At 43.2% G+C, this 411,584-nt stretch overlaps 1 protein-coding gene across 5 annotated transcripts; it reads left to right on the top strand.

The window, feature by feature from the left end:
• The first annotated feature begins 158,108 nt into the window (after positions 1 to 158,108).
• On the top strand, positions 158,109 to 393,208 carry RAPGEF5 (Rap guanine nucleotide exchange factor 5). Of its 5 annotated transcripts, none has more exons than XM_057304209.1 (26): positions 158,109 to 158,442; positions 209,227 to 209,277; positions 211,193 to 211,299; positions 217,353 to 217,474; positions 218,905 to 219,073; positions 233,344 to 233,410; positions 252,250 to 252,298; positions 282,584 to 282,657; positions 294,233 to 294,358; positions 323,594 to 323,712; positions 324,158 to 324,246; positions 347,780 to 347,858; positions 351,894 to 352,038; positions 353,957 to 354,054; positions 355,794 to 355,824; positions 356,768 to 356,846; positions 359,282 to 359,431; positions 363,475 to 363,572; positions 366,774 to 366,896; positions 368,571 to 368,749; positions 373,905 to 373,995; positions 375,847 to 375,897; positions 376,703 to 376,790; positions 382,057 to 382,121; positions 386,135 to 386,189; positions 389,151 to 393,208. In XM_057304209.1, the coding sequence occupies exons 1-26, from the start codon at positions 158,368 to 158,370 to the stop codon at positions 389,267 to 389,269; spliced, it is 2,499 nt and encodes an 832-aa protein (XP_057160192.1). In that variant the 5' UTR covers positions 158,109 to 158,367; the 3' UTR covers positions 389,270 to 393,208. The 5 variants fall into 5 exon arrangements, with proteins under 5 accessions (XP_057160192.1, XP_057160193.1, XP_044243002.3 ...); XM_057304210.1 differs by having other exon boundaries at positions 158,183 to 158,442; positions 323,597 to 323,712; XM_044387067.3 differs by lacking the exon at positions 158,109 to 158,442 and adding an exon at positions 171,530 to 171,804.
• The last annotated feature ends 18,376 nt before the right edge of the window (positions 393,209 to 411,584 follow it).

The raw sequence follows: 411,584 nt of genomic DNA, 5'->3' as shown, positions 1-411,584 counted from the left end.
TATGCACATACTCACCATGATTTTTTGAAGTGGCCATTTTTTTTTCTTCTGTGTTTAAAGGAGCACAAGGGTTTTAATTTTTCAATGCAAAGAAAAACAAAATAATCTCCTCACAAAGGTAAAAGCTGCCTTGATGTTTTGACATTTCTCAAATAGAAGAATTTTGAAACTTTCAGTCTAAGATCAAAGATCACCTGGAGATCAATTCAACAAAGTTTAGTGACACATACCTTTTTTTTTAACCTCATAAATACTTAGGGTCCATATGGTTAAATATAAAATATGAATACCTGTTTTCATAAGTAAAAGGGACTATTTGGTATGAGATAGATTTCCTTTTACAGAATGTCTTATCTATTTTAAGATGTGAAATGCAAGGTCTTCCATTTACAGTAAGCAGCAAAGTCCATATGAACAGGCTAGCAATTTGTATATTGGGGGAGAGAAGGGAAATTCCTATGAGAGTTGCTTTTCCCAAATTGAGTATTGACATAAAATTATCTTTAGTTTGTAAATTACCATTGACTATGTTTTTAGCTTAAATACCTCTTTTTTCTTGTCACAAATAACTTCAGTGTTTTCCTTGGAATTTGAATTAATCCAAGCTGTTGACGAGCATTTTGGTATGTGTAAATCCAGGAGAGTTACAGTAAGATAGAGTATTTTGGGACATGTGGACAAATATTTCTGTGATTTTTCAGCTATTTTAGAAGAGCACCTGAAATCTGTAGGAATGAAAATGCATCTATTTTTAAAAACAGATGTAATTCTTAATAGTCTTCTTTTGTATTGCTTCCATCCGCCCACACTCCATAGACCCGCAACCAAACAGAGCCAGGAATGGAATGCTATTTTATTTCTTCCAGAGCAGATTGTCAAAGATCACATCATTGGTTTGGAATTCAGAATGGGAAGAGCTACTCCTTAAGAAAATTAGGATAAGACCTTAGTTAGCACATATTTGAGAAAGTATCGCAGGTCTCTGAAGAGAGGCTATTTTTCCCATTAGGCTGTTTTGCAAACTAATTATTATTTGGATTCAGAGAAGATATGATAAGAATAGGAGGGGGGTGTAACTTCTCAATCCCTTCTGTCCCCTGGATCCAGAGCAGAGGTAAAGAATAAGAGACCATTTGACAAGCTGCCAATACTATTTTTCACTTATTCATCCAGTCATTTAGATTGAAGAAAGGATATTTGAAAGCTCTTTTCAAGCTCTTTTCAAATATTTGGAAAGAAAAAAGATTGATCCCTATTTACCCTTTACCGTGGTAAATAAATTTAAGGTGAATGAACGATTTACAATGTCAACAACAACAACAACAACAACTCAGAAGGATGAGTATTGGTGAGATAGGAAAGGCCTTTCTAAACAACATAAAACCAACAAGTCCTACGAGAAAAGAGCTACAGATTTGACCACATGCAAATTTAAAATGTCTACATGGCAAAACGGGTCCTGAAAAAGTTCAAGGACAAATTTAAAATTGTACAACATATATATATATAGCAGATGAAAGAATTTTTATTTCTAATGTATAAAAAATAAGGAAAAAAACAAATAGAAAAGAAATACTAATAAGCAATAAACCTGCTAATATAATATAAATTAAAACACCGACTTTATCTATATAGATACAGATATATAAATATACATACTTGATTTTGCAAATCAGACTTGACAAAATTAAACAATCCAATCATGTCGAATGTCTGATGTTCGTGAGTGGGGGAAGTGAGAGTAATAATTCTCATAACTTTCCTGGAGGAAATTTGATAATACCTCACAAAGATAATAATGTGCTTTCCCTGCAGGGCACCTGGCCGGCTCAGTCAGTAGAGCCTGTGACTCTTGATCTCAGGGTTGTGAATTCAAGCCCCATGTTGGGTGTAGAGATTACTTTAAAAAGTTTTTTTGAATCTAAAAAAAGAATGATAATGGGCTTTCCCTTCTACTGAGCAATTCTCCTTCTATCAATAGATGAGAACTTGACAGGGATATTGCAGAGGAATTCTTGCATCAGGCAGGGAGCTCAACCCCTTCACGTTTGTTTTCCCCACAGTGCTGAGAATCTATGCTTAGGACAGAAAGTAACATCTACTTTTCTAGATGTGGGCAGATCCCTCCTCTTTTCGTAGTTCATTTGCATCTCCACAACTGAAATCGGTTTTTAGGGATGAGACCATCAGGAGTGAATCTGCTCAGAGGCTGTCTGGTGTTGTTCTCAGCTGTCAGGATCCCATGTCAATATGGGGTAGGATGAAAGTTGGCATAGAGAAACATGTCCCTGGTATGCGGGAGTTGAGGCAGCAAGAAAGCAATATTTTCATGTTTGAGTGGTTTTGTTAATGCAGAGATACCGCTGGGTAACTTAGGACATCCGGAACTGGGCTACTTTTACTCTTTAATAAATAAGGGAATTAACCTTAGTGTTTTATTTTGTTCTCCTATGGATTAGAATTTTTAAAATTCTGTGTTTTTCATAGAGGTATTAGCTAATTCTACAGTGGTGATCGTATTGTAATATATAAATGTATCACATCAATACATTGAATGCCTTTAATATATACAATGTTACATGTCAATTATATGTCCATTTTTAAAATCTGCAATGATTCTATGTTCACTTGGGATAATAATTTGTTTTATGTTATATCCAAGAGAAGACAGCACTGTAGCTAAGAATCTTCAGGAGACTAAATGCCATAATATCTCTCCCTTTTCTTTTCCCTTCTCTTCCTTTCTCTCTTCCTCCCTCCTTCTCTCCCTCCCTCTTTCTTTTTCACCAGTCCAAGAACACTTAGAAAACACCTAACCATGGGAGTTCACCATTACTACATCATCAGCCCCCTTCCTAAGATTTATATTCCGAAGAATTAACCTAAGGAGATGCAAACAACTATTATCCACCACTCATGTACACACGGATATAAGTCATTACGGAACCACCTCCTGGGTCAGATCTTTTGGCTGACCGCAGCAGGGCAAACTTCACAGGAAAGGAGAGGGAGGGAGGTACATTCAGATTGCGTTGCTAAACCCCTGGGCAGGGTCTGGAATCCTGTGAGTGTGAAGAAGCTTGGAAGCATTTCTGTAGCATATTTAAATGTTTAAAAAAATAGAACAAGGCAAAATCGTATTTCAAAATGAGAGAAAATAGTTTTAGATGGCTTATATCTCTCCTCCATGTGAATTAAATTGATTATAACTAACTTTCTAACTCAGTTCAAATAATACTCATTCCTTCTTATTTGACCCTATCTTTGCTCACCCCTTCCCCTCACCCTCCCCAGTCCGTGTTGTTTCTGGATTTTCTTTATTAGGTCACATGATCACATTGAATAAATAAAAATTACACTGCTATCGTAGCACTCCAGCTTCTACCCCACAGTCATTATAATTCTGTTTGTCCTAAGTGATTACTCCTATGCTTTTGTAGCTGCTTTCAGAAGCCTCTGCGAAGGCCTGAGACACCTTTCTGTGAATTAAATAAAACAAGTGCCAATCAAGGATAATGCAGCCCCAAGCTGGTAGCCAAGGTGCATCCTCTTTCACTCACCTCTTGCCCACTCAGCCAGGTGCCCTTGTGCAGTGAGCAGCCTTTGCAATGATATGTGCTTGCCCAGCGTCCTCCTACTTCTGCTGGAAAGTATGAGAAAGATGAATAGTTAGGAAGAAGCGTGTATGGTCCTGGAAGAAATAATTTTGAAATCTTAAAGAAATGCCATAACAGCTGCCCTGACTCTTTACGCACTCACCTTTCTTTTTATGTATTTCCTATAGACTGTTAAAATGGGACTCTTGCTCTGAGTTTTTGCAGATGCCCCAAGTCTGGGAACCAAATATTCCAGCATCCCAAAGAAAGGTATTGGACCACCTATGCAGGATATGCCTAGAGACTGTCACTTCTGTTCTGTTGGCATTAGTCCATGGCCTACCTCTGAGTGAGAACAAAAGTGATAGGAGATTTCAGGATTCAGGGTATCTTTGGAGAGAGTTGTCAGTGGGGAGGTGGGCATGAGGAAGGGAGTGTTTCTGCCATTTTGAAGCAACTAAGGGGATCTGTAAAAGACACAGAGAAGTTGGCATGTGTCCCCTGGAATGTGAGGGAATACCTAAAAAATCAGCAGAGGAGAGACTGTCTCTGGCTTGTTGCCCTAGAGCCATGAAGTAGAGAGTTTTGTTGGTCATGAGCTGTACTTCTAGAGTTCGGTGAGGCAAGGGTGTTTCCCCTTGGTCAGATGAGGACCCCTTGGAAGGGACCAAACTGGGTCCTTCTGTAATGGACTCTACTCAAGAGGACTATCTGGAGGGGACCCGCAAGAGACGGGTGTGACTTACCAGAAACCCCAGGGCAGGACTCTAGCTGCTGTCTTGGGGAAATTCTTACCTATTGGAAATCTTTGAAGAATCCATCAAAATGCTTCAGAAGAGAGAGTATTGGCATTTAAATTCTGTACCCTGAAAAGGGCATTGATTCCAAATTACAACTCACCAATCAGAGAAGTACTTTTTTCCTCTTAACTTTTTTTTTCTACTTGGCCTCAACCCTGGAAGAGCCAAAACCTAGCAGGTCAGACTGGCAGATGAGGTGGGCCAAGCAAGAAGGGAGAAACATTTTCTCCTCCCTCTGTCACTCATAATTTTCTGGTGTGGGGGAGGCCAGAGCTGAGGGATGGGAGAAACTTAACATTAAGTGAGTTTGGGAGTATTGATAATATACTGGGTGCTGAACACAATGGATGGATTTTGTTGTTATCTCAGAGTAAGTGGTAAAGCCATGAATTGTTCTGGAGGTTTTATCCAGGAGCATGGAAGTATGACTTAAGAGATCTACTATAATGACATGTGATAGTGGTGGTAGGCACAATGTTGTTTCGTGTTTTCACCTTTTCAAGTTTCGGTTTATTTGCTGAGCCAGTTCTGTATTAATACAAAGGGGTTTACTTGTAAAGAAGTATTTATATGTTCTCACTTCTAAAGGATGCCAGCCCCATGATGGTCTCCTTCCTTCTGTGCATCATTGACTTCTCCCTCTCTACTGAGTCTTTCTCACCAGCACATAAAAATGACTTTAAAAAATAACCCCTCTTTAAAAAAAAAAAAATGATGCCATAAACCCTTTAGTGACTGCTCTGTTCCCTATTTCCTTTCACTGAAAATTTTTTTGAAAGCTTTAGCTGACTTTGTGGTCTGTGCTTCTTCGTCTCTTATTCTCTCCCTAGCCCATTCCAACGGCTTTCACCTCCACCGCACCTCCAAAGGGCTCTTATCAGGATCAACAGTACTCTATCTGCATCTTTTTTTTTTCTTAAAGATTTTATTTATTTATTAGACAGAGATAGAGACAGCCAGCGAGAGAGGGAACACAAGCAGGGGGAGTGGGAGAAGAAGCAGGCTCATAGCGGAGGAGCCTGACGCGGGGCTCGATCCCATAACGCCGGGATCACGCCCTGAGCCGAAGGCAGACGCTTAACCGCTGTGCCACCCAGGCGCCCCCACTCTATCTGCATCTTATTTGGTTTCTCAACTGCACTTGATGTGGTCGACCAGTTCCTCCTTCTTGGGGCATGTTCTTCTCCAGGCTTCTGTGTTATACATTTATCTGGGCTTTTCCTACTTTGCTGGTCATTCCTCATCAGGCAACTCTTCCTCCTCCACTGCTCCTACCCTTGGCCTCTTCTCTCTGTCCAAATTCTCTTCCTAAACCATTGTATCCAGTCCTGGGGGCTTTACTGGACAGTGCAGAAATAATACATTTCTGTCCTTGCAGAAAGCTTTGATGGCCAGTGCCAGTCTAAAATAAGAGAAAAAAAATTTTCTCATTTTTAAGTAAAGCTGACTTTAATCAGACTTAACCAAAAAAAAAAAAAAAGAGAGAGAGAGAGAGAGAGAGAATGAGAACATGCCAGCATGTGCCATGAGTGTGTGTGTGTGCGCGCCCGTGTGTGTGTTCATTTGGGAAAACATTCTTTTGGGTCTAAGTGACAGAAAACCCAACCCAAATATCATAAGAGAAAAGCAAAATATTGGCTGATATATCCTGAAAAGTTGAAAGGCCAGGGGAGCTTCAGGTGTAGCCTAATTGAGGGCTTAGCCAAAGTCTCTAGGATCCCTCTCTCTACTCTCTATCCTCGGAGTTGGCTCCACTTTTAGCTCTGCCTATTGACCACTCATTCCCATGCCAGGAACATTAAGCACACATTGTCATAAAACCCAGTCAGGTAAATTTATTTCCTTCATAGCCCACTCCTCACCCTTTCCCACCCCCAAACCTGAAATGGAGTCAGTCTGTCTCTCTCTGCCCCTGCCCCCCATCTCTTTCAGTAGGTATAGAACTACAGGCATACTTTGTCCTGTGGAGCTCCACTTTGTTGTGCTTTGCAAACATTGCAAGTTTGTGACAACCTTGCATCAGGCGAGTCTATCACCTGCCATTTTCCCAACAGCATTTGCTTACTTCATGCCTGTGTCACACTGTGGTAATTCTCAGAACGTTTCAAACTTTTTCATCATTATATTTTTTATGGTGGTCTTTGACCAATCATTATGACTAGGTAAAAGTTCAGATGATGGCTAGAACTTTTTGTAACAAGGTATTTTTTAATTAAAGTATATGGATTGTTTTTCTAGGCATACTGCTGTTGCACATTTAATAGATGACAATATAGTGTAAATAAAACTTTTATGAGCATTGGGAAATGAAAAAATTCACTTGACTGACTTTATTGCAGTAATCTGTAACTGAACCTACAATATCTCAGGTTATGCCTGTATTCAATTTTATAGATACAGAACAATTAAGTATATAGAAGGTTTTCATTTATATAATAGTTACATCGATCTATTAAATGGATATAAAAATTTTAATTTCTTCTTGTGTCCATTTTGTTAATTAAAGAAAGATTTTGGGGTGCGTGGGTGGCACAGTCAGTTGAGCATCCAACTCTTGGTTTCAGCTCAGGTCTGATCTCAGGGTCATGAGATCAAGCCCTGCGTTGGGCTATGCACAGAGTCTGCTTGAGATTCTCTTTCCCTCTCCCTCTGCTCCTCCCCACTCTCTCTCTCTCTCCCCCCTCTCTCTCTCTCAAATAAGTAAATATTTAAAAAATTTTTTAAATAAAAAATATTTTATCCATTTCATCTCAATTTTTAAAATAAAGCAACGTAAGGTTGTTCATTATATTCTCTTATCTATGAAATGTCTGTAGTGATGATCTCTTTTTTATTCCTGATCTTGGTCATTTATGTTTTCCCAATCCTTTTTTCTTGATCAGTTTTGCCAAGGGTTTATCAATTGTATTAATATTTTCAAAGAACCAACTTTTGGCCTTGTTTATTTTCTCTATTCTATGTTTTTTATCTATTTCATTTTGGTAGTGTGGGTGTGCTGGTGAAAACTTCTCTCATTTATGTTTTTCTGAAAATTGCTTTATTTTGCCTTCACTTTTGAATGCTATGCTAAATGAGTATAGAGTTCTAGATTGATAATTTTTTATTTGCGCACTTTAAAGATGTTATTCCATTATCTCCTCCTAGCTTCCATAATGTATGTTGAAAAATCAATCTTTAGTTTTATTGTTGCTTCTTTGAAGCTAATGTTTTTTCTCTGGCTGCTTTTAAGGTTTTCTTCAATCCTTGAATATTAGAAGTTTGACAAAAGTATGTCTAAGTGTGTCTTTCTTTTTATTTATCCTGCTTAGAATTTGCTGAGCTTCTTGAATCTGTGGGATGATATCTCATCAACTTTGGAAAAGTTTTGGCCATTATTTCTTCAAATATTGTTTCTGTTCCAATTTATTTCTCCTATTCTGTTATTCCTTTTTTTTTTTTTTTTAAAGATTTTATTTATTTATTTGACAAAGAGAGACAGCCAGCGAGAGAGGGAACACAAGCAGGGGGAGTGGGAGAGGAAGAAGCAGGCTCCCAGTGGAGAAGCCCGATGTGGGGCTCAATCCCAGAACACTGGGATCACACCCTGAGCCTAAGGCAGACGCTTAACGACTGCACCACCCAGGTGCCCCGATTTCTCCTATTCTGTTATTCCAATGAAATACTGTAGACCTTTTAACTTTGTTCCTTACGTCTCTAATGCTCAATTTTCTTTTTATAGATTCTTTCTATCTGTGCTTGAATTTGTATATTTTTTATTATTGTATCTTGGAGTCTGATAATCCTGTCTTCTTCTCTGCTCTGGAGTCTGGTGTTAAATGCTTCCAATGTGTTCTTAACTTCAGATATTGTATTTTTCAGTTAAAGAATGCCCATTTGATCCTTTTACATAGATTTCAATTCTCTGTTGCTATTTCTTATCTTTTCTTTCATTTTCCCATTTTTTCTTCTGTTTCCTATAATATATTAATCAGGTAAAGTCCTTGTCTGCTAGCTTCAGTATATGGATTATCTGTAGGTCTGCTTCTATTATTTATCTTTTCTCTTGATGATGATTGCAAGTCACATTCTTGCTTCTCTGAATGTATAGTAATTTGTTATTGTTCATCAGGCCTTGTATATAAGAACACTGCAGAGATTCCTGATGATGCTTTACACTAGAGAGGGTTTCCACTTTTTCCATTAGTCAGATAGGATGAGGGGTTTATCTTTGAGATGGGTAGGGTATAAGTTGCAGCTTCAGTGAGACTTAGTCCACTTCTGCTTTTTTCCTGTTCCTCAGACTTAGCTCTTCTGGGCTTTTGATTAAAGCCTGCATGATCTCTGTCTTCTCACTCCTGAAAGACTGGGTAATTTAGCGCTGTACTTTGGAGGTTTTGAACTTAGCTCTTTATCCTCCTACTCCTTGCCGCATCACAACTTCAAAATCTGCAAGATGTCCTAAGGGGTGCCTAGCCATGTGTTTAAATGACAAGACCTCTTTCTCTAGTTATACTTTTTCTCCTTAGCACTATAAAACTAGAAGAAACTGTATCATGCCTTTTGGAAGCCTTCAGCCAAACTTCCCAGCTTCCCTTGTGTAACCCTTGAACTCAGAAGATGTCCCATGGGGAAAACCAGCTGTGTGTTTAGTAGTTCTCAAGTTTAGTTTCTCTCACCAGCCCCATGTGACTACCAAAAACCTCTCTGGTTTCTCTTTCTTCAAGAAATTCTTCTTTACAAGCCAAATCTAATTCTCAGTCCATGCCCAGAATTGTCAAATATCCCCAAAGAAGAAAACAACTGGTAATTTATGTAGCCCTCATTGCTTCCTCATTTTCTGAGACCCTTAAAAATGTAACTTTTATAGTCTGTCTGGCTTTTTCTAGTTGTTGCAATGGGAATTCTAATCTGCCATGACCTATCACATTTCACTCAGGAACAAGAGTCCCCTGATCCTTATGTTTTGTGGGTAAAAGCTCACCTATATGGTTATAACTTCAAAAATTGAAAAGGGCCATAGCCTGTCTCTAGTATTTGGACTCCAAGATATGAAGGGTTACACCGGTGGTCCAGACTTGGGTTCTCAACTGCAGAAGCCCTGAGCAATTAATTTGCATGGCCTTGGGAGATATTGCTAAATTTGCTGTAGGGAGGAAAGTTGTCAGAATGAATGGCGGCTTTTGAATAGACTATATAAGCTTGCAGCAATAACCATAGCTAGCAATAATCAAAATTGATTGATGCTATGGGATTCTGAATATGGAATGGTATGAATACCTTTATAATTTTTTTGCTTATATTGTCTTTTTTATATACATATACACAAATACACACACATATATGTAGGTATATATGTAGATGTATATAATATGTATTTTTTTCTCTAACCTCACTTTTCATTCATTATTAATATATGGGGATTTTTTAAATTAAATTGTGCTTTTAAATTATATTATTCCTTTACAAGAACAACATTGACATTTTATTTTTATTTTTTTTAATTTTTTTATTATATTATGTTAGTCACCATACAGTACATCCCTGGTTTTTGATGTAAAGTTCGATGATTCATTAGTTGCATATAACACGCAGTGCACCATGCAATATGTGCCCTCCTTACTACCCATCACCAGCCTATCCCATTCCCCCACCCCCTCCCCTCTGAAGCCCTCAGTTTGTTTCTCAGAGTCCATAGTCTCTCATGCTTCATTCCCCCTTCTGATTACCCCCCTTTATTTATCCCTTTCTTTCCCTACCGATCTTCCTAGTTCTTGTGTTCCATAGATGAGAGAAATCATATGATAATTGTCTTTCTCTGCTTGACTTATTTCACTTAGCATTATCTCCTCCAGTGCCGTCCACAAGATTGACATTTTAAACTAGATCCACATCTTGACTTATAACTTGACTTAACTAGTTTTTAGTTCCTTTTTTGGCTTTATGTTTTGGTCAGTTGAGGGTGCCTTTAAGTTATTTCTTCTAGGGGCACCTGGCTGGCTCAGTCAGTTAAGCATCTGCCTTTGGCTCTGGTCATGATCTCAGTGTCCTGGGATTGAGCCCCACTTCAGGTTCCTGCTCAGTGGGGAGCCTGCTTCTCCTTCTCCCTCTACCCCTCCCCCACTTTGTGCTCTTTCTGTCTCTCTTTTGCTCTTAAATAAATAATATCTTTTAAAAAAAGTTTTTTCTTCTAGAAGATATATTGGTATTTTAAAGTACTTGCATGCCTGACTATGTATCTTATTGTCTTCATGAATGAAAAATAACCTTGAAATCTTAAGCTACAAATGTTTGCTCTCAAACCTCTAGAGCAGTGGTTCTCAACCTTGACAGCATATTGTCATCTCTCAAGAGCTTTGAAAAATGCTGATGGCTGGGTCCTATCGCCAGAAATTCTGACATAATTGGTCTGAGATGTGGCCTGGTTATCAGGATTCAAAACAAAACAAAACAACAACAATAAAAAATATGCTTGGGCCCCACTCTAGGTCAATGAAACCCGAATTCCTGGGAGTGGAATTTGGGTATCAGCACACCTTTTCTGCTTTGTGTGAGGAATTCCCAAGTTTGCCAACCACACTGTTTGTTTCCAACAATGTTGGTTTTGTTCTTTATTGTTGTTAATGTGAATTAGAATTTTGCTTTTATATTCTTAGAGTTTTTGCAATCCTTTCTTACTTGTCATCTCCCTTTCAGTCTGATTCTGTAGTCTCTTTATGCCAGTTGACCTCTTCTTATAGTTTCCCCCTCTTTTACTATGGAAGTGACTCATTTTATATCTTACAAAGTAGTTTTCTGAAATTTTCTTTTATACTTTGCATGAGATCGTTTTTGAAAGCCTGTTTTTCTTTTTACATTTCCAGAATGATACTCCCTTTCCCTTTTTCCCATAGTATTTTACTTTTTGGTCAGACCCTTATTTTTATTATTATTGTGGTTTTGGTTGTGCATGCTTTCTTTCTTTCTTTCCCCCCCCCCTCATTTCAGATAAGGCAAAACTAATCTTATTGGTCTCACTCTCAGGCAATGTGGGTGACAGATGATTAGTTTTCAAAAATCCCCTTCTGTAGTAATTATAAGCATCTCCAAGCCTAATTCCAGAAGTCTAAGAGGCTTTCTCTTTACATTGTTTTGCTGTATGAGGAAGCATCTTTTGCCTCTATTTGCCTGGTCCTCTAATACTCCAATTGGGCACAATGTACTTCTTAAAAATGTTTAATTCCAGTATGGTTAACATACAGTATAACATACAGTTATATTAGTTTCAGGTGTACAATATAGTGATTCAACACTTCCATACATCACTGGGTGCTCATCACAAGTGCCCTCCTTAGTCTCCGTCACCTATTTCACCCGTTTCCCCCACCCACCTTCCCTCTGGTAACCGTTAGTTCTCTATAATTGAGAGTCTGTTTCTTGGTTTGTCTCTCTCTCTCTCTCTCTTTTTTTTCCTTTGGTCATTTGTTTTGTTTCTTAAATTCCACATATGAGTGATATCATATGGTATTTGTCTTTCTCTGACAATAGACAAAAATAAACCGGTAAACAAACTGAGGGCTTCAGAGGGGAGGGGGGTGAGGGATTGGGATAGGCCTGTGATGGGTATTAAGGAGGGCACATATTTCATGGTGCACTGGGTGTTATATGCAAATAATGAATCATGGAACATTGCATCAAAAACTGGGGATGTACTGTATGGTGACTAATAACAAAATAAAAATTATTTAAAAAATTTGAATATATGGAATAAAGTTATAAATGTTTTTTAAAAAAACTCAAAGTGGATTAAAAACCTGAATGTGAGACCTGAAACCATAAAAATACTAGGAGATAGCACAGGCAGTAATGTCTCTGACGTTGGCTGTGTGGCAACATTTTTCCAGATATGTCTCCTGAGACTAGGAAAATAAAAGCAAAAGTAAACTATTAGGACTCTATCAAATAAAAACTTCTACACAGTGAAGAAGACAATCAACAAAACTAAAAGACAGCCTACAGAATGGGAAAAGATATTTGTAAATGACACAATCTGTTAAAGGGTTAGTATGCAAAATATATAAAGAATTTATACTGTTTAACACCCCAAAAACAAATAATTCAATTAAAAAATAGGCAGAATACCAGTTTTTTATCTGTAGTGTCATTTGCAAATATCTTCTCCCATTCCGTGGCTGCCTCTTAGTTTTTTTGACCATTTCCTTGGCTGTGCAGAAGCTTTTTATCTTGATGAAGTCCCACAAGTTCATTTTTTCTTTTGTTTTTCTTGCCTTTGGAGATGTGTCGTGAAAAAAGCTGCTGTGGCCGATGACACTACAGATAAAAGACTGGTATCCAAGATCTACAAAGAACTTCTCAAACTCAATACATGAGAAACAAATAATCAAATCAAAAAATGGGCAGAAGATATGAACAGGCACTTTTCCAATGAAGATATACAAATGGCTAACAGACACATGAAAAATGTTCAAAATCATTAGCCATCAGGGAAATTCAAATCAAAACCACATTGAGATACCACCTTGCACCAGTTAGAATGGCAAAAATTGACAAGGCAAGAAACAACAAATGTTGGAGAGGATGTGGAGAAAGGGGATCCCTCTTACACTGTTGGTGGGAATGCAAGTTGGTACAGCCACTTTGGAAATCAGTGTGGAGGTCCCTTAAAAAGTTAAAAATTGAGCTACCCTATGATCCAGCCATTGCACTACTGGGTATTTACCCCAAAGATACAGACGTAGTGAAGAGAAGGGCCATATGCACCCCAATGTTCATAGCAGCATTGTCCACAATAGCTAAATTGTGGAAGGAGCCAAGATGCCCTTCAACAGATGACTGGATTAAGAAGATGTGGTCTATATATACAATGGAATATTACTCAGCCATCAAAAAGAACGATTTCACAACATTTGCAGCAACGCGGACGGGACTGGAGGAGATAATGCTAAGTGAAATAAGTCAAGCAGAGAAAGACAATTATCATATGGTTTCACTCATTTATGGAACATAAGAAATAGCAGGAAGATTGGTAGGAGAAGGAAGGGAAGAATGAAGGGGGGGTAAACAGAAAGGGGAATGAACCATGAGAGACTATGGACTCTGGGAAACAAACTGAGGGCTTCAGAGGGGAGGGGGGTGGGGGATTGGGATAAGCCGGTGATGGGTATTGAGGGCACGTATTGCATGGTGCACTGGGTGTTATATGCAAATAATGAATCATGGAACACTACATCAAAAACTAAGGATATACTGTACGGTGACTAACATAACATAATAAAAAATTATTTTGAAAAAAAATAAAAATAGGCAGAAAACTTGAACACAATGTACTTTTAAAAACTTTGTCCAGCCCACTCTTACACACTTTTCCTCCACCTCTCACTCTCCACCTTTCCTCCAAAAGAGGTGGGGACCTCCTTTCTCTCATCTCTCTCTCTCTCTCTGTGTCTCGCTTGCTCTTCACACTTCCCATGTTCCAGCTTTCACTCTCATGTTGCCCCTGTGCCCACTCTCTTTCTTACTCACATTTTGTATTTCTCTTTCATACTCACTGTCTGTCTCTCTTTCTCCATCTTATTCTCTCTCCTGCAATTTGTAAAATGACCTCTCCATATTTGTAGTTTGTCACCACCTGCACAGAGGTATCTTCTCTAATTTGGAGTCATGGGGCTCTTCTAGTTGCTAATAACAAAAAACAGCTTTTACTGGATACAAAAAAGAAGGGGAAATTTATTGGAAGTTTAGAGACTTCTCATAGAATCAAGAGTTGAACAATCATGAAAATAAATGGCTCTAGAGTCCACTGCTAATACGTGAACTTAAAACCAACCTCCTTGCTTTTCTATTCCTGGTTTCAAATTCCTGGAAGAGAGAATTTGACCAACTCAGGGCCCTAATGGTAGATCAATCAAATCTGGACAGAGGTGCAGGGTTGTGTTATGTGGGCAAGACTACTTTGGATCTGCCTATGTCTATTGGGTTGTTTCAGTGTTCATAAACTAGACAGCAACCCACATGGTTATACACTGAAATCTCAATCCAGTCCTAGTTTTCTGCCTATTCTTTAATGGGATTCACTCTCACCAAGACAATAGCCTCTTGCCTGGTCCTCCAAGTTGGCTGTTATCACCAATCCCTGACGATCTTCCCTCCATACTATACATCCAGTAACAATAATACAAATCCATATCCGTGTGTAAGGAAGAAGAGAACCCAACCAATAAAAAACATAAAGCTCAGGAGAGAATTACAAATAATTCACAAATATTTTTCAACTGGAATTGGGTTTTGGTCACAGTAAGTAGAACAATTTACTTAAAAAAAAAGAATTATCTAATTATTCATTTATTTATCCATTCAAAATAGTTTCTGAATACTGAATACCACTCTATGCTGGTTTCTACTGAGGTCCATGAGCACAGAGGTGAACATTAACTAAGCCCCTAATTTCAGATCCTCTGGTCTAGCAAGGATGATCAGAAACTAAAGAGCCTCACAGAGCTGTCTATAATTTACAACTATTTTAAGTGTGCCAAAGGAAAGGAATGAGGGTCTATGAGTACAGTAAATGGGAGGCCAGGGTGTCTTTTCCTGAGGAACTGATGCTTGCATTGAGATCAGAAGGCTGGGAGTGGGGGTGTCAGGGATGAGAAATTGAGAACAGCCTTCCGGGCAGAGAGAGCAGGGAGTACGTGGGCTCTAGTGCATTTGAGGAACTAGGAATCTGGTGTGCCATGGGAGAGCAGAGATGAATGGAGGAGCAGAGTGGGAGGCAGATGGGCCAGCAGGCAGGGCCAGCCCTTGTGAGCAGGTTACAGATTTCAACTAAGGGCCATCAAGAGCTTTTCAAGCAGTAATGCAACAGAATCAAATTCAAATTTTAAAGTGATTATTCTAGCTGCTGTGTGGAGAATGAGTTAGAAGGAATTGAGAGAGGATATGGGCAAAGTGAGGGCACATTGAGTGAAATCTGGAAATAACTCTTGTGAAATATTCTCATATCTGTAGAATTGGCAGAGAGCCAAAATTCTCTGATAATTTTATGGCTATTTTCATTTTGAGCCTGCCAGTCATCACAGTTCAGAGGTTGTATGAATAAAGTAGTAATAACGTCAAGACAGAAATGTTAAATGACTAGGTTTTGCCCCAGATGATGAAATAATAATATTATGTGTGAATCAAGAATAAGTCTTAGGTTTCTGGCTTGAGAAATTAGGTAAATGTTTGGTGTAACTGCCTACACTGTCTCTTTTATTTCTCTTTGAGAGAAGGTTATCCAATGAGAAGGCCATCTTGGTTATGCTTTTTCTTTAGTTGGTCAAGATCCTAATTGAGCATACATATCTAATTGATTTTTTTTTTTTTTTGCCACCCGACCTTAGAAATAATATATCTTTTTTTATGCTTGTATTTTTTTCTAAAAGCCTGAAAATATATTTGGGGGATTAAAGGAAATACTGAATTTAGGTACTTAAGTCATTATGGAAGATATCCTTCAAAACCCTCTAGTAGTTTATGACACACTTTAAATGAAGTTTATTTAAAACATATTGAGACATTTTAAAAGTAGCATTTTAAACATTGGCTATTGTTTATGATGATGGAAGAGTTGGAGGAAATCTGAGTATCCATTAATGGAGAAAGGGAAGGCAAAATGTGGTGCACACAGAGATTTGAAGGAAGAGACTGGATGTCCACACAGCAAGAGCTGTTTTAGCGCACACCTATTTCAATGGGTTAAAGATAGAGTATTCCAGACCCACAGTAAAATTTAATTTCCTTACAAGATTTTAGTAATTGTAATCCCCCCTTTTCCCCTCTTTCCTTCCATTCACTCATTCAGTCAGTGTTTTTTGAGGCTCAGCCACTGTGCTGGGTACTGAGGATACTATAAAAAATAGCATAGACGTTCCTTCCCCAGTGGAGTGGGGAGACAGACTTAAATAATCACATAAATAAGTACATGGGTACAAATTGTGATGAATTCTTTGGAGAAAAAAATACAAGTTACTAAATTTCAAAGAGGTAGACCAGGATAGGTCTCTTGGACAAAGTGACCTTTGAGTTGAGACATAAAGAATGTTATTTCCCCAGGAGAGGCTGGCAGAAGAACATTTCAGTCTGCAGGAATAGCCTGGACAGCACATCCAAAGAGAAAAAGGGCCTGGTATCCATGAGAAAATGAAAAGAGGTTGATATGAGTGTATACGGGGGTACAAGATGGGGCTGGAGAAACAGGAGGAGGCCAGCCATTACAGGCCCTCTGAATCTCGTTATTAATCTTAGATATTTACCCACAGACAAGCAGCATCTGTTGAAGGTTTTGAGCTGAAGTGTAGAATGATTTGACTGACATTATAAGACTTGTCTTTGCTATGAGGAGAGAGGATTGGAATAGAACAAGAATGGATGCAATAGTTCAGGCGAGAGGTGGCTTGAACAAGGGAGTGGTAGTGGAGATGGAGAGACGTGGGTAGATTTGAGAGCTATCCTAGTGGTAGGATAATTAGAACTCAGTGTTACATTAGATATAGTGATGAAAGAAAGGTGAAATCAAGAATTTTTTTAAAAAGCAGAAAGAACTGTTTCACAGTGCCTTGAAGACAGGGCATCAACAGGTTGGGACCTGGAGAGGTTGGGACCTCTCTAATCGAGTGGATTCCAAGTCCTCAACAAGGAGAAGTTATATGTTCTTTCTACAACTTGCCACAGAACACTGTACAACTTTGACATGGTAGGGGTTCCAGCACCCTAGCTGTAGTAGGAGCAGCAGTGCCCAGGAGATGCTTGGGGGAAGATGGCAGAGCAATGGGAAAAGCCACGGAGTCCATATGAAGCGCTCTGGAAACTTCTGGAAACACTGGTAGAATAGAACTTAAAAGGGAGGCTGAGGTCCATGTAAGCGGGTGGGACAGAATCAGCAGTACCTGGTTCATTATTGTTAGGGTGACCTCATTATGTAAATTGTATAGGGGTTCAGAAGATTTGCTAAGGATATTCGGGAAGGCTATATAGACCAGGTCAGACTTGAACTGCATTTGGTGGTTTGGAGTGTATAAAGATGGAGGAATTGAGTGAGGCACTGGGGGGAGCTTCAGGCCAAAGAAACAGGTTGAGGAAAGGCCCCATGCCACCCATTTTGGCAAAAGCTGTGTATGCCTGAAAGAAGACAGGGAGAGGTAGGGCTGCAAAAGATAGGCAGGACCAGACCATGTTGGACCTGCAATATATCAGGCTTAGAACTTTGGGCTTTGCTTCATAGGAAATGAGGAACCCTTGAAAGTTTTTGAGCAGGGTAATGTTACCATTTTGGTATAGGAAAAATCATTTGGTAGCTGCATGTAGAATAAAATATTTTGAGAAGAGATTAGAAGCCAAGACCAATGTTGTCCACAGGAAGAGTAAGGAACTCCTTGGCCCTGGAACAGGGATTAGGGGGTGAACGTAGAGGAAAGATTTGACAATCTGCAAGAGTACAACTCATAGCACTTCGCCTGGGAAGTTGCAGGGCTAGGAGTGAAGAAGGGAAAGAGAAGGGTTAAAGACAGATGTTGAAAAGGGAATAGCAGTCAGAGAAGTGAGGAAGGAAAGGATTGAGAGATTAGACAGAAAAGAAAGACAAGAGGAAGAAAGAAGGAGGAGGGACAGAGAAAGACAGAGCCAAGATGGGGTGGGGGAAGCATCAGAGAGAGGAGAGAGAAGGAAGACAGAGGTTCTTGAAGCCAGCAGCTAGTGCAATGGTGACAGCTTTAACAGAAATAGGGAAACACTCAGAAAAGTCTGGTCAACTCAGTTTAGTTAATCCAGGTCTTGGGATCATCACCTCACTATAATCATGCATTGAAACAGAAGGCCAATGGCTAGGTTTGTTCTGACTATGACCCTTTTCTGGTTGTTATTGGGAGACCTGTGGGCCGCAGAACGAGTATCTTCCTGTAAAAGGTAAAATATCCCTGTTGCTAGGAGACACATATTCTACCACCTTCTGTTAAGAGGAAAGACACCTAACTCTTCATCAGATCAGCTAATGTTCAGAAAAGATTTTTTTAATTCAACCCAAGACAGAGTTTGCCCAATTTTAGATTCTCCTTGAAGAGACAGTGGTTTTCTGGCTCCCTCCCCAGGCCCCGAGGGCAGTGACATCCACCTTTTGTTGCTGACGGCCTTCCAGGTGGGTCTCAGCTGTGCTGCCTGCGCTCCACGGGAGGGGATGTGTCACACATGCAGCTGTGGAGGCAGCTGGTCCATTTGTTTGATGCTCCTGGCCTCGTATGTCACCGTATCAGCACTCCCAAGTAACAAAGTCCAGCTTTAGAGAAATGACTAGAAATGATAGCAAAAATCATCTGCAGGAAAAAATCCAAGCCCTTCCTACATATTGCTGAGCCAAAAAAAAGAGAAAAGTCCCTTACAGTAAAATGAATGGGGCAGAAAAGAATTTTCCGCTTGTGCTTCATTTTGTCTATGGATCGCATTTTGACCATTTCATAATTATTCTTTGGTATGTTTTGTCGAAGAGGACATTGAGGCATTTGGAAAACTCGCTTAAAACCCTGACATTTGTTTTATACGAAATTTACCCTTTTGTTTCCCTTGGAATAAATCTAACAACTCTGGACTATTGACAAACATTCCCTTTTGGTGTCCCCACTCCCCTCGAAGCCAAAATGAGGTAACGGAAATTTTCTACGCAAATATGTAATCACCCCAATTTGCATACTGTTTGCATAACTAGGGATACAGGGATTTTTCTCTTCTTCTGTGGGAGAAACCCAACCACAGGGCCTTCTTGGATTTCATCTTATATCTGATTTAGACACACAGTGCTAAGAGAATTTTCCCAGACCTACGATAATCTGACCCCCTATCTTCCAGCCTTCCTATAATAATCAAACAAAATTACTCAAGTCTTTATCCTGCATAATAACAGGAAATCCATTCTCTTCCAGAATATCCACTCTCCAGGACTCCAGAGAGTGATTTCTTACTACCTAGTAACAGCTTCTGAAGTCTTCTGCTTCTCTCTCCTGGCTTTGCCCCAAGTGTTCAGTTCCTCCTTTGCTAACACGATCTAAATTGCAGTGGTCAATCGGTTTCCTAAAGATGAAGATGGCAGTGTGGATTACGAAACACAAAGGAAAACAGAAAGCTCTCAGACATCATGGTCCTCTTCAGTGATTCTATTTCACAGGGAGCCCTTACTCCTCCTTTCCTCCCTGGGTTCTGGCTGGTTGCTAGAATCCATTGTTTCTCTCACATCCAAATCCCCAGCTCCCAGACTTTGCAGGGGAAAATGAAAATCTAATTAAGGTAAATTTATAAAAACAAACACTTCTCTTCCTCCAGAAACCCCACCCACAACTCTTTTAAGGAAGACTCCTTTTTTCTTTATTAAGATGAAGTTCACCTCCTTTTCTAACCACTTTACTCATTTCAAATTAGCCTAGGCCTTATCTTAGACAACCAAAAATTCCTTTAAAGCCTTCCTTAAAAAAAAGAGGTATTTCCCTCTAAAGATGAACCAACCACTCCCACTTAGCAACAGCCACAATCTGTAGGCAGATTTTTGTTCCTGAAATAAAATGCATTCTAAAACATTTATTTCTCTGCTGCTTCCAACATCCTTATCTATATTCAGTGGAACAGAGGGAGGAAAAGAATGGCTATCTCTGGAACTTGGAGAACCTGTGAAGGAGAAAAGGGCCAACAAAGACGTTTATTATAAATAGTATTCAAACTCTTTAAATCATCTGATGGAGAACGGGGTAATGGATAAACCACCTGTCTGGAATTCAGGCAGATGACAAACCTGCATTCAAACCCAAGTCTGATAACCATTTCCTCTGTGTCCTTCGGCAAGTCACTCACTCTCGTAAAACAAGAATAAACACACCTACAACACAGGTTGTTATGAAAATCAGGAAAACTTACGTAAAGGACTTGTTAACTAGTAGAGGGCTCAATAAATATTTCTTCTCACACCGTTCCCCAGACTAGTAAGCTATGCTTGTTAACACTATAAACCAGTGCCTTAAATACCTTGGAATTAACCAGTTGAATAAGAAAATGTTGCAGGCAGTTTAAAAGTAAAACCCATTGAATTTCTCACCTTTTCTCTGTCTTCTTGTTCCTTTCAGCATCTCTCCTACCCTGCCTTGATTCTTTCTACTCCCACCCTCCCTGCCTTTCTTCACAATATCATTTACTCTTGCTGTATAGTGGGAAACTGTCCACTGGACAGAGCCAAAATACAATTAGTGCTCATTCTAATTATCGAATAACATTTTATGTTCCCCCTTTTTTCTTAATCCAAGTAAACATTTTAAAGTTGTCTTTCAAAGAAACAAAGAGAATCCTGATCATGATCATTCTGCAATTATCCCCCCAGGTGCTGCAAACCTGGAAGTCATCCCTAATGTCTCTGCTGCCTTCTTACCCCGCAGCACCCTGTCAGGAAGTCCTTTGGGTTCTACTTCCAAAATAGATTCTGTATCCCTCTACTTGCCTCCATTTCTAGGCCCCTAGCCTCTTGGACTTCTCAAAAAGCCTCTTAAGGATTGCTCTGCTCCTACCCCTCAATCTCCCACAAAAGTCTCCATGACAGCCAGAATAAGGTTGCTAGAACGAGCAAATAAAAAAAAACAGGACACCCTGTTAAATTTGAATTTCAGGTAAACAATGAATGATTTTTTAGTATGAAAAGTAATTCTTAATATTTTATATAACTAAAAAATTACTCATTGATCTGAAATTCAAATTTAACTGGGTATCCTTTATTTTTTCTGGCAACCCTAAACTAGAATCATTTCTAAAAATGTAGATCAACTCCCATCCATCTACCAATGACTTCCCATTGCTTTCTAAATGAAGACCAAACTGCTTACCATGGCTGCCAAGGCTTTCACAGTCTGACATGGTTTTTCCCTTTAGCCTTAGTCCTACCATTCTGACTGCTTGTCTTGGTAGCTTTTTCCTATTCCTAGACCCAGTCAGGATCATTGGATATGTCATTCCCTTGGCCTGGAATTCTCTTTCTCAGATCTTTACCTGGCTGGTTCCCTGTCCATCAGACCTCAACTCATTTGTCTCTTCTTTAGTGGGCGTTCTCTGTTGACCCAGTCTAAAGCAGCTCCCTCACTGCTCTCTGTTACATTGCGTGGTTTTATTTTCTTCATTACACATATCTTACTATGGGAACCTCTTGCCTACATTATCTATCTACTTCACTGAACTGTATGAAATCAGGGAACTTTCCCAACCTTTTTCCTGTTACATTCCCAGTGTTTAGTCTGGTACACAGTAGGTCCTCAATAAATTCTTGACGAATGAATAGTTCTGTCTCTCTTCTCTGTCAATCCATGTCACTGGTTCACTTGGCATCTCTATCAGAACAGGCAGCCACAGCAGTCCAGAGAGGATGAGATAAATTGAATTATAATTGCATTTTGTACTTTGTTGACGCAACTGTCTGCATCGACAGGCTGAGGATAAAATTTCCATGATCCATCGTTAAATGAAAAAAGCAAGTTACAAAATGGTATATGTAGTATGACCCTTGTAATAGTCATAACACATAAATATTTGTTGAACGAGTCACATTTTTTCTAAAAACATGCCTATATACAAATGTCTGAAAAATGGCCTGAGAAAAATACACAAATGTAAAAAAAGTAGGTATTTCTGGGAATGAGATGATGACTAATAGTTTTTCTTTTCTTTATATTTTCCCTAAATTTTTATACCAGGAGAATAAAATCATAGTCATAAAATTTTTATAATCAGAACACCCAATAAAACCATTTCCACTTTTAAAAGAAGAAAAAGGATTTACTCACAAGAGAAATTGATATTTGAAACTCTATTTGCAATAAAAGATATAAACTGATGATTGACAGAAAAGCAAATGTCTTTTAAACATATGAAGATATGTCCATTGTCTGAGAAACACAAATTAAAACTACTCTGAGATAGTGCTTTCACCCATTTGTTTGACAAAAATTTCAAAAGCTCACTAATACACTCTGTTGACAAGGCCGCACACATTGCTGGTGGAAGTATGAAGTGGTAACCTACAGGAAAGTCAATCTGGTAATACTTATAAAAATTTCTACTGCATAAACAGGAGTCCGGAAAGCTGTAGCCCATGGGCTGCTGTCTGGTTTTGGATAGCCCACAAGATAAAAATGATTTTTACATTTTTAAATGGTGAAACAAAAATCAACAGAAGAATAATATTTTATAACACATGAACGTGATATGAAATTCACATTTCAGTGTCCCTAAATGAAGTTTCATTGGAACACAGCCATGCTTGTTTATTTATATATTTTCTGTGGCTGCTTTCACACAACTGCCGAAGTGAGATTGAGATAGAGACCATATGGCCTGAAAGACCTAAAATATTTACTATCTGGTTCTTTACATAAAACATTTGCCTATGTACTCCTAGCAGAAAGCCTTTGACCAGTAACTACACTTTGAGTAATTCATTTTATGTCCTTGGACATGTGCTAAATGAAACACTTGGCACTGTTTATAAAACATATAATTGGGAATGACCAAAATGACCATTGTAGGATATTTAAGAAATTATGGTATATCCACACCAAGGCATAGCAGTGGCTATAAAAAAATTTTTAAAAAAAAAGGATACAAATTTTAGGTACTGATGTGGAAATACATCCGAGACATACTGTTAAGTAAAATGACTCTACATTTTGTGGGATTCTTCCATGTTGAACAACTCTGGAGCACTACTCACACTGAATTCTATGTAAGCACCCCCCGCCCCAGAGCTGTGCAACAGTGGTGCCCTGATAATATGCCATTAGTGTGTTACTAGAAGGGGGAGTGTGTACTCATATATGCTCACATATGTACACACAAGCTTTCTTCTGTGAGTGCTGCATGAGAAGCCAATAACAATGGCTAGCTGCTGGAGAGGTTGGGTCTGGACTAAGGGACAGAAGTGGAAGGGAGGTTTTTGACTGTATTCCTTTTCATACCCTTCTTGGTATTTTAAGCCATTGAATGTGCAGCCTATTAAAAATTTAAGTAATTTTTTAAGAGATGAAAAAATGTCTAGCAAAGATATCCTGGTTGATGCCTCAGTCTTTCCTGAGTTCATTGACCTCCTGGCCTGAAGAAAAGGCCATTGTTCGTCAGCCCAGTGCTGTGCGGTGCCTGCTCCTTCCTCTCCCCAACTCCATCCTGAATCTCTGCTCTCACCTCACTGTCTCCTAGTTCTTCTCCCAACTTCACGCACGGCTCCCCGCTACCCTGTCCTTCCCACCACCCCCCATGTGCTTTGCGCTCTGGGAAATGTCTGCTTTGCAGAGACAAGACCACCTTTATTCTAACCGACAGCTCCTCCCTTCTCTCCCTCGTGCCCTCTCTTGGTCCAGTGCTTAATCTGACTCTCAGTCTCCTAGGTCTCCCCTGTTGCTTTTTCCTGGGCAGTCTTCGCCTCCTCCCAGACCAGTTCTCGGTGGTGAAGGGGCTTGGGCAGGACTTCCTCATTCCCCAGGGCCATTTCTAGGCTGTTGAAACACAGCTCTCTTCCTATTTTATCCTTTGAACTCCATGTCACCTGTCCACACTGTCCTCTTCGAATCAGTGATACTGTGCCCTCCTGTCTGCTCGCAGGCACAGGCACACATCTTCAGTGTTCTTTCTTCTACCCGTGCAGGCCGGCCCATCATCATCCATCACTGCATGTGTTTCTCCTTCTCTTCCATGAGGCCTCAGGCCTCCACCTGGATTTCACATCACAGAGAAGCAGCACCCTCACATCCTGGGCCTCCTCCTTTTAAAGCCCTTTGGGGGATCCCCCACTTCTGAAAAATCCATACCTCAGACTTCTCTCTCTCTGCTCACAGCTCTCAGCTGCCTGCTCTTCCCCTCACTCAAGTCCACGTTCCCCACTCTGATCACCACAGAGAACTTGCTCAATGCCTCAATCCCTTCTGTCCAGCCTTCCATTGAGGCTGCCGCACCCGAGCTGCTGTTGCCTTCTCTGGTGGAAGCTACAGACCAGGCCTATTCTGGAATACTGCTGTCTGGTTTCAACCTGCCATATGCTATTTAGCTTACCAATCCTCTTCTTCTTTTTTTTTTTTTTTTTAGCCCCAAAGCATCACCCAAATGGTGATTTTATCCCTACTGTCTCCTGTAATTCTAGTGAAGTGGTTCCCAAACCTTGCATTTAGAATCACCTGGGGGTGGGGGACATTTAAAAGTCCTGATGCTCAGGTTGTACCCCACCCACGCCAACTAAATTAGAATTTGGGGGATGGGCATCAGATATGAGTACTTTTTTGAGGATCTTCAGATGATTTCAATGTTCAGCAAAGTTTGAAACCACTGTCATAGTGTTTCTGATTTATGCTCATGCTGAAGGAGACCTTCAGTGTTAGGCATCAAGACCACCTACATCAATGAAGCTTAAATAGCAGGACTTAGCCTAAGACCGTCTTTGTCAACATGACAACTAGTCTCTCCAGGAATTTCTTGTCTAGGAAGTAAAAGCTGTAAATCAATAAATAACCCTGTTTGCTTTTGTCTGGGCAAATAGCTTGCTCATCTGGTCAAACAGCTCTCTTCTCAGGACAATAGATTATTTACTTTGGCAAACAGTTCACTTGTCAAACAACTGTTTGCTTATCCAAGACCTGACCTTCACCTCCTGGGTTCACCAGTGTTAACTAAAATGTCATGAATTTTGCTTAGTCCCAATCAGATCTCCTCTTAAAAGACCTATGTCAAACCACTTGAACCCAGACCCACAAACCCTGTAAATATCCTTCCTTGCTTGATTAACAGGTTTTCTTGTGGTCTTTTGGAGGAGTTGGCTCTCGATAGTGTAACTTCACCAGCCCTTTATCTGCACCCTCATTTTACAGCTTTAGGCTAGAAGGAAGAGGTTTCTGACTTCCATCATATGAAACCCATCGTTTTCCTATAACTACTGATTCCTCCAGTCATTTTCTCCTTTGGAACCTTCCCCTCTGTCTAAGGAATCCACTTCTATGTTTTCCTTTACCCACAGACTCACAGTACTTCCACACATCAAGCAATTCTCTGCAACACCAGCTGGGTACCCTACAATTCAATTCTGACACAATCTATCGGAGTTAGCCTCAGATCCCACAAATTAAGGGCTCAATCTCACAAGACTGCCCCCACTTTCAATGCCGATCACAAGTCCTAGGTTGTCACCTGTACTTCTGTAAATTGGGATTCCCACAACCCCCTACTTAGGTTCACTAATTAATTTGCTAGATGGATCACAGAACTCAGGGAGACACTTATATTTACTGGTTTATTGTAAAGGATATAGTTGAAAATCCCAGATGAAGAGATACATAAGGCAAGATGTGTGGGAAAGGACGCAGAGTTTCCATGCCCTCTCCAGGCACCCCACTCTCCCAGCACCTGCATATGTTTGCCAAACCAGAAGCTTCCAAATCCAGTACTTTGGGGATATTTGTGGAGGATTCATGACATAGTCTGATTGATCATTGACTCAGTCTCCAGTCCCTCTCCCCATCTTGAAGAATGGGAACTAAGGTAGAAAGTTCCAAGCTTCTAACATGACCTTGTCTTTCTGGTGACCAGCCCTCATCCTGAAGCTATTCAGGAGCCCACCCAGAGCTGCCTCAGAACAAAAGACATTCCAAGGGATTTTGGAACTTCCAAGGGATTTAGGAGCTCTGTGTCAGAAATCAGGCAAAGACAAATGTTAGAACAGAAGATGCTCCTCATCTTCTTATCACTTAGGAAATCACAAGGATTTTAGGAGCTGTGTGCCAGGAATTGGGGGTAGGTATGTATATTTATTATTTCCCACCCTTCCTTCTGACTCTTTCCCTCCTAATACCAGGCATACTGAGATTTGCCCAAATTGACAAGATCTTCACTTGATCCGATACTTCTTCTCACTACAGGTTAACAATTCTCTCCTGTCCAAATCCTTGAATATGTGAACTGCCACCACAGTGTCACTTTTCCAGGAGCTACATCTTCCCTCTCTTGCTCCTTTTGACTCACCACACAGTTGAACCTTTTGTCCTACATTTTACTAATGACCTCTTTATTGCCACATCTAGTGGTCTTTCATCAGAGTTCCTTTTGATGATTCCACTGGATATGACACTGTTATGTCACCTCTCTCTCAGCTTCTATGACATGTCATTTTCCTGTGTCACTCCCTCATTCTCCTTCTCTCACATTCCTTCTCTTCCCTTTTCTAAGTTCCTCTTCCTTGCCCTGCCTAGCAACTATGAGTATCCTCCAGCACTCCAGTCTCCTCACACACCCTCCCTGAAGGCATTCACTCTCATGGCTTCAGCTCCCTCCTCTGAGAGCAACTCCTACATCAATATTTCAAGCGCAGGATAGAGCAGGTGCTTCACGGACAAACAGCCGTGAATTAATCAAATAGCTGATGGGGACGAGCACATTATTTCCAGGGAGTTGCACAGGAGCAGCTGGGATTGCCGGCAGAATCTGTATCTGGATGTGCGCGGGAACATATGCCCAACAGTGGAACTACAACCTGTGGCCAAGACATCCCTGTGGCCCTGTTGAATCTTGAAGACCGCAGGACTCCATTGCCATGACTGTCAATCCATGCCAGTAGCACTGCCCACAGGAAGCCAGCCTACAAAAGGAAAATGAGAAGTGCCCTCTTGAGAGGGAGATCTGAATGACAAGCCTTGACTCTCACCCTGCCTAATGGTACAGTGGGAAACACGGGCGATCTTTCTGCCGTAATGGGGACACTGTGACCGACTTGCCTTGATGTAGTCATATCATAGGAACTGAATGGAGGTGGAAAAGAAATTGCTTAGAGGCCATGTTCATGTTATACCTAAAATAGCTCCGGAGACATTCAGAACTGCCCTTGGACAAGCTGTATTTATGTGTTATCCACCCAGCCAGTGATTATTATCTAAAAAAAATTGTGTTTAAAACATTTTAGCAGCCACCGTATTCAGTGCTGGTGATACACACATCAGTACAACTTGTCTCCTGCTTCCAGAGAGCCTACATCTGGTCCCCACACAAACACCTTTTCAATCAAGTGTAACAGAATTAGCCAGGCTTTAGGAGAGATAGGAACGAAGAGCTCTCATATTCATAATAGTGTTCAGCGCTTCACCAAGTGTTTTCACATCCTTACCTCATTTAATATTTATAACAGCACAATAACATAGCATTGATCTCATTTTACAGAAGAGACTATCAAGGCATAAAGAGGTCATATGTGGAAGAATGTATGTAGCCAGTGGCTGAGAGCTGGGGCAGGAACCAGGTGGCCAAGTCCAATTCCCTGCCTTCCTACTCAGTTCCTTGTTGGTATAGGGAAAGTGCTAGGTGCATGTCTTTCTTCCATAGTTTCTTCAGTTATGAGATTCTCTGACTCTGTAACAAGGTCCCTCCCTCAGGAACCTCTCAGTCCAGGAGGGACAAGTAGACCAAAACCTGAACAACACTGTTCCCCTGCCTAGTTCATAGGGCTGCTGTGAAAATTACATTACATGATGCACTGACCCGGTGAAAGCACTGCTTAGGGCGTGATCCCAGCGTTCTGGGATCGAGCCCCACATCAGGCTCCTCCACTAGGAGCCTGCTTCTTCCTCTCCCACTGCCCCTGCTTGTGTTCCCTCTCTCGCTGGCTGTCTCTGTCAAATAAATAAATAAAATCTTTAAAAAACAAAAAAAACTGGATGCACTGATCTTAGCCCTTTGCCTGTCCCACTGTGGAGCAGGTTATTTTTCCAGGCTTTCCTTAGTTCTCCAAGTATCTGCCTCCCCCAGGAGACTGCAGGGGCAGGGAGCAGGTTTTGCCCACCATCACTCGGAACGGTGTGCTCAGGGTTGTTGAGGAAACCATGAATGAGATGAAGCAGGCTGGTCTTGGGGAGGGAAGTGGCTGGATCCATGCGCCAAATTCTTTTCACCTCAACACACATTTTTGTGTTTCTCAAAGTACCCAGTTTAGTACGTTGGTGGAAGTTCACAGTGGAAGTTCAATGACTATAAAACAGGATGGAGGACAGGTTTTGAGTGAGGGAGAGAAGGACGAGGGGGCAGAAGAAGGAAGAAGAAAGGAAAAGGGAAGGAGGAGATAGAGCATTAAAATTTGTAAAATGCTTCTGTCTCCATAGATGTCAGTGCCAGGACTTAATTTATCTTGGCATCCTCACATGTTTTTAGTATTTTAAATGAGCACACCAGTCCTGGCCCGCTGTAGGAGAAGACGCATGGGAGATCTCCTGACGACATTATGTTCCAGGAAATCATGCTGCAGTCGGTCACAGCAGCAGCATGGCAGCAATCGCTCCCCGCCGAAATTCCTCGGGCAGGCTGGAGTGTTGCTTCGTGTTGTTTTAGGCTCTCTGGCCCAGGAAGAACTGGATGGAAACACTCTGCCCGCACCCCCGCCTCCCCCCACCCCGTGCTGACTTGTGGTCAGTGAAGCACATGCAGTTTGTGCCTCTTAGGAAATGTGGGACAGGAGGCTGTGTGGAGTGCTGCCAGCGTGACAGTGGAGGTGCGTCAGCGGGCTCAGTGACAGGTGGCAGAGGCCAGGGGACTGGGGAATCACTTACAGTCACGGAGGTTCTTCTCTCTCCCCAGCCTTTGTCCGCTGATGGGAATGAGGTAGCGGGCAGCCAAGCCACATAACGGGAGCCTGGAGAAAGACGTCTTGGGCAATTTGCACAAGAGTTTCCTTCTTTAAAACATCACACGGTAAGCCAATATCCCTGAGGGCAACTCTTTATTGGCTGCCTTATTAGGTTTTTGTGTTTTTTTAAACGCAAATCTCTTAAATTAAGACACTTCTCTTGGTTTTATGTGCACTTGCTCAGGCTTGTCTCGCCGTTGTAATACTGAAGTTCTGCCATTCAGCAGTTGGGACAGAGCCAGCTTTGAATCTGGGAACAAGAGCAGCACACTGTCAGTGAGACAGTGGGCTTGTTTTCTGCACAAGTGGCAGCAAGAAAGAGTGCTTGCCCTTATGGGAGAGAAGTTTGAGGGATTGGATACACAAAGTGAGTGCTAGCTGCCAGCCCCAGGGCAATCAGCTAATGGTAGCGCTTAGAACGGCAACAATTGGGAAAACTACAAATTTGGGTTGCCTTATCTTATATGAAATACAGTGTCTATATTGATTGTAAATTCTCCTCACATGGAGCTAGGCAATGGCGTGCTAGTAAACAGGCTCTTTGGAACTGAAGAATAAGGGGGAGGGCTGATTTGTAGTGTTAGTCAATTTTCCTGGTGTAAATACTCCAACTACAGCAGGTTTCCTGCTACCAACGGTTGACCCGTATGCAGAATTCCTGAATATTTAACTCTCAGATCTCCAGAGCTGCTACCAGAAGCTCCAGCCCACCACTGGCTGAGAAACAAATCTCTATTTTCCACTTCCAGACTAGCTTTGAATCCATGCACCACGTTTCATCTCCACCACCACCCCGCACCCAAATAAGACTGGCTTCAGTCTTGCCATTTATTAGAGGCATGCTCTTGGCAAGTATTCACCTTCTCCAAACCACAGTTGTCTCTTTGACAATGCGAGTTCAGATGATGCAGTAGATGCCTTTTACCGTTTCTGCCAAGCCAGTCTTCTCTGAGAGCCGTACCTTTCTCCTGGCACCATATTTGGAGTTGATTTAATCAGGGCTGAACTCTGACCCTAGGGGAGTCAGTTCATCAACTGGCCACTGGCCTGTCGGATCTCTCTTGATTATTTGAACCCAGCAACTTTGAGCTTAGACTGGAGAGTGCTGAGACAGAGACAGAGAGATCCCCGGCCTCCTGCTGTGCTCCTCAAGGCGCCTGCTCTGGCCTGATTGTTCAACTTCATCTTGGAGTCTATCTCCCCTGCTCCAATAAACTCTCTCCTGCACTCAGCCCAGTCCGAGTAGGATTTTGTTAATTACAACCACTAGAGCTTTAAGTAGGTCAGAAATGAACTTCAAGGCTTTTGGTGGTCCTCATATTACACCAGTGGTTCTCAAAGTGTGGTGCCCCAACCAGCAGTATCAGCTTCACCCTGCCACTTGTTGGAAATGCCCCACCTCAGGCCCCACAAGCTCTATGGGTGGGGCCCGGCAATTTGCATTTTTACAGGTCTTCCAGGTGATTTTGATATGTGCTCAAGTTTGAGAACTGCTGCATTACTAGTCTAACAGGGGTATATTTTATTTAAGAAAGGCATTTTCAGGGACGCCTGGGTGGCTCTGTTGGTTAAGCATCTGACTCTTGGTTTCAGCTGAGGTCATGATCTCAGGGTCATGAGATCAAGCCCCTCTTCGGGCTCCCATGTCAGGTGTGAAGTCTGCTCAAGATTCTCTCTCTCCCTCTCCCCTGCCTCCTGCTCCCTCAAAGTAAATAAATAAATAAATAAAATGAAAGGCATCTTCAGAAAGACAAATGAGGTTTTCTTTTCTGATTAATTTATTAGATTGAAGACCAAAACTAATTCTTTATTGGTAAAAAGTTAGTATTTTTTTTATAAATAACATCTATTACTTTTACAACTTGAAAGAAATGACAACAAATTTCCTTTTTTAAAAACTTTCATGTCAGTGGGCCAAGACCAACATTTCAAAGATGAGCCTAAAAGAACACAAGGAGAAGATAAGAGTGAAGAATGAAAATGCAGCCCATAGAGAACAGAAGCGGAAAATAAGCACCAGGTAATTTCAAAACAGTGAAGGCTGGAAGCAAACACAGAGTAGATAACACAGATGCTGTGTGGTTGTGTGTTGGAGAGGGTTTCACAAAATGTGCCGTTAAATATTGAAATGACTAGGAACTTCTGGCATAGGAAACGGTGCGCTATTGATTGATTTACATACACGCAATAAAAAATGAAACAGGAAACTTAGACTTCATGTCACCCTGACATGTCTACAGTTTTCCGGGTTAGGTGCGGAGAGAGATGGTCAGACGGGAATTTTCACTACAGCATGATCTTAAACAGGCAGTTCGAATGGATAGGGCTCACCTGCAGGTTGGTTGTTTGAAACTAACACTGCTTCCCTTGGAAAATCATACCGTTGGAGAGTAGACTGCAGGCTGGACAATTGAACGCTTCATGTAAGGAAACCACCGGGCAGGTAATGGTACAGGTCCGTGCAAGGGCCCATCCCAGAAGTGACCTGCATTTTAACAGTTCCGTTACCGGCCCCTAGAGGGCAAGCTCGAGGCTGAGGTTACAGAGCAGGGCAAGCTGGAGGGAGGGGAGTCAAGGAAGGGTGCGGAGTCCTCTGGTGGAAGAAGTGGGGGTTCCCTTTGCAGCAGTGTCAACAGCTGGGGACTAGGACAGAGGGAGGTTTTGCAGGTGAACGTCCAAATGTGGGAGTCACTAGCAAGCTGGATAATGGAAAGTTGGGAACTGGCCCTGTCTGCTCTTGAGTGCTGTGCCCATTGTGGTGTCAGCCTCTGAAGCAGGATTGAAGGACCCAGTGGCTATACTTGCTGGCTCTGCAGAAGACGGGTCCTGGCTTGAATCCTCGGTCTACCAGTTAGCTGCCTGCTATGTAACCTTGGGCTGGTCACTAAAACATGCCGTGCCTTGGTGTCCTCATCTGGAAAGCGTTGGTGATGATACTAGAAGTGCTCTCCCAACAAGGTGGTTGTGCAAATTCAATGAGAGAATGCCCGTGAAGCACTTGGCCCTCTGAGCGTTTATGTTAGATGCTGTCATCTGCAGTTAGTCCCTGAGATACTTTAAAGGATTCATATTCTTTTTGAAAAAGAAAATGACGGACTAGAGTTTAGTTAGGTTGATTAGCTAAAATGTGTAAGAAGTATAAAGAGGACTTGCATGTTGTGGGAAATGGCATCTACTTTCTTATGTGAGGTGGTGACCCACATCTCTGAATCTTCACAAAAGATCCCACCAGCTGAAAATCCTATTAGCGGTGTGTTCCGCAGGAATTTAGGAATTCTCGAGAAAATAAATACGGGAAAGTTTTCCATAACAATTCATGATGCATAAGGGATGTTTATTATTCTAGTGGTTAATTTTTTTCAATATGACTACTCTTTGAAGGTGCTGGGATTTCAAAACAAAAACAAAACAAAGCAAAAAAATGAGCCCTGCTTAACCATGCAGGGAAACTGTCTGGATATGTTTAGTCATGGTTCCTGCTCTTCTGACTGTCCCAACTGCTGAAAATATTTACAACTGTGTTTTTTGCCTTCGCTGTTTTGCTGGGTAAATGCAGATAATACAGTGCCCCCTGGGCTTTAGAAATGCTTTGAAAGGCCTGTAGAGTTACAGCTATTTGGCTTTGCTGAAGGGTTTCCCCAGGCCCTCGTGATGTGTGGGCAAAGCGATCTTGGTTATGTGGCACTCGGCAAGTGTCCTGGCTTCAGCCAATGTCATCTAGAGGACACTATGAGACAGGACCTCCCGAGCCACACATGTGTCTGTCCCAAGAATCTGGAACACATCCATGAGTGATGCTTCTGAGTTTGAGCCAGGACGCCCAAGTAGGTTCTATTTGTGTTTCCCCTGTTTGCTGCAAAGGATTCTATCCCAGTAACACACCCTTAAAGTCCAGGTATTTACAGAGTAAGGAAACAAACTTCAAAAGAGCATGAATCTTTGTACTAGATGGAGTTTGAAAGCTCTCCTGCTATTTCTTTGGGTCTCTCCTGGTCAGCTGCAAGGCCTCAGGCACGAGTGTAGATGGTGGGTTCAGACTAGAGTGAGCCCAAGGCAGAGTCAGGGAGCAGGCGTTCTGCATCTGGCTGGCTCACTTCCTAACATACTCATGCGGCCACTGCCAGTCAAGTAGTATCTCTAGTTCGAGCCCAATATAAGTGGTTTTCTGAAAGAGCCTGTGCCTGGAACTCTCCCCATGGATGCCTGACTTTGAAAGCAATAATCCTTTCTGCCAATTCTCAGGCAGACCCTGAGAAGATGGTACCTGACGACTTGCTTGGGTTATAAACCCTCTTAAGAGCACTCATAGTTTAATAAGAAGCAATTAGAAACCTAAACATATCATTAGCCAAAGAAATAAATCTTTTATGGGAGAATGTTGGGTTTACTGGCTGCCGATGTGGGAAATACTTTTGAATACACAAACCTGTCTGGTAGTCTTAAATGACTTCCATTATGCTTCTGTAATGGGACTGAATTTTTTCTTCTGTAAAATGGGATAGCAACACTTGACTTTGCTGACTCAGAAGGTTATATAATGACAAAAAGAGATAACAGACATGAACTTTTAAAGGTATTGACACCAGGGCATTTTATCTTAATTTTTAATGGGCAGCAACATGGTGTTAAGGAAAGAGCTAAGTTTAGTGTCAAGCAGGTATGAGTTCTGTCTGCTCTATATTAGTTGTATGCCAAATTATTGAATCTCTGTGAGCTTCTGATTTTTTAACTATAAAATAGAGACAATAACCTCACCTCCCAAGTATATGGTGAGAATGAGACAGTTGTGTCCCCTCCATGGTGCTGGGCACCTGATTGGCATCAACAAATGCTGGCTGTTATCATTCCCCCAGACTACCATTCAAATAGAAATTTTTATTATCTACAAAGGGCAGTTACACCAGGAAATCTGGTCCAGTCTCAAGTTGACGGAAGGCTGAAGGACCTTTGAGGATCCAGGAGAGCTCTGGGCTACTGAACTGGGAGAGCTGTGAGCCCTATTTCACACCCAGAGGCTGTAGTTATGGGCAATTTCCTTGGCCCCTTTTACCATTACTCCCCAGCTTCCTTATCTCTCAGACATCCTTCAAAATGCCAGTTTTGAGTAGATGGAGCCCAGTCTGTCTTATTCCCTACTGTTTCACCAGTACTTTTTACAGGGCCTTGGACAGAGTAGGGGCTCTACCGACATTAATTAAATAGATGAATGACCAGGGTCGGCCATCTGAACTTGTGTGGGCTCCTAAACAAATTCTAGCCTGAAACCGAGCTCCAAGAAGTTAGGATTGGGAGAAGGATTTGTGGTCACACACTGAGAATACCTAATACGCAGACAGTATTGAGGCCAAATATTAGTAAGGTGGGATACATGGGGATACGTGTCCTCTCCATCCCATTTCAACCTGGAGAAGTCATGTGTCTTGATGTTCAGAGCTGAAAGACATATGGAAGACATTCATTTAAATGTCAGGAAGGCAGATGCATCTGAGTACATACTAACACTCTAGGAAACAGGTCCAGGGATCATTCATTCATCCAACAAATATTTGTTGAGGGCTTACTATGTGCCAGTCACTCTTCTAGGCAGTGGTGACATAGCAGTAAACAAAACAGACAATATCCTTGTCCTCATGGAGTTCCATTGAAATGGAGCAAAATAGGCAGGAAACGAAGTCCATAGCAAAGGGTGGTGATGGAAATACGATAAAGAAGACTAAAGCAGCATATGGGGATGCAGAAAGCCAAGCATTGCTATTTTAGTGAGGGTGGTCAGGGAAGGGCCTCCTGGAGCAGAAGTAATATGCACAGAAGTGTGAAATCAAAGGTCATAGCACTATCTCAAGGAAAAGTATTCTAGAGTAAGGGAAGGGTGAGTGTAAACCTGAACGTAAGTGTGGTTGGCATGTTCAAGAAACAGCAAGAGGGCCTGTCCGGCTGAAGAGTGTGCAAAGGGGAGAACAGTAAGAAATGAGGTTGGCAAGGAAATGGGAGCCAGATGCTGGAGTACACTCTAGGCCAAGGCCAGGGCTTTGGGTTTATTCTCCATGTGACGAGAGGGTTGTGAGCACAGGAGTGATTTCCGTTTTTATTTTTTATTTATTTATTTATTTATTTATTTATTTATTTAGATTTTATTTATTTATTTGACAGAGACAGCCGTTGTTAAAGGAGGACTCTGGCTGCCTGTCATGTGGAGAAGAAACCCTGGAGGCAAAGGTGGGAGCAGGGAGCCCAGCTCAGCAGCTACTGCAGGAGCCCTGGGAAGAGGTCATGGTAGCTTTGGATAAGGATGGGAGGGGCAGAAGAAATAAGTGAAGAAATCTGGGATATGGTTTAGATATTGAGCCAACAGGATTTGCCAGTGGATTGGAGGTAGTATTTGAGAAAAAGAGAAGCTCAAGGAGGACTTTGAGATTTTTTACCTAATTAAATGACAGTTCTTCCTGTGATGGGACACATAAGGGCAGAGTGGGTTTTGTGAAGGGGAAATGGAAGATTTGGTTTGGGATATTATTATATTGACCTATTGCTGCATAACAAGCCACCCCAAGACTGAATGACTTCAAACTACGATTATTAGTATTTTCCATGTTTCCGTAGGTTGCCTGGGCTGAGCTGGGGAACTCTTGGTTTTCTCTGGAAGTTACAGGGGGACATCTGGGCCTCACACATGTGGCTGGCCATGGGTGCTGGCCATTGGCTGGCAGCTCAGCTGGTGCTGTCATCGGCAGTGCCAACACATGTCACTTAGTCTTATTGCAGCAGCCTTCTCACAGTTGCGGTCCAAGAGGGACTATACCATACTGTTGCAGTCCAGAAGAGCCAGGTAGAAGTTCCAAGTTCCATTCTTATGACCTAGCTTTACAAGCACCCAAGTGTTACTTATGCTGTATCTTACTGGTGAAGCAAACCACTAAGGCCAGCCTGTATTCAAAGGAAGGGGAACCAGACTTCACCTCTTGATTGGAGGAGCAGCCTGCAAGTACAGGGAGGGAAGGGGCTGTTGGCAGCCATCTGTGGACACCATCTATCACTGACACTCTGTTTGAGATGTGTATTGGTGTTCAAGTGTCGGGAAGAGATTCTGGGTCTCCAGAAATTGGGCAGGAAATTTCTCTTGAGAGATTTTGTTTAGATTGTTAGACCTGACATTGTTAAATTAGAAAGAAATTGCCCTCCTGCTTTCTCTTTTAAAAAGTGACCTAGCTGGAACTGTGTTTTTCTAGAACATATGCCTGTGGTAGCTAATAAATAAACTGCATTCTTTTTTTATCATCATTAATGATTACTTGACACAATGCCCGATACTCTAGACACTTACAAGTGTTAATCATCATTATTATTAGCTCTTGGATTTTTCAAACTTCCTTATTCATATTCTTTCTAAACTGAAGAGATGTACCATGCTGTGGCACGCATTAGTCTGGCTATATTCACATTGGGTTGATTGTTTCTGATATTATAAAACATTTCAGACCCATTCTTCCTTCTGACCCCATTATTAATACACACACCATTTCTCAGCCTAGACTCTTCCAACCTACTTCCTGAGTCTGCAAAACCCATAGGATTAAACTTTTTGGTGTTTTCATATTTATGATAATTTTAAAATAATCTGAGCACATTCTAGAACTCCCAACTACCTCCTTTTATTGAAGTACTCCATGTAATTTCATAGGGATATTTGCATGGAACATACGATTATATTAGTATCAAGGAAAGCCAAATTATAATACAACATACACGCTTAAGTTTTTGCAGCCGTGCCATAGAGAAAGTAGTGGGAGAATGGAATGGTCCATATCGTTGGCATATGAAACTATAAAGACCCCAGAGTTGGGGCACCTGGGTGGCTTAGTCAGTAAGCATCTGCCTTCAGCTCAGGGTGTGATTGCAGGGTCCTGGGATCGAGCCCCGGGACGCCCTATTCTGCTGGGAGCCTGCTTCTTCCTTTCCCACTCCCCCTGCTTGTGTTCCCTCTCTCACTGGCTCTCTCTCTCAAATAAGTAAATTTTAAAAATCTTAAAAAAAAAAAAAAAAGACCCCAGCGCTGTACATATTTACAAAGTCATTGGCTATTTATGAAATCTTATTTTTGTATACACAAATTAGCAATGGTTAGATTGTAAATGCAGTAGTGAAAAACAAAGAATTTTTTTTGTTAAACAGTTTATTTTAATTTCAATATTATATTTTGAAGTGTGCTAATTGAGCTTTATGATAATAAACCCATTGGATGAATAATGAATCCATCCAAATAAGGAAGCTTGTTTTTAAACAAGATGATCAAAGAAGATGATAGCAGTAATGATCCAACTTTGCCACAAGTGAAATGAAACACATTAGTGCATAGTCTGCTAGTAAACCAAACATGGGCAATTTAGCGGCAGCAAATAACATCGTTCATTACTCTAAATTAATGTTGATAACACTATGTTGGTTTTGTAACTTAGTTTGCCTTTAATTTATAAACTTGTTTTAGTTTTAGATTTGCATAAGATCTATGAGCACAAGGCATTTACACTTCATTCATCTTAGAGAAACATAATTAAAATGATTTAAATCAATGCTGATGATTTATATATATTTTTTCCTTTAAAGGCTTGCTTCATTACTCATGTTTGAGAAATACTGACTTCATGAATAAGCTTCTATAAATCTAAGAACAGTCTCATCATATTCTAGGAAAAAGGAAAGAGAAAAACCACTATAGGGCTCATTTTCTTTTCCTCTCAGAGACGTTTTTAGGCTTATAAGATTCTGGTTCCAGTTGTTTTTTTTTGTTTTGTTTTTGCTGTTTGTTTTTTAAATATTTTCTGTTTGTTTGTTTTGCCTGTGTGAACATAGGAGACATTTTGACATCGATCTCTAGGCCTGTTCTATTGTTTCCTAGAGAAATTTGCTCCTTGTTCTCTGATTATATCAGTCTACTTTCAGTTTCAAAAACATGCCAAGTTCTTTGCCACCTCAATGCTCTTGTACTTGCTGTGTCTTCGGTTCCAGCTAGAGCACTTTCCCATGGCTTTTTGCATGGCTCGTCCTTTTAAATCTTTAGTTCCTTGCTTAAATATTCCTTCCTCAGGATGCCCTTCCATGATAACCACTGTTTAAAGGAGGCTTCTCTTATTTTCCCACATTACTTTCTTCATTTCCCTCGTAGTACTTACAAGATCTCTCAAGATTTAAGATGTTTGTTTTATTTGTCCATTGCCTCCCTCCCTCCGACTGTGAGAGGGAATGGGAATGCTGCAAGTCTTTTTGACTATTGTGGCATCTAGCACACTCTAAGGCATACATAGGGACCTAATAAGCATTGACCAAATTTGGAAGTATGATAACCACTGCTTTTATGACTTAGGGTATTCCTGGAAATCCTGTCATCTAGGCGGCCAGTGTGAAAGTACTGAGGACTTACCCATGATGAAAAATATTCAGTGAGTGAAATAAAGAATCCAGTAGAAGGTCTAGGTGTATTGGTTGAGCTGAGTGGTGCAAAGCAACCAAAAGTGGGGATCAGCTTCCCAGTAGAGGCAGCTTTGCTAGTTGATCTACAAGTACCTAGTTCTCCTGATTCTCATGGTTTGCCAGCCCTCATGGTTTGATGAGGAGGTAAGAGGCAAATAATGATCCTTTAAGTCCCTGTTCTATCAGACCATGCCAGAATGCATGCCTTAGTCAAGTTAAGGATTGTGAAAGTCGATACCCAATTGATGAAAGTAACGACAAGCTTCCAAACCTTGGATTTATTTCATTTGTCTTAGAACTCTGCTGAGTTAGTTAATTACCATTTTTTCATTATCTGGAATATGCGCATTTCCCCAGCTTGTAATATCTCCGGAGTCAAGACACATCTTAACAATTTATGTCATGTCATGGTTTACTTGGTGGCCATTTTCTTTTTTAAATAATATATAGAACAATGTACATTTTACAATTAATGGCTCTTTGGAGTCAATAAAATAAGTAACCCTCTCTATTTTTTTGAGGCAGTTGGCTAATATTAATTGGCTAAGTGAAGGAACTTATTAGCATTTTGCTAGGAACAAGCCACTGTAGAAGCATGTCAGCAGAAAGTGGCTGCCAACAATTCCTGTGCCACTGTGATGCCTTCCGGCCAAGGAGTGGAGTCTGTTTGTCCTCTACTTAAATCTAGACCGACCCTGTGATTTACTTTGATCAACAGAGTGTGAGGGAAGTGACCCTGTGTGACTTATGGGTTGTAAGAGGACTTCCAGTTCCTTTGAGGAGCCAGCTACCTCATTGTACTTACAACTACTGATACGTCCCAGCCATCAGCCAGCACCAATGCCCTAACCATGTGAGCAAGGCCATCTTGGATCTTCTAGCAGCCCATGCTGTGCCTCAGACAACACCATGAACCATCCCCACTGAGCCTGGTCTGAATTCCTAATCCATAGACTCATGAACAAGAAAATGGTTTTTGTTTGAGTCCTCTACATTTTAGGGTGCTTTGTTACATGGTAATAGATAATTGGGACAGCAATGGAGTTAGGATATAAGTCCTAGAAACTATTTTCTCAATTTCCCCCAATTTGGAACAAACTATCCTTCTTGAATGAAGAAATACCCTCAATGATATGAGCCTTAGAAAAATTGCCCATGTTTTTCCCAGGTCAGATTTCCCAGCACTAATAATACAATCCATGAAGTACTATGAGAAGCCACAGTTCAGAAACAAATTGTGCTGGAATCATCACGTCCTCAAATCACCTTCCCATTCACAATTGTTTCTACTCAATGTGATGTGCTTTCACTGAGAACCTGGGGCTCCTAAAAGATGTCTTCCTGCATAACCTAAAGTAAAACTGCGTAATCCCCAGGGACTTGCCTCTAAAAATGTCTAATGCTTCTAAACAAACAAATGATTGCTTAGCCATGGTAATTCCATAAGAGAACCAGCTTCGAATGACAACTGTTGTTCAAGACCATGATTAGTCAGAGAGAATGATCTGGATCTGACAAACCTCAGAGCTACGAGGGCACAAGGCGTGTCCCCCAAAGCAACAATCAGGGGGAATGATGGGGGCATATCTCCTGAGAATTGCCACTCAGAACAGCCGACCCTGCTGACCAAGCAGGATATCCTCAGCGTGTGCCGCAGTTTCACAATAGGAAGTGTGAACATTAGGAACATTGCAAAAGGGAGGGCAAGGATTCTGAAAGATTAATATCCGGTGAGGTGTGAAAGGAAAACTGAAGCTACTCACTTGCAGTAACACCCTCAGAATGGAAAGCTATTTTGATAGTGAAGTGTGGAAAGTTAACATTAACCAAATAAAACCATGGGGGCATAAAGCCAGGAATGTGCCTGAGTTCGTGGTCTGGTTTTCCTAAGCTTATTTGCTCTTCCAGGAGAAATTTTTTTCTATTACTCCATGAAATACGAGCGTGTGTGTATGTTTATACTTTAAAATACACCACATTATCTCAAGGTCCTGTTATTCCTATTCTACAACTTAATCCATGTATGCAGGCCAATAATTATAACTGCTTTAATATTTCTTTAAAGGTAAACCTAGTAGGGGCACCTGGGTGGCTCAGTCGGTTAAGCGTCTGCTTTGGGCTCAAATCATGATCCTGGGGTCCTGGGATCAAGCCTGAAGTTGGGTCCCTGCTCAGCGGGGAGCCTGCTTCTCCCTCTGCTGCTTCCCCTGCTTGTGCTCTCTCTCCCCCTCAAATAAATAAAGTCTTCAAAAAAAAAAAAAGTAAACATAGTACTCTCTCTTTTGTGTCTGCCTAACCTCCTTCATGGGACACTAAAATTGAGAATGAATATCTCCTTCAGTCTCTGACTGGCACATGGGGCCCTCACCAGTGTCTAGCTGGGGTTAGGAAAACTTCCATGAGTCCAAATCAATCTGTCGTCCCAGAACACCCAGATAGCAGTTCTGCTCCATATGGAATCTGTCTGGACATCAATCTACTGATGGATGCAGTCAAGACAAGGATCAGTATCACCCCTATTATGATTTAGTGGAGACTCATACTCGATTTTGGATTGCTTCTTAACATCCGGGAGAGATATTAACCCAGAAAGAAAACTATGGAATGGAATCATTACCAAGAAAGAACAAACCGCAAAGGATAGGAGTGTGGTGTTGTAAAGGTTCAGCCTGTCCAATGCTACCATGAATTCAATGATTTTCAATGAGGCAGAAAGAAAGGTATCCTTTTCCTAGCAAGTGCAAAAGCATACTGTCATTTTATGGTTCTTGGAAAAACACATTGATTGACCCTCAGTTGGCAACACCCCACTGAGGCCTCCAGCCTTTTCTCTGGACCCCATCAGCAGACCTGGGCAACAGTGTCAGATATTATAGGACATGCATTTAAAATCTTCATTTGAAGCTGGAAAACCACTATTGTTTTTTCTGCAAATAAATCTAGGAAAAACATGTTATGCTCTTTTCCAACAAAAAGGGGGGGGTTCACCCAAAATCAGAGACCCAAAGTTGAGTTCCCTGAGGCATGATGCTTCTCTCTCGACAAGAATAACTTAAAGTAGCTTTGGGGGTGGGAGTGTGAGATGTCCTTATAACCTCTCCCCATTCCCCAACATTTCCTCTCACAGCATCTGAGTGTTTTGATTTCTCTTTGTGACACTCTACTGAAGGATCACCAATTAAGCCTACTTCTAAAGTTGTACATGGCCTTGGCAAAGAGGTAGGTCAACAGGGACACTGGTTTCACCCCAGGCCTAAGCACAGAGAACAGGGACAAGGCAGGGCTCAGGAAATGTGTATGTGAATTTGAACTTGAAGCTTGAAGGTTGAATGTACCTAAGACAGGCTTTGTTAGGACACCTGGGTGAGGCACCAGAGTTTAGCTAGTGAGGCTAAGGAGAAGGGCAACTATTGGGGAGATTATGAACCTGAGTGACATAGGGCAAGGACAGTGGGAAACATTAGGCATTCAGGGAGAGGGGCTTTCCAAGGTGGTAAAGGGTGCAAAAATTTGTGGAAGGGGGCCTTTCAAGGTAAGTACCATCTAGGGCCGGCCCTGTTTTCAATAAAGGGATGAGGCAGTGCTACGCTTTGTCCCTCTTCTTCCTCCCTCCTTTGGCTAGAACTATGGGTCCTGAGACTTAACTGCATGGGGAGCTTCTTTAGCCTTTTGGCATCTGTGGACTGCTCTCTTCAAACTCAGTCATCCTCGTTAACCATATTATATAGCACATGATATTCTGCAAACCACCGGCTTAGAAAAACAACTATGGGCTGCTTTTAAGGTGATACTGTGTGTACCTCAGCTAAGATTTGCAAGGGTCAGTCTCCTGTGACTACATTCAGAGTCTTACTAGGCTCACACACCGTTGGTCAGCCTAAAGAGCCACAATTTGCTAATCAGGGTTGGGCTTGAAACAGTTGAGCAATGAACCAGTTTCCTTTATCTTCCTTTGCATTGACAATGGTCATCATCATGATTCATATGACATAGTTCCTCGAAAGACAACAAAAAAAAAGGCAAAACAAATTTCACAAAATACTCCCTATTGCCTATGGGTTATGATACATATTTTAATATCCTTTATAAGTGCATAGTTAAGAGTTTTTGGGTCTTCAGAGTTGGAGGCATTAAAAAAAACTGATAATTGAATATAGGTGTTGAGTAATTATATTTGTTTCTAATTTATTTTTTTAGCTAACTTTCTCACTTCAAACAAACTAAAAGATAGTTTTAGCACAAAGCTGACTTCTCAGATATAGAGGTAAAAAGAGTTAAGATGTAGGTATGTACACACAGACAAATTTAAAATTTTTTTTATATTATGGATTAAAATCCTGAAGTTTGAGTCTCCTTGTAACAGTATAGTTAGAAGAATAAGATAATAAAACCACTAACCTGATCTAGTGTGGTTTTCAAAGTGTGACCAGAGGACCCCTGGGGAGTCCTGAGTTCTTTTCAGGAAACCCACAAAGTCCTGCCTTTCCCAACAACATATCTGTGTAAGGCTGGATTTCTAGTTCATCTGCAACAGCACAACCAACAGATTGAATGCAGAAATAGATATGAGATTCTAGCTGTCTTCTCTGAGGCTAGACATTAAATCAATTTCCAAAAATATAACACAATGACAATCTCCTCACTACATTTTGAGGAAGAAAATATAATTAATTTTCATGAAAGACGGGGCGCCTGGGTGGCACAGCGGTTAAGTGTCTGCCTTCGGCTCAGGGCGTGATCCTGGCGTTCCGAGATCGAGCCCCACATCAGGCTCTTCCGCTATGAGCCTGCTTCTTCCTCTCCCACTCCCCCTGCCTGTGTTCCCTCTCTCGCTGGCTGTCTCTATCTCTGTCAAATAAATAAATAAAATCTTAAAAAAAAAATTTCATGAAAGACAAGTTATTTATATTAACATGTAATGGGTAGTTATATTAAATGAATGAACATGTTACAAAGATTTCTTTGTTTCAATTTCTAGCATAGTCAATAGATATAAACTAAGCAGAAGCTCTTTAAGGTCCTCAGTAATTTTTTAAAATTATTTATTTATTTATTTAGGTCCTCAGTAATTTTTAAGAGTTGAAGAGTCCTGATACTAAGACGGTTGAGAATTGCTACCCAAATCCTAGCTCATTTCCTCAAGCTAATTCTCTAAACTCTATAACTATCTAAAGCCTGTTTCTTCAGCTTAAGCTGGTTGCCACCTTCACCCCCTTGTCAGTTTCCCTCCAACAGTATGCTCAGATGCAAGGGTAATGTAAAAATATTTAGCAACTTGTATGACATGGAAACCCACCAATCAAAATGTTTGCACAACCAGTAAGCAAAGATCGTGTCTGAAAACAACAGGATTAGTCCCACTGTCTCTGAGCTTCTCTGCCCTTCCATTTTTAAATCCCATCTGCCTGTGCGAACGGGAGAATTCCCTCCCCCTCCCTGAAGAGTGTCCTGCTCACAGGCGACTCCTTGGGCTTACTTAGCACGGCACCTGGTACATTGTCAGGGCTCCACCGGGAACGCCGCCTGAGCCCACACTTAACTGTCGGGAGTGTAAACCCTTCTGCCTCACCTAGCAGTGTCCCTCCAACCAGTCTGGAAGAACACGACATAGGGTTTCCCTGCAATGACATGAAGGGAAGAGGTTACTTTCATCACCATCTTGATTTGTCACTAGGAGATGGAACTTCAGGTGGTCTAATATTGTGCAATGTCTTGAATACCTGGAAAAGATTTGTTTAGGCTTAAGGAATGGGTGAAATGCCTCAGAGACCTTAGTTTACCCAAACCATTTAAACCACTCTAGTTAAAACCTCATTAGCATATTGGATAGAAGGCAGCAGAGTGAGCTTCTCACCAGAAATGCATGGAATGTATTTAGATGTCTTTTTTGGTGGGATGAGATTACGAGAATTGGGAAAACCAGATGCAGGGGATTTCCGAAGGTCTGAGGCCAAGCTGATGACTGCCAGCTCTGCACACTTAGATGCAGTTCTCCTAGAACGTGTACTTCCTCATGCACTTGTCCTTTCCCTCTGACTTGCTGTTACAGATTGAACTGGGTCCCCTTAAATTCATATGTCAAAATCTTAATCCCTAGTACCTCAGAATGGGACCCTGTTTGGAGACAGGATCTGTACAGAGGTAATTGAGTTTAAGTGAGGTCATTACAGTGGGTGCTAACCCCATGTGACTGGTATCCTTATAAAAAGGGGGAGTTTGGACACAGCAATACATACAAAGGGAAGACAGTGTGAAGATACCAGGAGAACAACCTGTGAATGTGAAGACAGATATCTCTAAGCCAAGGAGAGAGGCCTGGAACACCTCCCTCCTTCACAGCCCTCAGAAGGAACCAATCTTGATCCCAGACTTCTCACATCCAGAATTGTTAGAAAATAAATTTCTATTGCTCACATCGCCCAAATTTCTGTTGCTTATGGCAGCCATAGCAACTTGTCTTTCAGTTTCTAAATCATAGCCCCGTTGTCTCTCAAAGGAGAGAACTTTCTCTCAGGGGAAGAATTCTAAGGAGTTCTTTATTTGAATAAAGTGAGGTGTAGAAAAATAACGAGCATTTCCTTCATTCGACAACTCCCTCAGCCACACATGGCTCATGAGATTGGCCTCGTCCTCCACCTCCAGTGCCTCAGCAATAAGCAAGTGGAAGAGTTTGGCTCCCTGTGTGGTGGGAACCAGAGTGCGGCCTGGCATACGTGGAAGCCCTCATTTGGGGATGTCCTTCTCAGGGTCTTCTCCTTCTATTCTTCAGCCTTGCTAGAACCAGACCCCAAAATGTACTGGTCCCATGCATCTTGTACGATCAATGCCAACTCTAATCAGCAGCCATGTAAAGCTACTCAGGGCTTTGATGTTGCTACTGACTCTGGCATGTCCCAGTCCAAACTCATCCTCTTCGGCTGTTCTCACACCCTTTTCTGTTCCCCACTTCCCCGATATCGTCATTCTTCTCATCACATGCTGACTAGAGAGTCATCTTTGGCCACTCTCTGGGTCCCTTCTGCTACATCTACTCTGTTGCCAGATCTTGTGCGTTGTTCCTTCCAGTCTCCTCTCACTCCGCCTTTCCTGACGTGTCTATTACCAGCACCCTTGGTCAGGCCATTGTCCACTGTTTGGATACCAGGGATATTTTGATTCGGGAGCCCCTGGTAAAGGATAGGGTAAAGGATATGGGGAGGTCTATGGAGGGATGAGGTGTGAGTCAGGGATGGGTTGCGGATTAGGGACCAGATAAGGCTAACTGCCGGGGAGGGGGAGGGATGGCGTGAGGACATCTAGTGCACAGATTTCATGGTAATAAAAAGAAGTTGAAAGGTTAGTGTTTTGTTTTTAGGGGATTAAAAATTGGTATGGATGTTAAAATGTCAACAACTACCCCAGAATGTCCACATCATACTGTCATGAATCATTGAGGATGCCTGCATCTGGTTACTTGAATTTCATTCCTCTAATGTTGGACACGCTACTACCATAATTAAATGTGTGTGTTTTTTCAGTGTATCATTTCCTGTCTTCATATAGTCGACAAACATTTACTGCGTATACTTCTCAGTCTTGAGATCCGGTAGGAGACAAGACAGACTTTGTCCGTGCTATTTTCCTTCCACCCTCTCCAACAACTCGTGCCCCAAATAACTTTCTTAAGCTGATTCTTAAAGAGTTAGTCACCAAATACATGTGCACGCACACACACATACATGTGAACATGGCAAATACATCACTGAAGCTCCAGATACAGACTCTTCGTTCATTTATTATAATCAAAATGAAGATACTAGAGTAAAGAGACTCAATGGGGAACACTATGCAAGTCGTATTATTTTCCTTCGAAGGCTTTTTCATTTGTAGGAGGAATTGGGGGAAATATGGGGACAATTTTTAAGTAGTAGGAATTATCCCCTCTGTCATTCTGTGCTTTTGTTTTCGTAATTCTCCTCCTTCTGATTTTAAGCTTGAGAAATTTTAATCCTGCATTCCAAAGTTTATGCGAGGAGAACAAACTTTGTTGCTTGGTTTGGTATTCCTCTGACTCCCTAAAGTTGTAATACAAATACACGTAAGTTTTTGAAAGACAGACAAGTAAGCTGTTGCCTCCGTCCTCCTCCCAGTGCCCTGTTCAGATGGTCCAAGCACCAGCGATGCGGACAGTTCCCCGCCTCCTCTCATCCAAGTGCAAGAAAACATTCTCTCAGTTTTTTTTTCCTCTTAAATAATAACTGTAAGTTCTTGGAGAAGTCAATCAGTTCAAAATATATGACCTTAAAAAGAAAAAGTAATCACACAGACCTCACAGCGTGGTCAGAGATGATAAATTATAACAAACCACAACTATGTGCTGGGTTTAAATCAACTAAGACTAAAGTTGAGCCGGTGCTGGGCAAGCATGAGGATGAGTGCCATCTGTGATTAAGAGCGTGAGTCATCATGCGCCGAGCCTCCTGTCGCCCATCCGCTTGCTTGCGCAGGTTTGGCGAGGGTCCAGGGGAGGAAGTGGGGAGAGGAAACCAGTGGAAAATGCCCAGTGTGTTCTCAAGTCTCCTGAAAGGATAAGACTTGTCTGGACTTGCTTGAAAAGTTTTGGAGAAATACGTTGCACATGACTAATGGAGAAGTTCTGGTTATAGAAGCGGGAACTTATCTAGGTTGTTCCCGGTGTCATGGGCAGGAGGGGACAAGAAAGAGACACTTCTGGTGAAGGTGTCTGTTTACACAAACATGAAAAGACATGGGGCTAGAAAGACGGGTCCCTGGACACATAGCTCTTCTCCCCTAAAGCCAGATACCTGCCTTCTCTTAGTGCCCTGGGGCCTCGTGCAGGGGTGCAACGTGTCCGCCATTCTAGCCACGTGGTTTTAAAGTCAACAGTTGTTGAATGAGGTAATCCAGGTGCCAGGCCCTGAACTGTACATTTTACAGGCGTTGTCTGGCGTAGGCCTCTTGCTCCCAGTGCCTCTTCGGGCCTAGTTGGTAGAGGAGAGAGAGCACTGAGACCCAGATCTGCCCAAAGTCACATACCTTGTCTATTCATCTCCCAGAACTTAAGCACCACCCCAATCTCCTCCGTGCTGTCACTAGTTTTGTTTATTTTATGCTTTTCCAAAATTGTCTGTACTATGCAGAATATGAGCAGAAACCTTCCTATATGCCATTTGTTCAAAATTCAACAAGCCGTTCCTGAGAATTATTAGGTGCTAGGTTTGTGCTAAATGGAGATAGAAATATATTGCCTCTGTGCTGAAATCGATCATTTCATTCATTCATTCATTCATTCATTCATTCATTCACTCATCTATCCAGCAGACTTTTCCTAAGCACTTCCCAGGCACTGTACTAGCTGCTGGAAATAAACCGAAAAGATACTGTGTGTGGTACGCAGAGTGATAACAAGGCTGATGATAATGGCTGACGTTTACTGAGCCCTTACTGCATGCCCCGCACTGTTCCAAGCCCTTTGTATCCGTTTACACCATCAATCCTCACCACAAATCTGTGAGGCTGGTACTAGTATTATCATCATTTCCGTTTTACAGGTGAGGAAACTGAGACATAGATGTAAGAAACTCAATCTCGATGAACTAAGATTCAGACACAGGCGGTTTATGTACTGAACATACTTGCAGGAAGAAAATGCAATGAAAGATGTTGGTAATGCAGTGAAATTCCTGAGAATTAAGGTCTGTCCGTGGTCCCTGAGGCCAAGGGGAATCAGGGACCAAATGTACTTGTCCCCGGGTTCAGGATAGGTGCCTGGTCCTCAAAGTGGGTCCGTGGCTCCTGGCAAAGCTAGGAGAGTAGTCAGAGTGTGGTGAGCTGGGTGTTTAAGAGGCAGAAATGAAATTATTACACTATCTTTCAGTTTCATTTCAGATACCTGGGGCTGTTTCTGCAATGACTAAAATCGGTTACATGGAAGAGTGACTTTGGCTGTGTTTGGATGGTCAGCTCCTCCTGGTAAGAATCCTGAGTTGGTTACTTCCCGTAGTAAGATGCAAATGTAAGGTTTGTGTGTGTGGTGTTCATTCATTCATTCCATAGATATTTATTAAACACCTACTATGTGCCTGGAAACTGTTCTAGGCCTTCATTCAATGAACAAAACAGAAAAAAAAAATACCCTCACTGCCATGGAGCTTACATCCTGGTGGGTGTGATAGGCAACAAATAGCCTAAGATAAGACCTATGAAAAAGTATTGCCAGTAAGGGGGAGGGCATGGGGACCCCGAGCTTGGATTTAAGTACCTCATTGAGCTGGTGATGCTTAAACAAAGTCCTGAAGGAGGTAGAAATAACCAGGGCCAAGGTCCTAAGGTAGGAGGTGCCCCATGTGCTTAGGGAATGGCCAGGAGGCCAGTGGGTCCAGAGAAGAGTAGGTGAGGTCCGACAGAAAAAGCCTGATAGAGTCTTAGAGACAATTGTGATGACTTTGGCTTTTCCTTTGAGTGAAATGGGTGTGGGGGGTGGGTTTGGGGGGTGGTAATAAAGGAACTAGGAAAGAGTTTGATTCTGGATATGTTTTGAAGGTAACAGATGTGCCAGTAGATGGTGGGTTGGATATCAGAGAAGGAAAGTTGTCAAAGCCCATGGTCTTTGGCTGGAGCACCTAGAAGGATGGAGATGCTAGTCCTATGATGGAAAGGCTTCCTGCAGACTTGTCTGGGGAGACACCAGGCATTCTTTCCAGACCTGCCAAGTTAAGGGAGGCCATTAGACAACAAGGTGGGGAGACTGGCTGTTGCTCAGAAGAGAGGTCTGGATGAGGGCTACACATCAGGCATTTAGGAGCGATGGAAGGCGAGACAAGACTGGAGGAAGTCAGCAAGGGAGTGAGACAAAGAAGAGGAAGACCAAGAACTGTGCTGCGGCCGTCAGTGTTAAGAGGTGGAGGAGAGGCCGTCAAGGAGATGGAAGGAGCCGCCACTGTGGTGGGAGGCAGAGCGTGGGGTCCTGGAGGCAAGCGGAGTGCATGTGTCTAGACGAGCGGCCTGTCTGCTTGTCCACAGGGATGGGCACACCCCAAGTGAAAGTCACGTCTGTGTGCCTTACTCAGGGTCTAGGAGTCAGGAGTTAGTCAGAGAAAGCTGTTCTAAGGGAGAGAAATAGCTTCTCTCATCCTACCATGAGGAGAAAAAAAGACACTTTTAGCGATTTGCATAATAGGCCCTGTGAGAAGGACCAGTGTGGTTCAGTGATGAATGGAGATGTTAGCACCATCAATTAGTCATTAAGCCACTTCTTCATTTGCTGTGTACATGTGGTTTCTAACTAGGCTGGAATTTGGTTAACAAAACAATCATGGCCTCCATTCCCCTCAAATCCTTGAATCTAAAGACTGTTTTTGAAATGTTAGGTCATGCTGTAATACACTCCTAGAGGTGTTTTATTTTCATTTTCTTAATTTTGTAGGAAGAAAAATATATATATGGGGCCTCAGTAAACAAATCTGAAACTAAAGCCAAAATTCTCCTTGTATTCACCATCTCCACTTTCTTCCAAAATGCATTTTCCAGCCATCTGTGGTCTTTAGTGCCTCCAAGCTGTTCCTGCAGTAGTCATGACTTAAAATGGTTCATTCTTTAAACAGTCTTTCATACATCCTGTCCGCACTCTCTGGTTTGGACAGCATCCTGAAGGAGCTGGGTTTGGCTACATCACAACGTGCGGTGAAGGCAAAGGGAAACCAAAGTCTGAGTTCTGGGGAAACAGTGGCAGAAGACACAAAAGCACCTGAAACCTTAATTCTTCAGGACCCTACAAAGTCAGGAAATGGGGCAAAGCCTGGAGTCATGCCCAGGTGAATGGGCATGTCCTCAGGGGGCCTGGGCTTTGGAGGCTCTCCCCTCGGGCTGTGCCTGTGGGCAGGAAAGGGGGCTGATAGCAGATCAGGGTCCTCATCCACTTCATATTTATTTACCAAGTGACTCCTATGTCTCACACACTTTGTTTCTTGATGAATTCACGATACATTTATTTTACCATATTGGAGAAACCCTAAGAATGAGAGGTCTGGAGAGAGCAGGTGGTTTAAGGTGGGGAAAATAGCACCAGCTGTCGAGTCAGGCCAGCTTGGGTTCAAATTCTGCCCCCGGCCCATGTTACTTTGAGCCATTGCTTGCCCTCCTTCGGTCTTGGCCGTCTCCTCCCAAGGAGCCATGATGATATGTGCCGTGAGGCACTGCCGTGAAGATCACTGATAATATGTAGACAGTACGCCATACGGTGATTCTCACCTAGCAGGGACCCAGTCTGTTGTAATGTTTATCATCCTTTTGTTTGTTTAGCAACATGTGGGTGAAGTAAATGAGTCTTCTGGTGCTGAAGCTGAGAAACTGAAGAATTCTTGCTCTAGAAAAGAGGTGGCCAATGTTCCATGTTGAGGCTATCGTTCATCACATTTTGCCTTGGGCAGACAATAACAAGTCACTGCCTCCTTCGCCTCCAGCCAGGGGATAGCCTCAGAGTTATGGATCGGGGTCAATACCAGTTCACTGGTGCTTTCTTGTGAGATATATTCTCTTTACCATGGTCATCGATAATGAGAAGCCAAGAGAGGCATTTCTGAGAGCTTGTGTGTTGACACCTTCTTGAATGAGTAGAGGGCTCTGACTCAGAGACAGCCTTCCACAGCAAAAATCAAGAAGAGTCTCTCAACCTTACAGGCAGCTTCTAGCCTTAGAAGAGTGCCCTCAGCTGGGAACACCCTTCAACAGAAAGGTCAAATGTCCCTTGATCTGTCCTTAGTGCTTGTAAATAGGCCTTCTCTGTTGTGCATGCCCTGGGAAGGGGTCAACGCAGCCGTGGGCAGCCCAGCTTGCTGAAATCATATGGTTTTGAGGGCACATTCAGTCTTTCTTGTGGCCTGGAACTTCCTGGAAAGGGAGATATGGGGGACCCAGGTGCCACCTTCCCTCCCTCCATCTCCTAAAGTCCACACGCTGGGGAGACAGGAAGGGATCTGGGTCCTGGGCTTCCTCCTCCGACAGCAGCCCCGTGGCCCATTAGAGCCAGCAGCAAGGAAATGGGAAGTGCATTTTCCCCCCATTCCCAAGCGGAAGCCAACAGGGTTAAGGCTCACTTGAGATCCCCATAGGCTAAAAGAGTCTTAGCACCAGTGATATCCACCCCGAACACACAGAGTACCGAAAGTAGATCGTTAATGATAAACATTCGCGACCCGACAGGGGAAACCAGCGAGAGGTGAGAGTCAGGGGATTCTTGGTTTCAGATTCCTAATCTGGCCTGATCTGGGCTGCTTCTGCTGCCTGCTCATGGAAGCCAGGATGCCCCCGGAACTGGTAGTGCTGGTTGAGCCGCTGTGGTGCATATTTGCCGATGACTCATCCCTTCTTAGGTCCTTTGAAAATGATACTTCCTGATACGTGACCTCTTCCCTGCAATGCTTCTCCTTCAAAGACCCAGGAAAGAAAACCTCTGAGTGAAGCCTGCTGCTTCTGACTCTGGGCGGATCTTCCCATAGTCCACTGTCACTGTGACGTCAGCAGGCATCCCTGGTATCAAAGCATTATGCATTTTATGAGACAGGCGTAGGAAAGCAGCAAACCCAGGAATGAGCGTCCAGGTCCCAGCACAGAAATACTAACACACTAGTTTCTCTTAATCAAAACCAGCCTCCGAAAGCCATATCGTGAGAAGGCAAAGAAAGTAGAACCCTCAAAAATCATATGGGGCACGCAGGGCCATCCAACCTGATTCAATAAAACCAAGGAGATAAAACTTCAATGAGTCAATTAAGCAAGAATGAGATTAGATAAAATTGTCGTAGATTCATTGACTAATCATGGAAAATAAGTAATTTCCATGAAAAGAGCAAGCATGTTTCGGGCACAGATAAGATAATGGTGGGATGATATCACCGAAGGTCTCAGGTTGTTTTTTCCTAGCATTCTGGTTGTCTTACTTTCACGTAACTAAAAATAATCCCCTGCTCTATACCAAGAATGTTGTGCCGCTTTTTCCATACAGTGGCTCATTTACTCCCAATTAGAATCGTGCACAAGATGTATTATTTCCCTCCATCTTTTAGACGGCAGGGCAGGCTCAGAAAAGTTTGGTAGCTAAGGCAGGTCACCCAGTAGGGAAGGGAACTCAACTGGGAAGCCAGATTGTCCTGAATCCAAAGGCGAGGGCCTTCACTGGCTCACCACCCGGCTTCCTGTCGTCAGCAGATGCAGCGGGGAGCAAGTTCCCTCAACTGCTCTCAACGCCCTTGGGCTTCCCTTTAGACAGCCTCCTCTTTCTCTACATCAGTGTCTCTCCGTCTTAGGGGTGCATCCTCACAATCACCCGGACAGCCGCTCGAAGCCCCGATTGCTGGGACTTGTAGCCCCACCTACAGAGTCTCTGATTCCTAAGGTCTGGGGTAAAACTTGCCAATGTGCATTTCTACCAAGTTCTCAGATGATGCTGGTGCTGTGACCCAGGGGACTGCACTGGAGGACCAAGAACCACACTCAGGATACAGTGGCCTTTCTCTCTTGGAGCACAGAACTAGGACTGCGGAGAGGCGATCTGAACAGACTCGTTTTTGAATAAGTCAACAAAGAACAAACACACAAACCAACACGGTTTTGTTTGATTATCAGCAGTCGAGGTTTTTTTTGCTGCAAAGGACAGTTTTTCCGCTCTCGTCAAGGTTAAATAGGTCCCAGAGGGTTGGCCCCCACACCAACAACCACTTGTAGTAACCACACTGTTTTCCTACGTTAAACTCCCCTCTGAGTTCTTTCAGGTTGATAACACCCAGTCTGTTTGGGACTCAACCTCTTTGGAGAGTGAACGTTTCCTGAGTTTTCACAGTCAGCCTGGGCTTCCATTGGAAACTCATTCATGGGTGAGCTGCCGTAGTGCTGCCTGCAGGCGTTGCGGGGGGGGGGGGGGGGGGGGCAGCTCCAGCTGCCAGGGTGTGAGGCCCGGGGCCGGGAATGCTGTTCCAAGGCCAGGAGGTCAAAACTTCTTCCCCTGAGCCTGCCATGTTCTGCTTCTCTGCTTTCCATTTTTTCCCCTCATTCTTTTCACAGTTACTCACATCCTCCAGCTAGCCTGTCCAGGAGAAACAGATTATGAACCACCTATGTGATTTAAATTTTCTGGTAGTCACATTAAAAATCATTTATCTCCATTTTTTTTTTCCTTAAGTTTTTGAAATCTGGTGTTAACACTGACGGCACATCTCAGTTCAGACCATCTGTATTTTGTGTGCTCCAAGGCCACGTGTGGCTCGTGGCTACCATACTGGACAGCGTAGCTGTTCTGCATGTGGAACCTTTGTGATGTCTGAACCGAGGAGGAACCACTCTGTGCAAGGTGGAAATATCCAAATATTCATACCTAAGCAGTGGTTTATGTGTATTAAGTGTACAGATGCAAGTACCAAAACATGGCTGCGCCTCAGAATTGACTGGGACACCCATTAAAAATATGACAGCCAGTGCCTAGCCCCAGACCTGCTTCATTAGAATGGGGGGTGGACGGAGAGGGATCTGTATTTTTAATGAGCTCCTTGGGTAATTTTGCAGCATCCAGCCCAGGACTTTCCACAGAGGGACATTTCCAAATGATCAGACAGAGAAGTTTGAAACCCCATCCAGGGGCATCAGGCCAGAGGCCAGAGGCCACAGAGCATTCAGCTCCTTATTCTCTCAAATGGTGGTGTTGTTTTAGTCGTATCTGAAGCCTGATTTGCATGGGTATGTATTCCTAACAGATAGACATTTTGGTCATTTGTCAGAATTAGGTTATCACCCAATTTGTAGACAAAGGCTGTTCCTGTAGCTTTCTTACCTTGCTTTGGGGATTACTTTTTTTTTTTTAATTTTGTATGTAGGGATTTGTAGGCAGGTGCTGCCACCTAGTGATGGAAGATGCTATTGCTACAAGTTGGAATAAGTGTGGGCTTGCCCTCTGCTGGTGAGACGGTGTAGTTACTACACAGGGTTCTGCTGGCGGGGTCCTCTGGAGCGTGGCCACGGCTGACATCATAAAGCGGTGGTTCTCAGATGCTGTTCCTAGATCCGCAGCGAAAGCATCCCCTGGATGCTTGTTAGAAATGCACAGCCTTGGGCCCTATTCCAGATATGATGAATTTTAGAAACTCTGAGGGTGGGGCCAATAATCTGCGGTTTAACAAGCCCCAAAGGTGATGCTAATGCATGCTCAAGTGTGAGAACTAGGGTCGCAGTCTAAAATCATAGTTCTTGATCTTTTAGAGGGAGGGACAGTGGTCCCAGGGGAAAAGGCACAAGTGCACATGCACGCAGACTTTTGAAACCACTTTAGGAGAGTTCATAGGCCACGTGAAATTGTTCCAAATCCTATGGAGGTGGGGATATGAGGGAGGGAATGGGCTAGAGGTCCATCCTTCTCACATATGGTGTCAGGGAAGACAGACTCTGGGTTTTGTGATTAGGAAAAGGTGCCTTTGCTCAAGTAAAATCATGGTTTTTAAATTAGCATATTTTAAACTTTTCAACAATAAAAATGATTTCAACAATATTATAATAAATGTAAAGTTTATATCACTTCTGTATAAATTACACAAATTAAATTATAGATGATCCAATAATAGAATGCCTGAAATTTTCATGAGAACAGTTTAGGAATTCAATATCACCAAATAGTTATTTGTCTTGCTTTCACCAAAATAGCATCTTTTGGCAGTTTCAATGCTTACTCGCTCCAGTATCTCATTTTCTCTAGAGATAATTGCTGTATTTGACAGTCTTCCTCTAATATTATAATCCTCAGATATAACATAAACTTAGGTTGTTTTTTAAAATAAAAATTGAATTTTGAGGGGTGCCTGGGTGGCTCAGTCGGTTAAGTGTCCAACTCTCAGGATTGTGGGATTGAGCCCACGTCGGGCTCAGTGCTGGGCATGAGATTCTCTCTCTCCTCCCTCTGACCCTCCCCCTACCTCACCCTCTCAAAAAAAAATTTTTTTTAGAAGCTATATTCCCCATTGCCTATATTCCCCACTGGCCAAGTTAACTATATCCTAAAAGTTACAAAAGTATTTGGAAATTCCTGGTGAATTATTGCTGTAAATATACTCTACTGTCAGAAGAGACATGTATTAGAATTTAGAAAGCAATTTCAAGTTTTCAGTTCCTCATACATGGTGACCCATCAACATCACATCTCTTACTCTGTTTATAAGTTAATTTCAATAGCAAATTTGATGTTCTAAAGCAGTGGCACATAATTAAAATCGTTTATCTCTATCTTAATCTTTCCAGTTACATGTCATCTAGAAAACTGGGATGTCTGTGATATTCTTTCAGTATTGTAAACCTTTCTTTCTTTTTTTTTTTTTTAAGATTTATTTATTTATTTTGGAGGGGGGAGGGACAGAGGGAAAGAGAGAGAGAGTCTTAAGTAGACTCCACACTGAGCAAGGAGCCCAACACGGGGCTTGATCCCATGCATCTGAGATCATGACCTGAACTGAAACCAAGAGTCTGATGCTTAACTGACTGCACCACCCAGGAGCCCCTGTAAACCTTTCTTTTAATAATGCTATTACTGGAGGCTCCTGGGTGGCTCTGTCAGTTAAGTGTCTGCCCATGGCTCAATTCATGATCTCAGGGTCCTGGGATTGAGCCCTGTGTCGGGCTCCCTGCTCAGCGGGGAGCCTGCTTCTCCCTGTCCCACTCTATGCTCTCTCTCTTGCTTGCTCTCACTCACTCTCTCTCACCCTCTCTGAAGTATAAGTTTTTAAAAAATAGTGAAATTACTGTATCTAATGTAGAAAAAAGAAACTGACTTTAAAATCCAGTTGGGGGTCATGGAAGGCCGGATCATGAGACTTTCAAAGAGCTTCCTCCTTTCTATCTATCTATCTATCTATCTATCTATCTATCCATTTATTTATTTATGGTGGAGAAGTTGGTGTCAAAATCAAGAAATTCTGCAATTTATTTAGCATCAGTAACAGATGATTGATAAACATAATCACTGGTTGTATTCAAAGAGTTTCTTAATTTCTTTGATGCTGCCAAGGTCATTATGCACGTTGAATTGGCTCCTGCATCATTTGGCTTGTGTCATTAATTTTACCTCATCTAACATCTGAAATGATTATCAAGTAAAGCTTCAAGTTGACAATTTTTTCAGAAGTGTACCTTTGGCTTGCATTTAAGGTCTTTATCAATAAAATCATCAATTTTTAAGTGATTATTGCATACTGCTCTTTTAACTCAATCTTTCCATTTGGCCTTTGAAATTGGCCTCAAATTTACATTGTTAAACATGTTTTTTCATGCAACTCTGTATGTCATGTAGCTGTGAAGGTCTTAGACAATATTTTAAAGACTCAAGGGTCAAAAGAGATTTTTTGCTGTATTATTCACTAGTGTACACAGAATAAGAAATATAGAATGTCCTACAAGTATTTTAGATGGTTTTCTGTTGTGATTCATTATGTTTCCTACATATATTTGCAGCATTATATATTCTTGGATTTTCAAATTATGTTTTGTTTAGATGCAGTTTTTTAAATAAGTGGTCTACTGAATCCATGCACTATTTTTTTGTCTGTTAGACAACATTTGAAAGGTCAAATGTGCAAAGAGGGGAATAGTTGCATTTGAGAAATGAGGAGCCTAATGATAATTATTAACTGTTCCACAGGGTTTGTATCGGGACTTGTATCCAATATAACTGAATGTTTTTTAAACATTTCTTCTCTTATTCGAAATGATTTAATTCATCACATCTGTTATTTTTTTCATTCTTCAGCTCTGTTTTGTCCCCTAAATGAAGTGAAGTATTATTCAGAGTTGATGTTTACATTCTGCATAAATGTGCTACCATAATATTACCAATAATTGCTTCATTTCTGCCAAATGAAGACAACGCACATTACCACAGTTACACGTACTGTGGGCGATTCCCTGACTGTTAGATATTGCTTCAAGTGGGGTCATGCCCATTATGTGTTCAACAGAAGCTCACGGATATATTTTCTTATTTTTCTGCATTACCGTTCTGCAACATTGACAGTTATGTATTATCAAGTAAGGTTCCACTTTTAAATACGCAGTCCTACCACAGGTGTGCGTCTGCTTCTCATTGTGCTTACGGAGAATCTTTGCTGCCTTCTGCCAGGCTTTCATGCATCTTCATGCTTCAGTTTTTTCCTTTATCCACAAAGAGTTTGTAATACGGATAAAACAGACTCTTTCGAGGTAGAATAAAAGGACAAGACTCTAGCGATTATTTTCATCACTTGGAGAAATTTGAGTGAAATAATAACTTCCTACCTCTATCGTCCTTAGAAAGGGGAGATTACTTTTCAGAGGTGAATAATCTTCAGTAGGAGTGTCCTGTTGCATAAAACGCAAATGACATGGTCACGGACCCGGATTAAAGAAAGTATATTCAGGAAAATGGTTTCATAGGGGTGTCGGGTCTTCCCGCCTTTCTCATTTTTCTTCAGTATGACTGACACTGAGGCAGAGGCTGCCTGTGCGTGACTTACACCTGCCACACTCCGTTAAATCAAGAGCCTCTGTGGTTCCTTTTCTTCCCCTATGGAATTTCTTATATTTTCTCCAAAACATACTCAAGTATCCATACAATTTTCCTTCTTTTTCTTCCTTGATCGTTTGCATTTTTGTTTTCCAAATCCTAAATCTGAAAACTTTAAAAACATCTAGGGAAAAACAATGTACATAACAGCTTAGTGTTTTATCTTGGTATTTGTAGTATCTGAATATATCTATGTATTAATAAAAGTTAATATTTGTACTGATGAAAGTTCTGTAATGAAAAATTGCCGTGACATAACTTGCAGATCATTATATAATGATTCCTAGAAAATATCTTTGGGACACAGTGAATTATTCATGGAGAATTATTATCCTGTGATTTATCCCACAGTGACAGTACTATACATTTTAGCTGAAAGCTCATTAATACGACTTCAGTAGTAACAAATATCAGGTGACACTAGTGGTAAGATGGAGAGTAAACTTAGCAGGGCTCTACAATTAAAGAGCTTTCAAAAAACACAAAAAATTAACATGCAACCAATCACCTATTATCCTTCAGCTCCTTGTTTGGAAGCACAAGTGCAATAAAGTGCAATGGAAATAATGCGATTTTTTTTAAAAGATTTTATTTGTTTATTTGACAGAGAGAGCCAGCAAGAGAGGGAACACAAGCAGGGGGAGTGGGAGAGGAAGAAGCAGGCTCCCAGCAGAGCAAGGAGCCCGATGCTGGGCTCCATCCCAGGACCCTGGGATCAGGCCCTGAGCCAAAGGCAGACGCTTAATGACTGAACCACCCAGGCGCCCCAAGAAATGATGTGATGTTGAAGCAGCAAGGTCCTTCAGTGATGAAGCCCATAGTGTGTGCGCGGAAGCAGAATATGGGGCGATGCCGGCAGAACAAGAAGCAGGTCAGGCCCCCACTTCCAAGCAAACCATCTTGGGCATCGCCTGGCTTCTCAGGAGTGCCTTGGCTCTGGTGGTCAGGGTTTTTGAGGGAAACTGGCCACATGGTTAACAAAGCTTCCAGAATTGTTCACCTGCCTGCCGAGCCTCTGGGAAAGGTGAGGTCTATGGTACGGGGGAGGGGGGGCAGAGGAGGAGCACGAGGTGTAGATGGGACAGGATACTGATTTCACCCCATTTCCTGACTGTCCGAGGCTCCTCGCTCATGACTGATGGCCACAGGAGCCCGGAGTGGCAGGGCTGATGAAGCCCACGGGGCAAGCCCTTGACCTACACGTGAATGAGGAGACCAGACCTGGATCAGAGGGAAGTATGTTCTGACGATTCCTTGGAGCTTCTCAGAACTAATTTGAGGTTCTAACCATGAGACAAACATTGTGAGGGAATACTTTTTAAAAATCAAAAGAAAAAGGATGCTTCTGAAAAATATCTTTTATTTTTCTCTTCCTGAACAAGCGAAGTCCACATCCAGCTTCTCCTGACTTCCTGGAATCCAGTCCACCATGCTCTGAGGTTCGGTCTCAGGCCTCCTAAGGGTCGTGACTCAGCACAAGCAGTAACTCAGGCCGGAGACTGCAAGCTTCTCCCCCTGCCCCCTACCTGTCTTCAGGTGAGACTCGTCCTGCCCCAGTCAGGTCTTCAGCCCTTTGCCTTGGCCATCAGGGACTTCCGATATTCTGTTCATAGATAATAACTAAGAGCGGGGGGGGGGGGTTTCCTACTAAGTCTGATTGAGTGTGCCTACCTGAAATCCTGAAATAACTGAATAAAGCATATACATGTATTGCTGTGACCAAAGAACTTGATCACTCTCCCTTTCTTATTGCCTGTAGCCCTCTGTGTGAGAAAAGGGGAAAGGGAGGGGAAAGTGGGCATACATTCATGCATTGATATGTTTGCAACTTGGACAAGGAAGCCATGTGAGGATTATGGAGAGTATCACCTAAAATAAGGTGTGGGAGGTCATTTATGGATTTCAGTTTGCTGTGAGCGCTGCTTGTACAGAATCAAAGACTTACAGGTACGATTTCTCACTTTCCCTCATCTCAGAAGGCTCAGAATTGCTGCTGTTGTTCCAGCTACAAAACAGATTAGGACCTGAAGCAATGGTGGGGGAAGAGAGGAGGGGCTCATAGTCCATCTGGACAAAGGAGAGGCTTGCCCTCCGGACATCCTCTTTTCCAGGACTCTGATTTTCCCACCATCAAATGAGGTCTTAGCAACATGGTCAAGTTGCTCTTCTGTGGACATTGGAAGAATGGGGAATCAGTTAAGTATTTGAGTTAGGCTAGACTATGCTGTAGTAACCAAAAAATCCTCAGATCTCAGTTACTTAACACAGAAATGATATATCTCTAATTAACCTAAAATCTAGAGGACTCAGACAGCCCTCTTCCATCTTGAAAGCTCGTTTTCTGGGGCACATGTCCTATAAAGTCACCGTGACAGGGGAATTAAGTGAGAGAGAGGATCCCATGGAATAATTCTAAGGGTCTGGCCTGGAACTTCTTTCATCTTCTGTAATGTAATCTCCTGGCCCCAATCTAACTGCAAGAGAGGCTGGGAGACATAGAGGAAAAGTCATATAAGCCCTACTTTTACAAAATTGTGCATTTGGGTTGATAAGTAATTTCTGAGGTTTATCAATTCCAAGTAAGACACTTCCATACAGGTCTCTGCAAGGCCAAGGCCATTGTCAGCTGACAACCCTCCTCTGACCCTAAAAATATGCAGTACATTCAGAGGCTTTTGGGGGTATTGCTGGTGTTCACTCCCCAGTTCCTGCATGAAGACAATCCCATCTAATCTGTGTATTGGAATTTTGTTTTACAGTAGCTGCCAATGATCAGAAGCCTCGAGAGGCCTGAAACAAAGGTTACAAGCCACAGAATCTTGCTTTCTTGGGCTCGCAGACTCGTCAGCAGCCCTTCATGCTGCCAAAGCAATGTGGTAGGAGCATCTGCTGTGTGCTCGGGTACCCAGGACCTAACAGGGTAAACATAAAAACTGGTGGCCAGACAGAGCCCCAAGAATGGCTAGAGTTAAAAAGACTGACAATACCGTGTTAATAAGGATGTGGGGAACTCGAGCCGTTATACATCACTGCTGGGAATGTAAAAAGGTGCAGCCCTTTTTAAAAACAGTCTGGCAGGGGCGCCTGGGTGGCTCAGTCTGTTGGGTAACCAACTCTTGATTTTGGCTCAGGTCATGATCTCAGGGTTGTGAGATCTGAGTCGGCCCCCTCTGGGCAGAGTCCGCTTGGGATTCTCTATAAACAAACAAATGAAATCTTTAAAAACAGTCTGCCAGCACTCATAAAATTAACCAGACGTTTACCATTTACCCCAGCAAATCCACTACTTAGGTATTTACCAAGGAGAAATACAAAGCTATGTTCATAAAAATGTGTACAATATCGTTCACAGCAGTTTTATTCATATAACCTCAAACCTGGAAACAACTCAAATGTCCACCAAGTGGTGAATGGATAAGCAAATCGCGGTGTCCCCATACCATGGACAACTACCCAGTCATAGAAAGGAGTGAGGTATGAAAACACACAACGACGTGGCCGAAATTTCAAAACTTAAAAAGTCTGGTTCCATAGTTCCATTTATACGACATTCTGGAAAAGGAAAGATTAGTAACAGAAAGCCCCTGAAGGGTTCCCCGGGCTGGAGGGGCGGGGAGGGAGGAGGCGGGGAGATGAAGGGCAGAGCTGTACAAGGGAGCGTTTAGTACGTGGGAACTGTTCTACGTCCTGATTGTGAGGGTGATTTAACGACTCTATATAATTGCCAAATTTATCACACTGTACACTTAAAACTGATGAATTTTATTCTGTATAAGTAACACCGTAAACAACAAGAAAAGCAGGTTGGAGGATATGCTGACAGCTTGCAAGAATTCCGACCAAAATCAAACTAACAAACCAAGTCGCCTCCACAGTCGGGGGCGCGAATTCCTACCAGCCCAGCGGCTGGATCCCACGCTGCTCCAGTCCCGGCCTCTGCGGAGGGTGGGCGCGCTCAGCCCCCCGCCACGCGCTCGCCTTTTGCAAAAGCGGCTGGGCGGCTGCGCCCTCCTCTGGCCGAAGCTGCTACTTCCATTCGCGGCAAAGCGTGGGGCTGCCTGCGGCTCTGAAGGCAGCTGCCGCCCGCGTCACTGCGGTTTCCCCAGAGCCGCAGACCCCGGCCGCGCCTCCCAGAAAACAGGTGCGCAAGTCAAGCCGCGGGAGAGAGGGCGCTTCTGCCGGATTATTTTCGGCGGGGCGGTGTTTGGGGGAGAGGAGGCCCCCCTCCTCCGGCCTCCCACTTAAGTTCCTTGCTGGGTGCTGCGCCTACACTCAGATGCCAGGTACCGCTGCCCGTTGGCGCGGGTGCATCTCAGAGGTGCTCCCTCCTGGTCCCCTCCGGAGGGGCCGAGCCTGCAAGTAAAGTGAGCGGCAGCCGGAGTCTTCTGCTCAAGCTTTGTCCTCCCCCAACTACCTCCCTCCCCGCACTCGCCACGGTCCCCGTCCCGCAGCCGCTACGCTTCCCCGTGGTCCATTCCTTCCCTGCTCTGAGGCCAGCGGCGGTTTCTTTCACTTCCCTCGCTCAGGAAAGGACGGGACGCTTCTGTCCCGCTCTCCAGGGACGGCTCGCAGATTCCCGTCCCCACCGAGGCAGGCGAGTCAGTTCCGCGGGCCCGGCCCCTTTGGCCTGCTTACTACAGCCCTGCAGGATGAGAAAGGAACCCGCTTACCGCCGTGCCTATTTTCCTGGGGGTTCACCCCACGTCCCACCAGTGCACCATCTGGGAAAAACCTGACGGTGGAGGTGGTTTGAGCTCTCGAGCCCGGAATGCCCTGCTGGGCCCTCGTCGCCGCCAGGGGATGTATTCCGTAGAGACGCTCGGCCAGTGCCCAACCTCAGCAGTCTCTTGCTAATTTTGGTTTCAAAAAGTAATGTTGGGGTGTCTGGGTGGCTCACTTGGTTAAGCTGGGACTCTTGGTTTCCGCTCAGGTCATGATCTCCTGGGTCCTGAGCTGGAGCCCCGCAGCCCCCCCCCCCCCCGCCCATGCTCAGGGGGGAGTCGGGTTGAAGATTCTCTCCTTCTGCCCCCACCCTATTCAAGTCCAACGCAGTCAGAAACACCTGCTTGTTGGCGAGCCTTTGAACAAGCCCTTTTTTCTCGACCTTGAGAACCACTGGGAGTAGGGGGTGGTGTGGAGGATTTGCTTTATTCCTTATTCCATTGTCTTGGTGTGCCATAATTTATTTAGCTAATTGAAAAAGAAAATATTTTGAATTGTGTTTTAAATAATAGATCGGATATTAACAGCACTCAAAGATTATTTTACTTCCATAAACCAGTGAAAAGAGAAAGCCAAAATAAAGATACATTCTTAACTCCAAAAGAAACTTCACAGTTTTCATACGGGTTTGTTTATTATTACAAGACCCATGAGGTCACACTTAGTGGTTCAGTGTCTCAGGTTGATAAGTAGTTAAATCTGTTATGCAAACATGGCAAGAAAACAAACACGATCCTCTAGAACAAGCACTTATGGTCAGTCTCCAATAACACATACATGGTTTTAAAGTTACAGGTCAGCAGTCCTGATAGATAACTATGAAAACAAACTAAATTTATTAGGAAAGATTGTTGCTCTTTTTAGTAAACTGACAGAAACTCCCCTTCAATGGCGTGAGATACAGGATACACATAGACTTATTTGAATGTTACAGTAATTAGTTGGTAAATATTCTCTAACTTTTCCTTCTTACATTTTCAAGCAACTGATCACAACTAACCAGGGGCCTCACTTATCGAAAGCACTTACATCAACCACATCTTCACTTAAAGTTTTCAAACCATTGAAATTTGTGGGCCATAGTTTCAAATGATAATTTTAACCAAGAGTGAATCAAAGTATTTGGACTATCAATTTTCTACTTCACTCGAACTAAGGGGCACTTGGACGGCTTGCAGTTGTTAGCCTAGCCAGTCCTTGCTTCAGTGACAACTCTCCACACGTGTGAACTATTGTGAAGGCTAGATCCTTCCAGCTGGAACTGTGGAAAGAGTATGTGTATTTTACATTTGATTGAGTATTGCCAAATTATAATTTAAAGAGGCTGTTGCAATTTGCGTGATATATTAAAGTGTCCATTTTCTACATCCTTGCTAACATCTTGTATTTTAAAATGTTTTTTAATTTTTCTTTTAAGATTTTATTTATTTATTTGACAGAGAGCATGAGAGAGAGCACAAGCAGGGGGAGAGGCAGGCAGAGGCAGAGGCAGAGGGAGAAGCAGGCTTCGTCCTGAACAAGGAGCCCTACGTGGGGCTCGATCCCAGGACCCTGGGATCATAACCTGAGCTAAAGGCAGATGCTTGACTGACTGAGCCACCCAGGTGCCCCTAAAAAATGTTTTTAAACTTTAAAAATATTCTGCCCATGTGCAAGACAAGAAAGAATGGTTTCTCATTGTCTTAATTCCATTTATATGATTATGATCCACTTGGATTTCTTCTTCTTTTTAAGCTTCTTTCCTAATTTTCTATCGTATTGTAGGTTTTCCTTACTAACCTGCAAGTGTTCTTTATATGTTAAGTAAATGAATCCTTTGTTATGTGTGTTGCAAGTATCTTTTTGTTACCATTTCACTTAATTCTAATTCACTTAATTCACTTAATTTCAGTAATGCAGAAAGTTTTAACCTTTACATAATGGAATTGATTGATCTTTGTGTTTAGGATTTGGGTTTTAGGCCTTCCTTTGAAAAATTTTTCTTTCCCTGAGATACAGAATGAAAAATGCATATCAAAAATCCAGAAGTACCTAATTTGTGAAAAGACGGTTATTCTCCATGAGCCGTCTGGAATTTGCACCCACCAAATAGAATGAGGGCACAGTAGAAATCACCACCCCTGCATCTGTCGGGTCATTGATCTCAACGCTAATCTTGGCAGTTCCCAGGGACGCAGAGGGGTCAGTTCCAAGGGACCCCATTTGGCCCTTCCAACCACAATGTTCTTTACTTCGTAGGTCAGGGAGACCATGTGAATGTTCTGCCAGTTGCCAAGTTTGTCTATTGCTTCTATGCACCTGGGATGGAGGAGATAACTGCAGTGGGTGTCCGTGTTGGACGTACTGTGAGAGGGACTTGTGCCAGGACACAAGCCATCATGTGACCTCCACGAGCTCGCATTCTGAGTGGTGGTCTGTGGTGATATTTCAGGTCTCTGGGGATTCATGTCAGGTCAGAGCCATATCTAGTAACTCATAGGAGGTTTGTGTATTTCCTTCTCCAGTCCCAGTTATGAGGGTAAATGGCCACAGTTCACTCTGGGAAAGCTTTGGAAGAAAATTCTAACTACACTCTTTGGCTGCATTATACTCAGTGCTTGGACATTCATTCTGGGGCTCTGGGTCTGTGAGCTGAGAAAGAGGTCATGCATCCTTGCTGTAGGATTATTTGACTTAGGTTTCTGCGAGTAAATCCACATTTGTCCTTATACAACTCAAGCCGCATCTTAGTAGGCTATCTACTGATTTCATTCCTAAGGACGCCGTGATCAATTAGTCATTGCCACGAATCCCTGCTGGACTGTTCTGTTCTTGTGTCAATTATGCCCACCTTGTTGATTGAATCAGTGGTCCCACCTGGGCTTCTGCCTACAGAGAACAGCCACCACAGAGCTATTCAAAGAGTTGTGCAATTGTCCCGTCCCCGATCCACTTGTCTGTGTGTGTGGACAGAGTTCCAGGGTCTGGCAGTGGGGTAGGACCGGAGCAAACGGGTGCCAAGCAGGGTGCATGGAGAGGATTCATTCTGGTCTTCCTATCTCTCTGAGCCTTTGCAGGAAGGTTCTGGTGACTCGCTATGACTGCAGGCTACTGGGGAAGGCAGAACAGTTGCTGATCGAATTAAGGTGCTAATTGGCTGACCTTAAGGAGAGGATCCTGGATCATCCAGGTGGTCCCCATATAATCACAGGAGTCTTTAAATGGAGAAAAGGGAAGCAGAAAAGTCAGGGTGAGAAGGCCGGCGGCAGGAGAGGGGTTCGGTGGCCGCTGTTGGCTTTGAAGACAAAGTAAGGAGTCTCCCACCAAGAGCTGCCAGGCAGCTGGAAGCAATAAGAAAGCAGATTCTCCCGTAGGGTCCCCAGAAAGGAGCGCAGTGCTGTCAACACCTTGATTTTAGCCTGCGGAGGCCCATTTTGGACTTCTGACCTCCCAAACTTCAGGTAATTCTTTACGTTTGTTTATGTTTTAAGCCCCGAATGTGTGGTAACTTGTCCCAGCAGCAACAGGGATTGACCACAGCTGCCACTGAATCCAAGCTCCAATGTAATGTCACTCCAGGGTTCTAGAGTCAACGTGTTCAAGCCCGAATCGGAGATGATAAATTTAGGCTTATCGAGCCTGAGAGTCAGTGGCGTCCTGGGAAAGGCTTACTAATCCGCAATCGGGGCAGGGGAAAGCCTGGCTTCTAGTGTTGGCTCATCTCTGAATTGTAAATATTCTCACCACTGCTCTCTTCAAGCTATAAACGTCTCCGTTCTGAAGATGAACTTGGGGAGAGATGCGGAGTGGGCCACGAGGTAGTGTTCCCACTATGCGGAGGCGGTAGAGGCAAATAACCTCAAAAGCATTGATAATAGTAAAATGTAGTGGAGAGAAGTAGGAGTGATGAGTTTTGAGTATTAACTTTATTTTTAATACACCTAATTGTAAGTTTTTGCGATTCTAGTTTTAATAAGGTCTGTTTCCCAAGTACCCCAAGCCCTGAAAAATGACCATTTGTCTCCCACCAGCCCATTCTAGTAAAGTTTCCCACAGCCTCCCCCACCCCACCCCAGCTCCTCCTCTGCCGTCTGCCCCCTTAGTACTCACTCTTCCATATGCTCCCTGGACTTCTGTCACACAAATGGGTCAGATCAGAGCAGGCCTAGTGTTGATCTGGGTGAGGCTGGGATCTCATTCTTCTTAGGGTCCTGGAGGCACCCCCGGAGTCAGTGAAAGGTTTTAGGCAGGTGCAGGTAGTTTCCGGAATGGAAGAGGGATGGCCTGTGAGGACAAAGCAGATGTAATTGGAATTGGGTGAATGGGAGTCAGAATTCTCAGCTCCATTTGTGTCTGCCCAGATGTCCCCGTCTCTGAGCCCCACTCCTTGTCCACCAGCGCCTTACTTCTGTGCAGGGGTTCTCAGATGGCGTCCTGCCTCCAAATCACTGGGGAGACTTTATAAAACCGAGGTGCGAGGCCCCATCCCCAGGGTCTGATCCACTAGGCCTTTGGTGAAGCCCGAGGATTGGCATTTCTCCTGAGTACACAGCTGATGCTGTTGCTGCTGGAATGAGAACTACATTTTGAAACCGTCTTAGTTGGAGAGACCTGGAGGGTTTGAGAGTTTGTTGCAGTTTTGCAAACCTGACAACCAGGTGCTGGCTTGGCCCGCAGCCCCATCTGTCTGGGATTACAGGCGATGCAGGACTTCTTCACGGCTGCCTGCGAGGCTGCTGACGGGCCAGTTCTGTGCTCTGCTGGATAGTCGTGGTCTTTCATTTCTTCTGATCCTCTGCTCTCATTCTAGTTCCATTAGAAATTCAGTGGACCCTACAACCTCTATAATTACTAGTTCAGTTACCCTTGGAAGTGTACCAAACCACCCCAAAAGAGAATGGCTTAAGGAGACCATAATTTTATTTTCTCACACTTCTGTGGGGCAGCTGGTACCTTTTCTCTGGTCAAAGCAGCTTGGCTGGTGCCGGATGGTCTAGACTAGGGTCCTCAGCTGGGATGGGGAGATGGCTGGGACCTCTCTTCACGTTGTCTCTCCTTCCAGGAAGCCCGCCTAGGTGTCGCTGAATGGTGGCCTAAGGCTGCCAAGGAGCTGCAAGGGAAGGAGGAGCCATGAACGCAAGATCACCTCAGCTTCTGCTTCTGTCACGTTCGTGAATATCCCAACAGCCAAAGGAGAAGACGGCTAAGGTCAGTATCAGGGTGGACAGATAAACCCTACCTTTTCATAGGACAAACTGCAAATTGTGTTTATTTCTCAGTTTTAGTGACACATAATTGGCATGTAACGTATCAATTCAAGGTGTACAGGGTGATGATTGGATATTATAAAACTTCTTTCTAATGTGTAATTACTGAATCGGAGTCTTGGTGTGCCAGGATGGCACACTCCAGATAGTTTGAGGAGCCTTTACTGAAGGGATTATTTGCCAAGATGTATGCAGAATTAAAGCAAAGTCGTCATGTGCAGTACAACGTCGTGGAGTTAGCCGTTGTGGGGGTCTCTTGCTTCCTAAGCCCAAAGGGACAAGGAGAAGGCAGAATTTTTGGAACCCTGAGAGAGTAGCTGTGCAGGGGTATTTTTCTGATGGTAGCTGAAGCCTTCTATAGATGATAGGGTTAACCCCTGACAACCCGATAGGGAGGGTGCCAGGTGGATGAAAGTCTTGACGCTCTGCTTTCATGCCCTCCGATCATCCGTTGGTGTTTCCCCTTGGCCACTCCTGACTAACAGCAAAAGAGAAGGGAGCCATTGACATTTTCCCTACAGGTCAGCCTCCCAAGACCTAGAACAAGGTGGTTGTGAGGGGCACATGAAGAGCCTTCTGTTGCTTAGGGCTGGCCAATCTGTTCATGTCTGGGTCAGCTGAAGGAACAGCCATAGTCCTGTCATAACTGTAGCTATCACCCTTTCCAATTTAATCAGCCATGAATTCATCAAGGGTGCATGTGAGCTCTGAGGAGGTGAGTGGCAACAGGGTTCCATTTTTTTTAGACAAGGCAACTGGGTAAGTACCTGGGCCTCTTTGAGCTTTAAAGTCCTACAGCTGCTAAGTGGGATTAGAGCCCACCTGAGTTCTTTGATTCTATCACACATGCTTCTATCCAGTTGAGGCTACCATGTAAGCAGACTCTTGAATTCTAATTAATGCCTATATCAGTTTGCTAGAACTACTGTAACGGAGTCCCTCAAACCAGATGATAGCACAACCAGAATTTCTCTCTCAGTTCTACAGAGGAGAAGCCTAAGACCAAAGGGGCAGCAGGGTTGGTTTGTCGTCAGAATATGTTCCCTGCCTCCCTCTTGGTTTGTGATGATTTGTTGGCAATTTGGCATTTCTTGCCTTGAAAACACACCCTCCCCACCACACCCCCCCTTCTCCATTTTCATCTCCTTGTGATGGTCTTTTTGTGTGCATGTCTGCCTGTGTGCAAATTTCCCCTTCTTATAAGGACAACAGTCCTATTGGATCAGGGCCCATATGAATGACCTCATTGACCTGATTATCTCCAAAGACCCTATTTCCTGTTAAGGTCACAGTCACGGGTACTGAGGCGTAAGGTTCTGGTTTCTCTCTACCTGGTTGGAATCTGTTCTGAAAGGCAGGTGTCGCTGTTGCCCACTCTGTGATTGTTCTCAACAAAAGCCTGGGGTGGAAAAACCGGGCAATAGAGTCACTGAATGAGAAACAGGATCCCAGTCTTTGCAACTGCTAGACATTTTCTCATTCACCGAATTCTGTAATCCGTGTGCGGGCTTGTCCGTGGCACAATGTGAAAGCTTCCTGGCTTTTCTCCTGGATCCCGCTCAGCTTCTCCCTTTGCATGTGCTGGCTCAGGGGACAACAGGCTACAACCAGGTGCTGGGGAAGTTAGAGCTAAGGCCAAGGCAGTTTAGATCTTCCTATGTCCCGTTCCCGCTCGGGGGGCTGCTGGGATTATCATCTGTCATGAGGGTGCTATGCAGCAGGGGGGGCCTCCATGAACCCTAGTTCCCATCTACTCCTTTCATTAGAGCTAAGGGGTTTATTTAAAATTCTCCACTGAGGCTCAGTCAGTTAAGCGTCTGACTCCTGATTTGGGCTCAGGTCATGGTCTCAGGATTGTGAGACCGAGCCCTGTGTAGGGCTCCATGCTGGGTGTGGAGCCTGCTTTAGAGTCCCTCTCTCCCTCTCCCCTGCCACCCCCTCCCTCTCTTAAAAACAAAAATTCTCCACTGGGTTTCTATTTCAAGATTGAATTTAATATTTTGAAAGAAGGCCTTAGTGCCACGCAGTAGGAGTGAGGAGGAGAGTGGGGTGGGGTCCTCTTATTCAAACACCCTGATTCCCACTGTCTGAGGCACGGAGTCCATTCAGTGACCAGGGCATTTCGGGGCCTCTCCTTTGCTCTCCCTTGTAGGATAATAGATGGCAGGGAGGTGCATTTATAAAGGTCAGGGCTCAAAAAACACAGCTCTTCCTTTATTTTCTCCCCGTCAAACACAAACACAAAAAATGCGTGGCTCTGCAGGAAACCGCTGGAAGGACTCCTGTTCTGTGGGAAGGATAGGTGGGGCAGGGGAAGATGAGGAAATGCATCTGCTCGGGTGAGCTGCAGGGTCTGGAGGTCACGTGGGGGGGGGGGTTGAGGAAGAGGGCCAGGAGGGAGAGGAAGCAGAGGTCAGGGACAGTGTGCGGCCACCTGTTTCAAAGGCGGCCAGAGGGTTCGGCAGCAGCTGTGTCTCTGTGGCCTGTGGGAATGGAGGAGTCTCTTCCTGCATTTCCAATCTCAAGGATGGGTTGGGACAACTGTAGGTATAGATAACCATTCATGGGGGTGGCGGGGCACTTTTGCTGTAATTTGCTCAGTTTTATATTCCTTTACCTGTGTTACCTTTCCTGCTTTGGTTAGGCAATATGTTCAGCATACAACAAAATGTGCTTTAATTTTTATCCCTTTTGTGAGGGTTTCTGGACAAATAGTCCTATAACTGAAGGAAATCTCTTATCCAACTCTTAGTCCTGATTTTTAGTTAGGGCTAGACCCGTAACCATGGTGACATTTTAGGAGGCTCTCTGATCAATTCTATGTAAATTCTTTGAAGCAGGAGCCCTTTTTCTCATTTTTGTATCTGCACAGCTGAAAAACAAAATCATGGGCCCTTGGTAAATGGTGGTTCTTGTTATCAGTGCAGATTCTCTCTCTTCCCCCTTCTAGTTGGAGAGACAAACCAGTAATTATGATGACTCTTAACATTTATAGTAATAGCCTTTATGATATCTCAGCTCTTAGGAAGGGGAGCACAACGTCAGGGACATCTTGCTGGGTTGGGGCCAAGTTAGCAGGAGTCAGAGGGTGTGAGAGTGTCTTCGTCCCTGAGCAGCCTGTGGGGGGGCCTGGAGAGGAAGGTCCTAAGGGACAGACGGTCAGTGTGGCTGGAAAGCAAGGGTGGAGCTGCTGGACAGGTTGGCCCGGCGAAGAGTGAGAGCGCTTGGCTCCGTGGGTCAGCAGGAGCACTCCCTGCTGGAGGGGAGGGTGGACAGGCATGGGGGTGAGGAGGACTTGAGGCAGGGGGCCCAGCGTAGGAGACCTCATAGATGTTAGAGGCGGACTGGTCAGGACTGAACACGGTGGTGCTTTGGGATCAAAGAGGTCAACTGACACCCAAGCTGTCAAGGAGGGAGGGAAGACCAGGCACGGCATATGGGTTTGTCTCTAAGCTGCCATTGGATGCAGTGCTCTGAACCCTGGCTGCACACAGGAATGACCTGAGACCTCAAAAAGTCATGATGTCTGGGACCCCTCCACCCCCAGGGATTCTGATGGAACTGGTCAGGGATGTGGACTGAGCACTGGGATTATGACACCTCCCTAGGAGATTCTAATGGGTAGCCAAGTTTGAGAACCACTGAGCATGGCAGGCTTATACATGCCAGGCATGATATGAATAGCTAGAGACATGCGTTATCTCATTCAGGCCTTTTAACTAGTAGTTCTCAAAGTAGGGTCCCTGAGCCAACAGTATCAGCATTTTCTGAGAACTTGTTAGACATGTAATTCTCTGGTTCTTAATGAGTCAAACTCTGGGAGTGGGGCCTAGCAATCTATTTTAACAAATGGAGAGAATCATAAGGGTTCTCTAGTTGAGAACCATTGACTCAAAGGAATGAATCTCTAATGGTGAAATTACAGGTATCTGTAAATTATGTTAAGAAATATACGGGGACAGAGAGACCTTCTCCCTGCCTCCCAAATAATACCCACAGGCAACTTTCCTGTGTTTCATATTCTTTTATTTGGGGGAAGAATGAGCATATTTTGTACGTACCCCTTATCTTTCCATAGAATAAAAACCTGTCAAACACAGCAAAGCAGCATACTGGTGATTATTTCCTTCTAAGAGGACTTTTCTCCCAAGTGTCTGAACGGGCAGGATTTATTTTGTCATTTTACCCCAGTGTGAGGCATAGGCTTTTTATCTTTGTCTCTCAACAGTCTTTTCTTTAAAAAACGCGGATGAACAAATGCTCTTCCAATTCCTGAGCCTGCAGGACCCTCTGACAAGCTTCTCCTGTTACTAAGAGCTCCCCCGTGTGGTGGCTTCTGAGAAAACCCAGACTCTGCTGTCCTGAATTTATTCTAGGTGGTGAGGAATGGTGTGCGTCGTCTATGGGGTGACAGGCCTGACAGTAGCAAAGTCTTACCCCTCCTGATTCCAGCTAGCCCTTTAACTGCCTTTAATTTCTTATCCAGAAGAAACGAGCCACGGGGGTGACGACCGGAACTGACGCAGACTCTCTGGTGTAAATATTGGAGAGGGACACCCTACCTCCTCCCCCTCAGGAACTGCCTTTTGCTCCCTTGCCCTCTTCCCCTTGTATTGTGGGCATTGTTCAGGTGGTACGTACGCTACAGAACTCCTGGTGTTCTGCAAAAAAAGTACATTAGCAAACAGCTGGGTTTCTGTACTACAGGACTTCTCAAGGGCCTTTAAAACACAAATAGGCATTGGGAAGCTCCTAAGAAATAGCTGCAGTATGCAGAGTTGTCCAGCTCTGAAACATACAGCCTCACTTACCTGGGAGGCTTCTGTGGACCACATTCTGGCGAGACCAATCTAGTTGTAGCTGGCAAGGAGCTAGCGGTAACCAGCTGTATCCGTGAAGAACGCTCGCATCTGAAGTTTAGGAATATAGTTCCTGTAGTCACCTTGCTGAATAAATGGGCACGATATTCCCCTCCTTCCTACCAGCTAGAATTTGGAAGTCTTTGGTCCTGAATACTTTTCACCTCTAGTTTTCTGCTGGGTTTTAAATGGACAAATGCGTGTGAAACACAGGAATCTCTCCAGCTGCTCATGTACGATTCGTGCTCTGGCCATAAACCATCATACCATTTGGTGTTCTGAAAGTGACACCGGCCAGCCAGCCTCCAGCAGAGACTGCCAAGTCCTTACTGCCTGGAAGGCGGGAACCGGGCAGGAAGCTTTTCTCCCTCCCCCATTTCCCATTCTAGTGAAACAATAACTCTATTCTAGAAGTACCATAGAAAGAAAATGCTCAGCCCAGCTCTTGGAAATGCCCACAGTTGACCTGATAATGTGCTGATGATGCAGATCTGGCAGCTAGTGAATAAAGCATGCTCCTGTTCTATTTTTTGAAAGCCCTACATACGTATCTATCCCCAGTGAAATGAGGAGAAAAGCTCCAGGGATGCTCCCCCAGTGAAACACCATCCATAAGATGTTGACTTCTTAAGGGCTTGAGGATTGCCAAGGAGTGTATATATTGGGGGGAGGGGCACGGAGGGTATCGTGGGTGCTGTTGTACCCCACCTTGATTGAGTACTGGCTGTAGCAAATCCCAGCCACCCTTGGTCTCTGGAGAATTGCCCTTGGCCGATGGGATCCACCTCCCCCTTTGCCCGTGACCAGCACCTCCCCACCCACGGGGCCAGGGGCAGACCATGCCATTGACTGAGTTGCACCAGTGCAGAATGCCAGCCCCGTTACCCCAAGGTAGGACTATTATGTACACTCTGGGCTCCCTGTGGGCTCAGGCAAAAGCCAGGATCCAGCTCCGTCTACCTGCTTGCTTAGCCCCTTTCCCTGCCTGTCCTGCTTCCATTGCGGTCAGTATTACCAGACCTAGCAATGAACAACACCCCGTTCAATTTACATTTCAGATAATGAGTAACTTTTTAGTTGAAGTATGTCCCATGAAATATTTGGGTCATCCTTGCATTGAAGTTATTTGTTGGTTATCTGAAATTAAAATTGAAGGAGGCATCCTCTATTAGCCCCCCTATTGTATCCCTTCTCCTGAGAGCATGCCCCCAATAAATCATTTGAACAAGTTCCTGTGTCCAGCTCTGTTCTCGGGAACCTCCTAAGAAAGTGGGGGGGGGGGGTGGAAGGAAGGACTAGACACAGTTAGAGCCAGTCAGGATCCTTTATTCAAAATGACCCACTCAGTGGCCTGCAAGCAGCTTCCCTCGCAAGCAGAATTCTAGGAATCGGGGGACCAGAGCTGGCGACAGTTCGGCCTGGCTCCTGTGAGGAGCAGTCCATTCCCAGAGAGACCACAGCGGCCTCCCAGTCTCCCCGGAGCAGGATCCCGCTTTCCCAGGTCGGACCTAGTTAGGCCTGCAATCTTGGTGGGGACAGATGCCGACAGGTTACATCCCACTTAAATGCAGCCTCCTTCGCCGCCCTCGTGGGTTACCGCATCCGAACATGGCTGTGGGTTACCGCATCCGAACATGGCTGTCGTTACCTCGTTGACTTGAGTCCTAACAGCAACACCTAAGCTTCATCACCACACCTTTCAGCAGAATAAGGTCTGGTCTCATATGGCCGTGTTCAAAGGAGCACCAGAGCTACACCCGTGAGACGGGTCCGGCCTCACAACGCACTCACACGGGTGTCTCATGGCTCCAGCTGAATGATTCATCGCAGTGCACGGTTTTCTGGTAGAGCATGGTGATGTCAAATAACGTGTGAGTACGTCTGGGGATCTTGTTAAAATGCAGGTATGACTCTGTCTATGGGAGGGCCCAAAGTTGTGCATTTCTCCTAGCTCTCAGGTGATGCCAGCCAGCCATAGCTTCCTCCTCTTCTAGATGAAAAACCAGCCAGCCCCGATGAGCGCACAGGTGCCAGCTATGGAGCTGGATTGGAACCCAGTGATCGGGCCCCAGAGCCCATGTGCTTTACCACTAAATCAGGTGAACAGGGAAGCTGATTAAAAGTCCGGGGGGGGGGGGGCACCTGGGTAGTGCAGTCGTTGGGCGGCTGCCTTCGGCTCAGGGCATGATCCTGGTGTTCTGGGATCAAGTCCCACATCGGGCTCCCTGCTCCACTGGGAGCCTGCTTCTTCCTCTCCCACTCCCCCTGCTTGTGTTCCCTCTCTCACTGGCTGTCACATAAATAAATAAAATCTTTAAAAAAAATAAAAATAAAAATAAAAATCCAGGGGGGCTGGATGGGTATGCGGAGGAATTGACAGGGTGCTGGGCCAGGAGACTCCCAGAAACTCGTAGAAGTGGCCAGATCCCCTTGGTGGACGTTCAGCTAAGCCTCTCACTGCATGAGCTAGGATGCCCCTTCACTGGTTGAAGGCACTGCAAGGTACGGTCCTCGCAGTGACCCCTGACAGCACGATTTGAGGGTTCTATTGTGTAAGGCGTGTTAAGTGCTTAGTACTGAGCCTGACGGAGTCAACATCTAATAACTGGTAGCTGTTGTTATTACTGTGACCTCACACCATTGTCCTTGTGCAAACAAGGTCGTGCACCGTGAAGGACTTGTGGGGGTCATACGGGCAGAGCTAGGCTTGGGCCAGGCATGGGCTGGATGCTGTCCTTCTCTTTCACTGTCTGCTTTTACTTGTTGTCCTGCAACAGCTTTGGTTCTTTAGCATGGAACTGAAATGATGACGTTCAGGTCCTGCTGCTTCTCGAAGCCCACAGACATGCTGCAGCTAACACCTATTAAAAACAGATAAAGGTTTCTCACGGGAGGCAGCATTATTCTCCGACACTCAAATGTAGCAGCCACACTGTCTGTGCCACCTAGAGACATGTCATCACCAGGAAGATGAAGGGGAATATCAAACCACTGTGGGAATAGTCAGTCAGTGTAGATGGCAGACCCAGACAATTCAGCCCCAAGCCTTATTTGCCTCCATGGAGTTGATAGCTTAATGCCTTCACTACCTTCGTCCTTGGTGGCAACTCCCTCCCAACATCTGTCACTTGGCTTTTCTAGTGGAGTCTCCCTGGGGCGAGCTGTAAATTGCCATAAATGTAATCCGTCCTGGCAGCAGGGTATTACCTGTATTCACCCTGAGCGCAGGTCCCCATGTTCTTGTCACCTTCATGGAATAACTAGGTTTCAGTACACAGAAGACACGGCCACTCTCAGACGCTGACTAGACTGTTAGATGATCACTGGTCCCCAGGAAGCAAACACCGCTTCCAAAAGAAGGAAAAGGGCTGTGTGTTGGGGAAGACTTAGCTCTTTATTTTTAGCTGTGAATGATATGTAAAATTATGACTCTAGGTTGTAATTCCTCAGGATTTGGAACAGGGTAGGGTTTATTTTCATTTTTTAAGTATAAAATAAGTTATTACAACAACTAAGAAAGTGGTTATTTAAAATGCTTTTCTAGATACGCAATCAATAGTCCTTTATAGAATGGCATTCTAGGGTGGAACTTGCCGCAGTGATGGGAATGTTCTCTATCTGCTCCATGCAGCAGCGTGAGCAGTAGTCCCGTGTGGCTCTTGAGCACTTGAAATATGGCTTGTGTGACGAGGATAGAATTTATTTTATTTTAAAGATTTTATTTATTTATTTATTTGAGAGTAAGAACAAGTGAGGACAGAGGGAGAGGGAGAAGCAGACTCCCCGCTGAGCAGGGAGCTCGACCTGGGGCTCAATCCCAGGACCCTGGGATCATGACCTGAGCCAAAGGGAGACACTTAACTGACTGAGCCACCCAGGCGCCCCAATAGAATTAATTTTAATTCCAAGGTGGTTTTTTTTAAGTCTTTATTTAATTGAGATAGAGAGCGAGAGAGCAGGAGCAGGAGAGGAGAGGGAGAGGGAGAGGGAGAAGCAGCCTCCTGCTGAGCAGGTTGCCCAATGTGGGGCTCAATCCCAGGACCCTGGGATCATGACCTGAGCCGAAGGCACATGCTTAACCAAGTGAGCCACCCAGGTGCCCTGAGTTTTTAAAAAATAAATTTTAATAGCCACACATGGCTACTGGCTACTGTCCTGCACAGTGCAATTCTAGAGAGAAAAAGAACTTCATGCATCAAAGTCTTGAGACAGTTACAATTAACATGTGGCTATCAGGAGAGTCTGAAGGCAGCATGCTAAATGGAAAATACTGGCCAGCTACCACGTGGTCTCCCCTACTTGCCTTACCTGCCACGGGAGGTTACTCTTCCAGGATGATAATGTACTGAACAAAATGTCTCTTGCTTGCCCTACAGAATTAGTTGTAGTTCAGAGGCTGCAAATTGTAAAACCCTATGCACTGTAATGTGACTGTTAAGGGAAGGCCCGGAGAGTTCTTGGCGTGGGCAGTTAGACCACCTCCATCCAGCATAGGTGTCCTGTTTTGCCCTCTCTTTGTCTTTCCTCCGCTTACCTTCTCCCTGTTCCCCACCCCAGTCTATGATTTAGTTGGACCTAAGGAAACTCCAGGAACTGCTTATTTCCTGGTAGAAATGATAATACTGTAGCATGGATGACTCTTTGTCCCCTTGGGTGTGATCTTTCAACAAAATCGCCAAGCCAGGCCGGAGTTAGATCTCCGGTATTGGGGCAGACAGGCTGAGAGGAAGCCTCGTGGGAGCCGCACTCGGTTCTCTGAGCCCTGCTGCTCCCGGCGTGTAGCCAGGGGGCTGGGCGGGAATCCTGCAGCTGCGAAGTGGTCTCCACTCCACCACGGTTTCCCTTTTATGCCCGGGGTGACCCATCAGCGCAGGTTTACTGGACCCACAGAGTCACAGTGTTCTTTGTGCCCCTGAGGCAAGAGAACATAATGACCTCCCTCTTAGAATAGAGGAGGGAAAAAATGATAGAGCAAAACTGAAACTAGCCACGTTTTAAGTGCTCAGCAGCCATCCGTGGCGAGTGTCACTGTATCAGAGAGCATAGCTACAGAGTATCTCCTTCCTCGCCGTGGGTTCTGTTGAGACCGAGCTCTGGTCAGCCCCTCCATGCATTAACCCATTGACCAATGAGGTAGGTAGTAGTGGTGTTCTCACTTCAGAGAGAAGGAATGAAGGCCCAGAGGGGCTTATGATGAACCAGACACCCAATGGCCCAGTTCGAGTTTGCAATCCAGGTGTCTCTGACTTTCGATCACACATTACCTCCAAGCTTAAGAGATGACTCACCTCTGCAACGGTGTGTGGCTACCTTAAGACCGTGTTACAGATGAATGTTCAGCATACCCTGTGAGAACTTGGCAATTAGAGCAGAGTAGTAACTGGGAGAGTGGAGTGGTGGGCCATATGCAGGAGCAGGTGGTTTTTGCCTTGTGAGCCCTAAGTCTCAGCACCAGAGCCATGTGGGAATCTCTGTGATCTGTCCTCATTGCCTTAAATCACCGAAGATAGAGCCCAGACTTCTCACACAATGGTGTGATTGTTTGGTGCTCTGCTTTTGAGACCAGCTTCCGTTATCCAGCAGATGGAGGCGTACTCGTGACCAGATTCAGGTGTCCCCTGTCTGATGTGGTTGCAGGAGGCCTGTCTGGGCCTGAGCCTCAGTGTCCTTCCTCAGGCCCCCATCTGAGGCCCTGCCAGCTGCCTCAGCTCCATGGGTTTGCTGACTGAGGTTAGAGCTCGGGGCAGTGCAGGACCCAAGCAGAGGGCAAAGGTTACCTCTGTACATGTTCCCTGTATTTGTAGAAATCAAGGGGTCTGGACAGACAGCCTGCTTCTCCCAAGATTGGTGGCTCCTTCATGGAAATCATGGGTCTAAATAGGAAGTCTGCTAAGAGAGAGTAGAAAAGAACAAAGGAGGGCTAAAAAGGGGAGATTAAAGATTTTTTTCTTTGCTACAAAGCATAGTGGGGGGAAATTAATCACACACTGGATTTATACTGGAAGCATTTAAAAAGATTTAACTCTTGTTAATATGCCACAAAGCTATGTAAACAAAACTTTGTCTTAGATGTGGGGTTTTCAAAGGGCAAATGCAAGTGAGGATCTATTTTGTTAAAAAGCCAAAAATGCATAATTTTAATGAATGAAATTCTTAATAAATATTTGCATGGTACTCTTCAATTTACAAAGTCCTGTTCCATGCATTATTTAATTATTGGTCCTGGTAGATGGGTAGGATTGTTATTCTTACCACATAGACTAAGCAGTCTACAAGGTTATGGGATTTGGAATCAAACAGATCCAGGTTTGGATTCCATCTGTTCTATAATCTGTGTGACCTTGGACAAGACCACTTAACCTGTCTAAGTTTCCTCAGAGGTTGGATGGCACCTACTTGTCTAGGATGATTGCCACCCACACATTCAACTGCAATCCGAGAGCATGTATAGGGAGAAAGAGTTGGGGGAAATAGTGGAAGCAGCCAGGGACCAGTGACAAAAATGGAGGTCAAGTTCTGGCCTGGCTGGAAGGATCAAAGAGGAAATCTAATCCTGCAGTCTGTGTCTAATACAAAAACAAGTGGCTGAGTGTGGCAGACACACCCTGACCCCCAGTGAGTCATACACTTGTGTCCCGCGTCCTCTTGAGTGCAAGTGGAACTGTGCTCAGTATAGTGGTTGACTGCTGTAGTGATGGGGTAACTCAGCAAATGGGAGGAGACTGTCTGTAGCTGTGAAGAAGGGCGCCACCATGTTGTAAGATGACCGCACAGCAGGGGACTGCGGGTGAGCTCTCGTTGCTGAGAGTGCCCCCCAGCAAAGTGCCAGAGCCCAGAGTCCTACGGCCACAAGGAGAAAGCTGCTAACGACTTGAGTAAGCTCAGAAGCAGGTTCTTCTCTAGTCAAGCCTCCCAATGAGAACCCAGCCCCTGTGACAGCTTGGCGGCAGCCTCAGAGACCCCGAGCAGAAGGCCCAGCCAGGCTGTGCCCAGACTCCTGACCATCGGAATCTATGATGATAGATGGGTGTTGCTTAAGCCGCTAAGTTTGTTAGGTAATTGTAATTGTAATTTGTTGGGTAGCAACAGAGAACTAAGACACTGAGTTTTGGAAGAGACTCCTACCAGCTGCCTGAAGGAGGAACAAAAAGATTCAGCCACACAAGATGCTGTGTGGAAAGTGGCCCAGGAGCCTGGCCTGACCACGCACAGATGCTCGCTGTGGGGGCACAGGCTGCCTTTGCGAGAGGTGGCTGGAGCCTCCATCCTCCACTCCGGGAAGACAGGACTCTTTACTCCATGCTGTTTAAAAGGCAGTTGCTGCTGGCCACATGGTCCTGACCAACACTACCCACTGGCTGACAGAGATGGCCGGCAGCCCATTAGGACAACAGCATGAAGGCCAGGAGAGCAAGCCACTTCTTAGGGCAGTGGGGGGATGAAATGAGTTGATGTCTATACAGCCCCGCTTTCAAGCCTGGAGGGGCTCAGGCCTCCATTCCTCTTCTCCCATGAGAGATGAGGATACTAAGAGGTGTGTTGGATGATCAGAGAGACAAAGATACCAGGGAGTCGATCTTACTTGCAAATATGACCGTCAATTGACTAGTTGTTGGCAATCCGGAGAGATTTCTAACTTGGATTCAAATCCATAATTAGAAGATCTCTGTTCTGTCCTAGGACAGAAGTCCACACAGCCCCCTGTCTGGGCTTTGGCTCTCCACAGAGGCTGTGAGTGACCAAAGCTCTACTGTCTGACTCTATCATCTTGTTTGAGCTCGTGGCTACGTACCTTTGAAGCCTGCTCCAGCATCTTACCCAGACAGAAGCCCATCGACGCCGTGAGAGAGAGCCAGCTTGTCTTTGATAAGTACCAGAGCCGTGTACTATCAGTGCATGACCATCTTCTTTCAAGAGCTGTCCACAGAACGTGCTTAATCTCCACCGTTGCCCTTGCCAGCCACACAGGAAGCTGGCTTTGACTGCTTTCCATGGAAATCAATGCTGTTGGAATTGGGGTCTTGAGACTCGAAATAAAGCTGAGATCCTCCACCTTAGACACACGTTGGAATGTCCAGGCCATACTTCAGAACCCCTGGGGATGGGAGCCAGGCATCAATATTTGGTGCAGCCAAGGGTGAGAGCCACTGAAATACAGTCTTTTCATGTCTAACATGTAGGCTTGAAATTGGCCGATCCCTGGACATAATATGTGTTTAAATATGTAAATATATCTGTGGCTATGTATGTATATATACACACACACATACTTTTTGAAGGGAGACATGTATATGTAGATCTCCCTTAAAGTAATAGGCTATGAATTTAGCATCCCATAATTATCCATATTACCCTTTTGAGCTTTGACAATAGAACCTTCATTGGTGACCAGTAGGTTCATACACTTACCCCCTGCCTTTCATGTTGATTCTTGATGCACGGCCATAGGTATGAGTTCTTTCTAGTAGATCGTGGCTGTTTTCAGCAGTGGAGCAGAACTATACTTCTTCGTTGCTCTTGGTGTGTGTGCCATCAGTCACCACTGCAACCTTGGACTTGCACTCACGGCCTGGCCTGGGCCTCCAGAACAGCTAGCTGGCACCGAGAGCCTGAGCTGCCCCAGAGTCCACAGGACCTCTATCCTGGGGATGTGGAGATGAACACTGAGGGTCCCAGCCCTCACTTGGCACCACAATCCTCTGTAGAGTCAAACTGCCATCTTAAACCAGAAAAGTCTAGTTCCTCCCTCTCCCCCCACCCCCACCACCCCAAAAAAACCCTACTGAGTTGTTATCCTTGGGGTTTGGAGACCAGGAAGTAGAATGAATATCAAACTTTGGAAAAACTCAGAAACCTATCTCCTGTACATATGTCTTAGAATTATATTGTTGTAGCACTATCCTTGGGCTCAAGACACAGGTTCCATGCTGTCTCATTTTCCTTTGCTGGTTTTTATAAGAAGGTTGAATGGTGGAAATGGCCTGGGAAATTGTGATATTTAACAAAAATCCTGCGTAGCTTTTTACATTATCTTGACTGTTTCTTTTTGGTCTGGAATCTCACTCATCCTAAGTTGCCTTCTACATCTAGACTGAGATGAAATGCAACAATTTGGAGCATGGACTGTGGTTTCCTGACAGACCAACAAGGAGTTGGAAGATATAACAATTGATCAACTGGAAACAGGAGATAAAGCTCCTGTCCTTGCCCCTCCAAGGATTGTTCTGCGCTGCAGTTTCTCCTTGCAGACTTCCCGGAAAAATCCCAGTGTGCCCCGTGAACATGCCAGCTTACTAATTTGCTATGATCAAGCTGTGGCAATCCCAACTACCATGAACATAGGTGTGTCCTCCTGAGGCTTTAAGAAGCTGGCCTCATGCCTGGAGAAAGGAACAATGGTGCTAGTTCTCCCGTCCTGGAAGTTCCGAGAATCTCTGAGCCTCAAAAGATAAATAGTTCCAGTGTGTCTTGAACCTGTTAAAGATATTTCCACCTAGGTGTTACCTTCCTAACACACAGCCATAGGTATGGGTGGCTTTTGGTGGTGGATTTTTGGTAGGTAGCCCATTTTTCCATTAGGCAGAAACATCTCCTTTTAAAGTAATTATTGCTAATGATTCATATAATCAATATGCAAACATTTTATATTAATCAAAATTGGCCTTTACCTTGTGAGCTAACTGAAAAGTCAGAGACGAGTCTGTTTCTCATACAATATCGAGCACTTTAAGGGCGTCTGGGTGGTGCAGTTGGTTGAGTGTCCAGTAATTAGTTTTGGCTCAGGTCATGATCTCAGGGTTGTGAGATCGAGCCCCACGTCAGGGTCCACACTTAGCACAGAGTCTGCTTGAGAGTCTCTCTCCCTGTCCCTCCATCCCCCCTCCCCCCTTTGTGCTCTTTCTCTCTCTAAAATAAATAAATAAAAAGCTTTTAAAAATACATATCAAACACTTTAATGAGGTGAAATAGCTGCTTTTAGGTTAAAAAAATTAACTTTGTGGAAAGATGGAAGATGTAGACAGCCCTATGAAATGTCACAGGTTGGCAGCGTCTTCAGATGACAGCAGATGGTTTTTACTTTGTTACCCACTAATAGTTTATTTATACGTTCAGAGATGGGAGTTCTTTCCCACAAAAAAGTGAGGCAATGGGATACTTAAGACCAGGCATTGCGACTCCTGCTTTGGGTAAGATTCCTCTGCACTGCTTTTCTCCCCCAAATTCTAGAAGAGTCTGCAGACACTTTAACAGAATGTGGCACCCCCGTGAACCCTTTTTCCCAGGACCGCACTTAGAAAGCTCAAGTACAGCAGAGGCTGGGAGGGGTCACAGCCCACCAAGTGGGCCTTGTCACTCCTGCAGGCTTCGAGCTGTGTGGGAGCAGGACAGCGCCAGCTGCAGTCAGTAGGAAATCCTGATTTAGAAGTTTGAAAAAGGAAAGAAGGGAGAAAATAGACTCTTTAGGATTCCTGACCTGATTTAAAGATGAAGAGAGGACCAGGAAAATAATTGAATAGTCAAAAATCTGGTAGCCTGACTCTATTCTTACAGCCAAAATTGGCTCTTTAATTTTTTTTTAAATTTATTTTTGTTTTTATTTTTTATTTTTTTATTTTTATTTTTTGCCGAGTAAGGCATTGTGTGAAAGAAATGAGAGTTTTACATTTCGGAGAGGTAATATTTCTATTTTTTAGATGATTTTAGACTTGGAAGAGTTGTAAAAATAGTAAAGAGAGTTACTATGTATACTTTACTCATTCCCTCCCACCCCGTGTTAACATCTTACATAACTGTAGATTATTTATGTAAACTAAGAAATCAACCTTGGGACAATATATGAAGCTATAGACTAATTGGATCTCACCACTTTTTCCATTACTATTCTTCTTTTTCTATCCCAGGATCCCACCTGGCCTTTAGTTGTTGGGTCTCGTTAGTCCTCCCGCATCTCTGACAGCTGGTCAGTCCTGTCTTTAACACCCTTGATGCTTTGGAAGAGCACTGGTCAGTTACCGTAGCGAATGTTCCTCAATTTGGGTATCTGATGTTTCCTCATGATGAGATTAAGATGATGTAGTTTGGGGAAGGATAGAACAGAAGGTTCTCCATGTGTTGGACAGGAGCACATAATTTTGATGTGTGTTACTGGTGGTGTGAACCTTGGTCGCTTGGCTGAGGTGGTATTTGTCAGGATTCACCACCATAAATTTACTATTTTCCTCTTGCCATTATTAAACATTTGAAGAGAGATACTTTGAATCTATGCAACTATCCTGCTTCTGTTGGAACTCTTACTGCCTGACATTAGAATTCTTTGTGCATCTCGCTTTCAGCAGTGATTACTGTGATGGTCTAATGGTGATTTCCTCCTTCCCTCATTCCTTCTGCATGTGTTAATTGGGATTCTGTGAAGAAGACTTGTCAATTATCCTTCATGTATTTACTTAGAGCAGTGTGGATTCATAGATACTTATCTCATTCTTTGGGTTCTGATCTAATCCCTTCATTTATTTTATGGCTCAACTGGTTCCAGCTTTGGCCTTTGCAAGCTCTTTCTGGTGGCTCTTATGCCCCTTTATATGCTCCTATCTTGTTTTTTAGCTCTTCCTTACTTTCTGGCATCACAAGAGACTCCAGGTTCATCTTATATTATTTTCTGCCCCAACCCCAGAATTAACCAGTTCTCCAAGGATTCTTGGTTCCTTTTCTTGGAGAACCGTGTTAAAAACCAAGATCTGAGGGCAGTGGATGTACTCACTTGCTCCTGGGTGTTGCTGCTTCTAGCCTGTCTGGGTAGACAGAAGTAGGTAATTACATGGATGTATACCACCTCATGCGTGTGCAAACCTTCTTGTTACCTCTGTGTCTATTTATCTGTGTATCTTTCAAAGATATTGATTAAAGTCAATATTGATACGTCTGACTCCAATCCAGTACCTGAGGGTTTATTCTAGCGTTCTTCCTTTCTTATTTCTAACTTCTTTTTCCAATAGTGAGAGATTGGCTGTAATCATTTGTAATATATGTGCTTATTTTTTTCCTCTCTAGTATACAAATAGTTTCAGAATTTCTAATCCTTGCCCCTGAGAGACACAGATTTACCAACCAGAGTACAGTTTAGTACATGTACAGTTATTTTTTTACTTTAGCTTCACAGGATCCAATCCAAACCTTTCCAAAGGGCTTTGGTGGGTGATATTGTAGCTAGGGTCCTGTGATAGTGTGTGTTAACTTTTAAGAAACTACCAAATGATTTTCCTAAGTGACTATACTATTTTGCATTTCTACCTGCAGTATGACAGTTCCAAATGTTCTCTATTTTTACCAGCATTTGATACTGCAGATTTTTTTTAGACAAACTGCTAAGCCTGTTTTTCTCAGTTTCCTCATCTGTAAAATGGAGGTAATAATAGTACCTCCCCCATTCATTGTATGAGAGTTAAATGAATTGATATGTATAAAGCACTCAGAATAGGGTTGTCAGATAAAATACAGGACTTCCAGTTGAAGTTGAATTTCAGACGAATATTTTTTTAGTATAAATCCTTCTACATAATATTGAGATATGCTAAAAAAAAAAAAACCAGTTTATCCAAAATTTGGCTTTAGCAAACAAAATAGAGAATGGCCAGTTAAATTTGAATTTCAGGTAAATAAGTATTTTTTAGTATAAATATGTCCCAAATATTACATGGGATTTATTTATTTATTTATTTATTTATTTATTTAAAGATTTTATTTATTTGATAGACACAGTGAGAGAGGGAACACAGGCAGGGGGAGTGGGAGAGGGAGAAGCAGATTCCCCACTGAGCAGGGAGCCTGACGTGGGGCTCCATCCCAGGACCCTGGGATCATGACCTGAGCCGAAGGCAGATGTTTAACAACTGAGCCACCCAGGCACCCCTACATGGGACATATTTATACTAAAAAACTAATGTTTTAGGGGCCCCATTTAGAAGCTACCTAATTCTCAGGCCTCAGTATAGATGCAAAAGATTCGGAGCTCTTCACCAAAAAAATTTTCAAACATCCGTGAGGAAAATGTAGAAGAGACTCAAAAGGTTCTTGGGTGAGCTTGAACTGTATATATCTCCTGGTAGGGTATTTGTTTTAAGTAAAATTTATGTTGAAGTTAAATATACATACAAAAATGTGAACAAAGCACGAATGCATGGCTGGGTTCATTTCCACCCAGTAAACACACTCAAGGACCCAGCATCAGACCAAGAAACAACCACATTACTAACCCACTATCCTGACTTGTAACACAGTAGACTAGTTTGGGGCTGGCTGGCTTTTAAGCAGATTTAAGATACTGATATTTCTCCCCCAACAGATTACTAGGGAATTTCCTGAGAAATTTCCTCTCAAAGTGACTTCCTAGGGGCTTTCTACTTAAAAGTAGGTCATTATCCTTTTGAATTAAATTGGCAAAGGGAGACAAGTCTGAGCCAAAGAAAGGGATCTTATAAATAAGGGGTCTTCTGGAATGCTGGCAGGTGCTTAATTGATTGGAAGAACCTGTAATTATATTTGCTCTTAAGGCTTTTTCAAAGACCAGGTAATAACAGCAAATACTTCCATAGCATTAGCCATGTGTCAGATGTTTGAAGCCCTTCACATTCATTAACTCAAAAATCCCTATAACAGCCAAGTCAGGCAGGTACTGTTATCATCCCTAGTTTTCAGATGAGGCAATCATGGCATGGTGAGGTAAAGAAACCCACTCAAGACCTCACAGCCAGCAAGGGGCAGGGCTAAGATCTGAACCCCAGCCCGTTGGCTACAGATGTCATGCTTTGAATAACCCCACCATACAGCCTCACAGATTTGGTGGGATTCCCAGGGACAGCCTATCTTCTAAGTTGGAAATGTAGTTCTCAATCATTTTCCTTTCCTGGCATCCATTTTACATTGTCTTTAATAATTGAACAAGTGAGTTTTGCCTTTTCTTCTATTGTTACAGGGCCTCACTTTGGCATCTTGGTGGATGCAAGTGTCTGAGGTGCAAAGCGAATCAGTATAACAAACTCTCAGTAAACCCAAGAACAGTGGTCCACACAGCATCAGGGGACAAAGAGAGAGAGAGAGAGAGAGGTGCTGGGTAATGATCTGAGCCCGAGGTCTCCAAACTTACTGGAGAGGGGATGGTAGCTAATGGAGCACTGATTTCTCATTGCAGGTGATAAATCTTCCTAATGGCATTTCAAACACATTGTTCTAAATTTAAATATTTTAATATTAATTTATTCTAATGTCACCTCAAGTGGATAATGAGCAACATTATCAGCTGAATTAAAAAGAGAAAAGAAAAATCAAAGACAAAACCTGTGAATTCTCTACTCTGGGAGAATCCAGGGGAGAGTAAGAAACATTTCATCAAAACTCATTACTCTTAAAAAAAAAAAAAAACTCATTTCTTTTTCAGTTGGGTAATAGTGATACCCATAATCATAGTAAGGGGCGCCTGGATGGTTCAATCGGTTAATCGTCTGCCTTTGGCTCAGGTCATGATCTCAGGGTCCTGGGATTGAGTCCCGCATCAGGCTCCCTGCTCAGCAGAGAGCCTGCTTCTCCCCCTCCCCCTGCCCCACCGCTCCGCTCATTCTCTCTCTCTCTCAAATAAAATAAAATCTTTTTTAAAAATCATAGTAAGTATAAAAGACTGTTACATTTTTAGCATTTTGAGGAAGGCAAAGCATAGCCGGCTAGTTCTCAGGGTGTCTGACTTTGGGCCATCGGCAAAGCAGAGTAATGGTAACTACTGCCAAGCATTTACTGTGCTGCTGGTACTTTCTATGTACTTGATGCGGATTATCTCATTTAATGTTTCTAACAATCACCTGAACAGGTGCTCTTTATCCCCATTTTCTAGATGAGAAAACTAAGGTTTCAAGACTTTACACACAACTAAAAACTGGGACTGAGGCATGTCTGATTCTGGAACCTGAGCTCTTAACCATGATCTCTCATGACAGGAGCTTTGGTCATCAGGACAATTAAGCAACTACAGATTTTTCCCCCAAAGAGAGACCACGAAAGGTGGAGCATGTAGTGTAACCCCATGGTCTGGATTTGCGGGAAACATGTGTGTCCCAGAACAATGACGTGGGAGTGAGCTGGGGAAGGTCAGTAAGACGCTGGAGTAGAACGCCAGAGAGAGAGTGAGTGCACTTAGTGGCTGGAAGGAATAATGACAGAGCACATGGGAATCACAGCAGAAACTGAGCTTACCCTCTTGAGAGCTGCAATTAGCCAAATTCCCCAAGTTGACACCCAGAATGAGTGGTAAGCAATTCCTCACAGCCTAGGGATGATGTAAGAAGTGCAGCGTAGCCCGAGTCAGTCTTGTGAGCTAAACAGCCAGGAGAATGACCACATTTTTCAGTTCCCACTTAGAATGTTTGACCTCCTCCGTCAGCTCTCAGCTCCAAATACACCCTCTACGATGCTCTGTAATAAACAATGGGATTCCTTTAAGTATTTCTCCTTTAAAGTGAGCAATAAAATAAGTAAAATTATATTTTTATTATATATGTGTGTTTATATACATATTAGCACACACACACATAAACAATAAAAAAAATTTTTTTAAGTAAGTGAGCTTAAAATGTTAAGCTTTTTCAGTAGAGGGCACTGGAGGGACCCCAGGGAACCATACAGAGTTTCCTTATATCTTAGTTTTTTTTCATAGTTAATAATTCTTTATACTAAACTTCCTCATTTAACCCACTGTCTGTCTGAAATTTTTTTTTGGTGGGATTAAAACTGCCACATCTTCTACACACTACCTTTCTGAAGCCAGTTATGCTGTCGTGGTGGGAAATCCCGGCACCAAAACTAATTTAAAAAAATTTTAAAAACTTTCTGTATTTTTAAAAATGGATTTATTTTTAGTTGTATTGATACACAACATTACATCCATTTCAGGTGTACAACACAGTGATCCGACAGCCCAAGTGTTATGCTCATCACAGCTACTATCTGTCACCATATAATGCTTACAAATTTGTTTTTAAATTTTTTGCTTTATTTATTTTTGACTTTGAGGATGGGTTTAGGAGCAAAATTTCTCCAAACTAATCAGTTCAGGTTGCATAAGATGATCCTCATCAAGGATGTAAATAGGAGGTTTCTAAAATATTTAGAATATAACACCTTAATTTAAAACTTCTTTGCCTACCCATCCCCTACTGGATAGAGTGGGAACTCCTTAGGGTGACTTACAATGCCCTCTGTAATTTAGCCCTGGCCTTCCCCTCTGTTTTATCTCCTGCTATTACAGCTGTGCACTTCACACTCTAGAAAAATTAAAGTCTTATAGTCCCCACCCCCATGCTTTTTCTGGCTTCTCTGCTTTTGCCGATGGTGCATACGTTGCCTATACTGCCCTTCCCTCCTGCATGACTACATCCCCCCGAGGGGTGTGCTGGGAAATGTTTAACTGTTTCTCCACGAGGAAAAATCTTGGTTTATAGGGTTTGCTGATTTCTAAGGTGGGAATACTCATGCCATTGCTGATTTCAAGTTACCAGTCTGGTCCCTAAAGGCAAAATTGGGGAGAAATTTAGGTAATTGTCTTTTGCAAGCCACAGTGAGTGGCTTCAGCCCACTCTTGACTCCATCTATCTGCTCAAATAGCATCTCCTCCAGGATGTCTTCCCTGATTACAGCCTACTGCCTGCTTTCATGAAATCCTGTGCATTTCTCTCGCATTGCACTTTTGCAGTAAACCAACTTAGGCTTTTCTGTTTCTACATCTGTTTCTTCCACAGACTCAGCACCATGAAGACAGGGATCACATTTTTTTCCTCTGGGTTTTTGGTGCCCCTAGCGCAATGCCTGGCACATAGTTGTCACCCAATGCATGTTTATTGAATGAGTAAGTAGAGCTCCCCCTGCCAAAACAATGTAATTTTTCCTCCTTCAGCCAGACTGTACTATCTAGTATCCTTAGGAATCAGCCTTATTCTAACAACCTTTTGGAACGGCTTATCTGGACTCGTTAGACGTGAGCCGCGAAGGTTAGGCAGTGTGAGAGTAGGGTCAGGATGGCAAATGGCTGGAGAGCTGGTTTCTCCAGCTGGTTCTTTGTGGCACAGAAACCCCCAGATTTCTGTGTCGGGCAACAGTGATAATTACAATGGCTTCTAAGTTCACGCACTTTCTTTTCCTAATACTGTGTCATTACGTAGGCGAGTGGGGATCTTGCAGCTGACTTTGCACTTTCTTTCTAAACCACGGATTTGCAAGGCTTAAAACTTTCCCACTGGTTTGCTAGTTCTCTGTACTTGACCTAAGCCCTGCCAGCTACGGCTGGTTGTACTCAGGTGGAAAATGTGAGTTACTAATGCAAGTTGGCATTAGCAAGATAGATGTGAGAAAAACTCAGGTTCAAAAATAGCTGTTAGTTCCTTTGCATCTTGTCAATAACGCCTATGATAGAGTTGGAGGCTTCCAGGGTTGAGACTGACTGACCAGTGAGGGCACCTACCCCAGGAATGAGTTCCCTAGTCTGCAGAGCTATGCCCACTGGCTGCCATCCACTCTCCTTACCTTGGTATCCAAGGCTCTCCATGCTCTGGTCTCAACCTTTAATCACTTAAATAACTACCACAGCATGGGCACTGTCAGGGTATGAAAAAACTACAATGGCTCATTGTAGCAATTGTAGTAAAATGGGATACAATTAGCTCATTGGCTTTTCACTTCCCATGGTCACCGTTTCTGCTGCATAATTCACCCTCTGTTTTCTACCCCAAGTTCAAAGTCAGAACTCTGTTTTATTGCTTTTTCTGTCGGCAGTGAAGGAAAGTGAAGTCCTCATTACCAAAGGCCTAAGTCTACCCCTCAGATCGGGGGTAAAGCTGCTCGCCTAGCAGGACCCAGATCTCTAATTGCTGAATCCTCTGGATCTTCTAAGGGAGTAGGTATGAATCAGCCTTTTCTTAATGCAGAACTCAGGGTCAAAGTAAGAGGAAAGCCCTCCAGCCTAAACTTCACCAAACCTCAGTATCACCTGGGATGCTTAAATATATATATATCTATCTATATATATATCTCTATATCTATATCTATATATATGTGTATATATATATATATATATATATATATATATATATGTATATGTATATAGTTGAGTGCTCCACCCCACCACCCCCCCGCCCCCTGGGTTCCCCTGGTCTGCTGGCAGGGCCGGTGCTGGCGCTGCTTAGGTCTCCCGGGCAGTGGGCATCGGCAAGCCCTGCTGAGGGGCTCCTGCTTGGCCCCTTCCCTTCTCTCTGTTGTCTCTTCCAGCCAAGCCTCCCTCTGGCACTAGGTCATCAACGTCCCTTCCGACCCCTTCTTGGTCTAAAGTAGACTGTTGTCCCCTCTCTCATCAGTTCCCATCTCTAGAGGAGTGTTCTGCGGCTTCCAAATCCCCATTTTTCATGCCTCAGGGAGTCAGACCTTTCTTCCAGGCTCCTGTCTTTCCCCTTCTTAGCCACTATCAGCCCCAACATCAGTTAAAAATGGATATAACCAAAAGCTCAGTTTGTGTCTTATCCCACATCTGGAATAGATTATTGCTATGACTCAGTCAAAACCCTCAAGGAATGTTCCTTGAGTGCCTAGGGCACACCAGGTCCTGGGCTAGCCCTCGGCTTATACAGATGAATGTTTGGTTCCTGTTTTCAAGGAACTTACCCTTGAGAAGGAAAACAGAGAGCCAGACACATAATTGTAAAGTAGTGTGACAGGGAAGGGTAGGTGCCACAGGACTGCTTAGAAGTGGCATTGTTGTAAATTGAGAAAGATAATCTGATTCAATCTCATAGAAGCTCTCTATAATGTAATAAATTCAAACAGTGGACCTTCACCTAAGCTTCAGAAATCTCTGACTTCAGTTGAACTGGCAGAGGGCAAGGAGAACAGTTATTGTAAATGGACTAGGATGATTTTACAGTAAATGTCTTTTGGGACGCCTGGGTGGCTCAGTCTGCCTTTGACTCAGGTCATGATCCCAAGTTCCTGGGATTGAGTCCCAAGTCAGGCTCCTTGTTCAGTGGGGTGCCTACTTCTCCCTCTGCCTGCTGCTCCCCGTTTGTGCTCTCTCTGACAAATAAATAAATAAAGTCTTAAAAAAAAGAAAGGAAGAAATGACAGTTTAGCTTCCTGGTTGCGGTGGGCTACTCGTCAGTCTCCTGCAATGTGCCCCTCCAGCGGCCAGCTCCCGCGGCACCAGCAGCTTCCTTGCAGTGCACGCCCCCCCCCCCCAGTCTAGCGCCTGCAGCACGGGTGGCTCCCCACTTCTAAGCCTGCCGTGTGTGGTGGCCAGCAGTACATAGTGGCTTGCAGCTTCCGTGGGCAACCACTTCAGTCAGCTTTGTAGTAGAGCGCCTCAGGTATAACACTGCCCAAAGAATGGCTTTCCTTGGTGTCCCAGAATATGGCTTTCCCACAACTTCCTGAGGGTGGATTTCTGGAAGATTCCACCAGTGCAAGAATACAATGACTTCTCTGCTATTCAGTGAGCCATGGCAAGGGCTTCTAATAAGGTCTGTATCTCAGACCATGCCCTGAGGGCAGGGGTGGGGGAGTGGTTCTTCCCCTGAGTACTTTATCTCAACTCTATATCTGCTTTTTCTGTATTTTTTATAATCTTTACTTCTTAGTAGCCAACCTCTTGTTACTCCTGTTAAGATATTCTTCATATTAAACCTTTTTTTTCTTCAAATGATCATATGGCTTTGCTCTTCCTATTTTTTTTTAAGATTGAATTATTTATTAGACTGCACTCGAGTAGGGGGAGGGGCAGAGGGAGAGACTCTCAAGCAGACTCCCCATTGAGCGTAGAGCCGGATGTACTCGGGGCTAGATCTCACCACTCTGAGACCATGACCTGAACCGAAATCAAAAGTCAGCCGCTTAACCAACTGAACCACCCAGGCACACCGTGGTTTTGCCCTTCTGATCAGACTGATAAAGCACAGAAGGAAAAAAAAAATATCCACCAAAAGACATGTACAAGTATGTTCACAGAAGTTTTATTCATAATAGCCCAAGACTGGAAACCACCCAAACACCCATCAACAGCAGAATGGATAAGTGGTGGTGTATTCACACAATGGAATACTCCTCTGCAAGAAAGAGGAGGGAGCTGGGGATGGAGCTCACAGTCTTGATGGGGGAGGCCGGATGCAAAAGAGTGCAAGTGTAAGATCTCATGAATACAAAGTCAAGAGGAGACAAAGCCCATCAATGGCGACAGAAGTCAGAACAGTAGTTACTTCTTGGGGCAGAGGTGAGTATTGACTAAGAAAGGACGCAGGGATTTGGGGGAATATTTGAGATACCTATGTCTTGATCAAAAGGTAGTTACATAGATGTATGTTTATGTCAGAACTTCTCAATTTGTGCACTATACTGTAGGTCTATTATACCTTAATTTTTAAAAAGCTATTAAAACTAAAAAGAGAACATAATATAACGTCATAAAGAAGGGCTGTGGGTGTAGAGCTGTGTAGACAAGATCTCCCCTAGCTAATTCCCTTTGCCCCATCCATTTCAACAACGCTCAAACATGAGTGTGGTATTTTCCAATCATCCCCTGAGGCCGATGACTACAAATACTGTCCAGAACTCTGTAGTGTTCAGGGGGTGAGGCTGAGGGGGGGATGAGAAACCAAGTGATTCCGTCATGTACACAGCCAGTTAGAGGTGAAAATGGGAACACCCGAGCCTTCTGTTCCCAACCAGAGCACCCTCTGCCCATCACGTGGCCTTTCAGGGGATTTCTTTCTAAAGATGTTTGAGATGAGTAATGTGCCTTACAGAATATGGCAGAGTTTCATACAAGGAAAGCCAACAGAATAATTTTGAAATAAAATTCTGTCACAGTTGGTTGGCATGGACACAATTTTTTTTTTCTGCAACGTCTCCTTGACTGCAGTGATAAAGACTGCAGGGGACTTGGTGGAAGGGAGAGCTTGGTGCCCATTTGGTGGCTGTATGAAATCATTTCATTTCAAAACACAGAGCAGAAATAGGAGAAGTCGAAATAGATGACCCTCACCTCCCCGCCTTCCCGCTCTGCTTGGGCAGGAATCACAGGAGAAGCAGCTCGGCGGTAAGCGCGGTCTCCGCGGACTGGTGTTGGGGTGAGCAACTGCCACAGAGACAGATACGTAATTCGCCCCTCGAGAGTCCTGGCTGTGCTTCCTGAGCACGGGAGAAAACCGGCTCGCTTGGCATGCACGCAGAAGCAAAGCCAAGAAAATGGGAGCGTGGGGTGCGATTCTCAGCCCTAGACATCACTGCTAGGGAGTTACTGTGGGCGCAGTTACTCTCCATGAGAAACTGCAGGAGTGACTGAGACCTAAGGAGTCCGCTCGGGATCCAGGGTAGAGTCCATCCATCTTCTGATTTGGGGAGAGGGGAGATTCAAAGTCCTTTCTCCTCTCTCTGGATTCATGCGATCCTTTAACTGTAATGCTCTCTCCATGCTTGCTCCAGGTGTTGGCGTATTGCTTTTCACCTCCAGCCCCCGTCCTTTTTTTTTTTTTTTGGTCCTGCTTTGTCCTCCTGGAGCGGGACTCTGTGCCTCGCGTTTCTCCTTTGAACGGTTGGCTCCATAGAACACTCTACCCATAGAGGGCGCTGTGAAGCGGGAGGGGAGCGCGCTTGTTCCCGGCTCCGGGCTCCGAGGGGGTGCTGCCAATCAGGGTGCAGAGGGTCCCCGCAGTTTTCTCTGCAGTGGTGGTCGCTCTCAGGGTCCTGGGCGGAGCACCTCCGGCAGCCCGTTTCTTCGCTGCTGCAGCAGCCACTTCACCTTCTCAAGGGCCTGCATCTCCACCTTGCAGGATCCTCCTCTGAATTTCTAAGTTCTCTCCCTTTTACTTTGCCCTCAGCCTGAGCGATGGTAGCTAGCTGCCCTCTACGTTTCTATGTCTGTTACACCCTCCAGTTCTTTTTATTCCTTTTAGTAATCATCTTCTGCCTAGTTCACTGTTCTTTACACAAGATGTCCCCTGTTCAGACGGCTTCATGACGTTTGTCTCTTGACTGCCCGTGATGGCTCCAACCTCGACCCATCTGACTTGTGCATTGGTTGTCTGGTATGTGTCCCAGGGTCCCCTGTGGGGCCTCTGTGCCTTTGGCTCCTGGGAAGCAGCCTTCCAGCTGGGGTATGTTCAACTGCATATATGGCAGGGAATTAATTTCCAGATCCTAGACTTGGATGTGTGCTCTTTCCAGTGAGCTTGGCCTGAGAGCCTGCCTGTAGGGGAGAGCCCATGGGAAGGTTCTTCTTTCCCAGCTCACCATCCATGTTCAAAAAGAAAACTCTACCTCTCATTCTCCTGAGTTTATAGTACAGTGACTAAAACTGTAATATTTGTTGTTTTGATTAAATTTTGTTCTCATGATTTTAACAGTAACTCAATCCAAAAGAAAATTTTAACATTTTAAGGGTTCAAGATTACAGGAAATTAAAAGATCATGTTGATGTATATTATTGTTACATGGGATATGTTAGGATGATTAATAAGAGATTTCCAAACATGAAATATAATCAGGTAAAATTGGGGAAACGGAATGGAATAGGAATTCAAAGAAGAAAAGGAACACTAAATTTTCTTTCTTTCTTTTTTTTTTTTTTTAAGATTTTATTTATTTGTCAGAGAACACAAGCAGGGGGAGCAGCAGAGGGAGAGGGAGAAGCAGGATCCCCGCGGAGCAGGGAGCCCGATGCAGGGCTCAATCCCAGGACCCTGGGATCATGACCTGAGCCAAAAGGGACGCTTAACTGACTGAGCCACCCAGGTGCCCAGGAACACTAAATGTTCTTACTGTTAAAAGATCAACTGTTTTAAATTTTTGGATGATGGTAAATATAAAATTGCTAAGGTGTCTGTAGCCCCTTGGATATATAAAATATGCAATAACACTTGTTTTAATTGTCAATATTGACTGCATGCCAGAATGACTTTTGCAACTACTTAAATAGAGGGAGAGACAGGTTAGATTTCATCTTTAAGAAGTTCAAGAGGATAAGGGCACCTGGGAGGCTCAGGCGGTTAAGCATCTCTTGATCTCGGCTCAGGTCTTGATCTCAGAGTTGTGAGTTCAAGTCCTACATTGGGCTCCACACTGCGTGAAGAGCCTACCTGAAAAAAAAAAAAAGTTCAAGGGGATATGTAATTTTCTCAATTGTTTTAGGAGATAAGTGAATAAATGAAGTTGTGATAAAACGTGAATGAGTGCAGACCGATTACATGAATGGATGAATAAGTGAATGAATAAGAGAATCAGCAGTGAGGAGCCAGAAATCCTCTTTCCGGAACAAAATGCTTCCCTGCTCATGTTCCGTTTCTCACCTTCTCCCCCTGCAGAAATGTGCATATGGCAAATGACAAGAGCACATCATGCTCTCGACACTGGGGCCCCAGTTAGGAGCCAAGTCAGTCTGAGTCTTCCCCCCGTCTTTATCTGAGAGTAATCTATGGCTGGGTGAACAGTTTACAATAATGCATTTTCTTAAGCCTTGTGTCTTGTCTTTATTTTCTCATCTGTAAAATGGATTCAGAAATTCCAAGTCAGTGGCAGCTGGAATATTCATTTTACCCTTTGGGGGGGGGAACAGCTATGGAGTAGTAGACCAACACTACCCTGCAGATGGAAGACCCCGCTTGGTGTATTGGTTTTGCCAATCACTGGTTGCTTGACGTTTATCAAATGCCATTCTATCTCTGCACCTCAATTTCCTGGTCTGTAAAAAGCTGGTGTGGTAACGGTGAGCCTTAGCTGGGACTGTGTGTGTAAATGTGCTTTGTACATGGCAGCCCCTCCGTAAATGTTTGTCGAAGCTAGAGCTGAAGTACTAGACGGCAGTGAACTTTGGCTATGTCCACCTTTCCCTGCCCTAAGGGCCTCTAGCTACCCTCCCGTAAACTAAGCTAGTTGGCCATCGAGGGTTCCACAGAGCCGCAGGTCTTGGTCACATATGGGACCTTCCATCCTAATGCAAGTACGTGGAACATTTGATTGTTGCATGCGGACGGCTCCTCCTTCACTCCCACAAATGCAGTCTGTGTAAGCTTCAGGCTCCAAACAGCGCACGCATCTGTCATTGCGTGGAAGAGACACTTGCAGCCCCTTCAACTTTAGAAGAATCGACTGATGTCATGTCAAGGATTTATTTGGGGTCCATAAAACCATTATGTATTCTAGAAAATACAAAACACAGGTGGCATTGCTTCAAGCCAGAGTGGTTACTGAATCTGCTCTCTTGTGTTTAGTACTAGCTGATGTTCACACCAACAGAATCACACACACACACACACACACACACACACACACACAAAGTGATTTCTTTACACCAGTCAATGGCAGATCTCTGTCACTAAACTGGTGGTAGTTCATGGGGCATCTTATAAACAGTGGGGATCAACTGACAAAGTGAAGAGCTTGTGCAAAGAATGTAATAATAAAAACGGAAGGTTCTGCCCATTACCCATCTGTCTCTGAATAAAGGACAGTGACTGTGGTTGCCGTTGAATCAGGTTGGGCAGCATTCGAGCTGCCTCTACGCTCACACCACCAGTCTTTAAAATCCGATTGCTCACGGAGCTCTCCGTGCATTGAGCTAATAAAAAGGAGGATTTTAAAATGAGGTTTTTGATGCTCTCTGGGGAATATACCCTCAAGCCATATTTCTATAAAGATTAAGAATCTCATTCCAGACCCCAATTAAACGAAGGGAAATAACGATTGCAGAGAGGCACAGAGGAAAATCAAGTGCCTCCAGTGTGCTGGATGCTGGCTAAGTGCTCTCCTGGGTGATGTCTTTCCCCCCTTCGTGGGGAAGGTGGCGTCCCTTCCATGTCCCAGGTGCAAACACCGACAGGGAGGTTAAATTTGGGACCAAGACTTGAGTCCTTGCCTCTCTGGAGCAAGGTCCACACTCTTCCGCCTTCACATCCTTGACTCTAACCCTGGGTCAAAAAAGTAGATGCGCAGAACACGAGGGCTGTGAAGGTGATAGAAACATCTCTATCGCAGACCCAGAGCAGTGGTTCTCAGTCTGGCTGCATGTCCGGATCCCCACTGCGCCAGGCTTCACGCTCCTGCCTTATAAGAACTCTGTGGGAGCGGGGGTTTCTCCACCTTCACATCACCTGGGGATGTGTTGAAAGCCATGCCTGGGCCCTGCGCCCAGCGTTTCTGATTCCGTAAGTCTGGGGTTGGCCGGAGAATATGCATCACCAGCAAATATCCTGGTGCTGTTGATGCTTCTGGCCAGGGCCCTCACTCTGTGAACTACTGTCTTTGGACGGTGTTTCTCAAAATCAGGATTACTTATGGACTCAAATGCAGATTTTTGGACCCAGACCCAGACATAGAGGATTTAGTCTCAGGCGGCGGGCACCAGGGTCTATCTTTTAGACAGGTGTTCCAGGTGATTCTTCAGTTCACTGAAGTGTGAAAACTGTCATCCAATGAATTTTTAAACACTTTCTCATCTCTTATACAGCCTGGCTTTTAAATTCTGTCTCATTTTGAATGACAGTTGCACAGAATTCCATGTATAACCAACCATTAGCTGCTGTTGTGACTTGCTTCTGGTAATTTTTAAAGATTTATTTATTAGTATGTTGTGAGTGGGGGAAGGGGCAGAGGGAGAGGGAGAGAGAGAGAGAGAAAATCTCAAGTAGACTCCCCCACCGCAAGCACGGAGCCCAACGTGGGGCTCGATCTCACCATCCTGAGATCATGACCTGAGCCAAAATGAAGAGCTCAACTGACCGAGCCACCCAGGTGCCCCACTTCTGGTTATTTAAAATGCCCATAAGGAAAACCAAAAAATGGAAATATTCACTAGTTTTTAATGTTGTTCGGTTTCTGCTTCATGGGGGGAAAGCGGCCTGATTTGTGGTTGTTTTGTGCTTCCTCACACAAGTGAAATCAGGAGGAGAAAAGCATTCTGTGAAGAGGCTCCTTTCCTTTCTTCCTGTCCCTCCCTCCCCATTTTACCCTCAGCTATTCAGTTCCATCAACCCCAATGGAAATGAGGCTCAGACTCTTGAGTTGAAAGGCGGTTGGCTGCTTGGAGCCTGGCTTCAGCGGGGAAGCTGGGTTACCACCCGGCTTCCTCAGAGCTGGAAAATGCTGGCGGAAAGTGCCCCTCGGAGGCTGAGGGCGGTGAGGAAGCCTGGCCCGGGAGGGGGGGGTGGCGGATGTGCCCTGAGGACATGCAGGTGCTTCCCCGGGCCCTGCCCCTCAGCTGCAGGCTCCCCAGGGAAGCCAGCCACCAAGACGAGTATTTATAGCCACCTTTGCTGGCTGGTTCCTGTCTGGCTCTCGAGCGAGCACCTGAGAGTCCCAGTGCCACTGGCTGACAAGGCCAGGGAAGGATTGGAAGGCTGAGGTGGAGATGGCCCCGCTGTCCTCCCTGAAGAGTTGAGAAATGAGTCCCCCTCTTCTGAAGTTACAGATACAATGGAATTTAACCGGCCTCGTGCCTCGGGGAGGTCTGTGCGGCCATCTGCAGAAGGGTGTGTTGTCGGTCTTGCTCACAAGAGCTCAGGAGGGCCCAGGGAGCGCCCTCAGCCCCTGCTCTGAACGCCAGCCCTGCTCAGAGGCCCTCGAACTCAGACCAGCTTTGCTTTCTAGATTCTTAAAGCAAACGTGTCAGCAGAAACAATTGCCCTTTTTTCTTTCGTGTTCTGTCAGGCCTTTGGGTTACAAAAGACAGATGTAACATAGGTCTCAGGGTCGCCGCCTCACCCTGAGTGGACAGCCCAGAATTCACTCAGGTGACAGAAAATGCACACTTTGGGGGGGGGGGGTCCAGTCATCAGTTTAGGGGGAAGGACCATGGGCTCCCCACTCATGCTGAAGAGGACTAGGGAGCCCATGAAATATCAGGTCTTACAGGGTACCCTCGGTACAGCACGCAGCTCGTCAGTGAAGTTTCTAAGTGAAATCGGTTAGGTCTCCAGGGGAAAACCAACAAAACAGCAACTGTTTGGAAACGGTTTCACTTCCTAACTTTCAGTGAGCCTGAGATCAAGACCTGTCACTCAGAGCCACAGGTGGAATCCTTGTCAGAGGCACAATCCCTCCCATTGTCCTGGAGGAGACCCTTGCTTCTCCCAGGGTGGCCGTGAGGGGCCGAAGCAGAGAGCCCTTAGTGGTGGTCTCTGGGGCTTATGGGCCATTTTCTCCATGAGCTTGACTAGTGTGTCTACAGTAGGAGTGGCCCCTGTGATCTTCTTGATGGCTGTTGATTTCAGACACCGCTTCCTGAAAGTGGAAGGGCATTTATATTTTAGTTTTTCATTTTATGAGGAAATAGATGAGAGTGGAATGACACATAGTCAGAGGCCACTGAGGTCAGTGTGGAGACCAGAGCCAGGCATACGAGAATACTGATGACTAGGGGTGGTCCTACACTTTCGAGTTGCCTTGCAGAGTGCAAAGGGCTTTCTAGACATTATCTCATGTAATTCTCACAACAACCCAGTGAGGTAGATGCAGCTACTCTCTCTCCTTTAGAGCAGAGGAAACTGAGTCCTGGAGAAGTGAAAGGACTTGATCCTTGTCATGGGCCAAGGATGGCAGAGCTGGGATTCAAACACCTACCTCCCCCAGAGTCCCGGCCCTACACCCTGGTCCTAAGAGCAGTCCTGCGTCATCAGGCGGGACCCACGGGCTCTGTGGCTGTTCTTCCCCAGGAGCTCCTCAGGCGGCAGGGCCTTCCGGCTTCCCTGCATCACGCAGGTGTCGGGGGCCCGGGGAAGTGGGACTCAGCCTGCATCCCTCTGAGAGCCAGTTTACAGGGCTGGCCTTGTGGGCTGGCCCAGGGCCCTGTGAAGCCTCCTTTGCCACATTCCTGCAGGCTTCCACGTGACCGTCCCCCTTCTACCTGGCTCCCACTGCTGGGCGGCAGCTTCTCGGGCCTAGCGCTTGTTCAGCTGCGGTGAAATTTGGGACACTGTCTAGAAACCAAATTCATGGTGGCACCAGTCAAATGGAGCGTTTTGCCTGACTCTTGGTTGGGGGGTGGGGTGGGGGAGGGAGACGGAGCCGAAAGCAGACAAGGCGGCTGGTGATGCCAACCCTAGACCATGCCGGGAGTTACCACGGGTGTGCTGTCGCCCTCCTCTGCTGGCTGCGGGTAGCGGGGACTTTACCACGTGGGGCGCAGCCGCAGCAGAAGGGACAGTGCGTGGAACTGAGGATCTCTTCCTTCTATTGGGACGATCGTTTAGTGTGTTTTCGCATCAGGTGGAAGATACTGCTTTAAGTCTCTGCCACAGCCAGAGAGAGCTTTTCCTCCATGGGCTCCTGATGGCCTTCCATTTTCCACGTTTGCCCGAAAAAGATTGTCACTTGTGTCTTCTTTATTCACATGCTATGCCCGGGATCCAGCACAGTTCCTGGCACATAGTGGGCGCTTAACCAAAACCTATCAGAACAGTAGATCCAATGAATAAGGCATTGAACAAGTGAGTACATGAACATTAGTGGTGGGCCCTAGGTCCCTGACGATAACCAGAGAACCGACACTAGGATCTTCTCTGGGTCTTATAAAAGGAGTGTCACTTGCAGAGATCTGGGGGAGTGTGTTCAGCTCCTCCAAGAAGCAGACGCCAGAATAGAATTGAGTCCAGGTGTATTGGGGAACCACCTGGGGAAAAAGGAAGAAGCAGGATCAGGTGAGGAAGGCCCTCCCCCCCCCCCCCCCCGTGCAGATTTGCCGCTGCTGAAAGAATGGGGGGCATGAGCAGGATTTCAGAGCGCACTGGCTTCCACTGGGGAGTGCCCGAGGTGTAGGCAGCCTGTCAGCTAACCGCAAGTTCCTTCTTCAAGTGAAATCTGGGTGCTGCCAGGCCACGGCTGAGAGGGGCTTCGAGTGGCAGGGTTATTTGGTGTTCCCGTGGTCTCTGCTTTTCCTTCTCCAAGCACTGTCTTCTCATCTTGTGTTTCTTCCATCTGAGCCCAGCTCTGTGCCTCCTTCATCTCTATACCTTCTTTCTTTCCGACAGCACCTCTGAGAGGCGAGGTGACCCAGGGCACCCTGGTCCTTTCTCAGCCTTCCACACTCTCTCTCCAACCAATTCCCAAATGTCTCAAACTCACCAACCCCATACCACACCGAACCATGCTCCCTTCCGTCAAAGTTTTCTTTCCCGAGGTTCCAGCTGTCAAAGTCACCACCGGGTTCCAGCCCTCAAAGAGGCCCATCAGTCTAGCCTTCCTCTCTTGCCCTCACCCTCAGTACCTTTCCTGATGCCTCAGACACTCTACCATCCACCACTTCCAATCCCAGACGCTTGAGGAAGAGCTCCTCAAGACTTCCCCCCCTTGCCCCGCAGGCTCCAGCTGCAGGCCAGGCCACCTCTAGGGCGGGGTGGGGGGGGGGTGCTGGATCCGAAATCCAGGGCTGACAGGACGGGGCCCACAGCATCCTGGTTTGAGCCAGGGAGGGCGTCTGGTTATCAGAGTCTGAGCAAACAACCAAAATCGAGAGGTCTCTGTTATCAGCAGGGGGGAAAGCATGTTTGTTTTCTTGACTCCTTGCATCCTGGCAGTTGGCGTGCTGAGTAAACAGTCCTGTTTACTTACAGTCATTCCTTTTCCCTTGAAAATTGCTGGTTATAACTCCAAACTTTCCAGCTGTGTTGTGAATATGGAGTTGTATGTTAGACACTTCCTCTTACAGTGATGTTTGTGCCCATCATGGTTACAATGATTGCCATTGCTTTGTTCCTGTTCATTTGTTCGTTCGTTCGTTCGTTCATTCATTCATTCATTCGTTCGTCCATTCATTCATTTGGTTTTTATTCCACAGACATTTCCTGAGAGAAATGTTGTTAGTGACATGGGCTCTGCAGGAGGACTGCCTGGGCTCTGATCCCAGCTCTGTCACTGTGTAGGAGGTGGGGCCATAGAAGAATTACTTAACCTCCCCACCTCAGTTTTCTTGTCTGTAAATGGGGATAATTAGAATGCCCATCTCAGAGGCTAACAAGGATTAAATTAAACAGTGCCTGACACATGGTAAAGCAACTGAAGGGATTCCAAGTCAGTGACATCAAATGCTTGCTGTTCACATCAAACCAAGGCAGTTCCAGTGGAATGGGAAGGAATGATATGTAGTCATGAAGAAGACAGGTGTGAGCTACAGCTGGGGCAAGCTTAGGACTTAGCCAACCCGGCACACCTATGCCACGGGGGTGGTTAGAAGAATGGAAATTACATAGCTGTTGAAATTATTTATTGACTAACAAATTAGTTTCAGCCTAGTGGTAGAACTATAGATAATTTTCTTCAAAAATGAATATAGGGGCGCCTGGGTGGGTTACCCGGTTAAGCATCTGCCTTCAGCTCAGGTCATGATCTCAGGGTCCTGGGATTGAGCCCCGCATCAGACTCAGTGGGGAGTCTGCTTCTCCCTCTGTCTTTCCCCTCCCGACCCCACCCCCGCCCCCACCGCTCATGCTCTCTCTCTCAAATAGTTAAATAAATAAATAAAATCTTTTTTAAAAAAGAATCTAAAAACGAAATTCTTTTTAAAAAATAAAAAATAGTTATTCATATACATGATGCAAGATTTTTAATAAACTATTTTATATTAAGAAAATCAAGCAAATGTAATAATATTGTACATACATAAATCCACATACTTTAATCAGTTATTCAGTCGTATTTGTCTCTTCAGTAAAGTCCTTGGCATTTTTGAAGAAAGTATTCATGCCAATGTCTTTTTAATTTTAATTTTTAAAATAAAATTGCCACATCATTTACAGTTGCATTTTATGATTAATAATTTGAAATTGACCCTTCTCTGTGGACCAAAATGTTTTTAATTGAGAGGATACTCTACAGGTGGTGAATTTTTTTTTAAACATTTCATTTATTTACTTGAGAGAGAGCAAGAAAGGGAGAGAGAGAGAGAGAGCATGAGCAGAGGGGGGCTCCATCCCAGGACCTTGGGATCATGACCTGAGCAGAAGGCAGATGCTTAACTGACTGAGCCACCCAGCCCTGAGATGCTGAATTATTTAGAAAGCGCAGAGCAAGTGCAGATAAATAGAGGACAGTCTTCATTCTAAGGTTTCAAATCAGAATATGTTAATATTTCAGCCCAAATAACTTCCCCATGTATGTCTTTTGCTGCCATTCAGAGCATCTTTATTCAACAAATATTTTTACAAGGCATCAATTGCGAAATAATTCCTCACTATTTATGATTCTTTTGAATGCTTCACTGAAGTTAGATGTTGTTAAATTGCAGGCCTTTTCAGTTTCATTTTAGTACAGAATATAAATTGATCCTAATTAAAAATAGGAGCTTCATCAACAGATTTTTCTCACAAATCAGGATAGTTTATACTTCTGAGCTCCTAAGATTTAATTTCTTCATTTCCTTCATTCCTTGGGTAGAGACAATTTCAATCTGTCCCTGTTGTAAGCTTGTTTTAGATAATTACGATTCATAAAAAGTTTTGCAACCTGAATTTTTTTGTGCTCCATCTATTGGATAATTTATTAAAATATTCCAATTGATTTTCATCACAATGCAACCAACATTTAAGGAATTATTTCAAAAGAATTCAGTAGTATTCCAGGACACGTAGGGTGATTTACAAAATAGTTATTATTCAAAGGCTCAAACATTTCTAAAACCAGATTGCTGATGGGCAACAGAGAAAGAAAAACATGTACTGCCAAGCTGAAGTTTTTGTTGTTATTGTTGATGCATGGGGTTTTTTGAGAGGGGTGATCAGAAACTTAATACAAGCTCTGTCACAAGAATTTTGTACTTTTGTTACTTCATTCATATATAGAAACATTTGTAATTTTTGACAATGACGGTTTCTGTTTCCTTTGGTGGAATATCACAGTTGTTTGGATACAATCATGAATTATGTGCTCCACAACAATTTCCAAGTACATCCTGCTCTCTGGCTTTCTTAATTTGGTAAGAACATTATTTTTCCATGAGCCTAAGTTCCCCCCAAAAATTGTGTTCCTATTATTACCGTAGAAACATGTTTTATCTTCGGATATTGAACTTTTGAGCTGAATTTTTAACAGTATTCCCAACGATGTCAGATGTTTTCCCTGAGAATAGACTTCCAACATTTTACTTTGATTTCATGAATTGTAAGGAGAAGAAAACTCACACATCATTAGATTTAATTGATTATCTGAGGACCCTAATATAAAAAAGACTTTGAATCTCACCAGCACACTTTTTGTACGTACAGATTTGGAATAAACAGGGGCAAAATTAATTGAGAAGAATAGTCATTTGATCAGAATGAAAAGTCATCCTTCCCAGAGTGATACGTCAACCCCCTCCTACAGCTGCATATGTGAAATTGTCATCCAGGAACACAGTCTTTTTAAAGTAGTTCTAACTTTTGAAATAGAGGCTGGAACTTTTTCAATAGATTTGTGTCAGGTTTTAATGTGGTCAGGAATGACACCAGAACCCAACAGTGGATGATAAATGTTATCCAAGATGGTATGCCCATTACATAGGCAGCAACTTTCTTAATACATGGAAACTCGGTCGTTTTTCATTTAACATGTACATTCTTTGTTCAGTTGCTGCTGAAAACATTGCTAAACCAAAAAAAAAAAAGTATTAACAAAATAGTAAAATAAATGTAATTTTTAAAAAAGATTTTATTTATTTGACAGAGGGAGAGCGAGAGAGCACAAGCAGGGTGGAGGGGGGCATGGGCAGCAGAGGCCGAGGGAGAAGCAGACTCCCCGCTGAGCAGGGAGCCCGATACGGGACTTGATCCCAGGACCGCGGGATCATGACCTGAGCCGAAGGAAGACACTTAACTGACTGAGCCATCCAGGTGCCCCAAAATAGATGTAATTTTATGCCATATTACAAATGAAAAACCTCTATAGCAAGAGCATTCAGATTACTCATTATACGTTATTGCAGGAGCTCTGAGTCTCCAGCTCCTGCATATTTTACACAAGCACCTCATGTCTAATTTCCCTTATTTTCCAGACTATGCTGACCAGAGTTTGGTGGCTTAGCGTATCTTCCAGGCCCCCGCACCGGCCAAGACACACCTGGCCGGCACACCGAAGGGCAGGCAGGAGCAGTGGTGCTGAATACATCTCCCCCGCCTTCCGAGACCAGGGCTTGCGGAAACAAATTTCACTGTGTCAGCAGCAAGTGCACTACCCACTGTCCCTGAAAGGGAGAGGTTAGTTATCACCTGTTCCAGGTTTCATCTAGAAAAACTCGGGAAAAGAAACAGGTTGTTGCCGGTCGTCTTCAGATTTAAGCACCATTTAAAGGCAGGACCCTGTTTCCTGCCGGTGCATCTTACATATCTGCAGACCAGACCATGGTAGAAGCTAGAAGCACAAGGTGGACCTCTACCAAACTCACCCCAGCGTATGTTAGTGCAATCATCACGGACAGTATTTTACAGAAATAAACATGTAGGACAAATGCTAGAAACTGCGTGGGATGCCAGGCATAAACTGGGACTGTTCCAGGGGAAGTAGGATGTATTATCATGCTGGCTATGAGTGAGGTAAGCAGGGAAAGGCATCCAACAGCAAGGGGGGGTCAGGGGAGCTTTCTTGGGACAGGGAGTATAAATCTTAAAAGATGGATTGGAAATTGCCAGGTAAAGTATGAAAAACAGTTAAAGAAAATTTAGCTCTAGGGGTACCTGGGGGTCTCAGTCATTTAAGCATCCAACTCTTGATTCTGGCTCAGGTCATGATCTCAGATTGGGGGGTCAAACCCCTCAAGCGAGCCTCCGCGCTCAACGGGAGTCTGCTTATCCCTCTCCCTCTGCTCCACCCCCTGCCCTGCACCCTCTCTCTCTCTCTCTCAAATGAATAAAATCTTTTTAAAAAATTAGCTGTGTAAGCCTTTTATTTGTCTCATTTAATCATCACAAAAACCCTATGGATGGCTATATTAGTCTGATTTCACATATGAAGAAATCAAGGCTTAGGAAGGTTAAAGAATTTTCTGGAAGTCCCCCACCTAGGACTTGACAAAGCTGGGATGTAAGCTGAGGTCTGTGACTCCAGCGCTGGTCATCCCTGGCAGGGCCACCAACGGTTCTGCCTGAACTACAGCTCAACACGAGAGACGGCAGGCACATTGCGAAACTGCCGGTCGTGTTGGCAAAAACCGGGGTGCGGCAGGTCTGACGAAGGCTGCTGCTGGAGGTGGGGGGAGCCAGGCTGGCTTGAACTCTTCCTGAGCATTGCAGAGAGCTGGTGTCAAAGCTTTTCTCAGTGCAGACTCCCTGGTGACCGCAGCCTTCACGTGTCCGCGCCCTTCCTCTGCAGCCCCGGTGCTTGAGCTAGGCTCGGTTAGACGCATTCAGGGCTTTACTGAACACTGTCTTGCGTGGGGTCTCACTGCTCTGCCTGTGTGCATTTGTCTCCAGCGAAAACCTCAGCCTTTTCAAGGTGGAGGTTGATGTGACCGTAGATTTCTTAACCACCCCCAAGTGCCGAGCACACGGGAAGCATTTAGAAAAACATTTGTTGATGGAAGGAGGGTTGTCAATAGACAGTTTTGGGATTGCATTGAATTGATATCCCTAATATCTCAAATTTTAAGAAATTTTACTAAAGTTTGAAGGCGCTTTAATTTTGCTTTTTGACCCTCCCCAGCTTTGTGTTGCCTGTCCCCCCCCCCCTCCCCCTCCCCGGCCCAGACTGGCTCTGGTTTGTTCATGCCTGCCCCTTCCATTTTAGCCATCTCTCACTGCATTATGGTTGCACTTCCTACGCCCTTTCCTGCCCCATCTCAGTAACAGGCTCATTTTCTTCCCGACTTTCAAGGCCCAGTGGGTCCAGGTGGGCAGGCAGTTGACTCATTAATGCTTCATTGGCCATTCTCACTGGTGTGTTACTCGATTTTAATCTCAGTGGATTAACCTTCATGGGTTTTGGCACGCCTGGCCAGATCTAGAGAACCTGTGTTAGGTAACCTTGTAACCACCAGCCACAGGTGACTATTTAAATTTATATTAATTAAATTTCAAAATGCAGTTCCGCAGTCATATGTCAAGTATTCCACAGCCGCATGTGGCTCATGGCCATGCCATTGGACAGTGCAGATTTAGAGCCTTCCCGTCACTGCGGAAGGTTCTACTGGAACAAGGCAGTTGACTTGAGGTGGGAGTGTTGAATACGTTAACAAATTCTGGGGCCAAACTGAACAATATGGAACAAAGTTTTGATACATGAGTCTTCTGGTTTATTTATTATTTAATATAATACTAGTAGGACTTCTAGGGATAGAATTACTCTGCAACGCTTCTATAACCATTTAAGCCTCTGTGACTTCTAATGAATCCGTGAGCTCTGTCAGAAGAGGGCATGTGTTTTATCTTTCTCCCAGGCTTGAATTTGTGTCTGGCAGAGAAAGTGCTCCAGGAATGATGAGAAGATGAATCAATAAATGCTTAAAAACATCATTTCATTTTCTCTATTGTTAACTATTGCCGTTAGGTGCACAAATCATATTCTGAAACGTACTGTTTTGTAACCGAGTCTTACTATTTTTGATGCTGTATATTCCGATAATATGAAAGAAGAAGTTCAAGAATGAACTTCTTTTGAATAAAATTCATTTGAATAAAAATATGAGAAATGTATATGGTTGGGGACACAGAAGGAAAAACTCCCTAGGGGACCCTCATGGGTTCAGTGGAGTCCTTCCACCGGGGGTGATGGGACCATCATTTGTCTTCCTTGTGGAATTGGCGGGAGCTGGCATGAGGCGTCATGGCTTTGGCCACAGGTGCTCTGCCTCTCAGGCAAGGAAGTCAGAACAGACCATGGCAAGTCAGCTTCCTGCCCTTGTCTTTCCCTGGAGGGGCCCTCTGCCAGAGCCCTGTGATGCTTATCTGGGCTCTGCAGATCTTTGGAATGAGGTCATCCAGGAAGTTGAATCCCTTTGATACAATTATCTCTGCATCCTTGGCCCTTTGTTCTCATGGAGAATGGCCGGTTACCCCGTGCTTCTTACGTGGTTGGAACAGCTGTGGTGAGGCGGGGTGCCAGGTGCTCGCCCCTGTGCAATGTGCATGTCCTTCCCCGGCTGTCAGGATGGGGTCCGATGGAGGTAGGTGGGCTCGCCCAGTAAAGCACAGTCATGAAATTACAAAGAAGTGAGAGGGTAAAAGAGAACCTTGTCTGTGGTGGGGAACCTCACACAAACCTACACACACACACACACACACACACACACACACACGTATACACACATGTATATTTATCATGACAAAGCCCAGCAGTTTTCCTCTTCAGTCCATCTTAGCTGACAACCAGTTAGACCAGTTGCAAGGGCTCATTCTTTCCTGAAGGTGTAGGGGTGGGTTACTTTCTGGAATAAGATTTCTCTGCAGTCCTGAGCCCATCTCTTCTCATTATTTAGTATACATTTTTCTATTCAGTGTGGGCAACTTGCAACATTTTCTACCCAGTAGGAATTCTCCTGTGTAGCAGACTCCCAACCCCATAATTGTACCCCCTTTCCTGTACAAAGCCTCCCTCCCCAAAACTAGTTTGGCCTGACCTCCCCAGTGCTGCTGTGAGCACATGATTCCCTCCCCAGGGTCACAGTGAGCCCGGATGTGGAGGTGGCAGAAGGGTTGGCAATAATGAGGAGACACATGCCACTGTCCCTGAGGCCTGGGTCAAATAACCAGGAGGCTTGTGCATGTGCACTTCTCGTGGGATAACTCACTGATTTAGGCCCTGCTCCATTCTGAGAGTCCTTGTCCACTCACTCTCTCTCCCTGTTTTCCTGTCTTCTGTTTTCCAGTTGATGATTGAAATGCGCTATGAGCAGTCAGGCACCATTTTTGGCAGAAAGACCAGGTCTGAAGATCTTAGCATTGTTCTGCCTGAAGTGAGGCTCATGAAGCAACTGGAAGTCCTTTGCTTTCAGGGAACGACGAGAACATTTCTCTAGAAAGAAATAGGACTCCTATTGTGTGTGTATCTATTTTAAAATATTATTGATATTGTATGTAATTCATAGCAGAATAAAAGCTAGAATGGTAAACAGTCTGTTAGATACCAATGAGGGGCAGTTTTCTAGTTTCCCATCAGTGTGTGAGAGGGGGTGGTGACAAGGGCAGGAGCAGTGGGTAACAGAGGACATTTGCTGTGATCCATTCTTCCTTCCTCTTGGTAACGTTTTCCCAATCTTCACTCAGATATTGTACTAGTCAAGGTCCGAGAAGGAAACAGAAGTCAACCACAGCATTAATGAAGGGGCTAGTTACAGAGATGTAAGTGGGGTGCTGAGGGACTGGCAACAGCAGAGAGCTGGAGAGCCGTTCCACCTCGTGGCCTGAGGGAATGAAGGAGGGAACGGGCCCAGAGCCTGGCTAGAGCTGCAGCTGGAAGAGTGGGGGCCACCCAGCAGGAGTTGTCCCCAGAGAGGAACACAGCCTCTGCTGGAGACGCAGCAAGACAAGGAGCAGCTGGGAAAATAGTTACCTCCACCCTGTTCTCCTCCCACCTTCTCATCTCCTGTTGCTGTTCCCAGGATCAAATGCAACTAGAAACTAGAGAGCAAGACAGCTGGTGTAATGCATTCTGACAAGTTGGCCCCTGAGGGTGTAGAACAGAGCAGAGAATGGATCTGGGGGCGAGGGTGAAACGGCAGAGGAACTGTGCCTCTTCTGCTAGCCTTGCATGCTCTGGGAGAGGAGACCATTCCAAAAACAGAGCCTAGACCCTCATTAGCTAATCCCCAACCAGAAAATTCCATCCCCCTAGCCATAGTGCTTAGTTCAGGACACACAACCCAATTCAGGCATATGAACCAAAAGAAAGATATTCTAGAGACTTTTGGGGAAAAAAAGATGTCTCATTTCCCAGAGAGCTACTAGGAGAGAGATTTCTTCCCCTTCCTGCTAGACATAAGTGAAGAAACACATAGCCCCTAAAGCTGCTTCCAGCCAATTTGCAAACATGCAGGGAGTTAGCTTTAGGATGAAGCCACAACCACAGTAGAGAAGATGAAAAGAAACCATATCTTTGGTGCCACCACTGGGCCACTGACATTCACCCTATTACTGTGGTTTTTAGTTACTGAACCAATACTGTCTTTATTATTTATGTCAACTTAGGTTGGAGTTTCTGTTACTTGTAACCAAAAGCATTTTATGAAAGCTGGCAGTATTGTGCCTGGAACCAGAAAACGCTTTCCTATTTGGTGCCTCCCAGAAGATGGAGCCCCAGAGGGTAACACAAGCTTTGATGGGGTGAACTCTACTGTTTAAGTGATAGGGAGACTAAGAAGCGGACCAAGTCCAAAATGCCTCAGGAGAGGCAGAAGCTGGAATCAAGGAGTCAAGGGTTCCGTGTCCAATAAGACAAGACTGGGGAAAATGCAGGCCAAGAGCAAACGAGGAAGGCCGAGTCATGGTGGTGAGTGGATCTGTCTGACAGGCTGGAAAGGCCTGGGGCAGGTTGGACAGACAGTTTTGAATGAGGTCATCACATTGTTTACACGGAAGGACACGGCTTTCTCGAAGCTCCTTGAGAATGTTTGGCTGTTGAGGAAAACTGTGGTGCTGTGTTCTCAGCATTCTTCATCATGACTCTTTGTAAGCCTTTGGGCTCAGCCTGTGGTTTCAGTCAAAACCAAGCCAGCCATGGGGCAGAGGGAGGAGGACGAAGTTGTCCCCTGGCTGGCACTCACTTTGCTATAAGCAACAATACAAAATATTCTTTGACAACTTCTTCCTTGGTTAGAGATTTTAATAATTCCTGTCCTCGATCATACTTAAAGGTGTGCTCTCCAGGCAGTGCTGGTGGTGAATAAGAAGATAATGGTAATGGTACTAGTTACATTTATTGAGCACTTAATATATGCCTGGCTCTAAGCCAAGCACTTGATGTGCACTAATCAATTTCATCTTCACCACATTCTATGAGAAAATTACTATTATTTTTCCCAATGGGCATGTGAGGGAAATAAGTTACACAGGTTGAATTGTAAGTGATAGAAAAGATTCTAGTCATTTGGTTCACTCTCTTTAACAAACTTTGAAATAGCGCATATACATAGATGAATATAAATATATATGTATATGTGTATATATATATGCATATATTATAAAGAATAATGCAACAAACACCCATATGTCCACAACCACTTGGAGACATCCTGCTGTTGAAGGCGCGGTGTATCTGTTCTGTAACCGAGCCCCTCATATCCTCCGTCCTTCAGGCAAACCCTTGGCTGAATTTTGTTTTTAGCGTTCTTTTGTTTTTCTGAATGGTTTCACTACCTGTAGATCTGCCCAACCTATGTCAGGCCTTTTAAGCCCATCAGACACACTTGTGACCCTGAACAATATGCTGTTTAGATTTATGAGTTTTTGAACTTTGTAGAAAATGTATTATTCTGTATGTATTCTTCAGAAATACGCAACATGATGGGAGATTTGTCCGTGTTGACACAGGTAGCTCTGTTTATTCATTTTTCACGGAAACGTGGTATTCCTTTTTACGAATACACCATGTTTTACTTTTGTCATTGTGATTGTTGGACATTTGGGTCGGGGGTTCTTACTATTCAAATGTTGTCATTATGAACACTCCCATACTGTCTCTTGGCGCCCACAGGCAAGCGTTTCTCCAGGGTCTGAAGCTAGAGGGGGAGCATCTACTGTGGAGGTCTATGCAGCACTGAGTCCCCTGGATATTGACTAGTTATTGACCGAAGTGACTGCGTCAGGTGGCATGCCCACAAGCAGTACGGGAGGGTTCCGTGTGCGGCACAGTCTTGCTTACCTTTGGTACTCCACCTCTAATTACGTTCTGCAGTTTTCCTTGTTGAAGAAACCAGGTCATTTATTCCATATGCTTTCCCACAGTCTAGATTTTGCAATTACATCCCAGTATGTCAACCAACATGTTCCACTGAACCCTCTGTTTTCTGTAAATTGGTGGTAAGATCTACAGAACTGATCACATTTAGCTTTAATTTTCGGACAAGAATACTTCAGATAATGCGGTGGACTTCCATCTATCAGGAAGCATATAATATGGTTAACTCTTTCTTATGATGTTAACAACAGCCATTAATGATAACTGTCTAGATTCATTATTTAATTCTGGCATTAAAATATAAAAATTCTATCATCCCCACTTCATTTATTAGCTGGGATACTTCTATAAAGAGATCCTTTTCTAAGTGCCTGGGTGGCTCAGTTGGTTAAATGCCTGACTTTTGGTTTTAGCTCAGGTCATGATCTCAGGGGTCATGGGATTGAGCCCCAAGTCAGGCTTGCACTCAGAATGGAGTCTGCTTGAGATTCTTTCCCTCTGCCCCTCACCCCACTCTCTCTCTCTAAAAGATAAATAAATAAATCTTAAAAAAAAAAAACAAAACATAAAGAGGGGCACCTGGTGGCTCAGTTGGTTAAGAGTCTGATTCTTGATTTCGGCTCAGGTCATGATCTCATGGTTGTGAGCTTAAGCCCCACGCTCTGTACTCAGCATGGAGTCTGCTTAAGATTCTCTCTCTCTCTCTCTCTCTGCCTCCCCTTGTGCTCTCTCTGTCTCAAAATAAATACATAAAATCTTAAAAAAATAAAAGTAATCCTTTTCCTCGTCAACCATTTGGTATCCTAAGATACAGTTTGTAAACAGATTCAGTTGTCCTGTTGCTTTCCCCTTATTTACTAGTTTTCAAAATAACAAATTGGTTTCCAAAAACTTCTAGATATGACCAGTGAATTTTTAAAATTATTATCTACCACATTTGAAATATATTTAATATTTCAGTCCCTTGCAGCTCTTAAACTTATTGGCACTCAACTGTCCCATCTCTGGCCAGGGCGAGTCTCTCTGTAAGTTGGTCTGTATGTCTTTTTGTACTGTATGTCATCGGTACCACTCTTCAGCAGCTTCCTAATTTTCTGGTATGACAAGAAATGCCAGATTCATTTCATACATTTTATGTTATGCACCTGGAATCAACAGTCTTTCCAGAATCCTGGAAAAAGGTATTAGAAGTGACAATCTAGGGGCACCTGGGTGGCACAGTGGTTAAGCGTCTGCCTTCGGCTCAGGGCGTGATCCCGGCGTTATGGGATCGAGCCCCACGTCAGGCTCCTCCGCTATGAGCCTGCTTCTTCCTCTCCCACTCCCCCTGCTTGTGTTCCCTCTCTTGCTGGCTGTCTCTATCTCTGTCAAATAAATAAATAAAATCTTTAAAAAAAAAAAAAAGAACTGACAATCTAGGTGCTAGGGGTTGTTATTTGCTTATTGTTAAAGATTATTTATTGTTCTTGGGTTGGTCATTGCCTACCCTTGGTATCATTGGATTAAAAAAATTTTTTTGTCAGATTAATATGTTTAAAATGGTATTTCTCCAATTTACTAATGAGTTTGAACATCTCCCACATATTTATGGACTCACCATCCCACTCACCATTTGTAATTCCTTTGTGGTGAAAGGCCTACTCATAACCTTTAATTTGAGGTAAGTTAAAGTAAAAGTTTCTCTAGTATTAAACTAACCTTGATCATATGTATTTTACTTTCCTTGTTTAAAAAGATTTTATTTATTTATTTGAGAGAGAGAGTGAGAGAGAGCGAGCACGAGTGGGCTAAGGGCAGAGGGAGAAACATGCTTCCCACTGAGAGGGGAGCCCGATGCAGGACTAGATTCTGGGATTCCAGGATCATGACCTGAGCTGAAGGCAGACGCTTAACCAACTGAGCCACCCAGGCTCCCTGTATTTTACTTTTCATACCCTCACAGATTTGGTTTGCTAATATGTGATTTAGAATTGTTGCATTTATGTTCACAGATGAGATTGTGGTATAATTTTTCTTGTATGATTCTCAATTTGACACATTAGCTTTATGACATTAATTGGGATGTTCCTTCTTTCCTCCTCCCTCATCTTCCTGCCCCTCTTCCTGTCCTTCTCTTTCCCTTTCTTCTCTTAAAAGGTTGTATAACAAGAATGAAAATGTCCTGATCCTTGAATGTTGGTTAGAATTTACTTATGTTTTCTTTGTGGGAAGACAAAACCCACAACCCCTGATTAAATTTATTTCAAGCTTATAAGAATAGCCAGGTTTCCTGTTCTTAAATCAGAGTTGGAAGGTTAGATTTTTTTTTTTTTTGAAACTTGTCTATTTTGTCAAAACTTACTGGCGTAACAACTGTATCTGGAATCATGGGTCTCATGTGATGTCAAGTGGAGTACGCCCACACCTGGCCTGGCAACCTCCACCAGTCCTCTACCTGTCCCTCCCCGGCCCTTCCCCATCTCAGGAAAGCCAACCCTCTTCTTCCAGTGAATCAGGCCACAAGTCCTAAAGTCACGTTTGATCCTCTCTCTCTTGCAAATCACTTGTAGTCCATCAGGACATCCTGGTGGCTGTTTTTGCCATCTCCATTATGCCAAGTGTTTTAGTCTGCTTCAGTGGTTATAGCAGACTTCCATAGACCAGGTGGTTTAGAAAGAATGGAAATTTCTTTCTCAGTAGTTCTGAAGGTTGGAAGTCCAAAATCAAGCACCAGAAAGGTTACTTTCTGCAAACCAGCCCTCCTCCTGGTTCATGGCTAGTATCTTCTGGCTGTGCGTTCACATGGGGAAAGGGGCTTAGGAAGCTCTGTGGAGTCACTTTTATAAGAATACTGAGTCCATTCATGAGGGCTATGCCCTTATGAACTAAATACCTCCCAAAGGCCCCACCCTTCCAGTACCATCATCTTTGGGGGTTAGGATTTCAACATGTGCATTTGGGGGCGATATGAACATTCAGACCATAGCACCAAGTTGTCTAGGCCATCATCACTTCTTGCAGGGCCTGTTCTATTAACTGGTTCTCTGGCTTCCACTCTTGCTTCTCTATGGTCTGTTCCCCACACAACACTCCAAGTAAGCCTTCTGAATGTTAACTCAACCTTCAGTGTCTTCTTGGCTCTTTAGAACCAATTCCAAGTTACCATATGGCCCACAAGATGCTCTGTGGTCTGGTCCCCCGCTGTCTCTTGAACTCTATCTTCTGTACTCTTCTTTTGCTTAGACAGACCTGGTTTAGGGGCTCTTACATTTTTGGTTCCCTCTTCTTAGCATTTCCCTTTGATCACTGCCTGGACCACTCCCTTGCTTCTTTCAAGTCTTGCTTAGATGTTATGTCATCAGAGTCCTTCCTTCACCAAACTATAGAAAATTTTACTTCTAGGCAGTCACTTATTATCCTCACCCTTATTTATTTTTCTCCTTAACATTCATCATCAGCTGATTTAAATACATATATATATATATATATATATATATATATATATATATATATATATTTGTTACTATCCGTCTTCCACGGTTAGAATATAATCTCCTTCAAGGCGGGGCAGACATGTTTTGTCCATCGCTGTATTTTCAACGTCTAGCTCACAGCCTGGCACACAGTAGGTGTTCAATAAATATGTAATGAATGAAAGAATGCATACAGGTTGGCCTGAAGTTACAAATTCTCAGGGGATACTACTTCCCCTTTTACCTGGAGCCATGCCTTTGACTTCATACAACAGTTTTGTTCTTGCTTTCGCTGTCACTCCCTCTTTTCCTGAAGGTGTAGATGATAGCCCTTTGGAGATTTAACTTAATTTGTGGAGTTAGGATGGCAGAAGAGAGCATCTGCTTTTTGACTTGATACCTTTTAAGGGCCCAAGGCCTCATTTCTATCTTCCTGAGCAGTGAATATCAGCAAACATCCCCTGGCAACCTTGGCTTCACCACTTTTTAAAAATTCTGATTTTTTGCTCTCACTTCACTTTTTTGTCTTTTAAGAATTCCCCTTACTTTCTTGTGAGCTTAACTATCTATTTCAGCTAAATGATGTTTCTTTATTTTATTTTGCATTTTAGGGCAGGATTTCAGAGAATCTGGTTTACCATATTCTTGGACATGACACTTTCCAAACTTCCATTTTTTGTGCAGTGCACAGCTGTGCAGCAGAGTGGCTTACACAAGGTCTCGCTGTCAGTGAAATCCCTGAGACCAGACCTGGGGCTCCTTCCTCTGAGGCAGTACTTTCCCTCCATGTTGGGGTGGTGGGGTGTCTTCTTTCCTTTGCAGGGGTTAGTAGAACAGGTATTTCTAGCCTGATGAGTATCTGTACATAGAGAGGACAAACAAGAGGGAAGACGATAATAACACAGCAGTCTCCAGTTCCAAGGAACCTGTCGTAGCCACGGAGGCTGTAAAAGCCATTTGTAAACATGAAATGGGAAGTAGCTCTGGGAATTAGGGCTGATTTCAGCAGTGTAGCTCTTGTAAGAAGATGCTCCTTCTGCTTTTTCTTTAGAGGTTAGATATGAAGGACTCGCTTTCCTCGGGATTTCTGCTCTGGCCTAAGGCTGGAGGCCAGGTCCCTCCCCGCTGCTGCAGTTCATGTGCCTCGGGAGGTTGCCCGTCAAGACGGAAACAGTGGTACCTTGATGAACCGTATCGCAGATTTTACAAAATTTATTTATTTATTTATTTATTTTTAAGATTTTTTATTTATTCGACAGAGATAGAGACAGCCAGCGAGAGAGGGAACACAAGCAGGGGGAGTGGGAGAGGAATAAGCAGGCTCATAGCGGAGGAGCCTGATGTGGGGCTCGATCCCACAACGCCGGGATCACGCCCTGAGCCGAAGGCAGACGCTTAACCGCTATGCCACCCAGGTGCCCCAACAAAATTTATTATTGGCTCTAGTGAGATAGTGTAGCTAGAAATAGCTGCAGATTAGACTGCTCAGAATACTATGTAAATCATTGAAAAGTGAGAAGTTCCGTTAATCAATCAGTTTTGCTTCATGTGATGCCAACTGACTTTTTTTTTTTAACCTTATTCGTCTCATTGAATTCACTGACTTTGGGCCCAAACTGACGTCATTGCGTGGCTCCTTTTGACGTATTGTAGACAGTGATGGCTCTGTTGGGCCATCATCAAATGCAGTGCAGAATGCCATGAGTGCTCATGGACAGCCCCAGCTGGTAGATGGCTTGCTGACTTTTTCCTTGCAAAACAACCTCATGCTGCCAACCTAGCAGTGAGTGGGCTTAAAGAGCATGTGAGTAACGGCATCTGTGCAGTGAATTCAAGTTTAATGTATGACGCTAAGTCATTGAGTCGGTTAATCCAGTACGAGTTTTTGACAAGGTTATGACGACCTTCCAACCACAGGCAATGAACTATTCTGGGATACCTGCCTTTGGTCTTTTGCTTTGAGGATTTCCTTCTAATAAACAGCATTAAATTATGTTTTCTAAAAACTATAAAAGTATTGTTATGATACATATTTGAAAATCCCACTTACCCAGACATGGTGAGAGTTCATACTTTAGTATATTTCCTTCTAGTCTTTTTTCCATATATTTTTTACTAATTAAGACGATACTATATCCTGATGTGATTTTTCCCCCCATTAACAATTTGTATACTGATAGGTTCCCCCCCCCCCGGAACATGATGACTCAAATATGTCCCCTGTTATCAATTCTTCAAAAATATTTTTAATGGTGACATAGTATTTCATTGTATGAATATAGAATAATTTACTTAAACATTCTCCTATTTCAGGTTGTTTTTTGTTATTATTATAAATAGTACTTAATTGGACATCTTTGTACATGAAGGGTTTTTTTTTGTATCTTAAATTAGTTTCTTGAGCTAGCACCCTATAATTATAGTAGAATTATTTAGTCAAAAGTTACAGATTTTTTATCAGGCTTCTGAGACAACCAAATTGTTTTCCTGAAAAGATGTCCTTATTTATATTTACTCCAACAGAGCACACAAGAATTTGTCTCACCATACCTAGGCCAGTATGGAATAGTTTATCCAAAACGATTTGCTACTTTAATTGGTGAAAATTATAGTTTTTAAATTTATATTCTTTTGATTATTCTTAGAGTTGAATATATTTTTCTTACATTTATTAGTCATTTTTCAAAGAGGGGGTGAACTAGTCTGTTGGTATCCTTTACCTACTTATAATTGGGATCTCATTACTTTGTTCTCATAGATTTGTATGCAATCTTAATATACTAATTACATTAGGTTTTTGTCTTATATATGGTAAATATTGTCAATTTATTCTTTGTATTTTATTTCTATTTTGTGTTTTGATGTGTAAAACCTCTACATTTTTATGTAATCTTATCTATCATCCCTCTGTAATTTTTACATTAAATTTAAGTTTGGGAACCAGAAATAGATAGAAGGTAAAGTCATTAATTACAGTGTTTATTTTTAACAGTGTCATTGAGGTGTGACTGACAACCCATCAATTCATTTAAATGGTACACAATTCAATGACTTTTTAGTAAATTTACGGAGTGTTGCAAACCTCACTCCAGTCTAGATTTGGAACATTTTCATCACCACAAAAGACATGTCCAGCTCATGTGCAGTCACTCTTCATTTCTACTCCTAGTCCTGGGCAAACACTAATTTACTTTCTGCCTCTATGGGCATGGGCATTTGGATTGTTCTACCTTTTGCCTATTACGAATAAAGCTGCTACGAGCATTCACATACAAGTCTTTGTGTAGATACATATTTTATTTCTCTGGAGTAGATACCTAGGAGGGGAGTGGCTGGGTATATGGTAAATTTATGCTTCACTTTTTTTTTTAAGATTTATTTATTTATTTGAGAGAGAGAGAAAGAAACAGAGCAGGGGAGGGGCAGAGGGAGAGGGAGAATCTGAAGCAGACTCCCCACGGAGCACAGAGCCGGATGTAGGGCTCGATCTCACAACCCTGAGACCATGACCAGAGCTGAAATCAAGACACCCACCAACTGAGCCACCTAGGTGTCCCAAATTTATGCTTAACTTTCTAAGAAGCAGCCAAGTATTTTCCAAAGTGTCTGTGCATTTCACATTCTCCTCAGCAGTGTTCCGGTTTCTCCACGTCCTCGCCGACACTTGTCCTCGTCCCTGCAGTCTATACTGCACTCCTTCACTTGTCTCTATTTTATTCCACTATATAACATAAGGATTTAAAATAATTTCACCTTATCCCAGTTGTTTGTCATATCTTACTATGTTAAATCCACATTTAAATACAGAATTTTTATTATCTTTTTCTCCCAAGATCTCCTTTTCACATCTTTCAATATAAAACTTCATCTTCTTCCTTCTTGTGCAAACAAAACAAGTATTTCCCTGAAACTTGGTCTTATGAAACCTTAGGATAAACTGATGTGACAATTTAAGTGGTCAAGGAGTGCTTTAAATCTTTTTGAAAGTAGTAAGCCTAAAAACCCTTTTTAAAAAATCCTACCACTGGGGTGCCTGGGTGGCTCAGTTGGTTAAGCATCTGCCTTTTGCTCAGGTCATGATCCCAGCATCCTGGGATTAAGCCCCGCATCAGACTCCTTGCTCAGTGGGGGGTCTTCTCCTTTGCCCTCTGTGCTTTCTCTCAAGTAAATAAAAAAACTTAAAAAAATTAAAAATAAGCAAAAATCCTACCACTATGTTTAAGCTAAAATGAGAATGTTCATCCTCAAAGTATTCAGCTTGAATATTTTTTTTTAAAGATTTTATTTATTTATTTATTTGACAGAGATAGAGACAGCCAGCGAGAGAGGGAACACAAGCAGGGGGAGTGGGAGAGAAGAAGCAGGCTCATAGTGGAGGAGCCTGATGTGGGGCTCGATCCCATAAAGCTGGGATCACGCCCTGAGCCGAAGGCAGATGCTTAACCGCTGTGCCACCCAGGCGCCCCTCAGATTGAATATTTAATGAAGTTATCCCTCAAGTCATTTTGGGGACTATTCTTTTGAAATTGCCCTGCAAAGCCCGGGGCATTTTCTTTTGGCCTTCCCTTAAAGGTTACAATGTCTATGGCAGGTGAAGTTTATTTTTAGAAAGAGCATAAAGCCATTTGGAGCCAAACATAGTCAGTAAGGTGAGTTATTGGAGAGAACCGGAAATACGGACTGCATAGTAACACACACACACACACACGCACTCATGCACACACAGGATTGCATTTTCTGTGTGTTTCCTAGATTAAACCAGAAAACAACTCTAAAAAATAGGGCTATCGATATTTTTAAGTGATAAACACTATTAGTTAAACAAAAGAATAACCTTTGATGGTGGTATCTTTAAAGATAAAAACATTGAAATAGGTGTTCAGGTTCTAGCATATTTGTTTAAACGTTTACCCCACTCTTTGATAGTGACATGGCATTTCGTAGTTCACTTTGATAACTCCAAGTTCAAAGTTTTGTTCATACTGACAATGTTCCCATAGGAGGTTCTAATTACAAAGTTGGGTGTATACGGGAAGAAGAGGTCCATGCTTTGGTTTTCAGCTCCCTACTGAACGCGTCATGAGTGTCTGGTCTCAGTGGCACGTGTTGAACTTGGTGAATAGCGTGCTCACCCATGCTTGTTCCAGGCTTCTTTGGAACACCAGTGATCCATGTTTCTTACAAACTGCTTGGAAAAATCTTTTTTCTTTGGTTTACTGGACTTTCTGTCACTATATTTATATTCAAGATGTTGGACTGACAGCGTCTCCTGAAGGTCGAAAAGGAAACTTTCAGAATTGCGTGGGAACAGAGACGGAAGTGCCTGGCTGCGGTGTGAAGGCGCTGGAGGGAAACCACAGAGTCTAACCCTACTGCCTGCTAGACAGAGAATGTAGGAGCAGCCTGGACTGGGAGCTCTTTGATGTGGTCTGTGGCTTCCGACACCTACCTGGGCCTCAGTTTCTTCACCTGTAAAATGGGCACAAAATGAAAAATATTTGTCTAACAAGTGTGGCAAGATTGAAATGTAATGACACTCAGCATGGTGTGTCGCACATCCAGCATTCAGGTGATGTAACTTTTACTGCTGTCATCTTATCAGTCATCATTGTCATCGTTAGCCCCTCAGCACCTGCCACAGAGCCTGTTTCATAAATGGTACCTTCTATTACTGTCATCCTTATATTCTTGTCATCACTTAGCACAGAGCCTAGCAGACAGCCAGTGTCCAATGAATGAATATTAAATGAAAAAATCCACTTGACCTTGCCAGGCCTAATTTTTATTGTATATTCAGGAAAATGGTGTTTAACGTTATTTTTTTAATGAATCAAAATCTTCCTAGTCTTCTCTTATGTGCTCTGAGAGAGAGACAGTAGCATGTGGTTGTTGTAAGTACAGATGGTTGAACTGGACCGCCTGGGTTCAAATCCTGGTTGTGTGACCCGGGAAAGTTACCTACCCTCTCTGTGCCTCTGTTTGTTCATCTGTAAAATCATAGCGTCTTCCTCACAGGGATTAGAGGCTTTATACATGTGAGTAATTAGAATGATGACTGGCAAATAGTACAGGCCATATATGCGCAGACAAGGGAAGAATTTTAGAAAGGGATAAGGCAGCGTCTCTCCTCAGAGAAGCTCTCCAGTCTTCCATGCATGCCCATTTGGTGGGCAAGAGGATGAAGGAAAAGCCAGTTGTGGTGTAAATATTCCTACCAATTTCAAGCCACCATTGTGGTATTCCTAAACGTGGCACTGGGAAAAGATGCGCGCGGTTGGTTCTTGGTGGCTGATACGAGCAGGCTCTAGGACACTACTGTGTAGAAGCTTCAAGACTACAGAGGAGGACAGCACATATTGGCCGTATGGACTGAGTGCTTTACAATTCCACTGGTTGGAGAGTTCTGCCCGGTTCTGGGGACAAGGTGGTAGGTTAGAGGGAGGGGCCACTTTCTTTACACAATCTACTGCTTTAGAAAAAAAATCCCCTCATCACCTGATCCCTAAATTCTTCCAGTGATTAGTTTCTTTGATCTTTTAGTCCTTGACCTTGAGATTGACAGTGGGTAAGACCATTACAAAGACAATTCAGGTTTGTTGAATTTCAGAGAGATAGGAGAGAAATGAGACCCTGGTTGCCTCCTAATATAGTCTTCCTCAGGCATCTCAAGGAGAAGGAACCACACCAGAGCCACAATCTCTGGGGGACTTCAAGAAAGCAGTGAAACTCACCATTTCTCATATTTACCATAATACAACAGGTAAACTAATATGGTGGTTGTCCCCACGTCTATTCAACAACAATTTCTTGTTGCCTGCCTTCCAGGCGCCTGATAGGATCAACCACGTGACCAGATCCTGCCAGTGAATTGCGAGTGGAAATGAGAGTGTTGCTTTGGAGCACAACATTGACTTGCTAGAGTGGAACACTCCCAAATGCTCTCTTCCTCTGGCACAATGAGCAGCCATGTTCCATGATGGCCACTCTGTGTAGATCCTACAGAGATGATGGGGGTAGATCCCCCAGCTGACTCAAGAGAGAGCAAGCAAGAAATACATATTTGTTGTGTTAATCCACTGAGAATGTGGGAGTTCATTAGGGAGGACAACCTATCCTATCCTGACGGAAAGGTGGGATGTGAGAATCAAATGCAATTATAAACGTTGGATGGCAATGTTCTGACATTAAAGCGCTCTACCCAAAGAAGGAGCTAGCATCTCTAAATTAGCAAGTGGGTAGAACAATGTGACAAAACTCATTCTCGGAAAATTACTTGCAATTATTTCTTTGAAGTAGAACTTGAACTCTGAGGAACTACATCAGGTCTTTACACTAGGTCAAATTTGCTGTTAGCTTTCCTAGCCCTAGGCTGGAGAGCAGTCAGCTTTAAGCCTTTGGGGTTAGAGTTTCCAGAAGTGTTAATGAGGAGGGAAAAGATGTTTTATAGTTGTTTAGGAAGAGAAACAGTGGGGCGCCTGGGTGGCTCAGTCAGTCTCAGGTCATGATCTCAGGGTCCTGGGACGGGGCCCCGTGTTGGGCTCCCTGATCAGTGAGGAGTCTGATTCTCCCTCTCCCTCTCCCTCTGCCTCTCCACCCTGCTCATGTTCTGTTACTCTCTCTCACTCTCTCTCAAATATATGAATAAAATCTTAAAAAAAAAAAAAAAGGAATAGAAACAGTGACCACAGAACAATAGTACCTCCTTCAGTAAAGAGTAACAGAAAGAATGGCCATTTCTTAAAGGCTTGTGTACCAGAACTTTACATATAATGTCTAAGCCCTGCATCAGCTTGCCCCTTTTCCAGAGAGTGAAAGCTTTTCAGAGATCATATAGAAAGAAAGCACTGGAGCTGGAATTCACACGAGGTGTAGTTTAGAGTCTGCTTTAGTTAGGTTTTCCGAAGAGGAGACCCTGAGACAAAAATTCAAGTCCAAATAGTGTATTGGGCTGTGGAAAGTAATCCAGGGAAGGGAAGGCAGCCAGAAAAGGATGCATTATTATATCAGCTAGTACAATGGCAATTATGGTTTAATCTAAAAAAAAAAAAATATGCACAAAACTCATGAACCCAAATTAGCCCACTCAAGAGCTGAGGGAGTTGGGGTATTTGTACACCAATACCTGGGAGTCATTGGTTGAGTGCCCGGATTGGAACAAACAGCCTCAGGTGCAGAGACGCAAACCAGACGATTAGAAGTCATCTGGACTGCGTGATTGTCCAAAGGTTGGGGGTGGAAATATGGCAGCATTTGCTCTAGGCTATAAAGCCTGAGGTCCGCCCAGCACTCTACCTTGCTCAGCTACCTTGGTCCCTGAGTCATGGTAGGCTCCTGGGCTCGTCTCCCCTACCCCCAGCCCCCTGGCTTCTCTAAGGGCAGGGAAACCCTTCTGTGGTTCCAATGGGCGGTATCTAGAGGACGTCTGGTGCCCAGCAAGTAGAGGGGAGAGCTCTTAGATAAAACTACTTTAAATGGCACTAACGGAATCCACTTCCTAGGGTATGTGTGAGAATGAGTACTTGCAGCATTCTTGGAACAGTGTCTGACGCACAGTAAATACACAATAAATGTTGGCAACAATGGTGTGGAGGACAATGGACTAGGCAGGACAATGGATTGGGAGGGAAAGGATGAAGGAAGAAACAACAGAAAGAGGAGGGAGGGAGGGGGAGAGAGAAGGGATGAAAAGAAGAGAGGTGGCAGGCCGCCTGGGTGACGCAATCGGTTAAGGTTAAGCGTCTGCCTTTGTCTCAGGTCATGACCCCAGGATGCTGGGATCAGTCCCACATCAGGGTCCCTGCTCAGCAGGGAGCCTGCTTTTCTCTCTGCCACTCTCCCTGCTTGTGTTAGTACTCTGTCTCTCTGATAAATAAATAAAATCTTTTAAAAAAAGAGAGAGATGGAAAAGCTCTTGTCACAATGTATCATTCATACTGGCTGTCCATATCAGCAAACTGTTCTCTTTCCTTTTCTCAGGGTTTGACGGTGATACACTCCTTTATCAACTGAAACAGTCCGAGATCACTTCCTGCAACATCTCCAGTTCCTAGTCCTGCTCAAGGTTATGATCCCGATGGTGCCACCGCTGAAAGACAAGACAAACCACCTGGGGCTGAAATTCTGTGCTTCAGAGCAGCCAAGGATGGGGTGGGCCTTCCAAATGGCTTCTTGCATTGAGCCGAAGGTGCGGAATGTCATGTTTGCTTATGTGTAATGCTGGCTTAGACTGCCCTGAGTGTGTGTGTGTGTGTGTGTGTGTGTGTGTGAGAGAGAGAGAGAGAGGGGGTATATGCGTGTGTTTCACTTGCAGAATGTATATAATTGTAGACTTTCTGGAAAATAATTGCTCTAGATAAGGATAGACACAGTCACCGTTTCCTATTTTCACTGCAAGCTAAAGGAGGGAAGCAATGGCTTGAGTCACAGAGCAGGGGTTTCAGATTAGATATAAGGGGAAATTTCTTTTTCGGATGAATTTGATAAACCCTGGAATGGGTTGTCAAGGGGGAATTTTGAAGCCTCTTTCTCTGGGAGCTTTTAAAAATAGGAGAGACACTCATCTGTGTGAGCCAGTTGAAAGGTGATGCTGTCTGGAGATGCCATGATGGATTGGCGTCCGGCTGGGAGCAGAGGAGAGAGGAATCTCATTTCTACTGAGGTCTACTGACCCAGCATTTCACCTCACTTTTCAGAGCATTTCAGCATCACTGACTTTCTCTGACTGAAAAAATCACAAATGTTCATTATTTAAAATTCAGAGAATACATTAAAAAAGGAAAAACTAAAAATCCAATAAAATTCTATAATCCGAAAGTAACCCAAAATGGTTTCTATATATATATACTATATATTTCTAATATATATACTATATATTTCTAATATATACTATATATTTCTAATATATAATATATGTTTTACAGATTAATATATATTGATATATTATATTAATTATATCAATATATATTATGTGTATATGTATATATGCATATATATTATGTATACATAATATATAAATCTGTATAATATATATTATATATTAGAAATATATAGTATATATTAGAAATATATATAGTATATATAAATTTATAAATAGATATATTTTATGTATTTATTTTATTATTTATTTTTTGATTATTTACTTATTTTATTATTATATAAATATATATTAATATAATAATATATAATACTAGTTATATATTAATATATATTAATATATTATATAGCATAAATACTATATACTATATATTATATTAGTATATATATTAATATATTAATATACACTAATATAATACTAATATATATTAATATATATTAATCTGTATAATATAATTCTATAATCTGGCTTTTCATACGTAGTATATTGTGGATTCCTTTTCATTTCAGTAAATCCCACTTACATCACTTTTGGTCGGTCAAGACTGGTCCACACTGTGCATGTCGCGTGACTTATTTAACCAGCTCCCTCTGTGGAGGCTTAGGTTGTTATCCCTGGAAATCCTCGCACATATATCCTTGTGGAATTGTCCAGTTATTTCTTCAAAATAAATACTTGGAAGTAAAAGAGCCAAGGTAAGGGTTTGCCTGTTTAAAATTTTCCTACCTGTTGCTAGATTTCCCTCCAGAAAGGTCCTACCACTTTATGTTTCCATCAGTGATGCTGGAGAGAGTGTATCCCCCCCCCCCTAACACTGGCTACTCTCAGTATTTTAATAGACCTTTCTTTGAGTCTTAGACTCAGAGGTTGAGGTTTTCAATGTTTTCAAGCATTAATATTTCTTTTGTTACGTGCCGTTTGTGTCTTTTATTCATTTTTTATGGGGCAGTTTGATAGACACATACAAGTATGCATACACACATGTAATACAGATTATTTCTGTATCTTTATACCTGTATGTCATTTTCTAAGTTGTCTTTTAACTGTACTGATTGTAGATGTGCTGTACAGAAGTCTGCTACCTGGATTATTCTTTGGGCTACGTTAGTGATGACTAGAGTACAATAAATTTCTGGAATCCTGGCCATAACTGTGTCACCTGCTTCTGGACCAGATGTCTCAAGTCACCAAGGAGTACGAGGCAGAGAGTGTGGCTAGGTAGGTAAGGATGTACATACATGGCCCATGTATATTTTGGAGAGTCAAGTCAAGGGTTCCCTGTCATTGAATGAAGTCAGAATCCTTGGTCTTGACAGAGGAACATGAACCAAGCCTTCAGCACATGGAGCACGTGGTGGTGGGCAGAGCAGGAGATGAGGGACAGAGGGAAGGAAGGGATGATGGTCCGTCAGGGCCAGTCCCTCTGTTTCCTCCATCTGAAAGTAGCAGCATCTTCTCCTTCTCACTAGCCTGCCTCCTCCTTCCCATCCCCACGAAGTACACGAGCTAAGAAGCTTACCTAACCGGGGCTGTTGTTGATTCCTCTCTCTTCCTCTGGGCCAAGAGGGGGGGCACGAACACTTCATACTTGTGATGTAGGGCAAGGAAGGCCTAACTACACATGGACAAGGGAGACAGGGGAGGGAACAGGGCAGTCTCCCTGGGAGGGGCTGCTTCTGGGGAGAAGGACCCAGCACCAGGTGTAGTGGAATAGAACTTGTCATCATGCTTTCTCACAGAAGATGGAGCTAGAATGAGGACTGCATCCTAGTTTTTTTTTTACTTCAGCTCATCTTTGCTCATTCCTTGTTATTTTAGCTGTCTCAGGTTGCAAGTTGTGTGAGTTTTTGACAAGAGTATCTTGTTCATTTCGCTCAGAGTAAAATCCAGATTCCTAACCCTTTACTTATTATGTTTGCCACCTCTTCTACCACATTTCTTACCCCATCCCCAAATCATTCAAGTCCACTTCCTCCTGGAACAAGCCAAGGGCGTCCGTGCCCCAGGACTATTGCACTTGCGTTTGCTTTGCTTGTAAATGCCCTTTCCCCATACATCCACGTAGCTTACCCCTTCCTTCCTTCAGGTCTCTGCTCCAATGTCACCCTATCTTAGTGGCATGTGGAGGTCTTTGGCAGCATCTCTTCTGTCTGGGAAGTCTGTCTCAGACAGCAGGGCCCAGACATTGGGGAGGGTTCTTGAGGTGGACTCCAGGCTGGGGCAGGGCTGACTGACAGGATGGAGGCAAAGCCAATTTTAGCCGGGTCCAGGCCCAAGCAGCTCACCGGGACAGGGAGGTGACACAAGGAACCCAGGTGAGGATTCAGTCACTGGGACTGGATTCCCTTTAGTCCTCTAAGCCTACCTGTCCACTGCTAAGCCAGTCCCACCCACAAGCAGCAGCTCTTGTCCCCAGCCTCCTTCTGGGTTCATGCTCAGAACCCCACTACCCCCACTTCCCTATCTGCTTCTGTGCCCCTCATTCCTTGTGCCTCCCTACTCTGCCCCCTTCTGTACTGATACTCATAGCCCTCCTCATCCCATTCTGGAAAATCTCCTTTCCCCTCCAGGTGTATTGTGGGTCCAGAACCCACATTAGGGGGTGGGCATTGTCAGCTGCTGCTGTTTTAGGAGGTCCACTGGCTCGATTTTTCCAGAACATATTTCCATCAAGCCTTGGCCATGCTCATGTGAGCCTGTGTCTTCCACTTGGGAGCTCACTAGTCGACCCAGGAAGGATTTTTCAGAGAGCTGCAAATCTCTAAGTACTAAAGCCCCCCAGATGGGACAAGTCTGTTGAGGAGATTAGGGAGGGAAGGTAGGGAGAGGGAGGCTTAGGCATTTTCCTTCTGCCAGGCTGACAGGCAGCTCCTCAACTAGGAAAAAAGAGAGTGATAGCAGAGAAAGGTCGAGGCAGGGCTGAGCTGCATACACTGCACTTTGGTCCTCTTTGCTAAAAACTTGTCCATTATCTAAAGAGCTGCATGGTTAGCCCCACACCAAACATTTCTGCTCATTTAGTCTAGGGTGGAGCCTGGTTTGTTTGCTGTTTTAAAGATTCTCAGGTAACTACTGGTCTCACTTTGCTACTTGATTGTCGTGTGTGTGCCAGGCGTTGCGGCGACATGGGGGATACAAGATGAGGACCTGTGGGCAGTGATTGGCATGAACCAGTCAATGTAATCGAAATGCCCAAACTAATAGCGTGTGACAGCCCTTTCCATAGGATAGCAAGACAGTTGCTTGAAAAGAGGAAAATTTAACCCATCAATAGGATGTTATGTCTACACGATGCTCAAGCACCAGATTGATTTGCTTTTCCAACTAAATTCATATTGTTGTTTTCGTACCATATACAGACAGCCAAGCACATTGTCTCTTTAAGCAGAATCCAGGTATTTCCTGTTTTGGGAAGGCTGTTTCAAGTTCAATTCCTGAATCCCCACCCAGACCTCCTGGAGCAGAATCTCTGGTAAGGTTTTCCTTAGGCAGCATTTCCCACCCTGTCTGCACATTAGAATTGCCTGGGGAACTTTCTTTTTAATTTTATTTATTTATTTGTCAGAGAGAGAGAAAGAGCACAAGCAGGGGTGGCCGAGGTGTGGGGCCGAGAGAGAGCCGGCTCCCCGCTGAGCAGGGAGCCCAAGTGGGACTCGATTCCAGGACCCTGGGATCATGACCTGAGCTGAAGGCAACCGCTTAACCGACTGAGCCACCCAGGCGTCCTTACTTGAGGAACTTATAAACAGCCCAGGCTGCCCACGCAATGACGTTAGGAGCTCCAGGTGGAAGTAGCAGGAAGTGAACCCAAGCCTCCATGTTTAACGCCTGCCGGGTGACTCCATTGTGCAGTCAAGGTTAAGAAGTGGAGTTCAGTAGCGTGGGAGGAGACAGGCGTCAGGATCTTTCAGAAGCTTGCTGTGGGATTCTAAGCTGGGATTGCTCTTAGAACCCACAGAGCATGCCCTCCGGGCAGATGTCTTCCACACGAGGAGCCCGTGAGCCTTCTTCCTGACATCCGGGAGCTGTCGGTGGCAGTCCGGCTCGCGGTGAGTTCTGGCCCGGGAACGAGGGCTACCAGTCCTGTGTCTCTGTTTCTAACGCAACAGTCACAAGGTCCCCGCTGCCCCAGTCCTCAGGCCCTCACATTTTTCTCGGTTGTGTTCTTGGTCTTCTTGTGGTCGCGCTGGGCTTGGCTCCCAACCCTCGCACACCCGGGAGTTTGCCTCCTGCCTCTTCCTGTCCCATCTGCTTTCCTCGGGCCAGTCCCCGTGGGCGTCTGTGGCGTGCAACCCAAGCCGGCCAACTAGAACCGGAGGCAACCACAGCTCTGGCTGTCGTGGGTAACGAAACCCAGAACCCTATTCTTTTCGGGCCCCCTCCCCCCAGATGGATTAAACGCCGCAGGCGAGCTGCTCAGTACCACGACTTAAGGGGGAAATACGCGCTGCCAGCCACACAGCCAAGTCAGCACAACCCAGGCTCGGCATTTTTCTTTGTGGCTTGAATGCCACCGTCCTGGGGCTGGGAAAGGGTATCAGCTCACAGGAAATCCCACATCTGGTTACTCACCAGGTTTGAGAAACTTTTAGTTTTTTACTCTTGGCTGCCAGGTGCGGTCGGGTTGGTTCTGAACCCTGGCTGCCCATGTTAGAGGCGCCCGAGGTGTAGGCAAACTCTCCGTGCTGGGTCCCACTCAGGCCCATGAAATCGGAAGATCTGTGAGTGTAGCCCAGGCTTGTTGGTGGGCAGCCCGGTTGAAGATCGCTGATCCAGGAGAGGGAGAAGATGGGCAGCCAGAAAACTGGTATTTTCCGAGGATCTCCTATGTGCTAAGCAATTTACCTAGTAGTAGCTGATACCTACTGAGTGCTTACTGTGTGTCAGGTGCTGTTTTAAATCTATTGACTGGTGTTCATAACAGTCTCCCGAGGCATTACCTCCATGTCTCAATGCAGAAACTGAGGTGCAGAGCAATCACAGAGCTCATGGGTGATAAAGCTCAGGGTGGTTCCAGAACTCACGCTCTTGTCTGCTACATTTGGCTACCTCACAGTGACCCTGGCCATTAGGAATCGAGGCCGTAACTCAGAAATCCCTGAACACAACGCAGATGATTTCTTATTCATGCTATCTATTCAGTGAGGGGGCATGAGGAGAAGGGAGTAGGGGGAGAGGGCAGGGAGCGCTCAGCTCCAGAGAGTCACTCAGGGACCCAGCCTGAAGAGGTTTCACCATCTTCTAAACTGCAACACGTGGGCTTTTCAGCTCAGCCAGAAGTAATACACGTCATTTCCGCTCACTTCATTGGCTACGACTGGTCACATGACCCACCTAGCTGCAAAGTGGTTGGACACCTAGGCGAGCAAATGCAAAACCTGATGGCACTAATTTCTGTGCCACATTCCGTGAAGTGGCTATTGCTCCTGGTTCCAGAAGCAAACTTGGAGAGATGAAGAAATGTGCTCAAGAGAGACAAAACTTGGAGTTGGGCCTCACACTCAGGTGGTCTCCCTAGAATTCTTGTGCTTTTTTTACCCCGTCAGTGACTAGCTGTATACAACCGGAGGGACATCTCTACACCATTTAGCATGTATTTATCCTTGAGGGCATCTAGTAAATGCTGAACACCGCCACCAAATGTAAGGTAACGCTAGAAATTTCTTGGCTGTAAATATAGACAAGTGTGCTATTTTTATGAGGTAAGCTCATTAAATCATCAGGTGAAGTACCTAATGCCATCCCGGGAGCAGAAAGGATCGTGTTGGGTGCTAAAAATAAGGGACTGATTCACTGTGGGTTGCTAATGTATGTAGCTTCAAGAACAGCTGCCAGCCAGTAGCAGGGCTCCCGTCTGTGGAGAGACTGCCTTACACCGTTAGTGGCAGCTTTTTGCAGCCTCTGGATCTCTGCCATCCCCAACTGCTCCAGGTAGAGAGCTGACGAGCTAGAGAAGTGTTCTCTCGCTCGCTCTGGGGTACGCCGTGGCTATGGCTGTTGATTAACCCGCAGCGCGCACAGGGGGAAGCAGTCCACTCAACTCAAGACCCCCCAGTTGCAACCTGAAACTTGGCGACTGACGGACTCTCTCACCTCCTCCAATTGCTTGCGGTCTATTGTTGTGATAATTATATCTTAAAATGTTGGACATTCTCCAAATGGCCAGATACACCGAGGGGGGGAAAGGAGCATGTCCTGGGGTGGGAACCCGTCCTGTGTGTGCCTTCACATGGAGCTGCTGTGTCCCCGGGCACCAGCAGGTAGCCCCCTCTGCTGGCACCCGGAGCCCCAGGTGCCCCGTGCCTCTGGGAAGGAGACGAAGGCAGGAAAGCCTGTGGCAGCATGCTGAACCCAAGTGCGGGTGTGTATGTGGAGGCAGGCGGCAGTTCGGCTTCTTAACCGATAAAGGAAAGAGAAAGAAAAAAAGGCTTTGAAGGGAATAAGCATTATTGATGAGAGCTAACGGATAGATCCCTTCCCCCTTTTATAAGGCCCAGCCTGAGATGGGGATTACCTTCCCAGCAAGATCAGGCCCAGACTCTGGCTGGGGCTCCATAGGGCTCTGGGCCCCAAACTGAGCTGGCCGCTGGAAACACCTGGGGAACTTGAAAAGGCATTATCCAAGCCGTGCTCCGGAGCCCCTAAAACCATCTGGGCCCCCAGAAATACTTTACATCAGACGGCCTTGGGTGTTTCTAATGGCCAGGCAGGTTTTAGAGTCCATGCCAGCCCCACAGTGGAACATTTTGGACAGAATCAAAATGTTCCCAAGCACAGGGATAGGCCAGAGCAGGCCTGGGTTGGAGGAGAGGGGCTCAAGACAAATCACCTGTTACATGCAGGTAAATGAACTCAAGAACAGGCATCAAGGCTAGATCCGAAGGGGAAAAGAAGTGGTCGGGGTTCAGAGTAGGAAATGTGCAGCTGGGGCGCGTCTGATCATAGTCTGCCCCAGTCATCCCTTCGTGATGGGACCGAGGTCCTTTGAGCAACAGCTTTTATCGTCTCTTTTTCTTTTTCCACTCTGCACCATTGTAAAAATGTACATTAGTAAAAAGAAGAAAACTGGGATGCCTGGGTGGCTCAGTCAGTTAAGCATCTGTTTTTGGCTCAGGTCATGATCCCAGGGTCCTGGAATCAAGTCTCACATCGGGCTCCCTGCTCAGCAGGGAGCCTGCTTCTCCCTCTGCCTGCTACTCCCCTTGCATGTGCTCTCTCTCTCTCTCGCTCTATCTCAAATAAATTAATAAAATTGTTAAAAAAAAAAAACAGAAGAAGAAAATTAAAAGCAGCAGCATCCCTACCACCTAGAGTTACACTGCTAACCTTATGTGTACAGAGCCACGTCCTGCTGGATTTCCTGTCTCTGGTTTGGACAGGCTGGTGGCACCATTTTGCCATCCTCCCGCCTTACTGCCAGCAGGTGCCTCGCTCCTTCAGTAATGTGGGTTTGCAGCCCAAGGCCCAGCTGAAAAGCTGAGCTGGGGTCAGCAGGCTGATGGGATTAAAGAAAGTCTGTGCAACACGGATTTACTGTTGGGGAGCTGCACGCGAGCGGCCAGCATGCCGGCCACAGCCACTGGCTGGCACTGGCTCAGAATCACAGGGTCCAGCCTGGCGGAGACCACCTGGTGGCCATTTCATAAACCAGGACACCAAAGTTCAGGAAGGTAACCGTCAAGCCCAGCTATCTACCTTCCCTGGCTATGAGTTCTCCTATCCCTGAAATGTAACTGTGGTTCTGGCAGAGGAATCTGGTGACTCCTAAGGAACATGATTAATGAATGGGCTACCAGAAACAGTGGAGCAAAGTTCGCTGGAGCTTAACTTTGTGGGAATCCTTGATTACCACTGGCTTACGTATTTGCATAACCTAACCGTGGCTTAGTGGGGGAAATCCATCCAAAAGACCCAACAAGGGTCTTGCATTCCTACATTTTGTGTGTGTGACAATACCCCCAGCTACCCCTTCCTCCCTTTCTTACTATCTCCCCCTGCAGTGTGGTTACGTTTGGTGGAGCCAGCCTTTGTAATTTTTGAGTATCTTAATAATGGCCTTTTAAATAGATTTACTTGTAAAACATTTGTAGAGGTTGGAAAACTTTTTCTTAAGGTCAGATACTAAATATTTTAGGTTTTATGAGCAATAGGGTCTCTATTGCAACTTCTCAACTTTGTTGTTGTCACATAAAAGCAGCCATAGACAATGAATGCGTGTGACTGTGTTCCAATAAAACTTTATTTACAAAAATAGGGGGCCAGCCTGCCAAACTCCTGTTCTTGTGTATAATTACAGCCTATCTGAAAAGTCTTAATTATTTGATGAGATGCCAGAAGAGAAATCACTGAATCTTTAGAGCGTGTGTCCAGATCTATTCATCAAAAAAAGTTCGCTTTGTTCTGAAAACTCTGCTTTCCCCATTTTGTAATGACTGCCAGAGCAATGATCTTGCCAAACGTGTGTGTCAGGGACTCCATGTGAATCTATTCCTAGCGTAGAATTATTGAAGCTCAGGCTAGACACAGTTCATGGGTCTGTCCATGACATTAAAGCAGGTGAGGGATGGGATATCCACCACCTGTGCAAAAATTTCAGTTGTTTAAGCAGAAAATGCTGTCAAGGTAGTTAATTTTTTGTTATGATTGATTTCTGTGTCAGTTGTGAAAACAAACCACCCTAAAACTTAATGCCTTAAAACAATAATTATTTATTTAGCCTACGAGTCTAGTCACCTGGGTGGTCCTTGTGGTCAAGGCCAGGTTCACATGATAAAGACCGCGCTTGCTCACGGCACTGGTGGGTTGGCTTGGAGCTGGGCTGGCGCAGCATGGCCTTCCTCACAGTCGGATGGCTGCCAGCTAAGGCAGTGGTGGGCGGGGCAGGGGCTCCTGGATCCCAGGTCTCTCCTCCAGCAGGCTGGCTTAGGATTGTTGACATTGCAGTCCCAGGGGCCAAGATTGTGAATGGAAGCCTGAACGGTCGGTCTCCTGAGACCCAGGCATTCCGTGGGCTTAAGCAGTCACAAGAGCAGTTCATACTCAAGAATCTAGGAATCTAGACTCTGCCTCTTAATGAAAGGAGTGCAGAGCAATAGTGCGGAAGAAATAGTGCGGAAGTTCCCAGATCCAGGGAGATGTGGACAATTTGGCCATTACTGCAATGAATCTAACAGAGTTTCTAAGAAAATAGACAGAATAATTGTCTTGTAAAGATAGGACAGGAGGGGCGCCTGGCTGGCTCAGTTGGTTAAGCGGCTGAGTATTGATTTTGGTGCAGGTCATGATCTCAGGGTTGTGAGATCCAGCCCTGTGTCAGACTTGGCTGGGCATGGGACCTGCTTAAGATTCTCTCTCCCTCTGCCCCTCCACAATCTCCTCTCTCAGAAAAAAGAAAAAAAAAATGTTAGGACGGGAAACTCTATTGATGGTATCATTCACATGGTTGAGATGGAAACAGAACCAGCAGGATTGACATGTATTTTCACAGCGTTTGAAGCCTTTCTTATTGTTGAATGAATCCAGACTAGGTCTTAGATTTAATTCCTGTCCACCTCACAAGCCTTTCCAAATCCCAACATTTTCCTAGTGTGCATAATTGTGCTTTACCTGAAGAAAGCCCTGGGTATGACCGTTCAAGCTGTCAAAAGAGAAATTAGAATGTATTCTTTGATTGACAAGAATTTTTTAAATTTTTAACCAAAGTTTTTTTTATAGAGTTCCTTGAAATACTGAGTGCTCTATTTGCCATATAATTTACTTCCCACAAATTTGGCATGGAGATTTTCTGGGCACTCTTATCACATGAAATGTAACCTATCCGTATTTTTCTCAGGACTCCTTATATATTGAGACGATCCTCTTAGTTTTGTTTTCACCATGCTTGAATATACGAAAAGGCCAGATCTGCAACAATAGTACCTCTGGTTTTTTTTGTTTTTTGTTTTTTCCTTTTTAGGGGTCAGTCCACACCAGGGCTGGGGCAAAAAGCATTGGACAAAGGTTGAGCAGATGTGAGGTATAGTCGCCATTCAGTGAGATGGCTCAGGTGGCAGGCTTGGAGCCAGGAGATCCAGGTTTGGGTCTCACCTACAAAGGTTTTCTTTTTTATAACCCATGGTTTAAGTCCTCTTGCCTTCATTTCATTAGTGTGGGAACCTCCAGGATCTATCCCTGCGTGATTCTACTTATTAACTGTGTGACTTCTCTGGGCCTCAGCTGTCTTCTCTGTAACATGGGGCTGATGGTACTTACCTTAGTAATTTCACGGGAGGGTAAGGATCAATGAAGAAATGAGAAGTGGTTTGCCATCAAGCTCCTGAGGATTGAACTTTCGAGTACCTCACTTGCATGGCTTTCTTCTAGATCAATATGCTTTTATGCCTCATTTTGTATTTATAGTTTTGACTCTATCAGAGTTTCTCAAGAAAAAACAAAGAATAAGGAGTGTTGTAAAGATTAAAGAAAATAATAACAGTATACTTATGTTTGTTAATTTATAAATAAATATAAATAATAAAAGAATAAGGCTGGCTTTTCAGGATGTCAAAACCTGAACATGCCTCTGGAGAAAACATTAAAGAAGTGTTTTATCAGGGCTCTATAGCTTAGAATTGGGGACGTAGTTCTTTCATTTAAAGCTTTCACCTCTAATTAAATGCAAGTACTGCTGAAATGGGTTGTACAGAGTCTTAGCTGCCATTTATACTCCCGAGTGTGTGAGTTATAGTTCCTGAGAGCAGATTTAATAGGGAAAGAAGAGAAAGTAGATAGCATGAGAACCTAAAATGAGTGGGGGAGAACCCAGAAAGAGAAAGTAGGGTGACGTCTAAGGTAAGAGCTGCGCAATGACCAAACAGAAGGGACGCCAGCCACGGTCCCGGGAGAGGGCTCTGCGCACCTTTATTACTGGGTCCTAAGTGAGGTCCAGAGACACTGGGAGAAAGTTTGAAAGTCCTACACCAAATGTTGATAAAGCATTTATCTCTGGGTGGCACGAATATTACTCTTTCTCTGTGTGTATGCATACTTTTATTTTCCCTCAATTATAAAATGGACATGAATCTGCTGTGTCAGAATTTTTTTTAACATTTGAGAAAGAGTCTACATTTCAAAGCAAAGAGTACAGAGAAGAAATCTGATGCTATTGGACTAAAAATGGACTGCATTGCTTAGGGCTTAGACAGTGTTTCAGACGAAGGCCCTTTTTACTGGCTGGTTTTATATTTCCAGACAAGCATACCTATTTCAAAGAAGCATTTTCCTCCGTGAAGCTGATTCAGGCTAAATAAGATTTTTTAAAGCTATATAAAAGCGAATCTAATTTTCTTATGGAAACGCGATTAGGATAGAAACCTTTACTAGGGCTCATTTAATTTAATTCAATTTTATGACCATTACTTACTGAGTGCCAATAGGTGGAAGGTTCGCGATGAGTAAGGCTTGAACCCTGCCCTCGAGATGTTCAGAGCCAAGTGAATGAGTCAGGTGCAGAGGCCAGAGCTGTCCTGCCATCTGTGATAAGTACTCTAGCCCTCTTAACTCTTGCCACCTCAATGTTTTGGTCTTGATCCCAGAGACACAGGATTTTGGACAGCACTGCCTATGGAAGGCATCTTCTATCACAGCTGTTCAGCAAGCATCCCCACCAACACAGGTGCAGATTTCAGCCCTGTTCCATACGTTGGATTTTAAAACCTTGGCCCCATTCTCTGGCTCCCCCATGGAGACCTCATCCCCAGATCTGCTGGAATATTCTAGAACACTTTGCAAACTCCCCAGCCTTGCCTATGTCACTCCTGTTAGGTCTCATTTACACAAGCATGGCACCCCCCTCTCCTAACAAAAAGGGAAGTGAAATTCAAAATGCCTGTATGTGATTTGACCTAGTTTCTTCTAATTACCCCAAACATCTGCACTACCCTCCTATACCCATATTTCTTGTAAGGACCATGAAATAGAGGCACAGTATGTGGAGGGAGAAAATGAATTCCACTAATCTGAGAAGGCTTCCTGGAGGAGATGCATTTAATTTAAGCCTAGAAAGGTGGGTGGGATCTCTATAAGGAAAGGGCCAGATTTGGGCAAATGGAAGGTGGGTTTTGGGTGGCAGCTACGGAGTCTGCTCTGGGATAGCTTCACTGCTTGTGGACAAGTGCTGCTCAGGGGAGGGAATTAAAGGTAGAGAAATGATTGGCAGTGATTTTGCAAAGAATTTTGGATACAGGTCTAAGGAGTTTTGCATTTGTTCTTTGTGCAAAAGAGATAAGCCTAAAATATGGTGGAGTGGGGAGCATCCCCAGAGTCATGTGTGCTGAAAGTGAGCACAGAATCCCTCTCTGAAGACCTCTCTACACAGCCTTTATCCTTAGTTTCTCTCCGTAAGCCAGCTTGCCTAGCATTGGCTGATACTCCTATAACAGAACTTCATAATCAGCCCCCAGAGGCCTGCAAAAGTAGATGCTCTCTGAGCAGAGAGTTATTTCCTCCTCTTCTTCTCTACAAAGAAATATTTATTGAGTCTAGGCCAGAACCACAGGAGTGCCCTGGTAAGCCTCAAGGCATCGAAACTTCACGAACAATCATTCCTCGTCCAATTCAAACACCTGAATCCAGGAACCTGCACCAAGTAAAGGGAACATGTTGTGAGAAGTAGGTTCCCTATTATTTTGTGAAAAAGACCAGGTATTCCCTCTTGCCAACCTCTATCATGGGCGAAGGAAGTACATTCAGCACATAAGGAGGCAAACAGATCTCCGGGAAAAAACACATTAGAGAAATAATCCCTCCAGAGTCATTCTGAAAATTGCCTCTGCTGATCCACGATGGGGAAAACAAAGTGCATTTGATGAATTCAGCTGAATAAAATCCTGGAAAGTTATCTGAGTTAAAAAATTTCAAAGCAGAGCTTAAAAGCATTAGCTGGCTTTTGCGAGTGGGGTAGGAGCACGCGTGCACACGCATGCACAAGCAGAGGCAATTCATGCCTTAATGGTGTCGCTTTTCGTCAGCTAGTGCCCATAACTTCAAGTAGTGCCATTTATTGTTCATTTCCTACAGGGAGAGGGAGGTGGAGGGCCAGCGAGAGGTGTGCCTTTTAAAACCGACTCCAGGAGTAAATGAAATCATACAGTCTTTTTCACTGGGAGGAACGGGATTCTCTCACGTTATTGTTGAAAAAGTTGAAGCGTTGGGTCTCATGGGTAGGACTTCATCTTGAAATTTTATGGCTACATCTAAAACCTACTACAAAGACATCTGAAATACATTTGGGGGCACGCGTCCAGGGAAGCAAGCAGAATTCTTACTATATTAACCTTTATCCGCTAGGAGTTCTTTATTCTTGGAACAGGCCATGAGAGGGAGGAACCTGGAATTACCTGCTCCCTCCCTCCAGTCCCTGAACTTGCCTTTGTAACACCTGGCTGGGGTGTGATACAGATCTGGTGTCCCATGGCACAGGGCTTTGTGGAATCCGGCAATGGTAGAGGCTCTGGGCGCCTGTCCCACGGCGGCCCACTGCCTGCACAGAACCCCTCTCCGTGGTGGCTGCCAGGGCAGAGAAGCAGCCAGAGCTCTGACACACAGGTAAGGCAGAGAGCATCTGCGGAGGTGTGGAAGATGTGTCCGAGAGGGAGAGGACCAGGATAATCCATCGTTACCCTGGATTGTTATAATGATTCTAGAACAATCGTAAAAGTAAGCATTTTCGAAAACTTTACAATATGCTCTTAGCTGACTGGGTTTGAGGACCATCGTCCCACTTGTGCCCTTAGGCAGCAACAGAAATCCAGGAGTATGAAGCTAGGAAGTTGTTTTTAAGGTCTCGCTCGGTGTCCTCTCTTGTTGTAACTGTGGCTAGTGATTTATCTGGATTCAGAGTTCTACCAGGGACTTGTTGAGCCCAGGAAAGCAGCCCTAAAGAGCAAGCCTGAGAGGCTGTTCCAGAGTGTGCCTCATCATTAGGTTGTAACTGAATACTTACTAAGCCCCAGGCCATCTAAGAGCAGGACATACAAGGAGAAGAGCGCACAGAGCCCACTTTCTAGGTCCTCGCTTTGCAGAGGGGGACCTTTTGCAGCAGCCATTGCTGGCCTCACTGGCTCACGTTGAGGGGGGTCCAGGGTCTATGCTCAGGATCCTCAACATCTATTTGAGTGGATCTCACTCCCTTCAAGGCCTTGCTCGGATGTCCCCTTCTCAAAGACCTACCCGGAGCACCCTGTTTTTAGATTGCCATACCTCTTGATCCCCTCGCGCTACTGTTTTGTTTTTCTTTCCATACATACATCATCATCTTCTTCTTTTTTTTTGAAAGATTTTATTTATTTATTTGTCAGAGAGAGCGCACAAGCAGGGGGAACAGCAGGCAGAGGGAAAAGCAGGCTTCCTGCTGAGCAAGGAGCCCAATGCAGGACTCGATCCCAGGACCCTGGGATCATGACCTGAGCCGAAGGCAGACGCTTAACTGACTGAGGCACACAGGCATCCCTACATACATCTTCTAACACATAAAATTTAATTCATGTTATGACTATTATTTATGAACAGTTTCTTCTTACCAAGAAGGTAACCACCCCCCCCCCCCAAGGAAAATATTTTTGCCTGTTTCATTCACTGTTTTGTTCACTGACGTATCCGAGGTGCCTACTTGTAACCGACTGCTAGCGTAACCATCAGCACAGCCCTGGATGCCCTGGGTCCCCTGGTTGTGCTTGACTGGGATTGGGCTGTGCTCTCATCTGAGCAGGCTTCTGGACTGTGCCTGAGCCAGGCTCTCTGTTCCACAGCTCAGACCACTGCTTGCTTCTCCTTCCTGACAGAACAGTGACGACTACAGGGATCTGAGGTTACATCTTACACAGCTGTGTGCCAACAACTGGGAGCAGAGACGGTTTCTCTCTCATTTCTATCTTATCTCTGATCACAGTGCCTGGGATTTCATAGGAGCTCAATGAATGTTTATGGAAATGAAACTCCATTGGCAATGGCATTTAGTCCCTCCTTTCCCAAACACAGGATGAGCCTGATTGTGCACTGTTTCTGTCACCCAGGAGCTGGCTCTATCGAACTGCCTGTCTCTAGACGCAGCCATGTGCAGTGAAAGGAACGGTTGGATGTGGGGATGGGGACGTGGTTCTTGTGTCTCAGCACCAGTCCTCACCACAGCTTTTCCCTCTTCTATTCCTCCAATTCCTCCCCAGTGAGTTGCTCTAGTCCCTGCAGATAGATGCCCACTGTCCTTGCTGGCCTTCCTGCCATCCCTGAGTCAGCCTGGAGTTCATCAAACCCCTCCTTGCCGACTGGGCCCCAGATCTCCACTATCAGAAATATTATTTACATCTCTCAGCTCCTTTCTGGGTTACCCAAGATAAGCAAGGGGAGGAACTAGAAAACAGGGCACGAGGGCCAAGAGATGTCTGAAAGAACTCGAATGGGTCATCAGATCTTTCTGGGCCAAGAGTCACGTCTTTGACTCGTGCTCGATGGTGAGTTCCATTTCTAAGAGTCAGCAGTCTACACCTGGGTCAGGTGATGGGTTGCAGCAGAATTCCTTCATGGTCTCTTCAGTTCTAGAAGGCTGACTGCAGGTGTTTCCAGCCACTTCTTCCCTCTCGCCAGGGGCTTCTAGGAAGTGTGCAGCAAGCTGGAGATACTGCAGAGTCCCCTGTGGCTGTAAGGTGAGAGCTTGTGTGAGGGGAAGAAGCCCTTCTCACCAAGCTAGATCCATTCTCTATAGTCCAGACAGGCTTTAGAGAGGATTGCTGGTATTAGACAGTCCTCAGTCCATTGTTACAACCAAGAGAGGGAGGCCAAAAGTCTTGAAGGGGATCACCATTCCCTCATGCTGCTACTTCTCCAGGGAGGTATCTTTATAGTCAGAGCCAGATCACATGGGGCTGAGAAGGGAATCTAGTTCCTTTCAATGTGAGTACAATCCTCTGACAACTTGATTTCCTTGCTTCAAGACTTTGACTGCTGTGGTCATCAATGCCCATTGGCCATTTGGAGAGGGGACAGCTGTGGGGACCCAGATCCCTATATTAGCTACTAACAAGTCGTTGATGTCCTTTAAGAGAATGAGGAGAAGAAAGCTTGGGGGTAAGGAAACAGTGTACCTAGTCCAAACTGTCAGTCCTCTGTCTTTTTCTCAAGGTTGCTACCTTGTCAGGACATTTCCCATGCTTCTGCCATACAGCACGTCCCCTACCCCACACCTATCCACTCCTCCCATACCTGCTTTCTCTAACCTCAACAAAATAGGATAGGAAGTGGTCAGAAACTCCAGTTGGGGTCCCAGCAGAAACATGTGAGGTTGTCATCACCTTCAAGTTTTGAGTCATCAGAAGATGAGGGAAGTCCCCTCCCCATCGTTCCATCAGAGCTGCCCAGCTTCTCTATCCCCAAGTATAGGTATTGCAGGGCTGACCCACTGGTAGCCTGAGGCTGGGATTCCTTGGAGAATCCCACCATCAGAAGGAAGCTCTGTGTAGTCACCCTTTCCCTCAGCTAAGGCCCAATCATCCTGATGGGGAGGAGACAATGGGTAGGTTGGTATGGCCAGTTTAATACTTGCCAGGTCCTTGGTTCGATTTAGCATGCCCATTGTGAAAACAAAGGACTGGTTAAAAATGAGAAGAAAGCTATATAGGGAAATAAATCCTGGATATTTCTATTGATGTTTGAATTTCCATCGTATCTGGAACTGGGATATTCAACCCTTTGTCATGCAGGATATTGGCCTGTGATTTGGTCTGGTCCATTTGGGTTGATATTAATTTTTAAAATGTGTGATAGCACTAACAGAGACTCCCACCTACGGACATAATTGTAATTTACAAGTGCCTGCTGTATCTGGGAAATCAATAAAGGCAGCGCTCACCCAGGCTTTGCTGTCGGGTAATATTGTTGCCTATCTATGTATCATGATCGTTTCTAAATATTTGTTGTGGCTCCTGTGAACCGTATAAAGGGCCCACAATGGGTAGAAATCATGATTATAACAATACTTCCCTTTCTTGTTGTTGCCCTGAACTGATTTCAGTTCTTGGCCAAGAGGTGTGTTCAATGTCATCTGCTATTTGCTTCTTACTAGCTCTTTCTAAAAGAATTGATTCTCAGTGAGTGGTGTTTGGTGATATCGTCTCTTTGGAAATGTATGCTCACCAACTTCAGGTACAAAGTATTCCTCCATAGAAAATAAAAATACATAAAGGCTGATTGAAAATTCAGGAACCAACTAACTAGTAATTATAGCATCATTCCGAAATGGCCAGCTGTATACCAGGGAGTTCCCTGGATAGCCTGAGAAGGATTCAGGAGAAGAAGTCCTAGTTCATGTGTTTGCTTCTCTTTTGATGGATGCCCCCATGACACTGTGATCCCTTAGACTGACGTCTGGGAGAAGAAACACTGAGGGATGAATGAAATGCCAGTTAATTCCATCATGGCACTTACTGACATCCTGGGGAGGCTCAATTTATCCCTAGGGGACTCTTTACAGGGGAGCACATCTGGTGAGAAGTGTAGATTTTTGTCCTAATTAGCCAAAAAGGCAATTACAAGTCCTGGAGTTGGCAGTGGAGGATGTCACTCTGCGACCCAGCAGAACTGGGCAGATTCCCATCCCTCCTCTGTGTGCTGTGCTCGGTGAGCTTGGGAGCGTTCACAAAGACTGGGTTCATGTTCTGTAACTGGAGCATGAGCTACACACGGCAAATTACAAACAGGTGAAGATCTGAGTTCAGACCCTGGTTTCTCTAGTTATCAATTTGTGGCTCTCTCAGCTCATACAATGGTGATTACCATAGCCACTTGCTGAGAACATTCGGAAAACTTTGAGGCAACATCCAAATGTAAGCCACATTGTCACCATTACAGTACACGCCCTTATGCTCACTTTCTTTCCTTTACTTTATCTTATTGTAAATAGTGAGCAGTGTCTTTAAAAAGAGCTAATAATTCCTTGAGTTATATCTTCACGCTTCCCCTTCACATTGCCCGTTAGAGATCTTCTGACAAGCCCTGGGAAATCACCCATCCCGGCCCCCTCTTTCAGAGATAAAGAGCCAAGGTGGCAACTGGTCTTCCTGAGAGGAGTTGAGGAATTTTTCAGTTGTAAGAATCTAGGGGTGGTTTTGTTTTGTTTTGTTTTGTTTACCTGCCTAATAACCCCCTCAAGGTGAAACCCTGCTGGGGTAATTAAGGTAAAAATCAGCAGTAACATCCTTCATTGATTTTCCAGTACAATATGGAATTTTGTGTACTTTTAAAAACATCTTAACCAAGGTTTGCATTCATTAATTAATAATGTAAATTGAAATAGTATGCTCCTTTATTATTGTTTAGTCTGGGGAACTAACCATTCCATTCCAGCCTGAGTGTTGGCACCCTTATGAAATCAAAGCTTCTTCGATTCATCGTATTGGATTGGATAAGTGATAAGGAGTTTCACTGGTCTCTGCCCTAAAATGCATAGGTGTTACAGTAGGAGGTAGCTGATGTGAGTCAGAGACCTTGACGTGTGAGTCTTGGATAACCAGAAGGAAGCACGGGTTGGGTATTGTAGGAAGATCACCTGCATCTTGGTGATCACAGATATTTAGGTGATAAAGATTATATCAAGGACTTGCAGTTCAAGTCGTAGTAAACCTAGAATACAGAGTCATAGATTTAGAGTTGGAAGGCACTTCAGAGATCATTTAAACTCCTGCTACTCAGGAGGGTGGTCCAGACGGCCAGCGGCATCAGCATCACCTGGGAGCTGGTTAGAAGTGTAGAACCTTGGCCCCCACCCCAGCCCATTGAATCAGAGTCTGCATGTTACAAAATTCCCAGGACCAAAAGGCACATTAAATCTTTAGATGCACCAGTCTAACCCATCCCTCTTGTATTATAGATAAACGAATTCACAGCAAGTCTAAATGACCAATCCGAGAGCCTACAGCAGGTCACTGGCAGACAGGAGCCATCCCATCTCATAATGTGGTTTTTAGATCTGTGAATTTGAGCAGCAGTGAGTCATGGGCCTGGTCTCAAAATCAAAGGTTGGTTTTCCCAGTGAAGTGTGCAATAGGAACACCAAGCAATATTGATTCAAGAAGTCCGTTCTTATGCTTAAACTAAAATTTCTCCACCATCTGTAAAAGCGTGCTAGTCTCTAAAGTACCGCACTTCTCCTGGGGGCAGGTTATTCTGATTGCACATTGGGTATTTAGATGCCTTGGGAATTGGTTAACATGACCGCAGAGAGGAACATGGCTTTGCGTCCACGGCCTGTGGTAATGCAGTACCATGTCGTTAACTTCAAGGCCTTTGCTCTTGCTGCTTCTTCCACTTGTGTTGCCCCACCTCCAAACCTCCCACTAGCAGACTCCGTCTTCTCATCCAAGTTTCATCCTTGGAGAAGTTTTTCTTCTTCACTCTAGGTCAACCTCCCTCCTCATCCCGTTCTCTTTAGTCACTCTCTATCCCACGGTCTTGTTTTATTTTACCCATGGCAACTATTAATTTAAATTATTTAGTTTAATAATTTATTGTCTGACTTCCCTCGCACAACCTGTATGTTTGATGAGCAGGGACCCGGCCCCGCATATGCACCAGGGCATCTCTGTTCAGCTACAACAGTGCTTCACATATGGTGGGGGCTCAATGATTGTTTGCTAACTGAATGAATAAGTAATTTAGAACAAGGTTTGCCATGTTTATAGCAAGGATAATCATCAGTAAGAGCTAACATTTACTGACTTTAGCCATGTGTTGGGCAGTGTGCTGTGGGCTTCATACACAAATGGTCTCATTTCATTTAATATTATTAAAGTTTCAAAAAGTGGGCACTAGCATTGACTGCTTGGAGGTTGTGGCATTAAATGAGACTTCTTAAAACTGGGGAAACTGACTGAAACCCAACTTGACTTCAGGACATTTCCCTAAAGGAAAGCCCCGAGGGCCTTCTGCATAAAGTGGTTGACACTGGAGGAGGATCTCAAGGATCCAGACTAAACTTGGACCAGGGAAATCATTATACCCAAAATTGTATCTCAATACCCTTGTCAGTTTTCCTTTGAGTACATGAATAGGGACAACCAGACATAGAGAAATGGATGGGAAAGAAGTGTCGTGATAAGCCTTCTAAGTGATGATGGAAAAATGAACTCTTGGCTTTTCCCCCTTGCATGACCTACAAAACCACTGGTAAGAATAAGTTGTGCATGGAGGAGCATGATACCAACCAGAGGACAATCCTTGATCTTCTCAGTTTTCACCAAGGAAACAAAATGAAGAGGCCAATTTTGGCCTCAACCATCAGTACATTTCATGCACCTACAAGAAGATAAAGGGCAATCAACTTGCCCTCATGATGGCAACTCAGCAATCCTGCCCAATTTTTTTTCCCCCAATTTAAAATGTCCCAGAGCGCTCAGTCCCCATCCCACTTCCCATCTTGGCTTCCACCAGCTCCACACATCCATACCAACAGCAGCAACTGGCTGACTCAGTAGGACTGGGCCCACCAACTGATCGGGAAGTCAGCCGGAAAGGCACATCTATAATGAGAAGCAGGAGGATGGAGGGAGGATGGAGGGAAAAACAACTTGAGTAAATGCATTTCGTTCCAGAGAAGAGCTTTTTAAAAAACTGCTTAACATTTAAAGTTCTATTATTATTTTTGGCAGCATGTTGAGTCCATGTCTCTTTTTGGCTACTTTTCTAGTACTTTATGTATCTGGAAGCAAAATTTGCAACTGATTTCAGTAACACTGGGAAAGAAATTTTTTTTCAGTGTAATTATAGGAGGTATTTAAATGTTATCTAAATGTTATTTTGTGTACTCACCAAACAAGAGGCACAACTTAAAATCACCACATAAAATTACCTATAATATAATTTGTTTATATATCATTGACATAGAAAATGCCTTAAGTACTAGTCATTACAGAATTAATTGTATAACTAAAAAAATATCCAATAACATATAACCCATAAATTCCAAATCCATTACCCAATGAAAAAAACAGATGGGTTTATAAAGCCGTGGGTTGTACCTTCCTTCACATGGTCAGTGGGGGGGCTTTATTTTATTTTTATAAACTTTTTATTAGGGAAAATTTCAGATATACATGAAAACAGAGGGACTATGCACCCACCATCCAGCTTCAACAATTACCCATTTATTGACCCTGTGCATCGATGGTGGGGGTGGGGAGGATGATGGTACGTCCTTACAATAGTTGGAAAGGCAAAAGGATTGTCTATCATGGCAGGAATGTGTCTATAACTGGTTGTCCATAGTAACTGTTGGAAGCTGTAGGTAAAATAGGTGGTTCACAAGCTTCGTCCTGACTTCTGCTTTAAGGTACCAGGCAAAAAAAAATGTCAAGTTTGTAAGCATTAATTATCTACCATGAGCCCATCATTGTCCTAGATAGTGTGTTGGATTTAAGTAGCTATTAAGATATTGGAATGGTAGATCGTTTCCATTTGCCTTTCCACATGTGGTTTCCCCATTACCCCACCCGGCTCTGCATCTCAGTATAGAGGTTGATCTGTACTATACCAAAAGTCCCCCCGTCTTCTGGCTTCTGGTGGTCGGTGGGTTTAAGCTCATTTTACAAATGATAAAGTGAAGATATGGAGAAACCCTGACTTTTCAAAGATCATCGTTTACTTGTGGCTGAAAGGGGGCTATATGCCAGGACCCTCATCTTTAGGCTGCTGATTGTCATGACAATGAAGAAGTAGCTCTATAATGGTCCTTAGATACGTTCAGGTGGTGGAATGTAGGTGGCATACTGACTTAAGCCAAGCACCACAAAGGAAAAAACTAAGCCACTGAATGCTAGTATCTTACATACACAACTTGTAGTTGGTAAGAACAGTTTTTAAGAAAAAGTTTGTGAAGAAAAACTCACAGTTGGACATGCACTATTCACTAACTTTATTTTCTGCAAGTTGGGAAAAGCCCGCGGTTAATTGAATTTTAGAATTAGAGAAGTTCAGACATGCAGATTAAAATGTTTCTGCTTTTGCTTCTATAATCTCTCCTTTGCCAGCCAACAGTTCTGTGAGTCAGTTGCACTTAAAAGGAAACTCTAACCCTTTTGGAAAGTAAACCCTGTCAAACCCTGTCATCGCTATTAATATCTATAAGGAGCCAATGGCATCTCTTTGCACAGTCAATTCTAACTTTCATTATCTCCCCTTTTGAAATATAGACTCCTAAAACACCCAGCTGAGCTCTATCTTTTAACTTCATTCAATCAACAAAAATTTATTGAGCGTAAATTGTGCACAAACTCTTCTGATCTCTCAGGACAGGTTACTGACCAAACAGATAAGAATCCCTGCCCTCCAGAAGCTTACATTCTAGCAACTTTGAAAGTAACTTACTCTTCAGATACTAATGGCATTTAAAATGTTGCTTTCTAAAGAAAGTAGAATCCATTACATTATTCTGATGTAGAGCTTGTTTCTAACCATAGCCTTTGTATTACCATATCTGCAGTCAAATAATCTGAGTAAGGAACATCAAAAGGAAATATTCTTATCAATTCAATATGGGTTCTGAATTCTCCTGCCATTTGGGCCCTACCTCAGCTGGGAGTCTGATAGAAGTTACCAGCTAATACCCCTTAAGAGTTAAGGTTAAATCAGAGTCAAGACGTATTTCCTTTAGGGGCGCCTGGGTGGCACAGCAGTTAAGTGTCTGCCTTCGGCTCAGGGCGTGATCCCGGCGTTATGGGATCGAGCCCCACATCAGGCTCCTCCGCTATGAGCCTGCTTCTTCCTCTCCCACTCTCCCTGCTTGTGTTCTCTCTCTCTCTCGCTGGCTGTCTCTATCTCTGTCAAATAAATAAAAATAAAAAAATCTTAAAAAAAAAAAGTATTTCCTTTGAAGCAGTCAATGCTAAAGAAACTTTTCCTCCAAACCGTACTCCAAGCATTATCCTAACCATCTTCTGACCATGAACTTCAGACGTAGATTTTATTTTTCTGCACAGAGTTCCATAATGACAGGAAAACCTAGGGCTCAGGGTGTAAACAAGGCAGAATGTGGAGGGATAAAGAAAGACAACAGGACAGCCTAGTGGCTTATATCCTGAGCAGTGTCAATGGGCACAAACAGAAATGTTTTATTCTCTCTCATATGGCTTCCCAATCGAGCCCAATCTTATGGAATATAATACAGTCTTGAAAATTTTAGAGACTCTTTGCAGCTCAAAATCTAAAAGTGTCAGATAATGGGGAAGTAGTGTGGCTTATTATTTCCTTTAGAAAACCTGTTAATGTATAGATATCATGAATTCAGTAAATACATTTTTAAAAGCAGATGTGAAAAATGTTGAGCTTATATATTCATATCTTTAACTTCATGAAAGTTCTGACTCATACGTTAGGACTTTAAAGTTGTTATTTTGAGATAATTATAGTTCTGTGTATTTTTTAATTATAAAATTTAGCATATTCTATGTGTAGTTTGTTCATAAATGCTACTTGGTATTTCCCTTGTGCCCATCATTTACGTTTTAAAAAATTTGTTGTTCATTAGGCCCAGATGACAGGAGAAGTTATAATTTTTTTTTGGTTTTCTTAACAAAAGAAGTGACAGTTGACATTTTGTGTCTTCTGAATGTGGGTGGGAAGATGACAAATAGTGGAACGAAGATCGTTAGGCACTGTCACAGAAGTTTAAGCTGTGTTGGGGATAGAGGCAGAAAAAAGGAAGCCTTCTTAGCAGAGAAACAGCTGAGCAGAAGCACTGATAACTGACTGCTGAAGTGTTTAAAAAGTGCTTGGATGCTACATGGGATTGAACCAGCCTCTTCAATCTCAAGGTTAAAAAGGAGAAGAAAAAAGATACCTAGTTAGGATTAATAAGATAGTCATCTCCTGTGTGAAAATCTTCATTGTTGTAACTATTTATCCTAAAAAATACTTTTAAAATAATTTTATTTTTTACATTTTCCTCATTGATGCATTCTAGACTTTTCCTTTCATGGAATTTCTTCCTTTAATTCTGATGGGCACTTCAGTTTAATGTGTATAATCTCCTTGGCTATAAACTAGAAGTAGAGCTCTTCCCAGATTAAACCTCAGAGAGGTTTTTTTTGACCTTTGTTAATTGCAGTTGGGAAAGATTATTTATCGATCTGCAATGCTGAGGTGTGTATAGATAGAATCAGATCCATAAAGAAATAGAAAGGCAGAGACTTGGCCTGAGTTATTTTATTCTGAAAAGCCTGATGTGTGTGTGTGTGTGGGTGTGTGTGTGTGTGCATGTGTGTACACTTTTTAGTGGGGGAACATTGTTCAGATAAAAAAAAATCAACCATGAGCTGAGCTACAGATCCTCCATTCCATTTACAAGTTTAGGAAATTGAGTTGAAGGAGGTATTGATTGGGTACACAAGCAGTGAGTTATGGTCAATCAAGAACCCTTCTTTAATTACCAGAATTGCCGTTGGCGTGGTCAGGACCCCATTGGGACAAGTTAGGAGATGGTCGTGTTTGTGCTGCATCCCTTGCCACCATCCTCCATAGAGACTCCCCTCTCTCGGCCAGTGAAACAGATCACTTCTTCACGTCCTGCAGTAGATCCGTCCCTATTTTAATTCACCATTGCTGCTTCTCAAGATACTGCCCTAAATGCAAAGTAGGGATGTCCTAAAATTGGGAGGTGGGCAAATAGTAGTAATTTGAATGGTCCATTAGGTATTCCACAAAAGCTTTCTGGAACTCTATTAGGAGCCTGATAACATTAACATCATTATAATTCAAACATTACTATAAATGTACATGCAAATTCCTAGTTTTAGTCTCCCTTTTCTTGCCTACTCTCAAATTGGAAAAGTATCAAATGTCAAAAGACATAGTTCTTTTTTTTTTTTTTTGACAATGTCAAAAGCAACATAAAAGTATGAATGCACATGATACCTGAGATTAAAAGCTTTGGCAAAGAAACTATTTACAATATTTTGTGGGAATAATGATAGGTTCAAGTTGAATACTCCTCCCTTGAGTCTAATGGAAAACATTGAATAGCATTTACCTGGCAAATTGCAGAGATTCTCTGCTCCTCAATCCCCTACCTGCTGGGAGGCTGGGGAGCCTGAGGGTTGGGAAGGCTTGTGAGCCAGACATACTCTCCTGACAGTACATGATGGGGGAATGCAAGCACGAACTAAGGTCCTGGTAGGTTTTTCTAACAGTTGGGGTGTAGTGGAGCTGATCAAGCAGCTGTCAGGGGACTAACATGTTCTAGCTCTTTCTCGCCTCTTCAGGGATAGGTCTACCTGAATTTCTGTCTTCTGAGAAAACCCAAACCTTGGTTGCCTTCATTCAGAACCCAATACAGACAATGTATATTTGGAAATAAGTGGCCATAAATTAGCTTATATGGATATGGGGGGGGGAGTGATTAGTAGAGAATATGCTGAATGCTTATCAGAAATACTACCTTAAAACTACATTTGACACCAAGGTTTTTAAAGAATTCAGGGATCCTACTGATTAATACCAATCCTATTGTGTTGTATGTGTGGCAAGCTTCTTGTAAAAATTGTATCTTCTCTGGGGAGCTACTATGTCTCAACTTTTATGAAGAACTCATACACCGTGGTTCCCTACGTTTGAGAAAAGAACCTATTGTCCTTTTCCCCCAAAAGCTTTGAGACGTAATTAGAAACATTACTAGATGTATGTAAGAGCCATAGATGAATCTTAAATACATGGTGTTGAATGAAAATGGTTTTCAGTGAAAAAGAATGAAGTGAAACAAGATTTACAGAATGCTATCATTCACATGCATTAAAAACACAAACACGCAAACAATGACATTACGCATTTTATAAGGGTACACGCATATCAAACACTTCAGAGTGACATACCTCGGGAAGAAAGAATGGGGGGTTGAAGAGGAAGGGGTTAAATGAAATAAAAGAAAAAAAGCAAGGACCTGGCATAGACCAAGGATGTTCCATAGACTAAAGAATTCATTGACCTCTGTAAACCTGAGGGTCAAAGATAACAAGAAAAAACCTCATGATTCCTGTAGCAGGATTGAGGAGATATGTGAAAAGGGAGGTCTCCGGGCACAGGGAGGGGGAAGGGGACCTTAGGTCATGCTTCCTCCTCCATCTTGCCCTATACCAAGCATGCCAGTGAGGTCTGGAAAAGGGGCCATACCGCAGGGCAGGAGTCAGCAAACTTCTTCTATAGAGACCCGAACGGAAAATCCTGTAGGCTGTGCAGGCCACGCGGTCTCTGCTGCAAGTACTCAACTTCCTTGTTGTCGTGTGAAAACAGCCCTAGATGATCCGTAATGAATGAGCACGGCTGAGTTCTGGTAAAACCTGATTAAAAAACAAAGAGGCGGGCTGGATGTGGTCCATGGGCTGTGGTTTGCTGACCCTTGGTTTAGGGAGCTGGACCTCCTCACTTGGTATCACCTCCCCTCTGACAGAGGGCCCAGAGTAGAGCCTCCAAGATAATTCTGTCATTTGAAAATATGACCTGTGAGGACAAATGCAAAGGCACCAGGCTTATTTAAATTCAGAGAAGAAGAGCCTGAGGTCTACTGGGGCATCCATGATAATAGAATCTCAGCCTCTCTGAGCTTCGCTGTTGGGATAAATAACCCCTGGGCACGGTTCACATCGTTTTTCATTTGATCAAGTCAAGACCATGTTTCATAAGCAAATGCAAATGCTCGAGAGCTTTGAGTTTGCAGCAAGTGGCATGAATTTACGGTCTATGTCTCCCGGTAGAACTGTAAAAAGGGCTTTCCTCCACCTTTCTCAGACATCCTGGCTTAAGTCCTAGGGCTACCCCCTCCATGAGCCCCCATGCTGGGCAAGAGGCACGCTAGGCGATAGCGAAGCCCGTGCCTGCGTCTCATGTTAAGGCAACGTAGGACACAAGTTATAAAGCCCTCAAAATGATCACTTCCAGATGAATAGGCCAATTAAGCGCTGTTAATTCAGGCACGATAATCTTCCGTGCTATTTCAGATATGGGCAGGAAAAGGCAAACAAAATCAGGCTGGCCTGCTCTTCACCTCCACCCTGGCCCACTTGCTTCTAGCTGCCAATTATTGTCTCCTGAGGCCCCTACACTGTCTTGTCCAGCAAGCATCTGAAGTTCTCTTTCATGACTGTGTCCCCAGCTGTGTCCCAGGCACTGGAAGGACAGCCCGTACACCGATGCGCTGACATCTTAATTCAGCCCGGTGACAGTGCGCTTGACCACGACAATCCATTTGTTCCAAGTTAGATTTCCCCAGGCGCCCCTCCCCTACATTTTACTCAAGTCTTTACTCTCTTGCTACAGCTCCTATGCTTTACTCTCCCGAGGAGAGGCTGGAAGGCAGCAAAGGCCCCCTTTAAGCCTGTATAAATTAGTGTCAGTCATAAAATTCACCCGCAGATTTGCCCAAGAGTCCATGGGTCAGGAGAGAGGTGAGGAGCTTCATCAGCTAAGAATGCTGGTCTGCTGGGGGCCTGTCAGGATTTCACTCCAGGGCCGTACATCCTGCCTGTGACAGGGAGGGAGCTCTCCAAGCTGACTTAGGAGGGGGGAATTAATAGTCAAAGTCTCCATGGGCCTGTTATTCCCGTGCCTGGTATAAATCCAGAACATTGAAATATTGAAGTTGTTTGTGAAGGCAAAACATCATGTTAATTTTTCTCTGAGTCCTGGGAAAATGCCCTCCACGCGGTTAGCGCAGCTGATTGGAAAGTGTACTGTTGGATGAGTGTGGAAACGCTCATCTCATCGCATACTTCCCTATAAATAAGTCTTACCTCAATCATTCAAAACGAGGCAAAAAATGTTCATCTTCGCTCACCCCCTCGGAGCCCTGGGTGCCCAAGAACAACTATTTCTGCATTTCCAGTGTCGTGCTGGGATAGAGGGAGAACGAACACAGTCACTGAGCGTCCTGTCTTCCTGGCACCCTCTGCCCAAATCACCCATTGTTGGCCATTGCTTCAACTCTGCCATTCCTTTTTTTTTTTTTCCACTGTTTTTCCTGCATCTGGACCCACTAAACCCACAATCTATGTAACCTCTTCACCTTCACAAATCTGTACTTCCTTGGAGGAGGAAAAACTAGTGTGTCTTCTCCTTTCTAGGCACAAAGGTGACAGTGAACTCAACAGAGAAACAATGCCTTCCATTTCTGGTGAACATGAACACTCTGGACATTTTGTTTAAAGGGGTGATAGACCTTTAGTTTATAATTGGCTAACATGATTGAGCGGTTGCATATGTCATATGCCTGTATCCTTTGTGTATATTTATGCTCATAACAGCCCCATGTGAGAGACATTAATTGAATACGTTTCTTAGTCGGGAAACTGAGGTTTGATTAAGTGACTTGCTCTTGGGTAGAGTTTGAAATCAGGGAGTCTGGCCCCTGTTTCAGCCTCTACACCACAGTAGAGAAAGGAATAGAGGAAGTACCTTCCTGGGCCTGGCCGCTTTTCGGTGATGCAACTTCTCAGGGGAGACCAGTCTCCATCATCTCATGCAGGATTTATCCAGTGCAAACCGGAAATGCCTTGTGAGTTCATTTGGCACCTTGTACCTTATCACCCTCCTCCCCTTATCACACAATCAATCCCTGTCTATTCAAGGAATGTAAACTCGGGTTATTATTAGCTGAGGAATAATTATGAATTTATATGTAATTCATGTATGTAAATTGTAGAAGTGTTATACCTTTTTCCTGTCTTTAATCTTGTCTAAAGTGTTATCATGAAGGGGCATTTTGATGTCTATAACCTAATCTCTTAGAGTTTTGTTTGTTGACTATGGGTATGGCATAAATCCTTAGTACAATCACAATTGATTTTTTTCTTTTTTTAAAGAAAAATGTTTGTGCCTGATCTACTAGAAAGATGTCACTGATCCTTTGGCAAATGTAGCATTTTTCTAGACTATTTTCCTGGTGCCTTTTTTGAACAATGACACCCGTTCAAAAAATGGCCAGGCTGAGGGAACTGCTTTTGGAACAGTGCAAAAATAATCATCCGACGTATGCCCCAGACATTAGCGTTTTACTCTATGGAGGTAGTTATCCGAAGACAAACTCACACACTGACAAAACCCTGCAACCACAGTGGCAATAAGAGCTGACCTCTATCTCGAGCTTTCTAAGGGTCAGGTGCTGTGCTAAGCGCACTACGCACAGTAAGTGGTTGCTGTCCACTCGAGCACGCTGTTACAGCAGTGCAGCCGATGAAGAAGCTGATGTATAGAGACGCAGATCACACACTAGTAAAACAGCAGCACCAAGATTCAAACACGAATCCCGTGGACTTGCTTGGTCCTCTGAATCACCATGATACTCAGCCAAGTGGCGGCCGCAGCTGCTACAGGGGCCTGGCAGGCAGGCAACGGAGAGGAATGCGGTCAGCCGGAGCAAAACCACAGGGAGTGACAGGGCTGCGGACAGAGGGAGAGAGCGCAAGCTGGGGAAAGAGAGGCCGCTCTCGGGCACGTGTGCAGGCCAGGGTGCCCAGGTCTTTTGATTTGTCCAGAGCAGCCAAAAAGCTGGGGTTCAATAGAAATCTCCCATTTTTAAAAAGTTGGCCCTTAATTTTATAAAGGTGCTCTGCCTGCCAGCAGCAGACACCTGCCGCTCAAGCTGAGGTCGCGGGCTGCCATCCTCCCCCTCGGCCACAAGGCCTCCCGCCACACAGAATGTCGCGTGAACGTGCTTGTGCTCCAGTCTTGACCTTCTGTGTGGACGTGCACCTGGATTCTGGCTCTAGTTTTCTGCTCAACTCTCTGAGCTCCTGCTGCAGAAGAATGGAGAAAGAGTAGGTGAGCCCGCCCATTTCAGGGCTCCGTACTGCAATTTCTTCGGCTCAGTTTCAGCTGTGCCCTTAGGCGTTCCTGTGTCCTCTTGGCCTGAGCTCTCATGAGGCTGTGCCCTGCACTGCACTGGGTGCCCACTCTCTCTGCTCGCTCTCTCTCACCTAGAACGTTTCTCCCATCTTTCTGTTGCTCGTCCTCTTGGGGCTGGCACACAGGCTGACTGATTCCCCCACCCCTTCTCACCTTCCGCCAGGCCTGAGCTCAGTGATTAAAGGTTTACCTTTCAAATATTTACTGAAGTAAATATAAAAATTGCAGCAGGTGAAGCTTGTCTTTGTATTCTTAGCTAGGAGGTAGGTTCTGTTGCTTTAATAAAGAAAAAAAATATATAGTGAGTTTGCCTCCTTAAGCCTGTTTTCTCATTTGCTAAATGGCAATCATTACCTATCCCCACAGGAATCAAGAAAGAGGTGTAGATGGCTTAACAGAGCCCCTGCTGCAAAGAGGCACTCAATAGAGGTCCGTTCTCGTTGTTTTCCGAAGTTTCACAGATTGCTCGTGGGATTTAATATAATAAAGCCAGGATTTATTAAACATCAGGGGGACCATTGCAAATGGTCTACACCTCATGGGTGGAGATCTAGACGAACTTGTAAAAGGTCTCTTCCAACTTAAGACAGAACTTCGAGTCCCACATATACTTCTGTCAACTGTAATTGTTTGCTTGAACGTAGTTAATGCTGTTTTCCTTCTTAACAGAAATATACACAGATCTCAATGAAAAATGTGTCAGTTACTCTCTGTTCCGGGCTGAGGTTTTCCCCCCTAAAATTCCTGACATCAAGCCTAGCCTCCAAGACTTCAGAATGTGATTGTGTCTGGAGATAGAGCCTTTGAAAAAATAATTAAGGTTAAGTGAGATCACATGGGTGGGCCCTGATCCAATCTGCCTGTAAGAAGAGGAAATTTGGACATGCAAAGGGACACCGGGGATGCACTTACACAGGGAAAGGATCGTCTGAAGACACAGGGAGAAAATGGCCATCTACAAGCCAAGGAGAGAGGCCTCAGGAGGAGCCAAGCCAGCTGATGCCTTGATCTTGGACTTCTAGCCTCCAGGTCTGTGAGAAAATAAATTTCTGTTGTGTTAGCCACTCAGTCTGTGACACTTTGTTATGACAACCTTAGCAAACTATTACACGCTTCCTTCTTTGGACCTTTGCCTCTTTCCAGCTATGCAACTTCAGAATATAGGAAATGGGCATCTGCTTGAAATATGTGTCGGGGGGGGTGTACTTTGGGAAGAAGAGCATGTTTGCCTAAAAACTGTCTGCTGGCCTAATACGGAGGGATTTTCTGAGCAAGACCTCTGTGGCAGATCCTATCCATCCCCTACCTATGTTCCCTCAGGCTTGCTCCCTGCAACACACACCAGCCAGACTTTAACGTGCCTGCATCACATCTCTGTGTGTGGAGGATTTATTTTGGTGCCTGAAACCTGCTCTGTCAGTGTTCAGGGGACTAGAAGTGCCAGAGAATTGATGCCCAGTGACTGATGGGAATTGGAGTATAAATACCCCAGCTCCCTCACCCTTAAATGGGATAAGTCCAGTAACTGCATTGGCTGCCCGGGTTCTCCAGTAGGATTAACTCCCTTAATCTTTCTTAATAATGTACCTTTCCTTGACTCCCTTCCTCTCCCTGTTGAAGTTCTCCATTCTTTTACTTCATTCTTCACTTGAAAGCATCTCCCAAGTAAGTTACATGCCCTAGAATTCTTATTCCAGGGTGTGATTCTGGGGGAACCAAAACTAAGATAACCTGCTTTCTGGCCAGCTGTGTGTGCATATGAAACGTCCACATTCGAAGATGCTGCTGTGGTTTCTAATGTAATGAGCTGACACACTGCATTGGGTTCTTTACAGGGTAAGTAGCCCAACCACTGGTGATGTCTCAGAGCCTCTCCTTGCGGCAAGGGGAGCTCGGCAGTCCTGCCTGGTGTAAATGCCTTTGCCTGAAATCAACCACTCTGCGTTTTTTCTTCCATAAACACAAAGCCCAATCCTTTCAATGCTTATTGGCTTTTATTGGCTTGTGCTCTTGCATCATATCTGTGTGTTTGGTAGGTATACTTGCATTAGCGTTGTGTGATTTTAATAGGTTGTCTTGTAACTGAGCTGCGTATTTCCTTCTGGGTGGCTGCAGTGACTGCTGTGAAGTTTGGTTTGCCCGCGGTGGGGGGGGGGGGTGATTCTAAACAGAAGTCCTGGAGACTATGACAGAAGCAAACTTCTTATGAACAATACAAGCTGCCCTGGGTGGGCAGTGCAGCTTCCAATAGGGACCACCAACCCTAAGGTTGTTCTCTTGTACTTGCAGAGGCTCAGGTCTTTGCAGCAACTGCTCTGGACAATCCTAAGAAAACTGCACGTTAAGTAACGCGTGGGATGCTGGGCTCCCTTAACCTTCTGCAAAGTGTTTGTACCCAAACCCCATCGTTTTGGACTAAGGATGGCTCTGAGGTAAGGCTGCTTGTGAGTGCCTTTGCGAAGCCTTACCCGATTATGCGCTTAACCTTCTCAGGTGTTCCACGGTGAGATCACTCGTCTTTGCCACTTTGGGAAATGTTTCGTCACTGAAGCTGTTTTTATGTTGCATCTTTGGTGCATTTTCTGTACTCGTGCATAAATCCTAGGAAGCACTTCTGGCTTTAGGGACTTATCAGAACATTCAGGTCCACCGTCTCAGTGCTGAGGCAGCCGTCAGGGCTACGTGGTCTCTGGCACAGGACTGCAGGCCAGAACCACGGTTTAAAGGGCTGTGATTGACTCACTCCACGCATCTCAGCCAACTTATTCACCTTCTGCTCCTCCACCAGTAAAAAGGAAATAATAAAAGTGTGGGGTACTCTATTATTTTCCTTCTAATTATCTAGAAAAGCCTCCCCTATGAGTTGATGGAAGTATTAAATAAAGAGAAGATTTCAAATAGGCTCTGGGTAAACCTACTAACTTGTATAAATCCACCCATTTCATTTAAATGGACTTCCTTTGAAGTAGGTCATTCTGTAAAATGACGAGAGCCTTAATCCTGTCTTTAGTTTAAACATGTTCTGTAAGATAATTTCTCCTAGCAACCTGTTGGGGTATTAGCTTGGCCCTGATGCAAACAGCGTTAGCAATGAACTACGATGCGCAAAATCCCTTGTTTCGTTTCCCAGAATGTACTTCCTGGAAGATAAAAATATTTTGTTTTTGTTTCTTGTTTTATTTTAGTAATGGGAAGTGAGTTTATTAGATTGAAGAGTTGACATTATCTGATTCTAGAGAAGGACACTGGGCACCAAAACAGCATTTGGCAGCTCATCAAAAGCAGGTGTCCTCTTGGCCCGAAGCTTCGCTCTCACCTCCCATCCCCCACATCAGTCTTGTTCGGTTTTCTTTCAATATGTCCAACTCCTTTCCTCTGCCTTCCTGCTAGACTGTTGGTCTCACCCAGTGTCCCTGTGACGCCTCTAAGCTGACCTATCTGATCCTAATTCTCTATATTCCAGGCAACTCTGCCTCCTGTTTCTTGGTTAACTGTCCCAAAACATGCTTCTAGAACATCCCTCCCCAACTCAGAAACCTGCCATGCTCCCTATGGCTTGCCAGGCATCATCCAGTGTCCTCTGCCTGAGTCCCTACCCTTCGTAATTCAGCCCGTCCCACACATCCCAGCATACGCTCATGTTTCACTACTCAACATGCTTTGCTTTATCCACTTACCGTGAACAAGCCGTGATCATTTCAGGGCCAATGGGTCTGGTTGTACAAGTCGGACACTTTCATGCCCAAGGGCATTGTTCACATTGATTGTGACCTGAATGACAGCCCCTGGCACAGTGCATCATGCAGCGCTTGTCATTTCTATGTCCCTCATTCACTCCTTCCCATTACTTGTCCGTCTAAATCCTTCTCCCTCACAGTGTACCTTAGCTGTGACGTCTTCACCAAGCCAACTCTCATTTGTGTCCTCCTCCTTTGAAGTTCTGGAAGTCATATAAGCTCTTACCCCCAAAACAATTCCTAGTAAGAATTCCCCTGCTCCAGAGGGCGTGAACCCTTTCTGATTCATCCTTCCATCTCTAAGGCAGAACACAGTGAGGCTTGGTGACTATCGAGTAATTTTCTCTTTTTTCAAATGGGATTGTTTGAACTTTCCCAGTTAGTTTCTGAGCTCTTTAAGGAAATGGATGCCACCAGCGATATGTGTTGCTAGCATGGTGCTGAGCACAGGATTGGCATTTTATAAATATTGATGATCTGATTCCTGGACGTGGAAAATACCTCAAGTGTTGATATATTTCTTAAGGCAAAACCAGCATCATCTCTATTTTGTTTCTAGAAATATCTAAATGAACCAAAGATGTGATCTTGAAGCAGTAAGACCCTTTCCAGGAAGTTGTCAAAATTTTCCAGAGAGAAGAAAGAATTCATCATTTTAAAACCAACAATAATAAAGTAGATTTCAAGCAAGGCAGCTTCAATTATTTAGAATACCGAGTAGCTCTTCAAGGTTATTAATATGCAAACCGAAAGGCAGAAAAGCTAGGAAAGCAACATCCCTGCCCTCTTGTTGGAGATTGAAATTTTATGAGGATTACCTGTTGTCATGGCAGAAAATTATTCTAAATACATATCTAACAGTAACTATGAGGAGTCGTAAATTCTCCAGTAAATGCTCCAGAAAACACAGCCACAAAATTCTGTCATCCCATCTGTCTTTTTCTTCTCATGGAGGATCTGTGCTGCCTTAGCAAGACAAATGCAAAACCGGAACAGAAAATAAAGTTGCCTCCTGCAAATGCCTTCTCTTGGCATTTTCTCCTCTCACATTTACCTCTCATATCTGATCCTGTGATGATTGTCACTTCAGTGTATTTTTAGGATTCTAGCATCAACAGATGTGATGGATTTCCATTTGTTTTGCCCCTTCCCAAACTGCCTCCAATCCCTCCAAAAATCTCTGTGCCAGCAGCTAATGGTCCACGTCACACACGCCCGCATGGAGTGTTAACCTTTGTTCATTTTCAGGTTTGTATGTTTGGGGGGGTGGGGGTGGGGAGCGTCGATTTGTACTACTTAGGTGTTCACTAAGAGAAGGAGCACTCCTTTTGATTGTAGTTGAATTCATAGTTAACGCCTTGGTGTATACGGGCAGCTTACATCTATCTTTGTTTCTGGCCTGTCTGTACACACTCACGTCTAAGAAGGTAGACCCCAGTCCAAATGCTGTAGGTTTTAGAGATGCCGTTATTAGATTACCTTCTTGGAAAATCTGATGAAGCCTTTGTCTCTTCATCAGAAAGGTGCACAGACATTTTTCATGTAATTTCAGGAGGTTCCCAGCTGTTGTAAAGCCCACGGACCCCTGATGGAAAAGAATAATACGGATAATCTCCAATACATCTGTCCTCCTGACTGCCCCATCTCCAGTCTAAGTACTTGACACAAAATAACTCACTTATTTCCCCACACAAATCTAATGAGGCAGGTCCTATGAGTATCTTCATTTTACAAAAGGGAAAACTAGGGCCAAAGATGTGGCCTGTGGAACTTCTTTGGACTGGTAAAGGCAGTGGGAGGATTTGAATCCAGCCAGCCTCCCCACAGAGACCCTCATACTACAGTGGTGCTCATCTAGGATTCCTGAATTAGACACTATAAGGAAAGCTGAGAAGAAGTGAGTTATTAAGATAGAACACCCAGTGCTTCCAAATCTTTCCTATGATTTCATGGACTCTTGACTTCATTTCATCATCTCTTCTAATGTCTACATCATAAATAGAGATCTAAAAAATCACCTTTTTAAAAAAAATATATTTTATTTATTTGTTTATTTGACAGAGAGAGAGAGAACAAGCAGGGGGAGCGGCAGAGGGAGAGGGAGAAGCTGGGAGCCCCATGCAAGACTCAATCCTAGGACCCTGGGATCATGACCTGAGCCAGAGGCAGCTGCTTAACCAACTGAGCCACCCAGGCACCCCTAAAAATCACCTTGTTCATATAGCCTGGGATAAACTATGAAAACTCTCCAAACATGAAGGCTTACCAATTCTTTGATTGTCCCCTGTAAGTAAATATGAAATTTTGTTGTTACCATTGTGAATGGTATCTAAGAGAATGTTTCAAATCTACCTATTTGTAAAGTGAAACATTATCAGTTTTAATCTGGAATTGTAAAATTACAGTTCCAGGTAATGCCCACTGTGCAGAGAACAAGACAATAAGGAATGGGAAATTTACACGATATTCACAAGGACTGACATCAATCCTTAGGAACTGCACAGCTAAAGAGGAGTCAAGAGTAACAAATATGCAGATACCCCAGTGGACTGTGACCAAAACTGGCTGGTCTTGATTGGACTGGAAAATGGAATCAGTTCTCTCAGCCCTGAAACTCAGGTTTTAACATTTCACCAGGAGTAAACAGAAACTTTATGACTAACAGCTTTTCCTACTTATAAATCAATAGACATAAAAGAGCACCTGTTCAGATGTAGTCAGCAGCTCGGCTAATAGCAGTTACGAATTATCACCTCTTCAGTGTCTCAGAGCTGTCCTTTCCTTCCCAAAGGATCAGGTCATAAGGAGAGAATCAGATGAGTGCCACATTTTTAACTTTTTAAGAAAGTTCTTTGTTGCTGCTCTTATCAATATTACCTCTTTTAAATAGGTTTATTTAGAAATAAAGATTGATGTGCCTTAGAGTTTCTCTTTATCTGGGTTTGACATAAAGCTTTAGACTAGAAAAACGAATTTGGGGGATTGCCCAGAACACATTCACAGCATTTGTGTGCTTGTAAAAATTAGTGCAAATTTCATGTTAACATCCAATAAATGTATGTGTGTGGAGATAATTTTGATTAAATATTCATTGTGGAATTTTTTAGGCTAGACCAATATTTTGAACATAGAGTAGATGGGATTTATTAATGACAACAAATACATTTTTACAATTTGTGAGGTGTTTTCATAAGCATTGTTTACTTTAGCCTTTATAACCACCCCACAGATTGTTATAATTATATACGTTATAATTGGTTTTATTATCCCTTTTTATAGGCGAGGAAACAGGCTCAAAGAGGTGAAGTGCTTACCTAAGTTCACAGAGCTAGCCAATCAGTCAGTCCATCCATCCATCCATCAATCAATCAATGTGGAACATGACCTGGGTTTTTTAAGTCCACGTTCAGTGCTTATTCTGCTATCCCACCCCTGTATTCAGAGGATGAGGAAGTTACATTTTGATGTTTGGCAGTGAAGAAGGTGCTTCAGGAATGACTTGTTTCAAGCTGTGGAGTTTTCCTCGACAGGAACTATGTGGGGAAAGTTAGGGAAAATCCTACCTAGACCTTCGTTTGTTTATCAGGTCATGCAGTCTCCCTGGGGTTCCCTGGGGACTGAGTAATGGCAGCTCTGGCCACACAGAGAGCTACAGTTTAAGGGGCATTGCATTGGGTTAGATTCTGCACATGTGTCTTGTCTAATCTTCTCAACAACCTGGGACTTTTAAGTATTACACAGCACAGAACATAGACACTCAGAGAGGCCAAGTAATTTAAGGCCACATGACTAGGAGATAGAAAAATCCAGGTTTGAATTCAGGCCCATCCAGTTCCATAGCATGGGTCTTCTCATTTCAGCATCTGTGTCCCTACAGTAGCTACCTTTGAGGAAATTACTAGCTCTGTGTCAGGATAAAAGTGGTGTTAGCTCAAGTGGTGTTAGTACTTGGGAAGTGGGCCAAGAAGAAAACCTTCTAACCTGTTCGCATCTTCCTCCTTTCTTAATATTAAAGATAAATCCTCTTCTGACCATGCTCCATAATAGCAGCCCTCAAGGTTTTTGGTCTTAGGATCGCATTATATTCTTAAATTATTGAGGACCCCCCTAAGAGCTTTTGTTTATATGGGTTATATCTATAGATACTTACTACACTAAAACTTACAACAGCAAAATTTTAAAAATATTAATTCATTTAATAATAAGCTGATTATACATTAATATAAGTGATAGGTTTTATGAAAAAGAACTGTTTTCCAGAACAAACAGAATTTTGTGAAAAGAGTGGCATTGCTTACATCTTTGTGAATTTCTTTAATGTCTGGCTTACTAGAAGCAGCTAGATTCTCATATCTGCTCCTGTATTCTCTCGGTTGCCTCATCATGTCTGTAGGCTCTGGAAAATACCAATGTACACTCATGATAGAATAACAACAAGAAGGGTAAATAACGTTTTAGAATTATTAAGAGAATACGTTCAGCCTGGTGGAATCCCTGAACGTGTCTTGAGGGTTCCCAGAAGTCTCCAGACCACACTTTGAGAACCTCTGCCCTATAATTGCTTCTGTACGCGCACCAGCCAGTGAAATTACTGAATCTTTGGGTTGGAAGGAACATTCCAGGTGATTGAGTCCAGTCATCTGGCTGATCACATGAAATCCCATGAAGTCCAGTCTCCCCTGCCCATTTTGCAAGGATAAGGACCATGTTCAAAAAGACTTAAAATGGATAGAAAAGCCTTTACTATGAGAAGAAACTTTTTTTTTTCCTCTGTGGTTTCCTTGTTTGGTCTTAGCCATGTGTAGAACGAATCCAATTCCTCTTCTACCTATTCAAAATATTTGAAAACAGCTAACTTGTTGCCCCTTGAGTGCTGTCATCATCTTCAAACTAAGGACCTTCTTTGGGTTTAAGAACTTCGGAGACCTTCTTGCTCCTGCAGGAAGCCCTAGCTCGTCCTGGTTTTTAGCCCCATCTACATCTTCTCTCCAAGGTCTTCAAAAGTCTGTTTGGGCTCATACAATGTTGCCAGACCCTCTAAGGCAGATTTTTCATGGCCTATCCTGCGGCTGGCTTGGATCAATGCTACAAATGCTTACTATTCACAAACAGGAAGCAACATATTCTTAGCGGCCTTTGTCTTGTGGCTGAGCTTCATCTTCCACACCGTTTCCTTTCCCGCTCCTTTCTGTCATCCCAGTCCAGGCTCTGCTTCCTCCAAGGCGTCATTTCATCTGCCCCCCCTTCTACCCCCACAGAAAGGTCGTGTTTTTTGTGTAGTGCCTTAAAATATCCAAACAACTTTACAAACATCAGCTCATTTAATTAGCACAGACACTTTGTACACAGAACACACCCGTGCAAATGGTATAAGGAAAACACACACATTTCCATCAGCCCAAGTTTATGGATTACCATTTTCATACTTCACGCCTGGGATCCTGTAACCTGCTTTGCTGGCTGCCCAGCTTTCCGCATCTCCCTATTCTGAAGCACTTCACATACTGCTGCTAAAATCATCTTCCTTCTCGGCTGATCTGAACACGCCACCATCTGGAGTCCATTTATAGCCTCCCCTCACCCTTGGGATAATGTATTTTCCTGCGACCTCCGAGATTCTGCATCTGCTAAGACCTCTGTCTTGCTTTTTTCTACTTATGATGGTGGTATTTAGCTAATCATGATTTTGTTTATTCATTTTTGTTTATTCATCCATCTGGCATTCATTAACTTAGCATCTACTATGTGCTAGGCACGGCCATAGACACTAGAGGGGAATGCAAAGATGAATAATTTCTGCCCTCAAGGACTTTTAACTTCACATAGGTCTTCCTTTTTTTTTTTTTTTTTTTAAGATTTTATTTATTTATTTGACAGAGCACAAGCAGAGCAGTAGAAGGAGAGGGAGAAGCAGGCTCCCCGCCGAGCAGGGAGCCCCATGCGAGGCTCGATCCGAGACCCTGGAGTCATGACCTGAGCCGAAGGTAGATACTTAACGATCTGAGCCACCCAGGTGCCCCTTCACAAAGGTCTTCTGCGTAAACGTTTAATTCAAATATACGACAGATATTCAGACAGAATGTTATAAGGGAGGCAGTAAAAGTAGATTCATAGTTGTAGGTAAACCCTTAAATTTACCTGACGAAGAATTCTTTCCAGATGGGAAAAGCAGAAAAGGCTTCTAGGAGGTTTTGTTTGTCTGTGTAAGGGTGAGTAGGTTTGCATCAGCAAGGCAGGGATGCTGGGATAAGGTTGGCTTGACTTTCTAGCTGTCTGCTGGTCAAGTTAGTTCTCTTACTGCCCTCTTCCTCTGTCTTCTTGAGCATTTAACCAAAGAATTTTTTTTTTTTTTTTTTGCAAACTGTCCTAAATACCCAGAGGCTTGGTAATCTTGTACACTTGACTTACAGAAAGAAATTTCCACGATGACAATAGTAAATAACATATGAAAAGTGTAAATAGATTTTGTTTTAAGATTATGAGTAATGAATAGAAGAAGAACTTACCATGGCACCCATCTTTATCAGCCAGTCTCTGGCTGGAGTCACCAATGCAAATAGTGTAAGGAAAATGTCTCATCCACAAGGGGAATACTTGTGTGTGCTGCATTACAAAAATAATAGCACGGCATCACAAAGGTTTGTCATGAACAGTCTGACAGCATATAGTTCTATTTATGATTCTTGAAAACTAAAATAAAATGAGTAAGCCTTAATATTTTTAGTTTTGAAACAGGTTTCATCATTTTGCTACAGTTCTCCCAATTGCATATTCATTCCCTAAGAAAACATAAAAATAGCGTTAATGTCAAGTACACCAACAGTTATATCTGGACTTCTCCATAGAGGCAGTATGGGCAGCACCGGATTACCTGCGCAAGGTCTGCCTTCTGAGCTCCCACTGCTCAATGCTGGCTTTTGGGAAGGTCAGGTTCAGTCCATTTTGATCATTACATACTAAAGTGTTGGCAGGCTTTAATAGGGAGACACAATTGTATTGAGGTTTGTTTGTTTTTTTAAGAGCTGGTAAGCAATGCAAAATATCTTAAGTGGAGGAAAAATTGAAAAATGAGATGCTGGGAAGGGGTGAATTCCAAGAAGACTTATCAAAGTCCTCTAATAGCAATGCGTGTTAGGAGACTTATTAGCATGACCCGTCTTTTTACATTTATCGGAAGACAAGCGGGGGCACGAGGTGTGGAAGAACACAAGGGAAAGCGCAGCCAGTAGATACTGCGGTAACCCTGGTGATCACACGGGACTACAAGAATTAAAGGAGGAAAAGCCACAAGAGTCCTTATCCCAAATTTCATACAAATGGAAATGGAAAGTCGTCCGCTGTGTGTTCTCCAAGGGCCCAGCTTAGGAAGGGGAAGACGGTCTCTGCTCCTCCTCTGTCCTCTGAGCAACTTGGTTTAGTTCTGCTCTTTACTGTCAGACTTGTTAGTGCACTGACACTGGCCTACCTATTGCTTTTGTCCTGTCTGTCTCTCGAGCTCCAGCTCACTCTCTGCCTGCTGGCTGCATTTTCCCTGGGGCGCCTTCTAGTTTAGCCAAGTTGAACTTCTGTGAAAAATGAAATCCTCCAAACCAGCTTCTTCCACCTTCCTGACTCGTCTAAATCCAGAGACGTTTTTTAAATGTAATTGTTTAGGGACACCTTGGTGGCTCAGTTGGTTAAGCATCTGCCTTCAGCTCAGATCATGATCCCAGCGTCCTGGGATCAAGCCCTGCATTCGGCTCCCTGCTCAGTGGAGAGCCTGCTTCTCCCTCTCCCTCTGCCTGTCACCCCGCTGCTTGTGCTCTCTCTCTCTGACAAAGAAATAAATAAAATCTTTTTTAAAAATTTAATTATTTTAAATAGGTAATACAGTTACATGTTTTAAAAAAACAAAGATCATAGAAAGTTACACATGAAAAATCTTCCTTCTTTCCTTTCCCCATGTAGCCAGTTCTGACCACTTGCAAGAAAGTTCAAGTTTCTTTGTGCATACAAATATGAATATAAATTTCCTTCCTCTTTACTCACAGGGGAGTATGTTCTTCATACTTTTCGGAACTATGTGTCTGGTCACCTATTGTATAACAGATACCTCTAAACTTAGTGGCTTTAAACAATTTATTATTTCTCATAGTTTGGTGGGTTGATTGGGCTCAGCTGGGTAGTTCTTGCTTTGGTTTCTTACCTCCATGTGGCTGTAGTCAGTTGTTGGCTCGTGCAAAGGTGGTGTGAAGACTCAGCTGGACCGCGTGTCCAAAATGGCATACAAATGGCCAGCAAATGGTTGGATCAGAGCTCTGCTGCCAAAGCACCTCCACGTGGTCTCTCCAGGTGTCTTGGCTTCTCACAGCAAGGACGCTGGGCTCTGAGAGGGAGCATCCCTGGAGTGAGCATTCCAGGTCAATTAAGGGCTACTTACAGACTGGCACTGTTACTTCTGTATTCCATTGGCCACAGTAGTCCCAGGGCTGGCCCAGGGGAAAGGCAATGGAGGAAGAAACCCTGTCTTGTCATGGGGGAGTAGAAAGATCATATTGCAGAAGAGGACTATGGGGGATACAAGGTCCCGAGTTGGTCATCTCTGTAAGATACAATGAGTAACACCACCTGAAGTACTTTTCTTCTCCTCCTAACACATGTTAGGCCTGAGGATCTTTCTTTGCAATATCTGACATCTCACCTCCCCCAGTTTCCACTGACCCCACTAATTCTGACCCTCATCTCTTTGTAGCTAGTTAAATGTCAGCAGTATCTTCCCAGTCTCCAATTTCCCCTCACTGCAAATAGCCAATAAAACTTGCATTTTCTTACCATAAGTATTTCCATAAACTTTAGCCTTGACTATTGTCATTCTCCTAAGTAAAAATAGGCCCTGGTACCCAAGTGGCTCTGTTTGACTTGGGTGATGTTGGCACGTATAGGATTTGCATGTTTTTTTAAGAACTTCCAAAATTGCAAAATTGGGAGATTTCCTGTAAAAATCCAGATTAAGCTCCTTTTGAAAAACTGAGTCCTCATGTGGAAAAATTCTTCAACTACTATGTTCTTGATACTGAACAAAAGGAACAAAAATCAGGTCCTTGGAACATTTACATTCTTATGGAAAAGCAGATAATAGATGAAATGAATAAGTAAAATATATGGAATCCTGGATGGCAGTAAGCTCTGTGGAAGGTCAGAAGGAGATAGAAAAAGGAGCAGATGGGAAGGGCTACAATTTTAAATCACATGGTCATGGAAGGCCTCACTGAAATGGAGACATTTTAGTTAAAAAAAAATTAAGGAATACAGGAAGGGAAACATGGATTTAGAACCTTGCTTTCCAGTAGGGTAGCCCAGAGCCATCTGTGGCTAACTAAATTTATAATACTTAAATTAAAATTAAAAATTCAGTTTTTTAAGCACACTAGCCACATTTCAAGTGCTGAAAAGCCACATGTGGCTACTGGCTACAAAACAGAGAACATTACCACCATTGTAGGAGTTCTGTTGGTTAGCATTGCAGAGGAAGAGTATTCCAGACAGAGGGTATAGCAACTGCAAAGGTCCCACGTTGGGACATGGCTTGATTTGAGCTATACAGTGACATAGCTCTTCTGTTTACACATTTCTACATTCCCTATTGTTTGCTTTACACTCTGGCTGTGTGGCAATTGACCTTTATCACCTTAACCCAAGCCAACTTTCCAAAGGCCCTTACAGGTATTGTGTTTTAGACTCTTGATCAGTGCCATAGAATCCATGGGATAAAGTCTCAGCTCCTTGGTCTTACATTGAGAAGCTATGTGAAAGAATATGAAGACCAAGAAACTGGGATTCAGAACACCCGTGTTCTATTTTGGAGCAGAGTAGGTTCATGGTGTGATTCGAAAGGTATTACCAGGGGTGATCTGGCACAAGCCATAACAGAGTTATGTTGACCCAAAGTGTCCTGGAGGACCTCTACTGGACCAGGACTAAACTAAACGTCTAGTGGACCTCTAGTTGATGTTTCCGGAAGAAGTCTGGAGTATGGGGTGGCATTCTAGGGCTCAAGATGATGGCTGATTACCAACTGGAGTGGAAGTACTTAAGCATTATGTAAACTGGTATAGTCTTAGATGATAACACAAGGGGAATTTCAGCCTGGAATAATTGTGATAGGTATTTGGAAACTGGAATGGATGATAGAGTTCACTGCAGAGCTCTTTCCAGTAAACACACATGACTGAAGGTGACAGGATTTAAGGCCTTCTCCAGTGTCTGACCAGCATCCATTCTGATATTTTTTCCTGCTTCTCCATTATGCTATCCCTCTCTCTCAGCAGTATGACATATTCAGTGTCCAATAAGTTTGGTGTCATACCACCTTGGTGTTTTTCTCATGTTTTTCCTCCTTACCTGAAGGATCCTCACCTTCCTTTCTGCATGATTGAATCTTCTACTCTCAACCTTACGGTCTGGTTCAAACTCCCTTCATTGATTTTTTTCCCCCCATCCCAGGGCAGAAACATTTCTCACTTTTGTGGCCTGGAATGCTCATTATCCATACTCACTTGGCAATTACTAAGAGTACAAGGCAATATCTTTGTTTTTCTATGTGTTTTTCTACTGGGCGAAAATCTTAAGTTCCTCAAGGGCAGAGATCACAGGTCGTTCTTTTTTCTGACTGTGGCCATATTTCCCCATATGGTGGCCAAGCATCTATAACGTGAGGGGCTGAGGGTACAATAGTTAAACCAACTGAGAGCTCTGACCTGTAATCCTTACTTGTCCATTCTTTTTTTTTTTTTAACATGAATAAACTTACCCAATTTTAACAAGTCTTGGGCAAAGATGGAACCCCAGCGTCCTACCAGTGAAGACTAAAAGGCCTAGCTGCCCCTTGTTGAAGACAGACTGCGTGGGGATGTGAAGATATGCGGCTATCGGGATTGTAAGGCCCTGCCGCAACAGGTTCACTCCAGATGCTCCACTCTTCCTAGCTCCTGGAAGGGTGTAAACAATGATTCACACCATGGTCGGCCTGCGCAGTTTACCAAGCACATTCATCACATGCATCAGGCTTTCAGGGAAGGTCAGGTTCCAACACGTAGCCGAGATTCACCTTCAGGTCAGCAGACTTACATCTGTTTTGCTAAACACCTATCATAGCCAAGGAAAGTTTTCTCCCCTTATTCTTGAGCGATGGATGTGCCAAAGAGGGGACAGTGTGGGGGCAGTTCTGTCTCAGTGGTGTTTGACTTGTACCAGAATATGGAGCCGATTTTGAAGTTCTTTGGCAAAAACCGTTTTGAGGAATAGCGATTACGGTTTGGGTCTGGATTGTGGCAAAAGCAAGGAGGGGCTGGAAGAGGGAGGAGTGCCCCAGACTTCCCAGTTCACACGGTCGAAGTCCAACTCAACCCAGGCTGTTAGGTAAAGGGAAGTGAAGGGAGACTTTTCAGCCTCAAGGGAATTTGGGGGTGGGGTGGGGTGGGATGGGCAGTAGAGTGGCTTTGGTGGAGGATTCTGGGAATCCCGCACCTGTGGATGAGCCGGTGCCCAAGGTGTTCCACCCTCTTCCTCTTGGGTTCCGGGAGTGGCTGAGGGGGGCCCGGCCGCGGGCGGAGGTGAGCCGCCGGAGGGGCGGGGCGGGGCGGGGCCCGGCGCACCTGGGCGGGGAGGGGGAGGTGCGCGGGGCCGAGCCTGCCGGGGGCCGCGGCGCGCGCCAATGGGCAGCTGCTGGCAGCGCGCCCCGCGCCCGAGCCGCAGTCGCGCCCTCTCGCTGCCTGGCGAAGGCGCGGACTGCGCGCGGAGGCGAGCGCGGGGGAGAAGAGCTGCCGGCGCCGCAGCCGCCGTCAGGGCATGAGGATGGCCGTGGGCTCCGTCAAGATGCAGCCGCCGTGCGAGAGCCCGGCCCTGGCCGCGGCGGCGGCGGTGGCGGCGGCGGACGGCGCCCTGCGCCGCAGCCCCAGCGCCCGCGAGCAGGAGCGCGAACAGCCGCCGGCGCCGCCGCGGCCGCGGCTGAGGGACCTGCCGGCGTTGCTGCGGAGCGGGCTTACGCTGCGGAGGAAGCGGAGCGCCGCCGGGGCCCGGGTGAGTGGCCCCGACCGGCCCGGCCCGAGTGGGCACGGGCGGCGCGCACGTGGAGCCCGCGCCCACCCTCCCGGGCCGCAGAGGGGGCGTCTGGAAGTTGGGGAGGTAGCGGAAGGGGTGCCCTCGTGCGGGGTCCCGGGACGGCGGGGTCGTGGGGTACCCCCCCTCCAGTGAGCGACGGCTTCCCCTTCCCCCAGATGCACCTGACTTAACCCAGGGGCGTCTGGATTTGGAGAGGCGGACCATGGGCATCGCCGGAAGAAGGGCCGTTGCCTCTCCCCAGAGGGGGAGCTGCAGGTGTCGGCCAGCCCTGTTCCGACAGCAAGCCTCAGGCCCCAGAAATGGGAGCCCAGGCTGCAGGAGGCGTGAGACGTGAGCTTGTTTGGGACGCCCCGTGGCAAGCTTTGGGCATCGGCTCTGGTTCTGGCCGCCGCTGCCACCACCGCCACTGCCGAGGTGGAGACAAGGGAGTTGGAAGTTCCCGGGCGAGCTTGTAGCTCCTGGGTTCTGGAGTCTCCAGCGCTTAGTACTTGGTGACGCCCCTTTGAGCGGGAGGGTGCACGCCCCACCCCGCCAAATCTTAAATACTGACTTCCTGATGGTGTGTTCAGATACGATTTCCTGGTGAGGGAGTGTCCTTGCTTGTGCATCTAAGTGCATTTAATGGCCCGAGCAGGTCGGACATGTTTTGTTTGTTAAGAAAAGGGGGATGGCCTGCTGATTTTCTCTTGGGACCTTTCACAAGCCTCTTAGGAGGGGTCTCAGGCCAAGGGGCTGACTTACTCGGGTTTCCCTGCCCACCAGGGCTTTGGGGCAACTTTGGTGGGTTCTACTTAGTTCTTTAGAATTTGTCACCATTAAACAGGCTTTACTGAGAAGCTGCAACAATGTAGATTTGGGGGGGGGGGTGTAAGAAATTGAAGTCTTGGTTGCCTGCTTTAAAAGAAGACCTTACTGGAGGACCTGTAGCTCTTACAAAGATAGGTTTGTGGAAACGTGAGAACTGGGGAGGAACATTTGTTTTGGTGTGGCTTCTTTGGGCAAGATGGGTAGGAATTGGTGTAGGTCTTCAGCCTCTCCAGGTTGTGTTTCTCCTTTCTTACCTACTTTCCTTCCAGTGTAGGGATGCCCGTAGATGATCTACCTCAGAAGGATGTTCTGAGGATTAGCTGGGTGTAGGACGGCTTAAAGTCCACGACCAGTGGAGTTTAGGAATTGCCCACAAGTGACCTTAACGTGGGGCATGCCAGATTGGCTGCAAAGAAAGCGAGGCAATGTGTCCCAAAGATGTGATAGCTAGATAAACATGAGAACCAGAGTTATAGACTTTGCGAGAATCTAGGGAAAAGTAGGTCAAATCGTGTTCCTATTATCCTTGACAGTTACTTTTTCATGGCACAGAATACTGAAGCCATGAGGGCAGCCAGGCAATCTGTGAGGGGAATTGCTGAAGGTTTCTGTATAAATAGATCTGTGTGTTCATCTGCATAAAGGCTTGTGTTTCTTGCTGCCTGGGATGATGTTGTGTGCCTTGCCAATATACATATTGCTCTTCTTAATTATTCTGAATGTGGTTACTTCAAATAATATGTACTTCGTTAACCCTTCTTTGATCCTAATACTGTAATACTTTGGGACATTCCAAACACATTTCATATATGCATGGCCAGTTTTTTATTGGGGAAAGATTGTCAAGTTTTCCAATGTTGGAAACCCATGCTTTTTCAACTATTTCCCCTTCCTTTGGCCTTGGAACCACCTTTGTGATTTTGGAAACTTCCCTAACACATATAGGAAGGAGTTTGAAAGAAAGAAAGAAAAAAAAAGCAGGTGAAATATGTACCTGTATTAGTCTGTTCAGGCTGCTGTAACAACATACCATAGACTGGGTGGCTTAAACACTAGAAGTTGATTTTCTCATAGTTCCTGGAGGCTTGACAGTCCAAGATCAAGGTGCCAGCAGACGGGGCCATTCCTCGGTGCACATGGATGCAAAGAGAGATCTCCCTCTCTTCCTGGAAGTCCCCTAATTCCATCATGGAAGCTCCACCCTCATGACTGAGTCTACCTCTGAATACCTCCCAAAGGCTCCATCTCCTAATACCGCCACAGTAGGGGGTAGGGCTGCAACAGACATTCAGTCCAGAAGGGTTATGTAGGAAAGAGAAAAACAGGTGAAATGTGTACCAAACCAGCGGGTGACTTGTGAGCATCTGGGGTCACCTGGTTAGCCCTTTAATTAGATCAGTGATGCTCAGGCAAACAAATCATGGCTTAGATCCTTCTGGCGACTTCAGTTTTATATTTTATGGGCTGCACCTCCAGATTATAGCTGAGTGATTGTAGGGACAAATAAACACAAATTTATTACCACTGGTTATGAAAAAAAAAAAAGGGCAGCTCTAGGTATTACACAAGTTGGTAAGAAGGTTTGCAATTTCTGTATTGACCAAGATTTGGTTTAGGAATACTTGTGGCACTTGTCCATGCTGCCTTGGGCTCTCACAAATCTGGACAATCTGACATCAACTGTCATCAAGTAAGCGCTTTGTAGGTTGTGTTGCCCAACCCAGGTGCCTTGTAGGCTGTCTCTTACTGGGAAAAATTAAGCTGACATTTGGTTAATACTGCAGAACTCCTGCGTGCCTTGGTGTAGTCCCTTCTAATCATATGGAATTCAAAATGCAAACTATTAAGACTTTGCACTCTTTGGGCTAAGTGCGGAATAACTACATTTCGCTTTGTGGGAGGACCCTAGCTATCTCCTAAAATAGTGGCAAGATAAGGCACAGCTTGAATTCCCACCAAAACCCTTCAGTCATTTTTTAAAAACTGTGTTATGGAGATTATAAGTTATGAGAAGTAGTACGATAAACACCCAGCCTTCAACACTTACTAACATTTTGCCAGTCTTTTTTCATTTATTTCTCTTCCCCACTTTTTTTGTGAGGGCTGGTGTATTTTAAAGCAAAATCCTAAACTTCCTATCATCTTACTCATAAATGCATCAGTTTACATCTCTGGTAAGGAGTTTTTTTCTTTAAAAACAAAAACAAAAAACAAACCCAAAGACTTCTATGTGTTTTTCATGCCTAAAAATACTAACAATGATTTTTTAGAAGATTTTATTTATTTGAGAGAGGGAGAGAAAACGAGCAGGGGGAGGGGCAAAGGGAGAGGGAGAAACAGACTCCGCACTGAGCAGGGAGTCCCAGACATGGGGCTCAATCTCAGGACTCCTGGATCATGACCCGAGCCAAAGGCAGATGCTTAATTGACTGAGCCACCCAGGTGCCCCTTAACAACGATTTCTTAATATGATTCCCGTATTCTCAGAGATCTCTTTTTACTTATGATTTGTTGGAATCAGGAACTAAGGTCCACACATTTTATTCGGTTGTTAGGTTTTTAAATCTATTTTATTTTGTTATAGTCCCCCTTCCCTTCTTTTTTCATGCCATTGATTTGATAGAGAAAGTGGGTACAGGTCATTTGTCTGGTAGAATGATCCATTTGCTGGGTCAGTTTCTCACTTGTGTCATTTAACTTGTTTCTCTATTCCCCATGTCTCCTAGAATATGGCAATTAGATGTGGAGGCCTGATTAGATTTAGGTTCAAAGGCAAACATCCTTTGTAGGTGGTGCTGTTCAAATCTGTTGTATCACAACCACAAGACACATGATGTCTGCATGTGTCTCTTTTTGAGATGTTAAAATTGATTAGTGGGTTCTTACCTTTCTACCTCTCACCTAATGATTGTAACATCCATAGATGTTTGTAGCCTAGATCCATTGTGTTAGGGATTGCAAAATGGTGATTATCGAAATCTATCATTTCTCTTGCATTTATTGTTTGGTATTCTGACTATAAAGAAGTTACTCTCCTGAGCTGTTGGGATCTCCTGAAATTCATACGGTATAGGAAAGACAGGAAAAGGCTTAATTTTTTTTCTTTTATCAGTTTTCTGAGTGATGATTTGGTACCCCTAACAGTCTCCCATGATAATCTTGAAGTATTATAAGAACTTGTGGATCTCCGTTTATTTGTTTCAGTCCATTGCAGTCAATATTCTTTTTGACCCACAAGTTGTCCTTATCTGCTGTATACCTTTTAGAAGGCCCTAGTAGTCTCTGATAACCTTTCTTTCTTTCTGGCACAATATACTCAGCTTATCTTGTCCATTTCCTGCTCCAGACATGAAATCAGCCATTTCCCCAAAGAGCACTAATTCTTTTTACTGAAACTGTTCATTTCCCCCCAGCCTTTGCCTCTCTTAGTGGTTGTGTTATTTTTTTTTTAAGATTTTATTTATTTATTTGACAGAGATAGAGACAGCCAGCGAGAGAGGGAACACAAGCAGGGGGAGTGGGAGAGGAAGAAGCAGGCTCATAGCGGAAGAGCCTGATGTGGGGCTCGATCCTATAACACCGGGATCACGCCCTGAGCCGAAGGCAGACGTTTAACCGCCGTGCCACCCAGGCGCCCGGGTTGTGTTATTTTTTACCCTGGTCTTATGCCTTCCATCTTAAGTTTTTTGTTTCTTCTTAAATTCTTCTCATCAGGCTGCTTCTAAGACTGTCATTTTCTCCCTCTAATAAAATAGCTGGTAACTACCATTCCCTCTTTCTATATATACTGTCAAATTGCTGGGGCTGACTTATTTTGGGCTTTGGCGGCTGTGATCTTTTCTGCAGTGTTCTACCACTTCATCTCTTCAAAGTCTGTTTCATTTACAGCAGACAGAATGATTCACCAATTGTGCCAAATTGACTGTTCACCAAACAGTGAGAGTCCGCTTTTGGATTAGTGTTCTCTCCCCTGATTTCTTCTCGCTCAGGCAGGGTCCCCGAGGCATGGCAGGTGCTCTTCAAACTTGAGCAATTGGAAGAACAGCTAGTGGCTCTCTGCATGAGGTTCTCTCTTTTTCATTTATAGTCTCTACCCAGATGATTCCTTCTCAAAAAAGAACAAGGTAGCCCATTTCCTTTGTCCAAGCTAGAGTGTTTTAGGTGTAACTTAACACCCTCCTCTGCTGGAAATAAGACCTTATTGATTGAGAAACACATACTGCTTCAAGTTGTACCAGTGTGCCTGATTTATAGTCACTTCGTAAACATATCTTACAGGCAAAGCATGTAATTTTAATTCATTCTTTGTATGTAAATTCAAACCAATGGCTAACACCTCATGGCACTTAATTATGTACCATGTGTGTTCTGATCCAGTCTTCATTTAGCCCTCACAACAAGCCCGTGAGTCCGATGCTATTATTTGCATTCTACAGATGAGGAGACTGGAACAGAGGTGGAACTCGCCCAAGATCACAGAGGCAGAGGGAGGTTTGAATCTAGCCAGTCTGGTTCTATAGTCCGGGCTCTGAATTGACTTTCTGGTTGTCCTCAAATGCACTGAGGACAAAGGGTCTATTTTAGTCTAAACTAATTAGCCTTCTAGTACCCGAGAGTACTATATTACCTTACTACTCTGAGAGTAAGTGGTCAATAATGCCAGATGCTAATCTTTCTTTCATTTGAGCACTCTGAGGCTTGTGATAGACCTACTGGGTGTGGGGCAGGGAGAAGGGGGAAATATTGTGGTTACAGGCGAATGGTAACTAATATTGACTAAAATTAAAAATAGCATTCAGTGTGTCATAAGCGAAAATCACCCAGGCCCACCTCGATCAAGGCCAATACAAAAAGGTTGTGAATTCACCCGCTTACTTTTTTCTTATCTGCTTCTGGTAGCCTGTCAGAGATCAGGGCCATTAAGGGAGGCAGGCATCTTCCAGGGAAGGTGAGTCAGATCAGGTATGAGGGACACGTGATGATCTTCTTTGAGAAACCCTGACTTTGCACCAGCTCAAACCTTGATATTATGAACCTGTGTTGACCATGGCTACAAAGTGAAACTCCATGAATGCTACCTCTAAAAATATTTATTTGACAAGAAAGAAAAGAAATGATAGATTCATTTATTCTACTTTAATTTCATGTGAATTCTGGTAAAGGACCTCAATGACAAGTTAATGGCGTATTTACTTTCTCTGTCCCTCCTCTGACCCCTGGCGTAGGCTTTGTTTGCCTAATTAGATCCAAGGAAAAGAGCATGCGCTATGGCTTCAGAAACTGGGTTTTGATTGCAGTACTGTGATTCTGTATCCTTGCGTGAGTTTTTCTTGGAGTTCTCCGAGTCTCCGTTCTTCCTCTAGAATGACATATATCATGGGTCAAGTTTTTCCGAGAAGAGAGACAATATATGGAAAGGTTGGGGTACATTGGAGTTTGTATTTTTCCTTCCCCAGCTGGATGCTTATTCTGCACAAATTGAAATTTATAGACATACTTATAGGAATCTAGTAACAAAAAAATTTTGCTTTCATATGCAATGTCAGATAACGTGTTTTTAAAAAACAGAATATCCTAACATATAGTGACTATCTTAGGTGTTATCTAAATACTGGTACCATAACAAAATATTCTGTTTCACATTTGCACTGTTTCTTAAATTGACTTGGCAGTAATTGGTAACTTGTGTAGCTGAAAATAGATGGAAAGGTGGGAGATAAGTCACTGGTGATGACTTTGAGTACTTGTGATTTTTTTTTTCCCTCAGTGTTGCATAACAACCTTTGTTAGGAATACTGATAATCCCAGTAATGCTGTGGGATCTAGAAGTAGTTCGTGAGAAGTTAGAGAATTTCATGTGAAGGCAAAATAGTTAAAATCAGTGACTTAATTTTTTGTGGTCAATTGTGATAAATAATTCATAAATGGATGTGGAAAAGGCATGGTCGGCAGACACCACTGTGGATACTGGCACATCTTTGTCAGATTTAGCCTCCTAAAGACACGACGTATGTTCACCTATGAGGAAACTACAGTCTAGAGAGGTTAAGTAACTTTCCCCTGGTCACCCAGCTAGAAAGTTGTAGAGGCAGAATGGAGCCCACGACTGTCTGATTCCAAAATCTATGGCTTTTCCTCAACACCATGTTGTCTAAGACTTTGACATAATTATAGCCAGTGGTATATTGAAACAGTAGATGCACGAGACATTTCAAGTCAGTGCAAAACGTAGCTCATTTTCTTCCTGGTGTCTTCAGTAATGGCTTCTAGGATCAGTCTTTCATTACTCACAGGTTTGACAATGGCTTGGGCAGCAGCTGTCCCTCATCTTCCAGCAATACCAGCCATTGTACAAGAAAGAAGGCTTGGCATGACTCATCCTGGAGGCCCTTGTTTTCCCAGGAGGTTTGGAAGCTGACTAGCTTCCCAGTACAAATGCGCTTGGAAATTTATAAAGCAAGCAGGCCCCTTTTCTGGCATGTCTAGAAGATGAAGAAAAAAAGGAGGAGTTTCTTAGAACCCAAAATACCCCAGGATTTGGGTTCCCAATGGCAACTTGTTTGCTGTTTAAGAAACTTCAAGAATTAAGAAGTATGTGTACCTGTCAAAGTAACTGAATCCATTTACAATTGAATAAAAGCATCAAGAATATACAAATATATTAATAAAATTAAACTTTGGTATGGTTACCTTTTAAGGTGGTATTACTACCTGAGGCAAATGGCTCTTATTTGTTTTTTATCTCCGGCCTTTTTAAGAATCAAAAGCTAGCACCCCAGAAAAATGCACGTGTAGATATACTTTCTGCATCTCATTTCAGAGGGCTGTGAATATCCTGAAGCCTGGTTGCCCTCTAATTTAAAAGCCTTTCCCTGCTCTGTCTTCCAGAAAGTACCACCATGGTTCTGTAATTATTTTACTTTGTAACCTTACTTCTAAACATTTAGCATAGTATTAAGCACTCATTCAGTTGTCAGTAAATATTTTCTTGAATTAACATATTTTATCAGTGTGTTGAATTAGAAATTATTTGCCTCTGAATGTAGCAAATGTTTCCATGGACCCTGGTGGTGGTGGTGATAATTGTTATTGTTTAACAAATCCTTATATCACACTTGTGGTGTTGAGGTTCTTTGGAGTACTAGTAAACAACCTCGTGTGGCAGTTACCCTCATTGTCTTCTTTTTCCCCAAAGAGGGGAACAGAGAGGTACAGAAGTACAGATTTTGGTATCTCCCAAAATGAGGTACAGAGAGGCTTAGGAAGATGCCTGAGGTCACCCAGTAAGTGGAGGAGCCAAGAATCGAACCCAGGAAAATAGGCTCCATATTATGAGGTCTATCTGTTCTGCTGTAGCCTCTCTCTAAATAAAATAATTAATGTATTTCTTTAATTACAGTCTCTCTTTTTTTTTATTTTAATGCTTTTGAAATAGGGATGTGTATTAAAATTCATGTGAACATTTAGTGGGATACTTTTCCCCCCTGTAAACCTATTATTAAATTGGTGGTATGTCTTAAAATTTTGATATGTTAGAATAAAGGTACTATAGTAAGTCATGTTTTAGTTTTTAAATGTAGCTGCATGGTTTACTTGTAGAAATATCTAAGTAAATCACAGCTTTAAAACAGTGCATGTAAACACAACCATGTCTGTTTATAAAGTGTGGAAAATTTGGGTTAAGATTATATTAACAATTTATATGAACACTGATATTGCTTGGGTAATAATATAAATGTCAAAGGAGAGTAAATTTAATATTTTCCTACAAAAAGCATGAGTAGCCTCAGAGTAATGTTGAAGATTGAAGAAACTGAAATTCTTTTAAGTGAAATGTTGTATATATATATTTTATATTTCTATATTTTGTATATGACTTCTTATATATAATATAATAAACAAATTTATATTATGTATGATTACATATAAATTATAATTTATTTTTAAAATTATATTTAAATTTAATCTATAATTTGTATATAATGAATATTATATAACTATATAATTTATTATACAATTGGTTATATAATTTATTGGTTTCCCAGGCTTTTTTAAAGTAAAATTTAAAAGTTAAACTTCTTATATAAATTTATTTTTTTAAACGAAGAACTATGAATATACTGAAATGATAATAGATTTAGACTTGTCTTTGAGTCACCACTTTGTGTGGTGAGTTGGCAGATCTTACCTTCTGTGACTCAGTTAAACTTCTAAAATTTTGTCTGCTTTGTTCATGAGGCATTGGCTTCTCCCTTTTAAAATGCTTTTCATTTTGCACTATTTGTGTTATCCTAGAAAAAATCTTTACTAAAGTTAAAGAGTTCTGAAAACCAGGGCTTCTTCAGTCTACCTGGTTGTCTTCCCATATTTTTTTTCTAACTGGTCTAGCAACTTAAACTCCAGCCCCATTGGTGGTTTTGTTGTTCAGTTGAATTTGACCTTGTCAAATCATTTACCTGCAGCTGTTCTGAGGTATACATGCAAATACTTGTGATTGCCCAATGCTTACACCTTTGGTGCTGACTGTAAATTTGTTTTACTCTCTCCTGTTACTGTTGCGGGAAGTGAACAGCTTATCACTTCTGTTTGGTCTAACACTCTAAATGTTGACTATAATGAACAAACACTACAAACGGTTTGCTCCATCATTTTGTGCTGTGAATTTATATATAGGTATGAAATCTTCTTTGGTAGAAAAAAAAGGAGGAAAGATGTGTGATGATACCTTCTAGAAATAGAGCAAGTATTATGCCTATTCAATCTATTAAAATAGAATTTGATTGTGACATAGTAAACAGTTTTCTGTATGTTTGTCACTTAACAACTGTGTGACCTGGAATAAGTTAAATAACCTTTCTGAGTTTGTCCCTAAAGTGGAATACCATTGCTCTATCATGAGAATCCATAGTGTACGGATAGGGGACCAGTTTTCATTTCTTACTTCTTGTCTGACTAAGGTCAGAGAAATGGTCTTTCTCCATTGAGATGCCAGTTGAACCCCAGAACACTTCGGGTCATATCTTAGACAAATGGAAAGATGATCATTAATATTCACCAGATCTCTTGAGTTGGAGAGAGAGAAGATAATGCATTAGTAGAACAAGCATTTGAAGATGCAGGGCGAATCTGATTAAATCAAGAATCTGTCGTATGAAAAGAGTAAAAAGAACACATCTATAAATCTGTTTCCGCCAGATTAAATTATTTGGCCATAAACAGAATTCTCAGAGAGGTATCAGAAGAGAACGTATGGCAGCCAACCCTTTGTGTCCAGGGAGATCTTACCAGTAAGTTTTATCTTCTTTCAGGTAAGAGGTTTGTTGCTATTTCTTGTCATCACTGAAAGCTGTTTCTTCACCTCAAATTGGCATCAATATTTGTTTTCCTCTACTATTTTAAATTTATCACAAGTCTTCAAATAGCACCCATTGAAGCATTCAGATTTCCTATTCTTCTTGGCACATAACTCCTTAAAAAAAACAAAAGCAATCTAGTTATATTCTAATCTACCTTGACCATCTCATGAATTTTGAGCTTAAAAAAACAGCAAATTCAATTTATTAGTAGTAGGCCGCTCACTCTGCCCTCTTATATAATGATTTACATTTACAAAGTGCTTTCACATACATTCTTATTTTACTGTTTTCAAACTCTGGAATAAAGTATTCCTTTCTTATAAGGATTCAAAGGCAAGTTACTGAGTTTTCTTATATGTCACAACCTCAGCATCTGTGAAGCAAAGACAGGATGGTGAGACTAAGTAAATTAATATGTGGAGGCTATTTAGACAGAGGTAGTTATGCAGAGAAAACCTAGTGTGAGCTGTCACTGTCGTCATTGCCATCATCATCATCACCTCATTGTCTGAAATGACAGATCTGAGGGAGTCCAAGGTCAATCTCTTTGAAAAACTGAAAGAGCTCTTACTGGTTGTATTGATAGCAATTAACTGAGAAAACTGAGGCTCAAATATTGCTGAATACTGAAGAGCACAGTGAGGAAGTTAAAGGAGTGAGGGCCTCTGTAGCCTGAACTCCTGGTTTGTCCGAGGGTCTCTGTAAGGTTATCTGTGGACTCCCTACGCTATCTTTAGTCTCTAAAGCTAAAAGAAGACCTCTCAAATTTTAGCATACTTGAGGATCCCTGGAGGACTTGTGAAAACAGATTCCAGGAGTCCCACGCTTAGAGACTTTGAGTCAGTCTCTAGCATGGGTAGGGCCCAAGAATCTGCATTTCCGTCAAGTTCCAGGTGATGCTGCTGATCCGTGGGCCACACTTAGTAGCACTGGTCTAAAGGGCTTCAAGAGTTTGGTGATCCTCATAATCAGAAAATTACTGAGGCCCAGAGTCTACCTGGTTTTCTGTTTGCCACTTCCATGGTGGGAAGCCAAATCAATGGAGGACCATGACCATGAGAATTTTATTCAATTAATGATATTGGAAACTACCCCTTATTGGTTTCTACAGAGTGACCGGTAGTTAAAAAATAAGTGATAAACATTTGAAACCTAAAGAGCTTATGGCACCTGGGCTCGTTCTTCTGTTTGTCCATCCCATGTACTCTCTACCCTTTTTTGTTCTGCTCCGTACCTTGGAGGCTGCTTCTGGGTGTTCATCACTGCGGACTTTGGTTTGGGTTCAGTCAATGGAAGGCCAGGAGAGAGAAGTCAGCAGTATCTGGCCCGTGTGCTCCCTGTCCTTCCCAGTGGTGATGGCGACGGCCGTCTAGAACTAGCTACCACTGGGCGGTCACTCCTCAGTCGCTTGGGCACTCTCCAGCCTCCAGTGAAACTGTCTTTTCCTAGTCCCTCCCACTTGTGGCTTTTGAAGGCGTGTTGTTACTAGCTCCTGGGTGCTGCAACATCTCCTGTGAGGTCTCTGAACCTTGCCTGCACATCTTCGATAGGCTCTTTGCTGAGAGGACCCTTGCCTGATGTAGGAGCCAAGGAAGAGCAGTGTTGGGAAGAGTGACAGTAGAAGGTATAGCCTTGGGGAGAAGAGTTTCATGAGTGGAGTGGACATTGGCAGTGACTGAGGCAAGGAATCCAGCCTCTAGCCCCTGAAGTTTAGGTAGAAGATGAGGGCGAGGAATGCAGGGAAGGGGCCTGGCCTCTAAGGTGACGCTGGACTTAACAGAAGGCCCTGAGAGGTCCCTGGTAAGAATCTAGAACTTGTGCTAGAATGTGACTGACTGCCATTCCTGCCTCATTCCTGTTCACGCACCTGGGTTGCTGGGGTTCACAGTCAGAGAAGCTTTTACGTGAGGAATTTGCGTCCTTTCTCTATGATTGCCTTAGTTTTGTTTTTTTTTTTCCCTGCCCCTGCCGTTTTCCCAGACACCCTTAGCATTGCTAGTCTATACATAGGCGCTGTAAGACCTTTATGTGGTACTTTGATCTTGGTTAATTTTGTTGCAGTATATTGAACATGTTCTGAAATGCCTGGGAACACGACATTCACAAAGTAACAAACAGTTGAATAGAATAATTACACCTTCAGTTCCTTTGCCCGTGGGTTCCAGTGGTGGGCGTGTCAATAAGATAAAAACCATTTTTCATGGTTTTGGTGCTCAGCCAAGTCATCTGCAGTAACCTCACCATGAAGCAAGGCAACAACACAAACTCATAGCAGTTCTGTGTGTTTATTATATTGGATTGTTATGCTCAGGGTGAAACTATTTCACACCCTTTATAGATCATTTTGGGGTAGTACAGGTCGAATGCTACCAACACCTAAATACTTTGTGTTAATCAATGAAACATTTAAAGACAAAACAGGCTCTCAATTTCAAATTTTCCATTGTTAAAGTTTTTTAGGAAGAAAAAAATTTCTCTATGAGGGAAAATTAACTCTAGGATTTTTTCCCTCTTTCTGGGTTTTCACATGTTTACATGTTGGAAAACATGGGTGTTTTCCAACATGGGAGTCAGGGCTACGACCTCATATAACTGAGGCAAATCATATCGAATCACCTCATGTTACGTGCTGTGGCACAGACTGAAGGCATATGAGCCCTTCGTGTTTACTCCATTTCCCCTCCTTTCTGGTCATTGATGCATTGAGGCTTGGTGGCCGGGCACAGAGGAGAGGAGCCCTACTGTGCCAGGAAGGGGATGGAACCCTAGGTGAGGGTTGCCCAGAAGTAGTGGTGCATGAGCAGCTCCTGTTCACCTGCTAGCGGAACCTGACCAGTGGAAGTAAGAGGGATTCCAGTGCAAATGACCCCAGTGAGGGAGTCCAGAGCCTGTTCAGTGAGCAGAGAGGAGCTCAGTGTGGGGGAATGGGCTGGCTGTGCCCCAGTCAGACAGGCTTTCTAGTCTCCAGTGCTTGTTTCCACTTCTAGTCTAGAGCCCAGGTCCTTCCAATCCCCCCCACTGGGGAAGGAGCTCTAACTTTTTTAGTATGTCCTTCCCTGGGTTGGCCCCAAGAAATCTCTGGTTAGCCTTTCTCCTGGTGTTTTGAAGACTCATCTCCTTACTCACTTCCCTTGGAATGAGCTATCCGTCTTCCTTTGGGTCTAGTTTCCGTTGGCTGTATCACCCCTGTTTTCTTCTCCTCCTCCCCTCCCAGCTTTTGTTCCTCTAAGGCTTCGCGGGTGGGCTGTTTGCCCAGAACGTCTTCTGTGAACCAGCTCATCCTATTGTTTGGTTTCCCTGCTTCAGTAAAGAGCCCTCCTATTTCTTCATCCTTTACTGGTTACCTGGCCCCCGCTGAGGGCTGTTTCATATGGAAGAGGGTGCCAGATGCTCTTCTTAGGAGTTGGGGCGATTCAGCCCATTTTGCGTGTTAAAGAGAATTATGTTAAGATCCTTGGGAATGTCCTCATCCAACCTCCCTTCAGTTTTTTTTTAGATGACTGACAGAATTTATATCATTCTCTCCTCCTCCTGCCTTCACTTCCTCTCCCCTACCCCCAACCTGCCACCCCAAAAGAAGAGGAACTTTTGCAAGGGTAACCACTATCTAACTGGTCTGCATTATGAGATGGAAAATTTATAATTGTATTGATTGCTGATTAGCATTGCATTTTCAAAACTACATCCTTTAAATAGGGACTTCTGTTTTGGTCAAAGGATGCATACAAGAAGGTATTGCTCTCGTAAGAAGTAGGATTGTGAAATTCAAAATCCATTTCATTTCTTAATGACTGTCATAAATGTAGAAGCTTCTGTGTAAGCAATTAGCTTTGGGAGTACAAGGCTAAACAGAGGACCAAGTATTGTGGATTAATGATTTTGTTCATTGTTCCCTCACGGCAGGCAGTCTCTTGTAACATAGCCCCTGCCCTTCCCATCCCAGACTGCCCCCCAGCACAGTCATCCCCACTTTGGCGTTTCCTGGTATCTTTCCTTCCTTCTAAAAATCTGTTATACAGAACTATCTGATTTGTCAGTCAGGATAGTCTAGGTTTTGCTGCAGTAACAGAAATACACCAAAATCTGTGAGGCTTAACACAACAACGTTTATTTCTTGCTTACAAAAAGATCTTTTTTGTGTCTGGGTGCTTTCCAGGGTAGCTGTCCTCTGGTGGCTCCGTTTCCATCTGATGACATTTCCATGTCATGACCCTCCACAGTGACTACAGCATGTGAAAAAAAGAAGGGGGAATTTCACACAGGCATTTCAGTGCTTCTGCTCATATCTCATTGGCCAGAGCAAGTCCTATTACCTCACTGATTTCAAAGCACCAGGGAAGTCTCCTCTTTCTAGGAGCTTTGACGAAGAAGAGAAGAACCAGTATTAGTAACATCTGGAAGCTCAGACTACAGAAATGAATAAAGCCATGATCCCAGTCTTAAGTCCAGCAAAGGAGAGAAACATGTTAATAGTATTACCATCTAGTTTTAAAGAACTATATGAATTACAAAATGCATAGCCGGATAACTGCTGTGAGAGAACAGAAAGTATGCTGGGGCACAAAGGGAGAGGGTCCACCTCCCTGAGCCTGGAAATGAGAGGAAGACTTCAGAGTAGAGGTGACATAGGGCTGGGGCTTGTCGTTTGCCAGCTTCAGATCTATGTTACCTTGGTCAGGGTGGTGTCCGATTTTATTTTGTGTGCTGTAACACATCTAAACTAATAATGTGGGATACAGTCTGGGAAATAGGCTTTCTTCTCTGAGACCTCAGAAAAGAAATGAGAGCCGTCAGCAATGGAACACATTGGCTAATTCATATGAAATGCAACACAAAGGTATCCTTTTAATGAAGACTTACAAAAACTACTTTTACCGAGCAATTATGCCCCTGACAGTTCTTCGATCTCAGAAGTTGACCTCGCTGTTACAGTATGAAAGGAATAAAGGCAAGTGTAAAATAACAACCAAGGTTAGCTCTTAGTCAACAAAGGTTGCATATGCAGTACTTTGATTTGCCCAGAGACTCTGACATATTTTACATTAGACAGAAATATGAGTGGTGTGGTAACGGTGCAAAGAATTTGTTTTATAGACAAAAGAAGAGTTTCACCCTGAGATCTAATAAAGCCGTATTCTTATTTTCCTTCACTACTTTGGCCCCACTGGCCTTCTTGTGGGTCCTTCATCATGCTGGGCATGCTCTCACCCCAAGGCCTTTGCAGGTCTGAACCCGTTTTTCTTCAGATAACCATTCACTTGCTTCAAGTCTTTGCTCAAAGACCATTGCCTTGATGAAGCCCCTTGGCCACCCTCTTTAGGATTGTAACATCTGTCTCCTTCCCATATCCTATTCCTAAAATAGTTGATAATTTGCTTATTTGTTTTATCTATGATCTGTCTTTCACCACTACTATGTAAGCTACCCAAGGACAAGGATTATTGTCGGTTTCATACATGGTTGTATTTTCAATCAGTTAGACCACTGCCTAGAGCATAATAGATTCTCAGTAATACTTGTTGAACACATGGGTGGGGTTCCATTAGAGTTCCTGTAAACTGTACACAAAGTTGTATATTTACATGCATTTCCTCCTATAAACCATGACCACTTTTTGATTCAGTATTATAATGTGCCAGCTACCATCCCTAGGGGAGCAGGAGTGAGGATCATTTCAGGAGCTCATAGTCTGGTGGAGAAACTTGTTTGCTTCTGCCTGTAATACTTAATTAAATGTAGCAAGTATTGGAGTGCATAATGCATGTAGATATTGAATAGTATTCCTGAATTCTAGAAGCTTACTGTTTTTAAGTGTGACATGCCAGGACTTGAGATTTGTCTCTTTGTGTCATGAACTTTGATAAGATAGCTGTGCCATGATGTTTCTTGGTCAATCCAGTGGCTCTCGGCTTCTTCCTCTGTCATGAGACACGTGAAGTGTAGCGGTCATGCTCACATGCCTGACCATTCCAGCGGTATGTCGAATTCTTGGTCAACAACTGGTGGATTATTTTTCTCATAAGAATTCCACCAAGTTGTACATGAAGTTGTTCTTCACCTCTGCTTCACCCATTCAGGAAAGTATACTGGGAAAAGATGTTGTTTTAGAGAACCAATCTGCTTTGATTAAAAAAAAAAAAACTATTCATAAACCACAGTACTTCTCTTACTGTCCTTGGGGGCACAGAATAGATTAGGTAACTTATAATAAAGTTTTTGTGGCATATAGCAACTAAGCAAAGGCTGTCATGACAGCTCATTTAAGAATAATTGGTTTAGAGGATATATACTATGAGGAAAAAGGAGATTGAGCCTGATTACTAAGATTTAAGGAAACTACTGGGTAGAGGTAGTATTTGAGGACTAAGTAGTTAGTAAGAATAATAGGTAAGGAAGACAGTAGAACAGGTCAGGGCAGAAAGGAGCATGGCATGTGATAGGGACATTGAGGGATGGGCCTGGCTAGAGCCAGGTTCAGTGTTAAAGGGTCGGACTTGTAAATCAAGGGAAGATGATAGGTAACCTTGAGTTTGTCTTTGTATTGACCTTGTTATCAGCAATGGAAAATGTCCACGGAAAACCTATATACTGTAGAGGTGACCAGACTTTGTGTTTAATGCCCTAGTAAAAAAAGAAACAAAGCTGTGAGAATAGCGTAATAGAGAAATTGAATCACTGTGTTGTACAGTTGAAACTCATGTAACATGGTGTGTCAACTATACTCAAAAAAATTATAAATAAATAGGAAGTCCCAAAGATTTACCTCTAAAAAAATAAAATAAGATAGATAGCAAGTGAGAACTAACTTGTGACTTCAGACTTCCATTTTGCCAAATAAGGGCACAAAGAAATTCAATAGGTCTTACATTTCATAAGAGAAAGACATTTTAATGCAAAAGCAAAAAATCACACAACCTGCTACTACCGGACTGCTCTTCATGAGTAAGTAAATACAGCTTTATAGAAGGCTAGCCACATTGTCCTTATTCTTTTTGTGCCTCATGTTGACATTGGGGAACTACTTCATGAGATACGTGTGTGGGTTTGGGGGACAGAATAAAGTTGAGGCTTTGTGGCGACATGATCTAACATGTCAGGTGGCAGTCACCACCAGCTGACAAAAACACTACTTTAGAAAGATCAGTGCGGGTGGGTGGTGTGCACAATGGACAAAGGAGAGGTTGAAGGCAGGGGAATCACCGGGGGCTATAGTCCAGGTGGCAGAGGCCAGGGTCTGACATGGAGGTCTTGGGGATGAGAAGTCAGAGTTTGGGGAGGACAGGACGCTGGGATTCAGTGGCGTCCATTCTGTTTTCATGGGCAGCTAAAAATCAGCAAGAATTCAAAATAAATTTCTGGTTTTGAGAGGAATATAACTCTGTCCGAAATATGACCAAAGTTTATCTGTATTCTATACATAAGGTCTCTTAGATTCACAAGACCGTTATTTAAGAAATTATCGGGGGCGGGGGAGAGAGCGCGTGAGGGCGCAGACACTGGTATGCTCGAATGAAAAACTGTCTCTGCACGTGTAAGTCACCTTATGTGAAGGAAAAAGAGAGGCGATGCTTTTTAAATGACTAAGGGTGGTATATGTGTTTTGTACATTTTTTGAAGTTTCAGTTTTTTTGATTTGGGGAAGGAGAACTAAATTATGGCAGTCTGCTCCCGTTCTGGTGGGCCTGTAGAGTTGGTGCTGCCTTATGGCCTCCAAGCAGATGGAAAGGATGCCTCCCCACCCCCTCCCCCCTCCTGCCCTCCTCTCCCGCCCTCCCTCCCTCCCTCCCAACACCTTGTCCTTAGGCTGCATCTGCCTCAGTGCCAGGGCTCCACCTTCAAAGCCAGATAAGCTTTGTGCCTCCTGCCCTCACACCCAACCTTGGGTTAGGTAGGGGAAGATAAGGCAGAAGATAATAGCCTATGTGGAAGAGAGGCAGCTGGCTGGGTACACAGGGGAGTGTTTATTTCCTTTAAACACTCCTGACTTTTTCCAGTTCTTAAGTTTCTGTGTGTGAAGTCCAGGGAATTGTGGCTTGAAGATACTCAGAGCTGCTTTTCACAGTAGGCTCAGGTAGAAAATTGGGAAGTTCTGTAGCTGTTCACATGAAATCCACGTCCTCCTCCAGTGATGGTAACCAACACCACTGTTTCTTCCTTTCATAAATTTCACCATGGCTGTTGTGTCCCCCCCCCCCCCAAGATGAGGCTTTGCTGGCTCATTTACATGACAAATATGCCTCCCCCTTTCCGTGTTCCTCAGGTAATTGACTTGTTATTGGGCCAGGGTACAGAGGAGGCTTTTGTGTTCACATAAGCTTGTCTCTATAATTGGATTTGGGACTGAGTCAGTCAAGGGTCTTGATTGCAAACAAGAGAAACCAACTCTGAAATTACTAGAAGGATGTTGGAGTGCAGGTCAGCCTGCAGAATTATTGGGGGACCGGAGAGGTAGGTTTCAAAAGGGGCAGGACCCCAGGACATTTACAGAGAAGCCACCGAATGTAGGGATGAAAAGCACTGAAACCAGCCAGCCTGGGTTTCCCTGCCACTCACCAGCTGAATGACTGCGGGCAAGTTACCTAATCATTCTGTGCCCCCAAGGACAGTTATGAGGAATAAATGCATTAATGTTTGCAAAAATTGCTTGAAACAGTGACTGATAAAAGATGAGTATATATTAATGTCTGATAAGTATTTCTAATTGAATTTGTGTGTATACATGTATATATATTGGCATTTAACTGCTAAACATAATGCTATGTTGCTCTCTAGGCTACAGACTTTTCTTCCATGCCCACCACCTGCTCTTTGCTCAAACTAGCTTTTCCCTTATCACAAATTGCCAACCTTTGTTCAAGGGCTTTGTTTCAGTTCTTTGTGGTTCCCGCAGAAACGTCGATTCTGGAACATTATTCACAACAGAAGACATAAAGATCATAGTCTGTATATTTGGGACTTTAGTCTTACTTTACTACCCTTAGGGATAGGATAGAAAATTTTTTCTGCTACTTTGTCTTTTTTTTTTAATACTATGTTTTCGTGATCGTTATTAATATCTGCTTTAGTCTTTCGTCCTGTTATTTTGTTAAATGAGAGACAGACAAAATGGAAAACTCTTGTAGAAGATAAACCATCCTACCTCTATGAAGGTTTTTATAGCCCCCCTGTAAAAGTGTAGCATTAATATTTAACTATTAATATTAATAATTTTTAAAAGAACAGAAGATTTCTGCAATACGTATTGTTTTCCCTTTTCAGTTTGGTTCAAAGAAAATTACATTGTACATTCTTTTGTTGAAATAGCTTTTCCTTTAAGTAGGAAGTTGAGTGTTGGTTATTCTGGCAAACCGGAGTATAGTCTACTTAGAGAAGCTTTACTTCAAAAAAAAAAACAAAACAAAACAATGACTTAATGTATCTCATGTGTTGAATATTCTGTGCTGGGTCCCAAGGTTAGCTGATTAGTTTCCTTTTCTCTCTTCACATAAACACACATATAAAATCTAGGCGCATAGTCTGTGGTTCGGCCTGATTTTGAATATGTAACAGTGTAAGTACTTAAATATTTACCTGAAGAGTTCAAAGATTCAAGTAGCTAAAATAAAGTGGAAGTTTTTCATCGGCAATTTAACATGAGAATTGCAGAATCATAATGAAATGCTAACATGTGAATGTATATAAAGTAACAGGCTCAGAGTATATCTCTTTTGGTGGGCAGTAGAAGGGGGTGAATAAAAGTGTTTTGTTTCAGTTAGGTACATATATGCATATATGTGTGTGACCTGGGTCACCGCAGAAAACGTACTCCTTACTGTAGGTGGCAGTCAAAAAAAGTCTGAAAGGCACTGGTTTAAGATGACAGTCACAGCCTCTTCCGTTGGGCCTCTACTCACCTTGTAATGGGTCGGTTGCTCCCTCAGGCAGAGAAGGGTGTGAGAAAGTCAGAGAGAAGGTGCTTCAAGATTTAATGCATCACCTGATGGTTAATAGCACTGTGATTGTGTTGAAGTGCTTGTTGTCCAGCTTGAGACACGTTCAGTGAGAATTCTGTGAAAGGAATTGCCTGCCATGAGTCAGAGCATTAATTTGTGATTGAAAAGCCTTCAAAATAAGTTTCCCCGTGTGTGTCAAATATAGTCAGGAATAAAAAATGGGGATTGCCTCTTGAAAACCTTTTGTTAGCATTGAAACGTGGGTGAGAGTAGAGGGAGAAAGTGCTTTGCCAGGAACGAGCGAAGCTCTGTACCCGGCAGGTGAACAGTCCTCATTTTTACCTTCATGGATAAGGCTTGATTTAAATGATGACCTTTGTGCTGTATTTAAATATATTCATAAGAAGAAACCGAGGGTACACAATTGTGTTAATTAACTCCTGGAGCTTCCTTTGCTTGTGATTACATTTCCAACGGTTGCCATGTAAAACATCATTGAAATTGAGACGTGGGTTTGACAAGGCCAAATCTGCACATGGCGTGGGGACGCAGGCAAAGTGAGAGTGGCCTGGAAGAGAACCCTCAACCTGGACAGGATGGCTTTTGTTACGTGCCTATGTACTTCATGTTGCAGATTATTAGTTTTAAGTAAATTTGGAATTTCAGAGTCTATCAAATATGGCTTAAAATTTTTAAATATTTAATATTTAATTTAATGTGGCAAAATACACATCACATAAAATTTACCATCTGAACTTTCTTCAAGTATTCAATAGTGTTAAGCACATTCACACTGTTGTGCAACCAATCTCCAGAATCGTTATGGGTTTAATGCCAGAGGGTAGAAAAGCTTTTTCAAGTATGCTTTTAACAATATTTCGGTATTCTAAACAAGTGTCTTTTAATGCATGGCTTTTGAGATTTGTGATGGAAGGAAAATCATGGTTCTTTGCTCACTGCTAAATGTACTCCTTTCTTGAAAGTTCTTGGTCAACTCAGTAGCTCTTATAACTATTTTTAAACAAGTCTTGGTCTTTTATTCCAAGGGACACAAATAATATCCAACTAAAAATGGTGAAGAAATACCAAACTTCTTCTGCAAGACTCATATCCTGAAGAGGGGCATAGCCCTTAGAAAAAATGAAAAGGTTCCAATCTTGTGTTCTTTTGAAAAGATTTTGGTCTAATTCAGTTTTATATTCCATTGATGAGGTGCGTTTTTTTGTTTTTGTTTTTAAGGTTTACTTATTTATTTTAGAGAGAGAAAGAGCCTGGGGGAAGGGCAGAGGCAGAGGGAGAGAAAGTCTTAAACGGATTCTGAACAAAGCCCGATGTGGGGCTTGATCCCACAACCCATGAGATCATGACCTGAGCCAAAACCAAGAGTCAAACACTTAACCAGTTGAGCCACCCAAGCACCCCATCAATGAGTTTTAAAATAGTTTTCAGCCTAGCTTAGGAACTGATTTGAAAATGACTGTCTTAGTGACTTAATCTTACCTTCAGTGAAAGATCTATGTGGAAAAGTACCTAACGGCTCTTTAAATCCAATTTTCCTACCATGGGTCGAGAACTGTGTCTCTATCTGCATGCTGGCATCTGAGTACTGACACTGGCTTGTATGTGACTGGAGAGGGGTCACTCAGGACTCGGGGAGGAGTGTGATGAACAATGAAGGCCACGAGACTGGTACTAAAACTTAAATTCTTATGGCTCTGATGAAGTCAGTGTCCTATACATGAGGAATCATGAATAATTAAAAAAATAATGTGCAGGGGTGCCTGGGTGGCTCAGTTAGTTGGGCGACTGTCTTCAGCTCAGGTCATGATCCTGGAGTGCCCGGATCAAATCCCACATTGAGCTGCCTGCTTAGCGGGGAGTCTGCTTCTCCCTCTGACCCACCCCCGTCTCATGCTCGCTCTCTCTCATTTAAAAAAAAAAAAATTGTGCAGTTTCATGTCTGACAGTAGTGAATGCAGTACCTGTTCTCTGGGACAGAAGAGAGAGTTTAGATTTTACTGGAAACTACATTGACCATGTGGCTTCATATCATGCATTAAACATATTTGTCATATCATAATCCATTGTGTATCTCACATTCTTCCCTTGGAAGCTGATATCTAACCAGGCTGTGTACAGACAAATTCAAACACCAGGAACCCAGAAATTATTGATATTTGACTTTGGGGCATTTACTTCCTGAATTTTTTCTTAAGATGTTGTTAGTTCTGAGTCTTCAGAGGTTAATGGCAAGAGAAAGTGATCCTAAAAACTTGAGCAAATTGGCCACGAAACAGATACTCTGAACACTGATGTTATTAATTAGAGTAGGAACTTTGGGCAGAGGAAATTGATACCCTTTACCCACCAAGGGTACTTAGAAATGGAAGGGCTGCCCATCTCATCTTGCTGTGCTGTTTGAGATGATCCCACGATCGTCTCTCACTGTCTTCGGTCTCCTGTCTTCTGTCACAGAGGGCTCCTTCCGCTAAACCTCCACGCGCTGCTGTCTTTTTAGGGCAGGCGGAGATGGGGGACTCCATAAGCAGAAAGGGGAAATGAATAAAAACATCCTTCCTAGCAGAATCTTCAGCCCCATCCTATCTTCTTGGCTCTTTACCTAGAGGTTTATCTCACTCTCCTCGAACCCATGAATATACTTTTATTAGAACTAACTGAAGTTTGGATTTCTTTCTGACTGTAGTTATGTTCTTAATCATTTATGTATGAAGAGTCACCGTCTTCATCTGTGTAACCTGGCCTTTCCTTTATAGGGTTGGAGGTGGAGGATAATGGTGTAAGTGGAAGTGTTATCTTTTACAGTAGCTTAGATGGGAAATTTGGAAAGATAGAAACAAAATTCTGCCATGACTATTACTAATAGTAACCTATTAGATTACTATTGGATATACATTGGCATATTCCTATTTGTTTTTTTTTTTTTTTAAGATTTTATTTTTCAGTAATCTCTACACCCAAAGTGGGGCTTAAACTCACAACCCCAGGATCAAGAGTCCCACACTCCACCAGGCAGGCACCCCTCTATTTGGTTTTTAGTCTTTATTCCATTTTACTTTTTTTTTCCACTTTTCACCAAAATACTTCTGTGTATTACAAGTTTGTTAAAATATGTGTATGGCTGCATAATATTTCATCATGTACCTGGAGTAAGAAGGGAGGAAAGGAGTGTGGGTGGAGGAGGAATAGAAGGCCGGGCCGTAGAGGGGGGCATGGTGTTTTTAGATAAGCAAGGATTGTAAAACCCTTTTGAGTGGTAAAAACACCCTAAGAAAAGGTCACCCCTCTATCATTCATACATGCAGTGTTGGTTAATTCCTCAACCACCTACTTTTGGAATGTAGAGTACATTGCTAACTTTCCATCTTTCATCTAGAAACAGATTATCAACGTTAACATACTTTGAAAGGGGCCTCTTAAAAAACTAGGGTTGTGATTGAGTCTAGCTGAGCCTAATAAAGTTAGCGAAGATAATAACTTTGTTACCCAATTTCATACAGATAGAAAGCAGAAAGAGTACAGTTGTAGGTTAAGATGAAGTTTGATTAAAAATTGAGGGAGTTCTAAAAATGGAACGTCTTATGAAGGTACCTCTTATGGTAATTATGCTGAAAGAGGAGGGGTGAACACAAAAACCTTGAAGTTTCTTTTGGATCTTTTATTTTAATTTTATTTTTAAAGATTTTATTTATTTGTCAGAGAGAGAGAGCACAAGTGGGGCGGGGGGGCGGGGAGAGCCAGAGGGAGACAGAGAAGCAGACTCCTCACTGAGCAGGGAGCCCAGTGTGGGACTTGATCACAGGACCCTGGGACCATGACCTGAGCCAAAGGCAGACGTTTAACTGACTGAGCCACCCAGGCACTCTGCTTTTGGATCTTTTATAGCAGAATACAAGTAAATTGGAATTTGATGTGACCTTTTCCTCTTAGATGGTGAGAAACAGCAAAGTATGTCCAGAAGGTTTGGGGGAATCATAGGCTGGTTTAAGTGGGGGATTTATTAGCTTTGTGTTTGGCCTCTTTCCCTTCTTGTTCATCTAGGCTGTATAATGTCCTGCCAGGGCTGGTCTCTGCTTGACCTCCCCAACCATGAAGGTCGGAGGCAACATCTATTGAACTTGATTAATATATGTACTGAAAAGTCATTGTTGTACAAGCCAGAGGAGTAACTGCCGTGCTTTGTAATTGTCAAATGGAGGTGCTTAGCCTCTGGGGTGGGCTTTTTAATTTACTGCTTTCCATTTACACCAATAACGTGCTTTGAGATGGTAACAGATGTTGATAGAAATAAATTTTTTAAAATTCCTTGGCCAGATGTGTCTGGGAAATGTGGGATTACTGCAGGAGGTCTTCTCCAATATCCTTAGGTGCATTATTTCATCTTTAAGGAGGGAGAGTAGAATAAGCAACATCTTTAAAACTCGTTTTGCGCATATAATCCTTTTTCAGGAGGACCTCTGTTGACACCTTCAAGGGCTTTTTACGATTTAGAAACAAGTGTAGCAGAGGCAGGCTTTTGCCTCTAGGTAGTACAGGTGAATGCTCTGTGATCTTTACTGTGATAGGGTTCACCTGGGGCTCTTGTTAAGCCTCGTCTAACTGCGTCGCTGTGGGGTGGGGCCGAGGCTCTCTAGTTCCCAGCAGTGCTCAGGTCTGCACCACAGAGCACCCTTGGTGGAAGAGCGTAGGTACCTGTTGGTTAGTAGCATCTGAGATTCGCGAGATGAGACCTGGGGAAGAAAGTACTTGCCAAGCTGTTGGAATAGCATTCCAGAAGCTTCTATTGGGAGGCCCGTAATGAGCTGGGAGAACTGATGGGCAGTTGCTGATGTCTGCTGTGGTGGAAGGGGAATTTCCAGGGGGAGACCGGAGAACTTGAGATCACCTTGAATTCCAGAACATCTGAACACCGCCCTGGGGACCTGCGGGGTAGGGGCTGTCTTTCTTGTTCTGGCTGAAGGATCACTGGTTGTGTTTGCTGGGACCGTAGGGGGACTTCGTGCCAGAGTAGAAAGTTGGGGGAGGAGGGAAACAGTTGGAAGAAGGACTCTCTATGGTGACTTACTAGAGAAAGGAAAAGATGTGTAGACAGGCTAGAAGAGGTAATTTGGTAGGGGGACTAGAAAGAAGGTGATTCAGTGGAGGTAGAAGGGCATGTCAGGGTTCAGGGATGGGCAGGTGTGTGCATACAGTCAGGACGGGAAACCCCGTGGCAGCCAAGTGCAGCACAAGCCTGCCCGGGCTGTCTGCTTTAGAGATGGACCTAAGGAGAAGGGGCCCTGTGGTGAACCCTGCCCTTCCTGGAATCGGATTTTAACAAACGAAGAGAAGTGATAGTTAGGGTGTCATAGCTGGAAACGCGAAAAGGAGAGGGGCTCAAGATGTGAATGGAACTCGGATTCTGTAGTATTATTGGTACGAGGTGTTTGAAAAGTCAGAGGCAGTGAAAGAAGCTGCTGTGGCTTTACGGTGAGCCTTCAGTGGACCTCAGATTTTTAAAAAGTCAAGGGCACGAGAGAATGGGGGACATGTGACCCAAGATAAATAGTTTCACAAGCCTGTAAGACTCAAGTGCCCTCTGAGTGCTTGCTAAGTGAGGGCCAACTAAGCTAATATTTTCTGTGTGATCGGAGCCTGAAGAGAAGGAGAGCACAGGCCTGCTCCTTGTGGCAAATGGTAAGCTGTTGACCAATGACATGACACTCTTCTACGACCATCAAGAGAATGATTCTTCAAACTGGAAGTACACATGATAGGCAGTAATAGTTCCCAACTGCTTTAAATGACTTCGGGGAGCTAGAAAAATCATCTCGCCTGATACCGAAGTCTGCACATGAGGTCACAGCACTGCTGTTAAGATTATTTGCAAAATTGTGGAGGATCTGTGTCCTAACCCTAGCATTGCAGGTGTCCTGAATTTCATAAGCTGCATATGTGAAATTGTAGACTGCTAGCTAGGTGAATACTGATTCTCTCAAATTCTAAAATCAGTTACTAACTAAAAGATTTGGGAATGCTAAAGAAGGTAGGTGGTTAATAGCCAGAAAGGTTTTAACTTTCAAATGAATGACAGGATTTCCGCTTGGCAGTGTCCAGATGAAACTCTTATTTGTGTAAGAACTGTACCTAGAGAGGGTGTGTGTGTGTGTGTGTGTGTGTGTGTGTGTGTGTGTTTTAAAGAGAGCATGGGGAGAGGGGCAGACGGAGAGAGAAAATCTTAAGCAGACTCCACGCCCAGCTCGGTTGCGGCGTTGCAGGGCAGGGCTCCATCTCATGACCCTGAGATCATGACCTGAGCTGAAAGCAAGACTAGGGTGCTTAAACTGACTGAGTCACCCAGGTGCCCCGACTGTACCTAGAGTCTTAAACAGTGGTAGTGGCAGGTGGTTATCATTGACAGAAGCCCACAGAAACTCTGTACCCATTTGAGAACAGACCTGGTCCCAAGAACCTTGTAAAAGCTCACTGATTATGCATTTGCTCTTGCAGACCCCCACGTATGGGATATGGGACCTAACCCTCATGAGTTGTGCATGATGTGAGATCCCTGGGAATGTTGCCGGTAGGGACAGTTTCTTCCCCACAAGTCCTATTTTCTTTTCCAACCAGGGGGAACCTTGGGCAAGACGCAGAGAATTCTGTCAGTGCTCCACTCATGTTGCTTTGGCAGAGCACTGTGTCCTGACCTAGGGATGTGGATGAAAAACGTACAATCCTGTCCCTTGAGAAGCTTAAGGTGTAGTAGACGAGACCCACATTCATGGACATGGTAATAGTCAAGTTTGCTGCGCGCTCAACACTAGTTGCCACTCACTATATAGCAGGCAGTGTTCTAAACTCTTTACGTATTTGGGGTGCCTCAGTGACTCTGTCAGTTGAGTGTCTGCCTTTGGCTCAGGTCATGATCCCAGGGTCCTTGGATCGAGCCCCATGTCAGGCTCCCTGCTTGGCGGAGAGCCTGCTTCTCCCTCTCCCTCTGCTGCTCCCCCTGCTTGTGAGTTCTCTCCTCTCTGTCAAATAAATAAAATCATTCTTTTTAAAAACTCTATACTATTTTATTTTTTTATGTTTATTTTTTTTAAAAGATTTCATTCATTTGACAGAGCACAAGTGGGGGAGCAGCAGGCAGGGGGAATGGAAAAAGCAGGCTTCCTGCTGAGCAAGGAGCCTGATATGGGGCTCGATCCCAGGACCTTGGGATCATGACCTGAGCTGCAGGCGCCCCCTCTATACATATTTTAAGTCAGTGGTTCCTCAAGTGTAGTCTGTCAACATTAACATCCTCTAGGAGCTTATTAGAAATGCAGATTCATAGGCACCCCCCTAGTCCTGCTGAACCCAAAACTTCTGGGGATGGGGGCCTAGCAGTCAGGTTTCATAAGCCCTCCAGATGCATGAAGTTTGAGAACCACTGTTGAAGTCCTTTAATCTTACAACCACCTTATGAGCAGATTTTATTTCTCCCATTTAAAGACCTGGAAAGAGAGGCAGAAAGAAGTTTAACTTGTTCAAGGACACATAATACAGATGGGCTTTGAATCTAAGCCACATAAATTCAGAGCTCTGCTTGCCTCCCAGGAGCAGAAGGTGCAGGGCATGGAGAAGGAGCTGTAAACTCCCGAAGGGGAGAGGGTTTGAGGAAGGTATTAACAGAGCTGGATTTGTTTTTCCTTGACAAGCATTCAGCGAGAATTAACTGTGTGCGATGAATCATGTTAGATATTGTGGATATTTATATATATGAGTAAAATATAGACCTTACCTTTAAGATTCTTATGAACTATGGGGAATCCAAAAGTTAATAAGTATCTGGAATCTAAAGTACTTTGAAATACTTATGTTAGAACTTAAGAAGTTCTAACAGGGGAGTATTGAGCATGTGAATACATTTTAACATAAACTCAATGAAAATTTAAATGTATGAGGAGGAAGTTATTCCAAGCAGAGAGACTACTGTGTGCAAGATGCAGATATTTGAAACAGGATATTCTGGCATTTTCCAGTACTTTTGTATATTTGACCCTTGGCATTAGCTTTCTGTAGTCTAGACGTGTCTACATTACGATAAAGGTTGCAAGTTCCTAATGTAGAAGGAGGAATTTGTGAAACTAATTGCCCCTCTTTTGTTTGTTTTAATCTTGGGAGCCAAAAATTGTTTTGACCTATTTTTTGCTTTTATGTGACATGTAAGTGAAGATGGAAATGTGCCTTAAACATTTTTGGAGCAAAGAATCTCCCAATGGCAGTGGGAGATAATGTGGTTCAAGAGGGGAAAGAAATTCTTATCAATACCTAGTGGAGCATGGGAATGTACTGATAGGGATTTTATAGAGTACCTCCTGTTCTGTAAACTTTGATTGTCTAGACCAGGGTTGGTAAACCTTTTTTTGTGAAGTGCTATATAGTAAATATTTTTGGCAAGAAAATAGCCAAAGACCATATGCAAACAAATGGACGCAGCTGTGTTCCAATAAAACTTTATGAAAAACAGGTGGCAGCTGGGTTTGGCCTGTGGGCTGTAGTTTACGGACTCCTGATCCAGATTCCCACCTGACTCAGAGCGTAGGTGAAGGCCGTGGAGTGGGCCAGGTGACCTCAGGATGTCTTTCCTGGTGCTGTATTTCTGAGGTTGTTCGTATGTCTTATATGAGTAACTGAGAAAGAAAATCTAGATCTAGTTTTCTAAATCTTCCGTCTGCTGGAAGACAACATTATCACCTTTATAAGATTGTAGCTTTCAAAAACTTATATGGAAATTAACAAGAAACATTCAAGAGACTAATTTATTCCCAGAGCCATGGAAGGAAAGAAAGGTGGCTGCTCCAAGGTGTATTTCTTTTGCATTTCTGACTTGCCAGTTAACGTAGAAGGAAAGTGAACATTTTTTCCTCTTGAAGACCCCACACAAAGTGACTTAATGGAAATGTTTTTCACTACAAAGAAACAATTGGTATTCAAGTCTATCTTTAAGTTTTAAAACGAGCACATAAATAATTCAGTGTATAGAAATATACTATGTATATACCCTTGCTGCTTACTCGATCACTTAAAACAGAGTCAAGAAATAAGAGAAAAGAAGGGCGGTGGTTTCTCTCTCTGTCAAATAAATAAATAAAATCTTAAAAAAAAAAAAGCAGGGGTGGGGGGTCCCTGGGGGGCTCAGTTAGTTAAGTGTCTGCCTTCAGCTCAGGTCATGATCTCGGGGTCCTGGAATTGAGCCCCGCATTGGGCTCCCTGCTCAGCTGGGAGTCTGCTTCTCCCTCTGCCTCTGCTGTTCCCCCTGCTTGTTCTCTCTTTCTCTCTCTCTCTGTCAAATAAATAAAATCTTTTTTTTTTCCTTAAAGGAAGGTGGTGGTGGTATGGCAGAGGTGGCGATGGGTTTCATAGATTTTGAGGTGGTAATATCTCATTCGCCACTTGGCCTGAGAGTTTCGAACATCAGGTACTGTGACAAGGGGAAAAGTCACCACTGGGTGGCCATCCCCTGCTACACACCATAGAAGGGCCTTGATTTGCAGAAGGGACCAGTAAATACTGGGGCTTTGCGAGGCTGGCTGAGGAGAGAGGCATCCACGTACAAATGGAGGCAGGAGGCATTGTATCCTAGTGGCAGATAAAGCCAAGTGTTAGAGTTAGAAATGAGAGTGTTTGGGGAAGAGATTAGTCTGGGGTGGCTCAGGGCTGGAGGGGGCTTCATGCAGCATTTGCACAGATCTCAGGAAGAGTAGGGTGTGGAAATGTAGAGAGCAGAAGTCATGGCAAGGGCTTGGGCACGGAGGTGAGAATGGGCACAGTTTGCATAGTGAAAATCGGACAGTCTGCCCTGGCTAGAGCAGAGCCTTTGTAGGACAGAAATGTGGCAGGATATCATTGAGGGTATCGACCACTGGGCGCATTGTGAGCACTCAGCGAGAGGAAACTGTATTTTTTAAATAGCGATTTTATTAAAAAAAAAAAAAGGTGATATGTAAGAAGTAGTTTTAGGGAGCTCTGATTTGTGCTAGAGGTCAGAGTGTGCAGGGCAACAGGTAGGGTCATTCTGTTTTGCAGCCTGAGATAGTGTTATGGTAAGGGCCACACAGCATTTAGCAAAGAAATAGATGGTTTGTTTTGAAATAATATTTGAATGTTTTTTGAAACTTTATTTGTGGGGAGGAAAGAGGCCATTACTTTTTTTTTTTTTTTTTTTGGTTAACTTCTCCTTTTGAAATAATTTCAGACTCAGAAGTTACACAGATAGTACAGAGTCCTCTTAAAACCTTCATCCAACTTCCCCAAATGTTCACATTTTATGAAACCACAGTACATTTGACAAAAACGGCATTCATAGTCAATTAACTAAAATACGGACCTCATTCAGAGTTTACCCATTGTCCCATTAAGGTCCTTATCCTAGTCCAGAATCACACATGGCCTTTCGTTGTGTTTCCTTTTGTCCCCTCTAACCGGGGAAAGCCCTTCAGTATTTCTTGGTCTTTCAGAGCCTTGACAATTTTTGCAGAGTTAAAGGCTTACTTACATTGAAGAATGTCCCTCCATTTGGAATTGTCTGTTTTCTCATTGAATTCAGGTACGCAGTTTTACAAAAATGCCATAAAAGTGTCTTTCTTATTGCATCCTTTCAGTGGGCAAACGATGTCAACGTGTCTGATGATTGGTGATAACTTTATCACTTAATTAGGGTGAGGCCTGCTATGCTCCACTGAAAAGTGACTCTTTTCCTCCATGCCTACTATGTTGTGAGAAGCCACTTTGACACTGAGCAGATAGCCTGTATATCACACTTGTGTCCACTAATTTTGGCATCCGCTCCTTTCTTTCTTTCCTTTTTGTCTGCAACATTTAGTACTGTGGTATTTGCCTAACGGTGATCTTGTTTTCTGAAATCTTCTTCTTGAATTTAGTAATTGAAACTCTGTAGGGAAGGGCTGTCCCCACTCCCTCCAGCCTGGTTGGCCCAACATATATTCAGTCATTTATGTCAGTATAGACTCATGGATAGTCTGTGGGTTATAATGCAACTCTTTGATTATGTTGATGCTCAGATTGTCTCAGTGGGAGCATCTTGATGTAGGTTGCTGTGGAAAGGGTTCATCTTGGAGTCCAGGTGTGACTGGGTGGGTTGATATTAGTACAAGTAGGGGTCGGGGCGCCTGGGTGGCTCAGTCGGTGAAGTGTCTGCCTTTGGCTCAGGTCATGATCCCGGGGTGCTGGGATCGAGCCCTACATCGGGCTCCCTGCTTAATGGGGGAGTCTACTTCTCCCTCTCTCCCTCTGCCTGTCTCACCAGTTTGTGCTGTCTCTCTGAAATAAATAATATCTTAAAAAAAAAAAACCAAGTAGGGAATCCAGTGACAAGTGAAGATAAGTAAGCTTGCTAATTTAACTGTTGTTCTAAAATCTTTAGTGACTTGATTCCTAAATTTTAAAGACTTTTCTGTGATTGCATTAACCAGAAAAGCCCACCGTGTTAGGCAGAGCTATTCTCTTGCTTGTAAATGCAGCAAAAAGAAAGATTTCCCCAAGAACTGAATAAAAATCAAGTTGATGACAGGTTGGGGTTTGCTTCTGTTGTACCTATTGTGTATTTTTTTCTCAGAAGCTGCTGCTTCTTGCTGATTTATTTTCCTAGGCAGGCAAGATTTTGAAATATTTGTAAGTATTTCTAGAACCCACTTCAATTTTCTACTTTAGCTTTTAAGTGAGGCAAACATGTTTATACTAGAAGAGAGTCCTTTACTAATGGGAAGTAAAAATTAAGTTTAATGCTGCGGATGCCATGAAAAGGGTATGCCTTTTCCAAAGGTATATAGCTGCTTTCTTTTCTGCCGACACGACGGTACCTTGGCTTAGGGCTGTGTCTGGGATGGGGTAAAAGTAAAACACATAACACAAACAGGGACGAGGTGGGATTTCCAGAAACACTGGCCCTTTGTTTTACACAAGCCAGACTTAGAAGCTCAGCCACAGATCCCGGTGCTTTCGGTCAGAGGACTTGCACCTCTGCGAGCTTCTGAACTCATCGGCCTGCGAAGGAGGCAGTGCGAAGAGTCCTCCAGGTCTCATAGTTGAAGTGGATGATGAGAGGTTCAAATTGCCAACTCCAACCACGGATTTGTACAGTGGTTACATATTAGAACCACCTGGGGAGCTTGGCGGAAACCGCCCAGGGACCGCTCCTAAAGCTTCTAATTCTGTGGTCTGGGGGTGGGTCGTGAGCTCCTGTTGGGTTTTTCTCTTCGGTTTCTCAGATGGCTCTAATTTATATTCAGGGTTGAGAATCCCTGGATCCAGTGCTGTTTGTGACTTCTTAGTGCCATGAGATGCACTCAGTTTGTCATGTTACTCTTAAATCATCACAGTCTCTTATGAAGGACACCTGTGGAGTAGTAACTACAGATGGGCTTGGGCTGCAAAGTTGGGTGAATTTCTTAACCTCTTGAAGTCTAGTTCTGTTATCTGTGAAATAGAATTAATAATAGTACCTACCTCCAAGTTTTTCACAGATTAAGTGGTATGTTGTATGTAAAATACTTAGCACAATCTGTAGCATTATTATTTAATAGTGTGTAGTCTATTATAGCAGAGTGGTGGCTTTGGAATCAGTCGCTTTTGTTTCAGTCCTGGCTCTGTAACTTTCCAGCTCAGGGACTTTAAATAAATTCCTTCCTTCCTTCCTTCCTTCCTTCCTTCCTTCCTTCCTCCCTTCCTTCCTTCCTTCCTTCTTCCCTTCCTTCCTTTCTCCTTCCTTCCTTCCTCTCTTTTTTTCTTTCTTTCTTTAGAGAGGGAGAGAATGAATCTTAAACAGATTCCATGATGCAGGGCTCAATCTCACAACCCTGAGACCATGACATGAGGCAAAATTAAGAGTCAGATGCCTAACTGACCGCATACCCAGAGGCCCCATTTAAGTTTCTTAATTTCTCTCTCCCTCAGGCCTTTTGTCTGTAAAAATGTGAATAGATGGGTGCAGTTACTATTAAGGGAAAGTGCTGAAGACAAAGGAGGTGCTCAGTAAGCATTTCTGCTACTTTCCCTTTCATTCCATTTTTCTTAACACCTCACTAGGCAGTAGAAAAATACAGTTTTGAGAATATTCTTGACATCGGTGTGGCAAGGCTGTGCCAAGAAGGTGCTATTACAAATGGCCTTGTGGCTGTGACTGATGGTGGGAGCACATCCCTTGGAGCTCCAAGGACGTGGTGGGGGGCCTGAGCCCCAGCAGAGCTTGCAGGAGGGTGGGGCGCCCTGCCCCCATGCTTCCCTTTCAGCAGTTGGCTCCAGCTTGAGTAATGCCTAACTTGTGATGCTGTGTAATTCTCAAGCCTACATACTGGCTGGGGCTTGGTCCCTTTTACCTTGATCAAGCTCTGATTGAGTTAGAAGTGTATCCTGGGGCTTAAAAAGGACTCATAGTCTTAGAACTCCACTGGACAGCCTGCTCAGTCACAGCCTTTATTGTTTGCGTTGGTAGTTATCTCTTTACATAGGGGCCCGCTGGTAACTCTGGAAGCTTTCTGGTTTCCTGGGATTGTAAGAAAAGCAAGTGTACTCATTCCCCTTTGATGTCTTCATCTTCTACTTGCTGGGCTAGAACAGGGAAAAGGCGGGGCTACAGATGACAGAAAGTCATGTCAGGACTGAATTCTCAAGGCATCAATACCTCTGGTAGTTCTTGTTGGTTCCTCTTTGAATAGAGCAGGTCATACTTTTGCAGGGATTGAAATAGTTCAGTCTTTCTCCTTTCTGTCTCCCCTTGGTACCTATCTACTTTAATTCAATCTAAGGAGAATATTAAGGCATGCTCTTTAAGAGCTGGTAAGAAATGTGCTGTAAGTCTATAATATAGTAAGATATTTTCACTCATTCTGGAATGAGTTCTGTGCTTGGTTCAGACCGAGCATCTTGGACCATTATAGTTTAACTTTAGTGGACACCCAACTTTTAAAAAATGAAGATAATACATGATTGCTAACCAGTTACCCTTTTGAGTTATGCCCTTATTTGTTTCTGAAGTTCATTTGTGAATATTAAAGGGTTGCAGTTTTCTAATACATGTTTAACATATGAAAAATATTTGCCTAGAATCATTTAGGGAATCCTTTTCTGTGGTTTACTAAAATGGAAAGGAGAAGAAATAAATTTGAACTAAAATCTAATTTCATTTGTATTGTTACTAGTCTTCTCTCTATGGTAGGTATATGTCTTTCACGAAAATATCATTACATCTAGCTGAAGTAATTCTAGGAAATTGGAAATAATGGGGAAAATAATCATTTCATCTGGGCATTGTATCATGAGATATTGTGGTGAGAGCCATTTAAACAGAGGACACTCTGTATCATTGGGAAGAGCCATCCAAAATTCTAGAGTAAATTAATAGGAAATGAGGATCAAGAAAAAGAATTCATGGGTTTAAAGTGTTGTTTAGAGCCTATGTGTTCTGGTAAATGGATTTAGATTAGAAATGGTATCATGTCCTTGTGTATGTTTCTGGAAGCTCCCACAGTGCCTGGCAAGGAGCTCAGCAGGTCCTTTGTAAATGAGAAATGAATGGAAGTTCATTGCCACAGGAGGGATTAGATGAAGCTTTGGAATTCTCAGAGGGGAAATAAAACCAAGGGGTTCAAAGATGGGACGAAAACAGCTGATGACATATTAGGAAAGAATATCGAAACAGAGAGGGGTGCATTTTTAAGAGTATTCTTGTGATAGATACTCTTTCAGATAAATGCTGGAGAGCAACCCATGAGGTGATTTAGAGCAGTAATTCTCAGATTCCTGTGAGGTGGCCCACCGCGTTCCTCTGACAAAATTACATAATTTCCTAATACCTCTTAAAAATGAGGTCATGGATGGACTATTCCATGTTCTTTTTTCTCCAGGTCTTTGCCGCTTGCTATTTTGGGTCCATATCAACAACTAACAAAAAGTGGTGTCTAAAGCACATAGCTAGGAGCGTTGTTTTAAGTTGAACACATCAGAGCTTGACAGAGTTCTGCAGGGAGCTGTGTGGCTTCCCGGAGCCCAGCTGAGTTTGAGAGCCTCTGTCCTAGAGCGTTAATGAAACAGAGCCCTCCTGGGACCGGTTAAGAGAGCGCTTCACAGGAGTTTCTGACAACAAATGTAGGGATCGTGTTCTGGAAAAGGCTGTTCTTGCGTTGTTGCTCTTGTGGATTCCCTGTGGGCTAGTAGCTTATCTGTCACTGTTATCTAGTCCGCACGGAAGAATCTCATGGCTTTATTTACTCACCTTACCAGTCTTTTGAAACCAGCCGTCCATGGGGAAGTTTCTGTGAAGTAGAATTGTGTGAGTGCAACACTAGTGTGGGGACAGCCAGATTTAGGTTGGCAGCCAAAAGAAAGGAAATGGTTTGCTTTCTTTTGTGAATGTGCCCCTACCTAGTTCTTGAGAACTCGTTTCCACCTAAAAGCTTTTTTTTTTTTTTTTTTTTTTTTTTTTTTTAACTAAATCATGTGAAGTAGTTGCTTTTCTGAGCTGATTCAGGCAATTAGATGAGTAACAAAGACTGTCCGTTCTGGCCTGCCATATTGACTTTTAAAAGTCTCTCTCTTTAGGAGGAGAAAAATCACTTATGATGATTCATCTTCAAATGATAAAGCTAGTGCATATGCAAATTTTAAATTGTTTGGTATTTCAGTAAGTGAATATATTACATAGGCGTAGACGACAGAAGGCCTGAGAAGGGGTGATTGGGAGTGTGTATAGACCACACCAGAGGCGTGGCGGATGTTTTATTTTAATACATGGGAATTTAAAAATGGCCTGTCTACCTTTGTAAATTTCATTTTCTTTGAAGCCTTTGCAAATCTTTAGCAGAGTAAACCAATTGGCATTTCTGGATAGGGTTTGTGTGTTTCTTTCGGCTTAATTAAGTAATAGGGGAACCATGTGGAGTGGGGAAGATGCAGAAGGGAATTGTGCCTTAGATGAAGGTTGGATAGGTTCAGAGGCTGGAGAGGGATGACTGGCAGGCTATGTTTTGTAATCTAGCCAATGATTTTGAGAAGCGGAGGTGGCAGACTAAAAACGATGGGATCTCAAAAGACAGCAAGCCTTGGAATAGAGGTGTAAAGAGCTTTTAAACATAGGTTGGGAGCTCAGTAAATGTTAGTTTCTCTTTTCTGTTCCCCATACCACAATGGGAAACGATAATAGTTTTCTCTTGTGCTGAAGCATATGTGGGTGATGGTGCTGCCTACAGGATCGTTAGGTACAGAAAATTAGCTCCTACAATTCAAATCATTCAGCAGATACTTACTAACTTGATACAGAGATGTAAATATCTATAAGTAAGTGAATAGAAAAGTAAACATTTCTGTGCAAGGTTGTGTGCCAGATGCTGTGAAAGCAAGGCAGTATGATCTGCCAGCACCCCGTCAAGGAGCTTGTGGATTGAGTTGGGGCAAATGCACAGAGAATGACAGCCCGCAATGCAGAGCCTCCAGCAGCTGCCATGCGACTAGTACAGAAAAACAGCTGCAAAGAGGGACAAACCCCAGTGGACCCGGGCAGGTGGGAGGAGCTTCACCCACAAGCTGACTGCACTAAACCTGGCCTTCGAAGTCTGGCGGGATTCAGGGAAGGGTCAGGGAAGACGGAGGGCTCTCCAGTGTGGAGAATGGTGTGAGCAGAGGCAGGCATGAGTGGCGAGCTCTTCTGATAAGTAGGTCTTGTCCTGCAGGGAGGTGGAGGGAGAATACTGGAAACCTGTTGGAGGCAGACCGTCGTGGGTCGGATTGACTCACCTGAGCAGTAAGAGACCCACGGTGAGGCAAGGGGACATTTGTTCAGTTGAGGTTTGCAGGATGGCCTGCGGGGGTGTGACCAGAGGTCAGGGAAGTCCACGGAGAAGCTGAAGCAGGAGTGCAGATGCATAGTGATGAGAGTCTGAGTTAGCTGGTGAAACAGGAAATGAAAAGGAAAGGAGAAACAGAATAAAATCACATGGAGAATAAAATCGCAAGTATGAAAACCTCCATCTTTTCATGGCACTCCTTAAAGTTGTACCCTTTCAGTTGGGAGCTGTTCAAATGGAATAACTTGTCCCATTGGAATGAATGTTGACCAGATGCTTGCACTGAATGAGAATAAGGACATGAATCCAATCGGGCCCATGACTTGAGATTTAAGCACAGTTTTTGGTTTGGACAACTGCTGGGCCTGCCACATTGCAGACATTGTCCCTGCTGGTACAAAGATTTGTTTGGTTCTAATTTTTCCCATCTTCTTTCTTTCAAAATAGACTCTATCGAGAAGAATTTCCAATCCATACCTTGAACACACTCCTTCCCAGGTACGATTCTTTTCTGCATTTTCTGAAACAATGATTTATGAATCCTGGTGTAGAATTCTCTAGTTAACAGCTCTTCCCTTTGCTCCTGGGCACCCTGTCTCCTTCACCTGGTGATGACACAGCTGAAGGTTTTCAAAATGCTCTGATAATCATGTCATGGTACAAGATGTTCCCCAGATAGGGAAAAAAAGTATTTTCCCATCTTCAAGTCCTTATATTAATGCATTAGCAAGGTGGCAGAGTTAAAAATATATTTTTTCAGTTTGCTGTGTTAATAGGAATGCTGTATTTTTAAAATAGTGGATATGTTACACTAAAAACTTGGTGTAAGAGGGGATTATTTATATTTATAGTTATCTATGAGTAGATTATATCTGTGTTCATTGAAAAAAGATGGGGAAGCCTTCATTGTGTTTAAAAATCATTTGCCAAGAGTTCCTTTTTTTTTCTTTCTTTCTTTCTTTTTCTTTTTTTTCTTTAAATAAGAGGAACAGGAGACTGTGAGCATTGTGAGGTCTGGAACTTTTTGACCTTATTCACTACTGCATCCCCAGATCTAGAATGGGGTCTGAGAACCTCTCATTAAGTGGTTTTTGAAAGACTGAGTGAATGAACATTGGTACCTTGTCAGGACCCGCCAGGGGTGAGCTGACTTGTACCTCTTTTAAGATAGTACTTTTTTTTTTCTTCCGAATTTTTATTTAAATTCTAGTTAATATATGTGTAATACTGGTTTCAGGAGTTGAATTTAGTGATTCATCATTTACATAGAACACCCAGTGCTGATCATGACAAGTGGCTTCTTAGTGCCCATCACCCATCCAGCCCAGGTCCTCACACTAGGGTAGTACTTGCTGTCATCTGACTTATCGCAGTTTTTTTGTTTGTTTTATTTTGTTTTGTTTTGTTTTGTTTTTTTGTATATAGTTGCAACATGTTAAAAAATCATTTCCTGCCCTTCACGCTTTCTCATCCGGTTGTTTTTAGGAGGTGATAATAGGAATATTAGGGAAGTGTAAGAATGGGGTTGAAATGTTCCCTCTCAAGTCATAGTCATATACTATTAATTGGTTTGCTTCAAGAAAAGGTATATTTTTTAGGTGCAAAACAGTGTAGGTGCAGAAAGAGTTCACCCAGAAATAAGTAAACGATGTAGCATGCATTCCCAATATATTACTTTTCATGAGCATGAAGACTGTTCGTTTTTATTTAGCTTTGTTTGTGAAGCAGCATTGCACTGTGGAGGACGGTGCCAGTTATAGAGAAAGCAGGTAGTATGTAAAGTCAGACATGGACCTCTCTAGATTTAAGGAGTACCCTCCTTCAGACTCTAAGGATTAGAGATGCATATGGGTGAATTAGAAGATGAAAAAGGAAGTTAAGTAAAATTTTTATCTGCCAGGTAGAATCATGAAGTAGATGAAACCAGGATGCTTGGAATTAACTATGAGCTCTGCAGCTAAGTGAAGCTTAAAAGCGAAGCAGACAACAGCCTATCACATTGTGTCACAGTATGAGATGGTCAGTAGATAGGAAAATGTTATTTTCCCATCGTCCGAGACTTTTACATGAATGCATTATCAATATGGCAGAGTCATATGTAATATAAATGTACTTCGATTTGCTGTATTGATAGAAACACTATTTAAAAAAACATTTTATTCTGGAAATTTGGTATAAAAGATTACTTATAGTTAAAGCAGTTTATTTGGATAATAGTCACTGTAGCTTAATAGCACAAGTGGACCAATAGCAAAAATAAAATGGGTCGTAGTTGGTCTGTAGCTAACGTAGGCTAAAGTGTTTTAAACTCCGGCATGTGGACATGATTTTTTTTATATAGTGTGCCCTTGGCAGCTCACAGGTTGTCATATCATTCTAAATTTACGGAAAATATTTGTCTTTTTCCATTTAGATTTATGGAGAGAATTCTTCTTGTGCAGGAAGAGCATTGAGGAATATTATTATCGTTCAGGCAGCTGACCTGATAAAGGACAGAGTGAACCTCAAGGGATTTTACAGGTAACACAGTTTTCTAACACCTTGTCAAAAATTCTCCTTGAATAAAAAAAAAATGTACTGAAATCATAACCTTGATCACAGAGAGCTGGGCTCTATCAGTACTGGGAGGATTTGTTTGTTTGAAGTGTCTAGTTGGGGTACTGATGGTGATTTTTCTGTTAAACTCAGCCAAATGTTTGTTGACAGTAGACTCCTGGTTCTGAAGTTAGGGTATGGAATCTCCAGGTGCAAGTGGATGGGTTCCTAAGAGAGTGTCTGCTCTGCTTCCTCTGAAATGTGATGTTTTATAATATTTGCACTGGGCATGTGCTGTATTAGGACATCAATAAGCATAGGTCTCTTCTTCAGGGACCTTATGAGGTCTCTTTGAGGACTCTTGGGAGATCCGTGGGAGAGGGATTCTTTTTTTTTTTTTTTTTTTTTTTATGGTATGTTAGTCACCATACAGTACATCATTAGTTTTTGATGTAGTGTTCCATGATTCATTGTTTGCATGTAACACCCAGTGCTCCATGCAATACGTGCCCTCCTTAATACCCTTCACCAGGCTAGCCCCCCTACCCCAAAACCCTCAGTTTGTTTCTCAGAGTCCATAGTCTCTCATGGTTCATTCCCCCTTATGTTTCCCCCCCCCTTCATTCTTCCCTTCCTTCTCCTAACGATCTCCCTGCTATTCCTTCTGTTCCACAAATGAGTGAAACCATATGATAATTGTCTTTCTCTGCTTGACTTATTTCACTTAGCATAATCTCCTCCAGTCCCGTCCATGTTAATGCAAATGTTGGGTAATCATTCTTTCTGATGGCTGAGTAATATTCCACTGTATATATGGACCACATCTTCTTTTTCCATTCGTCTGTTGAAGGGCATCTCGGCTCCTTCCACAGTTTGGCTATTGTGGACATTGCTGCTATGAACATTGGGGCGCATATAGCCCTTTCACTACATCTGTATCTTTGGGGTAAATACCTAGTAGTGCAATTGCTGGGTCATAGGGTAGCTCTATTTTTAATTTTTTAAGGAACCTCCACACTGTTTTCTAAAGTGGCTGTACCAGCTTGTATTCTATGGGAGAGGGATTCTGCTCTAACTTGCCGGGTGAGGATGAGCCCCTCCTTGGCACTGCAAGGAGGGGGAAGGGCAGGTGGCAAATGGTTGGCGTTTCTCCACCTTGGCTTGTGAATAAAGGCAGAGGTATGAGTAAATGGATGGGCTAATGGTTAGTTTTAAAGGTGGACTAAGAGAATGGTCACTTAGAAGGTCTAGGACACATGTTTTCATTTCATGGAGCCATTTAAAGAACAAACAAAAGTGAATTACCAGCTTTTTATTTTATCAAGTAAAGGTATTAAACCATATCAAACAATACCAAAACCAAGTTATAAAAATAGAACAAAAAGAGAAAAAAAATAGCATTTATTATCATTATTTTTTTCTTACAGAAATGAGTTTGCACTATACCATAAAGAATAGGAGGCATACTTAGAATACATGACACCAAAAAAAGTAGGAAAGGGGTGCCTGGGTGGCACAGTCGGTTAAGCATCTGACTCTTGGTTTCAGCTCAGGTTGTGATCTCAGGGTCATGAGTTCGAGCCCTGCCTCAGGCTCCATGCTTAGCGTGGAGTCAGCTTGAGACTCGCTCTTCCTCTTCCCCTTCCCCCAAAATAAATAAATTTTTTTAAAAAAAAATAGCAAAGATTCTCAGAATAAAGGATATTTTGTTAACTAAATTTAGTTTTATTGCAAACTCATTGTTAATATTCCTGTTTTTTCCATTTGTCACAGTTGGGAAAAATTTCATCATGGCCTGGATTTGGGGGATAGTGATTCCCAACCTATTTGAGTAAAAAGACCTCCTTTTTATTGAGACATGATTTAAAATGAACAATTCTTGAGGGTACAGCTTGATGAATTTTTGATTATTATATACATATATGTAACTATTATCCATACCCTAGTTTCTTAATGTTCTTTTCTAGTTACTATCCCATGCTACCAAGTACTTTCTAATCAGACTCTTGGCAGAATCTGTTTTCTGAGGTACCATTGAGCAAGGGTGGGAGGGGAGTTGGGAGAACTACAATGAATTAATACTTTAAAATCCCATATTAAAATTTTTTTTTAAAGATTTTATTTATTTATTCGACAGAGATAGAGACAGCCAGCGAGAGAGGGAACACAGGGGGAGTGGGAGTGGAAGAAGCAGGCTCATAGCGGAGGAGCCTGATGTGGGGCTCGATCCCATAACACCGGGATCACGCCCTGAGCCGAAGGCAGACGCCCAACCGCTGTGCCACCCAGGCACCCCCCATATTAAATTTTTTTAAAAGATTTTATTTATTTGAGAGGGAGAGCACAAGAGTGGAGGGGGAGGGGCAGAGGGAGAAGACGACTCCCTGCTGAGCAGAGAGCCTGATGCGGGACTTGATCCCAGGACCCTGAGATCATGACCTGAGCTGAAGGCAGACACTTAATGACTGAGCCACCCAGGTGCCCCAAAATCCCATATTAAATTACCCACATTAGTACATATATAGGTTTTGAAAAATATAACCTGTGTAAGACATGATCTATTCTGTTGAAAAAGCATGTTTTTGTGTATATGGACTCATGAACCCCTGGAAAAACCTTACCCCGCCCCACCATAAACAATTCATAGCCCAAGGTCTGAGAACCTTCAGTTTAGAGCCTGGGCCAAGTAGACACGACAGGTGAGAAGAGCAGTTGCAGTCATGGCTGGACCACTTTACATAGAGCCTTTTTAATTTTTTTTTTAATAGATGATAGTATCAACTTTAAACCTAATTTTTTTTTTCATTTTTAAAAAATAAAAACTGGTTGGATAAGGCTTTGGGTCTAGCCGTGAGCAGGCTCCTACGATTCTTTTTAGCTACCGCATAAGGCTATGTGTAAGATCTGTCATTGCTCTCAGTTGCTTTATGTGGTCTCCATGGATATAGATTGAAAAAAGCATTGGGAGACGTACATTAATGAGGTTCATGGAAAAGAACCATCCGTCCAAGTTAGAACAGATTTAGGGTTCAGTGGGAGTAGAATGGAGAGAGAGCATGTGCTGTGCTATTTCAGATTCCCAGTGGTTGGGCCAGAACTTCCTATCTTTCATAATCTAAGGATTGATTAGTGCCCTGGGTCTGAAGATAAAGTGCTAATATGATTGCCTAGGATGAGTCATTTTCCTTGTCTGGTGGTAAATTGAGGTGAAGTGTTCCCCATGTACTACATGAGAATTACTTTCAGAACTTTGAGATGTTTTCTATTCCTTTTGCACTGTAGGAAAAATCATACTGGTTTCTGAGACTCCAAAGAAGTCTCTAAATACCATCACCCCATTTACATTTGAGATTAGGGTTCCGTCTGCAGTACCATGAATGAATTGCTAAAAATGCAACCAGAGACAGAAGGAGACGAGGAGAAATCAAATTTCCAGCTCCAGAAATTGGAGCTGAAATGATATTTAGTGTTTTGTTACAGCAGTCGCATTGGCCTTGTAGCTAATCACCTCCGTATCACAATGTTCCCGTCTCATTGCAGCTCTAGTTAGATCGTCATGTACTCAGATGGTTTCTGGATCTAGCACAAGACTGAAAATACACTGGGAGTAGGAACTGGGTGTTCAGATCGCTCCCTCCCATCTATCCCTTTTCTTCTTCATTGCTCTCCCCTAAGTCCTGTAGGCTTAGGTCTGGTAGCTGGATTGTTGCTGCCCTGGTCAGCAAGTCAGGAGAGTAGGTGTTCAGTGCAGGCGCACCTCACCGCATGCTGTTTGCTTTGGTGATATTAATGATAGTGTTTATCTCTATTCCTAGTGGGGTTTTCCCTGGTGCAGATGGATTGTTGAAGGACATTTGAAACATAACTTGATAAAGTTGGAGGGTAGAGGAGAAGGGGGTCAGGAACAACTGAAACAGTAGCTTGCTGGCTGGGGTGGGGGGCTCTGACGAACTGTTGTTGTCATGGCAGCACTCGGTGATATGTTTTAGCGTGTGGACTCAGCCCTGCTCCCTAAGCCAGCGTGAGCCTTTCCCAGTGAGAAGGTAGAGCTTGGGGACTGAGGCTTTGTAGTCACCAGTATCACCTAGGTCCCATTCAGCCACACTGCATCAATCTATACAGTCACCGAATCCCCCAGGTGCTCCTAAACACCATTCTGAGAAGCCACAGTCTGGGAAACTTCTTCCCCATCTCCTGTGAGCAAGGCAAACACACTCATCCGTCTAGGCACCTTTTGCAGTTTGGCAGTTTGGTTTACTTAGTAAATGTTTGGTTGTGCCCTGTTCCGGGTGGTCAGACACTGAGAGCAGGTCGAGGACTGGATTGCTCTTAGAATAAGGATTATGATGATACAGTGTTTTAATCCATGGGATAAAAGTGCTTTACAAGCCCAAAGATGCTGGCTAATTGACAGAGGTGTTGAGGAATTAATTAACACTTTGAACCTTTAACATGAAAGGTGTCTTATAGAATTAGAAGTTAATATTGACTGTTTTGTCTAATTGCCTAGTTTATTGTGATCTGTTTTCTCCTTTTTCAAAACACATCCATTTATTTGACAGTTAATCTTTCTAATGGCTTAATGCTAACCTGCAAATAAACGTGTCGGGTATTGCCCTAATTGCCTTAGAGTATCTTTCAAATAGTGACACGTCACCAAAAAAAAGAAGAAAAAGTGATGCTTTATCAAAAGCCGGAATATTTGTTCAAATATCTCAGCGGAAGGGCACCTGGCTGGCTTAGTCGGTAGAGCTTGCGACTCTTGATCTTGGGGTCGTGAGTCCAAGCCCCACCTGGAGGTAAAAAATAAATAAATAAATAAAATAAAATAAACCCCAAACCATAAAACAAATATCTCAGCACAAAAGTTTATTTTTCCTTTTACCCCTGAAAATGTAGTACCTCGTGGCATTTCTTCAGATAGTTGGTTACTGTGTGATTTCTAGGTATTGAGGACCATGGCCAGTCACAGAGAAATAAGCAGTATTTTTCTGTTTTAGGAATAAAATAAATGTTGATGTGTTTTGCTCCTTAAATACCAAATATAGAATAAAGGCAGCCATTTACATGATACGTCTTTTTTAAAAAAACATTTTGATGACGTTTTCATAAGGGAGAATGATTTTCAGTGAAATTTCTGCAAATGAAAACCATATTTCAGGGAGTTGTCTTCTTTTGGGTTTTCATCTGAGGCTGATAACGATGAAAAAGTAGGCATGAAAATACTGCTTCTCATGCCCAGATTGGGGCATGCTTCGAATATAGTTGTGTATTTTAAGACAGATTACAGGGGATATTTTTGTGAATGTGGTTAGTGGCATCCATCACACACATCTGGGTTTATGGCTCTATGAGTTTATGATCTAGGCTGCTTAGCTAGATTGCTTAGACAATATTAAAAAGAATAATGGTCATATTTGTTCTTTGGGGCACATTTTAGGATTTAATATGTTTGGAGAGTAGCAAACAAAACTCATTACCACTCACTATGGTCCCAACTTTGTGTAATGTTCTTGGAGTTATTTTGTTCTCCAAAAGACTAGATAAAAATCTATAAAGAGTTGAACAAAAGTTTATCACCATTACCTTGAGGTACTAGTCTTACCAAGGCAGAAGGATTATCTTTATATAAAGGATTGCTGAATTTATTCCTTCATTTGTTCAAACACATGTTTTTGAGAACTTGCTATGTGCCTGGAATGTTCTAATTGTTGGGGTTTAACAGTGAGTTATACACATAGTCCCTGATATCCTGAAAATGATTCTGAAGTGAGGAAAGCAGCTATTATTCATTCAGAAAAATGTGTAATTACTAAATGGTAGGTGATTTGAAGCAAAAGTATAAGAGGGTATGATTCTAAGTTTCCTTAAGGAAGTGATATTTTAGCTGAAATCAGAAAGATGAATAAGAGGTCCCTGTTCATTTATTATTGAGTCCCTTGTTTAAAAAAGCACATGACCAGGATGATATTAAATGTCAATTCTTCGGCAAATGAGCGCAACAGTGTCTTACTATGAATGGCTTTCCTTTTGTTTAGGAGGAGCTGTGTTGGGTCAGAGCTGGTAGACTGGCTTCTAGAGCACTGTCCTTTTGTCCAGTGCAGATCTATGGCCATAGGGGTCTGGCAGCTCCTACTGGATATGGGAATTATGCTATCAGGTCAGTATTACATGTTTTGAAAGCATGGAAACATTATTTTATTAAGCCACCAGAACAAAATTTACTTGCTTTTCTGGAGGATATTACAGCCTGAACGGAAATTGTTTTCACAGGTAAATATTTGCATTCTCTCACATTTTATAAACAAAAGTGACCAGTCATCTTTCGATTGTTATTTCTCACACCTTTTGTGAAAATAATTAGGTACTTGCTGATTCATAGACTACTTAATGTCTCAGAGTCTTCTCCCTTACCCCCTCTTCTACTTAAAAGGCTGCTCACAATTTTTTTTTAATCAGTGACATCTTTAGTTGCTCTAAATGTGTGAGTTATCTAGGTGTTCGTTAGAATAATTATCAGAAACTGATTTTATGAGTGGAATGTTATGCCATTTTAATTGACTAATCATGAACAATTAGAGATATGACCTATGAAAATTAGCTGTTTAAACAGAACACAAAATTGATGGCAACTAAAATAGATGGCAAATAGCTCTTTTCTTAGTTGAGCCTGGGGAATTAAAGAATTAGAAGTCAAGTAATCCGGATTCTTTATTTAGCTCTATCATGCAGGTGCTAGTTGGTCACCAGGAAGCCCCTTTGTCCCCATAGGTAATAAATATTGAGTGTCAGAGCATAGTAAGGTTCAGAAAGTCATACCCCAAGCCCAGTATAGCACAGATGGGGATGTGGGTATAATTTCAGTGAGTTCTTAATACCTAGCACCCGATCCTCTTAGAAAAGCAGTAACTACCTTTGAGGAGTGTTACCAGCTTGCTTGTGAGGTTCATGTTTCTGGTGAGCAAAAATATTTGTGTCAGTGGTTTTTTTTGGATAAGTCTCCAATTCTTGATTCCTTTTAAAACAGCCATGGTAGCATTGACATTTTATGCTAGATAGTTCTCTTGAAGGGACCTGTCCTGTACATTATAGAATGTTCAGCAGTATCACTTTCTCTACCCACCTGTAGCACCCTCTAGTAGTGAAAACCAAAAACGTCTCCAGACATCGCCAGATGTCCCTGGGGTGGCACCGTTGCCCCCGGTTGAGAACCATGGGCTTAAAACCTGGGATAGTGTTGTATTTGTGTATCACTCAAGTAATTAAATATATTCGTTTGCTTGGAGACACACAAGAAATTCTCCCCACTTTCTGAATTGCTACCGTTTTCACCTGTCTGTGAAGCAGAAGAGTCATAAAGTACATATGCATATGCCGGCTAAAGCCTCAAGTAATAAAAGTAGGTTGGTCAGGAAGTCCCTTTTAATTCAATGGGGTTGTGAACATGAATGGACTTAGACTATATAATTATAGTCCTACCCCTGGGTTCTCCCTAATAATTAGTAGGGCTTTCAATTTATTATTTGGTTTATGACTCTCTAAATAGTAGACTTTAAAAAAACAGATCCTCCTCTTTTTGGTTTCCAACAGTGGACCACAATTTATACTTTCAAGATACCTATGTTTTCTACCAGTTTTCTTCTGATGAATGTAGCTACTTGTACTGTGAATTTGAAAGAGAAGAAGAATGGCAGAATGGTGTCAAACTTTTACTGCAACTTGTGCCTCTTATTCCTGCTAGAGCTGGCATCTGTGAACTGTAAGTAGATGTTCTTTTGTTCTAATATAAAATTATTCTCACTTAGAGACTATTTCCTGTTTCTAGGGACTGTGCTCTGCTCTTTAAGGTCACCATCTCCTGTAAGAGATAGCTGTCCCATCCCCATTTCTCAGATGCAAGTTCAGAAAGGTAAAAGAAATGGCTAGAAATTAAATCCAGCTAAAAAATGGCTGAACTGATATTCAAATCCCAGAAGTTCATGCCTCGCCAGCTGCACCATGCTGCATCTAATTTAATCATCACTGTGTGAGTAGTGAGCTAAATTAGGAGTAAAGATGATTTGGCTGAGGTTGAAATAAAATAATAACTGACATATTATCTGCTCTCCAAATCGTGACTTTCCTAGGAAAGAGCTCAACAGACCTTTCTGAAAATAAGCAAGAAGCAACATTTGGCAAATTAAAACACGTGAATCACTATCACATGAAGATAATGAATCACTATATGATTAAAATGAATTAAAATTCATTAGAGAAGACTTGGGAACAGGGCTTGAGTCATGATATGGTGCTGTTGACATGTCTTTATCTCTCCGTGGAATTCATGATAAGCTTATTTTGGAATAATGAAATTCAGATTAAAATTTTCCATCAATAACTTTTCCATATTCAGTTTTCAAAATACGTTCCCATGCTGTTGACTCTCGGGTCTAACATTAGCAGGGCAAGTGGTATCATTTTATCTCATGGGTAGGAAAATAGGTTCCAGGAGAAACACCTACAATCATCACAAAGATGAGTTACTCTTAAAAAAAAATACTGGACAGTTAATCCAGCCTTCTAGAAAAGAAATAAATGTTAGAATATTAATGAGATACCATGCTAATAGGTTGATTGTAGAAACACATCTTATGTCAGGAACTATGCTAACTGCTTTATATTATTTCATCTTCAGATGAATTCTAGAAGTTACTACTATTGTCAACCATTTTGTGAGGAAAATGAGGGACAGAGGTCAGGTGACCTGTCTAAGGTCACACGAGTGGTGAGTGGAACCTTATGGTTTGAATCCATGTCCATGTGACTCTAACACCCACTCTTTTAACACCTGCCAGGGTGTGTTCCAGGAGTGATGGGGGTCATTCCAGCTTCCCCTTCTGAGACACTATAAACAGAAACTGTAAAAATGTTAGACTGACTCCAAAATGGTTGACATTACAACCACCACCGCACATAGAGGACCTTGGAATGGTAAAGCAAAATTCGAGTGTAATTCTTCACTCAGTTGTCTAAGTACAGAAGATGGTCTTTAGTATAAGATGCTTTTAATAGAGGTCAGAATTTCCTGAGAGAAGTCAAAGAGTATCATACTAAACTTTAACAAGCTTTCCAAGAAGGAGTGTGTGCTTCGGAAGCTAGAGATGACTGTGACTTGCTTTGACGCCGTGGGACTGGCATTCTCTAGTAGCTCTTCTTAACCATTTCCTGTCCTGCATGCAGGATGGAAGAGTGTCCAGTCGCATGGGTGTGCATGGGTTACCAGGGGCATAAGGGCAACTGAAATCAACTTGCAGGCAGTCCTCAGAGTTCGCTCCAGTGCTTTCTCCCTGACGCGTACAGCAGATTGGAATGCCATTGAGTGAGATGACCTTGTTATAGGGAAACCCTGAGTCCACTCTAGATTCTAAAAATTATTTTCAAAAATTTGGTTCCTAATATTAATTCCAGATTATCTGCAGTCATTTGTCACACCGATCACTGAACAGAAATGTCATGCTTCTGGAGTTGAGAATCACCGTAAATGTGCTTTAATCGGTGGATTTTTTGTTGATGGTGGTGGTGTGAACATGTACATTGGGCGTGGTCATTCCTCTGGGGCAGTTGTCATTGGGGAGCTGTGGATCCATCTGTCCCATATTATAACTGCTAACTATAAAAAGATAAAATTAATGAACCACTGCAAGTCTTTAATGGCAGGAGATAGAGTATACACATATAAAATATCTGTATATAATATTACAAATAAATAACTTTTTTCTATGCTAGAGTTACAAACAAACCTCTAAGCTAGGATAAAATTTTTGGCTAAATTTTGGAAAGCCAAGGTTTAGGTTATTCAGACTTGGAAGAAATTATTGTCAGAGAAAAGTGCCCAGGGACACTGTCCTCTTCCAGCTGTGATGGCGCAGCCTTCCTGTGGCTCGATGCATGTGATTCCCATTTAACTTCTGCTCTCTTTTGGTGATCCCCATTCATTCTGACCCCCATCTCACACCCATTTATTCCCTCCTGCCCCTGTGGTACTCCTCTCCTTCCTCTGCCTCTTTCCTTATCTAGTAGAATTCTACCCACCCCTCAAGGGGGAGCCCAAGTCCTACCTTGACTACAAAACTTCCAATGTCTGCAGTTCCTGTCAGTCTTTCTGGTAAGTAATGGCTCTTGCTGTTTGCATCCAAAACATTTTCCATTCTTCTGTGTCATTCGTAGTCCTCTGTTAACCATTCTGCTCTCTTAATCCATTTTTATCAATTCTACTGAAATAGCCTTGAAAGTCCTCTTGATTCATTAACTTGCGTCGTCTATTCCGGAGCTGAAAATCCTGTCCTGTGGTCCTTTTACGAGCCTTTTGATATTTGAAGGCTATTAAGGTCTGTGTATGTGGTTCTGCATTGGGTCCCTCTAGTTTGCTGTCTTCTAAATCTCTAAAATTATGTGAGGAAACCACTTAACATCTCTATGTAAACACAATTCTGTACAAATGTATTTTTTTTAAAGTGGATTTTTGTTTTCCATTTAGAAAAATGTTTAAAGCAGGACAGCAAATGAAGCTGTTGCAGGTTTCTGGGCTAATTTGAGGGAAAAAACCTCCTATTCTATACAAAATAACTTTTGCATCCAAACTGAGTAGATAATTTGAAAGGAGTGTCGAGGGTACTATCTCTGGGAGAAAAAGTAGCAGTCATGGTATTTTATTCAAACCGAAAGCCAAATCAAGTCATCCAGAATGGACTTTTTTCTAACTTTTTTTTTTTTTTTGAATTGTGTGTGGAGGGGTGGGTTGGGGGTTGGTTAGAAATGCCGAAGTGACAGCATAGCGGACGGCAGCCTGACAGTTCCTTCAGGACTAGTGAGCACTTGGAGGATTTACTCTGTGAGGGAGCTTGGCTGTTGCCGTTCAGCTGCCTTTACAGCGGCTGCCGGCTTACCAGGGGTGGGAGCGGTAGGGCTCTGAGTGGACGGAGTCCATGAACCTCCAATACACGAGAACTGTATCCTCCAGTTACAGGGCAGGTAACATTTAAGCTGTTATTTAAAGAGTTCTAGAGGATTGCTGAAATGTAGCTCGGGCTACACGCAGACATGTAAAGAAAAATGTTATGTCTTCATTTGTCCTCTGAGCAACTGTTACTGATTGTCCACGCGAGCCTCCGCCTTGCTAGGTAGCCAGAAAGAAGGGAAAGAAGCCCCTAGTTTTAGTCTAATCCAGTTAGAGTATTCTAATAAGGTAATTTAAAAGGCTGTGGAGCCTATTTTGGTAAAAAGGTCAGTCTGTGCCCACTCCCTGTTCCTCAGCAAGACGACATCTGGTATGTGGGGAGTGGTTCGGGTCTCTGAAGCCTGGTAGAGGAGGCTCCTGTCAGGGTGGGCCCTTTCCCATCCGCACTGATTTTGCCTAGTGGATGGGCAGCCACTTGCCTAATGATCCCTGAAGTATAACTGGGGTGTTCCGTTGGCATCTGCTGTGGAGCCTGGGGCTGGCACAAGTTGGGTTTGTCCATGCTGGCTGGATCAGCGTCTGTTGGTCCTGCCTGGCTGATGGGCCTTCCTGTGTACCTCTTGGCATTGCTCATGCTCCTGAGGGGTCTGGCTGTGGCTTCCACAGTTGGCCTGTTCAGCCACTTGACCTCTGTTGAAACAGCTCCCTCTCATAGCGTCCCAGCCTGACTTTTCCTGATTCTAACTATTGTTCATTGTTGTTACTCTTATTTAGCAGTGCACTTAATTGAATGGTATCTTAGCCTTCAGATTCCTAACTAACCAGCTCTAGGGAAAGCTCAGTCCAGTGGGTTAAGATGAATTTATTAGCGGGGCGCCTGGGTGGCTCAGTCGATAAAGCGTCTGAGTCTTGATTTCGGCTCAGGTCATGATCTCAGGGTTGTGACCGGGAGCTCTGCATTGGGCTCTATGCTGGGCGTGGAGCTCACTTAAGATTCTCTCTCTCTCCCTGACCCTCCCCTCCATTCCCTCTCTCTCTCTTCCCCCTCTTAAAAAAAAACAAAAAAACAGAAAACAGATGAATTTATTAGCATTCATTATTTCATGCTCTAGGCAGACAAGCAAAAGTGTACTTGAGGTAGGTGGCACAGTGTGCAGGGCATGAAGTCAGAAGGAGCGGTGGCATGCTGAGGCTGCGCAGGGCAGCTTGATGCGCTCGAACGGTGAGTCACAGTGAGAGGAACTCAGACTTTAAGAGTGGGGAGCACATCTCAGATGGAGCGCAGGGGGGTGTAGACCCATAGGGAAGACAAGCATTATCTTTACATTGAATAAAGAGAATGACTTAACTGTGTATCGTTGGTTCTGAAATAAATAAAATACAGTTTGTTGCTTGAATTCACAGTTAACACTTTTATCGTGTATTTGCTTAATCATCATGTACAGAGTTCATGGGTCTGTGATCCGTTTCTATGGAAAAGGGGTCTCCCTAATTAAAAAGTGGGGAAGAATTGGCTTAGTCACTTGGCCTAAGCTGGCCTGGCAGTGATAACAATAATAAAATCAATAGTAGCAGTAATGATTAACACTTTTTACAACAGGAGTTTGAAGTTACAGATGAAGGAGCTGAGGCAAGGCGGGTTACATAACTTGCCAAAGGAACAGGCCTCTGTACTTGGTGGCAGTGACGTGCTATGAAGGCAAAAGGTGAACTTGGAAGTGACCTCTATGGCAGTGGTTCTCAACCATGATCCTTTCAAAAAGAAGGAGGCATAGTCTGAGAAATACTGAACCAGGCTTGGGATGGAGAGCTGAGACAATCATATCAGTACTTCATATCAAGTTCTAAAGATGAGGCAAATGTACAGCAGAGTTGAAGTCTACCGTTTATAAAGTCAGCCATACAGAAAGAGCTTGGTTAAGTGATAGGAAATGTGAATGGTAATTAAGTCAAAGTTGTAAAATACTATGTAAAGAAATCAGATTAATACCATTATGATGAAGATTTTATCAAGCATGGTACTTACTACCACTTGGCTGACATTCCTGAAATGCCATACATTTAGCTTCATAAACATTTATATTTGGGAGGGAGTCCGGAGTCCTTAGATAAGTGAATTTGCTCCTCTTCATTTCTAGGTAAGGAAAAGGGGCAGGGAGAAGAAGGTCTGGGAAAAGGCAACCACTTGTCACCAATACTCTTCCTCAACAGGCATACACTGAGCATCAGGTTCGTGTGAAGTACAAATTTGTGCTTGGCCCTCCGGAGATACGACCCTATGTAAATCATGTAAAGCCCTTTATGAAGCCAGCATTATTAGGGCAAAGTTCAGAAAGAGAAAATGAATGTGAAAACCGAAACTTTCTCAACAAATATTAGTAAATGGGATCCAGCAATATATAAAAGTGATAGTACATCATGAAAAACAGGAATTTATCCCAGGAATAAAAGAATGGTTCATAGTTTAAAAATCAATCAGTATAATTCACCAGATTTAGTCTAACAGGAAAAACTGCGACAAACTCCATAGATACAGAGAAAACATTTAAAAAAATTCAGTATCTATTCAGGATAAAAATTCTTAGAAAACTAGGAATATAAGGAAACTTCTTCAGTCTGATAAACCTTACGTAAAACCTATGGCTTACATCATACTTAATAGTGAAAGACTGAATACTTTCCCACTAAGGGAACAAGGCTAATACATCTCCTTTTAATCACTTCTCTTCAATGCTAGTCAGTGCAATAAGGCAAGATAAAGAAATAAAAGGTATACAGACTAGAAGACAGACGAAAGCCACCTGTCTTTGCAGATGACCTAATTATATAAGTAGAAAATCCCAAGGAATCTACAAAAAACCTACTAGAACTAATAAGCAGGTTTAGCAGGGTCATGAGATACAAGGTCAGCATGCAAAAATCAGTTATGTTTCTATGTACTAGCACAAAAAACACTGTGAAATACTTAGGTACAAATCTAAAAAGTGTGCAAGGGCTGTATGTCAAACACTTCATGAGTCTGATATAAAAAAAAAAGATCTAGTAAGATTTAAATAAGAGTATCTCTCCATGTTCATGGACTGGAAGACTCAATTATTATTAAGACCTTAATTCTCCCCAGACTGACCTGTCTTTTCAGTGGCAGTCATCTCCTTGTCTGTTGGCCTCACCATACCTGCATAATAATAATAACTACTTTCGGAAACACTGACTTCTGAAGGGGGAGTGTCCTGGTGCTCAGTCCCAAGACCTCTTTCTCTGCTCTTACTCTGGCGGTGCCCTCACGCAGGCCTTTATTTAATATCCTCCCCACTGTGGTGATTTCCAAAATTCAGATCCCTGTCTCTCCTTGGCACCCTACATATGCTAATGCCACCACCACCTTCCACCCTGTCACCTCCACTCCGTGTCCTTATCCCGCCTAACTTTGCCTTGTCTACCTGACATGTTTAAGCAAGGTGAGAAATCCTTTGGCATCCTTAGTTTCTGAACTGGTGCTCGATTAACATCTTCTAAGTGGAGATCAACTTCAAGTCCACCATTCCTATGTCCCAAATCTACCTTTTATACTCCTGACTTTTCCTAAATAGATTCTCATTTTATGCTCTTTGGGGAAGAGGAAATAAATACTGGATGAATAAACATTTTTTTGAGTATTTCTCAAAAAAAATTTCATGGTGGAACTTGGTTTAAGTTTTGTGTTAGAATCATAGGTGAAGAAAATTTCCATTTGCTGCTTTAAATTGTATAAAAAAATGCTATGAAATCAGCTGGTCTTAGTCTTTGTTATTACTCATCACCCCCTCTCCCAAGGAAACACTAAGCCCTCCAAAATTTCCATTGTTTACAGAAAAGGCTTATTCTAGATGTGGGAACAGATTGCTTATTTTTATCAGAGTACATAATTATTTAAGAGTAGTACAGGAATTTTAACAAAAATTGAACTTTCAGGCCTCGTTGTGCCAGCATTTGAAATATAGCTGCTTAATTAAATATTAACTATTAATTCTCAAATCTTCAATGTAAAATGCAAAAATATCAATAATAACTAATTTTATTCAGTTTTGGATGAATATATAGCTATATATCCTGACCCCAGCGAAACCCGTCATATTCACATTTTACTAGTGTTTGGTAAATGGCCTCTGTAAGCACAACTAGTAGCCTGATCCTGTGAAAAATTAACTTTCCTTTAGAAGATTGAACAGAAGGTTGTATTCATGATATCAAAGATCACAAGAAAAATCTAATTCTCATTTTTCTACCATCCCACTTTTTCTTTTTTGTCATAAGAATTTGCTTTGTTATGCAAAATAGATGTGTCCAGAATATAGATGTTAGAGAAGGGACAGTACTTGAGTGGACTTTCTTACTCTTCTGGGATCAGTGGGTGTTAGATGTGGTGGAGATTGAGTCTGTGCTCCTAGAAGAGCATTCTCTTTGGTAGTGTCTAGGACTTGGTATCAGTGATTTCTAAAACAGAAAAATTTCAAATCTGGCCCAGGAAATATTTCTGCAAGAGAAAGGCCTTGAAGTTTCCTTGCCGGACAGTCAGCAAGTACAGAACAGACTCTGGGTTGTCCCAGGAGAATGTGAATTGTGGCATCATCTGTTGACTTAACATCATTTGTTCTCAGTTTGGTGGAGGGGGAGCCCTTCTTTCTGCTCAAAACTCATTCTTCTCTCTGGGCTGTGGGTCCTACCCTTCCTTGGAGACTTCCCTTTCCTGCTTTCTCAGTATCTCTCTGTTGGCTCTTCCCTTTCAGCAAACAAATGATTCCTTTAATCGTAATAACAAGAAACAAACCAACCTTTGATTTTATATCCTCTTCTGGTTACTTCTCCATCCTTCTTGTTTGTTTTACAGCCGAAGTTCATAGCCCTCAGCACAAAACAAAAACTCTTAAGCAGTATCAGATGAGGCCCTGACTGGTCTGGCCTTGGCCTTATCTCCTGCCATTTCCTACTTCCTTGTCCTGGTAATCCTGCTGCAACTCCAGGGCCACTCCTTATCCATCCGAACCTTACCCTGGGTATCACTTCTCCCAAGAAGTGGCCTCTGACAACAGCAGATAAGGCTAAGTGACTCTCACTTGTGTTGGCAGAATATCCTAAAGATGGATTTTGCTAAACCCACTGATTGTTTTGTTTCCCTATGTGTGTGTGCTATGCATCTCCTGTTTGTTGTGGGATCGTGTTTGAAAGATTCCTGTATAGTTTGTCTTGGTTCTGTTTTTTTCCATGCCCTAGAATTTCATCAGCCTCTAGCAGAGGTAGTCTCAGGTCCATCCTAAATATTGTATTTCCCTCCAGTCCCTCCAAACCAAACAAACAGCACAGGACAGCTCAACATCAGCCCGGCTTTGGGGGTTGGTGATGGTGGGAAGTAGTGAACAGGCCTGCCTGACATCCCCCTAGAACAGACTCTTCCCTGTTAGAATTCTGATTTGGAGATGGGCATGTTCCCCACCCTCCTTGGGTCCCAATCTAGAATATCTCTGTTTAATGTGAAGGTTGATGTGCAGTGTGTATGCAAGAAGCGCTCAGACACAACCGAAGCCCCTGGGAGAGCAGTAATAGCATTTTACGTGAAAGCTGACCAAGGCCACAACTCCTGGTGTTAGTTCTCTTTGTAATGTGCAGCTCAGAATAGTATTGGCACAGGTGCGTCTGGAAGGTCGTGGATAACCACTCAGCTGGTTTGGCACGTGCCAATTATGGACAGTTTCCACCTCTTGAACTACTTGACTCCAGATCTCTGCAATTCCAGCAACCATAAAATAGACATTTAACACATTTTCCTAAAGGAACAATGTTATGCATAGTGGTAGCTCTTGGCAGCCCACATAGGCTATTCAATGTTGAGACACAGATGGACAGACAGAACCCATGCGTTTTTGAAGTATCAATATACAAATGTAAAGTATTATTTGGATAATATTTCCATAATAAAATGCCTGCAGTTTTCCACCCTAAAATACCATGAAACTTCTTCCAGTTAAAAAGGAAGTAGGGTTTTCCAACTCCGAGAGAGTTTTAGTTGCTCTTGAATCTTTTTTTTTTAAAGATTTTATTTATTTATTCAACAGAGATAGAGACAGCCAGCGAGAGAGGGAACACAAGCAGGGGGAGTGGGAGAGGAAGAAGCAGGCTCATAGCGGAAGAGCCTGATGTGGGGCTCGATCCCGTAACGCCGGGATCACGCCCTGAGCCGAAGGCAGACGCTTAACCGCTGTGCCACCCAGGCGCCCCTAGTTGCTCTTGAATCTTAAGGCACAGATATTTTGGCCAAAATCTGGTTGAGGAGTGTGGGTTCTGTCTCTCATATAGAAGATGTATGACAAGCTCTATTTTTAAGAACTTCATTGGAATAATTTCAAACCCATTATACTACTTCTCATGAAGGAATTCTCACTAAGAGCATTCTGGGAAGCCCTGCAGGGATACCAGTTAAATCCAAGTTGTTAGAAATTATACTGGGCCAGAGTGGTATAAAATAAATTCCATTGCCCAGATAATGGCCCCCGGGTGCTGCCTCCTGGGGCTCTTTATTAGAACTCAACCCTATGTGACTACTGAGCCGTCAGAGCTGAGAGATGTTCTTGGGTGGGGACTTACTTTTCTGCTGCAGGATGAATTGTGCAAATGACTGTCAAACAATTGGCTGGGTTGTAAACTGTTATTACATCTATACTGTTATTCCTTAGAAGAAGATGGGGGGGGGGTTGATCCTTGTAATGCTATTACTTTAAGATACTTTCAGAGTTAGCACATCTTTGGTATTTTATATAAGAAAGTCATGGTTGGATTTGAATGATGAGAAGACCCCTGAAAGATAGAACTGCTGCAGGGAGCTGGGAGAACGATGGAACAGCTCAGGGAAAGTGTTCTTGAGTAGAAGCAGGGTCCTTCCGTTGAATTGACTACAGATAAAAAGCTAATACCTTATGCAGTGGTAGTCCTGGGATAGTGATTCATGGAGCATTCCTTGAAGTTTCAGGTACTCCATTAATTTATTCAACAGTTATTTATTGAATGCCTCTAATGGACTAGATTGCGTTCTAAGTGTCGGGGATATAATCGTGAACAAAACCGAAATGTCTCGTCCCCTGGAGCCTACAGTCAAGTAGGGGAGGACAGACAATGTCCTAATTAAACAGATTTAGGTTGGTTAAAGGTAGAAAACTTTATGAAGATACATAAAGTAGGAAATGAGAGATACGTAGATAAGGGTCAGGAAAGAAGTTGACAGAGACCTCAAGGCTGTGAGACAGAAGTGAGGTGCATATCTGAGGGAAGAGTGCTAGGTCAAGGGGATAGCCAGTGCCGAGGTCTAAGGTAGAGCATTAAAGGCAAAGCAAATGTGAAGGGAGGGAGAGTTGTCAGCAACTCTAACGACTTCGGTTTTATATGAGGGCGATGGGGAGTCATTTAAGAATTTTGAACAGAGGAGGAACGTGATCTGACTTACATATTAACAAGACCACTCTGGCTCCTGGGTCCAGGTAGGAGATTAGGTGTCTGGGACAACAGTGGTGGTGGTGCTAGCAGTGGTGAGAAGTGCTCAAATGGAAGATACACCTGGAAGGTAGAGCTGATAAGATTTCAGGATGGCTATAGTGGGTAGAGTGTAAGAGAGCAGGGATCAAGGATAACTTCTAGCTGGAAGGAAGGGATTGTCGTTGATTAAGGTGAGGAAGACTGTAGAGAGGCAGTGGTTGGCTTGGTTTTGGTTTTGTTGGGGACTGGTTAGAATGATAATGTGTTCTGTTTGATGGTTGAAGGGACAAAGGCAGCTTTTGCCATTCCTGTATCCTCACATTGGCACCCTTAGATACTGCAGACCTCTCAAACTACTGAAGACATCTGCCCAAAGTACAAGCACTCAGGACTTTCTGTTGGAGAATTACTGGGCCTGGCATGGGCTGTTGGTAAGCAGGGACCTTGAGAAGCAGCCATGGGAATTCGTAAATCTGTGGTGCCTGCTGGGCCGGAGCTTCCTGCTGGCACAAACACTCTGGGATGGGTCTTCCTTCCTGGGGTCACTGCTGGTCTCTTTCTGTCTCATGTCACTTGTCACTGCCGATTCCAGCCGGGGTTTCTCTGCTTCCCTTCTCTAACCACTGACAAACCACACAGAGCTTCTCTCTTCCTCTCCTGTTCACTGATCCCTTTGAGTAATAATGGGAAAGTAGGCAAGTATTACAGTTGATTCTTTTCTTTATTCCCCCTTGCCCTGTTTCGTTACCTGTTTTGATCTGACATGGGAGAACTTTGTCTTCACTGTATTGCACTGACCTCTATTTACTTACATAAAATCAGAATTTAATAAATGCCTTTGTTGGGGAAAGAGAGTCTGGTATTTCTGGGCATTTTGGCAGAGAGCTGGGGAGGGGACACAGTGGTGGGGAAGGAAGGAGGGTGATTGGTGTTACCCTTCCCCTTCTGTAAGCTCTTCCACTGTTTACCGGTTACCACCAGACCCGCTCCTAAGACCTTACTCTATGCCAGGTCAAATGGAGGTGCCTGCCGGTGCAGAGGGGGATAGGGCACATGAGTGGGAAAGGAAGAGTATTTCCGAATTCTAGGACTTTGAGTAGGCCGTAGGATAATCTCTGAAGATTTGGACTCTGAGAGAAGCAGGACCAGGTCTCAGTTTTAAAAAGATAATCCTGGTATTTATAGGAGATTGGGCACAAGAGGAGAATCCAGAGACAAAGAAGTTGGTTAGAAGATAGTAAAAATAATTTGTGCAAGAGAAGTAAAAGGCTTCAGTGGTGAGTGAGGCTTAATAGAGGTAAACTGAAGGAAACAGATGGAATGGCCACAGGGTGACCATGGAGCTGAGTCGTGAGAGGTGCTTATGGAACCCGCAGAGGCAGGAGGCAGTCGGAGTACAATGTCAGTTATGTTGACTTCAAGGAGACTATAGAAAATAAGGTTCCTGGAACTGCCCCCCAGCACTCCTTTGAAGGCAGATGGTAAAACAAGGTGAGCTCAGGGGAGATTCGGGGGCTGGAGAAAGACTTAAGAGCTCTGGGCATAAGTCGTGGTGGTTGTGGTGATAAAAATGGGATGAGGGCTGCAGGACAGCTCTTGGGAGGTCATCTCTGTCTTTCTTACACATACTTCCTTCAGAAACGTTTTTTGCCAAGGCATGTTTTGTGCTGGAAGAATGACCAAAGGTAGCTTTGCTCCTGAACAGGGACTAAATTATTTGTCAATGAACCATCAGCGGCTCAGCCATTACTCAGAAAGTAGCCATTATCAGTCACATACACAAGGACTTCCCCTGGAATTCGGAGTTCCTTTCAGCTGTTTGTTGAAAACACGTTCATGACGGCATCTGTGCTGGTGTGAAATACCTCATGCCTGTGAACTCATCGTTGAGCTATGTGCAGGGGTCTGAGAACCAGGAGCCGGCGTGATCAGCCCCTGCTTCACTGCAGATGCAGACGGGTGCTGAAGCCCTTGCTGGTGCCCTTGTGCCCAGTGCATTTGGCTCTTGATTTCCTGTCACATCTGTTCAGTCACCTCAGCTTAACCCTATAAACCTGGTTGGGTGGCTTAGGTTATAAAGGGTTACAAATCTTTTCTCCATAGAACGTCATGTATATGGAAACCTTGTGAATAGATCATTTTAATAATAAAGTTCATTGTTCAAAGTATTCATTTTCAGGGTAGTTTACTTTTTGGGGAATACGGGAAGTTACAATGCTCAATTTCCACTGTCTTTATCGGGCGGATAATTAGCTCACATTTCAAACACTTTGCAGCACAGGTCATTAAGGGACTTGACAAAATCAAGTCTTTGTACCCAGATCATGCCGTTCTTGTAAAGGCAAGTGGTTTACCATCCACTGCTCTGATTTACAGGGTTGTTGTTGTTGTTTTTCTATGAAAGGTTGTAAAAACATAGAAACAGGAAGCCAATGCCAGAATTGATCCGACTTGCTTTTCCCTTCTTAAAGAGCTTCTCCTTAGCCCTCCTGCCCGGCAAGGCAAGCGCTTGAGCCGGCCCTGCAGTTACCGAGATTGAAATCAATCATTGCGCTGCCCTTCGAGAACACCACCCTGCCGGGCAATTACCAGCAATCCCTCCGAGTCCACAGAAGGTGTCGAAAGGGATTGCTGTGGAGTAGATCTGGGAGACAGTTACATACATTCAGTTGGCATTAATTTTTTTTTCTTTGACCAAGCCCAGAAAAAAATGTCATTTTATAAAATTTGCTTTAAGTAGATAATTTTAGTACACCTGAAACTAAGCTAATATTGTGTGTCAAATATGCTTCAATAAAAAAAAAAGAATAGATAATTTTATATGTTAGTGTATATATTTGTGTGGTGAAAATTTTTTCATGAGTTACATTACAAAGGTGATTTCCCTAAACAGACAAACTGATCTTATACTATATTATATGTTATATGTCTCTTTAGTTATTTAGCATATGCACAATTTTCTTGGCTTCTCAACTGGGCTGTGGCATTTTCTCTTCTCTTTGTGTGTGTGTGTGTGAGAGAGAGAGAGCGAGCGAGCTCAGAGCTTTCTCAGGTATAGGCTATGGTATTTTAAAAAAAGAGTGAAGAGCTTCTGCTGCTATTGTATTGCATGTAATTCCTGTCACCATTTTAGGCCTATAATAGACCATTTCAAAACAAATCTGTTTTGGGTGAAATTCAAATGTAGTGGGAAATTCATGTGTCAGATTTTCAAAATCTGGATTTCATTTAGACTAGGAGGGAATTTTGGTACTTAACCACCTTCCATTCACATCTGTTTATGATTTAGACATGCCTATATTCGTAAATCTCCTGTATCAGAACTATTCTGTGATATCATTTGGAGACAAATAACTTGATCCTCAGGATTTAATTGGTATATTGTGAAGAGATTCCTGCTAATTGATTTTGAAGGAACAGTTGGGCTGCAACAGAGCTGGGTCTCCTGGCATTATTGACACCACCTTATTTGCATGGGTACTTTCACTCATGTATTAAACAATAATACCATTGTTTGTCATGTGTTCCCTATAACTTGGTAGATAAGCTTGAGCAGCCAAAACTAAGAGGAAATCATTCTTTGTTTTTCAAAGGTCTCATCAGAAAATCGAAGACTCAGAAGAAAGCAGTGATGAAATTCTCGCTCGTCTAACATCTGCGGTAAGGCAACCAGTTTTCCCTGCTTATGGGGGCAGAAAATCAGGAGGGCCAGGGTCTTCAAAGGAAGGCAGTTTGGGTGGCAGTGCAGAGAAACGCTTGCTCTGTGGGTGCACATCAGTGTGGGAGGCCCACGTCAAGGCAAAAGGAGACATGGCATTGACTTCCTATCCTCAGTGCAGCTTCTCCAGCAAGATCATAGATATTCCTGGTGGAAAGTTCCGGAACCGTAATGGAGACACGCTATCTGATTTTTTAAATACAGTATGACTTAACCCAGGGATTGTTGTGACCTGCCGCACAAAGGAGAAAAGACCTTATGTTTCATAAGGGGGGAAAAAAAGAATTACCTCAACCATCAAAAGGCCCGGTTGTTGGTTTCTAACATGCTAGGTTGCAGCATTTTCGGTTGTTTTCTGAAGCCACAGTCAGAGTTGGTAATTGCCTTGTTAGTTGAAGAAAAGCTCTTAATAGAAAAAGCTAGATATGGTTGCTAATCATTGAGCCCTAGTGTTTGACAGGCTCTAACTATCCTGACAAAATCTTTATCCATTGGTTTGGCTTTTTGGAAACTTTTCTAACCTCCCCAAAGATTCTTCAGTTGTGCTTTTAACTGCATTATGGAAATGGTAATTGCTGAAAATCGTGCTGGATGGGGTTGTATACGTGGATGAAACTGATCTTTCACAGAGTTTCATACACCAGGTCTTAGGATCTGCACACAGCTTGAAAGTTAAAAGTTGCCTTTCCTACTCTTCTAGAATGTAGCTTAGAAAAGTAGTTGTTGACTAAATACAGTGATTGGTGCTATAAAGCTTCATGTGAAATGGACTCCTGACAGCATGTTAAGAAAAAATATTTAATGTGACCTTTGTAGTTTTTTATTTAACCTTTTTTTAAATTGAGGCATACTTGACATACAACATACGTTAATTTCAGGTGTATAACCTGATGATTTGGTATTTGTATATATGTTGTGAAATGATCACCACAATAAGTGCAGTTAGCATCCATCACCTCACATAGTTACAGAATATTTTTTCTTGTGATGTGGACTTTTAAGATTTGCTCTCTTAGCAACTTTTAAATATACAGTAGTCACCATGCAGTACAGTACATCCCAGGACTTATTTTATTACTGGAAGTCTACCTTATGACAACCTTTACCCATTGTGCCGACGCCTGAACTTCTCATCTCTGGCAACTGCCAATCTGTTCCATATATCTATGCACTTGTTTTTACTGTTGCTGTTATTATTGTTTTCAGATTACACATATATGTGAGATCATATGCTATTTCTCTTTCTCCGATTTATTTCACTTAGCAAAATGCCTCAAGTTCCATCCATGTTGTCACCAATGGCAAGATCTCATTCTTTTTTATCTCAAAGTAGTTTTCTAGTGTGTGTGTGTGTGTGTGTGTGTGTGTGCACGCACATGTGTGTGTATATCCCATCTATTTTTTCTCTTCATCCATTGATGGACACAGGTTATCTCCGTATCTTGGCTGTTGTGAATAATGCTGCAGTGAACATAGGAGTGCATATATCTTTTAGTGTTCTTGTTTTCTTTGGATAAATACCCAGAGATGGAATTGTTGGATCATATAGTAGTTCTGTTTTTAATTTTTTGAGGCACCTCCATACTGTTTTCCAGAGTGGCTACACCAATTTACGTTCTCACAAACAGTGCACAACAGTTCCCTTTTCTCGATACCCTCTCCAACATTGTTATTTCTTGTCTTTTTGATTACCGCCATTTGGACAGGTGGGAGGCAATATCTCACTGTGGTTTTGATTTGCGTTTCCCTGACAATTAGTGCTGTTGAGCATCTTTTCAAGTACCTGTTGGCCGTCTTTTGTCTTCTTGGGGAAAATGTGCTTTCAGGTCTTCTGCCCATTTTTCAGTTGGATTGTTTGGTTTTTGCTATTGACTTATATTAGTTCTTTATATGTTTCGATAGATATGACTTGTAAATATTTATCAGATATATGACCTGCAAATATTCCCATTTAACAGTTGCCTTTTCATTTTGTTGGTGGTTTCCTTTTGCTGTACAGAAACTTTTTAATTTGATATAGTCCCACTTACCGATTTTTGCTTTTGCTTTTTTGCTTTTGGTATTGGATCCAAAAAACCTTTGCCAAGACCAATGTCAGGGAGGTTACCACCTATATTGTCTTCTAAGAGTTTTATGTTGTTTCAGGTCTTACAGTCAAGTGTTTAATCCATTTTGAATTTATTTTGTGTATGATGTTTGATTCTTCTGCGTGCAGCTGTCCAGTTTTTCCAGCACCATTTATTAGGAGATCATACTTTGTTCATTGTATATTCTTGGCTCCTTTGTCATACATTAATTGACCATATATGCATGGGTTTATTTCTGACCTCTGTTCTCTTCCATTGATCTGTGTGTCTGTTTTTATGCCAATACCGTAGTGTTTTGATTACTGTAGCTTTGTGATCCAGTTTGAAATCAGGGAGCATGATGCCTCCAGCTTTATTTTTCTTTCTCAAGATTGCTTTGACTTTTTGGGCTCTTTTATGGTTCCATACAAATTTTAGAATTCTTATCCTATTTCTGTGAAAAATGCCTTTGGAGTTTTGATAGGGATTGCACTGAATCTGTAGAGCATGTAGTATAAAATATTGACCAGAGAGGAGTGCCTGTTGTGTGCAGTCCTAACAGCCATCTGTTTAGAAAACACTCACTATGGACCAATTACTGTGTTAAACATTCTGTGTGTTTGTACATACACATACATACACATTCTGTTAAACTTCACAACAACCCTATGAAATAGGTGGCGTTATCTGGCTTGTGAAGGTTAAGTAAGTTGCCCAAGGTCACTCACCTCAAAAAGAGCAAAGCCAGAGTCTGAACTCAGAATTTTCTATTCCCTGATCATGTTTCCTTAACTACTGTGCCTCATTTTTTTGTAATGTAGTATATTATTGGGATAGTTTCAGAAGCAGTGAAGCCCTGTGACATGTTTCCTACAGTCATACCAGGAAGACAAGTACATTCAGAGAGTTCAGGTACAAAGCGAGTGGCAACTGAGCACTGAATATAGTGGTGTATAGACAGTAGGTTCAGGAGCAGTAACAGCTTCATCCAAGAGACTTGAACTACCATGGAAGGCAGTCAGGATTTGAACATGTGGTAATTAGGAGGACGTGTACTCTAGCAATGGGGTTTCTTGTGTGCAGATGGAGGAATGAGAAAGTAGAAAGAGCCAACTGGTTAGAGAAGAAGCTCCTAGTTAAGCAAAGTGAAAGACTTTTTGAACAACAGATTAACAAAATGAAATAGACACGTAAGAAAAAAGAAAGATGAGGGGCACCTGGCTCAGTCAGTAGAGCACGCAACTCTTGGTCTAGGGGTTGTGAGACCAAGCCCCACATTGGGCATCGAGCTTACTTAAGAAAAGAAAAAAAAAGAAAAAAGAAGATGAGTTGGAGGTGGGGATACTGATTGAGAGGCTGCCAAAAACCCACTTTATTGTGTTTTTTGTGGGAACCAAAAGAAAAATGAGTTCAAAAAGGAGCACAAAGAATTTTTAAAAAATCAGTAGGACTAGGTAAAGGTAGAAGAGGAGTCAGAATGGAAAAGTGATGATACTCTTAAGAAGTTGAGTAAAATATCTGGAAGGAGACATGGAGTTGGGACATGCTGAGTTTGAGGACAAAGAAATGTAAAATATGCAGGTGTTCAAGAAGCACCTGGAGATGTGAATCTGAAGCTTAGAGAGGTCAGGGCCAAAGTTAGAGGGACCAGTCGCAGAGAGACTGGCAGTTGAAGAGCATACTTGGGAAACGTTCAAAGATAGGACATGGAAACATGAACATCTTTGAGTAGGAGATAAAGCTGATTATGGGCCTCCATCTCTTGCTTACTTAAGACCGACGTCCAAAACAAACCCAATCAGGCTGTTTCTCTTTCTTTAAATTTTCATGGTGGAAACTGTAGAGATAAGAAAACACAAATATCTTCCCTGGGCTTGACTGAAATTTGTGATTTTGTTCCCAGAGTGTAATTGTCGAGCCACTGAGGTCATGTAAGTTAGGCTACATTGTGATTTATGTGTATTAGATGCCTGTTTGGTGGGATGGGTACATTAGTGGCATTTCCAGAAGGACAAGGGGGCACGTGGTGTGGCGTGCTGCGCTGCTTGGTCCAGTGAAGTCAGCCATCACTTAGATGGTGAAGAAGAACAGTGCTGAGCATCTGCAATAAAACACTAGCCTGGTAGTGGTAGCGATGGGGAGTTTGTGGACATATCTTGAGAGATGAATTAAAATTACAGATCAAGGGGCACCTGGCGGGCTCAGTCAGTAGAGCGTGTGACTCTTGATCTTGGGGTTGTGAGTTTGAGCGCCCCCGTTAGGTGTGGAGATTACTTAAAATCTTTTTTTAAAAATGACAAATCAACTGTGCTGAATTTAGGAAGAAAGATCAGTGAGGAAGAGGGCAAAACCTAAAACTCTGGGACCATTAACTAGACACTCTTACTCCCTTACATTCCCTCTAAAAGCTGATTTGGTTTATCATTCTCATCAGTTTCAATTTCTCTGTATGTTACTGCTCTATCCCCTTGCTCATTTTCTTCAGTTCATCCAACTTTATCATAGAAGCTCTGCATATGATGCTTTTAATGGAATTTCTAAATTCCTTCTCGTAGGGTACAGTATCACTCCTCTAAGAAATACCACTGAGCTGAAAAAAAATTCTAACCCAAATTATAAATGGAGTGTCGGCTACAAGTTCTCGAAGACCTTGAAGCAAGTAAATCCCCTCCAAAGTGAAAATGCATGCTAGGATATATAACGTTTAGTGAAAGTGTTAGAGAAAAAGAAACCTGCTATGAAATTTCTTTTAACATCTCTCTAGGAACAAAAAACATGGTTATAACTGCCTGCTGCCCATTATCAGTGTCACAAAACACTCTTCCCTGCTCAGTGTCCATAAGTTGTGATGTAACTCCATCAGTTTTCACATCACCTGTGAAGTTCTCTCATGATTTCTAGCATTCTTTGTAGTTAATGTCTTTTTTTTTTTTTTTTTTTTAATTTTATTCACTTATTTGACAGAGAGAGAGACAGCCAGAGAGAGAGGGAACACAGGCAGGGGGAGTGGGAGAGGAAGAAGCAGGCTTCCAGCAGAGGAGCCCGATGTGGGGCTCGATCCTAGAACACCGGGATCACGCCCTGAGCCGAAGGCAGATGCTTAACGACTGAGCCACCCAGGTGCCCCTGTAGTTAAAGTCTTGCTCTCACTTTCTTTCCATTTGGGGTTCTACTTTCTGGGTAGAACAGATCTAGTTTACTCTCATTCACTAAGACCTGTGCAGAACTTAGGCCTTTGTCTGATTCTTCTCCCAATTTGTCTTTTCCTTAGAGTTGTCTTGGGAAATACTTGTTACAGGGGCATGAGGAACTGCATCTCAATAAACAGGCAGCTATCATCCAGTGCCTGATGGAACTCAAGGATGCGGACTTTTCAAGATGCTCTGTCTTGCTGCTCTCTCCTTCCTCTGCTGTTGCCTGTTCGTGTGTTCTGCTTTTGCCTATTTGGATCTCTTCTCCTTTGCCATCTCACCTGAAGCTCAGTCATTTTCTCTAAGGATGTGCCTTTTACAGGACTCTGTTCATGCCCTTTCTGGGTCTGGGAAGCATGTAATGTGGCTGGGATTCCCTGCATTTTCCTTCGTGATGAATCTACACACGGGGTTTGGTACTTGACGTTGGAGGATTCCCTTTTTGACGGTAGTATCTGAAGATAACAGTGACAGCTTTTTCAACTGGAAACTTTCAAGATGGTACCAGTTCAGGAAGCCGAAATAGCATGGGATTTGGGTTTTGATGAACTTTAGAAAGTTAGAATTCTCTTAAGAGGTTGTGTGCCAAGTTAGCAAGGTTTGGAGATAATCTTAGGTTAGTGAGCGTGGGGAAGACTCAGTCACATTTAGTACATGGGGAGCACAACCCAGTGATGATTTTTACCATATTTAGAGAGAAATTTTTTAAAACGCTGAAATGCTTGTTTCCACTCACCCTTTTTCCTGGCTATCTGCCTCTCCCCTTCTGGGGAGCGGAGAAATGGAGTGTAGTTAATCTCCCTTTTCTTAGTCTATCACAGACCTGAGCGGGCATGTTTGCTCAGAGCATAAAAGTAAGTTAATCCCCTGGGGAATGACTAACCTGTCCGACTGCTACAGGATCGTGAACATCTTGTTACCTTATGTTTCTTATCTGTAGGGAACATAAAATTCCTACTTGGAATCCTTACCTTGGCTCCGATTTTTCCCAGGGCTTAAGAGCTACTGTGTGATTTGGGGAAAGGCCAAGTAGATTGAGTTTTGAGACAAAGTGTCAGGGGAGGCGGGAGAAGACGGACCTGGTTTCAAAGATCATCAGAAAGGCACCAGAGGAATTGTAGCACATCTTGGGCACAGTATTCACTGTTCTTGTTATTTATAAGGAGCCCTGGGACTTGTCAGTACCTTTCCTCGTTATTCTTTAGAGCTACCCTCGTCCACTAGAGTGTCCACAGGGCCTCGGGCTATGGATTGTAGGTCTCGGGAACCGCATGGACAGCTGCAGTTTTGCTCAGGGAGGACCTCACAGTGACGCTTCACCAAGCCGTGACTGTCAGTACTTGAAGAGGCCGCTGAATAGTAGATCACTCTCCTTTGTCCATAAAAAATGCTTATGTGTTTTGTATCTATTGCACATCAAAATGGTTTTCTTCATCCTGGGAATGGATCCCGAAATGCCACATGCACACACACACAACGTTTTAACATTAATTACTAAGTTATCTCTATTTCTAAAGAAACCATCTGCCATACTCAGATTATGTGGTCATTTAACTCTAGCCTTGGTGAGCAGCATAATACATGCTGTTTTGCCTACTGAAATGATGCCAGTGAGGGGATATTTATTTAAAAGCGTTTGTTCAGAAAGGTGTGGGTGTATAGAACCCATTCAAGAATAAAACAGGTCTCATCAAATCCCTTCTGAATAGAAGTGTGTGTATGTGTGTGTGTGTGTGTGTGTGTGTGTGTGTACACGTGCGCATTCATGTATATTATGGTATTTGGTTCTCTCTTCCCAAGGTGAGGAAAATTATTTTGATATGCAATACACATAGAAAACATAGACATTTTTAATCGACAAGGAATGGAAATACACCATTCAGCTATCAGTTTCTATGCTGAGAGTCATGGGTTTGTAAAATGTTACTGTGAAGTCTTATCTGAGGGAAGTTGAAAGAGTTTAAAAAGGATGATTCATGAACATTTCGTATTGGCCGCTGCTTTGTGCACTTGTTTAAAATAGAACATCTTATAGTTGCTTAGAGGAAGTGCAATTTTGCATCCTTAAGGCAACATTATAGCTTTATACATTATGTCCATACATGCAGAAGGACCACGAGGCATATAAAAGAGTGAAAATTACTTGAGTTTTTGGTGATGATTGAATAAGGTAGATTTTGACTTAGTTCCTGTTATTTTATATTGTTTAGAGCTTAAGTATATAATGAAATTTTATGTGAATATGTGGTAGAGATAATGTGAATTCCAGTGCTATATTTGTAAATGTCAAAATCATGGTAAAGCTGGTAGTGAGTTGTCCTTACTGTGCTTATGTTTGCAGTTCTCTTTTATTTATCTGACACTTGGATTGTTTGGTTTGAACATAAGGACTTTGCAATTTAAAAAAATTCCAGAATAGAAAAAAATTTCCATAATGGAACCATTCATTAGTAACTCATTATTAACTTAAGTGTTTATTAGTTCCTAGGTTATTTTTCTTGTATGTATACTTTTTACAAAAAAAAAAAAAAAGACCCTTTTATTTTGTGGTCTGTACTTTTCACCGAATATGTTTTCAGTGCTGAAAAGCTCCTCCTATGGCATTTTTGTGGTTCTAAAGTATCATGTTCCATGGATTTTTCATTATGTCCTGTTCTGGGCATTGTGGTTATTTTCAATCTTTTGCTGTTATAAACAATGTAGAGATGAAATTCTGTGTGGGGGAAATTATTAAAGAAACTTGCTTGCAGATGTCATTTATTAGCATGCTGTTGATTTAAGAAGACCAAGTGAGAAATGGGTGAAAGGCTAAGACTGGCTAATATTTATTGAGTTCTGACCTTGTGCAGGCATTCTGCTAATGCTTTTCATGCACTGTCATATTTCATTCTCCCAGAGCAAGATGTATTATCATTCACATTAGAGAGATGGAGCGTTTAAGACAAGAAATATTGGGGCACCTGGGTGGCTCAGTCAGTTGAGCATCCGACTCTTGATTTCCGGCTCAGGTCGCAATCTCAGGGTCGTGAGATGAAGCCCCAAGGCTGGGGGGGGGGGGTGGTCCTGGCTCAGCAGGGAGTCTGCTTGAGATTCTCTCCCTCCGTCTCCCTTGGCCCCTCCCCTCGCTCTCTCTCTCTCACTCTCAAATAAATACATCAATCTTAAAAAAAAAAAGGAAGTATTAAGAGTCCACATTAATTTAAAGTAACAGTTTAGGGTTCAAAAAGCAATTTTCCACATTATCTTCATTTAAAATACTTCATAGTTACTAAATAGGTCTCAACAAGGTGGGTATGGGATTTGATTTTAGAATTCTCTTCTTATTTAAATAGTATTATGAAATGAGATCTATGAAGTTACATTAAATAGTATTTTAATTTTTAACTTGTTAGGAATCATTCAGTACTGGTAAACACGGCTGCATAGTTTAGCAATTGAGAAATTCATTCAGACTGGTTCTTAAGGTCTTCTGGTTCTATTGTGTGAACTCGGAGGTTCGCTCAGAGGTTAATCACGTTCCAGAACTAGGCAGTATTGGCAAGTTATGACAAGGCCCTCAAAAGTGTCCAGGGATAATTTTTTGGAAGGCTCTGAGGATCTGTGTTACTATTCTTCGGTAGAGAGAATGGTCTTCCAAAGATGAATACATTACTTGGCACCTGCAAATATTACATTACATAGCAAAAGAGATTTTGCAGTTACAATTAAGGCTTCAGACCTGGATTGTCTGCATGGACCCAGTCTAATCACATGAGCCCTTAAAGACAGAGATGTTGGTCTGGCAGGAGTCAAAGAGAAACAGCAGAAGAGAAGGTAAGAAAGAATCCTTGCTGGACCCTGGCATGGCTGGAAGTGAAAGTAGGATCCAATGTATGAGGACCATAGAAAGGTCTCGGGGGCTCGGGGCAGGCTGCCGGGGTCCAGCAAGGAAACAGCTGCCTCAGTTTTACAGATGCAAGAACTAGATTCTGCCGACAACCTGAATAAGCCTGGAAGCATCTTCTGTTCCAGAGCCGCCAGTAAGGAGTACAGCGGTGCCCATACCTTGGTTTTGGCCTCGTTGAGTGTCTAAGCAGAGGATCCAGTTGAGCCCCACTAGACCCAGACTCCTGACGTTTGGAAATGGATGATAAGTGGATGTCATTTTAAGCCAGTTAATCGGTGGTAGTTTGCAGTGGCAGAAATACAAAATAAACACACCTTCCTCGTTGAGTCATAGCCACCATCCCTTGTTCATAAAAGAGCAATTAATCTCTCATACATCCCAAGCTGCCAGGCCAGAGCTGGTTCAGTTCGTGGATACCTGTGGAGTTTGAAAGTGAATTTCTAAAACTTAATTCTGTCCTTCATACATTTATGAAATCTTCAAAATTCTGTGGACATTTACAAGTTGATTCTTTTTTTTTTTTTTTAAAGATTTTATTTTATTCGACAGAGATAGAGAGAGCCAGCGAGAGAGGGAACACAAGCAGGGGGAGTGGGAGAGGAAGAAGCAGGCTCATAGCAGAGGAGCCTGATGTGGGGCTCGATCCCATAACGCCGGGATCACGCCCTGAGCCGAAGGCAGACGCTTAACCGCTGTGCCACCCAGGCGCCCCTACAAGTTGATTCTTAAAATATAGAAAATACAAACACTTTAAACAGTGTTCACAACTTTTCAGTGAAACCTATCCGTCCTTTTATGTGCATCACAGCGGAGCAGGGGCTAGGTAAGTAGAATGCGATAAGCAGGGGCAACACTGGTTGTCAAGGGGTATAATTCAGGTGGGAAGAAGGGGCTTAAGCATGTGAAGTAGTAAAGTAATTAAGGACTGGATCCTTATATTTATTGGTAAGCTCAACTATATTAGTTATAATAATAATATGATGATGATAGTGCCAGGCACTGTTCCAGGTGCTTTAGGTGTTAACGAGTTTGAGTCTAAAACAATCCTCTGAGGTGTAGAGGGCTATGACTCCACCCCACAAACGGCGATCCTAGAACTTCTTCCAAAGTTGACATAAAATAAATGGAGATCTCCTTCTCCTATTTCAGGCTTTTGGATCTTAAGCTCTGAATCTGTTCTTCCGGGGAGCCCTCCCATGTTGCAATTTTTATAGATGGACTTCCTGATTGAAAAGGGTTTTAGTTGATCTCAATTCATCTGACTACAGGTGTTTCTAATGTAACATCCATACAAATAGGAGACCCCTGGAATTTCTGGGACGTGACCGGTGTTACAGTTACACTGTTGCCGCAGTTGAGAACTTTACCTCCGAAAAGCACAATGATAGAGAAAAGGCATTTTACCATGTAAGGATGGACATGTAATAAGGAATAAAAGAAATTAGTTTGCAACTTATATTATGTCCTTAAGGATAACTTTGTTAAATAAACTCTAAATCCACTGAAGAATTATTTAAATGTGGTTTAGATTGAAAATGCTCTGGACTTACTAGAAAATGGAAAAAATAATGAAACGTAAAAACTAAAGATAGAAATGAAGTGAACATGTGATTTTTCTTGGTTATTATAACTAAAATCAGAATGTCCAGCATATCATTGTTAACTTAAAATGCATTTCATATATATGATATTTTTATTCGTCAAGAAATTCATGCTGTTCCCGGGGCGCCTGGGTGGCACGGTGGTTAAGCGTCTGCCTTCGGCTCAGGGCGTGATCCCTGCGTTGTGGGATCGAGCCCCACATCAGGCTCCTCTGCTGTGAGCCTGCTTCTTCCTCTCCCACTTCCCCTGCTTGTGTTCCCTCTCTCACTGGCTGTCTCTATCTCTGTTGAATAAATAAATAAAATCTTTAAAAAAAAAAAAAAAGAAATTCATGCTGTCCAGCAGTGAGGGCTTTGGGGAAATCACTGATCAGAAGATGTAAGAGCAGTTTTGAAGGCTGAAGGAGCAGACACACCTGCTCTTCGGGGAACATGGTAGTGCTGTTAGCTTGCTCTTTTCAGATTTCTTTCAACCAGTACCTCTGTAGCTTCTCCTGCAATTTGTGTCATGAAATTGATGAGATTTCGAAGAAAAGGCCCCCAGCAGTTATTTTTCATCTGTTTAAGATTTGTCCCACCTTTATCTCTGTTGGGGGGGTTAGATGGCTGTGACATCACCAACTTTTCAACTGTAAGCTGACAGATACCACTACCTCCAGGAGGCCTCTGCAAGCAGAGGCCTTGTTCTCTCTGGGTAGTGAATGATTTTGAAAGGAGGCATTGGTAAAACTAATCTATAGAACAGTCCTTTAGTGTGAGTGCTTTTGATCTTTACCTTCCCCTGTAAAGCATCCTCTCCAGAAGCTCACATGGTAGACCACTTCCATGGTGGATAGCTCTGATGATTTGAAAGCTCTTAGAACTAAAACATACCTTTTTGTAACTTGACTCCATTGGTCTGAATTTTACCTTCAACTTTTCAAATATCTGAAGCTCATGATCCTGTTCCCCCTAATTCTTTTCTTCTTTACAGCAACTACAGACACTTCACTTCTTCCTTGACCACAAACGTACATACTGTGAGTGGTACCAAGAACCAGGGTCAGAATGATGAGTAAAGGAGTTCATTTCAGGGGGCTTATAATAAACTATTGGGGACCCCCAACTGAAGGGGAGATTTCACTAGCCTGTTATAGCCTTATAATTGAGGTAAATGTTATTGGGGTATAAGCAGGGAGGATGTGACCCCATTGGGGGAGGTGGGTAGCACTCGAGAGAAGACAGTAACTAAGGTGGGCCCTGAAGGACAAGTAAGTGACAGTCACACAAAGTGGGGAGTTGGAGAGGTATTCCAGACAGAAGAACATGTGGAAAGGCCCAATTGAGGAAAGAACATGGCCCTTTCAGAGAATTACAAGGGTTCTGTTTTACTAAGACTGGAGCATTGACTTTTTCTTGAACATAGATTTTGAGAGGAGGAATGGAGATAGAGATAATACTGACAACCAGATCAGAAGAATACTACATACGCAGTGTTAGACATTGGACTCTGTCCTAGGGTCACGGGGAAGTATTTGAAGAGTTTTTTAGCAAGAGATGTAATGTAAAATTTATATTGTAAGGATATTAGTTTTGCTGTAAAGAATGATGTGGTTTGAAGAGAGAGAAGTTAGAGACAACAGTCTGAATGGGAAAAGATGGTGGGCTGAGCTAAGTCAGGGACACCTCACTTTTTGGCTTGAGACCCTGGGTGCGTGGTGGTACCATTTTCTGACCTGGTATGTGGGACATGGAGCAATTATGTGGGGTAGGAAGAAGTGGTAAGAATGTGACTTCGCATTTGGAAATGTTGAGTTCAGGCTACTCCTGGAGTGGCCCTAGAGATACAGATATAATTGAAGCCCTGGGAGTAAATGAAATAACCTATGGAGAATGAACAGAAAGAGAAGAAGGTCTCGTGGGCTGGGGATAGTTCACTAAGGATCATCAAAATTTAAAGGTAGAAGAAAAGGAGAGCCTTGGGAGACAAGAAATAGCAGCCAGAGAAGAAAGAGAAAAGCCTGGAGTATGTGGTGTCATGAAATCCTGGTGGTTAAGAAGAGAATAGGTAACAGTGTCGACTGTACAGAGAGGACCAGGTAAATAGAGTGCTGCACCCAGCGCATTCAGCTGCAAGGAGGTGGCTGTCCCCTAGTTTCCTCCTGTGGATACTGTCTCCTCATGAACCTGAACATATGGTGCTCCACACCGAATACAACCCAGATGTTGATCTTTCTGGATTCTTTCAGTTTTAGTTTTTTTGTTTGTTTGTTTTTTTGTGGCCTGAATGTCATCCTTCTAGTAATATTCCTAAAAACATTGTTATTTATTCTAAGTAATCTCATTTCCATTGTTAACTCACACCATGCTTGTGATCACCTAAAAACTACCAGCTCTTTTTAATGTGAAGTTCTGTCAAAACAGATGTATGTGCATATAGCCAACTTAAATAGCAGATGTAAAAATTTAAGTGGAGAACTTTCTTCCAAAGCATCTGTCTTGTTGCTTTCAGGCCATTTCTACATATATATTGGTCTTTGAACGGTCAGCTGTTGTCTAAGTTTTGATAAAATTAATAGGCATATCTGTATATGTTCTACAGAATATTCTGCATAAAAGATTTTTTGAATATCCCTAATAGCCTTGAAATAGATGAGTAAGCATATTTCTTACCATCCTAGCATGCTTAACAAATACATCTTCGATGTGGTGACAGCAATTACTGGGAAAACAACTACTTGTTAAATAAACTGTTAGGTAGAGAGCAATAGTGTCTAGACAAATGTATAAATAACTTTCTTAATTTTCTAATTATTGGTTTCTAATTATTGGTTCTCCAATAACAGGTAATCGCAAGATTATCCATGTGTCAGGCTTGTGGCAATATTAGTTCTTTGGAACAAAATAATGAATTTGGAAAGAGGAAACAGGCCTCTGAGGAAGGAACAAAGGAAGTTGTAACTTAGCTCATGGGTGTTCCTTCATAGGACAAAGGTCTAGCCACCCTCACTGCTCAGTCTGTGTCTTATCTAAAAGTGTGTTAAGGTGTATATTGGTTTCTTTCTGGAGTTCTTAATGTCCTTACTAGCTTATGATTTTATAGTCATTTAAAAGTGAGTATATTTGGGAATAGTACAGGAAAGAGAATTGGATTATGTTTCTTCTTATATTTAATGTAGGAAATTGAGAAAATAGTTTCCATGTTTATAAAACTTTTCTATCATGGTATCAAAATTTAAATGCTTCTAAAATAGATTTACTGAAAACCTTCAGGAAATCTTTCAATTGGCGATTTATTCAAAGTTAGTTTGTAAGGACAACACTTTGGTTAGCTAAGACCTTTGCCACAATTGATCTGTCCCCCAAAATGACCTTCATTCTTTCCAGCTTGGTTTTCAAGGGCCTCTTCCTCTATGGCTTCTCAGTTAACCTCTCCCAGAGATGCTCCCTGACACTCCGAGTTTGCATTGGACACTTTCTTTTGCCTCTTGGGTCTTGGCTTTGCCACAAAACAACTTCGTGAGCATTTGGATTTGGGGGCTGAAGGCACTATTAAAGCGCCAAAGAGAAGACAAGACAAAATGCTAGAAGACAGACCAGCTCTTACTCTTGTTGAATTTCAGGGCTATTTTGTGAACAGCCCTGCTGATGATTGAAGAAGTTTAAAATATTGCAACATGTTTCTGATGGGTAACAAGGGGAGAGAGAAAGTTTCCATGGATGTCTTCTTAGTCCCTTAATTACTCTATCTATGTAGATATTTACAAAAGCAAGTATACCCTAAGCTACAGATGTGTTTTTAATTATTTAGTGCTCTTGTATATTGCATAAACTAGATTTTCAGTTAAAGTTTCAGCTTCTTAAAAAGTGTCCTTGCAGTTTTCCTTGTACTGGAGTAGTTGGTGTCTGTGAAACTGCTGATGTGGTAACTGAATCTTATCATTTGATTGGATTATAGCATAATTCTATAGCTAAAATACAGGGAAGGCCATGTTCCTTTACAAATGAATTAAATTAGAGGGAAACAACATAGAAAGTAAAGATGGACTGCCATTTGAAATGATTATAAGATTAGAAGGTTGAGTCTTGGGAAAACTAAGATACCTTATCGAATAGAGAGCAGTGATTGTCAGCCCGGCATACAGCCTGGAATCACTTGGGGACTTTGAAACAACAGCGGCAGCAAGTACTGATGCCTGGGCTCTCCCCCAGACAGTCTGACTTAGTGGGGGCTCAGCGTCAGTAGTTTTTTAAAGCTCCCCAAGTGATTCTCATGTGCGCTCAGGCTTGGGAACGGCTGAAATAGATTGATGAAAATCCAAGCTCGTTAAAGAAACCATTTCTTTAATAAAGCAGTGACTCCAGAGGTATTTGACAAGAGGAAACACAAGGGGAAAAAAATGAGGGAGAGAAGCTTTTAGTGAACAGTTTGTAGAGGTTTACCATCTATTATTCACTTGTGAAATACAAAGGCTCTGGAAAACAAGTTTCTCCGTACTTGGTGACAAAACCTAACCTACGCTGAACATACATCGTGAAACTCCCGAGGCTTCCATTGTCTCGTTTGGTATGAATGATGACACATTTCACTGCAGACATATATTCATGTGTCTGATTTCTGATGACGAACTGCTGCCCCAGACCTCCCTGAGGATGTGAGATAGATAGGACACCCTTCTGAAATGGATAAAAGTTTCAAGTACATCTAGCCGCAGGGGCTGTAGATCATAGCGGGGAAGGCTGGTGACAGGGAAGGCCAAGGTAATAATGTACCCTTCTTCTGCTTACCGAGGCGGGGTTAGCACCCACGCTAAATAAAAACAGGGGCCAGTATCAGAACGTGGCTCTCGGCTCTGCATGTGTACGTGTCATGAGCCTGATCTAAGAAGGGGGTTCATATCAGTCACAGGGAAACTAAAGTTAACCAACAACACGAGTAGATCAAGTAGAAAAATAGTCATTTTCTTATAAAAGACTCCTCGGTAGAACAAACTACCTCAAACATGGGTGGTTCAGAACGACACATTTATTATCTCAAACAGGTCCTGACTGTCAGCAGTTCCCGAGCAGCTTAGGGCTGGGCGGCTTTTGCTCGGGGTGTCAGGAAGTTGTCAGGATGTGGGCCAGGATCCCGGCCGTCTGAAGGCTTCACAGGTGCCGGAACCCGGGACTTCGTGTTCAGTGCCCACCTCTTCCTAGAAAATTCTAGTTTCTGTTTCTGCAGCTGTTCACAGTTTTGGTTTTCAATATAAAAGTAATTATTGGCAGAGGAGTCCCTGAGTCCTTCTAATATTCTGTTCTGAAGGTTCCTCCTGGGAGTAGCTTACTAGTGGGGAATGCCTTCTCCTGACATTTTTCTCTCCCCCTAGGTCCTCTCCAAGTTTTTCCTAAAGCTGCGTATGCTTCCACTTCCTGTGGGCAAGTGTGTGGTTTTTGGTGATTGCTGTGCATAATGCCCTAAAAGACAAACGGGTCCCTGCCTCCGTGCAGCTTTCCTCTAGAAGACAGGAATTAGCCATTCATTTGAAAATAAGTAAATACTTGACAGTGTGCTTTAAAAAAAAAAAAAAGATGCTGTCGGAACGTGTAATAAGATCTTAGCTAGTTTATGTTTTTGCTTGATCAGCCCGTTGTCCTTTGTATTTTATAGGAAGAATACCTGCCCTTGGGGTTTTGTCAAAAGCCTGGGGCAGAAACACAGAAGCTGTTCCACACCCCACTCTGCATAACACGCTCGTAAATCCTCCCTGACTGCAGACATTCGGGATTTTGTGTACTGCATTTACTTTAAAACGTTTTTTTTTTTTTTTTAACTTAAGTTCCCTCTACATTCACCTGTGAAGTTCTTGTGTCTCTCACTGCCCTCTCTCCCCTCCTTCCAGCTCTGCCAAAACGTTGTGTCCTTTCCGCACGCATCCCCTTCTTCCCTTTCTTGCCCCGCTACATCCTTGAAAAGATGAGGTGGTGTACGAAGTTGGGAATCTAATACCTTCCTTTTCTGAGCTCTTTGTATTTTGAGACATTTCTAATTAGAGAAAGAAAAACTGAAGATCTGCTGAAGAGAATTTCAAGTATGGAAACTGAGAGGAGGGTGAGGAAGACTGTTTTTGATCTTCTGTGAGCAAATGAAGGGATCTGTCTCCGCCGTCCTTTCCCACGTGTGCTTTCTCCCCGGCCCTGAGCCGCGGTGGGATCCTCCCTGAGAGGTCGTAAAATCAGGAAGCTGTTGACAAGATCCCAGTGGATGTTCATAGTCTGCCTCTCTGCCCCCAGCCCCGAGTATTTGTGACACCGTGAGGGAAGAAAATCCTGAAGAGAGAGGCTGATAGTACAGTAAACCTTACAAACCGTTACAAATCTACAAAGTATGCAATAAATGATGTTTTCAGTGAGTGGCTGTTTTTATTTGACTACCCGTACAAGTGTTTGTAAAGGTTTTCTGTGCTCGTGTATCCCTTCCCCTTCCCATGGCCCTCTTTTTCTCCCTATGTTGTTCAACTGCAAATTTTCCTACCATGAGCATTTTCAGAGCTGACACTCCCAGGGTTGGAGAGGGACTGATGGCCTCCTCTCCTGTATAATTTTCCGGAGAGAGAGAGTCCGAAGGTTTCAAAGAATGGGCTAAATGGAGAGTATGCCCTTTTGCATGGCTTGCCTATTAGCCAGGCGGGGAAAACACCGGCAGTAAAGCAGTGGCGGGGGAAGCTGCCTCCCTCGGGGCGGTGGTCCTGGCCCCTGTGAGAGCAGTCCGCAGTGGGGTCCCAGAGTCTAGCACGTAGATCTACTCTTGCCGTCAAGTAAATGAATATTAATTAGATTAACTTCAACAGCAAGTCTTATGTAATGTTGAACTTGTGTGTTCTCCCTGTAAACCGTCATTGGTATAATAAGCTGCAGGATGCTTCCAGACTCACCAGCACCTCCAAACACCCGAACACACACGTACTTCTAAGCTTTGAAGACTGTGTCCTAGAGAGGAATGAGCTTGTTCGTTATGGAATTTTTATTGCTGCTAAACATAGATTTCCCAAAGATTATCTTCATGGTATCTTTTTTTTTTTTTTTCATCTTATCTTTGAAAGTGAGTACGGTCATCTTTTTTGTCTCCGTTTATGTTCCTCTTTGGGAATGCTTTTAGGAACGGATTTAAGCATTCAGAGTTGGGGTGGGGGGCAGGTGGAGAGAGAGAGTGAGCAAGCAGAAATGTGGACAAATAAGTGGGGTTGAAGGCCCTGAGGATTTTAAAGGTCATCTTGTCTGTTCCCATTTCACCTACCCTGTGAGTCAATGGCACTTGATTTTCTGGGACGTATTTTCCAAAATGGTTGCTGTAAACCTGTCAGACTTCAAGTGAGCATTGATTGTGTTTGAGTAGAGATCCAGTCACACCAGGATCACCTATTTAATTTTTCGAGAATTTCTGTATAAGCTAGAAACTTTGAGGGCTTAAATAGTATTTAGTATCTTTGCTAAGGTATCATACATGTTTTAATAATTGGTTATTTGCGTTATTTCTTTTTTTTTTTTTTTAAAGATTTTATTTATTTATTCGACAGAGATAGAGACAGCCGGCGAGAGAGGGAACACAAGCAGGGGGAGTGGGAGAGGAAGAAGCAGGCTCATAGCAGAGGAGCCTGATGTGGGGCTCGATCCCATAACGCCGGGATCACGCCCTGAGCCGAAGGCAGACGCTTAACCGCTGTGCCACCCAGGCGCCCCTATTTGCGTTATTTCTAAATGTTTTACAATTGAAATTTTGAGGCTCTTCCCATCATCGTAGCAAAAATACCAATGTTTTACAGTGTATACATTCTGGCAACTGTCTAATTTCTTTTGAAAGTAAGTCGATACGATTCTTCCAGATTTTTGGCCTAAAATTCCTATGCAGAGGTTGTTCCCTGATACTAAGAACAAACAAAACCCCAAAACGTGACTGCAAACTTAACTTTCATTGCAGTAATTCTTAATTTCGGTGCATAGCTAACCACAAAGTACAGTTTTTGATAACCACAGTTTTCTTTTTCTAATTCGATTTTTTTCCCCTTAATTTCTTACTAGGTGCAGAGAGAACTAGCAGCTGTTATTGCTTTGAAAGCAAGGAAATCTGGTGAGTAGTCTTTCCTGAGGCTGAGTGTATATCAGGAAGTTTTGATGCAGAATGCAGAAAAGTATCACTGTTTGTTTTCAAAATTATCTGTTCTGCCATTGGGATAGCACAGGCTATTGTGTATAGTTCCTTAAAATGTCACTGCTTTGCTTTAATTTATTTCATATTTCAAGGAAGAATGAAATTAAAAATAAGTACATTTGTAGTCCACTGCAACCATGAAGAAAGTCTAAGTACACAACCCAAGAAAGCAAGCCACGTTTGCTTGTCAGAATGATAGCGGAAAATAACACAAAGGTGGTCTTTGTTTAAGGGTCTGTTTTTCATCTCCAAGTAGTTTCTTCTAAAAATAATTGTGTAATGACATTTAAAAGCAAGCATTTTATGTAGGACTCATTGCGTGGATCTGATCCCTGATACCTGTAGGACACAATCTAGAAGCGATATGTGGAGAGGAAAAGGGAGCTTTCAGATAAATTTTGAAGGAGAGAAAGCCATACTCTGGGGAATTCAGTATGAGATGGAGACTCACTGAGGTAGAAAAACACTTAAGAGGAGGGTAAGAAGGAGGCATCGTTTGCTCTTCAGAGGGGGAGGTCAATGCTGAAGAGAATGACAAACTGAAGGGAGATGCTGCTTGAAGAACGGTAAACTGGAACAAGACTTTTCAGGCAGAAAGACGATGACAACATCAAAGACATGACAAAAATCGAAGAAATAAATGGAACCGAAATGTCTTGAAAACACAAACCATGCATTTTATGTCTTTCTTTTTCCACTTAGAAACTCTAAGAGTTTGCTTTTCCCTCGGTTACTTTTTGAACCAAACCCACCTCAGTATGAATTAGCTTTTCATATGTAATCTCTTGTCTTCGTTGATTTGGCTGAGAGAGAGGACACAGAAACTGTATGCTATAAAGGTGGAGAGGAGGCTGCAAAGAACAGCCATCTTGACCCCCAGGGTGGTGAACAGAGAGGGCAGCGTGAATAGGGCTCCTCGGTGCCGGCATTAGATTGTGGCTGTTAGCATAGGGAGAGGAAGAAAGGACATCAATATAAAGGTTTTGGGAGAGGGGGCCTAGATAGAAATAAATTGTGCTAGAGCTATTCTTCACTCCTGTTATCAGGAGACAAAACTTACAGTCTGTATGAGTTGGAAAAGGCAGTGCCATAGAGGGTAGGATTTTTTTTTTTTTAAGTTTCAGAAGGAAGGGAAATAATAAACCTACAATGTGTCATTGCTGGAGAAAAATAGAGCAAATAAATACAGATAGGAAGGCTGGAGAAGAGGGATACTAATTCACACAGGGTGGGCTGGAAGGGCCTCTGGTAGGGGACATTTGAATAAAGACCTGAAGTCAGTGAAGGGTGAGCCCTGTGGACATCCAAACAAGAGCATTTGGGCACAGGTGTGCAAAGTGTGTTTGAGGAATGGCAAGGAGGTGTGAGTGGCTGGAGCCAAGTGAACAGGGCAAAAAGAGGTGGATTTGGGATATCAGGCTAAGAAGTCCGAACTTTCTGGAGGTGAAGAGAAGTAAGTAAGACCTACACATGTTAGAGCGTGCAAAGTAAAAGATTGGGGTGTGGAGTTAATTTTATTAAATCCTGATGTGATTGTATAAAGTTATGTATCTTTCTTCCTTACTCAGTTGATCTATGGAGCTTAGAGTGTGAACACAGCTTTGGCAGCTGCTCAGGACAGAGTGAAACGGTGTCTCACACGTACACTAATGGTGGGGACATAAAATTGCAGTTTTACAGAAAAGCAATGTTTCAGTGTGTTCTAGAAGCCCTAACTCTGTGATCCAGTAACTCCATTGACTGGAGGTCCAGCTGCAGCACAGAATCAGAGATGCATGTGAGGATTCAGGTAGAAGGACTCTATTGCATTTTTTTTTAATAACAGAAATTGGAAACAATCATTAAGTCCCTGTAGTAGAGAAATAATAAAATTAATCAATGTAATGGAATGTTTAAATAACTTTAAAATGATATTTTGAAGAATTAATATAGTAAAATGTTCAGTGGAAAAAATATACAGCTAGCATATATTCTTTTCATAATAAAATTAGTTTTGTTCTTTTTCTTACTATCGTAGTGTAGTGTGCGCAACGCAAAAACTTCGGTAGCACATGAATGTATGAAGAAAGGGAAAAATCAGCCATCATCTCACCAACAGAGATAACCACCGTTCCTTTTCTTGTATTTGTTTCCAGACATTTCCCTTTTAATATGTAGATACTATATTATTATATATTAATATTGCAGATTTGATAAAAGTGGGATCATTTTGTCAGCACTCTTTTATTTTGAGGTAATCATATATTCACAGGCAGTTATAAGAAGTAATAGAGATCCCATGTTTTCTTTTCCCGGTTTCACCTAACAGTAACATTTGCAAAACTATGGGACAGTTTCACAACCAGGGTATTGACACTGATACAGAATACTTCCGGCACCAGAAGGATCCCTCTTGTTTCTCTTTAATAGCTACACTGACTTTCTTTCTGCTCCTCCTTCCATAACCCTTGGCAGTTACTAACCTGTTCTCTATTTCTGTAATTTTTGTCACTTCAAAAATACTAAATAAATGGAATCATACAGTATATATAACCTTTTGGGAGTAGCTCTTTTCACTTGCCATAATTCTCTGGAGATTCATTCAGGTTGTTGGACATCAATAGTTGATTACATTTTATTGCTGAATAGGATTCCATCATATGAATGTATGACAGTACGTTTACCACTCACCCATTGAAGGACATCTGGATTGTTCTAAGTTTGGGGCTACTATGACTTAAACTACATCTGCGAACATTCATGTACAGGTTTTTGTGTGAACCTAAGTCTTCATTCCTCTGGAATAAAAGCCCACAAGTACGATTGCTGGGTTGTTAGGTAGTGCATACTTAGTTTTTAAAGAAACTACCAAACTGTTTTGCAGACTGGCTATACCATTTTACATTGTCCCTGGCGCCGTGTAAGTGATCCAGCTTCTCTGTGCCTTTGTCAGCATTTGGTATCATCACTGTGTTTTATTTTAGGCATTCCCATAGGCATGAAGTGTTTTCTCACTTTTTTGTATTTCCCTAATGGCTAATGATATTGGTCATCTTAGGTTGCTTATTTGCCACCTGAATGTCATCTTTGGTGAAATGTCTCTTTATGTCTTTTGCCCTTTTTGTAATCGAATTGTTGGTTTACAGTTGAATTTTTAGAGTTCTTTGCATATTACAGATATCAGTCTTTTGTTGGATATGTGGTTGGCAAATATTTTCTCCCAGTCTCTAACTTGTCCTTTCATTTTCTCATCAAAGTCTTTCACAGAGCAAAAGTTTTTAATTTGGGAAAAGTCAATTTATTAAATTTTTTAATGAATCATGTCTTTGGGGTGTGTCTAAGAACGCTTCATCCAGCACTAGATCTCAGAGATTTCTCTTGTCTTTTTTTGCCTTGAAAGTTTTATCGTTTCGTGTTTTAAGTTTGAATCCATTATTTATTTTGAGTTAGTTTTTGTGTAAGGTGTGAGACTTAGGTCAAGGGTTTTTTTGGTTGTTTTTTGGCTTTGGAATGTCCGTTACCCCAGCACCTTTGTTGAAGAGACCATCTTTCTTTCACTGAATCACTTTTGCACCTTTGTCAAAAGTAAGCCGGGCTTATTTGTGTGGGTGCATTTCTGGGTTCTCTGTTACTCTGCACTGAGCAGACTCCATTGGTGTACGCCAGTCTTGATTACTGTAGTTCTATATAATCCACTTTTTATAGGATTTATTTTCATGTCAGTAATGCAGATCTGCATCATCAGTTGTATTAGTTATATATGCTGTACACTTTATTTACCTAATTCTTGGTTGTACATTTAGGTTTTTAATTTTTTTTCCTATTATAAATAATAATAGAAGGACCTAAAGATATATTCTTGCGCTTGTGTTATTTTGCCCTTTTCCAATTATTTTCTCATAATAAATTATTAAAATTGGAATAGCTAGGTTGATAGCTAGGTGTAGACAGTGTCAACGTTTTGTTTTTCACATTTAGGACTTTAAGCCATCTGGAATTTGTTTTTGTATACGGTGTCAGGTAGAAATTAAATTTTATGTTTTCCTTATGCTAAGCAAGTTACCCCAGGGGCATTCACTGGACATGATGCTAACTCCATCATACGTGAAATTCATATATATTATTTCAATTACCTACCAGAGCTTTATAATAAGACTTTTTCTAGGGTGGGGATAAGGCAGATCTCTTCTTACCTTTCTTGTCCCCTCACAGTTTTATTTTGTCAGGTTCTGTGAAATCTCCTTTGGGATTTTTTAAAATATATTGCATTTAAAGATCATTAGATAAATTTGACACTTTGGAAATAAGTGTTTCCATCCATGAACCTAGGATATCTTATTTTTTCAAATTTTCAGTACTGCTGTGAAAATGTTTCCATAAAGGCCTTGCACATTTTGTTTGTATTTTTAGTTGCCTTGTGATTTTAGTTACTATTGTAAATGAACTATCTTTCTATTTTCCCTCTCTCTTTTAGTCTCTTCTGTGTGGTTTCTCAAGTCTTTATCTTTCATGACACTTTTTGTTTTAATAGATGTACTTTTTAGAGAAGTTTTGGATTTGCAGAAAAATTGAGCAGAGAGTACGAAAGTTCCCATATACCCTTTGCCCCTACCTGTGCACGGCCTCTCCCACTATCAGCATCTCCGAGTGGCACGTCTGTTACGATCAGTGAACCTACACTGATACATTGTTATTGCTCAAAGTCTGTAGTTTACGTTAGGGTTCACTCTGTATTGTACATCTTATGGGTTTGGACAAATGTATAAGGGTACGTATCTATCATTATGGTATCATATAAAATAGTTTCCCTACCCTAAGAATCCTCTGTGCTTCACCTAATTATTTCTTTCTCCCACCCCTTGGCAACCACTCATCTTTTTAATGTTTTCATAGTCTTGCCTTTGCCAGAAAGTCATATAGTTGGATTCATACAGTATGTAGCCTTTTCAGATTGGCTCCTGTTGCTTAGTAATATGCATTTAAGGTTCCTTCATGACTTTTCATGGCTTGAAAGCTCATTTCTTTTTAGCCGTCAGTAACATTCCATTGTCTACGTGTTCTACAGTTTATTTATCCAGTCGTCTACTGAGGGACATCTTGGTTACTTCCTAGTTTGGACAGTTACGGAATAAAGCTGCTGTGACGCCGTGCGGGTTTTTGTGCAGATGTAAATTTTCACCTCCTTTGTGTAAATGTCAAGGGGCACAATTACCGGGTGGTATGGTAAGAGCATGGTTCATTTTAGAGGAAACCACTGAACTGCCTGCCAAAGTGGCTATACCATTTTGCATTCCCACCAGCAATGCATGAGAGTTACTGTTGCTCTGTATCTTTGCCGGCATTGGTTGTTCTAAGTGTTCTGGATTTTGACCATGCTAATAGTTGTGTTGTGGTAGCTCGTTGTTTTAATTTGCTTTTTCCTGATGACGTAAGAAGTAGAGCATCTTTCCATATGCTAATTCACGATCCGTATATCTCTGGTGAAGTGTCTGTTAAGGTCTTTGGATTAATTTTTGAGTTTCAAGAGTTTTTTATATACTTTGGGGAAGAATCCTTTTTCAGATGTCTTTTTTGCAAATATTTTCTTCCAGTCTGTGGCTTGTCTTCTCATTCTCTTCACATTGTCCTTTGAAGAGCAGATGTTTTTAATTTTAATGAAGTCAGGTTTATTTTTCTTTGATGGAGTCATGTCTTTGGTGTTGTATCTAGAAAGTCACGCCATACTCAAGGTCATCTAAGTTTTCTCCTATGTCATATTCTAGGAATTTTATAGTTTTCCATTTTATATTTAGATCTGTGATCTATTTTGAGTTAAATTTTGTGAAAGGTCAGGACTATGTCTAGGTTTGTTTTTTCTACATGTAGATGTCTAGTTGTTCCAGCATCATTTGGTTCATTATTTCTAAGTGCTCTACTGTCTCAATTGCTGTAGCTTTCTGGTAAGTGTTGACATCATGTAGTGTTAGTCCTCTAACTTTGTCCTTCTCCTTTAATACTGTGTTGGCTATTCTGGGTCTTTTCCTTCCATATAAACTTTAGAATCAGTTTGTTAATACCCACATCTATTATCTTTTACAATCGGTAATTTATGCTGTATGAGAATGCTTGATTTGGGGTCTAGCGAAAGTGTTGAACTCAAATGAATTCTAATAACTTGTTTTAAAATGATCTTGGATTTCCTGTATGGGCAAATATATCGTCTATCAATAATGACTAGTTTTTCTCTGCCTCATCCATCCAAGTAACTCCTTTTTATCTCACATTATTTCATTAGCTAGTGTCTTCCAATATAAAGTTGACTAAGGTCATTGATAGTTGGCATTCTTTTTTTGTTCTTGAATTTAAATATAATATTTTTGGTTAGAAAAGTAACATGAGGGCGCCTGGGTGGCTCAGTGGTGGGGCATCTGCCTTCAGCTCAGGTCAGGATCCCAGGGTCCTGGGATCAAGTCCCGTGTCAGGTGCCCTGCTCTGAGGGGAGTCTGCTTCTACCTCTGCCCCTCCTCCCACTCGTTCTCTCAATCTCTCTCTTTCACTCTCTCTCAAATAAATAAAATCTTAAAAAAAAAAAAAGGTAACATGAGTCAACAAGATTATTTTAGAGAGAAACAAAGACAATTTCTCTCCTGCACCCCCAAACAAATTTGGTAAGCAGTCTAGGGACAGAAATAACCAACAGGTCCAACAAGCTGTATATTAAAATATTCAAAGAATCCAAAAATGAAAAGTACTAGAGATACTTACCTGTTTCACTCCGTACTCTCACTACTTGAGTTGACATTGAGAGTAGATAAAAAATGACAATGGCAAGGTACAAGAGAGTCTATCATAGGTATTGCATTCCTTCATACCTTTTTCAGATTCTAATTTGGCACCTGCTGTATGCCAGGTACATTGTAAGGTGTGAGGATATAATAGCAAAGATAAATATGGCCCCTGCTCTTTTTAAATTACAACACATGTTTCGTAAATGGAAAACATTAATGAATCACTGGTTGTTTGAAAAAGAAGAACTTATCACTGTGTAGTTAGGAGGTGATAAAATGTGGAGACATTAAGCGTAGCCTTAATTAAATAGAGTTCCAGCTGCAGAATGATACTTTCTGTGTATGCTTGATGTGGTTTTCTAAAACTATTTTTTTAAAAGATTTTATTTATTTATTTGACAGAGATAGAGACAGCCAGCGAGAGAGGGAACACAAGCAGGGGGAGTGGGAGAGGAAGAAGCAGGCTCATAGCGGAGTAGCCTGATGTGGGGCTTGATCCCATAACGCCGGGATCACGCCCTGAGCCGAAGGCAGATGCTTAACCGCTGTGCCACCCAGGCACCCCTAAAACTATTTTGAGGTTGTTTTTTAAGGAAGAAGAAAAAGAAGTTGGTGTACATCTAATAAAAAGTATGAAAATGATAGCACATTTGGGGCTTGACAGAAGGAATTGATTACCCTAATATCTTATGTCTTGCAGTAAAACTGTTAATTAGGGCTCAGGTGGTCATGCCAGATTTATGTCTCATTGCCAAGGGTTATTAAAACAAGAATTAGTATAAAGCAAAAGTTTTTTATTTCAGTTCACTGTACAAACAGAAATAAAAGTAACTGCCAATCAATAGATTATATAAATGATTCAAGGCTCTAGCTTAGTAAAAAATCCATTTTGTTGTAATTTTCTAAAAGGCCATTAGGATGTGCCTTTAAACAGTTTTCTCCTCCAAATGCTAACCTTAGTGAACGTGAATAGCATTTTAAGGCTTCAAGAGATTTACAAAAATTAGCACAGATATCCTTGCATTTTCTTTTTGTTCGATTGCTTATTCCACTGCTAATGTTAGCTAATTAGAGTCTTGGGAGATATGTTTTTTCCCTTTTCCAGGAATCCACAGCCAAAGCACTTTTAGCTCTCATTATCTTTAGATCATGTGAAATTTGTGCTGTGGTGGGCTTCTATTTCTGGAAAGCCAGAAATACCATATTGGTAAATCTCCCTGGCAATTGTTATATTTTACTCTGTCCACTTAGTCCATAGCTAGTTAAGTGCTTTAAAACTAAGTATCTAGGAAATGAAAGTTTGGAAAAGAAAGAAAGGGATTCTAGGCTCTGTTTATGCCATTAATTGTCACTGTGACCTTAGCAAAATGATTTTGATTTGTATCATGAGGGGATTGGTGTAGAATCTGATAACCTGAGAGATGCCTTTCAGCTCTAATATTTAATTATAGCGATACATATTTTTATTAATTACCTTCATTATCCTTAATGGAGTTACACCCTTGGGAATATTTTATCCAGGACTCTTTTAGGTGCAAGTGCTAAAAAAAAAAAACCAAACAAACCGAAAACCACAAAGGGAATTTATGGGCTCAGAGAACCTCTGGAGTTAATCTCAGCAGAAAGGGAGAAAACCTCTATTCAGGTAGTGCCCACAGACGTCTCGCTGGGGACCTTGTTGGAAGAGTGACATGCCCGCCTCTGGAGCAGTAGAAGCATGGCAGGGGTGGTTCGAGAGGTCAGGTGGCCCACACACAGGAGAAGACACATGGACTAAGGCTGGGATGGATGTGGCCCCTCAAGGAAAACCAGCAGAAGAGGGACCCGTGGTAAGTGGGCACAGCGTGTGCTCACCGCAGGAGCCACTGTTTGCGTTGTGTCTCAGTCTCCAGATTTAGAGAGGAAATGTTTTGCTTGAGATGACCTAGGCTAGCAAGCCCACAGCTAGAATGCACACCCAAGTGTTTCAACGCCCAGTCTCCAGTTTTTCTGACTATACTACATTCCCTCCCTTGTTAGTAATTTTCTGGATTATGAGAATAAAGATGGGATTTGTGAAAAGACATTCGCATTTTCCACTTTGGTTCCTGGAATGGAAAAGACCAGAGTAAGAGCTCATACATTTTTCAAGTAGCAGATAGCAACACTTTTTTCCCCTTCTTCCCAGGATAAATTAGCCAGGGATTGAGGTTAAAGTGGTATTTGTGTACCGAGATATTTTATTATTGCTCGGGGATATTAAATTTATATAATATAAAATAGTATAAAATAGCTTCACTCTATTGTGTTTAATTTTAGCTTTTTGTAAACGTTATTTTTAATAAGCTTTAATAGAAAGGAGGAGAGGGAAGCCAGTGTTTTACATTGAAGTAAAATTGTCTCTCCTAGCCTTCTAGATCTTCATGTTTGTTTTCTCATCTTTGAATCCTATAGTCAAGCTTAATTAGGCATTTGAATGGGTGTGTGATTTCAACAACCTGGTTGCTACTATTTGCCATGCAGTGAACTCTGTGCGTGTAACATATTCAAGCAGCAACCCCTGGATCTGGTCGTCGGGATGAGCCCATTAGACAGGTTGTAGGGCTTCTGTCACCCCCGTAGTCTGGGTCAATTGCCAGCTTTGAAGATTTCCTGTTAGTAATAATCACTGGGCATCAGCAATACTTCTTAGGAAATTTTAGCAGCTTTAAGCCCCCTTCTTAAGAATATGTATTTAAGATGGCGGCAAGTGAAGTGTTGACAGGAAGCTCTGGTCTGACACAATTGAAAAAACATCTTCTTCAGGGCAGAAGCATTACAAAGACAAGATATTCACGTTGCTTTGTCATGAGAAATGAAATAGATTGATTATTTTTAGCAGTAGAGAAGGCTTTTCCTTTTACACATTTAGAAGAAAAAAATAACCATTAAAGCTATGGAATTGCTCTGACTTTTATGGTCCTCTAAATTTTTACTTTTTGTTTTTAGTTGACAGCTTTCTCCTTTTCATGGAGAACCCTGTTTGACTTGAGCCTTTCCCTTTTGTAAACACATAGCTCATATATAGGAGAAGGCGCAGCAGAAGGGGATTTTAGAGTGGATGGTAATAATACGGTGAGGGCCGGCAGAGACAGCCTCCCGTGCTAGTACAGTTACTGCTGCGTCAGACTCCGACGACCTTTCCAGTGTTCTGTGATCTTTTATATTGAACATTTAAAACTAAAAGCTATGGTGATCTTCTCTTACAGGCCTTTTTTCATCTGGTCTCTGAGGGCTTTAATAGTGAATGTTGGAGCTAAAAAAGACTCTCGTGGCAGAAGTCTGTTGGCTGGATTTTAAGTAATTAAGATATTATGCTTAATTTTTAGGGATACTTTCAAACACTTAGATTTTCTGAAGTCTTCCTTAGCCTGCCCTCTAAGGATACACCTTGTTCTCTCAGAATTGGTATTTCTACATAGGGTGGTTTTTTGTCCTTTTCTTCTCCTTTGCCGCCTCCCGGACGCCACGCCGGCCAGCGGCCATCGCTCTCATTCCAGGTCAGCACAGACCCACCCTGATTGTCTTGAAGCCCCACTGAATGTGTTCTGTAGCATTTGTCAGCCAAGAGGAAAGAAGACGCATGTGTTTTCCCCTAAAATTATCAACACAACATTGTGGTCTTCCTGACTGATTGACGACGTAGGATGTTTTCCCTAGAAGAGAGAGCTTTGCCTAACACCATGCTGATGGTTGAAGCTTGTAAAAAATCTCTCTCCTTCTCTGGTGCCGTAATAACTCCTTGTTCTAACATTTCCAGAGCCCATTCTGTCTCTGCTTGCTGACAGGTTTTGTACGTCCGTCCGTATCCTGTCTCCACTAGTGCGTGTTCTTATCAGAGATCAATTCAGTGGTTGACAGGTTAGATCTTTCTTTTTTTTTTTTTTAAATGGCATAAAACCACAGTAAGAGTCTTAAGATCATAATTATCAATGCAATGTCAAGTTAAGGATCTTTGAAAATGTAAAATTGTTGCAATCAAGAAAATAATAGCATTGGTAAAACCCAGAAACCATTGAAAATGCAGGCAGCAGATGCTTTGTAAATTTTTCTAACTCTCCCACTGGGATACAAAGAAAATTGCCTTTAAAAAAAAATCCCGAGACACTGTCTTTTGTAATTAGAGCTATTAAGTCGAAATGATAAATAACCATTCAATGGCATACTATAAAAGAAAATAGCCCTTTGCCCTGATTTCTCCTTGAACAGCAAGAGGTCTGAGTGTATTGAAGTTGGGTTCCTTTAACCCTGAGGATTGTTTAGAATTGAGGAAAGCAAGCAAGCTGATTTTCTTTTTCATCCTTCAACATGGTCATGTCCATTAGGATAGTAAATGAAACTGATTGGCCAAGGAGGTGAACAATTACAACCACAACAGAGTGTGCTCCAGAATGCAGGGGTTTTGTTTTCAAAACAAAGTGCTGCGGGGGCACTTCAGTGGCGGTATGTAATGCTTCAAAGGCTCAGTAGACAAAGGTAATTATCGCTCTATATGGGCGCTCATCCCTGTCTTAGGGAATCAGACCCTGGGAAGGTGAACTGAGTACCGATGGTACCTGTCTCCAGGAATATGAGGGCTCAGACTAGGCTCTTGTCCTGAGTGTCATTCGGATTTTTACCTGTTACTGCCTATGCTTTATACATGTTGCCAAGCCTCCCTGAGGTTTGGAGCAGAGAGGTGGGTGGAAGGCAGGAGAAGCTTTAAAGGAAGAATCAAGTTTTCTATTTGAGTGCCCGAAAGCAGCTTCTAGCATTGCAGCTCCTGGGAGCATTATTTTCTGTGAGGAAACTAGATGAGTATAATGAGTATACCCTGTGCATAAATTCAATATTAGTTCTACACCCAAGGTCAAATGAAAGTTAATGACCGTTTGCACACCAGAGATCTGAAACCCACATTTTACTTCTTTCTCATAATGACAAAAAAGGAGAGCAATTTATATTTAAATTGATTTAAATTTCAAAGCATAAACACAGAGGTCTCTCTGGTACTCTCTCCTTGTCAGTGAAACTTCCTGGCAGGGCTTGACTTTCATAAAAAAATGGAGCCCCATCCCATTCCAGTTCCCTAGTGTGGACAGTTTTTTGTTTTCTGTGGAACTACCCTGTTCCCACCCTGCTGGGTGCGTGACACCAAATCAGAAGCCAGCAATGCAATCAGGGCCACTTTCTTTAATGATTTAGGTTTTGCATTTGTTGAGCTAATTAGCTGATTGAGGCAACTAATGGGTGTCTTTAATCCACTGTTGACTGGGCAGCTTGTCCCTGAAGCCTGCCAGCTCCCTTGTTCTTGGTCTTCTGGGGAGTGGGAGCTGCTTCCCAGATGAACATATGATATATGCCACCCAGTGTCCCGAGGCCAGCCTGAGAGGCTGGTACACTAATTACCAAGTGCCCTAAAAGGCCGGGCATCCACATAAAGCCCTGTGGCTGACAGATTCTTTGTGTATGAATAAAGGGTTGCGTTTGAGGAGTGCCCGGGTGAGGGTGGGGAAGAGAATTGATCTATCATCCACTTTCAGAATTGAGAATTCTGTGATTGCTTCTTCGTATAGCCCTAAGGTGCAAAATGAAAGCTATGTAGCTGTCTTAAATATTAGAATATTTGAGGAAATATTTGAAGAAGATGCTTAGATAATTAAATGGAAAGCTGTAGTAAAATCATCTCTCTTACGAACTAAAATGTTCCTTAAAAAGAACCCTTGCCATACGCTGTTCTTACAAAGTTAGAAAGTTTGACAGCCCGGTAAACACACCTTCCTACCAAAATCCAGCAGTGCCGGGTGTGTAGTTAGGAAATTTGATTCCCGTGCTGTCCTGTCTTTCGTCACTCTGGTAAGTCACCTGCCCTCAGCCTCAGTTTCCAATTTTCATAAAAGGAAGCGGTCGGGCGTGGTTGATGAGGAGAGTGCCGTGCTAAGCCTGTGGGTTGTGTCCTGAGTACCAAGTTCTGGGCAGCTTTACTTCTCTTTAATTATACATTGATGCCCACCTACTCAGTAAGAATATGGGAATAATAACTTTTGATCATTTAATTTCCTTTCTAAACTTTTGTGATTCATTGCCTTTTCCTCCGTGAAAATGTGTGGAAGGCCCTTCCTGCTCCTGCCTCCCTCCTCAGAGAACATTTTCTAACTCTCATTTGTATTGACAAGTAAGAGCTATCAAGGGAAATCTTTGTCTTGGCCACATGACCCAGCTATTGTCCAGCATTCGTCACATTAAAAGTCTAATTGTGTAAACAGCCATGAAAATGGAGCTGTTCTCAGTAAAACTGCAATGACATGAACACAGCGTGTGTGACTATAAGAAACCGTGCTCCATAGTATAGAACGCAAAGCAAGCCATTGATTTAGCTGAATTCTGCCAGTGACGCTGTTGAAATAAAAGTGAAATTTGCTTCGTGTACTGTTCTTTCTGTTTACATAAGACACGCATAAATACTGAACATTTGAGAATTTTTAATCAGACGTTTTCTTTGTAAGTGGCCAACCTGCAGTCCTAACTATTTGCTTTTTTCAGATAGGTTATAAAAATACTGCATTTGAATGCTGCATACAGTGATTGAGATCTGTTTTTGGAATGAAATGGGCGGTAGAAATTTTGACCCCAGAGTCCATGAAGTCTTGTATTGTTTCTTACATTTTGACAAAGTGTTTTTGTTTGGCGATCAGGAAACAGGGATGGAGAGATACTTTAAAAAAATAATCCTAGGTTTCTTTCTGAATGGCTGCCTCAAAATTCTTCCCTAACTAAAGAGAATTTTGTTTTTCTAAAGCAGTGGTTCTCAAATATAATTTGCATAGCAGTTAATTTGCAGTGCTTGTAATTCCTGCGCCCCCCCACTCCTCCCCCCTCTCCTCCCCCCACTCCAGTTAAGCTTGGATGGAGGCCTTGGTGTCTGAATTTTTAACCAGCCTTCACCCCTAAGCGATTTAGGTGCCACACTTTGACAGACGCATTCCAAAGTCTGTGCATTCTGCAGTCTCAGGGCGTGAGCTGGTGTTTTATGAAGGGTGTTGGTCTAATGAAGCAAGCATGGTAGAGGCAATCAAAATGTTGTTTATACTTCGGCTACTAACTCATTTATTGGACAACTGCCTAACTTGTCAGTGTTTCCCTCCCCGACTGGAGATTTTGTCATGGGAATGATAACAGAATTTTAACGCTCTCATGGCATTGGCAGTAAAAGCTTTATAAATGAAGTGGATTATTACCAAGGTTTATTTGCTGGGCAGACTCAGGAATAAGTGAACATTGTCTCTGAAGTTTTCCATACTAAACTTACCAGGAAGACATTTGAGAGGGGAGTGGTGGACACTGTTTGAAGGGGAAGGGGATTTAACCCTGGCTCCCAACAAGTGCCCCTGAACCAACGCCTCATCCTTGTAAAGCCAATCCTTGTAAATCGTGGGCCGTCCCAAGTCAGTAGAACAGACAGGCTTGTCTGATTGCCCTTTTGCTAAAAGGTAGCTACCGTCTATCTATTGAAAATGTAAACATTGAATAAAACAAAGCATGAAAGAAAAAAACACAAAGCCTTTGCTTTAAGGCCTATTAAAATTAATGAAGGAAATTTACACATTAGCATGTCATTGTCTTCTGGCAGAAAAATGACTGTGGGAAATGTGAGATTGAGGTTACTTTGTACCTATCCTGGGGAACAGATGGTAGAGAGCCAAGCAGGACAGATACAGTCGCCGTCTCAGTTTCATAGATTCTTATTTTCTTCATTTTGATTTTTAGTTTTGTTCTTATACGTTTAAAGATTTTATTGTTCTTATATGTTTAAAAGGCCCATTTCTATATCATCGTCCCAAAAGTGGAGCTAAGTACAGGTGATTTTCCTCTGTCTGAATGGGGCAGTATACAGTAAACACAAAATTGTTACATATTGGCAACAAAACCAACTTCCCCACCCTTCAGAGGTGGGTCTTTAAGGGAGTTGGGGAATGTCGATAAGCCGTGGCTGAGAGCCTCTCTTGCTAACAGTGCAGGTGTAGGGGGGCATTGAATCAGCAGCCTGGGGTCCCCAGGCGGTGGTGTGGTGTGTGTCTACCTTGTCAGGGAAGGGACTCTTTCCATCACAGGGCTTCACAGTGTCAGCGCTGCACACGTGGGCTGTAGGCTCGAACAGTGGGCACCTCGGACCCTCTGGGCCTCTTAGACTCATCTGTGAAACAAATGACAGATGTGGAATTCACACTTAGCATTTGTACCTGAGTCCAAGTTACCGAAGTTGCTTCATTTTGCTGGTAACATTAGGCCCACATAAATTAACTAATTTCAGGGTGAGGTTAAAACCAAACGGACAGTTTAATCAAAAGATGACATTTACATGGGTGGGTCAGGCCCCTCTAAGGAGCTTTTCATGGGACCTGGTCTAAGTGCGGTTTTTTTATTACCTTGATATTTCAAGAGGAAAGACAAATAAAACTACCAATAGTTTTATCAACTTTATATGAAAATCAAAATACATATACTTCTATTTGAGAGGAAATATGACTCAGTGCCTTTGGCATGAATGTGAAAAATTGTTTGGGCTGACAGGCCATGCTTTATCGAAAACCTTTTTTCCCCACATGTGTTTTGGCTTGATTTTTGTGATCTGGTAATCTTAGGAGATTATTTTGTTTTATGAGCCATTAAAGCCCTTTCATTGACACTCAGATGTGGTAATTAACGGATGCTCAGAATTATTCTCTACGCTGAAATGTAGGTGGGAAACGCTGTGTTCCTCCCTTGAGACCACTACACTGTGGTCCTCAGCAAGCTGCCCCCTCCTGCCAGGGAGCAGCATTTGAGCTGTTTTTGATTGGAACTCTCTTTGTGATGGTGTTCCGTTCAGGATAGTGCGCCTGCCTGGGCTGAGGATGAAATATCCCCGTTTGGATCACTCAGTCCCCGGCATGGGAGGGTCCTTGGAACCCCACGGTGCTTCTGGGCTTCTGGTCTCTGCAGAGGTGTCCATGCCTCTCTTTGTTGCCCCTGTGGTATTTGCAGTGATAGTCAGGGGTGCATCTCAGTTACGGTCTCTGGGCCTTTCTGGCTGTCTTGCCCTATGTTGCCTCTTGCTGAGTCTGTAAACCCCATTGCTTCCCAGCCGCTTACTTCTTGCAGCCTCTGGCCCTTTTTAAGGTGGGCTCCCTTGCAGGCAGGCCTCTGTCCCCAGGGCATGTAGAAACTTGAATCCTTGCAGATTTCCCATCCTGGGAAAGAGGAGCAACTCAGGAATCATAAGCTCTGGACCTCATCTACCCCTTGCTTGCCCTTAGCTTTACCATGCTCACTGCTGAATCTTCCGCCACTTGGGGCTGAGGGTAGACTGACACAGTCTCCTCTGTGTGCTAAGTTGTTGCACTCTGTGTGTGAAACTGCGTTCCTGTCTTCGGTGTTCACTCAGCCATCTACCTGACCTCGCCTTCTCAGAGCCCAAGTCCAGCCAGGGAAGATGAGGCCCATAGCTCTTACCTTTCATCTCCACTGCCTCTTTACTGCCCTGCCACTCCCCCCACACCCAAACCTGACAGTCCCCTTGCAGTAACTTGGGGATAGCCTTGAGCTTTTCTAACCCATTACTTCCTGACTTCTTCATGAGGGGGACGGGCCTGTGGCTTCACTATTCCAGGAGGCAGGGATTTGAGATTTGAAACTTAGAGAGTTGATTCTTGATGTGCAAAGGAAGGTAACATTTCTCTATAAATTTTGCCCTTTCAAGCCAAATTCTAACTTGGATGTCAGAATACAGATAGTAATGACTTTGTTTCTGTGTTCCTTATCTTGCACTCTACCCTAACAGTGGGTGGGTCTGATAAGGAGAAAGGCCTCATGCATGGCTAAAAATGAAAAAGCGCATTGCTGTGTTGGGAGGAAAGGGTAACTGCCCTCGATCGAGCACTCAGGTCCACCTTTCTTCTACGTACTCATCCTATTGGGTGGTGGGGATTATCTCCTTTTTTCAAGTAATGAAGCAATGAAGGTTTCATGAAGCGATAGAACTTGACAAGGTCATACACTAGAAGGACTGTAGGAATGATGTTGTTTTCCCCAAATGTGTAATAAAAGGAAGTTTCTTTAAATTCTAGCAAGACGGAGTAGATGAGGGTTAAGGAAAATTCACATCTTGCCCTGGCCCTCTCTTGAGCTGCTTACCCACTATTGATTGCTCTATTGATTGAACTATTTCGTGTCTTCGCTTGTATTTGCAAACAAGGACTCTTAGGGAATTGGTGATGGTTGCTCTGTATGTTTTAGAATTTCCCTGTAATGTCAATGGGAAGATTTAGTGGTAGCATTACTGACAATTCGGGAACAAAAAAAAAGCTTATGAACATTATATGTGTGGCAGAAAGCTGTAATGTTATTTTTAAAAAGCAGATCGCTGGTCTACCACCATAAAACCTTAGTTAAGTGTCAGTGTAGATATGACCTGTTGTGTTTTCTTCTTTACAGTCCTCGAGGCGGATTTGTGTAGCTTGAAAAGCACATCAAGAAACTCAGGTTCAGTTCTAGCTTAGCCACTTGCTATGACTTAGTGGCTTCCAGAGGCTCATTTTCTTATTCTGCAAAGTGGAGCTAATGGCACATGGCTCTGGGGCTTGTTAGGAGTGGGGGGAGTTAAATGAGATGCCATAGAGCACGTAGCCCCACACTGGCACACAGTTAGACTCAGAAATTACTTTTCTTTTCCCTGAGATAAATCTTTTTATTTTTTTCTTTTCCAAATTTTTATTTAGATTCTAGTTAGCATACAGTGCAGTGTTGGTTTCAGGAGTAGAATTCAGTGATTCATCATGCACATACAGCGCTCAGTGCTCATCAGAGCAAGTGTCCTCCTCAATACCCATCACCCTTCTTGCCCATCCCCACCCACCTCGATCCATCAACCCTCAGTTTGTTCTTTATCCTTAAGAGTCTCCTACGGTTTGTTTCCCGCTCTCTCTCGCATGTGCGCATTTTCTCTTTTTCCTCCTCCCCATATGAAAAAATGCTGAGCATCAGTCATCATCAGGGAAGTATAAATCAAAACATGAAATACCACATCACACCTGTCAGAATGGCTAAAATTAATAACACAAGAAACAACGTGTTGGTGAGGATGTGGAGAAAGGGGAACCCTCTTACACTGTTGGTAGGAATGCAAACTGGAGAACAGTATGGAGATTCCTCAAAAAGTTGAAAATAGAACTACCCAATGATCTAGCATTTGCACGACTAGGTATTTACCCAAAGGATACAAAAATACGAATTCAAAGGGCTACGTGTACCCCCGTGTTTATAGCAGCATTATCAATAATAGCCAAACTATGGAAAGAGCCCAAATAGCCATTGACTAATGAATGGATAAAGAAGATGTGGGGTGTGTGTGTGTGTGTGTGTGTGTGTGTATTATTCAGCCATTAAAAAGAATGAAATCTTGCCATTTGCAATGATGTGGATGGAGCTAGAATGTATTATGCTAAGCAAGATAAGTCAGTCAGAGAAAGATAATACCATATGATTTCACTCAGATGCGGAATTTAAGAAACAAAACTGATGAGATAAATCTTTTAAAATTTTAACTCCTGAGAGAGATACAGAGTAGAGAAGTGCGCTGGGGACTTTATTTTATTCTACTATTTTTAGGGGGGGAGGAGCAGAGGTCGAGGGAGAGGAGGAGAGAGAATCTTAAGCAAGCTCCACACCCAGCATGGAGCTGGACTAGGGGCTCCATCTCACCACCCTGAGATCATGACCTGAGCTGAAATCAAGAGTCGGACGCTTAACTGACTGAGCCACCCAGGCTCCTCTCTGCACTAGAGTCTTTTTAAATGAATGAACATCTTGGAGTGTCTAAGTACCATTGCTGCTCAGTCTTTAAGATGTACTTACAGCAGATTGGCCTGAACCTGTCCTGTCACCAGAACATATCTTTGCAAGGCACTTAAAAACCGAAAGCTTTTCTGTCTCTCAATAGAAATGCTGAAGAAAAATTGTAGCTAGGGTTACCTCGATTTTTTAAGTTTTATTTTAGTTTGATCATGTACAAGCTATCTTTGTGTTAAAAGGAAACGTGTTTTTCTGGTATGTTTCCTCCAAAGAAGGGCAACCAGACAGGTTCCTGGGCTCAAGTACTGATTACTCTGATCAATGAGCAAATATTTATGATCTAATTAAAGGATTTCATATAGGATACACTTTGCTCTTTTGACGTTATCATTTTTCTCTGTTGAGTAACTTTTCCATTGACTGGACGTCTGTTAAATGGTACTCAAAAGAAAGCACTGTAAAAACCTATTACAAAGTGGAGGAAAGGGAATTTGAAGAGTCTTGGCTCTAAGACAAAGGCATAAGAATTGAAAGGGCACCCTCTCTGCCTGAGAGCAGGATAAATCATGCAGTCAGCAAGGCCGGGCGGGGGCCGGTTTGGGGGAGCAGGGAGCAGTCCAGAGCTGGTGTTTCTCTGGCTTGAGCCACCTTCAGCCAAGTGTGCAGAGCATGTAGCATCTGATGGGGGTTTTAAAATGGCAGTTTTTCAGCGACCTCTTATTTTAACCTCCTCACTATAGATGTAGTATGTGGTTTGAATGCTGTGAATTTCCAGAACATCGGTGCCTGTATATTCAAATGTTAGTACAAGCAATACCTTTCTTTTGTGCAGCAAACATGTATTATCTTCTCTATATAGGGTTCAGGGTTTAGGAAGCATGGTGAGGGTTGAAGGGGTATGTGGGAGCACTTCACAATGAGTAAGTCGTTATGACTCCAGATTTTTCCTCATAGGAAATTCAAGTCAGTTCTCACTTAGACTTTTTACAGTAAACCTCCTATTTCCTTTGTTTTTGTTCTCACTCCTGTTCAATTCATTTTGGACAATTTAAGTCTTCATGGTGTATTGGAGCAGGTAAAGAGTCAGACCTGGGTACTTAACCGTCTCCTCCGCTGACTTCCTGTGTGATTCTGGGCCAGCCAGTTAGCACAGTTCAGTTGTCTCAGCTCAGTTGTCTCATGTGTGGAAAGAGGATAATCGTAATAGCTCTTGGGACCTGATCAAGGAGAAGGCCAACCGTACATCTGCCCTAACACGTCCACAGGATCTGATTTAACTCCGATTTCTACGTGAAATGAATCAAGTAGCTATTAAATGGTAATGGCTTTGGCCAGGGAAGCTGTCTGTATCTACTGGAAGTGTATGAATGTTCCTTGCTGGGTCTGACTGTGGCTGATCAGTACTTTGTCTGTGAACATACACACATTGCTGAAGGCCCACCAAGGTGGCCCTGTCAACCTGTGGACTTGCTAGCTTTTGGTTGGCAATGAGTCATCATTCTGAAACCAAGTCATGCATGGGGTGTTGCTAGGTTTGGGCAACATGGTTTTTCCATGTCCACAATTGACATGTCCACATGTCCTCTCTCCTTAGTAAGTGTGTTGGAAAAATTACGTGTGTGGAAAATTAAGAATTAAGAATGTCGGTTAAGGGTGCCTGGGTGGCTCAGTCGGTTAAGCATCTGCCTTCAGCTCAGGTCATGATCCCAGGGTCCTGGGATTGAGCCCCACGTTGGGCTCCCTGCTCAGCTGGGCGTCTGCTTCTCCCATTCCCTCTGCCCTGCCCCCACTCATGTGTGCATGCTCGCCATCTCTCTCTAATAAATAAATAAAATCTTAAAAAAAAAAGAATGTCAGTTAAATTACTAAATGACACAATTTGAACGAAGCAAATTGCTAAATTCCAAGAAAAAGAATTTAGTAAATTATTGAATTTTTTATTAAATGAAAAGTTAAGAATTATTAAAAGTTCTTTCATTAATAGAAACTAAGTTTCTCACTAGCCCTACTAAAAAAGGACTGAACAGATACTTAACAAACATTGGCAAAAAGAAGTAGTAAATTAGTAGCCTGCTCACAGTGGCCACGTACCTCCGGCCAGCCTTGCCAGTACCTCCAGCAGAGGGATAAGGGAAGATGAAACGGGAGAGCCCACACTGAGAACATGTATCTGAAACATAACACCTCAAGAGCTGTCCATGTTTAGCATAATGATGATAATAGTTTCTTTGCTCACATCACCTCACTTGCTACTAAATGAGTCTCCTCAGCCTAACATGGAAACCCAACTAACTTTTCTGGCTTTGTTTTCTGGTATTTCCACAACACTGTGTACTGCTCACTGGTCCCATGTCAGATCCCTTGCTTTTCTCCACCTTACACCTGTTTTTACCAGCTCTCCACCTTGACTGCCTTTCTTCCCCTCACCTCATCCACCTGTCAGAATCCACCTTTTTCTCAAAAACTCTTCTTCCATAATCTTACCCTCTCCCCCAAAGTGGACGTGCCATTGAGAGTTTGTATCTGCCTTAAAATTTTTACTTTCTGAATTAGCATGTTTGTTCAGTTCAATAGACAATCACTTAGCAGCACTATGTTGTAGAAATTATTCCAGGTGCTCGGAATAGGAAAACATGCTCTCTCCCCTTGAGGAACTCATGGTGTAGATTAGTAAAGTCGGGTTTGTGTTGCCAGCTATAAAACACAGATTAAAAAATGAACATGAAACAGAGCTTTGTTAGGCCAAGAGGAAGGATTTCATTTAATCTAGGGTCTTGGGTGCAAGTGGTGAGGACTCAGAAGGATCCTCACTAAGGAGATGGTGTTAGAACCGGAGAGCCCAGTGCACAAGAAGATTTTCACCTGTTGAAGGCAGGGACAAGGCATTCCAGGTCCAAAGAAAGAAATGTGGGAGGTGCATCTGGGGACAGAGACTGAGACCCAGGGCCTGGCCTATAGGGGTCAGGTTGAGGCTTCTGCCTGAATGTTTCATAGAGTGGGGATCACAGGTGTTGAAGCTCTCCAGCCTGCACAGCTCTCTAAGTCCCACTGCATCAGGAATGCCAGGGATGGGGTCTCACTTGGTACCCAGGCCCCTGTGTGACTCTCATGTTGTCTGGGCGGGGGGGGAGAGGCAGGAGTCTAAAGGGATGGGGAGCTAGTGTGATCAGACTTGCCTTTTGGAAGTGAACTTGGCACCTGTGTGGAGGAGAGAATGAACCAGAGGAGAGGCTGGCTGGGAGGCTGTGGCAGTGGGCCAGGGGAGCAGTGGTATAGTCCTGAGCTATGACCGTGGCAGAGAGGAAGGAGGATGGAGACGTTTCAGAGGTGGAAGTGACGGGGTGTAGCGAGAGACTGATGTGAGAGCAGAGCGGAAGGAGGAACATGAAAACACCTGGTGGAAACTTAAACTAAAATTCTGCAAGAGGAGGAAGAGGCTTGTGAAAGCCAGTGGACATGATGCTTGTGATTTCAGACCTCTGTGTCCTCACCCCCCTCCCCCAGGGACAGAGGCTGCGCCACTGCACTGTGATAGCAGCTTGTCCATCTCAGGTGCATGATGGTCTGCGACGTGAAAATGTTCCTTGTGTAGCTGGAGACATGGTCCGGGACTCTGAGAAGAGGGCAGAGATGGAGATGTAGATTTGGGGATAACCTGCGTAACCATGAAAATTGAAACCATAGGGACAATTAAGATCCCTGAGGAAAGAGGCAGAGAGAGAAAAGAGAGCCTGTGGGAAACTTGCATTTTTGGAGGCTTCGAGGATGATAAGGACCCAGAACAGAGTTTTAAAACAACAATCTCAAGTTCAGCTCAGAGGCTGAACCGATTGGGGCTGAGAAAAGGCAATTGGGACAGAGAGGTCATAGGCATCGGTCAGCTTTCAAAGCGAAGTTCAGAAGGCACTCTGGAAGGGCCAGGTGATAGTACTAAATGGCCTATCTTGATGGTGAATGCTGAGCAGTAGTTTTCAAATTTTAACACTGAAAAAAATACAGTGATGAAGCGAAGGCTGTAACTGCTTTTTTCCCCCTTACTTTTTAGAGACCAGAAAAGATGTGAGCATTTTGAAGCATTTGTGATTATGTATAGGTAACCAAAAATAAATGGGCCCGATCAGCATTTCTCACCGCTTTCTCATCAGCTCCTTCGCGCTCCCCCTCCGAGGGAATGCATGGCCTGCTGAATGGGGATGGAGCCTTGGGGAAGGGCCTCCGAAAATAAATATTATGGCCTTTCTCCAGGAATGGTACAAAAAAATGGCTGGTTATTTAGATAATGAGGAACAGGGCTTTGCCTCCTGTGGCCTGAAAACACCTCGGTGTTTGCCTAGCACGGTCGAGTCCACAACCCAGGGAACACACAAAACAGCCCGACCTGCTACGTCTCATCCACATGGGTGAGAAGTACTCAGTGTTACTCGTGGGGATGCATTTGGATGTTTGAATTTCGTTCCTGTTCTTTCTATTGTATTATGTTGTGTTTCATTAGAAAAGGAATACTGATCAGGACCTACATGAACAGACTCGCCGGTGCGCGGTCTGACCAGCACTGTACCGTTCCGTCCGCGACAGACACGGGCTCGAACCGCCGCAGACACATACATCGTACAGGGAGGGCTAGCGCAGGTGGCGTAACCTCATCTCTGAGATGGGGAGGATTTGGCCTGTCCCCGTCTTCAGGGTGTGTGGACATCAGCTGAGATCCTTGATGACAATTCTCTCTGTAAAAATGCTACAAAGATGAAAGATTCTGTTATTGCCCACATTTCAATTATTGGCCAAGTACTCAGTGAATTCTTTTTCTTGACTGTATTGCTGATTTCTCACATTGAGACTTGAAATGCTAAGTTTCTGTCTGTAGTAAAATTTTGGGTTGGCTTGTCAATTAAAAAAAAATAGTTTGGTTGGTTTGTCAAGAACACTTTCTCGTACAGTCACCTAGTGCTTCATGGTCATTCTGCTTGATATTCTGAGTGCGGCTCCTTCTTACCTTTGCACAGTCGGTCAGGGATTAAAGCAGCATTGTTTTGAAAGGACATCAGTCTTCTTTGTGTTTAAGTAATAACATTAGTGGAGTTATTAAGAAAGTTTTCTTAGCAATTGTCCTAGTAAGTCATGAGGTGAGAAAACCTGTTCTGAAGATAACCAGAAAGTGGCATTAAGGCAGGCCTAACATCTTGGAGGCTGCCTCCCGTGGCTCATCTTGAAGGGCTCTTGGCTAACTCACAGAGAGATGCATTTGGACTACGTGCTCTTCTGTGAAATCGTGCTAATTAAGCCACAGATACACTTAGTTCTCATGTAGGCTCTCATATTCCCTGCTCAGAACATAGGCTTTAGATGTTGTGCTTCTGCTTCTGTTGTGGTAAGTTATTTTCAAAGGCCTTTTCTTGCTTTTGGACTCTGTGTTGAGAGATAAGGAGATGGTTTGTGTTGGCAGAGAGGGCGGCTCCAAGCCTCCCTCGATCCCAGAAGCTGTCATTCCTGTGTACGTGTTCCACTGGAGGGAACTGTCCCAGAAACAATATTTGCGTAGGAACTTTTCCCCAGCCTACTCTTACTCTGATCAGATAAAAGAAAATTCAGCTAAAAAATCTGAATAGCTGCGTCCTCCTCCTTCTATCACATGAGGCGTACCACCAGGAGGCACGGAGACAGAGCTTGTCTTCTTATGTATTCCTCGACATTCTTCTTCATATTCAAGGGTCACTGGAACTCTCCTTTTTAGGTGACTGACTGTGTATTTCATACATGAGGCGTCCCGGGGTGATCATAAATCCTCGGAAGTCTGGCATAAGTATATTTTTGTTCCCAAGTAGTGTATGTGAACTCTCACTAAAATATATTCTTGGACTCATACTTTCTCAGTATTTCCAAGAAAATAATGTTATTTATTATTGGAGGAGACCACACTCTTGTCCTTGTCGTCAGGGAGCTGCAGATAAGAGGCTCCGAAACTTCGAGATTCCCCTTTGTGCAGACTGAGATGGGTTGCTGAGGTTCCTTTGCCGTATCCCTGATGAGCCTGGTTGTGTTTGTAGTTCTGGCTTCGTGACTCGAACTGTAGTGCTGGGCAGCTCATTTTGAGGTCTTCAAAGATGTGACAAGAAATGTAGTATTGTTGTTTGAGGATAAGCCAGAAATAGAGGACGGAGTTTTTCTCCCGATTATGCTTTTATGCTAATCCCCTCCTCCTTTTGTTTCTATCTATATATACTAAGAATTCTGCCTAAATCTTAAAAAAAATAGTGTTCACTCTCAGTTCTGAAATTGTTGTGCATTGTCCTGCATGCCCTATGTTGTAGTATAATGTGAAATAACCAATGCCTAGGCGCAGAAATGTTGTTTTAAAAACAAAAACATGGACAAGAAGGTTTCTGCTCAAGCGGTCCTGCCTTCGTGTCCTGCGCCCTGCACGTTTACTATACTGGGTTAACTTCTGGCCTCAGAGTATCCCTTGTCAGAGCCTTGGGCCCCTGAGCCCTTCACTCAGGACCTGGTGGACCATCATCACATCCTCCTACACGGTGGCCCCTGGCTTGCGTGGCTGACTCACGCGGGAGAGTCCTTGTAGCCACGATTTCATGCGTGTCTAAAGGCATCAGGGATGGTCGGGCTCAACTACTCTGGTTCCTACAAACTTTCCCCTTTGGGATAGTATCTCTCTCCATCTCAATCGCTTATGGACCAAAAGGCCAAAAACACAGTTAAGAAGATATCCAAAACTTTCTCTGTGCTTTTGACATTCAACTTCAGTGTTTTAGTGGTGGGGGAGGGGGCTGCTGGGGGCTGCTGAGTTAACTTGATCTTTCTACTTTCCAGAAATTGAAGACCCTCTAGTTATTCATTATTTTTTCATATGCTCTGGTTGAGCTTGACTAGATAATAGGAAAGGATATGAGCTTCCCGATTCTGCTGACTAACCTACGTGGCCGACGGCCTCCAGCTCCCTTCTCGAGGTCCTTGGCAGTGTTGGTACTCTTCTTATCATCTGGATTAAGCCGTGTACTAAAACTGCTTGTTGGTATAACTTCGCTCCCACCTTCTGACACCATACCCTTACCACCCCATCTTACCTCTCCTTTCCTCCAATTTTTTCCACCTTTCTGGAAACCAAGACAGAGTGACATTTCCACAGCACAATTCCACACACACTAGGCACCTGTGAGACAGGATCTTATCCTCTCAAACTTCCATTCCTCACACCATGAAGAAAGGTAAGGAAGATGAGCAAGTGCCTGGAATGGGCCAGGCCGAGCAGTAACCTAGAGGCACAGAGGACACGCTGAGTACCAAGAGGAGAGATGGAGGAATGCCTTCCCTGACGGTGCCAGCCAGAAGCCGTCCTTCCCTCTGCATGGCCCGGAGGACACAGCACTCCATGGTGTGCAGGGGTCTGGTGGCCACTGCTAGATGGCTCCTTCCGGTCAGGGTCACATCTTAGCTTGACTGTTTTTCAGCACCTGTCACCTTGCCTTGCACACAGGTGTTCTGTGTTTTCTGAACCATGGATGGAAACTGAATTAACTTTCCACTTGTTCAGTATCATTCCAGTTGTTATCTGAAAACTGCAGAACCCACACAGTGTATTCTCTTCTCAAAGAAAAGCACAGGACTGCCCTTGACTGGTGGTGCCCCCTTTCTGTGGGTCCCCCGGGAGGAAACCTGTATCTTTTTCACACTTGCCTATTCTTCTTTTTTTTTTTTTTTTTTTAATTTATTTGACAGAGAGAGAGAGACAGCCAGCGAGAGAGGGAACACAAGCAGGGGGAGTGGGAGAGGAAGAAGCAGGCTCCCAGCAGAGGAGCCTGATGTGGGGCTCGATCCCAGAATGCCAGGATCACGCCCTGAGCCGAAGGCAGACGCTCAACGACTGAGCCACCCAGGCGCCCCCACACTTGCATATTCTTAGTCGCTTTCTCCAGACTCTGTAACGTCTCCCTCCAGCTCCAGCGTACTCAAACACAGACCACAGACATTCCTGAGCTATGGAGTCTAACTGGAAGCTGGTTACTACCTCTCCCACCCACCTGGTTAGGCCTTTTTACTACGGACTGGTCAGGGCGGGAGAGTCACTGACTCTGTCCCCTGACCTTGGCAGAATGACTCTGTCACCTAGTAGCCATTAGGGTTCCTTTCCTGGAGGACCACCTGCCTGTTCTCTAGGGACTAGACCTGATTTTCCTTCTGTGAAGCAGTAGGGCATGTTTTCTGTTTTAAGCAAACATCTATGAGAAATAACTCCTCCCCCCAAAAAGAGGCCCCAGGTAAAGGTACAACCCTGAAAGATTATGGACTATGAACTGTTTCTGGTGGAAATCACTTTCTACAACTAAATCTCAGTTTTCCTGTTTCTCTTGTGATGAAGGGGTTGCCTTTTAGCAAGGAAAACGATTTTTTTTTTAAAGATTTTATTTATTTATTTAACAGAGATAGAGACAGCCAGCAAGAGAAGGAACACAAGCAGGGGAGTGGGAGAGGAAGAAGCAGGCTCATAGCAGAGGAGCCTGATGTGGGGCTCGATCCCAGAACGCCGGGATCACGCCCTGAGCTGAAGGCAGACGCTTAACCGCTGTGCCACCCAGGCACCACAAGGAAAAAGATTTTTATTTTTTATTTTTATTTTTTTTTAAAGATTTTATTTATTTATTTGACAGAGATAGAGACAGCCAGTGAGAGAGGGAACACAAGCAGGGGGAGTGGGAAAGGAAGAAGCAGGCTCATAGCAGAGGAGCCTGATGTGGGGCTCGATCCCATAACGCCGGGATCACGCCCTGAGCTGAAGGCAGACGCTTAACCGCTGTGCCACCCAGGCGCCCCGTAAAAAGATTTTTAATCATAGAGTTAAACATCATGGAAATCCAACTCAAATTTTTTAAAAGCATGATCCTCTCAAAAGAGAAACAGTAATGGTAGTAATATTAACAGTGACTGCAACAATATGGCAGATTATTGAATGAAATGGATTAACTTGAATAAATGCCGTGACATGTCTTCTCTTAAAAAATAAGAAGTAAAAAATAAAAACAAAAACATGAATTTAGTTGGCAAAATATTCCAAAATTTAGTTTTCTTCATTTTCATCTAAATTAAAAGAGCAAAAATTCAAATTAAAGCATAAATCAAGTGCCAAGATGAGGTTCACACTTCATATGAGTGCACTTGTCCCACATTAGTTGCCCTCCAGGAGAATGACTTCCCATTACAGATTGAGGAAAGACTTGTTTCAGTTAGCTAAATAGAGTTCCTTACTTCTACAGCCAATGAACTTTTTTTTAAAAGTAGGTTCCATGCCTAGCATGGAGTGCAGTGCAGGGGTTGAACTCAAGACCCTGAGATCAAGACCTGAGTTGAGATCAAGAGTCGGACGCTTCACGGACTGAGCCACTCAGGCGCCCCTAGCCAGTGCATTTTTAAGTGGAATTTATAATGTTATTCTGTATTTTTCTCTTGGCATTCTTGCCTCTAGTTTTTCAGAGAAAACATGGGAGTTTTTCTTTCTTCCTAAGTTTTCTCATAATCGGGCAGCAGTAGCAACAGGGGACCCCCTTTGAACAAGCATGAGTGGAAATTTTGCTGAAAATAGAAAAGCTATCCACTTCCGCTGTTCCTGCCTTGCCTGTAGATGCTCAATGATAGAGTTATCCTAGTTATTCGTGGTGTTTAACAGAAGAATTTCCCTCCCCTCTTTTTTCATAAATAGTTAGGAAAGCAGTCGTTTCTGTAAGTAGGGGTAGTCATGGTGTGCCGTTCGGGGCCCTGGGGGAGGAAGTGTTCATCCGTTAGTTTTTACAGAGCTCATACCGCGTGCCCAGCATTTTAGGTGCGTCCATGGTAAGCACCACACGGTAGGCATAAAAGGCATATAAAAGCAAAAGGTACATGAAATGATACTTTAAAAAAACACAGAGCAGAGAGCACAGTATTTGAAAGGCCACAAAACAATGCGAACTGAACCCGTAAGTACAGTGCGTGACCTCACTATCCGCGAGGTTGGTGGTGTTTTTGCCCTGCTTTTGATGGAGAGAGCAAAAGGGAAAAATGGAGTGGCAGATACAAGGAATAACTTATTCTACTGAGGAGTCATCCTTGATTGCTTCTTATCCTCTTCTCACCGACCCCCCCCCCCCACCATATTCAGTTTGTGGACAGGTGGTGTCCATTTTGTCTAAAATTCAGCGCAAATCCTCCATGTGTCTTCAGCTCATTGCCACCTCCCTGGTCTGAGTCATTGTCATCTCTAGTCAGGATGTCAGCAACCGTCACCTAACTGGTCTCCCTGTTTCCTCACTTGTTTCTCTTGAGTATCTTCTCCACAAAGAAGCCAAAAAGAACTCTTGAAAATAAGCATCAAATCATGCAACTCCCAATTTAAAATTCCTTGGTGCTTTCCCCTGTTCTTAGGCTGAACTTTGAATTCACAGAGTGGTCTGTGCTGTTTCTAGTTCCTCTCACTCTCACCTGCCGTGGGTGTCTCCATCTCAACCTGGAGGTCCCCCCAGCTATCCCTTTTTCAGGGAAGCACCATCCCTGCCCCCATTCCTGAAAGTGGCCTCCCCCAGTTTGTTTTTTGTCATATCCCCATTTCTCATGACCATCTTATTATTTTAGTTATTATTATATTTATAATATTATGATTATTATTGTTGGTTGCAGTAGTAGGAGTTGCTGTTCCCTGGCTATCTTTCCAGCTAGGACATGTACTTCATGAAGTCAGGGCTCACCTGCCTTGTTCCAGGAGTAGCCCCCGTGCCAGGCACATAGTTGGCACTTGGTAAATATTTTGAAAGCGAAAGAGCAAACTGTACAAAGAGTACAATAATCAAATCCCTCTGCTTGGATCAGGGTTGTAGTGAGTGTCAGTGTGAAGTTGAAGATTAGGAGGAAGCTAGAGAATTCAAGGAAGACCTTCAGTGATAAACAGGGAATTCATTCTTGATAAGATAAGTGATAACAGTACATGGGCCAAAGCATGGCACTGGTTTCCCGTTTTGAGACTGATTATTTAAGCAGTTGTGCCCCAGCTGGATTGTATTAGGGAGAGGGATTAAGAGCTTTGTGTTAGGAGATGATTACACCGGCACAGAAAACGTGACAAGGACTTGGATAGGGAGATGCTGGGGAAAATAAGGGGGAGAAGAGGTAGATTCAAGATTCCACAGTTTGGAATTCTGTGGTAACAGGGCGCTGGAGTGGTCTAAATAGACAATATTATGCTTTCTTTATTATGTGACCACTAACTACCAGCCAAAAAACCCCACATTGTTTTTTTAAAAATGTTCTCAGATAAACTTGATAGAAGCTTTCGACTGCACCCCAGCTCCCCCTTGGATGAAGCCCAGTACTGACATGCTGATGTCAGGCTGGGTTTAGGTGAAGAGAAGAAATGAGAGCAAACTTTTCCACTGACATTGATTTGATAAACAAGATAATGTACATGAAAAGAGCCTGGTGCAGTTAGTTTAACTTTCAACCAAATAATAAAAAATAGTGCGGATACTTAACATTTTGTGAATCTACCTCATATTGTTTTTTCCTGCCAAATTACCACCTGAAAGAAAATGATCTAAAATTGTTTTCTTAGGATGCTACATTTTTTTAACGTTCTTTTTCTTTTCTTTGTATAAAGCAATTGAACAAGATGAAGAAAACAGTGACAAACACGTCATAGTGACAGAAGCTGGAGGGGTTCCAGATTCTCAGGTATGATCAGTTCTGTGGCCATCTCTCATTACACCCGTCTTCATTGAGAGTGGTGACCTAATGCAGGTGTTTGCAGAGGTTACAGGTTTGACCTCCTGTGTTCTGTTAAAAAGTGCTATTACTGGGAATAAAGTGCTTATTTTTGATAAAAAGGCATTTTACAAGAAGGGCCCTAAATTGTCAATTATATTTATAATTTGCTTCATGAGGGAGGGACAGATGGGCAGACATACATCACTTCCCAGAGAAAGCAAGGGAAGTGAAGAACCAGGAGGGACCTCCAAAGAGCAGACCCCTCCTGGAGATGGCAGAGAAGAATCAGCCTGCTGACAGTGTGACAGGCGGGGCGGGGCCAGGTGGGCGAGTGCGCTGCCTCACCTGCCGGAAGATTCTGTGCCAGCGCCCGGTATCTGACTCACAGCGCGGATATGCTTTTAGCAGCAGCTTTCCTCCAAATAGTGCTGTGGCCCCACAGCTTCAGACACCGTAGCATTATCAAACGCTCCCTCAGTGTAAGTCAGAGCATTTAAAGATTCTTGGCTTGGCTGAGCCATTGTACTTCCTTTCAAGTTCTAAATCTGTTGGTTCTGGTCAGAATAATTACCTGAGCGTTTCCAGTCAAGATGGCACAGGCTGCCAGAAGGAGCTGTCGGGAGCTGTTCTGCTGTGGTAACCCTGGAAAGGCTGCAATCACCAAGTACATACTGAAATTGCCTGTCAGGCTTTCAGGCACACGTGGGCAGGGATTCCCCAACTCGGTGTCTCCCAGACTTTCTCGAAGGTTTCTTAAATCATTAAAGTATTAGTGAGATGGAGTTTTCTAAACATAAACTGTTATTCTTTATTTGTTTCGAACTTACTCTGTGGGCAAAGGTCTGTTTTAACGGAATTCTATTTCTGTGTCTCAAGAGGACACACAGACCCGGCTTTTCAAGATTTTGTGCTTTTCTTTGGCTGTGGCACGAGTGTTCATCTACGGGAGTACCGAGGGCCGAAAGCGTGAAACCAGACCAAACCAGTGAGCCGAAAATCAGATCAGGAACAGATTCGGTTTGGGTTTGAAAGGCAGGAGTTAAGTTCCGGGGAGGCATACCTGTGGGGGACAGGCGTAGGCCGTGGAGGAAGGCAGGTAGCGGTCACCTCATCCGACACGTCTAAGAAGGCTGACCTGCCACCACAGTACAAGCAGCCCTTCTGTCGGTTCGATTGTGCAGGTCGTCTTTCCAAATGCTCCGGGTAGCGTCCTCAGCCGTTCCGGTCATGGAGGTGACTTTGAGAATTCAGCCGTCAGAATTAGAGATAAACGCGTGTGCACGTGTTTGGTTACACCGACACCAAGTGTGTTGATTTGAGTTTGGCGCGTGTGCATATAACGGTGGAGCGTCTGTATGCCATGCTCCGTGGTATTTCACGTTCTTGCAGTCTTCACTCCGGAGCGTATTTTAAGCGGGTAGAAATTGGTTTCTCACTCCTTCCCCGTCATGATGAAGTACATCACTATGGGGCAAATGCCCTGGGGCCTTGAAAACTGGGTGCGTGAAGGGTTAAGACGGAGAGAATGGGTCTCCTATACATGTTTCCCACCGGCCCGAAAACTCTAATTCTCTCCTCATATGTTAGCTCCTTTCTTCCTTTTCTCCCCAAAAATATCTTTTCTGCCTAAGAAGCTCCCTGTTTTAATGCAGTGGCGTGTGGATGGAACGGAGCGGGCACGGAGACTTGGGTTTGCGTCCCAGCCCGTCTTCTCCGTAGCCTGTGTCTTCACACAAGCTCTTTCGCGTCTACACCTGTGAGGCCCCGCAGGGTAGCCTCAGTGTCCTCGTCACCATAGTGCCCTGGCCTGCGAAGTCCCTGCAAGTGACTGGCATGCGTGGTCTCCATCTCTGTGAAGCAGAGATCGTATCAAGTTGTCTGGAGGTCGAAAGGCAGCGATGCGGGAAATGCCGCACGAGCGAGTTTCAGGAACTGTTAGGCAGCGTGCGTGCGGCACAGGGTGCAGCCTCCAGGGCCGGTGGCCCGGGCTCTCCTCCTGGCTCTGCCGCTGTCACCTGGGCAACTTATTCTCTCCTGGCCTCAGAGCCCTTTTCTGTGATACGACTGAGAGTTCACTGGGCAGCCCTTTGGATGCAGCTCTTTGTTTCCTTACCTCCACAACGAACTCTGTATGTACCCCCACTTCCCAGATGAGCTGGTAGGTGCCAGGGCCAGGAGTCACACCAAGGCAGTCCGGCTCTGGCACCCTGTCCCGAACTGCCTTTCTAACGTCTGTAAAATGGGGACCGAGGTGGGGTGGTTGTGAAGATTAGATGAAGATATGTGAAACGGAACAGTGCCCAGCACGTAGTAAGTAGTCAAAGAAGTTCGTCTCTGAGTTATTACCGTGATCATGACATCTCTCACATTGCTTTTCGGTTTGAATATTTAAGGTGTTTCCCATGGCTTGGTTGCAGTATTACTCTCTGTCTACCATTAAGGTGTCTTCACATACATAAACTCCTAGACTCTCATTTATCACTCTTTATATAGGACTAAAGGATTAAAGAATTTTTTATCAAAATGTGTTGAACTTGGTTGGCACCTGGGTGGCTCAGTTGGTTGAGCGTCTGACTTTTGATTTTGGCTCAGGTCATGATCTCAGGATCCTATGATTGAGTCCCATGTCGGGCTCTGCACTCAGCATGGAGTCTGCTTGGGATTCTTTCTCCCTCTCCCTCTGCCCCTCCCCCACTTCTCTACCTCAAATAAATAAATAAATCTTTTAAATAAATTAAAAGTATAGAATTTTGGGGGTGCCTGGGTGGCTCAATTGGTGTCCAGTTCTTGGTTTTGGCTCAGGTCATGATCTCAGGGTCATGTATTGAGTCCCACGTCGGGCTCTGTGCTCGGTGTGGGTCTACTCAAGGTCCTCTCTTCCTCTGCCCCTCTACCTTGTGCTTGCACACATGCTCTCTCTCTCAAATAAATATTTTAAATGAAAAAAAAAAAGTGTAGAATTTTTGCCAGGTTCTAGTTTAGGGCTCTTAATATGATCTTCAATGAGTAATCTATAATGTACTGAACTTTGGAAATTCTTCCATTGCGTCAGGTTTCCATTGACCCCTGGATTCAGTAATTATTTTCATTTCTCCTATCCTCCATTTGTATCAATCATTTTAGTATTAAGTGATGGTAACTTTAATTGTATAAAGTAATTGCCAAATATTTGATGATTATCAGTAGCTAAAATGTGACTTCTTTTTTTAATACACGGAGGAAAGCTGTATTTAAGGCTGTGATAGTGATCGTAGAAAACAGGTGATCATTTAAAATTCTTTATGTTGAAATGTATTCGCATTTGCTTTTTTTTTTTTTCTTCTTTATTATTTGTCAACTTTGCTGCCCTGCTTAGCAATGTGGTCAATGATGTGTACAGACCTGAGCTGTAATTTCAGGTCCAAACAAGACAAAATATTGGTATCCTCCCTACTCTAGTTTGAAAGTTCAAGGAATCAAGCATATGAAATAAGTGAACCAGTTACTTCATCAGCTATGTATATGTATGGCAATGTATTTTTTAGTTTTATCAGAAGAGAGGGGTGCCTGAGTGGCTCAGTCGTTAAGCATCTGCCTTCAGCTCTGGGCTGATCCCGGTGTTCCGGGATCGAGTCCCGCATTGGGCTCCTCTGCTGGGAGCCTGCTTCTTCCTCTCCCACTCCCCCTGCTTGTGTTCCCTCTCTCGCTGGCTGTCTCTCTCTGTCAAATAAATAAATAAAATCTTAAAAAAAAAGAAGAAGAAGAGAGAATTATGTAAGTATAATAGATTAAGAAAATATTTGAGGGAAACAGCAATTATAAATTCCAGGTAGCCATGGCTTCTGCCTCCTTCCCTCCTCCCCTATGCTCTGGCAGGATGTAGTTTCATAGTGTTTGTATAGGATGGGTCTGTCCAACCCAAATGGTGCTTTAACACTTGTAATTCCAGAAAGGAAGAGGGTCAGAGAAGTGAACCTTCCTGAGGTTGGTGCCTCACCTGTACACTGATGGGCCAGGAGTCACCGGGTGACTCCGAGGCTCTGTGATGCCCTAGCATGGTGTCTGAGGCCTGTCCTAGTGATGCCCTGGGCATGAGTAAACCCGCCTCATGTTTCCCATCACATGCGCTTTTCACTGGGGGCGCCACATGGCCCTTTCCCCCAAGGACAGGGTATATTTTTCTAGCCCAACCAGGAAGAAATTTTCCATAGTTTTCTTTCTCTCTCTGAAGAAATTTGAGAAAATGGGGCGCCTGGGTAGCACAGTCGTTAAGCGTCTGCCTTCGGCTCAGGGCGTGATCCCGGCGTTCGGGGATCGAGTCCCACATCGAGCTCCTCCGCTGGGAGCCTGCTTCTTCCTCTCCCACTCCCTGCTGTGTTCCCTCTCTCACTGGCTGTCTCTCTGTCAAATAAATAAGTAAAATCTTTAAAAAAAAAAAAAAAAAAGAAAAGAAATTTGAGAAAATGAATACTTACTGCCCTACAAAACAAAATACTATTATTTAGTATAATAATATTATGTAATATTATATGATATATCATATATACTAGAATATATTAAATATAATTATAAATTGATAATATTATATAACATTATATATGGATATAAATTGATCGATAATAATATTATCTAATATTATGTATTATATATTAAATATATAAATTATTTAATTAATATATCATTAATATTACATCAATATATAATGTTATGTATTATAATGCATAATATTAATATAATATTATTTTATAATTTAATTAATTAATTAATTATAAATTATGTTATATTTAATATATAATATTAGATAATATTATATGTTATCAATCAATTTATAATTTATATTTAATGTATTCTAGTATAAATGTTATAATTGTATTATTGCCGTATTATATATTCTATTATATATTACATAGTATTTTATATTAATATATTCTATATTTTAATGTATTTATTATATTGTATGCATTTGTTATTAATATTATACATAATTTATTATCATTATTATTATTTAGTGTGAATTGTCTTCTGAATTTTCCTGGAAGAGACTCTTAATATTAGTTTAGAAAATATGTGCCTACAGTAGAGTCATGTATTATATCTTCCCATCCCGTCACTGTTTCATCATTTGAGTTTTCTGCTTAAAGTAGGAAAAAAATTTATGAATTTCTGTGTGAGATTGAATTATTAAAGAAATGACTCTTTTATGTAGTAATGAATAAGAATTTATCTAATACCATGAATTTGTATTAAGTAGCATTCTGTTACAACGAAAGTGCTCACTTGAAAAGTGGGCTCTTTCATCCTGGTTTTCCTTCTCTTTGCATGATGTTTTATCTAAGTGTTTTAGAGAAAGTGATTTTTAAAGTGAAGATAATGCAGTGTTTTCATACAGAAAATGTGCTCTTTCACCTTTCATCTTCAAGGTTATTCATATATCATCCTTGTAGCCTTTCCTAAGGGAATCCTGTCCAAGCACCATTTTACCACTAAAAGAATGGACCCAACATTTTTATGACTCCGTTTATAAAGGAAACAGACTTTAATTTACATTCATAACATTTCTCTCCTCAGATACTGAAAATCATATGAGTAGCTTTAATTATACATTACAGAGATTTTTTTTTTTTCAAAGCAGACCTTGAAATAAGGCTCTTAAATAACTCTTCTGACAGTTCCAGATTAATCTTTTATTTTTTTCTGGCTTAGCAGTGTTAGGTAAACTGTTTATAATTAATTTCGTATAGACAAATTAAGTAGTTCAAGAATGTGAAAGTCTAGATCAAGGGCTGTTACTTATCTTGCTTTTCCTGCCATAACAAAGCTCCCAAAATATATTAATAAATTCATGGGCTTTTCAAATTAAATCACTAAATTACAGAGCTGTGAAAGGGACCCCCAGAGAACATCTGACTTAGCGTCATGCTTCCACAGAGGACTGTCTTAGAAACTATCTAGGATGTATGGGCATCTCTCTGGGCTTCAGGTTCTCCAGGGAGTGAGGAAACATTCATAACTCTCCTTGAAAGCCTTTTTTTTTTTTTGATAGTTGTTATGTAAGGAGTGCTGTAGAATTGATTATCTTACAAAAATGCACCTAGAAATTAATGCAGAAACCAGAAAATCAAAACAGCAATATTCCTTTTTTAGTTATAAGTTGTTTTAATTATATATGAAATAATTAAGTTGCTCTGAAACCCATTTTTAAAAGTAATAGTATTTTGTGTTTAAAATACATAATTTGTGCACCCAAGTATCTGGTTCTAATAAAAATGTATTTCCTCATTAAAGAAGAGTCTATATTAGAATCCTAAGCATATGATATAAAGAATGTTTAGAGTTGTTTATCATGTTCCCACAGAAACCAAAAAAATAGTTAAGGTGTCTTAAGCTTTCACTACTCAGTCCCACCCTTTTATTGCTGATGTTATTATCCATTGTTTTAAAAGAATGTGTATGATGGGTACCTGGGTAGCTCAGTTGGTTGGGCGTCCGATTCTTGGTTTCGGCTTGGGTCGTGATCTTGAGTTGTGAGGTTGAGCCCTGCATTGGGCTCCATGTGAGCATGGAGTCTGCTTGAGATTTTCTCTCCCTCTCTCTCCCTCACCCACTTACGCACACTCTCTTTGTCTCTCTAAAATAAATAAAATCTTTTAAAAAAATAAAAGAATGTATATGGGTCTATCTCCCATATACATACCAAGGAAAGACCATCTCCAAATCAGAGTGTATGGGACCTTAGCCCAGTTATCTCTGGAACCCATGCTGGTGAGAAGTAACAGGCTCTGTCTCATGTGCGTATTTAGTTTCAAGACACTTTCCTCCTATGTATCCCCCCTTCCTGGCCCCAATCCCAACACACACCCTCTATTATACAGGGCGCCGCACTGGGGAGCACAGAGAGATTAGGACTAATCCATCACACTGCGGAATAAACAACCACAGGGCAGGTCCTAAGGTTGCAGGGTCACCAGCCTCCTCTCTCCACTAACAGGACAGTATGTTAAACATCATCAGGATGACATGGATGGAGAGAAAAGAAATTCTAGCTGGCCGACATCACTGAATTTTTTAGATAACAGAAATTTATTCCTCTAAATGTCAAAGCTTTTAAAGGATGTTAATCATTTGTATATAGGAATTCCCTGCCCCCCCAAAGTTTCCTTGTCTTCTTAGTTTAAAGGAGGATATTTAACACCACTGATCCTCTTGTACCCGCTCTAGTATTGACTAAAAGTGCCTCTTCAAGATCAGCCCATGCATTTAGCATTATATCAGGTTATGGGCTCCATTAAAATCCTGAGAAACAGAAATACGCGCCAAGAAGGATGGCTAGTATGGTAAAAGGATCTAAAAATAAAATCAAATGGGCCCTTAGTAATGCTTGACAATCTTATTCTACTTCCCTTGTCCTGTTTCCTCCCAAGTCAGGAGGGGGCAAACCACAGTCGATTCCCTGTTTTTGTAAGTCAAGTGTTATTGGAACACAGCTGTGCTCTTTCACCTACAGATTGTATCTGCTGCTTTTGCACTAAAATTCCAAAATTGGGTGGTGGCATGAGAGACCACATTGCCCACTAAGCCTGGAATATTGACACTCTGGCCCTTTACAAAAAAAATTGGCTAATCCTTGCAACTGAAATGACCACTACATGCCTTCTTTTTTTTTTTTTTTAAAGATTTTATTTACTCATTTGACAGACAGCGAGAGAGGGAACACAAGCAGGGGGAGTGGGAGAGGAAGAAGCAGGCTCACAGCGGAGGAGCCTGATGTGGGGCTCGATCCCAGAATGCTGGGATCACGCCCTGAGCCTAAGGCAGACGCTTAACGACTGAGCCACCCAGGCGCCCCCACTACATGCCTTCTTATACCTCCACAGCATCTTCTCATGTTCCCTACTCTCAGCTAATAACTTGACTTATTTTTTGGGGGAAATAGAAGCATTCAGAAAAGAATTTCAGGGAGCGCCTGGGTGGCTCAGTCGGTTAAGCGTCCAACTCTTGATTTCAGCTCAGGTCATAATCTCAGGGTCCTGCGATCGAGCCCCGTGTCCGTGCTCTGCTGGGAGTCCGCTTGAGATTCTCTCCCTCTGCTCCTCCCCCACCTCGTACACGTGCATGCTTTCTCTCTTTCTCTCGAACCTTTAAGAAGAAAAAAAAAAGAAGAATTTCCACATTTTCCCCACCACCAAATGTGCCAGCCTACCTGCATATTTACCCCTGTACTTCACCTGCTCTCCTGTTGCAGTGAGTGAAATATTCACAGTCCTATTTCTGTCTGAAAGTAGATCTTTATGCTCTCTTTGCACCTGAAGGACATTACTCCTAAAAGTGCCCCCTCTCCTTCCTGCATCATCAGGTTTCCCTCTGTGCTGGATGATTTCTAATAAGATAAGTACACCGGAACATCCCTCACCAGAAACAAACAAGCAAGCAAAACTCCTTTCAACATCACTCTTTAGCTAGTGCCCTATTGCGTGTAACAAAACTCCTCAGAAGAGTTGTCGCTCATTCTCTGTTGAACCCCAAGCTAATACAGCTTTTTTTCCTACAACTTTTTTGCTCAAAAAAAACCTGTCATCAAAGTCACCAATTACTTCTGTCAAATTCAGCATCCGTCATTTCGAACCCTTCTTACTTGATATTTCAGCAACATTTGATACAGTTTTTCTCTCCCCCCTCCTTGAAACACCTTCACTACTCACTGGCTTCTCCTAGAGCTGCTCCTTCTGTCTCCTCTTCTGACTACTTGTTGTCTTTCCAATATCCAAACAGAGGACTCAGTTCCTGGATTTCTTCTCTTCTTTGTTTATATCACTCCATTGGTAACCTCTCTTAGTCCTTTGGTTTTAAGTACCATCTACACTGATGTCTCCCAGATTCCTGTCAGCAGCCTGGACTTCTCTGAGCCTCCAGATAGCCAACCCGGCAACGCCACTTCGATACCTAGTGGGCATATTCCTTCCCAGATATTCTTCCCCAGTCTTCCCATCTCAGTAAATGACAACCCTACCCTTCCAGTTGCTCAAGCGAAATACCTTGGAGACGACAAAATCTGTTGCCATACCTTTGGAAAGAATTCAAATTCTTTTTTTTTTAAAGGATTCAAATTCTAACCATTTCTCACCATCTCCATCACTACCACAAGTTCCAAGACTTTTCTTCTCTGAAGACCGGTCTCCTTATGGGTCTCTGGTTTCAGCTGCTTCTTCCCACCCAGTAATGTCTTCTCAACCCAGAAAACAGAACGATCTTGTTAAGATGTAAGTCAGATAATGCCAGTCCTACATTCAGAACCTTCTAAAAGATTTCCATCTCATTCAGAAAAAGAATCCAAACTCCTTACCCAGCCTGTAAGGACACAATGTGATCTGGTCCCACATCACCTCTTTGGTAGTGCCACTGGTCTCCCCTTACCAACTCTGCATCAGCCATGCAGTTTTCTCTCCTCTTCCTTGAACATGGCAATCACACCCAAGCCTCAGTGCCTTTGCACTTCTGTTCCTCTGCCTGACACACTCATCCTCACTTCTTTTAGACCTCCATTCAAATCTCATTTTACTAATGAATCCTTCCCTGACATGCCTTGTCTTGGTAACACTCCAGTCATTTCTCTGCCCCCTTGCCCTGCTTTATTTTCCTTCCTACCATATATTACCAGCTGACGTATTATATTTCTATGTTATATAATCCGCATCCCCTAGTGAATGTAAGCTTCATGGCGTGCGGGGTTGTTTCTGTTGTTGTTCAATGCTATATCCCTAAAACCTATAGCTCCTAGTTTGTGTTTGTTGCTCAAATAAAATCTGTTGAGTGAGTGAGTGAGTGAATGAATGAATGAAAGAAAGAAAGAAAGAGAAAAAGAAAAGAAAAATAAGGAGCTGGGAGGGCATATATGGTCAATATTAAAAGGAGAATATAATAAACATTGGTGTTTAAATATTTGAAAAATTATCCTATTGAAAAGAAATAGACATAGTTTCAGTTGCTTTAAGAGGTAAAACTAGGGGCGCCTGGGTGGCTCCGTTGGTTAAGTGCCTTGCTCTTGATTTTGGCTCAGTTTGTGATCTCAGGGTCTTGGTATCCAGCCCCATGTTGGGCTCCATGCTCAGCGGGGTGTCTGCTTGTGTATTCTCTCTCCCTCTGCCCCTCTCCCCACTCGCTCGCGCTCTCCCTTTCTAAAATGAATAAATAAATCTTTTTAAAAAATAAAAGGCAAAACTAGTACTCATGGGTTGAAGTTGAATGATTTCAGAGTTTTGTCCAGTGTGGTAAGGGACTTTCCAACAGTTGTCCTCTCCACCAGTGCACAGGCTGTCCTAAGATAAACTGGAATCCCTGTGCAGGAAGCCTGGGAGACAAACTGGAGGACCACTTGTGAGGGATGCTTTAAAAATAAATATCTGACTTTGGGGGAGGAATTCCACTTGCTGTCTCCTGGGAATCTGTGATTTGGGCCACTTGAAGAATTCTGTTTCCTTCCTAGTTGTTGGAGAAGCTGCTAGATAAGGAGCTATCTTTGCCTGTGGGAATAAAGATAATAGACATTGTTTTGCATGGAAGATCCCATTTCTTCTATGCCCGCTCAACAAAATGGGTATCTTTGGCACAATTAAGACCATGAAGCTGACATCACTTGCTGGCCCCTTCTCCATATTTGGCCCTATTGCTAAGTCCATTCAAATCCTGTACATTATATTGTAGATTCCCAGATTTTGCTCTGCGAAGGATAACTTCAGATTTCATTAGATCATGTCCTGATATGTCAGTATGAACCTTTTTTTTTTTTTTAAAGAATTTGAGCAGAAACTGTTCACCATTTGTGTTATAATGAACATCTTTTTTTTCTAATCAGAGTCCCAGATTCTCCTCCTTCATATTACTGTTACTTAGGTATTTTGGCATAATAAAAAATGTGATGCTTTTATGGATCATTTCCAATCCCTGATGACATTTGAAGCTTTCTTTTTGCAGTTTATTTTTAATAAACTTCTTAAAACCATATTTCATGCAACACTGGAGGTATTTTGCTAATAAATTCCCATAGTAACTTTCCAGTTGTTAAAAAAAAGAAAAAAATCTTGTGATCTTGTTAAACTGTGTATTTGTACGTGGAATAATCTGGTGGAGTGAAAGAATGAGGAGCCCGTGTATTGTTATTTTTAGTACTCTGTATCATTTCACCCTTTTGTCAGAGTGGTTCCTGGCTAACTTTCCCATGAGTTTTTAACCTCTTGTGAGGCTTTGCTTATGTAACAGGAAACAGGCTGTCAGGAACAAATAGTGGCGTATCAGGAGCACACTTCAGTAGCAAATGATCTCGTTTGCTCTGCCCTTCCCTCTCTTAAAGTAGACCGATACAGGGTCTCAACTTTAAGACTTTTGATGTGGTCTTCCTAGGTTAAAATAATTCAATTTCAGTTTTTGGAAAGGCAAAATATTTTACCAAGACCATGCTTTAATCCAGGCAACAGAGAAGATGAGCTTATCATAAGGCGAATTTTTCAGTGGTGTCATGTCCTGGGACTGCGGATTTAAGTATATCTTCGCTTTTTCTCCAACTCTTAAGGCCGGAGTGATGTGCAAACTTCAGGAGAGAGATGACATCGGACGAATTGAACTGGTCCAGAAGCTGGCGAGAGAAAACTGTCAGTTTCTACAGACAGACAAAAAAGAACAGGAGAAATCTGAACATGTAAGCCCTTTTTCTTTTGGGGACGCAGGTTTGAAGGGGGTGAAAAATGTTTCCGCCTGGTTGTATGTTTGAAGGAAAAAATATTCTAAATTCTTTGGTTTTGTTTTTTACCCCAAAAGCATCCTTCTTAGTAAAAATGAGAAAAAACTGTAAGCCAGCCATTTACAACACTGGATTTGTAAGAGAACTCTCCTCAAAAGTAAATCGTGTAGAAATAGAAGAACACATGTAAGCAAACATGAATGCATGTCTGTGACTTCGCGTTGACGGCTTTAAAGTTTGACTTCGGGAATTTGACCCCATCAGATAGTTTGTGGAATGTGAATTTTGAAAGAACATTCTGCTGTACTTTTATGTCGAGTATGGCGTGGCTCTCATTACCAAACAAATGTATCCTGAGTCAGTAGAAAAAGGTAAGAGCAGAGTAACAGAGATGCTTTCACCAAATGGGAGAGTCAGAAGGCAGTTTTCCCAGTCTCTTATGAATGTTTGTGTTCCAACAGAAGTTCTATTGTTTGCATGGAGTTAAACTGGAGGAAAGGGACGCTCTGCTCGGTTCTCCTGAAAGCGGTAATTCAGATTGAGCCTTAGAACTGAGGATGCTGCCCTCACGCTGGGGGAACAATGGCGCCCCTTTCTTCTGCTACACATTGTTGTCTGTTGAATTTTTGTTGTTGTTTGCAAGACTACGCTCTCATTGCTCAACTATCCAGGGTTGCTCATGAAGGGGAAAATTCCTCAGTGCTTATAAACATGTCTTCCTCTGACTTTAATTTTTCCTTGGAATTTTATGTCTAACCCCTTCCAAAGGGGAAAAATTGCTTCATGCTTTTTCTGCTCTAAGGCTCAATACAAACGCCAGGGTCTGACTGAGCCGGAGGGGAGGGGAGATGTTCAAGGGGGCAGGCTGTTTGGTTGAACATAACGTGCCGTTAACAGTGCAACGTCAGATGATAGCAAGTGGTGTCTCAAGGGGGAGAATAATCACGCAGTTTCAAAGCCTTGTAACTGAGCTGTTTCAGGGGTGACCATGGACTTTATGTGAGTGTGGATGTCTTAGGAGCCTTCACTTCACTACGTACTATTGAAAAGTCCAGGGAGTTATTAAAATTGTTAAAAGCACCCTGAAGGTTGACTATATCAAAGACTGACTCTTAATCTCTGCCATGTCCTTAGAATATTTGGTATCCTAATGTGTGACTTACGTTTCTCAAAACAGCATTCCTTTTGGTTCATTTTAATTAGAAGAGCAGTTTTCATATACCATATTTTGTTGATTTGAAAATGCACATTTCCCCCACACTTTAGCATCTCTGAAATCAGGGTAAGTCTTAATGATTGATGATAGGAAAACACATCATAGTTTAACTGAGCATTTTTCTTTCCTCGTGGTCCTTAAAATGAGTGATACATTTTACAATGAAGTGCATATTCAATTCACTGGACCAGTGACAGCCCGCTGGTAGGGCAAGATCTTTTCAAGCCAAACCAATAGTAGAGTTCCACTTCACCAAGGGTAGAAATACATCGACCTTATGCCACAAACAACTTTAGGCTTATTTTAAAAGATACCAGTGTTGCCTTGTATTTAGTTCCATCTGAAATATTATAGTTAAAGCTAATGAGACTGTTGTACCCTTCAAATATATAATAGAAATCCAAACTTGGTGCTGGTAATTGTAAAGACTTCTAACCTGAGACAGAAATTTAGTGGTAGAAGATTTACAGCTTTGCTTATGATTATCTACTATTGCTATCTACCATCTGTGGTTCTCTAAAATGAATAAACCTTCATTTTAAGACTGTAAAATAGAACACTAAGGTTTGTTACTTCTTGGGCGAGTGTCACGTTATGAATGCGTTACCAGCTCTGATAGTGTTTACGCTCCTGAGAGGAAACGTGGTATATAAAGAAGCACTGGAATTATGTCCTTTGCTACGTAGACTTTTCCTCCTGAAGCTTAGAGTAAGGAGAGGTGAACATTGGGGATCTTTCTTCCTTCGTGATGGGTATGATCTCAGCCATCCTGCCACGTCCCTCCTGCAGGATGACAGCAGGTGAACTCACCAGCTCCCAAGGCTGATAATGGCTATCGTGTTCCACTCTATGGATTATTTGATGCTAGATGCCTACACTTCTTGCAATAATGTATTAGGAACAAAAGCCGTCTGGTAGATTATCTAACTCATTTATGTCGTGAGCATTGGATGCAGTTCCACCTTTGCCTCCACACGGAGTTCACCGTGTTCATGAGGTGGGTACAGCGTTTGCGTTTTTCCTGCCCTCGCGCTCTTTTCAATGGCAGTCATATGCCCTCGCTCGTGAAAACTCAGTTATAACATGCAGGATGGACAGAGGAAACTGCAGTTTACCTAATGTAAACCCAGGCCCACAGTTTCTTCTTGTAATAACAGTAACAATAACGACCGAACCCTGGAGTTACATACAGATTTCCTTTCTTTTATGATTTTAAAATGCTTCATCTACCTCATCTGCCATTCCTGGGCCAAAACTATTTAAGTAGACAGTGGTAAAATCTGAGTTAGGGTCTAAGTTACCCATGGAGTCTTTTTTTTTTTTTTAACTAAACTACATTGCTTCTCCAGTTCTAGAATACCACATCCCTTTAAATACATATGTGCCAAAATGAGAAAGCTACTTTAAAGTACTACTGAACAGAAAAAGAATACAGCTTTTGTTGCTGGTACATCTTGTTACAAATTGAAGGAGCTTGGAGCTTTCTGAGGAGGAATTTCTCGTATTTCTCAAACTGCTCAATGTCATGATTATAAATGCAGGCAATTAGAGACACACTCACTCTGAGCTTTTGCCCAGGTATTTCTGAAAGAAAAATATTTAAATGTGTCATTGCCACAAGTTTCTCAGGAAGCACTTGCTTTTCTTATTTTATATTAACAGGCTGTAGGCAAAATTAGCCAACATTCATTACTAAGCGTCGAAAATCATTATGTGAGAACTTTAAGAAGGGGACAGAAATTGGGTTATTTCTTCTAGACATTATGAAAGTGGGATTAAATTTTGGTCATTTGCTCTTTAAAGAAATTACTTCTTTTGTAGGCATCACATTTCCTAGTCTTACTCTAATTGTATTAATAGAGGAAGGTGCCTGTGTTACCAAATGGGGACTTTCAGCTAGACCTGGAAGGCTGACTAATGGCCTCAGCAGGGTGGGACAGGGAAGAGCCTGGAAGGCAGAGGGACTAGCAGGAACGCACATGACTTGAGCGCTGGGTGATTCATGGGGAAAAAAGGGGAGTGGGTTGTGAGGGCGGTTACAGTTCAGTTGCATAAGACCTGGTAAGCCCCTGTAAGGAGTTTAGACTTGCCCTTCTGGCAAAGGAAAGCCATCAGAGAAGGGAAGCGGCACAATCAGGTGGAGTCTTTGTACATCTCTTTGGCATTGGCTTAGAGGAAGAAATGAGTGGAAAAGAGGAAAGTGTTGGAGAGAACCCTTGGAAAACGATTGTAGTGAGTCAGGTGAAAGATGAAAGCCCGAACCAGGGTGGTAAATGGGAAATGAGAAGGCTGTAGACGGAGACCATAGATGGTAAACTCGGCAGGATTTGATGCCTGGTGACGAGGAGGTGGGAATGGGTGTTATTTTCTTTTAAGTGGTAGACGTAAGAATGTATGTCTAGCAATCGAATGGTTGGTCACCTTTACCAAAAAGCTACAAAACAGTTACTTGCTTTCGTGTTCCTGCAGTGTGTTTCAGGTCTGAGATACATGCTACGGTACACAGTGCTTATCTCATTGGCAAACTGTGAGGTGGGGGTTCCGGCTCACAGCATGGGGACTACATCAGCCATCTTCTCAAACCAGACTTTCTGAAAATCTCTTGGGCAGACAGAATCTCTGGCAGCCCCCAAATGAACTGCATTATTTAGCCAGAGCTTTGGCATTTGCTGCAATGGTGTGTGTGCCTTCTTCAGAATTAACTGTGATTTCAGGAATGCTCTCTTGACCCCTATAGCCTGAATTGTATTACCACGCTGTATGTTCAAGTGTCTTGGTTGTTTATTCGTCGAGTGTACCTTTAGTAAAGCAGTGTCATGGGGGAGTCAGAACAGCCACGGTGGCTGCTACCCTGAAGCAGTGGAGTCACGTTGTGGAAAGAAGACATTGACACAGATAACTGAGATACAAGGAGACAGTGTTGGTAATCCCCAGAGAGATACAAAGAAGTTAGAAGAAGAATTCCCACCTTTGGGAACAGGCTTCTCTCTTACAGTGGAGGTTAGTTTGATGTGGACCTTAAAGTAGGTTTGAGTTTGATTAAACGATTCAAATTGAAGAAAAGCATTGCTAGTGGGGAGAACAGCATTAGCAAATGCACAGAGATGTCGAAGTGCAAGCTGTTTTTGGACATCAGAAGCCATTCTGTGTCACCAGTGTGCCACGAGTGGGGCTGAAATGAGATTGGGACCGGACCATGGGGAATTTTGAGGGCTGAAAAATTTTACTTCATTCTAGAAGTAATGAGACGTCATTGACGACTTGGTTTTGTTAGTTTTCCTAGAAAAGGAGGAAGGAGCAGGGGGCTTTTGTGAGTAAATGATTGTCATCCAGTTTGACACATCAGAGAGCTGAGGCTGATGAGTGACTAGGCAGAGCTGGGCTAAGAGTGCATCCAACGCTGACAGCTTCTGGGTTGTATCTTCTCTCCACAGTCATTACTGGAGGGAGGGCTGATCAGAGGACAGGAAACCAGGACAAGAATCGTGATAATCCCAAGAAAGAGGAATGGCCAGGACCACCCTGGAGGAAAGAGAACAATTATGTATTGAAGGAATGGCGGTGGCATATATGGGAAGGAGTAAAGAAAAGAGAATGCTAAGGTGCTTGCTTAGTTTGAGTCCTAACTTAGATTTGAAAAGCATGTAAACTGTTCATATTTTCACATCTGTGAAATAACTGTATTAAAGTATGTATCTAGAGGTGGGTCCTTTTTTCCCCCCTGGAATACAGCCGTGCTCTTGACCACAAAACCAGAGCTATTTTTTCCTAACATGTAGCTTTGGAGTGCATTAACTTGTAGAGTAGAAATTCCAGTGGTGGCTGCTAAACCAGTTCCTAATTTCCAAACTGCGGAAGTGTGGATGTGTGAAACATACGTGAGAGCCGCGCTAAGCAGTCCTTTCCCTAGGGACTCGGTCCATAGCCCGCCCTACCCCCACCCGTTTTCTTCAGTTCCTTTGTTAAGTCTGAGGACCCACCCTACTTCCTTCCCCTTTTCTCATTCACTTCTGAAAAATGGGTGGGAAGGGGATTTTGCTGAAACCGAATCTTGGCATAGCCCGCTGCCAGGGTAGGGTCCCTATCACTCAGCCTCGACCGGGGCTTCCTTTTCCCTGTTTCCTGCAGCCTCATCCTGGAATTCTACCTACGTCAAGGGTCCCTTGTTCACGGATGACTAGGGAAGAAGTGGTTTGGGGTATCCTGGCTGCTGTCCCTCTTATTTCACCTCTTACAAGTTAGTCTCTGCCTTTTTCCAACTTTTGTTTGGTCCCTTACTTTGTTTAAAAAATATAGCTAAGTATAAGATGAAAGCCCTGTTTTTACTCTGTATGAAATACTAAAAGCAAAAGTGGTTTTACCATTCCGTATTCAAACTTGCGTTATGTATCTAGTGAAGTTAAGAGCAATCATGGCATTAGGTAAGCTTTATCAGTAATTTCATTTAACTGAGAAACTGCTTAAATACAAACAGAATTTCATAACATTATTGCTTAATAACGAAAGCCAGAATTCAGATGTGATAGGCAATTCATCATATATTAAGTTGCCCACCTATAAACTGACAAATCACTGTGCAGAAGCGATGTTATTTTTCTTAATAACAGAAGCTTGACTTTGTGTTGGTTTGGTACTAAAGTACCTTTTCATAGGACAGAGACTGCCTTGAACAACAGTTTTAGTTCATTTTCGATCAGGATTAATATGGCCACAGAGTAACACAAAAATGGCAGCAGATAGTTCATGCTTCTAAGAAGTTTACAGTTGAGCTGGGGAGGGGGGAGTGGAGGAGAATTCACACATGGAAAACAGTATTTAATCAAGTGTTTAAATACTTTCACAGGCATTGAGAGAGAAGGAAATACCATTTTCACAAATGCAGCAATCCATACTTTTCTCCATTAGACAGCAAGCTTTACAGATTTGGTTCCCTCCATGCGCTCTTTAAATTCTAGTTTTGTTGGGATTAATTATGTATGTATGTATGTGTGTATGTATGTATTTATCAGAAAAATGGCAGCCAAGCTGCCAGTGGAGGTGATGTGCTCATGCTGTCTGGTGACACCATCTGCTCATTAGCTGTATTTTTAAGTTCTCACAACAAGCCCACTGCAAGTCCCGACATTTATTTTTAAAAAACGAGTTTCAGCATTTTTAAAGAGAGGAATTTGTCATTACAGTATTTATTTTTCTGAAAATACTCAAGTTTATTTTAAAAGGCTCAATTAAGAAAAGTGATAGTGGCTCAGTTAGATTTATCAAAATCACATTCTTGAAGATCTTGTGTTCCCCATGGGACAGATGCTGTTCCCTAGGTTTATTAAGTTCTTATTCTTACAAAATTAAAATAGCCATATCATCTCTAGAATGTCTGAGAAATCATTAAAGTGAGATACTGAGAAATAGGTTATTTTTCTTTGGTTTATGGCCCCTCAGTGGGCATATCTCACTCTAGGCCCTGGGCAACATTACATTCTTTCCTTTTCTACCCCCCATCAAGGCCTGAAGTGCATTACTATTAATAATACAACAATATTATTACCTTCCAGATGGTTGTCTGGTTAGATAACAGTAGAAATCTTTGGTAGTTTAGTTCCATTCAAGTTTCTAATGGATGCTTTATGACAAAAAGGAGGGGGAAAGAGGCACAGACGGACAGTCCTTTACAGACAGATGGACAGTACTTCATGACAACTGTGTTCCACTGAGGCTTGGAGAAACAGAAACGTGAAGAGATCTCAGGGAGAAGGGAGACACAGGTACCAATTTATTTATTTTTTATTTTTTTATTTTTATTTTTTTTAAAGATTTTATTTATTTATTTGATAGAGAGAGACAGCCAGCGAGAGAGGGAACACAAGCAGGGGGGGTGGGAGAGGAAGAAGCAGGCTCCTAGTGGAGGAGCCTGATGTGGGGCTCGATCCCGGAATGCCGGGATCACGCTCTGAGGCGGAGGCAGACGCTTAACGACTGCGCCACCCAGGCGCCCCACAGGTACCAATTTAAAACGTGCTTTTGTTCTCGCGGAACACCCTGGTACATCACTGCCTTCGGAGAGCTAACACTGCAGGAAATTCCGAGGCTGAATTCACAGTTATCTGTGAGGTAAGCGTTTCGCAGAGCCTTATGGGAGCCTGTCACAGGGAGCTCAATGGGTGTAGGGAGACATGCACATGTCCCTGGGGAGAGAGACTGAAGGGCCAGAAGCATTACTAGGAGAATTGAGGAAAGACAGATGTTTCAGGCAGAGGAAAGCACATGTGGTGACCACGATGTGAAGGGCTCACAAAGAGAACCAAGTGGCGGGAGCATGGCATCCAAAAATTGGATGCTATTCACAAAATACCTTTGAGCTCTTGTGAAGAATCTAACACTTGAGAGAGACAGGTGATAACATTTGAATTTTGAGAGATTGCTCTGCTGCCCCACAGGAATGGGTTTCCAGGAAAGAATGGGTCACACTCCCTCCCTTTTCTCAAAGTCCTCTCTTTTGGTTTTACACGAAGCAGTCACCAGCATCAACAAAGGATTTCATGTGAGGAGCTCAGGTCCATGGACTTGTTAAGTCCCTGGGAAGACAGAATGTCCAGTTATAGGACAAATCCAGTTCATTAGCTTTACCCTGAAATACACCACTACATCATCATTTTCTTTAAAAAGTTGACTGCGATTTGGTCCTCTTCTTATAGAAGTGAGTTTTGAGCTTGCATGTCGTATGAATCTTTTCTGTTCATGAATACAACACAGGCTTATATGTTCACTCGAAATACACACTCTGCTGTGTGATATTTACCTCATCCTGATTCAGCCAAAGTTTGGTGATTTCTGAGTGATTCAAATACTTCAGTTGATAACGATGAGGAAGAGAAATGTAGAAAAGATTTCCATTTAAGATGCAAAGAACTTTTTTTTTTCCTTTTGCAATGGGTAATGGACGGAAAGGAAAAAATTCCATCTGGCATACAGCAGCCCTAAATGTTGTTTTAAGATAGCAAAAATAGAAGATGGCTTAAAATATCATAACAGAACATAACAGACTGTGGGCAAGTGTACAGTACATATTTCTCTGATAAATCACAGTAAATACCCTCATTTTGCTTAAAACATGACCATGTTCTTAATTTTCATTACATAAAAATTTGTCTTTACTTTGAAAAGTCCATTCCCTGGCTGAAGCAGAAAAGGCTTGTTTTAGTCTGTAGAAATTGATGCACAGCCCTTAGGTTTACCTGGGATGGGTTTCTTAATTTTTTGTTGTTGTTTTCCAATATTTTCCTCCTGTATTAAGAAAATGGAGAAATAAGATACGGCGTGTAGATTCATTTAGGGCACACTTGTACATAATTAAGCGAACAAGGCTCAACAATTTTAGCAAACCCTTGTAAATATCCTCTTTGTTCAGTTTCCAGGAATGGCTGGGCATGGTCGAGGCAAGCTGAGTCAGAATAAAAGATTAGGGGCTCCTGGAGATCCAAGAAACACATAGAGGGAGAGAATAATGGTGATAATAAGGCAATTAAGATGGCAGGAAGTGGCTTGGGGGTAGGGATTTGTAAGGAGGCTCATGAAAACTTAATGAGTCATAAGAGCGTATCTTGGTGATTGCAAAGGTGGGGGTGGGGTAGAATAGGTCAAGGTAAAATTTTGGCCCTGTGCAGTCAGTGAGGGGAGAGAATGGTACTTTAGGCAGATGAGTCTTTAAACCTTTCATGATCTTGCCTTGGCTAGGATTTATAGAGGTAAAACAACCTTCATATTGATACTCATATGAATGGAGAAGTCTAATGATCCCCAAATGGTGCAATGCATAATAAAATCCCAAACTGAATTTTATGCTTGATGGATGCTATCACTTTCTCCCTGCTCAGTGAACTTACTGTTATTACAAGTTGGGGGATTGTGATGATGCGTTATTTTTTGCAATCAGTCTCAATATCCTGGAGTTTTCCTCCGAGAGTCATAGCCATTGGAAAGAACTTTAGATATCCTGTGTTTTGATTGTTTGGGTAAGAAAAAAACTTTCAGTCAAAAACTGCCACCTGCTAAATAGGATTATAAAGAGTTTCCTCTAAAATGGGCAATAAATACTATACAATCCATTAATTCTGTTGGAAGTTTGTTGAAAGGTTAGAAATATTTCCGTTGATAATATTCTTCTAGTAAGATAGATACCTTTTAACCTCTGTTATCAGAAGCAAAAAAAAAATCATTAATTAAAGTAATAACTAGAGATCTTTCAGGTTTGCTAGAGAAAGTTGTGATTCAAACTTTGGGTTTTTGCATGTGTTCCTAAAGATCTGTTTTGTGGGGACCTAAAGTGAGGCTAGCCTGATTGAAGTGACTCTTGCCCTCATAAAATATTTCTGATGAATTGCTTCTCCCCTGCTTAATAGCAGTTACCCTATCAGAAAATTAACACAGCAACTCCTGAAAGGCACAAAAATTTTTTCAGCAAAAAATAAATGGGATCATCCAGGGCTTCTCATTAAACACCCATAGGGAGTCAGAGATCTAAAAATTAACTCAGTATTAAAACAATACTCAGATACAACTCTAAAAACATGGGAACTGAGAGGGTAATTGAAGCCACGGAGATAATACTGTCTCCTCTAGTAACTTGTCTGACTGGAATTTTAAAAGCTGTGAGTGAGTAGAACCACAGAAAATAGAACAGCAGACACAGTAGCACACATGAGCCCACGTTGGTGTTGATTAATACCTACAGGTTTGAGGTTAAGGGATAAGCCATCAAGGTGGTAAAGGGAAGAATTTGAGCTTGGATGAGGCAGAATACAGACTTAAAATCTAAGAGAAGAAACCTTGGAATAAAACAGCCAATGTTATTCTGGTTGTCTTCTGAGGAATATACTTGAATGCCAGATGCTCATGGACAGAAACCTTTCATGACTTGTTGAACTATTAAATGCCATTTCCATTATAATTTGGCAATCAAGTCTGACTTTATCTCAATTTTAAGTAGATTCCATTTCCGTCCTAACTCAGTAAATCTCAAATTCCTGTCCTTTAGTATTACTCATAATCTTGGCATAGGAAAGAGATACGCACAGACCTGAGGAAAGCTCGCCACACCCTGGAAAAATCCTTGCTACTGAAGATCAGAGGGCCCCAGGTATATTCAACACCTGTGGCTGCTTATTCCCCTGTGCCCCACCCGCTATGGCTTTGCCACTTCGGCATCTTTGCCCCAACCTCTGCTCTTACGTGCCACAGCTGGCGACTTCAGAACCTTTGGGAAAGAACGTTGTGAAAGAAAGTTTTGTTGGTCCATTTTGGCCTAAACCTAAGTTTTTTTTTTTAAGATTTTTATTTATTTATTTGACAGAGACAGCCAGCGAGAGGGGGAACACAAGCAGGGGGAGTGGGAGAGGAAGAAGCAGGCTCACAGTGGAGGAGCCCAATGTGGGGCTCGAACCCATAAGGCCGGGATCACGCCCTGAGCTGAAGGCAGACGCCCAACCACTGTGCCACCCAGGCGCCCCTAAACCTAAGTTTTGAGACTACTTCAATCCAGAATAGAAAAGCCAGGAATGGCGTCTCTTCCTTCTGAGTGACAGAGGACAGAAGGCAGGCTGCAGGCAGATCAGTCTGGGGGTCCCTAAAAAGAAGAGTTAAGTAGCACAGGCTTATGGAAGACCCAGAGTGAATTGAATATGCATTCCTTGGTTGAATGTGGAGACCCATCAACACTGGGGAACTTGGTTACGTACCTGACTGCACTGAGATCTTCAGACAGAAGCCAGCATCCCTCATCAGACATTTAATTTGTCCACCATTAGCAGCTTATCTCGGATTCCCATGCTTGAGCTCATAGAGGTGATTAGAAATAATCCTACCAGGTGAGGATGGGTGGCAGCCAAATAGCTCTTCAGCTTACTGCCATCAGTAGCGATCATTCACCATTACACGTCAAATTAACTTCGTTGAGGGCCAAATTTTTAAGCTCAGTAGAACTTCCTCCTTTTCATATATAGAGCAAATTTTGAAAATACCTGGCTAAGATTAATTTAGTCTTGCCTTCCTTCATTGAGAAAAGCGTTTGTTGAGCACCTATGAACCAGGCACCACACAAAATAGAGCAGAGACGGGAGTGAGCAAGATCTGATTTGAGCCCCAAAGGCACCCTCCAGTTAGTGAGGGAGAGAACAAAGACGGGAGAGTGAACAGCACTCTGCACGGGAAGAAAAAAAAAAGGGTGTACATTGAATAAGGTATTTGTTTCCAGAGAATTGTTGCCTCACATTCCTGTGAGGCATTTGCTAAATTAAGCGTCATCTTTTTTTGCTTCCTGGGTTATGACTGGGAAAGGACATAAATCTTAAAAGGCAGAAGATAATAAATCTCAAATCTAAAGAAAGTTACATATTGTTGGCATTTACCATTTTCCCTTCCTCCCACTTTCTAGCTACAAAAAAATTTTTTAAAGATTTATTTATGAGAGAGAGAGCACAGGGGGAGGGGCAGAGGGAGAGGGAGACAAGCTGACTCCCTGCTGAGTGGGGAGCCCAGCACAGGGCTCCATCCCAGGACCCTGAGATCATGACCTGACCAAGAGTCAGACGCTTAACTGACTGAGCCACCCAGGTGCCCCAACTACAAAATATTTTTTTAAAAATAGTATATTGTATATAGCTCTGGACCTGTTTTACTGATTGATTTTGTTCCTGAAAAAAGCTTCTTGAAGAGGTTTATCAGTGTTTAACATTCGAGAGCAAGATATCACGCAACTTGCTGGAATTTATAACATTTCTGTGGAAGATTTTTGTTTGTTTAAAATGGTTCTACTAATTGTAGAAGTAATACATGCCTTTTGCAGAGAATTTAGTAATGATAGAAAGCTACAAGGAAGAAAAATTCAGTGAGAACTAACCATGATTCCCCCTCCCTTGCCCAGTATATCAGTATATACATTATCTGTCTTTCCTTATGTTTTCATGGCATTCTTTACTTAATTACCCTTCCATCTGTACACAAATCTGTTTATAAGATTTTGCTGTTACGAATGATCTGACATGCACACCTGTAGAAAAATTTTTACCTATTTTATATTTATTAAGGATGAATTCCTAGCTGAGTAATTTCTACTTATAGGTTTGAACTGTGTTAATCTCTTTTATGTTTTTGCTCACTTTCCATAAAGCTTGTGCCAGTTTTCCCTTACATCAGCAATACGTGAAAGTACTTGTTTTGTAATGCTCTCACCCTTACCTTCATTGAGCATTATGATTCTCAGGGGGAGAAATAAATTATTATTATTTTTTTAGGTTGATGGGGGGAAGTATTATCTTGTTCAGATTTATATTTCTTTTTCTTTTTTTTTTTAAAGATTTTATTTATTTATTCGACAGGATAGAGACAGCCAGCGAGAGAGGGAACACAAGCAGGGGGAGTGGGAGAGGAAGAAGCAGGCTCATAGCGGAAGAGCCTGATGTGGGGCTCGATCCCATAACGCCGGGATCACGCCCTGAGCCGAAGGCAGACGCTTAACCGCTGTGCCACCCAGGCGCCCCCAGATTTATATTTCTTATGAGGTTGGATATTTGCAATTTATATCAACCCATTATCTTTCTTCTGCAAATAACCTATTCACCTCCTTTGCCCATTTTTCCATTGGAATTTCTCTCATTGATCTGAATAAGCTCTTTATATATTAAGGATATGAATCCTGTTTATGGCATGTAGTTTTTCCCCATTTGTTTCTTACTTATTTATATATGTGTGTGTGTGTGTGTGTGTGTGTAGGTGTGTGTGTATGTGTGTACACACACACAAGCAAAACTGTTGATTCACATTTTTTAGTTTTTAAAAATACCCTTAAAATGAAAAAGTCCTTCCCCATTCTGTGGCCAGATACTCAATTTTATTTTGTCTATTTCTTTTAGAGTTGCACTTTTCACTCAAGTCTTTAACATAGATGGGATTTATTTTTGTAATATAAAAGTGAAATTTCTTGATTACCTATCACATATAAAATTTTTCTTCAGTTAATTTACTATTTTGTTACCAGCATTTTTAAAAAAATCCATTTTATTCTGGAGGAATTGAAATTCTGTTAACAAACTTCCTCCAAATTAAATACATTGAGTACAAATTTAGTGAATCATATTACCCCTCTGAGCTTGACTTTTCTCCTCTATAAGGTTAGGAGATTGGAGATCCAAGATTTCATCTAGCTCTGAAATTAAGTTGAAGACCACAGCCCAAAATTCAGCAACATCCGTACCTTTTGAGTGTTGAACACTTTTTGGGAAATTATTGCCACTTTATAGCAGATAAGAATCGATTACCCAGGAGGCTTTCAGTAGCCATTTTTCACTCTGATTGAACATGCCTATCAATGCCAAGAATCATTCTGTTCTTTTATGTTCTAAAAATACTCATGTGGATAGAACTTCTAAAAATCTACTCTTTGTGAAATAGCGTTGATATGGGACAGATGGCTGATCTAGAATGCCCAGCTAGAAGTGTCTCTGCTCTTACGGTATCATAGTTATATTTCATGTCAAGTCATTAAATATTTGGAATTGTTTTTCTGAGTTCAGAATGTCCTGAGGAGGATTGAGAAATGCAACTCCCAAATAATGACAAACTAAAAAAATGTTAGATCTTACTGCCTTGAACTCCTAGAAATAACAAGATAATGGCCTAGTTATTTATATTGGCTAAGTTCATTAATGAACCACTATCCACAGCCTAGCTCCAAACTGCTCCTTTAAAAAAAAAAAAAATGCAGATTTATCTCTCTCCTGTAAAGAACTTATTCTTTGAGGGTAATCCCCATTTTTATGTGGACCTTTATCCCCAGTGTCTAGCACTAGGCTTTCAGTTAATATTTGTGAACCTGAATCTAGTCGAGAAGGCAATTGTGGAATTTGAAATGTTTCCCCAGTTCAGGCACCCAAACCAAATCTGTGTAAATCCAAAGTTGTACCAGCTTCAGGTTTCCAAGTCTTGGGAGGTTTTCAGCTTTAAGTGAAAGGTTTTGTACTACAGGGAATTCACCTGGAAATGACAAACAGAAAAGACAAAGAAGTTCATCACCAACAGTCAGTTTTTAAGTATGGACAAGCCTTTGGTAGAATTCATACTTGGTAAAGAGTAGACAGGAGCTTTCAGTCTTCAGTGAGTCACAGTTGATGGAGTAAGGATCTTACCTAGGCAGGTTTGTCTGTGATGGTTTCGATCCTCTTTGTTACCCCAAGTGCAGGTTAATACTCAGAAAAATAGAAAATGTTTCTGTATTATCACAAGTACTAACATTTCTTTTCAGCTCATTTTCTCTTCCCACACCCCCAGCCCCACCCAAGAAAAAAGGGAGAAAGACCAATACTATGCAACGAAATTTATTTTTGTCTTATTTTAACCAAGACTCCCCCCTTTTTTTTTTACCTTCTAATTTTGTTTGTGTCCCTCTCAAAGAGTTTAACAATATTTCATTGCATTTTAAATTCTCTTGATGTATTTTAATACCAACTTTCTGTGGTTTTTGCAATGAACCAGAAGTGACACAATCCTACCTTTCTCCCAATCTGCTTTCAAACTGAGAAATGAGGTTTCTGAGATGGTTACTGCAGAGAGCAAAGGCGTACCTCTCTAAAAACACCAAGGAATGTACAGTATTTACTTACATTGCTTGTATCTCCTTGCCCCCATGCCATATGATCTAGCAGTTGCTATGCTAACTAGGAATTTTTCATTCCCTAACTTGCAGAAGTATTCAGGCTGCCGCTTTTATTACTCCTTTGCTCTCTCTGAAGTTACAAATGCATGCATGGGTGTGCACACATCTGTAAACACACATGTACATACACTCAAAAGAAATTTGAAAAGAGTTACAGAGTTCCTTGACTTGAAGCCTTTCTGTTTTCCAAGCATATTATTTTATACTTTATTTTTTACTAAAAAATGTTTTACGGCTTTACTGAGGTATAATTGACAAGTAAAAACCATATATATTTAAAATATACAAAGGGATGTTTTGATATATGTATACATTGTAAAGTGATTATCACGATGAAGCTAATGAACATCTCTATACCTCGCATAGTTACATGGGGGGTGTGTGGTGTATGTTGAGACACTTACGATCTAGTCATAGCAAATTTCAAGTATTCACTACTTTTTTTTTCCCACTACTTTTTAAATTTGATGAATACTTCTACTGGGTCTATTCAGAGTTAAGAGCTAGCTTTTTCAAGTAACTTCAGTTTATAAATTAGGTTTTCACTTAATCAAGAAGTATTTTCAAACATCTGAATTTCCTACAAGAGGAATTTGGGAGGAGAAGCCAAAGTGATAGGAAACAGGGCTAGCTAGCTATCAAGTGCTGCTCTAAAAATCCGTACTGTCCCCTTGTTACTCAGATTTTAAAGGCTTCTATAAAACTGCTACTGTGAACTATTCAAGCCCCAAGTGACAAGTGTATCTGCAGCCAGAATGCGGAAACTGAGTCTGAGTCATAATTTAGCATAGGTTATCATCCCATCTCTGGGCTGCTTGGGAAGAGTGTCAGGATATTTTCCCTTGAGAATAACTTTGCACGTGTGTCACACACATGCATACACACTCATAGACACACACACATATGCACTGGAAATGATTTGAGAATACTTGGAAACTAGAAGGTATCTCTATGTAACATTCATATTTGTCATTTTTGTAAAGTCTCCTAGGAAGCAAGACTTCAGATATTTTTTTAAGTCTCGGGTAACCTATGTATTGTATTTTGATGGCCGTCAAGATAAACCAATATGAGAGGTAGAAGTAAGTGCTATTCTCAGCACTAAAGTCATCTCAGCTTTTTGAGGGGTGTCCCAGATGTATCAGTCTGCATGGATGCCGTGCATTGATGGAATTCACATTTTCAAAATATTGACTGTTTTTCTCCAGTGACCCCGGTTGTTGAATTTTTCCCCCTTTCTTCTTCCGCGTGTTAGGAAATGCTTACAGATCTAATTTAGAACTTGAAGCATCCTCCTATCTTCTGAATTACCTTCAAATAGGCCTCTATCAGATCATGTATGCACAAGGCAATGCCCTCAATTGCCCTTTGACCCAGACTTCTTAATTCCAGAGAAGCCAAGAGGTGAGTCTTGGTGATTCCCAGGTGACCCTTTGTATATTTCCTCCAGCCCACTAACCAGGGCGAGTGTATGTGACTTGTGAAATGACCATCGTATCTGGGACAGAAAATCAACAGAAGCTGTGGGGTTCAGTGCCCTCATCCCAGTGACCGTGGCTGACCTCACACCTTGTTTATTGCTGCTGGTGTTTTATCCTGTTTATACTTCAGATTTGCTGATGCTAAAGGATGCTGACTACTCCCTCACATTAACTAACTCTTGAAATCGTATTTTAAAAATGTGAGGGTCAGAGACAACTGAAATTCATTGTCCCCCTTCTTTTAGATTTTCACTTCTAGAAGTGTATGGTTTCTTGGCAAGTGAGACTTAGCTTTGAGGAGTGAGGTGGGTGCCAGAGAGAAACAATCCTGCCTTCCCATGAAAATGATGCGTTTTCTCCATCCTGATCCCAGTTCTCTAGCAGAAGGGCTTGCAGCCTTCTTTCCTCCAGGTTCGGGGAGCTCTGTAATTAACTTGCTGGGATGGCCTCTGGCTCTCTGTGGTGCTTACAGCACCATGGGGAGTAGTTTTCAATGCAACTGAAAAAGTTTGATGACATTATTTGTGTTTCTTTAAATATGGATATTTAAACACACATACACATAAACAAAATCGTAGCAAGGCCCTGATACGAATTCAGTTTGTAACGTTTCAGTGTTAATATACCAGAATGGCATGGCGCACAGATGATGGCACACAGTTACAATACAGTTCCTATGTTTTTCTGCACCCATTTATTGAAGACTTTCTCTACGTCTAGCGCTCATAATTGAGTCAATAAGGCAGATATTATCCCATTTTAAGGGCAGGGAAACTGATGCTGAGAGAGATTGAACAACCTTGTTAAGACCTCCCAGCTAGTAAGGGGCAACACTAGGATTTGAACCCAGGTAGGTCTGTCTTCACTCTGGTGACTGTCAGTTTAATTGGATTCAGGTCATAGGTTCTTTGAAGGACTGTCATCACCTGAGTTTAATTTTTGTGCTAAGAATTGATGATTACCAATGAAGTAGAAATGGACCATACCTCCGGCATGGGGTCTGGTGGAAGAGAGCTTAGGAAGGTGTGTTGTTAAACAAATTATTTTATCTAGTCATTTTCAGTAAAAGGGTAGTTGGGTGGGACTATGTTAGGCATTTTGCAGTAAACAGTCTTCTTTAGTGCCTAAAAACCTTCTGAGAGGTATTATATCTGCATATTTCAAATAACAGTTTGGGATTTGGGGAGTACATTTCTTCTCCTGGAACACAGCTATTGAATGGTTGTAGGATTTTACTCTAGATGAGGCAAAGCCTGTAGCTTCTGTCCACTCTGGATAGTTTGAGGCCACCTCTACAGCTGTGAACCCAGATTCTTTGTGAGGACGGGACTCTCCCTGGATGAGGGTGGCTCAAAAAATCTCAGAGTCAGAATCAAGCGTCATTTCTGTGACGGGTGAGCTGAGTCCATTAATCAGAGTCTTTGCCTCCATCTGACTTTGGAGCCCTGGCTCCGAGCTACAGGTGGCCTAGGTCTTGTCCTTTGGTTCTTCAGAGTTGTAGCTTGAATTTCTCCTTTCTGCCCTAACCTGCCATCTGGACTGAGTCCCTGTGTAGCTGAACCTCTGCCTCCTTACCTCTCCCGGTCTCTCTGTCCTTGATCTTGGGCCATTCTGATGTATCATACCTGAGCACGCATCCATAATTCACCAGGCCATTCATTCGTTTAACAGGCACTGTTGTTCTGGACGGTGACCACAGCACAGAGAATAAGACAGACCAAACCCCTGTTCTCATGCAGCTAATATCACAGTAGAACTTGTCCCCACTTCTCCTCTCTTTTCTCTCTTTCATCCTCACCCCCAAATCTGCTCCTCAACCAAATACTTTCATACTGGAACTAGAGGAGGACTTTCTGGGAAATACTTATCAAAATCCAAGCTTTTATGGTAAAAATGAGAGGTGTATGATTTAACAACTCTCAAGGGTCATGTGGGGAGTATCGGGTATGAAGCATGTTGTGGGACTTGACTTGCAGTAAACTGATGTAGGAAGACTGTTAAGACATGGAGGCATGCAGGAATTAGATGAAGTTAGTAGGGTAATACTGACATACCCTTCTCAGAAGCTGCTAGATCTTTGAGTTGCTTTCCTCAAGCGCGATGCTGGACTCCATGACCTGTGCGGGGGCATCTCCATTAATGGTGTGTTGACCCCAGGTTCTCTGGGAACAGAAAGGCCGGTGTGCTGCATCATTGGCCTCCACATCCTCTCCTCCATTTCCGCCTCCGCTCTGTGCTGCTAGCCCAGTGAGTCCTGACTCCTGCAGACCTATCACCTGGGCGGTCTTGCCTACCACCTCCAAATGGGACCTGGCCAGTGGGAGCCACTGCCGGACACCAACGTGTGGCAGGAGAGAGGACAGCTGTTTGTTGTTGCCACCTCTGTCCTACTTCCTCCTGCGGTTCTGACCGTGACCGCGCCCCTCTGGACCACGCCCGATGGACTGCAGCTCCTCCCTGGGAGCCTCTCACTCAGTCTCCAGCTCCCAATGGGATCCAGCACTCACTCTTGCCCTCTTGCCCTTCAAGCCCAAGGGTGGGTGAGATCTCCCTCTAGGCTGGTTATGTCACCCTTTTTTGGTCAATTTCCTCCAAGCTACCAGCACTTCTGTAAGTAGTCCCTTCATTAAACACTTCCAGAACTCTGAGTGTGCCTTCCCTCTTCTCCCCCCAGAATAATCAATCAAGCTAATACAGCATATCATAATATACTTGGGATAAAAACATATTGACTTTATATTTTCAAGATACTTCAGTCTTTTCCCATTTCTTCTGCTCTTATAGTTCAGTAGGTTTACTAGCTGAGATTGGCAGATCAGAGTCCGAGGCTTGCCCTAGTATTAGGATTCTTAGTTTGTTTTATATCATAATAATTACTAGAGGCAATGAAATTTAATAAATACGGTTCTTCTCCAGCAGCCAGAGCTTTCCATCCAGACATGTTCACCGATTTCCTGTGGGAGTTTGGTCACGTTCGCTAACAACTTTGTGTTTGCTTTTATACCCATGGAAGGTAGACGGTACCTAGATTTGGTGAGTTTGGGGATGATGATTCCTATTAGTTCCATTTAGGCTTTAGGTTGAGTTATTAATCTTAATATGTTTGGGATTGAAAAAAGGAACCAATTATCATTATTTAAATATTCTCTTTCTACCTAGGTAGCCTCTGCAAAGATGTAATTGTCAGGTCAGCACTCTGTGGTCCTGTAAGTCCAAGCCACCACTCACCCTGACGCACATCTGCTTACTTAATCTTTCTCTTAGTGTATTCTCTCAATCAGGTCTGTCTTGCCAGCAATATTCTTTTGACCTTTTATTTTTTTTTAATTCCGTTTACTTTTTTCCATGAGAAAAAAGAATCATGAGATACCGTGTCAGCAAATTCTGTGAAGGTTGTTTTCAGACAAAATTGTTTTTGGCTGGGGAGATTTTTTTTCCAGATAAGTATTTTAATTCTGCTGTACCCACATTTACAGTACAAGAATAGATGTGGGCATTGGTGGTTTGGTTTTCAAAGCTGTATGTGAATTTCCTTAGTACAAGATGAGAAGAGCTACTGCTAAATCTCGTGCATCTCTCCTAGTTAGGAGAGCCAAGATTTTGGGCTTCTGTGAGAAAAGTGAAGTCAAAACAGCTGAATTTTTGTAGAATCTTAATGCTGGAAAAGATAGCAAGGTCATCTCGCCTGGCCCCCACTCTCCCTGAAGAACCATTTTCCCTTGTTCCATAATATTACTGACAGGCTCTGCTCCAGCTTGAAGGAGCTCTGTTGTTAATACTTCCTTAAATTGAAACGCAATCAGCCTCTTTTATCTAGCCACCGGTTAGTGGAAGGTCACCTTTCTAGAACATCATGAGTAATGATGGCTCTTTCTCCCACAGGAAGGGTAGGGTAGCTCAGAGAATGGAAATTACCTACCAGGGTTTCATTCTCCCAAGCTTTTCTTTCTTAGACATTCCAGCTACATGAACTGTACTTCACAGGGCATGTTTCTCAGAACCCCTTGTGGCTCCTTGGTGTAGGGTCCCAGGTACCCCAATCAGCAAACTTCTCTGCCCACAGGCTCATCACAGCCCAGTTTTGGTTTGGTTTAGATTTTTCTTTTTATTCTTTTTTTTTTTTTTGACGTAAAATTCACATTTTAGAGTGTATAATTCAGTATCTGCCCAAGGCAGCTAATGCACTGGAAGTCCCACCAGCCTTAACCTGCAGTGTCTCTGTGTACCCAAGTTGTGTGAGAGACTCCTCTGATCCCTGCCGTGTTTAACTCTGTTCCAGCTAGCACTTCGTTTTTCCTTTGCTGGTTCTTGAGCTCTGCCCTTGCCTGAGCTGGTTTAGTTGTAGTCCTGAAACTATGCTCAGCCCTTTTCAACCCTCTTCTCTTTTCAGTCCCTTGATGGCTTTTCCAAATCACATGGGCCATCGAGAACTGAAAACTGGCTACCCTAGTAGTTTTGAGCCTCACCATGACTTTGGCTAGCAGCACCAGGGTACACCAAGTCCCCTCGGGTAGTTGTAGTCCATAATGTACATTATTGCCCATCTTGAGGGAAACATCTGTGGTTCTGGTTAAGAGCTCTGTTGTTGAGCCTATCTGGCTTCAGTTTCAGCTTTACCACACCCTCGCCCTAGGATCTTTCTTGGCTAAGTTACTTTATCAAAATGGGGTTTTAATAGTATTTACCTCATGGAATTGTTGTTAACGATAAGATAATGGATGTGCAGCTCTTAGCTTTGCCTGATGTATGGTAAACCCTCAATAAATGCTTGTCCCGGATTCATCTGCCTGGGTCATGGCTTGATCCCTCCCTTGTCGCCCTTCCTAGTGGATCTATTTGTTGCATATGGCAGTGATGTTTCCTTATGAGTTGTGGTTACCTCCATCCCCTCGATACTAGCTTTCAGTGGTCCAGTAATTAATAATTGCATGATTTTTATACTTCACAAAATATTGATCATGTATTCTCTTAGATAGGGGCCGAGTCCTGGAGCTACCTTGCAGTGATTTTCACATGAACCACCCTCAGGCCAAGACCCTGAACTAGAACAGGTCATTTTGATCTGCTCTGTAACCCTTGCCTTCATTTATCATCGTCCAGTTTGACGAGCATGCCAGCTGTTCTCCTGAGTTCACCCATTCTGAGTCCCTCACCTAAGTTGATGGTCAGGATGCAGAACAGCCCAAGCCATTATCGTCCACCACTAGAGTAATTTGATGACTGTCCCTTAGCAAGAGCACCTCTCAGCAAAATGTCCCCAAATCAGCACCATCAGACTTCACCACTTGAAATGGATTCTTTGAGATTTAAGGTGTGTTCTCTAAGCCCCCACTCTAAAATACACATTTATCCTTTCATCTTTTGGTTCATTTATTCATGCAGTTCTTTGAATATCTATGAAGTGTTAAGACTTCATTGGGAATTCAAAGTTGAAGATTTGATACCTGCCCCCAAGGGAGGTTTTGCTTTGTGCTTCTCCAAATGCTGAGTCACAAGGAGTCAAGTGGTACCATGGGGTCACAGAGAAGGGCCAGCCAAATCATACTGGACATGAAGGGAGGGGTGTTCCTGGAGGCAGCAGTTTTTAAAGTGAACTTTGTGAGATGGGTAGAGGTTAGACCAAGAAGGTCGTGAGATGAAAGGAGTCATAACGAGTTATTAGCTCTATGTCTTAGTCCATTCGGGCTCCTATCACTGAACACCACAGACTGAGTGGCTTATAAACAACAATGATTTATTTGTCACAGTTCTGGAGGCTAGAAGACCAGGATCAAGGCACTGGCAGATTCAGCATCTGATGAGAGGTTGCTTTCTGGGTCATAGACAGCCATCATTTCACTGTGTCCTCAGGAAGTAGGAGAAAGGAGGGAACTTTCTGGGAGCTCTTTTATAAGGGCACCAGTCTCATGCATGAGGGCTCCACCCTCGTGACCTAATCGCCTCCCAAAGGCCCCACCTCCAGACATCATCACACTAGGGATTAGGTTTCAACGCAGGAATTTCTGGAGGGGGGCACATTCAGTCCATAGCAAATGCCTTCCTCTAAATAAGTTCTCATCTTCAGGTACTGTTTTCATAAACTTGAGGGAAAACGGCATTGCAACTTGGGCAACTTCTTGAACCCAATGGCATCAAGCCAGGTGATTCTTTGTGTTCTCCATCTGAAAGGTTCTCTGGTGCTGCCTGCTTCAGATGGGTTTGATGATGGAGCATGAGGCCATGTGAGATTACTGAAGATCCTGGTTGGGGCCAAGCAGGAAGGGGAGAATAGAGGGTACAAAATGCACATCTTGCCCAGTTCACGATTTAGCCCACAGTTTGACGTGTTCATGTCCACCCCTTCTCATATGCCCTAGACCGAGGGACAGTACCATTTAGTGAATGCCTTCCTAGTGCTGTGTTAGTTACATGGCTTCTTATATGTTCGTTGCATGGGAGCTTGGTTTGGTAGATGAAATAAGAGATTGTAACACTCAAGTTCAAAACACAATTGGCTCTTGTGATAAGCATTGTAATAGGAAAGTGACTAAGTGGAGGGCGGGGGAAGCCTCGCAGTAAGAATAACCTTTGAGCCTTGCAGCATGGAATTCTGCCTTTTAGAGGCAATTCAGTCCCTCTCTTGCTTGTTCATTAATTTGTATGTACAGTAAACCTTTATCAAGTGAATATCATGTACCCTGAGCTGTGTGTTAGAAAGAGAAATAGAAGTCACAGTCCCCGCCCTCAAGAGGCCGTCATCTAGTGGAGAACACAGAGAACAAATGAACAGAGGTCACTGTGATGGGCATCATGACCGGGTTCTTACAGCATCTCATCTGGGTGGAGGATGTTAGTGGCAGGACTTGCAAAGAAGGTTTCTTAGGTGAGATGATAAGTAGAAGTTCCAGCGTATGGGATAGTTTGCACTTCCTGGTGTTCATAGACTTGAGTGAGACTGAGAACTCTGGACTCCACCTAGAAAAATGTGCTTACACGTAAAACTTTTAGATACTTTTAGAGGGTTCTCTGAGTCCCCAGAGCCCATCCATGAACCTGCAGTTAAGCACTCTTGTAAGAGTTTATGCTCATAGAGCAGCAGGGACACAACGCCATAGAGAATATCAATGGCTGCTTTATGTGAGTATTTGGGAGAGGAATATTTTCCATTATCTGTGATAATGGAAAAAATCAAGCAAGTAGTTGTGACAATTCCAGCAGGCCTGAGAAATCCCTTAGTAATCACTTTCTCTTGCTAGTGCTGGTGATAACTGAAAATATAAATACGGCAGGAACTCGGTTCAGGATAATACAAGCTAAGACCTGCTAAACTGTGAGCATCAATTCTTCACCTTATTTTTAAAAAATCAATAGTTTTATTATTTATGAGGTATTTTCACCCTAAAAATAAATGTCTTTCATGTGAATAAATGAAAGGAAAAAAATTCGATCTAGAAGTACAAAAGCTGATCATGATCACTGAGGTTAATCTAAAGTAAGTTGAAGTTACTGGCTTTCATTCAGAATTGACAGGCAAGATAGCAGTAGAGCCAGAAAAAGGAAATACATCAGAGCTACCCACCCAAAGAATGGAACAAAGATGAGGCGCAGGGACAACTTGAAAGCCCTCCTCTGTTTTCGTGATCCTGCTGGGCTCTGTTCAGTGGTCCTATAATTCTGGGATCCGTCAGCCTTCCCTGTTGGCATTTATTGCCCACACACACAGAAGCCATTTCAGCTGGGGACACCTGTTTGGTTTTGCATTTCCCCTCCTTCCCCACCTCCCCATTTTTCCCAAATCACATCCCGTAGGCAAAGCTGTGAAGACTCCGTGTGAGGCCCAGTTGTTGGAGTTTCTCATTCTTCCCACCATCCCTTCAGGAGAGTAGGGAAAGAACTGGTTTCTGCAGATCTGAAGGCTCATGTGTGTTTTGGGAAGAGATGGGGATTTTCACTGAACATGTACAAAGCAGGGCTGAACACCACAGGCACAGGTATGAAGGAGTGTGGTGCCTTCTGGGAATACACCCTGTGCCCCTCGTCACCTACCATATCATTGGCACACCTGCAGAAGCCCCTTCTCTCCTGAGGCCTGTGCTACCTGCTCAGGTCATCTTTCTTTCTCTCCAGATGCTCTTCTACTTTCCTCAGTAGCTTTATTGTCTGTCTCCTACTTTACCATCCTTTGAGCCCTGTTCCCTGCAGTCACTTTCAAGAACATTCCTTTGTATGACTGGCTCATCACCCTGACAAGAAAATGCTTGCTTTCTTTCTTTCTTTTTCTTTCTTTCTTTCTTTCTTTCTTTCTTTCTTTCTTTCTTTCTTTCTTTCTTTCTTAATCCTTGACTCCAATGACCACCATCTCCACACCATTCCATACCAATGGCAAGGCAACGTCCTCTAATCTCTAATTCTTGTCAATGTCCTCTAGCCAGAGACCTCCAGGGACACACCTGTAGTTGGACAAGCTGGCTCTGTTTCCCATTGCTGAGGGGAAGACCTCACACTATGGGGAGCCATGGGGCAGATCAATATGAGAGGGTGCTAGGAGAAAGGATCCATAGGACTTGGGTTTGTGTCCAGTGATTTGGGGGAGGGTTTAAAGAAGCAGGACTTTGCTATCAGGTAATGGGGTAACTCTGACTGGATATCTTGAGTCTTACCTACAGGGAAGGCAGGGGGCAAAACTAAAGTGGTAATTGGGAAAGAAGCAGCAGTCACTCATTATCTGGGCTTTGTTGGTTTTTTCTGGCTTGGCCAATGTTCGTGCTTTGTCTGTGTTCAGGTGTGATTACCGTGTGGCCGTGTGTTTATCTTGTTCCATCACCATCACAGATTGGCCTTGTCTGATGTCGATTTTCCACAGTCACTGATGCTCACAGGACAAGCCCCAGCCTAGCTGTGAGTGCCAGGCCAGTTCCTGAATATCAGGGGCTGCTCTGCTCTTTCTCGGTCTTCACCACTCTGAACTGCTCCACTTCACGAATTTGTCTCCCCTTGATAAAAGCTTCTGCCTGCTTCCTCGTCCACTCCCTGCTGGCTCCCTTAGCTCCTGTGGGGACTTAGCCTCAGCCCCTCCATGTTTTCCCAGGTAATCAACTCCTTCCTTGGCTCACTGCTTTCCCTAAGCCAGACAGACCCTATGTGGTGATGAGCTGTGTTCATGGTGTGCTGACAGCCACCCAGAGGCCCTCCCATTGTGACCTCCAGTTGTTTCCTCTGCCAGCCCTTTCTTCTGGGTGGGCCCTGTCATTCACTGTTCCCCTCTAAGGTTTGTGAGCCCTTCAGCAGAAAGGCATATAACCATCCCACAAAGCCACTAGGGATGCTCTTTTTCATAACTTATTTATCCCCTGTTGTACCCGTGGAAGCTGTGTGTCCACGAACTTCACCCTGAACCCCCCCCCTTCCAGAAGGTAGTCTCAATCCCCCCTCTACTAGGAAGGTAGAAGCCATCTCATATCCTCTACTGTGGCTTCCTTATTTTCCCTACTTTATTTTTTTCTAAGTCTCCACCCATCCTGCTTCCCTTAAACCTCTCTGAGTTCAGAAAGAAATATTCATCCTTTTTTAGCCTGCCCCCTCCACTGTGTTCCTGATCTTGTCCCCTCTTCTCAGTATCCCCCTCACCTTGCTACCTTCCCCAGCCACACAGCCTCTGCAGTGTGACCCCATCCCTTCACAATGCAGTCCCAGGAAGTGGTCATCTCTGTCTGTGCACTCCCTCCCCATTCAGTCACACCTTAGCCCTTCTCTTCTCACCCCTGGACCAAAGTGATCTCGTCATCTCTTTTTCTTAGACTTAATCTTTGTAAACTCTACGGCATCAGACCAGCATTTTCCTGACTCTCTTGAGATCATGCCCTCCAGATTCTCCGTGGTTTGACTTCATCATCATCTCAAGACTCTGACCCTCTACCTATTCCCCAACTTTCTGTAGGTTTTCTCCTTCCCCTATTCCCATCTTGATAGTTCCCTTTCTCTCCCGTTCCCTCTTAACAATCTCAACCACTCCCAAAACTTGAATGATTCACAAATTTGTCTCTGCCCTTGACCTCTGTTGGAAGCCTAGTTCATTATTTCTAACTGCCTGCTAAGTATCTATAACATGATATATTATCGGTACTAAAACATCACTTGTCTGAAACTAGATTCTTCAGTCTCACCAGAACCAGTCTCTGTATGTTCTTGTCCCATTCATGGCATTCCCATTCTCTGTCACTTGCAGCCGTCTTGACTGTCAAATCCCAGGGGTTCTACCTTGGCTTTGTCTCTCCGATTTGGCCTCATCTTAGGGTGCTTGCCAAGTTACAGTCATGTTGTTAGGGAGCCTATTAACTTGTTAGTTAAGGGCAAGGGACTTGTCTTACTCATCTCTGCTTGCCACTTGGTATCCAGCACAGTGCCTTATCCATAAGACACTGTCACTGTTTGTTGAGTGAATGACTATAAATTAAGCATTTTAATGCTTTACTTACACTTCATGAACCATTTGCCATTGAACAGTTTTCCATCGTTAGACCTCTAAATACGTTTATTCTTCACCAAGCGCCAGAACCAAGTTTCACACTCACAATCTCAACCATGATACTTCTGCTCTTTTTCACGAAGAGCAATTAGGTAAGGGTGCATGAGTCGCGAGGCATTCATATTACCTTCCCTTCTGAAAGCCAAATAGAATACCAAGGATTATTATGTTTTCATGGCAATTTCAGATAACTTACATCTCCCTTTATACATTGATTTTTCTGCTTTTTCTTTTCTTTATTTTTTAACAGGTTTTCAAAATGGAAACTATCACTATGACATAAGATGCTATTGATAGTACATCAATATGATTCAGCTATTTCCCTGCCCAGCAGAGTGTGGCTGCTCTCTGCACAGCCCTGTAATACATATTAGTTACACAGACATTAGAGAAGCCCTTCCCATCCATATGTATGTGCGTGGCCCATGGAAGTTAATAATGCCATATATCACGTGCATGTAGGATGTAAAATGTACTTCAGAATGACAGCAGGCTCATATAAAATGAATATTGGCTTACGATGAGAGGAAAACCAGGGAAAGATTTTTGTCCTTTCAAATCCACTGTCGAGTGAATTATTTGTTTCTGCGTCTCAGTATCCCAGACCCACACTCTGCCTTTTTTTTTTTTTTAGTCAATATATGCCCCTCTCTCCAGCCACCTTATTTCACTTCAACTACATGGATAACAAAAGAACCCCTTTGGAGAAATGAAAGATAGCAATTACACATTGGTATTCATGTTACAGGAGTCACACTGCCGTCCTCAGGGAGTTGAACAATGAATATCCAACATTAATTGCCACAGTAACTGAGCGTCTGACCTTGCTGAAATGTAATACACCAGTTTTACATAGTAAAATTATTTGCCACTAAAAGATTTTTTACATTATCATAAAATTATATTACTGTTTAGAGTGACCAGTAATTTTTATTTTTGTCCCCACATTTTCTTGGGAATCAGGACATCAGCAGTTGAAATCATAATTTTGTCACCGATTTGGTTGACAATTATAGCGTGATTAGTGCTTTTGTATTCTTAGGAACGGTGAATAAAATACATTGATATCCCTGGTAGATCTATGGAACTGATGAATAAGGTACAGTGGACATAGTACGTTTTACCCACTGGGGAGAAAAATGTTCTTTTTTTTTTTCCTTTAATGTTTGCTCCTAATTATAGGTTGGATTTTCTGCCAGTGGCAGAAACATGCTAGGAACTCTAGGGCATGTTTCCCTTTTGAAAGAAGTGACATCATTTTTAAGGTGAAGCCTACCTACTATCAACTTCTCTTGCTTTCATTTTCATCTCGGAAATACAGAGGCTAGTTTTTCTTACGTGCATTTTCCAGTTCTTCTTTTGGGCTACCTTACCCTTCCCGGTGTCACAGCAGAATTTCACACTATATACTCTGGAAGTGTTCATCACTCAGGGTCGGCCTCCGCACTGCTGGGTCAGCAGCGAGCCGGACTCCGACAGAGCCACGTCAGCGGGCCACGCTGGCTCTGGGCTGTGGAAGCTGTGTGTGCAGAAATGAATGATTGTTCAGCCTTCTCTCCTTTTTAAAAGGGACCGAGGTGAAGAAATTCAGTGCACTCACCCGTGACATGCGAATTTCAGCCTAGATGAGATTCTAACTAGAGATCCATTTTTGCTTGTATTCCGGCAAAACTAGTACGGGATAAATTGGAAGGCCATCTTATGTCTGGGCGGAAAAAATGAACTGAGTGATAGAATGGGTAGTTTTTTACCCACCTTTTAAAGTAGGGCTGTGAAGTAAATGAATGTGTGTCTACTATAACTACTAATATGGCTTGCTCGTTGTTTTAGTGTTTAAATGATTTATGACTTTCCAGTTTTAATACAGTGGATATTTAATAAGCATTAACAAGGTAAAAGAGAATGCATATGCAATTAGTATATTGTTTTTTGAAACTTTGAACTTCTGATTCCTTACATTCAGATCATTCAGGTAGTTTTAAAAGCGAACTCTCTGAATCCTAGCCCCACTTTATTTATTTTTCCCCATTTCCTTTAGTATTTATGTCTCCCTAACACTTGAAGTGTATGTAGAATTTGAGCCTGGACACTCTACCATTAGAGGGAGATTCTTGCCCAGACTCCTCATTTTTTCAGGATCTTTAAAGAAATCATGGTGGAAAGCAACTTGAGAAAAATGCCACTTCCGTTTAGCCCCCGTTTTGGGGTTGGGGTTTGTTTGGTTTTGTTTGCCGGTTTGTTTAATTTTCTCTCCCCTTTTCGTCCCGTCCACCACTCCCCTCCCCAACGAAAGCAGGATGACGAAGTGACGACCGTTCAGGTGAAGGAGCAGGAGCGGAACGTCCTGGTGCTGAGGAAGGTGCAGTGCTGTGGCCCGGCCCCCCCTGCCGGCAGCGCCGACAGTGATTGGAGGTGAGTTCGCACCGAGGCACGCGCTCCTGTTTCCTCGGCCCTGCCTGCCTCCCCTTCTCTCGCTCCATCTCACTCGCTCCCTCTGCCTCCTGTCCCTCCCTCCCCCTTTTCTCTCCGCCTCTCGAGCGTTCTAGCTGACTGCAGAGCTCTTGGCAGCCAGATGGACTCAGTTCCCAGGGAAAGGACAGGGATGGCAAGATCTTTTAGCTCTTAGGGGATGCCTTTGTTAGTAGCCGTTCACAATGGGCAGCTCCCGGCTGAGGGTCTTTGACCCTCAGCTAGAGAGGAAGGAATCCGCAGCGCTCTCAGACCGAGAGCTGCCCTTGCCTACCTTCGATGTGCCTTATTTCAAATACATTGACGAGGAGGATGAGGACGATGAATGGAGCAGCCGCTCGCAGTCTTCCACCGAAGATGACTCGGGGGACTCTCTGCTCTCTGACAGATACGTGGTCGTGTCCGGGACCCCCGAGAAGATTCTGGAGCATCTTTTGAATGACTTGCACCTGGAAGAAGTCCAGGACAAAGAAACAGGTAAGGCAGGGGGGTGTCTCCAGCTTCCAGCCCCACAGCTGCAGCTGCCCTTGTCAGTACCCGTAGGGGCAAGGCTTCCGCTGTAGCCAAAACCAGCATGGGCAGAAATAGCATATGCTCTGTGCGCCTCCCCCTTGGCCTCGTGCTGTTTTGTTTCAATCCAGTAAATGGACACACGTAGATCTGAGCAGCTGCCTGGGAAGTCGCCGTACAAAGAAAACGGTAGGAAGGCAGATGTTCTTGTGTCTTTGGCAATTTTTACCAAATCTCACCTAAAGGCAGTTGGCAAGAAACTAGGACTTTAATAGCCGGTGTTCATTGGGAAGAAATACAAGGGACGAGCGTTCACCTGGCCTGTGGGAAGCAGTGAGCTGAGGGGTGCAGCCTCCCTGCGGAAATGTCAACAATTAATGCAACTACTCTGCAACTGTGAGCTTAGCAGCAACTTCTGCCTTTCTCCAGGCGGTTTACAAACTGCTCAGAGCAAGCCTTGCTGGGCAGAATATCCGACCCATAGCTTCACAGACCAGAAACTATAATTCACTGAAGTCTTACTGATTAAACTTCTTGTCCTTTCTATCTAATCTGGGAGCAAAATACCCATGCAGCTTTGTCCCTCTTGCACTTTGGGAAACAGTACCGTTGCATGTACAAAACAACCTAACCGTGCTTCCTTTATCACCAAAGGGCAAGTACTTACTTCTCTTCACCAGAATTTGTAATTTGTTCCAGCGTGGAACGATTATTCCAGTGAATAGGCCTCTGGCTGTAGCCTCGATTCTGTAACTTGATCTCCTGACTCAAATGCACTGTTTGCTGTTATCAGAGCACCTGTGTTTGTAGGTTGAATTCCCGCCGAGTAACACCTTAGGTTTTTCCCTTGTGGGAAGGATTGTGAAATGACTTTGGAGGTGGGAGCAAGTTTCCTTGAGTCCCAGTAGTTTTTTGTCTGAACCTAATTGATGTCTGACTCTAAACTGCATTATAAAGGACATGAAGAGAAACAAAGTTGTGTGAAATATGTAAATGGGTGAAAAAAAGAAAAGGAAAATGACCCAATCCCATATCCTACAGTAATGTTATACTTTGATTTCAAAAATCAAATAGGTACTTTATTTTGCATATGTTTGGGGTGGGGGAAACCAGTAGCTGTCATTTATACACAGGCTAAAAGAAAAACATTCTCATGGCATTTGCTGGGTTGTTTTTGTACGTCTGTTGATTAATATTTTGTGCATTGGAGCACTGTTCCCATGTTCTGCTTCATCAGATATTATCATCATGGCACCGGGCATAATTTTCCATGTACTGATTACCAGACTGCTTTACACAGGTGGTTTGAACTAGATTACAGGCAAATAATCTGCCGCAAAGAGGACACCTCTCAATGTGGATAGATGTTTCAGGGGATTGAATGCTTGCTTCTTCTTAAAAACACCCCGGTCTGGTCTGTAATGCGAGACTCTGTGTCTAGGTCATGTGAGTAAGTGTAAAAATTATTAAAGCCAGTATTAGGCCTAACTTGATTTCTTTTTTCCTTCTCTGTAATTGTCAGTGGCTTTTTGAGAAAGATGGCCTAGCTGCCCATAACAGGTTCCCACTATCTAACACTGGGAATGAGAAATCTCTCGGATTACTTTACTAATGCCAGGAGTTGCCTGCTGCTGGAAACGGTGTTGTGCATGGTGCCTAGTGACTGTTACACCACGCCTGGGATCAGATATGTCACTCTAGCCCAGTGCCCAGCAAAGCAAAGAGGACCAGAGCTCAGTGGCTTGCCCTCAGCAAGGCAGGAAGAGGCCTCTCGGGGTCAGCCTCTCCTTATTCCTCCTCATTTCCTTCGAGTTTTCAGAGGACGTGTGAAACTTCAGATTTTTGTAGTGACACTTGAAAGAAAGCATGGTTAACAACTTTCCCTGTGATTAACGGAGAACTTGATGAAAATGAGGAGTCAGACTCAGAGAGAGGTTGATGTGTATGCCATAGGGAGGCCTAAGTGAAGTCACGCAGTTCTTCAAAACATCACATACCAGCGCGTGGAGAAAACACAGCAGAAAAGCTGCCGTGTGGTTTTTGTTCCTAAAATGAAAAGAAGTATCATAGATGTAAAAATAAAATAAATTCCACAGGCAACTTAAAGAAAAGAGGTTATTAGTTTGTTCTAGTTTGAATACTAAATGAATCACATATTTAAAGGAATTGAGGCCCCTTGTTATCGGCAGAGGTGAATTCTTGTTCTTTATTCTCATCAGGCTGGCAGCCCGCATTATAAAAGGCCTATGTGTGCAAGAGCCTAATAGCATCGTATAAACATATGGAAGACAGATGGAGGGAAATGAGAAGGGCCTGCAATAAAAGTATACAGCAGCGTTTTTATGTTCTCTAGCACCCCTTTTAGGGAGAGGGAGCCATGTGGGGCCGGCTGGAGCCATCTGGTGGTCGTCCGCATGGCCCCAGTGGCAGTGAGGAGGAAAGGGCACATGGGAGGCCATAAGTGCTCCCACAGACCAGGATGAGCCTTTTCTGGATTGTTACATTCCTGTGCCCACCAAAGGCTGGGGTAAATAACGGTGCAAGAGATGGGAGTCATTTCCCATCTCTTTCCCACAAAAGTCACTTAGTTGTGAAAATGGAGGTACAAGTCCTGAAAAAGAGACCTTCTGCACTCACAGAGGAGCAGTTGAAGTGATTACTAGTTGGTATGGACATGCAAGTGGAAAAAAGTTGACTTAATTGAACGGAATAGGAAGGGGAGTGCCAAAGCTATTGACACAATGTAATGCTGTTGCCACCTGCATCGAGAAGAGAAAACAACAATTCATATGGTATTCTACCACCAAGTCAAACTGAGTTTTAAAGCAATAATATTAGAGATGCTTAAGAGCACCCTACTAATGATTTTCCCAAGTGATTAGATTGGCTGTAAAATGAATGCATGCATGAATGAATGAATGAATCATTATTTCAAATGAAAAAACTATTTGAGTCTGGCCACTGGATATCTGTTTATGAACGTGGAAAGTGCTTGACGCAGCTTTCAAAGATTACCCCTTCTGTCAAGGGTCAGGTTCTGACTTACACCTTTGGAATGGTAGAGAAAAATCAAGCAGCTTTGTCTTTCATCTTCCCAGGTGTAGGGGAGACATCTTTGAGTACTCCCAGCCCAGAAGAATTACAAAGCAGGCAAGGAGAAAGCAAAACGAGGAGTTGTGAGTAGAGGAGCTGGAGGGATGGGAGAGGAAGCTCCCCCCAGCCAGCCCTGGTCTGCGGGGTCTGCGGGGTCTGCGGGGGTTCCTGCTTCTATTTAACTCTTCCCACTCCCTAGAAAGGATAGAGTATGTTTTGTTTAGAGCTGCTGTTGTTGGGAATAATGACTTCTGCTTCAAAGCAGGGGGAAAATTATGTATTGGATGGATTACATGGAGAAAAACCATCTTATTGATTTTTCTCTCTGAATCTGCATTATGACAGGTCCACCTTAGGGAGAACACAAGAGGAAACGCATTACTTACTGGCCTCTTTTTTTCCATTTTCTTATTCTTTATTCATCCTTTCGAAGTAAAGGTTTTTTTAAGAAAAACCAATGAACAGACAATAGGACAGTAGGCACAGGTAAAGCCAAACAGCTCGTGCTTATTCGGCTTGCCCTGCTTTCTTCACGGTGTGGCTGCTTTGGTTACTCGGGAGGCTGTCATTCACCATACTCTGTGGATGGGCACGCGGTGTGGAAGCGCCTGCTTTGATCACGTGTTACTGGTCGGCTTTCAGCAGCACCTTGCAGGTTGAGCAGATCATTGAGAGATTGAGTCCTTTACCTTTGTAACCTCCAAGAAAGTACCTGCCTTACGTTATAGGGGTGTCTCACCTGATCCATAGAGTCCAGAGGTTTATCTCCATTGCCAGCTCACTGGTGGCTTTTTTAGAGCAGTGCACTGACAGAACCTTGAGGAGAGTGAGGACAGGCACTGATTTTTATGAACTTCCCTGTCTTCTTTCCAGCTAATACCAAGCCTGTCCTAAGTGCTTGATGCGTGTTTCTTGCGAAGAAAAACTAAGAAGGTTTTTTTCCTGGTCATTGGAAAGATAGAAAACAACTTAGGTGAACCTCTTTCTTTGATCTCCTTACCTTTTAGGATTTCTGGAAAGATATTTGGTATTTCTGTCCCAGGTTTCCTCTTGCAGGTGGCAAAGACCTTGATGACCGTGTAGCCACGTAGCTTGTGCAGACCTAAATGTCTGTTGAGTCTAGACACAGAAAATTTTCAGATGGTGGTAAATCTCTCCATGATTTTGTGCAATTAAGATGCACCTAAAATTACCTTGTATTTATCTTTTGTTTTTATTTTTGTAGTGTCACGTAACAAATAGACCAGTGGATCTTATGGGTGGCTGCACAATTGAGGCACCTGGGGCATTTTTTTAAAAAATACCAATACCTGGGTCCCACCCCAGAGGTTCTGATTCAGTTGACCTGAGATGGAACCTAAGCCTTAGGGACTTTAAAAGCTCCCCAAGTGATGCTAATATGCAGGCAGATGTGAGAGCCACAGAAACAGAACACTGACCTTGTCTCATCTAGCCCCCCACCAACTTTTATGATTTATTCCAAGTTTCTAATAGTTACAAATATATATCTGCCTTGGAGAGTTAGGGGCTCATTTCCCCTTTCCTCCACCTCCTCTCCATCCCCCACCTCCTCTCCAGGGCTTTATGTCCACTGGTCAGCCTCGTGTCCACTGGTCCCCTGCCTCTGCAGCCTGACAGGTTCAAATTTTACAAGACTGCACTGCTGGTCCACCCACTGAAATAATTTTGAAAAAAAGGAAACAGAGGAGACAGAGGTACTGGTCACACAGCTGTTGAATTTCTCAACGCTTGGAATGAGGAGGTGATGATATATAGTGAACAAAACCCATTTGGATTTTTGCCAGGGTTCTGTAACGCCATAAAAATCCCTGGGTGGCCCTGGAGTCTCACAGCCAAGGTGCCTACTTCTGCAAGAAATCATGGTTTAAGAAAGGAGAAAATGCACATACCAGAGTAGAAAGGGCACTAAAATGAGATTCTGTCTTGGGTCCAAGATTTACGCTCCATTAACAAACCAGCCTGAGACCTTAAGCAAGTCGTACAAAAAAAATCTTAGCGATGTCTTTCGTCACTAAGACACCTTGATTCAAAGGGATCTACATCAATCTCTTTCCAAATGTCACAGAACCATGGAATTCTAGATCTGGAGGAGAGGTGTCTCTCCTGGAATTATAGACAAGTTTCAGAACCTTGTGGTCATTTTATGCTGAAGCCACCATCACTTAGCCATTGCACAAGGACATAGGCTATTCAGTCTACCTTCATATTACTTATGTTACTTCTGCATTTCTTCAGACTCAAAGGGCAGTTAGAATGTTGATGGAGAAGGAAGCTTGGAACCCACGGCTTAGTGACCATACCTGGTGATGATTTATGTGTGTTTGTGTATAACCTTGTTCAGTGGGAAACTTCTTAAGCTCTTTGAGAAATTATGCTGTAACATTTCCGAAGAATAGCTTTGATTTATCACCCACAAGTAAAATCCATTTACAAAATTGTATTACCAAGCCATCTTGGGATATTCAGAATGAGTCCGTTGCCAAGGAAAAGTGGCAGTTTTCCCCCAGTGGTGAAAGATAGTACATCCTATCTCTTATCACTAGCCATCCTCCTGTAATTTCTTTACTCTTAACTTTATACACTGCTTCTGTGATAAAATACAACTGTGCGTTTTTAATTACTCAATTTCTATACCATGAATGAATACCTTAGAAAAACTTAATTCCTTCATTCCCCAAATATCTTTAACACTCCTCTGTCCTAGATGTGGAGATCCAGTTGTACACAAAATAAACTCCTTACCTTCGTGGGGCATATGTTCCAGTGGAGGGATTCAGACAAGAAAGGAAGTAGGGAAATAGTAGATATTAAATGCTAATCATTATGGGCACTATTTTATGATAACTATAGCCACATGTCTTTAAAAATAAGCTAGAGGGTATTTTAATGTATTTAAAGTATTTTCAAGGGACACCTGGGTGGCTCAGTTGGTTAAGCATCTGACTCTTGGTCTCAGGGTTGTGAGTTCAAGCCCCACCTTGGGCTCCATGCTGGGCGTGGAGCCTACTTTAAAAAAAAAAAGGTACTTTTGAGATTAACATGAAACTATTGGTTATATTCAATAAAGTTCAGAACCAAGGGAAATAGACTTACTTGAGGAGAAGAAAGGAAGGAAGGGAGGGAGAAATTTGAAGTACGTATAGGTAGTAGTCCTGGATGGTACTAGTTAGGACTATAAGCCATGGAATCTTTATCCATGGAAATGTTTGATATCAGACTTTTACCATCTTGACCTGTGAAAATAACTTCTTCATAGACAAATAACTAGACCAGGTTGCCATTTGAAGTCTTTTTCAGCTTTATGAAACTGCCACTTTTAAATAATAGGTTAATTTTGTTTGCAGACATGCTTTAGTAAAAAAGTCAACAGCAGACTAAATTCATTAGCACCAACTCCAGCTGCCCTGGGTATGCCTCAGGTGTTCGGTGAAGGCCGACTTTTCCAGATAAAGCAAAGACTTGTAGCTATCCATGGTGACAGGGAAAATCCCCAAAGTGCTGTCGAGAGAGAGCTAGAAGTGCAAATGGTCATGCTAGAATATAGTTACTGCTTGCTGTATGATCTTTGTGCTGTGGGTTCTGTTTGGTTTGATTTGGTGTTTTTGCAGTGCCCTTAGCTTCCCTCCCTGTTACTATGACGGAGAATGTAATGTATTTGCTGACCATAATTGAAGCATTGGGAGACTTAAAAAATTAATACTGACAAATGATGAGGTATCAGAATTATGTAGAAGTTTTCTTCTCAGTTGCCTCATTTATGAAAGCAGAGGACTTAGGCCACATGTTGTTTGAGGCCCCTTCCAGATTTGAGAGTCGGGATTTGAAAGATACTCGGGATACCCCTCCATTTGTCCAAATTTCCTCCCCGTCCGATGGATTTTAGTACAGGATAATGGTCCCCATCTAATGGACATAGAGACTAAGGTAGAAGTTATCCGAAACGAGCATCTGAAACTGCAGATGAACTCAGCTGTATCCCTAGCTTTTTCCCAGAGATCTTTTTTTTTTTTTTTCTAGTGACTAGAGTCATGGATAAAAGGCCTCATTGAAGTAAAAACCTACCATTCAACTCCAGCTATAAACCCCAAATCAGGTGCTCCGGGAGCTGCTTAAGAGTGCTCTCATCTCCCGCACAGAGGCCCGCTTCTTGGTTTCCAGCTGTGAGCTGGGTGGCCACTGGGTGAGCAGACTGCTTCCCTGAGGTCACAAAAGAGGGGGAGTGGGGGAAGAGGTCCTTACCCGCTGATGCTGTGTCACAGACTGCTCACGTGAGGAGTGATTAAAAATTAGATTTTGACTGGATTTCATTTGAGGTGTTCCTCATCTGGACTCATCTATTCGCACCACCTTCAAACATGTGATACTGTGTATGATAACAAGGGAATTGATGCTTTTACGCTGCCAGTAGACTGTGGGTTAATTAATACTCTTGTTGGTAATGAAGCAAGGTGAAATGAAGTGAGACAGAGCCGAAGCATAAGGTCATTAACATACACTGATTAATAATGGAAATGTGGAGGTTTTCATTACCGCATAACCGATGGGCAAAGGGAGGTACGTAATGGAAGAAGATACAAGTAGGGGTACAGCATACTTTCCAGGCACACAGTCCCTGTTTAGAATGAGAACTGATGATTGGAATGCATTTCTTTTAATTGCATCATTTTCGTGTGGAGTCCACAGGAACTCTTCTAATCCTTGATGTTCAACTGTAAGTCTAGAGCACACCAGAAGCAAACCAAAATATTGTAGGGCTACGGAAAATTAATTCCAAGAGGATCTGAAGATAAATAAGGGAAAATAAGATGCACGAGGAGCAATAATTAATTACCTGAGAAATGAAATCTTAAGCCTCTTGACTGTAAGAATGTTGAGAAACCTGGACATCTCAACAAGTTTCTAGACTTTGTTCTTTGAACACTTTTAAGAAAATATCAACCACTTTCTGATGGTTTGAGTGAAGTCCTTGTCCTAGAGCCTGGAGGTGAGATAGAGGGTCTTTGAGGGTTTCCTTCACACCATATTCTAAAAAAATTCACATGTGACTGTTATCTTTATAAAGTCAGTCCTGGTGCTGATGTCCTCAACCCGTGAACCATGAGGGGTTTTCCATGTAAACTGAAGTCAGTATGGGAGACCTAAAAATGAATGGACTTTCTCCTTCATTCACCTCTGCACATTTTATTTGCTTTATTTCCCTTATTTACATTTTATTTGCTTTCCCTTCACCTCAGATGCCCACTTTGACACACTGTTGGGAAACAGGTATTTCTTTATGGTTCAGTGAATTTCTAATTTCCTAGAATGGCTGGAGAATAATTTATTAGAAATAATGAAATACTCTGGTACATGGAAAGTTGCCATAAGTATGTACATGAATTGTCAGTTTTCAAAGAATCCGAACATATAAAAGTACAGTGTATTTTTAAACATAAACTATAGAGGCCCTATCTGATCAGACACAAAGTTCCTGTAGAATCATGAGGCCCTGAGAGTCTTCAGCTTTATTATTGTGGGAATAAACTACTGGCTTAAATCTATCGAGTCTCTTTGACTTCGGATGGAGGTGGCTTATGAAACACACATCCTCAGTGCAACTTGAATCTTCTCTCATAAAAATAAATTTGAGAAAGGTAACAGCTTTGTTCAGTTTTCATCTTCTGTCTCCCTAATGTATACCTGTTAAGAATCTCTATAGTACAGGGACGCCTGGGTGGCACAGCAGTTAAGCATCTGCCTTCAGCTCAGGGCGTGATCCCGGCGTTATGGGATCGAGCCCCACGTCAGGCTCCTCTGCTGGGAGCCTGCTCTTCCTCTCCCACTCCCCCTGCTTGTGTTCCCTCTCTCGCTGGCTGTCTCTATCTCTGTTGAATAAATAAATAAAATCTTAAAAAAAAAAAAAAAAAGAATCTCTATAGTACAGGGACGCCTGGGTGGCATAGTCAGTTAAGCAGCTGACTCTTGGTTTCAACTCAGGTCATGATGTCATGGTCATGAGACTGAGCCCAGAGGTGGGCTCTGCGCTCAGCTCAGAGTCTGCTTCAAATTCTCTCTCCCTCTCCTTCCAGCTTGCTCACATGAGGGCACACTCTCTCTCTTTCTCAAATAAATAAAAGCTTAAAAAAAAAAGAATCTCTGTAGTACACCTTCTCAGTTTGGTACTAACTTATTTTTTTGTTCTTGTAAATTGTTTCTCTTTTTTTTGTTTTTTTAAAAGGAAAATGGGGCACCTGGGTGGCTGGCTCAGTTAAACATCTCCCTTCGGCTCAGGTCAAGATATTGGGATCTTGGGATGGAGCCCCATGTCAGGGCTCTCTGCTCAGCAGAGAGGCTGCTTCTCCCTCTCACTCTCCCTCTGCATTCTCCCTCCCAGTCACGCTCTCTCTCTACCTCAAATAAATAAAATCTAAAAAAATAAAAAGAGAATGGATTTCTGTTCCTTTAAAAAGAAATGCTGTTCTCAAATCTCCGAGTTTGTAAAACTACCATATTTTCCTACCACAGTAAGTTTTGGGTGTTTGGACATATTTAATGTTGTACTTTAGAACAAACGCGATTTTGTCATGTCCAGCTTTATTTCCAGAAACTTGTTTAAATGTGTGATATCAGTCCGGCTTTTTTGGAGGAGCAAATTGGAAGGAACAAGAGATTCTGAAATTCATGAAGACAAGATACTGTGTCAATAGAGTTGACAGTCTAGTAATTTTAGCAAGACCACAGTTTTACTGTAACATCAGCAGCTAAAGTTACTGGAGACTATTTGAGACAATGTTGAAGAGTGAAAAAAACTCTTCTCTTTCTCCTCTTTCTTTCTCTCGGAGATCTTGTGCGTCATCTCCCCAGACAGTTGAAAGATTTAAAGTGAGATCATCAGATGTCCTTGTTTGTATTTTAAAATGCGGGGCCAGGGGCGCCTGGGTGGCACAGCGGTTAAGCGTCTGCCTTCGGCTCAGGGCGTGATCCCGGCGTTCTGGGATCGAGTCCCACATCAGGCTCTTCCGCTATGAGCCTGCTTCTTCCTCTCCCACTCCCCCTGCTTGTGTTCCCTCTCTCGCTGGCTGTCTCTATCTCTGTCGAATAATAAATAAAATCTTTAAAAAAAAAAAATAAAATAAAAAAATAAAATGCGGGGCCACCTTCATCAAGCAAAACTCGCATCCTATCAGGAAAAAAAAAAAAAAATTTAAGTCATTTTTCTGTGTAAGAGTGTGTACTTCAGGTAGTCTCCTCAGTGTGAGGAAGAAATGTTAGTGAATGGCAATTTGTTGATTATAATCACTGCATGTTAATCTCTCACAGCATGTTTCAATCAAATTATTGCTTCATTGAAAGGGTGCAGTGCCACAGAATTGCCGTAATTGACAAGCACATGTCTGAAAGGAATATTCTTAGAGCAGGAGAATTTTTGCCTTTAACATACCTATAATTGAGCCTTTTCTCATTTCTCTTTGCAGTCTTTCTCATTATAACCTTCCCCTCCCATTTCCCATTATCCTCATTTTCTGCCCTTGGGGCTTTCTTGCTCTACAATCGAAACCATTCTTTTCATTCTGTTTGCAGCTTTTTGCCTTTTACATAAGGCTGCTGCTTGGCTGGCAGGCCTTCCCCCAAATCTTTCAATAAATATGAAATTAGGCAGAATTGTTAAATATGAGTGAACAGAAAATGTGGAAAACTAAAAAATCTTGTAATCCCCAAAATATCTTATTGTAATCTGAATAGTGCTAGGAAATTATTTTTAGAGCAATTTTGTATCCTTTTCGGCTTCAGACTTACTGTTCTTGTCTGTTCTCTGCATTCAAGACACTTTGTGAATCTTCTAAATCCTTTAATCTTGTAAATGAGCTTCACTTAGTGTGAAGATGAAAAGTACAAGTTAGAACTGCCTTTTGCATACCTGGCTGGGTATTTCTACTTAAATTCTCAGCCTTAAGTGAGCATAGTTTTTGGTGGATGAGTTGTATATATCGAGACTCAATAGTAGTTCTAATATTAAAGCAGCTGGTGTACTACTTCCATAATTACATCACTTTCAATGTGCCTTAAATACACTTGTTATGAAGAGAGATTTGTATAGTACTTAAAGCAAGTTAGGCTTTTTCCCCCTAAATTTCCTTCCTTGCTTGATATCTCAAATTTTGTTTTTGTGTAGCAGGCTTAAAGATACCATAAATAGTGTCATGTGTTTTGTTAAGAAAAAAGAATGAACACAGTGAAGATCTTTTCATCCTAATTTTGGATCTTATTCTCTAGAGTTGCACATATAAAACGTAGCCTCTTGTTGTGTTGTTTCAGTTTGATCTGAATTTAAAGGCATTGCAAGCCATTTTTATTGACCACTGTGCTGACTTTTGTAAAAATATTTTAGTTAACTCAAGTTCTGCCTGTGCTGATCGGCATAATGCAAGCGCACGTCTCAGAATTATTATGACAATTTACTCTATTTTATGGTCTCCCAGGGAGGGTGTTTGTTCTTTGGAAAAAAACATGCAAGGCAAATGTGTCTTGATCGGCATATTTTAGAAATCCACAGTTGTAGAGATCAGGATAAATTCACAATACTTATCTCTCGGTAAATGTACTTTGCCTGCTTTTGATAATAGAGACACTTGAGAAGCAGACCATACTCCTCATGTGTTTGAGCTCCTAAGAATTTTCTGTGTATAAATATATGTATTATTTGTTATTAGGCCTGGCTGCGTGTAAAGGATGGTAACTTAGACAAGGTGTACATATATTGCTCTCTCGTGTGAGAGTAAAAATAGAGAAATGCAGCATAGAGCTGGAAAGGACGCTCTGAAGTCAGCCAGGGCGGAGATTCCTTCCAGCTTTTTGCCCCAGTGTCCCTGGAGTCTGACCTTCATCTCATAAACCAAGAGGGATGCTAGCTAGCGTCACAGTCCAGGTAGCAGGATGGAGCAAGTCAAGAACACACCTGTACATCACACACGGCTTCAGCTTTTATCCCATGGACCAAAACTTAGTCGTAGCTCATCTAGCTGCAAGTGAAGCTGGGAGATACACTGTGTGGTGTTAATATATGTGAAGAGTGGGGACGCCTGGGTAGCTCAGTCGGTTAAGTGTCTGCCTTCAGCTCAGGTCGTGATCTCAGGGTCCTGGGATCGAGTCCCGCATCCAGCTCCCTGCTCAGTGGGGAGCCTGCTCCTCCTTCTGCCTGCTGCTACCCCTGCTTGTGCGCGCTCTCTCTCTGTCAAATAAATAAATAAAATCTTTAAATATATATATATATATGGGGAGAGCAATATGGCCAAGAAAAAGCAAAGTTTGATTCCTAAGAAATGAAAAATGGCATGGAATTTTATAAATGGAAGCTTATGTTAGTTCGTTTTGATACTTTTGATCCCAGGCCATAATTATATTTCCATCTCTTCAAAGAAATTTAAATATATTGTGATTTAAAGCATTGTATAATGGGGCACCTGGGGGACTCAGTTGGTTAAGCATCTGACTCTTGATCTCAGCTCAGGTCTTGATCTCAGGATCGTGAGTTCAAGCCCCATATTGGGCTCCACACTAGCCATAGAGCCTACTTGTAAACAAACAAAATAAATTAAAAAAAATAAAGCATCGTATAATCATTTTATAAAGACTATAAAGAATTAGCTTTTATAGCCTTCTGAAAACTGAATTTTGACAGTAATCCCCTGTATTATTAATGTGCAAAGAGTACTTAACTGAAAGTACCTTTCTCATTTCTGATTTGAGCCACTGAATTCATGTTTGAGAATTCTGCTTCTTTCACTCCAGAATTCTCCTTACAAGTTGTTAGAAATACTTTCCATGGGGCGGCTAGGTGGCCCAGTCGGGTAAGCGTCTGCCTTTGGGTCAGGTCATGATCCCAGGGTCCTGGGATTGAGCCCCATGTCTGGGGCTCCCTGCTTAGTGAAGAGTCTGCTTCTCCCTCCCCCTGTTCTTGCACTCGTGAGCACTCTCTCTCTCCCCTTTCAAATAAATAAATAAAATCTTTAAAAATATATTTTTCCCAAAACATATGAAACATATACTAAAAAATATTTCCTATATTATGACTTTGACTGAGCTTAACAATAGCACACATTAAATTAGTTCTCATAAAAAGAGCTTGTAGTACATAATTATATTATTACATGCTTGGTGATATTTCAGAACTCTCATGTACCCGTTATGTAGCTGCGGTGTGGGTCAAATCACCATGACTCATGTGATTTCAATGCTAGGAGAAAGGCCTAAGGATGTTCTTAGGTGTGCAAATAGTACATTGATTTTGAAACAAAACAAAACTGACTTATTAGAACCATTTGAGACAAAGGAGTTTGTATGAATGCCTTTAGCCAAAAAGACAAAAATAACCTTAACCAATAACAGTTAATACATGTTTAATGACTTGATTACCCAGATGTTGGAGTAGTAGGCATATGGGGTCACTGAGGTGAGGAACAGACAAGACTTTGATGTGGAAGTCAGTTTTTTTTTTCTTTTAGGAAAGGACAAAATAAAATGTGCCTAATGATTCTCAGTATCTGTAGTGTTTAATATGAAGAAGTTTAGAAGGAAAGGAAGAGTTCTATGGATTGACCATTTTAAAAAATTGTTTCAGTTTCTGCCTTTACACTTCAACTTTAAAAAATATAAATATGTATAAATGGCCATTAAAAGATCTTAAAAGTGGGGTGCCTGGGTAGCTTTGTTGGTTAAGCACCTGACTCTTGATTTCAGCTCAGGTCATGATCTCAGGGTTGTGGGAAGGAGCCCATCAGCATGGAGCCTGCTTAAGATTCTCTCACTCCCTCTCCCCCTCCCCCATGCTTGTACATGTGCTTTCTCTCTCTTTCTCTCTCTCGTTCTCTCTCTCTCAAAAAAAATAAGAGATCTTAAAAGCATTAGGAGTTTGTGGACTATCTTAATCCTTCCCTGTGATTGTCAGTTCTACCTTTAGAAGAGGAAATTGGCTGATCCCTTATAGCTATTTGCTATTTACCAAGTGTTTGCTAGAAAACAAAAATGAAATTCGAGTAGGAATAAAGGAACTCCAGCATGCTGGTGTATAGATGGAAAACGACTTTATAGGGGCGTTTTTGGCAATTCAAAAATAAAAAAGACTAAGTTCCTCTATCTGTGGCACTTCTCCCTGTCTGGAACAGGACTCTGTGACTCTCCTGCACATATGGACCATTTGGATTCACAGCCCCAGAAGAGCAGGGTGCAGTGAAATCCAGAGTTGGGGATTAGCCCACCTTGGGACCTAGGCCCCTTCTGATATTAACTTGCAACAACTCAGTGGTTTTTCACCCTCCTTAGCTCAGGCTCGGTGTCATCATGCCACAAAGAGATTATCAGACCTGCCTCCTAGAGAGAATATGAGGAGCACAGATCGTGTGGATAAAGCTCCTGGTACAGCACACAGTGTGTGGTCAGTAGAGGTGGCTGTTCCGGTTATGTGCGAAGGGAATAGCTACTATCTTCCCTTCTCTACTTGTCCTCGTTGCCCATCAGAGCTGCCGTTGGCTTCCTGGTGCACACTAAAAAATAGGTGTGGTTCAGAGCAAATCTGGGGCTCTCTAGGGCTAAAATGTGTGCTGGGTGAGGGTGGGGGTAGAGGTTTGTTCAGACATTCCCATGCACAGTGTTCATCCTGGGGCTTGTAGCCTGCCATATGTGGTCCTTTTATGATTACATTCAAACCCTGTGAAAGTTGAGGCCTTAAAACTTCACCTTCTCCATGGCAGTGAGCACAGTGCTCGACCCCAAGCAGTAGGTGTTCAGTCAATGGTCGTGACCAAACCTTTCTTCGTGACCCTAAAGCACTGCTCTCCCTCTCACCTGTGAGAAAGCAAGCAGCTATGTGTTAGTGAAAAGAACTCCAGGGACGCTGGGTGGCTTAGTCAGTTGGGCATCTGCCTTCAGGTCAGGTCATGATCCCAGGGTCTTGGGATGGAGTCCCGCGTCGGGGTCTCTGCTTGGTGGGGAACCTGCTTTTTCCTCTGCCTGCCTCTGCCAACTTGGGCTCGCTCTCTCTGTCAAATAAATAAATAAATAAAATCTTAATAAAAAAAAAAAAAGAACTCCAGTGACTGTTCTGGAACCCAGAGCACAAAGGCATTCCCTGCTGTCAGTCACTGGATGAAATATTTGTCCTAGAAATATTTTTAAACATGGGCTACATAGTGAAGTAAGTTTTCTAATATTGGACATTTTCAGTTTGTGTAAGATCTTGTGCCCACTTGTTTAGAAATAGGCTTAGTTAGGTTTAATTGTGTTTAATTATTTTTTTTTAAAGATTTCATTTTTAGGGGGCGCCTGGGTGGCGCAGTCGTTAAGCATCTGCCTTCGGCTCAGGGCGTGATCCCGGCGATCTGGGATCGAGCCCCACATCAGGCTCCTCCGCTGGGAGCCTGCTTCTTCCTCTCCCACTCCCCCTGCTTGTGTTCCCTCTCTCGCTGGCTGTCTCTCTCTGTCAAATAAATAAATAAAATCTTTAAAAAAAAAAAAAAGATTTCATTTTTAAGTAAGTTCCACGCCCAGCATGGGGCTCGGATTCATAACCCCTAGATCAAGAGTCACACACTCTACCAACTGAGCCGGCCAGGCGCCCTAGTTGTGTTTAATTTACACTAGTAAATTGGTAGAGTATCTTTTTATCTTTAATATATCTAGTTATCATTCTTAGCTTTAAATTAAGACAGTTGACTAATGTTCAACTTGGAGGAAAATAACTTCTCTCTCATAGCTCTAGAATTTCTTAAGCTGAAACAAAAAATAATTTTACTCATCTGAATTCAGTGATAATGATTCACAGTGACCGGGGTGGAAAATTAACATTCAGAATGGTGATATATTTCAAGTTTTGGAAGAAAGCTGGTAATAGAGATTCTTCTTGGTGCCCGGGAGATAAAAATATCATACCTTGTCCTGAGTTGATTCCAGTATTAGAGGAGTGCTTCAAATAACCATGCCCCAGACTTCTAATTTAAGGTTTAATGTTTAAATTAATTCTTTCTTTGTTTCATGAAATTTTGGAATGTTGAATTGACAAGCCCTTAGGAACACAGTTTGTGTCTTTATGTATTGTATGATGTTAATCGTACCAGACGGAGCAGCTCCGAGAGTCTCTTGTGCTAGACTGAGTGACTCCTGCAACTGGGTATTAATTGTTGTTGGTAGATGCTGGCAGGTTGGTATCGAAGGCTCCATACCCATGACACTTCCCATGTTCTGATCTATACTGTTAAATGATACTTGGATTGATCAGGAAGAATTGCTTCCTCCTGGCTAATTTGTGAGATCTACCTGCTGTTACTGATCAGCTGTGTAACACCTGCAGGAAGAGTGGGGAAAAAGAGGGTGATGGATGGTGTGAGGGCCGATTATCAGAATATCCTTAGTTCCTTTCAGCCTAACTCAGGTATGCCCCTAACATTGCCCTAACATTTTTCAAGGGGCATCTGTCCGTCAGACAGAGACCATCCACACACCAAATCCTATGGCCTTTGAATGCGGATGAAGGCTGATGAACTTCCCTCCAGCAACTTTGCACACTCGGGATCCGCTTGCCTTTCCATCATCCTTTCTTGTTGGCTTCTGTTACATCTGTGTCTCCCTGTTCTCCTGTTTTTCTCTTTCTTCTTTTCCCCCCTTCTTGAACTCATCTTTCTCTTAGCATTACCCAAATGTGAACATACACCCCAGCTCAACCCTCAGTCCCCACTTACACCTCCCTAGGACTGTACCTCACAGTTTATGTTGTCCAGGCCACTCTCTTTGTACCCTCTTTATATAGTAGCTCCCATAATCACCCAGACCTCTTTAGCAAGCTCTGGTCTTTGATAGTTTTGTCCAGTATCTTCACTTAAAGTAACCTCAGGGTACTGAAGCTCAGTGTATTTAAAAGTAAACTCATCTTCTCTCTCCTTATTTTTCCTTTATCCAGTCTCACTGTCCTGATGCCCCAAGTGCAATCTCTATCTCTTGTCATTTCTTCTCTTGAAAATTTCCATTCACTTCCCTTTTCCTATAGAACAAGCCATAGGCTTCTTGCTGTAGGGCTCAAAGACCCTCCAGGAGTTGGCTCCAACCTAGTTTACTTTGCAGTTATACATGTGATCCCTTCTATTACTGTTTCAAACTATACCATAGACCAAGCCTTCTAAAACTCACCTGTCCACAGACTGCTAATAAGAACTGAAGCCAATGGGGGCAGAACCGTGATAAGCTGCAGAGCGCATGCTGCATGAAAAGGGCAATTCAGCACGAAACCATGTTGCCTTATGAGATGCGGGCCTGGTGCTGCCAGAACTTCTAATTTTTATGTGTCGTTTTGCTTAAAGATTAATTTATTTATTTCAGAGAGAGGGGGTGGGGGGCAGAGGGAAACAATCTCCAGCAGATTCCCCACTGAGTGTGACCCTGACTCTGAGATCAGGACCTGAGCCAAAATCAACAGTAAGATGCTTAACCGACTGAGCTACCCAGGCGCCCTCAGATCTTCTGATTTTTAAATATTGTCATATAACGAAAAACACCTTTAGGGGCTAGACAAGGCCCAGAGGCCACAGGTTTGTGTCTCAGCCACAGACACCACACAGTCACTCCTTTGCTCACATTTATTTCACTTCTTCATCCACCAGTTCTTCTTAGAAGTTCAGGGGTGATCTCACATGGCACCTGTTAGGTAAAACCTTCCGTGGCATGTTGGAGTTTCCTTTATCCTTTAGAACGTTTATGATTGGTGCTGCCCAGTTGAAGTGTTGCCTTATTTAGTGCATTTCATGGGGATAAATGTCTCAACTTCCTGACTAGTTATGAGCTTGAAGCCTGGGATCACTCTGTATTTTCTTGTCTTTCACCCCAAATCCCTTAGCAGACGCCTCTGATAGAGTCAGTTCTTGGTACTCAGTGTTTCTTGGTTGATTGGTAGCACTTGAAGAATTGGGACAGGATCTGAATGTTGTCTTATGAAAGTAAGAACAGGTGGTACTTATTGAGTGCCTAATGTATACCAGTTTCTCTGTCCAGTGCTTTAGATACACTGTTTAATCCTGACTGCAGTTCTGCTAGGTGTGGATATGATACCCACTTCATAGCTGACTTAACTAAGGCCCAGAGAGGTTCAGGACTGAACCTAAGGCTATCCAGGTAGAAATTCAGTTCTCTGATCTCGTTAGTACTTTTCACACTGTTTTCTAAGCTTCCCAGCAGGCTTAGCAGACACATGCATGAGCCACAAATGGATTGTAATTATAATCGTGCCTAGACGCGGAGAGCCGCTAAGGGCTGGGACAGCAGGAGCTCATGGGGCCTGTCACCTCTCTTCCCACCCAGGGTGACTTGCAAACATGACCTTAGGTGTGGAGAATGTGGGCAAGCATTGGGTTTATTAGTCCATAGTCTGTCTAGTGACACTTTTAAAAGGCAGCATGTGGAATGTAATATAGTTCAGAACATAATTCCTGTTGTGTTCAAATCATTTTTTCCCAAAGAATGATGGGATTCCAAAACCAAATTTTTCAAGTCACAGTAAAAACAGATTTCATTATTTGAAGAGTGCCGTCCAAGCTCTTGTGTGTAGTAAACTCCTGTCATTAAAGAGGTGACTTTTAAAGTTTGATGTAGAAACAGCATTAAGTGAATAAGCATTTCTTATGTAACCAATAAGGAAGAATAAAGTGAGATCTCAAGATTTGGTCATTTTAGAATGGCTAAGCAATACTCTGGTGAATTGTAAAAATATGCAGGAATAGAGTGAATTTAAAAGCTGTGGTAAACAGCCACATTTAAGGTCATGAATATTTCTTGCAGAAATGTAAAATAAACTGAGAAAAAAGCATAGCTCTGAACAGCATAGCACTTTAACCTATGATTCAGACATGAACTTCCATTTTTTTTAATTGGTGCTTAATCAAATTACATGGTACATTTTGGCACTGCGTCTCAAAAAATAACGGCAAGTCGTCATATTCCAGGACCAGAAACAAGACCTTTTTTTTTTTTTTTTTAAGATTTTATTTATTTATTTATTTGACAGAGAGATAGTGAGAGAGGGAACACAAGCAGGGGGACTGGGAGAGGAAGAAGTAAGCTTCCCGCCAAGCAGGGAGCCCGATGTGGGGCTCGATCCCAGGACCCTGGGGGACCTGAGCTGAAGGCAGATGCTTAACGACTGAGCCACCCAGGCACCCCAAGAAACAAGACCTTTCAAGTACAAAGTTTTTATTGGCCTCTCGAAATAAAGTTTAAGTAGAACATACTTTAGAGTGCCTTAAATTCCATTGCATCTGAAGTAGAAATATAGGTGAAACAAAACTGCTATCAGTACTTTAGGGAATATGAGTCACTGTAGAAATGTTGAATATTCATATTACCATACTTATATAGTGACTATAGGCAGTTGTCTGTCAAAATTCTTATCATTTGCTTTCTTAGCAATTCACTTATACCAAAAAAAAAAAAAAGCATTAAGCTTAGACCTTCTTGAAACATTTAGATCAGTTCCTCCGATTTGGTTACATTTACATAACAGAACCCTATAAAAAGGATCTGTACCAAACCAATTACTAGTCTACCTGACACAAGTCTAGGATGCTCTAGAAACACTTGTGTTTTACAGAAATAAGTGGAAGTTTTTAGTGCTTGAGACACTTAAAATGAGGAGAAAATATCTTAATATCTGCATAAAAGAAAAATACATTCAAGTAAAATCAAATGAAATGGACAATTCTTTTCTTATACCTTGAAATTAAAACAGTAAGAGATGAAAGAGAAAAGTCCTGTATTAACATCATTATGGTAAATAGTAGATTTTAGAGTCACTTCTATCAAATGTTTGACTTTAGATGTTGATTACATCTTGATGTATTTTATTTCAAGTAAACATAGTGCTTAAAACTGTAATAGTGTCTGCTTACCAGTTTTGATTGTTATCAGGATGTTTCTTTTATATGGCAAGAGTACTTCCTATATTTAAAAAAGCCACAATGTAAATATTCTTTTACTTGTGGGATTGGGGGGAGTATTCCCAAAAGGATGGCTGAATATTTTTATCAGTGATGAGCCAAGAATTTGGGATTAGATTTAGTGATTGATTTAACGAACAGAATTTCAAAGGAAAGGTTTATTGTCTATTAATACCTAGGTATTCACTGAGTTAGAAAGCAAAATGAATATATCTTTTTATTCAGAAGGTTAGTGTATATGGCAACTATGAATTTGTTTAAATGAAAGATAATTTTATACACAAAGGTGCTTTTCTGCCTGGAGTCTTAAATTACTGTTAATTAAGCACTATATAATATAATAGATAATTATAGTGTTTTAATATGGATGCCGGAGGATGTGCTTGTCTTTCTAAATGGCTATTGTTGGCTAATAGTCGTCAGGGGATCATTTATATAGCCATTGTGGTTCTAAAAATATCTCTGAATACCATGGGACAGCCTTTTTTGATACATGGCTATTATAAAATGCATTTTTATTTGAAGTGTGTCATTTTGATTATATCACTCAATTACTTTCATGCACAGCAAAAAAAAAAAAAAAAAAAATGCCAATGCTGAAAAAGAGTAAGGGAAGGCTCTTTATGTAGAGAAAAATTTCATAACAATATGGTAGTTAAATAGGGTAAGATTTGAATCAAGGGTATTGGGAATCTGTTCTATTCATGAGGATTTTTAGTGGTTCAGTAGGATTTTAACTGGAGATGTTTTTATGTAGCCTCGTTGTTTTTATTTTAATTAATATTTCTATGGCAAAGAGATAATTAGGTAAATGCTGTTGAATATTAAATATGGTAGTAGCTTAGGGGAAAGCGTTTCTGGGTCAAAGCCCTTAACAAAATATTGTCATATGTGAGCTCATTAATTGAATTGAATGCCAAATGGTTTTGCCACCATATAAACCAGACTCCAGTCACTCAGCTTATTATCCAAGGCTGTTCCAGAATGGAATGACTGGTTATGTGAAAGTTTAATGGCATTCTTTTTCATCTCAGTTGCTAATGGAGTAAATTTTGATTAGAGAATAGTTCCAACCTCTTTAAATCCGCTAAGTGTAAGAACATTCCAAAGAGTCTGAACCTAGGTCCCATCGAGCATTTTGAATGCTGAATGTGTGAGGTCCTCAGGGCTTGCACCCAGTGGCTTCTGTGTACTGTCGGCTTTGATTGGTAAGGGCCCACAGAGAACCCTAAAATAGATGCCAGGCTGCTCTGTGGTTCTGGCTGCCTGCATCTCACATTGAATGCAAAAAAGACTCCATCTCTAATGAGAGCAGAGAACTCGAGGATGTTCGTCAACCACATTTAGTACCAAGCAGCGTTAGAATTGGTGAACATCCCTGTTCAGTAGTGTCCCAGGGTGATGGTTTTCAAGTTGTCTTTCAGAATATCCTAGGGGTTCAGACATGATGCCATTGTTTGATTTTTCTTGAAACTATTTTAAAAACTGTGAAGAAAACACAAAAAGCTTCAAACTGTATATTTCAAGGTTTTCATTAGGATAACCAAGCTATGAACTTCTGCCAGGTTTAACTGGTTTGGGGGGCAGATCTTAGAATACAGTTTCTCCTGCCTTTTCGTGCAGATGAGTATTTGAAACTGCATGGAATCTTTCCTGTGAACTTGGAAATTATGGTGGAGGTCACAGCTTGCCAGTAACTGGTAAACAGGGCGTCTAGGAGAGAGCTCCCAGGTCTTCTGCAAGTGCAGGCTGTGCGAGTGCACTCACACTAAATTGTCCAGCCGGCCACACTCCCGCAGTTACGTTCAGCACAGAGCTGTAGAGCTCTATACCGGGCTCTTCTTTCCCTTTACACACTTACAGTAGGTAGGTCTTAGTTTATGCCTAGCAAGCCCCAGACGCATCTGTTTGAGAACTTACTTTAGCTGGAGCGCTGACTGTTAGTATATTGTGGTGTGATACAACATTGTAAGTGTAGGCTTATTTTACATCATAGGTGCCATTAGTCAAACTTTTATTTTTTTAATAAGGAATACTGTTATTTAGCATAAATAAGTAAATGTCTTTAAAAAAAACCTTTCTTAATACTCTTCATTAACATCTCTGGTTCATTTCACTTAAGGGCATTTTGCAATTAGAAAACAAGTTTGTTTTTTTAACATGACCATTTGCAACCACTTACTGGTGTAAATTGGGATTATCTTGATGTTCTGCTATCAAAGCAATTAAGCAGGGTCAGCTGATATACGGCTGGAGATGCCATTCACTACCTCTTTATATCAGAGTTTTGTGTTTGTAAACATAGACTTGTTTTGCCTTGGTCAGTTTTTACAGTAAATATTATTGGTTATTTCTAAAAATTCTGTAATTTTTTCAGTCTTCAATACAACCTGCAGAGCTCTATCCGGGGCAGTTCCTTCTGCTTACACACTTACATAGCTCTTGGAGAGCATAAATGCTTCTGCGTATACAAGCTCATTATTCTTACAACTGATTAATTACTGTTTCAAATTACTGGAAATCCATGTCCAGGATGTAAAAGAAATGAAAATGAAATCATATAGTAAAATGAATTTTAAGTTAAGGAGGTCGGATAAAGACAATTATGGCAAGAGCTCTACTTTGCATTCTGCATGTAATTTTTTCTGTCAGTTTGGAAATTATATTGGGGGGTCAGAGTTTACCTGTTTAGCTGTTCCATATTACATGTAAGCTGGACTTTTCCAAGAACACTCAAGGCCAAGAGGCAATAAAAATCAAAACCGTTTTTGTCAGTGAGGAGGTTAGGGAAGGGATTGGGAAGGAGTATATTATGATATATTATACCTGCTCCCCAATTTTAATGGGACTTAGCTCTGTCTCTCTCCAAAGCAGTAACAACATCACCCACCACTTTCCCAGCTTCTTACAGATGCATTTGAGAGAGAAAGGTGAATAGCCGTGGAACCTGATATGTGTCCTCTAAGTTTTATTATCCATTGTTCTTGCCCTAGACTTAGGTAAATGGCTTTAGAAAGCCTTAATTTATTAGAACATGCAGGCTTCATTCCCTGTAGGACTGGAGTATATACCCCAGAAATACTATAAAATTTATTCTTAAAAGGACAGTATTCGTGCTTTGGTTTTCCAGAACATCTTTCCCCACAAAAGTCAATGATGTTTTAGGGAGTGAGAAGGATGACAAAAGTATGTTTAGAGAGCCTTGCAACAAAAAAATAATCTCATTGCTTGAGGTATTCTGTGTAAGGAGTTTAAAAAATCTTAACTTCCATAAATAATGTATTTTGTGGCTAAAATTCTCTTACCCTAACCCCTCCCACACCCACCACCCTTTATCGTATTTCTGCTGCACACGCTGTTGGGGGGGGGGGGGGGTGAGCAGTTGCCCCTCTTATCCCTGGCGTGCTTACCTTGTGTTTGTTTTTCTTTCTTTGCAGAGACCCTCCTTGATGACTTCCTTCTCACGTACACTGTCTTCATGACAACTGATGACTTGTGCCAGGCGCTGTTGAGGCAATATCCTTCATTAACTTCAGGATGCTGTGTCGGCTTCCTCTCAGACAGATGTCTCGCATTAGGAATTAACTGCCTTTCTTAATTTACTCAGCCCCTGTGTAGAGTGTGGATATGTTAAATATTAATGTAATGATATCCAAGGTAAAAGATGAAATGAGACAGAACAGACAGGGGAAACTGGAAGGCAGGGCTGCTGTTTTCACCTTCTGGGTTGTGGGTAAATTGTACTGTTTGTATTAAGTTTTCTTCACACGTAGGTCTCAAGACTTGAGAAATCTGGAGGTAAGTTTGGCCACTGGGTAAAGCCCAGAGTCAAGAGGTTGAGTGGACGGGCAATAAGTGAACTTGTAAGACAGGCGGTTAGTGCCAGGGGACTTGGGCAGGAAAACATATGTACGGGATACCATGTTTCTTTGCAAGTGTCCTGGGGCAAGATGAGCCGTCCCCGACGTGGGAGGTCGAAATCCCCCCCTTGGAGTCAATTGTCATCTTTTCAGAAGCTTTGTGAAGACGTGTGCTGTTAGAATGACAGGTGTGATTAGAAAGTGAATGACCAGTTAAGGAAGCTTTACGATTTGATAGATGAAAGGCCAAAAAGCCAAGCCAAGTAAACTGACTCAGAGACTCCGCAGGGGCTGCTTGACTCACAATTTGCAAGGAAGGTGCTTCAGAAGCATTTAAGAAGCCTACTAACTATTAGGTATTTATCAAACCAAACTGAAGATTCCTCTAGAGCCTAGGTGAACATTTTTAGGAAGATGAAAAAAAAATTTTTTTTGGCATATGCCTGAGTTTTATTGAGCCCTAACAGTAATGGTCTTGGTAATATTCTTTTCCTGTTAAATAATTGTTATATTTCCCCCCTATTTGATAGCCTTTTCCTGCTTAAAAGAATACCGTAGAACTCCATAAAGGGCATAACTGAAATAAAATCTCTCTTAATAAATATATACACCAGAAATCATGATTACTTGTCAGTGCTTTGCTGTGTTCATATGGCCACGCAAAGCTACAGATCTTGGGAAGCGTTTTGAACCCGTTCATACAACTGATCTTGAAACATTATTCGTTTTGATCTTGGAGAATTGCAAAAACAGATTTCTTCCACAGCTTCCAAGTGGGTGTTTCTAAAAAATTCTGCAATAATTACTAGGTTTTCAAGTTCTCCTTCTTTAACAGTGTTCTAGAAAAATAACTATGAGCTAATTTCGTCTACATTTTAATGCAAACGGCTTTTCAAAAAGTATTACCATCTATTAAACCATATAGTTTGTTTCATAACAAATGGATGCCTTCAAACCATTGTTTTTAAATATGATCCTAGTACAGGTGCCTGGGTGGCTCAGTCAGTTAAGCATCCAACTTTTGATTTTGGCTCAAGTTGTGATCTCAGGGTCCTGAGTTCGAGCCCTCCATTGGGCTCTGTGCTAGGCGTGGAACCTGCTTGAGATTTTCTCTCTCTCTCTCTCTGCTCCTCCCTACACCCTTCTCTCTTCAAATAAGTAAGTAAATAAATAGGTAAATAAATAGGATCCTAGTATTATTTGTGATTATTATTAAATTAATGCTCATAGAATTTCCCTGAGGAATCTCTAAAACTTCACTTGGATATGACCATGTTTTGCATCTTTGACTAAGACATTTTCTACAGACGTTTAGTTCAGATTCTTAACAGCCTTTTTACTAATTATCAAAACTCATGAAATCCATACTCTGCTTTTTGTGAAATAATATTAACCACAAACAAAAATATGGCATCCATATTTAATTTGAGAGATTTTTATGTACACCTTAGTGAGGCTGTCGTGTATATCCCATACCATTGCCTTCTGAGGAGTGGTCCGAATTATTTTTTGTTTGTCTCCCATTGTTTTCAAACATTATTTATAGATTAGAGCCATTTATGCTGTGTTTGGGTATCTTAGATGGGTACTGTTACTGTGGTAGAATTTTATGCTTTTTAGCTTTTCTCATCATAAAGAGCATTAGGTAAGCTCCCAGCCTTAGGCTAGCTAACGTTCAGTGCTCTACACTGAAGGCGTAACTGTCGTCCAGTGCCTTCCCATTATTCCCCTCCTCTGGCTACATTTATAAATAAGTATAATCTGGCAAGGGCAAAATGTGTAGGAGTGAACATACCCTGATAAAACAGAATAATCCAAATGTTAAATTTAATCAGTAAATGTTTTTTAAAAGTACATCTTAGTGTGAGAACAAGATGAAGCAAATAAGTGGTAGCAGCTGTGAATGGAGAAGGGCCGTTGAAGTTTCAGGCCCCGAAATGGCTCTGCCCTGCGGGTCCGTAATCGCAGAACGGAGATGCAGTGGGAGTAAGAAGCCCACTTCCTGACTTACACGTTGCTGACCTAAAAGAAAGAAATTGTTAGTATTTCCTGATTTTCTAGGTTTTCTTCTTTATATTGGTTAGGCCGTGATAGTCACAGGAAAAGAAGAACATTTGTACAAGTGGAAATAATGTAGGCTATAAAATTTTATATTTTGTCTGTAAGAGAAAAACTAGGAAAAAATGGACACTTTAACAGATCCTTCGTATATTTGCCTGAGTTTATTTCACATGTAGAAGTCAAAAAACTCAAATGTCCTGAATTTATTTTTGCAGGTTGGGGAGACAGTGACTAAAATATGTTTTGAAATATTTACGAAGGCAGACATCGATATTCCTCTTTTACAGTTATGCAGCAGCATTGAAGAGTGAAGAATCCTGTCCACAACCCCAGAGCCTGCCTGTCTTTGGCATCATTGCATTTCCTTTTCCTACATAACTTTCCAGTATGTCCAAGATAGTCAGAAATGAGAATTTGGGGAAGAAAAACACTAGGTTGGTTTGGAAAATGCCAGGCTTCTGTCTCGTTCCAAGGCTTTAAGCACATTGCTTTTGAGGTGGTTATTTTTATGTAATTTGAACAGCACAGCTAGCCGCTGTTAACTTTCAGTATTTATCACTCCAGATGATGAAATTTTTCTTATAAATAAGCATAGTTAGGGGCACCTGGGTGGCACAGCGGTTAAGCGTCTGCCTTTGGCTCAGGGCGTGATCCCGGCGTTATGGGATCGAGCCCCACATCAGGCTCTTCCGCTATGAGCCTGCTTCTTCCTCTTCCACTCCCCCTGCTTGTGTTCCCTCTCTCGCTGGCTGTCTCTGTCTCTGTTGAATAAATAAATAAAAAATCTTTAAAAAAAATAAAATAAAATAAATAAATAAGCATAGTTAATAGAAGTGGATGATCCCAACATGTTTTCTTACTTGCTTTTCTACTCAACAATACATCGCGAATGTTCACGCTCAGTAAATGCACTACTGGACCATCAGGTTGATGGCTGTAGATTGCCTGTTAATGGATATGTGATAATTAAGTTAACTATCCACAGTGTTTGATGCATTTAGGTTATTCGTATTTTACTTTTTTTTTAATTCCGATGAAAATGAAAAGTGGCAGTCCCTTTTAATTATGTTTACATGTTTATCCAGTCCTTTTTTCCAAGCAAATTCCTGGGGGTGGGCATTTAAATCATATCACAAATTATACTCCAGAAATCGGTGCTCTTTTGGGGCTCGTTGAGCAGTGACTGCTTTTATACATTGTGAATTTCTGAGGATCAGAGGATATCTGGCCCAGTTCTGATGTTACTTTTATGGAAAGCGTTTACCTGTGTAGCAAGGCCAGCTCTCCTGTAGCCACCGTTGAAATCCATAGGCCACTTAGAACCTCGTCGTGGTGTCATCGACCCATGCTGCCTGTGGAGCTGTGTCAGCAGCTGTCAGTGCAAATCATCTAATTCACCTTCACGACCTGCCACCGAGCGTGTGGAAATCATTTTCCTGGGTTTACTTACTTTTGCCGTTTCTGGTGCACACCTTTTGCTCTTGCTATACATATTCTTTTCTTCGCACGTGCTTAGATATTTGCGTATTCTTTGGAAAATGCTTTAGCATGTTTTGTGAAAATAAGAATAAATGGATGTCTTCATATTTTTATTTCCAACAATGCAATATTCTCTCTTAACCATTTGCACCTATTCTGCTAAGAAGTATCAAGGCAAAGAAGAAAACTCGGATGTTCCTTGTCGGAAACGTAAGGTCTTGCATCTCGTGTCCCAGTGGATTGCTCTCTACAAAGACTGGTTACATGAAGACGAACATTCAAAAATGTTCTTAAAGGTAATGTAAAACTTCGAGAGATTCTTTGATGCCGAATGAGTGATTTTTTTCAGTTATGTGCTGCAGAAATCTCTTTTGTAGGTGGCAGTCATGCATTTTTTTTGTCCTATTCAAGCTGTGACTCAGAATATTAACTTGTTTGGATTTTTGAAGCCTGATATTCTGTACATAGATAGAAATTTTTTTTTAATTGGAAATAAGTCATTTTGAAAAAAATGTAGGCGGCTGGTTTAACATTTGCTAATTTAAGGCTATTTTATGTAATTCATGGGAATTTTGATTACAGATGAAATAATTAAGGTAGATAGAACATATCTAAAAGCTTGACACTTGGGGCGCCTGAGTGGCTCAGTCCTTAAGTGTCTGCTTTCGGCTCAGGGCGTGATCCCAGAGTCCTGGGATCGAGCCCCATATCAGGCTTCTCCGCTGGGAGCCTGCTTCTTCCTCTTCCCCTGCTTGTGTTCCCTCTCTCACTGGTTGTCTCTCTCTCTGTCAAATAAATAAATAAATTCTTCAAAATAAATAAATAAGATAAAAACTCGACACTATTTCATATGTTGAGATGTATTCTGAGTTTGAACTAACCAGTTCCATATACACAATATTTGGATAAAACATTATTTATAATTTTAAAACTATATTAACAAGACATACATTATGAAAGTTTTTCATACCATGATGTATTTTGAGAATTTTAAGCAATAATAACTTGCAAAATGGGTACTAACATAGATTTACATTTGGAATTAGATAAACTGATGTACTTTTTCTTTCTTTCTTTCTTTCTTTCTTTCTTTCTTTCTTTCTTTCTTTCTTTCTTTCTTTCTTTCTCTCTCTCTCTCTCTCTCTCTCTCCCCCCCCCCCTCGGTCCGTCCCTCTTCCTTCCTTCCTCCCTCCCTCCCTCCCTCCCTCCCTCTCTTTCTTTCTTTTCTTTCTTTTCTTTCCTTTCTTTCTTTTCTTTCTTTCTTTCTTCTCCATGCCCAGTGTGGAGCCCAATATGGAGCTTGAACTCACAACTCTGAGATCAAGACCTGAGCTGAGATCAAGGGTCAGATGCTTAACCGACTGAGCCACTCAGTCGCCCCTGAATAAACTGATATGTTTTTCTAATCGTCAACCGGCTGTAATACCTTTTGAACACAGATGATTCTATGGAGACAATATATAGACAGTTGGATTCCCTCGGCCACCAAAATCATATTAGCTATGCAGGTTAACACAGAGAAAGGGTAGAATGGAATTCGAGCAGGGAGCAGGTCTACTTCAGAATAGACAAGTGTTCAAACTGATTTGCCTTTCATGAAGGAATTCGCTTTGATTTCAAAAATCAGGTGTCCTTTAGACATCCAGTTAAAAACTGGTTTAACCAACTCTGTGCCTAAACTAATGTCATTTTCTTTCTTTCTTTCTTTCTTTCTTTCTTTCTTTCTTTCTTTCTTTCTTTCTTTCTTCCTTCCTTCCTTCCTTCCTTCCTTCCTTCCTTCCTTCCTTTCTTTCTTTCTTTCTTTTTTTTTAGGATTTTATTTATTTCTTAGGGAGAGAGCATGAGAGAGAGACAGCACAAGCAGGGGGGACAGCAAAGGTGGAGAAAGAGGGAGAAGCAGGCTCCCCGCTGAGCAGGGATGACCTGACCCTGATGTGGAGCTCAATAGTCATGGAAACCTTGAGTTGCCTTCCAGGTGTCTCTGAGTTCCCAGCATTGACTACTTATGGCCCCTGAAAGCTGTGGGAGAGCCACGCAGTTGGGTGAGGGGCTAGGAGGCAGAATCCCACTTAGGATCTCACTGGTACCTGGTGTAACCCCCTGCATCATCCCATATGCCACCTATTCCCTCAACAGGTTAACCACTGTGTGAGTCCTAATCCTTACAAAATAGGCATTTCAGCCGCCATTTTTCTTTCTCCCCTGACCCCCCAGACCATATACAGGAATGTACTGGATGATGTGTATGAATATCCAATACTTGAAAAAGAATTGAAAGAATTTCAGAAGATACTTGGAATGCACCGTCGTCAGTGAGTATTTAATTTTCCATTATTACAATTAATAAAAGAAAGCAGCCAATGTGATAGAATTCGAGTGTCTTGCAAAGTTCATCTTGGACACTTTGAATCTGGGATCCCTTGATTCCTTAGCTTTTCTAGTAGTGAATTGTGTATTTTGTTTTTATATCAAAATGAATGAACACAAAATCAAGCTTACTGCTATTTTTTTAACACTGTTTGATACAGTAGAAACTAACTGAGCCATAAGAACCTGGATAAATAAAAACAACTCTTTAACAAGTTATTATTTAATCTTAAAAGTGTAAATATTAACTTGTCACTTGAGGGACTCATAGCTGTCTCTGATAGAATAGGAAAAGTTTTAGAAATAGGTTTCAGCAAGTCATGAAGCATTTTTAAAGCTCCATTTTACAGATTCCCTGAGGTTTCTTTATCAATTTAGAAAGATTAAAGAAAACCATTTACTCCCTGACTTTTGGCAGGTGTAAGTATCCCCGAGGTATCTGTCATTAGTCTTTCAGATTGCCAATACCTGACTTACCACTAATTCTTCTTATTAATGTTGGTGAATGAAAACATCAGGTCATTGTTCAGTTTTCAGATAGAGCTGCAAAGTTAATCTGAAAGGAAAAACTGTCCTCTGATTTACAGTGTACTTTCTACTTAGTAAACATGAAACGCATGTGTCGTCAAGTTGTGAGAAACTTCTATGAAGATTTCAGCAGTCCCAGAGGCACTTCTCATAGAAAACGTTAATTCAGGCCTTTCCGATGACTAATTTGAGACTTAAAGCCTGACCTAATTTTAGTAAAGAGAGATCCTTTTGCAAATTAAATGTCTATATAAATTAATTTTAGGGCGTAAACAAATCGTGTCAGCTTTAGTCCTCAATCATGAAAATCACACATTTAGAAATTCAGAAATGAGACGCAGTTTAGGACAGTGTTAGAAACAAATGTTGGGAATTTGGGTGATGTTCCTTCGTCATGGGCTACACCATAATAAGTTCTCAGCACCGAAGACTAGTATGAAAATGGGAACAAATAAATGAAACAGGAAAGAAAAAGAGAGAAAACCTTTACATCAAAATAATCCCCCACATAGAAGTTGGTCTCTGCCATAAGGCAGACCTGCTCACTCTTGGGAAACCTTAATTCATGGTTTAATATATTTGAATGCATTCAGTACATTAATGGAACTTAATACATCCCGTTAAAAAAACTTAACATAAAATGGGAAATAATAGATTAAAATGAGAAAATGATATGATATGACTCTTGCCTCTTTGGTAAAAGATTATGAGATATCTCTAGATTCTGGAAGAAGATTTGAGCTGGGGACCTACAGAATGTCCCCTACTTCCACCACACGTGTAAACATTATGGAAAACAGGTGCCTTGGCTGACTTAACCATCAAATAACAATAATTTCACCCAAACCTATCAGTATATGAGAAAGCTGAGAGTTTCTGTGCACTGAATAAATCCAGTTCTTCCTTCAGCGCTCACTTTCTGCGCCTAGGAAGTAAAATACACCTGTTGAGCAGTTAGCCTCTTTTCTTCCTTATTCAGTCGAAACCCAGAGCCCAATGTCGAGGGTGTTATACATAGTGACCTAATGAATACCAGCTTTTATCTTTCTGAAAAGCAAAAACCTCTGCCCATTGCCTGAAAATTAGTCTTCTGTGACAATTACTGCATTATTCTGGGTTTGGGACAAAGACTGATTTCTTGTCATTTCCCTTTCAGCACCGTAGATGAATATTCCCCGCAAAGGAAGGTGAGGCGGACCTTTCTCTATCCGAAAGGGGGCCATCCAGTTTGGAGACCTTGCTTTGCCTCACTTGGCATTTCTTCATAATTAAAATGAATACTGCCTCAAGCCGACCAGGGGCAGGCGGGGAAGCCTGGGGCTGTGGCTTACTGCGCTTTGCTGCTTCACTTCGCTTTGCCCGTGCTGCTCCAGATCGAGATCGGGCGCTAGCCACGTGCCCTTGACTTGACATTCTGCATGTTTTTGGAATCTCAGTTTCCCCAGTGTTCCTAGACTGATATAAATTTGAATTTGAAACGTTGATGTAAAAAAAAGAAAACAAAAACACAGGCAAGAATCTTGACTGCAGGGGTGAGGAAGTCTAGTGATAAGCAAAAGGTTTGTACTTTTCAACCCGACAGAAAGAAAAGGAGGAGTGTATTTCCTATTCACCTTGAAGAGGAAATGCAAAATGAGAAGTCAGGCACAAGTTTCGTAGAAGCTGATCTGTCAGGTGGATAATCATAATGAATAATGGAGCTATGTCCCTTAAGCAAGTCATTGTGCTGCAGCAGAAGTATGCAACCGTCTCGAAGTTGCTTTATGCAAAAGCATGGCTAATGTTGGGTTGTCTCTCTCTAGAGAGGAATCTGTGGATGTTTGTAGTAGCCAGAGGTTCAAAATCGTGCCAATACTCTCCAGCATGTTGCGGGGAATAATTATAGGAGCTTGTTGCCTGCGCCTGGCTTTGGCCAAGGTCTGTTACGTTGCTCAGAATCTCTACCTCCACGTGCATTAATAGAGGCGACTCCCTATTGATTCCTCTAAAATTGGATGGGTGGATTTCATATTTAAAAAAAAAGAAAGAAAGAAAAATTGGCCAGCTCTTTTGGAACATGTTGTAAACAGCTATGGTTTTCCAAAGGGCAGGAATGCATTCATTCATTGTTCTCTTTCTCGCTTCTCACAGAATAAAGCCCTTTTCCACCAATTCAGTCTTAAGGAGAACTGGCTCCAGCATAGAGGAACTGTGACTGAAACAGAGGAAAGTGAGTGTGATTTTAACGAGGGGGAGGGGTAGGTGGAGTAGCGGTTAATCACCCTCATTCTCCAGCACTAACACATCAGCCTGCCTTGGACCATTTCCAGCTGTCACACCCCTGTGACAAGTATGTTCGCACTGAATATGATGCTCTTTATTTTCTTGCCTTGAGTGTTGCTGTTTTCTTGATCATACACCAGTGTCTCAGGGACCAAGGACGTTTTTTATTTGGAAGGAAGGAAAGAAGACTTCGAAGAGCCTCTTTACTTTCTTGGAGAGAGGTGCAAAATTGCCTGGAAGGTACCCCCTGTTCCTCTTGGCTGCTGTCTCCCTTGATCTGTCAGCCCATTGCCTGGGACTGGCTGGAAAGTCCACTAAAGCCAACGGACGGGGCTTTGGTGGGGTCAGTCCCTGAGATGTAGAGAAGAGACTCTTGGCGAGAATAGTGGAAAGAAGGAAGTGCAACTGAAATTCCCCGCAAGGCAAGGCTTTTCCCTCGGGCAGTGCCACATGCGCAGTCTGCCCATGGTCAGCGCTCCCTTCTGCTCCCTGGCAACAGGGCTGGGGACCCACTATGAAGAAGGCTGTTCGCACCGTAGGGGGCGGGGTGGGGGGGGTCACCCTTTAGCCCCCTGACGGTGTTGCCTTCTGTGTTACTACCTTGTAACAGAACAGGAAATGGTTTCCTCCTGTTTTCATAAAGGTCGAGCCAAGTGCAGAGCCTGGGGAGACATTCACCTATTGTGACTAGGAAACTTCTCTTTGAGCCCACCTCTCTGTATGTGCTGAAATTCTAAGTGTGAGCGTTTCATGTCTGCTCAGCTTCTCACATACTTAAACAACAGAGTGTCACACTGATGCTTCTCCTGCTACATAGTGGTTGTGGAAGCTGGGAAAGAAATGATCTTACCTCCTGGGGCGCCTGGGTGGCGCAGTCATTAAGCGTCTGCCTTGGGCTCAGGGCATGATCCAGGCGTTATGGGATCGAGCCCCACATCAGGCTCCTCTGCTAGGAGCCTGCTTCTTCCTCTCCTACTCCCCCTGCTTGTGTTCCCTCTCTCGCTTGCTGTCTTATCTCCTTCAAATAAAAAAATAAAATCTTAAAAAAAAAAAAAGAAAAGATCTTACCTCCTAATTCCTTAGTTGCTGATCCTTCAGGCTGATTTGTCTTACAGTTTAACTGGATAATTTCCCAAGCTGAGTTACAAACAGTATAAGTATTTCGAGACCCCTGGCCTCTTTTTGTTCATCAGTTTATTAAGCAGGTAGTAAACTGTCCTCGTATTCAGTGGTTTGTGCACTGGATCTTGTCTTGCTCAAGAATTGTATTTTTCTGTGGAAGCAAAAAAGCTTTTTTTGCCTCTCATGTGTCAGTTGACAACATATAAAACAACCGTTTGTTAGAGGCTGTTGTTTTAGTGACACACCCAACCAAACCAAGACCTTCCGGTGGCCTGTTCACTTTGAGGTTCCTACCTGTAAACTCATAGTTTTTCTTTTGCTTCATTTGCCTTTCTTTGGAAACCATCCTGGGTTTATCTTTGTGGGGCCATTTAAATTGCATGTAAGCTTTCTCTAGGAACTACACTCCCCCTTTGTTTTTTATTTTTTGCAATACGGCAGAGAAGAATATCCAAATGTATTATCTTTTTGAAAGAGCTAGTATTTTATAATTCAAAGTAGCTGCTGTAAGAAACAAGCAATGTATCAGTTATGTCCACTGCTATTAAACAGTTTCTACTCTCAAATCATAAAGAAAATTTTTTCCAGGACCCCGAGTTACCCTGATAGTGATGATGTCCTAGTAATAATTATTTGCACTGCAGACAATAAAAAGGAAATTTAAAGGGCTAGAAATGTGGTTTCTGTTTGGAAACCAAACTCACCCCCATCTTGATCAGGGACATCGTTATTAAATGATCAAGACGCCTGAACACAAAAACCAGGGCAAACTGGCAGATTTTTTAGAGAAGCTTATGAGAACTCTAATGGCAAAATGTGGTATTCCTAATTGAGCCACTGCGACTGTCCAGAAATGGAGTGTAAAATAAAAATGTGTGAGTTAGATATCTTAATATAGTGCTTTGAGAAATGTCAGTAACCCTCCAAGAAGGGGCTCAGAGCCCCCCATTCCGCTGTGCCGTGGTCAGGCCGTCTCCACCATGAGCTCATGCTTTTGTGACATGGGTCTGATTACGGTTGGGAAGCCTACATCCTCAGCCTGCTCATTCACCAGCTTTATAACGTCTGTATCTCCTGTGTGGGCAAGCACACATTTCTATGTGGATGCCCTCAGGCACCCATGTGCAGACATAAATATGTAAATCGGGTTGCGTGGGTTTTATACTAAAGAGAGTAGGAAGGGGGTTGCCTTCATTTGCAAAAGTCCGTACCTCATGGCCACAGCCCTCTGTTGACTAACAATTCTTGCGTTGTGTGCAGTTTTTTGCCACGTGTACATTATGGAGCACTCCTATGTCAGTGTGAAGGCAAAAGTTTCCAGTACCGCGCACGAGATCCTGAAGGTTGTGGCAGAAAAGATCCAACATGCGGAGGAGGATCTGGCCCTGGTGGCCGTCACGTTCTCTGGGGGTAAGCTGTTTTCTGTCCTGGAATATTCATCTTTCACTGGATCACCTCTGAAAGGAGGAGAGCCGACATTTTTATAGAGTAAACGTGCGGCTTGTCCCTTCTGGGTCCGCAGCTGGATGACCACAGTAACAATAAGAAGCTGCCTCGCAGAGGCGTTTCCATGACAACAGCTGGATACTGTTAGATCCTGAATTTCCTCCCCAAGAACTGAATAAAGGGCCATGCCAGTGTTTTGAAATATATTATAAAGCTTTTCATATTTTATACTCTAGATAAGCCCTCTATTTTCATATTTAAATTAACTTGGGAAATTGCTAAAGGATGAAATTACTTTAGGAAGGAAAAAGAAAGACAGCCTTGAACTAGTCATATTGCTGGCTGACAGTTTAATACTTAAAAAAGACTCCCCGTTGAAGGAAATAAAAACTCCAATAAGCTGAAAGCTCGCAGGCAGCGTTCTTTCAGGTGGACGTGGGGAGCGAGGTCTGGTTACAGCTTTTCCTTCTGCTGGGCCTTATTTATCCTCAGAGAATGGTTTATTGTCTGTTTCGAATAAGATCACACAGATTACAAGCTGACACTATTGATCTACGTGACCTGAACAGACCCCTTCGTTTTCACTGGGGCCTGTCAGATCTCAGTGTTGCTGGCCTCCTTTTTGGCTTACAATCTTTATTTAATATCTCATTAACCCTGAGAAAAATACAAAGAAAGTGACTTAGCATCAGTAGTTGAAAAATGGGAGTACTGTGTGAACTAATCAACCAGAGATGGGGCGGGGAGCAGAAAACCTGCGTTCCTGTTTACCCTTTGTTATCATGCTGGGGGAAGGAGATCAGGATTTAACTTGGTGTTAAAGCATTTCTGTGACAGAATCTTCTGTTGCTCTGTTACTCAGAAGCAGATGAAATGGTCCTATAAGCTAGTGGATTACATATGCAAACCGTATAGCCCTTCTCCCTGGGCCTAATGAGAGTCTCTCCTCCCTCTCAAGGGGCCCTAATTGTGCATCCCATCAAAACATTATCTAGAGAAAAAGAGCAAAAGTGGGAGAAACAGCTGGACTATATGAATTTTAATCAGAGAGTGTTGAATTTTTAATAAAATATTTAAAGCATTCCAGATAGATATGATAAATGTGTATTATATTAAATTTTAAGTTACCAAAAATATTAAATGATTCCAAACAATATTACACTTCATCAAAACCAACATTTGCCTCTCAAGACAGTACCATTACAGAAAATAGTCATTGGGTCCCCATTCTGGAGGAAGAAGGACCCTAAGTGAACTTGGTAGCATGACTGAGGCCCCTCTCCCTTGGGGCTGACTCAGAGTCAGCCCAGGGCCACACATGAATCTGGAAAGTAATGAGTAGCTCTTTTACTACCAATATCTGTTTGATGGCCATGAAATACTGTTTTTACACTCTATTAAATTAGATCCATCAGGGAGGCCAACGTCATTCTAATGTGTATAGACTCATTGCTAATCTTCTCTAGAAATATCAGCTTATCTCTTGAATTATCCCACAGATTTGGAAATGTGCCATTATTTCCCATCAATTAGTACTTTTGTCTGTTAAGAACCTTTCTGCCCGTGGCTTGATATCCTCCAAGCAATAATGCTTAATGAAGAAAAAGAAGGAAAAAAACAGAGTTTAATGTATTCCTTGCTCTAGTTACCTAATATTCAGTAAATAATGTTTTGAATACTACAAAATGAAATGACGGTGAGGTCTACTCTTATTTTCTTTTTGTCAAAGAAAGTTTTAAAATGTTGCAAATGTTGTAGGTGTTGTGGATTTTTCTAAAAGGACTGGTACTGTTATCCTCATGGCTTTCAGTAGGTTTCTAGCTCTTTTATACCCAGAGCGGGTACAATGTATGTAGTAACAGAAACCTACCTACCTCGTTTATCAGAGCTTAAAATTCTATGAGCTTTTGTCTTAGAGAGTATAGTGACAAACCTGAAAATAAGAAAAAAAAACATTTCCCAGAAAATGGAAAAGTTACTGTCGGAAAGCCATGGTAGGGTGCCTGGGTGCCTCAGTCGGTTAAGTGGCTGCCTTCAGCTTAGGTCATGATTCCAGAGTCCTGGGATCAGTCCCGCATCTGCTAGTCAGGGAGTCTGCTTCTCCCTCTGCCTCTCCCCACTGCTTGTGTGCTCAGAGCTCTCTCTCTCTCAAATAAATAAATAAAATCTTAAAAAGAAAGGGGGGGAGGGAGGAAGGAAGGAAGAAAGCAAGCAAGCAAGCCATGGCATTTTATTCTGTAGCAAGGGCAGAATGGCTCTCACAAATTCCAATGTAAGGTGGACATGGTCACACAGGCTTGCAAGAAATTGTAGCTAGAGAAAGAGGGAGAAGAGGTGGGAGAACTTCAGAGCCCAGCTGTGTGGGACCATTTACCACATGTCAACAGCCTGACATGAAAGTGCTATTGATCTTTATAATGCTGGGCCATAAAGAATATATTGGATTATCATTTGTGTACTCTGTATTAAGCAGAAATGTTCAAAACAAAATTTGGCCTTTGAACTGATTAAGTTATCTAGAAAAAGATACATGGACCAACCATGTATGGGTAACTAAAAAGCTGAATTAGAAGCTGATTATGTTACAGTGCACTAGACTTGAGGATAAGTTTAGTCAGTTCCCATCTGCAATTTGTAGTTAGGAGGAGGACATTTTTCTACAAAGAAGGCTATTTTGTTGTAAGAGAGCTCCAACGATGGTAGAAACGTGGCTGACAGGAATAATTTGTAATAAGGGAAATAGAAGAATACATGAAAAATACTCGGCCTCTCCAGTAGTCAAGAAATTTAAAATAAACTGAGATTCTAGTTTTGGTTTTAGCTAAATAGCAGACTTACCGCAAGAAATGATCAGTGTTGGTCAGTGTAAGAATTTGAAAGCAATTTGGCAATTTGTATCAAAAACTTTAAAAAATATTCGGGGCGCCTGGGTGGCACAGCGGTTAAGCCTCTGCCTTCGGCTCAGGGCGTGATCCCGGCGTTATGGGATCGAGCCCTACATCAGGCTCCTCCGCTGTGAGCCTGCTTCTTCCTCTCCCACTCCCCCTGCTTGTGTTCCCTCTCTCGCTGGCTGTCTCTATCCTGTCGAATAAATAAATAAAATCTTAAAAAAAAAAAAAAACCTTAAAAAATATTTATTCCCCTTTGACCTAGTAATTCCATTACTGGGAGTCTATTTTTAAAAATCATCTATGAGCAGCCAGAGATTTATGCATAAGGATGTTGACTTCAGCAGTGTATATTATGGCTGCTATAATAATAGATCCCATTTATCAAGCCCCTGTTATGTGCCAGACCCCGTGCTAGTATTTACATATATCTTGCCATCTGATTGATATGACAAACACATTGGAAACTATTAAATTGGTCAAAATAGAGGAAAGATTACATGGTGGCATAATGGACTGTTATGTAGCCAATTAAACATGACATACATAGTTAATATGACAAGTGGATAAGTGCTTATAATAAAATCAGAATATAAACCATATATGGAATACCTGCAAATGTATATGTATGTATGTATCCATACTAATTATGAACGCCTATGTGTAAGTAATTGCAATTATATGTATGCGTAGATGTTGTTTACACACATTTACATCAAGATCAGAGCAAAAACGTATTCAGATGTTACTAACATTACCATCCTATGGTTATCATACAGTGATGGGATTGCGAGTGAATTTTACTTTCTGCCCTAAACTGTTCTGTGTTCTAAAAAAGTAACTAAATATTGTAAGAGGGAATTGCAAAGCCTTCCACTTCATGGTTATTGAACAGTGAGGTCCACGGTCCCATTGGTGCCATTGCACGGAGGATGCAGAACTGAATTAAATCTGCATTCTGTTTATTTAATAAAGAATAAATGAAATAAATAATAAAAAATAATAAATAGAAATATTTATTTTTCTTTGGCAGTTTTCACTCTTTAGATATACTGTGTATGCGTACACTGTTCTTGTGTTTCTAATTACTCTTTCTTTCTTTTTTTTTTTTTAATAAAGAAAAGCATGAACTTCAGCCAAATGACTCGGCCATCTCCAAATCCCTTGAAGCATCTGGTCGGTTATATGTCTACCGAAAAGACCTAGCTGACACTTTGGTAAGGACTTTTAGCCTTTACTTGAAACACAAATGGCAAACAAAGCCATATTTTTGTATGTTTTATAATGAATGTTAGAAAAACACATCAAACTGCTTCCTCCTCTAGCCAGCAATACACTTGGCAAACCCCACTGCCTTTGCAAATCAAAGACGGTACACCTTGGGGAACCTCAGCCTTTCTTAAATCAAACCTGCTTCTCTCTGGGCCTCTGAAACAAGGGATATGAGAGAAGTGACCCACCCTGTCCATTAATCTTAATTCCGTTCCTTCTTTTTTTGGTGGATATGAGGAGATCCGGCTGAGCCATGTACCCTGTGCAGATTTAGGGGGAAAGAGAGTCTGTCTTGTTTCGGTCTGTTTGGTGCACTTTGATTGTACCATTCTCTGGAACAAAGGGTCAATTATCAGCCTTCCCCATGTAAGAAGGGCTCATAACAATGGTATATCGGATGCCAGTGAGGAGTAAGACTTTGAAGAATGTAGAACCCATGCTGTAAGTTATTTTCATTTCAAATATACGAACATTTACGCCTAAGCAGATGATACGTCATTATTTCCTAAGAACCTCAGCCTGCGTTTGCTCTCTGCATGGTGGGATCAGACCTCAGCCCCATCACCTATAAAGAGCGGGCTCTGCCAGATCATGGTGGTATCATCTAGAGCCATGGTCCTGGTCTATTCAGGGAGCCGTCACTGGGATGGTTCTTTCTAGCTGACTCCTGTTGTATTTGTCATTGAGGAATGTATATGCCACATGGGTTCACCAAAACTGCTTATAATAAAAATATTTTATGTAAAATTATCTACAAGCATCAACCTACCAGAATACTAATCATTGTCATTGTTTGCACTTACTGCCAGACAGTTAGGTGCTGGGTAATTTACGTACAGTATCTCATCTAACATTGCCAGTAACCCAGTGACGTTCAGGGAGGCTGAGTAAAGGAAGTGCTTCCTGCAGCCAAGTAAGGGAAAGTGCTCGGACTCCAGGCCAAGAATATTTGCCTCTGAAGCTCTTACACGTTCCTGTCATTTGTATGTGATGAGGGAGCAAAAGCAGAGGGAAACTTCCGTCTTACCTGGGCCTTTCTCCTTTGAGTGTCCGTCAGCACGTCACGGGTTCTGTGTCTGTCCATGCTGTAATTCCATCAGCAAATGTGACAGACAGAATACCACACAGCATCCTCGAGTAAACAGTGAGACTGGCTTGACTTCAACCCTCCCTGTGGAGGAGGACAATCTGCCCTGTAGCTTCTGTGGAGCTCCTGGGTGACGGTGGAGACACACACTCTGTCCTCCTCGTGCTCCCCACAGACTTCCTGGCAGTTCCCTGGTGTGCACACCCAGAGCTCCTCCTACCATCGACCAGGGCCAGCTTCAGAGGAGTAGACTGCAGGCCTAAGCAATGTCCTTGTGGAGTAAATGGGTGCTCTCAAGTACATTTCCAGATGAGCCGGTTGCCTTCCTGCCCTCAGCTGTTTCCACCACCAACTCTGCAAACTGCCGGAGAGTCCCCTGTTGGAATCATAGCATTCAGTGTTTTATCTCCAAAAGATTTCATTTGAAATGGAATACTGTAAGGGCAGGATAGATAACATGTGGGACCACTAGCACCCGCTCCACTTACATATGGAAGAGTTAATCTTCTCAGAAAGGGGGAATTAGAGCCCTGAGTGAATGGGTTAGAGAAATAGAAAGTGTTTGTTGGAGAGGACCGTAGACAGCCTTGGATAACCAGAGGGCAGTACCAGGGCAAAGGTGCATTTAGGGAGAAAGCAGGAGGGATAAAAAGCCAAGTGAAAATATCCTTACATCTCCAAATTAGTATGCAGAGATTTATGTTAGTTCCCAGCTCTTGGCTGTCCCACGGAATGCCTGCAGTGTAGTGGGCCATCTATCTGGTTCCAGACTAATCAGGCTGTGAGAAACGTGGGCTTTCCCCCCACTCAGCATTTGCCCACGCATTCTTTCGGTCCGCCCTCATTGAGCTCCCCCCTATGTCCCACTCTCGGCTAAAGGGATAATTTGTACCTTTCCTTGCACTGAAAAGAATCCAGTCTGTGGACAAGCTCTGGGAAGATCTTTTGTCATTTGTTTTTATTTTTGTTTTGTTTTTTTCCAAAGTAGGAAACCTTTTCATAATAGTAAAATTTGTAAAATGCAAATAATTTTGCAGTTTTAAAATAGGAATTAATGTTTGGAACCTGAAATACACCCTTCATCCTGTCATGTCAGTTATTTTTGCAAAGTCCCATGCTGGTTTTTTTTTCCAAGTCATTAACAATTTTAACATCATTAACTACTCAAATCCAACCCCTCAAATGGGAGAATGTTTTTTGTTAAGAAAACGCTAAGCCAATGTGGGGCTCAAACTCACAACCCCAATATCGTGTGCTCTAATGCCTAAACCAGCCAGATGCCCCTGGAGAATTTGTACTTTAATTAGAAAATATCAAATATTTTGAAAATATGCCAGATAATTTTTAATAAATGAACAGTGACAAAATATTTAAAGTTTTGGCAGCATTTAATAATTCCATGCCAGATTTTAAGGAAGTATTATTAGCGGACTCATACCTATTTGTGTAGGTAAAGCAGCAGATTCTTAAAATAATCATCCGCCATGGGGTATAAATGAAGTAACTTTTTTTTTATTTCTTGTTTAAATTTTTATCACTTTCCACAGGCATTTTAATAAAATTTGTAAATGTGTGTCTGGGATGAGGCTTGTTAAACGTATTTCCTGTAAAAGCCGTGTCTGTCTTTATTGAAGTGCACCATGACATTTCTTTTGTTTGTTTTTATACTAACCTGCTGGCACATTAATTCTTACCAGAAGCCAAAGTGATTTCAGGGCTTTCGCTTTCATTATGCTGTCTGCTGGGGCAGTGTTTTATAATCAGATTTGTGGATGCGTGCACGTGTGTGTGTGTGTGTGTGTGTGTGTGTGTGTGTGTGTCGGGGGAGGGGCAGGCTAACTCAGTGAAGTATCATTGATCACATTCTACTGTTTCCAAGGCTGTTTTCCAAATTGGTTGTAACTCAACCAAAGATGAACAGACCAGGGAAAATATTAAGTGCACTCAGACAAGATTACTTTCCTAATCTGGGCTTCTAGTGGCTTTCTGTGGCCAGCCAGTTCCGTGCCAAACATTTGGGAATTACTGAGGATCCTTTTGCTTCCGTCTGTTGGTTTAGAACCCATTTGCAGAAAATGAGGAATCACAGCAAAGGTCGATGAGGATTTTGGGAATGAACACTTGGGATCTTGCTCTGGAATTAATGAATTTTGACTGGAGTCTCTTCAATTCAATTCACGAGGTAAGAAAGGAAGGAGAAGGTAAGATAAATGCTAATGTTACTTTAACTTTGCATTCTTTTTGAAGAGTACTTGTATGTGACTTGGTTTTAAGAAGACCCATCATCTGGTGATGCAGTTATGTTTAGGATGCCATAGCGCAAAAGATATTTGGGGACTTTAAATACATTGAAAGACTGACCCAAACCTAGGAAAATCAGAACACATGATCATGCTTTATTTGCTCCTGATATAATCATATGTGTACTGTAGTATAAAAATGCTCTATTTTTATATGTGTGAATACTTACGTATTTGCATGTTTATGAAGCTCTAATGGGGCTGAAGAGCCGTTTTACATGCGACAACTTTGATATCGATACTTTATTTTTTCCATAAAGTTCACAGTAGTTCTCCAAGAATCGTATTTATGCACTACCAACATACACATTACAGTCATTCTTTTCCTCAAGAACATTCTATACATTTAGACCCTGCTGCAAAACTTTAAGTACTTTCTTGAAACTTTGGAGATATATTTCAGATTTTTATGTTCATCAGCCCTCCCTTTGGAGACAGCTTAAACATTTATAAAATAATAGATTAGGGGCAAAATGCTACTGACAATCTAGGAATAAACGTAGCCAGCGGAAAGGCTCACAGGAATCAGGAGGTGAGAAATGAGACCGCTGTCTGCAACCTGATGTTGCATTTGCTTTGCCATGTAGTGAAATGTTTCATTACAAATAGCCTTTCCTTCTGCAGAAGCTCAGGCCCCCAACAGAAGCTCAGGCCCACCTTGGGGGCCTGAGCTTCTCTTGCATTTTGGAATGTCTTTTCAATGGCCTCATTGAAAAAATTCCAACATTATAATCTAAATTTAAGCAGTTAGTGAACTCCTTCAAGCTAAATGATTTGTGTCTTTGGAAATGTTAATAGAGGAGGATGTGTCCCTGTTTGTGCTGCTTTCTCAGTGGGAGCGTGGGAGTCACTTCTGGAAAGTGTGCACGCCCCTTCGATTAAAAACAAATCCGTTGCTCTGCATGTGATCAGCCTATATAAATAGTCGCTCGTCTTGCTCAATTTTGTAAATTTTGACCTTACCCTAATCTCACTCTCTCTCTGTTTATGATTTTACTGTATCTTTTATCCGTGGTTCTCAAAGAGTGGGTACCCAGACCAGGATCAGCAGCACCACCTGGGAGCTTGTTACAAATGCAGGTGTGGGGCCCCCACCACAGACCTACTGAAGGAGAAAATCGGGGGGCTGGGGCCCAGCGAGCTGCTGTAACAGGCCTCCAGGTGATCCTGGTTCACACTAAAACTTGGGAAACCCCTGTGGAAAGAATGTACGTACACTAGTGACAATCATTTCCACTTGGTTTTGCCCGTATAACAAGTTCAGAAAGTTCGACTTTGATTCAGCCTGTCATTTAAACTTTAGAACTTCTTATATTTTCGTGTAAAACTGGGTCATCTGCACATTCTAAAAATAAAATTTTTGTGAGGATGCTAGGTGAACAGTATTTAATAAGGCCTCTCTAAAACGGCATTGTTTCAAATTGAATCTATTGTTATGTTCTCGTGACACGTGATGAGGTGAGAGTGGCTACCTGAGGTCGCCTTAAAAATGGACTTTTGCATCAGCTTGTCTTTGTGCTAAAGATCAATGCGGGTGTGCATCCCTCTTCTTGCAGCAAGAGCTGATCTACTTCACCTTCAGCCGGCAAGGCAGTGGGGAGCACACGGCCAACCTCAGCCTCCTGCTGCAGAGATGCAACGAGATCCAGCTCTGGGTGGCCACGGAGATTCTGCTCTGCGCTCAGCTGGGCAAGCGGGTGCAGCTGGTGAAAAAATTCATCAAAATCGCTGCACAGTGAGTTTCTGGTGGTGAAAAGCGCAACTCCTCTCTTCTCCTTGAGAGAGTCCATTTTTTTTCCTTGTGATAAGAAGGGTTAGGAGGTAAAAGTAGAATATTGAGTTAAGTGACCAAATGATTGAAAATATCTGTTCTTGACTGTTATGCCTTTGCCTTTGAAGTGCTTGTACTTTGAAGTCAGTGTCAGAGTACCGGACTCAGGCGCTCTGCTCTGAGCTGCGGGAAGGTTAAGCAGCCAGCACACGCATGCTCCATCCCGCAGCTGAACTGCAGTGTGGCCAGTGAGCTACAGCGGGGCTGGCGAAACGGGGAGGACGATGTTGGGGGGGGGGGGGGAGTAACTGCAAATCAGATGCATTCTAGGATTCTGTTCTTGGCTGCTTGATATCCACCGGGCAAACTTCGCAAACCTCCTCCCCAGGCCCAGCCCTGAAGGGTCCCATCTGACCTCGGGGCCTCACCCACTGGGTGCGCTCCACACTGCAGCCACTCTGAATGGCTGTCTGTCCCATGCACACCATCCTCTAGGCCTGGGCATGGCGTTGTTCGCTCTGCCCAAGTGACCACTTCCACCTTGCAAATTGCTGTCATTCTTTAAAATTTAGGTCAAATGTTGCTTCCTTCCTGAAGCCATCTCTGACTTTCCGATGCAGGGTTAACTACTCCCTTCCCCCACTCTCCCTCACACATGTGCTTTTTCCCTTTTAACTTTTTTATTCTATGTATTAAACTTCAGTGTTATATAGAATCCCTTCACTTGGCTGTGTTAGCCTCCAGAGGACGGGGGCCATTACTAATCAAACATTGTACCTGATATGCCTGATGCAGAACTTGGTAAATAGCAGGGACTCAGTAAAGGTTAGTTGAATGACATTTTAGTAGCTTTCTGAGAGCATCGCTTAAAATACCAGATTTTTAGTACCCCGAGACTGCTCTTGGGACAGCCTCCCGACAGAAGTAGGCAGCATGAATCAGAATCTTTCCCACTTCTTTCTATTTCCCATTTTATTTCTCCTTTGTCTTCCAAAACAGTTTTTACATCACACAGTTTTGGAGTTTACAGCAGTGTAATATGTTCAGGAACTATGTATAGGTCACTCATTACTTATACAGATCCTTGCAGGGGAACCATAAATTTCCATGCGGAAACCAGACAGACCCAACACCCAGTCCATGCCACTGAGGAGTTTGCAACCTGCTGGAGGGGATACTTTGATAACTCAGATGGCTAATGTGCAAAATAGAACGGGGGGGGGGTGCCTTATTCTGAGATCAAATTCTACTGGGGCTTTGGAGGGGGAAGCTTGTATGCTAATGATGTGGAAAAGGAGGATTCGAAAACATGTGTGAAGGAAGTAGCATTCAAGGCTGTATTTGAATTCTGGGGGGAACTGGACAGATAAGAATTCAGAAGTACGGACTCTCCACGGGGGTGAACCTCCCTGGAGGAGGGAGGCAGAGAGGTTCCGTGGAGGCAGACAGCATATGTCAGGGAAAGGAGCCTCATCCAGTTTGACCAAAATGAAGTGTTATGTGTACAGAAGTTGTGGGAGATTGATGTGCAAAGGAAGATAAAGCCAAATTGTGAAGGATGTGGAATGTCAGATCGAAGAGTTTGGACTGAATTGATAAGACAGGGATGCATTGCAATTTTTGTGCGGGAGACTGACACCATCAGAGCTGTCCCTCAGGAAGGTTGATCTGAAGGTAGCACGTAGGCTGAACTATAGGCAAAGAGACCCCCCAGAAGCCAGGGTATCTTGCTTACCTAGCAAGAGATAATAGAAGTACCCGGCGTGGTGTTCGGTGTGACTGGGAATGCAAGGAGAGAGATACAACAGATATTCCTAAATCTTGGACAGTTTTTATGGTGAATAGTCCCTTTTTTTTTGGCCAGTGCATTCCAAATGACCTGTGAAATTTATAAAGGTGAGGCTCTTTTGGATAAAAGCTTTCTTATAAATGCCAGTTACTTGGAGAAATGGGACATTAATGTCCCAAGGAGTAAAATGACACCACACAGCTTAGTTCCAGTATGAGATTATATCTATCCTCAGGGAAATGAAATATATTCACATCTTCTCCATATGCCCCATGCTCTTGAATTATTTACTGTACTGGTCTCTCTATCCCTAGCCCATGGAATGGAATGCCAACAGAAACATAAAGTTAAATTCCTCATAATCACACTAGTAGGAATAACCAAGGGAAAACAGTAATTTCCATGATCATGAAGTGTCTCCCCTGCCTAAGGCATCTATTTGCATATTCATGTTTCCTTTCCTTCTCGCCCTCCCCATCCCCCACCTCTGTGGATTGAGTGGAGTTTATTTCCTCACACAGACAAAGGAGTGTTTGCTAAACTGGAATGTTTCAGTGTCAGTCTGTTCTTATCATGGAATGAATGAACCTTGGTAACAAAGGATTCCAGACCGGATTGGTATCCAATATTTGTAGTGTATCAATTTGTCTTCTAGAGAAATCATTTTTTCTTTTTATAGGTTCAGACGTTAGTTATATGTGCTTTTTTTTTTTTTTTTTTTTTTTTGTAAGTATGACTACAAAAGAGATCTGGGCCAGGAAAATTGTTTATGGGATCTAAAAGATAAAAGGATGAGAATTCTATCTGATACTCCAGAAAGAGAAATGATGCCAAATAAAAAGGGGAGTAATAAACCTTTTTATAATGAATAAAAATAAAACCATTTCCCCAAAAAGTCTTGTTTTCAACTCCAGCAAATGCTGTCTGAAAGCCTTGCTGTATCCTGGGTATTTGGGTGACAGGCAGAACATACAAATGAAATGGCTAGATCCTCTAGCTGTAAGGAATCTAAAGTCTAGTGAGGAATCACAGGACCATGGGGCTTCCATCATGCACTGAGTGGGACGACCTGGGAGTCAGAGCCTGCCACGGAGGTGCTTGTGGCCTAGGGGCGGGACGGTTCTCCCCCACCACAGAGGAACCTGCACCTCAAGTTAGCATACCAAGCCGTGGAGCTGCCTCAAGTCTGTTCCGGCTGGTGTGAACTTTCCAGGGGCTGAGGAGACAGAAGGGGAAGCAGGGTCAAAGTATGGATCCCTTTAGTCACCGATAATTTACAAAAACAGGTGGATTTCTAAATCATTGACCCGGAGGCATCTTGATGTGTTCATTCATGGAATATACCAAACAGCGTCCACCCAGGAGAAAGTCGGTAGAAACCGGATGAAGGGGCCAGTTAGACTGAGTTTCGGGTCCTCTTGCTGACCCCAAGGCTGCAGGCAGGGCCAGACACGGGGCAAGGAAGACCCCGAGAGGCACAGCTCAGACCCGTGGAGGCTCAGTGGCGAGGGGCCGGCAGGACGGTGTGTACTCCAGATACTTCGGACCCTAGGTGTGGAGGTAGCAGTGCCTTTCCACATTCCTCTATTAGTGGGGATAGAACTTCCCACACGCTCCCTGGTGGGACCTTGTCTGGAGTCCAGGTGCAGCTGGGGGCGGGGGCGGCCCTGGGAGCAGCCCACTTAGGGAGGACCTGCCAGCCCACAGCCAGCTGTGTGTGTCTCTCTGGAAACAGCCCTGTTTTCCTGGCTTTGAACTAGATACTTTCTTACACGGCCTGTGCCACCAGAAAGCCATACACTTTCTGGAGACAGTTGTTAATATGTGTCCAGAACCTTTTAACGTTGAGATAGCTTTTTTTTTTTTTTTTAAGATTTTATTTATTCATTTGACACAGAGAGAGAGACAGCCAGCAAGAGAGGGAACACAAGCAGGGGGAGTGGGAGAGGAAGAAGCAGGCTCCCAGCGGAGCAGGGAGCCTGATGCGGGGCTCAATCCCAGGACCCTGGGATCACTCCCTGAGCTGAAGGCAGACGCTTAACGACTGAGCCACCCAGGTGCCCCGGGATAGCTTTTGACCAATCATGTGATGAATGAATGTCTCACTTAAATAGAGGAACCATAAACCCAGTTAAAAAGTTTCATACACAGAGATACTCATTGTGGCATTCTGTATTGAATTGAATTGAGAATAAGCTGAATGTTAACAGTAGGGGAATAAGTAAACAAATCATGAAATGTGTTTTTGATGAAGTTATAGAGCCATTCATGATGATAGTGAGGAATTCATACTACACACTATCACACAGTACGATTGAGAAAGCAGGACTCTGAGAAAGCACACACCCTGTCCGCAAGTTCCGTGGGAGGCCCTGCGGGGATGTGGTGGTAGAGAGGGCATCTGGCCCCAGCTGGTACTTTTCATGCCCCAGGTTACACTGTTAAGTGCTTTCATATTCCTTCATATTTATCAAGTTAGAGTAATTTCTTAATGTTAAAAACTTGGCTCAGAGAAGTGGTTTTTTTAAAATGCCCCAGATAAAGGAGTGTCTGGAACTCACAAGGTGTCCTGGCTGACCTGGGAGACCAAGCCCTTGCCACAGGCTTTGAAAATGAGGAATTTTGACCAATTAGGTTGAAGGGCATGATTGACATTATGCAGAACAGATAAGCTTACAGAGTGACTGGAGCTCAATGTGATTTTATTTTGCATTTTATTTCTTCCTTTTTTTCTCTAAATGAGATACGTGGGACAGTGTCCCCACAATACATGCCGTATTTTACATAGATACATATAATACAGTAGCTGTGTGGTTGATAGCAAAGAAAATGGGTCTGAATGTCATGGGAGGGGGAGCTTGGACTGGTGAGGGGTGAGGTGAGAGGGGTTTGTCTGTCAAAACGTAATGACAGCATCCTGAGTATGGAGATGGGATAAGAGAGCTGTTACAATGAGAGTATGCTATATGTAAAGAAACATGAATTCAAGAGTTTTCAGTTGAAATTGTAAATGCATCATCCAAAATAGATTTTTTAAAAGGAGGAATCTTTTGAAGTGTCCAGAGGATGTCTGGAGCACAGATCTTTTCCTAGAGGTAAGAATGAGCTGGAGTGTTTGAGTCTGTCACCTGTGTGAGAAACATTGGAGGGGATACCACCAACCCCCCCACACGCAGGGGCACTCAGTGTGTGTTGGCCTTGGAGACAGAGTTCAGCGCCATCCTGGACATTGAACTCTGTGGCCCAGGAGAGTCTTTTCAGTGTCATCTTTTGCAGTCAGCCCGCAAAAGGGTGTTGCTCTAAGTACCTTGTGCTTTCTTTATTCCACAGCTGCAAAGCCCAGAGAAACCTGAATTCTTTTTTTGCTATTGTGATGGGTCTCAACACTGCTTCTGTTAGCCGGCTGTCACAGACCTGGGAGGTGAGCCTTGGGGGTCCACGTGGAAAGGGGAGTGGGGGCTTAGGGATAAATGAAACCGAACGGGAAATGTTCCCGCGAAAGGCCTCTCTTCAAAATAAATTGATTTAGATGGTTTAAATGAGTTAAGTACTACTAGGGGAAAAAAAGTTAAAAATGAATGTGTCAGGTGGGACTCTTTTGATCAAATGGTCTTCAAAATGGTTCTTTTATTTATATAAAATACAATACATGAAATATATATTATATATGTGTTCGTATACATAATATATATGTATACACACAGACACACACACATATATGAAGGAAATAAAAATTGTAAAATGCTCCACAGCTAGAATTTGTTTTCTGCTCTGCTGCCATGATAGTGTGGTCCCAGTCCCTTGTTGGTCCTTTCAAGAGCGGGGCAGGTGTCCAGAAGCGGATTTGCGGAGGTGCTAATGAGTGTAAGCTAGGCCTCTCTCTTGCAGGGCCCCCCGGCAGTGTGTTCATGTGGTGATGTGTATCTGTATAAAATTTGCAGAAGTAAAGTAATTTTGTATTTTTTTTAAAAGAGGGCCCACAAAGTGTTAAGTTTCAGGCCTCGCAAGTCTGGGCTCTGTCCGTGTTGCATGACAAAGGCTACCTGGGTTCTAAGATGGAGAGGCCCACTCAAGTTAACCCACGTCCTGGGACACGGACGCTAAGGGCATATGTGGGAAGAGCTGAAACTGGGGCTTCCCTGAGTGTGGCCAGACACAGACTGAGGGCTCTGGCCTCTCCCCTGGCCCCATCACCTTCTTTCTTTGGGCTTTTGTTTGTCTCTCTCTCTCTCTCTCTTTGTTCCCTGCTGACTGGCTACCTCGCTGAGTGTACCATTTCTCTCCCTCAGCCTTTCTCTTGTACTGCCAAGGCTGCTCCCTGATGGCCCTGACCTGCATGTGTCTCATGCGGCCTCCTTAGCTTCTCTCCAGCCCCCTCAGCTTTGGCTCCTGTCACTACTCCATTCTCTTCATGGTTCCCAATTCTCACTCCTGCAAGATAGGCCAACTATCTTTGTGTGTGTGTGTGTGTGTGTGTGTGTGTGTGTGTGTGAGTGTGTTAGTGATCTCAGCACAGGGCTGTGAGCATCTTAGGGATTCACTTTCTTTGCTTTGGGGGCCATTCTCTATTGGAATGCATGGTGGTGACCTGAGGGTCAGGGTCAGTGCTCCTAAGAGGAGTGCGAAAGAAAAGAAACGAGAGGCCTGCCTGCCCTGGTTAAGCAAACAAGCCCTGCACACACATCACAAGATAAAAGGCAGAGGACAACAGATGCCACCATCGATCAGAGCAGGAGGGAAACCAGTGGCCAGCAAGGCTCAGAGGAGAGTGGACTTTGAATTAAACCTGGAGAGAAGTCTTGATGTGCAAAATTGAGAGGAGAAAGAATTCAGTTCAATTTAAACAGCATGCATTTCATGCACATATGGATGGCCTGCAATGTGCAGGGCCCTGCGTCGGCGCCGTGGCTGATCCAAAATGGGCCGGACCAATTAGAAGAGTACATAGTGATGAAGGAGTGATATGGAACTGAAATCCCAGTTTGTATTAAAAAATCACCAGCGTGTGGAATGTCTAACCCGCCAGATTCCTGCGTCATGTAGCAGTTGCTTATTTTAAACTGTTTTTAGCACCGTTCCCAAGGAGTGTCACATCAAGGAATGATGAATATTGCACCGTGGGAAGCAGTCCTGGTAGAACCAAATGATAGAGGTGTTTGTGGTCAGAAACGTGACACGTGGAAGCTCAGCTTAGTAAACGTTCCCCCCTTGGTGCCTCTGAAAGTAATGGACTTCTTTGACCTTTTCTTTTTTGTATTTTGTTTGATTTTAGAAAATCCCTGGGAAGTTTAAGAAACTTTTCTCTGAACTTGAAAGTTTAACAGTAAGTAGTGAGCCAAACGGGACTTACTCTTCAAATTAATTTGATAACACCGAATTTCTTTGTAGATTGCAGTGGCCGGGACCCACACTTTACTATGTCTGGTAGCTTAGACTAGATCACTTGTACATGAAACTGTAGCTTTTCTTCTTCTGGAGGGAAGCTGGCAGTTAATGCTTCTTCCTCTCCATGGAGAAAGGTAGTGAGAATGGTCCTTTGACGTGATTTGCAGAATGCGGACTTGTGAGTACATCGTCCATGTCAATGCCTACAAAATTAATTGGTATAAATGGAATGTGCAGTCAGTATCTTATGCATGATTCTTTTCTCCTTTTTCTCCTTTCTACCATTTCTTAGGTTTAGATTTTTAAAAATGTCTAGTTGCTTTTCAGAACACAATAAAACAGAGTTCACTTATTTTCTGTGCATTGTCCGTGCATCATGAGGGAGGTTTTTCTTTGCAGTGCACCTAACAAAAGACTTTGGGGTTACCTCATGATAGAAATTATGCAGAGGAAACTGTACTTAAAGAACCTATTTGAGGAAATAATAGGGCAATCAAAAGGTGCCTCTCTTTTGCAGTCATTTCCCATTATTGTAAACCAATAAGTTGACTTTTATTCATTGCCTGCATTTCCTGCCCTAATTTAGTGAGTTTATTCTCCAAGGAAACCTTTATCTACTTTGTCCTGAGGAAGAACCTCTCGATATTTAAATCATGTTCAAATTGTATAGCAAACGTGGATTTAGAATTGTTTCTATAGCACATTGATTTTTCTTTCTCTTTGTAATCTGCTTGGTTTGGCAGGATCCTTCCCTGAATCACAAAGCCTACAGAGATGCATTCAAAAAGATGAAACCACCCAAAATCCCATTCATGCCGCTGTTGCTTAAAGGTAACAATTTTCTATCTTTTATGCTGTCCAATTCCTTCTTCAGAGATGTATCACTCTAACTGTACAGGGCAAAAAAAAAGGCGGGGGGGGGGCTCTCGGTATATTCCTTTAGAGTAATTCTGACGTTCAGACCTAACCACGTTTGCTGGAGATCGGTTTTGCAAATGCTCAATTATGTCTGAGGTAGCCGAGATACTTAACTGTATTTGAGAGATACCAAAGCATTTTCACCTGGCTCACAGAACTTAGCAGTGGAAACTTGTGTTTTTATTTTGCTGTGCTCTAAGTGCAATCTTATTTTCTTGGAGTTGACCATCCACCTAATTCAACCACGAGTAGGGCTGGGAGAAAGAACCCAAACAGATCGTGGGCTGCGTTTGCAACTTAAATTTCTGAGAGCTAACCGCCCGGCTGCTGCTGTGTGAGAAATACCTGTGGCCAACCCCAGCAATATAGGGTATGAAAATTATTGGTGGAGAAGGGACTGTCTTCTTTCTGGCCGTAGCATCCATTTGGGAAAGTATGTGACGGCTGCAAGCCGGTCCACTGGCTTCTCTTCTGTGGAGCACCAAATAATTCATCCCGAAACATGTTAGCTCAATTTGCTGATGAGATCTCAGTGGTCTCTTTCAAACCAAGACAGTTAATTAAAAGGAAGTGCTGCTAACATTCACTATATATCCTACCTATGTGCTTTCCAGGAAAACGGGATTTGGTCCTTTTTCTTGGCCATATTTTGATTCTTTCCAAGGGATTTTATAGGAAGGCTTTTTATCTAGCCTCCACCTTCAGAGGCTTGTAATTACTGCTGGGTCTGGCCCCAGTAACTGGTCTCATAAATGTGATTCTGGAAATGAGCTGCCCGGGAACCCGATTGCTGGATGGCCCGGCCCTTCTCCTCCCAACCCACCCCTCTCCCATCGCTGTCCCCACTGGCTGGGATGCTGATATTCCCTCCTCAGCTTCTCTCCAGAACAACCGGAGCTTGGAGAATTACTGAGCTGCTGTGATCCCTGCTGCTCCTCATCTACTCTGCAGCTAGTGTGAAGCAGGAATCTTCCTGAAACAATACTCTATTAGCACAACTGAGGCATGCAGATGCTTCATTCAAGCTGAAAAGACTCTGCTAAATGTAAATGGATGAAATAGGGAGAGATTGTGATGCCAGAATAACAATTTAAAAGTTTATTCAGGCTTATAATTTTTATTTGCAAAATAAAACATCGTCTACTGGAGAGTGGGGGTGGCAGGTGGGAAGTAACAGATTCCCTTAGACACAAATAGGAAACACAGGAAATGATGACAGATCTGGGAAAGGAATTAATTTTAAGCAGAAAAAATTTTGAAAGAAAAGTTTTAAGGTAATGAGAAATTAGTTGACAGTGTCCCTTTAGCTTAATTAGATATGAGCAGTGCTTTTTGCTGTATATTTGTGATTTTCCCCAAAAAATATTTAATGCAGTCAAGTGTCTCACACTTACATCTTAGCTTGGATGCAATTTTCTGCTCTGCTGAGTTTATCTAGACCTCTTTGTTGGCAGCAAAACAAATATCCCTTTTTTCTACCGAAAATATATTCACTCTAGTACTTTTTTTCTTTTTTTCATTAGAAGCTTTCTTGAGTTTAAATAAGCATTAGTTTTCCTTTTTAAGTATTTTGTCCTTGTAAAAATAAACATCATTAGCACTTTATGGTATTTAAAATGATCACTTCTGTCTGAAATAATTTCCAAAGGAATATAGGGTGAAAATTCAAAATATGTATATATCATGTGTGAAACAAAACGTTTTGGAAAAAATAGACATTAATTTTGGGGTTATTTTTAATTGCAAAAAATGTTTAAAGTTGTGATAAACTACTTTAGAACAACTAATGCTTTAGTGAAAACTCGCCCCCCCCCCTTGTGCCTCCCACTTTGGGTTGCTGTTAGAGAAAAAGGACCAGATTGAACTCCTTGGGTGTTAAGAAGGATTAGGCCTCCCTTGTTTCATTTTCGTGAGCTGGTCAGTTCCCAGTAAGCATGCAGATTATCAAGTGAGCGCTTCACCTGAGGATCCTTCCAGTGTCTTTCCTGTTTCCCAGTTGAATTCTTGCTTTTTGATTTAGTTTTCCCCCCTAGTGTGGTGTGGAATCCATTCAGAAAGTGGATGAATGGGAAACCCTAAGTAAGTGTAGGGGAAAGGATCCAGCTGAGCTGAAGGCAGAAGCAGCCGGACAGTGTGTATCATGCAGTGTTTTTGGAGACCGTAGTCCTTTCCAGTAGAGCGAGTATCAACAGGTGTGTGAGGATTAACTGAGGTCCTCTGGGGGGCTGTGTGCGTATCTCAGAGCCGAGATGATTAGTGCAGATTTGCGGGGGTATTTAAATAAAAGGAATATCAGGGTGCTTGTATATTTCTGCCTCCTCTCTTACTTGCCATCTCCAAATGGAGTCGCTTCGTCCAGTAGTTCTACTATATGAAGTGTTTGGAGAGTGTTCAGCTGTCTCCGGATGAACAGTGCTCATTTCCCACACTCAGCCTGGTGGGTACCCTGAACTGCTTCACAGCCCAGGACTCAGGTTCTGAGACCCCAGGTTTCTCTTTCTTTCTTTGCCTCTTTGTCTCTTTTCTTTTCTCTTTTCTTTTTCCTTCCTTCCTTCCTTCCTTCCTTCCTTCCTTCCTTCCTTCCTTCCTTCCATTTATTGGTTTATCTCTCTCTCACCTTCCTCATCACACACCTGCCATTCACCTGCATCAAAACCTTCAGCCCCTTGAAGCCCCTTCTGGGTGGCAGCCCCTTCCAGCCTCTCTCTCCTTCCCACCTGGCCAAAAGCACCTTCCCTGCTTTATTCTCCTGCCAGCATCAGCCTGACCTCCAAGCCCCTGAGGGTTGGGGTTAAGTGAGACCACCCAAGAAGAGAAGAGACCTCAGGCAGAGGGAAGAGAGGGAGCCCCAAGGAAGGACTTGAAATGTTGCAGACACACTCCACGCCATAAATCTGGCAAGGTGACTGACAGGTTGTAAGAAATGCCCAAGTCTGTTCGGCTCGAGCTCCCAGAGAGGCATGGCTGGGGAGAGGAACCAGGCTCCCTGGGTTTGAATCCTGGCTGGGACCTGGGACGAGGAGAGCTGTGATCGCGGGCCAGCTGCGCATGTTCTTTGGCCTGTTTCTTCAGGGCTATACCTTACAGTCTTTTGTTAGTGCCGTGTCTGATGCTGTTAATAAAGATAAGTGCCATAATCGTCATGACCGCTCATCATTATCCTTGGGAACATGGAGAGGATGACAGTAATGTAACAGTGAGGAAATGGACCAAGTGACTCAGGGAGGGTGTTTGTAACCTCTCAGGGAGTTAGGGGAGACTAGGCTTTTCGGTGGTGTGTGATGTAGATAGAGTGCGCACAGTGCTTATTTGCCACACAAAAAAGGTAAAAGCTAACTACTCTCTTCTAAGATTTATTTATTTTAGAAAGAGAGAATCCTGAAGCAGCTTCCGCCCTGAGCAGGGAGCCCGATGCGGGGCTCCATCCGAGCACCCTGAGATCATGACCTCAGCCAAAACCAAGTCTGCCGCTTAATCAACTGAGCCACTCAGGCACCCCAAGATATTATATTATATTATATTATATTATATTATATTATATTATATTATATTATATTTTAAAAGGTTTTATTTATTTGAGAGAGAGAGAGGTAGAACAAGTGGGGGAGGGATGAAAGGACAGGGAGAATCAGACTCCCTGCTGAGCAGGGAGCCCGACGGGGGACTCGATTCCAGGACCCTGGGATCATGACCTAAGCTGAAGGCAGATGCTTAACCCACTGAGCCACCCAGGTACCCCCAAGATACTTTATTTTTTAAGTAATCTTTACACACAATGTGGGGCTCAAACTTAAAATGCTGAGGTCAAGAGTTGCATGCCCTTCTGACTGAGCCAGCCAGATGCCCCAGGACTACTCTCTTCCAAATACTGTGACACAGAATGAAAGCTTGTATTAAAGATAATAAAATAACCAGAGAGTTTGTCAGATGACCGTGTAATTGTGAATTGTTTTCCTGTTAGAACATCAGTTTAAAAGAGGGGGAAAAAATCTTAGGAAGACTTTGCGGTCAGTGCTGGAAGCTGCCTAGAGGAAAAGTTTGGATCAGGGTGTCCTGTTAACTGTGTTACTCGTGTCGCCCCCTAGTGGGCCATCAAAGCTCAGCGGCCAAATGCGTTGTAGGCAGGTTTCCAGAGCACCTAGCTCATAATTGCCCCAGGGGGACCAGCTGAATGAAAGTCTTGATTAGATGCAAATGCTTTCCCTTTCTATTTATAGGAATCTAAAGCTGTTCTTTTCCCTCTTTTATGTCAGGTTACTTTAACAAGATAATTTTCATTAGGTTTGCCCTCCGCGTTTGGGATCTAACATGATTATTTGCAGTTTCTTTTAACTGTAGTATATTTCTTACTTTGATTCTTGTCTTCAAGGATTTCCTAATGCTGAGTCATTGACCCTCTGATCTGAGTTTTTATGATCCATCCACTCACTGAGCTTCAGCTGCTGTCTTTATTTTAACTAATTCCCAAACCCCTTTCTCTTGAGGAGGCACTCCTGGGTTTTGTTTTTTGTTTTTTGTCTTCTGTCACTTTAAATGCAGTGAGGCTCAAACCAAATGTAACTTTCCCTTCCTCTGAAAATGTACCTTCATCTTACATTCCTTATGTTCTTTTCTTCAGTGATGCTTTTTTGCACCCATCGAGGAGGGCCAGGAACTTTGCCATTTTCTGACCTGTCCCTTTCCTAACTTCTGATACACAATCAGGCACTGACTTTTGGACCCAGATATCTAAATTGAAACATCTAAATCTAGATCTTCTAACATTTTAGGTAAAGCAGACCCCATACACTTAGCCAGGAGTTGTTAAAAAGCAAACACATAGATACTAAAATTCTTTTGTTTCTGGCTATTTAGTTCTTTTCCGCTCAGTGTTCTGGCCTAAAAACGTGGTGGACTAAGTTATACATAGTGGGCTGGTTAAGTTGAAGTCAAACACTTCACTGTAAGTACAAAATTCATAATTGCATCTATGTTATAATATCTTCCCCCCACACACATAAATTAGGCCTTTGCACATTGAATACCATACAGAGTCAATTTCAAGTTGCCTTGTCAAATGCATGGAATAATGCACAATGTCTAAGAAAAATTAGTAGGTTGTGTTGCATCTAGACCTCCTTAGCCCTGACTCCTGATCCATTCCTAACAGCACATATATCTTTTTGTTTTTAATTTTCAGATGTAACATTTATTCATGAAGGAAATAAAACATTTTTGGATAATCTTGTCAATTTTGAAAAACTGGTATGTAAGTTTCATTATTTCTCCCTTTTTCCCCTGTAAGGAAAGTGTATGCTTTTCTTTCTTGCTCCAAGAAACAAATGGTTGAAGTATTTCTCTCCTTTGAATGCATGGTCTGCTGCGTGTAATGCATTGTCACTAAAATGCATTCCAGTTAAAAATAGGGGTGCTAGCAAGGTTTTGAGAACCAAATATGAAAATCTGCTTTTTTAGGTTTGAAAATGGAACTTCATTACGTTCACATCAGAGGTCGAGGGTGTGTTACTGAGCCAGAAATAAAGCAGTGAGGTGCTGCCAGGAGGCATTCGCACTCAGGAGGCCAAGCTCGACTGCTAGAAAGGCATGGCTGTGCATCTCAGTGTGCACTGCTTCCGAGGCCCAGGAGAAAGCTTCTGGGGAGGTGTGTGCACCTCCAGTGCTCCCCACTAGGATATCAAGGTGGGATTTGTAGTGTGTGTGTGAGGGCAAGTACCACGCCTCTATCAGCCCGTGGACTGCGCGCCACTATGGAGACAGGAGCCCTAGCACAGGGCCCTCCCTGCTCACCACCGAAAGGTCCCCAGGCAGTCCCTCCTTACAAGTTACCAAAAGGCCTCTTCCTGAATTATTTCTAGGACCTTCTCAGGTATTTTCTCACGTAGTGGGCTCCTCCTTGCCTTTCTGACTGGCCTGGGGAAGAGGCGGGGTTGCCCACAAGAACTGAGCCAAGTGTAAAGTAGGAGTGCTCCAAAGAGGCCCAGTAGACGACAAGAATGGGTCTGTCTGATAATGAACCTTAGTGTCATAGATGAGTCTGTCCTTCATAGTTAGAGATGATACCAGTGACCCCTGTCTAGAGATCCTGACCTTTGAGTGACCTTTTCAGCAATGATAATGGGTTTCTGTGAACTCTTTCAGGAACTGACCCCCGATTCCCTGTGAGATGAGGTCAGGCCAGTGAGAGAGAGTAGGTTGAGGGAGGCGGGGGTTGCAGACCACGACCAAAGAGCAGTACAAACTGATGAGTCCAAGTGAGGTTTGGCATCTGACCTTTGTCTCATAAGTGCCCTGCTCTTATCGTCAGGTTAACTCTCCACACAGAGGGTGAGGCGGCAGAGAACCGTTGCCATACAACTTGAAAACCCGAGCACCTAGAATCTGGGAGACAAACATCTTGGGATATCTTGTCATAACTCCATTTTAATCACTGGAGGATGATAGGTTTGTGCCCTCTCCTTTTTTTAGATTTTATTTATTTGACAGAGAGAGGGAGAGAGCACAAGCAGGGGTAGCAGCAGGCAGAGGGAGAAGCAGGCTCCCTGCTGAGCCGGGAGCCCGATGTGGGGCTCAATCCCAGGACCCTGGGATGTTGACCTGAGCCGAAGGCAGACACTTCACTGACAGAGCTGCCCAGCCGCCCCTCTCTTTTAAATTTTAAATTCCTGAAGAGAACGTCATGAAAAAAAGACAGCTAGAAGACACATACAGGTATAGGGCAGCCCCCTGGGTCCCCTCCCTCTTCAGGAGCTTGAACTATCGCTCAATAAACTTTGCTCAGCTGCCCACCAAAAAAAATAAAAAATTAAAAAATGCAGGTATCCATGCAGAGAGTGGGCCTTGGCTCCCACATCCATCCACCAGGGGCGGCTGGCGCATCACTGCTAAAGAGAGCAGATTCCGTGGTATCGGGGAGTTCCTGGGCCTCAGTAGACGGCACTGAAGATGCAGCCGGCCTCCTGCTGGCCCCCTCCTTGCACGAGAAGACAGCGTGAATCACAGTTTCTCAAAGGACAGAAATCTATTTGCAGTATACACAGCCTGTGTTCTACTTGGATGCTGGGGAAGGAAACTGAATTTCCCAATGGCGTCAGTATTTTGAAGGAATGTTTCTTAGCAAGGAACAGTGTTTCGCTTAAGCTAAAACAGGATCATCTTTCACAATAATGAACCAGTAGAACCTAACGGAATTAACTGGTGAGAAGCCAATTCCTCCCGATGGATATTAGCTTAAGCCGGCTAGCAAATAATGCAGTGTATTCTCTTTATCTGGCTGATTCAGGCCAACACATTAAGTCCGACGATGCGAAGGCCCAGAAGCGCGCTTTGGGTCTAACGAGATGTCCGTCGTGCCCTCTGCTGTCTCAGCAGCTCTAACCGCTTCAGCACTGAACTATTCAATAATGAAGAAGCAGACACTTTCTCTTTTTCTTTCTTTTTAAAGATTTTATTTATTTATTTGACAGAGATAGAGACAGCCAGCGAGAGAGGGAACACAAGCAGGGGGAGTGGGAGAGGAAGAAGCAGGCTCATAGCGGAGGAGCCTGATGTGGGGCTCGATCCCATAACGCCGGGATCACGCCCTGAGCCGAAGGCAGACGCTTAACCGCTGTGCCACCCAGGCGCCCCGCTTTCTGTTTTTCTTCTCGACTCCTCCATGTCGAGAGCATCATCCTTTATCATCTCTCCCTCCTCTTCCTCCTTCCCGCTTCAGGAAAGCCGAAGATGAGGACCAGGACTGAGGTTCTCACTGCAGCTCTCAGTACTCAGCCTCACATCCACCCGGGGGTCCCGTGAGCCACACGAACGGCACACGATAGAAATCAGTGTGACGCCATCGCTTAGAATGAGAGCCCTGCCCTAGGAATAGCAGTCAACTTTGGGGAAGGAAATGTAACAATACACTCACAGACATGAGTCACGTCTCATTTCCTTTACAGAGGCAGCCTGAGCTACTGCTCTAATCACTGTCCTATTTAATTTTCCACTATTGAGTAGAAATAAATTAGAAATACAGTGGAGAACAATTTAATAAGTAGGTCATGTTCACAAATAAAGTTTCTATAGTTCTGACAGATATTAAGTAAAAAAAAATTTGTACTAATGTTATTCTTTTAGCAATAATTCTTTGAGGGCTTGCTGTATATGGACGAGCCTTTGCGTGGTGTGTAGAGGCAGGGCGGGAAGGATGATGACACGCTTGGGGAAGTTTGGAGGACCAGATAATAATAATGTTGATTCTTGAATAATAGGATGATGTTTGGATTTTGAGAGGAAGCAAATTAGAAAGTCACTGTGGATTTTCCAGAGGACTAGAACATGATAGCAACAGTGTTCAGAGATGATTCTAGCAACCGGAGGGGAGGAACAGTAGTGCAGAATGGTGTTGTCCTAAATGCCGTCTTTCTCCTTCATGGTGGAACACTAAACACGAGAGAGCTAGAAGGCTGTTGGAGGTACCCGAGTGTGAGCTCATGGGACCTGGTCAAAGGCAGCCATAAGGTCAAGAAGACTTCTGCGTGCAGATCAGTGAGAACTTCAAAGAAAGAAATAAAAGCAAAATCCTGAAGACCGTAGGAAGGAATGTAAATCATAAATGGAGAACAGTCTCTATAATGATATTGGTGTTTTAGAAAATGTTTGCCTTTTGTGACTATTTCTTTTACTGTCTTGATGTGAGATACTTGAGTCTTTGATGCCACCGGTATTCCTACCGGCGTGCAGCAAGAACGCGGGAGTCACTGTGAGACGTAGGACAGGTGCTGGGCATGCAGAGCCCTCTAGTGGCACCCGGCCTAGAGGAGGCGCAAAGATCCCGAGAAGTGCCGACCACCAGGCCAATCTATACTCTCCCAAGGAGCCGCCCAGATTCGGAAGGGAAATCTCAGAAAGGCTTCACGGAGAGCAGGCAAAACATCCCCGGAAGTGAAAAGCCTAGGCAGATTCGGACAGGTAGACGGGGTGGGGGTGCTGGATTTCTTAACACCGTGTAAACAATGGGCTGTTAGAGTCCATGGCATGTGGAAACCCAGGGCTCAGTTACACTCTGTGCAGCCAGGGTTGGGAGCACTGTTTCTGCAGATGAAGACTTAATAGCCCTTCGTCATCCAAGCTCAGTATTTTCTGTTAAAGTTAAGACCAGTTCCAAATACAGCTCTTCGTTTGCACCCCAGGGTGTAAAATCCATCCCGGCAGGCACCACTACCCAGCAGCACCCTAAGTGACCCTTCCATTGATACGTTTCCTCCTCTACCTTGCAGCACATGATTGCCGACACTGTCCGAACGCTGAGACACTGCAGGGCTAATCAGTTTGGTGAGTACTGAAGTCGGGCACGGGATGTCAGCTTACCGCCCCTGGGCACAGACTGTGAGCCCGTCACAGTGTTTGGTGGGAATGTGCTGAAACAGATTATAACGTGTAATATGCAGGTGCCGTATTCTCTTTTCATTTTGTCACTGCCTGTGTGGGATGCGGAGGAAGACAAGATACAGCAGCCTTTTATCCTCTCTCGGCAGCAGGTGTCCCCCGTACAGGGTGACTTTAGAGGATCAGAGGCTCCCCAAGGCACCCCTGACCCAGAAAGTCTGTTTGGTTGTCCCTTGGCTCAGAAATACCAGTGGGTTTATCAGGGGTGACCCTGTCCCTAAACTCCTTGCTTGGAGCCTTCCTGGAATAGGAACAAAGTTTGTAAAAGTTTCTGAAGCAGCCTTCCAGAATCTTTACTCCTCTCCAACAAAAACTTCCTGTCTGGAGCTGCCTTTCACTGAAAATGTATTTTTCTGAGCCCTTTTGTGGACTCCCCACTGAGATGAATGTATGTAGGGATATGTGTTCCCTTTTCAAACCTCAAGCATAATTTACACTCTGTTTAAACAGCATTAAAACACTGCAGGAAGGAAGGAAATCCACTTTGTTGAGTTCAGGGAGCGTTCACACGGGCACTGGCATCCTGACACCGATACTGGTGATCAGTGCGTGGCGATCATTAACGCGGAGCAGAAAGTAGAGCCTCGGAGAGGTGACGCGTTCGGCCACTGTTCAGACGGAGCCTGTGACCTCCTGACCCAGCCTCGTTTCTTTGCCTTGTGCAGAGTCTATAGATAAGAAGAGTGATAAAAAAAATTGGAAAGTTAAATTCAATAATTATAAATCAATCCAAGCTGACCACTAAATAAAGCTTTAAGTAAAATATCCTCATTATAAAGTAATTTTCTCAATACTACAGAAGTACACATAAAGTAGAAAGATCAAAGTCCTCCTTCCTAAGGGTAGGTGCATATTCTGAAGAATTTTCTTTCTGTCCCAGCTGGTCTTGGCTGGCAGTATTGTCCCCTACAAAGCAACGGAAATTCTGTGTGAATTACCAAGTTGCTGTTTGAAAGGGAGAGTTACAGATACAGGACCTAAGTTTTTAAATACTCACATCAGTTACTACCACCTGATAGGTGCTTAGGTAATTCTCCACGAAGTACTCAGTAGACGCACTTACCGTAGAAACGGTGATAATAACACTGTCGTGGAGATTCATTCAAATACAAGCATAATGTTGCCAAGGGTTGGGTTCATATTCCTTTCATCCTCCTTTGCCTTCCAAGTATTGATGGGCACTCAGCTCATTCTGAGACCTCAGTCTCACTGACCGAGAGACTCTGCAGATGTGGGCAGGAGGGTTATACTGGCTTGGTGGCCTCGACCCTGTCTTGAACCTCCCATCGCCAGGGAGTAGGTCTGCACAGCACAAAGCATAACTCTTTGTGTTCAGTATTTACGTATCTTTAAAAATTGGGTTTGGGACTGAATTAGTAGAATCAATTTTGACAATTTATATAGGCATAGTAAACCCATGTCAGCAATGGGGATAAAACAAATACTGTTAAGCCACGTAAAAATTATAGAGTGCCAGGTAAGTGTCACTTGTCGTGGTTGGAGCCCTTCATTCTTCTGCCATCTCAAGGTCAAAAAATTAACAGCAACATTACTTTGTACCACTGTGTTTTCCAAACCAATATTTACTAAACCAAAAGCAGTCTTTCAGTGTCTCCCAGAGAAGGTGTTCTGGAATAACACAACTCTTTGGTCACTTCCAGACAAGTGGAATGGTAAAAACTTTAACTCCTTGCGTTTCGACTTTTCGAAACCAGGAAGCCTTGTTTGCCGTTAAACCTTAAGAATGACAAGCTACCATGACATACGAGCCTTAGATGATAAAACACATTTGTCACAGAGGAGGAAAAAATGCATCTCACCAAGAGAAAAAAAAAGCTGCATTAAAATGCGTAGCCTCCTGCGGGCCCCTTCTCCCCAAGCCAGACGTTGCTGCTCCCGTCCGAGATTCCGTGAAGCCGGAGGATGTGATGTCACCATCTCTCTCACGTGGCCATTATCTCTCTGTAACGGTTTAGTCAGGCTCCCGGTGCCTTGAGGTTTTGGGGATTTTTCTTTGGATTGTGTTTGTTTTTAACTCTGGGAAGTGGGCTTGCCCCATTGTCCGGGCCGCTTTATCTCGGGCTCCTTATCAGAGCCTTTGCCAGTGTGGCACGTACGTGTTCACAGGGCCCTCACGCTTCTGGCGGCCCTTCAGGGTTTTAACAGCCCTGGGTTTGGGAGTGGAAAACCCCCTTGCCTCCTCCTTTGCTGGGTAGACATTAGCCCATCCACGTACTTCTGGAGCTTGCTTTGCCTGTAAAGCATATCTCAGGTTCCGTTCTGTGATACCTGTTCATTCAAATAGTTCCTCCATTTTTTTTAGTTTTTCCAAAAAGTAAGGGTGCCAAAAAATTCTACACCATCTAAACACAAACAATTGTGTCCGTGCAGTGAGCCAATGAGCAGTGATTTCTGACGATTGCAGACCGAGCTAGAAGGGCCAGGGAAAGCCACTGAAGCAGGCAGTTGCTGTGACATGGGACCGTGGACGTGGACTCGGGAGCCACATGGCCTGGGCGCCAGTCCTGCTGTGTGTCTCTGCTGCTTGCCATTCTGCAGGGGGGCTGCTGACACAGTCACTAAATACTGGATAACGTTAGGTGATGCGTGCTCTAGGAATGTTAGTGGAACACGGAGCTTGCCAGTCTAGTGACCTGACCTGAGGACCGAGTCTGAGCTGGACAAGCATCTGTGCCGTGAGGGTACCGATCTCCCTTCCAACATGCTGGCTTGGGAGTCTGCCTGCTAGATGTGCTCTAAGCCTCGACGTGAGGTTTTACTGGTATTTAGAAAGAGCGTTTCTGCTCTCAGGACATTGACTGTCTTTTTTTTCCTCCAAAAAAACAGGAGGTGACGTGTCTCCAAAGGAGCACCAAGAGTTAAAAGCCTACGTGACTCACCTGTATGTCATTGACAGCCAGCAGGCCCTGTTTGAGCTGTCGCACAGGATCGAGCCTCGGGCGTGAGCCCCCATCCCACCGCCTCGCCGTCCTGTCGCCGCAGCACTTGGAGCTGTGGGCATGTCGGTGCTGAGCGCGTTGCCTTCCTGTGAGAAAAGAAGTTGCTGAGTTTTATCAGCGTAAGACCTTGCACACGGGAAAGCCAAGCAGAGCGTGTTCAGGAAGTGATGGCAGCCACCAGAGATGGGGAGAGGCTCTCCAAGCCGCTCTCAGAACGAGAAGGCAGAACAAGAGGCAGAAGCGTTCTTGAAATGCAAAAGTCTGGTTTCTTACGACCGCATTGTTGATCCGACCCAGTTTTGATCTTGAGATGTGCCAGTGTCAAGACGAGAGCATGTCTTGTCCTAGTGACCAAATATGTCAGTCCGAGTGTGCATGAAACAGGAGTTTTCCTTCGCCTGGTGGTAGATTACCATTTATAGGCTGTCAAAGCAGCAGCTCATTCGAACACCTGAAGAAGTGACGGCGTCTCTAGATTTCCAGGGAAAAGGAGTGGCCGCTGTCAGTACAAACTGTGACATCACCAAAAGCCACTTGTGTCTAGGAAGTTAGAACCAGCAGCTGGCATCTGTGCTCTGATTTCCAAAAGGGAAATGTCAAGGCATGCATTTCTTTGCATCCACAATCACTTATCAATGTAGGCTTGCAGGGGAAATGCGTTTCTGCACAACTGATTTGCAGCCATAGGCTGCATTGCTTTGCCAATAAGGAAAAGTCGTAGTCATCTGTAAGAAATGGCCTCACTGTTTAATTTCCGGGGATGTTCTTCACATATGCAAGAAGATTCGCATTTCTTTTTTAAAAAGCACAGTGCCTGATAGAGGGTAGGCGCTCAGTAATGATTTAGAGGAAACAGAGTCCCAAAAGTCTGCCTTCTTGTGCCTGATGATGCCCTGGCCTCCAGCAGGCTCCTCCGCCCCCAGTACAGAATGGTAACAACTAACACAGGGAGGTTAAGTGGGATCGATGTGGCAAGCACTTAGCACTTTCGAGACAAGAGCACGGTAGTGACTAGTGACTGCCCGTCTTACGGCAAGTAAGCACCCCCAGATACCCAAATGTCTGATTGATGCTGGACACTTAGAATCCTGCAGTCCACCTCCTAACCAAGGCCGGAGCCTTTCCGTAATTTGTCTTTTCCCCCCACAAAGTCTCAGAGTCTTTTAGTCTATTTTTATTCCTATTTTGGCTCCTCTAGTTAAAATCTCTTGTTATTCTGAAGAACCAGTTAGAGGATTTCCCTTGAGCTTCCAGTGAACAACAAAAGCCTGTGGGATACAGGAGTGAAAGCCACCACTGCCGGCCAGGTGCTTGTCACGTTGCTAAAATACAAGGGCCCTGCTTCATGTCCTCAACCTTCATTTTCCATGCATGTGAATTCTCCGCGCTCCTGCCCATTCATCCCTCAGGTGCCTGCACAGAACTGCTTCCTGCTGTCCCATCCACACCTTATGACAGAGATGTGCCCGATGCTTGCTCATACCGTGTTAGCAGCGCTGTTTCCCAGGCATGGGAACCACACCGAGCTTGCGAGATCCACGGGAGGAACCACGTGGAGAAAATTTTTGGTAGGACTTTCAAAGAGACTCCATCTGTCCCCGCATGTAGAAACTGGAGTCCTAAAAACTAACAGGGTTATTAGAGAAAGGCACCATCTAGGGCTGGGCCACCCAAAGACAGGCTCAGGCTACCGGGTAATGGACTGAGACCCTGGAGGAGACAAGAGCAGGTGAAACCAGGGAAAACTGGCTCTTCTCACGGCTGGTCAAGGGGAAAGCTCTCCCCTCGGCAGCTATTGGGGATAGCAGAGGCTTAGCACAAAGGCCTGTGTTCCTGCCTTTTCTCTACGCTAGGGAGGACCATTTGGCCATTCTGCTCATGTCAGGCCATTTTGACGTTGTCTCCACATTTTACCATTAGCTCATTTCACATTAGATCTCCATTGCTCCAACCAGAACATTACCTCTTGAGGCCTCATTTTTCATGGAGAATGATTTCAGCATAGCTCCTGCTGCTTAGATCCCAATTCAGATACGTACACAGCCAGATGAGTCCACGCATACATCATGGTTGAACACCTTCCGATGGTGTCGTCAGTATTCCACCTGGTGTGGGTAGACCCAGGCCGGGGAGCTTGTGATGCTTGCCCACAGTTCCCTCCAGCCGTGGTCACGTGACTCTCAGGCCAGCAATGGGAAGGGTTTTGTGTAGTTTACATTTGCTTTTTCGTCCCTGTCTTCTGAATGTCAGAATTTCCAAGTCTTTCTGAAATTTAACAACTGTCTCAGATTTCCCAAGCCTCAGCAGCTCAGCAGTCTCCGAAGCCCTGTAAAGACTTAAATCTGTAGCTCAGGAATTGGAGGCGGGACCGTGGGAACCAGATTTAGCTCAGCATGAAACTTGCCGTCAGGAAGCTGGGCTGTCCCACAGGGAGGCCCCCTGTGAAGAGGGGTGGGCTGTATTCCCTTTCCAAATATTTACCCACACCTCTTTGGAATACATTTTGTTCTGGCTGGAAGGGCAGGCTAAGATGTCGAAGCACCTTCCCAGGTCTTAGATTTTTGTGGTTGCATAAGCTCTCCATTTGCTCTGAAAACCTCCTGTCATCTGCCACTTTCCTCAGCAAGTGGCACATGAGCACTTCTCAGTGGGTTCTGGCTGCTTCCACACAACCCCGGACGGTCCTGTGGGCCTGTGGATTCCTCAGCATTCCAGCAAAGCAGCCCTGCTTAGAAGTTAGCACAGGACAGGTTCCTGCGGGCACAACTGCAACATTTCTGAAAACTTTCTCCCTACATATTTGCAGATGCTCCAGAGGCTACGGTGTTTTAAGTTCACTTCTTGTTATAATCTGTACAATTATTATGACCTACATTCACTTTATGTTAGTATCATTAATGATGTTTGAATAAAGACATTTTCCTAGACCCTTGTCCACAAGCAAGCTGGGCGGAGCATACATTGAATTCACAAGGATGAGGACAAAGCAAAAAGCCAGGCCTCCCCGTTGGTAGGGGAAAGGTGTTGTGCCGTGTAGACTAGCCTCTGAGTAGAGAGAGACGGTTGAATGAAAGAGGGAGTAGTTGGTGATTTCTGGTCCTTGGAGCTGGGCTTCACCATGGCCCCAATCCCACTGCCACTGTCCTGTTACGGCCGTCACATACAGCACAGATCCCAGACCTCGCATTCTGAAATGGCACAGCTAATCCAAGCTTCTCGGAAATGAGGCAAAAACATTAAAATGGGGGAAGATCAGGTCCATTGCAGTTGTCTCATGTGGGGTTTCTTTTAAATGCTTCAAAGACATGTCCTTAAAATTTCAGCCTACTTATTAATGAGTGGGCCGTCATGCTTAAAACTGGTAGGTGGAAGAAAAGTTTTTAAAAATTGCCAAAAAGTTAGATGAAATTGTACTACTTACTGTATAAAGCAAAGCTGTATATACTAAACGTTTTTTAGCAGAGTAATATTTATTTGCATAGCCTATTTATTCGTATTACACGGTTACTAAATACTGGGATGAAATTGATGCCCTGGGGCAAGGACTCTCGCCTTTTAATGTACCATTACTTAGGATTGCTGTGACATTGTCAGCTTGCATTAACAATTAGAAGATAGAAAACCCGCAATCAGGGTGTCTACCTAACTTCTCAGGGACTACACTTCGTAGTTTTCCACCATTATAAGAGCTGGTAAATATGAAACATTTGTGGAATTACCAGAATTGCCATTAACAGTATTTTCTTTCTCCTTCTCTTGTGCTTTCTGCTTCTGTATATATGAGTGTGCTGTGTATTTATCGAAGCTAGTAAGCAATAATTTATATGTAAAAAGTTGCCAAGCAATATAAGGTGAAAACTTATATAAGTCACTGTTACCTTATCTTGTATTTTCGAGTGTTTTTTAAAAACTGCTTTTCCAAATATAAGATTATGTTAAAAGATACTATCCGTGCCTCCTAGCTTCTTGCTGCGTCTGTGGGCTCTGTAACCTGTGTCCTGGAAGCATATTATGCTCGCCGTTTGGAACCCAGAAATCATTTGCTCACTGAGAGGGCGACAAGTAGGTGGAAAGGTTCCCAGGTGGCCACTGAAGCCTGCATCACTGGTCGGGGACCTAAGACCCTGTGTGGGAAATGACATCAGTATTCTCGTATGCTGTCACCACAGTCACCGCACTCAAGTGGGATCAGGACCTCTCCCTTCCTCATCAGCCCAGATACCGAGGGAAGCTCCAGGCCCCGCCGGCGCCAGAGCCGCGGGTGGGACGGTGCAGCACAGGGGTGATGCCGTGCTCTGGGGCGGTGGGAAGACTCGGCCATATTATCGTTCAAATCTCTTCCGCTTCTTACGGGATGATCATACTTCCTGCTCACCGACGTCAAGCTTTGGCATGTGGTCATTCCTTCCTGTGAGAAGATTATGTATCTTGCCATGTTGAACTCAGGAGCGGCCAGATGTCCTGCCGTGTCCAGTGAAGAATGGGGCGAAGTGGTCTGTGCAGCCTGTAAACCAGAGCTTGACAAGGTGGCCATGCCCGCCAGGTCCCTTCTGCCATGAGCTCTCCCATGTTCCAGGAAGACGTGTCTCCAGCCGCCTGGGTCTCCAGCCTGGGAAGGACATGTCATTTGAGTGAAACATAAAACCTCAGCATTAGAAGCCACTGAGGTTTGGGGGTGATTTGTTACCTCAGCAGAATTTAGCCTAAGCTGATAAAGTCGCCCGGGGCACCTCTTTCTTGATAAACTGTCCTTTCCCGCAGTCCGCGTGTGGGCAATAGTCCTGGCTTTGCAGAGCCCCTCATGGACGAAACTACCTGTTGTCACACTGCCATGCAGAGGCCTTGTCTTCATACGGGAAAAGGTAAAGAAGACCAGAAGATGATCTTCTTGGACTCTCATCACCCAGAAGTGGCCCTTCTGGGTGCCAAGGGAAAGTGAGAGGTGAGAGAGCAGGGGTGCCTTGCCTCTGAGGGGACTCGGAAGCAGAGAGAGGAAGACCACTGGGTACTAGCGCCGTCGTCCTCATCCATAATCACTTCATCCGGGAGGGTAGGCCTGGGGTCTGGAGCAAGGCAGGAGAAGGAAGGAGAATGGAAACCCCAGGCTGCAGCCTCAGAAGGAAACAAAGCGAAATTCCCATTGCTCTGGATAGTTGGGAGAGTCTCGTCATTGGAATTGCCCGTACTGGGAAGATGAACAAGGCTCCTGTTCAGGTTAGCAAACTTCAGAATGAACTTTCTGGTCCTGGCCCTGGTGCTCTAACTACAAAATCGTATTTCAAGACTGGAGAGCTCCAAGGCGGGCTTGGTTCTTCTCTGAGGCCGCCTTTGTATTTGCTTTCCATTCACTGCTAAAGAAACAAGGTTCCTAAGCTTTAGACCTGCTAATATTCTTTAGTAGAGTATTCCTGTTCCGGAAGGCAGCACAATTACGTCTTGGTTGGCAGAAGCAGCCAGCATCCTCTCCCAGCACGAGAAAGGCACACCCAACAAGCAAGACAGCCGTACTGTGCAGAAGCGTGCGGTCCCGAGTAGATGCACTTGGCTCCCGGGATGGTGAGCTGAGGTCCCTCCTCCAGCCACACTCAGAGCTGGGTCCAGTTGCAGCTCTCAGTTTTGTTTCTTACGGTGACATGATGTTTGCGCAGGAGGAACATGACCTACTCCACAGCCCTACCGTCGCTCCTCATGCCTGCGCCCCCCGCCCCGGGCTGGTGGGGACGCCTTCCAGGGGGTGGGTTCAGGTACCCTATGGTTACTTTTCAGGGCGTTTCTGCCACAGCGTCATTTCATTCCTCACCACGGCAGTCCCATGGTAAGCTCTGCGGCCACCCCTGAGTCCACTTCACCCCAACCTGGGGGTCCTCCTTGCATGGCTCTTGCAGTCCAGGGTGAAAGCAGGGCAGGGAAGGGGGGGAACTCTCCAAAGCCTTTCCCTGTTGGCCAGCCACACCACCTCACCATTTATTTCCTGCTGAAACGGTACCACATTACAGATCTTCTCAGTGCGCCTGGGCGTTTTCCCCTAGTAGGAGGAGAAGAACACGTCTACGTGTTGTGGACTTGCTCCTGATACCTTGGGCTGTTTCGGACATCCCCGGGTTTTAGACCTGGAAGTGGGGAGGGTGGAAAAGCCAGGCATTCCTCACTGAACTTCTCCCAGGGAGACCCATAGGCAGTCCCAGGCTGGGAGCCTTGCTTGTCTGAGATGTACCCTGGAAAGTGGCACTGAGCACTGCTCCCCGAAAGCCCCGTTCCTGCTCACAGGCATTTGGAGGTTCCCATGTTGTCTGTTTGTGGTTAGAGGCTGTAATTTCTAGTTAGAACTTGCGTGAAAATAATCGCGTTCTGAGAAAAATCCCCACAGTTGACCACTTGTTCTTATAGTCTTGACGAAAACAAAACCAAATACAGTGCAGCAGAAAGATTAAAGTCTTGGGGCACCTGGGTGGTACAGTCGGTGAAGCGTCCGACTTGATTTCAGCTCAGGTAGTGATCTCAGGGTCATGAGATCGAGCCCCGTGTCGGACTCTGCACTCAGCGAGGAGTCTGCTTGTGATTCTTTCCGTCTGCCCCTCATTCTCCTGCTCTCTTTCTTGCTCAAATAAACATATCTTAGAAAGGAAGGGAGGGAGGGGGAGAAAGAGAAAGAAAGAGAGAGAGGAAAGAAAAGGAAAAGAAAAAAAGAAAAAGAAAAGATTCAAGTGTCAAAAGCAGTTAGCCCACGTGGGAGACCTAAGGCAAGGGCAAGATCTTTCCCAAGTTTTGTGACAACGGGTGGTCTCTGGTATCTCCTAACTCAAGTCCCTTTCTATGGGAGAATCTCATACGGTGATGCCACCACCAGGCCAAGTCCACAGTGTGGGGACCATCTTGCCTCCCCACTCCGACACCCCCTGCTTATCAGCTTCTCCACCAGCATCCCCATCCCATCCCCCTGACTGAGCTCAGGCCCTGGCTGTCTAGTCCTTCAGTTGTTACAGTAATCTTCTACCTGTGTCCTTCCCTGACCATGGGCAGGCCCATGAATTTCCCCCCCCTATCATCTCCAAACTGCCCTCAAAATTTTTGTTTCCTGAAACACAGATGTGACCCTGCCTCTGTGCAGCTCAGAACCTTCAACAGAGCCTCCAGGCTATAGAACCAGAGCTCAGTTGCACATGAGCGCTTTACCTTCTGGCCTCTGCTTAGCTCACCAGGGCCCAAGAGATCGGGCAGAGGCCCCAGGAGACGAATGATTTGGTGCCCTCATTAAACGGGTATTCTAGGGGGAGGGGGGATTGATTCCTACTAAATAATTGCTAAATACATATGTGAGGCTTATTTGCTACTTTCAAAGTGTAAAATCTTAAAGCCCTACAGATAACGCACAGCTGACTGGGGTGGAGACCCCTGACTGGGGGCGCCCAGGCCGCCAGAATCGCCTCAGGGTAATGAGCTCCTCCCCGCCAGAGACACGCAGACAGATCTGAAACCAACTCACTCCTTAGAGGAGGGCTGTGCTAGGAGACCTTTCCCGTCCCTTCCAGCCACCGGCTGCTAAGAAAGCTGGTGCAGATCTGTGATGGCTGAAGCGAATTGGTTTTATTTTGCTTTGGGGTTTTTTTTGCGGAAGTGACTTGGGTGATGTGGGAAATAAGAACTGTTCATGCTCCTTTGTATTCAGTTGACCCCGGCTGCGCCTCAAGCTGGAAGGGAAAAGGCAGGGGGAGGGGGCCGGAAAGGAGCCCCCGCCCTTTCCCTGTCCTGTGCCCGCTGCTGACTCCACAGTCCTACCCGAGATGAGTGCCGGCCATAAATGACCAAATAAAGCCCCTGGGATCACTGTGGCGGGGCCTGCTTCTGAGTAGCAGGCCAGCTACTGCCTCCTGTAGGGTAAGGAGGAGGCACAGTAAGGGTCCACGGTGTCCATTCAGCGGCCTCTCTATGCCCCGCTCTGCCGTTTGACCCCGGCTTGCCTTCTCCCAGCCCCACTGCCTGGATCCAGCACCCAGGTCGGCCCAGGCTCTTCTCCACGCCCCCCCCCCAAACACATTGGGCCCGAGACCCCTTCCGTCCCTCCCAAATAAGGCTTGTCCACTCCAAAGCCCTCGTGGATGACTCCATCCCCCAGGGGACCCCCTTACCCCTATCCGAGTTCTTGCAAGCAGGGCCCACCCATTGCTCTTTGAGGAACCACCTGTGTTGTCTTGCCTCCCATCCAGGGGGGGCTGACTTGAGGGTCAGGAAAAGGCTTAACAGTGTGGCCTCTGAGGCTGGACCATCAGGTTGAGATCAGGCTCAGACATTTAAGAGTTGGGCGAACTAGTGAAAGTTTCTACCTGATGCAGCTGCCGTTTCTGTGCATCATAAATGGGGGTTAATCTGCCCCTGCCCCCACCCCACAGGGTTGTATGCGAACCACAGTAAAATGCTTGTGAAGTGCTGACTACGACGCCTGGAACATAGTTGGCACTCAAGTGATAACTACCGGTGAAGATCATGGTGAAGGCGACGACGACGGCAGTGACTGGATGCGTGCCAGGAGATTTGCACCCACATTTCTACTCTGGGCAAATCCCTGAACTTCTCTTACGCCTACTGCTCTCAATTGTCAAACAAGGTAATTAGCAACATCTTCACCACCAGGCAGCTGTGACTGTGAAAGGGACAGTGCATGCGAGAGCCCTGTGTGCGTGCCAGAGTGAGAGACAAGTCAATTTCCCTTTGAATCCCCACGTGCCCCACACAATCCTGGGACCCAGCAACGGCTCCCAAAATGTGTGCTGCTTGATCTGAACCAAGATGTTTGCATAGAGCCTGCAAAGCTGGGGTCCTACTGATGTCAGCATTCACACTGTCATTCACAGACAAACACAGGGAGAAAAAAGGCAGATCAGACCTTGGGCCTGTTCACCCCAGATCCAGGGCCACCGCCACTGGCAGCTCCCTGGAGGGCTTTTTCTTGGCTCCATCCCACCCCATCCCCTGCTGGGTCCCGCTCCGACCCCAGGCTCCAGAACCCCCTCCCGGGCAGCAGCCCCACCTAATGAGCTTCGGGCTTCCCAGTGGCAACCCAGAAGCATCATGGTTCTGACCCAAGACTGAGAAGGACAGACGCTTACGCTTCCCCTCAAAGGAATTTTCTGTGGTTTCATTTAGAGTCCGTTGGTGCAAGCACTAGAGGACTGAGCCCAGACTGAACCCTGGTTGGAGATGAAGTGCCCTTTGTAAGGCGGAAAAGCTGGAGAGGCGGAAAGCAGAAGGGACAGCCCACGCTGGATCTCAGGTTACAGTTGCCTCCTGTTTTTCCTCCCTCAATCACCCAGTAACTTCCTCTCTCCCCCACCTCTCTCTTATCGATAAGCTAACATGGATCTGCAACACACTTGGTCGACTCTACCGCATACACGTTTCTTGAGCACCTACTATGTGGCAGGTGCTCTTCTAAGTGATAGAAGCCATGAGCATAATTTCTTCACGGAGCTTCCATCCACTTGGAGAGATAGACAAGAAACAGGACCAGTAAGTAAAATCAGCAGGAGTAGCTCAGACGATAAGAAGCAAGGAAGGGGACTGGAATGTTCGACCCGACAGCCAGGGGAGGCCGTTGCTGTGGGTTGCATTGGTCCCCTCAAAACTCACATGGTGGAATCCTAACTGCCAGGATTTCAGAATGTGACCTTATTTGGAGATTGGGTCTGTACAGAGGTTATCAAGTGAAAACGATGTCATTGGGGTGGGTCCTCTGGTAAAACTGGTGTCCTTGTAAGAATGGCAAATCCGAGGACCACACAGAGAGAACACCACACGAACATGGAGACAGTTGCTTCAAACCAAGGAGAGAGGCCTGGAACAGACCCTCCCTCACCGTCCTCGTCCGGAAGGAACTGACGCTGCCAACAGCTCCAGAACTGCAAGACAATAAGCTTCTGTGGTTTGAGCCATCCGGTTTGTGGTCCTTTGTTATGGCGGCCCGGAAACGAATAGATCCTTGCTGAGAAGGCCTGAAAAGAAGGGAGCCGGCTGGCCCTGCAAATCCTTGAGGGAAAGGCATCCCAGGCAGCAAGAACAGGAGGTGCAAAGATCCCGCAGGTGCAGCTGGACTTTAAAGACCAGCACAGAGTCTGGTGTGGCTGGAGCCAGTCAGCGAGGGGACAGAAGCAGAGGAGGCCAGAGACGACGTGACCAGAACACACAGAGCCTGGTGTTTCCTCCAGCTCAAAGGAGAAACCACTGGACGGTTTCAAGCAGAGAATGACACGATCTGATTTGTGTTTTAACAAGATCATGCTGGCTGCTGAATTCCCAATAGACTAGAAATGGGGTAAGGGTGGAAGCTGGGAAATCAGTTAGGAAGCTACTGGAATGATCCAAGCAAGATACGATGGCGATTTCCACCAGGTGGGGGCAGTGGGGTGGTATGACATAGAACAATTCTAGATATGTTTAGAAAGTGGGTATCCCCACACGTACTGACAGACTGGATGTGGAGAAAGGGAGGAGTCAGGGTTAACCCTGAAGATTTTGGCTCAAGAACCCAGAATAATGCCATTGTAATTATCTGGTATGAGGAAGACCTTAGAGGTAGTGGGTTTGAAGGAGACTATCAAGAGCTCGGTTTGGGATGTGTTAGGCTTAAGGGGTCCACTAGGGAGCCAGCGAGAGTTTCTCTACACCAGACCTGGTGTTTATGCTAAATGTGCTGAACATTCATGCCCATCCATTTCCAGGATTTTCACCAGGGTCAAAGGGGAAAGCTGGGTGTTGTGTAGGATGGGCATGTGCTTTTGGTTGATTTAAACTAAATAATGATCCTTCAGACCGCCGGGTCCATGCTCCAAGCATGCCCAGCACAGCCGTGGAGAATGACTTGGAAGCACCCATCCCTTCCAAGCTCCACCCAACATGCACCACCCTGCCGGGCAGCAGGCTCTCTTGTGGGGCCCCCAGCTGTGGCTCACCACAAGCTTCCCCCAACCTTCAACTTTGACCTCACAGATTCATGAGGCGGCTGCCTTCGCATTCAGGCTTTCTGTCCCAGGAGAAATGCAGAAACACGAGTTACATGTTTGTCATCCCAGATTCTGGAGGCTGCAGTTAGCCAAGTGGAATGCAATAAGCCTAAAACCCGAATCGTGGTAGGCCCTCAAAATAAACATTTTAAGGTGGTCCCAAGCTTGCAGCTCGAATTTTCCATTGCACAAACTTTATCCATTATAAGAAAGGACTTTCTTTAATTCTCAGAACAATCCTGGGAAAAAGGAATTGTTATCTACAACGCGCTCAGCCCAGCTCACAGTGCACCTTCTATGGTTGATGGACAGGGGCTTTGAACCGGTCATGACCAAAATGTGGGGCAATAGCGACATCTGGTGGGCATGTGGTGATCCGGCGCAGAATTTAAATCGCCGTCAAAACTGCCGTTCTTGAGGGCCGGGTTAAATCGAAGGACACAAAGGGGCCCTGTTAAAGCCGGGGCAGAGGGAGAGGCGAGGGCTTTGCTGCCGTCCTTACTGGGCCTCGGTCCAGTAGGTTTTGTTCTCTGTTCTTCCAGTACAATGCAGAGTCTTTTTTAAAATACAGAAATCAGGGAATGAGAAAGGAGCTGAACTACAGAATGTTGACGCGCGAAGGGGTCAGTCAGGCGCTGTAATCTGCTGTCTCCTCAGGGGATGAGGAGGGCGAGGGCAGGGATGGGATGGCCCAGCAAGTCCCCAGTCTCCCAGCTCCCCGCACTGGCCCTCAGGAGAAAGTGAAAATCCCAAACGGGGAGGAAGCAGCGCCTCCCATCTGACCTCCGCTTCCCCCTCTCCTCCGGGACTGCTGCTCACCCCCACCCCACCCGCTCCCCAAGAGACCCAGGTTGCTCCACTCCCGCCCAGCTACACCTTAAGTAACCCTCGCTCCCAGGCCGTTGGACTAGTCCTCCACCAACCGGGTGCAGAGCGGTCCTCCGTGGCCTAGGAGGCGCTGTGCTGCACCTGGGCCTAGTCTGGTGACGCCCACTCGCCGGCCCCTCGGGGCGTGGACTGCCCCGCCTGCAGCCACCTGCCTGCTCTTCAGTGAAGGGACTCTTCCCAGGCCCCAGTCTCGGCCCCTCCAGGAAAGCTGCCCCCCCCCCACACCCCGCGGCTTGCTTGGATTCCCCTCTGAGGAGAGCCTCCGACCCCCCCTCCCCAGGTTGACCCCCTCCAATGAAGCAACGGCCTGTGCACTGCTCCGCCTCGCCTCCCCTCCTGACTGGCATAGATGGTGTCCCAGCGAACAGACTGTCGTCTTAACCACTGACTGTCAGCGTTCAGCACCCAACCAGGAGGGTGGCAGGTAGTGGTGTGGTTGCTGGGAGGCCGAAGGTAGCTGTCCCAGAGCCGGGGACAGGACACCCCTGGCTACACAGAGGCGCCACAGCAGCAGGGGACGGGGCAGCGGTCGCTCCATCACCGGGCCCACCTCGGCCAGGGGGTCACTTCCAGGCCCCGGGAGGATGGCCGGAGCCATGAACCTGCCTGACAGGTGAGGATCTCCTGCCGCTGGGGGTGAGCCCAGGGAGGTCCCTTTGGGGCCCTCCCAGTGTTCTGGTGTCTGCCTGTCCAAAGGGCTGGTAGCAATTCCAGCATGTTCCTGAGCGATTATTGATCTTTCCCAGAGCAGATTCCAGTTAAGCCAAGCCTCAGGTCCATGTGAGCAGCAGTCGTCAGTCTTGGAGTCCGGGGTCCACGTTGTCACGTTCTTCCTCGAGGCTCAGAAGCACCATCCACGGCTCAGAGGAGACGGTGGGATACATTAACTAAGCTGTGCTCAGAAACAACACTCGGACTGGTTAGGGGTGTGGGGAATCCTCGTCTTCTGCTCAACTGTCACCTCCGCCCTGTGGGTTGCATTGGTCCCCTCAAAACCCCAACAGTCCTGCCAGGGCTGATTACGTTGGTGGCTCACCCTGAAGGCTAAGAATTTCCCCAGCTTTCGTAAGGCTGAGCGGTCCTATTTCCCCCGCCATTTACAAGCATCTGGAATATTCCCGGGTGTGGACTCAATGGGCCACCTGCAATCCACTAGATTGGAGTATTTGCCCGGGGGGGGGGGGGCACAATAGGCACAGACAAAGGATTATTCCTTCCCTCCTCCTTTTTTTCCCATGAAGGAGACTTGAGGGCAGATCCAGGAGGAAAAGAAGGAAAAGTCGTCAACTTTTCAACCCTCAGGCACTTACAGGGCCTCCTTGGTTGCCACTGGGGCTCCTTTTGTTCTTTGCCCCAGGCCCAGTGGGGCCACACTTCTCTTCTCGGGAAAGGCCAGAGTCAAGATGCTGGGACCAGCCAACTCCCTAGAGGAACCCAGTTTCCATTGTGCATTGAAATGCCCATTTGCCTGGGGCTGAGTTTCCCCTCGGAATCAAAGAGGTCAGTAAAGGCCCGGGACAAAGCACAAAGCCTGGAAGCCCAAAGCCGCTCATAAAAATGGAGAGAAAATGGGCAATTCAGAGCTGTGCCAGCAGTGGGCGTGGGGCATGGCGCCTTCTCAGGCTGGCCGTGCCTGGCCATTGGGTCTCCAAACACTCCCTCTATTTTGGAGATGTCAGTTTGGTTTGAACCCAAGACTTGACTGTGTCAAGGTGGGATTAGGGAGAATCGACAAGAAAGAAGGCTCCCTCTGGATGACAAATTTGGCACTTCTGCATTTCATGCTCCCATAATAGGCCCTCCAGACACGGACAACACCATATGTTATTTTGTTATTTTTCTTTTCTTTTAAAAAAGGTTCCCAGTCCTAAGTTGTTTTGTTTTGTTTTGTTTAATGGTGCAGATCCTGGCCATTCAGAGCTGCTTAGCATCTTCCGTTAGATGTTTTTTAAAAAAAAAAAAAAAAGCCCAGTTTTTTCCCACTCTTACCTCTGCCCTTTGGTCTATTTCACTCAATGCTCTAATAGAAAGATTCCCGGATCATGAGTCAGAAAACCTGCGTTCTGGTTCCTGCTCCACCTTCTTCCCACAAGTGTGACCTTGGGCAAGTCATTTCTCCCCTCTGAGCCCACTTTGCTAACGTGCTGTGACCACACAGAATCACAGGGAGGGAGGAGACATGGCTTGGCTAGTTCACTGTGTCATCATGTAATAACTTTTGATTCACTGTTGGGGAGTTCATATGTTCATTCATTCACTCATCCATCAAATATTTAATATATGTAGAATCATCACAGGCATGAAGATACCAAGTTGACTAAGACCTGGTCCCTGCCCGTGAACAGGCAGCACTCCGTGGTGGAAAGTGTACTGATTTTCTGAGGGATACAGCCAGGTTCCAGCACTAATTAGCTTTATGGGCTTCACTAAGTTTGTAATTTCTCTGAGCCGTAATTTTCTCATCTGTATAATGGCCTTATTGTATAGGGTGACTAACCATCCTGTTTGCCTGAGACTGAGGAGTTTCCTGAGACACAGGACTTTTAGAGCTAAAACTTAGAAAGTTGGACGAGTTGGTAACCTAAAAGAAAGATGAATTGAAGGGACACATAGACAGGGTAGCACAGTGCCCTGCCTCTGATGGCGGCTCTATAAATACAGTCCCCTGCGTACATGGGCACCTGCAGACATATGCGGGCGTGCACACGTGTGCTCACGCACGCACACACCTCATTACATGGTAAAGGAAAAAGGAAAAATGTAAACACACAAATATGGTACAGCTCAGGCAGCAGGCGCGGGGAGGAGCCAGACTTTTGAACGGAGCAAGGAGAGGTTGCAGAGAGCAGGAGCCTGGGAGCTGGGCATTGAAGGGGCAGGTGGATTTTATCAGGTGAGGGTCATGACTGGGAAGGTGCGTCCTATGCGTGAAACATTTGTAAGCGCACAGAGGCTAACAGCTTAGAGCTCTTAAGGGGTGTTCTCTGGCTGCTGACAGGTGCTGGAAGCAGAGGCCAGCAGGAGGCTAGTCTAAGAGTCCAGGAGAAATGTACCCGTGACCTGGACCTGGGTGGCAGCGTGGGTGTACGGGGAAGGCGACAGATTGGAGAGATATTTAGGAGGTAAATCAAGAGGGATTGGACTCAGAATGAATTTACTGAGTTAAGTAAATAGATGAATGCATGCATCTTGAAAGGTGTTCGTAAGGAGACATGTACCCTGGGAACTGCCTTAAATTCTACTGACATTTTTGATCCACACAGTAAATGTGATGCAGAGAAATGATCAAGGCCATGTTGTGACTTCTGTGGGTCCTAGACCTTTGCTTTCGTGAAACCCTCCAGCATTAAAAAAATAAATATGTAAGTATTTATATATAAAGAATATGCAAGTATATATGTATATAAGCATATTGGTAAAAAGAGGAATATGATCCAGGAGTATTATATTCCTTTTTGTCTCTTGATTTTAAAACTTTTTAAAAAATCTTTATTTATTTATTTGACAGAGAGACAGCCAGCGAGAGAGAGAACACAAGCAGGGGGAGTGGGAGAGGAAGAAGCAGGCTTCCTGCTTAGCAGGGAGCCCGATGGAGGCTCGATCCCAGGACCCCTAGATCGTAACCTGAGCCAAAGGCAGACGCTTAACAACTAAGCCCCCCAGGCGCCCCAGAAATTTTAAAACTTTTGTAGGTCGCTGAAAGTATGGTGGACCTTAGACTCTGGGCCTGTGGTGCCTGAAGGATGAGGCAGCCCTGGAAGCCCACCAGCTTCTGCCCTTGCGGACTTTTCTCAAGTTCAGCGTGGGCACAGAGCACCATCTAGTGGCTCCCACATTTGTGCTGCAGCTGAGCGCTTCTGCCCTGATGAAAGAGTGAATCTGCAAAATCTTCAGTCGGAACCCCAGACCAGACCCAAATATCTGTCGGTTGGTGAATGGATAAACAAGCAAACCAACCATCCCACAAGAAATTACAGTATATACATAGACTGGCAAACATTCAGCAATAAAAGTAACAAGCTACTGTTGAACACAAGGAGGATAAATCTCAAAGCACAGCACCAAGTGAAAGAAATTAGACCCAATGACATGATATATACTTCAATTTATATGAATTCTAGAAAAGGCACAGGTATAGAGACAGAAGTTAGATTGTAGTTTGCCAGGGGCCGGGGGTTAGAGCAATGTACAATGTGTTAACGCTACAGAGGCACAAGGAAACGTCCATGGTCTGAATGTGCCCCCCCATGGACATGTTGAATCCTCACCCCAAAAGCTGATGGTGTGAGGAGGTGGGGCCTTTGGGAGGTGATTAGGTCATGAGGGTAGAGCCCTCATAAATGGGATTAGTGCCTGGTAATAAGAGGCTCCAGAGAGATCCCTAACCCTTTCCACCATGTGAGGAAACAGAGAAGGTGCCAGCTAGAAACCAGGAAGCAGGCTCTCACTGGAACCTGACCTTTCTAGTTCCTTGATTTTGGACATTTCAGCCTCCAGAACTGGGAAAAATACATTTATGTTGTTTGCAAGCCACCCAGATCAATCAGGAACATTTTGGGGAGATGCATATATTTTTCTTCGTGAGTATTGTCACATTTATATTACTGTATACATTTCTCAAAGCTCAACAAACTGGGGCCCTTGGTCGGCTCTGTCGGTTAAACGTCTGCTTCCGGCTCAGGTCATGATCCCAGAGTCCTGGGATGGAAACCCGCATCGGGCTCCCCGCTCAGCGGGGAGCCTGCTTCTCCCTCTGCCCCTGCTCCTTCTCTCACTCACTCTCAAATAAATAAATAAAATCTTTTAAAAAATAAATAAAAATCCCTTGGCTATTTTTCCATCATGCAGGCTCCAGCTTCCCACTCAGTTCCTCTCCTGCATCCCCCTCAGGAGCAAAGCCAAAGTCTCCCGCTCGCTTCTGTTCCCACCACCAGAGCTCAGCTCTAGGCCACACTCTGCCCATCTAAATCTATTTTGCAACTTGACAGAATGAAAGCGTCTTTCGTTTTTCCAGGGTCCACCCTCAGCAAGGCACGGTGGTTATAGACGGCAAGTCACTTTCCTCTGTTAGAGCTTCTACTGCCCAGTTGTCCCCCTGGAGGGCTCTCCTTGGCAGGCAACCCTCTGCTGCTTCCAGAATGCTCCATGAGCTAGGATGTGGTGCCTCGATTCCGTTGGCTCGCAGGAGTACCTAGTGGGACCCGGGGCTTTATTGAGTTTTTCCTGAATTCTTTTATGTTCTCATTGGTATGAACATCTGTCTGCAATGTTGAGGCAGAAGAAGAGAATCCCAAGCAAGCTCCATGAGTCTGACTCAGGGCTCCATTTCACAACCATGAGATCATGACCTGAGCTGAAATCAAGTCACACGCTTAAATAACTGAGCCATCCAGGTGCCCAAGGTGCCTCCTTTTTGCAATGAGATAGCATTGCTTGTATTTTATCATTTGTCTTGCTGAATGGCTTTGATTTGCTTTAAGTAAATACCTCATGGGAATGTCACTCAATTGAATTGCTTCTGCCCATGACATACAGAATTTCATTTGTACTGAGTTTCCTCCTGAAAACAGTGAGCAGTGTGTGTCATGTCGACAGCCCTGCCTTGGTGACAGAACGCATCAGGGCACTTGCAGGAACAGGGGCTCTGGTCTGCAGACAGGACGATGGCTTTGCCCGCTGGGGGAGGGCCTGCGTCCAAAGAGAAAGCCCGTGGGCCACCGAGGGCCGCTGAGCTTGCAGTGGCGCCCAGGAACCGGGAGCGTGATGTACAGGGTTACAGAGCTGATTAAGACCCACGGCTCAAAACACAGTCCTTCTGGAGCTGGTTCCCAGGCAGGATCTGAAGCAGAGCTCGGCTGTGCTCAGCCACCGGGCTGCACAGCGCACAGGACTGCGATCTGGCACGCCTCCAGGGCACATGCGGGGTCGTGGACACGTGACCAGTGCAGCCACACAGAGCCCTGGGCTCAGAAGGGCCCTGCGTGGGGTGTCGTGCTCTGCCGCTTCCATCTTGAAAGTCTTCATGATTTTTTGTGTGTTTTGTAAATAATGTCTGCTGGGACCGTGGAACGTTCACCAGGGCCTTGGAGGCTCTTCAAGTTGGGAGGGCTTTGTCTTTTAGCATAGCTTGTAGTGTTTGTTGCAAGCTGGACATTATGTGCGGAGTGAAAGGAATCGAGGGAAACGGGCCGTTAGTGCGAGGGCCTAAGGCTCTCTGGCTCTGGGTTGGCCATGTGGACGGGTTGCTGCCGCTGTAGGTGTGAGAAGGGAGACTTTCCTCTGGTGTCCTCGTTTTTGTCTCCCGTGTTGTCCTCGGATTTCCCCAGAGACTTCTTAAATATCTTGTGAGGCGCTAGAGCTCTCAGCTTCCCGGGGAGCATACAGGAGCCTCCGTGACCCGGGAGGCCGGGCGAGGGGAGCATTCCGCAGCCCCCCGGGCGTCTCCGGCCCTGCAGGGCGGTTCCTCAGGTGCGTGCTCCGCACGGCGCGCAGCTGAGGCGGGGCGGCCCGAGGGCCGGGCTGGCATTTCCCTTCCCCCAGGCTCGCTACGGGCCGACAGCCCCTCCGGAGGGCAGGCCTTGTTAAGAAGCACGGGCTTCTCCGCGCGTGTTTGAGGGGCCGTTCGCCCCCAGCCCCTTTCCAGAAGCAGGAGGGCACCTTCCTCCGATCTCCCCTCGGAGCCTGGCCCAGCGGTAACTCTCATTCGGGTGTGGGAGCCCCTCGGGGACCCGGACTCTCGGTCCTGCCCGCAGGGGCCTCCCGCGGCTCGTCAGCTACCCTGCGGGTGTCGCCGCCCGCGCTGCTCTCCCGGGGCCTCCGGCCGGTAAGTCCCCGTTGTCGGGAACCACCTGCGCGTCTCGCCAGTGCTGGCGGCCGTGGCCTGTCTCGTGGCCTCAGTTCTCTGACGGATTTGAGAAGACTTGTTGGGTTTCAGTTTGTCCCGCGTTTCTTGTTCTTGTGTGGGGAGGCGGTCAAGAAAGAATTCTTGAGATGTTTTTGGTGCGAAAAGGTGGTTTTAGGAAAGCACGGGGACAGGACCTGAGGGCAGGAAGAGCTGTGCATTTTGAGGAGTGATTGATTATATACTTTTAAGTTGGGGGGGGGTGGAGATCAAGGAAGTTTCTGAAAGCATTTTCGTGTTACAGACGACTTACAGGGTCCTGGAGGTCTGGCTTTTGTCCAGCTAAGGTTGCTTTTTGCCTCTAGCAGAGCGTTAACATTACGACAGTTGTGAACTCCTTGAGGATTGTCATACTGTGCCTGTCCCAAGTGTTTGTCCGTGGACCGCAAGCTGTGAGGAAATTTATTTATTTGAGAAAGAGAGAGGGAGAGCGTGCACGTGGTGGGGGAGGGGCAGACGGAGGGAGAGGGAAAGAATCTCAAGCAGGTTCCATGCCCAGCCCAGAGCCCAACTCAGGGCTCGATCTCAAGACCCCGATATGACCTGAGCCGAAATCCAGAACCAGACACTTAGCCTACTGAGCCACCCTGGTGCCCCAGGATATTAAATTTATCTACATTTCTCTTCCCTTTGTTCTCCTCATCCGGCAAGGCAACTTCCAGACTTCTTTAAATGCCTATCTGGAAACCAGACGTTCATTGACACAAGCTAATTTTTTCCTGTACAGTTTTAAGTATAGGGGAACAGTATGGTTGTGGAAAAGAGCATGGGCTTTGGAGACCTGGTTGGTTACGTTAGCTGTCCAGCCTCTCCTGACTGCTTCACTTAAAACCTTGCTGCTCAGAAAATGTATTCCGAGATCTAGCATCTTCCAAATTTGGGAGCTTGTTAGAAAAAGAGCTTCTCAGGCCCCACCCAGCACCTATGGAATCAGAATCCCCATTTAAGCAAGATCCCCAGGCCGTTCCTGTGCATGTTAAAATGTGAGAAGATTCAACCTCAAGTCACTTCAAACCTTTGAGCATTGGTTTATTATCTCAGTTCCCAAACTGTGCATGGAGGCAGACTGGGGCACCACCGTGAACTCGCAGGCGCTCTCTGGGAGATTTTCAATTTTTAAGGGAACCTCCAGCTTGAGATAGTTCCATTTCAACATTAAATCATATTCCTTTTGATGCTGTTGTATCAGTGAGAAGCTAGGAATTGAGCCGTGATAAAATACTAATAGTGTGTCAAGGTCAGTATGGAACCAGAAATGGGTGGCGATGTCCTGATTTCAAAATCTCAAGAGCTGTGCAGGGCCCACCAGGTGCCTCGTTGTTCGGAGATCATTACACACTACATTGTTTGAACCTGTCTACAGAATCAATAGAACTGCTAGGTATTGCTTTTCCTAGGCATGCTGCCACAGAGCACGAGAACTGAGAAAGTTTGGGAACCTCGGGGTTAATGTTTGCTTGATTACTTCTCTCTCACTTGATTTTTGAGTGGATTAAATGATAAAAGGTATAATAAATCCCTGTCCATTGAATATTGGTTCACTTCACTTTGCCTTTGTTCAGTCTGCTACTTTTCCCGTTGAGCTTCATCTGCCTCCTTTAAAGACAAGTGCAAAGCCATCCTAGCAAGGTCAAGGAACGCTGGCCTTATGAGCAAGCTGTGTGTACGAGGCCATAATCAGTTGCCGTCCTGTACAGTGCTTCTGTTGGTATCAGTCCTTCATGTTTACAAACCACTTCACATACACAACCTGAATTTTTCACAACCTCGTGAAGAAGCCATTTTAGAGAAGGAAAACTAAAGCCCTCAAATTCAGAGAGGTTGCATAATTGCCCAAGCTCACACAGCATTCTTTTCTTCCCGAAAACCAGTGCCCCTTACTTCTCTTGCTGCCTGGAGGGAAAGGAAGATCTGCAAGAACTGGGTGGAATGTGGGTAGGGAGTTTGAATTTGAACTCTGCGGCTGGAGTGCTAGCTTCCTGCTGGAGCTGAGGCCTCTCACTATCACTAGGGAGGGCCGCTAACAGCTGGTCTGAGGGCCACACTTGCGATGCCATGGGATGATTGGAGCCCAGTTCATTGCCCCAACTTGCCGTGAAATTGCACAGGGCCTAGGACAGCAGTGCATGCCAGCCCAGCCTGCTGGGATGATGGCGTCTGGCACAGAGCAGCTGCCACCGAGGAGTGGCCATTCTCAGATGATCTCTACCTCCTCAATGACTGGAAAGAAGTGCTACAATCTTTAAAACGGAAAAGCACCTCGGAGATTGCATCTTACCCACTCCCTTGACACACCCGGCTTGCCAGCTGCCGTGGGACACACTCTTTAAGACGAGCTTCAAATTCCCAGTGCCAGGCACTGAGTATGAGGGAGCTTGCGAGGAGCAGGTGGGACCCCAATTGCTTAGGTAAGATGCACACTCCTGGCTCCTTCTGTCTCTGGTGGGCAGCTAGAAGTAACAGAAGTTACCCGCTTACAGAGGCTGGGCTCCTGTTGTAGGACGGCAGGGCTCTGGCTCACAGAGTCAAAGAATGACTCTCTTGGACACAATAGGGTGAAGTGAAGGGAAAGTTATTAAGTGAAGGGGAGAGCAGAAAGGAAAGAAGCAGCTCTAGACTGCGAGGGGTCCCGAATGGGTTGACTCCAAGGGCTTTAAGTGGCCGTCTTTTATTGAAAACTTGACCAGGAAGCCTGTGCCTTGAGATTCATGTGCTGTCTTGGTTTGAGCAAGGACTATTGATAACCCCCTCAAATGATATATTTCCTTGAGGTCTGGTCATTTGCTGTGATTACAATATAGCCGCCAAAGAAAAATACTCCCTAATATCTGGGGCCAGGTGGTCTGGTCTATTCCCTTATCTCTTGCTCACTCTGTCTTAGCGCTTCTGCCCTCCAGGAATAGTTTCCGAGCCTAGTCAGGGGCCCCCTGTCTCTCCCTGCCTATGCCTTAACCCTTTCCTTACTCACTAGGTGAGGGTGGCATTATCTAACCAGCAGCCAGATAGCTATGCTGTGAGTGTTGAAGAAAGGGAACTTTATTCTGCTTCATTTATTTCCATTTTAGGTGATTTAATGAGCCCTACACACACACACACACACACACACACACACACACACACACAAAGACAGTTTGGGAGGGTTTGAGTAGATCTGGGGATTGGTAATGGACTCTGGTCCCCATGTCAGGGATGCTTATGACCTGGAAGGGCTGGGACAATTCATGGAAGGCAGAGGAAGCCTCCATAGAGAGAGCTTTCGAGACGAGGAGAGCTACATCAGGGCTGAACACACCATTGCCTCTGGATCCCTCATTTGGTCCTTGTCCAGATCAGGAGTGACCAGAAATGATGACCATCTGTCCACTGTTTCTCAGCCTCCGGCCAATGCCAAGGAGGCCTGGTGCACACGACTGCTCTGCCCACCCGAGCCTCAGTCCAGTGGGTGGAATGTCCTGCTTTCTTCCTTTTCCTTTTCCTTGGGTCTAATTCCTACTTAAGGAAGCAGTGTACAGAATCACTTTCATTTTTAATACTAACC

The sequence above is a fragment of the Ursus arctos genome, unplaced genomic scaffold, assembly GCF_023065955.2.
Source record: "Ursus arctos isolate Adak ecotype North America unplaced genomic scaffold, UrsArc2.0 scaffold_3, whole genome shotgun sequence".
NCBI lineage: Eukaryota > Metazoa > Chordata > Mammalia > Carnivora > Ursidae > Ursus > Ursus arctos.
Note: the sequence above shows the minus strand (reverse complement) of the source record. Positions and strands in the feature narration are given on the sequence as shown.

Bases quoted from the DNA above. Each gene is read 5' to 3' on its own strand.
- RAPGEF5 (XM_044387067.3), top strand. From the start codon at position 171,574: ATGAGGATGGCCGTGGGCTCCGTCAAGATGCAGCCGCCGTGCGAGAGC. The intron at 347,859-351,893 runs ATATCCTTCATT...AACCATTTGCAC, and splicing joins TGCCAGGCGCTGTTGAGGCA to CTATTCTGCTAAGAAGTATC. The intron at 354,055-355,793 runs GTGAGTATTTAA...TTTCCCTTTCAG, and splicing joins CTTGGAATGCACCGTCGTCA to CACCGTAGATGAATATTCCC.